At 46.7% G+C, this 576716-nt stretch overlaps 1 protein-coding gene across 2 annotated transcripts; it reads right to left on the reverse strand.

The window, feature by feature from the left end:
* Positions 1 to 33537: 33537 nt before the first annotated feature.
* Positions 33538 to 426361, reverse strand: CYP19A1 (cytochrome P450 family 19 subfamily A member 1). Of its 2 annotated transcripts, XM_069222480.1 has the most exons (10): positions 426286 to 426361; positions 323050 to 323215; positions 321055 to 321205; positions 225828 to 225982; positions 192585 to 192761; positions 163016 to 163136; positions 70127 to 70241; positions 66166 to 66328; positions 61828 to 62069; positions 33538 to 34993 (listed from the first exon to the last, which is right to left on the reverse strand). In XM_069222480.1, exons 2-10 carry the CDS (start codon positions 323204 to 323206, stop codon positions 34757 to 34759), a joined length of 1518 nt encoding a protein of 505 aa, XP_069078581.1. In that variant the 5' UTR covers positions 323207 to 323215; positions 426286 to 426361; the 3' UTR covers positions 33538 to 34756. The 2 variants fall into 2 exon arrangements, with proteins under 2 accessions (XP_069078581.1, XP_069078582.1); XM_069222481.1 differs by lacking the exons at positions 323050 to 323215; positions 426286 to 426361 and adding an exon at positions 321502 to 321629.
* Between the last annotated feature and the right edge of the window lie 150355 nt (positions 426362 to 576716).

A 576716-nucleotide genomic window follows, 5' to 3' on the forward strand; every position in this document is an offset into this window, starting at 1 on the left:
TGGGAAACTCATATTGACCAGTGTCCAGCACATATATTAAAATGGCTGCTCTGTTCACTCACTATGTCCCAGGTTTGGCAAGGACGCAGTGGGGCCATATTGCGCATGCAGTTATGCCCTCACATATGATATGGTGCACCTTCCTTAGGGCTGTACAGCCTGCTAGAGTGGTGTCTTACCCATAGTAAATGCAATGTATGGTGGACAGGGCACACAGACAGTGTTCCATGTCGAGTTTGAGTTTTAGGTTTGCACCAGGACAGTCAGCCTCCTATGGCAGTACTGGTGCATCTGGATGCAACACCCTAGAGGTTGGCACAATCAGTGCTGTTGCCCTCAAGGGCTTACCCATATACCCCATGCCCTGGGTACCTAAGTACCTTTTACTATGGACTTATAATGGTAGCTAAATTGGTCTTGGAAAAGTTCTGCAACCAATGACACACCAAAACTAAGGGTCTGATTAACATGTTGGCAGTAATGGTCCTGCTGTCAAATTTTCTATTGAAACCCCGTCCGCCATTATGGTCCGCCCGCCGGATTTAGATGTTGGTGGTCTCATAGGCGACAGCCAGCATTCATCCCGCTGTCTCCGCCAAGAAACACCACCCGCATTGATAGAGCCACAGGGAAAATTGGCTGCCAGCAGGACTCCAGCCACCTTTACTGCCGTGCAGATTCTAATGTGCCTTACCGCCAAGCAAAAAAGTGGCGGTCTGACCTACATTCTTGAGTTGGCAGATTGATGTTGGGGGGAATGAGGTCAAAACATACTTTCCCCCCCAATTTCACTTCTGTTTTTGACTGGACAAGACCTGCTGCCACTGACCCTATGAGAAAACATGAACCCCCCACTTGTTGCCAGACTCAAAGGTAGGTGACCCACATTGCCAGTGTATGTTGGGTGGGCACTGCATGTGAGGTCAAAACCACTGGAGGCATATATGTCGCAGAATTGTTTTTACATTACTTTGACAATGCTTATGTCGGGTATGTGGTTGGGTCAGACATGGATGGGTACATATTGGCACAACACACATCGCACACATACACACGCCATTGTGGTGTCATTATTCATTGCCAAATGAATGGTGGCACCACAGTCACGGTACAGTCACACTTGTCAGCGGTGTCCATGGGTGCATATTGCAAGGGGACCTGTACTGGTAAGGTTGTGCTACCTGTTGTGTATGTGAGTCAGTATGTGTATGTGTGTATGAAGTTGGATTGGATGGTTGAGGTGGAGGAAGATGGAGTAGGTGATGTGGTTGTGCCTGGATGTGTGTCACTTGCATGTGGGAGCGATGTTGTGTTTGTTGTGTTGCTGTGTGCAACATTCAGGTGAGTGTTGTGTGGCAGACATTGTGATGTATGTAGTTGTGCCTCATGAGAGTGTATTTGTGTAGATGAGTGTAGTTCTGTTGGTTGTTGTGGTTGTGTCATGTGGGTGCAGTGTCAATAGTGTGTTCTGTCATGGATGTATGGCAATCAGTGTGTTTGGCATGTATGGGTTGTGTGGTATAGGAATGGCAATGGATATTGGTGTGCATATGGTGTGTTGTGTCATGTGTTGTGCAGGGAAATACAAGTGGCTTAGGTATAGTGCTGGGTCAAGCAACATGCTCCCTCTGTCAGCAATGAGCTGGTATGACGCCGCCTCCACAGGTGAAATATCTAAATATGGCCGGTGGGAATCCGTCTGCCTCACGGCTAGGAAGAACGGTCAGTCATGGCGGTGTTCGGTTCAGCCTCAATACATCTAAGTACAGTGGGCGGAACACCGTCAATTGACGGTCCTTTTGGGTCAACAGCCGACGCTGTGATGCTGCGAAGACGGGTGGCACCTAACTCACGGGCTGCGGTCAGATCGGCAGTCCACGTCTCGGATGCCTGTTTCTGCCACGGTCCGCTTTTTGGCTAAACTTTCCCTTTGGGCACTGTTTACACTGCCCTCGCTCTTTACCATCTTCAGTTGCTTACCTGATCTTGCTGTTTTCCTCTTTTCTTCTTTTTTCTTCCTTTTTTCTTTTCCTTGCCTTAGCCATGTTTCTTCTTTCAAGAGTCTGTGTTCCTTTCCCTGCATGCTTTGCTCACTACCTTTCTATATTATGGCTATTTTTCCATTCACCTGAATGTGGTCTTTCCCAATCCAAGATGGTGTCGTCAATACTTCCTGTATGTCATTTCCTTCATGTCACTTCCTGTATGTCACTTCCTGTTTGTCAGTATTTAAGCACAGTTGGTCTTCTTTCTGTTCTTTGTGTTGCAAACACTTCCTTCGTGGCTGTGCTCCTCGCTCCCGTATCCTGTGATTTTAGATTTCTCCTGTTCTTTTTCTGCCTGCAGTATTGTTACAGTTCTTTTTTTGTGCTTTTGTTCTTCTCTTTTTCAGGAGTCCTTGATTCTGAGGCTTCTCCTACGTTGGTTTTTTTCCTCTGGGGCTCCTTCTGGAAGTTTATTATCAGCAGAACCATGGCTACTGGAAAGGGTCGCCCCTACCTTGGTCAATCCAGAACAAGCAAGAAACCAAGTGGTGCCCAGAGACTGGCTGATTATTGCGGTAAGAAGCACTCAAGTCGTGACAGATTGAAACACCCAAAATTTCTGCGTTGCTCAGGAGCCATGGAAGGACCACCAGAAGATGTCGTGGAAACTGCACAGTCAATGCTTCATACTGTACAGCAACAGGCACAAGAATTACAACTACGTACCAAAAATACTGCTCTGAGACAGGCCCTGGTGACTCGATCCATTGATGTACCTACTATCTCCACCTCAACACCACGTTATTCGGGAGACCCAAACAAGTTTAATGAATTTCTGGATTCCTTAACAGTATATTTTGCTTTTTGACCCTCTCAGCTTACTCAGGATAAGACCAAGGTTGGTTATTTGATAAGCTCCCTGTCTGGTTCAGCCATAGCCTGGGCAACCCCCTTGGTAGACACCAATGACTCCTTATTATCTAACTATTCAGATTTTCTTCAAGTCTTTAAACAAATGATCAAATGACCTGGACTGGAAGCTGCTGCTGAAGAGCCGTTATGCGAGATACAACAAGGGAATCAGGATGTCTTGACTTACATAACTCGCTTCAAACAACTAGTAGCTGAAATCACATGGGTTGAATGTACTTTGGTGACACTCTTTCGTCAATGGTTACGAGACAAAATAGAAGATGAATTGGTGCGTTCCATCCAGGCATCACCATTGAAGGGACTGATGGATCTGGCACTTAATATCGAGTACCGTTTACAAGAGTGTAGATTGGAGAAACGAAAGTCCAGGTTTCCGTCCCAGCCTGTGTCTGTACACCTCTCTGCACTCCATCCTGAAGATGATCGATCAGAAAAAACATTTTCTACAGATTAAAAACCTATGCTTGTGGACCGTTATCTGAAGCAGAGCGAAAAAACAGACAACGCAAAGTCTTGTGTCTTTATTGTGGCAGTGCGGGGCATTTAATTTGAATGTGTCCAGTCCGTCCTATTAGACCTTCGGGAAATGCCAACTCCCGTCCCCTGTGAGAAGGAAGGGGATGGGAGGCATTGAGATACCTTCTATCTGTTCCTCCAGAGAAAGAGAGGAACAGCTCTCTTTATATTCTCAGTAATTCTACAGTGTCCTGAGCAGTAAGAACAAATATTCGCATTATTGGATTGTGGAGCCAGTACAATGTTCCTAGATGAAAATTGGGCTAAGGAAAAAGGAATACCCCGTGTTCCTAAAGAGGTTCCCAAGCATGTTCAAACAGTTGATGGCTCTCCCTTAACTTCCAGACCAGTGGTGGACACCACTCCAACTCTTTGCCTGCAATTCGGAAAACATAAGGAATATTTTGTTTTTGACTTGATATCTTCCCCTAACCATACAATGATTCTGGGTATTCCTTGGCTAACACAACATAATCTATATATCAGTTGGGAAACAAGGACCATATCACTTTCATCCCACTTTTGTCAAGTACATTGCTATCCGACAGATTCTTATTGGTATCAAAGAGGGTCCATTTTTTTTTCCACTGATGCAAGCAATTCTATTAATCTGATTAAAGAAGTACCCAGATGTTACCAGGATTACTCCTACGTGTTTCAGAAACCTCAAAGACCCATTTTGCCTCCTCATCTGGAGTATGAATGCACTATTCCTGTGATACCTGGGGAGGTGGTTCCGTTGGGAAGAATGTATTCCTTATCAGAGCCATAAAGGAAGGTTCTTAAGGAATACATAGAAGAAAACATGCAAAGTGGCTTGATTGTTCCCTCTAAATCACCTGCTGGGGCTCCTCTTTTCTTTGTACCAAATAAGACTAAAGATCTCTGTCCCTGTATTGACTTTCGAGGGTTAAATAAGATTACCATCAAGGATAGGTACCCCCTACCTCTCATTAAGGATGTTTTGGATGCAGTCCAAGGAGCCACGATTTTTACCAAGTTAGATTTGCGGGGTGCCTATCATCTGTTACGAATCAAGGAAGGAGATGAATGGAAGACCGCTTTTCGTACCCCGTTAGGTCATTTTGAATATCGCGTCATGCCTTTTGGTCTGACTAATGCACCTTCCATATTCCAAAGATTTATGGATGCAATTTTCTCAGATCTTTTGAATCAAAGTGTCATAGTCTATCTGGATGACATTCTGATGTATTCTCATTGTCCTGAACATCATACTAAACATGTGTGTCAGGTTCTGGAAAGTCTCTGACAGAACAATCTATATTGTAAGCCCGAAAAGTGCGAATTCAACAAGACTGAGGTACATTATCTTGGTGTCCGTATCAATCAAGTTGGCATTTCTATGGATCCAGAAAAAGTACAAGCCATACTATATTGGCCATCTCCTACTTCTATCAAGGAGACACAGTGCTTTTTAGGATCATCCAATTTCTATAGACAATTTATAAAGGACTCTGCACTACAACAAGGTCAAATAACCCAGACCATCAACAAAAAAAACCTAAAGAAAGGTTTTACTTGGACAGAAGAAGCTGAAAGAGCTTTTCAGAATCTAAAACGCGCCTTTACAGAAGCTCTGATACTACGTCATACTGACACTAGGAAGACATTTATAGTGGTAACTGATGTATCAGTTAGAGCCATTGGAGCCGTGTTATTGCAAAAATAAGACGATGATGGCCTAGAACACCCTGTCTTTTATCTGTCCCATGTGTTATCAGATTCAGAATGAAACTACTCTGTGTTGGAAAAAGTATTGCTAGCACTGAAAGCTGCCTACAAGGAGTGGAGGCAATTTCTGATGGGTTCACAGGAAACCTTTGAAGCCAGGACAGATCATCGCAATCTACAATGTCTCCGCAGTTTTTAATGCAGGAATAGTAGGCAAGCCAGATTGGCTTTTTTCTTTAGCCTATATGACTTTGTGGTAACCTATATACCTGGATCCCAAAATATTGTGGCTGATGCTTTATCCAGCCGATATCCGGAAAGCACAATTACTACCTTTCCACTCATAACAGAACGATGTTGAATAGTGGGGGTCATTCAATCCTTTCTCGACCGAGTGAAGACCGAGTATCAGAAGGAATCTATGGAACAATGGAACGCCTCAAGTTCACATGTACAGAAATACCAGAAGTAATACTATTGTAAGAACACCATATTTTCACCTACTAAGAAGGTTCAAACGGAAGCCCTGCAAAGGTGTCACAACTCTCCTATTGCTGGACATCGTGTAATACAGAATACACAGGAACTGCTCCTTTTGGTGGCCCACATTAAAGTCGAATGTGGAAACATATGTAAGATCTTGCCCGATATGTACTCAGACGAAGGCACCTCAAACTAAGCCAGCAGGTTTATTAATGCCCTTGCCTTTGCCTTCCTTTCCACGGCAAACGGTGACCACAGATTTTATATGTTCATTACCATCATGTGCAGGATATCAGGTCATAATGGTTACGTAGACTCTTTCACTAAGATGGCTCATTTTTCAGCCCTAAAGAAGTTACCCACGGCTAAGGAAATGAGTCAAGTCTTTCTACGAGATATTTTCTGATTACATGGCCTCCTACAAGAAATCATTTTTTAATCAAGGACCTGTCAGGATACTTCAATTCGATTTCCTCAGAAGCAGAAGATAACTCCTCAGTCCCGACCCGAGCTACTCACAACAAATATTAATCATTTGTGCTGAGTACCCCGGAGGGGGAAAGGGGAATGGGATGGTAGAGAGACTGCCACAGAGATGATGAACGCCAGTACTCAGTCTGCCTCTTCACATCTAAGATTGGATACAGCACCTGCAAGAGTCACAGTCGCAATTACTAGGGACATACAACATCAGTTTTTCACTTTCTACTCTCAACACTTAATTCTCTTTAATTCTATTATTTCTTCACTCACCCTGAGTTCTCTGTAGCCTTGCTTCTCTCTATAAATGATAGCTATCCTTAAAAAAAATGCTTATTACTGATTCTGGAAGAACTTCTCAACCTTTGGTAGAGATTGGTTTTATGTTGCTATATATATATATATATAGTTGGTGATAATGCGTTCTTCAAATCAGCTGATGTTATTTAATTTCTCCTGTCTTATTGTGACTTCTGTCAATACTTGTATTTGTAAATGCTTGTTTATTAAAGTTTGTTTCTCATTTCTTACTTCCACATTTGTTGATAACTTGTATTTGTAAATGCTTGTTTATTACAGTTAGTTTCTCCTTCCTTACTTCGACATCTGTCGATAACTTGTAGTTGTAAATGCTTGTTTATTTAAGTTCGTTTCTCTTTTAAACTCTATTTTGGTTTATTACCATTGAATTTGTAAATGCTTATTTGTTAACAGTTCGTTTCTCCTTTAAACTTGGCCTTTGTTTATAACCTTGACATTTGTAGATACTTGCTCTTTTAAAGTTCGTTTTTTCTTTGACTTTAATATCTTAAACAAGAACCTTGTAAACATAAGGTTAATTCATACATTAACTCTGTAGCCTTGCCGACTTCCACGGGAACGGTCTACTATCAAACTCTTCGAATAAACCTTGACAATATTTATCCGTTTTCTGTAATATAATCTTCAAATGTAATTTTACCTCACAGGAGTTTCTGTTCTGAAGCGCGCTCTCTCTCCACACAGCTGATTCCTGTCAGACCTCAGTTGAAGTGCAAGGCTTCCAGCTGGAGAGCTCGTAACCTAGCAACCAACCAATTGCAAGACTAGAACTGTAACTAACCTTCAGGACTCACAGCGGCCATCTTGGATCTTCTGTTCTTGATTCTTCCTTTGAAATAAGCGCAAGATTACTCTGCAAACCTTCTTCCAGTTTGGGCTTTGCTGTCTCCACTGAGGATATCTCTTTGCTTTTCTCATGCACTTCTTTGATTTGACTTGGCAAGTTTGTGTGGTCATGACAGTACTCCCCCTCAAGGAACAGTTCTCCAATTTAGGTTTGCTTGGGTAGGTTCTATGAAAGTTTCTCACTAATCTTGAAGCATGTACATACTCGTGCGGCTCCCAGGATCGTTCCTCTGGACCATAACCTTTCCAATCAATTAGATAATAAAGCTGGCCATTACGGATTTTGGAATCTAAGATTTGATTGACCTCATACTCTTCTGTAGAGCTAATCTGGATAGGAATTGGAGGGGAGTTTTGACGTAAATTTGGAGGACTGTTCTTTAACTAGGAGACATGGAAAACAGGATGTATCTTTAGATGAGCTGGCAACTGCAATTTAACTGCCACTGGATTGATCATCTTGTCAACTTTGAATGGGCCTATAAAATGTGGCTGAAATTTGCGATTTCCTTTGAGACGTAAATGACGAGTGGATAACCAGCGTTTGTCTCCTTTCGAATAAATGGGGCTCTATCTTCTTTTTCTATCAGCCTGAGTCTTATATGAGTCTTTTGCTTGAATGATGTTTTTTCTAGCCCTAACTAACGTGGTCTGCAAATCCCTCACCATCTCTTCTACTGCAGGCACTGAATCATCTTCTTTACCCAACATTACATTAGGATGTCTACCATGGTTCAGATAAAAGGGGGTGAACCCTTTGGTGGAATGAACAGCATTATTGTAAGCAAATTCAGCTGCCCACATCAACTCGGGCCATTCCTTCTCTTTATCGAATAAATTGAGTCTTAAATACTGTTCTAACTCTTGATTCACTCTCTCTGTTTGCCCATCGGTTTCCGGATGGTAACTGGTAGAGTAACGAGAATCAATTCCTAATCTTTTACTAAAGGCCTTCCAAAAGCGAGAAACAAATTGGGACCCCCTGTCTGAAACTAGAATTTTTGGGATACCATGGGCGTGTACTATGTGTTGTGTAAACAACTGTGCAACCTGTGGGGCTCGAGGGATTTCTTTCAAAGGAATGAAATGCGCCATTTTAGTGAAAGTGTCTACAAAAACTAGGATAGTGTTAAACCCTTGGCTACTAGGGAGGTCCACTATAAGATCCATAGTAACAGTATGCCAGGCATGGGGTGCAGTGGGCAAAGGTCTTAACAGACCTTGTGAAGCTGTTCTATTTGATTTCCCTCTTTGACATTTGTCACAAGTTGACACATATTGTCTTATCTGAGTTTTCATTTTTGGCCACCAAAATTCTCGTTGTATTAGATTTTGAGTCTTTTGAATTCCTTTGTGTCCAGCCAATTGATCGTCATGATAAGCCTGAAGAATTTTTTCTTGCAGCTCCACAGTCGGAACATACAGTGCACCTTTAAAGTATGGCAAACCTTTTTTGATTTCTCTTCCTTGGCCTTCTTTGGACCACTTCAGCATTCCTTCGAATGTTAAGTTTTCTTGAATTTCTTTGGTTAAATTTTCATACAATATGGCAGATATGAACTTCTGTTGTGGAATAATCAATTCTTTTTCTGGAGGCTCTTTAAGTGCACCGGTATCAATTCGAGATAGAGCATCTGCCTACCCATTTACTTTTCCTGGTCTGAAAGTAATAACAAAATCAAAGTCTGCAAAATATAGGGACCAACGCAGTTGTCTAGCTGTTAGAGTTCGAGCTGATTTTAAAAACTGTAAATTTCGGTGGTCCGTGTGAACGGTCAATTTATGCTTAGCTCCCAAAATGTAATGCCTCCACTCATGAAAAGTTTCTTTGACTGCCAATAGCTCCTTATCCGCAATTGAATAATTTATCTCTGGTGGTGTTAATTTTCGAGAGAAATAGGCCACTGGATGTAATTGACCTGTATCTTTATGACGCTGGGAAAGGATACCTCCTATGGCAACATCTGAAGCATCTGCCTCCACATAATATGGCTCATCTGGATTGGGGTGGAGCAAGATTGGAGCTGAGACGAAGGAATTCTTAAAAAAATTTAAAGCATTTTCAGCTTCTTTTGTCCACTCAAACTTCACTCCTTTCTTCAACAATCGAGTAATGGGTGTAACTGTTTGAGAAAAATTGGATATAAATCTTCAATAAAAATTAGCGAACCCCAAGAAACTCTGGATCTCTTTGACATTGCAAGGAGAAGGCCAATGTTGCACTGTCTTTATCTTGGCAGGATCCATACTAACTCCTTCCGGTGACAAAATGAATCCTAAGAACTCAACTCGTTCCACATGAAATGCACACTTCTCCAATTTTACATAGAGATGGTTTTCTTGCAACCTTGTGAGGATGGATCGAACATGGGAAATGTGCTCCTGTAGATTGTCGGAAAAGATTAAAATGTCATCTATATAAACCACGGCAATCCGGTAGAGGAATTCTCGTAATATATCATTAACGAAATGCTGGAAGGCAGCGGGAGCATTGCATAACCCATAAGGCATCACTTGATATTTAAATAATCCGTATCGAGTCCGAAAAGCAGTTTTCCATTCATCCCCTGAAGCCACTCGAATCAAATGATATGCTCCTCGCAGGTCCAATTTGGTGTAGATTCTAGCATTCTTTACTTGATCTAATAAAACTGACACTAAAGGCAGTGGGTATCGATTCTTGATGGTAACCTGATTGCGGGCTCGATAATCAATGCAAGTTCGAAGACTCCCATCCTTCTTTGGTATGAAAAATAGTGGGGATGACACTGGAGATTCAGAAGGACGAATAAAACCATTAGCAAGATATTGATCCAAATACTCCTTTAAATGTTGATTCTCTGCTTCGGTCAATGCGTATATTCTGCTACATGGCAATATCGCACCTGGCTCCAGTTCAATTTTGCAGTCGTAGGGTTGATGTGGTGGCAATTTCTCAGCCTCCTTTTCATCAAAAACGGCGACTAAATCCTCATATTCTTTTGGGATTTCTGCTGTCTTTAGTGCACAGATCATTGAAGAGTGTGATGATAAACAGGCCGCTTGGGACTTGGTAGACACTTCCACTCCATCTCTTTGCAGTAAGAGGAATTCATCTTGATCGTTCTTTCGCTCCAATCAATTTGTGGATTATGTTCTGTAAGCCAGGGCAGACCCAAAATGAGTTGAAATTGTGGAGCATCTATCAAATTAAAGATTATCTGCTCCTGATGTCCACCAAAACCTTGCATCTGAATTGGTTCGGTCTCATGGGAAATGGGTCCTGAAGAAAGATTGGTTCCATCCACAGCTCTTACTACTTCCAAAGTAGATTTCTTGATAAATCGAATACCCATTTTACGAGCGTATTTGATATCACAGAAGTTGCCCGTAGCTCCAGAGTCTATCATAACTGAGATCCCTTGAATTTCCTTCTCAAGGGTCTTAACTGATACTGTTTGTACCAAATGTGGCGCTGCGTTTTGTAAGGTATTCGCCATTCGTTGATCTAAAGGAGTTGTCTTGGGTTCTGCTTTCATCAGGGCAACTCCCTCTACTGATGAAGCTGGCCTTTTCCTGACTGAAGAGCTTTGGGTTTCTTGGGACAGTTTTTAACAAAATGCCCAGATGCACTGCAATATAAACATAGTTGATTCACTCTTCTTTTCTCTTTTTCTTCCTTAGATAAAGGACCTCGGATGGAACCAATTTGCATTGGTTCTTCTATCGTTATCCCTTCTCCGGCTCTCGTATGATCATTTCTTACACAATCAATTCTCAGGGGAAATGGTCGATACTCTCTTCTCTTTTCTGCTCTTCGTTCAGTTAACCGGTGGTCAATCTGTAACACAAGATCAATTAACTCCGAAATTTCGGTGGGTCTATTTTGAACTTGTGCTAAGGCATCTTTCAATTCATCTCTCAGTCCACGATAAAATATGGCGGCTCTTTTTGACTCCGGCCAGGCAGTCTCTACAAAGAGTTTATTGAAATGAGCCAGATAGGCTACTAGATCTTTATTACCTTGCCTGATTTCCAGTAGTTCATTGTCAGTGGCTTGAGCTGCAGTTTGCCGATCAAATATTCTTAAGAACTCTTCCTTGAAATTTTGGAAATTATATAAAACAGGATCATTTCTGGAAATTATTGGCATGGACCATGCGGCCGCATCTCCTGTCAGATAAGACAATATAAATGCCACTTTGGACTGGTCTTCGGAAAAAATGACTGGTCTACATAAAAAATGCAATGAGCATTGGGTCAGAAAAATCTGCGCCTTATTTGGATCCCCACCGAAGCGCTCGGGTTGAGCCAGAGGAATAATAGGGGAAACCGCATGAATTACTTGAGTGGATATACCTGCAGACTGTGAAGGGCTAGGGATTTGTGAAAACACAGATTCATTTGATTTAGCGGTGTTCCCTAACTCATTTATTCGCTGTTTTATTTGGACTGTTTCTTCTATGGTGTTATTTAATTGTTTCTGTAACCCTTCCAAAACGGTGGCTAATGCTTTTATATCAATTCCTTCTGCCATTCTGCTCAGGAGGAAATCAGTTTTTTCCCTAAAATTAGGGTGATGGCACTTCAATCTGTCAGGATACTTCAATTCGATTTCCTCAGAAGCAGAAGATAACTCCTCAGTCCCGACCCGAGCTACTCACAACGAATATTAATCCTTCGTGCTGAGTACCCCGGAGGGGGAAAGGGGAATGGGATGGTAGAGAGACTGCCACAGAGATGATGAACGCCAGTACTCAGTCTGCCTCTTCACATCTAAGATTGGATACAGCACCTGCAAGAGTCACAGTCGCAATTACTAGGGACATACAACATCAGTTTTTCACTTTCTACTCTCAACACTTAGGCCCTCATTCTGACTTTGGCGGGCGGCGGCGGCCGCCCGCCAAAGTACCGCCGTCAGAATACCGCTGCGCGGTCAAAAGACCGCCACGGTTATTCTGAGTTTCCCGCTGGGCTGGCGGGCAACCGCCAGAAGGCCGCCCGCCAGCCCAGCGGGAAACCCCCTTCCATGAGGATGCCGGCTCCGAATGGAGCCGGCGGAGTGGAAGGGGTGCGACGGGTGCAGTTGCACCCGTCGCGATTTTCAGTGTCTGCTTGGCAGACACTGAAAATCAAAGTCGGGCCCTGTTAGGTGGCCCCTGCAGTGCCCATGCCATTGGCATGGGCACTGCAGGGGCCCCCAGGGGCCCCACGACACCCGTTACTGCCATCCGGTTCCTGGCGGCGAACACCGCCAGGAACAGGATGGCGGTAAGGGGGTCGGAATCCCCATGGCGGCGCTGCTAGCAGCGCCGCCGTGGAGGATTCCCCAGGGCAGCGGGACACCGCCGGTTTCCCGTTTCTGACCGCGGCTGTACCGCCGCGGTCAGAATGCCACGGAAGCACCGCCAGCCTGTTGGCGGTGCTTCCTCTGCCCTCTGCCCTGGCGGTGAGACACCGCCAGGGTCAGAATGAGGGCCTTAATTCTCTTTAATTCTATTATTTCTTCACTCACCCTGAGTTCTCTGTAGCCTTGCTTCTCTCTATAAATGATAGCTCTTCTTAAAAAAAATGCTTATTACTGATTCTGGAAGAACTTCTCAACCTTTGTTAGAGATTGGTTTTATGTTGAGATATATATATATTTATAGTTGGTGATAATGCGTTCTTCAAATCAGCTGTTATTTAATTTTTCCTGTCTTATTGTGACTTCTGTCAATACTTGTATTTGTAAATGCTTGTTTATTAAAGTTTGTTTCTCCTTTCTTACTTCGACATTTGTTGATAACTTGTATTTGTAAATGTTTGTTTATTACAGTTAGTTTCTCCTTCCTTACTTCGACATCTGTCGATAACTTGTAGTTGTAAATGCTTGTTTATTTAAGTTCGTTTCTCTTTTAAACTCTATTTTGGTTTATTACCATTGAATTGGTAAATGCTTATTTGTTAACAGTTCGTTTCTCCTTTAAACTTGGCCTTTGTTTATAACCTTGACATTTGTAGATACTTGCTCTTTTAAAGTTCGTTTTTTCTTTGACTTTAATATCTTAAACAAGAACCTTGTAAACATAAGGTTAATTCATACATTAACTCTGTAGCCTTGCCGACTTCCACGGGAACGGTCTACTATCAAACTCTTTGAATAAACCTTGACAATATTTATCCGTTTTCTGTAATATAGGGGGTCATTCAGACCCCGGCGGGCGGTGGTAGCCGCCCGCCTGGCGGGAACCGCCGAATGACCGCACCGCGGTCAAAAGACCGCGGCGGCCATTCTGTGTTTCCCGCTGGGCTGGCGGGCGACCGCCAGAAGGCCGCCCGCCAGCCCAGCGGGAAACCCCTTCCCACGAGGAAGCCGGCTCCGAATGGAGCCGGCGGAGTGGGAAGGGTGCGACGGGTGCAGTAGCACCCGTCGCGAATTTCAGTGTCTGCTATGCAGACACTGAAATTCAAAGTGGGGCCCGCTTACGGGGGCCCCTGCAGTGCCCATGCCATTGGCATGGGCACTGCAGGGGCCCCCAGGGGCCCCACGACACCCCTCACCGCAATCCTGTTCCTGGCGGTCGGAACCGCCAGGAACAGGATGGCGGTGAGGGGGTCGGAATCCCCCATGGCGGCGCAGCAAGCTGCGCCGCCATGGGGGATTCCTCAGGGCAGCGGAAAACCGGCGGGAGACCGCCGGTTTTCCTGTTCTGACCGCGGCCAAACCGCTGAGGTCAGAATGCCCTGCGGGGCACCGCCAGCTTGTTGGCGGTGCTCCCGCCGACCATTGACCGCCGGGGTCGGAATGACCCCCATAATCTTCAAATGTAATTTTACCTCACAGGAGTTTCTGTTCTGAAGCGCGCTCTCTCTCCACACAGCTGATTCCTGTCAGACCTCAGTTGAAGTGCAAGGCTTCCAGCTGGAGAGCTCATAACCTAGCAACCAACCGATTGCAAGACTAGAACTGTAACTAACCTTCAGGACTCACAGCGGCCATCTTGGATCTTCTCTTCTTGATTCTTCCTTTGAAATAAGCGCAAGATTACTCTGCAAACCTTCTTCCAGTTTGGGCTTTGCTGTCTCCACTGAGGATATCTCTTTGCTTTTCTCATGCACTTCTTTGATTTGACTTGGCAAGTTTGTGTGGTCATGACAGGACCTCAGTATGTGTCTCGTTTTTGGAGAACTTTTTGTACGTTTTTGCATATAGAGGTGGCTCTGTCATCCGGTTTTCATCCCCAGACCAGTGGCCTAACAGAACTTTTAAATCAAGGACTACAACAATTTCTAGATTGTTTCTGTAATGCAACTCAAAGTAATTGGTCATCATATCTACCATTAGCTGAGTTTTCCTATAACAATGCAGTCCATAGGGCAACAAAGTCCACACCCTTTTTTGGTACTTATGGTTTTCATCCTACTGCTTTTCCTGCCATCACTCATAAAGACACCCCTGTTCCAGCAGTTACCTCATTTGTCCGAAATGTCCGTCAGGTTCAAAAGCTGCTGCGTACCAATCTCTTGGTTACAAAATGTTACATGAAGAAGATAGCTGATACTTGACGTAGTCTTGCACCATCTTACCAGCCTGGAAACAAGGTCTGGGTCTCTTCTAGGTTTTTGCTTTTTCGCCTCTCCCAAAATAAGTTCAAACCCCGTTTCTATGGTCCTTTTAGAGTCCAGCATGTCATCAATCCAGTCTCTGTCGCACATGGTTTACCAGTGACTTGGAAAGTTCATCCTGCTTTTCATATTTCTCAACTCAAACCTTTTGTTCCTGATCCTTACGAGAGAAATGCTCATTCCCCTCCTCCTCTTCTAGTTGATGGTCATCCCGAGTATGAGGTACAAGAGATATGCAATTCTCGCATATTTCGCAATTGTCTCCAGTTCTTGATTCGCTGGAAAGGATATTCCATCAGTGAACGTTCATGGGAAGATGCCTCTTCAGTCCATGCTCCTCGTTTGGTCCGCTCATTTTTTCAGTATTTTCTGGACAAACCAGGGGCTTCGGGGAAGGGACCTACTGTGACGCCGCAAAAGACCGGCGGCACCTCACTTACGGGCTGCAGTCAGCTCGGCGGTCCACATCTCGGACGGCTGTTTCTGCCGCGGTCTGCTTTTTGGCTAAACATTCCCTTTGGGCACTGTTTACGCTGCCCTCGCTCTTTACCCTTACCTGTTCTTGCCGTTTTCCTCTTTTCTTCTTTTTTCTTCCTTTTTTCTTTTCATTACCTTAGCCATGTTTCTTCTTCCCAAGAGTCTGTGTTCCTTTCCTTTCCTTTCAGAAGCTGGCTCTGTATATACTATATCAAAATGAGATTGTGGGGATCATTACAACATTGGCGGTAAAAGCCGCTTACCGCCGTGCAGAAGACCGCCAATACACCGCCGCGGCCGCGGAATTCCGCCACAGCTATTATGACCCACATCTCGGAATCCTCCGAAATTCAGACACCCACACAAGTCCGCCACACCAAAGGTCAGTGATAAACTGGCGAAAACAATTCCTCCACCGTCATGCCAACAGAAACATGCCCATGCTATCACGACCCACAAATCCACGCAGCGGTCTTTCAACCGCGGTATTCCATTGGCGGTACACACCGCCGCGCTCAAAATACACACACATCTCCAAAACACCACCACATTGGACAATTCAAAATACACACACCTGATACACACACAAACACCACTCCCACACACCCAACACAATATAAAACACACACCCACATCACCCACAAACCCCTACAACCAGAAATTTTGAGGAAGCCGAGAGACAGAGAGCACAGCAATTGAGAACCCCACCACACAGAGGCAAACAGCACCATCACCCATACAACATTCCACGCACAAAACACCACACACCACTCCACATCACCACACACATCAACACATACACCACCCCACACATCACCCACACCACCCCATGTCACGCCAAAGACACCCCAGGTTTTCCGAGGAGGAGCTCAGGGTCATGGTGGAGGAAATCCTCTGGGTAGAGCCACAGCTATTTGTCTCACAGGTGCAGCACACCTCCATAGCCAGGAAGATGGAGCTATGGTGCAGAATCGTGGACAGGGTCAATGCTGTGGGACAGCATCCAAGAAATCGGGAGGACATCAGGAAGAGGTGGAACGACCTATGGGGGAAGGTGCGTTCTGTGGTCTCCAGGCACAACATCGTTTTACAGCGGACTGGCGGCGGACCCCCACCTCCTCCCCCACAACTAACAACATGGGAGGAGCAAGTCTTGACCATCATGCATCCAGAGGGCCTCGGAGGAGTCGGTGGAGGAATGGACACTGGTAAGTCAAATCTTAACTATCATATCCCCCACCCTACCTGCATGCTATCACACACCCCCACCCTCACCCCCTCCCCTCCCCTATCACTCCAACTCCTCCCTAATGTACTAATAACACAAACTACCCATCCCAACACCAAGCCCTGCATGACACAACTAAGCATGGTCACCCCTCACTAAAGCCTGCTCACTGCACATACCCATAACAACCCCCTGACCATCATCACACAAACCCCCACACAGGAATGCTTGCACTGGGGTACACGCACACCCACCCATTGCACACCATGACACACACACATGCAATAATCATGCTCTTATACCCCTGCAGGGTACCATCATCATCATCATTGCTTTATTTCGGTAAAAAAGAATACCATTAAAGCACAATACAAAACCTTTACAAAGATAGACATGAAACATAAAAATATTTAAATTTTTAAAATAATGCCCTAAAATCGTAAGGGCTTAAAATAACCAAGTACAATATCTAAAAGTTTACATAATATGCAGATTTAGTAAGGGGATGCAACATTAATTATACATTGTCTAAAATATATTGCTAACCATACATTGCATTTCACGACTATAAACTGCATTGCCTGCTACTACTATTTGTAACTAAGTTTTATCTTTTAAAATTCTCAATCTAAAATGCCAAATAGATTCAAAAAAAATTGCCAGAGAGCTCGCCAATAACACAGATGGATCCGATTTAAGTATTCTTAAGGCCTGTAAGCGATTCCTAAAACCCATTCATTTGCATGAAGGGATAATCCATAGAGCCCTCTGATTGCGATATGCAGGGCATTGGAAGAGGACATGGATTATAGATTCTTCATCCTCGCAACCCATTGGACATGACTTGGACCTATTAGTTATATTGGACCATTTATAGGTAAGGGTACACAGAGGGAGAGACCCAGTTCTAAATCTAATATACAAAGCCCGTGCTAATGGAGAGAGTGGTATATCCATGAAATGCTCAAACTAGTAATGGCATTTGAATTGTAAAAAACGACCAATCATGGAAGAGGACGAAGCTTCTGCCAATTGCAAGGTTTGGACATTAAGCCAAAATGCATCCTTCAATATCTGCGTAGCATTTTTTGAAATAGAAGAAGGGTCCTTCCAGTAATTCCCCAAGCCAAGAGAAGAAAAGGTCCGCTCTACATAAATACACCACTTAATTTTAGAAGTGGAGTTGGTGCTCAGTAGGTTAATCACCCCATGTCTATATGGGATGAGAGAATCTGATGACCAAAGTTGAATCCAGTACAACAACGGCCTTAGGGCGGCGATCTGGCTGATTGGAAAAAGATTTAAATCCATTCGGATAGGCAAGGATGGGGTACTAATAGGAACTCTTAACAACATCTTTAAAAAATAGTTTTCCACCATTGTCAAATTCTCCAGGTTACAATGGCCCCACAACTCAGCTCCATATAAGGCCCCCCCCTTTGCTTGAGATTTATATATTTCTAGAACGGGAGTCATGGCAAATCTGGGGGATCTAGCTGCAAATCTTACAATGCCGCCGGCTGTTTGTTTCAAGCACAATGCTGGTTTCAGGAGATGCGCATTCCATTTATGTGAATCTTCCAGTTTTAGTCCTAAATAATCAAAAACACCCACTCTTTCCAATATGACACCCTCTAGCCGAATGGGCCTCCTCATCTTTCTCTTTTTATCCCCAAACACCATGTATTTGGTTTTTTGTAGAATTCATTTCTAAACCATGATCTTTACAAAAATCCATAAAGCTCGTAAGCAAGTTGGAAAGACCCATAGCCGTTTGCGATAATAGCAAGGTGTCATCGGCAAAAAGAAGGCATGTAATCTTTTGCCCTCCCAATCTAGGGGCATCGCTGGAGCATTCCAAAAGATAGGGGATACATGCATTGATGAATAGGAGAAATAGTGTGGGAGCAAGTACACAGCCATTTCTCACACCACGATTCATGTGAAACTCTGGTGTTAGTTCACCTTTCGGGCCCCATCGAATTCTAGCGCAATTGCCAGTGTAAAGATCTCTGATTATGCTTAACATGGAGCATGGAACCCCCACATTACTCATAAATTCCCACAGCTTCTGCCGTGGAACAAGATCAAAAGCAGATTTCAAATCTACAAATGCCACAAAAAGGTGCCTATACTAGGGAATTATAAGGGTGTTCCAGTGTGCCAATCAGAATTGGTAAAATTAGTCACTAGCCTGCAGTGACAATTTTAAAAGCAGAGAGAGCATAAACACTGAGGTTCTGGTTAGCAGAACCTCAGTGATACAGTTAGGCACCACACAGGGAATACATACAGGGCACACTTTATGAGCACTGTGGTCCTGGCTAGCAGGATCCCAGTGACACAGGCAAAAACAAACATATATACAGTAAAAATGGGGGTAACATGCTAGGCAATATTGTACTTTCCTAGACATATCTCTGCGATACCTACATGGAGAATAACAGCCTTATTAGAACCCACCTTCAGAAAACCCTTGGCAAATGCCATCAGTGACTACTTTGACAACAATGTGGGATCAAGGGGGGTCTGTGGCTACAGTGAATGGGATGTATTCAAGGTAGTGGTCCGGGGACTGCATTGACCAGTCTGTATAATTACACAAGCTGCTGACAGCACTGAAAAATTACCTGGTGTGCATAGAGCGCTCCCTTGCCACAGACCTGGTGATAGATTATTAGAGCAAAGGGGAGAAATTGCGATAATCAAAGAGCAACTGCGCTCCCTCAACAGAAGTGAATTCCTAGACTGCTCGCATGCAGAGGGAGAGTAGGCAGGTAGACTGTTGACCTGGTTGATCTGCAAAGACCAGCATAGTCATGTCACCACCCAAGTAAAACACAGTCAGGGTCCCCTAGTGTACTGGCAGCATGAAATACTTGACATCATCACATCTTACTACCAGGACTTGTGTGGTACACAACCAGAGCCCTCAGCTTAGGTTCTAGATGGGTTCTAGAGCACATCTCCTGTGAGCTGGCGACAAGGATCAGGAGCCCAGGGAGGTCCCATCCTAGAGGAAGAGATCAAGGCCACTATGGCGGACCTAGCAAGGGGAAAAACACTGGGTACCGATGATCTGCCTGCTGATTTGTATCAGACTTATGCTGGGGACTTGATCCCTAGACTTGGTGCGCTTTATACACACTCATTGGGATGGGGCACCTGCTGGCTACCACCTGGGAAGCCCTCATTGTTTCGGTGCCCAAGCCAGGATGGGATCGCTCTGAAGTGAGAGCATGAAGACCTTTATCGATGTTAAACATTGACTCCAAATTATTGAGCAGTGGGGCGGCTGCATGAACACCTTTCTACACTGGCTCATCATGATCAGAAAGGTTTCATTGCACAGTGCAACACCCCCTACAACATCCAGAGATTGTTTTGTCTACTGGATGAGAACCAGAAGAATAAGCCTGTAATGCTTTGGACCTGTTAGTGGATTTGCGCAAGGCTTTTGACACACTATGCTGGTCCTACTTGCAGGAGGTAATGCAGAGAATGCACTTGGGACCTCTTTGGTGCTAGTAGGTTGCTCTACTCTACAGATGCACTGGCTTGAGTAAAGGTGGGTGGCAGCATCTCTGAATCCTTTGATGGCAGTATTGGGCCATATCCCTAGCACTCTTTTCATTAGCGGTGGAACCTTTTGCTAGTTTAATGAGGATTGAGTGAATTCCATGGGGGATACCATTATGTGAAGAAATCCATATTGTGGATTTACCTGCAGCTCCCAGACTTGGATATTCCCTGTCAGTGCTAGAGGAGTTGGGTGAAGCCTCAGGCCTTAAAACCAACAGAGAGAAGGGATATGCCTTCCCACTGTTCCCTATTTGCATTGATGCACCTCATGCCATTCGAATCGACACATCCAATGGGCACCAACTCAGCTAAAATATTTGGGGGTACATATATTTCATAGTGAGGAGGACACACAAGAAGCAAATCTGAGGGCCGCACTGAGTGCACTTAGAGGCTGCGTTAAATTTAGCACTTCTCTAAAGCTCCCCATTATGGCGAGAGCTGTTCTAACCAAGATGATGGTCCTCCCCAGGGTCTTGTACCACTTTACTACCTTCCCTGTTTGGATCCCCAAGAGTTGGTTTAAGACCATTGATGCCATACTCTGGGAATTAGTGTGGGAGTGTGGTGAAATCATGTGTTCCTTGCCACTCTACACAGGCTTACCAGAAAGGATGGCCTAGGTGTTCCTCATATGGAATTATACTTCCTCTTGGTTCAGCTGCAGTGGCTGGCTCGATGGTTGGCAGGAAGAGATACATAGGATCTTAGGGGGTTTGCTGAGCCCCAATGCAGTGGGTGCCCTTGTCGCTTGGATACTGGGACGAGTTACTCGAGGCGATCTTCCATCATTGCTTTTGAATTTCTTGATGAGGTGTTGGAAGTTTCTGGCTGCTAGATTGCACCATCTGGTGCTGTATGTCCCAGCAATCCCACTGGTGAGACTTCTTACCTGCAAGGTGGGATACTTCATGGAACGCAGACCAGAGCATTGGCTTTAGGTGGGCATAGAGACCGTGGGAGACTGCTACATGGACGGCTCTTTTTTAACACTGGACTCATTGACAGAGGAGAATGGTCTCCCTGGCTTCCAGTTCTTCACATATGGGGATGTGGGTGCAGCCATGTGGAACTTATGGGCTGGGGGATCAGACAGAGCCCAAGTCCTTCTGACCTTTGGACATGGGTGTAAGTTGGTATTGTGGCTACACAAATCAGCTCTGGAAATTGCCACAAATGATTTGCCACGTAGATGTGAGTGGTGGGAGGCTGCCTTGGGTACGAGGCCCCTAGAATAGGGAATGGAGGCTAGCTGTGGAACACATCCACAAGGTCTCATGTAATACCTGCTTTAAATATACACAATTTAATTATATTCATACCACCTACCTGACACCCACAGAATAAATACCATGACATAGATGGACCACATGCAATGACCTCGAAGTGCCCTGAGATATTCTTGGTTCTTGCATATGGTATGGGAATGCCCTGAGCTTAAGTGATTTTGAAGCAAAGTGATCATTGATCTAGAAGGTACATTGAGTAGGAGGGATGTAGTCTTCATGGACATCTCTATGTTGGGTGTCTACCTATGGAATAGGAAGCAAAAAGTGGGTGACAGATTTCTCGACCATGCCATGGTTTTGACAAAAACAGGAAATGCCCTTCACTTTAGATCGCTAAACAGTCCCCCACACACTCATTGGCATTCCTCTTTGGTGCTCTGGGCCAGGATAGAGGCTGCAGCTCTATGGAATGAGAAGAGGGGAGTATGGAGGCAGCCTATTGCGGGCTTCTGGGTAGATTTAATGGAGGCATTCCTTGCCCAAGATGTGGAAGAAATTATACTTGAGTGACCAAGATGGGTGTACGCTAAGATTACGTGTCCACAATACCTATTCACACTGTCAGAACAAACCTACACCATGTGAAGCTGTCAGATAGTTCTGAACTGCTTTGCTACCTGCCTATTTGAGAGGTTTTCAATGCTCATGTATACCCTATCTGATGAGTTCAGCATACACGTTTATAAGAAAATGCCTATGCCTTCCATGTTAAGGGTCTCTGTTTTAGGTTTGTCTCTGTTTCTCTAAATGTTACCTCCCATACAGGTTTGGGCTGAGACACCGGCACCCATCCTGGGTGGAGCTGAGATGATACTGAATACTCTGATCCTGTGATTAGATGTCTCCACTGTTTCCTTGATTGTATATCTTGATGGTGGTGGGCATTTTTGCAAGTTGTTTCATAGCTGATCATCAGTGTATGTACATTATAAGGGCAAACCAGCCCTTACCTGCCACTGTATTAGCAGAAATGTCAACAAAGAAATATTTTTTTAAAATAAGTGGGGTGGGGCAGAGCTCCTTCCTTCCATCCTGCCAGTGATGGCCCATGCAGTCACATCTAAGCTTCCCATTGAGCGTGACTGTCTAGTAGGAATACATAAAGCCAAACCGTCACACAATACAGTCATGTGACACAGAGACAGACTTCAGGCACTAAATGGCTAAGGCAAGATAATGCCAGCTTTCTAAAAGCACCATTTTCAGAATTGTAACTTAAAATCCTTGAGCATGTTAGGATTTTAAATTAGGATTCCAGACACACCAAACATGATCTGAGTACCTGTTCTCAGTTTGAAATTACACTTTTTAAATTAAAATTGCACTATTAGGACATGTAAAACTTAAAAGTACATGTCCTAATTTGTAAATACATTGCACCCTTTGACACCAAAACTACAAAAATCCACTTAGTAGAACCATCCAAATAGTAGAACCAGACATATGCAATTTCAAAGATTTAGGTAAAAATAGTGTATAAAAGCTGAGAGCTCCAACTGTGGGTATCGCTGTGTCAGACAGGGACAAAGTCATAAGTTCAGGCCAACCGCAATGGAGCACGAGTTGGATACAAGGACCCAGTTAGGCCTAGTGAACAAAGTACCTTAAATCCTGGTGCGTGGTCTGCGCGGTAGCGCTTTGAGAATCTTTGCATCGTCCAGCTTCGGTTGGGAGCTCCTGTGTCGGCTTGTACTGTGCTGTGTCAGTTCCACTGAAGCTATGCGGTGAGGCTTTGCAAGGCTTTGTGTCTAGCCGCGTCTACTCCAATGGGCGGGCATCTGGGTGGCCAGGCTTGTGAGGCTTTGCATCATTCACTTTTGATTCTGTTGAGGCTAACAACTGTGCAGCGAGGCTTTGCAGGGGTCTGCATCACTTGGCGTTGTTTCTGATGAAGCTTGTAGCTGTGGGTGGAGGCTTTGCACCAGATTTGTTCAACACCACAGCTGGGCTGGCAAGGCACATTCAGGGCCACTTCCAAGAGTAACCCTTGGGGGGCAGGACTCACAATAGTCAGAGTCCGGGTTCAAGGTAGTTGGAGCCTTTTCTGCCCCTGAGGCTCTGACCAGGAGGCCAGCCAACAAGCCCTTGGAGTCACTGGTGGACATGGGATCAAGATGCAGGTCCAGCCTTTTGACTTAGACATCAGGGCAGCAGGGCAACAGGGTAGCACTCCTTCTGAGTCTCCCACAGGTCCAGAGGTCTATTGAAAAGTTGGGTCTGGGGGTTCATTATGTATACCTGGAACCCACTTTGAAGTAGATAAGGTTCTGTAGGTTTCCACCCCCAGAGGTGTTTGGAATTTCCTGCCTCCTTTGCCCTGTCCCCAGCTTGTCAGCAGGTCATAAAAGACTAGTGTCTTTTCAGGCCAGGGATGGCCCATCCTGACAACTATTTTTCCTCTTTTTCTTACGGTTTGTGAGAGAAACACAAAGACAACTGTCAGCTACACCTTGTCATGTGGCCCAGGTTACAGGCTGCAGGCACCAAATGGTTGGGAGAAGAAAAATGCCAACTTTCTAAAAGTCAAGAGCAATAAGGGTATGGCTGGATTGCTTGAAATAATCTCAGCCACTGGTAATCACTCAGAGCCCCATCCCAACCCATTGTTTTTCACCCACCATGCCACCTCAGTCTTGACACTGCTCCAATGGGAACAGTCAAGCACAAACTGCCAAGCCATTTCACCCCTGAACCGAAACACAAGCAACCTAGGACCGATTTCACCCTGATAAGGGCCCAAGTCAGGGCATACAAGTCGCACTTAAGGCATCAGTTACAACAACAACAAAGTAATGAATGGAATACTTAAATTAATCTCAGCCACTGGCAATTGCTTGGGGCCACATCCCAGTCCATCGGCCTGAGAGATTGCAAGCGGCTCAGATTAATTCAAGCATTCCATCCATCACCTTGTTGTCTTTGCCTTTTTTAACTTTACAAAGTGGCATTTTCAGAATTATGACCTAAAACCTGACTTTACCATTACAGAGGGTTTTAGAAAACAATTCATTAGACACCAAACTCGATAATGTAATAAGTTAATCACTGTTATCCTATGGGAGATGCAGGCCTAGCAGTAGTGAAAAATGAATTTAAGAGTTTTTCACTAACAGAAAATGTAAAAGTGATAGGTCCATATCTATTTTAAATAAGCTACACCCTGCACTGTGGATTGTTTAGGGCCTACCATAGGGGTGTATTATGTGTACTAAAAAGGAAGATTTAGACCTTGCAAAAGGTTTATTTGGCCATATTGAAAATACAGTTTAAAGCTGCACACAGCGGCTGCAATGGAAGGCATAGGACATGTTTAAATGGTTATTTAAGTGGGTAGCACAATGAGTGCTGAAAGCCCACTAGTAGCATTTCATTTATAGGGTACATGTATTACCACTTTACTAGGGACTTACAAGTAAATGAAATGTAACAATTAGGTGTACACCAATTTCTCTATGTATAAAGAAGAGAGCATATGCACTTTAGCATTAGTTAGCAGTGGTAAAGTGCACAGAATCTCAAGGCCATCAAAAACGAGATCAACAAAAATGGTGATGTGTGCAAAATGTTTGGTGGAAAACCCCCTAAGACTGACAGGTCTAACACCAATTTAGAAGTCTGATGTTTTGAGAAAATATTATATGAAATATGTAAATGTACAGAATGGAATAAATGATGCTTAGAGCACACCCATTTCTGCAAACATCTTGTGGATAGCAATTAGGTCTTAACATCCTTCCTGATGATTGCTTTCTTGTAGTGGTTATGATGAGTGTTGAGGAGTTTAAAATTAGGATAATGGTTAAAGACCTCACCAACCCAACATCTGCAGCATAAACACAAGCCCAGCCCTCAAGCAGTCACTCTACATTAATTATTTTACAGCTTGGTCTCTTTGAGGGAAGGCCTTGGTCTTCGGATCTCATATGTCAAATCATGTTGCTGGGCCAAGAGGCAAGCAGGGGCACCTTGCCCTCAGCCGTGAGGGCTCAGGTTGTTTGCCTCTGATGTTTCAGAGTTCATCTTAATATGGGCCTACAAAACTGGGCCAAGCACAACCCTTTCAGCACGTGACTCTAGCGTTAGTGGTGGTGAGCAGTCACAGGCTTCGGAAGGAGTTAGTGTGGGGAGGGTTAAGGTCAGAACTCAACAATCATCAAGTAGTGCAATAAATGATTGTCCAATACACTGGTTTACTTTATCACAGCAGGCAACAGCAGAGGCCGCCATCCGATATCCTAGTAGAAGGATGGTTTGGGGGGCCAACAGCTAAGCAGAGGGTACTAGGCTGCAGCAGTTGGGGCCCGGGTTGTTTGCCTCTGATGTTCAACTCTCCATCCTACAACGGCTCTACATAACTGGTCCAAGTACAACCTTTTAAGCACTTTACTCTCAGTGGTAGTAATGATGAGCATTCACAGACTTCTGAGGGAGTTAGGGTGGGGATGCTTAAGGTTAGAGTCATCCAGCAGTGCATTAAGTGATTGTTTAACACACTGCTTTACCTTACCACAGTAGGCAACAGTGAAAGCTGCTGTTTGACTTTCTCACAGGCGGATGGTTGCCCCAGTCAACAGAAAAGGTTTCAAGGTGATGTTAGATCCGCTTCTGAGTTTTGGGTGAGGTGCAGCATTTGTACCTCCAAGGGTTAAAGGTGATTATAGCATGAGGGAGCTGCAGCAGAGTCTTTAGTTGCAGTAATCTGTTAGCTCAGGCACAGGGGCCAGCTCTAGATGCAGAGCAGTCCTGAGAGTGCTCTGTGGGGCACTCCATTCCTTCGTCAATGAGAATTTGCAACTTGCAGTTAGGCATTTTGGGCAGAAGAACACAGCTATACACAATGCAGGGGACATTACCGTCCAAACATCATGAGTTGTTCTTTAAATTTGATGGTCCGATAATGATACACATAAATTTCACTTGAGGATTCCAGCTGGTGAAACAGCTCTAATCTTCAGGAGGAATAGTAAGTTCTCATTTATCAGGGAAGCCTAATAATTTAACCTGTAACACCCCTAGATTACTGGTACACCCACTAATAGTAACATGAGTATATAATCAACACCACCAAATCCAGGACACACATATTTGGGACAGCGAGGAGTATATGCTACAAGCTTTCAAATTGCTATACAAAACAGAGTTGTCAAAAGGATAAGTAATTGCCCTAGTGCTTTCCAAGGAAGTACCAGGTGGTGTGCGGTGGTGCGTTGTATAATAAAAGCGTATTGCCCCTTCCCCACAGTACCAATTTCAATCACCAGGCTACAGCCACAAGATCCTTCATGAATTCTTAGAACATACCTCTAATTGTCTTTACTCAGAAAAAACATTCGCTTGTGCAAGTCAGGAACAGGATTAATCTGACACACCCTTAGTGATGGTTCGATGAGACTGCTGCAATAAAGGCTACAGAGGCCTTCCAAGAAAGCTCACTAGCAGGCTGAAAGAACTTTAAGATAAGGCAGCCAAAGTCTTTTCTAAATCTTCAGAAAAAGAACCACTTCAGTCTAGTCATAAAAGCACTCCATTGGCTCCGAGGGAAGCCCATGATCTAATCAAAATTTACAAGGCTTACTGGATCACAGTAAGTTGGCTCCTAAGCACATGCTTGACAGAAAGTGTTTGATTGCCAAGTTGCACCTAATTCATCAAAGAACCTTCAGATGCCAAAAACATAGCGTTAGATCACTGAGTGATCAGGGGAAACATTCTGGAATGCATTGAACCCAAAACTGAGAGGAGAACCCAGCCCACTCCAGAAATCTCCCCTAAACTCTATTGTCTGGGTTGGTGCTGTACTGAACCCACAAAAATACAAGGTCAAAGAATAACTAATACCCTATACGTTTACATATCTTCTATGTGATTGTGTGCATAACTACTCTTTTCTCTGCTGTGAGTTGTAGGCAGCTGGCCTGGTGTTTGGTGAGTGCCTAAGGTACTTACACCTTATACCAGGTCTAGGTATCCCCTATTAGTGTAGTGCAGTGTCTAGAGGCCAGGCTCTGTAGAGCTAGCTGTGGATGAGCAGCCAAGGCTCATCTAGGAGACATGCAAATCGCATGCAATACCACTGTAGTCACACAGCACTTACACACATGAAAGAAAACATTCAGTGTTACAAAAGAGAGGCAACCCTCCAACAGGAGGTAAATAACACACTAGATATGTACACTAGTATTCAGTAATAGGCATAAAAATTTATAGAAAACAGTGCAATAGCAAATAGACAATAGTGACCCTAAAGGGAGCCCAAACCACATAGGTAAGTGGGATGTGTAGAGGGGAGCTGACGGAACTAGGAAACCCCAAAGGTAAGTATCACAGTGCCCTCCAGCGACCAGGAAGAAAGGAGTAAGTTACTGAATTTTCCCCAAACCACCCAAAAGGACTAAAAGGAAGAAAATGCAACCCTCAGACAAGACTGTAAGAAACCAGCAGTGGATTACCGAATGTAGGAAAGTACCATCTTGCCTGGCATGTTATCCCCATTTTCACTGTATGTATGTTTGTTTTAGCCATTGTGTCACTGGGATCCTGCCAGGCAGGGCCCCAGTGCTCATAGTATGTGCCCTGTATGTGTTCCCTGTGTGGTGCCTAACTGTATCACTGAGGCTCTGCTAACCACAACGTCAGCGTTTATGCTCTCTCTGCGTTCTAAATTTGTCAGTGCAGGCTAGTGACTAAATATACCAATTCTCATTGGTACACTGGTACACCCATATAATTCCCTTGTATATGTTACTGAGGTACCCAGGGTATTGGGGTTCCAGGAGATCCCTATGGGCTGCAGCTTTTCTTTTGCCACCCATAGGGAGCTCAGACAATTCTTACACAGGCCTGCCACTGCAGCCTGAGTGCAATAACGTCCACGTTATTTCACAGCCATTTTTCACTGCACATAAGTAACTTATAAGTCACCTATATGTCTAACCCTCACTTGGTGAAGGTTGGGTGGCAAGTTACTTAGTGTGTGGGCACCCTGGCACTAGCCAAGGTGCCCCCACATCATTCAGGGCAAATTCCCCAAACTTTGTGAGTGCGGGGACACCATTACACGTGTGCACTATACATAGGTCACTACCTATCTATAGTGTCACAATGGTAACTCCGAACATGGCCATTCTGGTATTGGGGGGGCAATTCCATGATCCCTCGAGTCTCTAACACAGAACCCGGGTGCTGCCAAACTGCCTTTCTGGGGTTTCCACTGCTGCTGCTGCTGCCAACCCCTCAGACAGGATTCTGCCCTCCTGGGGTCTGGGCAGCCCCAGCCCAGGAAGGCAGAACAAAGGATTTCTTCTGAAAGAGGGTGTTACACCCTCTCCCTTTGGAAATAGGTGTGAAGGGCTATGGAGGAGTAGCCTCCCCCAGCCTCTGGAAATACTTTGATGGGCACCATAAACCAGTCTACACCGGTTCAGGGATCCCCCAGCCCTGCTCTGGCGTGAAACTGGACAAAGGAAAGGGGAATGACCACTCCCCTGACCAGTACCTCTCAGGGGAGGTGCCCAGAGCTCCCCCAGTGTGTCCCAGACCTCTGCCATCTTGGAAACAGAAGTGTTGGGGGCACACTGGACTGCTCTGAGTGGCCAGTGCCAGCAGGTGACATCAGAGACCCCCTCTGATAGGCTCTTACCTCTCTTGGTAGCCAATCCTCCTTTCTTGGTAGCCAAACCTCCTTTTCTGGCTATTTAGGGTCTCTCCTCTGGGGAATTCTTCAGATAACAAATGCAAGAGCTAACCAGAGTTCCTCTGCACTTCCCTCTTCGACTTCTGGCAAGGATCGACCGCTGATTGCTCCAGGACACCGGCAAAACCGCAACAAAGTAGCAAGACGACTACCAGCAACATTGTAGCGCCTCCTCCTGCCGGCTTTCTTGACTGTTTCCTGTTGGTGCATGCTCTGGGGGTCACCTGCCTTCACCCTGCACTGGAAGCCAAGAAGAAATCTCCCGTGGGTCAAAGGAATCTTCCCCCTGATAACGCAGGCACCAAAAGACTGCATCACCGGTCCTCTGGGTCCCCTCTCATCCTGACTTGCGTGGACCCTGGAACACAGGAACTCTATCCAAGTGACCCACACAGTCCAGTGATCCTTCAGTCCAAGTTTGGTGGAGCTAAGTCCTTGCCTCCCCACGCTAGACTGCAAACCTGTTTGCTGAGTGATTTGCAGCTGCTCCGGCTCCTGTGCACTCCTCCAAGGATTCCTTCGTGCACAGCCTAGCCTGGGTCCCCAGCACTCCGTCCTGCAGTGCTCAACCTCTGAGTTGGCCTCCGACGTCATGGGACCCTCCAATGTGCCTCTGAGCCAGCTTCGGTTCACAAATCTTCTAAGTGCCTGCTCCGGTACTTCTGCGGGTGCTGCCTGCTTCTGTGGGGGCTCTCTGAGTTGCTGAGCACCCCCTCTGTCTCCTCCTCCACAGGGCGACATCCTGGTCCTTCCTGGTCCCCAGCAGCACCCAAAAACCTCTACCACGACCCTTGCAGCTAGCAAGGCTTGTTTGCAGTATTTCTGCATGAGATCACTTCTGCAACCTTCAGCACGACGTGGGACATCTTCCATCCAAAGGAGAAGTTCCTAGTCCTCTTCATTGTTGCAGAATCCTAAGCTTCTTCCATCCGGAGGCAGCTTCCTTGCACCTTCATCCGGGGTTTCCTCGGCTCCTGCCCCCCCGGACACTATCGTGACTCTTGAACTTGGTCCCCTTGCCTTGCAGGTCGTCAGGTACAGGAATCCGTCTTCAGTGCTTTGCTGGTGTTTGTGGTTCTTTCAGAATCCCCTTATCACGACTATTGTATCCTTTTGGGGCAGTAGGGGTACTTTACTCCTACTTTTCAGTGTCTTGGGGTGGGGTATCTTGGACACCCTGACTGTTTTCTTACAGTCCCAGCGACTCTCTACAAGCTCCCATAGGTCTAGGGGCCATTCGTGATTCGCATTCCACTTTTGGAGTATATGATTTGTGTTGCCTCTAGACCTATGTTCACATATTGCATCCTAATGTAATTCTACACTGTTTGCATTACTTTTCTCACTCTTACTTACCTGTTTTGGGTTTGTGTACATATAACTTGTGTATATTACTTACCTTCTAACTGAGGGTATCCACTGAGATACTTTTGGCATATTGTCATAAAAATAAAGTACCTTTATTTTTTGTAACTCAGGGTATTGTGTTTTCTTATGATATTGTGCTATATGATATAAGTGGTATAGTAGGAGCTTTGCATGTCTGCTAGTTCAGCCTAAGCTGCTTTGCTATAGCTACCTTCTATCAGCCTAAGCTGCTAGAAACACCTCTATTCTACTAATAAGGGATAACTGGACCTGGCACAGGGTGTAAGTACCACAAGGTACCCACTATAAGCCAGGCCAACCTCCTACACCGAAGAGGGAGACCTGTGGAAGAAGGGGACCAAGTCCAGAAGTCACAGAAGTGTCCAATGGAGGCAGGAGCTACTACCCAGCCGTCTGTGGTTGCAGGAGTTGGTTTATAGTAGGACGAAGATGGTCAGGGATGCAGCCCTGGAGCAGGTGAAGACTTCCTGGAGGATGCAGTTGACGTCTCACAACGGATGGATGATTGCAGTCAGTCAGTAGTGTGGAAGAGCCACCAACAAGCCTTGGCAAAGGCAAACGTTGAGGTGAAACAAAAGTGGAGCTGCTGGGGACCAACAAGGTCCAGGAGGGCTCAGCCCATGGAGGGATTACTAGGCGGACCCCTCAGCAAGGCAGAGAGTGCACAGAAGGAAAAGCAGCTCCCACAGGAGGCCCACTGGACGAGGAACCAGGAGTCGCAGAGGAGCTCACCCAGCCCAACTGGAGAAAGGTCCCATGCCAAGGAGAAGCACGCAGAGGGCTGTGCATCGCAGGAAGGAGTGCTGGGGGCTGGGGCTTCAGAGAGCCTGAAGATCCTTTGGAAAAGATGCCAACAAGTCTTAGTAGCTGCAAGAGACGCAGTGCTCGGGGGTACTGTCCTGCATGGGAAGGCAAGGACATATCTCCACCAAAGTTGGACAGCTGGCAGAGAAGACAAAGAGTACTACTCCAGACCACCATCCGTAATACAGGATCCATGCAGCCGGTCACCATTGAAGTTAGTGTCTGTGGATGCAGGGGAGTGACTCCTTCACTCCAAAGGAAATTCCTTCTTCTGTGCAGACTGAAGACTTGCTGCCCTCAGAGGATGCACAGCCAGGGAAATGTTGCAGAAGCTGGAAGGAGCTGTGGAAACAATATTGCAAGCAGACTCTGAGTACCCACTCAAGAGGGAAACCCTAAATAGCCCAAAATAGCCCTGAAAGGGAGATTGGTCACCTAGCCAGGTGATCACCTATCAGGAGCTGGCTCTGATGTCACATGCCTGACCTGGCCACTCAGATGCTCCCAGAGGCCCCTGCCCACCTTGGGGTAAAGATGGTAGAACCCAGGGACCCTCTGGAGGAGCTCTGGGCACCACCCCTGGGGTGGTGATGGGCACAGGAGTGGTCACTCCCCTTTCCATTGTCCATTTTCACGTCAAAGCAGGGACTGGGGGTCCATGAACTGGTGTAGACTGGTTTATGAATGGAGGGCACCAAATGTGCCCTCCAAAGCTTACCAGTGGCTTGGGGAGGCTACCCACTCTTCCAAAGGAAATCTTTTGTTCTGCCTCCCTGGGCGTGAGCTGTTCAAGCAGCAGGAGGGCAGAAACCTGTCTGAGGGGCTTGGCTGCCCGGAAAACCCCAGAAGGCTGTTAGGAGCAATACTGGGGGTCAGTGCTTAATTTATAAATAAAGATGTGGTGGAGCCCAAAGCCTTCCTCTTAAAGACTCGGCTGCTGCAATTAAATGTGCAAACACAGAATACTGAGGCAGCGTAACACTGAAGCCATCTCAGGCCTCTTCAATCCATTTAAAGCCACTCCCTGCTCCTTCAGCTCACTCTTGCAGCTTTCTTCTTTCTCCCATTGTTACACTTGTTAGTTTTACTCTTCCCCAGTCTTCCCATCTATGTCTTTTGCTTGCAGTAAATGCTTGAGGCAGAAAAATAAGTGCTGGGCCTCAAAAATAAGTGCTGGTGCTCCGCACCAGAAACAACAAGCACAAATTAAACACTGATGGGGGTCCTCTAAGCAGCCCCCAGAGTGCATGTAATCATGCTTCCAATACTGGCAACAATATTGGGGTATGATTCTGACATGTTTGATACCAAACATACCTAGGTTTGGAGTTACCATTAATTAGATGGAGATAGGTAGTGACCTATGTCCAGTACACGTATAAAAGGGCATCCCCCCACTCATGAGGTCCAGGAAAGTGGAACTGGAGTTCATGGGGGGACCTGTGCTAGTGCAGGGGTGCCCTCAGACACATGTACTTGCACCCTGCCCCCTGGGGTGACTTACAGTGACCTGGTGCAGTGACCTGTAGTGGAAAGGGTGCCTGCACCCTTTCACGCAGGCTGCAATGGCAGGCCTGCAGATACATTTTGCATGGGCTCCCCATGGGTGGCATAATATATGCTGTAGCCCATAGGGATCCCCTGGTACCTCAATGCCGTGGGTACCTGGGTACCATATACTAGGGACTTACATGGGGGCACTATAATGTCAAATGTAAGGTGTATGTGGTTCAAGTAACCAAGTTCAAAGGGAGAGAGCATAATCAGTGGGGTTCTGGTTAGCAGGATCCCAGTGAACACAATCAAACACTGACAACAGGCTGAAAAAGCCATGCCAGGAAAGAGGGTACTTTTCTACATTAATTATAAGACTTTCAACTAATATTGCTAACTCCCTACTGTGGTTATAAAGCTAAAGGTAGCACTTTATAAAAACCCAGAAAATCATACAGTATCCTATGCATTTCACTGCTAAACATTAAATGATATTGCATCTTATTCTCTACTCCCATATCTTTGGACGCCAATACTTGACGAGCCCAGTGCAAACGTTTTGATTTTCAACTAATGGAAAGAGGTAGCAACCACCCACTGCGAGATAGGGCACGTTCTCATATATAATAAGTGCTAAGGCGCAGCGCATATTAAACACTAATTAAATCCTTGACAACATTGCCTACACCGGGAATATGATATAAATTGCTACAACAAACACCAGTTAAACTCGTCATTGCTTTGTGATTTTTATCGCTTTATGGATTTCAATTTACAGGAATTTACAAGACACCAAACACAATTTTTCAAATGACAATTACAGAATTTGATTGTAAAACATTATGGAGTAGTTTAATTCATATGTGCCAATGATCAGTTGCTGGAAATACCTCAATGTAGTTAAAAAGTTAAAAATACACTGGCATGTGCAAAATATATTTGTTTTACCTGTTATTGAATCTGAATTCAATATGTATTTTAATAGCTTGTTCCGGACTTCACAACATTCACAAACCGTATGAAAACAATTTGGTTTGGCTATTTTAACCTGTTACCTTTTAAAGTATAAAACTGAAAATATCACAGTGACAAACTCATAAATAGTAATCAGTATATGTAAGTGTAGAAAATATAATGTTAGCAATGCAAAATATTATACAGAATATAAGTTATATACGTTTCCCTAGTTAATGAGCTTCATATTATGCTACATACTATACCCATGCTCATGAGATGAGAGGAGCACAAATCGCATCTGGAATTCTGCCAGCTTAATTAAAAGTGGACCAGTGTTCATGCATCCGCCATTCCTTTGTGTGGATAACCTGGACTCCATGGTACTGGCCGGAAGCTCCAGCCATTTACATCTCCTGGGAAATGGGCCTCAATGTAATCTGTCCCCTGTCCCCGCTCAACCCTTCACCAAGGCCAGGCAACTTTCTCTAATTTCTTCGCCTACGCTCCTAACTCCCCCTGCTTTTACACTTACTCGAGTAAGGTGGTAGATGTTTGTCTTAAAACTAAAGGAATAGGGAATTCCACATGGAAGTCTATTTTCTACACCATAGTGCACAGTTATTCCACCTTCCATGGGGGTTGACACATAATAGGCATGCATATACACATATATGTGTGTGTGTATTTACTGGTCATTAAAGAAAGGTCCAGGAATCTCTACTCATGTATCTGCTTAGCTTGGACAGGACAGATATGTCCGCTCATGCACGATTGAGGTTTATACATCCTAAATTACTATTTCAATTTACGGCATTTTTAGGACAAATGATCAACATCAGTAAAATCAGTAAAATTATGCTGGTGACATGTTATACAAAAACACATTTCTTTCCAGTTACACTTCAGGTACAGTAAGGTAATCGAAAGGTGACAACACGTCAGCATTACTGCAGATATAAATGATTTATGTAGCCATTAATAGCGACGTATTTAATGTTCAAAGGGATCCATTTCTGGGAAGGAAAACCATCTCCATCGAAGACTGTGTTTCATCTGGATGTATAGCGAGATCATTGTTGTTCTGTACATTCTCTAAACATCTCCCCATGATGGTTTGCACTCTGTATCTCTTCAGTACGGTCACCAACATAGCTTTCATCATTACCATGGCAATATATTTCCCTGCACAGGCACGAGGGCCAAAGCCAAATGGCTGAAAGTAGCGATAAGGGACCTGCAAGAATCATTAAAACGAATTTACTGTTAATCTGCTTGCACTATAAGAAACATCCATAGCATCAAAAGGTTTGTTCTTTCCTCATTTTGTTTGCAAAATAGGCACCCAAGATATAATCTAGGTGAAAATGAGCGGTAAGCAACTGGGTAGAACATTTCGCTAGAAAAACGTAGTACCATGCGTTTAAAAATATTTTATTGAACATTTTAGCACGAAAGCCAAACCCAGACATGTTCACACTTTCAATACAAGTGCAAAAAAACGAAACAATTGTCCAACAAACAAGCAAACATCAACTGTAAATTAATTAATTTAAAGAACATAAAATGGATCACCATTTTTTTCATCATTTTACTATTCTGTACACACAAGTATGCCAATGTCGTCGACCATGCTCAAAAAGATGTAACCATGACACTATGACATGTTCCATAGCTTGCAAATAAAAGGATATGAAAAGGATCTCGTCATTCATTTAACAGTTTTTTTTTTTACTAAGTGGGAATTGTCTTTAACTTTAAAAGTAGCAAATCGTGCTAACTCGTACATAAGCAGGGGACCATCAGTCTTAATAATATGAATGTGTCTATTTAATTTAATCATTTCTCAGAATTTGTTGCAAATAGATCATTATGGTGTCCTCCCTAGTTAACCCTTACATATCCTTATAAAATAATAGCTTTTCATATATGATGAAGTGCATGTTGATGGTCCTGTAGGTGTTCGAATATTTGCAATGGAAGTTAAATTAACAACTTTGATATCCCACCGAAGTGATCAAGCTATTGAAAGAAAATTGGCAAAAATCCTGGCAACGCAAAGGCAGACATCTGCATCCGGAAAGACTTTTAAAAAAATCATATTTTGTTTTTTATTGATTCAGTAAACGATATGTCTTGGGTCATCAGAGTCGTAAACATAGTATAAATGCGCTTATAGAACCCATAATTATGTTTTGTACAATAGGGAAACATCGATGTAGAAATAGTATATATGCCGATGTGCAGAGTGTATTGTGGTAGTTATTATTGTTGATTGTGGAGAGGGGCCTCCATCAATAATGTAAAAAAAATCGAATATTATACTCTCCACATCTACATATATGGTTTATACAATGGTAGTATTTAATGTGTACTTGTTTTAACAGAAGTCATTTAATTGGAACCAGGATGCAAGTTGTTACATTTATGTAGGATGGTGAAAATCACATTGACAACACTGCCAGCAGAGTTTCCCTGTATAAAGTAATTTCTACATGCAATCTGTGAAGCAATAAAGTGTTTTGTCACATCAGTTTTTATGTACTGTGTTAAGATTTGAATGAGAAAACTAATACATATAAAGATCATCTAAAGACAATAAAAAAAGAATGTCTGAGAGAAAACAAACAGCCAAGGCATAACTGTCAGGTCAGGCCCACTCTATATGGGAACTGTTAGAAATTGAGTCTCTAGTTGGCAGAGGTATGCACCCTTGTCCAAGTAGGGACCACAATCCTAGTCAGGGAAAAGTCACACACAATCCAAATTATCCTTATCCTGTGCCCACCTTCTGGTAGATTGGCACTCAGGAGTCAGGCTTAATGTAGAAGGCAATGTGTAAAGAATTTGTGCAATGGATCATACAGTAAGTAACACAGTGAAAACACTACAAAATCACACCACACAGGTTTAGAAAAATAGATAATATTTATCTGAATAAAATAAGGTCAAAACAACAAAAATCCAATAAGCACAAGTTGAAATATCACGTTTGAAATGTTTAAAAGAGTCTTAATCCTTAGAAAAAAAACTGTTGTTTCTTTGTTACACATAGTACCTGGTACGCCTCAAAAATAATGACACACGGAGACCGCAGAGGAGGAGATGTGTGGAAAAATAAGGTGGTGCATTGAATTTTCTGACACAGCACAGACGATGCGTTGTTTCTTTCCACGTTGTGAGGGGTTTGCGTAATTTTTAGGTGTGCAGTCTTGGTTCCTCACGGCGATGCTGCGATATTTTGTCACCTAGGGACAATGCGTGAGAATCCTTTGCGCGGGCGTTGCATCAATCCGGTAGGCGATGCTTCCCATTTTTTCATCGCGAGGCAGGTGGTGCATCAAATTTCCACTTGGAAAGTCGAGGCTGCGTCATTCCGGTCGGTTGTGCGTCAATTTGTTCAGACACATGGTAGGCTTTGCGTCGTTTTTGACAGGCATTGCAGTGATTTTCAACACACAAAGAGTTTCCTGAAGAGATGAAGTCTTTTTGGCCTTGAGACTTCAGAAAACAGGAGGCAAGCTCAATCCAAGCCATTGGAGAGCACTTTTGCGGTAGACAGAGTCCTTTTCAGCAAAGTCAAAGGCCAGCAGGGCAGCAGTCCTTCTCAGCAAAGCTGTCTAGATGAGTCCTTTAGGCAGTCACGGAGTTCCTCTTGACAGGATCCAGGTGTAGGTCCAGAGTTGTCTGAGATGGTGGGGTCAGAGACCCAGTTTATATACCCCAAACTGCCTTTCAAGTGGGGGAGACTTCAAACAATGGTTTTGAAGTTCACAAGTTCTCTTTTCAGTCCAGTCGTGTCTGCCAGGGTCACAGTGGGGGGTTGATCAGTCCTTTGTGTGAGGTCAGGCCATTGGCATTTGCAATGTAAGTTTCAGGCCCTCCACCCTTCCAGCCCAGGAAACCCATTCAATATGTGGATGAATGCAGATGAGACTGAGTGTCCTGTGTTTGTCCTTGTCTGGGTGAAATGCACAAGGGAGCTGTCAATCAGCACAGACCAGACATCAATTTCGAGGCAGGCTGTAAGGCACAGATGGTTTTGAGTGCAGAGAAATGCTCACTTTCTAAAAGTGGCATTTCTAAAATAGTAATGTAAATCCAATCTCACCAATAAGCAGGATTTTCTATTACCATTCTGGCCATACTAAATATGACCTGGTTACCCCTTTCAGAACAGAATTTACCACTCAACAAGTATATGAGGACAGCCCTAATGCTAGTCCACAAAAGGAGCAGGACTCACAGTATTGGAAAACTAATTTAGAAGTTTTCCACTACCAAGACACATAAAACACATATGTACATGTCCTGCCTTTTATCTACATAGCACCCTGCCCTATGGGTTACCTAGGGCCTACCTTAGCGTGACTTATATGCAGAAGGGAGTTTAAACCTTGGCAAGTACTCCTAAATGCCAAGTTGAAGTGGCAGTGAAATTGCATACAGAGGTCCAGAGTCCTAAAACCAGTAAAAATGAGGTCAGAAAAAGAAGAGGAGGAAGGAAAAATGTTTTGAGGTGACCCTTCAAGGAGGCCATTTCCAACAGGCACCCATGCTACTAAAGACTGGTTCATTCTAGCTTCATGTTCGAGGTGCAGTTTGAATCGCATGGTAGTGTGAGCATAGAACCCCTGTCTGGGCACACCTGTGACACTTAGGAACTCTCAGCTACTGCGTTTTACTTGAGGCCTTCCACATTTTGCTCACAGTGCCCCTTCAGACAAGAACCAACAATATACAAAGCAGACTTGGTCCTGATCCAGCAGGAGCAGTTCAAATGGAACATTTACTCCAGGTTCCCTCTGAAGAGGAACACAAAAGACTCAGCCTTGTAGGGACTTGTTGGACATGGCCCTTCTTAGGGGATTGCCCTGAAACCTTTTGCTTTTTCATCCTAGTTTCTTGCTGACTCTCATTACTTGGCCTTAGGACTCTGGGCACTTTCCCACTGTACTGCAGTGGGAAAGTGTGCACACCCTTCCTACACATGCCAGGAAGGGGATCTTATGTGATTGGCTCAAGTGCTGTACCCAGGAGTGCCCTGCAAAAAGGTATACCACATACCTGGGGCGGGAATAGCCCTGGCTACTAGTGGAATGTTGCACTGAGTGTGCCACCCACCAGAATAGCCTGTCAAGCATGTAACCTGTCTGACCATGCAGGCCTGTGGAGGTGCATTTGCGCTTGTGCCCAGGTTGGCACTTTTAACTCCATAGCAAATCCTTGAGAGGGCCCTCTGCTACCCTTAGAGCAACCCCTTAAGGGTGGACAAGGCGATAGACAAGAGACTGGAAAGGTACACATGGGTGTCCCAGACCCCGGTGGGGAAGAACCCAACATAGGCTTTCCCCACCTAATGGATCGGCTCTCCCCATAGGTTTTGCTGATTCTCTATCCATTGGCTTTTGAGCCCTGGGCATTTATCCACTGTAAGTCCACTGTGAAGTGTTTACGCCTTTCCGAAGTGTTTACGCCTTTCCTAACTATAGAGAGTGGCACTTGTGGGTGTGTGCACGCGTGCCCACAGGTATTACAAATATGTGTTGAGCCAGCCATTGCAAAATTGTGTGCGCGCACTTGCACCAATGGTGTACTTAAACACAAGTCCAACCTGTCATGGCAGATCTGTGTGTGCACACTTGCCTCTATGGTGTTTGTTAACCATTAGTCCAGCCTGTCATAGCTGGTCTGTGTGTGCACCCTTCACCTATGGTGTTATTAAGCATGAGTCCAGCCTGCCATAGCAGGCCTATGTGTGTGCACTTGCACCTATGGTATCCTTAAACATGAGTCCAGCCCTGTCATAGCTGGCCTATTTGTGCGCACCTGCACCTGTGGCATTCTGAAACATGTGTCCCGCCTAGCATTGCAGGCTTATGTGTGTGTGTTTGTGTGTATGTGTGTGTGTGTGTGTGCACGTATGCCTAGGGAGTGAAGAATACCCATGTATGTTGTGCTACCTGTGAGAGTTGCTCTGTCAATAGGTTAACATGGGGGGAAGTTTATCATTACTCCTAGCTGCAATAATGGATTTCAGTAGAAGAGCCTCATAATGTTTCCTGCCATTGGATTCGTGCTGACAAGCCCCTTCCAGTGAAGGTGTTTTTGTCAATAATAACTAAAAAATGCCACTTCTAGAAAGTAGTCTTTTCTATGCTCTAAAACACATTGTGGGCCTTTTAATTCTACCCTAGTCCACACTCAAGGCTGGGGAGCACATCTGTGTTTTCCTCAGCAACAGCTATAAACCTTGGGCATGCAACTGGAAAAAGAGACCTTTGCCATTTAAGGGCCTGGCTGGATAGACTAGAGGGAGTGGTTTTGACATTTGGCCTCACTGAGCAAGATCATTGCCCCACTAAAGATTAAGATCTGTCTTCCACGGCCCCATGGTAGACAGTATTAAAATTTACGAGAGACATCTGTGGTTCAAAGGGAAACCCTCTTATCAACTTCTGAATTCAATGGCACACTACAGTATAACTACTGGTGCACCAAAGCAGCAAAGCAGAGATACGCTTGTGGGGCCACAGGACCGGAGCTACTAGACTGAGTGGTTCTCACTGCCAGAGGAATCTGTTGTACACGAGAAAGAATTACTGCCATTGGAAGGGATCACACACTCTTCCCGAATAGTGGCTGGCCTGGGCTTATTGCCTGCTGTTGTGTGACACCCCGAAGTGTGCTCTCCAAGGGCTTGTTGCGTCACCCACTGTTCTCTGGTAGAGGTCTCAGGAACATCAGACCTCCCGTGAGGGATCAACACATTCTGCTTGTGACACCTGGAGAGGGGTGCACTCTTAAGTGCCCACATCGTCTGCTGGATCCCACCTGGTAGCAGCAGTGTGAGAGTGGAACCAAGTACTGTACCTGAAGACTGGACTGCCTGGTGTGGAGCCCCAAAGAAACTGCCCGCATTCAAGGAGTGTGGCCATGCATCATGGGGCCTAGACACACATAAGCGTCTTGTTGGTGGTAAGCTGATTTACCAGTTGTCTTTCTCTCGTGAGACACACCCATTGCATGCTGTGTCGATGCTGTGTCCGATTCACAGGTTGCGACCCTCAGAGGTGGTTGCGTACCCATAGCATGGCTGTATTCTACCTCGTGTGGCACCACTGAACTTACGTCTGTGTGTGTCACCGGAATTGTCTTGTGCAAATCAAGTCACTGTGCACTAGATGTTGTTCCTCATTTCCATGGAGGTACGTAATTAGTAACTCCTCATTTGTGTGAACCAGAATTGGCTGGTATGAATCAAGTTACCATGCACCAGACGTTGTGCCTCATGTGCAGGGAAGTACGGAATTGGTAACTCTTTGTTTGTGTGATCAGAATTATCTGGTGTGACCCAAGTCACTGCACACCAGATGTTGTGCCCTAATACCGGAACGGTAAGGAATTAGTAACTGTGTGTCACTGGAATCGTCTGGTGTGGCTCATACCACCGCACCCCCAAAATGCTGTGTCTCATTCCCAAGGAGGTGCTGAATTTGCTGCTCAGAACTGTTTGATTAGAACTGTCTGGTGTGACTCATACCATCGCTCTACCCGATGTTGTAACTCATTTCCAGGGCAACACAAGGGAGCTAATTCATGTTCCGGAGTGCCCGGAGTTCCTGGGTGCAAATCTGGTCAACTTGGGTCCTATGAAGTGCCTTCATTTTCCAAGAGGCTCCCCTGCTTCATCTCTCACTCATTGATTGCTCCTTTTCATGTCCTCAGTGCAGCAGACCATCTTTCAGCTTTTCACCTGGCCCGACAACAACTTGTTACCAGGTCGTATTGATGGAACGGGCCTGGGTGATGAAAATAAGTGGATGGGCTACAGAACGCTTCTGAGAGTGATTGGAAGCAGGTCCCAATACGTGGTGTTCCCCCATATGCCTCACAGAACTAGGCAAGTGCCTGGAGGCATGGTGGGGTGACCTTTGATTGAACTTCCAGAAGGGTGGCCAACCTCCATTTGTCAACTGCCACCTGAAACCACCTGTTACCTATCCCCCATCTGTTTCCCAGGCATACTGAATAAGTGGGCAGAATCAGTCTAGTGCCCGGGGGTGAGGTGGTGGTTTCTTTCAACTCCAGTCCATGGGAGGTAGGGTAATTGGGATTGGCTGAAGGGTGGAGGAGAGTTTTTGGGCCACGGAGTCTGCAATTACAATATCTACTTACCTGCTGGATATCAGTGCGCTGCATTAGGGTGCTGTGTGTGAGTGTGTGTATGAGTGAATGCCATACAAACCTGCCTGATATCCGTAGCATCAGGTATCAGTGCTGAGTGAGTGCATGGGAGTGACTGCCTGTGATTAACAACACTGCACCGGAGTGTGGCCCTGCAAGTTGATTCTTGCCAAGAGTGTATTACGTTCGACATTGGTTTTACCCGTGTGGCCCAGGCCCACGGGACTATTTGAAAGTGTTATAATTGCCTATGTTTACACATTACCACTATCATTGTGAACCAGGGTGCACCCTATAATTGTGTGGGATTGAATTAGAATAATTGCTCAGTTGGGTCTTGTGCTGACAACGTTTGCACCGCATGAGGGTGCTGGGGGTAAAGTTGGATCTTTACCAAGGTGTACATATTACTAATGTCGTTTTAACTTGCTTGGGCCTAGTACTGCTAGTGATATTTCCAAATGTGATTTATGCCCAGAGATATATGATGTTAATGCTGTGTTCACAAACGTGTCTTGAATACAAACTCTATTTGCATACACCTCGTGTGAAGTCTCTTTTCTGACACAGTGTATTTGTTGTGTGAAAGTAATGTGCCAATGCTTTACACATTGTCCCTGTTATAAGCCTGACTGCTCAGTGCCATATCTACCCAAGGGTGAGCACAGGTTATACAGTGAGTGTAATCATACACCCCTGATGGGAGTGGTAGGCTCTGCCTGGTTAGGGCTTCGCCTCAGCCAACCAGAGCGTGCAGCCTCCAACAGGACTCAATGCAGCTTCAGTCCTGCTACACAGCGAGCAAAGCACCTATGTCTTCACATACTCGTCACACACTTAGGGCCTGATTTATGAAAAATTAGCACCACCTTTGCATCATTTTTTGATGCAAAAGCAGCACAAACGTACAAAATATAAGTATATTTTGTAAGTACAAAATATTGTTATAATTTGTAAGTTTATGCCGCTTTTGCGTAAAAAAATGACGCAAAGGCGGTGCTAACATTTAATAAATCAGGCCCCTAGTGTGTTGCATAGATGAAAACAGCAAGGTAATTCACTGGCAATGAAGCATCAACAGTGGCCAGTGGCTGAGTCTTTGCCAGGCATTCAACGCACCACCTTTGTGTGTTTTACCCAAAGTACAAGTGATCACAGTCCTGAGGTTAGTTCAGAGGAGAGATGAATGGTACTAGACTTGGTCTACCTCTGGGTCACATGGATAACACAACAAAAGCTTCTAATATGACCCTAGCGAGTGCAGGGAGCACTAGTAACCCTTTAGAGTCACCTGGCTACTCAACATGCCTGATTTCAGAAAGGACAGGACCGACCCTTTACAGACCCTCCATTAGTTGGGTCTTTACTATCAATATTAATAAATGACAATTTCAATGAATAAGCAAAGCTTAATTGCCTCTACTTCATGTCGTCTTGACTAATCATGAGGCTGACACATAACATTGCACATTTTCTGCTGTGTGCTTACATGTACCTTTCACCAGACCTGTAGCCATTACAAATGTACGTTTTTGTATGTAATGCTGATTTTCAACTCAGTGATTTTCTGGAACTCAAAGGATGCTGACCAGTTCCCTGTTGATCCCTGCTGATCATGTAGAATATGTTGCTTCCCAGAAACGGTACTCAGCTACCTCTGTGACACCGCAGCAAACGTTTGTCTGGGCTCAAACACTCTTTCCCCCATAACATCCCTGTCCATCAACTGCACTTTGCCAAGTAGGCACAATACCCCCGCAAATACGATCTAATGTGTCCTTTAATTCTGCTCTCCGTGATTTGAAAAAGTACCAGTAAACAGGCGAAAGCAGGACAAAGACATTTAGGCACAGTTTTATGCCAAAGTAGTGACGCCTGGTGCTGCGTCAAAAATAGCTGCGCTGCGCTACTTTTTAAATGCAGGAATGTGCCATATTTACAGGAATACAGCACACCCCTGCATTTTCCCCTGTGCTGAATTAAGCTGCCTGCGCCAACGCAGGCATCCTTGCCCCATAGTGCAAGGTTGTCTGTGTTGAGGGGATAGATTTCTCATGTGCAGGAAGGTGTTCCTTCCTGCACATAAACAATCTATAATGGCAATTTGGCACTTCTATGGGTGCTGCACACATGGAAGTACAAAAACGTCATTTTTGAAGGGACACCTTCCTGTACATAAACAATCATTCATGGCATTTTGCTTCTTCTATCTGTGCTGCAGAACGCAGCACATATAGAAAAAGCAAAAACAAGGAGGAACTAAAGCATTCCTCTTCATTTAGCCATGCTAATGCGACCCCTGGGGTGGTGTTAGTTTTTGGTGCTGCCACAGATTTACGACTTCTCCTAAATATGGGGCAGCATTAAAAGCAATGGGTGTTGTGGTGGAATGCCCATTGCAACACCTATTGCACTCTCCTTTGACGCAGAAAACTGCATTGGAGGGGCCCATATTTACAAGGAGGCGTAACGTCACAAAAAGTGGCGTTGCACCTCCTTGTAAATATGGAGCAGTTGTTAGCGGTGGCGCTAGGGGCTCTTAAATCAGCCCCTTAGTGTAAGCTTGAATTTAGGTTGTAAATTGTAGATAAATGAGTCAATGACAAAGGTATAGGTTCTTAAGTGCTGAAGTATTAACAGTCAAGAGCAAGTGTAGTGTAGCAATGTGCCTTGATATAGCCTTGCATAAAAGCAAGGATAAGAAGAGGCCCCTCATTTTACATTGTTTGTAAATTGGTAAGCAGACATTTGAACATGTCTAGTACAAGAGAGGTGGAATAACCATGTGTCAAAAAATAATGCCTTTATTATAGATTTCCTTCAAAACAACGGAAGAATGGGGCTGATCTTATGCGATGATCTTTGATTAAAAGAAAGTGCCTGATCAAAAGCAAAACCGATGTTATGTACAGCTGAAACGGGTACCAGGAGAAGGTTCGAGTTTGCACAGCCTCCTATCAATGGTCCAAGTGAATTGGTTTCGCCCACTATCAGTACCTCTGTATTTATCAATATTCAGTTTCAGGACATTAGTTTTCATCAAAGAGACCACAAATGATAAGCATTCCTAACAGCAGCTTTGAGTGTGGGAATGTGACAAGCACTAGTTTTCCTGAAAGAATATTGGCAAAGACAAAGTTGCAAACTGTCCACAAAGTAGAAAGAAGCCACTTCAGAGCCTGCTCATGAAGGGTGACCGAACAGGCGCCTCAAAAGCCGATGTGACTTTCAGGGTCTTTCATAGATGATGAACGTTGTGAAATTGGGCATTAGTTATCAAATAGATTAGGTTCTGAAGCTGGCGTATTTAGAAAAAGAATGAAACAACCACATAATTTTTTGTAGGAGTTGATAACCAAGGTAAAGGTAATAGAAGGTACAGTGGTAGGGATAGGATTATGGCCCTCATTCTGACCTTGGCGGTCGGCGGAGAGGCGGCGGTCGGACCGCGAACAGACCGGCGGTATTAAAAATGGCATTCTGACCGCTGCGGTCACCGCCGCAACCGACCGCCACTTCCCCACTCCGACAGCCACGGCGGTCATGACCGAGGGGCTGGAGTCTGTGCACTCCGGTCCGGCGGTCGACCCAAGACCGCCAACGGTATCATGACCCTGCTTACCGCCGCGGTTTCTGGCGTTCGGGAACCGCCATGCGAACCATGGCGGTAGGCACTATCGGGGCCAGGGAATTCCTTCCCTGGCACTGATAGGGGTCTCCCCCACCCCCCACTGCCCCCCCGAGTCCTCCCCCCACACCCTCCACCCCCCTGCCACCCCCCAGAGGTGGTACGAACCCCCTCCCCACCCCACCCCGACATGCACATACACGCACCCCGACATGCACACACCCCCAACATGCACATATACACACCCCCTACACACACACATACACAACGGGGACACATACCCGCACACATACATGCCGACATGCGCAACCGCCGAACTACACACATTGCCCATAGGCACAGCAGCACTCCCCGCCCGCATGCACGCACTCACACACCCCCTCTACACACTCACACGCACACCCCCATGCACGCACACATCACACAACACCCCCCCACCCCCTCCCCTCACGGACGATCAACTTACCTTGTGCGTTGGTCCTCCGGGAGGTGACAGGAGCCATGGGGAGGTGACCGCCAACAGAAGACCGCCACACAGAAATGTGGGTCGTAATTCTGTGGGCGGTGTTCTGCTGGCGTGGCGGTGGAGGTTGACCAGTCTCCACTTTCCCGCCGACCGCCAGTGTGGCTGCTGGCGGTTTTCCGGCGGAACGCTCCCAGCGGTCAGAATGCGCACAGCGGCATACCGCCGCGGTCGGCGGTCTTCACCGCGGCGGTAACTCGGCGGTCTCGCGAAAAGACCGCCAAGGTCAGAATGAGGGCCTATATGTCTTGAGAGCTCGATGACGCACTGGCACAGGGCATGCCTCCACTGATCTAGAACTGCTGTATAATCCCAAACTATCTGAGAAATGCATGATGCATTGGGAAGGGGAGCTGCATATGAGAATCCCGCCTCATATTTCAAGATATACCTAGGATTGGTTTGAAAATTTATGCAACAGGGACCTATGTAAAAACCTATTTTTTATTTATAAACTAAAAGGTTAGTTTCCTCAGTGCTTATGGCATGTTGCAAACACACCAGTTTTGTGGGTTGAGATTTTGTTGAAAATCCATGTTATCACGATTGTCACCAGACAAATGGCAAACTACAAATTGTACCTAACCATAGAATGAGGGTACTATTCCATATGAGACGAAACATTGCATGAAATAAGCGGCGCTCACATGAAAATTATTAGTTCTGTGAACTAGAAATACACAATACTATCTAAAAGGAAAATAGATTATTGATATGTGCATGTAGGAAAGCACCCTCTTTTTGACATGTTACCCCCCCAGTTTCTGCCTGATGTCAGTGTGTTTGACCGTGTCACTGGGATCCTGCTAACCAGGACCCCAGTGCTTATGCTCTCTCTCCTCTCAGATTTGTCACCACATACTGGTAACCCAGTATTTCATCCCAAATTGGCATACTGGTGCCCTCTTGTAACTCCGTAGTATATGGTACTTAGGTGCCCAGGCAATCAGGGTTTTCAGGGGATCCCTATGGGCTGCAGCATTACTTTTGCCACCCATAGGGGACCCATGCAAAGGCTTCTACAGGACTGCCATTGCAGCCTGCTTGAAATGGTGCATGCACTATTTCACCGCACCAGGTCACTTAAAAGTTACCTATATGCTAGGCCTTCCAACACTGAAAGCTGGGTGCAAAGTACCTGTGTGTGAGGACACCCCTGCACTAGCAGAGGTGCCCCCACATTGTCCAGGACCATTTTCTCAGAGTTCGTGAGTGCGGGATGCCATTTTACGCATGCACTGGACATAGGTCAATACCTATGTCCAGCTTCACAATGGTAACTCTGATTATGGCCTTGTAAGGTGTCTAACATCTGGGAATTGTTCCCCAATACTGAATCTATTATTGGTTTTACAATTCCATGCACTCTGGGGGCTCCACAGTGGACCCCCAGAACTGGCATACCAGCTTTCTGCCACCTCACAGACAGGTTTCTGCCCCCTGTTGCTTGAGCAGCTAAAGCCCAGAAAGGCAGAACAAAGCATTTCCTTTCAGAGAGGGGTGTTACACCCTCTCCCTTTGGAAATAGGTGTTACAGGCATGGGAGAGGTAGCCTCCCAGAGCCTCTGGAAGTGCTTTGAAGGGCACAGATGGTGCCCTCCTTGCACAATCCAGTGCACACTGGTTCAGGGACCCCGAGTCCCTGCTCTGGCACAAAACTGGACAAAGGAAAAGGGAGTGACCACTCCCCTGTCCATCACCACCCCAGGGGTGGTGCCCAGTGCTCCTCCAGAGTGTCCCTGGGTTTTGCCATCTTGGATTCCAAGGTGTTGGGGCACTCTGGGAGCATTTGAGTGGCCAGTGCCAACAAGTGATGTCAGAGCCCTCCCCTGATAAGTGCTTACCTGTGCAGCTGACCAATCCCCCTTTCAGGGCTATTTAGGGTCTTCCTCTTGGGTGTTTCCTCAGATTCGGATTGAAAGACTCCAGCAAGAATCCTCTGCATCCTTTACTTCACCTTCTACCGAAGAAATTGCATCTGGACCCTCCAGGAACTCCACAAACTGCAACAAAGAAGCAAAGACGGCTTCTGCAACATTGTATCTTCAGCTCCTGCCAGCAACTGCAACTGTTTCCAGGTTGTGCATCCTCCAAGGACTGCCTGTGTTCAGCTTGCATCAGAAGAACAAAGGAATCTCCCTTGAAGTGAAGGAGTCTTCCCTGCTTCAGCATGCACCCCTCTGCAACGACAACCGGTGTCATGGGTCCCCTCTCCTGATGATGGGCATGGATCCAGCAACACAGGTGATGGACTAAAGTGACCCTGACAGTCCCAAGGTCCAGCTGTCCAACTTTGGTGGGGGTAAGAGCTTGCCTCCCCACGCAAGACAGTACCCCCATGCGCCATGTGATTTGCAGTTGCCAAGGCTTGTGTGCGACCTCCCATGAAGTTCTACATGCACAGCACAGCTCTGGCCCTCAGCACTCCTTTCTGTAACACACAGCTTCCTGAGTGGTTCTCTGGCGACGTGGGATGTCTTTGTGTCGTGTTGTGTGGGCCTCCATTTGCACCTTCTTTGTCCCGTGCTGTGGGACTCATGTGTTCGCTGCCTGGTCTTCTGAGGGCTCTCTGAGTTACTGAGAGACCCCTTTGGCTCCCCCTCCTGGGTAGAGGTCACCAGGTCACACCTGGTCCCGGGCAGCGTCTTTTTCCGCTAACCGTGTGCTTTGCCTGTGCCAAGGTTTGTTGGCAGAATCCAGCTACGCAAACCAGACTGCAATCATCCATCCGGCGTGGGACATCATCTGCAAAAACCAGGAACCCGCATCCATCTTCTTGGGTGCAGTACTGACTGTTCTTCTTCACCGGTGGTTCTTCTTTTGCACCTTCATCTGGGTTAGCAGGGGCTCCTGTTCTCCCTGGACTCTTCAGTGCTTCTTGGACTTGGTCCCCTTCTTCCACAGGTCTTCAGGTCCAGGAATCCAGTGTTGGTGTCTTGCAGTCTCTTCTGGTTCTTGCATTATTTTCTAACACAACTTCTTGTGTGTTCTAGGAAACTTACTGTGATTTACTCCTGTTTTCCTGGGCTCTGGGGTGGGTTCTATTACTTACCTTTGGTGTTTTCTTACACTTCCAGTGCCCCTCTACACACTACACTTGCCTAGGTGGGAAACTGACTTTCACATTCCACTATTTTAGTATATGGTTTGTGTTCCCCCTAGACCTATTGCAACCTATTGTGATTTTCACTATTGCAGTTTTCTAACTGTTTTTACAGCTCTTTCTGCATTCTAGTGTATATACTGTGTACATTACTTACCTTCTAAGGGAGTATAGTCTCCAAGGTATTTTTGGCATTGTGTCACTAAAAATAAAGTACCTTTATTTTTGTAGCCCTGAGTATTTTCTTTAATGTGTGTAAGTACTGTGTGACTACAGTGGCATTGCATGACCTTTCCATGTTTCCTAGATAAGCCTGGGCTGCTCATCTACAGCTACCCCTAGACAGCCTGGCTTCTAGACACTGACTGCACTTCACTAATAAGGGATAACTGGATCTGCTATAAGGCCAGCCTCCTACAGTGTAATCTGACAATTCTGGGGGAGACACTTATTAAGACACAGATCCAGAAGGGTAAAAGTGTCTTTATATGTGAATCCCTCGGAGCAGAGCTGTGACACAGCATGAAGTAGCACTGCACAACACCAAATAGCAAACATTAAAGGCCACTAGAATTATGCGGTGGGGTGGACTAAATTATGCAGCAGGGTTTACTAAATTGTGTGGTAAGAAACGGAAATTTATGCTGCATAGTGTGGCACATTCTGCAACAGTATTACCTCATTAGATTGCCCTTTTTACACCTTTGTTCTCTCTGAGCCAAGGTTTCACCTCATTAGTACTAGTCTGACGCCGAAATACACTAATAACAAACAGAAAGATGACCAGCCAAGCTTTGGAAAGGGCTTTCCAGCAGTGAGAGCTAACATGAGCGAACACAGATGGCTCAAGACATATCACAAGACAAAACACCCTAAACACAACACCGCAACACAAGACATAACATATCTTCCTTCTTTTTATCTTAAATTGCATACATTAAGAACAGAAAACAATTAGAAGAACTATACCACAAAATGGGACCAAAACACAAACAAGCTATAACCCAGAGTTCTTGGAGCAATGTAAGAAATAACTGTAATTGTAGGAGGGTGGCTCAGTTTATGGAGTACACTTATGGTGTGGCACCATATACTGAGTCCAGGCAACCCTTAGTGATAGTGTTTAGGTGTCTAGATAGCATAAGCTCTAGGGGTAGCTATGGTGAGCAGCTAAAGCTTATCTAGGAGGAGTGTAATGCACTTGTAATACCATAATAGTTAGCCAGTAACCACTCACAAGAACGAACCACACTAGGTGTTGCAAATATAAAGGTTTTTTTATTACAACACTAAAGTTACTCTAACATTGGTATATCTCCTCCTGGACATATCAACACACAACAATATACACTTAGCAATAATCAGGAAAAGCATAAAAATATGTGGGGTTCTAAGGGAGGGTAAACCATATACTAAGAAAATGGTATAAGAATGGAGGTGCCCAACAAAGGTAAGTGTGTTAGGATCCCAGGGGCTTGAGGAGTAGGATAGTACTGAAGGTAAGTACTAAAAAGCCTACAGGCGCCCAGGTGCAGACTTGTTATCGAGCTGGGTGTCACATATGCTAGCACAAGACTGTAGCGGTTGGATTTTTATGGATTCAGGACCCTTCCCAGTGGACCCTGAGGGAACCAGTTGGCACAAAGAAGGTTCAAGAGAGCCCTCACCCGGAAGACCAGAGTACCTACACCAGGGAGCCAAGGTGCATAGGGGTGAAGTGGCATTGGAAACCCTTGTTGGAGTCAATGGAAGCCTCGGTTGCCCAGCTGCTGCCGCAATTCATAGTCCAGGTCGGTGGAGCCCAAAGGTAGATTCCAGATGAGAGGAACCTGAAAAGAAAGGGGACAGTGTCCAGACCACTAGGGATGTCCAGGCGGTGCAGGTAGGCAATGCCCACACTCTTGGAGGTGAAGTTCCTGCAGGACGGTAAAAAGAAGAAGTCCAGCTGCGGAGTCCAGTGGGATGAAGGAGTCACCCACATGCTGTCCCACATCAGTCGCTGGGTCGTAGGAGGGTTAGTTGCCAGCAGCATCACCAACAAGCCATGGCAAATGCGAATGGTGGTTGCAAGGAAGTTTGCAGATTTTGGAGGACCAGCAAGGTCCTAGTGACTTGGCCCTTGGTGGGGAGTCAGGCAGGCCTTCAGCAGGAAGGAAAGCCAGCCGGAGCTGGGGCAGCCCCAAAGAGTGACCCACTGGCAGCAGACACAGGGAGTCGCAAGGAAGCCTCAGCAGAACAACGAACAGGAGTCGCACGTTGCAGGAACTGCAGAGGGAGAGCTGAATCTAGAAGTGCAGAGTTCGGCATGCTGGGGCTTCTTGGAGCTCGAAAACCTTCTTGGATGAAGAGCTAACAAGCCTTGGCAAGAGTAACAGTTGCAGTGCACAGGAGTTCCATTCCAGTGGCTGCAGCAAGGGTCCACCATCTCCCAAGTTGGTCAGAGAACAAGTTGGACCTGGAGAGGACCACAGAACCACCACCTATGAGCAGAGCCTTTAAGTCGTCAATGGGACAGCAGGATCCACCAGACAGTCGTTGTTATCTTGAGATGCCTGCAGATGTGGAGGAGTGACTCCTTCACTCCAAGGGAGATTCCTTCTTGCTTCTTGGATGAAGGCAGTGACCTTGTGACCTTGGAGGATGCACAGCCACGAATGTTGCATTAATTGTGCAGATGCTGGAGAAACCATGCTGCAATGGGAGCCCTCCCAACTGGATACAATATTGTTTCAGTACCAAAAGCAGACCAGCAGCGGTTCAGGAGGCCAGGAGCAGAAGATGTCTTGCAGAGAGTTCTTAGCAGAGTCTTGCTTGACAAATCTGAGGACCCACCCTTGGGGGAGCCCTTAAGTAATCCTAAAAGGGGGCTGGTCACTCTCTGAAGTGACCAATCTATCAGAGGGGGCCAAGGACATCATCTACCTAGCCTAACCAGTCAGATGCTCCCAGGGGCCTCTGCACATCTTATTTTCAAGATCCCTGAATCAAGTGGCCACCTGGCAGAGCTCTGTTCACTTCCCTAGTGGAGGAGCTGGATGGCGGGGTGGTCACTCCCCTGTCCTTTGTGTGGCTTCACACCAGAGTGGGAACCAGGCATTCCTAAACTGGTGCAAACGGGATTATGCAAGGACGGCAACAAGTGTGCCCTTCAATGCAGCCCGGTGGCGCCCAGAGGCCAACCCAGCCCAGAGACACCTACTTCAAAGGGATAGGTAGTCACACCTCTCCCTTGCAGAAAATCCTTTGTTCTGCCTTCCCCTGCTTGAGCTAGGCTCATCAGCAGGAGGGCAGAACAGTGCCTGGGATCGGCAGCAGCATGGGCTGAAAACCAGACCCTGTAAGGCTGCAAAGGCAGAACTGGGAGAATCTCTAAGGAACTTCCAGAGTATATGGTATCATGCAACTAGCACTGGAATCAGTGTAGTTGCATGATTCGTACATGTTTGATACCAAAAATGCCCATGTTCAGTGAAGCCATTATGTAGTTGGACCACTTGTGTTGACTAGGGTAAACTACATACCTCAAGATGGATCCCCCGCACTTACAACACCCAGGGGATGGAGTCTGGGGTTTGCAGGGGTACCCTGCTCATGCAGGGATATCCTCATACTAAGAGACATGCATCCTGCCCTTGGGCTGAACGGCCTACCAGAGGGGTGACTTACAGTGTCTAAGTGCAGTGACCATGATATAAGGCAAGCCTTATATATGAAGTGAAAGGTGCATGCACCATTTCATACAGGCTGCAATGGCAGGCCTGCAGACACAGTTTACGTGGGCTCCAGTGGTGGCATATACATGGTGTAGCCCAATGGAGACCCCTGGTGTTCGAATGCCCTAGGTACCTAAGTACCATATACTAGGGACTTTCATGGGTGCACTAGTATGCCAATTGTGGGTGTAAACAGTTTATCAGCAACCAGATTTAAAGGAGAGCACAGACACTGGGGTCATAACTAGCAGGATCCCAGTGCACTACAGTCTAAACACACTGACATAAGACACAAAAGTGGGGATACTACAACCAGAACCTAGCTTACTACAGTAATACATGAGATAAAAGCTAGGTAAAGCAGTAAGACATACAATAACCTTGATCTTGAAGCTTAGTCCTTCAGCCAAAAGGGGAGTATCCCCATGCAAGTGTTCCATTGTTTCCGACCTCCTATGCTGGTTGAATGTGATACCACAAAAGGCCCCTGACCTCCATCACCACATTCCTGGAAACCATCAGTAAAATATACTAGTCAGCTTTACCTATGGTCCACTCTGCATATATACTGAGGTCTGCAAATCCTTTGTTACATCGTTTTGAGTAACACACACACACACACACCACCACTGCCCGAGAATCTGACACATCTTCCCCCAACACTTCAGGCCCATACGTCAGTTCCTCTTTCTTAGCACAACTGAGGAGCTTTATCCTCACCCAATCCAAAACCTTGATAGCTCATTGTTTCACACAATGTAGAGAACTGATTTCACGCCAGAAAGCAGTCTCTTCAGATGATGCTTCAGCTATTAGGGCTCAACCAACTTGCAAGACTCATGATCTTCCGAAGTCTCAAAATGAGCAATCCCCATGCTCAAAGGCTTATCCTTTAAGTATCTCCTGAACCTCTAGATTGTCCATCTGCATGCACATATGGTCTTCTGGATCACTTAGTATTGCTTTTCTCCATCCTTTAAGGTACGGGATGCAAACCCATCATGAGCTCACCTCTTCCATTGTTTTGAGTAATTACATCACCCAACTTATGTTCACAGGCATTCACAGTAACGTAAGCTGGGAACATAAGATTGCAAGACGAGCATCCAAAAAGGCTTCTTTTATTTGCAAAAAAGTCCAAACCTGTTACTCTCTGTGAGAAATCAGGTTATTGGTTGAGGGAGTGACAACCACAGTATTTGCCACGGTGAACCACAAAAGTCAGTAAATTAATTTGTGCTTTACCCTATGGTAGCTTGGCAGAAAGCAGTCAGGCGTAACTTATAGATTGAGGGCCTAATTTTGAGTTTGGCAGACAGGACAACCTGTCTGCCAAACTCCTGACAGGGTGGCTGCCGCCATAGTGGCGACCACCCTGCCAGACGTATTACAAGTTTCCTGCTAGGCTGACTAGTGGAAACCAAGTTTTCTGCCCGTCAGCCTAGCGGCAAACTGCCAGCAGCATTGTCTCTGGCTCAAAATCGAGCCGGCAGCAATGCTGTCGCCTACAGGGTGCACCAGCACCTTTGCGGTGTTCACTGCCTGTACAGCAGAATGGTGCTGGGCAGGGGGACTATGCTGGGAAGGGGGACCTCTGCACTGCCTATACCAAGTACATGGGCAGTGCAGGGGCCCCGCTGATCTCCCCTGCACCTGTTCTCCACCAGCCTTTTCATGGTGGTAAAACCAACATGAAACGGCTGGCGGAGAATGAGGTCATAATCAGCAGGGTGGTGCTGCTTACAGGCTGATTGTGACCTCCACCCACCATCAACCAGTTGGGATCACCGATCCTGGCGGAAAAGGCGGTACCCTGGTGGTCTGACAGCCAGGGTCTTAAGGTGGTGGTAGGACCACCACATCAGCGGCATCCTGACCACCACCGTGCACCAGCCTCATAATAGGCCCAAGGTCCAATGTATTTATGCAGCACAGAAACAGTAATAAAGTGCAAACACAACACAAGAAAAATCCCAGAACATTTTGAAAAAAGAGAGTGCATTTTAACAAATAAAATCATACTAGAATGTTGGAAATCCAGTCAGTAGAACCAGAAATATGCAGTTTTAAAGTTTTAGGTGGATGTAGCACCTAAAGGCCGAAAGTGCCAACTGAGCGCATCGGTTTGCGCTAGACTGGAGCAAACTCACAACTTCAGGCTGACTGCAATGGAATGCCGGTGGGGCAGAGGACCAAGTTTGGCCCACTGGAAATTATGGCCTTAGTGCGGTCTGCGCAACATTGCTTTTCGTTGGTTCCAATTAAGCTTTCAGCTATGCAGTGCTTTTACAACTGTTAGAAATTGGGTCTCTGGTTGGCAGAGATATGCACCCTGTCCAAGTAGGGACCCCAATCCTAGTCAGGGTAAGTCACAACACAACCTAAATTATCTTGTGCTCACCCTCCGGTAGCTTGGCACAGAGCAGGCAGGCTTAACTTAGAAGACAATGTGTAAAGTCTTCGTGCAATAACACATACAGTACCACAGTGAAAACATGCAAAAAGTACTTCACACCACTTTAGAAACATGAATAATATTTATCTGAATAAAATAAGACCAAAATGACAAGAATCCAATATGCGTAAGTCAAGATATCACTTTTTAGAAGTTTAGGTAAGTCTTAATCCATAGGAATCAGTGGTTGTATCTTTTTTATCACAAAGTACATGGGATGCGTCAAAAATAATAATGCAGTGGGCCACAGAGGATGTGATGAATCAGAAAGTTAAGCAATATGTCGATTTTTCCAGCACTGCGGTGATGATGTGCTGATTCTTTCCTTGTGGACAAGGTGAAACGTCAATTTCCATTGGCGCAACTTACTGCGGTTCGGGGATATTTTGGTGCCCAAGGACGATGAGTAGAAAATCCAAAATGCGCTGCGATCATGAAACAGGTACTGGGCCAATTCAGATGGAGGTGCATAATTTTTTCAGCCAAATCGATTCTGCAGACAATACATTGATTTTTGCATGTGTTGCATCGGCTTTCCAGTGCAGTGGATTTTCTCTCTGTGCTGAAGTCTTTGATGGCCTTGAGATTTTATAACAGGAGACAAGGTCAGTCCAAGCCCTCGGAGATCACTTGTGGGGTAAGGCAAAGTCCTTTCAACAGAGTCAGGGGCCAGCAGGCAGAAGAGCAACAGCAGGAGAGCAGTCCTTCCAGAAAAGCATTCCAGATGAGCCCTTTGGGCAGCAAAGCTGTTCCTCTGACAGAGTCCAGGTGTAGGTCCAGAAGTGTCTGACTTGAGGTGGTCACAGACCCAGTATATTTACCCAAATGTGCCTTTGAAATGGAGGACACTTCAAGGAATGGTTTTGAAGTGCACCAGTTCCCCTTGCAACCCTTCAACCCAGTCCTGTCTGTTAGGAGGTCTGTGGGGCGTTATCAGTCCTTTGTGTGAGGTCAGGCAACTCACCTTTAGTGAGTAAGCGAGATCCTCTCCACCCTTCCTGCCCAGGAAGACCCATCAGTATGAATGCAGATGCACCTGTCTTGTGTTTATGGCTGTCTGGGTGGAATGCTCAAGAGGAACTGTCAATCAGCACAGACCAGACATGGATTGAAGGCAGGCTGTAAGGCACAGAGAGCAGTAAGTGCAGAGAAATGCCTACTTTCCACAAGTGGCCTTTCTAAAATAGTAATGTTAAAAATCCAGCTTCGCCAGTAAGCAGGATTTCTCACTACCATTCCAACCATATAAATCATGACAATGCCCCTCCTTTCAGATCGGAAATTGCAACTTAAAAATATATAAGGGAATTTCCAATGCTGGGCTATGAAAGGAGCAGGCTTCACAATAGTCAAAAATCACTTTTTATGTTTTTCACTACCAGGACATGTAAAACTTACAGGTACATGTTCTGCCTTTTACTTACATAGCGCTGTGCCCTATTGGCTACCCAGGGCCTACCTTAGGGGTGACATATATACAATAAAAGGGGAATTTAAGGCTTGGAAAGTAATTTTAAATGCCAAGTTGAAGTGGCAGTGAACTGCACATACAGGTTTTGCAACGGCAGGCCTGGGACATTGTTAAGGGGGTACTTGTGTGGGTGGCACAATCACTGTTGCAGGGTCACTAGTAGCATTTACAGGCCCTGGGCACATGTAGTGCACTTTACTAGGGACTTACAAGTACATTAAATATGCCAATTAGATATGAGCCAATGTTACCATGTTCTAGGGAGAGAACACATGTACTTTAGCGCTGGTTGGCAGTGGTAAAGTGCCCGGAGTCCTAAAACCAACAAAAATGAGGTCTGAAAAATAGGAGGAGGAAGGCAAAAAAAATGTGGGTGACCCTTCAGAGAGGGCCATTTTCCAACAGCAATGCTTCACTCTGGATTTGATGGAAGCTTCAGTTAAGCAATGACGAGTCAGGGGTCCATGAACTAGGGAGGCATCTCTTGTGGATCAGGGACTCATTCAAGCAAAAGCCAGTATGTCTCAGGTAGGTCCAGTTGCAGGTCCAGGCAGGTCCAGTGCAGCAGGTCAGCTGGACAGTTGCAGGGAGGCCTCTTAATCTTGCTGTGTCCCTGTACCTCTGAACATGAGAGCAGTCAACTGTCCCTTTGAGTCACTCAGGATATCCTGGAATGAAGGGAGTATGTCCAGTCTTCCTTCTCAGACAGCATGACAGGTCTAAGTAGCAGGTCAGTCCATAGGGGAATACGGCAGGCCTCAAGCAGCTGGGCAGTCCTCTGGTTGCAGCAGGGCAGTCCTCTGGAGGACATGGCAGGTCGCAAGCACCAGAGAGTCTTTTAGAGAAGAAAGACTTTCTTTCCGTAGTATACACGGGTCCTGGAAGGTATTGAAGAGGTGTTCTGAGGATCTAATAAATAGACCTGGTACCAGTCTTTGAAGTTGGTGTCTTCCCTATACCAGACCACATCTGGTTTTGGAACAGTCTTCCCTTCCCCTGTCAAGGCTCCAAGAAGTATTGGGTGACAAAGACTAGTGTCAGGTTCCTTTGTGTGTTCTGGAGGCAAGCACCTTTGAAATTTAAGTAGGGAATGTAACAGCTGCGCTCCCAGGAATCCTGGCAGGATGTCCCATCCTGCCTACAATCAGTCTCCTTTGTCTCACAGTCTGTCAGGAATACGCAAAGCTCAACAGCAGAGCCATTTGCAGCCATGTGACCCAGGATACTTGAATAAGGCAGTTATAGTTTAAGACAAGAAAATCCAACTTTCAAAAAGTGCCACTTTCAGATTTGTGACTTAAAATCCAACTTTAGCATCAAGTATGATTTTAAATGACAATTTATTTGAGTGTAAATGCAATTCCTCTGTCTGCTTCCAATCACAAGTAATCACTTATTAAATGTAATGAGGTAACCCAGTTAGTCAATGGGAGAGATAGGCCTTACATTAGTAAAAAACGACTTTAGGAGTTTTTCGCTTCAAGAACATGTAAAACTTAAAACCACACGCCCTACTTTTTAATTACAATACATACTGCCCTATGAATCTTTAGGGTCTGCTTGAAGATTAACTTATATGCATTAGAAGGGAGGTTTAGGCCTGGCAAAAGGCTTCTTATGCCAGGTTGAATTGATAGTTTAAATCTGCACGACAGGCGTCAGTGGCAGGCCTGAGACATGGTTAAAAAACCTACTTTCAGTGGGTGGCACAGTGAGTGGGGCAGGCCCGCTAGTAGCATTTAATTTACATGCCCTGGATACACGTAGTACCATTTACTAGGGACTTATCATCAAATTAAATGTTCCAATCAGGTGTAGGCCAATTTTACCATGTTTTAGAGAGAGAGCATAAGCATGTTAGCACTGGTTAGCAGTGGAATTAGCACTGAATCCTAATAGCATCAAAAACAAATTTAGAAAACAGGAGCAGTGAAGGCAAAACGTTTGTGGGTGACTCTGCAGAGAGGGCTAGGTCTACCACTCCCACAAGTAAAATTCACCTTCTTCCTAGTCTAAACATAAGGGTCAGTTGCAGATGCAAATTTTGTCACAAAGTTTGAAAAAAATGTAAAAGCTCAAAAAAAGACAAGACCAACCTTCATATTTGCTGGCTGGCTTATTCTCAATTGCATTCACCAAACCTTGCTCCGACAAATAACTTGTTCACTAATTACATGCCCCAAATACTCACACTGTCTTTGGCCAAAGAAGCATTTGTCGACTCTGACACACAAACCACTTGAATATAGTAAATATATACTTTTTTCAAACTTATTTTTGTGTTCCCACAAATCCTTAGCTACCACTAAAATGGCGCCTTGAAAAGCCAAAAAACCTTGTAATAAGCGCTCCTCGATATAGGGCCTGATTTAGAGTTTGGAGGATGGAGTTCTCCATCACAAACGTGACGGATATCCTGTCCGCCGTTTTATGATTCCCATAGGATATAATAAGATCGTAATATGCTGGATGGGGTATCTATCACAATTGTGACTGAGTAACCCCATTCTCCAAACTCTAAATCAGGCCCATACTCTAAAACAGTGACAGCAGATGTGAACCAAAATGGCACCCCATTACATTATAAAACAGTCCCTGGCATGACAAACACTGTAGGATGCCATGACTTTGTTGCCATTTGAGCCATTTGCAGCCATGTGACCCAGGATACTTGTATAAGGCATGTAAGGCATAACGTGTCACCTCTTCAAGCTTTGCCATCCAATCTTCTATCATATGTAATGGGTAAACATCAACCTAATAGATTGATTGAGAGACCTCAAATCTATAAAGGCCTCCTTTACAGGAAAGTGGCACAGCGGGGTGCTGCAACAAAATTGTACGTAAGGATCGTGGTAGACGTAGGAGTAAGGGTCGTAGGAGACTGACCTGACGTTCTGCCAAGCTAATTTAGATAGGTGAAATTACTGATCAACTGCAATTAAAACAGCTCAAATGCTCTCCTCGCCATGGACGAGGAGTATTGCATTTTTCATTTTCAAAACGAAAATCCCATTTCAGGATTGTCTTTTTGAAAATAAAAGAAGGAACCAGTTTAGTACAGGGCTCTGTTCTGCTGATGAGGCCCTGCACCAAACAGAAAAATGCATTGACAGGAACCACTGTGAAGGTGGATCCTGCCAATGCATTATAATGACCATCAGCTTGGCAGTCATTTACAAATTTGCCGTGCTGTGCCTCCACTAGGGCCACACAGTAATTTACTTTATCACACTGACAGAATAATAGGCTGTACTCCCAAAATTAAATCAGCCCCACAGTGATCAGTCAAATTGAAATCATTTTTATGTTTAATAAATGTCTACAGCACAGTAACTTCAAGGGTAACAAGCTTGGTATCAGTTTGCCCTTGCAACTTCATGTTTTTGAATGACAAATATTTACTGTGAGATTCTTGACTGTAGGTAACATGAAGTAAACAGTAAATACAGATAGATTTTCTGTGCAATTTCCAATGCCAGCCACTATTTGACCACCTAGGGGTGGTTTGTATTTCCTATGGATTTTTGCAAGAAATAAAATGTTATTACTTTGGGATTCTTGTACCATAAGTAGTCAAATCCCCCCTTTTCTCGCAGTGAATCATTAATGTATCATTTAATAGAACATGTAGCTCATGCTCAAATTTGAATGTTGAAAGGGATGCCATGTAAAATGTGGAGAAACAGGTGCATTGTTTTGTCAGTGTGTCGATGGATCTGTCGCTCTTTGAGTTTGCCTATAGCCAAGAGCAGTTCATGGAACATCTTAACAACATCCGATTTTTGTTCTTCTAGATCTAAAGAAGGCCTTTTGGACAATGAATTTAAAATGTAGGGAGCATTCCGTTCCAGCTGCAGCTTCTATTACTTAAATGTGACTGAAGTGAGCTGATAGGTAAGCCTCGAATGAAATTGTCACAGACACTTGAGGAGTTCTTCGAGTCAACTGCATAAATGTGCATGTCAGCGTGCAACAAAGTAGGTTTATAAGGCAGCATTATCAAAGTAGTGCCCGTCATGGCATTAATGGTGTTGCTCGTATCCACGAGGAATGGGGCTTGCAGTCCATTGACACCCTTATTTAGTTAAGCTAGTTCATCATCGTTGTCTGGAAGGAACCTTCCCTTAAAAAAGTAGACTGCTATTAATAGCACTTGGCTCAATAAGAACGACTTTGACAATGACGTGGTGTGGTTTTTTAGCTTTATAGTGTCCGAGATGAAGATGTCTTTGATGATGAACTTATGGGGACAGACACTTTTTTGACTCTGTAACGTGTCAAGCTGTGCATCTGGGTATGTTGTTGAGTTGGGTCGCAGGTTTGAGTGAAGAGGAAGGTTTTGGAGAGATTTACACTAGCTGGGCTTCTGCAAACGTTTTGTAAATGAACCACGTGCACATGCTTTGAGCAGCGAGGCAAGGGAAAGGTAGAAACCAGAGGGTAAATCTTTTACTCTATTAGCAGATTTATCAGTATCGTAAAATTTGAGTCTGTTCATTAATTCAGCCTAGGTATTTGGTTGTGCAAGTGTAGATGGCTCGAAGTGGCGTTTGATTATCTTAGCTAGAATAAAGTAATTTTAATAAGAGCTTGCCTTTAGGTTTTTTGATAGTATTTTTAAGATTATCCTCGGAGAGCTGAGAGTTTGTTAGTTTGTGCTTAAGTACCATATAGGTCAGGCCTCCGGACATCAGACATCAGTTTACACAATTGGTGCCCAGCAGCATCTGCATGTCTCGAGAGCCAGAAATCAGTTCTGTATCACTGTTCTGCTTAATGCTACATTTCACTCCAACTAAAAAATACTCTCTTGAGAACCCTGCCTTTTAGGTTCACAAACACTCACTTCCCCACTGAATTAAAGTCTCTTCTAATCACAATGCCCCCAACACATTGAAATACAAGTATCTGCTAGGCACCTATCTCCAGTGACCTTTTTTGGAGAAGAGTTATCAGAGTAACTGATACTATAAATAGGTTACACTTACATTCTTCTGGAAATTTTCAAGGGAGAATTCATTTGGCTTCGGGAAATATTCATCTCTATGCATACGGCCGAGGTTCAGAATGATGTTGGTTCCTTTTCTCACATAGTAGCCATCAATTACATCATCTGCTAAAGCTTTACGCATGACCACGTCCACAACCGGCTGATATCTCATACTTTCATATATAACGCTTTCCACGACCTTTAGATTCTGCATATCAGGGCTCTGAATTTCACGATCACCTGCAACACATAACAAAAACAGAAATCTCACATTTTGATTTCCCATTTTCATCTCACAAATATCTTAAACTATGTTGTTAAGTAATCAATCAAGGTAAATTAGTAACATTTGAATGCACGCATATATTGGAGTTTACCTGACACTTCATACTTCATTATTCTTTTTAACTTCTTTTTAAATATAGAGTAGTGTTCACACAAGGACAAAAATATGTTAAATGCATCGAAAAACATAGCCCTCATTGCTGTGAACACTACAGATCAGTTTTGTTTTATCCAGCGATGTCTGCTCCTGAAAGTAGCTAAAATCTTCATGTGAAAACTCTGGGGCAGAAATGGAGGCAGAATTATTGTAGTTTCCCATTTTTAAAGGTCCCTCGGTGTCCCATTTGTGATACACAAGTAATTCCACCCACTAAGTTACCAATACCCATAGAACTGATGATGTCTCGGTGAGAGAAGAGTGTGGAGTTACAAGGAGGAATAACGGACCACTCATAAAGTGGTTCTTAATATTCTGAAGGAATGTCAACGTAACAGCAAATAATATACAAAGAAATAAAGGGAAATTAGGAAGGACGTATTATAGAACACAAGAAGTAGATAAAATAAGCTTTTGATGAATTACGAATAAACAGCCTGATGCAGTATTGTCTAGTTGCATCTTCGACGCTATTTTTCCTTGCAGTGTAAATCAAGCATATTCTGAACTGCATCAAATGTATTAGTCCACCGGAGTGTAAAAGTGCAATTTGTCAGGATTCACAGAATCACTTCCTCATTAACATTTTCTCTGTAAATCCTTCTCAATGTCTGTGAATGCAGTGATGAGGCCTGAAGTTGGTGTGCAAAATGCTGACGTTGCGGCCCCTCTGGCTTAAAGCAACAAAAGCTGCAAATGAGAACAAGCATTTGCAATGTAATAGGTCTCTCATTTTCTTGAGTTAGAGCTATTGGCATTGTACATTCAGAACTGGACTTTTCTTGCCACATAAATTGGTCAACCCTGTCGCATAATTTCATCTTTTCCTGCCATGTTTTGGTGGTCACTGGCTGCTACTGACATCAGAAATCACAAGCCCTTAAGGAGAGACGAGATGACTGCACTACCTTGAGTTGTGTAAACGTCTGAACAAAAATTGGAAAATAAGGCTGGATAAGTATTTTATTTTTATTTTAACAGAATGAAAAATCTTGCAAGCATTCTAACCTCACATTTCAAGGAGCACAGCAGCAAAAGAAGATTTATGGCCCTAATAAAGGAGATATACAATGCCCTGTGTGCAATGTTGTGAGTGTTGGCAGGCAGAGGCCCTGGAGAGAGAGACTCGAGATGCAATGTGAGGCTAAGCAAGTTTCATATCATTGCTTCTAGGTTTAGCTACATTCTACCAGAAAGGGCATATTGTGGCTTTCCTGAGCAGTGATCTAAACAACCCTTGTTTCTTTTGTAAAATAAGCTTATTTTAGGAGCCTGAGATAAACAAAGAAGGCACTGGAATAAAGCTACAACAAATGTCAGTGACATGGGAGGAGATGGTGGCAACAGAATGATGCAATAAAACACAGCGCCTACCAGTCTAAAAAAACCCAGAGTGAAAGGGGAGCACCAAAGAAATGACACAATATTCTCTCAAAGCAACAGGTAAAGAAACCACAGTGGAATAATACAGTAGTTAGTCACTGCTTTGAAACAGAAAAAGGAGGGAGAAAAAGGCAGAACTGACTACTAGCAAGGAAGAATTTTTAAAGGACACTACAACCAACTAATAAAATTGCTTTAAGCCATAAGAAGTATACTAAAAGCATCCACGAGGTCAAAGGCTTACGCTCGACCTAAAACAAATGTGCATGGTGGGAGTGGTGAGTCAGAGGAGCACGCACTTCCACCAATATCTGCCATTTTCATTCACAAAGTAGGAGTTGGATCCCATGGACAGCTTCTACTCTGCAAATGGATACCAACCTTTTTCTGATGTCTGAATCCAATCAATGGTTTGGGACTACAGTGGTGTTTGCAAACCATTGATACATAACTTTGCTAGTCTAAGGAAATAGAGACACCTCTCTCATGCCAGTGGGATTGTGGATATTGTGTCACAAATCCATATACCACTTGTAATGGCTTTGCAAGTTCAGCTTTTAAACTCACAAATCTCGGGATCTTACACACTGCAAGCTTTATAAGTGCAAACACTATTACTACATCAAGCCATTGGTTTCAAGAAATCTCCAGCAATATTGTGAAATTTGCCAATACAAACTCAGAATTTGTCAGACATACTTTCCATAGCTGCCAATCAAACCATTCTTTGAATTCAACTAAGTGCATTTAATCCTGACACTTGTTACCAAACGATGGGACTTTTAGGTAATCATGGAAGGCACTTCCCAATCTTTGTTGGAAGAAGGCTCTGATTTTGCAAAGTAAACAATTGGAACCATTAAAAAAATCATATGGCTTTCTTTGTTGCATCGAGAAATGTACTTACCCTATATTGATATTGTATTTTTCAACCAATATATGATAAGGCTAAGATTTGTTGCAAACACTAATACTAAACACTCTAAGCCAGTGCTCCCCAACCCTGTTAGAACCAAGAAGCACTTTTTAGAACACCAAACTTTCAGGACCCACCTATGTTTAATGGACATGAAGCGGGGGTTACCGATAAAACAATATAGCACATAAATGATAATGTGCTGAAATTGAGTTTCTGTGAATATTTATTATTTGTGCATCATAACGTAAGTGTTTTGATTTGTTTTGATCTCATTACAATCTCTGTTTCCAGCACACATCAGGATTACAAAACAGTGTTTCATTTTTGCTTTCCTAACTGCTGGATACATACAGTTCATTTATAGGTATGTGTGTTTCGTTGAGTGTTGCAAAAAACAACATCCAACAGTGTCACATAATTCACCATAAAAACTCCTCTAACTTTGCAGTCAGAAGAAAAAAGTAAACACCAATTCCCATGTTAAACGAATAAATAAGCCTGATATTTGTCTCTGTCTTTGAATCAGCAGCAAATGTGGCAAGTTAAATACAGAACTTAAAGGCATCTTTTTTTATTGCTCTGACCCACCAAAAATCATCTCACACACACCAGTCGGTGGTGACCAAAAGTTTGGGAAACACTGATCTAGGCACATCTCAGCAGCGTTACCTTATGTGGGGAAGGGTTAAATAAGATAGTTTTTTAGAGAGAGATTTCAATAGACACATTCCCCAGTTCCCTATCCTTCAGTGCTCAGAGAAGGACAGTAGGTTTCTGGATTAGTGAAAATGTATATGAGGGCCTACATTTCTTAAACATGTTTTTGGGGGGGAGGGATGAAATTGATTACCTTCTTCAGTGGACGTCTGAGGTACCAAATGTCGCTAGTGACAGTACTGACCTATGCATGACATGACCAGCTTCTTTTCAAGGACACCAACTAGGTTTTTTTACTTTACGTTGCAAAGTGATGAGTTTAATAAACAGAAGAGGAGAATAAACCGTTCTATTTAATTTGGCAAGGGTAGTGCATAATACAAACAAAATTGTATCAAGTGTCTCACTTTCCAGCAATGTCAGTTTGTATGCGTGAAACTGAATTTAAGACACAGTATCGCTACTGAAGCAGCAATATTTGTGTTACCCAAGAAGACTCTGAAATCTGAGCATTTTTCCTTTAAACTCAGTGCTTTAAATGGAAAAATAGAAGTGCAGGTACTCTGTACCAGAGTGCCTGCTTGTTTCTGAGAAGTGCCGGTACTCTCCAATTAAAAGTATTGCGTTTTTCTTGAGATATGCCGGTACTCTTCCTCTCAAAATAAAAAAGTGCCGGTACTCAGTACCAGAGAGTACCGGCCCATTTAAAGCACTGTTTAAACTTAATGACCAAACTTGAGAAGCCAAGGAAGAGCCTCCTGACACATGCCAAGGATTTGAAAATGAGGCCATTAGTCCTCTGAGTGTGTATAGAGTATTTTCTTATGATGGGAATTAATTCAATCGTTTTGATTCAACATTCGAAAAGGATCACAAGACAGCTTATAAAGACAAATGAACGCTAATCAGAAGCTGAAGGAAAACATTATTGTTACCAATTACTGCCTTAATTTCTTCCATTATTTTTGCTTCCACTGTTGGATGTTGTGCGATAAGCATGAGCATAAAATAGAGCGACACTGACATCGTGTCAGGTGCTGCAATCAGCATCTCCAGGATGCACTGGTTCACGTTATCTGCAGTAAGGTCTCCACGATTCTGAAAAAAATAGATCAAATAGAATAGTAATCAGCTTTTAAACTAAAGTAAACTTGTAATGCTTCAAAGAATCAGTTTTGATAGGAATCTATCAGTCGATCCTTAAAAATCATAAGAAACAAAGAGTTTCGGTGTGATTTAGCATTCTTCCAACCTTATGCCACTCATGATATGGTGATTTTCAATCCGTGAAAAAATTACAATGCTTGTACTTTATTTAAAAACCATGTACAGCAGGCACATATTTATAAATTCATAGATGTATATCATTTGATGTGAGAAATAGAAGACTGGAAATATGGAAGCTACTGTAAATCATAAAGTCAAGAACTGGAGGTAAAAATATTAATGCCACCATTACACAGAATACGCAGTATTGTGCATGGAGCAGGTAACTTTCAATAGTTACTCTCAATGGTTACCGGATGTGTAAGAGTGAGAGGCCCAGAATCAAAGCAAATGTCCTTACTCTGCACCCAGTCGTTAACCACCTCCATATATCACATCATATTGTTCCTAATATAAATTAAACCTTTGATATTTTATGTTTAATTAAATTGTTTATAGTAATTCAGTGCAAACATATTGATATGGTTTTAGGTTTATCTGAAAAACAGACTGTTGCCAAGTGAGAACTACTGATGCTATACTGACAATTTTATGCTGCCATTCCTGTACATGGTAATTAGCAGTGTTGCAGACACTATATTGTCAATTACACAATGTGCAGTGTGTGGATGCAATGCCTAATAAGAATTAGCTGGAGCAGAGGTGTGTGGAGAGAACAAGGCCCAGACATCACAGCACAGGTGTGACTGGAGAAAAGTGGCACAGTGGTATCTAGCAAGTAAAATAGTTCCTTAATTTTTGTGGTGTGTATGTGTGTGTGTGTTAGCCTTCTAGTGTCCATCCTTGGTGGGCGCCTGGTCCTGATATCTTATGCCCCTCATGATATCCAGTTGTTACCCACAGTATAATGCACCATTTCTTACATGAAATGGCACAACTCTTGCATAATAGTGCTCATTCATGTCATATTAAGAGCAACCGTGGGCTTCTGATACCTATCCCAGGCAAAATGGTAACAATTACTGCCATAGTGTTAGCATGTTTGGTTAATGGAGTACAAACAAGGTGTATTGTTTGTTTTACCATAAAGTAATAATTCTTGGCATATTGTTTGTGATCTCTGCATAATGGTATCTACTAGGTATAATAATGGCTATTGCTTGCACGTTGAGGACATCTTTGGCATGATGATACAGACCCCTTGGTTGAGTTTGAACATCGAAATAATATTGAGTGCATCACTGATATTTTGGAGCACTTTCCTAGCATAATCACGGCTCTGACATAATGGTAATCATTCTAAAATACAGAGCATAAACGGCCAAATATATTCAATTATTTAATACTTGTGACTTCTGATTTTTTCATATAGAAGTAAAAAATTGTTTCTGCTTTTCAGTATTCAGAGTATTCAGTACAGAGGGTTTAATTACAAAAACACGTTTTTCTAATGGCTTTCTTCAAGCAAGTTATGGCTAGTGGCTCAAACGAGAAATTCAGCATTATTTTCTTTAAGAACTTTACGTTCATAAATGTGTTTCATATCTATTTAGAATAGCAGTATTCACTCTTCACTGACTTGTATTGAAAACAAGACCTCATAATGCATAGACTGTGTCCACGATGAAGGTAAGTTCAGCTTCTGGCAATGATTCATTCTCGTAGCAACTGAATGGTTAACAGCAAATCAAAATGTAGACCTTTGGTATTGCTCAACTCACTGTTATAGTCTGCAATGAAATCACATGCGTATCCTACATATTTTCACTGTCATCTTCAGAAAATTCTCTGGCCAAGGGTTCAAAGTTCTACGCGATGTGGTCGTCTCCCTTGCGAGCATGGTTAGTGGGGCATCTCTATAAGGTGTCATAATCAATGTCGCTTGAATGCATGCTCTGCAGTGCTTCTTTCTGAGCATGTGCTGATAGCTAAAATCCCGAATTATGGGCACATTCAATTGGAAAGCAAAGACATAACCAGCGAAAGATCACGGGACAGATGTAGTAAGCTGTTTGCATGGTGCAAACTGAGAAAATCACAGTTTGCGCCCTGCAAAAAGCCTTCTGCGATGCACATTCACAATTTGCGAGTCGGTACCGACTCACAAATTGTGAATGCGACTCGCAAATAGGAAGGGGTGTTCCCTTCCTATTTGCGACTCGCATCGCAATGCAGAATTGCTTTGTGACCGCGAATGCGGTCGCAAAGCAATTCGCAGTTACCACCAGTGTCACACTGGTGGTAACTCATTCGCAAAAGGGAAGGGGTCCCTACGGGACCGCTTCCCCTTTGTGAATGTTGCCCAAAAGGTTTTTTCAGAGCAGGCAGTGGTCCAATGGACTACTGGCTACTCTGAAAAAACGAAACCAAATGGTTTTGTTATTTTTTTTATTTTGCAACTTTTTTTAAAAAACTGCTTTATTTAAAAAGCAGTCACAGACATGGAGGTCTGCTGACTTCAGCAGGCCACCATCCCTGTGAGTGCAGGGACTCGCTATGGGGTCGCAAAATGCGAGCCACCTCATTAATATTTATGAGTGGGTCTTTGCGACCCCATAGCGAGTCGCAGACGGTGTCTGAGACACCGTTCTGCATCTGCATTTGCGATTCAGAAATTGCGAGTCGCACAGACTTGCAATTTCCGAATCGCAAATGCGGAAGTTGCTACCACGTTCTTAATCAACAACAAAACCTGAACCTAACTAATGGACCACAAATAGACACTAGTGTAACAATGTATAGACATATGTCATGAGCGTTATTTCTTTCCCATATGAAACACAAATCAAATATTATACAATAATAATGTGTCCCACAATCCAGATAGCAAGCCCAATGGATTAGCTTTGGAGATGCATTAAGTATGCCAACTGAATGGCTAAGCCTCTCTTCATGTGTATAAAAACTTAGAGTGTATTTAGAAGTATACCTTCGTCAAGACATGCAGACTTCAATTTGTTGAGTAACGTTTTGCATTATTTGAGGACTGCAGCTGAATTCATCCAAACTATGGGCCTGATTTAGATTTTAGCAGGGGAAGTACAGTCCGTCAAGTTGGCAGAGGACATTACCTCAGCCACCCTCACAGACTACCACACGCCAAATTTAGCAATGACCCTATGCCCAGCTGTCTTCTCCGTACGTTGAAAGGAGCCACTGTGATAAGGGTTTCTTTCAATGTACTAACATTTAGGTGGACAGCTATCATTGATTTGATTCCAAAGCAGGAGATTCTTTTTTTGTAAAAAAAAACAAAAACTAAATAGCCCACACCCCAGACGTTTTCTCCCAGAGGGTGGGGGACATTTTGTTTGTTTGTTTGCTGCCTCTCACACCAGGTTTTCCTGGCAGTGACAGAAAGGAAAAAAAGGACCGTCCACCCTAAATGCCACTGGTGGTGTAATGTCATTCATTCGATGGCCTCTCCATTGGCCCATCACAGGAAGTAGTCTGTTGGTGGAGCCAAAGGGGGGCCCTCGGTGGAATAATTGCAGTCCACCTAGCTCTAACTACAGCTGGGTAGACCGAGGGATTGGAAGGTAGGTTACTTCATCACGTTTGCTATGGAGTTCTCTGTCAACCAAACTCTAATTCAGGCCCTATGGTTTTCAACTTTCATATCATCATAAGTTATTTGATATCAAGAACAAAAGAGAGGATCGAAAGCACATGACAAAAGCACATGACAAAAAGAGAGTTTGACGTCATGACCAACAAAACTGTCAATACCTGGGCAAAAATTAATTCAGATGCAAAATCCATATTCTCTTCCAACCTCTCCGCAGTTGAAAGTTTCTGACGCTTTTTTTCTATTAGCTTTTCAATGGCTTCTTTCAAATCCTTCCTAAGGAGGCAAGAACACAATAAATCCAGACGACGTTAATGACACAGTCCTCCAGTGAATGATGCTTGATATTGTGAAAAAGCAACTAATGATCCAAAAGAAACGAACTACACACGATGTTATGTAAAGTCATGTCAAAGGAACTACTTACTCCTAAACCTAAAGTTGCAGATAACAAACCCTAAAGCACTTCGTATTTGTTGGCACTCGTTTTGGTCATGGTTGGTCATAGATATGTCCTATATGTACTGTGTTATCAAGAAGAGTCGCAGTATAAACCATACTTCCCAGAACATAACTGGCATATTTCATCATTTTTGGAGCAATCGCCATTGTAAGAGTTTCTGCCAGTTCCTGCAAACTGACACACATCACTCAGTGAATCGTCTGAACACTGGTAGTGCACAAGACATTGTGCTCTATTAAATTTGTGGCATTAAAGGTTCTCCATGTACTTAATAGTCTTCACATTACTGTCCATCGCAGGGTAGCACATACATGTTTGGAGAGTATCAAGGCAAATCTACAAAGAAGTAAGATAAGGATACACATAGGCCATAACCTTGCAATAACTCTTTAGATGATACAATTCTAAATGTAACACGAATAAGAGAAAACATTTAAACATGTATGCATGATGTGTAAGCATACAATAAAGTATGTGTGTCTAAAGAACATTGCAGAGTGGGAGGATACGATTTAGCTGGAAATGTGTGGAACGCTCTAACACAGAAACGTCTGCCCTGACAACTGGTGAATCGCGTTCCATATTTTTGGAGCTACCCCTGAGGTTTGATTTAGTGTGCTTTTTATAGAGAGGAGGACGGGTTTGAATAGAAAAGAGCAATACATCTTAAGAGGGCAGAGTCTACTTGAAATTACTAATTTTGTGGGCCAGATAGCTTGGAGCTCCAGAATGAAACACTTTGATGACTATGCAGGCCGGTTTAAATGGATGGAGGTTGTACAGCTATTTCGAAAGCTTGTTCTGGAATACAAGATGGAACTGTGCAGCTTTAAGTATCTAATTAATATGGGCTGGCCTGCCCATTGCGGTTTCCATCTGCCATCAGGTCACTGCATTTAGCGCAGTGTTATGTTACAGGGACTGCCAACATGCATGTTAAATTAGTTCTGCCAACATTATGAGCAATAAGTGAGGTGATGAAAAGTACTATATTGGATTAGCCTCAAGATAATGATAAACATCCAAGATTAAATATATTTGAGGATTTGGGCTAGGAAGCAATTTATTACAGGGAGGAGATTTTAGGGTATAGTTGAGTATCAATCATATAAAAGAGATGTAGGATATTGGGGTGCCTTAATATAGATCCTAGTAGCTCCTCCATATACATGTTGAAGAAGGTGGGGAAAGGTTCAAACCTTCTGGGCCACTTTGTTGAAGGCCTGGAGAAAGTGTCCAACATTGGTATTTGTTTTTAGCAATTCTTCCGAAAAGAGGTGAACCTGGTGAGTGCTGAGCCTTCTAGAGTTTTTACAATGAAATGGAATTTGTTTGGCATAAGATTAAATTCCAAGAATGAATTGCAATAATTGGTCGCATCCATGCATCCAGCATGCAGAGTAGGCATGGCTTGATGTCCAAGGTAGAGGGTCGCATCCACGTAGCTCTCAGTGGGCTGACGGGGAGTTCTTCACACAGCAGCCGTGTTTCGCTCTGCTATTTGCCATTTTCCCCTTCATTGCTGATGTGAAGGGTTGGAGCGGCACACTTCTGTCTTTCTGGGCAGAGAGGAGGTTGTGTCATGATTTTCCCACTGTGAAGCACTCCTCTCTCTCACAACACATTTAGGGGGTCATTCTGACCCCGGAGGTCTTAGACCGCCGTGGCCAGGGTCGGCGGGAGCACCGCCGACAGGCCGGCGGTGCCCCGCAGGGCATTTTGACCGCGGCGGTAAAGCCGCGGTCAGACCGGCAACACTGGCGGTCTCCCGCCAGTGTACCGCCGCCCCTTTGAATCCTCCAAGGCGGCGCAGCTAGCTGCGCCGCCGAGGGGATTCCGACCCCCCCTACCGCCATCCAGTTCCCGGCAGTTCTCCCGCCGGGAACCGGATGGCGGTAGGGGGGGTCGCGGGGCCCCTGGGGGCCCCTGCAGTGCCCATGCCACTGGCATGGGCACTGCAGGGGCCCCCGTAAGAGGGCCCCTATGAGTATTTCACTGTCTGCTTGGCAGACAGTGAAATACGCGACGGGTGCAACAGCACCCGTCGCACCTTCCCACTCCGCCGGCTCGATTACGAGCCGGCATCCTCGTGGGAAGGGAGTTTTTCCCTGGGCTGGCGGGCGGTCTTTTGGCGACCGCCCGCCAGCCCAGGGAAAAACTTAGAATACCCTCCGCGGTTTTTCGACCGCGGAGCGGTATTTCGGAGGGGGGAACTCTGGCGGGCGGCCTCCGCCGCCCGCCAGAGTTAGAATGACCCCCTTAATCTTAAGAAGTGGCTCGGGAGCACTCATGGACCCCTACCTTCACCTCCTCTTCAACCTCAGAGGAAAGGATATCAGCCGCCAACTCTTCACCATCCTCAATGCATCCTTTGCTACAACCACCTTTGCAGAAGTCAGACCTCTCCTCAAAAAACCCTCCACCGACCCAGTGAACTTCAGGACTACCACCCCATCTCATTGCTCCCTTTCTCTACCAAATTCCTTGAGAAGGCCATCAAGCAGCAGCTCACTGAACACATGGAGAAAAACAACCTTCTCGAAGCCTCCCAATCGATTTTCTGCACCACCCACAGCAACAAGACTGCCCTGGTCACCGCCTCCAATGACATCCGCCCTCTCCTCGATAGAGGGGAATTGGCAGCCCTGATCCTCGACCTCTCTGCAGTGTTCGATACAGCATCCCACCAAAAATTCATCAAAAAGACTGCACCACATCGGGATCCAGGGAGACACTGACGGCACCCGGCTCGTCCCCTCACTTTCAGCAGACCCCACACCACGAAAACCAACTTCCACGACTGCATGAAGAACATCACCAACTGGATGACAACCAAGTGTCTGAAGCTGAACACTGACAAGACCGAAGTGATGATCTTCTGCAACACTGCCCACCCTTGCACCTACACCTAGTGGCCGGCCAAACTCTTACCCACTCCCACACTCACAGACCACACCTGTAACCTCAGCATCATCCTGGACAGCAAGCTCACCATGAAGCGACAAATAAACGTAATCTCCTCCACCTGCTTCCACACTCTTTGCATGCGCCGAAGAATATTCAATTGGCACAAGGAAAACCGTCACGCAAGCCCTAGTCATCAGCTACACAAGAACCACCACCAACCTCATGAGGAGACTACAGACGATACAGAACTCAGCAGCCAGTCTTATCCTCAACCAGCCCAAATGGGCCCACATCCCCCACACCTTAGGAGCCTCCACTGGATCCCTGTCCAAGAAAGATGGCAATTGAAGATGTTAACACACGCCTATAAAGTTCTCCACAACCTAAGATCAACCACTGCCTGAATTTCCACAAACCATCCAGAGACCTTCACTGTGCTGCACTCATGCAGACACCATGCATCTGCCGAAGACACGGCGGAGGCCGTTTCTTCTCATACCTCACCACCAGTCCTTCTCCTACCTCTCCTACCTCACCACAAGTCCTGGAATGGCCTTCCCCACCATCTTCAGTCTTCACCTTTGCTCACGGAATTCAGGAAGAGACTCATACCTGGCTTTTCGACTGAGCCCTGCAACCTTACCCCTGGATACCCTCACCGGTGATTAGTAGTGCTATACAAATTCTATTTGATTTGATTTGTAATGGGCACAGCACTGCCAGTGGCACTTTCTTTCTCACTTGTTTGCAACTTTAAATACGTTTATATATTCAAAGTCCTCTCATATGTTTATTCTGGATGGCTTCATGTGGATTTCGGCATTGGCATTTAAATATTGCCGCACTTCAAGTGCTTGCTTAACTATGCATCTTTGCTCTACAACCTAATGTAGCATTGCCTATCCTCAAGCACTAATTTAATGGAGCTAGCTTTTGTTGATATGTTACCTTAAACTGACTAAGAACTTGCATTATCTCTTAATATCTATAAATATATGGGCAGATTGAAAAAACTAACAATACCTTCTAAGTGTTCCTTGGGTTCCTCACACACATTTCCCATGCATTCTCCTCACCAAACTTGGAAATGGAAGATTCTATTCCCCCACGCATTGTGGATCACATTCCTCTTCAGCTGTCACCACAGGCGTAGCTATTCCACCACATACAGTTGGGAAAGCCTCCACTAAAAGACTAAAACAGCACCCTCATTCTCCTGCTAAGCCTCTTCCTTCAGTTTCTATGGATATTTATTTAGAGGAAAATAGGGCCTTTCGGCCTTGTATGGAGGAGACTAATGTGAAACTTCAGAATCTCAACAGTAAGTTGCCAAGGATGAACAAAAGAATTGTGACAGCTGAGCAACATTTTTCTACCTTTACTACCACCGTTCTTACAGTTAACCATCTTCAAACCAATATCTCTACTTCCCTACTTACTTAAGGTTCTTTCAGCCACTAAAAAGATGAAGAAAATGTCTTGGTCTGGTAACATCTATTTTTTCAGGACTATGCCAAAAATACAGCAGAGACATGTAAAGAATTTCTCTACATGAGACTGGCTCTCGCTTCCTTAGGGCCCATTATGGCCTCTTTCTCCCATGTTTGTTTAAAATTACCTACAAGAATCAAACTTCTACTTTCGAAGAGCCGTCATGTTTGAAAGCATTTCCTCAAGAATGTAAAAGTAAGCTGATAGACATTTCCAGATTTACTAAGCCTTGACATGTTTCACTTAATTCTTATGTTTCTCATTTAGAAGCACATTTTTTCTCAAATTGATATTTACTTCTGTTTTGCCTGCATTATTGCATATGTTATTTCTAAATGTTTAGCTATGCATTTTGAAATAGGTTATACCATACTAAAGTTACCTTCCTCTTCACAGGTTTTGTTTTTCTGTTTGAATTTGTCCTTATTCCACAAGTTTCCCCTGTGCCCTCTCTTCATAGTCCAGATGTGCCATGTAGCCTCAACATCCCCCAGACTCTTTTAAAATATTTTTAGGTATGTTCTTTTATCCTCATATTTTTGGTATCATGTTCTTAATTTTTTATATTCATGATAACTTCTTTTATCTACTTGTTTCTATCCTCTTTCATTGGTTCTTCTCCCTTCTCTGAATCTTCTTTTTACTTCTGTCTCTTCATCCTTCTATGGCATGCCACCTCAAATTTGGCCCTTTATATTTTTTCTTCTTCTATCATCTGATATATTATTTTAAATTCCCTCTGTATGTCATTAAAAATGGGGTCCTGGAATGTCAAGGGGTAGGGTTTTCTATTAAAAGATGATGGGTTTTAACACACTTATCTAAATTTAACGCTGCCATTGCCCTTATACAGTAATCTGATCTTACAGAATCAGAATCTTTGAAATTGAAGAGAGGGTGGGTTGGTAATATTTATTTTTCTCCAGGTATTGGTAAAAGGAATAGAGCTGCTACCCTATGTCACACATTTCTCAATGTTTGCTTGTAATCGCAGGATATTAATACTGCGGGGAGATGGTTACTTATCAATTTCTGAATGATAATGTTCCTGTTTCAATTTTAAATTTATATGGTCCTACTAATACAAATTGTTAATTCTGGTCAGCTGTGACTCAAAAAATTCAACAATGTCGAGAGGATCTTTATGTTTTTGCAGATGACTGTAATCAGATTGTTGATCCCTCTATTGGAAGGAACTCTTCCTCTTCTTATGTGCCAAATGAATCTCAAAAATTGACTGTTCATGCCCTTAAACAACACATGCTAATTGATGTTTGAAGACTTTCTAACCCTACTCTACGAGAGTACACTTATTATTTCCCAGCACATCACCCACAATTAAGAATTGATATGTGAATGAATGAATATTTTTATCTCGCACTCTTTATCCCAAACTCTACATTCCTCAGAAATTGGTTCTATTCTAATCTCTTATCATGCATCTGTTTCAGTTCAATTAGATATCATACCTAACAAAGAATTCACTACTGTCAGACTCTCATCTAACTTCTACTTTTTAATATGGCTTTTTCAGTTAAATTATGCGGATGAAATTGCTTTTCACTCCATCGGGGATGCTTTCAAAGCGTCCACCTTAGGCTTCATTATTCGATATCTTTCCAGAAAAAAGAAAATCTCTGCAAATAAAACTAATGACATTTTTGCAAAAATTAAATGGTTGGAACACACATATTATACCTCCAAATCAAAGGATTGTTACAAGAACTTATTAACTGAAGGAACGTATTACTTCAGTTCAACAAATGTTCTATTGATCATGCATCGTCTTTCCTCCTCAAATCCAGTGGCAAATATAATGGGGGTCAAAATACGTCAGGCAAACTACTAGCAAATTTCTTTAAAATGAAAAAGAACAAGAATGAAATTGAATCTATCATGGACAATCAATCAAACCTGTTTCACAAAGACCCAGCCATACTGAAAGAATTTGTCCAGTTTTATAAAACTCTGTATGCCCCTGAACACACTCCTGCTGATCCCCACATTATTATTTGTCATCTATACATACATCTTTTAATCCTCGCTTAGATCTCTCAGAACTAGACGTAGACATTACTTTGCCAGAACATCAGACTGCATTATCCTCTCACAAATCAGACAAGCCCCTAGTCCTGATGAAATAATTTTTCACACACTTTTCCAAATAGCTCCTTCCTCAATTATCTCTTCTTATTACCGCCTTTCATCATAGGGGTCAGTTGTCTGGTTCCTTCTTAGATGCCCTCATTTGTCTCATCCCTAAAGAAGGCAAACATCCAGAATCACAAAAATTGATTACAACATTTGCTCTTCATTTAGATTTTTTTTGCCCAAATGTCTTGAGAAAGAGCAATCCACATTTGTAAAGGGAAGGTACATATTTGATAATACTCACCTATTGTTTGGTGTTTTATCCAAATCCACATGTTTAACTATTCCATTAGCAGCAACTACTTTAGATGCTGAAAAGGCCTTCGATCATGTAAACTGGTCCTTCATTTTCCATACTTTCAAATGGTTGGGTTATTGGCCAAAAATCATTACCCTCCTTCTTCCCAAAGCAGGAATGGCCGTTTATGCATTCTCCTATTTATCTCACAATCTTTTTGTTCAGTTCCAGCTTTTTCAAGCAAAGTAGGTGCTTGCTGATTGGCTCTCGTTATAAATTAAACCATGATAAATGTGAGATTTTGCCTGTCAACAAATATACTTTGAACAAGAGTTCTTGGTTACTAAGTTTGCCTGGCATACAACTAAAATGAAATACTTAGGTTGATGGTTTTCCTAATCACTTAAAATCTCTATTTCATGAAACCTAGATGATTGTGTCCATAAATTAAGAACATTAGTTAATGGTTGGCAACCATTACATTCTCCTGGTGGGGTCCCCTTCACACCATAAAAATGTAGTTGGTACCTATTGTTTCAAATGCTATTTCTAATATTCCATTATCCATCTCTTCCAAAACAATGTTGTGCCTTTTTCTTCCATGTGGAATAGAAAAATACACAAATTTGTCTATTGAAACTAAAATGCCCTAAATAAGATGGTTGCGTTATTTTCCTGACTTTCATAACTACCACTCAGCTTTTATTCTGAAACAATCTGTTTACTGGATTTTAAAATCCTCTGGTCATTATCCTTTGTGGGTAGACTTGGAGAAATGTTTTCTTTCTCCCTTCACTTTTCATGAATAATTGACTTTTACGAGGGAACCTCAAACTCTCTATACCCCTATCTTTAAACATTTTTGTACACTGTTGAAGCCTTTGTTACCATACACACCTACTGATGACCTCTTTCCATAACTTTGCAATATGGCACAAGACTTTGTTATCAGATCATATTAAACCTTTTTATCGGAAAGTGTAGATGAAATCTGGCTTAGTATAGATTATTCAGCTTTATACAAAAACTAATTTCTGACATTTCACAGAATCAAAATCTTTTTAATCTTCCTTTCATCGTAAATTTCAAATATTATAAACCATTATCAGCGATGCTCATAACCACTTCGAATCCCACACCTTACAGCCTTCAGTACCTCCCTCTAAATTAGACTCTTTTTTATGTACAACTCCAAAGGTAGACTTGGGAACGTGACTGGGGAGTACTTTGGCCCATTTCTACGTGGGTACAAATGTGGACACAATTACAACAAACTTCTCAAGCAGCTAACATGACCCAAATTCTATTTTATATTTGTAACACACCTTTCTTTTCTTCTTCTACTCTTCATCACATGTATCCAGACCTTCCTGCAAGTCATGTCATGTCATTCACAATATGCAGATTTATCACCTTTGATATTCACTTATCCTCTAGTACATACTTTCTTGACACAAGTTTGGAACCAAATGAATTCTATTTTCTACTCATTATAACCTATTTCTAATATTACTATTTTCGTAGGAAGTATATATTGCAATTGGAAAGATGTTTTGCCACATATAAAAATTATAGATCTATTATTGGCAGTGGCATTACAACAAATAACAAAGAACAACCTGGTGGTATGCAGTTTGTTACAATCATAGCCTAGATACAGCATACACTCATCCTCTCTCACTTGTTTTTAAGCATTCTGCTTTATGATCTCGTATCACAAACTTTTTAAATCAGCATGCTCAATCTTCTTTTCAACATCAACCTATCAGAGAAGAAGTGCTCCAACCCCCTTGACTTTCCTTTTTCTAATATAGATGACTTTTGTATGTTTTTTTAAATTCCTAAATGCTTAAGACTTGTTTTATGCTGTTATCAGATTACATTCATTTCCGACCTTGTATATTATTTTTGTTTACCATCCTCATTTTCTGTTTCCCCTCCCTTCTCCCTTCCCTCAGTTGTATTTATTATCATTGGTTTGAATGCATTACCATGTTGCACTTTGTTTAACTCTAATAAACTTAATTTGAACAAAAAACAGAAGGAGAGCTCTCCAGCACTACACCAAGAGTCCAGGACCTGGTTGGTGCCACTTAGGGCCCCACTCGGGCATTAGGACGCACACAAGCAGAGGGCAACAGTGGGGTTCAAGGTCTCAACAGCTTGTAATGTCCCTGCAGCTCACACTGGAAACCAGCCAACTCGGGTCACTTGTGGCCCTGGGTTCAAAGTGCAGGTGCAGTCCTCCTTCTTCAGAAAGAAGCACAGCAAGGCAGTCCTTTCAGCAGCATGGCAGCAGGGCAGTCCTTCATCTGGGTTCTTAGGGCTGACATGAGCTGACGTCATCCTGTAGGGTTTCTTGGGAATTTGCTCCTACCCCTCCTTCACAAGGCTGAGAGGCCCTTTGACAAGGCGGCTGTACAACAGTTCAAAGGGGCTGAAGCCCACTACCTTTTGAGGCAACTCCCTGTAAGCAAACATTAGACTTGGCAAGAGGATGTCCCACTTCTGCCTCACAGGAACTGACAGGCCCATCATGATCTCCTTAAGGGTCTTGATGAACCTCTCAACAAGCCCATTGCTCTGTTGATGATAGGGCATGAAGAATTTATAGATTACTCCACACTCGTCCCACATGGATTTCATGTACGATAGCATGAAATTTGTACCCTGGTCAGACACCACCTTGGGAAAGCCACTCTGGTACCAGTTGGCATGGTACACCAAACCCAGGATAAACCTGCTACCCTGGTCTGTCTTGTGGTCCAGAATTCCAACAATGTTGATGCCCACCCTTGCAAATGGGGTACCAACGACAGCAAGGGATATTAGGGGAGCCTTCTGCTTTCCCCCTATCCTAGCACTGGCCTGGCAGGGAGGGAAGACCCTTCAGAATGCACCTGAGGTCATTCTCATCCAAGGCCAACAGACCTGGAAGACTAGCCTTGCAAAGGTCTTGGTCTGCCCCAGATGACCTGCCAGGGGAACATCATGAGCCGTCACAGCAGGAAGGCCCTGCAGAACTGGGGGACCACCAACACATCGGTTGCTCCAGGCTCAGGAACCTTAGACTCGTTATACAGAAGGTAATTCTCCCAGTAGATAAGATGATCACTAGAGGTGTCTCCATTTGCCTAGGCATGGCCTGGTACTGAATACCCTCGAGAGTGGGGAACTCTTTCTCAGCCTGGGAGAGCTCTGTCTGGGAAGGTCTCCCTTCAGCTTGCCACCCAGCCAGCTCAGGTAGGACTTCCAGGGCAGCAATGTCTTCCCTCATTGTTTTCAAAGCATCACCATCAGGCTCAGCTTCCTCTTGGACCTTGGGAATCTCTGGGGTGGGTTTCCTATACCTCCTGTCCATTCTCTTCTTAGCAGGAGTCTAAGCCACTGTTGACTCCCCTCTCAGGCTGCCATGGGCCATGTGGTTGAGCACATCCACTCAGACAATCCAAACATCTCCAATTGTGTCCAGAGCGCTAGCTCTTTCAAGATGATGTGCTCCATATCATTACCCAGTAGAGAATCCACAGGCATTGCTGGACTCATAGCTACCTTCAAGGAACCTGAGACTCCCACCTAATCCAAAGGGAACCAGAGACATGGGGTAGCAAATCTTGTGGTTGTCAGCAGTTACTCCCTGGTGAACTAGATTGGAGAGTTCCTGATCTGAGGACACCAAATGACACCTAACAGTATTTACAGAGGCTCTTGTGTTTCTGAGCCTTTGCCCTCTGCCCATTTATTTGGGGTGGGCAGAACTTACAGTGTTTTACTTCATGGAGTTACATCAAAATTCAGTGAAATTCTGTGTAGTTCCGCCCACCACCCCTACCTGCCAGTGATCCAAAGGGCCAGCTCTTTGTGTGCGCCAATAAACCCTTGGACTTTCTTCTACTTCAATGTCCAGCTCCCTTCTACCTCGGTTCTCCTCCCTGCTGTGCCCAACCACCTCTGCTGTGTCCTTTCCTTCACCGCATGTGTGGCTCCTTAACGATCAGGACACGTGCCCGTGCATAGCAATTTAATCAAACAAGCCACCAATGAAGATGTTGGGCCAATTTGTTGTGGCGTATTGTAGTCCAGTAGCGCCGCTCTATGGTGGTAATTATGCAAACACTTCAGAGTTAGATTGAGAGCCCGAGGAGGCAGGTGAGGTGAGTACATCAAATCCGTTCCCTTCAGAAGCCTCACACCCACCCCTCTGTGAGGGGATGTAGGCATTTATATCCAGTGCCTACTCTACATGTACAATGTTATCATTAAGCTTTGTCTTATATAAACATGTGGGATGTTGTGTTGCACATCAATTTTGAAAACTAATTTACACCTCTCCTTTCACACAGTTTGATCGTGGAATTAAGGTGGACTAACTAGGACAACTAGGACTACAACAGTATGTGTGCTTAACAAACTCCCTAACCACGCAACTAAAGCGTTCTTTAATACACACAGGTGCACACCCACCACTCTAGGTCAACTTCATGGATATCAGCAGCAAACAGAGCCCAATACAAATTTCTAGGGCTAGTTTTTGAGATTGTGCTTCTACATACATCCTCCACACTTAAGCCCGCAGCATTACATCCCTGTGCAACACACCCTCTCTACGACCATCACTGTCACTGACAATCGATTCCAAACATGCAGGCTCTCCCTCCAGATTCTGCTCCTTCAATTTTCAGTGACCCAACCATTGAAAGGCACCCCCTTCTAAATATTTGCTTCCACCGCCCTTCCCATAATCAAGATGGCTTCCAAAAGAAAGAGCGGGACTGTGGCAAGAGATGTTGTATCATTGTTATCAAAACATCTCCCTCGAATCAAGTGCATTTTCAATGTTCTACTTTTACCAGTCTCAGGGTCATACCGTAACCGTACCATTCTCATTTATTAGGACTTCATGAAAATAACCACATGAGAGAATGCTGTTTTGGAGCCCACCATGTTGCAGACTGTGCTCACCACAAAGAGAGTAAAAGACCCACCTCATCACTGCTTTTGCACTACCCTGCTCAATGTTGTAGGGGACATGGGATGACCCATGTCCACCTTTACCGATGCAGTGGTTAAACTGTGTTGAAATTGAAATGAGCAGGGGCAAGCATGAGCACTGAAAGTACCTGCAGCCAATGAGAAGGACAAACTACATTCTAGAAGGTGTGGGAAAGAGTAACAATCATGGATTAGTTGATGAACTCTTGTTTTAGGATTGGTTAATAGAGTTCTTGGAGTTCATTGACTCCCCATCTTGGAGATGTTTCATAGCCTGGGGTTGGTTGGAAAAGTTTGCTAATTTGTCCATTGGCTGTTGCAGGCTTGTCACAGAACGTGTGTACGTTTTCCTTCGCAGGTGTTCATAAAACCCTTTCATCCACCCTGCAGAGGCGGGAGAGGCCAGTTTCCCAATTTATGGCTAGAGGCAGTTTGCAGAAGTAACATGTAAGTGTCAGTCCCCCTCCCATTCCCTTTCCTTCCTTTCTGTTCTGCCAGCTACTCCGAGCCTCTGTGAACACACCTGTGCTTTTAATTATGGCATAATTGAACATAAACACAGTGCCTTAAGATGTGTGTATTATATTCAAGTTAGTCTAATAAAAGGTATATTAAGTCCATAGGATTGTATTTTTCTGGGACTGACGCAACTTACCAAATTCTATATAACAGTGATAATGGGAAGCAAAATAGATTTTGAGCAGGATAGAATATGTTATTTTTAATTTCCATGTACTCTGTGCTATAAATCAGATTTGTCATCAGATATAGGTGGCTGTGATTTGAAAGCTGCTATCATGTGAAAACAATGTGACCCTTGCCGTGGCATACTCCCTCAGGAATTTAAAGCACTATCTCACTGCCAAAGGGGTTTAGAAACTGTCAGCATCGGGCAAAGATGAAAAATCACAACTGCATATGTTCCCTGCCTTCAGGGGCAAAATTGCTTTAACCTCTGAATGCAAAATTAGGGGTAGGTGTCAGTACACTTTACCACATGGCCTATGGCAGAGGTTTTGCCCAACTCAGCACTTCAAGTAAAGCTCAGAGTAGGCAAAACTCTGAGAACTCTGTCAGTGGAGCAAAGTTTGCCGCCCACACCTACCGTTGATGGTGACCCAAGGCCTATACTTTTCAGAGTCATTAAAGATGTGAGCCTTGGGTGCCATCTCTCTGTCACCCGGGGCACTACGGCAGCCTCTGCAGTCTCTTCTCCTGTACTACCTAGGACAACATCCTCCATGAGTACTACACTTTCCATTCCCAGGGTCTGCCCACCAGGCTTCCTTTGACTGCCCTTACCTGTAACATTCAAAGCACTTACGAGTGAAGGGGCCAGAAGGCTTCTTTCAATGTTCAGGATTGAGCTGGGAATTCTTCTCCTGAGAATTGTTTTGGAGGCCTTTTGAGAACTCAAATGTTGTATCCTTGTTTACTCCCACTTTCTTCTGGTTGAGACCCTGTCCACCCTTGTAGTAACTCCCCCTCCCCATGTGCCTTTGGACACACTGGTGCTAACCCAGAGGTCTTCCTCCATTGCAAGCTTTCTTTATGAAGTAAATCTAGTGTTTGCTCAGCTATGTAAGGCAAGTATTGAGCATGTGTTCTCTCAAAATCAGTTCATACAGCACCTCATAACTACTCGCATGACTGCCCCTCACCCAACCATTCAGTGCCTCGCAAGAGTAATCAAGGGAATCCAACCAAGACTGACTTGACAGCTTTTGGCTTTTCTGAAATCTTATATGGGACTTCTCTGTTGTAAGCCCAAATTTGATGACAAGAATGTCTTTCATAGGGGCATACCTCATCTCGTTCTTTACCTCTAATGTCAGCAGATTATGCCTCCCCACTGCAGTCATGTGTTTCCATAGACTCAAACCTCACCCCCACCTCAAACCTCCTCTGAGACCATACGCATCATTAGGGCTACCGCATAGGCTGAAAAACACTTATCAATGTCATCACCCACCACATAGGTAGGTACCAGGTATTTAGGAATGTGGACGCTTTTATCACCAATCAACAGTGCTGTTTCACTTCCATTATTGTTGCTGGGCCCTTGGAGTTGTTTCCTTTCAGGTCCCGATCTCTAAGACTAATGTTTTGAGCCAGCAGATGTTTTTCTTTCTGTGCCCTGTCAGCTTATTTCTCTGCTAATGCCCTCTCAGCCTCAGCCATTCTTTCCTACAGGGCCAATCTCCTTTCTTCTAGTTGCAATTTGGTCAGCTTTAGCTTGAGCACCCTCTCAGCCTTCCTTTCCTCATGGCAGGTTGTGGAAGGATACAATGCTCCCTGTCCTGACAGGGGACTTCACTTCTGTGAGCAGGTGGCCCTCCTCCTCCTGCTGCAGCTCTGGACTAATGGTCATGCCATTTCCTTCCTTTACCTCATCCTCCACGTCCACCTCTTCATTCTCAGGAGTATCCTACTCTTGTTTCTATGTTGTAGCCTGCTTACCTCTTTTCTCCTCAAAGGCTATGAAAGCTATTTAAAAGTCCACTTTGGAGGCCCCTTTTTCCACATTCAGTGATCTCACTTTGCAAAGCCTCCTCAGCTCTGTCAATTTGATTTTGTCAATGTTGCTCAGCCCCAACTCCACTGTTGAAAGGAAGGATGTGGATCAAGACTTATAAAGTTGGAAAAAAATATCCAAATCACAATTGAAAACAAAAAAGAGAATTTAGAAATAAATTGAGGATGATGTCAGATTATTTATAAGGGAGTTTTAGTTTAGCACAAGCCACTGAGTGGCACTACACAAACACAAGTACTGGATTTCACCACTGAACACCAATGTAAGAAATTGGGCTATTAGTTGAAAGGGTGGAAACCCAACTCAAACAATCAACACAATCCTTGTCTGGATGAACCAAGAAAGTCACTAAATGGTGTAAAGTCTTTATGCGGTGCACAAATAGTACCACATTGAAAACGCAACCTGGGAAAAATCTCTCACCAATCTAGGAAATACATTACATTTTAATAAATAAAATGAGAGCAAAACTAATTAAATCCAATCAGTAGAACCTGAGTTGTCAATTTTTAAAGTTTTTGTGAAATGTAGTGCCTAAACAGCTAAAGTGGCAACCGCAGGTATCTGGTTGTGCGAGACCAGGGCAAAATCAAACATTAAGGCCAACTGTAATGGAACACAGGTTGGATACAAGGGGTGAATTGGGCCTGGTCTCTGCTTACCTTTATGCTTCAAATAAGTTTTAAGAAAAAAATCAGCCGGCAGGTAGGCCCCTGTCTCCTGTTGGTTTTCAAAGCAGTTTTTGGTGAAAAATGTTCCAAGTCCCAGATATGGGATTCTGGTAAGAGGAGGCCACTCTAGCAATACTCAAGGTGGAGACCAGCAGCAGGTTTCAAAACCTCAAGAGCTTGTTATGTCTGTGTGACTCAAGCAGGACATCATCCAACTAGCCCTTGAAATCACTATGGTGGTCCTGGGGTCAAGGAGCAGGTAGTCCTCCTTCTTCAGACAGCAGGGCAGCAATGCAGTCTTTGCAGCAGCAAGCCAGTCCTTCTGGAAGCAGGATAGTCTTCCAAATCTTTCACAGGTAAAGGAGTGTACTGAAGAGTGGTTCTAAGGGTCTAATATTTATACCTATTGCCAGCCTTTGAAATTGGGGGGGCATCCTGTCCTATCTCCACCTCTGGTTCTAGAATGTTTCTTCCTTCCCCTATCAAGGCTCCAAACTGTTTGGGTTGACAAAAGGCTGGTGTCAGGATTCTTTGTGTGTACTGGAGGCAAGCCCACTAAAGTGTAAGTGAGGCACGACAACGACCCATCCCCTGCCACCCTGACAAGATTGCCCATCCTGGGGCAAGATGTACACTACTGTGAGGCATGCTCCTTTCATAGACTAGCATTAGGACTACCCTCAGATAATTTTTAAATGGTAGATTCTGATCTGAATGGGGTAACCAGGTCATATTTAGTATGGGCAGAATGGTAGTAGAAAATCCTGCTTATTGATGAAGTTGGATTTAATATTACTATTTCAGAAATGCCACTTTTAGAAAGTGAGCATTTCTCTGCACTTAAAACCATCTGTGCCTTACAGCCTGTCTCCAATCAACGTCTGGTCTGTGCTGGTTGACAGCTACCTTATGCATTTCACCCAGACAACCACAAACACAGGACACTCAGTCACATCTGGGGTGCAAGGGTGGAGGGCCTGACAATTGCATTTCAGAAGCCAGTGGCCTGTCCTCACACAAAGGACTGATAACCCCCCCCACTGGGACCCTGGCAGACAGGGCTGGGCTGAAAGGGGAACTTGTGCACTTCAAACCCAGTCTTTGAAGTCTCCCCCACTTCAAAGACATTTTGGGTTTATAAACTGGGTCTCGTACCCCACCAACTCAGACTCTTTCTGGACCTGTACCTGAACTCTGTCAGAAGACCTGCCTGGCTGCCCAAAGGACTCACTGGACTGCTTTGCTGCAAAGGACTGCTGCCCTGCTGTTGCCCTGCTGTTGTTCTGTTGCCCTCCTGCCCCCTGACTGTGCTGGAAGGACTCTGCCTTCCCCCAAAAGTGCTCTCCAAGCACTTGGATTGAGCTTACCTCCTGTTCTGGGGTCTCAGGGACTACAAAGACCTCCACTGCTAGCTTTTTGCTAGCACACCAACTTCAGCAACTTCAGAACGACTTCAGAACGACTTCAGCGACTCCAGTGACTCCAGTGACTCCTGCGATGCCGCAACCTGCTCAAGCTCCTTGAACCTTGTTGCACACAATGACCGCGGCCTGCAACACAAATCCGACATTTTGGCGACTCCGTTGACATCACACGGGGTCATTGCGACCCTGCGAAGTCGATACATCACGTCCTGATGGACCGGAACCAGCGACCTCGCCGGGTCACAAAGGATCAACGCATCTCTGACACTGCCGCATCCTCTCACCCTGCATCAGGACGGGATCAACGCTTCACCTCCACCTGCTTTGCAGGGCAGAACCAATGCCTTTTTCCTTGGACGCAGTAAGGGACTGACACCGCACCGACTCCAGCAACACCTCTCTCCGACTCCATGCAGCACACTTGCTCTTCGATTGCTTCAATTTCACATGGTACTGTACCTGAGGGTCTGTACGACTCCGTGACTGGCACCAGTGGTGTCGGATAGTTGGGAATGATTCTGTTAGCGACGCCATGATAGCCCCTCGAGGTATGGTGTCTTCTAAGTTTTGTAGTTGGATTTAAACCTCAAAGAACTCAGAATTTGATTACTGTACATTGATTTTGCATCATTTTATCAATAATTTAACTAGATAAATATCATATATTTTTCTAAACCTGTGTGGTGTCTTTTTGTGGTGTTTTCACTGTGTTATTGTATAAGGTTCTGCACAAATACTTTGCACATTGCCTTCTAAGTGAAGCCTGACTGCTCAGTGCCAAGCTATCAGAGGGTGGGCACAGGATAATTTGGACTGGGTTGTAACTTACCCTGATTAGGATTGTGGTCCCTACTTGGAGAAGGGTGCGTATCTCTGCCAACTAGAGACCCCATTTCTAACAGTTCCCAATATAAAGTTAGCTCTCATTAAATGTAAGAACACAACCAGGTGCTGTCAATAGGAGAGATGGGCTTACCACAGTGAAAAATGCCTTCAGGAGGTTTTTTAGTTCCAGGACATGTAAAACTTAAGTACACATGTCCTAATTATTAAGTACCATGCTCCCTGCCCTGGGAGCTGTTATGGCCTACCTTAGTAGTGACTCATAAGTAAAAAAAGGAAAGGTTTAGGTTTCTAAGTTTGTCAAAAGGTTCGATTTGTCACGTCAAAATGGCAGCTTAAAACTGCACTACAGGCTTCAGTGGCAGGCCTGAGGCGTGTTTTAAAGGGCTACTTAGTGGTGATGCTACAATGCTACAGTACAGTGATTGCTACTGCCCTTCTGCCCAATAGTAGCATTTAACTAATAGGCCCCTCGGACATGTAGTAGTGGGGACTTAAAAATAAAGTAAATGTGCTAATCAGGTGTATTTTACGAAGTTTTGGGGAGAGATCACAAATATCTTTGCACTGGTTAGCAGTGGTAAAGTGCACAGAGTCCTAAAGCCACAAAAACAAATTCAGCAAAAATAGGAGGGGTGAAAGTAAAATATGTGGGGGGCTCCACCTACGGATGTCAGGTCTAAAAGATTTCAGCATGGAAGCACACATGTTAATCTGGGGCCTAGTAAAATTTTGTTTTGAGGATGTGATTCTCTCATTTATAGAGGAAGATTTGACCATGCCAGATGGTAATCACATATGTACATGCGATTTCAGAAGATGTCTTGTCAAGGTAGGAAATTTCCATTTCCCACTCCAACCATTCCATTTGTGTGCCATCCTGGGTAGAGTGTAGTTTGCAGAACAGCTTATCTATAACGTTGAGCTGCAGTTGTTCTTGAATCATTGTGTAAATGCAAGCGTTACTGTTTCATGTTCAGTGCCAGCCATCTGTACACACAATGCTATAATGCTATGGATACCTGAGACAGAGTACTGTATACAGGAGCAAGTATACAGGAAGGCTCATTCAAAGGATTATTTACGATAAAACACGTTTGTGTATACAGCACAATACCACAAAAGAAAACATGCAGAAACATTAGGTACCTGCTTACGTAAGGGATTAAGAAACCTATATATAGACCTGAATGGGTAAAGATGGACATAATTGTACCTCTGACAGAGACGCCATATGAATAAGAAAGATGTTAAAAGAGTTAAAATGGAATTGACCGACAGGGGCCCTAATGTTACACATTTCCTCCACTATTGTACCTAAGAAGTCGGGTGATAGACTGCCGACTATGGTCAGATCTGTCAGTAATTATATAGACCAAGCAAATCCCTTATATGTGTTTTTCAACACTGACAAGACTGTGGAAATGGAAAGGATGTGGAAAAGAGGTGCAGTCACGATGAAGTATGTGGCAAAGGGCCAGAAGTACGAAACAATTTAACATTTCTTAATGGACTGAATTGCAATTTCGGACCGCGCAATAAATGTTAAATTGCTTTTCCAAATGTACAAAGGCAGAAAAGGAATCTCAAAATTTGATTTCTACTTAGTAGAAATCGAAAAATGCGTTTTCTACCTAGTACCTCATTTTGTAATTTCCTAGATTGGAAACCGCAAATAGGGATTTCCTATTTGTGTTTCTCTAAGCACATGTAGAAAACATTTCCTAAATGCGAAATGGGCATTTAGTAAATGCTATTACCATCTACTCCATCTACGGCATTTGTGCGCTGTACATGTGCACCACTTTTTTGGGGGTGCATCAAGTGGGGCATAGGCCCATAGGCACCCTTGGATTTGCATTTCCTAATTTGTGATTTCCTATTAGGAATTCACAAATTTGGAAATGCAAAATCATTCGTACCTATGGGCCATTAGACTCATCAGAATGAATGGTGCAGCATTTCCTAAATAGCGATTTCCTAATAACGATTCTTACTTGTAGGGAATCGCTATTAGGAAATCTCTATTTTTGCACATACCATTTTGCATTTCCTAAATAGCAGCTTCTTAGGATTAGCTATTTAGGAAATGCAAAAAAGGAATTTTGTACATCTGGCTCTAGGGATCTTAAGTTGTTAGGGTTGCAATTTAGGCATGATAGGCCTGATTCACAAAGGTAAACTTGCGCATCTGTGTAAGTTTACACATTGCAGTTTTCGCAAAGCTGCATTTTAATAGTAAGTTTACGGGTCCTATCATTGTATGTGTGGAGTTCTCTTTCCCAACTTCAGTCTCCACACATGTAAACTTTCTGTTGTGAATACTGCAAATGCGTAAACGTGTAAGTTTATCTTTGTGAATCAGGCCCACTGTTTTTCATGAATAATATAATATTCATAGCCTTTGAGATCTCCCGTGCAATCTGTCATGGAATGGATATTTATAGCTTGCAATGTGTTACATTATGTGAGCTGTTTTATCTGTAGTGAAAGAAGAAAGTAAATGTGAGTACACCAATGTATGCCACTTTTCTAAGAACGTTGTTTAGGGCTACGTTTTCCTCCAGTCACAAGAGTTACTGGTTAAGCAGAGTGTTCATTTAGGAATAAAACAATTCTCTGTTGAACAAAGTCAAATTTGAATGAATATGAATAGGTGAAAAAAATTACAACATGCAAAGTAGCATGTACGGCACCAGGCCTTTGCATGCAAAGTGGTATCTCCAGTTTGCACTTTTTGACGGTAAATGACCATTGGCACATCGGGCCTACTCCACTACCACAGGGCGTGCTCCACTACAAAGGGTTTATGAAAGTACTAAGAGGGGACTTGTCTATAACTACAGGAATTACTTTAACAATTTAATGAAATATGGTGTAGCTCAAAATCTCAATGAGTTGTTGGAAATTATATTGTTAAAATGTATAAATGTGAAAATTTGCGTCCGCATTGTTTACGCTAGTTCGGAGCTTTACAGGATTAGTGTAAAAAATGTTGACACTCATCCTGCAAAGCCCATTGATGCCCATTGTATACAATGTGGTGTCTCCTCTTGATGCCTGTTCCGAGCAGGTGTTAAAAGTGCTGAAGAAAATGATGCAAAGAAATCTCTTAGATTTCTTTGCTCCATTTTTTCACCCTCCCCTCCCCAACTGGGGAACGCCCCCTTTGCATACATTATGCCTGGCATAGGAATAATGTAGCACAAAGGGTTACAAAGTGGCGAAATGAATACATTGCGCCACTTTGCAAATTTGGTGCTGCAACTTTGGCCATATTGGGCCACATTAGCGTAAACCAAATTACGCTAATGTGGCGCAAGGAGGCAATAGGGGCTCTTAATTCTGCCCCTACTTCTTACCTGAAGACTCAAAAGCTTATTTACCAAGACCACAGAGAGGTGCGTTTTCAACAGGGGTATAAAAAAACCCACCACAATTCTAGAGCAGCCAATGAATAAGTAACAATACTATTAAGGACTACTACATTGAAAAATTAAAAAAGCTTACTCTTGCTATGATCTTTGGGAAGCTGCTGCAGTTGCTATATTTGGCTAATACTAGAAATATGATCAGAGAGTGACTGAACTGGTGAGGCACGTGCTTGGAGGCTAGCCCGGGAGGCAAGGAATGAGACACGATGGGAAAAGACTCTTTTCAGCATTTCTGCTTAAGGTATTGATATTTGCCATTGTCAAGGCTTCATGGGACAAGCAAATGCTCTCCAAGTCAGCTCTCAGTGTGTTATTTGCTTAAACATTCTTGTAATCTCGGTGGTAGGATGGAATTGACCAATGGGCCTACAAGATGAAGGCATGTATAGTGGGGTAAACCAAGCATGTAACACATCTAAAGGTATCAAAAACGGACCAGAGAGCAATATCCATTATTTTGAAAACAAATACCCCTGTATAACTATACACAGTGATGTATTTTTTACGCATCCGTGGTGGTTGCAATTTTATATAAAACGATCAAATTAATGACAGGTATGGAAAGGACTGTTGAGTAGCAACTTTCTTATGGAGCATTTGGTTGGCAAACATAAGAATGAACCCAACACTTTTCGTGCAGATGAATTCTATATTGACATAGCCAGAAAGAGGGCGACAATAGAGATGAGGTGATCAGACATCCAGAAGAGGGGAAAATTGTTCCATAGACACTCCGGAGTTACAGCTGCTCATGATGCTAACATGTTTTCCTGCTCTACCCTGTGGGAAATACTATGGTCTGTTTGTGTGGTTACTCACTACTGTATTTGGTTTACTCCAAGAAGGCACTTATTTTTAGCACGTTCACCATCAATGGTCTGATGGAGCGGGAATGGATGATGCCTGTGCAATCAAAGTCACGCAGACCACACCCAACATATTGCTGACACACTCGCAGATTGTTATGTTGCATAGATAACAAAGAATCTGATACGGCAATCGGTTGGTATGGTAACTATCTCATCATAGGTAGAGATGTTTTAAGACATTGGCAGTGTGAGCTCTGGCCCAGGGCCCCAGCCTTTTCAGGTGGCCCATGATAGTGCCAGCTCTATTTTGTAGAGAATCTTGCTCTGATTGTCTTGGATAATTCTTTAAAGGATTATTTTAAATACTGTTTCACCTTAATTTATGTTTAATGTGACATTCTAATGTAAACATTTTGTAGAGAAATATCGTGGTTATGTGTAATGCAACTGTCCTAAAAAGTTTCTTTTAAATCAAAACGGGACCTCACATATGAGAAATGGGGGAGGGAAGTGTCACAGAGATTATTTGAGGTAATATTAGTGAGCTTCTACTGTGTGACAATACTGAAAACACCCATCACTATCACTGAATATTAGATGTAAACACATTAGGAATCTGGACGAGTGCCCCAGTGCACTGTCAGTGACCTGGCCAAGTCGGGCATGAAAGAGCTGGAATTGGATTATAAATTCAAAGCTGTTCCAAACTGGGGCCCCTAAAATACGTTGGGGCCTGGGCCCCCCAAATCCTTAATATGTCCCTGATCATAGAAGTGTCTAGCACAGGACTTTCGGAACGGACTGTTTAGAAGTGGTGAAAAGGGGGTCGAAGAACTAAAACTATTTGAGGAGGGGGTTTCTGAGTGCCAGAAGCATCACACCATTGTAAGAAAAAGAGTTCAGCTTGAAGTGAAAATGGAGAAATAGTAAGGCAGACATCCCAGAAATGAGAGACTAACTCAAAGAATTACTTGGTCAAAAGTAAGTAAAATACTGTTAGCCATGGAAAAGGACTGCTGGGTCTATGCTAATGAAAAACATGGGGCCTGCATGAGAAGAACTTTGGGCCCAATGGGCATTTCTGGTAGGTCAAATTGCTAGGTGACTACCAGCCCAGAGAGTTTGAGTTGTGGTTGTTAAATGTGTGAGTACTTGTGGTACGTTAATCAGTTTGCAAAGGCATGATACTAAGGTGGCCTGTTTGTAAGTTCATCTCTGCTGTTACATCTGGTTTATCACAATCAGACGTTTCGTATGTGGCATGCTCTGCATGTTATTTCATAGGGACATCATGGAGAGCGACGGGCTCATCCTGCTTCCCAGTTGTTCTTGGGAGACCAGGAGCACTGCAGCATGGTTTTCTCTCCAAGCAGCAAGACACTCTTTTACACATGGCTGGTTGGCCAGGTGGCAAACAAACATCGGAAATTTTAGCTTAGGCGATTAGAAATTTTATGCATCTTTATGTTTGGTGCACACGCATTGTTGCCAATGGGATTTTAGGAAAAGATAAAATGAATAGGTGAAAAGGGGACAATCAGAGGAAAGTGTCTAGGGTGTTGTTCTAAGGTGAATAATCTTGGATGGTTCAAATTACTTTAGATCTGGAAATTCTGGTCAACAGACAGTGAAGAGGACCGAGAAGTTAGGACATTAGACTAGGGGTCAGATTTACTTAGAATGGATGCAACACAACAAAGCAACCAGCTGTGCTACATGAAAGGGAGATAGCAAAACACCACCATATCTCGAAGGACATAGCGTACCCCCTAAATATCACAACTACAATATTGATAGGACAGAATATTGAGGATAGCATAACATAATAATAATAATACTACAGTATATTTATAATTGTGCAGGTAAGTAAGTATAGATTTTCTATACCTAACTCCATATATATGTACCTTCCCTATGCAGTGTATATATATATATATATATATATATATATATATATATATATATATATATATATATATATATATATATATATATATATATATCTTCAAAGTACATAGATGTGGAGTTGGGAATAGTAAATCTATACTTCCCTATATGCACTCACCTTTTGATATTTTGTCCCTCAATATTCAGTCCTTGATATCAGTTTGCCAAAATATTATTGGTGTTGATATTCAATAGTATAGTCTGAAGACATGGCGCTGCTACTGCCATCCCTTACCCGGAGAATGACAAGGCAAGGGTGTCCGTATGATGTCTAGCACAGATTTTGTACTGGAAAGGTATCCTTCCAGTACAAAATGCTCTGCTTAGACATAGTTTAAAATTCTGTTCACTTTATATTTATGCTGTAAAATAGAGCACATATGGAAACTTAGAAACGTTTTGAGAAAAGCAAACTTTTCTTAAATGTTAGCCTTGAAGAGGTGCAAATTTGTGGTGCAAAGGCTGTCTGTCTTTTTAGTCGATAGGGGTTTACGTCAGTATCTGTGTGTGGTTGCATGGGAATACCTATCTACCACCTATAGAACATTCCTTGATGCAAAGCAGTGCAAAGCAGCACCCAGCATTATTTTGAATTACTTTACGTCTACTTTCCAGTACAAATCAAGATTTGCACTACAAACTAAGGGGCTTATTTAGAAGTTGCGTCCGCCGCTGGTGGTCACTTTTTGTGATGCACCGGCAGCGCATTGTGCAGGTCCATATCTCCAAAGCCACGCAAAGTCACTTTGAGTGGCCTTTTTATGGCCATGTAGATATGGTGTAAGGTAATGCAGCGCCAGTTGCTGCGTTGCTTTACACTGCATCAGGAAGGCATACCATGGGCATTGCAGTGGGTTTTCCCATGCAGCACCCATGGATTTTGGCACAATCCCAGATTTACAAGGCATGGTACACCTGGGGATGCTTCAAAATCTTATGCCTCCTCAGGTGAGGCGCAACAAGGAGAAATATCTTTATTTCTTCTTGTTTTTTCCTATTTCTATGTGCGTGCATTCTGCGACACACATAGAAAGAGGAAAAAGCCCTCATGGATTCTTTTTGTGCAGGAAGGTGTCCCTTCCTGCACAAAAACAATCCTGTCTGCAATGCAGGCATTCTTGCACCATTGTGCAAGGGTGCCTGCATCGGCGTTAGGCAGGCCATTGTGCACTAGAGCAGGGGGAGAGGACACAAATGGGCTATATCTTGAAGATATGGTGCATTTCTGCCCTTTACTGTGGCATAGGGCAGTGCAGGTCACCTGCTGAATTACCTGCGCCACGGTGCTTGTAAATAAGCCCCTAAATCCCAGTTCATGACTTGCGTAGGTTTGTGTCACATTTTGAGACAATGCACTAACACAAAACCTTAATAAAACTGGCCCCTAATATTTAACTGTTGGGGCATTGTGTGGGGGCTGGAGACCTATAAGGGGTTTGCAAATGTCAGAGTGGGGATATGTGATAGATCTATGTTTGAGTTTGGGTGTTTGTTTACTTGTCTTGAAAGTAGATGAGGCAAATAAAAAGAACACAGCTCCTTTCATAATGTACAGATATGTCTGTGATCAATGCATCCAGAAATAACCTTGCCTTGTTTCCATAGAAAATGTGAAATTTCACAAAAAAGGAGGGTGATTGTCGTGCACTGGCACCGTTTAGGAGATGTGGGAACACTGCTCATAGGACGTACCACATCAGTATGCTTTTCAAATAACAAGGTGGAATAAGTGCCTCCCAGCGTGGGAGCTTGTAGAACAGAAAGCATAAGCACAGATGGGGGTATCGCAAACTTTTGAAGTACATTTACTACGCTACAGAGGCGGGTACATCTTAGTCAGCCCACTGGGACCTTTCCTTCTTATGTTTTGGCATGTCACAATCTGTGATGTTGCGTCATCTGTGCCCACTGTAGAAAGAGATGCCAGAAAACTGATTTTTACTAGTGTAAAAACAGAAACATTGCTTTTTATTCTGCGTGACAGACGGTGTTTAAATAAGTACATTTTCCACTGTGGAATTATTTTGATTAAAAGGCAACATTTCCAGCAAAATAATTGTATGTTCCTGTACATCAAGTTCTCTCCCGTGATAGAAGTGGTTTAATGTGCTTCTTGAGCAAAGAAACAAGTTATTTGTGAAGTTGAAAACCAAATGAAAATTGTATTCAGCATTAATTGTAATAGATATATATTACAATGAATGCTATATACATACATATATCTTCCCCTCACAGACCGATTTCAGTCCCGGAGACTGCCTCCCCTGGGTGTGACCAAACACAAATATGGGGGAGCTATGAGGTGGGCATTAAACAGTTGAAAGAATTGCTCCTGCATGAAGTGAGCAGCGTTTTTTACTGCTCCCTGTGTGAGGGAGCAACTTTGGCTCCCACTGGAGGTGTGGACTGACAGGGACTGTGAGGACTTGGGGCTTTCCCCAGACCCCAATAACAAGAAACTGGGTGTCCTTGGTGGGTTCAGGGCACCCAATTTTTTGTGGCGAGGCCCCGGGGGATAGGGTCCCCGGGGCCAAACTTGGTCGGGGTGAGGCTGCATTTTAGTAAATACATGTAGGTGTATGATATGCAATACTTTATTTATAAATCTAATCAAAGACTTGTAGGTGCTATATATACACAGAAGCAACAGTTAGAGTAAAAGAAACAAGTATTGGAAAATCCAATATGTCGCTCCTTGGGGACTTCATGGCGTTGCCAGTGCTTTTTGGGATGCTGAACAGTATCAGTAAAAAGCAATGCTTTTGGAAGGTGCTGTTTAATATTGTTAAAAAAAAGCCACATTGATGTAGACTGCTGTGTGTGGTCACGTGATTCTGTTCGTGCGCAAGTGTCCTTACGCATGTACGCATCTACAGAATGATGCCAGTGGCAATTTCTTATTTTACCTGTCTGATCTAAGATGGTGGACGACACTTGGATTGGTCAATACCAAGAAAAAAAATCTGCAAAAGGACTTTTGTTGAGGGTCAGCAGCACTGCCTAGCAATCCCCAAAATAAAAATAAATAAATAAAAAGGAACAAGGGAGAGGGAGAGAGAGAAACGGAGGAGCAGATAGAGGAGAGGGTTGGGGGAAGATAACAGGGGAGGAGGTGCACAAGGAGAAGAGCAATGCGGGAAGCACACGGGGGAGTTAACACAACAGGAAGAGAGAAGCACTCATGGGAAACAGCAACACAAACTGCAGGGTTGGGAAAGATACAGATGAGACAGAACAACACGGAGCACAGGTAGTAAAGCACATAGGTGAGACAGAGAAACACAGTTTGTATGGGCAAAGAACCACACAAGGGAGACAGCTGGAAAACACAGGTACTCTTTTGGACTGCGTTAGACCTGACATCCTTGGTGTGGTATTCTCCCAGACATTTTGCCTCCATCCCTCCTGTTTTTCTGAATTTGTCTTTGTTGGCATCATGACACTGCACATTTTACCACTGTTAACCATTTCTAGAGCACTAATACTCTCTCCCTATAACATGATACAATTGGCTAACACCTGATTGGCACATTTAATTTAATTATAAGTGTGTAGTATGTGGTACTATATGTACCAAAGACCTGTAAATTAAATTCTATTAGTGGGCCTGCAGTATTTATTGAGCCACCCACCAAAGTAGCACTTTAAAGCATGTCTTAGGCCTGCCCCAACAGCCTGTAGTGTGGTTTTAAACTGCCATTTTGACCTGGCAAAATAAACCTTTTGTCAAGCCTGAACATTCCATTTCAATACAGTCACCCCCTAAGGTACGCCCTAAAGGCTCATAGAGCAGGGTGCAATGTATTTAAAAAGTAGGACATGTGTAGTTAAGTCTTACGTGTCCTGGTATTAAGAAATCGTTTTTCACTACTGCAAGGCTTATCTCTCCCATTACCTAACACTGGGTTACCATATTGCATTTAATTAGTGCAAACTTTGGATTGGGAGCAGGTAAATATGTCATGTTTTAAATTAAATGAATTGTGCTTTAAAATCTTTAATGGCCAAATCTGTTTTTAAGTCACATTTCTGAAGAAGCCACTTTTCTAAAGTTGCCATTTGCTTTTCTTTGCCATCTGTGTCTTCGGCCAGTGTCCTCGGTCCTCAGACATGACTGTAAATGGCTATGCTGCTGCTGGGGGTTGTGCATTCCTCCCAGACAGTGACACAAAGGGGACTAGGTGTGAGTAGGAAAGCGCAGACTGAGCTGTGCCCTGCCTGACTTACACTCCATTCAAAAGGCTTGCCTCCAACACACACAAAGGAACCTGGTACTAGCCTGTTGTCTCCCTAGACTTCTTTGAGCCTTGACAGGGGAGGGAAGATCTTTCCAGAACCACATATTGGTTTGGGACAGCGTGGTCCCCACACAGGCTGGCACCAGGCTAAAATATTGGATCCTCATAACAACTGTTCAGTACACTCCTGGACCTGTGGAAGAATTTAGAAGGACTGCCCTGCTGCCAGAAGGCCAGAAGGACTGCCTTGTAACCAGAAGGACTGTCTTGCTGTTAGAGGTCTTCCTTGCTGCTTGAAGAGCTGTGTTGCTACTTGAAGGAGTGCTGGACCATCATCTTGAATCCAGGACCACCAGAAGGGACTCCAAAGGCTAGAAGGCTGCCCCACTTTGTGCGCTATAGGGACATAACAAGCTCCTGAGGTTTCAAACACTGCTGCAGGCCTTTGCTGGAGTGAGTGCTAGCCCCCCAAGTGGTGTCCCCCAGGTCCTGGATCCTTGGTAATGGTATTAGTGGTTTGTCTCCAAAACCTGGGACTTATACTATGTGTCAGTAGCAGCTTCCTGGATGCCCGACAGAAGAATGGGACCTACCTGCCAGCTGAGCCAGCGTTTTCCACTCAGAGCTTTTTCCTGCCGTCCTCTATGGTTTACATGAGATTTTCATCTGTGGCTCCCAGGCATTGGCGACTCCTCTTCAGACACAACTTGCTGCCTTGCCCTGCTAAACACTACCTTACCCAATACTTTTCTTCAGAATTTTTTCTTAGTATAAAGGTAAGCTGAGATCTGACTCAATCCACCCTTTTTATCCCACCAGTGCTCCATCGCGATCTACCTTAACTTTTGGGTTTGACCCAATCTTGTTTGACCAGATACTGCAGTTTGCTCTCTGATGTTTTAGGCTTCACAAAAAACTTGAAAAAATCATACCTTGAGTTCTGCTCATTGGATATAAGTTGTAGTGGTGTCATTGTATATAATAAAATGTAATCTATTCTTCAAAATTGGTTTAAATGTGTTCTTGTGTTGTGTTGTCACTTTATTTTGGTTTGTGTGCTGCATAAACGGTTTGCCTCTCAGTTAAGACTGACTGTTTTTTTACCAAGCTACCAGGGGTTTAACAGGTTAATGTAGTCACTTTTTTGGTTCAACCTGAAAAGGACAGTGGTTGTTGCCTGAGTGGGGATTTCACTCCCCTCAACCAATAACCCAGTTTCTTACAGAGTGCTTAAACAAAAAGCAACAAGTAAGTCTTTAAATGTTAGTAGTGTGAGGAAACCAATGGGAAGTAGTGGGAGGATTTTAAGCACCTGCAAGATTTTAGTGAGCTGTTGAAAGCTTGTGTTGTGTGGTAGGCTGGCCCTAAAAATGTAAAGGGCCTTGTGGAGGATGCCCCAAGTCCTCTTACTCTCACCATTGTTCCACTGTCAGTGCCAAGGTTGTACACTGTTGCCTAGGGACAACCTTGCCATGTGACAAAAATATTTTTAAAAACACTGTGTGTTTTGATTGAATATAAAACCATAAAACCACACCACCAAGAATAGAAATAAACATGGGTCTCAGTTGATTATATGCAATGCTGCAGAAAAGCTGTGCATTTAGTCGTGGTCAAATTAATCCATTGATTCATCACCTGGTCATTAATGCAGGGCACAGATAAATGTATATCTCTTACATTTGGCAGTTAGTGCTGTGTACTTCAGAACCATGCCACTTCCAACCATTACAGTAGTAGAGGGCTACAATGCCATTACAGATTACAAAACAAACATTGGCAAAGGTATGATTTTGGTTGCCATCCTTTTGGCTTTGACAATGCTATAAAATAAACTTTGGACAGGATCCATATTTTATCGCTTCGCAAAGCACACTACTGAAAGTAAATGTGGATGTGCTCTTTGTGAAAGAGCAGAATTACGTTATAGTGAAGTTAGGCAGTAGCTGACGTAGATTGACCTATTGCCATATGCTGTATGGTGTAGTGGGCAGAAGAAAAATCTGAATAAAAGAACACAAGCCCAGTGGTTGAAGATGATTGGCTGGAAGCCCTCAGAAGTAAATATATTGTACACATATTTTTGATAAAACCAAAAGGTTTTGGTTAACGCCTGTTTAAAAAATTGATGTGGGCAGTCGGATGGGAAAAGGTTGTGTGGAATCATTGTATTATAGAAATAGCCTAAAGCAAGACTCTAATGCTTACGTTTTATCCCAACCTTTACTGAAGTAGGGGCACAAGAGTCAACTGCAAATGCTAATAATATGTGAGCAGTAAGTTACTACAACTGTTTGGGAATTTGGGGGATGATATTTTAGAAATGAAGTACTTGCACTCATACACCAACTGCTAAATAAAGTAATTAGAAGCATGTCTCTTGGCACAAAAATTGCATTATTTTCTTAGAGATTATGAAAACACTGTGCAGCATAGAACTCAAAAACCAAGAATACTTATATTAGTCCCAATTCCAACAATCAGTTGGACTATATTAAAACCTTCTGGGTGAATTGATGTATGTGACTGCAGTTAAATAAAGATCCCTCGCATGGCACTGCAGATCTTGGGTCAGATACATGAAATCTTTATTATTAGTTTTGTGGTATATTAGGAGGCTTGAAGACACTCACCTTGCTTGTGGCTGACGATCAGCGCCTTTGAGTTCATCATACAATAAAGCATCCGTGCATACTAACGGACAAGGTTGGACTGCCCTGTAGGACAACCAGGCAGTGCCTGATGTCCTGATCAGACAGGTCAGCGTATTGGCAATTTTTTGTCTGTTTGTTGGCCTATTTTACTGTCTACTTGGCTGGTTTATACTGTTGATTTTCATGATATTAAAACAAATGTTGCCTACAGCAAGCTCAAATCGATGCAGTCTTCCATACTTTGCAAGACACTTGTATTGCATGTCTTTCAAGTTCAAAACTGCCCTTATTTACAAACATGGGCCACTTTTTTAGCTTTATGATTCACTAACGGGGGACACTTTTATTTTGGTGTCAAGGCCTATTTTCAGTCCCAGTCCGACCCTGCTAAGGGATATTGAACTGCAGCCTATACTCCGTTTACCAATACACCTTTTACCTTTAACATATGCAAAAGAAAGTACTCCACAGCACTATTCATAACCTCGCATCTCCTTGTCTATCACAAAGCAAGCCTATCTTTCACACAACTCCACAGTCCAACTGCTCAATTTCAAGCAGACTCACCACCTCCAACACAACCAGACTCCAAAAATGTCTTCTAAGACTATTGGCAAAAGATAATGCTAAACAAAAATAACACTTTCCCTGTCCTCCAATAGTTAACTTCTTTGGTGCATTGGATGGCTGGGAGCCGTCCAACACCACAGTGCATGTGTGTGTCGGAAGGCTCACAGCCATCCACGCAAATGGCACAGGACATCCCACTGGTGCAAGCACCAGAGGATTTCCCTTCTGCAAAAAAACAGCCTCTGGAGATGGGGAAAAGCTTCCCCATCTCTGAGGCTGTTTCTTTTGTTTCAGTGAAATGGCGATCAACATGCGTGGCGCACTGACATCATTTCACTAAAGTCGAAAGTGAAATGAGCAGATTGGCTCATTTCACTTTCACTGCATCGGTACTCAGAGGACTAGCCCAGCCCCCCAAGCACCGAGGCAGATGGGAGAGGTACCCTTTCCAATGGTCCATCTCTCTAGTAGATCCCTGATTCGGGATTGCCACATGAGGAGGACCCCCAAGCAGATATCCACCCACTAGACACCAGGGAGGGGGGAGCAGCCCCTTGGGCAAGGGCTTTTGCCCCCCCCCTTAATAATTTGGACATATTCAGTATTTCTGCCCCCAGAGGGGCAGATGGGGGCAGTAGCCCCTGATCTGCCCCCACAGGGGCAGAAAACCCAATAGGAGCCAGGAATATATTTTTTGTATACATCTATGGGTGGGGGTCCCCTGAATGGGCATTGCAATACCCCCAAACTCCCCCCCCCCCCAAAAGATCTGCACAGTCTTTCTGCCCCCTGGGGCACAGGTAGGGGTAATATCCAGGGGGGGGGACAGAAAGCACCAGGGGTAGTGGGTATGGGCTGCTCAGAATGAGCCTGGCAATGTCCCCAAACCCTGAATTAAATTGGCACAGTCTTTCTGCCCCCCCAGGGAGGAGATGGAGATTATTACCTCCGATCTGCCCCAGGACCGGCAGAAAGCCCACTAGACACCAGGGAAGCATTTTTTTTTAAATAACGGGGTCGGGCTGGCCACCACCATGGGCATGGTTATGTCCGCCACCCCAACTGAAGGGGGCAACAGTCTTTCTGCCTCACCTGTGGACTAAAGCATCTCATCCCAATGTCAAGCAGGAGGACATTTTACTCTTTTGGGGTGTGATTTTACACATGGGCCAAGAGAGTTTAGCTAACTCCCAATATCGTCTCACTTGCAGTGGTGAGCGGCTGCACATTTTGGACTTGGCTACACTGCTACCTGGAAAAAGCTACTAGAACCGGACACTTCTGGAAACTACATACTCGGGGAGTCCAGGGTGGTATGTTTCACATGCACCTTGCACCATTTTCTTACGCACTATGTCAAGCAAACCCCTCATTTTGCCTGAAATCACACATTGTACCTACATTTCTGTGATGGAAACTTCCAGAATCCATAGGAATCCACAAAATTCCTTCCACTCAGCATTGCCCCATCTGTACTGAGATAAACTCGGTCCCACTTGTGTGGGCGCCCAAAGCAGAGTCAGCCTAAAAACATATGAAAAAAACTGTTCTTTTGGACCCGCTTTGGCTCCCCCTCACTTTCTGCACATTTGTGGCCCTTCCCTTTTGCAAGCACTTGGCCCACCTACACAAGTGAGTTATCATTTTTATCGGGAGACTGAGGCGAATGATAGGTGGTAGGAAATTGGTGTCAGCACTGTGATCCCACACAGAAATGTGAGGGAAATGTTTTTAGCTAATTGTGAGGTTTGCATGGGAATCTGGGTAAGAAAACATTGGGGGATCCATGCAAGCCACACCGCTCTGGACTCCCCAGATATCTAGTTTTCAGAAAGGACTGGGTTTGGGAGTTTTCCCTACATAGCCGCTAAGCCTGGGATCAAAACGTGGGTGCCTCCCTTGCAAAAATGGGCCGTTGTGTGATAGATCATTTTGATGTGTTCACAATACGTTTTTGGCCATTTCCTGTCGCGGGCACTTGGCCCACCCACACAAGTGAGGCAGCATTTTTATAGGAAGACCTGGGGGAATGCTAGGTGGTAGGAAATTTGGGGCTCCCCTCAGACTACAGAACCTTTCATCACAGAAATGTGAGGTAAATGTGTCAAAATGTGAGTTTTGCATGAGATTCTGGGTAGCAGAACCTTATGAGAGCCACACAAGTCACCCCACCTTGGATTTACCTAGGGGTCTAATTTTCAGAAATGTACAGGTTTGCTAAGTTTCCCTAGGTGCTACCTGAGGGAGGGCCCAAAAACCACAGGTACCCACTTTGCAAAAAAACAGGCCAGTTTTTTGTAGACAAATTTGATGTATCCATGTTGTGTTTTGGGCCATTTCCTTTCGCGGGCATTAAACCTACCCACGCAAGTGAGGTACCATTTTCATAAGAAGACTTAACAGAATGCTGGGTGGAAGATAGTTTGAGGCTTTGTGTAGTTTACAGAAGTTCCCACACAGAGATGTGAGGAGAATATGTTTTCAGTCAAAGTTTGAGGTTTTCAAGAGATTTTGGTAAAACAATCTGGTGAAAATCATACAAGTTACACCATCCTTCATTCACCTAGGTGTCTAGTTTTCAGAAATGTACAGGTATGCTAGATCTCCCTACATGCCAGCTGAGGAAAGGCCCAAAAAACACAGCTACCCTCTTTGCATAAAACGGGTCGATTTTGAATGGAACAATGTGATGTATCCATGTTGCGGTTTGGGCTGTTTCCTGTCACAGGCACTAGGCCTACCCGCATAAGTGAGGTACCATTTTTATCAGGAGACTTATGGAACCACAGAACAGTATAACAAGTGTTGTTACCAATTGTCTTTCTCTGCATTTGCGCCTTCCAAATGTAACACAGTGTGTGCAAGAAGTCATTTTCAGAAATGTCCTCTAATTCACATGCTAGTATGGGTTACCCCAAATTCAGAAATGTGCAAACAACCACTGCTTCTAAACCCCATATCTTATGCAATTTCTGAAATACATAGGTTTTCTTTATACCTATTTTTAATTCTTTATATTTTACCAAATTAATTGCTGTATCCCTAGTGTACAATGACAAACCATTGCAAGGTGCAGCTCAGTTGTTGGGTCTGGGATCGTTCAGTTCTTGGTGAACCTACAAGCCCTATATCCCCTCAACCAGAATGGTCCAGCGGACATAACAGTATATTGCTTTTGAAAATCTGCCATAGTTAGAAGAAGTTGCAGATGAAAACGAAGACACATTTTCATCTCAATTTCAATATTTTTTTATTTCAAGTGTTACTTTCTTTAGGAAAACCTTGAAGGGTATTAGACTTGGCATCCTTGGTGTGGTCTCCCCTAACTTTGTGCCTCTGCTTCCCAGGTTGTTGATGTGTGCTGGAGTCTGTTTTTGCTGTTTTTGATACTCTGGGCACTTCACTTCTGCTAACCAGTGCTAAAGTGCAACTGCTCCTATGTAAAATGTATATGTAAACTGGCTTATCAGTGATTGGCATATCTGATTTAATAGTAAAGTGCACTAGGGGTCCAGAGGGCCTATAAATCAAATACTTCTAGTGGGCATGCAGCACTGGTTGTGCCACCCACATAAGTAGCCCTGCAAACATGGCTCAGACCGGCCACTGGAGTGTCTGTGTGTGGAGTTTTAAACTGCCAATTCGACTTGGCAAGTGTACCCACTTGCTAGGCCTAAACCTTCCCTTTCTATACATGTAAGTCAACCCTAAGGTAGGCCCTAGGTAGCTCCATGGGCAGGGTACAGTGTATGTTAAAGGTGGGGCATTTAGTGATGTGTGTTACATGTCCTGAAAGTGAAATCCTGCTAAATTCAGTCTTCACTGTTGCAAGGCCTATCCCTCTCATAGGTTAACATGGGGGCTGCCTTCAAAAAACTTTAAAGTGCAGATTCCCTTTGAGAGCAGATAGAAAGTTGGAGTTTAGGGTCTCTGAACTCACAATTTAAAAATACATCTTATAGTGAAGTTTTTTTTTAGATTGTTAGTTTGAAAATGCACTTTTAGAAAGTAGGCATTTTCTTGCTTAAACATTCTGTGACTCTCCTTGTCTGTGTCAGTTTGACAGTTGGGCTGCTTGCACCTCTCCTATAGACAGTGACACAAAGGGAGCTGGGGTGTTGCCTGCATTTCCTGATGAGACATCTGTGCTAGGAGGGGAGGGAGGAGTGGTCATTTACACCTGAAAGGGCTGTGCCTGCCCTCACACAGTGCAGTCTCCAACCCCCTGGTGTGTGTCTGGGGCCTGGCCTGGGCACAGCAGGATCTTGTAAACAACAGAGACTTTCCTTTGAAGTAGGCCTACTTCAAAGGCAGAAAGAATTATAAGTAGTGGACCCAAAACCCCTAAAAATGAGATCATTTCTGGAATCAAGAGGAACCTCTGCCAAGGAGAAGAGCTGAAGAGCTGAGGTGAAGTGCTGCACCTGCCTGTGACTGTTCTTTGTTGGGCTATCCTGCAGTTGATTCTTGTGCCTGTGAAAGGGGACAAAGACTGGAGTTTGTTGTACATTCCTGCCTGTGAAGAATCTCTAAGGGCTTGAGTCGAGCTTGCCTTCTGTTTTGAAGTCTCAGGGCCATCAAAGACTTCCTCTGCTAACAACTGGACTCTCTGCTGAGACTCCTGCCCTGCCAAGTGGTTTCCTAACCAGTCCCTGGGCCCTTGAAAGGTGAAGTTGGCAGACAAGAGCTGAAAATCCACACACAGAATGCGTGCAGGGAAATTTATGACGCACCATCAGCAAATCGGCTGAAAAACGACGTGCCGTCGGCCTCACGGCTAAAATCAACGCTACTCCTGCATCGCGGCTGGAAGACCGATGAATTGCGCAACACCCGCTTGCGGCACCTGACCCCACACAGTGCGGTTTTCTAACACCGTGCGACAGGATCTTCCACGCATCGTTCCTGGGCATCGAAGTCAACCCGACTCTGCGCAGATCTGAGGTGCCCCGTCAGGAAATCAAAGCATCACTCTCCTGCGAGAAAGAAGAAACGACTCATCGCCGGCCCAACCGGAGAAGAAAACGACACATGGCCTCGTTTGCGAGGAAGGAATCAACACATTGCTGCTTTTTCCAACGCACGCTTACACTTGCGGCTTTATACTTAACGCTAAACGGGTACTTTGTGTAACAACAGCATTCTCACTGCTTTCTAAGGATTAAGACTCTTCTTCTTTTGAAAATTCATATCTTGACTTGTGTATGATGGGTTTTATTCATTTTGGTCTTGTTTGATTCAGATAAATATTACTTATTTTTCTAAACTGGTGTTGTGTCCATTTTGTAGTGGTTTCGCTGTATTACTGTGTGTGTTGGTACAAATACTTTACACATTGCTTCTGAAGTTAAGCCTGCCTGTTTGAGCCAAGCTACTAAGAGGGTGAGCGGGGGTTAACTATGTGTGATTCTCCTTTATCTTGACTAGAATGAGGGTCCTTGCTTGGACAGCGGGTAAACTGACTGCCAACTGAAGACCCCATTTCTAATATGGTGATCTGCGGTGAGGATTGGACTTGTATTTGCACTTGACATACAGTGATTAAGTGTACACTGCTGTTTTTGCTTTTGCTCTTTTTGGACTTGTTTTTCTGCTTCCATATTTTTGGTGATCTTTTTGTTGATTCTTGAACTTCTCTTTTGGGAGCTCTTTTTCTGCCTTGGAACTTTGTACTTTTGATTTACCATCATATCTCACTCTGGAGATGCACCAGCTGGAGCTGCTTTTGAATTAGGGAAACTGGAAAGTTACACAGTTGCTCAATTGAAACAGTTCTGTAAGAACCTTACCTGTCCCATTAAGGGCTCCACCAGGAAGGAGGAGCTGCAAAAGGCACTGAGAGCCTGCGTGACAACCAAGCAGGCTTGGGGCACACAGAGGAGGATAATAAAGATGAGGAGGTGCAGAGTATCGACAATGGTATAGTGGGTGGACCTGTTATACCTGGGGGAGGGTCTCCAGGGCAGGTAGCAGTTTGTCAGCCAAGGGTCTGACTCCTGATGACTTACAGGACAGACAGGCAGAGAAGAGTCACCAGATGGAATTATGGAGGCTCAAAATGGAGATGGAAGGGAGGAGGCTGGCCACTGAAGAGAAAAGGTTACTGCTGGCTCATGAGCTCAGCTTGAAGGAGCTGGATCAGAAGAACCAGTCTAGTAGAGATGGTGGCAGCAATACCACAGAGCAGCCTGAGAGAAGGGTGCACATTCCTAAAGACCTAGTGTAGGATTAAAAGAGGAAGGATGACATGGTTTAAGAGGTATGAGTCTGCTCCCCACATGAATCTGGTCCCTGAAGCACATTGGTGGGGGGGTCTGTGGAAGCACTTTGAGGTAGTGGGGAGGGATACTTTGACATTCTTAGGGGTTCCTAAAGGGCCTACCTACTCTATCATGAAGGGCGCCCTACTCACAAGGTATGGTCTCACCCCAAAGCAGTACTAGGACAAGTTTAGGTCCTACAAAAAGAAGGAATCTCAAATATGGTTGGAATGTGTTGATTCTTTTTAAGGGTCACTGGATAATTGGGTGGAGAGCAGTAAGGTAACAACTTTTGAGGAGCTGTACAATTTAATTGATTGGGAGCATTAGTACAGTCTTGGTTTTCCAGAGCTGCACCAGCACCTGATTGACAGCAAGCTGACTGACCCCAGGAAGCTTGCGCAGGAAGCAGACCATTGGGAGATAACCAGGGTCCAGAAGAGGTATGGGGTAGACAACGCCAAGGGTGGGCAGGATTCCTCTCATAAGAAAGGGGGGTAAGGGCAAACTGGGGGAGTTCTCTAAAGGACCCCAACCTAATTCCCCGGGTAAAGATTCCCAGCTCCCCAGTGAGAAGTTACCAAAGGGAAACCTGTGGATAGGTGTCCCTGCAAGTGCTTTGAATGTGAGCAGATGGGTCATGCGAGGGGGGGCCCCAAATGTCCGGGGTCCAGAAGAGGTATGGGGTAGACAACGCCAAGGGTGGGCAGGATTCCTCTCATAAGAAAGGGGGGTAAGGGCAAACTGGGGGAGTTCTCTAAAGGACCCCAACCTAATTCCCCGGGTAAAGATTCCCAGCTCCCCAGTGAGAAGTTACCAAAGGGAAACCTGTGGATAGGTGTCCCTGCAAGTGCTTTGAATGTGAGCAGATGGGTCATGCGAGGGGGGGCCCCAAATGTCCCAAGGGTAAACCGGCACCCACTGGTGCTCAGTAACAGGGCTTGGCCAGTGTAGCGTTTGGGGAGGAGTTGGTTCTAGGTGGGTGGGAGCCAGCAGAGATGACCCTTGTCTCACTAGGGGACATTGAGATGGTCCAGAGAACCCTAGTGCCTGAGAACACTAAAAAGTACAGGCAGTGGGTGACCATTAATGGGCAGAAGGTGGAGCCTCTGAGAGACACAGAAGCAAGTGTGTCTACAGTAAGAAGTCACCTGGTGTCTGAAGAGCAGATAGATCCCTGTGTACTTCAGCAAGTAGTTGCAGTGGACACCTCAGAGCACCTATGCAGAGTGGTGCAGGTTCCCTTTGGGGAGGCTCTCAGGTTCCTTGAAAGTAGCTGTGAGTCCAACCATCCCTGTGGATTGTTTGCTTGGCAATGACCTGGGGGATTCCCCGTGGAAGGAGGTGGAACACAGGTCACACTTGGAGATGTTGGGTCTGCCTGGGTGGGTATGTGTATCTACCCGGTCAACGGCAGCCTATCAGGGTGGTCAGAAGCCCCTGGAGCCTGAAACAGTGGCCCTGGGGTCCACCAATAAGAGAAAGGGCAAGGGGCAGGGAAAACTGGCCCCAGAAGTTCCCACAGTCCAGGAGGAGGCTGAGCCTGAGGGTGATACACTGGAGCCTACAGGGGAACATGTGGCAGAGCTGTCACAGTGGCAGCAGGGAGGGGGACCTACCAGGGAGGCATTCTGTGAGGCACAGAGAGTATGCCCTACTCTGGAGGGTCTGTGGCAGCAGATCACACGGCTGGCAAGGAGCCAGGATGACACCTAATCTATTGGGAGGATGGCCTCCTATATAGTGAGCCTAAGGCTGCTGTGCCTGGGTCAGCCCGTGTGCTGGTGGTACCCCCGGTGCTTCAGAGCCTTCCTACTGGGTCTGGCTCATGATTTGCCTTTAGCTGGACATTTGGGGTGGGAAAAAACCTTTGAAGGGCTTCTCACCCACTTTCACTAGCCTTTGATGCACAGGCACTCAGATGCCCATTGTGGGTCTTGCTAAACTTTTCTGGCAAGTGGCAAGAGTGGGGGGAAAAGCAAGGCTCCCCTCCAACCTTTTCCTGTGGTTAGTACCCCCTTTGAAAAGGTTGGTATTGACATTGTGGGGCCTCTGGATTACAAGACAGTCATGGGCAACAGGTTTTTCCTAGTCTTGGTGAACCATGCAACTCGGTACCCAGAAGCCATTCCTCTGAGGTCAATCACCTCCCCTGTGGTGGGACGTGCATTGATGGGGGGGTTTTACCTAGATGGGGTTCCCCAAGGAAGTGGTATCTGATAGGGGTACCAACTTCATATCTACCTATATGAAGTCTCTGTGGCAGGAGTGTGGGGTAACATATAAGTTCACCACTCCTTACCACCGCCAAAGCAATGGTCTGGTTGAAAGATTCAACCGCACCTTGAAAGCCATGATTATGGGCCTGCCAGAGCCCTTGAGGCGTAAGTGGGTTGACCTCCTACCATGCCTTCTGTTCGCCTACAGGGAGGTGCCTCAAAAAGGGCTTGGATTTAGTCCTTTTGAGTTGCTGTATGGCCACCTTGTCAGGGGACCTTTGAGCCTGGTGAAGGAGGGCTTAGAGAAAGCCCACAGTAAACCTCCCCAGGATGTAGTCAGCTACATGCCTGCCTTTAGAACCAGACTGCCCGCTTCAGAGCTCTCGCACAAGAGAACCTAGAAGCCAGACAGGAAGACCTGAAGCGTTGGGATGACCAGAATGCCACTCCGGTCGAGTTTCAACCTGGACAAAAAGTGTGCGTGATGGCACCAGTGGAGCCTAGGGTGCTCCAGGACAAGTGGACCAGGCCATTTGAGGTAGTGGAGCGCAAGTGCGAAGTCACCTACCTGGTGAACTTGCGCACTCCCAGGAACCCCTTGAGGGTCCTGCATGTGAACTGCCTCAAGCCACACTTTGAGCAGACTTAATTGTCCATGCTCCTAGCAACCAATGATGGGGTGGAGGAAGAGAATAAGCCTCTTCCTGACCTCCTGTCTGCTGGAGAGAAGGATGGTCTGTGGAGGGAGTGAACCTCTCCCACTCCCTGACTTCAGAACAACAGAGGTAATGTCGCCCAGTGTTGGGTCAGTTCGTCTCCCTGTTCTCCTTAGTCTCAGGGGCCACACACCTGTGTACACATGATGTGGACACTGGGGACAGTCCACCTGTTAAACAGAAGGTTTATAGGGTGACTGATAAGGTCAGGGCTAGCACAAAGATGAAGTATCAAAGATGTCAACCCTAGGGGTAATTGAGGTTTCTAGTGGTCCTTGAGCCAGCCCTGTGGTTTTGGTCCCAAAGGCTGCTACTCCGGGTGCCACACCAGAACTCTGGTTCAGTGGGGACTACTGGGGTCTCAATGCGGTCACAAAGACTGACATGCACCCCATCCCCACGAGCTGATAAGGTCATCAATCAGTTGGGAGCTGTCAAATGCCTGAGCACATTTGTCTTGACGTCTGGGTATTGGCAGATTGCCTTAATTTAGGGGGCCAAGGAGAGGTCAGCATTTTCTACCCCAGATAGGCAATTAAAGTTTAAAGTGATGCCATTTGGGATAAAAAAATACCCCTGCCACCTTTCAGAGGTTGGTCAACCAGATGTTGACCGGGCTGGATGATTTCAGTGCAGCCTACCTGGATGATATTGCAGTGCTCAGTTCCACTTGGGAGGAACACTTGCAGCACATCTGCAGAGTGTTGGAGGCCCTGCAAAAGGCAGACCTCACTATTAAGGCCAGTAAGTGTCAGATAGGGCAGGGTTTAGTGGTGTATTTGGGACACCAGGTAGGGAGTGGCCAGATGGCACCCCTACAGCCACCATTATGGCATGGGAGCCTCCCAAGACCTGAAATGAGGTGAGGGCCTTTTTGGGCCTCACTGGGTATTACACACGTTTTGTCAAGGGGTATGGCACCATTGTTGCCCCTTGAATTAGTTGACTTCTAACAAGCAACCAAGGAAGGTGATCTGGACAAAGTCTTGCCAGACCACCTTTGATGCCATGAAGGCAGCCATGTGCACAGCACCTGTACTGAAGGCACCTGATTTCTCCAAGGAGTTTGTTATGCAAACTGATGCTTCAGAACATAGTATAGGAGCAGTGTTATCACAGCTAAATGAAGAGGGCCTAGATCAACCTGTAGACTTCCGTAGCAGGAGCTTACTTCCCAGGGAACGTAGGTGGAGTGCCATTGAGCATGAAGCTTTTGCTGTGGTCTGGGTGCTGAAGAAGCTAAGACCCTACTTGTTTGGGACTCACTTCCGGGTTCAGACGGACCACAGGACCCTCAGATGGATAATGCAGATGAGGGGTGAGAATCCAAAACTGTTGAGGTCGTCCATTTCCCTATAGGGGACGGACTTTACGGAGGAACACCGCCCTGGTACAGAACACACCAATGCTGATGGTCTGTTCAGATTCTTCCAACTTAGTGATGAGAACTCCCATGATGTTGGGTAGTTCTCACCACTTTCAGCTGGGGGGACATGTGTTAGACTTGGCATTTGGAGTGGTCTCCCCTAACATTTTGCCTCTGCTTCCCAGGTTGTTGATGTGTCCTGGACTCTGTTTTTGCTATTTGTGATACTCTGGGCACTTTACCACTGCTAACCACTGATCCTATGTAAAATGGATGTGTAAATTGGCTTATCCATGATTGGCATATCTGATTTACTAGTAAATCCCTAGTAAAGTGCACTAGAGGTGCCCGGCCTGTAAATCAAAAGCTACTAGTGGGCCTGCAGCACTGGTTGGGCCACCCACATAAGTCACTTCTGGAACCAAGAGGAACCTCAGCCAAGGAGAAGAGCTGAAGGGCTGAGGTGAAGTGCTGTCCCTGCCTGTAGCTGTGCTTTTTTGGCCTATCCTACAGTTTCTGCTTCTGCCTGTGAAAGGGGACAAAGGCTGGACTTTGTTGTGCATTCCTGCTTGTGAAGAATCTCTAAGGGTATGAGATGAGCTTGCCTCCTGTTTTGAAGTCTCAGGGCCATCATAGACTTTTTCTGCTAACAACTGGACTCTCTGCTGAGACTCCTGCCTTGCCAGGTGGTGTCCTATCCAGTCCCTGGGCCCTTGAAAGGTGAGGTTGGCAGATAAGAGCTGAAAATCCACGCACAGAACGCAGTGCAGGGAAATTTACGGTGCACCATCTGCAAACTTCTGATAAACGGGACGCCGCTGGCCTGGTGGCTAAAATCGACACTCCACCTGCATCGCAGCTGGAGATCGACACATCACGGCTTGAGATACGACGCGTAAGACCCGCTTACGGCTGCTGATAACGATGCAAACACCATGCGACAAGATTTTCCATGCATCGTCCCTGGGCGTCAAAGTCAACCAGACTCTGTGCTTATCCAAGGTGCCCCATCCAGAAACTGACACATCGCTCTCTTGCGAGGCAGAAGAAACAACGCATCACCGACCCTACTGGAGAAGAAAGTGACGCACGTCCTCCCTTGCGAGGAAGGAATTGACACATCGCTGCCTTTTCCCATGCACGCTCAGCTGTGCATCTTTATTTTTGACACTAACCCGGTACTTTGTGTAACAACAGCATTCTCACTGTTTTCTAAGGATTAAGACTCTTATTCTTTTTCAAATTCATATCTTGTCTTGTGTATGTTGGATTTTTGTCAATTTGGTATTCTTTGATTTAGATAAATATTACCAATTTTCTAAACTAGTGTGGTGTCCATTTTGTAGTGGTTTTACTCTATTACTTTGTGTGTTGGTACAAATACTTTACACATTCCTTTTGAAGTTAAGCCTGCCTGCTCGTGCCAAGCTAACAAGGGGGTGAGCTGGGGTTAACTGAGTGTGATTCTCCTTTACCCTGACTAGACCGAGGGTCCATGCTTGAACAGGGGACAACCTGACCGCCAACCAAAGACCCCATTTCCAACAAAGAGTATACACAAATAAGCCCTTTCAGAATTCAGAATTGTGTCTACTTTTCAGAAATGTATAGCTTTCCAGGATCCACTATTGGTTTCACATCCATTTCTACCACTAACTAGAAGGAGGTTGAAAGCACAAAAATAAGAAAAAAGGCTATGTCCCAGTAAAATGCCAAAACTGTGTTGAAAAATGTGGTTTTCTGATTCAAGTCTGCCTGTTCATGAAAGCTAAAAAGATGGCAATTTTAGCTCAGCAAACCCTTCATAGATGCCATTTACAGGGAAAAAGGACGCTTTCTTGTGCAGCACGTTTTTTCAATTTTCCCCCCCAAAACATAATTTTGCTGTATTTTGACTCATTTCTCGGGTTCCCTCCAGGGAAATCCACAAACCCTGGGTACACTAAGAATCCCTAGGATGTTGGAAAAAAATCACACACATTTGGCCTGGATTGCTTATGTAGACAACAGGACATGAGGGCCTAAGCACATACTACCTCAAATAGCCAAAAAACAGGCTTTGCACTGGGGTGGGAAAGGCTTAGCAGGGTATGGGTTAAAAACACCAACATTAGCACACCACCCACACCTTCAAAAGACTCTACTTACTCTCCTGCAGCACTAACTCAGACCACCTCTAAAATATATTGTTTTGACTGCCTACAGAGAAATGCTAATTCTATTTAAAAAATCAAATACCACATATTTGACCTATTGATAGGCAAAGAAACTCACTTACCTTTCTTAGCTGAGTCGTAACCGAGGGAAAGATATGGCACCGGTAATTCATGAAGCTTTTCCAATGGAATATCAAAATGTGACACAAAACCACATGTGCAAAAGAAAAGGTGACTTAGCCATCACATTTAAGGAAGCAAGAAAATCTCATCAAAGCTCAATCAATCAATCAGGGATTTGTAAAGCGTACTACTCATCCGTGAGGATCTCAAGGCGCTGAGGAGGGGAGGGGGAAGAAGGTGGGAGGGGGGTGCTACTATTGCCCAAACAGCCAGGTCTTGAGAATGACGATGATGTTGAGGTTGTGGGATCGGGCGATGTTAACGAGCGGGCCATGTAGACGTTGAAGAGGGTCGGGCTGAGGGCTGAACCCTAGGGTACGCCACAGATGATTTTGGTGGCTTCAGAGCGGGATGGGGAGGAGGACTCTCTGGGTTCTTCCGGTGAGAATTGAGGTGACCCAGTCCAGGGCTCTGTCGTTGATTCCAGCATTTCTGAGGCGTGAGCGTAGCATGTGGTGGCAGAAGGGGTCGAACGTGGCCAAGAGGTCCAAGAGGATGAGGGACGCGGTTTTGCCGCTGTCCAGTATGGTTCTGATGTCGTCAGTGGCGGCGATTAGGGCGGTTTCGGTGCTGTGGTTGCTGCGGAATCCGGATTGGGAAGGATCCAGGGTGCAGGTCTCCTCTAGGAAGCGGGTTAGTTGTCTGTTGACGGCCTTCTCAATGACTTTTGCCAGGAAGGGGAGCAGGAAGATAGGCCAGAAGTTCTTGGGGTCCTTTGGGTCTGCCTTGGGTTTTTTGAGGAGGACGTTGATCTCAGTGTGTTTCCAGCTCTCCAGGAAGGTGGCAGACTCGACGGAGCTGTTGATGATCTTCTATAGTTGGGGAGCCTGCTTTGTTGAGGATGTGGTGAGGGCAGGCGTCAGATGGAGAGCCTGAGTGGATGGTGTTCATTATTTTGATGGTGTTGTTGTCGTTGATGGGGGTCCAAGAGAGCAGGAGGTTGGTCAGAGGTGAATCTGTGGTGTTGGTGGTTGCCGGGGGGGTATGGGTGCTGAAGCTGTCATGGATGTCTGCAATCTTGCGGTGGAAGTAGGAGGCTAGGGAGTCGCAGAGGTCTTGGGATGGAGGGATGGCGTTGGCGTTGAAGCTGGGGTTGGAGAGTTCCTTCAAGACGTTGAAGAGCTTCTTGTGTCTATGTGCGTTGTTGTTGATTCGGTTTTTGAAGGTGTTTTTTTTGGCGGCTCAGATGAGTTGGTGGTGTCTGCGGATGGCGTTTTTGAAGGCTGTGTGGTTGTCCAGAGTTTAATCTTGACGCCACTTTCTTTCGAGTCTTCGGCAGCTTTGCTTAGATTTGTGGAGGTTGGCAGTAAACCAGAAGGCCTTTCTGTTGGTGCATCTATGGGAGGGATTCTTGATTGGGGTGAGAGTATTGGCACAGGTGTTGACCCATTGCCTGATGTTGCGGGCAGCTGCATCAGTGTTGGTGGTGTCGATGGGTGGATTCTGTGAGAGGGTCGCAATAAGTTGGTCTATAGTGACCTTGTTCCATATGCGGTGGGGGATCCGTTGTGGGTGGTGGTGTGTTGTGGGTTTCTTTAAGGAGAAGTGGATGCAGCCGTGGTCTGTCCAGTGGAGTTCGGTGGTGTGGCTGAAAGAGACGTGATTGCTGGTTGAGTGTGTGTCCTGCGCAGTGGGTTGTGTCGTGATGAGCTGTTTGAGGCCGAGGTTGGAGAGGTTGTCGAGCAGGGTGGCGGTGTTGTTGTCGTTAGTGTTCTTGAGGTGGAAGTTTAAGTCTCCGAGGAGTATGTAGTCAGTGGATGCGAGAGCGTGTGTGCTGATGATGTCGGTAATGGAGTCTCTGAACTGCTGTCGTGGGCCGGGGGGCCTGTAGGCGAGGGTCTCTCAGAGGGTGGTGTTTGGGTCAGTGTGGATTTGGAAGTGCAGGAGTTCGGCAGTGCTGAGGGTGTCTTCGGTGTTGGTCTTGATCGTGAGGGTGTTCTTGTGGATGATGGCAATGCCTCCTCCTGGTTTGTTGGAGCGTTCACTGCAGGTGATCTTGTAGCCGTCCGGGATGGCGATGTCAGGCACTGAGGAGGGGTTCATCCAGGTCTCGGTCAGGAAGGCGACGTCTGGGTAGGCTGAGTCGAGTAAACTCCATAGCTCTACTGCGTGCTTGTGGACGGAGCGGGTGTTGAGGAGGATACATCTGAGATGGTTGCGTCCTGCCTTGCTGGGTGGGTCATTGGCGAGGAGGCTGGTGAAGGTGCAGTTCAGGCAGGAGAAGGGTCCACGGGTGGTCTGCGGGGAGGCTTGAAGGCAGGCAGGAGAGCGGCCGGTGTTGAGGGCGCGGAGGATGGCTGCATTGTAGTGAAGACGTGCGTGGCGGCGGTGGGGGGGACGGGAGCCAGTAGTTCTGGCGCTGGGTGCGGTCCAGGTGCAGACGAGCACAGATGAGCTTGCCTTTGGTGTGCCTTGGGTGCGCCAGCGGCGCGGCCACGCAACGGCCGCCATTAAGCAGGGAGGTAGGGGGAGGAGAGGACAGCTGGGAGTGAAACCAAAAATGACACGAAAAGGGGGCGGAGCCTAAAAAGGGGGCAGGGCCGCGGGGGCAGCAGCGGCAGGGGAGAGAGTGAGAGGGGAAGAGCGAAAGTGAGAGAGAGCGTAGTGAGAGAGAAACTAGGAAAAGGAACACTAACGCAGAGTAGTGGAGCAGAGAGCAAAGCAGAGCAGAGAAAAGGAGGAGAGAGGCCAAAGGTAGCCTAGTATGAGAGTAGAGCTCTCCCACTAGACAGCAGGGATGAGGTGCAGGCAGAAGCCTGCGGGTGGAGGAGGTCCTTGAACTACTGACAGGGGTCAGGAGTTCAGAGGAGCCAGGGAAAGGGAAAGGGCTCTACTTAGAGGGTGGAACCACGGGAGGCAGATCAATGCACCGTCCAGGTCAGTGAGGATGTTTCTTTACAAGATTGTGAAGCCCTCCTTGTCAGTTGCAACTGTACCACAACATTTTCATGTTCCTTTCTCGTTCTCCACAGACCACCACCTAGCAAAGCAACTTTCCCAGACACGTTTCTAGATTCAGTCTCTAACATTCTTACAATATACTTAAACTAAATCCTTGATGACCAAAACCTATGGTTTGACAGTCCTAATATTCCACACCCCTGAACCATCATCAAAGGCCTAGATACACACAATCTACAGCAGCTCATTCCCAATCCCACACACATCACTGGACACTCATTAGATATTATATCTGCCAACCCAGACCTAGTCACCTTCCAAAGAATTACGGTAGTCAGGTGGTCAGACCACTACCTTGTTGCCTTTCAACGCAAGACCTCAACTCACCCCTACTAAAATCATCTTGCCCTCAACTACATAACACCCTAGAAAAACTTAATTTAGAGGAATTAAAAACCTGCTTACCTCCAACACAGATATGGCCACAATCAGTTCTGTACAAACATTGTATGGATGGCTCGAGTAAGATTTTGATCGCTTAACATGCCCCTGGGATGAGTGCAGAATAAAAAAAATATCATAAAAACCATAAAACAAATCACTAAGCTTCAACACAACTGGATTCGAAAGAAACACCCTTCAAGTCATAATATGACTATACAGACACAACAGAATATACCGATCAACAATCAAAAAACCAAAAACACTATACTATTCCAGCTGAATACATAATGCAAAGTGGACCAATAAATAATTTGTTAAAATACTCCATAGCATTCTGTAAACTATAATTCCCAGAAGTTAGCAATCCCATCTCTCAATACTTTTTTGATAACATTGCAAATCATTACACACCTAACGCAAACATGTTGGATTCTTACTTAACCCACACAAAAAAACAACTGCCCTTGTCTGGCCTTTGTCTACATCATATGTTCAAAAACATTATTTTATCAACTTCAGTGGCCATTCCATTTTGAACACTCCTTAACAACTCCTTAAGACTTAAAAAAAGGAATACATATATACATGTGATTAAAAAAACATAACTTGGACAATCAAGATCCAAACAACTACAGACTTATGGCAAATGGACCATTCCTGGGCAAACTTATGGAAAGAACAACCATTGTCCATTCTTTCTTTCTGACTTTCAAATCCTTTAAGGAATCTGCCCTAATTTCAATCTGAGATTCCCTTAAAACACAGTAGACCAGAATGGGGCTGCTGTCCTTCTGCTCATGGACCTTTCAGTGGATTTTGACAGAGTGGATCATGACACACTAATCCAAAGACTTGAGGAAGCCAAAATAGTGGGCACAGCTCCCACTTGGCTCACATGAGACCTGCACAACAGAAGATAAATTATATATCATTTGCTTCTAAAACATACAGACTGGGGGCATAGCCAATATAGGACCCAGGTAGGAAACTCGGTCTGGCTCCTTCGTCCACCCGCTGGCTACACTATCTCCTGAGGCCAGTCCTAGGCACTGGAGGCATCGAAGTCCAGAGTGGGTCCTCCACAGAGGTGGAACAGGGTCGTGAGAGCTCACAACACAGCCTCCACGGTGGCCGGTGGACCCACGAGAGGCAGCGATCACAGGTGCACCTCCGATGGTCTTAAGGTGTGGTGAGGACCATGCCCTCTGTGTAGGAGGCTGGCCTGGTTTGTAGTGGGTACCAAAGTACTTACACCTTATACCAGGTCCAGTTATCCCTTATTAGTGAAATGTAGGCAGTGTCTAGAAGCCAGGCTGTCTAGGGGTGTCTGTACCTGAGCAGGCAAGGCTTATCTAGGAGACATGCAAAGCTCATGCAATGCCACTGTAGTCACATAGTACTTACACACATGAAAGAAAATACTCAGTGTTACAAAAATAAAGGTACTTTATTTAGGTGACACAAATGCGAATTATACCTTAGAGACTATACTTCCTTAGGAGGTAAGTAATATATACAGTATATACACTAGAATGCAGTAATAGCTGTAAAAACAGTTAGAAAACATTGCAAATAGTGAAAATCACAATAGATAGCAATTGGTCTAGGGGAAACACAAACCATATACTAAAATAGTGGAATGCGAAAGTCGGTTTCCCACCTGGGCAAGTGTAGTGTGTAGAGGGGCACTGGGAGTGTAAGGAAACACCAAAGGTAAGTAATAGAACCCACCCCAGAGCCCAGGAAAGCAGGAGTAAATCACAATAAGTTACCAAGAACACACAAGAACATGTGATAGAAGATTATGCAAGACCCAGAAGAGACTACAAGACACCAATGATGGATTTCTGGACCTGATGACCTGTGGAAGAAGGGGACCACGTCCAAGAAGCACCGAAAAGTCCAGGGAGAACAGGAGCCCCTGCTAACCCGGTTGAAGGTGCAAAAGAAGAACCAACTGTCAAGAAGAACACGCAGTACTGGACCCAAGAAGACGGATGCAGGTTTCTGGTTGGTGCAGATGATGTCCCACGCCGGATGGAAGATTGCAGTCTGGTTAGTGGAAAATGGCGCTGCCCTGGACCAGGAGGGACCTGGTGGCCTCTACCCAGGAGGGGGACACAGAGGGGGCTCTCAGCAACTCAGAGAAGCCTCAGAAGACCAGGCAGCGTGCACAGGAGTCCCACAGGATGGAGACAAAGAGGGTGCAAATGGAGGCCCACGCAGCATGGCACAAAGGGATCCCCGCTGCCGGAGAACCACTCAGGAAGCTGTGTGTTGCAGGAAGGAGTGCTGGGGGCTGCAGCTGTGCTGTGCATGATGAACTTCGTGGAAGGTTGCACACAAACCTTGGCAACTGCAAATCACGTGGTGCACAGGGGTACTGTCTTGCGTGGGGAGGTAAGCTCTTACCTCCACAAAGTTGGACAGCTGGACCTTAGGACCATCGGGACAACCTCAGTCCACCACCCGTGTTGCTGGATCCACACACTTTGTCAGGAGAGGGGACCCACGCCACCAGTTGTCGCTGCAGTGGGGTGCCTCCTGAAGCAGGGAAGTGACTCCTTCACTTCAAAGGAGATTTCTTCATTCTTCTGGTGCAGGCAGAAGACAGGAAGTCCTCGGAGGATGCATGACCAGGAAACAGTTGCATTTGCTGGCAGGAGATGAAGATACAATGTTGCAGAAGTCGCCTTTGCTTCTTTGCTGCAGTTTGTAGAGTTCCTGGAGGGCCCAGATGCAGTTTCGTCAGTAGAAGGTGAAGTAAAGGATGCAGAGGATTCCTGCTGGAGTCTTGCAATCCGAATCTGAGGAAACACCCAGAGGAGAGACCCTAAATAGCCCTTAAAGGGGGATTGGTCAGCTATACAGGTAAGCACCTATCAGGGGAAGGCTCTGACATCACCTGCTGGCACTGGCCACTCAGTTGCTCCCAGAGTGCCCCACCACCTGGCAATCCAAGATGGGAAAACCCAGGGACACTCTGGAGGAGCTCTGGGCACCACCCCTAGGGTGGTGATGGAGAGGGGAGTGGTCACTCCCCTTTCCTTTGTCCAGTTTCGCGCCAGAGCAGGGACTGGAGGTCCCTGAAGTGGTGCAGACTGGTTTATGCAAGGAGGGCACGATCTGTGCCCTTCAAAGCATTTCCAGAGGCACTGGGAGGCTACCCCTCTCCCAAAGGAAATGCTTTGTTCTGCCTTCCTGGGATTCAGCGGCTCAAGCAACAGGAGGGCAGAAACCTGTCCGGTCTGGGAGGTGGCTGCAGCTGGGGCTTCCTGGAAAACCTCAGAAGGCCAGGTGTAGCAGTACTGGGGGTCCACTGTGGTGCCCCAGAGTGCTTGGAATTGTACAACCAATACTAGATTCAGTACTGGGGTACAATTCCCAGTTGTTAGACACCTTACTTGGCCATATTCGGAGTTACCATTGTGAAGCTGGACATAGGTATTGACCTATGTCCAGTGCACCAGTAAAATGGTGTCCCCGCACTCATGAAGTCTGGGAAAATAGTCCTGGATGACGTGGGGACACCTCTGCTAGTGCAGGGGTGCCCTCACACACAGGTACCTTCCACCCAGCCTTCAGGGTGGGAAGGCCTGACATATAAGTAACTTATAAGTGACCTGGTGCAGTGGAAATGGTTGTAAAAGGGTGCATGCAACATTTCACGCAGGCTGTCCTGCAGAAGCCTTTGCATGGGCTCCCTATGGGTGGAAAAAGTAATGCTGCAGCCCATAGGGATCCTCTGGATCCCCAATGCCCTGGGTACCTAAGTATCATATACTAGGGACTTAAAAGGGGTGACCAGTATGTCACTTTGGGATGAAATACTGGGTTACCAGTATGCAGTGACACAATTGAGGGGAGCAAGAGCATAAGCACTGGGTACCTGGTTAGCAGGACTCCAGAGACATAGTAAAACACACTGACATCAGGCAGAAATTGGGGGTAACATGCCAAAAAGAGGGTACTTTCCTACACTCTACCTATTTAAACTGTGGTAGGCCTCTAGAGATACACCCTGGATACCCCTTAAAACATGTGAACTGATGGCCCTAACTTAATAAATCAGCATCCAGTAGTACATGACCTGACACCCCATACTAAACCCCGGGTCTGTCATCTTACTATGACAGTGGGAAGGGGGAAGAGAGACCAATTTGTAAATTACATGCTTATATGTGCCACGGGGGTCCAGCTGTAGATGGCCTGCTGCCCCAGCAGCTACCGACAGCACCAGAACATGGAGCTGAGGAAGTTCCACTAACAGGAACAGTTTTGGAGGCTACCTTCACCTTCTTACATGAGGATATCCACTCAGTGAAACAAGAATTCCAGCAGGACCTCAAGGATGTCAAGCAGGACTTAATGAAGGTGGACACGGAAACGGTATGGGGAGAGGAGATTGAGCAACTATGACAAGAAATACTGAGTCTGCAGGAGCAACAAGCAATGTTACAGGTCCACACCAAGGGCCTGGAGAATCACTCCAGCAGGAACAAAATCCGCATCTCAGGAATGCCACAGGAGCTGAGGGCTCTGACATATCAGACTACGCACAGGCCCTTTTCCTTCACATCCTGGAACCATTAGAGGGGACTAGCATACAACTGGACAGTGTTGGGTGCAATGGTTCCAAGGAGAACGTGCTCCGGACATCCTTGCATGTGTTCACGACTTCCAACTGAAAGAAAACATCCTACTCAAGTCACCCAACCTGTGCTGTTCGGATGCCACAAGTTAGTCCGGTTCCAAGAACGTTTGCCCCTGAATCTCCAGAAAGGCAAATCTTTCCATCCTGCTAAAGAATAGTGTCTTGTACAGCTGGAGTCACCCATTCTGTCTTATTTTCTACTGGGAAGATGCCCTAGACCAACTCAAAACACTTAATGAGGCCCGCCAGCTCTTGAATGTCCTGGAAGATGTTAATGGGGGGTTCCCCCATGATCCAAAAAGCCTCAAGAGAAGAGATCATGCCACTGTGCCACTGGTACTGGGTCAGGAGGCCACCCATAGGCCTTCACCCACACCCCAAAACTATGGCCCTGGACAGAAGGCAGTAATTGTTAGTTTACCAGGGAACGTGGAATGCCTAGACACCAGTTGAATGGGAACTCCACCTGACACTGTAACATGTCTCTGGCTGCACTGTTGCGGCAGGCTCCCTATGCCATCTGCAGTGGGAGGCAGTGGAGCCAGGCCAATGATCCTTGACATCAGATATAGAGTTCCATGGCCCCTGTCTCAAGTCCATCTAAGAGACCACCCAGAAGGCTGCCAAGTGTTACTGGACTGTTTCATTGTGCTTGGTTTATGTTGTTGCTGGGGATTCATAACTGGACAGTACTCACTCAGGTAAATGACTTCGCTTGCACGCTCAAGCCACGCCCGCCCATACACACTGGTGCACACCACCGTGCTGAGCACTGACTGCATCATTCCACACTTTCATGATGGCTGACACGTCAGAGCACTCCACCTTACCCCGGCACATGCTACCTTAAAAATCCTCTTATCAGTATTAGAGGGCTTAACAACCCCATTACGTGGAAGGCAGTGCTGTCCTACCTAGAACACAATGGCAGAGACAGCTGTCTCCTCCAGGGAATGCACCTCAGGCCTCTGTATTAAATTAGAGACCTCAAACTGAATGCCTCCAATACTTAAATACTTGACTGTGATGTCTGGAAAACCCATGATCCTCTGCACCTGTCCTGCAGAGATAGGACCATTGCTAAAATATCTAAGGAGCAAAGAAACCTTGGAATTACTTTGGACGCCAAGCTGTCAATGAATGCACAAGAGGATAAGGTAGCCAAATCAAGCTATCTCACAATGAAAATACTGTGATGCATCTTCCTGCACCTAGTATTCTCCACAATGATTAAGCTACCATCTGTCTTGTCCTATTAAAGCTGGACTATGCTAATGGTCTACATCACGGCTCACCTTTGTCAACTATGAGAAGATTGTAGAGAATTCAAAACTCTGCTGCTAAACTCCTCCAGCATGTAAAACCACACTGGTTATCAGTTGTCATAACATCCACCTTTAAGCTTCTTTCTATCACACACAGAGCAAAACATGACAAAGGACCACACCACACCAGGAAAAAAATCAACTACTCAATACAACAAAGGAACCTAACCTCTAGAAAGTATCCCTGATTCAAAATTTGTAAATTCAAGAAAAAATAGCTTCCCCACATGACAACTATACTCACAACACAATACAGTACTACAACAGTATACTCAGCCATGACAAACTATGCCTCTTCTTCATGTCAATATTGTTGCTTCTATGTACATATAGGTGCCTATAATAAGGGGTATTGAGGAGTTTATGCCTGCTAATAAATGTTACGAAGAGTCTTGTGTACATATGAATGTATAAATTAATTATAGTTATTAGAAACAAAAATATTTCCATACTTCACCACAAGGCATATGTGCACATGTAAATATTGCTGCTTCTATGTACATGTGGGTATTTATATAGAGGGGTTTACTCCAGTCACTAAAACCTTACCAAGTGGCATGTGTTTATTAGTTGTTATAAGTTAATTTCAATTTTGTTATTAAAAAGACAAAAAAAAACTTTGCCCTTGAACATTTTTCCAAGTTCTCCTCTCTCTTACTCATCCCAAACCTGACTACTATGAACTCCTAAACATCCTTCTCAAGCCTCCCCCTCCTTTTTAGTCAGTGCACCCAACAGTCACACATGGCCACTATTTACAAAAACAACGCACTTATTACTAATCTACTTACTATTAAACTCTAATCTTGGTTTCCGGAGTAGGGTGCTACTCACTGCAAAGCACTTCAACGCCTTGCTATGAGAAGTAAGCCCTATATAAATACTATTTACAGAGTGCATGTAGATGTGTTCAAGAGCCCCTTACGATAAAGCTATCAATAATTGGATTTGTATATTTCGCTATGGTTCACACCTAGGATAGAAATATTGTACATTCCCAAGGCGGTCGTTGTATACTCATGTATCAGCAAGACTTCGGCTATTGCTATAACCTGCAGTATTGTAATGCTTTGTATATTGGCTCCTGCACACACTCCTACACCAGTTGCAAATGTGTAGAATTACTAATTCATGTTTGCTTGTTTGGAATGCTTTCTATTTGACATGCCACAGGTTTTCAAGGAGTTCTTAACTGACCAACACAACATGGACTAGATTGGACTGATGTAGTAATAACTTCTTATTGTATTACGGCGCTTCACAACACACTCCTGGCATGCTTTCGAGTTGTAAATGGTAGCTGCTATTACGGCATTTAATGGTACTTGATGTACCGATCTCCGGAAGAAAGGAAGTGTAAATGTGTATCAAAAATGTCTCCTTGTTTATATGTGGGCAGCAGGCAACAAAAATGAACAAGAATTTGCAATGCAACGGGTCTCGCGTTTGCTCATGTTCGAGCTGATAGCGTAGTAAACTCCTAACCCAACTTTTCACCTATCGGCAAAAGTGCATTTAACTATGTTAAGCGCTCGACTTCTGCCAAGCAAAATCGCGCTAGTAAATTAGAGAAAAAGTAGTCCACGAGCCGGACAGAAAACAGCGAGCCTCGCATGTTTTCTGTACTTGGTTGATGCGCTCGAGGAGGGCTAGCCACCGGAAAAGGCATGTTGTATGCGTGCCTTCGACTAATGAAAGCAAGCAGATGTTAATAGGCAAGCCCACTTACCAATGAAAAGCACTGACGTGATGTCGACAGGGCTGTGAGCCCTTTTCTAAACCCTATAGCGTCTCGCTGCGATACGCATGCGCGAGCGCATGCAACGCAGACTCGACCCTAAAAATGTGGTTAAAAAAACATTGCTCAGTAAGTTTATGCACTGCCTACACAGATTTCCTTGTGAAACAGAAATTGAAGATCTGAAACCCAGTACAGCAGAGCTAGGGGTAGATAAATTAGAGCACTATTTATGACACTCCACTCTCCAGGGGTCGAGAGAACAAAAGGACAAGCATTGGCAAACTAATAGGTCTCACCTATACAAGAGCTATTGGCCTTGGCAATGTGTTCCTGAAACAAACCGGTGGCCCTGTCCATTCACCGATGTAAGCCAATGAACTGCATCCCCATACCTGCGACATCTATTGTCCCAGGAACCACTATGCTGGTCTCTGCCATGCCTATCCCTACTGCAGCTGCAACACTTTCGATCGCGACGGTGACTCCATTATCTGGGGCGATTCTCCTTGTGTTGTTCTATAGAGTGAATTAAGGGATTTAGGCCCATATTTATGAAAAATGGCACACAACTGCTAACGCCATTTCTTAAAGCCATCCGTGCACCATACTTATGAAATGACTCACAATGGCGCTAAAGGAATGGTTGGCGTCACAAAAAAAGATGTTAGCCGGTGGGGGATGGCATCAGGTGAAATAGCGCTAGTGGGTCAGAAATGACGTTAGGCTGGTTAGTGGCAAAATTTCTGCCGCTAATCAGCCTAGCGTCATTTTTTGATGCACGAACAGCCAAAAACTGAATCCTGTCTAAGTCTAGACAGGAGTCACTACCAGCACTCCAATGCCCACCACAGGGGACCAGTGTCCCCTGGGTTAGGCCCTACATATCCAGTGCCAGACAGGGGGCCCAAGTATGGAGCACCCAATGGCACACCACATACATACACAAACACTTACCTGCAACTTACCTAGGATGGGCTCCCTACTCCTGTAGTGTCCCTGTGGTGTGGGTGGTGGTGATGCTGGGGGTTGGAGTGGGCATCTTTGTGCCCCATTCCATGGTGTTTCCCCATGGAAATGGGTCTACCTGCACTTCAGCGCCTGGTCTGACCAGGCGTTAAATAATGGCACTAAGAGGGCATAATGCCATTATTTTGGTCCGCCTCCCACCCGTGAGTCGTTTCTGCACCTGGAGTTAAATATGGCACTGGGGGGCTATCGTCATTTTTAGGACGGGAACGCCTACCTTGCATCTCATTGACACAAGATGGGTTGGCGCATCCTAGAAATGTCTCTAACTGCAATATTTTCACGCTAGACAGGTCTAGCATCAAAATATAAATATGGAGTTAAGTTAGCGCCACTTTAGCACCAAAATAAATGGCGCAAGGTGACGTTAAGCTCTATAAATGTGGGCCTTAATTTCACATATAAATGCCACATAATAACAATGAGCAAGATAATATGGCTCAGATGAACTTCAGTATTGCTCTAAACATGTTATTTGCCTATCCATGGGACCTACTGAGGAAGTTAAAAGCTTCATACAATTGAATGAAATTAAAATACCCTAATCAGGGAGGGGGCATGAGTGCAATCGTACTCCTTTGCTGGACTGACTAACAACTCTGCGTACCTTCATCTAGTTTTCAAAGCAAGCCTTGATGCCTGAAGCTTTCACCTGGCACCCATTTCCAAAGTGTATTAAATGCATTTTGCCTCAAGGGCTTTAAATGCATGATGAATAAAAGCAATTCAATACTTTCAGACATCACTTTAAGTATCTATTGCCATGCAATGAAGCATGGTTAATATGAGGGGTGACCTGATGGCGCAGCTGGGTATTTGCTGGCTACAAGGAGTGGGACGGACAATGAAACAATCCCTCAGTAAAGTATGTGTGGTTCAGAGAGGGGCACTCTTTAAACATAAGCTTCAAGAAATACAAAACTCATGCCCCATGACCAACATCTCTTCACGGAAGCACTGTCAGCAGTCTTTCCACCTGTGCATTAAGCCTAGAAATACTTAGCAAGAAGCCTCCAAACTACTCAAGGGCAGGCTTTGGGCCTAGAGCGTCTTCCATTTTCCAGTACTAGGCTGCTACACACCTAGATTTTCAGGATCGATTAAGCCCTCCATATGCTGTGCACCTCACATTGTTTGTTTTTGTTCAGATGCCGCTCAAACATGGCTAATTTAGACATGTTTGTTGGGGTGATGTTCGCCCATTACTGCCAAGGGCTTCTTTCGATCCCTCCCACAGTAGCCAAAGAAAGAGAAGACGGCAACCCAAACGGATATCTCCAGCAAAAAAAGAGGTAGTACAAGGGCAAACCCGCCTCACCTGAAAATCTTAACAAACAATCATCTAACGCTACTTAAGAAGGCAACCACTGAGGGTAAACTTTAACCTTTAAGTCCAATCAAAAATGCAATATTTCAAACAAAAAAGCCAATCAACGGAGCAGTCTTCTCTCCACGCCACTGGGACTGACGGTACATCCTATGCGCTAGTTACATAGAGCCTGTCATGAGACTATACAGCAAACATACGAGCACATTTTTTAAATATAAATAGATATTAATTTACAGCTTAATAAAATATAACAAAAATGGTTCAGAATCATAGAAAATGCTCCTGACAGTGGGGAAAATATAACAAAATTAATCGTCAATAAAATAAAAACATAGTTGTGTTTCACAATGTCCAAGAAAATAGGCATGAGACAAAAACCACCCCCCAAAAAAAAGAGAAATCGCATGAGCTTATTCCCATGCCAAACGCAACCTTGTCACAAATCGTCCATCCAGCCTGTGGAGCAGCTGACCAACAGAAATGTGACAGACTATTAAACTGCAGCCATCACTGACAGCTGGAATCAGAGAACAAGAATTACAGCTCTGTTTATATTTTGCTGTGTAGTAACAGAAAGTAGCAGGACTGGAGGTGGTGGTTGAGAGAGGGCACTGGGAAGTCAGACAAACAGTAACACCAGCAGGAATGAAAGAAATAATAGTCCCACAAAACAATACATAAGCATCTAAAGGATAAGGATACAGTATTTGGGTGGTGCTCCGTGGGAGTAAACAAAAACAAGGGAAAAAGAGGAAGGACTCACCACTAGAAAGCAAAGGACACTGAAACAAACAAATGAAAGTGTGCAGGCTGTAAGCTCACAAAGTATATACAACAGGTCTTGAAAGCTCAACCTAAAAAACTGGGCTGTCTACATTTGTGTCCTCCCACACATGACACACACCACAACGAGCAAATGAAACAGTACAAAAGATGGTGTGTCAGAACCGGGGACATTTTCTAATCCTGCCCACACTGAAGTCCCTAAATGTTTTGAAGTCAAAGTAGGATCACACTGCTTTAGAGTGTCTATCAAAGTTTTTGAGTGAATTAAAAAATGTAAAAGTATGGCCTCAGAAACCCCCGGGTTGTCATGATTTATGACTGGCTATCTTTATCTTCTAGTGGTTGGCACACTTCCTATGAATTCACATGAAGCACTTGTGGATGAGAGGGGTGTATGGGATCTGATGAAGCAGAACTAACAATCTCTATAACCACTTGCTGGGAACTTCCTTTATTCTATAAAGAGGGATATAAATTAGTAACATTGAATGGGAGTTGAGCAATACAGTTATTTGTGCATCAAGAGATGATTTAAGTTGCTAAGTGGATGCTGAATAAATAATACTAATAAGCAGATTTTGAGAGGAAAAAACAAATAACAGTTTTTGCCATTCCAGATGCCAATATTTGTGATTTTGTCTTGTGGAAATATTCAATTTTATGGAATTGCCCTTAACACAGTCACACATTATAAAAATGCAATGAAAAAGAAAATGTAAAATAACAGAATACATTTTCTGACAGCTGGCACCTACAAGTCATGAACTGTGAGGTAGTCTTGTGCTCAACTGGAAAAGGAGGTGAATCACTGCTTACTTTGAGCCAGTAGTTACTGGTGGGAGCCACAAGAACACATTAATGGGGCCTGGCACTTATGTTCCCTCACCAGAAATTGACCAAGACCAAGAGAGTGAAAATCCTGAAAGAGGAAAGAAGGACTGAAAAGAAAGACAGAAAAATGTCACAATGGGAGAAAGCAGGAGCCTTGAAGGGTGAGATAAAATGGCGGGTTGTATGCGTCTGACAGTGGAATAAAGAGGCATGAGGTGGATCGAGACTATGGGCCTGATTTGAATCTTTGTGGAATTGGTCCCACCATCAGTTTTTCATCAGATTTCCCACCCGCCACCTTGGCCACTTTGGCAGGCTTTCAGCTCTATTTAGATGTTGGCAGATCCATAGGCGAAAGTCCATCGACAAACCGCCATCACTGCTAGGAATGTGCAGCCACATCGACCTCACAATAGACATAAGTAGCAGGACTCCTGCCAGTTTTACCACGGGGCCAATCACAATGTGCTTTCCCACCAATGTAGCTGTGGCAGCCAAACTGCCACACCTGAATTGACGGATTGGGAGGCATATAAGTGTCATTTTCCCTGTGTAATGCATATGTGTATAATATTAACACATCATGTTAAAATAAACACACATGCATTCTCCAGCCATAAAAATAGAAACATTCATAATTTTGGTGTATGTGTTCAGTAACATGATGAATGTTTGCATTAAAATTAACATGTCCATCGCAAATTTACAACACTAATGTATACCCTATATAAATATGTCAAAAATAAAACCTGTGCTTGTTTATGTGGAAAGAACAGTCCGGTTAGGAGTTTACAACGCTAATAGCTCTAACTCGAGCAAACACGAGACCGATTGCATTGCAAATGCTTGTTTCTGTTGCTCCTGTACTTTGATCTGGAGTCTGATGATAGTTTGAGTGTACAAGTGTGCGGGAGTACCAGGATCTGTGCCCCTAAGATACCCACTCTGTCCTAGAGACTGCATTGTTAAGAGAATGTGTGTTTATAGGACTGCTCTTTTCTAAAGATGCTCGTCGGCGCTGTGCCTGGAGCAGTGCAATAATCCAAGTGTCCAGCCTTAAAGGCCCAGCTGGTGGACGCTCAGTGGGGTTACGGATTTAACAGAAGATGAAAGGGAGAATCTCTCACGTCCCCTTGTTGGATGGAATGGCCCCTTTAATAGAAAAGTGAAATTAAACAAAGGGACGACACGATGTTCAGATGAAATGTCACTACTTGCAACTCCTCTCTGTTGCGAGGGTAGGTTTAAAGGAGACACGAATAGCTCAGTCATCATCTCTTCGAAGCTCCCCAGCTAGAAAAACGTGAGTTTGATAAAAACACAAGAATGGCCCGCCCTACGTAGAGAGCACTCACCATTCCCCCCTCGCCCGCCGTAAGTAGTGCTCAACACCCATCCCCAGTGTATATCGGAGTGATGACTGAAGCCTTTACCTTAAGCCAAAATGGACTGTGAGCCACCAAAGTAGCCGAACTGAGCATGCACATTGAGGCGAATGGACTAGCACTCACTTATTTCGTAAAAATCAATATATTGAGACTACGGTATCAAGGCATCAAGCATCTTAATGGAGAGAGCCAGAGACAGCTTCACTGATTGCCCTCGGCCGCTGAGCTATCGCAGATGGCCACTGGGTGGCAATATACACACACAAAATATATCCTTACCGTTTAATTTCCCTCTTTCCAGGATCTTTATGGGACACATTGCGACAGAAAGAAACGAGCAAAGAGATATGTTCCCAACAATCCAATTAATCATTGTAAGGTTAGGCCGTTCCACCATGGAATTCCAGCCCAGGTGCACCTGGGCCAACACCTGCCCCTGGGCCGGGATACTAGCCAAGAAGTCAATAAATGTCGCGCCGCGCGTTGCGGCGCGAGCCGAGCGTTCGGCACAAGCCGGGCGTTCGGCTCGGGCCGCGCATCGCGTTCTAAAGACGCGGCGCGCCCCAAGCCTTTCCTGCACCCTGCGAGGCCCCAGAACTTACATGGGGCCTCGCTCTGCTCTTTCCCTCCGTTTTGTTGGGGTCGCCTGACCCCTCTTACCTGTTGTGGCTCCTTTCTTCTTTCTTCTGTCTTCCTTCTTTTTTCCTGGGTTTGTTTCTTGCACTTTCCTTTATGTCTTTTCCCCCTTCCCAGGTTACCCTTTTCTTCCCAGCATTCCTCCTTCCCTATTCTCTATGGTTTCTACTCCATTCTATTCTATCTACTTTTCCCTATCTAAGATGGTGTCCTTTTTCTTCCTGTGGGTCACTTCCTGTTCTGTGGTATTTAAGGGAGGTGTTTTCTTCTTTTCTTTGCGCTGCAACACTCTCTGTTCAGATGGTGTCTTCGCTCCTGATTTCCTAGCCTTTTGGTTCTGGAATTCGCCAATTCTGTGCTATTTGACTACAGTTCTTTTTGATTCCTGTTCTTCTGTTCTTGTTTTCAGGTATTTTCTGTGAATCTTCTGTTGGAGGTTTTTTCCCCTTCTTGGAAGGGTTTTTTTCCCTCTGGCACTATTTTCTGAAGGTCACGGTCTGTTCTTGGCGTTTCCATTGCCTACAGCACCGTGGCTACCAGAAAGAGTCGCCCCTTTTTGGGCCAAAGCCGAACCCTCAAGATCCACGCCAGTAGATCTGCAGATTCCAGGCGCAAGCAGCACGTGAGTCGTGACAAATAAAAGGCTTGAGGGGAGCGTGGCAACCAGATGTGTAAAAACATGAACAATCCTCATGTCAGGCAAAACCGAGACTGCACAAACCACACGATAAATCCCTTGGCCAACAAATCTGACAGAGATCCACACCAGCTTTTGAACAGCGTTTGAACAGTAGGAAAGAAGTGGTGGGTCCGTGGACGTCGGCTTGAGGATTAAATTTGGGACATTACTCCATTTTCCATTGCCTACAGCACCGTGGCTACCAGAAAGAGTCGCCCCTTTTTGGGCCAAAGCCGAACCCTCAAGATCCACGCCACTAGATCTGCAGATTCCAGGCGCAAGCAGCACGTGAGTCGTGACAGATTGCAGCGCCCAACCATCCCGACGTCTTCTAACACCATGGATGACACAGTGGTAGCTGCTGCAGATCCGGATCAATCTCTCCTGACGACAATTCAGCAACAAGCTCAAGAATTACAACAACTACGCAGTGAGAATGCTGCGTTACGACAGGCTTTGGCTTTCCGTAGTGGTGATGTTCCGACGCTCTCCGCCTCTACCCATCGTTTTTCTGGTGAGTTCCTTGATTCCTTAACAGTGTACTTCGCCTTCCGACCCACCCAATTCTCCCATGACAGAACAAAGGTGGGTTATCTCATCAGTGCCTTATCCGGTCCTGCCTTGGCCTGGGCAACCCCGATGGTATCATCCAACGATCCGGTATTGTCGTACTATCCCGCCTTCGTGAATCACTTCAAGCAAATGTTTAGTCGTCCGGGATTGGAGGCCTCAGCGGAAGAAGCCTTATGCGATATTCATCAAGGCTCACAAGATGTCCTTCAATACATAACACGCTTTCGTCAGCTAGCGGCAGAGACCACCTGGGTGGAACGTACTTTGGTGACTTTGTTTCGTAGAGGACTCAAAGAAGAAATAAAAGATGAACTAGTACATTCCACCAGAGTAGAAGATCTTCGTGGCCTGATGGATCAAGCCCTTTCCATCGAGTATCGCCTTCAGGAACGGAGATCGGAGAAGAGAAGGAGTAGAGGGTCTTTCCAACCAAGCACTTCACGAGTTTATCCGCATCGTTCTGAGGAACCTCGTCCCCCTGCCAGAGACATCGAAGGAGAACCCATGCAGGTGGATACTACTCGAGGCCCTCTCTCCGCTAGCGAGCGGGAAGACAGACGAAAGAAAGGGTTGTGTCTGTACTGCGGTTCTGCCGGCCACATGCTTCGTACCTGTCCAGTACGTCCATCAAGGCCATCGGGAAACGCCACTTCCCGTCCTCTGTAAGAAGGGAGGGGACGGGATTATCAGCTATACCTTCCATCAGTTCCTTTAATGACAATACCACATCCTTGTTTATAGTACCAGTCATGTTACAATTCCCTGATGGCCGTCAAGAAAAGACTATGGCACTACTAGATTGTGGATTTAGTGGTATTTATATGGATAAGAAGTGGGCCATTACTCAACAAGTTCCTACACAACCTAAGGAGATTCCCGAACAAGTACACACAGTGGACGGATCCTTGATATCCTCGGGTCCAGTTGATACAACTACCCTGATGCTGAGTCTACAGATCGGTAACCATCAAGAATACATCTCCTTTGATCTCATAACATCCCCCAACCATACCATCATTCTTGGAATCCTGTGGTTCATCAGACATAATCCATATGTGAACTGGGCAACCCGGACGGTCTCTTTGTCTTCACAGTTTTGTCACGAGCACTGTTTTGCTTCTGACAAGTATTGGTCACCTAAGAGATCAATAATCACGGAAGGTACTACCGGTTCGACCATTAATACAGTCCAAGGAGTTCCTGAACACTATTTGGAGTTTCAAGATGTATTTCAAAAACCCTCCAGACCTGTGTTGCCTCCACATCGAGATTACGATTGTGCTATTCCCTTGGAACCTGGCACTATCGTTCCTTTTGGAAGGATGTATTCCCTCACGGAACCTGAAAAGGAAGTACTAAAGGAGTACTTGGAAGAAAACATACAAAGTGGTCTTATTGTTTCATCGTCTTCTCCGGCCGGGGCTCCTCTCTTTTTCGTACCCAAGAAGACAAAGGATCTTCGCCCTTGCCTGGATTTTCGAGGCCTGAATAAGATAACTATTAAAGATCGTTATCCTTTGCCTCTCATCAGGGATATTCTAGAAGCAGTCAGAGGAGCTCAACGGTTTACCAAACTAGATCTACGAGGAGCCTACCACCTTTTACGCATTAAGAAAGGAGATGAATGGAAAACAGCCTTTAGGACTCCATTTGGTCACTTTGAATACAGGGTAATGCCTTTTGGTCTTACTAATGCCCCCGCAATTTTCCAGAGATTCATGGACTCAGTGTTTTCTGATCTTCTGAACCAGACAGTTGTAATCTACCTAGATGATATTCTTATTTATTCTAGAAATCCCGAACTCCATTCTTCCCATGTGAAACAAGTCCTTCAACGACTTCGGGCACATCAACTATTTTGCAAACCAGAGAAGTGTGAGTTTGACAAGACGGAAGTCAAATATCTGGGTTATCATTTAAGTCCCACAGGCGTAGCTATGGATCAAGAAAAGGTACGAGCTATTCTAGATTGGCCTTCTCCATCTTCTATTAAAGAAACACAATGTTTTCTAGGATTAGCGAACTTCTATCGGCAATTCATCGCAGACTTTGCAAAACAAACTAGCCATATAACTCACACTTTAAAGAAGGAAAATCTAACTAAAGGGTTTGTCTGGACTAAAGCGGCCGAAACAGCCTTTCAAGATTTAAAGAAGGCATTCACTCAAGCTCCCATCTTAAGACATCCAGATACCAACAAACAATTTATTGTCGTTACCGATGCTTCTGAAAAAGCCATTGGAGCCGTCCTACTCCAACAACAAGAGGATGATGGTCTTGAACATCCTGTTTTCTATTTGTCTCATATACTCTCTATTGCAGAACAACATTACTCAGTACTGGAAAGAGAATTATTGCCTCTGAAAACAGCTTGCATAGGATGGAGACAGTTTCTGTTGGGTTCCAAGGAGCCTTTTGAAGTGAGAACAGACCATCGTAACTTACAATGTTTATGAAATTTCGTATGCCAGAATAGTCGTCAAGCTCATTGGGCCTTCTTCTTCAGCCAGTATGATTTCTACATTACTTATATTCCTGGCTCCCAAAACATTCTGTCTGATGCGCTGTCTCGTCGTTATCCAGATTGTACTCCTGCCCCAGCTCAACATCTACTGGAACCTAATAAGATCATTGGGGTAGCTCAGTCTTTTCTGGAGGAGGTACAACTGGAATACTCCAATCTATCTGATGACGAAGTAGAGAATTTAAGACCTCTATTACATAAGAGACAAGGATACTATTATTATCAAGATCTGTTATTCCTTCCTACTAACAGAGTTAGAGAAAAAGCATTACAAATGTGTCATGATTCACCGGTTGCTGGTCATAGAGGCATCAAGGCCACACAAGAACTTCTTTCACGATTTTTCTGGTGGCCTACCTGGAAACTGGATATTGAAAGATACGTTCAGGCTTGTCCCACATGCGCTCAAGTCAAGATTCCCCGAACCAGACCTGCAGGATTACTTCAGCCTTTGCCTGTTCCGCCAACTCCATGGCACACCATCTCTACTGATTTTATGTGTTCGCTACCACCTTCAGCAGGAAACCGGGTAATCATGGTCACTGTGGATTCCTTTACTAAGATGGCTCACTTCACTGCCCTGAAAAAGCTACCTACATCCCAAGAACTAAGCCAGATATTCATCAACCATATCTTCCGTCTTCATGGACTTCCACATACCATTATATCTGATAGAGGACCTCAGTACATTTCCCGGTTTTGGAGATATTTTTGTAAAACACTTAATATCAATAGAGCTCTGTCTTCGGGCTTCCATCCTCAGACCAATGGACAGACCGAGGGTCTGAATCAAGGATTAGAACAATACCTTCGTTGTTTTTGCAACTCTACTCAAAGCAACTGGAACACTTATCTCCCTATTGCTGAATTCTCCTACAATAATTCTGTCCATAGTGCCTCCAAGACCACTCCTTTTTTCTGTTCTTATGGCTTTCATCCTACCTCTTTCCCTACTTCTTCTCGGTCTCTCTCTCCCCTGCCCGCTATTACTTATTTTTCCAAACGCCTTCTACAAATCCATAGACTAATTTGATCCAATCTATTACACACCAAAAGATATATGAAGAAAGTAGCAGACAAGAAACGTAGGATCACTCCGGACTACCATCCACAAGATAAAGTTTGGCTTTCTTCTAAATTCTTACCCTCACGTCTTTCTCAGAACAAGTTCACACCTCGCTATTACGGGCCTTTCCGTATTCTCCAGTTGCTTAATCCTGTCACTGTCCGTCTTCACTTGCCTCACACGTGGAAGATTCATCCAGTCTTTCATGTCTCCCAACTCAAACCTTATGTGCCGGATCCTTATTCTCGTCAGTTTTCCTGTCCTCCTCCTGTCTTAGTGGATGATGTTCCTGAATATGAGGTTCAGGAAATTTGTGACTCTCGACTTTTTCACAAACGTCTGCAGTATCTGATTCATTGGAAGGGTTATCCTCTCAGTGAATGTTCTTGGGAAGATGCATCTTCTGTTCATGCACCTCTTCTGATTCAGCGCTTTCACCGTTTATTTCCTCTCAAACCAGGGCCTTCGGGAGGGGGGCCTACTGTCGCGCCGCGCGGTGCGGTGCGAGGCGAGCGTTCGGCACAAGCCGGGCGTTCGGCTCGGGCCGCGCATCGCGTTCTAAAGACGCGGCGCGCCCCGAGCTTTTCCTGCACCCTGCGAGGCCCCAGAACTTACATGGGGCCTCGCTCTGCTCTCTCCCTCCGTTTTGTTGGGGTCGCATGACCCCTCTTACCTGTTGTGGCTCCTTTCTTCTTTCTTCTGTCTTCCTTCTTTTTTCCTGGGTTTGTTTCTTGCACTTTCCTTTATGTCTTTTCCCCCTTCCCAGGTTACCCTTTTCTTCCCAGCATTCCTCCTTCCCTATTCTCTATGGTTTCTACTCCATTCTATTCTATCTACTTTTCCCTATCTAAGATGGTGTCCTTTTTCTTCCTGTGGGTCACTTCCTGTTCTGTGGTATTTAAGGGAGGTGTTTTCTTCTTTGCTTTGCGCTGCAACACTCTCTGTTCAGATGGTGTCTTCGCTCCTGATTTCCTAGCCTTTTGGTTCTGGAATTCACCAATTCTGTGCTATTTGACTACAGTTCTTTTTGATTCCTGTTCTTCTGTTCTTGTTTTCAGGAATCTTCTGTGAATCTTCTGTTGGAGGTTTTTTCCCCTTCTTGGAAGGTTTTTTTTCCCTCTGGCGCTATTTTCTGAAGGTCACGGTCTGTTCTTGGCGTTTCCATTGCCTACAGCACCGTGGCTACCAGAAAGAGTCGCCCCTTTTTGGGCCAAAGCCGAACCCTCAAGATCCACGCCACTAGATCTGCAGATTCCAGGCGCAAGCAGCACGTGAGTCGTGACAAATAAAAGTCTTGAGGGGAGCGTGGCAACCAGATGTGTAAAAATATGAACAATCCTCATGTCAGGCAAAACCGAGACTGCACAAACCACACAATAAATCCCTTGGCCAACAAATCTGACAGAGATCCACACCAGCTTTTGAACAGCGTTTGAACAGTAGGAAAGAAGTGGTGGGTCCGTGGACGTCGGCTTGAGGATTAAATTTGGGACATTACTCCCCCCGGCATTTAAACGCTGTTTTCACAAAGTGCGCGCTTGCCAAAGGGCCCTTTGCATGTGGATGTCTCTGTGGGTGAGGTGCCTGTGAGTGTGGTGGTGGTGGAGGCAGACATGGATGTGGTAGTCGGTGTTGTATCTGTGGGTATGCTTGTGGTGGCGGTGGTGGTGATGGGGGTGGTGTTTGTATGTTGTTTGTGGGTGTGCCTGTGTTTTTGCTGTGTTTGTGTTTATGTGTGGATGTGCTGCTTGTGTGTGTTGGGGTGAGTGCTTGCAAAGGAGTGAGTGTGCTTTGGACATGGCTGGGAATTGGGATGGGGAAGGGGCAGGAGTTAGGGCACAAGGTTGGGATGGTTGGGAGGCTGTGGTCAGTGAGGAGACTAGACCCTGGAATGACCTCTGTAGGCCAGACATAGCACTGTGAAAGCCTTCCAGGTAAAGTATCATTTGTTGCATCTGGCCACAAAGCCCCTGGATAACATTCAGTAGTGCAGCCTGGCCTACAGATATGTCCGGTAGGAGGCCAATAGCCTACTCACTCAGTGCAGATGGGGGGAATTGGGGATGGGGAGAGGTGACTGCAGCAGAGGAGACACCACCAATTTTAAGGGGGTGGGTTTGGCCAAGTGGGGTGGGAGCACGAGGGAGAGTGGAGATGGTTCACTGGTTGGCAGATAAGGATGCAGGTGGTAAAGTTGAAATAGGGTACGCCACCACTAGGGGCTGGTCTTCTGTGGAGGCTTTTGAAGATGATGTACTGGAGCTAGTGGCCTCTGTGCTAGTCCCCTCACGCTAAGTGCCACTGGGTCCCTGTGTCTCAGTGGTCTCAGTGCCCGAACCACATTGCCCATAGAACTGATAATGAACATTGATCAAAGTACACTTACCAAGTTTTCAGATTTCACCTGCTTTAAGGCTTCCAGACTTTGTTTCTATATTATCATCATCTCATTCATGTAGGGAACATTTTCAGAAAACATTTCGTCACAATTTTGTTATCCCCCACAAGAGCTCCCATCTCATATATGATCTTGACTCTCATATCCATTAGAAGTTCTCAGCAGGAACATCTCTGAATGGGTGGACTTTGTTGTTTAGAATAGCAAACGTATGTCACCAGAAATGATATAAACCTAAAATACATTTGTACAGTGTTTTTACAAGGATACAGACTACATCTTGATGCATTTATACATGTACAAAATGAGTCATGATTTGGGCCTGATATTGTGTTTGCCAGATGGGATACTCCAACATATATGGAATGGAACTTTCCATCTTCAAAGTCCTTTTAAGTAGCCCATTCTTCACCATCATTGATATATCATCTGGACATTGATATATCAACTGGACATAACAATGGACATTATAAAATGGTTTACTCTGTCACCAATGTGTACATATTCCTGTCTGTGTTGTACCAATAATTGTATGCCTATCATAATTACTCGTACTTAACAGACTAACTTGCATGCACATTTGTGAAGGAGTAGGACATCATGCAAATCTGTCACTTTTAACATGAAATAAATAGTAATTTTGTTTTAAACCACATCTGGGTTATGTTTGGAATCTAAAATGTAGCCATTTAACCTGATGTCACTAGTCATTTAGCTCACATGCCCACTTTTCTTTATCTATAAAACCAACATACCACTGTGACATTTGGAACATTCACTGTATCATATTAGCATGTTATGCTATGTCACCTGTAATAGGGCTAATGTAACATGATTCACAATAGTGAAGGAGCATCAAACCTCACACAATCAAGACCAGTGGCCTGTCTGGTACTACTGTCATTTACACCATCAAAGTAACTGATGTATATTTGTTGTCTGGCCAGGCATGCGTCTGCTCAAATCAGTCCTTTGTTAGTGAACACAAATTAGGTAGTATTGTTTACCCAAACATAAGCTACAAAACATATTATTACACCTTGGGCAACATTTAAAAATTCAAGGCACTTCATGTTATGCCAAAAGTAGTTGCTGTAACAAAAAATAAGTTATTTAACATGTTGAACTCACACTAAAACATACCTCCTTGATGCTGCTGTTGGGCTCTCAACTGCCCATCAACGTCCGGATAGGCCACCACAAGTATGCTGGCCATTAGCAAGGTCAGGGTGGAGCGCATGCACTTCCCACAGTGGGAGGGCAGGCCGAGCTGGTCTTCTAATGACTTTCTGGTCCAGTGTAGTAGGTCCTCCCACCTCTTTCAGCAATGGACGGTGCACCACTGATAAACCCCCGTGGTCTGCACCATCTTAGCGATGGGCTTCCATATCGCCTTTTTCTGATGGGCGTTGATTGTATGGATAAGAAAAACTAAGGACAAAAGAGTTATGTAGGGTTTTGTTTGTTTGTATTGCTGCAACACAATTTTGTTACATCTCTTACAAGCATTTCTATCAAGCCAGTACAGATTATTAAGCAATATTACATTTTTCCTAGAAAGGACACATTTGTAGTAACCTTTTGATGACTCTCATGTTGCTAATCTAAGCCACAAACATCCTCATGTTGCTAATCCCACCTCTTTCAGCAATGGATGGTGCATGGCTGATAGACCCCAGGGCTGCTCCTTTTTAGTTAGCGATGGGCTTCCATATCGCCTTTTCTGATGGGCATTGACCTTTATGGATAAGATAAACCAAAGACAAAAGAATTATGTGAGGTTTTGTTTTTCTGTATTGCCGTGACACAATTTTGTTACATCTCCCACAAGCATTTTTAGCAAGCCAGTACAGGTTATTTAGCTAAATTAAAATTTTCCTAGAAAGTACACATTTGTAGTGACCTGTTGAGTACCCTCATGGTGCTAATCCAGGCCACAAACATTATCTAGAACAGGGGTCTGAAACCTTTCCTGTAGTGAGAGCCACTCCAGGCCAGTATAAATCATTTTGAGCTACTAAAGGCTAAAGGCTAAACAACTTGTACAATATTAGCACACACACCCATGCACAGCTACATTGGCTCAATGTAAACATTTTAAGAGACAGATACCATGGTTTGAAACACATTCAATGACCAGTAGGGAAGGACCACCATATGTGTCAGCGAGAGCATGGTTTAGGTTGATGCATGAACAAGTGTGTGTAGTAATGGGAAATTGACAGCCTGTGTCATTTATGCATACAGCACAGGATATACCTTTACCCATACGGGGCACCATTACCTGACTAAAACACACAGGCGCCCATCTTCCAGAAACTGGGATGTAGTTTAAATTGAAACAAAAAAATCAGAAAACTCCATTACCAGTTTCTTCTTGCACTTTACATTTCTTTCATTTAGACATGTATCTGTATGTATTACTCATATTACTAGTAGAGTATCTACTAGCCACTGGATGGAAGGGGCATGTGGTGTGTCTAAATCAATCTGGATTTGTGACTAAAACAAACTAAAAAGTCAGCTCATCCATTCAGATGACTTTTCTTTTCAATTTACAGACTTTTCAAACATTGTGAAATATCATTATGCCCCCTGATAAATTATTCAGTTCACTACACCCCATTCACAACACCTCACTGATGAACAAAAAAGGGACAAATTAGCCTCTGTCTGAAGAAAAAACAAATTACTTGGAAAACATTTCCCATTCAAACATGTACCTATTCCTCTGGGTTCTCATACAGTTGGCCATACAGGGACAGGACCTTCATGGTGAGGGGTTCCAACTCCTCATGGAAGAAGTTAGGGGCCTGTCACCTGCTTGCCTGGCATCCTGGCTCCCAGAGGTCGGGAACAGCAACAAAAGTGGCTGCAGTGTTAGGAGGCAAGTGAGCTTTTTTCAAGATGCTGCGTACAAGTACATAGTGAACGCGATCCACAACATAGATAGACATAGCCATTGGCTTTCGTGCATAGCCGTCACATTTGTTAGCCTATGGCTGTTTCTGTCATGAAGTCTTACATCTACCATGCGGTCAACTTCCACTGACTGCCGTCGGATAGCCAATGTCCTGACATCAAGGTAAGGCACTCCTCATTTTAGGATATAATGCAGTGTATTTTTTAATTTGATGTGCATCACCACCACTCAAAATGGTGGCTAGTTATGTACAACACATTTTTTTTTTAATGAATACATTAAATACATAAATCCGTTAATGTGTGTAACATTGATAGTGACGGAGTGTATTTTATACTTCCACTGATGGATTTAAAAAAATAAAATAAAAATAATGTGCCAATAATACATTTCAAATCTGTTATTTTCAAATTATTTAAAAAAAATATCAGACATGTGAAAAAATGTTTTTGGAAGTTGCAACATTAACACAAACATGATGTGTACATATACGTCACAAAAAGATATGTGTTTTTACAAAGACATGCGATATGTGTGGATTATCTAAGTATTATAGGACCATTAGAAGTGATATTTTGTTTTCTTAAATGCAGACATTTAAACCTAGGGAAGTTTAGAAGACAGGGAGGGTTCCAGATCTTGCAGGAACATCATAAAAAATTCTGATTAAATAGGCAAACTGTGCTGGATTTATGTCAACAACTGAGGCCTGATGGTCTGACTCACAATAGGGATACAACAGCAGCAATAACATCAATAGTATGAATCATGGCAGTACTTCATTTTGTGGCCACAGGATCTTTCCAATACACAGTGGCAGTCTCTGGAGGCATGTCACAACCAACATTCAGTGGTGTGCTAAAAGAAATCCTTTCTTCAATGATGAGACACTTCAACAGCTTCATCCAGTTTCCACAACATCAGAATTTGGTCAATGTGAAGGGAGATTTTTATGCTTTGGGTGGCCTACCACATGTAGTTTTGAGCAATTGATGGCACACATATTGTCTTGGTGACACCTCATGCCAATGAACAGGTCCACTGCAATCGGAAAAACTTCCATTCAATCATTTGCAAGTTGTCTGCTTACCTGATTTGTACATTTCAAATGTGTGTGCCTTTTTTTACAAGGTCAACACATGATTCCTTTGTCCTACAGAACAGCACCATACCCCTGCAAATGTCATAACTTGGACCTTAGAGGACCTGGCTTGTTGGTAAGCACAATTTGAAATGAGGATCATTTGCTTTGTTCGCAGTTTAGGAATGTACAATGGGATGCAATATTTTTCCTCAATATATTTTTTACTTTCATGTAGGAGACTCAGCTCATCCTTACCGACCATGGTTGTTAGCACCGCTGAGGAATCCATCAACGTCAGGGGAAGTATGCTTCAGTGAGGCCCATGTAGGAACACAGAGGCCAGTGGAGTGGGCTTTTGGGCTCCTGAAGGCCAGATTCAGGTGTCTGGACAAGACTGGTGGAGCCCTCCTCTACTCACCCGATAAGATATACCAAATCACGGTTGCCTGCTGCATGTTGCACAACTTAGCCCAATCATGGCAGAGGATGGAGACCATGAAGAGCCACCAGAGAGGATGTTGAATGCCAAATGAAGATGACAGTGGTGAAGAGGAAGGAATTGACATATATCAAGATGTTTCTGACCACTGCTTCACCCAAGTGTAAGTTTACCTTTACTTAGTTTAACATCAAATGTCAGTACAACTTGTAACATAATGACCATTTCAGTCTTTGATGGTAATTTGCTAGTAATGGTTAGTTTGAGAAAGTCCAAAGCAAAGATGTTTGTTGATCACAATTTCCATTGACATTGACATGACATTGACATTACATTAACTACTGTTTATTGACATAGTTTGTCTTTGCTTGGGCTAAGTATATGTGTCCTAATTTATAATTTGAGTACTTTTTTTATGTGAAATCATTCATTTTAATTTGTTATTCTGTTCACTATCTTATCTTCATTTGGACATTTCAAAGTTGTGACATTTGCAGTGATAGTGATATGTTGCTGTTGGAAAGTACAAAGGGAATATGGGTTGATCCAGGGACAGACACACACTTTGGATGTACAGATCTTGGACAGAGACAACTTGAACAGTGCTTGAATGGAAGTTCTTCAGATTGTATTGGACGTGTTTTCTGTTAGATGTTGCCACCAAGGCAATATGTGCTGGTTTACTTGCTTTAACTACCTGTATACATCAAGCTATTGCATACTGATCTCCCTCACATTGACTAAATCTTCATTTTGTATCAAGTGTATGAAGCTGTTGATGTGTCTCATCATTATAGAAAGAACGTTTTGTAGCACACCACTGAAAGATGGTTGTAAAATGCCTCCAGATACTGCCACAGTGTATTGAAATGATCACATGGCCACAAAATGTAGTACTGCCATGATTTCCACTATTGGTGTAATTGATATGGAATTCCTATTGCGAAGCACGATGTCTGATGCCAGTTGAAGACATAAATCAATATTACTTTGCCTATTTAAACTATTATTAGATGATTGATTTCCCCTTCTTCCGTGTTGTCAAAGTCTTGAAGCATCAAATTCTAAATGGCACAAACTATTTTGGTTATGCATTGGTTGTACAAATTATCTAAAATTTGGAGAAAGAATTGTTACCTACTGGTGTATGATACCAATACATTGAGGTTTCATTTTTGTAAAAGTTTGCAAGAAATGGGAAACACATAACCTAATTGTTATATCTTGTTTTAGTTTGAAACGTATTGATTTTTTTTTTAAATGATGGTGGAAGGAAGACATACAAAAGGAACTACCACAATAAATATCACAGTAGTCTTTGACTGTGTGCTACGTGAATTTATTTTATTAACACAAATTTAACAAAAATAGTTTGAGACATAAAAGGAAAAGGAAAGAAGAAATAAGGTCCATCGTGGTAGATGAAACTATTTTTGATGAGCCTAAATTGCTTGAAATCCAATGTACAAAATACAATTGTCCTAAAGAAAGGTAAATGTGTCCAGAGTGAAAGGTAGACACAAACTGAAGGAAATTAGGTTTGGTGTCTTTTGTAGGTGGTGATCGAGGTCTTACCATCCTCTCCTGGTGGTCCGGATGAATGTCCCCTCCTTGGGGAGGGGGGGGGGACTGTAAGGGGGGTTCCACAGTTGCAGCGACTTGGGTGGGTGGAGCAGTTTCCTGTTGTAGCAAGGCCTCCCTGTCTGTGGCTGAGGAAGGTGTTTTTTGCCCTGATGCTGAAGGGCCACAGACAGGGGTAGATGGTACAGGAAATGTCCTGCACACATGATGATAAATATCAAACATCACCCCAGTCAGGGAGCACAAATTGGAGCTGTGATTCTGAATGTCTACATTGTGCTCCCTCTGCATCTGCTTCGTGTCCTGGAGCTCTGCAAGGACCTGGGCCATCACATCTTGGGACTGCTGTAGTGCTCCCAAGACTCGGCCGATGGTGGTCTGGGTGACAGTTATCCCAGTAGCTCCACTTTGCTGGCACACTGATTCCCTCCCATGACCCCTACCCTCATTACCATGTGCCTTTCAGGCAGTGTGCCCCATCCCAATGGGTCCTAGCAAAAGTAGAGGTGGTGGTGGTGTTGGCTCAATAGCAGCCAGGACTGGGGGACACTGATTGGCATGATGTACTTTTGGACACAGGAAGTGGAGGTATCCTGAGGTTCAGGTGTTGTTGGAGCTGGGTGGGGAGGTGTAGGTATGGGCTGACCAAAACTCACTGTAGCTGCCTGCCCAGACTGACCAGATATACCAGGGAGCTCCACATCATCCAGGCTTGCATGAGTGGTGTCTTCACTGAAGGCCAGATCCTGGTCTGGAGTGGAGAAGTAAGTCTTCAGTTGTAGATGGTGGTACACTGGCCCTGGGTGTTGGGCCTAAAAGGAATTACAAACAATATGAAATGAAAAGTCTGGATTGTACCTCAAATGTGTCTTTAGCTACAAATTAAGCTACCTAAAAGTGGAAATTATGATTATTGCAATGATTAGGACTTTGCGTGATTTTTATTATTTTACACATGCAGGTTAATTAACACAGATGCAAACTTCAGTAATAATGTTAAAGAGCTGTCCTGAAATAAAAAATGTTATTTAGAAAGTGTACATTATACTTACCAGCCATTCAACCGAACACAGTACTGAAGAGAACTGAGAACTAGACCATTCCAAGACATAGCAGGCAATAAACATATAGTATAGTACAACAATTTGGAATTAATGGCATTGGTCATCATATGGAGACTGCAAAGTAAATTGTGTATCAATACTATTTATATTCAGTATGCCACAGAACATAATTGCAAATCTTTGATTCAACAAACTGAGTTATGGAAGTAATTACATCAATTCAATGGAGTAAAAAGTTGACAACTTACTAGATCAACACAATAAACGACATTTTCATACATAGCATGAAATGGTGAATGACAAATGCCTAACACTTTGACATATCTGCATGTATGGAAGTAAAGGGAGGTTGACCAACATCACATTGCACTGTTGTTTTCCAGAGACAAAAACGAGAGGCATCATAGTAGTTGTACTCATTGACAATACTTGTCAAGAGGTGAGTTAAACAAACCCATTTAAATATCTCCAGTGAAAATGAACACACATTTATAAATGTACACAAATAGATGAATGATGTAAATAGTGAAAAACACTTACAGATACTATTCCTTCATGTGCAAATAGCTAGAGTTTGGAACCTGTTTTACATTGAAATAAAGCAAGGAACTAGGCAAATGCAAGAGATGAATCATGGAGAACAACACACATTCTGACAAAACATTTTGAGCATTGTTGAAAAGAGAAGAGCGATCCAGTCATGATGCTAGTAATTTGAATAAAACAAGATATTTTGGTGAATCAAGTTTAGCTATATATGTTTTGCTAAGGGTCTTAGAACATTCTGAACAGCTAAAGTAAGGGCAAAACTCCATTTGTGATTAGTGAGACATTGTGAAGTTCAACCTACCAGTCTCCACTCCATCAGGAATTCATGTCAAGCCTTCAGGTTGTAGGACCTGCAAGATCTCCTCCTTCCAGGGAAAGAGTTGTAACGGGGTGCTGGGAGAACGACCATCAGTCTTGTGGGCCTCTAGGTGACACCTGGTGGCCAGGGAGCACACTCTCCCCTGCAGGTCGTTCTACTTCCTAATTTCCTAATACGATAGTTTGAACAAGGACAACGTACGCGCAGAAGCCCCTCTACCAAACCCCGACACCAGCAAACCAACAATCTCCACCTGGACACCCCTCACCACCAAAGATACGCTGAAAGCAATGAAGTCCATACACTCCGGGGCCTACACGGACCCATGCCCCCATCACATCTTCAACAGAGCTGCAGACACCATCACCCCAAGCTCTGCCTCACCATCAACCGCTCACTAGCTGCCGCCACCTTCTCTGATGACGGGAAACACGCCAAGATCAACCCCCCTCCTCAAGAAAACCTCAGCAGACCCCACTGACCTCAAAAACTTCAGGCCCATCTCCCTACTTCAATTTCCTGCGAAAGACATTGAAAAAGCAGTCAACAGCCAACTCAACACGTTTATAGAAGACCACAACATCCTCGACATCTCCCAATCCGGATTCAGGTCAAACCACAGCACCGAAACAGCCCTCCTGGCCACAACAGATGACATCCGCTGCCTACGGGACAAGGGAGAGACGGCGGCACTCATCCTACTTAGACCTCTCAGTGGCTTTCAACACAGTCTCCCATCACACCCTAATAAGAAGACTCCACGAAGCCGGCATCAGAAACAAGGCCCTTGACTGGATCCAATCTTTCCTCTCTGGCAGAACGCAGCGAGTGAGACTCGCCCCCTTCCTCGCAGATCCCACAACCACCACCTGCAGAGTGCCCCAGGGATCCACCTTCAGCCCCAAGCTGTTCAACGTCTACATGGCCCCGCTAGCCACCCTCGTCTGAGGCTATGGAATAAACATCATCTCCTACGCCGACGACACCCAACTCATCCTCTCCCTCTCCAACGAACCCGACAAGGCCAGACACAACTTCCACGAAGGCATGGAAGCAATCGCCAACTGGATGAGAAACAGCTGCCTTCAACTCAACACAAACAAGACAGAAGTACTCATCATGGGCCCTCAACCCAACTCATGGAGCAACTCCTGGTGGCCACCCACCCTCGGAAACCCGCCTGCCTCTGCCAGTCAAGCCTGCAACCTCAGAATCATCCTGGACCCCAACCTCAGCATGAATTATCAAATCAACTCGGTCACCTCCACCTGCTTCTGCATCCTCTGCATCCCACGCAAGACCTTCAAATGGATCCCCCTTGAACATAGAAAGACCGTCACACACACCCTCATCAGCAGCAGACTGGACTACGGCAACTCACTCTATGCCAGAATCAACAAAAAACTCACCCGCAAATTGCAAAACATCCAGAACGCTGCCGCCAGACTGATCCTCAACCTATCCCAACACTGCCACATCTTGCAACACCTACGCACACTGCACGGGCCCCCCATGGAGAAAAGAATCACTTTCAAGATCCTCACCCACACACAAAAAGCCCTCCACAACACTGGACCAGCCTACATGACCCAGCAACTCAACTTCCACGTAGCCCACAGGGCCCTACGCTCAGCCCAGCTCTCTCACAGAAGTACCCCACATCAGGAACACCAGAACAGGAGGACACTCCTTCTCCTACCTCGCAGCCACCGCCTGGAACACCCTACCTATCCACAACAGACAAACCACCTCCCTCCCCAGCTTCACATAGGAACTGAAGACATGGCTTTTTTAAACCAACTCACCGGTATACGCTACACTCCCGCCCCCAGCACCTTGAGACCCTAATGGGTGAGTAGCTGCGCTTTACAAGCACTGTTTGATTGATTGATTTCCTCCTGTGTGGGCAGGTTGTTTGCTACAGCATTCACTATGTCAACTATTCTGGCCCGCATTTGCCTTTTCTGAGATATGGTTGTATTTTGTACTGGGGGTCCAGACAGTTGTTGCTCTACTCCATACTGAATGTCTAAAACTATTAGCTAGTACCCCAAATGTTGCTGAACAAGAAAACAAATGTGAGAAAGGTACAAAAAACAGAGGAAGAAAAAGAAATTAACAAAACCTGATTTCTATGTGGCAAATTCTGCATCAAAATGCTCTGCTGCAGTGGAAGGGCAAAGGATCATGGTCTGAAAAGGAGTGTGTTTTACAGTGTGGTTTGCAGGTGTTCACAACTGGCCAATATCCATCAGGTGTGTTGCTAGTATCCATCCAGTAGCCATAGCTATAGTTCAATGTTGAACGGGTCCAGTGACGGACTCCTGATGCCAGGGGACTGCCACTGGTACACTGCCAGCAGGAATGTAATATCTAAATATGGTCCGTGCAGTCCCACGGTCTTGATGGTGAAGAAGGAGTACTCACCAGCATTGGAGTCCGCTGTGTCTGCAGCAGGATACCGCTTGCGCAACAGAGTTCACTCCGTCGACGTGGACGGATGTTGAACCGCCACAGATCTAAATACGATGGTCAGGACTCTGTCAGCTTGTCGGAGTATTTGGGACTGCCGTCATGGCAGGAGGGCGGTAGTCCTGCCAAGATTTAAATCAGGCCCTGTGTATTTTGTGTGCTGACATTTAATAGCAACGTTCATGACTTCTGAGCAGAGCTTTGGGCACAGGCACGCATGGACTATAAGAGAGGGCGCCTGGGTTGCATTAACGCTGTTAACTCATGTACTGAACCATCACCTTACCTGAAGGAAGCATTTTGGGTTTTTTTAAAAGAAAAAAGCAAATCCAAATGTATTTACATTCCGAGGACACTCAAAATATGGATGGGATCAGACAGGAAAGGCAGTGATAAGAGAGATGGGATGTGAAATTATTGGCTGTGGTGTAAAGACTGTTGGCACTATATGAAGGCAGGGGGCTATCTCTCTTTCTCCACAGATTGTTTCTGCCAGCAGAATGGCGCTGAGGCTCTAGCTGCTGGGTTAGATCTGCTGTTGCTTTTTGTGTGCATTTGGCAAAGTACAGTACTCTAAACCCTGCATTTATTTTCAAACGTGACATGGAGGAGCAGCTGTTCTGCTCTCAGCGTCGGTGTCCTACTGAGGATGTTGAAGGTTTGAATGAGGGCACCAGGTATGGGGCACAGGGTGCAACCCAGAGTGGGGAAAGCAACAAAGCACACAACAATACACAGGGAATATGGCACAGTATTTAACAAGGGCTGAGAATAGCGTGAAAGCACGAGAACAGAGTGAAAGTAAACAACAATGCACAAGACGCACGAACAGTGGCTGGTGTACAGGAAGGAAAACTATACCAACCAGGGCGGGTTAGGGGAGGGACAAGCACTAGGACCCTGAGGGGGGATGGACAGGAGGGACTAGGGGAGGAACACAGAGGGGTGGGAAGTACATGGGTGAGACAGTAGAAAAACATGCACTCGTAAAACGCTTAAACAAAAAAAGTAGAGCCTGAGAAAATGGGCAGTGGAAGCACACAACACTATGTCCATGCTCCAGTTGAGGGACAAACTCACAAAAAGGAAGGAAGCCTATGGAAGCTGACAAATAAGCACATAAATGAGAGAGACAATGAAGCCCACTAATGGGAGCAATTGCGGGCTCAAAGCCCCCTGTAAGTTAACAAAAAGGTGAGACGGGAAGAAAAGGTGGTTATTTTAAAACCTAGATAAAGGTTAATTAATGGCATGGTTCTGTGTATGTTAACCCTGCCAGTTTGCATCAGTTTACAAGACATATCTTGACCCTCAAGAGATAACTTTAGATGTAACTGCAAGGCCACCGCTGACGTCTAGAAGAATTCCTTTCTGTACACAGTAATGACTGAGTTCCAGGGCCAAATGCTTTGTATTATGCATTCTCTTTCTAGCTTTACGTGAATACCAGGCATATAACAGTAATACACGTCACAAAATTGCAAAGAAAAACTACAATGATCATTGTTCTGTGCTGAAAAACTACAAGTCCTGTCAAAGCTTAACAACCAATAGTATGTCACATAACCGTATAAACATCCAAACAACTGCGGTTCTGCCTGTTTCTTGCTGCTCAGTGGGCATGATAAATACTTTTAGTGCTTTAGTGGTATTCAATCATTAACTGTGTTTTTTCTTGTCACTACTTCTATATTTGGTATGTATTTCCGGTGAAATAGGATTGGTGCTGCATGGATCCCTGTCGACAGCATTGACTCCCTTTCTTTCCCCTCAACTCTGTGGAAATGTGCTTCATGCTTTGCATTAGTCTGTGTCAATTCTATTTTTTTCTCCTTACATGACACGGAGTTGAGCCCTGCGAGTCTCTGGCCTGCCTCCTGCTACCCACCTACTAGCTGCCTTACTGTGCCCCTCTGCAGCATTCTTTTGCAGCACCAGCCCTCCTTTCCATCACCCAGCCTCTAGGGCAGTTCAGAGAAAGGCGCTTTCTTCAAATACACAGTTTAAACCCTGATAAGCCTACTCATATTGATGCCAGCCTCATGAGAGTGCTGCTGGTTGTAATAATAATTTCAACAGATTTTTTAACAAAAGGATTTAATATCTTTTGATATTGTATGTTCCTCCACAGAGCTAGACACATTTGCTGAAGCACTTCTTCCTAGTTAGGCAGCAATGATTTCCCTACTATTATCAAGGAAGGTGTGACAAGGGCTTGAATTAATTCTACCATTGTACACATATCTACTTATAGTACTAAAACAATGTTGCAAGGGTGTCCAACAATACCAGCCATTGATCTTACACCTGAGGCTGTAGAAGATTATGGGGGTCATTCCGACCCCGCTGGGTGGCGGGCGCCACCCGCCGGGCGGAGACCACCAGAAGACCGCACCGTGGTCAAATGACCGCGGCGGTCATTCTGACTTTCCCGCTGGGCGGGCGGGCGACTGCCAAAAGGCCACCCGCCCGCCCAGCGGGAAAGCCCCAGCAACGATGAAGCCGGCTCCGAATGGAGCCGGCGGAGTTGCTGGTGTGCGACGGGTGCAGTGGCACCCGTCGCGATTTTCAGAGTCTGCTAGGCAGACACTGAAAATCATTATGGGGCCCTGTTAGGGGGCCCCTGCACTGCCCATGCCAGTGGCATGGGCAGTGCAGGGGCCCCCAGGGGCCCCACGACACCCATTCCCGCCATCCTGTTCCTGGCGGTTTTTACCACCAGGATGGTGGGAAGGGGGTCGGAATCCCCATGGCGGTGCTGCGAGCAGCGCCGCCATGGAGGATTCTTTGGGGCAGGGGTAAACCGGCGGGAAACCGCCGGTTGCCATTTTCTGACCGCGGCTTTACCGCCGCGGTCAGAATTGCCCATGAAGCACCGCCAGCCTGTTGGCGGTGCTTCCGCGGCACTCTGCCCTGGCGGTTTTCAACTGCCAGGGTCAGAATGACCGCCTATATCTTAGTTAGAGATAAACCTGTCATAGATCAAGCTGTACAAAATTATATTCAAAAGTCAGTTTCTTCATCCCTTGACCTAACAATTAAAAAGGTATTTCTCCTTTCTGTTAGCTCCTTACCTTCTGTCACGGTCCCCGCTTCCAAACCCGCCTTAGATCCCCAGAGACAAAGCAAGAGACTGTCTAAGATGGCCATCTGGAAAACCTAAAATCCGCATATCTGGATTTCCTTCCAGTAGGTGCTCTAGATATTGATGAGGAAATGAGGCTCTGCCTGAGTGGGACCCCTATGGCTTTGGAGAATCTGACACCTCTGATGAGGAGCAAATCATTCCTGGCACCTCTTGCCAAAATGCCAAACTTTTTGTGACCAGGATTCTGGAGCTGGCACATTCCATGTGGTTGACTCCTCTGATTTATTAGATGGCCATTTCACAGACACCCCAGAGACTGACACAAAGCTTTCCACTTTTTTGAGAAAATATGTTAAGGACCCAAAAAAGGGCATTGACAGGTTCTGGTGGGCCTGGTAAGATAAACCTCTAGACCAGTACTCCCCAAACCTTTAGAACCACAACCCAAATTTTAGAACAAACTTTCGCAACTCACCTACCTTTAAAGGACATGTGGGAAGTGATTTTTTAATGTAACCAAAGCATCATGTGGTAATTCACTGTCATTTCTAGACACCACATTTTCCATTGAAATGGCCACTAACTTTGCATAGACATAAGTTTCACAGTGATAAAACTATATTGCACACAAATTACAATGTGTCGAAATCAGGTTTCAGTGAATCTTTATAGTTTGTGAAAAATGTCTTGATTTGTTTTGATCCCATTCAAATCTTTTTTCCATCACACTTCAGAATTACAAAAAATGTGCTTCATTTTTAATTTCCAAACTCTTAAATGTGTACAGTTCATTTACAGGTATAGACCTGACTGTCCCACTCTAAAACAAATATGGATTTAACTTTTGTTGCAAAAGACCAAATGAATCAAGATGTTCTGGCACAAATCGTGGTAAGTCTGTGTCCTTTTCAAGTTCTTGGCACTGCTATTCGGCCTAACATCAGCCCCAAGGTGTTTCACCAAACATGAAGCAAGTGGTTCAATTCCTAAGACAGAGAGGAGTTCGTAAATAATTCACCCAGACAACATTTTGATGATAGCTCAGGATTCCAACCTGTTGCTACAGCATCTTCACACTGCAGTATCCCTCCTCCAGGATTTGAGACTTGTGAGAAACCTGAACAAATCTTACCTAAATACAGTAATCCAGATTGAATTCCTGACGATTGTTATAACCTCTGAAACCTCAACTCTCTCATTTCCCGAGCAGAATAAAAAGTGAATCAAAAAGCGGATCTGCAGAGTCCTGACAAAAGGTATGTGACTCTTTGTTGGATTGCTTGCCTGGTGGGCCTGTTGTCAGCCTCCATTCAAAAAATCTTCCCAGGACCATTGCATTACAGAGCTAGCTAGTAAATGGCCATAGATACCTCACCATTGAAAAGCTTTTATATTTCCAGTTGATTCCACTATCACAAGAAGAAGACAGCGCACATGAAAGCTTGGAACTAACAGGCTATCTTCGGACTGGCTCTAGACTTGTGTATGAAATTGGACACCACCTAGTTGGGTTGAGGAGCGAGATGCAGAGAAGTCTCCACAGAAGGCACATCGTCCCCAAAGGAAACAAAACTCCATATCAACTGCCTTGAACTGCTAGCAGGATTGTTTGCGATCAGATCACTAACCCCAAAGAAGTCACATTGCTGCATATTTCTTAGGATGGACAGTATCTCCGCAGTAAGGTATATCCATTAACTGGGGGTGGGGATGAGATCCCACATTCTACAACACAGCAAATGAGTTCTGTGAATTGTTCTCTTCCAACAAAACTTCTATGTTAGCAATTATGATTACATCTTACATGTACATCTTATGTTGCACACAAGGAAATTACCTCAACTGCCCTCAAAAAGACCCGAAAATTGATGTAGGGGTCATAATAGGTGTTTATGTTTATAACTTCAAGTTAAACAGGTAAGTATTTAGTTATTTTTTAAACTTTATAAAGTAAACTTGAGATATCTGATGAAGTGGCATCATATTCTAGACCATTGGGACAATTACCAAAAAATATCTGGTCTTCTAGAATTTTTAATTCTAGGGATGCAAAACTGAAATTGTGATGCAGGCATTAAAGATTTCAAAGGGGTGTATCTCAGGGATGTCAATTCACCAAAATGCCAAGGGTAGAGGTACTGACATTACATAACCTTCTACCCTAATGACATCATAGGAAGGGACATCGTTTGACCTTTGGCCTGATGTTATCCTAGGAAGTGATGTCACCAAAATTCACAACCATGAAATAACTGCAGTGCATATTTTTTATAATATAAAAAACCTAAAATTCCCAAGCACAACTATTGAATGCTCCAGCATTCATAATTATTGCTATACTGTGCATCATCATGCTAGAGTACCGTACAGCGGTCACACTGTGCTGTATTTATTTGCTAGAGAACATTACTGGTCCCTTACCTGTCTAGCTCTTTCATCTCTCCCCTTCTCTCATTTCAAATCTCTCTCTCCCTTGTTAAATGTCTATATTGTGTATTTCTCTGCAATGCTTGACATCTCACTTGTCTTGTTCTATCATTGTCCTCTCTCTTGCTTCATCTCTCATATCACCTCTCCCCCAGCCCTCTCTTCCTCTTTACTACCATCTTGTCTCCTGTTTCTCCTTGTTGTCATCTGCCTACTCTCCCTTTTCCATATCATTTTACTATGTTTCACTTGTCTCCATCTCACAGCTATCCCTTTTTTTCCAGGCTCCACATTAGCCATCTGTTTCCCACCTGTCTGTCCCTTTATCATTCTTAGATGTCTTCTCTGTTCTCCTAGCTAAATTTCTCACCTTTCTCTTTTTAATCTCACCTTGTTCTGTTTCTCTTCTTTATCTTTCATCTGCCCTTCCTTCCCACTTCCCACTTCCCTTTCTCATTTGTCTGTTTATAACCAGTCTGCTTCTCTTTATACCCTGTCTCTCACCTGTCTATCCCTCTTTGTTTCACTTTCAGCTGTCTCTTACCTGGCAGCCTCGTTATTGCCTCTCTCTAAAATGTGTCTCTCATCACTCTATGATCTATTTTCCACCTGTCTATCCTTCCAAACTCACTCAGTTGTCTCTTTTTAGTCTGGCTCTTCATCATTGGTCTCTTTCTCTCTTCTGTCCCCCTCGCTCACTCTGAGCTGTCTCTCACCAACCTACTTTTTTATCACACCTCTCTCACTGCAACTTTCAACTCTTGCCTGTCTTACCCTCTCACTTGTTTTCTCCTTTCCTTTTCTTGTCTCCTCCTTCATGTCTCTGTTTTGCTACTCCTCTTACCACTGTCATGCGTATCTCTCTCACAACTGTTATCTAGTTCTCCCAGCTCTTATTCTCTTTCTCTCTCATACACATGCACACATGGCTTCTCACCCATTTCTTTGTAGAGTCCTCTTTCTCTCTTCCATTCTTTCAGCTTTCCCTCATACTCTCTCTCCTGTCTCTTCTATAGTTCAATTTCCCTCTGGGGTAAGCTAAAGAAATTAAGACACCTTCTTCCCATTTTGGTACTTTGTATTTTTTTATGTTTTTTTCATTCCTTCATGCACAAGTTGCAATGAAATCGCAGGGGCTCCTCACAAAGGAGCCACCAGGATACAAATGCCGTAATATGGCAACATTTTTTTTTTTACTGAACGTGCCTTACACGATTACTTTACCTGCAGTGACAGAAAGTAAACAAAGCTTCCAGAGCCCTGTTTAAGTTCTGTTCCTTGTATTGTGTTTGCTATCTTTGGGGCCAGGGGTTTCAAAGGCAGTGCTAGGTGTTGCAAAGAGCACACCAGGGGCGGAAAAGCCAGCCCGCCAAACTCACGTGGTTAGATTGCCGCCAGTGCAGCTGCCTTCCTGCGCGCCCCATTACAAGTTCCCCATTGGGTCAGCAGGTGTTTCCGTCCCCTGGCCCAGCAGGGAACAGCCCACAACATTGACACAGCTCATAATGAAGCCGGCGGCAATGTTGCAGTGAGTAGGATGCCACAGCACCTGTCATGGTTTTCACTGTTTGCATAGCTGACAGTGAAAAGGGTGACAGGGTTGTCCATGGGGGCACCTGCACTGCCCATGCCTAGTGCATGGGCAGTGCAGGTGCCCCCATGGGGCCCCCTGCACCCCATCTCCGCCAGCTTTTACATGCCGGTGCAACCGCCATGTAAAAGCTTGCAGAGAGGGGGCTTGTAATCCCCAGGGTGGCACTGCATGCAGAGGTGCCCTGGCGGATTAGGACTGCGGCACCGCCAGTCCCTCCAGTGGAGGGAAACTGATGGTGCTGGCGGTCCGAACGTGGTCGAACCTCCACAGTCATAAAGTGGTGGACTGACCACTGCTTTGGTGGCGATCAGACAGCCACCGCAGTCCTGGCGGTCTGTAGACCGCTAGGGTCATAATGACGGCCATAATGTTTTGTATAAATACCTGTTGTAAATTGGGAGCCAGTGTAATTTGTGTAAATGACCTACTACAGATGCTGTCTGCCTAAGACCGAGCACAAGCCTAACTACAGAATTTTGAACTACTTGTAACTATTTTGTGGTCAGTACGGGCAGATCTAAAAATAATGAGTTTTTGTAGTCCAAACGTAACAGAACAAATGGTCTAATAATGGTAATTTTAGAGAAAGATGGAAGATGCAGTGAGATTTTACATATGATCTTTGTTAAACGCATGCATACTAGTTTGTTGATATGTGGAATGAAAGTAGTTGTGGAACCAAAAACCAACCCAAGATTACTTGCCATAGCAACAGGGTAGGGAGAGTGACCAGAGTAGCTGACCAGTGCTGGATCCAGAGAGCTTTATTGCCTAATATGTGTAAGACACTTCACAGAGATAAGTTGAGACTCCTCCAGTGTCTCTATTCAAACTAGGTGAAATAGATGTTAACTCTCTAAATAAGTGCCCAATTGATTCTTCATAATTGTTTCTATATTTTTCCATCATGAGGCGTAAAGATATTGGGCAGCATTTTTTCATTATTTGAGGCTCTACTAATGGCTGATTTAGCAGCAGGGTAACAGAGGCAACATCCCATTATGGGGGAAAAATACCTGCGCTTAATGAAGCATTACATATCTCCCAAATAACTGTCACATTGGTCTGTGAAACCTTTCTCAAATGAGAAATAGAACAAGGGTCAGTAGGAAAGGAAGTTCTGACCTTCACCCAGATGTTATAGATATCTGTCTCAGATGCTGTCTAAAATTATTTTGGCTTACCTGCCATTTCAATTTTCTGAGTCATCCTCTCCCTGGCCTAACTTGTCTAGGAGTTTTTCAATTTTTTCATGAAAACATTCTGCTAAATTGTTATACTGTTCTTGAGTCCAGCTACCAGCCATTCCAGTTGAGCCATGCTATTATAGATTTTAAACACCTCTTTGGAGGGATTTCTGGCCTTTGATATCTTTTCAAGAACATAATCTGCTTTGCAGACTCTTACCAACCTTTTATAATCCTTGAGGTGAAGTTTATGTTTTGTCTATCAATATCCGTGCTAGACATGCTAGACTCTTTCACATTTCTTACATAACTTCTTAGCTGTTTTTAGTTTTTCATTATGCCAAGGGGCAGAGGGTCTAATCCTTGAACTATGTATGATCTTGATACCTATAAAATGATGTAACAAGGACGTGATCCATTCATTCAGATCCAAGAAGCCGTATATGGTCTGTACTCAATTTATAAATTATTTAAATTTATGATGATAGGCATTACATTTATCATCATCAGGCTTGTTCCAAAATCTAGCCAATGGCGATTTATTTTTGTTCCTGGCTATTTTCTTTGAACTTATCACATTCAGTGCAAAGGCAATTAATTTATGGACAGACCATGCTAACAGAATAAACTCTGCAATTTCTGCTGTGTTAAAGCTCGCACAGATTTTATCTAATAAATGCCCCGCAATATGTCACTCTTATTAGAGGAGGGGGTAAAATTGAGGAATGTCATAGACTCATTAATCTCTGAGCATCTCTATCATCAGCTTTATTAATATGGAGATTAAGACCCTTTAAAATCACTAAGAGGTCAGTATTGAGCAGACATGAAGCAACTCCATTGGCTAAAGAACAGAACTGTTAAACTTTGTGCCTACCAAATTAACTCCAGATTAATTTTTTAGATTAATTTGTTCTACATCTGGAGACCTGATTCATTAGCGGTGGTGATTTATGCCTTTCTTCAGAAATGAAAGGGAAAGAATTACACTTTTCCTCCTTTTGCAATAATCCCCAAGGTCACTTGCAAGATCAAGAGACAATCAGACAAGCTAATTATGATTACTTCTATCTTGAAAACACAGGTTTGTTTTCCAATCCTGCTAAAGTTCTCATGTCAAGTGCCTCACCTTCTCCTATCTTTTCTGAACATTCTCCTGGTTTCGACTGGCTAACCTCATCCAGTGGTCATCCACAATCAGCTTCAACTAGTGGCATGGATTCTTTCATGGCTCGTTGGAAAGTGTTAGGCCTTTCCAGCAAGGTTTTCTACTTCATCTGTGAATCCTGGTCAGACGCTACCCATAAACATTACTGAGCACCCTCAGATGGGGTACATTGAACAGGATCTAGATTCCGCGGGCTGATGTACAGCTTGTAGTCAATTTTCTAGCCAATCAAATGGCAGAGGGTTTCTCCCACAGATCAGTTATTCAGCAAAGAACCAAGGTCTTTGTACTTTTTCTTTGCAGGTTTGTAAAATTGCTTATTACTGTTACATAGCTGCTATTTGATTAAAGTGATCAAGAAAATGCAAAATCCACACATCATGTCCTTCATAGCAATCAGAATTCTTGTTCACAATTGCTATAACATTTTCAGTTACATAGTGGACAAAATTATCATAATTGATGAAAACTACGTGCCCTCCCTAGTAAAACATAGGTTTGCCAAGTTGCAAATGGTTTAAACTGCATCCCTCTGGTTCTATTTGGGTGTTTGGACATAACATGCTATTGATACAATTCCAGTTGATTCCATATACTTTGAAACTAGTTATTGGTGTCTGTTTTGATTTTTGTTCATTGTTTATTCAGGAGTATAATATATGTTTTTCAGTGGACACCTAGTCCAATTTCCAAAATCCTACATGTCTCCAGCGGCTCCATTAGGAACTTTTTGCAATTGGCCAAACATTGATTACTCACTGGGGAACTTCATTAGCCCGGTTCTCCATCAATACATTTTTACACAGAAAGAAACAGGAACTTTTGCTGCCACTTTCCTTTCCCCTCCAGCCAGTAGTGCACAAATAGACAATTCTACCAGCACATTTGCTGTCAACTCACCAAGCTGAACAGAACCAAGGTTGGAGGAACTGAGAAGTAGAGAAGCCTGTAAGCATTGGGATGAGGAAAAGAGAACTGGAATAAAGGAGATTATTGTTAGGTTGATTGCTTGATAACTCCTCCACCAACTTTCCTCATCATAAGGCTTATATCTGACCAGGTAGCATGTCTGCGAGCTGCTCCTGAGGTCAGAACGAAAGTACACCAAATCGAGTGAAAATGACACACATCTAATTTTGATGAAACCATGGAAAGTGCATACTGGGAGAAATAAACTAGAAACAGAAATAGCAGCAGAGAACAAACCCATGTCTTGAGATATAGGGTCCCTTTGCCTCATACCTGAGACCTGCAGTAGGGAATAGGTGTACATGTAATAGTTGAGACAGTCACTTTATAAATGTAAGAAGGGGATGCATCTCTTGCCTCTGTCAAAAAACTGGTTACCACCACATAGAAACTACCAATCATAATGTGGTTGTTGAACATTGCAAAAATGCCTAGACTAATTAACAACCAAAACATTCTGAGAAAGACCACAAAGCAAAGATATGACTGAATCTGAGTTTTACAGTGATATCCAAGTCTACCAGTGATTCTAGGATTGAAAGAACAAATTGAGCAACAAAGATATCTAATACTCAAAAACCGTTAATTTATTTTTACAGCATATGTGCAGATCAAGAGGAGGAATGACCCAAGCCCAAACTTCAAAAGTGCTCAGAACATTTTTAATTAATCTAACCACTTTTTCTACAAAGATGAAATCTCTTACTGAATTGCCTTGTCCCTAAATCCTTCTTTGTCTCTTTCTATACCAAATTAAAATGTATTAGCAGTTTCGCAGGTGATGTGTTTGCATACCCCTCTGCCAGAGCTTTTTTCAAAATATCTGTGTTAGGTTGTAAGAAAGAGGTTCACAAACTGGGGTGCAAGGTATTCCACATCACTAACCTGTTAGGCCTATTAAAAGTCCAAGATCAATTTTTCTGTCAAGTTAATTTAGTGATTTCTAATTTTAACTTTTAAAACTGAGTGGTACTGCCAAACATAAGTTCTCAATCCCACTGCTGAACACCAATGTAAGAAAGTGGTCTATTAAGTGGAGTGAATTGTAGTCCACCACTAGTTGAAAAGTCATTAACCTGTAAGGTAGAGACAGAGGTCTCAATAATTTAAACGTCAGCTCAACCCATTGTAGCTATGAGACAGAGTGGACAGGCATACCAAAAATGTTTAAAGCATTTGGAAGAAGTTAAAAAGTAAAACAAATAAATGTATCCCCATTTATAAAAGATATAGTAAATTTTAATAAATGACACCACTGCGACAACAATCCAATAAAGGGAACCACAGAAATGATTCTTTTAAAGATTTACAAGGAACGGTGTAATCCAACAGTAAATTATATATGATCAAGTCTATAATATGTACAGTGCTCTATGTGGTGCAGGTGAGTGAGAAAAATTAATCAAAGAAAAAAGCCCCTTATTGTGATCAAGTGATAAATCAAGAGAAAGCCAGAAAATTAAATCAGTTCTGGAATATCCAGAGCAGGAAAACAATCCCTGAATGACTAGAACAATACACAAAGCTTTGTGCCGTTTAACATTATTCAACAAAGTCTTTTTGCAGATAGTTGTTGACTGTAATTCAAGGGTCATCATCAGGACAGACGAGGTTGGAGAGCACATAGTAGATCCTGGGATTTCAACTAAGTGATGTCTGAAGCAATAGAGGAAATGTATGCTTGAAAATGTTTGGCATGTCCTAGTATCAAAACGTAGAAGTTCTCATGGATTCTAAGGAGCGGATCAGTGGAAAAGGAATCTGTTGGCTATAGGTAGGCAATAGAAAAAACACCAAGTGGATCGACTTAAGGTTAACAGATGTTAATGACAGAAAAACAAGTAACTAATCACAATAAGAAAAAGAGGTGTATTCAATAGGTAGCATCCTTCTGTGACAAAAGGCACTCACTTGAACTACGGGAGTGTCAAAATCCAGCCATGGAATTAATCTGATGATTAGCGTGTCCGCATCCCAGGCTGACCCATGCAGACAAACTGTCATCAGATTAATCCCATGGCTAGATTTTGACTCTGAATGCGCTTCCTTTAAAAATCATGGTTAAGTCATCCATCAACATCACTCATATTGCTGCCCCTCACCCAGCCATTCAATTGCTCTATCGGAGTATTCCACAAAATCCACCCAAAACTGGTTAGACTGCTTCTGGTTGTCCCTTAAGCGTGATCTATTCTTCTCAGAGGTAAGACTGAACTTGGTGACAAGGCTTGATTTCATGGGAATTGCAATATCTGGTCAGCTACCACTAGGATCCACATGGTGTCCTTCCCAACATTTAGCATATGGTTCCAGAGACTAGCCCATCAGTCCTCTTCTGTGACTACCACATAGCTGGCCACCAGTTCTTTAGGGATCCAGACCTTTTTGTCTCCACTGGACACTGCGTTGTTGTGGCCACCACTGTTGCTGGACTACGTATGTTGTTCAGCCTTTAGGTCTGGCTCTCTTGGACTCACCTCATGAGCCAATAAGATTTTCTTCTGTTCTAAGGCTCTAAGCCTTCTTTTCCTTAGCCAAGGTCCTCTCAACCTAATCCTTTTTCCTCTTCCAGGGCCAATCTCCTTTCGTCAATGCTGTCTATGTAGTCGCCTCCTCCTTGGGTGCCTCTGGTTTTTCCTTCTCTTCAGCCTGTTTCAGTTAGGCTACCTGCAGCATTAGCTCTCTTTTTTCTTTCGTGCCTGCCAACTCCTCAGGTAACAGGTGGTGGGAGGACATATTGCCCCCAGCCTTGACAGGTGATCTCACTCCTGTGGACAAGTTCCCCTCCTCCTTCTGATCCTACAGCACAGGGTTTGTGGACAAGCCATCTCCTTCCACATCCTCTACGCCCACCTCCTCATCCTCAGGATCATCCCCCGCCTACTTCTTTATGGTAGCTTCCATGCTGCGTGCCTCCACAAAAGCTCTGGGGACTATTTGAAAGTCTACTCACATTCTTTCTCTCTTTCTCACATTCAGCCCTCCCTTCTTGCAGGGATCTCTTCAACTGCCACTCTGAGGTTGTGAATACTGCTGAGTTCTAACTACATAGTAGAAAGAGAGATGTGAGGCAAAGCTTACATTTGGAAAAGGAAAAAATGACAAAATCACAAACTAAAGTGAATTTGAAAAAAGAAGCATTTCTGATGTCATATTTCTTTACGTATTTTAAGTTTTGCGCAATCACAGGGCTGGCCTGGCAGGTCAGTCTGTGGGCCATTTTTTGGCTGTTTGTGTTCCTCCTTTATGGTCTGGTGGAGCAGTTTTTACTGTTGATTACCCTGATAATTCTTTAAACATTGACTGCAGTCTCCCATGCCGTTCAAAGCACCTATGCAGCATGTCTTTACGAGTTCAAAAGTGACCTGATTTGCAAACGTTGGTCCCATTTTTAGGTATTTGATTCAGTAATGGGGCCACATATGTTTTGATGCCTGGGCCTTTTTTCTGTCCCCTTCTTATTTAGTCACTGTACAAAAGAGAAAGACCAATGTGTAATTTTGCTTCTCATATGGAATTAAGTCTACATACTTTAATATGTATTATGGGTGATCTGTTTACTTTATTGTTTTTGCTTTTCCAACTTGCTTTCTCTTTGAACCCCTTTAATACTTACGCTGCCTTTTCGTACTTGTTGTACATCCACGAAATTTTGAAGAAGATGTCAGGCTTCAGTAAAAGTGCTTGCCACGCATCAAAGTATTTCTGGATTTTTAATGTAATTTCTCTTTCTGAAACTACAATAGAAAAAAAAACAGTATGTCATTGATGCTAAAGAACCATTGTATAAATACTGGATTGACCTGCACAACCGTAATCTCGGGGAACATTATAACAAGAATCAACATTAGAAAAACTAAACATCTGTTTTTACAGTTAGCTCCATAAGAAAATAAAACAAATCTTAAACAGCTATGATTCTCCTGCATAATCGCCAATGTGATGTGTGCATTGGTGTCTCTGTAGAGCCACATTTTTATGTATGTATATACAAACATTTATGTATAGTTATATGCAAGAAACAACACAAGATCATCAAAATAGTACTGTTAAAAGTATTTTTATCTATTTATTTATTTATTTAACTTTCTTATAAGGCCATGTTAGATGGCACAGACATGGTAATAGTTGCTTGGAAGTTAAATGTCATATATGGGCTGCAGTGTATATTTACACCATCTACATATATGGCAAACTATATGGCTGCCTGGGTCATTGACTGCTCTGACTGAGCTGCAGTTTAAAAACACTGGAGTGACACACAGAAGTGAAAAGCGCCTTTGCCTTGCATAGGTCCCTTATATAATAATGTCACCCATAAATTGTGCCCTGAAAACCCACAGAACAGGATGCCTAATATGTATAAAAAGTGGTGTACTATGGAGACAGTTCAAAGAGGTGAATTTACGTGTTCATCTACCACTGCACCTAGGAGTAACTTGTACACTGTTTTGCTATCCACCATTTCAGAGCATAAAGTTAGATTTAGATGCAGACTGATATGCCTCCACCCCGGTGGAGACTCCTATAACAGGATTTAAGATTGAAATTTTACAGCTCATAACTTTTCACATAGAAGTGGACTTCTCGGCCACCAGAGCAGTGTTCTCCTAATGGTAAAGTATAGAAAAATGTATTGAAGTTTGTCAAAAAATGTAAAAAGTCTATATATTTCATTACAAAATATTAATGGATAATAATTTTATATATTCATTTTAAATTTAGAAATAATAAAATAAATTGTCACCGCACATTAACTTAAATGTGTATTAAATAATTATTTATTTAAAATAATATTTATATACCTCTAGAATAGCATCCCTAAAGAATAAATGAAAAAAGTCAGTTGTACTTTTTTACATTTAATATGTACTTAAATGTACTAAAAGTTATAAATATATAATAATATTAAATAATAGCAATTATTTAACAATAGTTTTCAAGTTTATTATAATTTTAATAGAGAAACAACTTATTATAATTTTAAGACTATATATACATATATATATATATATATATATATATATATATATATATATATATATATATATTTGGGTGCCGCGTATCACAAGCACCAAAAGATTTGCACTCCAAGGCTTGATAAATGCAAATCAAATTTAATGGCAACGCTTTTCGATCTTAAAAAGATCTTCACAGTCAAGACAAAAGGTCTTCACAGTCTATACAAAAATAAGTTGCACCACCACATTTTAAAACCAGTGACACATCATGCAAAAAAATAGTAAAAAGACTATGCCATAGCCACAATTTCTAGAAAGAAAGAAGAAAATAAAAGAAAAATGATTTGCTAAATTAAATCAAGCAAAACAAATAAATCACAATGCATTATAGTCTGACATGCTGCGGTCTGATTCTATTCTGTTTAATTCACATTTGATATACTTGTTTGTGGCCAGGAGATGCCAGAACCTGGGTGTTTATGTGGAGCAGAAACCCTCAAAGCAAAAGAGGCTCTCCCTTCATAGTGGGAGAGTTGATACTACAATATTCACTGTACTCGGAAAACTCACCCCATAATGGTTTGCAGGACTTTACTTTTACAAAAACGTTTTTGGTCATAACTCAGCCTGTGGTAGTCCCAGGACAATGGGACCACCACGAAAACGTTTCGCACAGCACAGTCTTTCTGTCTCTGGGTCCCCACACTAGATTAGTAGGGACCTTAAAATAATAACCCCTCCCACCAGTTAGTGTCTTTTTAAACTCTCATGGCTAGAACATTTGTTTTATAGCTGAGAATAGTTAATGTTTTAAGATCTTTGTAATATTGTTGTAGTAGGTCTGCGAGCTCTGAAAATGTGTAATGCATTACACCCTGCAGGGGCAAAATATATGGATACAATCCATTACTTTCTGGTATGCTCTCTAGGGGCTAACTATATAGTTATGTGACCACAATTCGTACAAATGCTATTTTCATTGTCATGTCCTCTAGGGGTTGTTCTAAGCATTACAGTCATAATATAATGCTTTGCATGGCATTACTTTTACAAAACGTTTTTTCTCATAACTCAGCTTGTGGTGGTCCTAGGACAATGGGACCACCTTCAAAATGCTCTTTCTGCCTACATCATCTCTGGGTCTCTGAATTAGGTTAGTAGGGACCCCAAAATAATAACCCCTCCCTCCATTCAGTGTCTTTTAAGCTTTCCCATGGCTAATACATTTATTTTACAGCTGAGAGAAGTTGTGTTTTAAAGGCCTTGTTGGTAATATCATTGCATTAGGCCTGTTAGCCCTAAAAACGCTCTTTGGGGGATAAGCGTATGGTTACACTGCATTACTTTCTCTTTTTTCTTCCATGGGGTTATGCCCTCTAGGGGCTAACAATATAGTTACGTGACCATGTTTATACAAATAAGATTTTTGTTATGGGGCTCCCAAGGGGCTGTTTTGAGCTTTACAGTCTAATGCAAAATGTTTATTTCTGATAAAGGTTTGTATGATAATTGTATATGTTTTCATAATCTCTCCTTATTTCAATTATGACCATGATTCAGGCCAGCCTAGGATCCTTATAACACTATGACTGTTTGAGTGCTCTTGATTTGTTTGGGGGACCCTTCTAGTTTATTTCTCCACTATGGCTGTCTTGTGTCTTTTTTGGGGGAATTGTGCTAGCCAGTCAGCTACTCTGATCATGGGGTAGCGAAAGTGGTAGTCTATTGGAATTAGCATTACAGATTTAAATTAGGATGCTACATTTTCATTTTTTGCTGCAAATAGAGGAAGAAGGTAAATGGACGTGTTTTAGTTATATGCAGGGCCACTGGAATTATATGGCAGGAAAAGACAAAATTATGAGGCAGGGTTGACCATTCTATGTCCAAGATAACTCAAGTTATGAATTTACAATGCCAATAGCTCTAACTCAAGCGAATGCGAGACCTATTGCATTGCAAATGCTTGTTTAATGCTTGGACTGTTGGATGTGCAGGCAGACAATTGGCCTACCAGGTTTAGCTCACTCATTACATTGGTAATTTCTATCTAGTGAGTACCTACAGTGTATAGGAACCTGAGAGAATATACCTCTAATATGTTTCTGCTATATGTATTACTGATGGGCTAGTTTCAACGCATACTCTCTCTTTTGAGAACTATTTCTATTTATGTAATTGATTTGATACAATGTTTTCTCCAGGGGCATTTCCAGACAAATTACTATGTATTAATCAGTCAGTATTGATGTTTTAGTAGTCTTTTTGCTGCACTCCAAGATGGCTCCCAAGGACTCTCGGGTGTGTTTATTCAGAAATTTTAATTGTCCTTCATCTATGTTTATTTTGCACTTTTATGGTGAGGAGGGCTGATTGCCATTGTACCCGTTGTCAAGGCCCGGCTGGGCTGAAACGCTTTGGGGAGAAGCCTTCAATAAAATAGGATCACAACCTATGCTATGTCCGGGCGTATCTATCATTGATTAGATCCTGTGTGGAATATATATATATATATATATATATATATATATATATATATATATATATTTAAAACAGGTTCGCAAATCCTAAGCTTGAAAAGGAGCACCCAGCAAACGAATTCTTTATACTTTGCTGCTTTAATGGCCCAAACCACACAACGCATTTCCGCTACACAGTAGCATTTATCAAGTTATTGTGTACTCCCAAGCTCTCTCAATAATGCTGAGCTTTGATAGACCAAGAAGACATACTACCATGGCCCTGAGTGCATTCAGACATGAAAGATAATGAAGATACTAATGTCAAAATAAAGGCTGAATTCATAAAAGGTAAAAAAACATCCCAATTAGTCAGTTAAATAATATGAATGTAAATGAATATCAGTTCAGAATTATCACTCCTACATTCAATGACTTTTTTCAAACACAATCAGCCAAAGTCTGAGTCTTCAAAAGTAATAAAAAAAAGTATTAATGTAAATGCAATGGAGCTTCCTGGACACTGTGTGTGAAGTGGTGAAAGCGTATGAAGTATAAATCTGTGAAAAAACCCAGCCCAACTGCATGTGCGCATATTTAAAAAGGGGTGCAGACGGCAGATGGCGGGCATGCATAGATAATACATTTCCTGAATGGAAATGAGGGGGGGGATTTAATTCCCTGTTAATGAGATAGATAACTTGTTATAAATAAAATAGCAAATCTGGTAAATACATAATAATAAAATCACCATACGTGCATTCCAAGCATATGTTAACATAAAATAATCCAATGATGTGCTCTGTGTGATGATCGGTCACTAGAAACAGGGTTATTCTGACTCATAAGACAGTAATTGGAAATACCTAATCTGTTTTTGCTGGTTTTAGGATTCTCTGCACTTTACAACTGCTGACCAGTGCTAATGTGCAAGTACTCTCTGTCTAAATTGGATTGGTGATTGGTTTATCCCTGATTGACATTTTTGATTTACTAGTGAGTCCTAGTAAAGTGCACTAGAGGTGCCCAGGGCATGTCAAACAAATGCTACTAGTGGCCTGCAGTGCTTATTGTGCCACCCACATGAGTAGCCCTGTAAACATGTCTCAGACTTGCCACTGCAGTGTCTGTGTGGGCAGTGTGGAACTGCCAGTTCGACCCGGGAAGTGCACCCACTTGCCAGGCCTAAACCTTCCTTTTTACTACATATAAGTCACCCCTAAGGTAGGGTCAAGGTAGCCCCATGGGCAGAATGCAATGTATTTAGAAGGTAGGACGTGTTCTGATGTGTTTTACATGTCCTGATAGTGAAATACTGCGAGATTTGGGTTTCACTATTGCAAGGCCTATCTCTCCCATAGGTTAACACAGGGGTTGCCTTTAAATATCTTTTATGTATGGGGTCTCTGAACTCACAATTTAAAAATACATCTTTTGGTAAAGTTGTTTTTTAGTAGATTGTGAGTTTGAAAATGCCACTTTTAGTAAGTGGGCATTTTCTAGCTTAACCATTCTGTGCCTCTACTTGGCTGCAGAATCCACGTCTGGGGCAGACTGAAAGTTACGCTGTTTGTGAATTCACTCTAGACAGTAACACAAAGGGAGCTGAGGTGTGTCCTACATATCCTGATGGGTCTTCCTGGGCTTGAGTAGGAGGGAGGAGCTGACACCTTCACTTGAAAGGGCTGTGCTTGGCCTCACACAATATAGTCTCCAATCTCCTTGAGTGTACCTAGGGCAGGGCAAGGAAGAGGCAGGGTCTTGTGCACTACAAAGACTTCCCTTTGAAGCTTGCCTACTTCAAAGGCAGAAATGAGTATAACTATTGAACTGCTGACCCCACAACTTTACAACACTTCTGGATCAAGAGGAATCTCTGGCAAGGAGAAGAACTGAAGAGTTTTGAGGAGGAGTACTGCCCCTTTGCTGTGTGTGCTTTGCTGGGTTGGCCTGCATTTGCTGCTTCTGCCTTAGAGAAGACAAAGACTTGACTTTGCTGTGTATCCTGCTTGTGAAGTTTTGCTAAGGGCTTAGGCTGAGCTTGCCTCCTGTTAAGAAGTCTCAGTGGCATCAAGGTCTTCATCTGCCAGCACCTGGGCTCTCTTGGTGAGACCCCTGGTTTGTCAAGTAGTGCCACATCCAATCCCTGGGCCCTTGGAAGGAAAATCCATGCACCAGACCTGAGTGCCAGAAAAATTGATGTAGCACCTGCCTCGCAGCTGTAAAATTGATGCAACACCTACCTCGCGGCTGCAGAAATCAATGCATCGCCAGCTCAGCACGACTTCATCATTGCTGTGCATCCAGATTTTCTACGCAACATCCCTGGGCATCAAAACTTCAACATCACTGTCGGAAATCCATGCATCACACTCCGGCGGGAAAAGACTCGACTCACGGCCTCACTTGCGAGTAAGGAATTGAATCATGGCTTGCTTTTCTGACACACCCTCGCCCCTGCGGCTTTATTTTCGACACATACCAGGTGCTTCATGCTAAAACAGCACAATCATTGACTTTTATGGATTAGGACTTTTTTTACTTTAAAAAGTGATATCTCTTTTTGTGTATGTTGGATTTTTTGTCGGTTTTGGTCTTGTTTGATTTAGATGAATATTGGCTATTTGAAGGTTGAGTGCGGAAGCGCTTTAAACACGTCCACCTCACGCCCATCACTTTAACTCGTTTGTGGGCTTGCCTTTCAAAAATCACTTGATGTCATTGGTAATAGCTTTTTGTTTGTCCGGCCTTGAGGCTATTTTTGTTACGCCTTGCAGACTGCCCCTGTGACATGGATTATGGCACGATTGGCGATATACTTCAGCGTGGTTGAACTATTTTTTTTGTCTCTCCCCTTCGTGCTGCATGGCAGCCATACTGCTCACAACGTAAACAGGCACAACAGCGTGAACTCGATCGGTGGTATTGGAGCGCTGGTCACATTGTTCACAGTTACCTAATTACAACATTTCTTGTGGCTCTCCATTTAAAACACTTGAAATTGTTCAATGGTTTACATAAAACAAAAATCCTCAATGAAAGTGGTTCTCCCGACACAGCAGTGAATACTACAATATTTACTGCACTCTGGAAAATTCAACCCATAATGCTTAGCAAGCATTCTTTTTCACAACTCAGCCTCTGGTGGTCTTAGGACAGTGGGACCCCCACCAAAACATTCAGCATGATGTGTTATTTCTCTGTATAGGTCATCTTTGGGTCCCCACACTAGGTTAGTGGGGACCCCAAAATAACAACCCCTCCCACCATTCAGTGTCTTTTTAAACATTCTCATGGCTGGAACGTTTGTTTTTCAGCTGAGAATAACTTGTGTTTTAAGGGCATTGTTTGTAGTATCATAGTTATAGGCCTGCTACCCTTGAAAGTATGTAATCCACTATGCCCACTAGGGGTGACATATAGTGATACATATAGTGTTACTCTGCATTGTTGGTTGCCATTTTCTTTTTGTGTGATGTGGCTTCTAGGGGCTAACTATATAGTTAAATGACCATGGGGGTCATTCTAACTCTGGCGGGCGGCGGAGGCCGCCTGCCAGAGTTCCCCCCTCCGAAATACCGCACCGCGGTCAGTAGACCGCGGAGGGTATTCTAAGTTTTTCCCTGGGCTGGCGGGCGGTCGCCAAAAGACCGCCCGCCAGCCCAGGGAAAAACTCCCTTCCCACGAGGATGCCGGCTCGTAATCGAGCCGGCGGAGTGGGAAGGTGCGACGGGTGCTGTTGCACCCGTCGCGTATTTCACTGTCTGCCAAGCAGACAGTGAAATACATGTAGGGGCCCTCTTACAGGTGCCCCTGCAGTGCCCATGCCAGTGGCATGGGCACTGCAGGGGCCCCCAGGGGCCCCGCGACCCCCCCTACCGCCATCCGGTTCCCGGCGGGCGGACCGCCGGGAACTGGATGGCGGTAGGGGGGGTCGGAATCCCCTTGGCGGCGCAGCTAGCTGCGCCGCCTTGGAGGATTCCAAAGGGCGGCGGTACACTGGCGGGAGACCGCCAGTGTTGCCGGTCCGACCGCGGCTTTACCGCCGCGGTCAGAATGCCCTGCGGGGCACCGCCGGCCTGTCGGCGGTGCTCCCGCCGACCCTGGCCCCGGCGGTCTTAGACCGCCGGGGTCAGAATGACCCCCCATGTTTCTTACAAATGCTGTTTTCATTGTGGTGTCTTCTAGGGGCTATTCGAAGCATTACAGTCGTATCAACATATTAAAATATTTGTGGTTTATTAAGGCTTTGTTTATAAGATTATTGCAGTAGGCCTGCTAGCCGTAAAAACACTCTCTAGGGGCTAAGTTATTTTTTTCATGGGATTATGCTCTCTAGGGGTTAACAATAGGGTTACATGACCATGTTTCCTTCAAATTATATTTTTGTTATGGGGCCCTCTGTGGGCTGGGTTAAGTTTTACAGTCTAATGTCAAAAGTTTAATTCTGGTTTAAATGATAATTGCATATGTTATAATAATCTCTCCTTATTACAATTATGACCATAATTCAGGCCCACTTAACATCCTTTTTACACTATGACTGTTTGAACTGTTTAAACACTCTTGATATATTTGGATGACCCTTCTCGTTTATTTCTCCTCTGTGTCTGTATTGTGTCTTTTTGGGGGGAATTGTGTAAGCCAGCCAGCAACTCTGATGGTAAGGTGGTGAAAGTGGTATTCTATTGGAATTAGCATGGCTGATAAAAATTAGGATGCTAAATGGCATCATTTTCAGTTTTTGCTTCAGATACAGGAAGACGGTAAATGGAAGTGCTTTAGTTATAGGAAGGGCCACTGGAATTATATGGCAGGAAAAGACAAATTTATGAGGCAGGGTTGACCAATTTATGCGGCAAGAAAAATCCAGTTATGTATTTACAATGCCAATAGCTTTAACTCAAGCAAATGGGGACCTATTGCATTGCAAATGCTTGTTCTAAATTGGTGTGGAGTCCTTTTGTGGTGTTTTGGCTGTGTTACTATATGTGTTTGTGCAAATAATTTACACATTGCTTCTGAGATAAGCCTGACTGCTTGTGCCAAGCTACCAAGGGAGTGAGAAGGGGTTATCCGAGCAGTGCATCTCCATTACCCTGATTAGAGTGAAGGGCCCTACTTAGACAGGGTATTAACTGACTGCCACCTAAAGACCCCATTTCTAACATATCCCTTGAGGGATAAGAATTGATCCACCTGTTACATCCCTCCTAATGTGTCCATATAGATCAATAGTTTAAAATTCACTACTGGGATAGATATAAAAGAAGGTCCTATAATCTGTAACATCTTATTACTAAGTAGATCTTCAAACTGCTGGTCTATCTTCCATCCTTAGTGGGCACCCTGTGGTGAGAACCTCTTTGTGTTTCACTACCTGCAAATTAGTGCATAAGTGCTAACAGTTATTATGTTGACTAGGAAACAATAGGAACATCTGGATCACAGGAATAGATTAACTACCTATGTGTACAGTTAATTCTTCATCCCCATTCAGACTGAATGGGTATTTGGAATTTAATTTAATAATGTTTCCATTATTTTCTCTCAGTCACCACCTCTCATGTTTTTGGTCACCCTATCGATCCCAAAGACTCTCAAGCAATCACTCCTACATTCATGGTGTTGATAGAAATGCCTGGCTACTGGGTAGTTGGGTTTTTTGTTGGTAAAGGCACGTTTGTGCTCCAGAATTCTCCTCTTTACTTGCAATTTGGTACTGCCAACATATCTTAAATTACATGGGCATTCCAGTACATAGACTACAAAATCAGTTGTGCAAGTAATATATTTGGGGATGCTTTTTTCTGCCTGTGGGTAATAGAGAAGAGCTACAATTTTTGCTACTACCACAAGCTTTGCATGACCCACATCAATAAAATCCCGGTTTGTGAGTTAGCCAGGCCTTACTCTCTGGGGGAGTAAAGCTGCGCAGTATCATATCCCCTATGGATCTTGACTTTTTGTGCGAGATGCCAGGGACCTCTTTCATATCTTTACCAATGACAGGATCAGCTCTAACCAGCTTCTAGTGTTTCTTGATAAGATCTCTTACGCTATAGAAGTGTTTTTTCTAGAGTGTAATTAATCTGGGTGTGGTGAGTGATTTAGACTCCTCCCTGATGGGTTTCTTGTCAAACGTGTCTGCTCATGAGTGGTTTGTTTTATTTTATTGAGGCCTTGCATAAGAAATTTAGATGGCTAACCACTTTGGGAGAGTCTACCTCAAGATAAGGGTACTTTCATTGGTACTACAATTACATCTTGACCTTAGAAGTTGCCCAAAAGGGATAATCCACTTTAATGAGGCAGGGTGATGGTTCCTGGCATGCAAGATGGTATTTTCAGCTGTTTCTGTAGGGATGTAACCCTTTTTTTGTTTTCTATATGCAAAGCGATGTCCAAATATTTGCAATCAATATTATTTATCTTACAGGTGAATGCCAAGTTCTGATTGTTCTGTCCCAATATCTCAATAAATTCCACTGCAACTATAGTATCGCCATTCCAGATCAAGAATAAAACATCAATATAGCTGATCCAGATAGGAATGTGTTGTGTGTACCTCTCATTGGCCTCTGTCCAGACTACCTGCTCCTCCCACCAGACCAGTAATAAATTCACAAAGCTGGGGGCGAAGCAGGTACCCATAGCTGTTCCCGTATATTGGTGGTACACAGTGTCTTCAAACAGGAAGAAGTTATTCTTTGAACAAAACATCATCATCTGTTCAAGCATCAATGTGGTTGGAAGTACCTTGTAGGAAGCAGGCTCAGTGTGTGGTGCACACCTATGGTGTTACGCCTTGTACTGGGTCCAGGCAACTCTGATTAGATAGTGTAATAGTGTCTAGACAGCCAGGGCTCTCTAGGGTCGCTGTGGTAAGCAGACAAGACTTATCTAGAAGGCATGTGAAGCACTTGTAATAGCACAGTCGTCGCACAGTAATATATGACACCTGAAAGGAACCACACAGGGTTGCAAAAATAAAGGTACTTTATTATAGGCACACCAAACTAGACTACCATTGGTATACCTCTAGAGGTATTGACACACAAAATATACACTAGTAAGTACTCAGGAAAAGCATAAATTAGCAAGGGCCCTATAGGGAGCCAAACCATATTAAAAAAATGGAATGCAAACAGGTGTCTCCCACCAGAGTGTATGGAGTAGTTAGCTAAGGGCTGGGGAAGAGTGGAACCCTAAAAGGTAAGAACCTAGAAGATCCTCAGCAGCCAGGTGCAGAGAGAAAAGTTACCCAGTCATCCCATCGGCTAACATGGGGATGTTGTGATTGGAGTAATGCAAAAACAGGATCAGACCGGTGGAACCCAAGAACGGATTCTGGGTGTGGAGGACCTGCAAAAGAAGAAGACAGAGTCCATTCCATGCAGGAGTGTCCAGGTGGGGCAGGAGGCAATGCCCACCCTCTGTAGCTGAAGATCCGGGTCGACGGTGATGAATGGAGTCCAGCAGTGGGGTCCAGGAGCCACAGTGAAGTCCCTAAAGTCCCCTACAAGCTGTCCCTCAACAGTCGCCGGATTGCAGATGGGTCATTGGTCAGCAGGACCACCAACAAGCACAGGCAAATACAAAAGGAGCTGCTGGAAGTTTTGCAGAGCTGTGGAGTAGCAGCAAGGTCCTGGGGGACTCAACCCTTGGAGGGGAGTCTGGGCTGACCCTCAGGATGCAGGAGAGCCAAAAGAAGCAGTCAGAGCCCCCACAAGCAACCCACTGGCAGCAGGCACAGTAAGTCACAGTGACACCCAGTCAGCACATCTGAAGAGGAGTCCCACGTTGCTGGAGTTTCAGAGAGGATATTATCCTTGCAGAGGTAGAGTGCTGGAGGCTGGGGCTACTGGGAGCCTGAAGATCCTTTGGAGCAGGAGTCAACAAGCCTTGGTTGGTGCATCAGTCATGATGCACAGGGGTTCTGTCCCACTGGCAGCGGAAAGGGGCTAACCATCTCCCACATTGGATAGAAGGAAGATAGGATGCAGGGGATCCCTCAGAACCACCACCTGTGTTGGAGAATCTTCGCAGATCCAGAGGACAGGAAATCCCACCAGCCGGACGTCGTTGCCTTAGGTACCTGCGAGTGCAGGGAAGTGACTCCTTCACCCCAAGGGAGATTCCTTTTTGCTTCTTGGTGCAGTCAAAGTCTTGCTGACCCCAGAGGATGCACCACCTTGGAGATGTTGCAGAATGCTAACAGGAGCCACAGAAACAATGCTGCAAAGAGAAGTCTTCTCAGGCTGTGAAGTCTTGTTCAGTTTCTGTGTAGCTTAGTAGCGGTTCCAGAGGCCAGGAGCAGAAGATGTCTTGCAGAGAGTTCCTTGCAGTATCTTGCATGATGAATCTGGAGACCCATCCATAAGGGAGTCCCTAAAACAGCCCAAAAAGGGGGTTTGGTCACTCTCTAGGGTGACCACCTGTCAGTAGGGGTCACTTATGGCATGTACCTGGCGTACCCAGTCAGATGCTCCCAGAGGCCTCTGCCCATCTTGTTTCCAAGATCACAGAATCAAGTGGCCATCTGGAGGAGGTTTGCGGACCACCCTAAGGGATGGAGATGGACAGAGGAGAGTCACTCCCCTTCCCTTTCTGTGTTTCACGCCAAAGCGGGGCCAGAGGTTCCTGGGCTGCAAGGAGGGCACCAAATGTGCCCTTGAAAGCAGCCTAGAGTCACGGCGAGGCTACCTCTCCTCAGCCCAGTAATACCTATTTCAAAAGGAGAGGAGGTTGTACCTCTCTCCTACAGGAAATCCTTTGTTCTGCCTTCCCCTGCTTGAGCTGGTCAAGCAGCAGGAGGGCAGAACCGTGTCTGGGGGCTGCAGTAGCACGGGCTGCCCGCAGACCCTGGAAGACTGGTAAGAGCAGAACTGGGGGATCCTCTAAGGAACCCCCAGGGTGCATGGAATCATGTCACCAATACTGGAATCAGTATTGGAGTATGATTCCAATATGTTTGATACCAAACATGCCCAGGTTCGGAGTTACCATTATGTAGCTGGACCACTGTGACCAGTAGCCAGTATCTAGATAAAATGGCTTCCCCGCACTTACGAAGTCCAGGGATTTGGAAATGGAGTTTGTAGGGGCGCCTCTGCTCATGCAGGGGTGCCCACTCACACACAGGGACCAGCACCCTGCCCTTTGGGCTGAAAAAGCATACCATAGAGGTGACTAACAGTGATCGTGTGAAGTGACCGGCAGTGAAAGGGTGCATGCAAATGGCAGTCCTGCAAACACAGTTTGTATGGGCTCCCCTGGGTGGCATAATGCATGGTGCAGCACATGGAAGATCCCTGGTGTACCAATGCCCTGGGTACTTAAGCACCACCTACCATGGACTTGTAAGGGTACACCAGTATGCCAATTGTGGGGTGTATGAAATACCAAAAGAACTACATTTGGAGGAGAGAGCACAATCACTGGAGCCCTGATCAGCAGGATCCCAGTGAAAACAGTCTAAGCATACTGACATCAGGTAAATAGTGGGGGTAACCATACCTCATGGATCGACTTCTGAAAAAGTCAAGACATGCCTCAACACCTTTCCTGTGATCTACACAGGAGTAGATTGAGCAGACATATAACATAATCATGTGGTAAGACTCTTCCCAGGAAATATCATTTATTCATTTAAGGAAATCTGTACTGTCCTGGCAGTACGATCTCAACCCTACAACATAAGGGATTAAAAAATGATTCAGAAAAGTAGCTGTGTTTTCCAGGAAACTTTTCTTAGAGGAAAGAATAGGTCTCCCTGGAGGTGACACTATACTTTTGTTTATTTTAGGGAGAAAATATATACATGGGATTTTGGGATGGTCCTTTTTTTAGGAAACTACACTTATTATGGTCTAGAAACCCCTCTTCATGCCACCCCTTCAAATGTTCGTGGTAGGCACAGAAGCAATGTCTATAGGTGCTCCAGGTAATAGTTTAATAACAATTCCTGTTGCTAAATTGTCTCAAGGCTTCCGTTCTATAATCTGTATTGTTCATAATTACAATATTCTCACCCTTGTCCAAGGGTTTATGATAATGGAAGAATCATCACTTAAATACCTCAATGCCTGCCTTTGTTCTTTCATTATGTTGTCAAACTTGTGGGTGTCCCGATCTCTTGTAGCTGTAATAGCTCATGGATCATAATGCTATGAAATGCTTTGATGTTATAATGTGCCATGTTTGGATTATATCTGTACCTAGTCTTTATCTGACGACTCTGTGACCCACCTTGTCCTTTGAAATCATATCAATATTTGCTTCAAGTTCATACAAGGACAATATGGACTCAACATCCCGCAATTCATAATCAGTCCCAAAAGGCTCTTTTCCACCACCACCCCTGCATTGTTCATTAGGCACTTGTTTCATAGCAAACATCTTCTGTGATTTCATTTTATGTATGAACAAAAAAAAGTCAATTCTAGTAGTAGTGTAATAAAAGTCACTTATAAGACAGAAAGATAATCCCTGACTCAAACCTGATTCTTCTTCCTGGTTTATTATTCTGTCCGATAAATTCACTACAGATTTATTAGACCCTGTTTTCGGAGAGTCAGGAGTGCGGGTATGACAAGACTGTTTACTCTGCTTTTTTCTGCCCCCCCTCCTCATTGGCCTGTTCCCCTTTGTTCTCCTCTGTCCCACGATCTGTTTGGCTGTGGTGTTTCTTGTCTGTGCTTCAGCAATTGAAATTCCTGATCAAAGGTCAGAGGACGAGACTCTAAAGGGGCACTCTCTTCTAGATCTCCAGAATCTAAACTGACATTCGAGCTTGAGACAGTAGAGATAAGTTCCTGTTGCCACTTTTGTTGCCTAACCTTAAGCTCTCATCTTAGTCCATCAAAGCATTTGGCATATGTTAATATTATACATTTAGCGTGGTCCTTCTAGCCCTTAAAAATGTTGGTTGTTTCTTCAACCTGATTTCCTCCTTGTATTTATTCACACGTTCCTCTAGGTTCTTTAGAACTTCAGTAACTGTGGTGTCCTCTTTGTGTTTCTCAATTATAGTGCATATTTTCTCTAGTTATTGATGTGTAGTGTCAAGATTTATTTTAGCATATTTTACAAGCATTTCAATAATTCCCTTCAAGGTTTTTACCATGAACTCCGCCCAATCCTTCAGTAGTTCAGGGTTAGGATTCTCTCATGTGGGGATAATAGATATTCCGAGACCCCTGGGTACTCTGCCTACATCGATATAGTTGGTCAATGAGATAATTTCCCACCATTTATTTAGTTCTCTTTTCACTTGTTTCTCATAAAGCTGAGGGTCTATTTCAATGATGGTTCCATAGAAACCGCGCCTCCCCCTTGGTTGTAGATACTTCCGTGTTCAAGCCTTCATCAAATAAGTTGAGACCAATGGCCTTGCGTTTGTGTTCCCAGTCATTCATGTTTTCAGAAAGTAAAACCAGCACATGCCGAAAAGCAGGTGATACGATAGAACATGGGGCCAAAAATATACAGGAACTCCAAAAGTCTGCCTCCCGGACAATCAATGATAATATACGTGATGGTGATAGGGAGCATATCCTTGCCGACTGTTCGTTTCAGGGGCAGCTCCTTTGCTAAGGTGGAGGAGCGTCGCTCCACTGGATTGGACAAAAAGGAAAAATAAAATGATAATAAGACTATGTTATTATCATTTTATTTTTCCTGGGAGTAAGGGGCGGGGGGTGGAGCGGGCCAGAGGAGGGCTGGAGAAGGTGTATGTGTACCACAAAGTTTGCATGTCTGTTTGGTCGGACATGTTGGGCACACTTTGCATATTCTCTACCCTGCTGTATTGCACATCTGAGTGGAGATCGTGCAGAGGCTCCCACTCCCAGTCTGAGCGGTGAAGCAGGCCACTCAGACCAATCACGACGCTGCAGTCATGCTGGTGACAGCAGTGTTGTGCTTGACCGGGAGCCTGTGTGCAGTTGGGAAGAGGACAGAGGTGAGATGAACTAGTCCCCCCAAGAAGGTAAGTGTTTTTAAATTTTTTTTTTTTTTAAACCTCACCCTTGCCCAAACCCATCTCACCGCCCCACCCTTGTTCAGTGGATACCGTCACTAGTTCATTTACATTGAAAAATCACATAACAAAACTCCTTTATTTGCCAACATATGACACTTGTGGCATCTGATAAGAAATCTATACTGTACTGACAGCGAGATGTAATTCATTAGTTATTTTTTGTAAATCCGTTCGCAACTGTTATTACACTCCACAGTCTTAAGAGACGCCATGCCGGTCCCAACCCACAGTGCGATTGCTTGCCAATCTACTCATGAGGCACAACTGATGAAAAGTATACTGGGCTGGCAGCCAATGAATATTTTAATCAGTTTGCAAACATTAATATGCTCCACCTCTATCTGTAATTGTATACAACCCCGACAGACGAGGTGTTGGCAGCATAAAATTAGCTCAAATTAAACAAAATATATATATGTTTTAAAAGTCAAAATAGATGTATTTATTTAAATATTATTTCCAATGGGGTGTTAAATCTCTGCCTCTGTTGTTTTCATTGAATGTGTGTTTCAGTACATGTTTTAGTACCTGTGAGTGGCCATATGTGTTGCTGGACTCACTCCAAGGGGGCTGGAGTATGTTTACAACTGCTCTGTGGCTATTTTAGATTGTGTAGCTTTAGAAGTTCAATGGATTTAATCTTGTGTCGGTGAGTGTGTTGTATTTATGTGTCTCTCCCTAAACCCTTCCATAGCCCTCCCAAACCCCGCCATATAAGTGTAAGCATTCCCCAATTTCCTGCCAGTGATTTATGTAGGCGTGTCCTTGGCTGTGTAGAGCTTTTGTGTGCATGGGTCAGCAGCTTGAATACGCACCTCTTCTGAACCAGGAGCCAGTGGAATGCCTGCGGTGTGGTGTGATGTGGGATAATCAGGATGGGTCTGGCTGCAGCGTTCTTTATGGTCTGAAGTCTTTGTAGGCTTTGCGAGGTGATTCCTACATAAAGGGAGTTGCCATAGTCTAGCTGGCTGGGGATGAGGGCCTGTGTCACGATGTCCTTCGTGCATGGGGGTAGCCACTTGAAGATCTTACGTAGCATGTGCAGAGTAAAGAAGCAGGCGGAGGAGACAGTGTTAATCTGTGATTCCATGCTGATGGTTTTTTCGAGGTTTCTGACATGTTCGGAGGGAGTGGGTTTGGGTCCTAATTCTGAAGACAACCAGGAGTTGTTCCAAGTGTTGCTGCTCTTCCCAAAGATCAGCACTTCAGTCTTGTCTGTGTTTAGCTGCAGGCAGTTCTATTTAATCCAGTTGGTGATGCTTGTCATGCTTCTGTAGAAGCTGGTTTTGGTGTTGGTGAGGTTGTCGGTGAGCGAGAGGATGAGTTGGGTGTTATATGCATAGGTGATTATGTTGAGGCAATGGGATCTAACGATTTTGGCCATTGGGGTCATATTTGTGTTAAAAAGTGTGGGGCTGAGGGATGATCCTTGGGGTACCCCACAGGTGATTTATTTTGGTTCAGAGGTGAAAGGAGGTAAGTGAGTCCTTTGGGTTCTTCCAGTGAGGAAGGAGGTGATCCATCTGAGTGCATCCCCTTCCATGCCGAAGTGGTGGAGTCTTTTGATCAGCGTGCGGTGGGACATGATATCAAAGGCTGCCGAAAGGTCGAGGAGGATCAGGGCTGCTGTTGAGGAGGGTATGGATGTTGTCCATGGCTACGTTAAGGGCGGTCCCTTTTTTCCAGTTCCTTAGCTGCAAAAGGGAGCAGGGAGATTGGTTAGTATTTTTTGAGTATGCTGGGTCTGCAGTCAGTTTTTTAAGTAGTGGTTTGACTTCAGCGTGTTTCCAAGTGTTGGGGAAGGTTGCAGTGGTGAGGGAGGTGTTGACTAGAGGTGTGTGTTCCTGGCTGATCGTACAGTTTCTGAGATTGAGGATGTGGTGCAGGCAGGGGTCTGTGGGGGCTCCCGAGTGGATGGATTTCAGGGTAGAGGTTGTGTCCTCGTTGGAGAGAATGTTCCAGGTGGTTAGTCTGTGGTTGATGTTGATTGTGATGGAGGTGACTCTGTTGACATCCATAGGTGTAGGTTGGGGTTCAAAGTTCCTGTGTATGGTTGCAATCTTGTTGTGAAAGAAATTGGAAAGGTTGTCGCACAGTTCCTGTGAGGATATGATGTTGTTTTCACTGCCCGCTGGGTTGAATAATTCCTTAATCATGTTAAAGAGTTCCTTGGTGTTGTTGCTGGTGGTTTTTATATGCATGGCTAGGGCTGCCTTCCCTGTTGCTCTCAGCAGATGGCTGTAGAGATTGAGGGAGGTCTTGTCAGCTGTCTTTTCAGAGGTGTCTTTGCTGCATGCCACTTCCTCTCCAGCTGTTTACTGTCTTGTTTAGCTGTTCTGAGTCCAGGGGTGTACCTGCTAGCCATTTTTGAAGGGTTTTCTCTGGATACTGCTTTTGATCGAGACGATGCTGCCAGTGCAGTTGGTGACCCCAGTGTTGAAGTTCTTTACTCCTTGTTTGAGGTTGGTGTCTGTGCTGGTGGCGTTGAGGGCATCAGTCCAGTTGGTCTCAACTTTGCTCCATGCCTGGTGGCGGGCGCTGGATGTCTTTGGGATGTCAGTGCGGGGGCTGGAGATGTTGAAGTAGATGCCGGAGTGGTCAGTCCATGTGAGTTTAGTGACATGGCTGTATGTGACCTGTGGTGTACATATGGTCGTGGGCAATCTTGGTTAATCCAAGGTTGCTCATACTGTCAAGGAGGTGTGCAGTATTGTTGCTGTTGGGGTAATTGATGTGGAAGTTAAGGTCGCTGAGGATGTAGTTCTTGGATTCTAGGACTAGGGGCAGTATGAAGTCTGTGATGGTGTTGCAGAAGGTGGCTCATGGGCCTGAGGGCCAGCAAGCTAGGGTACTTATGATGGTAGTCAGAGTTTGAAGTTGAGCTGCTCTGTGGGGGTGGTAGTGTCGTTGGTGGAGGTTGTGCACTGTATTGTTTCTTTGTGGATTATGGCTGTTCCTCCTCCTGGCTTTCTGGTGCAGTCTTCGTGAGTGATTTCATATCCATCAGTGATTGCTGTGGCAATGTTTGTGGCACACATGGGTTTCAGCCAGGTTTCATTGAGAATGTTGGGTGTGAGGGTAGTGATAAGATCACATAGCTCGGTGGAGTCCTTTCACATCGAGCATGCGTTGAGGAGCAGGAAGTGGAGTTGGTGTGTTGCTTCAGGTGTGTTGTGATGAGAGTTTGGTGTGGTGCTGTGTGGCGTGACGATGGCTGTTCAGGAGAAGGTGCATTGGGCACAGGAGAACAGTCTTACGAAGTTGGCAGCAATGTTCACTGGGTCGTCCGGTGTTTAGGGTGTTGAGAGTGGTGGCGTCATAACTGTTGGTGGGATGGGGACAGGGGGTCCTGGTGCTGGGAGCGGTCCAGGCTCAGACGGGCGCAGACAAGCTTGCCTTTGGTATGCCTTTGGTGGGACGGTGGCGTGGCTGCACTGCATGAAGTAAGTCCTGGGAGGAGGAAGGGGCACTGGGAGGTGGTGGATGGGGCTAGAAGGGAAGCAGGAAATAACAGGTGGCAGGCACGAGTGGTGATAAGGGAAAAAAGCAAAGAGAAAGAGAAAAAGAGGGGAAGCAAGGAGAAGGCACACAAAACAATGGGGGGAAAGCAAGGACAAAGCAGTGAAAACAAAGGAAAAGCAAGGGGAAGGCACACAAAAACAGAGGAAAAAGCAAGGATAAAGCAGTGAAAACAAGGTAAAAGCAAGGAGAAGGCACATAAAAGAACAGGGAAAAAAGCAAGGAGAAAGCAGTGAAAATGAGGGAAAAGCAGGGGGGAAAGCAGTGAAAATGAGGGAAAGGCAAGGAGAAGGAACACAAAAAACGAGGGAGAAAGCAAAGAGAAAGCAGTGAAAATGAGAGAAGATCAAGAAGGCACACAAAAATGGGACAAGCAAGGAGAAAACTGTGAAAATGGGAAAAAGAAAGGAGAAAGCAGTGAAAATGAAGGAAAAGCAAGGAGAAGGCACACAAATATTGGGAGAAAAAGGAAGAAGACAAGGAGCAAGAACAAACTGGGTCTGGTTTATTTTACACTTAGTTTGCAAAATCTAATTTAATAAAGAAATCAGATTTTTGATCACATCATTTTAATGAATTAATGGAAAAGTAACTGTAAAAATATAGGGGGTGATTCTGACCCCGGCGGTACTAGACCGCCGGGGCCAGGGTCGGCGGGAGCACCGCCAACAGGCTGGCGGTGCCCCGCAGGGCATTCTGACCGCGGCGGTTCAGCCGCGGTCAGAAGAGGAAAACCGGCGGTCTCCCGCCGGTTTTCCGCTGCCCTTCTGAATCCTCCATGGCGGCGCAGCTCGCTGCGCCGCCATGGGGCTTAAGACACCCCATACCGCATCCTGTTCCTGGCGGTTCGCCCGCCAGGAACAGGATGGCGGTATGGGGTGTTGTGGGGCCCCTGGGGCCCCTGCAGTGCCCATGCCAATGGCATGGGCACTGCAGGGGCCCCCGTAAGCGGGCCCCACTTTGAATTTCACTGTCTGCATTGCAGACAGTGAAATTCGCGACGGGTGCAACTGCACCCGTCGCACCTTCCCACTCCGCCGGCTCAATTCTGAGCCGGCGTCCTCGTGGGAAGGGTTTTTGCACTGGGCTGGCGGGCGGCCTTTTGGCGGTCGCCCGCCAGCCCAGTGCAAAAGGCAAAATACCCTCAGCGGTCTTGCGACCGCGGAGCGGTATTTTGGAGGGGGGAAGTCTGGCGGGCGGCCTCCCCCGCCCGCCAGACTTAGAATGACCCCCATAGTCTGCTCGAGCCAGAAGTGACTTAAAACCAGTTCTGCACTCACAACACAACCAGAGGTTGATTTCAAGTACTGGTTGGAGTTAATAATCCTGCTTGACAGAGAACAATAGCCTTGCCTCTAGACCTAGGATGGCAGAGGAGGTATCAAACACTGATCACATAGATGGGATTAGTTTTCTAGGATGAGGCAAGAACAGCTATTAGAACAAAGAACAACCTTTACACTACCTCTTTTGACTGGAAGATGCCAAATGGAACTCCTCCTATTCATTCCCAGACCCTCCTAGAGACCTAGGCACCAACTCAAGCAGGAGGGAGAAACAGCTTGCACCCTACAAGAGGGAAGGAGACCTCACTTAAACTCAGAATTGGCTAAGGGGAGACAGAGACACTCCTAATGGAGGAAATGTACAGCCTTCTTAGATTAAGGATTTCATATTTACAGTAAGTGAAGAGGAATGGGTATAGAAAGTTCTACAATCACTGGCTAGTGCACAGGGCACGGCCTGAACCTCATCAACACCTTCTCAAAACATTCCTCAAGAAAAATGTTCCTGGGACGAACACTCAAGAAAAAAATCCCTGCTTGAAGAAAAAAGATGCCTGTCTATGTCTGACATCCAGGGACTGGGGCTGGTTTCCAAGGATGCAGTGTCTGATCTCCTGTGTATCCGTTCCAGCATGAGGACTATTGACTCCAGCAAGGACTAGCAGATGGCAGAGGACAAGACCAGGCAGGAGGATTCCTGCAGAGACAGCTCAGGTGTCTAAAATCTCTGAGGTGATGTGGGTGGCCATTAAATGCTTTAGGAGCAATGTAAGAGAATGCTTGTCCTCCTAATTTGATTCTGTGTATGCGTGGGATGATTGTAAATAGGAGACTCATGGAGCGGAGGTGTCTGGGTGTTTGATGGAAAGAGATATGACTGTTCAGATAGGTTGAGCCTAGGTTGCGTAGTGCTTTGAATGTGTTTTGAGGAGTTTGAAATCAGTGCATTTGTGTATCGGGAGCTAGTGGTGCTCGCTGAGGTGTGGTGTGTTGTGAGTTCTGTGTGGGAGATTGAGTCTGGTCACCAAGTTCTGGATAGTTTGTAGTCTTCTGGTGAATTGTTTGGTGTGCCTGGAATAGAAGTGTCCCCATAGTACCCCTTACTGGTGACCAGGGCATGACTGACATTTTTTCAAGTATTGTCTGGGAGCCATTTAAGGATATTCTTCAGCATCTTCAGGGTGTAGAAGCAAGATGCAGTGACAACATAAACTTGTGTGTGTCAAAGTATCTGGCCAGGCAAAGCCTCGTAAAGCCCTCACCAGCAACACCTTCCCCCTTACCCAATGGAGGATTTTGAGAGCTCAAACAAAACTAGGTCCTAATATACATTGTCATACTAATGCTTTTGACCTCAAAACCTACATCTTCAGTAGTAGTTCGACAATGATGGATCCAGTTTTGAGAGACGTTCACCAGGCTCAGTTTTGGACCTTTCCCTCCGGAAGAATGTTCCTTCCATTTTAGAAACAACAGGCCCTGGGAGCGCGCGCGAGCCGGCGACAAAGATGGCCGCCTGTTACGGAGCTCAGCGCATCGTAGGGCGAGTTTTTACCGCCGGAGCCGTTTTTTTGCATCTTTTTAATGTCGTTTTACTAGGAACAACTATGGGATGTTTTGGTGAGCATTTTTATCGTTTTTTGGGCTGCCTAGCTTATTTCCTGACTCTGTAATTACGTTTTCTTACTTCTCCTCATGAGTGCGGCCATTTTGACTAACTATGCTTACCATTACATTGTACTTTTTGGAATATTTGACTTTCTTTTTTGCGCAAGCCTGGTTATTTATTTTTGCTGTTTTGTTAACATATTTTTGGAGTTCCTGTGTCACTTGCTTCCTTATTGAAGGCTTTTTATTTTTATATGGGCAAACTAAAGAAAATAAAATCTCTGTTGCATCAGTCCTCCTCAGCTGACAAACTTTAGCACTTTTTACAACTGGACACTTCTACTGCAGCGTCTTCTTCTTCCATATCAAGGATGTCTTCCTCATCGTCTTCTTCGCCTAAAGTTCCTCACAACATTTCTACATCCACTCATAAGAGGGTCAAACAGGACCCACCTTCACCAGTAAAATCTCCCTCGCGATTTCTCTTGAACTTGTGCTTGATGAAATACGCGCATTGCATCCTTTTATCGAAGAAACTAATTCTCGGATACAAAATCTTGATTCTAAGTGGTCTCAAATGGAAGTGAGAGTCTCTGCTTTGGAACAAAGAGTCAGTGACGTGCAGGATGAAACACATAAAATTATTAGTTTGGAGAAGGAAGTGGCAACCTTGAAGACTCTTACGGAGGATTTGGAAAACAGAAATAGACGCAATAATCTTCGCCTTTATGGATTACCGGAGGGTCTTGAAGGGAGTGACCCAATTTCATTTTTTACCTCATTCTTTCCACAGTTGGTGGGTCTACCATCTTCTAGAGCATTGAACATCCAAAGAGCACACCGCATTGGTCATCGTTCTCCGCATTCCTCCACATCTAAACCAAGAGCCGTGAATATTTTATTTCTTGAATTTACTGATTTATTGAGAATTCTTAACGCTGCGAAAGCCAAAAAACAAATTTCTTGGCAGGGAAGTAAAATCTTCATCTCACAGGATGTGTCTAAAGCTACAGCAGACAGGAGGAAAGAGTTTTTGGATCTTTGTCCACAGCTTCATGACTTGGGAGCTCGTTTTGGAGTATTCCATCCATGTTTGTTCAAAGTGACATATCAAAACAAGACCACTTCATTTACCTCTCCTGCAGTTCTTCGTGATTTTCTACGACTACACTCTACAAATTCTATGGAAACAGCTGGTTCTTCTACACGTTGACTATATACGTTTCTTAATTTATTATGCCCTTTCATTACTACTGCGTTATAATTGATGGTCCTTCATATGCAGTTTATACAGTATATTATATTGCCGTGACTACAGACCCTTTTTTGTTAATGTATTGTTTTCTTTTCACAGGTTCCTGGTGTTCTATAATCATAATTTTTGCTTGTAACCGTTGTCCGTTGATGCGTTCTGTTCCCTTGCTGTGCCGTCTTCAGTCTGTGCTGTCACCACCCCTCACCTATTCATTCATCTCAGGTATGTTTTTGCAGTCGTCTTTATTTGACATGTACTGTCTCCTTTTTTTCTTGACTATTTTCCATCCTTTTTCCTGCTGTTTTCCCTTTACTCTTCTCTCTTTTTGTTTTTTCTGTTTTCTTTTCCCTTCAGTGTATTTTCAGTTATTTATGGTACAAGGCCTTTCGTGTATATATGTGGTTATGTAACGTAAATTCAGGGTTGTTTCTTGGAATGTCAAAGGTTTTATTAATCCAATCAAAAGGCAGAGAATTTTATCCCACTTATCTAAATATAATCCAGACTTGGTTCTTCTACAGGAGACCCATTTGACGGATTCTGAAGCTCTGAAACTCAAAAAAGGCTGGGTGGGCAATGTTTTTACCTTACCTTCATCTACAAAGAAAAATGGTGTAATTGTGCTTTGCCATAAAAAATTATCAGTTAATGTTATTTCGCAAGATTCGGATTCTGATGGCAGGTGGCTCTTTGTGAGGATTAGTATTAATGGGATTACAATGACTATTGGCAATATTTATGGCCCAAATAATTCAGATTATCTTTTCTGGCCCAATATTACTAAACAATGTTTGCATTATACTGATGATTTTCTTCTTATTGGAGGGGATTGCAATCAAATTCTTGATCCCTTTATAGATAGGCAATCTGTAATAAAAAAATTTCCCCATAAAATGCATAAACAATTTAAGGCATTTTTCTCACAATGCAATTTAATTGACTCATGGAGAACTTGTAATCCTGATAATAGGGATTTTTTGTTTTATTCTCCACCACATGGCTCCTTATCTAGACTTGACCATATTTTTGTTTCTAAATCATTATCCCAAAACATTATTAACTCCTATGGTAATATCTGATCATGCCCCAGTCATTACAGATTTTGACTTGCTCCCGGTGCATCCCAAGTCCAATAGGTGGCATTTTAAAAATTATTTATTACTTGATTCTAAATATTCCATTTCCTTTGTTGCCTTTGCGGACAATTTTTTTCAATTTAATGAAGATTCTCACGTTTCTCCACAATTGTTATGGGATTCATTTAAGGCTGCGGCTCGTGGTCATATAATACATTTTGTTTCTAATAAAAAGAAAACTTTCAATGCCCAGCATCAAGCACTGCTTCACAAAATTAAACGCTTAGAACATCAGTATTATTCTTCCTCCTCCAATTTTAATATACAAGAACTTATTCAGGCAAAACTGCATTTTAACAAAATCTCAACGGATAATGCTTCCTCTTTTCTTCTACGTAGTAGTGCCCGTTATTATGGAGGTCGAAATAGAGCGGGAAAGCTTCTGGCTAATTATTTGAACGTTCGAAAGCAACGCCATAATGTGAAGTCTATAGTTTCAGATACTGGTGAGTCCCTTTTTAAGGATGAAGATATTTTAGCTGAATTTGTTAATTATTATCAGACACTTTATACTCCTGAGTCTGGCCCGACCCCCTTTCAGATTGATGATTATTTAAAGAATATTCCAAACCCTAATAAGACACTGATTGATGCTACTTCGCTTGAAGCAGATATTACTTCATTAGAAATTTTTAGAGCCCTTCAATCTCTAAAAAAAGGTAAAACTCCTGGTCTAGATGGATTTACAGTGGAATTGTTTTTACATTTTTCTGACATGTTACTTCCCAAACTTTTCAGCTTTTCCAATTCTTCATAGGTTCTGGCTCTACAGGGGGCACATTTCAGGAAGCTTCGACTTGCCTAATTCCAAAGGACTGTAAGGATCATACTTTCTGTAAACATTTTAGACCAATCTCTCTTCTCAATACAGATTATAAAATCTTTGCTAAATTATTAGCCCTACGTCTTGGTAACCTTTTACCTGCGCTGATAAGTAAGGAACAAACGGGTTTTGTCAAAGGTAGACTTGCTTCTGACAATTCTAGAACATTCTTTAATGTACTCAGCAAAGCTCCTGCTCTGTCGTATTCTTTAGCGGCAATTTCCATAGATGCTGAGAAAGCGTTCGACCGGTTAGACTGGTCTTTTCTATTGAAAGCTTTAGCTTGGCATGGTTTAGGGCCTCATTTAATTTCATTCATCTCTTTGCTTTATCAATCTCCAATGGCATCGATATTGGTAAATGGGAAATTGTCTAGATATTTTGCATTACGCCGAGGTGTACGTCAAGGGAGTCCTCTCTCTCCACTCCTATTTATTCTAGCTCTTGAGCCCTTTTTATCCAGTATTAGAAATAACATTAAAATTGAAGGTTTCCAGTATGGCGAGAACCATTTAAAATTAACGGCGTATGCAGATGATATACTTTTCTATATCTCAAACCCTGAGCTCTCGATTCCGTCTCTACTTCGGGAAATTTAGGACGCCTTGATCCTTCTGAACCATTGACATGGGCGACCATTTAATCTTTTGAGCTGCCAAAGGCTTAGAAGGGTTTGCGCTTGACTAGCTCCAGCCTTTTCTGTCCGGATGTTCTTAAGGATACATTCATAGCCAATAGCATGTCAGTGTCCTGAGAGGTACCTCGGTGCATGCCCCTTGGAAACGCTTTCTTGAACGTAGGGTTCAAAACGTATAAGTACATGAATAACACACAAATAAGGCAGCAACTTAACAATAATCCCTCTTCCCATGAAGCTTTTCAGTTCCTTGTGTGCTTCATTTGATCCTGGATTGGAAATAATAATTTAAAATTCAATACAGAGCAAACCGAAATCTCTGTAGTTAATGCGAAATCTGACATCTGTCTAGATTCCTACTAGCCACACGAAATGACCCCCCCCGAATCTTCTGTACTAAAAAATAACAGGTCTCTGGTCTTGTCCGGTCAGGTGCCTTTAGTCTTGGAGTGTTTTTACTTCATAGTATTTTTAGGACGCCATTTACATTTTTGACTGAAGATGGTAAAAAAAGAAGTGGAAGGAGCCACTAATGAATTAGTTTACGATAATTGACTATAAATGGGCCTTTGCTCCACCCTTGTGAAAAGAATTCAAAACGTCCACAATGCACCTGCAAGGCTAGTCCTTCAGAACCCTTAATTCTCATCAGCCTGTCATTTTAAGCGACTGCATGTAATGACTCGCTGTATAACCTCTAAAGCTATTCATAAAGATTCCTCTACCTTCATTTCTTTTCGGCGGACTAGGGGGCATATTTATACTCCGTTTGCGCCGGAATTGCGTCGTTTTTTTGACGCAATTCCAACGCAAAAGTAACTCCATATTTATACTTTGGCGTTAGACGCGTCTAGCGCCAAAGTCCATGGAGTTTGCGTCCTTTTTTAGCGTGGACACCTACTTTGCGTTAATTATATGCAAGGTAGGCGTTCCCGTCTAAAAAAGTGACTCCGCGGCATGTGAGACGTATTTACACTCCCGGGCAAAATTCACGCCCGGGAGTGGGCGGGTAAAAAAAAATGACGTACGGCTGCTTTTGCGCCGTTTTTTAGCGCCTGTAAAAGGCAGGCGTTAAGGGACCTGTGGGCTCGGAAGGAGCCGAGAGGTGCCCTCCCATGCCCCCAGGGACACCCCCTGTCACCCTTGCCCACCCCAGGAGGACACCCAAGGCTGGAGGGACCCATCCCAGGGACAATAAGGTAAGTTCAGGTAAGTATATTTTTTTTAATTTTTTTGTGGCATAGGGGGGCCTGATTCGTGCCCCCCTACATGCCACTATGCCCAATGACCATGCCCAGGGGACAGAAGTCCCCTGGGCATGGCCATTGGGCAAGGGGGCATGACTCCTGTCTTTGCTAAGACAGGAGTCATTTCTATGGGGGTTGGGAGTGGAAAAAAATGGCGCAAATCGGGTTGAGGTGAAACATTTGCCTCAGCCTGACTTGCCCCATTTTTTCACGCCCAAGCTCCATATTCCCTTACGCCGGCGCTGCCTGGTGTACGTCGCTTTTTTCAACGCACACCAGGCAGCGCAGGCGGCTAACGCCGGCTAACGTCATTGCTTAAATACGGCGCCCGCATGGCGTTAGCCGGCGCTAATTTTTTTTACGCAAAACTGCGTTAGCGCAGTTTTGCGTCAAAAAGTATAAATATGGCCCTTGGTATTTTCCGAACTACACACTACGTCCTTCATCAAGCGTTCTGTTTGTCGTCAATAACATCAGGAAGGTCAGAGGTGGAACACGCAGGTTCTCTTATTGCACCTCAAGGTTCTGGAATAGAATAGTCTTCCCAATTGCTTCCATACTGAATCTAATATCTCCTTCATACCCGCTTTGAAAACGTATTTTTCCCGTGAAGCATACTGCACTCAATTGGTTGCGTTCAAAATTCTCAACCCATCAGTCAGTGTCAAGAAACCTGTAGGTGAACATGTGCTTCATACACACGATTAACATAATAATGTTTTTACATGAATCATAAATTAATGTTGTTTCAAAGACGAAAGTAAGAAACATTCCTTATTGTATTCAGATATCATAGTTACAGCAACCGTGATTTGAGCTAATTACTAGAGTTCAAGACTAGCGACTGCATATAGCGCTAGAGGCGCGCTTCACATTTAGCAACATCCACAATGACTGCATCTGCACGGAAATCAGACTGACTGCAATGCAAAAAAAAATGTATAGTCGTAATCGAAGGCCTTTCATTTCAGCATTAATTGGTGGTTCTTTTCTGTCTTTTTCCTTCCCTCATGTCCCATTTATAAACAATGCTGGGTTATCACGTCTTATTGGTTCAATTTTTCTAGCTATACCTACAGTGAGTTGAGCTCACAAGCTAACTTTAGTCTTTCACTACTTCAGCCAATAGAACGCTTTTCTATTCACGCAGATTCTTTTTGAGGACGCAAGTCTGAGGCTCTTATTCTGACTGTGTTGGAATGGAGGTGGTTATTACCGAACCACAAGGGCCAGATGTATGAAAACTTTTTGCATCCACAAAGTGCGAATGCCCGTTTGTGAATGCAAAAAGCCATTTCAGAATGTATTAAAGGCATTCTGAAAGCAATTTTAAGGAATCGCCAAAATAGGGATACCTTAAAATTGCGACCCTGTCTCTAAATAAGAAATCGCAAATAAGGATTCCTTATTTGCGATTTCTAAGCACATGTAAGAAGCAATTCCTTAATGCGAATTGGGCATTAAGGAATCGCTATTTAACACCAACTTGAACTTGGTGGTAACCATGTGAAATTTTTAAAAATGCATTTTTAAAAAAATCGAAATTTTGGAATACAAAAAAATCGCAAATATACAGGCCCATAGGTGCGAATGGGGCCGGTATCGCAATTTGCGATTCGGTAATAGCATTTGCTTTTTGAAGAAATCGCTGTTACCGAATCGCAAATGAGATACATTGCATTTTGCGAATCAGAAATAGCGATTTCTTAAAAATCGCTATTTCCGACTCGCAAAAGGTCTTCTTGGTACATCTGGCCCCAAGTAAATATTGTTACTTTGGCTAGTGGAGTTTTTGCCGGGCGTATGGAACAGTTACTCTTTGGATAAATGAGGTATAACATGTGGAAATGTGGCAATACGGAAAATTGCAGGGGTGCAGTGTTTTATGCAAAACTTGGAACTACAATCCATGTGCAAATTCCAGTTTGCCCCAGGATCTGTATTTTCCCAAGACATTAAAATCAATGCCTACTTATGACTTAGCTACAGGACTGCGTAAAAAAACTCCTTCAGTGCCCTACATTTCGTTCTCCTTTTAAGTTACAAAAACACATACTGTTTTGCAAGCTACGGTGTAATGTCCACTGTATTTACCTTATTCCCTTATTCGGGCCTGTTAACACTTTGCTTAAAAAAGAACTTACTCAGAATTCTGGCTATTAAGAACAATAAATAGCAATCGAGTACATCAGCGCTTACTCTACTTACCATCTAAAGGAATTCTGAGAAAAAGGTTGTTTGAGGCGTCCAGCATGATAAGCCTCATAAGTGTCAACACATTCACATTTCCATTCTCAGCGGTCACTTCCTTCAGTCTACTTAGGTACTTTATTGTTGATTTAATGCACAGTTCTGTTGTTTGCACAAGTCCTGGGCCAGATAGTGCTAAAATGGTATTAAAGTAGGTAGAATGTTAGATTTTAAATGACAAGAATCTTTTTCACGCATAATTCCTTAAGCAAATTCGTCATGCCACTTTGTCACGCCTGATCATCATAGGATAATGATCTGTCTACATAACCTTCTTGGCAAAGCACTAGCATACATACAAGGCAGACAACAACATAAGTGTTTAGAAATGGCATTTTTCTAAAATCTTTAACACAGGAATTATAATATTATGTGATTAACAGAGTCACTCATGTGGTTCTAAAAATTCTGGACCCATGTAATTTACTTTGCCACAGCAGTACGATTTTAGTATCAAAAGACCGATAATGACTAGTACACTAAGCATGAGCATTTTCGCTCAATTCCAGCAGCGTTTTCACCTCGAAATCGCCATTTTCGTCCTGCACTCGTGGCTCCCATTTTATACACGGCAGCCATTTTAAAAGTTGCCCTCACATAGGCTTATAATACAGTCGGATTTGATTCCAAGGACACGTACACCTTGATTGACTTTTCTCTGACCTGGGCAAGCTGGAACCATTGCCTCAGGCCAAACCTGTTTGGTCAGTCCCTCTCCCAGTGGCCGAATCAGATAGCATCGAGGCACACCATGCCATAAAACCCTTATTATCGCTCACACACCCTGCCTAATCTTGCTCACACCTGCACCTGCTCTTTTCTTCTTCTTACTTTACGAGGGGGAGGTGCCCGTTTTTATTGGGGGTCCACACTTATCTGATGTGAAATTCTAGGCCTTGCCGGGTAATTTATTATGGGTTGGATGACATGAAATATGAGGTTTCATCATGACACTGTTTTTTCCTTTGTAGTGAAAACATGTGAATGACCAACCAAATGTCAAGAATGTTTGCCTGAAGCTTAAAAAACTGTATATAAGGAAACCTGATTTTGCATTGACACACAGTCTCCTGAGAACATACAAACCGTGCTGTTGTACTTCTAGGACGCTTGTTACTTGGTTGCAGCCAATAAATTCGATCTTTGACTTCACCTAGAAGACTCTGAGTTTCTGTAGTCTGAATCAGGAAAGTACCCGAGGTCTTTGGGTGCACCCTGGCACCGCTGGGTTACCGGATCAGTACCGGTTCAGAAAAACCCAGTACCTCAGTTGGCGCCCAACGTGGGGCGATACCAGCGGTACCGGTCCAAGCCTGCGGTCTGTGAGGAGCTTCGTGTGAAAATTCTGGAGGAAGGCCGCCACTTCATCGACCCCTGCATGTCGACGTGGTCCGAAAGTCTTTGCTGCGAGGTTCCCCGCTTCCCGACGGCTACGAAGGACTGCTGCCCTGGCTATCGCCCTGATTTGGACCATTGATGTTTGGTAGAGCGAAACGATAAGACGAGTTCTCTGGTGACGTCATCGATATTTTCAGTTAAGTATAAGTGGAGCGTCTCCCAGTCCTTAGTTGGACACTTGGTTTGGTCCTTAGTTGGACACTTGGTTTGGTCCTTAGTTGGACATTTGGTTTGGTATCCCTTTGGGATCACTTTGATTTGGAAGTTGCAAGTACCAAAGCCGAAGGACTCGTGTATTCACGAGACTATCGTAAACGATAATCCTTTGAAGTTTGAAGCTAGACTAGTGAGCGAAGATGCCTGGTCTTAGCAGACTTGGAAATTTGTTTTGTCTTGGTTGTAAAAGGGACTCCCGGTTGGAGGACTCATGTCCGGTTCCTCCGATTGGAACTCCAACTTATGAACTATATGTGAAGCACGGAGCAGGCCCCATCACATATAATGAAGTATGGATCCGTTACACCAGAAAAGATGGTGTTTTAAAATGGCCCCAAAATGGTAGCTTTGACACAGAAATCTTAGATAACATCGAAGTTAGACTTTTTAAGAAGAAAGCACGGCCGGCAATGTTTGATTCTTTCCGCTTATGGCGTAAGGAAGCCAAGCAAAAGGAAATTAAATTAGCTAAGAAAAATAAGAGAGAAAAAGGTATTTCGATTATGCAAGCTGCTATACACTTTAAAGATAACGAAGTAGAACAGTTGAATGAGCAGTTGCATAGGCGACATAAAATGACAGTAGATAAATGCTATCCAGTTTTGCCGCCTCTTCAGCAAGATGCAGCAAAAGACTCTGAAAAAGATCCCCTAATGTCGCATTTGCTAAGTTCGCCACCACCCTATGCGCAGAATGCAATGACACCTCCGCAACCTCTAGTTGCACAACCGGTGGTTGCATTGCTTCCTGCTCCTCCCCAGCACCCACCAGCTATTCCTCAGTTGGTTCCTATTTCTCCGGTGCAGCCTTCTCAAGGGCCACCGGCTTTGACATCTGCTCTGCCTTTACTTCCTACAACTTTGACTACTATAGCGACTACCACTCCTGGTATTGTTTCTGATACTGCTTCTGTCTCTGCCTTGTCTCATTCTGTTTTTCCTCCTGTTCATTTGTCAACCTCTCCCTCTATCCGTCAGAGAATGACAAACACTGTGACTAGTCTTTTATCCCCTCTCTTTGGGTCATTAGCTACGACCCCAGTTTCACAGCGTAAGCAATTGCGTAGCCAATTGCCTGATGGTATGGAGAAAGAGACACTGAATTATTTGGCGCATAAATGGGTTACTGAACCAGCGAGATATGAACTAGAGTCTGTTATGGATGTCTTCCATCAGTGGGAAGAACCGAAACAGAGATACGTTTTTGAGAAAATGTGTACTTTTCTTTCTGAGGATTTAGAGGAAAATGGTTTGGAGCCCAATCCGCCTAAGTTGTGTCGTGTACGGTTTGATTTTTCGACAGGTTTGATTGTGGGGATGTCGAGAAAGCAGTTGCGATGTTATTGTCGTTTAGGACTGAAGGTGTTTCCAGGTTATTATTTAAATATGATTCTTCTGCTAAAAAGAAAGGGAAACAGTACCCCATGAGAGAAGTTCCCCCACAGTGGAGGGAAGGGGACCCAAATGCTAATCCACCTGTCCTGCCTCATTTCCAGCGTGTATGGGTACACGTTCCATGGAAGCGAGCTGAAGTTTTAGCCATTAAGCAGACATTGCCTGATCCCCGTAAGAATCCTACAGGGTATTACAAGGAATTGTCACAGACTGCGGGGTCTTGCATTATGAATTTAGCTGACATAGACATGTTGTTTGGGAATGTTGTTCCACAGCCTTTATGGGGAAAGATTCGCCATACAGACCATGCTCAAGAATTAGGTGACACATGGGCTAATATTGCTGCTGCAGATGCCCGACAAATTGGTGGTGCTAAACCTGAGCCTTTAGTGATAGAACTTCCTGGTAGAATTATTGATTACATGAAAACTATAATGCCTGCGATGCGTGTAAACTGGGATAAATTGTCTGCATGTAAGCAAAAGAAAGAAGAAACGGTATCAGATTTCTTCACCAGGTTTGAAGAAGGTGGTGAACGTTTGTTCGTCGATAAATTTGTGCATAATCTGCTTCCTGAGTTGTGTAAAAAGTTAAAAGACTCAGAAAGTTCTTGGGCAGTTTCCTCTTCAGCACAGATATTGGCTACTGCACAATACTACGAAAATAGAGATAAAGATGAGAGAGATAGAGTAGAGAAGAAAACAAAAGATTTGAAAACGAAGGTTCTGTTACAACAAGCGTACCCGCCACGTGGTGGTCAGAATAGTGGTGCACAGAACAACTATCAGAATAACTATCAGCCCCAACCGTTTCAGAGAAACTCGCAAAGAACCGAGTATGCTCAACCACGTATCCCAGTAGGTCCCAATCAGTGTTCATATTGCAAGGAAGAGGGTCATTTCAAGTATAGTTGCCCTGCTTTGCTACAGCGCGCAAATGGTACTTCTGGTTTAAGAGGTCGAGGTGTTCCACAAGCACCTAGAGGAAGAGGACGTGGATATGTTCCCCAGAGCGCGCGCCCATTCCTCCCTCAAAACTCAATGAACAGATTTGATCAACAGGTTAATGCATCTGGTAGGACGGCTCAGTACTATACTGATGATTACTATACAGAGGGTGAGCATTTGGACAGTAATGATTGCTAGGACAGCCATAGACAAAGAGAGGGAGTTGTTTCAGTTCCAGTAGATCAGAGTGGGCCTTATGTTAAGGTGATTGCATCAGGTGTGTCAGAACCTTTTCTGTTGGATACTGGTGCTACCAAGAGTTCTATTATGCACTCAAAACTCCCTGGCGCACCTTTGTCTGGCGAAACAAATGTATCAGTAGGGTTTTCCGGCGCCCCAGTTAGAAATCCGATTTCTAACCCTATATCTCTTTCTGTTGGACCTTGTAAATTTGAAACACCCCTTATTTTGACGACAGGTTGTGGCGAGAACTTGTTAGGATTAGATTTGTTAAAGAGATTGTATGCGACATTGTATTGCTCTCCTTCTGGAGTGCAACTCACATTGGGTAAGAAAGTGGTTTCACCAATGTATTTGTCAAAGGACAGATTTCCACCAGAATTTTCGTCTCTTCCTAATACTCTTTGGGCTACTGGACCTAATGATGTAGGTCTTTTGGAAATTCAGCCATATGTGATAACATTAAAAGCCAATGTTAAAATGCCACGTATTCCCCAATACAAGATCTCTAGTGAAGGGGAAAAAGCGTTGTTGGCAATTATTCGTGATCTGATTGAGAAGGATGTAATTGAAGAGACAAGAGGCAACGTTTGCAATAGTCCTGTTTTGCCTGTCTTGAAGCATACTGACCCTACTCAGCCACCTGTTTATAGGTTTGTAATTGATCTTAGAGAGGTGAACAAAATAGTTGTGCCACAGTTTCCAGTCGTCCCCGATATCACTGCATTGTTGAAAATGATTCCAGCTTCAGCCACTTGGTTCTCAGTAATAGACCTGAAAAATGCTTTCTTCAGCATCCCTATTGCAGAAGAGAGCAGGGACATTTTTGGCTTCAATTTGGGAGGACGAAGCTTCAGATTTAAGAGAGCTCCTCAAGGCTATTGTGAAAGTCCATCTATCTATAGTCAGGCTTTGAAAGCACAACTTGACACTCTTATGTTACCTGATGGCGCCACTCTCATTCAATATGTCGATGATTTGCTAGTTGCCGCAGATACTAAGGAGATCTGCAAAGAAGCAACATTGTCATTATTGCGTCATTTGCCTGATTTACACCACAAAGTGTCCCTTTCAAAGTTACAGTATTGTCAAAAAGAAGTGACCTATTTAGGTCATCTCTTTTCGAAGGAGGGAAGGCAACTGACCCCAGAGAGAATCAGGGCTGTTGCAGCAATAAGTGTGCCAAGAACACAAAGAGAAGTGCGTGCTTTCTTGGGTATTACATCATATTGCAGACAATGGATACCTAATTTTTCGTTAATAGCCAAACCCTTGGTGGCATTAACTTGTAAAGATATACCAAATCCCTTCCCATGGTCTGAAGATTGTCAGAAAAGTTTTGTCGAATTACGTGATGCATTATGTTCAGCTCCTGTGTTGGGTACCCCCAACTACAGCAAGCCTTTTACACTGTATGTCCATGAGAAAGAAGGTTGTGCGTTAGCAGTTTTGACACAACAGTTTGGAGACAGGGAGCGTCCATGCGCCTATTTCTCTTCAACCTTAGACCCAGTAGCTAAGGCACTACCGAGCTGCTTAAGAGCGGCAGCGGCAGCTGCTGTTTCTATCCGACAGTCTGCTGGTTTAGTGATGAATAACACATTAATCGTAATGGTTCCACATGCAGTGGACACGTTGTTAAACAGAACCAAGACACAGCATTTAACTAGTGCTCGATTGTCAGGTTACGAGTTGACATTGTTAGCAAGCCATGTACATATAAAAAGATGCACTACACTTAACCCAGCTACGTTATTGCCAATTGTGACGGAGTTAGATACTTCCGAACAACATGATTGTCTCCATAGAACAGAAGAAGAAACGAAAGGGAGAATAGACCTTCTGGACACTCCCATTGCAAAGAGTGATGCTACTTTGTGGGTGGATGGTTCATGCTTTAAGCTCCCGAATGGTGACACGACTGCGGCGTATGCTGTGACAACTTTGGGTACGATTGTTGAAGCTGCACGTATCCCACATAATTCAGCCCAAGCAGCTGAGTTAATAGCCCTAACAAGAGCATGTACAGTATCAAAAGGAATGAAAGTGACTATCTATACCGATAGCCAATATGCGTTTGGTGTGGCCCATAGTTTTGGGCGTTTGTGGAAGGAACGTGGGTTCCTGACCTCGCATGGAACTAAAATACAGCATGGTCAGTTGGTAAATGAGCTTCTTGATTCACTTACTTTACCGTTGCAAGTTGCGATTGTGAAGTGTAGCGCACATAAAAAGGTGACTGATGATGTTGGTCGTGGGAATGCATTTGCTGACGAGGTCGCAAAAGAGACGGCAAGGAATGTGATGAGCCGAATGTATGTCGCGAGCCCTGCAAGATGGATTGGTGATGTTGGAATGTGTGAAGACACGATAGAAAGCGTGAAATCGATTCAAGCTGAAGCCACAGAGAGAGAATTGAGTGTGTGGAGAGAAAGTACGGGTAAATTGGATGCGAATGGTTGTTGGGTCGAGTTGTCAGAACATCAAAGATGGTTGCTACCCGATTCGTATGTGCTTGCAGTAGTTACAATGGTTCATGGAATGGCTCACATCAGTGTGAAAGGGATTTATAAGTTGTTGGCCCCAGTATGGCAAAATACAGGAATTCCCAAGTGCGCAGAAAATGTGGTTAGAAATTGCATGGTGTGCCTGAAACACAACCCTGGTAGAGGAACCCCAACTCCAGCTGGTCATTTTGCACCTCCTACGTATCCGTTTGAGGTTTTGCAGCTAGATTTCATCCACATGGAGAGGTGCAACAACTTAAAATACGTACTCGTTGTTGTTTGTGCCTTTTCAAGATGGGTGGAAGCCTATCCCCTAAAAGACAATACTGCGCTATCCACAGCCAAAGCCCTTGTGAAACAGTTCTTCCCTAGATTCGGAATGCCGAGAATGATCTGGAGTGACAATGGAAGTGAATTTGTGGGTCAAGTGATGAAGAAAGTATGCGAAGGGCTAGGCATAAACCAAAAGTTTCATGCTGCAAATCACCCCCAATCAGCTGGATTAGTGGAGTGCTATAACGGCACTCTAAAGCTAAAATTGGCCAAGATACAAGCGAGCTTTGGTCTCAAATGGCCTGACGCTCTACCCTTAGCACTCCTATCAACCAGAATGACTGTGCATTCACGAGTGAAACTTAGCCCTTATGAAATAATCTTTGGCCGCCCGGCCAATATATGGGGAGTGCCTAGGCCCAAGAAGTTCAGCGAGATAGAGCATCCTGTCTTGCTTGACTATCTGTATGAATTGACAGCTAAATTGCGTGTCTTACATCAACAGGTCCACGACACCCGGCCTCCGGTCTCTAAATCTCCAGGTCATCCCATTGAGCCTGGATCCTGGGTTTTAATAAAGAACTTTCAGCGAACCAAAAACGAGCAGCCCAGGTGGACCGGACCACACCTCGTTCTTCTCTCCACAAGATCAGCTGTTCGAGTAGAAGGGAAGAAACACTGGATCCATGGGACCCATTGCAAAAGGGTACCCCTACCTCTGCCATATGACCGGTGGGTTCAGGAAGGTGTCGCCGACTCAGAGACTAAAACCGTGCCACATTTTCTGCCTTTCAGCGATGCACGAATAAAAGGAACACCCACTGAGAAACAAAGTGATGACATTTTTCACTCAGCAGTATCACCGTCAGTTCGATTGGACACTACAGAACCTGAACTCCTTTTTCAGGACCACACGATACCTGGGAATAACCGTTATAATCTACGACCAAGAATAAAGGACAAATAAAATAGTTTACTTTTCTTCTCTTTAGCAAAGTTCTCCAATCTGGAAAATTATTTTTGAATGACTTTTTGTTTTTTGTATTTTTGGAACCTCCATCCGGGTTCAGCTGTAGGATCGTGGCTGAAAAGACTTAGGGGGGTAGCCTGTGGACACAAGGTCTACAGGTCTGGTTTGTTCTAGGGCGGCCTGGAACATTCAGAACACTCCTAAGTGAAGTAAACCAACCGCCACGAGCGGAAACGGTTAGAGGATGGAATCTTTCCAGAATGGAGAACATGTTGAAAGACTGAGTTTCAAGAAGAGAATATGTGAAACGATAACCAGGAAACGGTTTTTGCTGCTGTGCATTTTTATGTTATTTAGTATACTTATGTTTTTTATAGGATATATTTTATTCTGTTTTAACGTGATATTGGCACCCACTACCTCGTCTACACCTCCTCCTTCCACTGTTTCCCCACATTCTTTTCAACTCCTCCCTAAACATGAATCTGCTAGGAGACTAGAGTTCATTAATAACTCCTTCATCCAGCTTTTGCACCAACACCAACTAGTGATAAATACAACTAACTGTTAGGTGTGTGGCCTTATGCCTCACACAGCAGATAAAGGTATCCCTTATCTGATCCTGCCTTTCAGCCACAATGGTTCCGTGTGGGCATTCAGAACGATATTCATCTATGCACACTACCCCCTACGTTTTGCGGAAGACAACCCTAAGAAAAATGCTTTAGTTAAAGGTATCATAGACATGATGAAGGACAATATCCTCTACGAGACTATCCCCAGAGATGAGACAATGGCATATATAGGATGGAACATGACCGGATATGAAGCCACAATGAGTGAGAAACAGCAAGCTAAGATATCTTCCCTGATTTGGGTTGTACCCCATCAGGGTCACCTGTGTCTGCAAGGTACTGGCAAGAATCCCAGAGCTCAGCTAGGGGAAAGCGTCTGCACTGAGACATATGTCTTCGCATCTCAGACCTCCCCTCCGCTCTTGGCAGCTAAGGGCACCTATTTCATCTGCCATGATAGAGCCTTTACATGGTTGCCCCCTGACTTTTCGGGCACATGCTTCGTTTCGTTCCTGTTGCCCCCTACCTACACAGCAGCGGCAGATTACCACAAGACAAGGATAGTTAGAGGCGTCTTCAGTGAAGAAGACACTGCAGGACAAGAATTTGGGGCCTTCGTAAAGGGTTTTCTGCCGTTCTGGGGACAAATAAGTAACAGCAGGAGCATAAGGCAATTGGTAAGAGTGGTTGAATCCACCGTGGCTGAAACCGCTGGTGCCCTTGGTAACTTGACTGCTGAGCTCCAGTCGGATCGTCTTATGACCCTTCAGAACAGGGTCGCATTAGATGTCATACTTGCAGACCGGGGTGGAGTATGTACATTGATCCAGTCGAGTTGCTGTGTTTTTGTCCCAGATAACGCTCCAACAGTATACCAGGCCATCTCCAAATTGCATAGAATTTCCGAATCTATTCATTTAGATAAAGGAGATTGGTCATTAATGGGATGGTTCTGGGAACTGATATCAGCATGGGGATGGAAGATTCTGATGGTCATTGGGATGATCTTGGCCATTCTTTTCCTGTTCTGTCTATGCGTGCAGTGTGCTCCTGCGATATGTGGTTTCTGTGTTACATCATGCATACGGAAACCTGCACCAAGAGACGAGCTAAATACTAGGATGATGTTACAGCAACATCTCAACGACTTTAGAAACATAGACCTGGACTCAGATTAGCATGAGAATAGGTTTATTGCCTATGTAAGGGCAAAAGGAGGGTTTGTGGTTCTAAAAATTCTGGACCCATGTAATTTACTTTGCCACAGCAGTACGATTTTAGTATCAAAAGACCGATAATGACTAGTACACTAAGCATGAGCATTTTCGCTCAATTCCAGCAGCGTTTTCACTTCGAAATCGCCATTTTCGTCCTGCACTCGTGGCTCCCATTTTATACACGGCAGCCATTTTAAAAGTTGCCCTCACATAGGCTTATAATACAGTCGGATTTGATTCCAAGGACACGTACACCTTGATTGACTTTTCTCTGACCTGGGCAAGCTGGAACCATTGCCTCAGGCCAAACCTGTTTGGTCAGTCCCTCTCCCAGTGGCCGAATCAGATAGCATCGAGGCACACCATGCCATAAAACCCTTATTATCGCTCACACACCCTGCCTAATCTTGCTCACACCTGCACCTGCTCTTTTCTTCTTCTTACTTTACGAGGGGGAGGTGCCCGTTTTTATTGGGGGTCCACACTTATCTGATGTGAAATTCTAGGCCTTGCCGGGTAATTTATTATGGGTTGGATGACATGAAATATGAGGTTTCATCATGACACTGTTTTTTCCTTTGTAGTGAAAGCATGTGAATGACCAACCAAAATGTCAAGAATGTTTGCCTGAAGCTTAAAAAACTGTATATAAGGAAACCTGATTTTGCATTGACACACAGTCTCCTGAGAACATACAAACCGTGCTGTTGTACTTCTAGGACGGTTGTTACTTGGTTGCAGCCAATAAATTTGATCTTTGACTTCACCTAGAAGACTCTGAGTTTCTGTAGTCTGAATCAGGAAAGTACCCGAGGTCTTTGGGTGCACCCTGGCACCGCTGGGTTACCGGATCAGTACCGGTTCTGAAAAACCCAGTACCTCACTCATGCAGTAAATGCGACAATGCATTCTTACTGGTGGGAAAAGGTAAGTCTAACAGAAAACTTTTTTTTATTTCAGTTACTTTATTCATTGAGTAGTTGTGTGTAGCTTTACATATCCCAAGAGTGTTTTACATTGAACACTGTGCAGGGCATAGAGAATCATAAGTGACGACACGATTAATGCGAAATGAGGACCTAGAACATCAAAGGACAAGAATGAAGTTCGAATGATCAAGCTAGATGTCGCAAATCCATCCTTATACGAACATTACTCCCCATTTTCTGTATACATTAATGTACAATACTGAGTGATGCAATGAATGTGAAAGAGGAGCGAATAAAATGACAGCAGAACATAGGAGGTAGGGCACGTTAAGCAAGAAAAGAGAAAACGTACACACATAGGGGGTCATTCTGACCTCGGCGGTAAAAGGCCCTTACCGCCGGTCAGAAGTCTGCCATTCTACCGCCGCGGCCGCGGTAAACCGCCACGGTCATTCTGACCACCAACTGTGAAACCGCCAAAAATCCGACATCCAAGGAAGGCCGCCTCATCAGCGGGCCGCGGAAAACTGGAGATGACCAAACCTCCACCGCCACACCAACACAAACACGCCCATGCCATTCTGACCCACGAATCCACGCAGCGGTCTTTCAACCGCGGTATTCCATTGGCGGTACACACCGCCGCGCTCAAAATACACGCACAGCTCCAAAACACAGCCACATTGGACATTTTGAAATACGCACACCTGAGACACATACAAACAACACACCCACACATCCAATCAACTATAAAACACACACCCACATCACCCACAAACCCCCACTGGTTGGAAATCGGAGCGAAGGCGAGAGCGAGAGAGATAGAGATAGAGAGAGCGAGCACAGCAATAGAAAACCCCAACACACACAGCAACCCAACTTCATCACCCACACCACATCTACCAACACATCACCACATATCACCACGCACATCACCACAAACACCACCCCACACCTCATCCACACCACCCCATGGCACCCCAAAGACACCCAAGGTTTTCGGACCAAGAACTCCGGGTCATGGTGGAGGAAATCATGAGGGTTGAGCCCCAGCTCTTCGGCACACAGGTGCAGCACACCACCATAGCAAGGAAGGCTGAGCTATGGCAAAGGATCGTAGACAGGGTCAACGCTGTGGGACAGCATCCCAGAAATCGGGAAGATATCAGAAAGCGATGGAACGACCTACGGGGGAAGGTGCGCTCGATGATCTCCAGGCACAACATCGCTGTGCAGAAGACTGGCGGCGGACCCCCACCCACTCCACCCCAATTCACAGCATGGGAGCAAGAGGTGGTAAACATCCTGCATCCTGATGGCCTCGCTGGAGTACACGGAGGAATGGACTCTGGTAAGTCGAATCTCAACTACTTCACCCCCCCCCAACCACCAGCATGCCAACCCCCCCCTCACCCCCAATCTCAACCCCCCAGCACACAACCTCCCTGCCAATGTTTCACCAGCACAACCTACCCTAAACAACACCAACCCCTGAATGCCAAAACAAACCATAGACAGCCACCACCAAAGCATGACCATTGCACATACCCATACACCCCCCCCCCCAACCCTCACAACACCTCCCACAAGGGAATGCCAGCACTGGGGGACAAGGGCACTCAAAATGCACGCCATGGCACACACAGAAACAATAACCATACTCCTTTACCCCTGCAGGGCCCGAACGCCAACACACCGCCACGGAGGGTCCAGATTTGTCCATCCCACCCCCAGAACAGGCCCCCAGCGAGGACAGCAGCTCTGTCGACCTAGAACCTGACGACCAGCCCGGACCATCGGGGACCTCTGGACAGTCGGTTCCCCACACACAAACACAGGCCACAGCAGACCCAAACCCCTCTGGGAACACCAGCACAGCTCCCACCCAGCAGGCCCATGCCTCTGTCTCGCGGACGCGTCAATCAGCGGTGTGTCCGCCACTACAGGGCACCCAGGCTGACCCAACACCCCAACAACAACAGGGACCTGGGGGCAGTGGTAGTGGGCACACCGTCCAGGGGACAGAGGCCCGGGGAAACAGGGCAACTGGGAGGGCTGCTGTGCGACAGGGGGGGGAGGACAGGCCCAGGGAACCGACTCTCCAAGGGGCCCTCACCACCATCATGGGAGCATATCATCACTCCCAGGAGACGATGGCGACGGTACTGGCCAGGTTCACCGAGATCCAGGCACAGCAGGAGGAACGGTACATGGGGTTCAGCAATGAACTCCGGAACATCGCTACCGCTATGGGGACCATAGTCCAGGCCCTCAACCGGATAGAAACCACATTGCGGGACCATGTGGCACCGCAAAGGGCCCCTGTCACTAGCCAGGAACAGCCTACCACCTCCGCCGGCGCTAGTGGTCAGGAGGCCCCCACAGAACGACGGGCCACCAGAACCCCACCTCCTGCTGAAGAACAACCACCCTGCAAGAGGAACCTGAGATCTCAAAGCAAGACAGAGTAGGATGCCAAGACCCCCGCCAGCCTAATATCCCCCCGGATGTCATTCCACTGTCCCACAGTGTCACCCTGTCCAACCTTGAATTGCCCCTGCTCCATCCTTCCACAGGCATATGGACAATGCACCTGTGCGACCGAGAACTGGACTCTGCCATGGACATAACTCCACCCTCACCCATCACCGTTTTAATATCATGTACCAATATATAGCAGTAAAAATAAATCACTCATTGCACAGAAATCATTCTGGAGTCAGCCTGTATTATTTACAAATGTATAACACATTACTTATCAATAATGTTCTGTTATTTATGTGTGGACAACATACCGATGTCAATAAGCATTAGTCCATGGGCTAACCAAGCAGAAGTCACGCAGTGGGTCATACAGCACTGAAAAGGGAAGGGAAAATCAAACTTCAGTTTAAAAGAACTGGGGGGAAATACACAAAGTAAAGATGCAGGGGGCTTTCAGTAAATGTTAAATGGCGTGGGTGATTCCTACCTGTGTGCTACTGAAAATACTGTTGGATAACTCTGTCCCTGTTGTCTGGGTCGTCCTCTTCGTCTTCCTCCTCTTCACTCTCCGCAGGCTCCACAGCTGCTTCAACACCACCATCTGGACCATCCTCCTGCAGGAAGGGCACCTGACGTCGCAATGCCAGATTGTGAAGCATACAGCAGGCCACGATGATCTGGCACACCTTCTTTGGTGAGTACATCAGGGATCCCCCTGTCATATGCAGGCACCTAAACCTGGCCTTCAGGAGGCCAAAGGTTCTTTCAATGATCCTCCTAGTTCGCCCATGGGCCTCATTGTACCGTTCCTCTGCCCTGGTCCGGGGATTCCTCACTGGGGTCAATAGCCAAGGCAGGTTGGGGTAACCAGAGTCACCAATTAGCCACACACGTTGTCTCTGTAGCTGTTCCATCACATAAGGGATGCTGCTATTTCGCATCACATACGCGTCATGCACTGACCCAGGGAACATGGCATTCACATGGGAGATGTACTGGTCAGCCAAACAGACCACCTGGACGTTCATCGAATGGTAACTTTTCCTGTTTCTGTACACCTGCTCATCGTCTTTTGGGGGTACTAAAGCCACATGGGTCCCATCAATGGCACCAATTATGTTGGGGATATGTCCAAGGGCATAAAAATCACCCTTCACAGTGGCCAAATCAACCTCCTCAGGGAATACAATGTAGCGCCGCATGTGTTTTGTCAGGGCAGACAACACTCTAGACAAGATTTTTGAAAACATAGGCTGAGACATTCCAGATGACATGGCCACTGTTGTCTGGAATGAGCCACTTGCCAAAAAATGGCAACCTGACAGAACCTGCACTAGAGGGGGAATTCCTGTGGGTTGGCGGATGGGGGACATCAGGGCTGGCTCCAGCTGGGCACACAGTTCATGTATAGTGGCTCGGTCAAGTCGGTATCGTAGTATGATGTGGCGTTCTTCCATTGTCGACAGGTCCACCAGCGGTCGGTACACGCGAGGATTCATCCTTCTCCTCGCAAGTCCCAGCGGACGGTGCCTAGGAAGGACAACATGGCGCACAGAGTCAAGCAAATCACAGGTACGTTCACCACTGCATGCATAGCACACGATTATCTATGTATTGAAAGGCGTGTATGTGTGGCAATGCAAGGCCTAGGCCTGTGTGACGCAGTACAAATTATGCCATGTGGGCCCTTGAAATGGCGGCTGCCTGACCTGTGAAGTGGGACAATGGGATGTGAGGTCAATGCGCTGGCGTGGCACACCGTGGCTGTAGGCGGTCGAAGACCGCTATACGAAGCCGCATTGGCTAACATTGAGGCCTATGGGTTTCAGGAGCCAATGACGAGGTGCGCCGGCGGTCGCGGTACGCACTGCCGCGGGCGTGACCGCCATTTTCTATCTGCTTAATCACTCGAGACCTGATCATCCACAGGAGAGGACCTATACTGCAAGTGCTGCTGTGACCTCGGTCTAGAAGTGACAATGGCTGCTGCGACTGGGGAAAGGGCCCCTGCCTTCACGTCTGAGGAGTTGGAGAAACTTGTGGATGGGGTCCTCCCCCAGTATGCGTTACTCTACGGTCCTCCAGACCAACAGGTAAGTACACTGGGTGCACATTGAATGGGCTATGCCTGTGTGGAGTGGGGTGGATGCTAAGTTGGTGGGGTGGGGGGCAAATGAGGAGTGCAAGGCACGACAGATGAGAGCATGTGCCATATGGCAAGGTTGGGGAGGGGGGGCCAATCGCATCTAACATGCAGAAAAAGTATGATTTTTCCTTCCCACCCTGTACATGTCAAATAGGTCAGCGCCCATCAGAAAGTGGACATTTGGCGTGCCATCGCCAAGGAAGTCCGGGCCCTGGGGGTCCACGTCAGACGGGGCACCCACTGCCGCAAGAGGTGGGAGGACATCCGCCGCGGGACCAGGAAGACCGCTGAGTCACTGCTGGGGATGGCCTCCCAACTAGGAGGGGTGCCAGTCGTACCCTGACCCCCCTGATGTCCCGGATCCTGGCGGTGGCCTACCCTGATTTGGATGGGCGCTTGAGGACATCACAGCAGACACAAGGGGGTGAGTATCAGCACATTCTGCTATCTCTCTGCGCAGTGGAGGCGTCTGGGTGGGGGAGGAGGGTTGGGGGTGACATTAGGCCAGGGCGCTTTCTGTAGTGTAGTCCTCTCCTTTAGGCATGGCCCTGTGCTCCCGGCTCCCACCTCTGTAGGGTGACAAGTACAGCTATCGATGGTCCAGCATCACACATGTGCGCCTTTGTCGTCTCTAGACCTGTTGTCCTAGTCTGAAGTACTGAGTAGTGTACCCCGAATGCGCGGCTTAGTGCATGAGGCTCCTGTGTCTGTCCTCTCCGCCAACGGTGTTGACATTGCATGCACTCAACCTGGTCTTCGTTTTTCTCTCACCACCCTTCTTCTTCGTCTTCTTGTGCATCTGTGCATTAGCATCATCAGGCAGAGGAGAATTGGCATCGGAGCACGAGGGAGCTGCAAGTCACAAGGCCCCGGTGGGACCAGGAACAGACACCGAGGGCACCAGTGATCCGGAGGGCGAGGGGAGCACCACAACGGGGACCGGTGGTGACACCAGCGACAGCGACACGTCCTCGGATGGGAGCACCAGCCCCGCCCTCCCAGCAGCCCCTCAGCCTACGCTCCGTGCCCGCTCGCCCAGGAAGGCGGGCGTCTCCTTCGCCCCAGGCACCTCAGCCCCTGCCCCTGTTACCCCTGCTGCCCTCAGTGAGGAGGTCATTGACCTCCTCAGGACCATCATTGTTGGGCAGACTACCCTTTTGAATGCCATCCAGGGGGTAGAAAGGGAGGTGCATCGGAGCAATGCCTACCTGGAGGGCATTCATTCGGGTCAGGCTGCCCATCAACGATCGTTCAATGCTCTGGCCTCAGCACTGACGGCAGCCATTGTCCCTGTTTCCAGCCTCCCTCTTCTGACTGCCTCCAGCCTGTCTCTGTCTCCTGTTCCTCAGCCTATCCCATCCACACCATCAGACCAGCCTGCACACACCTCAACACCCAAGGGTAGCTCATACAGGCACAAGCACCACAGAACCCACAAGCATTCACGCAAGCAACACCCAGATGCAGACATTCCAACAGTCACTACCACCTCTGTGTCCCCCTCCTCCTCGTCTCCCTCCTCCCTTCCTGTGACATCTACACTCACACCTGCATGCACACCACCATCAGCCAGTGCTTCCATCACCAGCACACCCTCCAGTCCAATCCGCACACGTGCAGTCACCACCCCCACTACCATTTACACGTCCCCTGTGTCCTCTCCCACTGTGTCTGTCACCCCCTCTTCCAAGACACACAAACACAGGCAGACACCCACCCAACAGCCATCCACCTCACGACAGCCTCCAGCACAAGCACCTGCACCCAAAGACAGCACACCTGACTCTCCTACAACCACATCCTCTTCCTCCACTTCCATCACCACTTCTCCTACCTTTTACCTTGGTCCTAAGAAAGTTTTCCTTGCTAATCTTGACCTCTTTCCCTCCACTGACCCACCCCCTCCATCTGCAAAGAGTCCCAAGAGCACCTCAGCCACCACCAGCCCAGCTTCGAGTGTCACTGTGGGGCATGGGTTCTGGAGCCCACCCTTTGCCAGCAGTGACACTTCAATCAGCAGCAAGGGGACAGCCAGCCCCCCACCAGGCAAGAAGACCAGGAAGCTAAAGGGCCGCCGTGAGAGGACTGACACGGCTGCCCCCAAGGAGCAAAGTTCGCCCACTTCACCAGCCACAACATCTAGGGGAGGCAAGGGCCCGAGAGCCCCATCTAAGGAGCGAAAGGGCAGCAGGGCGGAAAAGTCAGCCAGCAGGAGCGCGGAGCAGGAGGGGCCCACAAGCCCCATCCCGGGTGTTAGGAAGAACACCAAAGGGCCCAGGACTCCGTCACCGAAGGGTCCAGCAACAGCACGGTCGGAGGGCGACTGAGCAGGGAGTCCAGGCCAGGTCTGGCTCCCTTGACCTACTGGACGAGCACCGCCGAACAGGGCCCCGCCGTGGAGGAGAGCACCGCTGAACAGGGCCCCACCGTGCAGAAGAGCACCGCTGAACAGGGCCCCGCCGTGGAGAAGAGCACCGCTGAACAGGGCCCCGCCGTGGAGAAGAGCACCGCTGAACAGGGCCCCGCCGTGCAGAAGAGCACCGCTGAACAGGGCCCCGCCGTGGAGAAGAGCACCGCTGAACAGGGCCCCGCCGTGCAGAAGAGCACTGCTGAACAGGGCCCCGCCGTGGAGAAGAGCACCGCTGAACAGGGCCCCGCCGTGCAGAAGAGCACCGCTGAACAGGGCCCCGCCGTGGAGGAGAGCACCGCTGAACAGGGCCCCGCCGTCTCAAGCACTGCTCCGCTGGGCCCCGCCGTCTCAAGCACCGCTCCGCTGGGCCCCGCCGTCTCAAGCACCGCTCCGCTGGGCCCTTCCTGTCAAGCACCGCTCCGCTGGGCCCCGCCGTCTCAAGTACCGCTCCGCTGGGCCCTTCCTGTCAAGCACCGCTCCGCTGGGCCCCGCCGTCTCAAGCACCGCTCCGCTGGGCCCTTCCTGTCAAGCACCGCTCCGCTGGGCCCTTCATCTCAAGCACCGCTCCGCTGGGCCCCGCCGTCTCAAGCACCGCTCCGCTGGGCCCTTCCTGTCAAGCACCGCTCCGCTGGGCCCCGCCGTCTCAAGCACCGCTCCGCTGGGCCCTTCCTGTCAAGCACCGCTCCGCTGGGCCCTTCCTGTCAAGCACCGCTCCGCTGGGCCCTTCCTGTCAAGCACCGCTCCGCTGGGCCCTTCATCTCAAGCACCGCTCCGCTGGGCCCCGCCGTCTCAAGCACCGCTCCGCTGGGCCCTTCCTGTCAAGCACCGCTCCGCTGGGCCCCGCCGTCTCAAGCACCGCTCCGCTGGGCCCTTTCTGTCAAGCACCGCTCCGCTGGGCCCCGCCGTCTCAAGCACCGCTCCGCTGGGCCCTTCCTGTCAAGCACCGCTCCGCTGGGCCCTTCATCTCAAGCACCGCTCCGCTGGGCCCCGCCGTCTCAAGCACCGCTCCGCTGGGCCCTTCCTGTCAAGCACCGCTCCGCTGGGCCCCGCCGTCTCAAGCACTGCTCCGCTGGGCCCCGCCGTCTCAAGCACCGCTCCGCTGGGCCCTTCCTGTCAAGCACCGCTCCGCTGGGCCCCGCCGTCTCAAGCACCACTGGCACAATGACAGTGCCGGATCTGTCTCGAGCTACTGTTCACGGTTCACTGTGCCCACCATGCCTCCTCCTTGACCGGTGGAGACTGTTATCCACCTGATGGACTGTGGCTTTGCACTCCCCAGGATGGCCGAGTGGGCAAGCCACCCACTGTAGAGACTTGAGAGACTGTGGCTTTGCACTCCCCAGGATGGCCGAGTGGGCAAGCCACCCACTGTAGAGACTTGAGAGACTGTGGCTTTGCACTCCCCAGGATGGCACAGTGGGCATGGTGGCCCCTTCGTGGATCTGGCATCGTGGACTCATGTGGCTGTGGTGCCCCCCCCTTCCTTTCCCCCTGAGGTGCCTGTAGTTTTTTCAGCAGATGCCCCTGCAGTGTTCTCTCCAAAGGACTCAGGTCTCCTGTGTGGGCTTTGCCCTTGTGTTGATACACTTTGGCCCACGGACACTTGGAATATCGTTAGATGTGCAGGACTTATTGCCTCGGTTTATCGTATGCACTGGATATTGAATTGGTATTTTTGAATTGTTGTTGCTATTTGACCGTGACTTATCAGTGGTTTTTATTTCCCATAAATTTCGAGTCACAATTTAATTATGTCCTTGTTTTTTTTACGGGGGTTTGGGTGGTTTCACTGTGACTTGTTGCTCTGCATTGGTGTGTACATGGTTTGGGGGGGTGGGTGTATCGCGTATGTGTGTGCACGTAACCTTTCCTCCTCCTCCCTCCCCTGTGTCGTAGGTGCAGTATTCACCGTTGTCGTCTGCGCCGGCGTTCGTACTCGTAGTAGATGAGCAGGTAGACGAGAGCAGGTAGGATGTTTAATTCGGGTTCCATGCTGTCCTCCGTCCTCGTGGAGTGCGTAGAGGTGCGCGTTTTCCCGTTCGTAGTCTGTTTCCGCCGTGTTTTTATCGGCGGTGCTCCCGCCCCGGAAAAGGTGGCGGATTGGCCGGTCATAATAGTGGGGGCGGTACATTGTCTGCCGCCTGTCTGTTGGCGGGGACCGCCGCGCTGTTTGTCGGTCCCGCCGTGGCGGTCGGAGTGTTAATGTGGCGGCCTGTGTTGGCGGTTCCCGCCAGGGTCAGAATTCCATTTTTTGGACCGCCGGCCTGTTGGCGGGTTGGCCGCCGCTTTATCACCGACCGCCAGGGTTAGAATCACCCCCATAGTTCAGGGAGACCTAATGTCAGAGAATAGAACTGGTCTTCCATCAAGGGCATATCTAATATTGTTAAATGCTAAGTGTTAGTTTCAGAAAGATAGCCAGACTCTAAGGAGGTGAAAGCAGAAATGGATGACTGAGAAGCAAATGTTTTTGCTTTTGTTTGAGGGAAGTTAAAGATGGAATTGGGTGAATTGAAGTAGGTATACATGTTCGAAACTTAGTGAAAAAAGTCAAAAAAGAATTCAGAGCATGTTTTTGTTTACATTTTCTGCCTAAGCCAACACTGCCTTCTTGACCCTGAGTCACATTCCTGTGAATGATTCTGCTGTTGTGGCCTGTATATTGTTTCCAGACAGTGAGAAAAAGGAAGCCTAGTTGTGAGGGGAGAGGATCTTCCCAACCTCGTTGGCTGGAGAGGAGTTTTATTATTATTAGAACTTATAGAGTGCATACTACCTTGGGGCTTCCCAGCGCTGATACAGGACCATTAAACAGACAAAGCTGACTGGCTATAGAGGGAAAGAAAAGTCTTCAAAATTTTACAGAAGGGAAGTTCTGAGTTCTCTAGGCCGAGTTCTAGTGGGAGGGAGTTCCATAGATTACCTGCTTTAAAAGCAAAAGACCAGCCTCCCCATCTTGCTTTCTTAACATGACAGATGTTCATCAAGGAAGCAGATGAAGATCTAAGTGATCTTTGGGGAAAATAGGGGGTTACACTCTGCCTAAGAAAGGCCGGACCCTTTTTATGAAGTGCCCGGTGAACGAAAACAATGGCTTTAAAGTTGATACAATGTTCAAAGGGAAGCCAATGGAGAGAGGCCAGGGCTGTTTTGGCAGAATGGTATCTGGGAATGCCCATCAGTAGGCGGGCAGCAGCATTTTGTGCCACCTGCAGTCTCTTTAAGACATAGGATGGAGAGCTCATAAATGAAACATTCCCATAGTCCAGGCGTGACAATATGAGAGCGAGAACGATGAGCCTTTTAGCCAAGAAGGGGAGGAATGTAAAAATTGTCCTGAAAGTCCTCAACAGATTGAAACAGGTGGCAGCTAGTTTTTTCGAGTGACATTCCAACGTAAGGTGGGAGTCCAGCCAAAAGCCTAAACTTTTTATATATCATTAGGCGGGGGGAGATCTTTTAATCCTGCTGAGACTGGAACAGGGGACTTGAGGAGGGGGAAGTTCCCTACCAACATAACCTCTGGTTTCTCAACAATTTAGCTTAAGCTTGCTGTCTGCCATCCATCTGGTAACATCCGACAGATAGGAAGATAGAGTAGCCTGTTCTGAATTGATGTAGGTGGAAAAAGAAAAGACCAATTGGGTATCGTTGGCATAGGAAACAAGGGATAAACCATAGGGTTCTACAATCTTTGCCATATAGATATTGAAAAGCATAGGGCTTAAGGACGAACCTTGTGGAACCCCACAGGTGAGAGGAAAAATTTCAGAATAATGTGCCCGGTCAAGGACTTGAAAAGTCCTCTGACTTAAGTAAGATGAGAACCATTTAATGCAGGTACCCTCAATTCCCATTGGAGAAATTCTGTGAAGTAAGACCTTATGATCCACAGTGTCAAAAGCGGCACTCAGGTCAAGTAAAATGATTGCTGCATATCCACCCACATTTCGGCGTTGTTGAGTATCTTCAGTAACAGCCAGCAGAGCAGTTTCTGTGCTGTGTTGTGGTCTCAGTCCCATTTGGGTGTTATGGAGAAGATTATATTCCTCAAGAAAGCCTGACACTTGAGTATTAATGTGTTTCTCGATTATTTCTGATGCTATAGGGAGAAGAGCAATTGGTCTGTAATTACAGAGTGGTGTTGTATCAAGACTGAGTTTTTTTTTAGTAAGGGCTTAACAACAGCATGTTTCCAATGTTGCAGAAGATTCCCTAGAAACAAAGAGTCGTTAAGAACATCAGTTAGCACAGGCGTTAAAACATCTGATCCTAAAGCTAAAATGGACGGAGGAGACGGGTCCAAGGGAGATCCAGATTTTATAGAGCAAAGGTAATTGCCTTCTAAGTCTTCGCTTAGGGGCTGAAAACCTGAAAGTAGGGATCTAGAAGACTGGGAGTCAACATGAGGGGCACGCTTATCCTCATAAGGAGAATTGCTGGGGAGAGTTTCCTGAATGTCAGAGATTTTCTTTTGGAAAAAGCAGGCTAGCTCACTACTGTGTTCCTTAGAGCCATCTATTCCATTGCTGATGGAGGGAAGCTGGGTCATTTCCTTGGAAATTAAAAAATCCCTCTAGGACAGAGGTCTTCAAACTGGGGGGCAGGCCCCCCTTGGGGGGCCTCAAGTGATCCCAGGGGGGGCGCCAAACTCTGGCCAAAAGAAATATTATACAGATAACATGCCTTTGTTTTAAGCAAAAGCATGTTATTGCAGTTTTAAAAAGGTAACAATACTTAACTGCAATGTTTAAATAGGTTTAGACCTATTTAAACATTGCCAGCTTTCTAAAATAATTGTGAAAAATTCTGAAGGGGGGCCCAATAATTTTTATTTTTCAATTGGGGGGCGTGGCATTAAAAAGTTTGAAGACCACTGCTCTAGGAGAATGGGAGGACTGTTCAATCTTAGAGGTATAAAAAGATGCCTGTGCAACTTTAATTTCCGTGTGGAAGGATCTGATCGCATTCCTGTAATCTCTTTTCAGGACAGGGTCGTATTACTTTCTCCACTTTCTCTCTATCCGCTTACATTCTTTTTTTAAATGCAGCAGATGAGGAGAGAACCAGGGTGATTTCTTTGAACGAGTGGTCTTGAGAATAGTCTTCGTAGGTAAAATAGTGTCTAGGCACTTGGAGATCCATTTATCAAACCTTTCTGCTATATAAGGCTCACAAAAGGAGGGGGAAGAACGCAAGCTCTCTAAGGTATCCATCCAGTCCTTTTTGTTCAACTTTGACCACTGACTTACGGTTAACTTACTAAGGAGTTGGTGGATTGGAGGAGGAGATTTGGGAAGCGTGAGTACAACTAAAAAATTATTAGACCAGATCAAGGGAAGGAGGGCCTGAGCTGATAGATTAAAAAGATCACTAAAGACCAGATCAATTGTATGGCCTCTAAGATGGGTGGGGCCAGTTATCAATTGTGTCAGGTCTAAATCTGCTAAATCCATAAGTAGGGCTTTGGCAGAGATGTTGTGTGCCTCATCTACATGAATGTTAAAATCACCTATGACGGTGAAGTTGGAATTTCTGCAGGTAAAAGTGGCATTAATTGCCACAGAAAAGGCCAGACTTTCGCAGTCAGATATAGAGAGGGAGTGGATAAGAAAATGGATTTAATTTTTGTAAATTATTCCAATGCCCCCTCCCCTGGTGTGGGGTCTATCTAGACGGTGTATTGAATAGCTTGGGGGCAGGGTCATGATTACATCAGGAGCGGAGTCCTCAGACAGCCTTGTTTCTGTTAAAAATAGAACCTCTGGGGCATACTCACTTAACAGAGAGTGGATATATAGCTTATGGGCAGATAGGGAACAACAATTCAATAGCAACAGTTTGTTGACCTGCTCTTTATCCTTTCTTGGCTCCAGTGGGAGTATGGGCTAAGGGGGCCATTGACAAACATTACGGGAGCTCGTGGGGGAATTAAAATTTAACAGGTGTTGACAGAGATTTACTGTACAGTTGTTGAGAGATATGAGGTTGCCTTGGATAGACTAATCTTTCTTGGACTGCATTCATAGTATTTCTCGGCCCTGGACCCGGGAGGGCATGGACGGGAGCAGACAGGCTTGCCTTTGGTGCGCCAGCGGTGTACCTGCTGCGCACGTCCACTTCATGCAGCTCTTTTTATGGGTCTGGGGAGCAGGGGACTAACAACTAGACCGCCCAACAAAATGGCGGCTCTACCCGGAACCACAGAGTGAGGAAGAAATGGCCGCCAAGGGAGATACCACAAAGAGCTTAAAAACACACTGGTATTGATTAAAACTAAGAAATCCATAAGGACTACCGGATGCCACTGAAATCAGGCACCGGAGTCAATGCTCTGGGTGAAATATTTTAAAACTGTGAGATGGAGAAGAAATGTGCTGCAATCAGAAAGGGGAAGCAGTTTTACCTATAGATTCAGGTCTGCTGCCCTGATTACACTTTAAAGGGCCCTGCCTGCACCATACACAAAGGAACCTGACACAGGCCTGTCCTTGCCTTTGTCATCCTACACCAGACTAGGGGAAGGGGAAGAACTGGGGTGGCTAGGTGAGCAAAATAACAATGGATTGTGACTTGTGGTGAGTGTTTGAAAAATGTTAGCACTCCGTCCGTCATTTTATTTTGGTATTGTGAAGGAGAAGAATTGACCAGAAGCAGTCTTGGGATAGGTCAGGAGAATCCCCCACACAAAACTGACACCAGGTATAAAACTGGGTCCCTCACCACCTCTCATTAGAATGCTCTTGGATCTGTGGAAGACTCAAAAGAAGGACTGCCCTGTTGTCTGAGGAAGAGGGACAGCCCTGCTGACTGAAGAAGAATCAGACCTGCTTGCCTTGAACCCAGGCTACCCAGAGTGACTCCAAGGATCAGTTGGCTGAAGTCCAGTGTAAGCTTCCAGAGGCCTCCCTTTTGAACTCCCTGTTGACCAGCACCAACTGCACCTGCCTGTGCCCTGATGCTGGCCTCTTCTGGAGTAAGTCCTGATCTCCAAGGGGTGCCCCTGTCAGGTCCTGGGCCCTTGGCTGGCACCAGTGAGACTTCTTGCTGAGGCTGTAGAAATGTTGGGCTGCTCACGGCAGCAAAGTGGCCTCTTCAAGCCGAGAATCAACTCGCTGTGACAACCGCCAAAGCGAAGTTCCGGCAGGACCTGCTCTGCATGCACTGACAGCTTCCTCCTCGCAGCCTCCACCAACACGAACAGAACCCTTCACGTGGACTTAGAGAAGGTAACTCTTCAGTGGGACTAACTTGTTCCCTGTATCTGACCCGCACTCAGTTGGCCTGAACTTGTGACTTTCCACTAGTCTAGCGCAACCAGGTAAATGGGGCTTTATGCTTCTTAGTGCTAAAACTTTAAAAATGAATATCTCCGGTTCTACTGATTGTTTTTTTTTTTTTTTGGTGTTATTTTATTAATCAAATTGTACTCTATTGTTCTGAATTAGTTTAGGATTTTTCTTGTGTGGTGTGTGCGGTTCACTTTATTACTGTTAGTGTGCTGCATAAATATTTTGCACATTGCCTCCAAGTTAAGTCTGACTGCTTTGTGCCAAACTGCCTGTGGACTAAGCACACGTTTTAGTAATGTTTGTTTTTCACTTTGACAAGGACTGTGTTTATTATTTGAGTGGTGCTTACACCCCTCTCAACTAATAACCTCATTTCTTACACAGACCTAATCCGATCTTTGGCAATCCGATCATTTAGTGAGGGCTGGAGAGTACTTCTAGTCACTACATCCATGTCTCTGGTCAGATTACTTGGCTGCAGTCTTCCAGCTGTAGAAGCAGAAGAGCCCTTTATAACCTTGGTTCTAACTGCATCTAGGGACCTGACAGTGATCATTTAAAAAAACTAGTAATACTGCATTAGGGGACTTGACAACGGTCATTTAAAAAAATTGGAATAATAGAGTAAAATGAATTTAGGTCGCAATGGTTCAAAGTGCAATGTATAAATCATTATTAAGTGTGTTTCACCATGTTGTAAATAAGGACATTAAAGTCAATGCGTCACAAAAACAGCTGGAAATATACTTCACAGATTATAGCTTCCCAAAAGACTTTGATATATGAGTGTATCCAGTATTATTCCTGAAAGAGGGTTTAAAGCTCAAAATGCCCTGGTTACTTGTTTTGTGAGGAAATGCCACTTTTTGGGTAGTCACCCCAATTTGTTGCTGAATTTTGTATCTGGTGTTTAGAATTTACATGTTGTAGCACTGCTGTCCAGTGCTCACTGTATTGCTGTTACCACTCAACATGCTGAAAAATAGCTAATCCCTGATTGGCATATTAACCTCTCCTAAAGGTCAATTTTATATGGTGTAGAAACTGCATCTATGCCATGGAAAGTTAATGTGTCGTACACTGCAGTGCTTATTGTACGATTAACTATTGTGATAAGGAAAACATGACTTCACGTCTATCAGTGTAGACTGCTGTGGATTGAACCTGTACTCCAGCCTGTCAATAACCCTTTTTGGCAGGAGAAAACCTTCCTTTTAAAAATGCAAAAGTTACCCCTATGTAGAGCTTGTAGCCCACAGAGTAGGGAGCAAGGTATTTAAAAGTGTGACATGTAGAAATGTAATGTTACTATGTCCCTTCAGCTACAAGAACCCAAAAGCAAATTTCACTATGGAAGACTATGGTTGTCCTATAAAGAAAACTAAAGTAAAATATTAATTTTGCTATCAAAGGTTTGAAATTCCACCACTATTTTTAATAATTAATAAAAGCCCAACTCAATTATGAAGCTGATTTTTTATAAATTGCTAAGAAAATTAACTTTTAGAAGGTTATCTTTTCTTGATGCTACTTGCACTAGCTCCCCAGCAGCTGCCCAGGGCTTGTCCTTAATAAGGCATGGAAACTACTCCAATATCAGGAAAAATGGCCTTGGTATTGGAAGGTATTTGTTTTCCCCTTACAGGAAGACCAGTTAGGATGGACCCAGGAACTTCATTAGCTTTTGAAGAAGCCTCTCTTTCACAAGTAAATGTAATGCTAGAACTGGAGAAGACAACCCTTTGTTCTTCCAGCCAGGCTCTCACCAAAAGCATTGGGAGGGAAGCTAATCCCAGACCTGATTTTGAGTGACCAGAGAGGAGGGGACTGCTCATTTCCCTGGCTACAAGTGTGAATGGGCAAACAGGCTCAGCACAAGGGCGGAAGGGTTCCTCCATTTTGTATTTTGGAAGTGAGGTACACTGTGGGATTGATTACAGTAGAACAGATAGAAACTGCTGCAAAGAAGGTAGGGTGCTGCCTGGGAACCTTTACCCCATTGGTTAGGGAGAAGCGAGGAGTCACTCTCACCCACTAGCTGGTGTCAATCGTAAATCGGGCACCCCACCAAGGCACTTTCTCAGTACATTCTCTAGACCTGTGGAAGAACAGATGAGGACTGCAGCGGCTGTTTGAGAGTTGTGAGGCAACATGAAGGGCTGAATCTGCTTCGACTTGAAGATAAAGAAGGAGACTCCAACGGTCAGTTTTCTGAGCTCCTGTGTATGATACACAGGCCATACAATGCTGCAATATGCCTTTTCCTAAAGAGCCTAGCTGAACAATACCAACTGGACCTGGCTTGAGCCCTGCTGGTAGCCTCTGATGGAATGCGTCTTGACCCGAGTGCTGTTCCTGAGGTCCTGTAACCATTGGCTTTCTTTGTCTTACTGGACTGGTACTAACATCCCCAAAACCCCGTGACTTCAAGTCCTCCAGGACACAGAGACAAATTTGCCAAGCCAATCTTGCCAAGCCTCATTGAAGGGGGTGGGAGAAACCGGTTTTCCCTATCAGACCTCTGCCCGTCAAAGTTCCCCCAACAGAATACCGCTACGCGGTCAGAAGACCGCCGCGGTTATTCTGTGTTTCCCGCTGGGCTGGCGGGCGACCGCCAGAAGGCCGCCTGCCAGCCCAGTGGGAAACCCCTTCCCACGAGGAAGCCGGCTCCGAATGGAGCCGGCGGAGTGGGAAGGGTGCGACGGGTGCAGTTGCACCCGTCGCGATTTTCAGTGTCTGCATGGCAGACACTGAAAATCTTTTTGGGGCCCTCTTACGGGGGCCCCACGACACCCCTCACCGCCATCCTGTTCCTGGCGGTCAAAACCGCCAGGAACAGGATGGCGGTGAGGGGGTCGGAATCCCCATGGCGGCGCAGCTTGAGGATTCCTCAGGGCAGCGGAAAACCGGCGGGAAACCGCCGGTTTTCCATTTCTGACCGCGGCCATACCGCCGCAGTCAGAATGCCCTTGGGAGCACCACCAGCCTGTTGGCGGTGCTCCCGCGGTCGTTGACCCTGCCGCTCAATGACCGCCAGGGTCAGAATGACCCCCTTTGTCTCCCAGATAAAAGAATTAAGGCCTCATTTAATTTTTGGTGGACTGCCCTGTTTCTCTGCCAGGGCAGTGGAGTAATTTACTCCATCGTCATGACGGAGATGCCTTCTGTCAAATTTAGAAATGACCACCAAGCAGGCAGTCATTTTTAAAGCACTGGCAGGAACCCCCGCCACTGTGGTTTCTCTCAATGCTTTTTGCAGTTTAGTGCAAGGCTCCATCAGCATGATAGAGCCTTGCACCAAACTGTTTTCTTTATTTATTTAAAAAAAGAAAATCCTGAAGCAGGATTTTCTTTGTGAAAACAAAAATGATAATGCCTTCCTCAATATGGGCGTCTTCTCCCACGGCAAGGGGGCATTTTGGGGGTCATTCTGACCCCGGCGGTCCTTGACCGCCGGGGTCGGCGGGAGCAACAGGCTGGCGGTGCTCCTGAGGGCATTCTGACCGCAGCGATATGGCCGCGGTCAGAACCGGAAAACCGGCGGTGTCCCGCCGGTTTTCCGCTGCCCTGAGGAATCCCCCATGGCGGCGCAGCTTGCTGCGCCGCCATGGGGGATTCCGACCCCCTCACCGCCATCCTGTTCCTGGCGGTTTCGACCGCCAGGAACAGGATGGCGGTGAGGGGTGTCGTGGGGCCCCTGGGGGCCCCTGCAGTGCCCATGCCAATGGCATGGGCACTGCAGGGGCCCCCATAAGAGGGCCCCACTTTGAATTTCAGTGTCTGCTCAGCAGACACTGAAATTCGCGACGGGTGCTACTGCACCCGTCGCACACCTTCCACTCCGCCGGCTCCATTCGGAGCCGGCTTCATCGTGGAAGGGTGTTTCCCACTGGGCTGGCGGCCTTTTGGCGGTCGCCCGCCAGCCCAGTGGGAAACCCAGAATGACCGCCGCGGTCTTTTGACCGCGGTACGATCTTCTGCCGGTCCCAGCCAGGCCGGCGGCTACCGCCGCCGGCCAGGGTCAGAATGACCCCCTTAGTGTTTAGTACTATCCCTGGTGGTGACAGTAAAAGACAGCATGTGTCTGCCCATCCTAATTGGACAGATCACTATGTTGCGGGGAGGGAATACTATCACCTCCAGAGTAAAACCTGTGATTGTGTTGAATCTAGTTAGTGTTTCCAACCCACACTACCTCGTGGTTGGCCTGAAATTGCATCAAACGAGACTATGACTACCATTGTCGATTGCGCTTTTTAGCACTACATTTACTTAAAACCGAAAATTCATATATTCGGTTTCCCTTCTTAGATTGTTGTCATTTTGGTGTAATTTATCACATTAAATTAACTTTTATTGTGATCTGTTATTGACTTTTTGACTGTTTTGGTACTAATGCTTTACAGATTTTATTAAGTTTAACCTGCTTGCCATAGCTGCCAGGGATCGAACTCAGATTTAATTTACTGAAACCTTTAGGTGGACCTAACAACATAGTGGCTTTATTATTTGTGATTGAGTACCATCCACATCAGCTCATAATTCACAATCTCACATGAAGTGACTATACAGGGGAAAAAAGGGGGGTAAGATAAAGAGAAAAGAGACACTTCATTGGTATCTTTGCCCACTGACCTCAGGAGTATGGGCTGGTGAAAGGCATGTTGCAAGGACCCTTGATCTTCAATGGACTAGCTGGTAACCCTCATAATTCCTTAAAACAAGTCACCATCAATTTAAATTTACTTGTAAATACCAGAATAAAATGTCTTAAGAGTATTAGAAGAATGGCTTACTAGGGTACAGAAAAAGAAAGGTTATGACTAGCCCCCAGTCAACAAGTATATAGCCCTAGAACTACATATAAAGATCTGCCTCAAATAGTAGAGCTGTTGGGAATCATGATGACTTGGAGTGTTTGAGGTTGCAGGAATTCTAGAGTGGCAGTAATCAATGCTCAGTAACTGTGGAAGGAATGATCAACCTGAGCTGCTATAGGCACCAAGGGAACCTGAAGGGTAGCAAACCAAAAAGGTGCAGAGAACCCAAACAGTGCGACCTATGCAACCAGAGCAGAGAACGCAACATTCCCTTTTTCCAGGCAAAATGTAATGATGTGACTGGTGCTTCAATCTTCCCAGCTCCTACTGATGGTTTCTGAACCATGCAGCTTTGTTATGGTTTTTCTGAAATGTTCTGGCACTTTCCACCTTGCCCCAGAATTGATTGGTGACCTGAATTACCCTGTGACCTTACCAGTGGTGGCCTGTTATCTTTGAAAGTGGTGGGCATGACACCAAACCATGAACATTTGCCTGGATGAGCAAACACAGCAAGTGAGCTTGAGTGACCTAAGCAGAGGTCCGGGGGTTCTCCCCTGGAGAGTTTTTTAAAAAATGAGGAAAATGTTGCATGTTTTCAGTAAAATGTATTTAATCAACATGATGAAACCTGCAAGGACATCTGAGATTAAGGTTAATGGACCAACTAGTGAAAATAGATCTGCTCATTGTCTACATTTAGTCATGGATCTGGCTAAAAAGAACTAAATATTCTGCAACTATTTTGTCGGGTCTCACGTATGGGTAAATGCACTTATAACAGAACACACACAACGTTTGTGCAAAATAAATGAAAGCTAAAGACAAAGGTGTGAAATGTGTTCTTTTAAATTATAACAGCTCAACTGGTTAATGCTACTGCAGATTTCCATGATTAACTAGACTAGCTGAACTGGTTTGGCACAGTGTAAAATAGAGATGGGGAATTATAACGCAATGCGGTCCCAGCCTACGTCTGAAAGCACTGTGAATATGGAAGTGATTATTTAAACATTGTTTTACACACACTATACGACTGCTGCAAAAGGTGCATATGGATTTAGTATTTAGGATAAAATGAGTGCATTCAAAATATATACTATCTGCTAATATGCAATCAAATTGTTCACAGAGCAAGCCTTGTTTTATATGTTTTCTTTAGAAGAACACATTTCAGATCGCAGCTAGTAACACTCTTACATTGCCACTCAAACAGTATAAAATAAACCTTTGTCTATCGAAAAGCTTCAAGTGACTCCACCCGTTAAAGTCTATAACAGCTCATGTGCTGCTTTTACATTTGATGATTAACACACTTACATCTCTTTCAAGTAGCAGGTACCCTGGGGGAAGATATTGTCTGTCCTCATCTACCTCTAACAGAGTCTATCTTTTCCTGGGCATAGAGGGTATGGTCACTGGATGCAGCAGACTGAAAGCTGAAAAGCTGTACTGCACAGTGTATGCTCCTCTGTGTGTTCATTCTCCCGACATTACTGAAAGTTATGAACTAGATCCTGCACACTGTTTCCACCAAACTTGTGCTAATACAGTGTGCAGGTTCCAGGGCTCTGCTTTTGGCCTACAGTCTTTAAGAACACACTTTTTTATGTCTCTTGATAGGTTTAGAGGGGTCTGTGAGTCTTGGTGACTCCATCTCACCATGTAATGAGTTGTGAGATAGTAGGGTGTCACAGGACCAGTTCTTGATGATCATATAGCCCACAGCACTACAGGGGTTCAATTTGAAGCACCCAGGGCTAACCCTGCAGATATGTCATGAGGAAGTGGAGTTCTGTGCCAAATGTCATGGCTTCACAGGGCTGATGACCTCCCAAACATCACAGCTGTGACATCATCAGCCCAGCACACAGACAGTGGCGGTTCCTTCAACCTGCTGATAAGTGCAACTACCTCCCAGGCTCCTTAGTGTAGCATTTAATTTAAACTGCCCGTACCTCCATTCATTTTTACTTCTTATGTGGTGGGGCTATGGTGCTCTCATAAAAGACATGGCTGGGTAGGATAAGCAGCTGAGGTGTTGATGGAGCTGCGCATGTCAGATTGGCCAGTATTTTGCCGTAGCCAACCTGACATGCCCAGTTCCAGGTTCCACACTGAATGATAGCATGTAGCTACGTCAGCAAAGACACAGCCCCATTGGTCTTCAAGGGAGTGCTGGGTCTATTTGCCCCAACCAATCCAAGCCCTGCTGTTATGCTGTTTAACATTACAAGCAGTATAACAGCAGTTCTTGGATTGGCTGAGGAGATCAGGTTTATTTTCCCCAAACATATCAACAGGCAGGGAGCACAACTCCATGAGGCGGCAGGATTACCTCGGGCACAGAGTCTAATGTCTGAAGTGTGCTGAATGCCTGAAGATAGTCAAGGTAAGATTTCACAACAGTATAAATGTTCATTTAGCCACACCACTTTTAAAGTCAGCAGCCGCCACTGCCGGCAGATGGTTTTAGATGGCAGCCTGCCTGTTCATAGCTGCAAATCTGTATAAGCACATAAGGCTTGGAAACGGAAAGGAAGTGAGTGAATTACTGTTTTTCCAGGCTTTAAATGATCTTTAACATGCGCTGGTATACAAGAATGTTTTTTAAGTCAACTTCATATGCGAGAAAGTAAGGAGGTTTCAGTTCTGGTACCCTCATTGAGAAGTCACCCTGGACTTCTTCCTCATTCACCTACCCAGCATCCAGTCTGCCACAGTCGTCAAGTCCAGACCATAGTATGTTTGTTTTGTAGAGTCTGAGAAACATGACCCCATCCCTACAACACTGGTCATGATCCCCAGAAATCACAAACTCCAGGATTCCTTACAAATGTTAGCCTAGTAAATATCACAATAGGAGCTGCAGTCCAAAGATGACATTTAACTTTTTATGCCATTGCTGTACTCTCTTGCACCATATACAATGGCCTTACTAGAAAATTAAATGACTGGGCACCAGTACCCCAGTACGCACAGATCAAAAACCATCTGCACCAGTCAACAGGAAATGAGGGTGGGCGTAAAAGAAGGGGCATTTTCTCACAGATGGGCTTGAGGACTGTCACAAATAATTATGAAATTGGACATGTAAAAGTATAATATTCATTATATGTACAACAGGGAGCATTGCTGGTATAAAATAAACTTTGTTTCGAAGTGTATTTAAAGCATAAATGCCAAGATAAAAGTAGGTCATTGATAGTCAAAGCAGAGGAAAACACTGCTGTAAAGTATACAGTGATGCATGCTACTTATAGTCCACATCCACATTATAATACTCTTTAAAATAGTTTCTAGTACTTGAGAAGTGTGGTGTAAAAAGGCTCAAATCTGTTGTGATGGTTCAAGAAGACTTTTAAGGGGAATGCATTAATTACCTTTGCTAAAATAAGGCCGGATCTCTTTCCAAAGTGATGGATTACTGTTGAAAATAATTCCATTTTCATTCATGCCAACACACTGTAATCCAAGTGTACTGCCAAATCTCGAGATGTAGTGTCCATGTTTCATAACATGGAATGTAGCTGATGATCTGAAAAAAGAGCGTTCAATGAGTAATGTATCTCACATATAGCAGAAATAAAAAAAGAAAATGTATACTCCTCAGAAAGCTACAAAATGCCTAGAAATTCAGCAGCTAAAGCAACCATCCAATGTCTGCATAGAACCTTCACTTGTTCCATTCTCTAAGGTCTCCATTGACTCACAAGAAATTATAGATTTGTTTTTACAATTCTCTATAGTGCACCAAAGTTCCATATCTGCCAACATTCTATCACCAAAAAGAGGAAGATTTTCAGAAATCAAACAGCTAATTACATATTAATCGTCAGAAATGACTTCACAAGTTCCTGGTTTTGAAACTCTCTTCCAGAAAATATCTGCAGGATGGAGGTGCATTTAGGCCCATATTTAAGGAAAATGATGCACAGTTGTGTGTCAAAAATATTAACGAGGGTTAACATCATTCCTCAGCCCCATCCATGCACCATATTTAAAGAAAGATGCATGATGGCGCTAAGGAATGGTTAGCCGGTGCTGGAAGGTGTTAGGAAGAATGGCGCTAGTGGGCCAAAAATGATGTTAGATGGATTAGCTGCATAAAGTGTGCAGCTAGTCAGCCTAGCATCATTTATGGTCGCACAAGCAGCCAAAAAATTATGCCTGTCCAAGTATGGACAGGAGACATTACCCAAACCACAATGTCCACCACATGGGACCAGTGTTACCACGACAACTCCAACAGAACCAGTGCCAGCCAGGGGGCCCCAGGTGAGGAGGACTCCAGTGGCACACAAAAGTTAAGCACGTAAACTTACCTGGGATTTGCTCCCTCCACCTGTATTGTCCCTGCGGTGTGGGTGGTGGTGATGCTGAGGGTTGGGGTGGGCATCCATGTCCTAAAAACAGTGACACCATGGTGGACTCCATGGTGTTTCCCTAAGGAAATGTGCTTAACAGCACTTTAACGACCAAAAGTTAACATTTGATGCTAATCTGCCCTAGCGTCATTCTTTAGGCCCGCCTCCTAGGTGCGTGTCTGTTAGAAATGGGGTCTCTAGTTGGCATAGGTATACACCCTTGTCAAAGTAGGGACCACAAATCCTAGTCAGGGTAAGTCATACACAATACAAATTATCCTGTGCCCCCTTCCCCCGATAGTGTGGCACTGAGGAGTCAGGCTTAACGTAGAAGGCAAAGTGTAAAGTATTTGTGCAGTAAATCCTGCAATAACACAGTGAGACCACCACAAAAAGACACCACACAAGTTTAGAAAAATATAAGATATTTATCTGATAAATTAAGGTCAAAACAAGTAAGATTTGACAATCATAAATTGGAATATCACTTTTGTAATGATTAGAAGAGTCTTTAGTTCTTAAAAGCAACAATTGTCTTTTGCAAGCACAAAGTACCTGGTTTGTGTCAAAGTTACACGCATGAAGACCGCAGAGGAGGAGATGCATGGAATAAGATAGGAGTGCATCAGTTTTTCAGGCACACACAGACGATGTGTCGATTCTTTTCCACGCAACATGGGCTCTGTATCAAATTCCGCACACAGGCTTGAATCCTCTTTGCGATGCAGGGTCTTTTGACGCCCAGGGACGATGTGTGCAAATCTTGGGCGTGCGGGACGAAGTCACAGCTGTTGCATCGATACAATGGGTGATACGGCAGAGTTTCTGTCGCATGGCTGGTACTGCATTGATTCTTCTTGCAGGAAGTCAGGCTGCGTCGTTCCGGCTTGGCGATGCGTAAATCCGGTGCACTGTGCGCTGAAAATCTAGTCACAACGCTGATGCTGCATCGATCTCCACTCAGGGAGCTTGGCTGCATCGATCCGCTTCGGCAACGTGGTGATTTTCTCACCGTTGGGCAAGCTGTGCATCAATTCCAGCAGACTGTGCATCGATTTTCGCTATACAAAGAGTTCCTTTGCAGAGATGATGTCTTTTTGGCCCTGAGACTTTAGGAAACAGGAGGCAAGCTCAATCCAAGCCCTTGGAGAGCACTTCTCAGCAGAGCTAGAGGCCAGCAAGGCAGCAGGGCAACAGCAAGGCAGCAGTCCCTTACTAAAAAGCAGTCCAGGTGAGTCCTTTGGGCAGCCAGAGCTTCCAAGAGCTTCTCTTGGCAGGTTGCAGGTTCTGATGCAGAGTATCCGTCCCAAGAAGTGTCTGAGTTGGTAGGGTCAGGGACCCAGTTTATATACCCAAAAGTGCCTTTGAAGTGTTGGAGGCTTCAAAGAGTGATTTTGAAGTGCACAAGGTCCCCTTAAATACAACCCTGTCTGCCAGGGTCCCAGTAGGGGTTGGGTGGTCCATTGTGTGAGGGCAAGCCAGAAATTTAAGTTTTCAGGCCCTCCACCCTTCCAGCCCAGGAAGATCCATTCAGTATGCAGATGTGTGCAGGTTTGACTGAGCATCCTGTGTTTGTGGTTGTCTGGTTGAAATGCACAAGGGAGCTGTCAACCAGCCCAGCCCAGACGTGGATTGGAGACAGGCTGTAAGACACAGAAGGATTTAAAATCCAACCTCACCAGTCAGCAGGATTTTGTATTACCATTCTGGCATACTAAATATGACCTGTTTACCCCTTTCTAATCAGAATCTACTACTCAAACAGTTTATGAGGGTAGCCTTAATGTTAGCCTATGAAAGGGGCAGGCCTCACAGCAGTGGAAAACTAATTTAGGAGGTTTCCACTACCAGGACATCTAAAACACACAGACATATGTCCTGCCTTTTTAATACACAGTACCCGGCCCTATGGTTTACCTAAGGCCTACTTTAGGGGTGACTTATATGTAGAAGAAAGGGAGTTTAAGGCTTGGCAAGTACTTTTAAATGTCAAGTCGAAGTGGCAGTGAAACTGCACACACAGGCCTTGCAAAAGCATGCCTGCGACATGGTTATGGGGCTACTTATGTTGGTGGCACAACCAGTGCTGCAGGACCACTATTAGCATGTAATTTACAGGCCCTGGGCACATGTAGTGTATTTTACTAGGGACTTACAAGTAATATGCTAATTGGTCATGAGCCAATGTCACCATGTTTTAAGGGAGAGAGCACGTGCACTTTAGCACTGGTTATTGTGATATTTGTGACGTATTTCAGTTGACATCCCCCTTAAACTATGTTGGTTCGGTTCATCAGGCTGATGCGTGAAATCCCCTATTCAGTCTAAGATATTAACTAGGATTTCTCCGCGCTCATAGTTTTTGGTAGCAAAGTTACGGTTGCGTCATTTTTAGATGATGTCATTTACTACGTCATAATTTGTGAAAGTTTTTAGTGTGTTTTTGATTACTAAATTTTTCAATATGTTTTATGGATTTCATAAAATGAGTTGCTAGATGCCTATAGTGACTTTCCCCAGTCCTTGGAGATGTTCTAGGTTGATAGGGAGTGTTCTTAGTGTTTTGTGGTTGAATTGAGAGTGAGTAGAATATGAGCTTGTACAGATTAAGCTAATTTGCAGATAATTGAGTTGTGTGTGAGTTTATAGGGAGTGGGTGTACTCCAATAGAGATTTAGGAGTTTATAGGGAGTGGGCGTACTCCAAAAGGTATGTGAGTAGGGAAGTCAGTGAACTTCATATGTGTGTGGCGCTTAGTGCTCGGAAAAAGTGTCCACATAGTTATCATAAGACGGACCTAATGAGAGAAGTCTGAGACTCCGGAGTATATTGACAAGTGTAGTGAGACACTTGGTATATGTTGTAATTTGTCTATTTAGTAGACGATTCAGGTGTGGTTGGTAAGTTGAGTTACAAGATAATTTGAATGTTTGAAATGTTCGACTGAGATTTGGCGAGTTCTATGTGCACCAGGACAGTAGCCATTGATCCGTTGAGAGTGAACTGGGCAGGTCGAATTTTGCTTGAAAATGTCGGGATCTGTGAAAAAGAATAGCTATAAATGCAAAAGCTGAGAGCAAAATTTGGAAGGTTCTTGAACTGATTGTGTTACCCTACCTATAGTAAATAGACAAATTTGTTTTCTTTTGGTTTGCAAATTGCTTGCAAATTAATATTACATTAGGTTGAGTGTGTTGTGTTTACGGGAGGTAAGCCAATAGACTTTGTCAGCACCTCAGCTGCTGCGCTGGGTGTGTGTGTGTGTGTGTGGTACTGTGACATCAGTGTGTGCCGTGCTGAGATAGGTTGGTCAGTAAAAAGGTTGGTGCACGGATTGGTGGACAATCGCATGGTGCGATTGGACAAGAAAGGTGTCGAAGAGGATTGTGGCATTGTAGTCACTTCGTGATCAATTGTTTTTTTAACAGATTTTGTCAAAAATGAAGTTTTTCAAAGCTTTTAAAAGTGCCTTTAGAGGTGATGAGTATGTTCCGGCAAGAGAAGGAGGAATTTGTCCTCCAGAAGGTACTCTGGCATATATCATGATTGATGAGAAGGGTACCGGAGCATGTCTTAGGTTGAAACATTGATTTAAGATGACAAAGAAAGAGGGTTGTCTAGCTTTCCAGAAAATTGTACTTTTAGTTTTAGGATTTTGGAGAATTTGAGGCAGAAAATGTATAGTTTGAAACATCCTCGAGGCCAGCTCAGTTCAAATCTTTAGCAATTTGGGAACTAGTAGCTAGGCAGCAATAGTCTAAAATTTGAGAGGGGAACGAGAAGGTAGGAAAGTCACTAGCGGACGGTAGATGGGACAGTGAGCAGAGAGAGTGGAGACAAGCTACTTTACAAGGAGTTTGGTTGTTTCCAGCACCGACAAAAGATGATGAAAATTAGCCAAATAAGGCAAAGAAGAATAAAAAGAGTTCTTCAGTAGACAAGGGTCAGAAATCAAAAGAACTTAAAACAGTTATGTTCAATGATGATGAATCGGATGATGAGTTTATTTCTGAGATTTCGTGAAATCGTCCACCACCATATGTGGCTCAAGAGGGTTCTGGGACTAGTGGTACGAGACCAACTGCACCGTCATCAGTCGGGGTATCACGGAACACTCTGATGATGATTGCATCACCATAGAGAGACCATTACAGGTCAACTCTAACATGAATCAGAATTTTCTGGGATGAGATTCACAGAGCTTAGGCCAGATTAGTACTGGTTCAAGAGAACATGTACAGATGCAGAGTAGTTTTAATGATTCATTAAACAATAGACAGCGACCAGAGATGAATATTCCTGAGACTTATCCAGAGGTTCCGATTGTAAGGACAACCAATTAAATTTGTCTTCAGGTCAGAATCTACAAGAGCTGAGAATAATTCAAAAGGAGCCTACTTCAATACTGATAGTACAGATGCAGAACAGGGGGATAAAACAGTCACAGAATGTTCATACAAGATGCCCAGATGCAATTACAGTACCAATTACAATGGGACCACCTACGCCATTATATATCCAGAGTAATAATGGTGGAACAAACTCCTTAGTTCAGAGTCAGAATGGGATCATATCTTCCTCAAGACAAGGACAAATCCTGAATGAGTCAAGGTCTTTAATAGATCTGTCTCCTGTTAGGAATTCTGGAAGTGGATCATCCAGTAATCAAGAAAGAAGATTATTCACTCCAAAATGGGTGAGTACAATACAGCAGCAATCATTGAGTGCTCAGCCTAACAAGATTTCCTTGAAGGGCCTGTCTGCACAAGAGATAACTAAATGGTTAGAAGATTTGAGTGATTCAAAAATGATTTAATCTATAACTTCTCTTCAGGTTTTTCATTTTTGTGAGGTCTATTTGATATCCATCTGCTACTTCTTGTAGTTGCTGGTGTACTTTCTCTGCTCCTTTTGTAATAATTTTACACAAGTATCTCAACTGAGCTTCAGTATATGACTCAAGTCTGTTTACACTCATTGTCCCTTCAAGAAGCTCACCTCCTTCCATTGATAATCTCACTCTGTTTATTGTTTCCTCTTCCCTATTCTGATTCTCTGACATTTTTGAAAATAGACTGCTGACTATGGACTGACTCTCAGAGGCTTATTATGGCCTTTGCCCTGCATGGATATCTTATGAATGATATCAGGGATCTTACTATTTGAACTTAACTGCCATGACTGTCTTCAGTCCAGTGCACACAGTTTTCTGAAGGACACCACAAATAATATTGGTTATCGGAACATCCCAATTTCTTCTCCAAATATTAACCACATCCATTTCTTTGCCTTGAAAAAGTCCATGTGACGAAACATGTGTCGGATGTTCATAGACCATACTTTGTCTACAAGGAATAAACCTACATCAACCATTACACAGTGTTTGGACTCTGAACTTTTTTCTCCATTTGGAATTGATTCTCGGACTACTTTTGATGTGCCCTGGCATTCTTTGACTTTGCTTCAGCTCGGATTGGTGTTCCGATCAGTGCGCCAACGCCCGTGGTGGTTGGGTGTTTTTACCAGGTTGGCACCCCCAACAATCACGTTGAACTTGAATTACTAAGTCATACATTTGAATGTGGATGTGCGAACATTTAGCATCAACCACCAGTTTTGTTTGTCTTTTGCATATGATTCATTTGGGGTTCAGGTTTGTTGAAGGAATGAAAACAGAAATTAGCCAGATGATTAAGAGTCATTTGATCTGTTGGCAAGCTAAACTGATTGACGAGGTGTTACAGTATGCAAAATATTGTAGTGATGAGATCGAAATGAAGCAAAGGAAGTTGAAAGAGAAGGCAATGGTAATGCAGATCAAGGCTGCACAGAAAGGAATGAAGGGGAATTTTCAACAACAGCCGCAAGGGAATGGTATGTTTTAAAATCAAGGCAGAGGTAGAGGCCGAGGTGGAATGATGCTTTCGGTTGGTAATTGGAATGTAGATTTGAATTCTGTGATGACTCAAGGAGAGCAGCAAGGGAATTTTTTTTTACCTTGTCATGTTTGTGGGGCAATTGGACATTGGAAAAGGCAGTGCCTGATGTTGAATCAAGGGGTTTGTTGTTCAGCAGACAAATGGTATTAATACCTATCAGAGCATGAGAGGACCCAGAATAAGAGGTCAAAATCTGAATTTCCAGAATAATGTGAATACTATGTAGGGTTTTCAATCTTTACAACCGATGCAACAAATGAAAAATGTACAACCGCATGTACAACAAGTACAAATGCCACAAGTACAATAATTTCAGCCACAAGTGCAGATGCAGATGGTGCCTGCACAACAAATATACACACCAAGACAAATTCAAATGCCGCAGAGTCCTATGGATCAGCAACAAGTTATGCTTTCTCAGGTGGTCATGAATCAGAAAACAAATAAGAGTATTAATACAGTGAATCAATTTCCTTTACACAGTGAGAATGAAATAAATGATGTATGGCTGATGGATAGCTCAGATGAGGAGGAGTGTGCGATGGTAACATCATTGGAAGTGGATTAGAGAGGTCCTTATGTAGGAACTTGGCAGCGCTGAGCCTGTCTACGAGCTCATCAGCTCTGGGGATGGGGTGAGCATCTGTCTTCGTGACAGAGTTGAGACCCCGGTAGTCTATACAGAATCTAAGTTCTGGCTTAGCACCGGGAGCAGCAGCCTTGGGAACCAACACCACTGGACTGGACCAGGGACTGCTGGACCTCTCTGTCACCCCAAGAGCCAGCATCTTGGAAACCTCATCCTTGATACTGGACCTCACTTTGTCTGACACCCTATACATTTTATTCTTCACAGGTGGACTGTCTCCTGTGTCAGTGTCATGGACACACAAGTGTGTGAGTCCAGGTGTGAGGGAGAACAGGGAAGAGAACTGCTCCAACAACTCGTAGCCGTCTCCTCTCTGATCTAGAGCCAGGGAGTCAGAGAGATTGACACCCTCCACTGACCCATCACCTTCTTTGGCATAGAGGCGGACGGGGAGAAGCTCACTCTCCTCTTCCATGTCCTCATCTCTCACAAAGAGCATACTACCTTCAGACCTCTCAAAATGAGGCTTTAGTCATTTATGGTGGAGAACCCTTAGGGGGTGTCTATGGGTCTTCAGGTCCACTAGGTAAGTGGCCTCCCCCTTCCGATCCTTAATTTGAAATGGGCTAGTCCAGCGGTCCTGGAGAGCTCTAGGCTCTACTGGCTCCATCACCCAAACTTTGTCGCCAGGTGAGAATTCAACCAGAGTGACCTTCCGGTCATAGAACTCCTCATCACCTCTTGACTGGCCTCGAGGTTACTCTTGGCCTGCTACCAGAAGCGCTGTATCTGTTTACGGAGGGCCAGCATGTAACTGACCACATCCTGGGTAGGTTTCTTGGGAGCTATCTCCCATCCCTCTTTCACTATGCTTAGTGGTCCCCTGACAGGGTGACCATAGAGAAGTTCAAAGGGCTGAACCCCATCCCTTTCTAGGTCACCTCCACTTACGCCTCGTGGCCTCAGGTAGGCCAGTGATCATGCCTTTTAGGGTCTTGTTAAATCTCTCAACAAGCCCATTGGATTGAGGATGGTAAGGGGTGGTGAACTGGTAGGTTACCCTACACTAATCCCACATGGACTTCATGTACGCTGACATGAAGTTTGTGCCTCTTTCAGACACAACCTCCTTTGGGAACCCCACACGGGTAAATACACCCATCAGAGCTCTGGTCACCACTGGTGCAGTCACTGTCCTCAGAGGGATTGCCTCTGGGTAGCGAGTGGCATGATCCACCAAAACCAGGATAAATCTGTTGCCTACGGTAGTCCAAGGGACCAATGACATCGATGCCTACCCTTTCAAAGGGGGTGCCAGCGACGGGGAGTAGGATCAGGGGGGCCTTCAGCCTTTTCCCTGTCTTCCCACTAGCCTGGCAGGTAGGGCATGCTCTGCAGAAATTATGCACTTTAGCACTGGTTAGCAGTGGTAAAGTACGCAGAGTCCTAAAACAAGAGACACAGTGTCCAAAAAGTGGAGGGAGGCAGGCAAAAAGTTAGGGGTGGCCACCCTAAGGCTATCAGGTCTATCAGTATGCCTGATTACACAAAGAGTTTTCTGTTATTTTGTCATGAACGTGATGAATGTTCTTTGTCTGTTTTGACGCAGACACATGGTGGTGTCAATCGCCCAGAAGCATATTTTTCAGCTACTTTGGATCCAGTCATAGCACCCTTACCGGGATGCTTGCAATCTTTTACAGTAGTAGAGCAGAGTATAACTCAAAGTGAGACTATTGTAATGGGTTACTCTCTTACAGTGATGGTGCCTCATTCAATAGAAATTCTGTTGACACGTTCAAAGACACAGTACCTGACCAATGCAAGATTATCACGTTATGAAAAAGTGATTCTGGGAGCTCCAAATGTAACAATCAAAAGGTGTACAGTGCTTAACCTAGCAACTTTAATTCCGATTGAAAGAATTGGTTCAGATCATTTGGATGATACTGAACATGACTGTTTGGAAATTACAGAATTATGCAAAAAGCCAGGGGCAGGTATTAGAGACACCTGCCTAGAAGACAATGATCAAATTATCTTTGTTGATGATTCCTGCTTAAGAGATAATGTGGGAACATTGAGAGCAGGATATGCAGTATGTACCATCACTGGTATACTGGAAGCTTCAAGGAGTGTTTTCTGCACAAATTGCAGAATTGGTGGCTCTTTCTGGACGATGCCAAATTTCAGACTCAATAAAAGTAACAATCTATACAGATAGTCAATATGGATTCTGTATTGTGCATGATTTTTGCCAGATATGGTCACAGAGAGGTTTCTTAACTTCTTCTGGTTCACCTGGAGGAAATGGTAAAAGAATTCATGAATTGTTACAAGCTGTTCAGAAACCTGAGAAAATTGCTGTGGTGAAATGCAGTGCACATGAAAGAGGACAGGATTATGTAACTTTGGCAAATGCTTACACAGATCAAGTTGCAAAATTCTGCGCCCTGAATGGTATTTCTTTTAAGGGAAATTGTGAGTTAATGCCTGAAAATGATGACGTCTATACCAATTTCACTATGCAAATTGTTGACACTTTAGAAGAGCTGAAAGCTCTACAAGACAGTGTTCTAAAGGAAGAGCACAAAGACTGGGTAAAACTTAAATGTATCCAGAGGGAGGATGATGTTTCAGTGACAGCAGAGGGAAAGGTGGTTCTGTCAAACAGTTTGCTGATTCAAATGGCTAGATACTACCATGGTCAAGCACATGTAGGGAGAGATGCAATGATTCGAAGTTTCAAGTAAACATTGGTTCAACCTGAAATTTAGAAAAGTTGCCGAAGTAGTTTGCCATAGACGTATTGTCTGCCAGCAGATGAACTTTGGCAAAGGGACAGTGGTCAATATGGGACACATTGGCATGGCGAGAGGTCCATTCAGCAGATTGCAAATGGATTTTATTGAGATGCCTGCATGTGCTGGTTTGAAATATGTGTTGGTGATTGTGTGTACTTTCAGTCACTGGATTGAGGCGTACCCTACAAGGAGAAATGTTAGCCTTGCAGTAACTAAGTTACTACACATTTTGGTTTCCTGGTCTCTTTAGAGTCAGATAGAGGAAGCCACTTCAACAATGAAGTGATAAAGTTGCTATGTTCAGCTTTAAACATTCAGCAGAAACTCCATTGTAGTTACCGCCCAGAAGCTACAGGGCTTGTAGAGCATATGAATGGAACTCTAAAGTCCAGACATGCAAAGATGTGTGCATCAACAAATTTGAAATGGCCAGATGCTTTACTTTTGGTTCTAATGTCAATGAGAAGTACTCCTGACAAGAAGAGAGGATGGTCACCCCATGAAATGTTGATGGGGAGAACCATAAGACTACCAGCAATTCCTGCAAATGCTCTTGTAATTATTACAGGTGACATGGTGTTAGACTATTGCAAAGGCTTGGCTGATGTGGTTCGATCTTTTTCTCATCAGGTGGAAGCAACTACAATTCAACAAGTCTCAAGGTCAGGGACACAACTTGAGAGCTGGTGATTGGGTTGTCATTCGTAAGCATGTAAGGAAGTTGTGCTTGGAGCCAAGGTGGAAGGGCTCTTATCAGGTGCTATTTATAATGACGACGGCTGTGAAGTGTGCCGGTTTACTGAACTGGGTGCATGCAAGCTACACTCGGAAGGTAAACAATCCAACAGAGCAAGAAGAAGTTGTTGAGATTGCCAGCAGCAAACCGTATTCCATGGCGAGAACAAGAAAGAGAAGAACTAGAGACAATACCTGGAAATGGTCAAACTGATTTATCTACTCCTGTAACATATGAAAGAGATAGAATCTTGGAGGAAGGTGAATCATCCACAAATGAAGTGGTAAAACGACCGGTACAAGGAGAACAAAGAACAGTACCGGCCGAAAGAAGTTCTGCTCAGAAGAGGTTGTCATCAGAAGCAGGTGGTCTGACATACCAGACTGAAAAAGTGACTGACCCCATTGGAGAGGGAGTCGAGACAGATCCTGACCAACTGAACCAGTTGCAGGGACGTCAGGAGAGAAGAATTCAAGTTTGATTCTGAAAAGGGTGTTGACAAGTAAACCTTTGAAAGGTGACAACAGGCCAGAGAAAAGCTCAAAAGGAGAGAAGATAAATGTAGTTTCACCAATTCAAGAGCAAATTGTAATTGGAGATGAAGGTGAAAATAGTCAAAGACCCAATAGAAAGAAAGTTGCAAGCAGGAGATTTCCCGGTGCATAATGGGCATATGTATTCAAAAAATGATTGGCAAGAAGAATTTTAGAATTTTTGTATAAAGACATTCTGCATTTATATTTTGGCACATGAAGAGACAAAGGAAAAACTGGTGTTAAATTGAATTTTGAAATAGAAAGAATATTAGAAAGTCGTGCCTAATGAGACTTTGATAACCTGAATTGACAAGCTGTTATACTGGTTTTGACATATTTTTACCAAATTTTGCCAAGAAGGATCTTGATAGAGTGAATGAACTTTTGAAAAAAAAAAAATGAAGGGATTTGATTTGCTGAAAATTTAGAAATTTTGTAAATTTTAGTTTTTTTGTTTTTGTTTTGATTTTGCTGCATAGTCACATTTTTGCTTACTCATTTCTATTTTTGGTTTTCTATACATCATGGGAAACTTTAGCAATCAACACACTAAAAGTAGTTGTTGCAAATGTATAGCTATTGGTTTGGCAGTTGTATGTGTAATAATATGTTTATTGTTATTCATAAGTGTGATTGTTTCTGAGATGAATGTAGCCAACCTTGTTACAAAGACACTTACTACTGATAGTTCTTTAGAGACTACTACTACATCATCAGCAAAAGATAGGTTTAAGATAGATGTCAAATACGTACTTGAAGAAAAAGAGCTTTCTTCTACAGTCTTCTATTACTTATTGCGTGAGTATGTTGAAGTGATGGACGCAAAAGATTGTTATGTCTGTACGCAGATTCCAGCCTCTGTGGAGGAGGGAATTGCCTATCAGAGTGTGCCTTTAACATCCGCTATAAGTTGTAGTCTTTTACTAACACATTTCTATAACCAAGAATATTGTCAATACTTTTTCTCCAATTTTGATGTTGTGTTTTCTTTTGTGCCTGTCAATGGTCATTTGAATAAAATAGCCAAGGAACCTACATTAACTTTTAGAAGTGCTTTTGCTCATAGAAATAATTTTACTTGTTTACTAACACCTGTGGAAAATACGTTTTTAGATAACAAGGAAGATAGGAGAAGAGAAATTAAGACTTAAATAGATTAAGGAAAACCTAATCGTAGACCTGGAATTGATTATGCTTATACTGACATTACTAAACAAGGGAAACTAAAATTTGATGCAGAACATGTGGGAAAGCTCTGTATATATAGGCCACAAAATCACACTGATAGAGTGTTTTTGGGTGCGAGTGAATGTAGACCTGTGATTTTGTTTCAGAGTAAATGGGATTTTATGTTAAATGGACAAGACCCTCCAGTGCCAGGTGTATACTACATTTGTGGAAAGAATGCTTATTATTGTCTTCCTAGAGGATGGTATGGCACATTTTATTTGGGTATAGTCTTTCCAAACATGTATCAGTTGGAAGACTTGAGTACGTTTCCTTAATGTACTAGATTTCAAACGAGACACAAGCGAGAATCAATTTCTGGCATTGTGGGAGACACATTTGGAGCAATTATTCCTTCAGTGGGAATTGTTCTGAATTCAATAAAGATACAGAAGGTGTCTACAGTTGTGGATAACATGTTAACGAGTTATTCTGGAGCTATTATTCTTCTAGATACCAAATTGGCTGCTACAAGAGCTATGGCTCTTCAAAACCACCTTGCATTAGACATTCTCTTAGCGAGGAGGGAAGAGTTTGTAAATTATTTTGTCCGAGTCACTGGTGTTCATACATACCGGACAATTCTAAGTTAGTTAGAGGTTTAATTAATAGTTGAACAAATGATAAAACAGAATTAAAATTACTAACTGAAACTACTGTCTGGGAGAAAGCTGGCAAGGGAATTGCATCAGTGGGAAATTGGTTTGGCAACTTAGGAAAAGGTATATTAAAATTGGTCAAATGGTTTTCAATTATTGTGTTTTGTCTAATTGTAATTTGGGTAATATATAAATTGTGTAAATTGATCAAGAGAAAAAGGTTTGAAAAGAATCAAAAGAGATTTGATGTTCAAATGGATACATTTTATGGGAAGAATACAGGGAAAAATAACATTTATAAAAAGGTGAAAGAAACAAGGTTCTACATTTTAAAAATAAATAAATAAATGTATTTGTGGGTTTATGTGATTACATATATAGTCATCAGAGGAGGGATTGTGAAGGTGAATGAATGAAAGAGCTCACCAGAGTTCCTCTGCATCTCCTTCTTCGACTTCTGCCAAGGATCGACCGCTGACTGCTCCAGGACGCCTGCAAATCTACAACAAAGTAGCAGGAAGAGTACCAGTGACATTGTAGTGCCTAATCATGCCGGCTTTCTCGACTGTTTCCTGGTGGGGCATGCTCTGGGGGCTGTCTGCCTTCAACCTGCACTGGAAGCCAAGAAGAAATCTCCAGTGGGTTGACGAAGTCTTCCCCCTGCGTCCGCAGGCACCAAACTTCAGCTTCACTGGTCCTCTAGGTCCCCTCTCATCGTGACAAGTGTGGTCCCTGGAACACAGGTGCTGGATCCAAGTTACCCCGACAGTCCAGTGGTCCATCTGTCCAAATTTGGCAGAGGTAAGTCCTTGCATCCCCTCACGAGACAGTAATCCTGTGTACTGCGTGAACTGTAGCTGCTAGTGCTTCTGTGCACTTTTGCAAAGAATCCTTTGTGAACAGCACAGCCCACATCCCCAGCACTCTGCCCTGCATTGCTCAGCTCGCTGAGTTGACCACCAGCTTCATGGGACCCTCCTTTGTGGTGTTGAAATGACCACCTTGCTCAATTTTCTTGAACCCGTGTTCAGGTACTTCTGCGGGTGCTGCCTTCTTCTGCACGGGCTCTCTGTGTTGCTGAGCGCCCCCTCTGCCTCCTCTTCCAAGTGGCGACCTCCTGGTCCTTCCTGGGCCCGGGCAGCACCCATTTTCTTCAACCGTGACCTTTGCAGCTAGCAAGGCTTGTTTGCAGTCTTTCTCCAAAGAAACAACACTGATTCCTCCAGCACGCTGTGGGAATTCTTCTGTGCAAAGGATAAGTTCCTGGCATCTTCCGTTGTTGCAGAATCTTCAGCTTCTTCCACCCAAAGGCAGCCATTTTGCACCTTCATCTGGGGTTTAGTGGGCTCCTGCCCCCCCGGACACTTTCGTGACTCTTGGACTTGGTCCCCTTCCTTTACAGCTCCTCAAGTCCAGGAATCCATATTCAGTGCTTTGCAGTCAGTTGTGGTCTTTGCAGAATCTCCTATCATGACTTTAGTGTGTTTCTGGGGAAGTATGGTCACTTTACTCCTACTTTTCAGGGTCTTGGGTTGGGGTATCTTGGACACCCTTAGGCCCATATTTATACTTTTTGACGCACAACTGCGCCAACGCAGTTGTGTGTCAAAATTTTTACCGCCGGCTAACGCCATTCCAACGCACCATGCGGGCGCCTTATTAATGGAATGACGTTAGCCGGCGCTGCGGACTGGTGTGCATCAAAAAAAAATGACTCACACCAGGCAGCGCCGGCGTATGGGAAAATGGGGGTTGTGCATCAAAAAATGGTGCACGTCAGGTCTGAGGCAAAATTCAGGCCTCAAACCGGATTTGCGCATTTTTTTTTTACGCCCAACCTCCATTGACATGACTCCTGTCTTAGCAAAGACAGGAGTCATGCCCCCTTGCCCAATGGCCATGCCCAGGGGACTTATGTCCCCTGGGCATGGTCATTGGGCATAGTGGCATGTAGAGGGGCCCAAATCAGGCCCCCCTATGCCACAAAACAAATTGGAAAAAAATACTTACCCGAACTTACCTTTACTTCCCTGGGATGGGTCCCTCCATCCTTGGGTGTCCTCCTGGGGTAGGCAAGGGTGGCAGGGGGTGTCCCTGGGGGCAGGGGAGGGCACCTCTGGGCTCCTTCCGAGCCCACAGGTCCCTTAACGCCTGTCCTGACCCAGGCGTTAAAAAACAGCGCACATCAGGCTGTGCGCCGTTTTTTAAGGCCCACCCCCTCCTGTGCGTCAAAATGACGCCAGAGTATAAATAAGGGGCACAGGCCTTAAAGTCATTTTTTGGAAGGGAATGCCTACCTTGCATATAATTAACGCAAGGCTGGTTCCCCCTTCCAAAAAATGACGCACATGGTGGAATCTTGACGCCCGCGGGGTCGGACGTCAAAGTATAAATATGGGGCAGGGTTTGCGCCGATTGTGCGTCAAAAAGTTTGACGCACTTTTTGCGCAAACAGAGTATAAATATGCCCCTTAGTGTTTTCTTACACTCCCAGTGACCCTCTACACACTACACTCGGCCTGGGGTCCCTAAGTGGTTCGCATTCCACTTTCTTTGTATATTGTTTGTGTTGCCCCTAGGCCTATTGCATCCTATTGTATTCTACAGTGTTTGCACTACTTTTCTAACTATTTACTTATCTGATTTTGGTTTGTGTGTATTTTTTGTGTATTTTACTTACCTCCTAAGGGAGTATATACTCTGAGATATTTTCTGACATATTGCCACTAAAATAAAGTACCTTTATTTTTAGTAACTCTGAGTATTGTGATTTTTATGATATAGTGCTATATGATATAAGTGGTATGGTAGGAGCTTTGCATGTCTCCTAGTTCAGACTAAGCAGCTCTGCTATAGCTACCTCTATCAGCCTAAGCTGCTAGAACACTACTAATCTACTAATAAGGGATAACTGGACCTGGCACAAGGTGTAAGTACCATCAGGTACCCATTATAAGCCAGGCCAGCCTCCTACATTGGTGGTGCAGCGGTGGGATAAGTACTTGTAACTGCTTTACCACTTTGTCATTGGTGCTTTTCATAAGAAAAACATATTCCAAATACTTAAAAATATACACAGTTAACCTAAACAGTTTAACTCTCTTTCTAAAAACTTTCTAAAAAGTTTCTAAAAAGTTTTCAAAAGTTTTAAAAATGTTTGAAAGGTTTTCCTCTTTTCATTAAAAAGTTTCTAAACTTTTTTCTCTTTATCTTAAACTCTTTCTTACAACTATGTCTGCAGTAGAGCTCACTCCCACAGTTGTCCAGGCAACCTATGGTAGTTTAAACTTTATAAGTTTGAAGGGTCTCTGCATAGAAAGCATTGGTAAGAAGCCTACCAAAGATCTACTCCTCAGCCTTCTCCTAGAAAGTGACCAGAACCAGTCTGGCCCATCCCAGGTACAGGGGGTAGAGGAGGGGGGTACCCAGCAAGAATCAGGGGAGGGCCCTGGGGACTCTGGGGAGGATTCCTCCAAAGACCTGTCAGCTGACAAACAACCTAGTGACACTTGTAGTGGGAGGGGTCACACACTAATAGGGCACCTTTCACTCCAAAAGGCCAGGTAACTAGGGTTCAGGTAGTTAGAGACAGGTCCACTTCTACACATTCCCATATTTCCTCTGTGTCTCAGAATTCCCAGGCCTCCCACCCTGAGGATAACACCCCAGACAGGGAACTCAGAAAGCTGAGGTTGGAAGAGGCCAGACTGAAGCTGAGACAGCAGCAATTTGCCTTAGACAGGGAATCTCTAGATGTAGAGAGGGAAAGGCAGAAGTTGGGGTAAGTTCCCCATGGTGGCAGCAGCAGTATTCTTGGTAGTACTCCTGTAAGAGAACAAGATTCTAGAAACCTGCATAAGATAGTCCCCCCTTACAAGGAGGGGGATGACATCAACAAGTGGTTTGCTGCGCTTAAGAGGGCCTGCATGGTACAGTTGATCCCTCAAAGGCAGTGGGCTGCTATCTTGTGGCTATCTTTCACTGGTAAGGGTAGGGACAGGCTCCTTACTGTCAGAGAAAGTGGTGTCAACAACTACAAAGTTTTGAAAGATGCACTCTTAGATAGATTTGGCTTAACCACTGAGCAATACAGGATAAAGTTCAGAGATACCAGAAAAGAGTCTTCTCAAGACTGGACAGACATTGTAGACTGTTCAGTGAAGGCCTTGGAGGGATGGTTACATGGCAGTAAGGTGACTAGGAAAGTCTATATAATCTAACCCTGAGAGAGCATATTTTGAATAATTATGTGTCTGACTTGTTGCACTAGTACTCGGTAGACTCAGATCTGACCTCTCTCCAAGAATTGGGAAAGAAGGCAGACAAATGGGTCAGAACAAGAGTGAGCAGAAAAGCTCATACGGGGGTGACAAGGATGGCAAGAACAAAGATGGTGAGAAATCTCAGGATAAGCATAGGGTAAAGGTAAAAAACAAAGATCCTTCTTTAACATCCTAACACTCTTCAGGGGGTGGGGATAAATCATCTTCTTCCTCTTCTTCACAACCCACACATACTAAAAAACCTCAGTGCTATGTGTATAAAAATAAAGGCCATTCGCCAGGGGATAAATCCTGCCCAGGTAAAGCTTCTTCCACCCAGAGGCAGCCATTTTGCACCTTCATTCCGGGTTTAGTGGGCTCCTGCCCCCGGACACTTTTGTGACTCTTGGACTTGGTCCCCTTCCTTTACAGGTCCTCAGGTCCAGGAATCCGTCTTCAGTGCTTTGCAGTCAGTTGTGGTCTTTGCAGAATCTCCTATCACAACTTTAGTGAGTTTCTGCGGAAGTAGGGTCACTTTACTCCTACTTATCAGGGTCTTGGGTTGGGGTATCTTGGACACCCTTAGTGTTATCTTACAGTCCCAGCGACCCTCTACACACTACACTAGGCTTGGGGTCCCAAAGTGGTTCGCATTCCACTTTCTTAGTATATGGTTTGTGTTACCCCTAGGCCTATTGCATTCTATTGTATTCTACAGTGTTTGCACTACTTTTCTAACTGTTTACTTACATGATTTTGGTTTGTGTGTATATTTTGTGAATATACAGATGGGCTGGTTGTTTGAAACAGAGATCTCCCTGCAGGCAGAGGGCGTCAGGGTTTGGTCGCTGAGCCCCCTCATACCTCCTTCCCAGGGATACTCTTGTGCATACCCTCAATGTGGAGCAAGGTCATCGCACCTCCAAACAACTCCTTTGCTTCTGTGCCTGCACCTATAATATGGCACGGCAGCAAAGGCAAAGGGATTTCTTATTTTCCTGGGGCTCCACCCCTTCCCCCTGGAACAACTCCTGGTAGCCTACCTCACTGGAAAACGCCTCCGCTCCCACCGACCACGCACGCAAACTAGGCATGTCTGTGACCCACCAAGCCAAGGCCGTCTTGTTGTCATGCTTCCACACCCTTCGACGGCTTTCAAAGATCTTCAAGTGGATCCCCACCGAGAACAGGAGGACAGCCACTCACGTACTCATCAGTAGCAAACTGGACTACGGCATTGCTCTCTATGCTGGCATCACCAAGAAACTGCAATCAAGACTTCAAAAAATCCAGAATGCAGCAGATAGGCTCAACCTGGCCATCCCCCGACACAGCCACATCTCCTCTCACCTCAAAGACCACACTGGCTCTCAGTCAACAAGCGCATCACCTATAAACTTCTGATACACACCTACAAGGCACTGCACAACATAGGATCAGCCTACCTCAACTACCGCCTCACCTTCTAGGCATCCAAGAGACAACTCCGTTCTTCCCAGCTTGCCCTCGCAGCCATTCCCAAGATCCAAAAAAGCACGGCAGGTGGAAAATCCTTCTGCTACTTCGAAGCCCAGACATGGAACACGCTGCCTCTCAAACTCAGACAGACCACATCACTGAAGCAATTCAGGAAGGGCTTCATGACCTGGCTATTTGACTGAGCAGAATGCCCGCAACAGCGCCTTAGGACCCCAGGGGTGATAAGTCACTCTATAGAAGTACTGATTGATTGATCGAATGATGAAATGCCACTTGAGATCATGCCAATGCACATGTAGTACAGTTGCAATTTCATTAGAGAAGGGGCCACACAAGTATTTCCAGCCCCTTATGTAATTCCAAAGTACCAAAGTACAACAGGGCCTCAGAAAGTGGGTGGGCTTGCTTGTTGTGTATCCAGGGCACTTAGTTTAATGCAGCCTCTGGTGTTAATCTCTCCTGTTTCCATCCTTCTCTTTGTATGTTGTAATTTACAGTGCAAAATAACTTGCTTAACTTTGGCTGTTATATAGTAACAAGCATTTGGAATGCAATAGGTCTCGCATTTGCTTGAGTTAGAGTTATTGGTGTTGTAAATTCATAACTGGACTTTTCTTGGCACATAAATTGGTCAACCCTGCCTCATACTTTGGCCTTTTCCTGCCACACAATTCCAGTATCCCTCCATATAACTAAAGCACTTCCATTTCCCCTCTTCCTCTATCTGCAGCAAAAAATTAAAATATTTAGAATCCCTATTTAGAATCCATTTTAAATCTGCTATGCTAATTTCAATGGAATACAACTTTCACTACCCCACCATCAGAGTTGCTGGCTAGCTGGCTAACATACTTCCCAAAACAAAAGACACAAGACAGCTATGGAGGAGTAATGAGAGACATAAACTAGAAGAGCAATCTGAACATATCAAGAGTGTGTGTCAAACAGTCACAGGGTAATAAGGATGTTAAGTTGGCCTGAATCATAGTAATAATTGCAATAAGGAGCAATGAATAAAACACATACAGTCATCATGTAAACCCAATAAAAACCTTTAGCAGAAATACACTTTTGGCATTAGATTATAATGCTCACAACAGCCCCTAGGGGCTACCAGAACAAAAATATAATTTGGAAGAAACATGGTCATGTAACCACACAGTTAGCCCCAGAGACCATAACCACATGAAAAGAGAATGGCAGAAAGGAATGCAGTGCAATCATATATTTAGCCCCTAAAGGACATAGTACATCACACATCTTCAGAGCTTAAAAAGACACTGAATGGTGGGAGGGGTTATTATTTTGGAGTCCCTACTAACCTAGTGTGGGTCACTGAGATGATGTAGACAGAAAGAGCACATTATGGTGAAAGTTTTGTAGATGGTCTGTTCTAGGACCACAACTGGCTGAGATATGTGCAAAAATATTTTGTAAAAGTAATTCCCTGCAAAATAATATGGGGCTAGTTTCCCGAGTGCAGTGAATATTGTAGTATCAGCTTTCTGTGTCATGAGAGCCACTTTGAGGATTTTTGTAACATAAAACATTTACCAATTACAAGTGTTTTTTTAAAGCCATGGAGTGCGAAGGGGAGAGTCAAAACCAAAATTAAAATGTCTCAGATTAGATAACAGTATAAACAATGTGATTTAGTGTGTGCTGTTTTTGCTGTGAGCTCCATGGCTGCCATGGAGCGCAAAGGGGGGAGAGAAAAGAAAAAGTAGTTCGCCCACGATAAAGTATATTGGCAATTGTGCAATAATCCATATAACAGGGTCAGTACAAGGTGTAACAAAACAGCCTCAAGCAGGATAAACGTAAAGCGTTTTCCAATGACATCAAGGGATTTTTGAAAGACAAGCCAAGGAACAAATGAAAGTGATAGGCGTGAGGTGGGCTTGGTTAAAGCCCACAGAATAGATTACAACAGGTCGAAAAGCAGCGCTTGCTTGCTGCTATGCTCAACCTAAAAAAAAACACTTATCCATTGCGGCATGCAAAACTATTTTAATTACTGTATAGTATTTGCTAGCCTTTGTTCTCGTCTACATGCTAGTTGGTTGATTCCCTACTGCAACACCCCTTTTGCACATCTGTAATTAGGCACTCCAGGTGCTGATGCCAACTGGGTAAGCCAATGCTTGTTTAGGTCTGGCCATAGACAGCTTTAACAATCTTGACATCTTTATATTTGCCAAAAACATCCATATTAAAAATATATACTGTAATCTTACATACATTGGGTTTCCATCAGCCCACTTCACCCTTTAGTCTGTTCAACATCTTACTTTCGCCCACCACAGTATAAGCATGTTGCAATGGGTCAACTGACATCCTTTGGATGTCTTTGATTGAAACAGACCGCGTTTCACCTGATTAAATGTGCGAAGATACCTGAAAAGGAGTGCACTTCCATGCCTGGGCTTCTCGAGATACTGCATGTTAGTGTAAACAAATGAATGTTTTGATTTCTGATTGCATTTTTATTTGCTAACTGCCCTCGAATGCTGCAAAAAATGCAGAATCCTACACAGGGAGAGAAACGTTTGCAAAACATTAGTAAATTCATGCAGGCTAGAACTTCCTCTGCAGGCATATTTCATGCATTTCTCCAGAATGTTTCTACCACATGTGAGCACAATACCTTAACAATGTTTACATTTTTGAGAAGTGTAATTTTAAAACATCGGTCTGATGCAGCTTTATGAAGCAAGACTAAGGAGCAAGAGTTTGGGGTGTTGTTTTGTGCAGATCCTGCCCACATTCACTACATATGGTCCTACATATCCACTGAGTATTAATGGCAAAAGGGCAACAATGTGAAGTTTCTATATAGGGCGTAGGCAGATGCCCTTGGGAATAACCCCTTTACCCCCTCACACAACTCGCCACAGCAATAAAGCCTTTCTCACAAAGGAGCTCCCTCTGAGATCTGTACAGTGTCTCTATGCTAAAGTGCGCAAAATGCCTCACAACGCCCATCTCACAGGCAGCACTACCAAATACCATGCAGTCTTTTAAATTACAGGTATTGCACACCAGCACTGCTGGGCTACACAAAAGTAAAAATTCCGGACTCTGTGACTGCAAGCTGCAGTGTTACTGTTCCAGAAATACGTGCACTCCAAAGACAAGTAATTAAATAAATAAATAAAAAAATGGAGATGGGTGAGCCATGTAGAATGAAAGAAAGACGTGACCGCCATATGTAAGCATAAAGCACGGCATGCCGCAATGCACTAATTAAAGGAACTGGAATGCCCCTTGCAATCCACGAAAACCTAGTACAACAGGAAGAAGGTGTGGCACAACAACTGGAGCTGCCGACTTTGGAACCTAGAACCCAGTTTGGAGTCACGGCATCAGCTCAACATCCCTTAAACTCCCTGTGCCTCCAAAAAATGAATATGTCCTTCTGCAATATAGCTGGTACTCATGTAAAGCCTCCAATACCTTTGAAAAGTTAAAACAAGTAGTTAACTAAACAAGTAATTAAGTAAACAAGTAATCCATCGAGCCAAGGAAGGTCGGGAGCCAGGGCGCAGAGAGCCCACAAAGACAAAATGTGACCAACAGCCTAATTTATAGACTTGTTTACAGCTAAGCTAAACTCAGAGCAAAAATGCTCTGCAAATTAAAAGGGAAGCTTCCCTGGACACAAGCTGGATATGAAGTAAAAAAATAAGTCCCTTAAAGACCAGATAAACAGGACAAAGTGTAATTATAAAGTAGTTGGTCCCTCCTCCCACACAGAAGCAGGAGGGAAAAAGAGGCATGACTGACACTAGCAAGCAAGGACTTTTAAACGACACTGAAACTAACAAATAAAATAGCCCACAGAAGAAGTATACTTAAAAGTATACAAGATGTTGTACGCTTACGCTCGACCTAAAAAGCACTAACAACCACTTAGAGTAGAGCAGTGCTATGTAAAAATGCAAAGTAAATAAATAGCACTAGGACCTTCAATAGGCTTTAGTATTATGGACATTTTACAAAGTCTATCCTCAAGTATCTTTCCCTGTCAGCTGTATTCAGAAACATCGACATTGAAACACAGAGGTCTAAACACAGAGGTCTCCTTTGTATTTCTTGGTACACCTGCATACAGATGTTTAAAATATAATATTTAGTCATATCACTTTAATATTATATCACATTATGTTTAGCAGCATCTGGAGTAGTTACGTGTGCCCAGAAATAGACTAGTTCGTACAAAAATGAAACTACATATTTCCCAACAACTTCACTTTGAGCAGATAAAAACGAGACTGGCAAGACTTACTTATTGATCTTACACCCCTTGATAGCAGTGTTCAGTGCACACGCTGTTCTGTACTCACCACGGTTAACAGTTAGAAGATTGCTAGTGATTCAGAGTCAAAATTGTGGTTTCCCACTAAGTGTATCCCCTACCCACTTTCTTTGTATGGCATTGTGCCCCGAAAAGAAGAGTGGGGCACTGTAGTATTACACCAGCCCCACCCTTCACTGGGACATTAAGGCACAGTTGGAAAGGATAGTGCTCATGTTTCAGTGCATCTAAAATAAGTTTCATTGCTATGCTCTATCCATTAGGTCATGGAAAAGTACACGGCACAAGACTTGTATGTTTCTGAATATGTACCATCATTTGTATGAAAAATGCACCCAGATGTACATAGGAAATGTATGATATTCCAGTAATCTTAACGTAAAGTTAATGGATTTTCTGCATTATGTAATCCCCAATAAAAAGTTATGGAACACCTAATTTACTAGGCCAATATAAAGCAATGACATGACCATTACTTCGGATAAAAGGGCAAAGAATGGGTTCAGGAGAAAAGGAAATTTAAAAAAATGCTAGAGTGATGAGGCAGAGGGAAGGTCAGATGGATGAGAGGGCAAATGGAAGCTATCAGATCATAACAGATACTCTATCTGGAGTGCTCAATACCAATACAATGCTCAGAAAACACGTGAACCACAAATGGCTCTCTTTATGCCTTTGTTTACAACCTTCCTTTTACATGCCAATCTCTTTTCATCTCTTCTTTCTTCCTCTGTGTAAATCGGTCATATTTCCCTAATCGGCGCTTTGACCTTTTACACTGAGCTATTCCCACTGTTGGCACTTTCTCATGGTATGCGATGTTACCTGCCATGAGACTCCTTTCAAGATAGAGGAGTGTCAGACCATACTTAGGGAGTTAAAGCACAATACATTTTAAGGGAACTGTAGAAGAGAGAGCGTGTCTTCTTCTACGGGTTCTGGAGGGGCAAATAGAGATCTTGCAATCAATCATAGTACTAATCACTCATCATGGCTTACCCAGTGACAGATAATTTGCAATATTTTACAGACCTCCGCCATTAAATACAGGAGTGGATGATTTGGCCTTTAATATAACAGCTGATATTTTCACAACAGTATGTAAAATGCCTGAAGAGTTACTGGATAAACATACCACGATTTGCGTCTAATCGTCACATAATGTGAAATACAAATCTTAGGGTACAATATTGCCCAATGGCTGTGCATCCTTGTAGGATGGTGTTGCAAATGATTCAGCAAAATCTGCTGAATTAAGCAATACATTTCAAAAATGTTAACCGTGGCAAGTATGGATGCCAGGGCGTATGATGTATTTATACATAACTTTCTATAAATGTGCACAGTAGTTCTTCCAGAGCTGATACTGTCCCCCACTGTAGGCCAAATGTGTTATAACTAGAGCAAAGCGCTGTGCATTACAACTGTGGTGAACTGTTGTGCTGCTTCTTTTGAGGCACTGGAATGTTAGCCGGTAGGTGAGCATGAGGTTGGTGGTGCTTATTCCAAACACCCCTGGAGGGACCTATATGTAACCTTTGTCCTTAATAAATCATTTTCTAGTTAGACTCAGAGTCAGCGTGTTCCTGATAATTCCTTTCTTTTAGCAGTCATCCTTACCGAAAGCAAGAAAGCAGATTGGAAACCTTGAGACAGACACAAAGTCATGGGGTCTGGACAGCGTGCTTGCACCAGATATGCAAAGAAAGCAAAGTCCCTCTTCTCCTACCACCAACCCCCTGTTATCATTGGACAGTAGAGCAGAAGATTGCATGCATGACTGTACAGGCTGAATCATGCTTCAGCATCACTAATGCTAATTAGTGTATCACTTGGGCATATGAATACGCAGCCTCACATAAATATGCCTTCTCACATTAAGATATATACAAATTAGGGGAAGCCCTTATAACCCCACTGTATTAGGGCTAAATCTCAATCCAACATACAAATATACAGAGGGGATAAATATATATGTATGTATCTTCAAAGTGAAAAAATCAATTAATCACTAAAAACAATTACTACCTTTACCTTTACAATTATTTATTAGGTTTTGTCTCTCTTTGTCTCACTCACATGAATACATTAGAAACATAACAACACTATATACATGACAATCAATACATACAACAGCAATTACCCATGCAAAGTTGCAAAACATATAACGCTTCACATACAAAATTCTAAAACACTATTCAAAAAGAATAATTTTTGCACTGAATTCTTTTTTTAAATTATAAGCTGCTAAACCTTTCCTCAGCAAGCAGTATTGTAATCTGAGGTTTTTGTATCATCGTTCCTAGGTCCTTTGTTCCCGGTATTTATATACAATACAGTCCCATTTTCATTGTCTCATTGTTCCACAATTCCAAAAACATTCCTCAAGAGTGTAGTCGTCGTGTATCGGCCTTCCAACTTCTTGCCTCCTCAGGACATCAACAACAGTGCCTATATATGCAATATTTACAATATGTTACTCACTAGTCAGCAATAATATACCAATGATTGCCACCAGGATTGCTAACAAACCCTGTTCACCATTTTATCTACACCGTGTGTTTGTAATCTTTAGCCATATGTACTGCCACAAAAAAGTGCGCCTTAACTGGTTGTGTAGTCTGTCCTATATATGTCAACATACACGGCCATTTAATGCAGTACATTACATTTCTTGTGTTGCAGTTTGAGAAATGGAGCTGCTGGTGTATCTTAACGTTCACTTCAATGGTTTTAGTATTCTCTGTGTACTTGCATGCGATGCAATTATTGCATTTAAAATGGCCAATTAGTGGGGGTAAATCTAACATTCCCCTCAGATCTTTCTTTTTCTTTGTATGGACAGAAAAGGAGGCGTGTACCAGTGCATCACATATATAGCGCCCCCTTTTAAATAAAAACTGTTTTTTTTTATCCCTTGTGGGTACAAAATGTTCCAGTTTTTTTTTAATAATATACCTAATCCGATTGGCTTTTGGATTATAGGTTAAGACACAAGTCGAAAGGACTTCCCTTTTCTTCTCTCTTGGTGTTAGTAAACACTCCCTAGGAGTGTACCAGGCTCGCTTGCATGCTCCCTTCACTATTTTTTGGGGGTACCCTCTCTCCATCAGGCTGGAAATCAAATTCTCTGCATTCTCAAAGTAATCTTCCTTATTGGTGCAATTTCTGCAAATGCGCAGAAATTGAGCATAATGGAGATTTTCCTTCAAATTACGTGGGTGGTTACAGGAAAATTGTAATAAAGTATTTCTATCTGTGTTTTTTTTTGTACAAATTAACCGCAATTTGACCATCAATCGACTCAATCCACAGATCCAAATAGTTAATGCGTCTAAAATCTGAAGACATCGTAAATTTTAAATCAGGGGTAAGATGATTAATCCATTTGTGGAAGGCTGATAAAGACTCCAAGTTTCCCTCCCATATCATAAAGATATTAGGGGTCATTACGACCCTGGCGGATGGTGTAAAAGGTGCGGTAATACCGCAAACAGGCCGACGGACAAAAAAAGGGAATCATGACCCTGGCGGAAACCGCCAACAAAGACAGCCACTTTAACACACCGACCGCAACGGCGGTAAAGACAAGCAGCGCGGCGGTCACCGCCAACAGACAGTCGGGAGACAATGTACCGCCCACACTATTACAACCCGCCAATCCGCCACCTTTTCCTGGGCGGATTCACCGTGGATAAAAACACGGCGGAAACAGCTTTTGCTATGGGAAAACGCTCACCTGAACATATCCCATGAGGAACGATGACTCCATGGACCCCGAACTCCAAATACTACCTGCCCTTGTCTTTCTGCTCCTTTACGACCAACAGGGAAGTAGGCGCAGAAGATACCGGTGAGTACTGCACCTACAACACGGGGAGGGGGGAGGCAAAAGTTAGGGGGACACCCACCAAACACCCCCTCCCTCGCATATTTCAACATACACACCAATGCATTCACAAAAATCACAAGAACAACCCACAATCCCCCCGGAAGAATGAATACACAAAGCGAAAATCTGTCAAACAATGTAATGTGCCAATATACATGTCATACAAAAATATCCAGATATATATTTGAAAATCTGTCATAATTATATACAAGACGAGAAGTAGTGCAGATATGTACACAACAATGTCCGTGCACCAACAGTCCAAAAATGCATGGGCGAGGCCCACAATAGATACCTGACCAAAATCGTAGAGAACACTGCCGGGGCATCAGATAGAAATAAAACAGGCACCTCAGGGGGAAGGGAAGGGGGGGCACCTCAGCCACATGAATGCAAAGCCAGATCCACAACAGGGCTTCATGCCCATTGATGTATCCTGGGGAGTGCAAAGCCACAGTCTCTCAAGTCTCTACAGTGGGTGGGTTGCCCACTGTACCATCCTGGGGAGTGCAAAGCCACAGTCTCTCAAGTCTCTACAGTGGGTGGCTTGCCCACTGTGCCATCCTGGGGAGTGCAAAGCCACAGTCTCTCAAGTAGATGCAGGTCTCCACTTGTTCTGGAGGGGGACTGGTGCCCAGACTGGATTCGTCTCACCGTGAAAGTTCCTGTCCTGTCACTGTCCCAGCTGCACATGGGATAAGGATGCCTGATGTGGCGGTCCATTCATTCCTACACGGTCCATGCCCTGTTCCGCGGTGCATTGACATGGCGGTCTTTGCCCTGTTCAGCGGTGCTTTGCCATTGAGGTTCATGACAGTTCAGCGGTGCTTTCACATGGCGGTATTTGCCCTGTTCAGCGGTGCTTTGCCATTGAGGTTCATGACAGTTCAGCAGTGCTTTCACATGGTGGTCTTTGCCCTGTTCAGCGGTCTTCACCATGGCGGTCTTTGCCCTGTTCAGCGGTGCTTTGCCATTGAGGTTCATGACAGTTCAGCGGTGCTTTCACATGGCGGTCTTTGCCCTGTTCAGCGGTGCTTTGCCATTGAGGTTCATGACAGTTCAGCGGTGCTTTCACATGGCAGTCTTTGCCCTGTTCAGCGGTCTTCACCATGGCGGTCTTTGCCCTGTTCAGCGGTGCTTTGCCATTGAGGTTAATGGCAGTTCAGCGGTGCTTTCACATGGCAGTCTTTGCCCTGTTCAGCGGTGCTTTGCCATTGAGGTTCATGACAGTTCAGCGGTCTTTTGCCATGGTGGTCCTGATACTGACATTGCTGTGTGGCATGACGATCTCTACACTGGGCATTGGTGTGTGGCATGACGATCTACACACTGGACATTGGTGTGTGGCATGACGATCTACACACTGGACATTGGTGTGTGGCATGATGATCTACACACTGGACAATGGTGTGTGGCATGACGATCTACACACTGGACATTGGTGTGTGGCATGACGATCTACACACTGGACATTGGTGTATGGCATGACGTTCCATCATTGGCCTGCGGGCTGTGGCATCCTGGCCCCTCCTGGGCTGTGACTCTGGCGGTGGTCTCTGGACCAGTGACGATACTTGTGCCCTCCTGGGCTGTGACTCTGGCGGTGGTCTCTGGACCAGTGACGATACTTGTGCCCTCCTGGGCTGTGACTCGGGCGGTGGTCTGTGGACCAGTGACGATACTTGTGCCCTCCTGGGCTGTGACTCTGGCGTGTTCTCTGGACCAGCGACGATACTTGTGCCCTCCTGGGCTGTGACTCTGGCGGTGGTCTGTGGACCAGTGATGATACTTGTGCCCTCCTGGGCTGTGACTCTGGCGGTGGTCTCTGGACCAGTGACGATACTTGTGCCCTCCTGGGCTGTGACTCTGGCGGTGGTCTCTGGACCAGTGACGATACTTGTGCCCTCCTGGGCTGTGACTCTGGCAGTGGTCTCTGGACCAGTGACGACGGTGCTGGCGGTTCTGTCTGGACCGCCGGAAATGATGGCGCACTTCTCCGCCGTGACACTCACAACAGGCTGGACATACTTACTCTGGACCTTCCCCACCTTTTTTGGAGTTACAGCAGAGTCACCAATCGCCTTCGATCCCATTTCACTTGTTGTCCCACCAGGAGTCTTGACACGGTCCCGTCGTCCACTCTCCAATTTTGGAGCCTTTACAGGGGGTGGGCTGCCAGTGCCTTGGCTCCGGGTCCTACTGCCTGCCCTGGTGGACGGTGCACTCCAAAAACCTGGAACACGTACCACTGGTACTGTAGGCTTTTTGGATGAGGCGCTACGACGGGACTGATGAATTGAGGGGGGGTGGGGGCAAAAAGGTCAATTTGACAGAGGGACAGTTTCTGACGGACACTGGGATGGGTAGCTGGAGGGGGTCTGGGAGTGGAGGAAGAGGAGGTGGTTATAGGAGGTGTCACTTTAGCTGTTTTGGGTGCAGGTGCAGGTACTGGAGGCTGTCGTGAGGTGGATGGATGTTGGGTGAGTGATTGCCGGCGTTTGGGTACTTTGGGAGGGGGCTTCACAGACACACTGGGAGAGGACACAGGGGACGTGTAAATGGCAGTGGAGGTGGTGAGTGCAGGTGAGCGGCTTGTGGTGCTGGGTGTCCTGGTTCGAGTCCTAGTGCCTGTAGATGTGGTGCATGCAGTTGTGTGTATAGACAAGACTGGGAGGGAGGAGGAAGTGGACACAGTGGAGCCAGTGGATGTTGCTGTATTCGTATGTGTGTGATGCTTGTGTGAGTGCCTGTGGTGTGTGTGGTGCCTATGTTTGCTTGAGCTACTTGTGTGTGTTGACTTGTGTGCATGCTGGTCTGTAGGTGTGCTTGGGATGGGCTGGGGTACAGGGGATTGGGTCAGGGTGGAGGAAGTTGGAGGGGGGAGGCTAGACACAGGGACAATGGCTGCCATCAGTGCTGAGGCCAGAGATTGCAGGGTTCGCTGAAGGACAGCCTGACCAGAATGAATGCCCTCCAGGAATGCATTACCGTGTTGCAACTCTCGTTCTACACCCTGGATGGCATTCACAATGGTAGACTGCCCAACAGTGAGTGACCTGAGGAGGTCAATGGCCTCCTCACTGAGGGCAGCAGGGGTGACTGGGGCAGGGCCTGAGGTGCCTGGGGCAAAGGTGATGCCCACCCTCCTGGGTGAGCGGGCACGGGGCGAACACTGAGGGGCTGCTGGGAGGGCGGCGCTGGTAGGGGAGGTGGCGGCTGTACCTGTAGAAGTGGGGGGCACAGATGGTGCACCCACCACAAGGGAGCTCCCATCGTCGGACGAGTCCGTGTCGCTGGTTGCTGATCCGGTGGCCGACGTGAAGCTCCCCTCGCCCTCCGTCCCACTGGTGCATTCAGAGTCTGTGCTGTGGCCCTCCATGGCCATGTGGGATGCAGCCCCCTCGTGCTCCGGTGCCACTGTACCTCCGCCTGATGATGCTGATGTACAAAAGGACAGGGAGACCAGAAAAATGGGGGGAGGCAGAAGTAACAGAGTTTTAGTGCATGGCATACCGCTACCGTTGGCGGACAAGACAGACGCAGCAGCCCCATGCATTACGCCGTGCTCCTGGCCTCTGCACATGCAATTTCTGGGATATGGCCTACATGGCAATGGTGGACATCTGCGCACACGGATGCCACAGGGGCAACTATACCTCAACTTGGCACTCTTCTGAGGTGGGGTAGAGTGCCACATGGCCTACATTACGGAGGGGCCTTGCCTACCGAATTCGCCCTGGCCTAGGGACACCCACAGCCCACCTCCCCCACCCAGACCCCTCCACTGCATGTAAAGTCCGCAGAATGAGGTTGTTCTCACCCCCTTGTGTCTGCTGTGATGTCCTCAAGCGCCCATCCAACTCCGGGTAGGCCACCGCCAGGATCCGGAACATCAGGGGGGTCACGGTGCGACAGGCACCCCTCCCACGTTGGGAGGCCATCCCCAGCTGAGCCTCCGCCGTCTTCTTGCTGCAGCGGTGAATGTCCTCCCATCTCTTCCGGCAGTGGGTGCCCCGTCTCTTGTGGGCCCCCAGGGTACGGACCTCCTTGGCGATGGCACGCCAAATGTCCCTCTTCTGGTGGACGCTGACCTACATGACATGCACAAGGGAAGAGGAACAGTCATTACCAACTGCACCATCAATGTGAGTGGCCACCTCCCTACTCTGACCATGTCGCCAATTTATTCCCATTCTTTACTGTAGTAGGAACTCTGCCCCCTTCCCCCCAGCCCTGTCCACCCAGGCCTAGCCCATACAACGTGCTCCCTGTGTAATAACCTGCTGGTCTGGAGGACCGTAGAGTAGCATGTACTGGGGGAGGACCGCATCCACAAGTTTCTCCAACTCCTGTGCAGTGAAGGCAGGGGCCCTTTCCCCAGACGCAGCAGCCATCGTCGCTTCCAGACCGAGGTCATAGCAGCACTAGCAGTGTAGGTCCTCTCCTGTCGAAGGTCAGGTATCAAGTGATTGAACAGATAGAAAATGGCGGTGACGTCCGCGGCGGTGCGCATCATCACCACCAGCGCACCTGTTCATTGGCTCCTGGGACCCATAGGGTCCTATGTTAACCAATGCAGCATTGCGCCGCGGTCTACGACCGCCTACCGCGACGGTGTGTGACGCCAGCGCTGTTACCCCACAATCCCATTGTCCCAGTTTAGAGGTCAGGCAGCCGCCATTTCAGGGGCCCACATTGCTCCATTTACTTCTGCATCACACATAGCTAGGCCTACACTCAACACACATACAGGAAGTGTTTTGTGAGTAGTGTAGGCTTGTGTGTGACTGTGGGTACATACCTGGAGGACTAATGACTGGTTCTTCGCTGTTGTCCTTCGTAGGCACCGTCAGCTGGGACATGTGAGAAGATGGCGGAGTCCTCCGGTGTACCGACCGCTGGTGGACCTGTTGACAATGGAAGAGAGACATTTAATTGTCACCTACAGGTTTGACCGTGCCACAATCCAGGAACTATGTACCCAGTTGGAGCCAGACCTGATGTCACCAATCCGCCATCGACTGGAATCCCCCCTGACGTGCAGGTGCTGTCAGTGCTCCATTTCCTTGCAAGTGGGTCTTTTTCAGACAACAGTGGCCATGGCATCAGGGATGTCCCAGCCTATGTTTTCAAACGTGTTGTCCAGAGTGTTGGCTGCCCTGCTGAAACACGTAAGGAGATACATCATTTTTCCTGAGGTGGAGGATTTGCCTACAGTGAAAGGTGACTTCTATGCCCTTGGACATATCCCGAACGTCATAGGTGCCATTGATGAGACCCATGTAGCTCTGGTCCCCCCCACAGGAGTGAACAGGTGTATAGGAACAGGAAGAGTTATCATTCAATGAATGTCCAGATGGTCTGTTTGGCAGACCAGTACATCTTGCAGGTAAATGCTATGTTCCCTGGCTCTGTGCATGACGCCTATATCCTGCGCAATAGCAGCATCCCTGATATGATGGGTCAACTCCAGAGGCACCATGTATGGCTATTGGGGGACTCTGGTTACCCCAACCTTTCCTGGCTATTGACCCCAGTGAGGAATCCCAGGACCAGGGCAGAGGAACAGTACAATGATGCCCATGGGCGGTTTAGGAGGGTTATCGAACGCACCTTCGGCCTTCTTAAGGCCAGGTTCAGGTGCCTCCATATGACAGGTGGGTCCCTATTCTACTCACCGAAGAAGGTGTGCGACATCATCATCGCCTGCTCCATGCTCCATAATTTAGCATTGCGACGCCAGGTGCCTTTTCTGCAGGCGGATGATCCAGATGACGGTGTTGTGGCAGCTGTGGAGCCTGTGGAGCCAGTGGACAGTGATGAGGATGAAGCTGAGGAAGAAGAAAACGACAACAGGGAGTCAGTCATACAGCAATATTTCCAGTGAAACTCAGGTGAGTACATTTTCCGGTGTGACATTACATTGACTTTCACACGTCTACCTCTATCCTGTACCGACATTTCACTCACTATTTGTTAACTGAGTTATACCCTTCCATTTCAGTTTCACAAATGTGGTAACCTACGTGTCAACTGCTTGCATCCTTTAAGGGCTTGTGATCTGTGACATTGGTATGTTAGCCTTCCAATGGGTAACCCATTATGACACTGTCTTTGATAATAGAAAAATACAAATCATAGACTGACTCCAGTTTTTTTAGTGTTTCAAGTGTGTTTATTTAAGTGCTAAAAATGAAGGGGGGTTGTAAAATGGTGAGGGGTGATGGTCGAGGAATGTCCATGGCAGAGTCCAGTCTATTAGTCTCACAGGTACATTGCACATCTGCCCATTGGAAGTGGAGCTGGGGCAGTTCCGATTGGGACAGGATGACAAAGTGGGACAGTGGGGGGACAATCAGGGTGGTCTTATTTCCTGGCAGGGGTCTTGCCATCTTGCTCTGTCCTGTTCCTGGATCTCAGGGCCCGCTTGCGTGGTGGTTGTCCGTCTGCAGGGTATGGGGTGCTGGTGTGTTGGTCCTGTGGCGGGGCGTCCTGTCCACTAGCGCCAGCGGAGGTGGTAGGCAGTTCATCGTGGTGGCTAGTGTCAGGGGCCCCTTGGAGTGCCACAGTGTCCCTCAAGGTCTTTTGAATGTCCGTCAGCACCCCTATGATGGTGCCCAGGGCAGAGCCGATGGTCCTAAGCTCCTCCCTGAACCCCAAATACTGCTCCTCCTGCAGATGCAGGGTCTCCTGCAACTTGTCCAGGACCGTGGCCATGGTCTCCTGGGAGTGGTGGTATGCTCCCATGATGGAGGAGAGGGCCTCGTGGAGAGTTGGTTCCCTTGGCCTGTCCTCCCTCTGTCGCACAGCAGCCCTGCCAGTTCCCCTGTGTTCCTGTGCCTCCGTCCCCTGGACCGTGTGCCCACTACCACTGCCCCCAGGTCCCTGTTGTTGTTGGGGTGGTGGGTTAGCCTGAGTGCCCTGTAGTAGTGGACACACCGCTGATTGACCTGTCCTGGGTTGGGAGGTTTGGGCCCGCTGGGTGGGTGCTGTGCTGGTGTTACCAGAGGGTGGAAGGTCAGTGTTGGGCTGTGCCTGTGCGAGGGGAACCGACTGTCCTGAGGCCCACGATGGTCCGGGCTGGTCATCAAGATCCAGTAGGGCAGAGCTGCTCTCGTCACTATGGGCCTCTTCTGAGGGTGGAGTGGTGTTGTCTGGACCCTCTGGTGTGGTGACGTTCCTTCGGGTTCCAGCGGGGGTATAAGTACATGATTATTGCATGTGTGTGTGGCAAAGTGTGCAATGGGTGGGTGACTGTGTACCCCAGTGCTGGCATTCCTGTGTGGGACCTTGTGTGATGATGGTTTAGGGGGGTGGATGCGTATGTGCAGTGGGCATGCTTTAGTGATGAGTGTCCATGGTTTGTTGTGTCATGCAGGTCTGGGTGTTGGGATGGGTGGTTTGTGTTATTAGTACATTAGTGAGGAGTTGGAGTGATAGGGGAGGGTGTGAGGGTGGGGGGGTGTGATAGCATGCAGGTAGGGTGGGGGATGTGATAGTTAAGATTTGACTTACCAGTGTCCGTTCCTCCTCCGACTCCTCCGAGGCCCTCAGGATGCAGGATAGTCAAGACTTGCTCCTCCGATGTTGTTAGTTGAGGGGGAGGAGGTGGGGGTCCGCTGCCAGTCCGCTGTACCGCGATGTGGTGCCTGGATACCATTGAATGCACCTTCCCCCGTAGGTCATTCCACCTCTTCCTGATGTCCTCCCTATTTCTTGGGTGCTGTCCCACAGCGTTGACCCTGTCCACTATTCTTTACCATAGCTCCATCTTCCTTGCAATTGATGTGTGCTGTACCTGTGAGCCAAATAGCTGTGGCTCTACCCTGATGATTTCCTCCACCATGACCCTGAGCTCCTCCTCGGAGAAGCGGGGGTGTCTTTGGCGTGACATGGGGTGGTTTGTGTGATGTGTGGGGTAGTGTTTGTGGTGATGAGTGTGGTGAGTGTAGTGGTATGTGGTGTTTTGTGCTTGGATGTTGTGTGGGTGATGGTGTTGTGTGCCTCTGTGTGATGGGGTTGTCTAATCTGTGCTCTCTCTCTCGCCTTCTCTCAAAATTTGTGGTTGGAGGGGCTTGTAAGTGATGTGGGTGTTTGTTTTATATTGTGTTGGGTGTGTGGGAGTGGTGTGTGTATGTGTATCAGGTGTGTGTATTTCGAAATGTCCAATGTGGCGATGTTTTGTATATGTGTGTGTATTTTGAGCGCGGGTCGTAATGGCATGGGCGTGTTTCTGTTGGCGTGGAGGTGGAGGATGTGTTTCCGCATGTTTATCGCTGACCTGTGGTGCGGCGGTATTGTGTGGGTGTCTGAATTTCGGCGGATTCCGTCATTTGTGTCATAATAGCTGTGGCGGTCTACCACTGCTGCGGCGGTGTATTGGCAGTCTTCTGCACGGCGGTAAGCGCCTTATACCGCCAGGGTCGTAATGACCCCCATTATCTATATATAGTAGCCATCGTATTACATGTTTCTGGAAGGGATTGTTCCTATCATATATCCATTTGTTTTTAAAATATTCCATCACCAAATTTGCAATTTCTGGTGCAAAGCTACAGCCAATGGCTACGCCTTTAATTTGTAAATACATGTCTTTATCAAAGATAAAAAAATTACTCTTAAGACATAGTGTAGCCAGGGTCATTATAAAGGATGTAGTGACCTTATGTGGCTGATCTCTCTTGTTCAAATAAATATTCATTATTTCCAAAGCCTCATTTTGTGGAATTTTTGTATATAGTGCTTCAATGGCTAATGTGACAAACATCTGTTTCCCTTTGTCGAAAACACTGCCTTCTAGTGTGTTTATCATATGCATAGAGTCTCGTATATATGCCTGAATGGCCCATACTAATGGTTTTAAAAAAGTGTCAACATATTGTGCTAGAGGTTCTAAAATGGATCCACATGGCAAAATTATTGGTCTACCAGGAGGATTGTTTACATCTTTGTGAATCTTGGGAAGGATATATAGGAGGGGGGTACGTATTTTACCTTGATTTAAGAACTCATACTCCTTCTTACAAATCCAACCTTCTCTTAATGCCTCATCAGTTGTTGCTTTAATCATACTTTGCAGTCGTATCACAGGATCTTCTGTGATAAGACGATAATGTTCTTTATTACCAAGTTGTCGCATTACTCCAGACTCATATTTCTCTTTCTCCCATATTACAATTCCTCCTCCCTTATCTGCTGGTTTAACAATGGTGTTTTCATTTTGGGATAATGCAGTAACGGCCATCTTTTCTTCACTTGTACAGTTTGATTTAAAGAAGTTTTTTTGTTATTCAAGAGATCAAGTTCTCTTAGTACAACGTCCTAAAAAATTCGAATTTCTGGTGGCATACTGTTAGTGTCAGGACAGAAGGTGGACTTAAGACACAGTATGCTACAATTTTCTTCCTCACTTATACGTTTTTCTGGCTTCGATCATTCTCGAAAGAAAGCTCGTAGTCTAACTTTACGTAAAAACTGTAAAATATCTTTCTTCGTCTCAACCGGATCTTGTATTTTCGAAGGTACAAAAGAGAGACCTTTATTCAGTATTCCATATTCGGTATCTGAAAGAGTGTAGTTCAACAGATTATAAATAGGAATCCTGTCCTTGTCGTAAGCATCTATCTTCTTTATGTTCTTTTCCTTGTTCGGAACTCTCCTTGTTCCAAATATTCCAAACATAATTCTGTGGTGCGAAGTGCAACATAATACAAAATACAAAAGCATGGTAGTTACATACAAATATGGTAGTTAAAAACTGTCCATTTGGTCAACTGAAGTGTCAAACCTAGGGAACTAGAGTAAAACATGACAATGATTGCTGTCACATTCTGGCAAAATATATGTGCTGAGAGGTGACGTTATTGTCTGCTACTTAGCATCTTGAACACGCATATCTGAACTTATTAGCAGCTCACATGCAGACATAAAGGGTCCCTGTCCTGTTTCATAGTTAAGGGAATGATTACTCAAGCCAAAACAGAAAACGTATCATGTTCCATTTTAAAGGTTAGTCCCAACCTTGTCCAACTAGTTCTGTATCTAATACTATCTTCCTGGATCATGTATGGGTTGATGCCTTTAATATTGTATCTTGTCACTATAGCTCTTGTACTTTAGTTTACCTTCAGCGCGGATTAATCACACCCAAACGTGTAACTGAGAGGCTTTGCAAAGCACTCAAAGTCATCTTTCAACTACCTTAAAGCGCTATTTGCTATTGATTTATTTACATCTTAAGTCACCGCTGGTGTTCGTCGTACTTCCCGACTTCCACTAAATGGTTCCATAGTACCTTGTTTACCACAAAATTGTTCAACTTCATTCAATCCTTAATTAACTTATGTGTTATGTACCTTTTCCAGCAGAGTACTATGGGGGGAAATGTCATCCAGAAAAATAATATAAACTAATGTAGTATTGGAATATTTTTCATAAATTAAACCAAAAAGATTGTTCTTGTCAGGTTCTGTCTCATGGTCTGTTTATGCATTAGTCTTTTGTTTAAAAATAGGTGTCCATATGTTGTTTTCCAGCAGTATTAACACCTCACAACAACTGTCACACTGACAGTCAAAGTGATAGACAACACAACCTATCAAACATACGTTTTGCCAGCCTACTAATCCTTTTGTGCAGAAATTCACGTTTACTCCAGGTTTAATGTGGTTTTCTTTGATGCAATTTGAACATTTCCACTGCTCCTTCTGCTGCTGCTATGTTTAGCTAGTGAAAATGGTACAATAGGTTGAGGATGTGCTTTGAAATGTTGACCAAGGGAAATATATTGACCACCCTTAGTGGTTTGAACACTATATAGCACCAAAATATACTATATTATCAGTGATAAAACGAAATGTACTACGTATCACTGATATCAACAGTGGTAAAACTCCTTTCATTATTTCTTGATAACTTTGTCATTTAAAAGCTATCTGTGATTCTGTAGAGCACTTTCTGTCCTTCAAAAGTATTTGCTGCTATATTATGGTTTGTTTCAACCTTATCTCTGCTTTGCGCTACTCGGCCCTGGCTATGCTTTTCATGGGGGTTGCAGTGGGTATTCCCACACAACTTCCATGGCTTTTCTCACATTACTAGATTTACAAGGACTTGTAAACTTGGCAATGTGCCAAAATCTTACACCTTACCAGGGGACGCGTAACAAGGAGAATTTCTTTTATTTCTTCTCCTTACTTTCTCTTTCTATGTGTGCTGCATGCCTGCCAGAATTGTTTTTGTGAAGGAAGGTGCAGGACAATCCTGCATGCACTATAGGCACCATAGCAACATCCATGGTGCAAGGGTGCCCGCATTGGCTATAGGCTGCCTAAAGTGCCCCACCACAGAGGAAAAGGCAGGAATATGCCATATTTACTTAAACATGGTGGTCACTGCATACTTTGCAAAGTGTGCTGGTGTGTGCTGCAGCTGAGATTGAGCTGAGTACAAGCATATTAGAAGCCTGTCAGTAGCCAAGAGGTATTCAAGAGGCGTGTGGGATAGTGGAACTCTCTGTGCGATTCTGCCCAGGTAGGCTATGCATTTGGCTTACAGTTGGACTCTTATTGTCAGGGTCAGGATGGTCCTATTCCCAGTTTGTGTTCAAGTAATAGTGGGACCTCTCAGAGTTTGGTAGCAAAAGACCACAGTACACAGGACAGATGAACTAATCCGTTCAAGCAGATAACCTAGACGATAGACAAGGAAGTGTGTCTGGAGGGGGCATTCTATCAATTAATATGGCAGTATTCTGCAAAGGTGCTACCTGCACATAATCGATTGGTACACCCATATGGATTTGATTATTTGTTGAGAAAGAAGTGAGGGGTAGCTATCAATAAAGGACAGGCCAGACTTCAGAATATGATGTGGTCAATAGGTACGTGAGGTTTAATAATTCAAGTATCTTGTGGATAAATCTAAAGGCTCTTTATTTTTGGAGCACAATTTGGGCAGATGGTTGTAAATTCAGCTTGTGAAGCAGTGAGACAGAACTATGTTCAATTCAGACTATAGGTGTGTGTTTACGCCAATGAGAGAGAAAGGTAATTTTCTAAGGCATGACTAGACAATCAACGTTTAATATGCTTCACAGCAAGTCAATATCCTGACATCACTAAAAACCCCTGTTGAAGGGAAGTTGACCCCAACACTAAATGAAACCCAATCAGGGGATGATGGCCACAAAAAAGGAAGGAGGAAAGCTGGAGCAACACAAGTTGGTGTTCAAGTTAAAGTGCAGGAAGGAGAGGCTGGTCAAAAGAGTTGGTCACCACATTTATCACAATTTCTTGGAAAGCTATACTGTGATCAAACATACAGTTCTTAGACAAATAAGCAGATCATTTGTTAAAATTATACACCCATTTAGCCTAAACTTCATTGAGGTTGGAGAGGAAACAATGTCTTGTAGGAAGTTGGAACAGGAACCTAGCAGACAAGAATAAATAACATCAAGCAGTGTGAGTGTTGAGATTTTCACCATCAAGATCTTCAGCAGAACATCAGAGATGTATGAGAGAGGTGCACATAATAATAAGCATCTAGGCTGGTATGAGATCAAGATGGTGTACACAAAGTATTTCCATCTGGAATAATGTGTAAACTAAAACCAATGGAAAGTTGTGGCTTTATCAAGTCATACAGGTCCATCTGTCTGTCTAATAATATGGAGATATACTCAGTAATTCTATACAATGGGCTGCATGTCATACTTTGTCAATAGTAGACCTTGGGTAGCAAGGTTTTATACTAGCTAGATACTGGTCTACCTTCACACTATTGTTTGCTTATATGGTCATATGGTCAACAATACTAAACAGGAAAGAAAACTTTAAATCAGCCTTCTACTGTAGATAATAAAAATCTGTTTACCCAGTCCTGCATCACAAACAATCATCAACAAGAGGTATTCCAGAAAGTTCCTTTGACGGATGGTGTCTCCTTGGGTTTTGTGACCTATTGGTACATCATTCACTGGATGACCCCTGTAAAGGTGTGTGAGGTTTCATCCCCAAATAAAATCAATGAAGGGACTAGAAAGGGTTGTCTCATTATTTTTTTTCTATTTAGACTCTCAATGGAACTATTAGCCCAATTAATCTGCATGGATGCAACATTTCCCAAGACTGATTACCAGTAGCATGAGAAAATCACAATGTTGTGAACTGTCTGATCTGAAAATCAACGGATGTCTAAGAAATGATAACCACCTATATCTCTTTGTACAAAGAATTTGGCACTACCTCTAAGTATACAATAACTTAACAGAAAACACAACTGTAGGGAAGTGCCACTGTTGGCAGTGTTACTCTCCCACCCCCCACTTTTTGCCTAATGTTGATGCCAACTTTGATTGAAAGTGTGCTGGGATCCTGCTACCCAGGCCCCAGCACCAGTGTTCCTTTCCAAAATATGTACCTTTGTTTCCACAAATGGCACACTCCTGGCATACAGTTAAGTCCCTAGTAAAAGGTACCCAACTCTACCAAGGTCAAGCTCCAGGAGTTCTTGGCAGAGTATACAAGGGACCACCCTGCTGAGGAGGAAGATCTCCACTCAGAGAGGGAAGATGTTAGCAATGAGGAGGATGACCTCCCCCCTCCTCACATAACTAGGGAGATCAGGGTCCCAAGATCCCTGTCTCCAAAGATAGTACTCACAGGATCTGGATCGTCTACAGGGGAATCCATCTCCTATGGGAACATTGAGGGCAGCCTCAATGAAGAGGACATCCTTTTAGCAAGGATGGCCAAAAGGTTAGCTTTGGAGTAACAACTCCTAGGTATAGAAAAGGAGAGAGCAGAAATGGGCTTAACACCCATTAATAGTGGCAGCAATATAAATAGGGTCAGAGAGAATACTGATATCCTAAAAACCCCCAAAGAGAGTGTCTTAAAATATGAAGAGGCTGATGATATCACCAAGTGGTTCACAGCCTTTGAGAGGGCTGGTGCAACTAGAAAGTTAAACAGATCTCACTGAGAAGCTCTCCTTTGGGAACCGTTTACTGGTAAGTGTAGGGATAGACTCCTCACTCTCACTGGTGCAGATGCTGAATCCTATAACCACATGAAGGCTACCGTGATTGAGGGCCTTGAATTCACCACTGAGAAGTATAGAATTAGATTCATGGGGGCTCACAAAATCTTGAGCCAGTCCTGGTTTGATTTTGTAGACTGCTCAGTGAAAACACTAGATGGTTAAATAACTTGCAGTGGAGTGCATGAGTTTGATGGGCTCTATGATTTGTTTATTAAGGAACACATGTTAAGTAACTGCTTTAATGACAAGTTGCATCTAGTCTCTAAGGGTGGGGTGGATATAGCCACACTGGCTGCCTGGTCACCTAACATGCATAAATACAGCCAGCAGTTCTTAATCAATGGGACAAAAGTAGAAGCCCTGAGGGATACATGTGCCAGTGTCACCATGGTGACAGAGAAACTGGTTTCCCCAGGACAGTATTTGACTGGACAAACATATCCAGGTACCAATGCTGACAATGTGACTAAAGTCCATCCCATGGCTATGGTAACTTTAGAATGGGGAGGGGCTACTGGCCTGAAACAGGAAGTGGTCTCTTCTGCAATCGCCAGTGGAATCCGTGCTAGGGAATGATCTGGAGTACTCAGCTTGGGCTGAGGTAGAACTCAAAACTCATGCAGCCATGCTGGGAATCCCTGAACTGGTGTGTGTGAAAACTAGAGTACAGGGTGAAAAAGAAGTGCTGGAGCCTGGACTAATGGCCTGTAGGAGACTGGCCTCGCTTATAGTGGGTACCTGATGGTACTTACACCTTGTGCCAGGTCCAGTTATCACTTATTAGTAGATTAGTAGTGTTCTAGCAGCTTAGGCTGATAGTGGTAGCTATAGCAGAGCAGCTTAGGCTGAACTAGGAGACATGAAAAGCTCCTACTATACCACTTATATCATATAAGTTCCATATCAAAAGAAACACAATACTCACGGTTACTAAAAATAAAGGCACTTTATTTTAGTGACAATGTGCCAAAAATATCTCAGAGGATATACTCCCTTAGGAGGTAAGTAACATACACAAAATATACACACAGACCAAAATCAAGTAAGGAAAACAGTCAGAAAGTAGTGCAAACACAGTAGAATACAATAGGATGCAATAGGCCTAGAAGCAACACAAACCATATACTATGAAAGTGGAATGTGAACAACAAATGGACCCCTAGGCTAGTGTAGTGTGTACAGGGTCGCTGGGAGTGCAACAAAACACTAAGGGTGTCCAAGATACCCCACCCCAAGACCCTGGAAAGTAGGAGTAAAGTACTAGTATTTCTCCAGAAACACAGTAAAGTTGTGATAGAGGATTTTGCAAAGACCACAACAGACTGCAAAGCACTGAAGATGGATTCCTGGACCTGAGGACCTGCAAAGGAAGGGGAACAAGGTCAAGAGTCGTGAAAGTGTCCAGGGGGGGCAGGAGCCCACTAAACTCCAGATTAAGGTGCAAAATGGCTGCCTCTGGATGGAAGAAGCTGAAGATTCTGCAACAACAAAAGGTACTAGGAACTTCTCCTTCATGTAGAAGATGTCCCACAGAGAGCTGGAGGATGCAGAGTTGTTTTGTTGGCAAAAGACTGCAAATAAGCCTTTCTAGCTGCAAGAGTCGCAGTTAAAGAAAATGGGTGCGGCCCGGTCCCAGGAAGGACCAGAATGTCACCACTTGGGAGAGGAGACAGAGGGAGCCCTCAGCAATGTAGAGAGCCCATGCATAAGAAGGTAGCACCCGCAGAAGTCTTTGAACAGGGGTTCAAGAAGACTGAGCACAGCAGTTCTCTCAAAACTACAAAAGAGGGTCTCACGAAGCCGGAGGTCAACTCAGGGAGTTGAGCAATGCAGAATGGAGTGCTGGGGACCTGGGCTTGGCTGTGCACGAAGGATTCCTTGGAAAGGTGCACACAAGCCCTAGCAGCTGCAGTTCACGGGGTTCACAGGATTACTGTCTGGAGAGGGGAGGCAAGGACTTACCTCCTCCAAATTTGGACAGTTGTACCACTGGACAGTCTGAGTCACTTGGGTCCACCACCTGTGTTCCAGGGGCCATGCTCGTCAGGATGAGAGGGGTCCCAGAGTACAGGTGATGCTGAAGTTTGGTGCCTGCTGGAGCAGGGGGAAGATTCCGTCGACCCACAGGAGATTTCTTCATGGCTTCCAGTGCAGGATGAAGGCAGGAAGCCCCCAAAGCACGCACCACCATGAAACAGTTGAGGAAGCCAGCAGGATTAGGTGCTACAATGTCGCTGGTAGTCTTCTTGCTACTTTGTTGCAGTTCTGCAGGCGTGCTAGAGCAGTCAGCGGTTGATCCTTGGCAGAAGTCGAAGACGGAGATGCAGAGGAAATCTGGTGAATTCTTGCAAGTCGTTATCTGAGAAAAAGCCACAGGAGAGACCCTAAATAGCCCTCAGAGGAGGATTGGCCACCTAGTCAGGTAAGCACCTATCAGGAGGGGTCTCTGACGTCACCTGCTGGCACTGGCCACTCAGAGGCCTCCAGAGTGCCCTCACACCTCTGAATCAAAGATGGCAGAGGTCTGGGACACACTGGAGGAGCTCTGGCCACCACCCCTGGTGTGGTGATGGACAGGGGAGTGGTCACTCCCCTTTCCTTCGACAAGTTTCGTGCCAGAGCAGGGTCTGGGGGGGGGTTCCCTGAACTGGTGTAGACTGGCTTATGCAAGGAGGGCACCATCTCCAGAGGCTGGGGGAGGCTATTCCTCCCCAGCCCTTAACATCTATTTCCAAAGGGAGAGGGTGTAACACCCTCTCTCAGGGGACATTCTTTGTTCTGCCTTCCTGGGACTGTGCTGCTCAGACCCCAGGAGGGCAGAACCCTTTCTGTGGGTTGGCAGCAGCGGTAGCTTCAGAAAAAAACCCAGAGAGCTAGTTTGGCAGTACCCAGGGTCCATAGTGGAGCCCGGGGATGCATGGGATTGGCACCCCAATACCAGATTTGGCATGGGGGTGCAATTCCATGATCTTAGACATGTTACATGGCCATATTCGGAGTTACCATTGTGAAGCTACATATAGGTATTGACATATATGTAGTGCACGCGTGTAATGGTGTCCCCGCACTCACAAAGTCCGGGGAAATGGCGCTGAACTATGTGGGAGCACCTTTGCTAGTGCAAGGGTGCCCTCACACTTAGGAACTTTGCACGTAACCTTCAGCAAGTGAAGGCTAGACATATGGGTGACTTATAAGTTACTTAAGTGCAGTGAAAATGGCTGTGAAATAATGTGTGTGTTATTTCACTCAGGCTGCAGTGGCAGTCCTGTGTAAGATTTGTCTGAGCTCCCTTTGGGTGGCAAAAGAAATGCTGCAGCCGATAGGGATCTCCTGGAACCCCAATACCCTGGGTACCTAGGTACTATATACGAGGCAAGTATAAGGGTGTTCCAGTGTGCCAATTAGAACTGGTAAAAATGGTCACTAGCCTATAGTGACAATTTTAAAGGCAGAGAGAGCATAAGCACTGAGGTTCTGGTTAGCAGAGCCTCAGTGACACAGTTAGTCACTACACAGGTACACACATTCAGGCAACAAACTATGATCACTGGGGTCCTGGCTAGCAGGATCCCAGTGAGACAGGCAAAAACAAACTTACATATATGTAAAAATGGGGGAAACATGCCAGGCAAAATGGTGCTTTACTACATGGCCCAACCTTCCAAGAGAAAAGTTAATAGGACTGGGGGACCAGCCTCTCAACAGCAAAAGAAACAATACCTCTCTTCTCAGGAAGATATCTTATCTCCTGAGCCACCTGAGTCCATGGAGCTACAACCTTACCAGGTAGAGCTCTTGGGCCCAAGGGGACCCTCAAGGGAAAAGCTGTGCCAGGGACAAAAGACTTGTCCCACTCTTTAAGGCCTGAGGCAGCAAGCTGCTGCACAGGAGAAGGGAGATATCAGTGGCTCCCACAGGGTCTATTGGGAAGATGGACTCCTTTACACTGAGAAACCCCAAACCTGGTGCAACCAGGACAGTGACAGTGCCTCAGCAGTTTAGGACATTCATCCTCAATTTAGCATATGACATCCCTCTAGCTAGGCATCTGGGCCAGACTAAAACTTGGAATAGAGTTGTCGGACATTTCTACTGGTCCAACATGTCTCAAAAGGTAAAGCAGTTTTGCAGCTCCTGTGTCACCAGCCAAGCCGGTGGTATGGCAGGTGGTCACTCAAAGGCTCCCCTAGCTCCATTACGGTAGGTTGGGTTCCCTTTCAAAGTGTTGGTGTGGACATAGTGGGTCCACTTGAACCACCCTCAGCCTCAGGAAAACAATATATAGTAGTGGATCATGAAACTGGGTATCCTGAAGTAATTCCCCTTAGGTCTACTACAGCTCCTGCAGTAGCCAAAGCCCTCATTGGTATCTTCACGAGAGTAGGGTTCCCTAAGGAGCTGTTTTCTGACAGAGGTGCCAACTTCATGTCAGCTTACCTAAAACACATGTGGAATGAGTGTGGGGTGACTTACAAGTTCACCACACCATACCATCCACAAACCAGTGGACTTGTTGAAAGGTTCAATAAGACATTGAAGGGCATGATCTTGGGGCTCCCTGAAAAACTCAAAAGGAGATGGGATGTCCTCTTGTCATGCTTGATTTTTGCATACAGAGATGTGTCTCAGAAGGGAGTAGGGTTTTCCCTATTTGAACCCATGTTTGGCCACCCTGTTAGGGGACCACTTGCACTTGTGAAGGAAGGTGGTTAGAGACTGCTCTACGAGCCTAAGCAAGATGTGGTGGACTATGTGCTTGACCTCCACTCTAGGATGGCAGAGTATATGTAAAAGCATCCAAACACACTGAAGCCAGCCAACAGCTCCAGAAGCAGAGGTATGACCAAAAGGCTGCACTGGTGGAGTTTAAGCAGGGCAGAAGGTATGGGTTCTGGAGCTTGTAGATCCCAAGGAACTTCAGGACAAGTGGAGTGGCCCTTACCCAAAAGGGTGATCCGTGTGAATCGCCTCACGCTTTTCTGTGACAAAGCTGATGTAACCATGTTGTTGGTTACTAATGAGGAACAGGATTCAGAGAGTGAACCTCTGCCTGATCTCCTCTCTCACAACCCTAAAGATGGGTCAGTTGATGGAGTTGTCTACTCACACACCCTCACTGCCAAACAGCAGGCTGACTGTAGGCAGTTCCTGCAGCAGCATGCGGAGCTCTTCTCCTTAACCCTTGGACAGACACACTGGTGTACCCATGATGTGGACACTGGAGACAGCTTGCCTGTCAAATGTAAGATCTCCCAGCAGTCTGACCAAGTTAAGAGGAGGATCAAAGTTGAAGTGAACAAGATGCTGCGTTTAAGGGTTACTGGACCCTCTGACAGCCCCTGGTAAGCCCAGTGCTCTTAGTCCCCAAGCCTCATCCACAGGGTGGAAAGAAGGAAATGAGGTTCTGTGTGGACTACAGAGGTCTCAATTCTGTCATTAAGAGAGATGCTCACCCTATTCTCAGGGCTGATGAGCTGATAGACAAATTAGGTGCAGCAATGTTTCTCGGTACCTTTGACGACTGCATGGTACTGGCAAATGGCATGGCACCAGGAGCAAAAGAAAAGACTGCATTTTCTACACCTGATGGGCATTATCAGTTCACTGTTATGCCCTTTGGTTTAAAGAAAGCCCCTGCCACCTTCCAAAGGTTGGCAAATCAAGTCCTTGCTGGCTTGGTGTCCTTCAGTGCAGCATATCCAGAGGATATTGCGATCTTTATCTCCTCCTGGCATGATCACCTGGTCCATCTGGGGATGGTTTTGCGGGCTCTGAAATCTGCAGGCCTCACTATCAAGGCATCCAAATGCCAGATAGGGCAGGGCACTGTTGTATACTTCTGCCACCTTGTAGGTGGAGATGAAGTGCATCCTTTACAAGGATCCAGACAATTCTGGACTGGGAAGCTCCCAAGCCCCAGGCTCAAGTCAGGGCATTCCTTGGCTTGACTGGTTATTAGAGGAGGTTTGTGAAGGGGTATGTATCTGTTGTGACCCCCTCACAGCACTGACCTCTTAGAAGATGTCCAAGAAAGTAAACTTGACTATGACATCCTGAAGGAGGCAATGTGCTCAGCACCAGTTCTCAAAGCTCCAGACTACTCTAAGCAGTTCATTGTGCAGACAGATGCCCCTTAACATGGGATAGGAGTACCCCTGTATCAAACCAATGATGATGGCCATGACCAACCTGTTGCTTTTAATAGCAGGAGGTTACTCTCCCAGAAACAGAATTGGAGTGCCATTTAGAGGGAGGCCTTTGCTATGGTTTGGTCCCTGAAGAAGTTGAGACCATACTTGTTTGTCACTCACTCTCTGATGGCTAATTCCAAAGAAAGGTGAGAATCCTAAACTTTTGGGATGGTCCATCTTCCTACAGAGAATGGAGATTTCAGTGGAACATAGACCTGGGACTACCCATGCCAATGCAGATGGACCTCCTATGTTTTTCCACTTGGACAATGAAGACTCGCTTGGAAAAAGTTAGTCTTATCTTCTTTCATGAGGAAGGGGGTTGTGTAGGAAAGTGCCCCTTTTGGCATGGTTACACTACCACCACCACTTTTTGTCTGATATTGATGCTAACTTGAGTGAGACTGTGCTAGGGTCCTGCTAACTAGTCCCCACCACCAGAGCTCTTTCCCTGAACTGTACAATTGTTTCCACAATTGACACACCCCTGGCACACAGCTGAGTCCCTTGTAAAAGGTTACCAATGTTACCAAGGGCTCTGTCACCAGGGATGGTCCCTAAGGGCTGCCGCTTGTATTGTTGCACCCTAAGGGACCCCTAATCAAGCACATGCACACTACCATTGCAGATTGTATGTGCTGATAGAAGAAAAAGGTAAAATCGACATGGCACCCCTTCTAGGGTGACATGCCCACAAACCACTGTCTGTGACATAGGTAAATCACCCCTCTAGCAAGCCTTACAGCCTTAAGGCAGGGTGCACTATACCACAGGGGAGGGCATAGCTGTATGAGAAATATGCCCCTACAGTGTCTAAATACATTCTTAGACATTGTAAGTGCAGTGTGGCCATATTAATTACATGGGCTGGGGATTTGTCACTGCGAACTCCACAGCTCCATGATGGCTTCACTGTAGGCTGGGAAGTTTGGTATCAAACTTTTCAGCACAATAAACCCACACTGATACCAGTGTTGGATATATTGTACAATGCACCCAGAGGGCATCTTATAGATGCCCCCTGTATGTTAGCCAAACTGCTAGTGCAGGACTGACCAGTCTGTCCCAACCTGCCACTTCCAGATGAGTTTCTGACCACATGGGGTGAAAGGCTTTTGTGAGCTTTGTGGCCAGAAACAAAGCCTGTCCTGGGTGGAGGTGCTTCACACCTCCCCCCTGCAGGAAGTGTAACACCATGCAGTGAGCCTCAAAGGCTGAAGCCTCATGTTACAGTGCCCCAGGGCACTCCAGCTAGTGGAGTTGACCGCCCCCTGGACAGACCCCCACTTTTGGCAGCAAGTCCGGTGGGAAAATTAGGAAACACAGAGAGGAGTGACCACCCCAGCTAGGACCACCCCTAAGGTGTCCAGATCTGAGGAGACCCCCTCCCTGCAGAATCCTTCATCTTAGTTTGGAGGACAGGGACCAGTAACGTTCCCTGTTTGTGCACCCTCCCTAAAGGGGGTGGGCACAGGAAGGGTGTAGTCACCTTCAGGGACTGTAGCCATTGGCTACTGCCCTCTGACCCCTGTAACACCCCTATATCTTGTATTTAAGGGCCTCCCTGAACCCAGCTCACCAGATTCCTGGTGACCTGACAAGAAGAAAAAGGACTGCATAGCTGAAACACCCAGCACAGAAGAAGGAACATGACAACTGACTTGGCCCCAGCCCTACCGGCCTCTCTCCTGCTTCAAAGAACCAGCACAAGCACAGCGATGCATCCAGCGGGACCAGTGACCTGTGCCAAACTCCAGAGGACTGCCTTGCACCTAAAAGGACCTAGAACTCCAGTGGACAGCGGCCCTGCCCAAGGAAGAAACAACAACTAAGGACTCCAGCCTCACTCCAAATGTGTGAGTCCTGACCACTCTGCACCCGATGCCCACGACCTGTGCTCGGGTGGCCCAACCAGGTGATTCTGAGCAAGTGCCCACCCCAGGTTGAACTCTCCACCCCTCCATGGCAAAGCCTGCAGAGGGAATACCGAGGACCCCTTGACTGCGAAAGCTCTAGACGAATCTGTCCGATGCCTAAAGACACGCCCAGGCATTGGAAACCCTGACCTCCATTGCAGAAACCTTCAGGAGGTGGCCCTCCTCCCTGTCCAACCTGTGGTTTGCCCGAAACGACCTCCTGGCCCATGCCTACAGCCTCTGAGTGATCCCCTTGGTCCCCTCCTAGAGAATCATTGGAGACCTGACATCTTGTTTGCACCCTGCACCCGGCCACCCCAGCACCACTGAGCGTGTATGTTTGTGCCTACTTGTGGCCCCCAGGTGCTCCACTAAACCCCCCAGACTTGCCCTCTGAAGAAGTGGGTACTTACCTGCCTTCAGATTTGAAGCTGAGTGCCTGCAATCTCCTTAGGAGGCCCATGTTAATTTTGCCTACACTTTGACCTCTGCACCCGGCCGGCCCATGTTGCTGGTGGTGGGTGTTTGGGGTTAACTTGAACCCCGAGCGGTGGACTTCCTAACCTTCGGAGACTGGAACTGTAAGTCGAGAACTTACCTGTAATTTGTACTAACTTTTTCCCCCCAGGAACCGTTTCTGAAAATTGCACTGTCAACTTTTAAGACAGATAATTGCCAATATTTCAAAAACTGTATAACTTATAGATTTTGAACAACGTGCTATTGATACATGTGTGAAATACAAAGCTATTGAAGTACCTACCAGCAACTTGAATCTTGTGGTTCTAAATATAAATGAAGAACATATATTTTTGTTATATAAAAAACATTGGTCTGGAGTTAAGTCATTGAGTGTGTGCTTCTTCTATTGTCTGTGTGTGTACAACAAATACTTTGCACTACTCTCTTATAAGCCTTACTGCTCGACCACACTACCACAAAAGAGAGCATTAGTATTATCTAATTTAGCCTCTGTTAAGCCTCTGGGGAATCCCTGGACTCTGTGTACACTATGGCCATCATTATGACTTTGGCGGTCTTTACCGAAGACCGCCGTCGTGTCAGCCTCCAAAATACCACTGCGGAGGCGGCAATCCGCCAGCCCCAATTATGACTCACAAACACAAAACTGCCAGAAAGCAGCCCGAAAGCAGCCAAAACTACAATCCTGCCAGACCCAACGAAGGCGTGAAACAGTTGGTCCCACCACCCTCCCAACCAAGCCTGCAACACACCGTCCTCCAAATAATGACCTACAAATCACCACATCGGTCACTCAATGTCAGTTACCCATTGGCGGTGTGGACTGCGGCGGTTGATTTTGCCACTCCACACCAATAGAAGCCAACATTTGCCAGATTGAAAAACCAACACCTGACACCTATACACACACCGTAAACACCCACCAATAGCACTATAAAACACCCCCCAAAACAACCCACAATTCTTTGCAAACGTGAAAACCTAGCTACATGTTGCTAGTCCAACCATTTCCAGAACTGCACACACAAACCACAACCACCTATACACCCATCACGCATCACACACCACACACCATACCTCCACACCTAACACACAACAATACAGGACACAATCACTACTTCACAGCATCACACATACTCACACACTCTGCACCCGGACCAAACATTCCACCCTCTACACAACACACACACTACACCCACTACACAATAGGCATGTCCCCACAAAATAACCCCTGTTTCACAGATGAAGAGTTGCAGGTCATGGTAGATGAAATCTTAAGGGTAGAGTCACAGCTGTTCGATGCTCAAGTCCAGCAGATCTCAATTGCCAGGAAGATGGATCTATGGCGGAGAATTGTGGATAAGGTGAACTCCGTGGGAACCTATCCATGAACAAGGCACAACATTAGAAAGAGGTGGAACGAACTATGGGGGAAGGTGTGTGCAATGGCATCCAGATACCACATTGCTGTAATGAAGACTGGCGGAGGACCCCTAATTCCTCCCCCACAGTTGCAACATGGAAGGAGAAAGTCATGGCTATACTGCATCCAGGGGGCCTCACTGGAATCACTGGAGGGCTGGACACTGGTAAGTCGCCATCTTTCCCCCACTACCACCAACATCTGCATGGCATGTCTCCCTGTCACCTACCTCTCTTTACCCCACTCCATCCCAAACAGAGAACCATCCCCGTAACCACCCTCAACAATTCACCCCTGCATGCCCTACCCACTGCAAGCACACCCCTCCAAGGTCAGCGTACACACACATCAGTAATGCATGGGCAGCATGTAGCACTATCAACCCCACAATACATCACCGTACACAAACCAAAGGTGGAAAAAACACACAAATCCCATAGGGAAACCCATAAATGCTGAATATGTATCTGAGAATGAATGTAACAAATATCAAACATGTCCACCAGTACCCCAGCCAATGTCAGCTGACAGCATGTGCCATGTCAACCCAGTCCTCCACCAGAAGAAGGCCCTAGTGATGACAACAACTCTGTATGTTTGGATCTAGATGATCTCCCTGGCCGTCTGGTACCACTGGTCAGTTGAACACCACAGGCAACACCCAGTCCACCCCGGAGCACCCCACATCGGACTCCACTACCACAGCAGCCACCCAGCGTCCTCAAACTTCTGTCCCAAGGACACATCAATCAACAGTGTGTCCACCTGTACAGAGACCTGAGTCGACACTATACAAGCAAGACGATGAAGGTCTTGGTGTCAGTGGGAGGATATCTGTGTGCCAAAGGGTGGGGCAACCGAGGGAACCGTCTGCCCAGGAGGCACTGTCTCATGTCCTGGGAGCATACCAGAAATACCAGGGCAGGATGGGCCAGGTACTTACCATCTTGCAGAAGAACCAGAGTCTGCAGGGAAAACACCACCAGGAGTTCATGCAGTGGTACAGGCCTTAGATGCCAATCATGGCCTCCATTGCAGGGGTGCTGAGTGATATGGCTAACACTATGCCTGAGTAAACAACACACCAGCGGGCCCCTTCCACTAGCAAGTGTACTGACCAGCCCTCCACATCTGCTGCAGCTGGTGGACAGGAGGACCTGCCACAGGACTCACAGACCAGGAGCACCCCTCTCTCTGCAGCAGAAGTACCACCCCACAAACGTTCACTGCGACCCAGACAGCCACCAGAGACTGTAGACAAGACCCAACCCACTGCCAGCAAGTGAGCCTCTCCTACATCTCCTACGTCTCCCTTGTGTGCTGCTGAGATACCTTGTTTACTTTGGATTACCATTGCTCAATTTCCAATGGCCCCATGGATACTGAACCTGTGCTACACACCAACTGGTCCATTACTTTGTCCACCATCACCCCACTCTATTGCCCTATCCCTTACTTTTTGTTAATTCAATAAACACACTTAAACACAACTGAAGGATTTGTGCTTTAATTTAAAATAATATGCAATGTTTTGACCTTTATTGTCTTGTGCAAATGTAATGTAAAGTGTGAATCAATCCAATGGAGAGTCACCTTGGGGTACACATAACCTGTGTAAGAGCATGCTACAAGTCACCATCCGCCAAACTGTGTGAAAGCAGCCTGTAGGCATAACATGAGTACATAGTGGTGAACACTCCAACATTTGTAAACAGAGAAACCATTAGCAACATTCAAATGGGAAGTTATTGAAGAGGAGCAACATGAGCCCCTGTAACACAACAGCCTACATTCAGCTGGTCATGTCAACTTAGAAATTTGCACTGCAATTGACTCCACACAGCAGCCGTGAGGAGAAACAACTCATTTCAGGCCCTCACACAAGATACCACAGTATTACCTATGCCATATTGTCAGTATGTAAATATCTCCTCTGGACCATCTAGTCTGGTCCATACTGTCAGGGACAATGAAGTCACAGAGCTGTTGTGTAAATACATTGTAACTCACATAACATTCCCAGCAACAAATGCTAAGTACTGTATGGAATGAGGACACAGTTTGATGTGGGCATGTATTTGAAAATGCAAAACAGATGATACATTGCATGGGCTGAATAAGCTTTATCACTATCATCATAGCACTGGCACAACTGACCATAGCTGGAATAGTATCAGGTTACATAATGCACACATTTGTGCTTGGTACATCATAGCTGCCACACAGCTCTTAATTGTAACAGTGGTGTGAATAGAAGTGCAATCTTACCTGAACCTTTGGAAGTACTGCTGTATCAGATGTGTCCTGTAGTCCACATCCTCCTCCTCCCCATCTTCATCACTGTCTTCAGTGTCCTCTGCTGCCACAGGTGCATTGTCTCCGCCCTGCTCCTGCAGGAATGGCACATGCTGTCTGAGGGCCAAATTGTGAAGCATGCAGCAGGCCACCACTATCTGGCAGACCTTCCAGGGGTGTAGAGTAAGGATCCACCAGAAATATGGAGGAACCTGAACCTGGCCTTCAGTAGCCCAAAAGTTATTTCGATTTCTGGTCCGTCCATGTGCCCCATTGTAATGATTCTCTGCCCCTCCCCTCAGATCCATCACTGTGTCAATAGCCAGGATAGGTTTGGGTAGCGGGAGTCACCTGGAAATAGTGAGAGACACACATTACTTATGTACAGTAGCACGGAGGACAACTCCAGGTGGCATACAGTGACATACATTGTGTGAAACATCAAGCTCACATACGAGCCAGACTCTCTCTCTGTAGCTGGGCCATCAGCTGTGGGACACTGATGTTCCTCAATACATAGGCATCATTCACAGATCATGGAAACATGGCAGTAACGTCGGAAAAATACTGATCAGCAAGGCACACCATCTGCACATTTATAGAATAGCAATTCTTCCTATTTCTGTACACATGCTCATTTGTCCTGGGAGGGACAAAAGCAATATAGGTCCCATCAATGGCCCCAATCACATGGGAAAGTGTCCCATTGTGTAGAATGCAGCCTTTACTGTGGCAAATCATCACTGTGGGGGAATGAGATATAGCTGCTCATGTTTTTCAGCAAGGCAGTCAAAACTCTACTCAGCACATGAGAAAACATTGGTTGTGACATACATGCAGCCATGCCCACAGCCACCTGAAATGATCCACCCTGCCAGGAAGTGGAGCACTGAAGGCACCTGTACTGTAGAGGGTATTGCCTTAGGACTACGAATAGCAGGAATGCGATCTGGTTCCAATTGTGCACACAGTTCAGTGATTGTGGCCCTGTCCAGACGATAGGTGAGTATAATATGGCATTCTTCTAGTGTAGCCAAGTCGACTAGGGGTCTGTTCACAGGGGCATGCTTTCTCCTCCTCCACAGTGGTTGGTATCTTATCAAACTAAACATCAAAAGTGTATGACAGAAGGAAGAATGGACACACTACATCACAGTATACAGAGCTGTCTCATACAATTCACACAACCAATGATTGAAATCTGCGCTGGTGTACTCTACATACAAACGGACTTCTAAAACCATACATACTATTAATTTTCCATAGTGTCTCACAGATGTAGTCGGAGTCATGTGACGTGATTTGTAGCATCACATTTTACCTGTTCTGTCAACTACTCATCTGCAAGCAGTGCACTGGTATGAGATCTAATTTCAGAGCCAGAGTCTACATCGAAACCAAAGTATGTAGACGGCTTGGAATTGCCTTTGTGTTTACCATCCATACCAATGATGCACATTAAATTGACTGCCATGAGTACCATTATCAGGAAATGGCACCCGCCTGCCCTGCATGCAGGGATAGGTGGAAGTCACTTCACTCCACCAGCATTTGGCGCCATGGCAAAGGGCAGTCTGAACCTCTGTGCAACTCCTCATTGGTTAACATAGAAGTCTACGGAGCACAGGGGCCAATAATAATCACCGCTGGTGGTGATGGTGTTCACCGGCGCAGACGTGACCGCCATTTTTAGAAGCCCATTTCACTTGACTCCTGACTCGCACCCTATCAAAACCTCCACTGCATGTGCTGCTGTGTCCTGCGTCTGGAACCCACAATGGCCCCTGCAACAGGGGATAGGTCCCCAGCCTTCATCTCTGAGGAACTGGACAAGCTTGTGGATGGGGTCCCACCCTTGTATGGACTGTTGTATGGGCCTCCAGATGCTGAGCACCTCTTGGGTATTTTGGATGAGACATGGCTATATGTAGATGTATGTGTGTGCAGGCGGTGTGTCCTTTAGGGAGTGCTTTTTTGCTGCATGCAATGTGTACGCAAAGGTACGAGTTATGTGTTAGATGAAGGGGGGATCAATGCAGTATGTGGTCCATTGCAGAATGTAGTGTGGAGTTCATGGTGTCCTTCTGTCTGTGTTTCCTATGCAGGTCATCACCCATCAGAAGAAAGGGTTATGGTGTGCCATCGCCAAGGACGTGTGGACCCTGAGGGTGGAGCCGGTGGAGCACCCACTGTAGAAAGAGGTGGGAGGACCTGTGACACTGGGCCCGGAAAACCACAGAGGCCCAGCTGGGGACGTACTCCCAACAAGAGAGGGATGCCCATCGGACCCTGACCCCACTAATGGCCTGCATACTGGCGGTGGCCAACCCGGAGTTTAATGGGAGCTTGAGCACAGCACAGCAGCCACAAGTGGGTAAGTACACACTAATTGGAATTCATTCCTGATGCCTGCCATGGTGTTTGGCTGTAAGGTTCTAGTCAGTGTATGCCTCAATATGCCTCTGCCCCTGACGCTAATCTTGTCAAGTTAAGCATAGCAATGGTGAGTGGTATGTACAATTGGCATTGGTAATTTGCTGGTATTCTAACTTCATTAAGGGCCTACATCCTGACTCGCCAATGTTGAAGTGATGCTCTGATGTCCACTGCCTAGGTGGTGTGACCTGGCAATTGCATGCTGTGCAGTCACTTTGTAGCTGTGCCTCTGTCAACAGGCAGACATGGATTAGTGAGTCCCAGTAGGTGTACAGATGGTTGTGTCTTCTGAGTTCTTTACAGCTGTTGTTCCCAGGCAATGGTTTGGTATTGTGGTTGTTACTGCATCGTGTAGGTACCAGTGCAGTGAGTCAATGTGATGTGTTTTCCATATGTGCTGGTACTGCTGTCATTGACCCTGTGGTCCCTTTCTTTCTCCTTCACCCTCTCTCCTTTTCTTCTCCTGTTCTTGTGTGCATTAGCATCATCTGGCGAAGGAGCATGGGCACCATTAGTGGGGGAGCTGCAGCCCACAGGACCCAGGAGGCAGTGTCAACCGACACCGAGGGGACCAGTGGGTTGGAGGGCGAGGGGAGCACCATGGGGGAGACAGGAGCTACATAACAGACTCTGATTCCTCCTCCGATGGAAGCTCACTGGTGATGGTGGACCCCTCTGGGACCACCCCAGCATTGTCATCTTCTGCCACCCCTGTACCAGCAACTCCCTCCTAGTACCCCCCACCCAGTTGCCCGTGCCCACTCACCCAGGAGGGTGGGCATCTCCTTTGCTCCAGGCACCCCAGACCCTGCCCCAGTCTGCCCTGCTGCCCTCACTGAGGAGGCTATTGACTTCCTGAGATCCATCTCTGTAGGGCAGTCAACCATAGTGAATGCAATCCAGGGGCTGGCATCCCTGATGCAGCAATGCAATGCCTACCTGGAGGGCATTCACAGTGGGTTGGCTGCCCTACAGAGATCATTTCAGGCTCTGGCCTCCTCTTTGATGGCAGCCAGTATTCCTAGTTTTTCAGTCCCCCTTCCAACTACCTGTTCCCAGTCCCAGAGCCACCTCTCCCCACCCATCCAAAGCACACAATCAGACGAGCATGCTTCCAGGACAACAGACAGGACTCTCAAAGACAAGCACAAGCACCACAGATCACACCACAAGCACACACAGCCAACACCCAGGAGCACACACAACAACAGCCACTGCCTTCACTGTTTCCCCCTCCACCTCCTCCCTCGCAGTCACATCTGCACTCACACCTGCAAGCACTGCATCCTCAGTCCCAGTTACATGGGCTGTAAGGAGTCAAGTTGGGCCTCACACGTTGCTCTTAGTGGCATGGACACTTTTGGACTAGCCAATGGCCCTTCATGCATATAGTTCCCTTTGTTTCATGTGGTCACTATTCCCACCGGAATACTGTGGTTGGACCAAAGGTATTTTTTGTCCTGGCTTTCTTTACTTCTGGCTTATGTTGCTGTTGGATTTTTCAGCGGATTGTTCTCCATGTGTGATATGTATGTATGGTGTGTGTTGTGCATGTGGGTGTGTCACTCTCCCCTCCCTCCGTCCTTTGTGTGCTAGGCGGCTGTACTCACCGTTGTCGTCTTCGTGTACGTTGCTGCTCCTGGACTCCCATCATGAGGTACAGGACTTCTAGTTTGGGTTCCATGGTGACCGTGGACCCCACTGTGTCTCTGGAGGTGGGTGTCTCCTTTTATATGGGTTGTCTCTGCCAGGCTTTTCGTGGCCGTGGTCCCGCCCCAGAAATCCTGGTGGTCTGCTATGTCGTTATATGGTGGGCGGTGTATGGAGTTCCGGCAGCCTGAAGATGGCAACCGCACTGGCGGTTCAAGCGGTACATTAGCTGTATATGGGAGAGATCACCGCCGTGGTCATAATATGGCTGTCTGCACCGCCAGCCTGGTGGCAGTACTACTGCTATCGCCGGCGTATCGGTCAGCTGACTGCCAAAGTCATAATGAGGGCCTATATCTCACTTTGATATAGTATAGACAGAGCCAGCTTCCTACAACAACCAATAAATTCCAGTTTAGATTAAGGTATACAATGTATTACATACCTGAAAGCGTGTGTGTGTGTATGAATAACAAACCACTTCAGAAAAATGTGCAAAAAGAAAGCAAAAGCAGTTTCAGCAGTTACACAGTTTTTAAATCCTGAAACAATGTACACATATCTTCGAATCAACATAACTAAAGAGAACAATTAACAGTCCCACCTAGCTTTATCTTTATCGTGGACGCCTTCACTTTAATAGTGATTAGTGAATTTTGTTTAAATGCACCCTCACAGTAACGATATTTCAAGAGGGGAAAAGGCATAATTGCCCCTAAAAGATGATGCCATTCTACAGAAGGTTTGGTAGATATTCCCCTATTTTTCAATTTCACTGTTCACCAAATCAACTAAAATGAAAACCATATTGTATGATATATGAAGTCATCTATAAACGTAAACCCTTTTAGTGGCATTCGCTTTCATTTTTTTGTCAAAATGTCACATATACATTGGGAAACACAATTTTCTGAGAGGACGTTTGAAAGTGCTTACCTCTTTTTGAAGGGATGGGATATAATCTAGCCCATTGCAGACCTCAAAGCCCTAGGGACAGCAGTTGCCCATCTCATGGGGCTTTAGAGCCAACAACCTGCTATATTTAAGGATCCTTGCTGCAATGGGAGGTTTTTCACTGAAAAGTGCTTTTGCTGACACAGTGGTTTTCTTCGAAATTGGTCAATGCCAGCCACCTTTCTATGTCATAGCAACATGACATTATTAATTCTGTACCAAAAATAGAATGAATACAATGGGCATCAACATCTTTGCCAGTAGTCACAGCCTGTACTGCTGCTACTGGGATGACTGCTACAGTGTGTCGCCCTACCGATGAGATCTCACTGTTGCAGTCATCAATCTTCTGTTGGATACAGCATATAGAGTGAACATTGGCATTGCAGACTGAGTGGGGAGTCAGAGATCTCCCCTGCTGAAATTGTCACTGTGGAATTCACCACTCTGTTGTGATTGTGAGCGCTCTCTGTATGATAACGGAGCACACATGATAAAAGAGTGGGTAGGCAGTCACAGACAACTCGTCTTGTGGATTTGTGAGCTGCTCCAGAGTTAGCCACTGATGAGTGCTGAGTTTCTTACTACGCTTTGGAGTGCCATGCAACAGTAAACCTTAGCACTGCAGACTTCAGGACAGGCACACGTTCTTATGCTGGTGCTGCTAAAAGCTAGTTGTTTTAACACATAGGCAAAGCGGGCATTTGCACAGGCTCCAATTTTCCAAGGGGCCACCTGGTAAAGTAATTGCGATATTCAGACGCAGTGTCTGTTGGTGCTTTTTAAAGTGGTGGGGCAGAAAGATGACTATAAAGTTCAAGCAAACTTTAATCAAACATTGGAGGGGGCAATGGTGTTTTCCCCGCTGCAAGAACATTTGAGAACAAGGATTTGCAATGCAAATGGTCTCGCGTTTGCATGAGCTCGAGCAATTAACATTGTAAACTCCTAACTGGACTTTTCTTGCCACATGAATTGAAAATGAAAATAAAACAATTTCACATAACTAACTGGACTTTTCTTGCCATATACACTGAAAAGTAAAAGTTTCACATAAGCGAGCTGACTGCCGCCATTAGTGCAAAGCAGACAGACAAACGGAAATAACAGTTCACTTGTAGTGGAACCTATCAGCAAAAGTGCAATTATCTACGTAACCGCTATGTAACAGGGTTGACGTCATGCAAAGCACTCGACTTCTGCCAAGCGAGATCGCGCTGCAAAAAAAGAGAAAAAGTAGTCCACAAACTGGACAGAAAACAGCGAGCCTCGTATGTTTTCAGCACTTGGTCGCTGTGCTCAAGGAGGGCTAACCGCCGGAAAAGGCATAACCTATGCATGCCTTCCACTAATGAAAGCAAGCAGATTTTAAAAGGCAAGCCTACAAACCAATGAAAGACACTGATGTGACATGGTTGTGGTTTGAAGCCCAAAGAGAGATAACAACATGGAACGGAGCGCTTTGCATTGGCCCGTAAAAAGCAAGCAGATTTTAAAAGGCAGACCCACGAACCAGTGAAAGACACTGACGGGACATGGGCGTGGTTTGAAGCCCAAAGAGAGATAACAACTCAGAACAGAGCGTTTTGCGCTCGCCCGTAAAAATGGATGCAAATTTTGCATTTTCAGCATATCTTTCAATAAAGCTGACTATATATTTTGGAAAAAGGTGAAAATTTACTCATAAAGACTCAGCACTCCCACTTTATTCATGAGACACATCACTTACCCTTCACTCACACAGACACATCACCCCACCCACCGTGCACTCACAGAAGCACACTGCTTCACTCACTTTTATACTTACACAAGCGTACCACTCACCCTGCACTTACAAGGGCACATCACTCATCCAGGGCATTCACACCACTCACCCCACACGCATGAAAGCATACCACCCACCCAGTGTACTCATACAGTCACACAACTCACTCTGCACTCCCCTTGGCGCACCATTTACCACACCCATACAAACATACCTTTCACCCTGCAGTCATACAGTCTTACCACTCACCCAGTGGACTCTCATTATCACCCTGCACTTGTACGTGGACACCACTGACTCTGCATTCGTACAGTCACACAACTCACTGTGCAGTCACACAGGCTCACCACACACCCTGCACTCATACAGTCACAACACACTCCATCAACCCTGCAGATATACAGACCCCAGTCTGCAGTAGCACTAAACCTTCCATGCCCCCTTCCACTCAAGCAGAGCCCTGCAGTGTGTTTGGGAAGGGGTTGTTGCTGATGTCAAGCAGAGGAACAACAAGGTTGCAGTAGTGCGGGAGGCCGGTGCTGATGGTGACCCACTGTGAGGTGGCAATTGGGGCAAAGCAGACATGTTCTGTTGTTCCCCTGCCTCCACCCCCTTTCCACGCTGCAGGAACCCAACTTTCAAAGATAACGGCTGTGGGAGGCTGTAAAAGCGAGGTTTTTAGTCATCCAGGGCTTATCACCTACATGGTCAGTTTTCTAATGGCATGTTAATGTACCACCCGACTAGTGCAAAAAAAATATTTAAATTACTGAAAGCCTGTGTTTTTCCATCTTACCAGTACTTTAGACAGCAATTGTGAGAAGAAATCAGTATCAAACCTGCTCTAGAGCTACCAAATTGATTCCTGACTAGTAAAGTAAACAAAAAAGAGACAAATAATGTTACTCGTGTTTTATATTAAGCTCTTGTTAAATATCATGTCCGAGCACCTGCAGACTTTTAACTTGAAATATGAACAAATGAAATGGTTTGTAATTTACCTGACTGAAGTGTTCAGCCAGCAGATCAATTGTGACAGGTGGGCTGTGGGTGCAGTCCAATTACTATCCAAAAAGTCATGTTTCAGTTTAAATTGCACTGCCCTCTGTGACTAGAGCAGCTTGGAGTGCTCCATTCACTTCTCCCTTCATGTGTTTGCTCAGTTCACTTCTCCCCTCATGTACTTACATTGTGGGCTCTTAGCCCAGCCTGTCCCCTTCCAAGAAAAACCATTGTAACATCAGGTAGGACTTGCACTTTTTCTGACACCAGGGCAGCCAATCCTGTCTTCTGCACAAAGCTGTGTGGACCCCACCCAGGGTTGCAGAACGCCCGGAAACAAGCAACATCACTGCCATAAAAAACTACAGCACCCACCACCCTGACATCACAAACCTGCCTTGTGCCTCCAGGGTGAATAAACTCTCACCCTGTCAGGCACATGCGTAGTCACATCAAGTTTTCCTTATCTTAAAAAACAGATTTCAGCTTACTGCTTGAGACTCAGCACTTCCAAGATTGCTGCTAAAGTAGCTCTGTGGGTTTTTCTTTTTATTCAATCTATCAATCATAGCATTTGTAAAGCCCAGCACTATCACCCCAAATGGTATCTGAGCGCTTAGGGTGCCATGTCTCAGTCAAAAAGCTACGTCTTGAGTCCCCTTCTGAAGTCCGCCAGGGTGGGTGATTTTAAGAGGTGGAGGAGCAGGCTGTTCCAGGACTTGGCTGCTGTGTAGGAGAAGGAGTGGCCTCTGCTGTGCCTGCAATGGTTGCAGAGTGTGTGTGAGGTTTAGCCAGGCAGAGCATAGTTGTCTTGCTGCGGTGTAGAAGCTTTGGTGATGGTTTATGTAGAACGGCCCTAGGTTGTGGAGAGCCTTGTATGCGAGTGTGAGGATTGTGAATTGGCATCTCTTCTGGATGGGGAGCCAGTAGAGGTTCCTGAGGTGTGGGGTGATGCTTAACTGCTTGGGGAGGTTGAGGATTAGTCTGGCTGTGGTGTTCTGTAAAGTCTGGAGTCTTTTAAGTAGTTAGGATGACACTCCGGCGTAGAGTGCATTGCCATATGGAGGTGGCTGGTGAACAGGGTGTGCATGTCTGTCTTTCAGGTGTCAGTAGAGATCCATTTGAAGATTTGGTGGAGCATACAGAAGATGTAGAAGCAGGAGAAGGCTACTGAGTTTACTTGTCAATTTATGGATAGTTGGCAGTCAAGAATGATGCTGAGGTTTCATGCGTGGTCTGATGGAGAGGGCATTGGTCTGAGTTCTGCCTGCCACGAGCTGTGGTATCATACGGAGGTGTTCTTCCAGAAGATCAGGACTTCTGTTTTTTCGGTGTTTAGTTTGAGGCAAATGTTTTTCTTCCATTTTTCTATGTTAGTCATGGTGATGCGGAAGTTGACTTTGATGTTGTGAGGGTTCTTGGTGAATGAGAGGATTAGTTGAGTGTCATCAGCGTAGGAGATTATATTGAGTCTGTAGGATCTGACGGTGACTGGGGGGGTCATGTAGATGTTGAACAGGGTTGGGCTGAGGGAGGACCCTTGGGTTACGCTGCAGGTGATGTTCTTGGGTGTAGAAGTGAAGGGATGAAGGTGGAATGCGCTGTGTGCAGCCTGAGAGGAAAGAGGTGACCCACTTAAGGGTGTTTTGTTGAATGCCTATGTTATGGAGTCTGTTGAGGAGAGTGTGGTGAGAGACTACATGAAACGCCAAAGAGAGGTCCAAAAGGAGCAGAGCTGCTGACTCTCCTCTGTCGAGGACGGTCCTGATGTTGTTACTGGAAGGGATCAGTGCAGTCTCTGTGTGTGGTTGGCCCGAAATCGTGATTGTGAGGTGTAAAGAAGGTGGTTTTGTTCAGTATAGTCGGTGAGCTGTTGGTTGATGGTTTTCTCAAGCACTTTGGCAGGGAAGGTGAGCAGGAAGATCAGTTTGTAGTTTTTGAGGTCGCTGGGGTTGGCGGAGGGTATCTTTAGTAGGGATCTGACCTCTGTGTGGTTCCATTTATCCAGGAAGGTTGCAGTGGAGATGGAGGTGTTGAGGATGTGGTTTAGTTCCATGCTGATAGATAACAGTTTTGGCTTTAAGGTTGAAAAGCCAGTGGGGGCAAGGGTCAGTGGATGCCCCTAGGTGGATGGATGACATGATGACTGTGGTGGTCTGTGTGGTAGTTGGGGACCAGGAGGTTATCGTGTGGCTGGTGTTTGCGGCTTGATGTTGTCTAGGCTGAAGGTGGAGTGTTGAGTGTCAAAATTGTTGTATATGGTGGCGATCTTGCTGTGGAAGTAGTCTGAGAGGGTGTTGCAGAGTTCCTGGGGTGGTGGTCTCTGTGGCTATCGGGTTAGAAAATTCCATGATGATTCTGAAGAGTTCTTTTGTGTGGTTGGACGTGGTGTCGATGCGGGCAGTGATTGCTGCTCTTTTTGCTGCCTTGATGTGGTTGTGGTATTTGTTGAGTGCTGCCTTGTAGGCATCTCTGTTGGAGCGGTCCTTGGTCATGCGCCATTGTTTCTTGAGTCGGTGTCAGCCACATTTGGAGTTTCTGAGCTCCCAAGTGTACCATCTCGCTGGCTTGGTGGTGTTGTTGGTTTTATCGTTTCAGTGAGGTAACTCTGTCTGTAGATTTAGTGATCCAAGTGGTGAAGTTTTGGATGGCCTGGTTAAGGTCGAGGTCTGCTGTGGGCTTGGTTTGTGTAGTGCCTAGGGCCTGTGCCCACAGGGTTTCAGTTACCTTGCCTCAGCTTCGGTTGGGCGTGCTGAGGTGCTTGGAGGTGGTGTGCTGGGAAGTGAAGCTGGTAAAGTGGACAATGAAGTGGTCAGTCCAGGTGAGTTCAGTCACATGGGTGAAATTGATTCTATTGTTAGAAGTAAAGATGGTGTCCAGTGTGTGTCTGCCTTTGTGCGTGGCTTTGGTGACCAGTTGGGTGAGGCTGATGTTGCTGAGGTTCTCCATAAGGAAAGTGGAGTTGGTGCTGATGGGGTCATTATTGTGGAAATTGAGATTGCCAAGTAGAACATAGTGGAGGGAGTTGATGGTGAGGGGGGCGATGGCATCGCAGAAGGCTGGGCGTCATCCTGGGGGGTCTCTGGCATTGTGGTGTTTGCATTGGCTGGGAGTGGAAAGTTGAGGTGCTCCATGGGGATGATGGCGATGCCTCCACCATGTTTTTTGGTGTGTCTTGGTGTATCATCTTGCTGCCATCAGGGGTAGCTGTGACGATGTCAGGGTTTAAGGAGGGAGTTAGCCATTTTTCGGTGATAAAGGCGACGTAGGGGTCGTAGGTGGTGATGGTGTCCCGGGTTTCCATGACGTGTTTACATAAGGAGCAGGCATTTGGGAGGATGCACAGGATTGGTACTTGGTTGTTTGTAGTCTTCTGTGTGGGTGCAGTGTGGGCATTAGTGTGCACAGGGGAGCCTGTGTTGCAAGAGAAATGGCAGTGTAGATAGGTGAAGGGTCCTATGGTTGTGTGTGGGGAGGCCGTGAAGCAGCTGTTGATGTGGTGTCTGATGTTCAGGGCCTGGATGGTGTACCGGTGATAGGTGGGAGGATCAGGGGTCCTGGTGCTGAGCGCGGTCTAGGTGCGGAAAGGCTTGCCTTTGGCACACCGGCGGTGTGGCCATGCTGCAGTCTCCATTATATGTCCTGAGAGGTGGGAGGGGTTGGGGTAGGAGGTGTGAAGGTGGGAGGGCAAATGGGGCATCAGCAGGGACATCAGCAGATGCAATCAGGCTCAGGAATGTGGGCGGAGCTGTCACAAACAGGCTCAGGAAAGCTGGCAGAGCTGTCGTAATCAGGCTCAGGAATGCGGGTGGAGCTGTCTCAATCAAGATCAGGAATGCAGACAGAGCTGACACAATCAGTCTCGGGAATGCAGGCAGAGCTGTCAGTGACAGGCAAGAGGGCTGTGGAGTAAATGGGGAACTGTGACCGCACTGTTGGTTCCGTTATATGTCCTGGGAAGTGGGAGGGGCTGGGGTGTGAGGTGGAAAGACGGGAGGGCGGGAGCCGCAGTGGCGCAAAGGAGGCCTCAGCAGACTCAGTCAGGCTCAGGAATGTGGATGGAGCTGTCTCAGTCAGGCTCAGGAATATGGGCAGAGCTGTCGCAATCAGGCTCTGGAATGTGGGAGGAGCTGTCTCAATCCGGCTCAGGAATGTGGGCGGAGCTGTCTCAATCAGGCTCAGGAATGCAGGTGGAGTTGTCAGCAGCAGACAGGAGGGCCGTGGAGCGTTTAGAGAACTGTGACTGGCCAGTGAATTAGTAGGGCACTTGTTAGTAGGGCAATGTCCTCTCTGCCCTTTTATATCAGCCACTCCTGTTTAGCAGTCCCACATGAATACCCGATTCCCACAACTAAATGAGATTAACAGAAGCCTATTGAGCGTGCCTGATCTGCTCAAAGCTTGAATCTCCAACTCTCATGCAATTAGTGTCAATGTTTTGCAAGTTAAAGAATCAAGATCAAAGTGATAAAGAAATGGCTTTATCCATGCTCATTGAGGCTTTCTATTGGTGCTATTTAGCTGTCGGAAAGCAGACAGCTTGAGCTTTTAGCTATTTTTGTGTAAACTCATATTTAGATCAAGATATATTCTTTGACATCAAGAGGGCTTGAATTAACTAACAATGGGTGATAAATTGAAAGTTATTTTTAACAGGCAGTCCCAAAATATGTCTTGCCAGGGGCTCAAAAATCCATAAAATTACACAGTTAAGTGTGCTGCTGAAGGTTTCTCTGTTAGGAGTGTTGATGTAGAGTTTGTGGACCCTTTGGTACCATGGGGAGTATCACAGGTGGCATCTGAGAATGGGTAAATATTGACAGGATGCTTATGATAGTGTGACTCTTCCCTTTTACATGTCGGAATTTTCCATTGTACTTAGTTGTGAAATCATCTCTCAGTAAATGGAAAAGTGTACCTCTGGCCTATAAAACTGAACCAAAATTGTCACACCGTAGTCTTAATCACTCAAAGATAAATGTTTCCAACAACTCTTCATGACAACTTACCCTTTTCCCTCTTTGGGGGGTGTGGAAATGCTAATATTCAGTCAGCCATATATACACAACTGTAAGGAACCCTCACTGTTCACAGACGTATTAAACAAAAGATTGGTTGTAAAGTGTACTCTGAAAAGGACAAATGCTCACTGACCTACAAGCTCATTTTACAAAGGCCACTGAACATCTACTACATGAAAATAATAATAAATATCTATTTATTTAAGGTTGGTGCTTTGTAAAATACTTGTTGTCATCTGGTAGTGAATCATTAAACCTCTGGCTGTATTATAAAATATTTTCCAGGGGCTTGTGCCCCTGCTTTTTGCTTCCCCGCTGCACTTTGGTATAACAAAAGGTACAGCACATGTTTATGCGACACATTCTGTAATATAGATTGAACCGGCACTTAACGTGCCAAAGCGAGGTAATAAGGGGGCACTCCCTCATTTGCATGGGAACATGGCCCATAGAAGTGAGGCGATACTTTAACTTTGTGAGTGCACTATATTACAGATGTGGTCACAGAGGCATGGATTGTGCATCACAAATCGGTGCCACACAGTCAGTTTGGATTTTCAGGGCACCATTGAATGGGGAGCCCTGGGGTTCCCGGACATTCCCCTGCAGGAAGTTATAGTGAGTGACTGCACCCACTAGTAGGGGAATCCTTTCCCTTTCTTTAAACAGAGGTGGGTCCAGTGAAAGACCAATATGAACTATGACTCCCTTGGTGAAAGTGCAACTGTCTTGAAGAGTTAGCACTGCAAACAGTCTTCAAGCAAAATTTCTGGAAATAATCTAAGCTCACAACATATTCACACATAATAAGGTTGCTTGTCACTCTTCACAGCTTCTGATGCATATTCTCTGAAACTGATTTTAGTGTTTTTTTATATTAAGGCAAAAAAGAGCAATTAATAGGATCATGCATATTCAAATAGTGGGCTTAATTGTTTTCTATCTGCACTATTAACTGGGAAAGGGTGAATTTTGAGTACACTTAAATTTACAAAGTAGCTGTGTGCATGTGAAAAGTAAGGTTTCTTGATGGCAGACTGCTACTTTGTCATCAAACAACAGCAAAAAAGGGGGGGCTTAACAAAATACGGGAGGTTCGGAAACAAAGTCCTGGTCCTGTGTATACTGCTCCCGACAAACGTATAAATCAAAAAGATATACACAGTTCCATAGTAGAGGTATGTATCTATAAATCACAGGTCTCTGTGAGTCAAAATATTTGAAGCAAGAGCCCTCACTCACCATTCGGTGACATGCTTCATCATAGGGCTATGCTCCTTGTCAGGCTGGCACTGCAATGCCTGACGGGCCCCACGGGGGCTCTTTGAAGGAGATCTTTTGCAAATGATAACTAGCCGGTCAAAAAGAGTGCTAGTCTAGGATTGGTATGAAAAAGCAGTTAAAAATGACTAGAGGTAAAACGTAATTTATTAAGATGCCTGACCTCTGACATGCTTAAAAACAGGATTTGGGGAGAAAATAACACAATGTCTGAACTCCCCCAAAAAACAAAAAATGTTGGTAGTAGTCACTAAGTCTCTCAATTTGGAGTATAGTGAAAGTAGACACAGGATCCCCTGTACTACCCATAAATCATGGTCAACATGTTTCTCGCTAATTAGTAAAAAACTATCTAGTGCGATTCTTCAGGACCGAAACACCTACCTAATCCTTCAGTAATTGGTAGCTCGTAATAGGGAATGAGAAGTCCATGAACCTGCTTTCAAGAAGTCTGAACGTGGCTGTCATCTCAACACTGCAAAAGAGGGTTCCACGAAGCCGGATATAAACTCAGGGAGCATCGCATCGCAGGACAGAGTGCTGGGGACCTAGGCTTGGCTGTGCATGAAGGATTTCATGGAAATGTGCACAGAAGCCCTTGTAGCTGCAGTTCATGCGGTGCACAGGATTACTGTCTGGAGAGGGGAGGCAAGAACTTACCTCCTCCAAATTTGGACAGTTGGACCACTGGACAGTCTGGGTCACTTGGGTCCACCACCTGAGTTTGGTGCCTGCTGAAGCAGGGGGAAGACCCACAGGAGATTCCTTTGTGGCTTCCAGAGCAGGATGAAGGCAGGATGCCCCCAAAGCGTTCACCACCAGGAAACTGTTGAGAAAGCCGGCAGGATTAGGTGCTACAATGTCACTGGTAGTCTTCTTGCTACTTTGTTGCAGTTTTGTAGGTGTCCTGGAGCAGTCAGCGGTCGATCCTTGGCAGAAGTCGAAGAGAGAGGTGCAGAGGAACTCTGGTGGACTCTTGCAAGTCGTTATCTGAGGAAAAGCCTACTGGAGGGACCCTGAATAACCCTCAGAGGAGGATTGGCCACCTAGTCAGGTAAGCACCTATCAGGAGGGGTCTCTGATGTCACCTGCTGGCACTTGTCACTCAGAGGCCTCCAGAGTGCCATCACACCTCTGGATCCAAGATGGCAGAGGTCTGGGACACACTGGAGGAGCTCTGGGCACCAGTCCTGGGGTGGTGATGGACAGGGGAGTGATAACTCCCCTTTCCTTTGTCCAGTTTTGAGCGAGAGCAGGGACTGGGGGTTTCCTAAACCGGTTTAGACTGGCTCAATTAAGGAGGGCACCATCTGTGCCCTTCAAAGCATTTCCAGAGGCTGGGAGAGGCTACCCCTCCCAAGCCTTTACCACCTATTTCCAAAAGGAGAGGGTGTAACACGCTGTCTGAGAGGAAATTCTTTGTTCTGCCTTCCTGGGACTGGACTGCCCAGACCCCAGGAGGGCAGAACCCTGTCTGTGGGGTGGCAGCAGCAGTAGCTGCAGAGAAAACCACAGAGTTCTGGTTTGGCAGTATACAGGGTCCATAGTGGAGCCCCGGGGGTGCATGGGATTGGCACACCAATTCCAGATTTGGCATGGGGGGACAATTCCATGATCTTAGACATGTTACATGGCCATATTCAGAGTTACCATTGTGAAGCTACATATAGGTATTGACCTATATGTAGTGCACGTGTGTAATGGTGTCCCCGCACTCACAAAGTCCGGGTAAATGGCCCGGAGCTAGTACAAGAGTGCCCTCACACTTAGTAACCTTGCACCTAACCTTAAGCAAGTGAAGGTTAGACATATAGGTGACTTCTAAGTTACTTAAGTGCAGTGAAAATGGCTGTGAAATAACGTGTGCAGTGGCAGTCCTGTGTAAAAGTTTGTCTGAGCTCCCTATGGGTGGCAAAAGAAATGCTGCAGCCCATAGGGATCTCCTGGAACCCCAATACCTATATATGGTACCTAGGTACCATATACTAGGGAATTATAAGGGTGTTCCAGTGTTCCAATTGAAATTGGTAAAAGTGGTGACAAATTTAACAGCAGAGAGAGCATAAGCACTGAGGTTCTGATTAGCAGAGCCTCAGTGACAGAGTTAGGCACTACACAGGTATACACAATTCAGGCCACAAACTATGAGCACTGGGGTCCTGGCTAGCAGGATCTCAGTGAGACAGGCAAAACACACTGACAAATAGGGTTTTCACTATGAGCACTGGGGTCCTGCCTAGCAGGATCCCAGTGAGACAGTAAAAAACACACTGACATAAACTCACAAACAGGCTAAAAATGGGGGTAATAATGCTAGAAAGAGGCTACCTTCTCACACTTACCAGTAGAGATATCTTATTGTTTTTATAATCTTTGTAAAATTGCTGGGCACACAATGAGCTCTGCAGAAGGTTCCTTAACCCTATAAGCTATTTTAAAATGCAGCATCTTTTTGACCAAGTAATCTAGAACAGATTTACTTTTGCATGTGTCCTTGTTGCGAATTTCTTTGCAGCAGATTTTTTTTTAAACCAAGGCCCATATTTATACTTTTTTAGCGCCGCATTTGTGTCATTTTGTGACGCAAAAGCAGCGCAAACGGTTTGTGCCGATTTTGTGTAAAAAAACTACACAAATGCGGTGCTAAAAAAGTATAAATATGGGCCTAAATGTATATGTTGACTGTCAGGCTCGGCTTTTCAATCTCAGCCTCTCGTGACTCCACATCTTTCTGCTGCCACACCTTGACCTCTAATTTATGGGCTCCTGAAGTATTTTTTTTCAATGTTAGCGCTGCCTCTATGGCAGTCCTAATGCATCCCTGCTGCAGATGAACATGCAATGCAGGTAGTAGTCAAAAATGAGCTCTTTTGCATGACTGGCCCTGTACTCTATAACTCGACATGCATAATATGTGATATGCAAATTACATTTCCACACGTAACGTAGGTGTGGAAATATAAATCTAAGCACCAGTCTGCATTGGCCGTGTAAGACCTCCAGATGTCAATGCTGGTTCAATGGGTGTTGTGGCTCTGTGTGAGGAGATAGGTGGTTCCTGCTCACATCTGCTGACCCTTGTAGTGTCGGCACCTTCCGACATTGCATATGCAAATGACGACACTTCACGCAATCTCTGGGTTGTCAAATCTATTGAGGCCGGGGGCGGTTAGGCAGCGAGCATTCACCAGGATGCGGCCTCCTAAGTCGCTCCGCATCGCCTGTCTCTCCGCCCTGGGACACACCCTTTATTTTTATACATGCCCTGACGACACCCGGGCAAACCAAACGATTGCGGCACAAACGTAGGAGGAAAAACACGTGGGGCATGGAAACATGAACGCCCCGTCCACCCCCAATGATAGTAGTGTCCTGGTTCCAGTTGCGTCACTGGTACGCAATACTACAACCCTATGCCTATGTCCGAGTGGCTCGCGGAAGTCGCTGCGTCGTTGATAAGCGGGCACAATCCTGCTGATGCATTGGGATCCTGCACAAATATGCAAGCAAAGCAGCTGCTCTTGCAGTCAAGCCTTCCTACAGCCAAAAGTCCTGACTGTGGATTGTAACCTGTGTTCAAAGCAAATACTCTCCTTTCGTGATTACCCCTTTCAAATGAGTGACCAGGGATTCATGAGTCCATGTCACTGCATTTATCACTCCATAGACACCATGTATGAGAGTCTACGGTGTGCTCTTTTCGAAGATGCACCCTGCATTAAAGTCATCGCTCGTCGGTGCTTTCTGTTGCAGGCCAAGCAAACGATCCATTGATGCTCCCATTAGAATCTCTTTTACTATACGCCTATTGTTTTCCAGTTCTGTAAAGAATGTGTATCAGATTATGTTAGCACTGCACGTGATTCAGTGATGGACAGTAGCTTAGAGTCAATGTCCCTGTAATGTGGTTTGGTACTTTCCTAAAAACAAATGCCACATTTTATTATGACACCTGAAGGCTTGAAGAAAGCATTCTGGGGATATTTAGAAGGGCATAATCGTGTAGGTTCCTGCACACACGTGGTCTCTACCTCCTTTTCTCATAACCAGGTACATTTGCATGAATTAGCTGCGTTACTCTCTGCTTCGAAAAACACGTTTTCGTCCTTCATGACACTTCATTTTTTACAGGTATGGTTTTCTCTGTTTTCAGGCTTAGTGAGATCCTTTGCACACCCATTGCTCTCCCTGCAAAAATCTCCCCAGAAAAATGAGACTCTCTATCTGAAGTATTATGTTGTGAAATAGTTTCCATCTATACTCAAAACAGAGACACCCTAGATGTTATGTACTAAAACAGAGAGATCCTAGATGTTAAGCTCTAAAACAGAGACACCCTAGATTTTAAGCATTAAACAGGCATCCTAGATATTAAGCACCAATGCACCCTATTACTCTCACTCCATGTTGAACGAAGATAAGAATATTCTGTCCTCCTTTTTCACCCTTCATTTGATAATAGAACATAGAGACCAAAACTACTCTTTATCCTTGTAAATGCCAAGCAGCTGCCAATGCACTTACACCGCCAGACCAACATCCAATGTATTGCCTGATATGGAATAATGGGGGTGATAGGCTGCAACTATCTGCTGTATTTGAATCCGTTCTAATTTAGATACTGGGTAGGGGTATAGCTACCAGTGATGGTGCCAGTCTAGTGACACAGGGGCTAAGGTTGTGGGTCTCAGCATGTGCTGCACTGGCTGCAGTTTACGTATCTGGGAGCCGCACAGAGGGGCATATTTACAAAAAGTGGTGCAGCGCTGCATCAAAATTGGCAGCGCCATGCTGCATCACTTCAGAAACACAGGGATGCGCCGTATTTACAAAAATACTTTGCACCCCTGTGTTTCCCCTAACTCTGGCACTAAATTTATCTACCTAGTGCCAACGGGCTATGCAGGAAATTATTGTTTATGTCAGGAAGGTGTCCCTTCCTGCACATAAACAATCAATTATAGTTATTTGTAACTTCTATGTGTGCTGCAAAATGCAGCACACATAGAAGTAGCAAATCTTCATTATTTAATGATTGTTTATGTGCAAGAAGGGACACCTTCCTGCACATAAACATTCATTCATGGCCTTTTACTCTTTCTATGTGTGCTGCAGAATGCCTGCCTCGGGTGGCAGTAGTTTTTGGTGCTTCCTTAAATTTACATTTCCTTGTAAAGCTGGGGCAGTGTCAAAAAACAATGGCTGTTTCATGGGTATGCCCACAGTAACACCCATTTTACGCCCCTCTGCTGCAGAAAACTGCATTGGGGGTCCCATATTTACATATGGCACCTTGTAAATATAGCGAAGGGCACAGCACCACCGGAGCGTCAAAAAGGCGTCACTCCGGTGGCGCTAGGGGCTTGTAAATTTGCGCTCAGTTTGTTTGAGAGTGCCTGCCCCGGGTGCCTCCGGTTCACTCTTGGCAGCATGGAGGGACAGTGAGGTAGGGTGGCAGGTGGGGCACAGTCACTGACAGATAGACAGCCCCAGCCAGGAATGGGAGCACCCACATCATGGACGCCACACCAAATATTAGTTATGAAAGTCTGCACTATGAAGAAGTTACGTTTTTGAGTTTGCATGGAAGCTTTCCATGTAAATATGTATCTAGTTTCATCTATCTACCCACAGTTACCTATCTATACCTATCGATCTATGCAATCTATCCCTAGCTATGTATGTCAGACTATCTAGACCATCCCTATCCATTTATCTATCTCTCTGTAGGAAAGTGCCCCTTTTGACATGGTTACCCCCCCAACACTTTTTGCCTGGTATTGATGCTAACTTGGCATCCTGCTAACTAGGCCCCTGCACCAATGTTATTTCCCTAAACTGTACCATTGTTTCCACAACTGTCACATAACTTGCACACAGCTAAGTCCCTTGTAAATGGTACCAGTGGCGCCAAGGGCTCTGTCACCAAGGAGGGTCCCTAAGGGCTGCAGCATGTATTGTGCCACCCTAAGGGACCCCTCACCAAGCACACGCACACTGCCATTGCAGATCGTGTGGGTTGGTGGGGAGAAAACAATAAAGTCATCACTGCACCCCTTCCAGGGTGCCATGCCTACAAACCTCTGCCTGCAGCTTAGGTAAGTCACTCCTCTAGCAGGCCCTAAAGCCCCAAGGCAGGGTTCACTATATCGCATGGGAGGGCATAGCTCCATGAGCAATATGCCCCATGCAGTGTCTAAGTCCATTCCTTGACATTCTAAGTGCAGTGTTCCCTTATTAAGTACGTGGGCTGGGGGTTTGTCATTATGAACTCCACAGCTCCATGATGGCTTCACTGAAACTGGGAAGTTTGGTATCAAACTTCTCAGCACAATAAACCCACACTTATGCCAGTGAAGGATTTATTGCACAATGCACACTGAGGGCATCTTAGAGATGCCCTCTGTATTTTGCCCAACCCTTTATTGTAAGGCTGACCAGTCTGTGCCAGCATGCCACTAACAAATGAGTTTCTGACCCCAGGGGGGTGAGAGCCTTTGTGCTCTCTGGGGTCAGAAACAAAGCCTGCTCTGGGTGGAGGTGCTTCACACCTTCCCCCTGCTGGAACTGTAACAATTGGCATTGGGCCTCAAAGGCTCAGTCCTCGTGTTACAATGCCCCAGGACACTCCAGCTAGTGAAGATGCCCGCCCCCAGACCAAGCCCCACTTTTTGCGATAGGTCTGGGAGGTAAATTTGGTAAAACAAGGAGGAGTGACCACTTCAGCTGGGACCACCCCTAAGGTGTCCGAAGCTGAAGTGACCCCATCCTGGCAGAAACCTCCATCTTGGTTTGGAGGAGAGGGTCCAATAGGGATAGGAAGGTGCCCCTTTCCCAAAGGGAGCAGGCACAGGAAGAGCGTAGCAACTTTCAAGGACAGTAGCCATTGGCAACTGCCATCTGACCCCTGTAACACCCCTAAATCTAGTATTTAGGGGCACCCCTGAACCTTATTCACCAGATCCATGGTGACCTCAAGAAGAAAGAAGAAGGACTGCCAAGCCGGCCCCAGCAGTGAAGACTCCAGACGACAACTGACTTGGTCCCAACCCTACTGGCCTGTCTGAAGCTTCAAGACTCCTGCTGTAAAAAGGCACCCATCCTTCAGGACCAGCAACCTCTACAACCCCCTAGAGAACTGCCTGCCCAGCAGAGGACTAAAAACTCCTCAGGACAGCATCCCTCTCCAGAAGAAACACTCCAAAAAGAACTCCAGTACCACCCTGGATCCACAAGCCTTGCCCACTCTGCACCCGACACCCACGGACTGTGTCCAGGTGGCCCACCAGTCCAGTTCCCAGGCAATTCCAATCTCTAGTCCACCTTGGGTTGACCCCTCCTGGCCAACACAATGACGTCTGCAGCCTGAATCCAGAGGATCTCCCTGACCACGACTGGATCTGTTGAAGATACCAGACGCCCAAGATACCCCTGCACCTGCAGCTCAATATATTTTTGCTATATATAACAAATTGGCATGGAGTTAGTCCTTGGGTGTGTGCCTCATTTCTTGACTGTGTTTGTACAACAAATGCCTTTCACTACCCTCTAAAAAGCCTAACTGCTCAAACACACTACCACAAAAGATAGAATTAGTATTATCTACTTTAGCATCTGTTAAGCCTCTGGGGAACCCCTTGACTTTGTGCACACTATACCTCATTTTGGTATAATATATACAGAGTTAGATTCCTGCATTGGTGGATCAGCTGTGGGATCTACGACTTCGCATTTATTTGCAGCCAATGGGGGTTATTACAACTTTGGAGGAGGTGTTAATCCATCCCAAAAGTGACGGTAAAGTGACGGATATATCACCAGCCGTATTACGAGTTCCATAGGATATAATGGACTCGTAATTTGGCTGGTGGTATATCTGTCACTTTTGGGACGGATTAACACCTCCTCCAAAGTTGTATTAACCCCCAATATCTAAATACATGACTAAGTTCCAAAATTGCCTTTAGATTCAATTGTTTTTTGAATAGACATTTTTTTCTACATTTTTAAAAGTCCTGCTAGTGCCCTGGTTAAGTCCCCTTTAACATTTCTTTTTTAGATTTAAAAGTTACCATAGTTAGGGGTAAGTAGCTAGAAGTAGTTTTTAGTTCCTAAAAGTAATCCCTAACTTTAGTAACAAAATCCAGCAGCTCAGAGGACATGGTGGTGGAACTCAGCCTCACCCCTTACCGCCATCTTGGGATGAGGGAAGTTAAGGTCCCTCTGTAGACTGAAACAGATGAAAACTGGTTCTAATCCTACCATGATTAAGCTCCAGGAGCTCTTGGCAGAGTATGTAAAGGAACACCCTACTGAGGAGGATGACCTCCCCTCAGATGGAGAAGAAGTTAGGGATCAGGAGGATGAACTACCCCCTTCCTCACCTAACTATGGAGGACAGGGTCCAAATGCCCATCACTCCGAGGGCAGGGTCTGGGTCTCCCACAGGGGAGTCCAGTTCCTCTGGGAACACTGAGTGCAGCCTTAGTGAATAGGACCTCCTTTTAGCAAGGATGGCCAAAAGATTAGCTTTGGAGAGACAGATTCTGGCTATAGAGGGAGAGATCAGAAATGGGCTTAGAGCCCAATAATGGTGGCAGCAATTTAGGGGCATAGTTATAATCCTCTAGTGCCACCTTGCGGCACATTAACGTCATTATTTTTTACATGAATGTGGCCCAACGAGGCCAAAATTCCCACGCTGTATTAACAGAGTGGCGCAATGCATGCATTGTGCCACTGTGTAACCCTTTACACTGCATAATGCCTGTGCCAAGCATTATGTATGCAAAGGGCGTTTTCCCCCGTTAGGAGGGCCGAATAAATGGCGCTAGGAAATCTATGAGATTTTCTTGCACCATTTTTTGCAGCACTTTTAATGCCTGCTCAGAGCAAGCATTAAAAGGGGGCTTCCATTTTTCAGAATGGGCCCCTATGTACTCTGCAGGAGTAGTGGCAACAGTTTGGCACTACTCCTGCAGAGTACATCAATAGCTTAAAAAATAATGGCGCTATTGCCCCCTACAATGCGCCACGGTGTGCAGATTTTTAAATAAGGCGCACACATGGTGGCGATAGGAGGGCGCTAAGGGGCGCAGGGAAAGTGGCACTGCACCTAGTGCAGTGCTACTTTCCATAAATCTGCCCCTGAGTACCTAGGGACAGAGAGCACTTTGACATCCCTAAAATCCCCAAAGGGATTATCCCCAAGTATGAGGAAGGTGATGACATCATTGAGTGGTTCACAGCCTTTGAGAGGGCTTGTGGAACCAGAAGATTGAAAAAGTCTTACTGAGGAGCTCTCCTTTGGGAACTGTTCAATGGTTTGTGTGGAGATAGGCTCCTCACACTCACTGGTGCAGATGCTGACTCCCAAGATTACACAAAGGCTACACTGATTAAGGGCTTTGGATTCACCACTGAGGAGTATAGAATTAGGTTTGGGGGCTCACAAAATCTCAAGTCAACCCTGGGTTGATTTTGTAGATTATTCAATGAAAACACTACATAGTTGGATACTGGAAGTGGAGTGCATGAATATGGTAGGCTTTATAATTTATTTGGGAAAGAACATCTTTTAATAACTTCTTCAATGACAATTTGCATCAATATCTGGTAGACCTAGGTCCAATTTCTCCTCAAGAATTGGGAATGAAGGCAGACCATTGGGTCAAGACTAGGGTGACCAAGACTTCCACTTGGGGTGACCAAAAGAAAGGGGTTACAGAGCCTCCTCAGGGAATGGTGATGAGATAGCTAAGGATAAAAGTAAAGATTCATCTAAAGGCCCCCATAAATCTGAGCAGGGGGGTGCGCCCAGAGCCTCTTCACAATCTTCACATTAGATCCCAAAAAGGCTTGGTGTTTCAACTGTGGAGAGAATGGACACAAACCTGGAGACTTGGCCTTTCCCAAAAAGAATCCCCCTAGTACTGCACCAGCTAGCACTGGTATAGCCAGTCTCCAGTTGGGATCAACAGTGTGCCCAGAACAAATCAGGGTCCACACTGAAGCTTCTTTAGTTTCTGATGGTAGGGTAGACATTGCCACTCTTTCTGTCTGGCCTCCTAATATGAACAAATATAGACAGCATCCCTTGATTAATGGGACTAACGTAGAAGCCCTGAGGCATACAGGTGCCAGTGTCACCATGCTGACAGATAAACTTGTTTCCCCAGAACATTATCTGGCTCGGTAAACTTATACAATCACCAATGCTGACAATGTGACTAAGGTCCCTCCCATGGCTACGGTGACCTTAAAATGGGGAGGGGTTACTGGTCTGAAACAGGTAATGGTCTCTTCTGCAATCCCAGTTGAATTTCTGCTAGGGAATGACCTTGAGTCCTCAGCTTGGGCTAATGTAGAACTCAAAAACCACCCAGCCATGCTGGGAATCCCTGAGATGGGGTGTGTGAAAACTAGAACACAGAGTCAAGCTCAGGGTGAAAAAAAAGTGTTGGAGCCTGGAATAATGGCCCAACCTTCTACGAGAAAGTGCAGGAAGACTGGGGGACCAGCTAATGTACAGCAAAAAGCACAAGACTCCTCTTCTCAGGAAGAAGTCATAAAATACTCTGATAGAACTGAGCCCAAGGAACTTGATCCTTACCAAGTATAGCTCTTATGCCCAGGGGGGACCTCTGCCTCTAGCGACCAGCTCTGGCAGTGACAGAGAACCTGTCCCACTTCTGAAAGCCTGAGGCAGCAAGCAGCTGCACAGAAGAAGGGAGATGTCAGTGGCTCCCACAGCGTCTATTTGGAGAAAGGACTGCTATATACTAATGCATGAGACCGCAAACCTGGTGCAACCAGGAGAGTGGTAGCACCTCACATTTTAAGAAATTAATCCTCACTTTAGCACATGACATCCCCCTAGCTAGGCATCTGGGCCAGACTAAAACTTGGAATAGGGTTGTCAGACATTTCTACTGGTCCATGTCTAAAAAGGTGAAGGGGTTTTTCAGCTCCTGTGTCACCAGCCAAGCCAGTGGTATGGCAAGTGGACACCAAAAAGCCCCCCCTTATTCCACTACCAATGGTTGGGGTTCCCTTTGGTGTGGATATAGAGGGTCCACTTGAACCACCCACAATTTCAGAAAAAATAATATGTACTGGTAGCAGTGGATCATGCTACTGGGTATCCTGAAACAATTCCTCTTAGGTCTACAACAGCTACTCAAGTAGCCAACACCCTCATTTGTATCTTCACCAGGGTAGGGTCCCCTAAGGAGGTGGTTTCTGACAGAGGTGCCAACTTCATGCCAGCTTAGCTAAAACACATGTGGAATGAGTGTGGGATGACTTACAAGTTCACCACACCATACCATCCACAAATCAATGAACTTGTTGAAAAGTTCAACAAGACATTGAAGGGCATGATCAGGGGGCTCCCTGAAAAACTCAAAAGGAGATAGGATGCCCTCCTGCCATGCTTGATTTTTGCCTACACAGAGGTGCCTCAGAAGGGGAGTAGGGTTTTCCCCCTTTGAACTTCTGTTTGGCCATCCTGTTAGGGGACCCCTTGCACTTGTGAAAGAGGGTTGGAAGAGACCACTCCATGAATCTAAGCAAGATGTGGTGAACTATGTGCTTGGCTTCCACTCTAGGATTGCAGAGTGCATGTAAAAGCATCCAAAAACATTGAAGCCAGCCAACAGTTCCAGAAGCAGTGGTATGACAAAAAGGCTGCACTAGTGGAGTTTACACCAGGGCAGAAGGTATGGGTTCTGGAGCCTGTAGTTCCCTGGGCACTTCAGCATAAGTGGAGTGGCCCTTACCCTATCTTAGAGAAGAAAAGTAAGGTCACGTACTTGGTAGACCTGAGCACTAGCAGAACACCAAAAAGTGTGTTCCGTGTGAACCGCCTCAAGCTTTTCTGTGACAAGGCTGATGTAACCATGCTGTTGGTTACTGATAAGGAACAGGATTCAGAGAGTGAACCTCTGCCTGATCTCCTCTTTCACAACCCTAAAGATGGATCAGTTGATGGAGTTGTCTACTCAGACTCCCTCACTGCCCAACAGCAGGATGACTGCAGGCAGGTCCTGCAGCAGTATGCAGAGCTCTTCTCCTTAACCCCTGGACAGACACACTGGTGTACCCATGATGTTGGCACTAAAGACAGCTTGCTTGTCAAATTTAAGATCTATCAGCAGTCTGACCAAGCTAAGGACAGCATCAAAGTTGAAGTCCACAAGATGCTGGATTTAGGGGTTACTGAACCCTCTGATAGTCCCTGGCTAGCCCAGTGGTCTTAGTCCCCAAGCCTCATCCACGGGGTGGAAAGAAGGAAATGAGGTTCTGTGTGGACTACAGAGGTCTCAATTCTGTCACTAAGACAGATGCTCACCCTATACCCAGGGTTGATGAGCTGATAGACATATTAGGTACAGAAACGTTTCTCAGTACCTTTGACTTGAGTGCAGGGTACTGGCAAATGGCATGGCACCAGCAGCAAAAGAAAAGACTGCATTCTAACTGATGGGCATTATCAGTTCACTGTTATGCCCTTTGGTTCAAAGAAAGCCCCTCCCACCTTCCAAACGTTGGTGAATCAAGTCCTTGTTGGCTTGGTGTCCTTCAGTGCAGCATATCTAGATGATATTGCTGTCTTAAGCTCCTCCTGGCAGGATCACCTAGTCCATCTGGCGACAGTTTTGCAGGCTCTGCAATCTGCAGGCCTCACTATCAAGGCATCCAAATGCCAGATATGGCACTTGTTGTACACTTTGGCCACCTTGTATGTGGAGGCGAAGAGCATCCTTTACAACCCGAGATACAGACAATTAAGGACTGGGAAGCCCCCAAACCCCAGACTCAAGTAAGGGCATTCCTAGGCTTGGCTGGTTATCTCAGGAGGTTTGTGAAGGGATATGTATCCATTGTGACCTCCTCACAGAACTGATCTCTAAGAAGATTTCCAAGAAAGTAAACTGGCCTGTTAGTTGTCAAAAGGCCTTTGACACCCTGAAGGAAACAAAGTGCTCAGCACCAGTTCTCAAAGCCCCAGACTACTCTAAGCAGTTCATTGTGCAGACAGATGCCTCTGAAAATTGGATAGGAGCAGTCCTGTATTAGACCAATGGTGATGCCCATGACCAACCTATTGCTTTTATTAGCAAGAGGGTACTCTCCAGGAAACAGCTTTGGATTGCCATTGAGATGGATGTCTTTGCTGTGGTTTGGTCCCTGAAGAAGTTGAGACCATACTTGTTTGGTACTCACTTCATTGTTCAAACTGACCACAGACCTCTCTGATGGCTAATTCCAAAGAAAGGTGGGAATCCTGAACTTTTGAGGTGGTCCATCTCCCTACAGGGAATGGACATTTCAGTGGAACATAAACCTGAGACTACCCATGCCAATGCAGATGGACTTTCCATGTTTTCCATTTGGACAATGAAGACTCTCTTGGGAAAGGTTAGTCTCATCCTCTTTTGTGTGGGAGACGGTTGTATAGGAAAGTGCCCCTTTTGTCATGGTTACTCTCCCACCACCACTTTTTGCCTGATATTAATGCTAACTTGACTGAGTGTGTGCTGGGGTCCTGCTAACCAGTCCCCACCACCAGTGCTCTTTCCCTAAACTGTACAATTGTTTCCACAGTTGACACACCCCTGGCACACAGCTAAGTCCCTTGCAAAAGGTAACCAGTGGTACTAAGAGCTCTGTCACCATGGAGGGTCCCTAAGGGCTGCAGCATGTATTGTGCCACCCTAGGGGACCCCTAACCAAGCACATGCAAACTACCATTGCAGATTGTGTGTGCTGATGGGGAGAAAAGTAAAGTAGACATGGCACCCCTTTCAGGGTGACATGCCCACAGACCACTGCCTATGACATAGGTAAATCACCCATCTAGCAGACCTTATAGCCTTAAGGCAGGGTGCACTATACCACAGGGGAGGGCATAGCTGCATGAGCAATGTGCCTCTATAGTGTCTAAGTCCATTATTAGCCATTGTAAGTGCAGTGTGGCCATATTAAGTACATGGGCTGGGGATTTGTCACTACGAACTCCACAGCTCTATGATGACTTCAATGAAGGCTGGGGAGTTTGGTATCATACGTCTCAGCACAATACACCCACAGTGATGTCAGTGTTGGCTTTATTGTACAATGCACACAGAGGGCAGCTTAGAGATGTCCCCACCTTCAGTGTAAGGCTGAGCAGTCTGTGCCAGTCTGCCACTAACAGATGACAGACTAACAGCTTCTGACCCCATGGAGTAAGAGCGTTTGTGCTTGCCTGGGTCAGAAACAAAGCCTGTATTGGGTGGAGGTGGGTCATAGGCTCAGGCCTCTGAATCTTACTCACCAGATTCCCGGCGACCTCAAGAAGAAAGAAGAAAAAAGAAGGACTGCCAAGCCAACCTCAGCAGTGAAGACTCCAGACGACAACTGACTTGTCCCTAGCCCTACCGGCCTGTCTGCAGCTTCAAGACTCCTGCTCCAAAAAGGCGACGCATACTGCAGGATCAGCAACCTCTACAAACCCCCAGAGGACTGCCTGCCCAGCGGAGGGCCAAAAACCTCCAAGAACAGTGGTCCTGTCCAGAAGAAACCCTCCAAAAGGACTCCAGGACCGCCCCAGATCAACGAGCCCTGCCCACTCTGCATCCAACCCCCACAGCCTGTGTCCAGGTGTCCCACTGGTCCAGAGAAAGTCCCTGGGCAATTCTGACCTCGAGTCCACCCTGGTTTGAACCCTCTTGGCCAATACAATGGTGCCTGCAGCCTGAATTCATAGGCCCCCCTAACCGCGACTAGATCCAACTAAGATAGCCAAAGCCGAAAAAGAAACCCCTGCAACTACAGCCCCCCGGCCTTGTGAAATCGGACCGATGGTCCAGCAACATCCAGAGGAGGCCTCCCCTACCTGTCCAGCCTTTGGTTTCCCGGAACCCATCCCCTGGACCCAGCCTGCAGCATTTTTTGTGACCCCCTTCTGAAAAGTGTTGGGCGCCCAGCTTTGTATTTGCATCCTGCACCCGGCTGCCACTGATGGTTTGTGTTTGATGTGAACCTTTGGCCCCGCCACAGTGCTGACCTAAACCCCCCAGGTCTGTGTCCTAGAAACACGGGTACTTACCTGCAATCTGCTTTCTACCGAACACCCCAGTCCTCATAGGATTCTATTGTAAGTTCAACACCAACTTTGACCTCTGCACGCAGGCAACCCTGTGTTGCTGATGGTGCACTTTTCAGGTCAGCCTAAACTTTGACTTGTGGACATCCTATCCCCTGAAGAATGGAATCGTAAGTTGTGTACTTACCTGATAACCGTGCTAACACTTCACCCCCCACAGGACTCTATTGACTCCTAGAAAAAATGGCACTGTCAACTTTTGAAATAGAAAAGTGTTACTTATTTGTAAACTGCTTTAGCTGCAAAAACCAAACACAGTACATTTAATACATATGCTTGATACCTATCAACAACTGTACTTACCTACAACAAAGACCTACTCGTTCTAGAAATAAAGTACCCGAATACATTTTTGCTATATCAAACAATTGGCTTGCAGTTAGTCCTTGAGTGTGTGCCTCATTTCTTTGCTGTGTGTGTACAACAAATGCTTTGCACGTCTCTCTGATAGGCCTCAACGCTCAACCATACTGCTACAAAAGAGAGCATTAGTATTATCTACTTTAGCCTCTGTTAAGCCTCTGGGAAACCCCTGGAAACTGTGCACACTATACCTCATTTTGGTATAGCATATACAGAGTCGGCTTTCTGCACTCTCCACCTGCATCTCTCTCTGTACCTCAACCTTTCTCTCTATCCCCCTGTCCATCCCTGCCCCCTTATGTCCCTCTCCCTCTCTTCTTTGTCTTTTGTTTCTGTCCCTCCTGGTGTCCCCGTCCCTCACTGTGTCTCCCCTTCTCCCTTCCTTGGATCCTTTTTTAGTTCGAGCGCATAAGCTTTTTGACCTGTTGTAAGTATTGTGGGCTTTTAACCATGCCCATGTCACGTCCATCACTTTCACTCACTCGTGGGCTTGCCTTTCAAAAATCACTTGATGTCATTGGTGTAGGAAAGTACCATCTTGCCTGGCATGTTACCCCCATTTTCACTGTATGTCTGTTTGTTTTTGCCCATGTGTCACTGGTATCCTGACAGGCAGGACCCCAGTGCTCATAATGTATGCCCTGTATGTGTTGCCTAACTGTATCACTGAGGCTCTGATAACCAGAACCTCAGTGTTTATGCTCTCTCTGCTTTTCATAATTGTCACTGCAGGCTAGTGACTATCTTCATCGATTCTCATTGGCACACTGGAACACCCTTATAATTCCCTTGTATATGGTGCCTAGGTACCCAGGGTATTGGGGTTCCAGGAGATCCCTATGGGCTGCAGCATTTCTTTTGCCACCCATAGGGAGCTCAGACAATTCTTACACAGGACTGCCACTGCAGCCTGAGTGAAATAACGTCCACATTATTTCACAGCCATTTTTCACTGCACATAAGTAACTTATAAGCCACCTATATGTCTAACCCTCACTTGGTGAAGGTTAGGTGCCAAGTTACGTAATGTGTGGGCACCCTGGCACTAGCCAAGGTGCCCCCACAATGTTCAGGGCAAATTCCCCAGACTTTGTGAGTGCGGGGACACCATTACACGTGTGCACTACACATAGGACACTACCTATGTGTAGAGTCACAATGGTAACTCTGAACATGGCCATGTAACATGTCTAGGATCATGGAATTGTCACCCCAATACCAATCTGGTATTGGGGGGACAATTCCATGCATCCCTGGGTCTCTAGCACAGAACCCGGGTACTGCCAAACTGCCTTTCCGGGGTCTCCACTGCAGCTGCTGCTGCTGCCAACTCCTCAGACAGGTTTCTGCCCCCCCGGGTCTGAGCAGCCCAGTCCCAGGGAGGCAGAACAAAGGATTTCCTCTGAGAGGGGGTGTTACACCCTCTCCCTTTGGAAATAGGTGTGAAGGGCTGGGGAGGAGTAGCCTCCCACAGCCTCTGGAAATGCTTTGATGGGCACAGATGGTGCCCATCTCTGCATAAGCCCATCTACACCGGTTCAGGGATCCCCCAGCCCTGCTCTGGCACGAAACTGGACAAATGAAATGGGAGTGACCACTCCCCTGAACAGTACCTCCCAGGGGAGGTGCCCAGAGCTCCTCCAGTGTGTCCCAGACCTCTGCCATCTTGGATTCAGAGGTGTTGTGGCAAAATGGACTGCTCTGAGTGGCCAGTGCCAGCAGGTGACGTCAGAGACCCCTCCTGATAGGTGCTTAACTCTTTCAGTAGCCAAGCCTCCTTTCTTAGTAGCCAAACCTCCTTTTCTGGCTATTTGGGGTCTCTCCTCTGGGCTATTCCTCAGATAACGAATGCAAGACCTCACCAGAGTTCCTCTGCACTTCCCTCTTTGACTTCTGCCAAGGATCGACCGCTGACTGCTCCAGGATGCCTGCAAAACTGCAACAAAGTAGCAAGACGACTACCAACAACATTGTAGCACCTTATCCTGCCGGCTTTCTCAACAGTTTCCTGGTGGTGCATGCTCTGAGGGCTGTCTACCTTCACCCTGCACTGGAAGCCAAGAAGAAATCTCCCGTGGGTCGACTGAATATTTCCCCTGTCAACACAGGCACCAAACTTCTGCATCATCGGTCCTCTGGGTCCCCTCTCATTTTGACGAGCCTGGTCCCTGGAACACAGGAGCTGGGTCCAAGTGTCCCCACAGTCCAGTGGCCCTCCTGTCCAAATTTGGTGGAGGTAAGTCCTTGCCTCCCTACGCCAGACATCAAACCTGTGTGCTGCGTGATTTGCCTCTATAGTGTCTAAGTCCCATATTAAAAATTCTAAGCTGGAACATAGCAGGTTTAAAAAACAAAATGGAAGACAAAGACTGGGTTGAATTTATTAAAAAACAAGACATCAGCTGCTTCCAAGAAACTTGGTCTACTCACGCTATTGACCTAGATGGGTTCTCCACCTTCCACTTACCTGCTATTAAGCAAAAAAAAGGAAGACCCTCGGGAGGTCTGAGTATTTGGATCAGAACTTCATTACTGAGGAACTCCGTAGTAACTCACACTGTACAAAGCAAGGGAATCCAGACGCTCGCAGTCAAATATGAGAAATGGTCACTCGAAATAGTAAATGTGTACTTCCCACCTATCAGCCGGGCTCAAGTTATGCCAGGGGTGCGGCTCCTTAAAGAACATATCCTAAATAAAAGAACCAAGGATCGGAGGAACCCAGTACCAGGTCACACGAACAATCACTCTCCCCAACCTTGTAAAACCTTTTTATTGATATGTGGTGACTTTAACACTAAACCTCATTCTATTCTCTGGGATGAACAAGTAGCAGAGGAAGATTATGCCTGGAATATCCCAACGCCTCTTGTCCAACGTTGTAATGACTCCAAGAAAGGAGAATTAATCTTTGAAGCATTAATAGAAGGAGGAATCCGCACATTAAATGGGAGAACAAAGTCAGATAAAACCTTTAAATCTACCTTTCGAACTGGAAAAAGGCAAAGCATAATTGACTATATGGCAATAAACATCGAAGCCTGGCATTATGTCATCGATATGGAAATAAGGGACAGAATCGAGAGTGATCACGACCCACTGCTAATGGAGATAGTCCATCCGGACAGGAGCCCAGGGAAGGCGGAGTCTCCATTCAACGGAAATAGCCTAACAATAACTATGAGACCAAACAGGAAAAACATATTAAGGTCAAATGAGGATGAACCTTATATGAGTGTACCCAGCCAAACCTGGTTGTCATCACTTAGCACGTTCTTAAATCCATCAGTTAATGACGCTATACCCCTCCTGCATAACTTTAATAATTTGCTATTGCAAACAAAAAAGGAAAAGATCAAGCATCCTCAAATCAATCCTAAAATGATGGAGGGCTGGTTCGATGAAGAGTGTTTAAAGCTAAAAAAGACCTTATCACAAGCACTGAAGAACCGGCACTTGAATGATTCCACTGAGCAACATTTTCATGGATGTAGGCAACAGTACAAAAAATTGTTAAGATACAAAAGGAAGATATTTCCACATAAACTTTGGAAAACTTTACTGCAAGCAATAACGGCAGGGAACTCCAAAAAGTTTTGGGAGATAGTCAGGTGGGGATGCGAAGGTCCCCCGAAAAACCTAGAACTGAATATCAACCCTCAACTTTGGGTAAAGCATTTTACTGCCTTGTATCAGGAAGTGGCCAAGACAGCACCAGGGACGACCAATAACCCAAACATCCTCACTCAAGGGCTGGCAGGCAGAAATCAAAGATTAAGTAAAGCATTTCCTCTTCAAAAGACCCACGCAGTATCTTCAAATCGGCTTGTTAGATTGGTAAACGGAACCCAGAATGTACTAGTCTCCAACGAATTTTCCAGTACAAATTCCACGCAAGTAGCCCAAGTCATTCCACGTGCAATTAAGTTAATATCGGAATTCAGTGAAAAAGGGATTAAACAAGTTATCCTCCTCCAAAAGCCGCATAAGGCTGCAGGCCCAGACGGTATCCCTTCAGATGCTTACCGCAACCAGCTAACGTTATGGTTACCTGCTCTAGCCCGTCTATTCAACAGTGTTTGGCATTACGAGGTAATCCCTCCTTCTTGGAAGGAATCAATAATTGTTCCAATTCACAAAAAAGGGCCTAAGGACATGGTGAGCAATTATAGACCTATCTCACTGCTTGATAGTGTTGGAAAGTTTTTTGCCAAATTGATTCAGTCGCGTCTAGACCAATGGCTAGAGGACGGAGATTTAATATCAACACACCAAGCTGGTTTTAGGAGAGGCCAAAGTACAACAGATCAACTTTTTAAGCTAAACATGATCTGTGCTAAATACGCCACCCTTAAAAACTGTCCATTATACCTGGTCTTTGTGGATCTCCAAACAGCCTTCTACAGCGTAAATCGCCAAACATTATGGCAGTTATTGTCGGACATGGGCATACAGGGAAAAATCTTAAGGCTGCCAATTCTATTGCATACAGGAAACACTGCCAGGGTTAGATATACTACAAGAAATGATTATACGGCCGAAATTCCAATTGAGCGAGGTGTAAAACAAGGCTGCGTTTTGGCCCCAACCTTATTTAATTGTTATATAAATAAAGTAAGTCAAGTTTTGAAGGAATTAAATCTGGATGTGCCAAAACTAGCCAATGAAAGTATACCTATCTTGCTCTTTGCTGATGACGCCGTATTACTGGCAAGAACAGAGATAGCAATGCATGGACTACTTAGGGGCTTCGAATCTTTTTGTACCTCAAGGAGCATGGTAATCAATGAGGGGAAAACAAAGTTTATGATTCTTAACCAAAAACAGACGTTGCAATCGACTTTTAGGGCAAATAATAAGCCTTTGGCCCGAGTGGCCACCTATGATTACCTGGGCTGCAGATTAGATGAAAAACAGACATGGAAACCACAAATCTACAAAAGCAGAATTTCCTTGGCCCAACAAGCCGGAGCAGTACTCAGATTTGCAAAAGCTACGGGCAATCACTCCGTGAGCTCTGCACTGCTTGCATACAAAACAAAAGCAAGAGCCGCAGCACTTTATAGCGCAGAGATCTGGGGATTCAGAAAGATTCCATCAATACAAGTAACCGAGAACAAATTCTTACGCCGATTACTTTGTCTAGGTAATGCTACACCAATGAATGCAATAAGAATTGATTTACAGATGAGAAAGGTTGAGGACTACATTGCTCTGGCTCCAGTAAGATACTGGATCCGTATTTGGACAAAAGAGGCTCTCAAACCATTCAGAGACGTACTTAAGGACATCATGAAGTTGCAAAACCATCGGAAACTGCCCTGGTTCAAACATATCTCAACTATCCTGGCTGCTATCGGCCAGGATGACTTTTGGCTCCATCCAGAAAAAATCGGAAGGACTAGTCTAGCTGTTATAAAAAAGGCATATTGGGAGAGAAAGACTGAGATTATGTGCGAGTCATTTAGCCCTTTATTCAAGCGGTATATTTTGTTTAACCAAGAGCTTAAACCAGCAATATTCATAGACAGTATTTATCCGGAGGAAAAAAGGGCTCTCTACTTTAAATTCCGTATGGGCACACTACCAGTGACAGCGGTGGTCAACAGATGGCAATCCGCTCCTCCGGGTAGATTAGAATGCTGTCCATGCCTTCATGGTGGTCCGGAAACACTTTCCCACTTCCTTTTATTATGCCACTTTACGCTCAAACTCCGTAAACTGTACCTTCGTCCACTTTTCAGATCTTACGGAGTTAGGAAGTGCAAGGAGGCGGAAGCGCTATGTATGAATTCAGATGAGAAATACATTGTGACAAAGGTCTCAAGTTATATCTTGGAAGCATGGAAATTACGTCTATCAATGCACCCACAGTTGGCATAGGCACAATAGCCTATGTTATCCCGTAGCTATTTAGCTTGGGAAATCGGTGCAGGGTAGTGTAAAACTGGGTTAGGCCTCGGGCTTTTATTAAATGATTGGAAGGCACTGCAAGGTCCCAAATGATTCGTTCCAGAATAAGACATTTTAAATATTAGATTTATAACGTTTTTCTAGAATAAGTTAAGTTTTTATGTAAATTATGGTCAAATCAGGTTTTACGATATGTATGGTAAATTGGACACATTTTGGTACATGTTAAATCAAAAATTCAAGCATAGTTTCCTTTTTACTGCGATGTTTTATTCAATGTGATTTTTATTGAGTTTGATGGATTGATATCTATTGTGTGATTATTGTTAAGGCCGGATAGGCTAATAACAATTAAATAAATGGTAATGGTAATAAATGACAGGGCGTATGTGGACCGTTTCTGGCTGCTTGTGGGCATGTTTTAGGGCCTAGTGGGCCAGTTTTTACTGCTTATTTCTCTGATAGTACCACAAAAATTGCCTGCTGCAGCACAGATTCTTTTAGACTCCCATACCGTGTAAAACAGAGCTTAACAGTGTGGGTTCTTACTACCCTGATTTGCAAAGGTGGGCCACTTTTTTAGCTTTCTAATTCGCTAATGAGGGCCCCTCTTAATTTTGTGCCTGGACGATTTTCTGTCCCAGTGGGCACTGTCAGCCTCTGCCGGGCTGGGTGTGATCAGGTAACAATCTTCTCCTGCATCTGTGGGGATTCAGTCTCAGCACTTAACTTCGCGCTGGTGGCATTGACAGAAGGGAAGCTCAGTGCTGGTGTTCCTATTGGGGTGATAAGCTCAGATGAGTGCTGGTGTGGGGGAGAGGGATCTTGGCAATGGTCTCATTCAGTGATAGTGGGAACCCTGGTACTGGCATCGCTGTCAGCTTGGAACCTTGATGCATGGTGGAGGGAAGCTCAGTGCTCGGTACGTGGTAAGCGTGAGCTAGTGGTATATGAGTAAGGAGCTCATGCTACCAGAGGAAGCCTGGGGCCAGGGCCCTCTGAGGGAGTGCAGAGCTGCTTACTGTTCCACTATTGACAGTTCAATGCCCCGAGCACTCCAAGGAGAACCTTAGTTTGATAGAGCTCTTGACAGCAAGGCTGACACACTGGCTGAAACAAGAATCCGCAGAGCTCTTGGGCATCTCAGATCCCCGAGAGACGAGCTCTTTCAGGCCATGTGTTTGTACTTGCATTCTGGGACTTGTAGTCCTCACTTTATAATGGGATATAAAGGACTATAAGGCCCGCAATGCAAAGCAAAACGTAGACTTCATGAGTTAGGTAAATACTTAGGAAACGAGAGAACTAGGAAGTTGCTTTCGCTCTAGCTGCATCCTTTGCAGAGCCTCTTTATAGCACAGTGAAGAGTATATAAATCCTGACAGTGGTGAGCAATCACACCTGAGGCTCTCGGAATTCCTAGGCAGCATTTTATCATGTAGTGCCCAAGACCCAGTGCCTGAAACAACCATCATTGAGAAGGGAATAGAACTGAGGGCAGCTGAAGGGGTCCTGGGAAGAATGGAGAGGTGCAGGAGTGAATACAGAAATTGCGCGGGAATGTAGAGAGACATACAGGAGAGTGAAGAACAACTGAAGTGGGGTGAAGAAAAGAGGAGGTAGGGAATGGAGAAAAGGGGATAGAAGGAACGGGAAAGACATCTTGGGGTGAATGGAAAGGTATAGCAGAGTGGACACCCAATGAAGGAGTGGAGAAATGCAACGGATAAGAAAAAGAACCAGGTGGAGAGATACACTCTAGGATGGGGGAATATAGAGAAGCAGGACAGAATAGAGTTATACATGCAAGAATGCAGAGATTCAATAGAGAGTGTATGAAAGAGAGTGGTGATGTACAGGAGAGAAAGAGATAGTGTAGAACATAGAGAAAGGATAAAATAGGGGAGAGCAAATGGAAAGATGGTGAGATATAGGGAATAGGAAAATGGAGGGTATAGAGAATTAAAGAATAGAAAGATACAGTGGAGAAGTGAAAGGGGAGAGAAAGTGTAGGTTGAATTGAGAAATGTAGGATGAAAGGAGAGGTCTGACTGGAGAGAAACAATAGTAAAGAAAGATAAAGGTGGACTAGTAAAACGGGGTTGAAGAAAAGATATAGGCGAGAGCAGAGCAGAGGGTCGATGAAAGGGAGAAAGTAACAATATACAGAGGAAGCCAAGAGGAGGATAGCACGTAGAAATGCAAAGAGGGAAGCAGCAAAACCGGTAGAATGATAAGAAAGCAACAAGAGCCTAGAGAGGGAAAAGTGAAGCTGAGTGAAAGGTGAAAGGTAAATCAATGCAGACGATACAGAGATGGGGGGAAATGAGGGAAAGTAGGAGAGAGTGAAGAGAAGGGGAGAATGGAGTAGGAATGAAAGAAACCTGAGCTACGGAGGAAACAAAAAGAGAAGGAAAGGACGAAATACACTGAAGAAGGTGAACATCAGTGGTGAACAAAGTGAAGGGGAAGTGGAGAGATACATGTAGTAAAATGAAAGGTGCAAAATGCTGAGAAGTGAGAAAAGGTGTATTTGGAGATACACATGGAAGGTTATAGACATACGGGAAGAATAGGAACTAGTATGGGAAAGCAAATATATATGATGGCAGGGAAAGGGAGATGAAAGAGAAAGGAGAAAAAAGGGAGAGAAGGCTGGAAAGGGATACTGCTGGGAATTGAAACATCAAAGAGTAGGGGCAGGGAGAGGAAATATAGAGAAGTGGTGAAAAGTGAAAGGTGGAAGGCAGCATGACATGGACGAAAAGCAGTAGGGGGAGGATGTGAAGATATTCAGAAAGGAATGGGGATATGGGAAAATATATATTGGAAGCAGTGATGGAGCTATCAGTGCAATAGGTGCCATGACAATGTGCCACTGGGGTGTGAGGGCGCACTGTATTTCATTTATGGTTGATTTTAACTAGGGGGGGTAGCGGGCCCATTTTCCTTAGTTGCATTACGGCCCATCGCACACTTCCTACACCACTAACCACACACCGTTTCCCTTAAATATGACTGGTCTATTGGAATGCATGAACTCAACTAATCACCAGAGAGAGACCCTGCCTACTGAAGCAGGCTGTTTGCAGCTTCACATACATGGAATAGCAGGGTCAGCCTGGCCCATAGGGCAGTAAGGCAGTAGCAAAAGGGCTGGTCTGACAGATCAGTTTGTGTGCTGTGTTGTTTTAGCTGTTTGTGTGCCGGTTATTTAGTCTTGGGAGCAATTTGTACTGTTGATTTCTCTGATATCACCACAACCATTGGCTGCAGCAAGCACAAATGCACAGTGTCCCATAACTTGCAAAACAAATAAACAGATGGTCAAACTACACAGATTTTCAAATGTGGACCACCTTTTTGCCAATGAGGGGCTACCTTTATTTTGGTATCCGGGCCTATTTTCGGTCCCAGTCCAACCTTGTGTAATAGAAAAAAGTGGGGCACACATATGTAAATAATTATTAATTACAAAAACATTTGTTCAGTCACCTATAATAATAGTTCAATTCAAAAACCTCCTTGACACAGTAAATCATCAATTCCAATTCTGAACATCCTAGTGTGATTATTTAATACATCAGTAATAATTATGAATACCCGTATACATATTTGACTTAAGACATACTTTTTAATTTATAGCATACAATCCTCAATATAAAACATTCAATTACATTTGTTGAGATGATGTTGCACAACCAAATATTATACTTGTTCAGTCCATCTGTTGTAACTTTTAGTGCAAATCATAAATCATTTGGTTAGGGAAAATGACCACCAACAGTATGCTCTCATTAAAAGAAAGGTTGATAATGGATTTCAGTCCAAAACTCATGTAGCTTACAGTTGTTTTTTCTATTCAGCAATATACTGGTCCCATTTTAGGTTCCAGTTCACATACATTGGCAACAGGTGTCTATTTAGTGTTAGTAGCACCATATGTATTAATGATATTGCACTTTTTGAAATTGTAGGGATGTGCTTCTAGGGTAGTCATTGTTGCCATGTTGAATACAACCTTGTGTAATAGCCACATTTTACCAAGTCGAATGGAAACAAAAACGGATGTGAAAACTTGAAAAAGTGGCGATGTCGAGTTTTTAACACGTTTGACTTTCTTATAATGCTTCAGAAGCAAATAGCCTGGTAAAATGAAAAAGGAGTCAAATGTGTTTTCAATCATGAAATGCAGCACATGCTCTGGACGACATTAAAATAAAGAACATAATCTTACATGAGGCGCAAGAGTGGAACGTGTGCACATACACACATGTATTTAGTGAGAGAGTTTGTGATATGAATTTGATACACCTCTCTATAAAGGTGATACAGATTTATATATTTTCACAAAAGCACCAGATTTATAGAAAATACACATGGTATAACGGATGGTGTTTTTTACTGATGAGTATCCCTTAATGGGTACACTTAATGAACAGAAAAGTAAAATAGGAGAGGAACAGGGTTGGAATGGCCTACAAGGCAATCAGGCAGTGGCCGAGGGTTGGTCTGATAGGTCAATGTGCGGGCCGGTTTTCTGGCTGTTTGTGGCCGGATTTTTGGACTGCTGGGCCGGTTTTTGCTGTTGATTTCCTGATACTAAAACAAAGGTCGCCTACAGCAAGCTCATATCAATGCAGTCTTCCATACCTTGCAAAACACCTATGCCGCCTGCCTGTATACATTCAAAATTGTCCCAATTTGCAAACATGGGCCACACTTAACCAACTGATTATTTAATTGGAACTACTTTTATTTTGGTGCCAGGGACTGTTTTCTATTCCTGTCCGACCCTGAAAGGAAATGCTTGTCACTAACAAACATACTCGATCCAGAATGACAACCAGTTGCCAGCGCAGACGCTTTAGCTACTCTGCTCAACTAAAAATACCGCGTCTTGCAATGATCAGATTGTTACACTAGGTGGAGCTGTGGAATTATAAACGGTGCTGCGGCAAAGTCTGCTTATTAGATGGAGTTGCAAGGTTTTGATATAGTAATGAAATCAAGCACATCCACAGGGCCGTTTACTTAGGCCATGAAACGAATAAGTCTTTCTTATACTTGTTTCTACTTAAGATTCATTATCTCTATGGGCCAGAGTGACTGCTCGCAGATGGGTTGCCCGTGACTTTCATCACTGCAATTTAAATAAGGAATCAAGTTTTGAAATCAGTGTTGGCCACTGATTGATTTATGAGTGTACTGACTGCTATTGTCAACATTAATTTCTGTAATGTCGCAGCGACGTTACATGCTCTGTTTCTTTAACTTTACAATAAATCCTTCACTAAATAACTTATCGTCCGATTCATATATGCTATCTATTTACTACTGCAGACGCGCCCTTACCAAACATTAAGAGCAGTGGAGAACACTTCTCTAAGTTCTTCAATTAAAAGTATTTCTCGATCAGGTGGGAGGGTTTTTACGAGTCCTGCTGAAAACAGGGCTTGGAAAGTACAACTGGGCGGAAGAGCTGGTCAGTCTTGGGTGTCCTTTCCTGTCTCCTAAGCTGTCAGTCCCAGCGTGGCATGTCGGCCACAGTTTAAGTGTATGGGCTTTAATTAAGTAATTAAGCGGAGTATTTTGGTAATGAAACAACAGCGTGTCCGCGAACAACCCCCACCCCCCGGGTCCACACATTAATTGTTGCCCAGTGTTAATTTATTTAACTATAGCTAGAGAAGAGTATCAGTAACAAATGTTATGCCACTGGTTAGCAGTTGTGTTAGTCTTGTCACGGGCAGCACTAATGAATGGTTGGTGCATGTTACAGTGGCCACCTGACGAGGGCCCTGGCGCTTATTTTTATTTATTTATTTACAAATTACACACTGCATAGTGCACGTAACGCGTCACGATGCTCATTGCATGTCAATGAAAGTGTCACCGAATTCAATGAACGTGGGACATTTTGTGGCACACACATCTGTTTTCAGAAAAATAAAATTGAAAATATGTACTTGCTGATGATGAGTGTTTCCTCGCCGTTGATCCAGACTCGCACAAAGTCTCCGTACAGATTGTTGTAGTAATTGGCCGCATTTCCGATGCCTGTCCAGAGGAATCTGCAGTAAGACAGCAGGGGGCCAAGCCCCATGCAGTACCCGGGGCCTGGAAGACATTGTATGCATTTAGATGCGGTACACCATGTACCAGGACTGGGCCTGATACTTCTAAACCATCGTTTATTCGAGTCACAGAATCCATCATTCATAACAAAATATGTTTGAGCCTTTCTTCATCTTAAACAATTTGCAAAACCGTACAGCGTAACTTCCCCCGCAACCTGCGATTCTTGCGACGTGAAGTTTGTTCAGGTTGTTCCATAACAACCACATTTTGATGCTAAAGTACTATCACAACAAAGCAGGGGCAACTGACATTAACATATTTGGACACAGACTTACCTGAAGCCCCCTAAAAATGGAAAACACGAATTCACGTGGGTGCTAGCAAATGCACACCTCTCCAGTAAACTCAGATCTTGGGTAGAAGCGAGGGTTCCTTCAGCGCTAGTCAGCTAACAAACTTCAAAACTCACACAGCTAAACATTCCTTCTTCTACAAGGACCTCTTGTTGCACAGGTAATGAACAGCCGTTGGTCAAAAAAACACACGTCACTCCAGCCTCACTGTCATAAACTATCACGACCAGCATGCAACAGATTGCCAAAAATGATCAAGGTATAAAATAATGGAAAAACATGCAAACTTTCAAATATTATCATAAATGAAAATAAATAAATATAAATACAACCAGAAACAGTGTTTTTTATATTTTCAGAAAACTACTTTTGACTGGCTACTGCAAGACTCCCCTACTTTTTGAAACAATATAGAGCGATTTCGGGGCATATTTAAGAAAATTCTAACAGATTTCCCTGGTCATCTTTTGCTGCACTTTTAACGCCTGCTAGAGTAGGCGTTAAAAGAGGGCTTCCAGTATTTATAATGGGCCCCTATGTACTCTGCAGAATTTTGGCGCTACTCCTGCAGAGTACATCAATAGCGTCACTACAAATGACTCTATTGCCCCCTACCCTGTGCCATGGTGAGCCATCTTAGATATGGCACACACATGGTGGCGAAAGGGGGCGCTAAGGGGTGCAAGGAAACTGGCGCTGCACTAGGTGCAGCGCCACTTTCCTTAAATATGCCCCTTGGTGCGGATGTGAGAAGTGTCAAAGAGGGAAGGCTATCTTAATGCCTCATAGTTTGCATCTCTTTCCTGTGATAAAACATCTCTATTTAAAACCCACTCAATCGCTCCTGAATAAATGCAAGATTCGACTGTAACAGTGGAATGTTTGCAGTAAAACTTTAAGACCTATAGGCACCACCCACTCCATGGAATCCAAAGTCAAAGGGGCTCATTTATATTTTTCAATGTTGGAAACACACTTCAATTTGACATGTTGTCAATATGAAGCAATAACTGCATTAGGAATATGTTTAAAAGAAAATTGCAAGCAGATGGACATACACATTCAAAAACAAAAAAGAGTCCTGTAAAAGGTGTGTAGAAATAGCATTCAACATTAACTCAGGGATTCAGAATCCAATGAAATAAGGAAAATGATCACATTGGGATTAGAATAATGAATGGATCACCGATGGAAAACGAAAAACTTTTTTTTTAAAAAGGCACATTTTTGTATATTGCAAAATTGAAAATACAGGGTCATGAGAGGTAATTAAGTATTGGTAAAATCATTTTTTTTAAATTATGTAAGTCAACTTTTATGTACAAGATTTTTTAGGTTTTATTTTTAATCCTTAACACGAACTCGTAATTTATTACATTAACTTAGATTACATTTATTTCAGCAATTTAGCGCCTGTTGAGTATTGGGAGACTGGAGGCTGAATAAAGACGTGACAGTGCTTTTTTCACATTGAAGCAGCACAGTTGGTGCAATTAGTCGCGCAACGCCCTGCGACACAAGGCAACGTACCTGGTATTGTTGACGTTTCTTCGTAACTCCTGACGAGAAGCAGAATGCACGTAATCAGCAGCAGAGACACGGTGGCGGTGGGTGACACTTCGGGAACAACATGGCTGATGTAGTGCATGGGGTTCAATATTTCGAGCAACGTCTCGCCTGAGAACATCTCCTTCAGCTTCCCAAAAGGAAAACAAGAAGTGTGCAAGAGAAACGTTAGGAGCCGTTTATATGAATAACCTGCTCCACCACCGTGGGAAATATATCCACAACCTTTGTTACAATGTTGTGTTTTTTATATTGCTGGTCTACGCTGAAGGGCACGCTGGGACAACGCATAAACCAAAACAGAGAGATTATGTAACCTTGGTCCTCAGTCTCAGGTTTGTTTCCAGTCAGTGGGCAAAGCCCTTTTATCTTTCGTGTTGCCCTTGGGGAACCTGCACTGACGTGACTCTCAGACGGCATGCCAAGCTTTACACTAAGATAATGAGTTTATAAAACTCGGGGAACGTCGATTAAGAAAAAAACCGAGTTCTGTTCATTTTCTATCGTCCAAAAACTTAAAACCTGTTTTCGTTCAACCAGTACTGAAAGACACAACGTAACATGGCGCAGGCCTGGGACCCCTTATACTCTCCCTGTGATGTATGTAGCATATGTGTATACACGTATGTCCACAAACCTCGCTACAGCAACAAAACGCTGAATAAAGGAACATGCATGTAGATACACTTTTTATTTAGAGCCCACATGCTTCTGACCAATTTCTAATTTATGTTCAATTTTCCATTGCTAAATCTTCCTTTGAGCAGGAAAAACGACAAAACCCTCTACTCCTTGCACCTTACAAATCGTTAAGGACAGGTCTCTGATTTTTCCCCTATTGTCCCTGCGGTGTTTTATAGATGTTATATATATATATATACAGGGAGTGCAGAATTATTAGGCAAATGAGTATTTTGACCACATCATCCTCTTTATGCATGTTGTCTTACTCCAAGCTGTATAGGCTCGAAAGCCTACTACCAATTAAGCATATTAGGTGATGTGCATCTCTGTAATGAGAAGGGGTGTGGTCTAATGACATCAACACCCTATATCAGGTGTGCATAATTATTAGGCAACTTCCTTTCCTTTGGCAAAATGGGTCAAAAGAAGGACTTGACAGGCTCAGAAAAGTCAAAAATAGTGAGATATCTTGCAGAGGGATGCAGCACTCTTAAAATTGCAAAGCTTCTGAAGCGTGATCATCGAACAATCAAGCGTTTCATTCAAAATAGTCAACAGGGTCGCAAGAAGCGTGTGGAAAAACCAAGGCGCAAAATAACTGCCCATGAACTGAGAAAAGTCAAGCGTGCAGCTGCCACGATGCCACTTGCCACCAGTTTGGCCATATTTCAGAGCTGCAACATCACTGGAGTGCCCAAAAGCACAAGGTGTGCAATACTCAGAGACATGGCCAAGGTAAGAAAGGCTGAAAGACGACCACCACTGAACAAGACACACAAGCTGAAACGTCAAGACTGGGCCAAGAAATATCTCAAGACTGATTTTTCTAAGGTTTTATGGACTGATGAAATGAGAGTGAGTCTTGATGGGCCAGATGGATGGGCCCGTGGCTGGATTGGTAAAGGGCAGAGAGCTCCAGTCCGACTCAGACGCCAGCAAGGTGGAGGTGGAGTACTGGTTTGGGCTGGTATCATCAAAGATGAGCTTGTGGGGCCTTTTCGGGTTGAGGATGGAGTCAAGCTCAACTCCCAGTCCTACTGCCAGTTCCTGGAAGACACCTTCTTCAAGCAGTGGTACAGGAAGAAGTCTGCATCCTTCAAGAAAAACATGATTTTCATACAGGACAATGCTCCATCACACGCGTCCAAGTACTCCACAGCGTGGCTGGCAAGAAAGGGTATAAAAGAAGGAAATCTAATGACATGGCCTCCTTGTTCACCTGATCTGAACCCCATTGAGAACCTGTGGTCCATCATCAAATGTGAGATTTACAAGGAGGGAAAACAGTACACCTCTCTGAACAGTGTCTGGGAGGCTGTGGTTGCTCCTGCACTCAATGTTGATGGTGAACAGATCAAAACACTGACAGAATCCATGGATGGCAGGCTTTTGAGTGTCCTTGCAAAGAAAGGTGGCTATATTGGTCACTGATTTGTTTTTGTTTTGTTTTTGAATGTCAGAAATGTATATTTGTGAATGTTGAGATGTTATATTGGTTTCACTGGTAATAATTAATAATTGAAATGGGTATATATTTTTTTTGTTAAGTTGCCTAATAATTATGCACAGTAATAGTCACCTGCACACACAGATATCCCCCTAACATAGCTAAAACTAAAAACAAACTAAAAACTACTTCCAAAAATATTCAGCTTTGATATTAATGAGTTTTTTGGGTTCATTGAGAACATGGTTGTTGTTCAATAATACAATTAATCCTCAAAAATACAACTTGCCTAATAATTCTGCACTCCCTGTATATATATATATATATATATATATATATGTTCCAACCAAATCAGCTCCATAGTGGAGCACTCTTCACTGCTGTTGCAAACGCAGGGTTAAGGATAGAACCCATAAACTTTGTACATAAGTGTACATACACTTTAGCAATCAGTAAAGAGCATAGAAAGCAATAAGCATTGGCAAAAGTATAGGTAAACAGTGAGGGCCCTAGCGGAGGGCCAAACCATATATTAAAAAAGTGGAATGTGAAAGACAGTCCCCCACCCAAGGAAGTGAAATCAGTAGGAGGGAGCTGGCGGAACTAGGAACCCCAAGAGGTGAGTACCAGAGTGACCACCAGCAACCAGGAGAGCAGCGTTAAGTACCTGGTTTCCCCCAAAACCAACTGGAGGAATTTGGAAGAGGATTATGCAAGACCCAACCAAGACTGGAAGAACCCAAAGGCAGATCCTGACAGAAGAGGACATGCAAAGGAAGGGGACCAAGTCCAGTTTATGATGGAGTGCCCAGTTGTGGCAGGAGCCACTACCCACCCTCCTGTGGATGCAGGATCAGGCCAAAGGTGGGCGAAGAAGGTCAGCCGTGCAGCACAGGAGATGGTAAGAAGTCTCAGATGTGATGTAAGTGATGTCCCACATCAGCAGTTGGTTACTGGTGCTGGAAAACCACCAAAAAGCCTTGGCAAATGCAAGAGATGAAGAAGAAGGTTTGCAAGGCTGAAGAGGACCAGCAACGTCCAGGGGACTCGACCCAAAGAGGGGAGCCTGGAGTGATCCACAGCAGCTGGGAGAGTCACAAGAAGAGGAGGCAGCCCCTACAAGCAACCCACTGGCAGCAGGCACAGGAGTCACAGTGAGGCCCACTCAGCACACCTGAAGAGGAATCCCATGTCGCTGGAGCAGCAGGCAGGAGACTGTGCTTTGCAGGAATGAGTGCTGGCAGCCAGAGCTACACGGAGCCTGAAGATCCCTTGGAGGAGGAACAAACAAGCCTCGGTAGCTGCAAGAGTCACAGTGCACAGGGGTACTGTTCTGTAAGGAGAGGCAAGGGCTTACCGTCTCCCAAGTTGGACAGCTGGTAGAGAGGACCAAGGGGACCATTACAGATCACCACCTGTGATGCAGGATCCACATGGTTCCGGAGGAGAGCAGATTCTCGCAGTCGGTCATCATTGTCGTTGGTGCCAGCAGATGCCGGGGAGTGACTCCTTCACTCCAAGGGAGATTCCTTTTTACTTCTTATGCAGGCTGAAGACTCACTGCCCTCAGAGGATGCACAGCTGGGGAAATGTTGCAGTTGCTGGAAGGTGCCAGAGAATCAATGTGGCAGAACAGAGTTGTCACTGAAGTTGCAGATTGTCGGTTCCTGGAGGGTCCAATTGCAGTCCCAGTGGCCAGAAGATGAAGTAAACGATGCAGGAAGGGAGATTGGTTACCTAGCAGGATGACTACCTATCAGGAGGGGATGTGAGTCCTTATCAAGTAATGATTTCAGAATGCTGTACCAGGTCCATTTAGCTCTCAATAATTTAAACTAGGGCTTAACGCTTTGGTAGCTGTGGGACAGAGTAGACAAGCGTAACTTAAAGTTAATTTGTAAAGCATTTATCAGTACTAAAACAGTTAAAACGTAGAAAACACTTCACAATAAAAATTACATTTCAATTTTTGAAAATAGAGTAAAAGTTATTGAACCAATAGACACCAAAACAACAAAATCTGGGTGTAGAGAACAGGAGGTATGATTTTTCAATGTTTTAAGAGATTCAAGTGCCAAAAAGTGCAAGGCACCATCTGCAGGCATCTGGCTGCACTAGACTAGGTCAAAGTCAAAACCTAAGGATGACTGCTAGGGAGCACGGATTGGATACTGGGACGAGGACTGTTCTTTTGGAAAGTGTACCTTTGGACTTTGTCTCATCAACTGGGTTGTTAGCAGGTCATGCTGCAGGCTTGATCCAAAGAGGAGTTTGTCTACAGTGGCGGCTGAAGAACAGGACCCCAATGGGAGCCTCTGTTCAAGGCTGTTGATGGCGGGAAACTCCAAGTGGGCAAAGTTTGAAGTCAGGCCCTGGAAGATGTTGTTGTTGACGAGGTGTTGCTCAGCACTGGTATCAGGGAAGTCCTCAACATTCAGACTTAGAAACCTTTTTGGGAGTTACTGTAGGAGGCTGGCCTGGCTTATAGTGGGTACCTGATGGTACTTACACCTTGTGCCAGGTCCAGTTATCCCTTATTAGTAGATTAGTAGTATTTTACCAGCTTAGGCTGATAGAGGTAGCTATAGCAGAGAAGCTTAGGCTGAACTAGGAGACATGCAAAGCTCCTACTATACCACTTATATCATATAGCACTATATCATAAGAATCACAATACTCAGAGTTACTAAAAATAAAGGTACTTTATTTTAGTGACAATGTGTCAGAAATATCTCAGAGGATATACTCCCTTAGGAGGTAAGTAAAATACACAAAATATACACACAAACCAAAATCAGGTAAGTAACACAGTCAGAAAATAGTGCAAACACTGTAGAATACAATAAGATGCAACAGGCCTAGGGGCAACACAAACCATATACTAAGAAAGTAGAATGCAAACCACTTAGGGACCCAAGGCCTAGTGTAGTGTGTAGGGGGTCACTGGGAGTGTTAGAAAACACTAAGGGTGTCCAGGATACCCCACCCCAAGACCCTGAAAAGTAGGAGTAAAGTTACCCTACTTCCCCAGAAACACACCAAAGTCGTGATAGGAGATTCTGCAAAGACAACAACTGACTGCAAAGCACTGAAGATGGATTCCTGGACCTGAGGACCTGTAAAGGAAGGGGACCAAGATCAAGAGTCACGCAAGTGTCTGGGGGGGGCAGGAACCCACTAAACCCCGGATGAAGGTACAAAATGGCTGCCTCTGGGTGGGAGAAGCTGAAGATTCTGCAACAACAAAAGATGCCAAGACCTTCTCCTTTGCACAGAAAATGTCCCACAGCGTGCTGAAAGATGAAGAGTTGTTCCCATGCAGAAAGACCATAAACAAGCCTTGCTAGTTTCAAAGGTTGCAGTTGAAGGAAATGGGTGCTGCCTGGGCCCAGGAAGGACCAGGAGGTCGTCCCTTGGAGGAGGAGACAGAGGGGACGCTCAGCAGCACAGAGAGCCCACACAGAAGCAGGCAGCCTCCGCTGAAGCACTTGAACAAGCAGTCAAGAAATCTGAGCATGGCGGTCATCTCAGCACTACAAAGGAGGGTCCCACGAAGCCGGTGGTCAACTCAGCGAATTGAGCAATGCAGGACAGAGTGCTGGGGACCTGGACTGTGATTTGCATGAAGAATTCCTTGCAGAAGTGCATAGAAGCCCTAGTAACTGCAGATCATGCAGTACACAGGATTACTGTCTGGCGTGGGAAGGCAAGAACTTACCTCCACCAAATTTGGATAGAAGGACCACTGGACAGTTGGGGTCACTTGGATCCAGCTCCTGTGTTCCAGGGACCACGCTCGTCAAGATGAGAGGGGACCCAGAGGACAGATGATGCAGAAGTTTGGTGCCTGCATTAGCAGGGGGAAGATTCCGTCGACCCATGGGAGATTTCTTCTTGGCTTCCAGTGCAGGGTGGAGGCAGACAGCCCTCAGATCATGCACCACCAGGAAACAGTCGAGAAAGCCGGCAGAATTAGGCGCTACAATGTTGCTGCTAGCAGTCTTGCTACTTTGTTGCCGTTTTGCAGGTGTCCTGGAGCAGTCAGCGGTCGATTCTTGGCAGAAGTCGAAGAGAGAGATGCAGAGGAACTCTGGTGAGCTCTTGCATTTGTTATCTGACAAGAAACCCACAGGAGAGACCCTAAATAGCCCTCAGAGGAGGATTGGCCACCTAAGCAGGTAAGCACTTATCAGGAGGGGTCTCTGAAGTCACCTGCTGGCCTGGCCACTCAGAGGTCTCCATTGTGCCCTCACACCTCTGCATTCAAGATGGCAGAGGTCTGGGACACACTGGAGGAGCTCTGGGCACCTCCCCTGGGGTGGTGATGGACAGGGGAGTGATCACTCTCCTTTCCTTTGTCAAGTTTCGCACCAGAGCAGGGGCTGGGGGATCCCTGAACCGGTGTAGACTGGTTTATGAAAGGAGGGCACCAGATGGTGCCCTTCAAAGCATTTCCAGAGGCTGGGGGAGGCTTAACACCTATTTCCAAAGGGAGAGGGTGTGACACCCTCTCTCAGAGGAAATCCTTTGTTCTGCCTTCCTGGGACTGGGCTGCCCAGACCCCAGGAGGGTAGAAGCCTGTCTGTCAGCAGCGGTAGCTGCAGTGAAAACCCCAGAGAGCTAGTTTGGCAGTACCCGGGGTCCATACTGGAGCCCCGGGGATGCATGGGATTGGCACCCCAATACCAGATTTAGCATGGGGGGACAATTCCATGATCTTAGACATGTTACATGGCCATATTCAGAGTTACCGTTGTGAAGCTACATATAGGTATTGACCTATATGTAGTGCACGCGTGTAATGGTGTCCCCACACTCACAAAGCCCGGGGAAATTGCCCTGAACTATGTGGGGGTACCTTGGCTAGTGCCAGGGTACCCTCACACTTAGTAACTTTGCACCTAACCTTCACTAAGTGAGGGTTAGGCATCTAGGTGACTTATAAGTTCGTTAAGTGCAGTGTAAAATGGCTGTGAAATAACATGGACGTTATTTCACTCAGGCTGCAGTGGCAGTCCTGTGTAAGAATTGTCTGATCTCCCTATGGGAGGCAAAAAAAAATGCTGCATCCCGTAGGGAGCTCCTGGAACCCCAGTGCCCTGGGTACCCAGGTACCATACTAGGGAATTAGAAGGGTGTCCCAGTGTGCCAATCAGAATTGGTAAAAATGGTCACTGGCCTGTAGTGACAATTTTAAAGACAGAGAGAGCATAAGCACTGAGGTTCTGGTTAGCAGAGCCTCAGTGACACAGTTAGGCACGACACAGGGAACACATTTAGGCCACAAACTATGAGCACTGGGGTCCTGGCTAGCAGGATCCCAGTGAGTCAGGCAATAACAAACTGACACACAATTAAAAATGGGGGTAACATGCCAGGCAAGATGGTACTTTCATACAGTTATGACCCTTTCAGCTAGGAAAACCAGCAATTTGAGTCCGACCGACCAGTAAAATGTTGGCGGTTGCAGCTCAGCGGTGGTCCAGTGGTAGCCTCTGGTACCTTTGCCAAAAAAGTACAAAAGAAGTTTGTAATCTTCCAGTCTTACAATTTTGAAGAGGGAAAGACTACACTGTAACACCAGCCAAGGATCCAGGAGCTCTAGGGCACCACTTGGAGGTTAGGGTTTGGACTCAGTCTCCCAGAAGCCACCAGCATGTTCCAGGGTTGTTGTCTGTACTCACAATTCAAGTAGCTAGTTTGATTATGAGGTTGCAAAATATGACCTTTGTCCTCTAAAGACAGATTTTTTAAAACAAGTTTTTATATTTTTTTGTGTTACCCTTAGATCAATTTCTACAGTGTAGAATATTTGGACTTGACATAAAAACACTTTATTTTTCCTTGTTACAGTTTGTGGATGGGTCATGACCTTTGACCACTGACGACTACTTATTCTTTTTCTAAGCCTTGGATCCTTTATCACTAGTGTTGCATCATTGGAATCAACATGATAAGTGATTGTATTTTCCTGGGTGTAATTAGTGGAGAGGAGTCAAGCAATTTGATCTTTGACCTTAATTACACTCTTCTAAGAGTTTCAAGGTCATAATTTCATTACTGTTAAATTGTTTGTTGCAAGTGAAGCATCAATGCTATTGTCATGTTAAGTACTTACATTCACCTTAGTTAGCTTGTTGGAGGTAACATGCAATTTGACCTCCAATCCCACATTTTCTAAGTGTTTTAAGGTCATTATTCCATTACTTGTGGGAGGCTGGCTCAGTTTATGGTGTACACCCATGGTGTGGCACCCTATACAGAGTCTAGGCAACCCCTAGTGATAGTGTTTAGGTGTCCAGATAGCAAAAGCTCTCTAGGTGTAGCTGTGATGAGCAGCTAAAGTTTATCTAGGAGGAGTATAAAGCACTTTTAATACTACAATAGTCAGTCAGTAACTGTTCACAAGAAAGAACCACACCAGGTGTTGCAAGAATAAAGATGTCTTTATTACAACACTGAAGTCACTCTAACATTGGTATATCTCCACTTGGACGTATCAACACACAAATGTATACACCTAGTAATAATCAGGAAAAGCATAAAAATACATGGGGCCCTATGGGGGTGGGGTGGGTGGCTAACCATATAATAAGAACGTGGTATAAGAATGATGGTGCCCAACCAAGGTAAGTGTGTTAGGATCCTGGGGGCTGGGGAAGTAGGAAATTACTAGAGGTAAGTGCTAGGAATCCCACAAGCTTCCTGGTGGAGAGCTGTTCTCGAGCATAGTGTCACATAGGCTAACACTGGGCCATCGGGTTTTTATTGATTCAGGACCCTTCCCAGTGGACACCAAGGAAACCAGTTGGCACAAAGAAGGGTGGAGAGTGCCCTCACCTGTGGCAACCCAGAAGACCGGAGTACTTACATAAGGGAGCCCAGGTGTGTAGGGGTCAAGTGGAGTCAGAAACCCTTGTTGAAGTCAATGGAAGCCTCGATTGTCCAACTGCTGTCGAGACCTGTGGTCCAGACCGGTGGAACCAGGAGGTGGATTCAAGATATAGCGAGCCTGAAAAAGTAGGGGACAGTGTCTAGACCACTCGGAGATGTCCAGGCAGTGCAGGTATGCAATGTTCAACCGCTTGGAGGTCAAGTTCCTGCAGGACGGTGAAGGAAGGAGTCCAGCTGCAGATTCCAGGAGGATACAGAAGACCCCTGGAGTCACCCATGAGCTGTCCCATGTTGGTGGCCATATTGCAGGAGGGTCAGTGGGTAGCAGGACCACTAACAAGCCTTGGTAAATGCAGAGAGCTGATGGAAGGAAGATTACAGGTTTTGGAGGACCAGCATGGTCCTTGTGACTCGACCCTTGGAGGGAAGTCAGGGCAAGCCTTCAGCAGTGAAGAAAGCCAGCCAGAGTCAGAGGAGCCCCCATGAGAGACCCACTGGCAGCAGGCACATGGAGTTGCAGAGAGGCCTCAATAGAAAAACAAAACAGGAGTCCCACATCGCAGGAGCTTCAAAGTGAAAGCTGAATCTAGAATCACAGAGTGCTAGACAATTGGGCTTTTAGGAGCTGAAAGCTCTATTGGAGGAAGAGCCAACAAGCCTTGACAAGGGCAAAAGTAATGGTGTACAGCGGTTCAGTTCGAGTGGCTGCAGCAAGGGCCCACCATATCCCAAGTTGGTCAGAAGACAAGTTGGACTGAGAGAAAACCACAGAACCACAACCTGTGAGCAGAGCCTTTACATTGTCTGTGGGACAGCAGGTTCCACTAACTGGTCATCATCATCTTGAGGTGCCTGCGGATGCAGATGAGTGACTCCTTCACTCTAAGGGAGATTCCTTCCTGCTTCTTGGATGCATGCAAGGTCCTTGTGACCCTGAAGGAAGCACAGCCATGGATGTTGCAGAAATCTTGCAGGAGCTGTAGAAACAATGTTGCAGAGGGAGCCCCCCCAGCTGGATACAGTCTTGTTTCAGTTCCAAAAGCATACCAGCCACATTTCCGGAGGCCAGGAGCAGAGGACGTCTTACAGAGAGTTCCTGGTAGAGTCTTGCTTGACAAATCTGAGGACCAATCCTTGGGGGAGCCTTTAGGTAACCCACAAAGGGAATTGGTCAGGACCCACCCATCAGAGAGGCTCAGGGACGTCATCTGCCTGGCCTAACCTGTCAAATGCTCCCAGGGGCCTCTGCACATCTTATTTTCAAGATGGCAGAATCAGGTGGCCACCTGGCAGAGCTCTGTGCATCGCCCTAGGGGAGGAGCTGGACAGGGGGGTGGTCCCTCCCCTATCCGTTGTGTGGTTTCATTCCAGAGCAGGAACCAGGGGTTCCTGAACTGGTGCAAACCAGATTATGCAAGGAGAGCACCAAATGTGTCCTTCAAAGTAGTGTGGTGACACCCCCCCAAGCCCAGAGACACCTAGTGCAAAGGGAGAGGTGGTCACACCTCTCCCTTGCAGGAAATCCTTCGCTTTGCCTTCCCTTGCTTAAGTTAGGCTTATTAGCAGGAGGGCAGAACAGTGTCTTGGGTCGGCAACAGCATGGGCTGGCAGCCAGACCCCGTAAGACTGCCCAGGCAGAACTGGGGGATTCTCTAAGAACCCCCCAGAGCACATGGGATCAATCAACTAGCAATGGAATTGGTGTAGTTACACGATTCCAGCATGTTTGATACCAAACATGCCTAGGTTCAGGGAAGCCATTATGTAATTAGACCACTTGTGTTGACCAGTGTCCACTACATACCTTAAGATGGCTTCCTCACACTTGCAAAGCCCAGGGAATGAAGTCCGGGGTTTGTAGGGGTACCCCTCTCAAGCAAAGGTACACTCACACTTAGGGACATGCATTGTGCCCTTGGGCTGAAGGGCGTACCAGGGGGGTGACTTACAGTGTCTAACTGCAGTGACTGTGATATAAGGCAAGCCTTATATCTGAAGTGAAAGGTGCAAGCACCATTTCATGCAGGCTGCAATGGCAGGCTTGTAGACACAGATTGCATGGGCTCCCATGGGTGGCATAATAAATGCTGCAGCCCTTTGGAGACTCCTGGTGCACCAATGCCCTGGGTACCTAAGTACCATATATTAGGCAGTCACGGCTTGTGGGGCATGGAAGGGGTGGCTTGCGGAGGGGGGAATAAACATTAAATTATTTATTTTTTACACATATACCTGCATACCGCCCCCCTCTCCTCCATCTCCTCTGCTGCAGGCTGCAGGCTGCAGGCTACAGGTACAGGTTGCCAGCCTGACCTGTGGCCAATCCTGACGCTGTTCAGAGCAGCAACAGTATTAGCTAGGAGCGCCCCGCCAGGGCACTCCCAGGCAGACTGGGAGCCTGTGCCTGTTCTCTCCAGCCTGGCAACACAGTGCCAGGCTGGACAGAGTACACTGTGCGTGTGTGTTTGGCCAGCCCAAGACGGCCAGCCAAACACACATGCGCTTTGAGGGGGAGTGCTTTGCACTCTCCCTCACTGCTCGTCACCACCATGGTTTTGAAGCTGTTACTGCTGACGGACAGTGACCCTGAAATGGATGTGAGTGTATGATTTAAACCATCACAGCAAGATGTTGAAACCAACCAAACAACTCCTTTCCACAGAAGAGGTCCCTGGTAAAACTTCTAAACCAATGGCTGAGAGTACATCTCCACCTTAGGACACATCCCTGCATAATAACAATGGTTGAGATAGTAGCACTCAGAATAACAATGACTACAGTTGAGGACAAATCAACCAATTCCTCAACAGGTATCCTCTCAGTTAGAACAGACACTGCTTCCCTTAATGCAACCTTGCAGACTTAACATTCAGTCTGGTCAACTGGAAGGTTTCTTGGGCTGGCTGGTTGTCACAGCCTTGGACCCTGCTAATGAACAAGGAAACCTTGACCAGCCCTTAACCCAAAATGACAGATTGCACTCTAATCAGTCAGCAAATTAACTGAAATGGCTGGAAGAAGTAACATCGTATTGGACCACTGGGCTTAAGTCGAAGCACCAGACCTGACAGTGTTAGGGTGGTCTTCCTCCTACTTTTTGACTGTCTCCCTCCATTATTCTGAAATAGTTTTTGCTGCTTTTAGGACCCTGCACACATTCCCACTGCTGACCAGTGCCATTCCCAATCGACATATTTAAGTTACCTATAAGTCCCTAGTAAAGTGCACTATATGTCCCCAGAGCCTGTAAATTAAATGCCACTAGTGAGCATGCAGCACTGATTGTGCCGCCCACATAAGTCGCCCTTTAACCATGTCTCAGGCCTGCCATTGCAAGGCCTGTGTGTGCAGTTTCACTGACACTACAACTTGGCATTTAAAATTACTTGCCAAGCCTTAAACTCCCCTATTACTACATATAAATCATCCCTAAAGTAGGTACTAGGTATTCCATAGGGCATGGTGCTATGTATGTACATAAAAGGCAGGACATGTACTTGTAAGTTTTACATGTCCAGGTAATGAAAAACTCCCAAAGTCATTTTCACTATTGTGAAGCCTGCCCATCTCACAGGCCAACATTGGAAATGTCCTTACGTACATTTAAGTGGTAATTTCTGATCTGAAAGGAGTGGTATTGTCATGTTTGGTATGGCTGGAATAATAGTGAGAAAGCCTGCTTACTGGTGAAGTTGGATTTAACATTAATATTTTAGAAACGTCACTATTAGAAGGTTTGCATTTCTCTGCACTTACTGCTCTCTGTGCCTTACAGCCTGTCTCCAATCCATGTCTGGTCTATACTGGTTGACAGATCTCCTTGTGCATTCCACCCAGACAGCCATAAACACAGGACACTCAGCTGCATCTGCAGTCGTATGCATACTGATGGGTCTTCCTGGGCAGGAAGAATGGAGGGGCTCTCACTTACATTTCAAAGGGTAGGGCTTGACCCCACACAAAGCGCTGATATCCCCCACAGATCTCATGGCAGAAAAGACTGGGTTAAAAGGGGAACTAGTGTAATGCAAAACCACTCTTTCATGTCTCCTCTACTTCAACTGCACATTTGGGTATATGTACTGGGTCTGTGACCCCTTAAAATCAGACACTTCTGGACCTTCTGGACCTACAACTGGACACTATCAGAAGGACTGCAGGGCTGTCCAAAGTCCTCATCTAGACAGCTACTTTGGAAGGAATGCTCTTCTGCTTATTGCTGTGATACCTTCCGCTCCCTGACTCTCCTGGAAGGACTTTGCTTTCCCACCACAAGTGATCTCCAAGGGCTTGCCTACTGTTAAGAAGTCTCAAGGCCATCAAATATTTCACCTAAAAGAGAAAATCCATGCATAAACGCGCTGTGCCAGAAACATCAGTGGCAAATTGCAGCTGAAGAATGGACGCAGCACTGGTCTCACAGCTGCAGAATCGATGCAGCAACTGTTTCACCAACTCCGTGTGTCTGGATTTTCCACACATCGTCCCTGGGTGCCATTTCTTCATCGACTCCGCACCACAGTGAGGAACCAAGGCTGCGTGTCCGGAAATCGACCCATCGCCTTTCATGTGAGGAAATAATCAACACATCATCTCTCCTGTCCAATGCATTGTCTCCCCTGTATGGGTAGAATCAACGCATCACCTCCTCTGCACAGTAAGGGTCTGACATATCACTTTGCTTCCTAGCACTTCACCTCCCCTGTGGCCCCATCCTCTTTGTTTTGAAGCAGTCCAGATACTTTGTGCTAAGGAGATACATCCATTGTTTCTTATGTTTTAAGACCTACTTAAATGTCTACAAATTTATATCTTGGCCTGTGTATATTGGACATTTGTCATTTTGGTCTTGTTTTATTCAGATAAATATAAACTATTTTACTAACTTGGCATGGTGTACTTTTTATGGTGTTTTTACTGTGTTACCATATGAGTGATTGCACAAATACTTTACACATTGCCTTCTAAGTTAAGCCTGCCTGCTCTGTGCAAAGCTGCCAAGGGTGAGCACAGGATAATTTAGATTGTGTTGGGACTTAGCCTGACTAGGATTGTTGTCCCTACTTGGACAGGGTTCATACCTCTGCCAACTAGAGACCCAATTTCTAACAACCAGCAAAAGCGTCTCTTTTCCAGAGACATGTCATGATTGTTGATGAAACCTACATAGTATGAGAAAGAAAGTGCCATGCCGTGATGATCAGGATTCATCAGAAATTTACCTTAGAATGTCATATATCAATGAGATCTATCCCCTCACAAGTACCCTACTGGTCTCCCTGACCATGCTGCATTGGCACTCTCTGTACTATGAAAGGGATGAAAATTTAGAAAGACTAATGGCCCTGCAATCGAGACAGCAGCCCCCACATATAGATATTCAAAACTCCGCTATTAAATATTTATGTACATGGGAAACATACCGGGGGTGATATCTGGATAATTCAAAATCCTTGGAAAAGAAGTAAGAGAGTGTGCCTACAACGTAACCCAAAAATTATTTTTACAGTCAGGAGAAACAAAACAAGACTGAGATTGCCTTGAACCAACTATACAAAGTGGTGTTATGGGTCTTGTAGGAAGCTGGTTCTGTATATACTATATCAAAGTGAGATATTGGCCCTCATTATGAACTTGGCGGCAAACACCGTCGAGCACCGTTCTGATGGCCAACAAAACACCGCCAGTGGCAGCGGATTGCACACCGCCTTATAATGATGCCAAAAAGGCATACAGCCAAAAAATTGACAGCCACCCATCGCCAGGGCCAACAACGGCAGAAATGCAGTACACATCACCCCGCCGCCGCCACACATACAAACACCCGCCCACCAAATAATGATACACAAATCAGCGTGGCGGTCAGTGAATATTGAACGACCATTGGCGGTAATGACCGCCGCAATCAGAAAAGGGAGCCCTCAACAACAAATGCACACATTGTCAAATTTGAAAAGCAAACACCTGACACACATCCACACCACTATAAAACACACACATCCACACCCCACAATTCTTTGCAACGCCAATAGCACAAGAGCTAACCATCACACAAGTCACACACACAAAACCACTACCAAAACTCAAACACTACACACCCACCATCACAAACCACACTCCCAACCACACAACAGCACTGTCACCAACTCACCTACAACACACTTCCCACAACACACACCAGGTCACCCCCTAAGCAGCCCCGCTTCACCAACAGGGAGCTAAGGACCATGGTGGACAAAATACTCAGGGTTGAGCTACAGCTATTTGGGGCAAAGGTGCAGCAGATGCCCTCAGCCAAGAAGATGGAGCTATGACAGAGGATAATCAACAAGGTCAAAGCTGTGGGAAACCATCCACGTGCAAGGAATTACATCAAGAAGAGATGAAATGACCTGCAGGCGAAGGTGCGTTCCATGGCATCACGACACAACATCGCGGTACAGACGACTGGTGGTGGTTCCCCACCTCCTCCCCTGAATACACTGACTGGGAGGAGAGGGTCTTGGCTATCCTGCACCCGTAGGGCCTCACTGGACTCCCTGGAGAACTGGACTCAGGTAAGTCAACTACAATACCCTAAACATCACTACACCTGCAATGCATGTATTACCCCATCCCTCTCACTACCACCATGCCCCAATCCCCCACCCAGCCCACAACACCCAGACACTCCTATCCATGTTTCCTGCATGCCCACAACCCCCCCATACAAATCACTATCCAGCCCCCTGTGCACAGTTGCCAACCCATGCATGTAAAGTCAGGAGCACAACACCCAGAATGCACCACCACCCTCCTCACTAAATAAAAAAACACAAAGGGGCCCAGCATGCTACTACATGGGAATGTAACCACCAATTAGTGGTGAGCAGTGCTGCAAGGGACAAGAAAGTGCAGGACACCCACATCTCTATTCTAACTCACATGCACCACCACCCAAGCCACCCGGATGGATACGTCAAGGAGTGCCAGTCCTCCACCTGAAGATGAAGGCCCCACTCAAGAGAGTGTAGAGGGATATCTGGACACAGAGGAATTCCCTGGACCATCCCACAGACCTGGACAGTCACCCTCCAGAAGCCCCATCCAGGACACCACTGACACCCCTACCACTCAGCCACCACCATCAGTTCTGGCCCAACGCACCCAAACCAGTGTCTCCAGGCCACGGACTGTCTGCCCACTTGTACAGAGGCCCAAGTCTCTACCTACCACCAGGCAGGATGATGAAGGGCACAGTGCAAGTGGGACTGCCAGACCTGTGCAGGGGACACAGGCACAGGGGGGCTAGGGCCAGTGGGAGGTTATCAGTGGCCCAGGGGAGTGGCCCAAGGACGGATTGTGCTGCCCAGGCGGCCATTGCTGAGGTCCTGGGAGCATACCACCATTCCCAGGACAAGATGGGCCAGATCCTGGCCACAGTGGAGGAGAATCAGGGGCTGCAGGTAGTACACCACCTGGAGGCCATGGAGCAATGAAAACAAAACACCTCAGTGCTACCATGGCCTCCATTGCAGGGGTGCTGCAGCACCAGACCAACATCCAGCCTGAGTCTTCCACCCCCCCGCAGGCCCCTTCCACTAGTCAGGACACTGCCCTGCCACCTGCATCTGCAGCAGCTAGTTGACTGGTGGCACTTCTAGAGGACTCACCGGACACCAGCACCCCTTCCCCTGCAGCCCTGGTTCCCCCTCGCAAACGTGGCCTCAGACCCAAACATCCCAGTGAAACACCAGTCAAGACCAAGACCACTGCCAGGAAGTGACTCTGCCCTGAACTGGCTACCTTGTTGACATGCCACTGCCATTTCACCACCTTCCAAAGGCCCTATGGGCTATGCCCCTGTGCTACCAACAGCTGTGGAAATGTACCTGAGTATATTGTTCACCATGTGCCCACTCCCTTCCACTGTCCCATTACTCATGTATGTTTTATCTTCAAATAAATACTCTTGTACACACAAAATATCTGTCCTTATCTATAATTAGCAATCAAATGGTAATGTGTATGTATTAGTCAGTTTACATCATAATACCGCTTTTATTCCACAAGGGAGTCTAACAGACTGTTATTTGAAGAATGTCACACTGTACATTCCATTGCTGTAATACACATCTCTTTCTTCATTCATAAAGTTGCCACATCATTGGTAAGGGACCACAGCACTAAGGGGCAGATTTATACCTTTTTATCCAAACCTGCGTGAGCGCAGGTTTGCGTCCAAAAGTATAGCGCCGGCTAGGCGCCATATTTATGGAATGGCGCTAGCCCACAAAAAGCCCTGTTAGCGTCCTTGGAAAGGACGCTAACAAGACTGGGGAGGCGTAGGGGGAACCAGAGCTTGTGCGCCAAATTATGGCGCCACACTGTTTAGAGGCAAAAACATTGCCTTTAAGCAGTGTAGTGCCATTTTCTGGTGCATAACCCGCATGGACATGGCACCTGTCTTAGTAAAGACAGAAGCCATGCCGCCCACCCCAATGGCCATGCCCAGGGGACAAATATCTCATGGGCATGGCCATTGGGGCCAGCGCTGTGCAGCGGGCCCCAAGTCAGGGCTCCGAGCAGTGCTGGGAAATAAAAACTCACCCAGACATACCTGGGATGGGTCCCCCATCCTTAGGTGACCTCCTGGTGTGGGTGTGGGTGGGTGGGGGTGTCCCTGGGGCCAGGGAAGGGCACCCGTGGGCAATTGCCATGGTCTCCGACCATGGAAATGTGCCTACAGGTTCCCTTATGCCTTCCCAGACCCAGGAGTTAAATAATGGCGCTAAGCAAGCTTAGTGCCATCATTAAGGCCCCCATTCCCCGTGCTGGATTTTAGCACGGGGATAAATATGGCGCATCTCATTGAAGCAAGGTAGGTTTTCCCCTCCAGAAAACGATGTGAACTCCATAACTTTGGCACGAGACGTGTCTAGCGCCAAAGTATAAATATGGAGTTAAGTTTGCACTGAACTAGCATAAAAATAATGACGCTAATTCAGTACAAACCGAGTATAAATAGGGGCCTTAGAACATAAGTCACCCTAAAGCAATGCAGTAAACCTATTTACATAATAGAAAATGTACCTGAGAATCACTGGAAGTATAGCCTGATTAGCTGGGTTCTGGAGTTGATCTCTTCCCCCTCCTTTTCTCCATCACTCTCATCCATCATCTGAGGTGGCAGGGGTGGTTGGACACCATCCTCCTCTTACAGAAGTTGGATAGATTTCCACACAGCCAAGTTGTGCAGCATGCAGCATGTCACCACTAACTGACACACCTTGTCAGGGACATAACACAGGGATCCTCCAGAGAGATGCAGGCAACTAAATCTTGTCTTCAGGAGCCCTATGGTCCACTCAATCACTCTCCTAGTGCGACCATGTGCCTCATTATATTGGATTTCTGCACCTGTCCTGGGATTTCTCACAGGTGTCAAGTGCCATTTCATGTTTAGGTTACCAGAATCCCCTGGAAAAGTGGGTGAAAGAGGGTTAATACACACACTTTCTACTTGTATACAGCCTGCCTGTCAGATATGTAACTAATACAGTGTCATACACACTCATCTATGAGCCAAGCTCCGTCCCCCTGTAGTTGTCCCACCATGTGTGGCATACTGCGGTTTCTCAGGACAAAGGAATCATGGACTGATCCTGGGAACCTTGCATTGACATGAGAAATGGACTGATCAGTAGAACACACGAATTGGACATTCATGGAGTGAAAGTTTTTACGACTTCTGAACACCTGTTCATTTACTCTTGGGGGTATGAGGGCTATGTGGGTACCACCAATGGCACCTATCACATGGGAGATATTTGCAAAAGCTTAGAATCCTGGTTTGATGGTGGTGAGATCAGCCCCTTGGGGAAACTGGACATAACTTTGCAGGTGTTGCACGAATTAATTAAAAAAATTAGACAGGATGTGGCTGAACATTGGGTGAGATACACCGGCTGCCATACCCACTGTCACTTGGAATGAGCTTGTGGCCAAAAGATTTAGCACAGATAGTACCTGCACAGTGATAGGTATGGCATGGGAAATCCTATTAGCTGGCGTCAGAACAGGCTCCATTTGTGCACAGAGTTCCAGGATTGTGGCTCAATTCAGGCAGTAACTGATGATGACGTGAAATTCCTCCATGGTGGCCAGATCTACCAGGTGGCTGTAAACAGATGTGGCCCTCCCTCGCCACATGGGTCTGCACCTAAGGGTGAGGAAGAGAGACACATTGAGTTGGTACATACACTTCCATAACAAGGTTCCACTATTCATGTTGTAAATGTGACACAATTGTCCCTCACACAGACACAAAGAACGTGGTAATCCTGTCAGGGTAATTTGTGGTGAGGTGTGTATGTTTTATTGCATCACAGTGTAGGCACACTTCCCACCATGATTCTTTGAGGAGGACCAGTAATCATAACAGTACTCGAGGAAGGGTAGAGGGAATGGAGCCATGGAGTAGGACCCCAGCCAGACTATGAAGGCGTGGTGGATGCAAAATGGCAGCCCTCTTCCCTACAGGTAGTGTAGTGTAGGAAGTGACCTCATTCTGCTGGCATTAGTCGCCATGGCAGTAGGCGGTAGGCGGTGTTCACCGCCGTGCACCTGATAATTGGATAACATTGTTGTCAATGGGGAAGCAGGGCCAATCATGATCACCACCGGCAGTGACGTTGCACAGCGCTGCGTTACATACTGCCATTTTGCCATGCTCTTGCCACCTGACTCCTGCACCTCGAGTAGGGAAGAACTCCACTGCGTGTGCTGCTGTGTCCCTACTCTGGTCCTTGACATGGCAAGTGCTACAGGGGAACGGGCCCCGGCCTTCAACACAGAGGAGCCGGAGAAGCTGGAGGACGGGGTCCTACCCCTGTATGCAAAGCTGTATGGGGGACTAGAGGCCCAGGAGAGTTGCTATTTGTGCTCCTTGAATGTGTGTGAGTGTGGTGGATGCTTGTAGGTGTTTTTGTCTGGCAGTATTTGGCTTGGCTATTGTCTATATGTATGTCTCCATAGGCTATGTCAGGTTGAACTGGCATGGCATTTGTGTATGGGGCACCCACACTTACATCTGTTTCTTTACTCTGTATGTCCCATGCAGGTCAGCGCCCATTGAAAGAAAGGATTGTGGCAAGCCATCGCCAAGGAAGTGCGGACCCTGGGGGTCTAGAACTGGCAGAGCACCCACTGCAGGAAGCAGTGGGGGGACCTGAGGTGCTGGGCCCGGAAGACCGGAGGGGCCCAGCTGGGGACGGCCTCAGAACAAGAGAGGGGTGCCCATTGGACCTTGACCCCCTTAATGGCCTGCATTCTAGCGGTGGCCTATCCGGATTTGGATGGGCGCTTGAAGGCAGCACAGTAGCCACAAGGAAGTGAGTACCAACACTGTTGTGATGCTACTATGATGAGTGTAGTTAGGTACTATGGGGTGCATGCATTCTAGTGCCAGGCCCATAGACAGGTGTGTCCCTGCAGTCCTGCCCCCACTTCGTCCGTGGGATAGTGTTTTTAGGTAGATATGGGAGGGAATGTAGGCCTGTGAGGGGTCCCTTGTTTGGGCTATTGGTTTTAATGTAGCCTCATGGATTTGCAGATTTGTTATCTTGGCATTGTCTCTCATTGTTTCCCATTGCAAAGTGTAGCAGAGTAAAGGGTCAGGATGGTAATGTAGTGTACTGTGGGATCATGCCCACCAGTCAGGGGCACATTCATATAATATATTGTGTCTGCAGAGGGTTAGTGTCTGAGATGGGTGGGAGTGTATGTGTCACAACATGTATATTTTTCATGGAATTTACATACTTCTTTCTTCTTTTGTCCCCCCTCCCTCTGTGCTTTTGTGTCCTTGTGTGCTTCAGCATCATCTGGCAAGGGAGCTGAGGCACCGGCGATTGGGGATGCTGCAGCTCACGGGACCCAGGAAGCAGAGTCTACCGATGCCAAGGGGACCAGTGGGTTGGAGGGCGAGGGGAGTACCACGGGGGAGGCAACTACCACTGGAGGTAGTGACTCCAACACCTCCTCCAATGGCAGCTCCCTGGTGGTGGTGGACCCTGCCGGGTCCACCCATTCTTTGCCATCTTCCACCAACCCCCATACCATCACCGCCCTCCCAGTAGCTCCCCACCGAGTTCCCCGTGTCCGCTCACCCAGGAGGGTGGGCGTCTCCTTTGTCCCAGGCACCTCTTCTCCTGCCCCAGTCAGCCTTGCTGCCCTCACTGAGGAGGCTATTGACCTTCTGAGAAATATCTCTGTAGGTCAGACAACCATTGTGAATGCCATCCAGGGGCTGGCATCTGAGATGCAGCAATGCAATGCATTCAGGGAAGGCATTCACAGTGCTGTGTCTGGCCTTCAGAGATCTTCTCGGGCTCTGGTCTCCTCTTTGATGGCAGCCAAAGTCCCTGGTCTTTCCGTTCCCCCTTCCATCACCCCACTTCCTTCACCCATCCCAAGCACACATACAGACAGCCATGCACCCAAATCAACACACAAGAAGCACACAGAGATACACAAGCACCACATGTCCCACCACATGCAGGCACACACCCAACATACCAAAGCAGATACACCAACATCCACCTCCCCCACTGTGTCTACCCCCTCCCAAAACACAGAAACGCTCACACTCATCCACTCCACACAAATCCACCAAACATGAGCATACTAAACAGGCACCTGCATCCATGTCCAGCACACATACACCTCGTACCACCACTCCTTCAACCTCCACTCCCAAACCTGTCTCCAAAACCCCTCCAGCTGCACCTAGAAAGCTTTCCCTCTCCCGTGTTGACCTGTTTGAACCCACTTGCCCACCCCGTCTTGTCCCTAAATGTTCCCTTGGCCTCCACAAGCCCACTCCTTCCTCTTCTTCAAAGTCCTCCCCAGTCCGCCCTACCCATTCCTGTGCCCCTTCTCCAGGTAGGAAGAAGGTCCGTATTGCCCCTGGTCCCTCTGCCACCCCCGGTCCAGGCCCACTCCTCCTCCTTCCAAGGCCATGTCCAAACCCTATCCACCTCCAGAACCTACGCCCAAGACCCCCTTTCAAACCTGAGTCCCCACCCCCGCCACCCCCTGCCCCTGATCCCTGAGGTGCCTGGCTGCCCCATTGACGCCCCTTCTAAGTGAAGGATTTTTTTCATCATGGGAGTTTAGTGTGGGCTATATTTGCCCTTCTGGGACTTGAATATGGAGTGGCCTATGGTCTTATTTGGACATTTATTTTTATTTCTCAAAAATAAATATTAGTACCCAGCAGACCTGTTGGTGCTATATTGACCATTGTGCAGCGTTTCACTGTAGGGGTGGGCTGTGCACAGGTGTGTGCATTGGTGCAGGTATTTATTGGCTTGTGTCTGGTAAGTACATTTTATTAGGGTATGTATGGTTTGGGGTGGTGGGAGGGGTTGGGTGTGTGTTGCGGTGTGGGTAGGGTGGGTGGCTGTGTAATTGTGCCCTTTCCTCCCATGTGTGCTAGGCTGCGGTATTCACAGTTGTCGTCTTCTTCGGCGGTCACAGTCCTGGAGAAATATGTCAAGGAGAAACACTGGCATTATTTCCAACTCTCGCTCCATGTCGATGTGTTCTGTGTGCCTCTGGTAAGTTTTTCCCTTTATATGGGTCGTTTCCACCAAGCTTTGCGTGCCAGTGGTTCCTGCCCTGGAACTGATGGCAGTGTGGTGTTTCATTATATGTTGGGCAGGTCGGAACTTTCCACTAGGCTGAAGAGGGCCTCCGCTGTTGGCGGCGCTACCAAAATGGTGGTGAGAGGATGAACCGCTGGCTGATTCTCATGTGCTTCATTATATTGTGGTCTGGACCACCAGCCTCTTGGTGGTAGTTACCGCGACCACCAGCGGGGTGGTCTTTCCTTCCGAGTTCATAATGACCACCATAGTGAGCAGAGAGTCAAGGGGTTCCCCAAAGGCTAAACAGAGGCTAAAGTAGATAATACTAATGCTCTCTTTTGTGGTAGTGTGGTAGAGCAGTTAGGCTTATCGGAGGTTAGTGCAAAGCATTTGTTGTATACGCACAGAAAATAGAAGAAGCACACACTCAAAGACTTAACTCCAGACCAATGGTCTTTATATTGTAAAAATATATTTTCTTAATTTATTTTTAGAACCACAAGATTCAAATTGCAGGTAAGTACCTTAAAAATGTCATATTTCACACAGGTATCAACAGTACTTGGTTTGAAATAGGTAAGTAATACAGTTTTTGAATTATTGGCAATAATCTGTTTTAAAAATGGACACTCAGCAATTTTCAGAAACAGTTCCTGGGGGAAACAAATATTAGGTCTGTTTACAGGTGAGTACAACACTTACAGTTTTAGTCTACGGGTTTTAGGAAGTCCACTGGTTGGGGTTCAAGTTAACCCCAAACATTCACAACCAGCAAAATGGGTCCGGCCAGGTGCAGAGGTCAAAGTTGAGCAAATTTAACAAGGGCTCCTATGGAGACAGGGGGTACTTGGAATTAGGCCTGCCTGCAGGTAAGTACCTGCAGTTCGGAGGACAGACCAGGGGGATTAGAAGAGCACTGGCGGGGCCACAAGTAGGCACCAAACACACACCCACAGTGGCACAGGTGCGGCCGGGTGCAGGGTGCAAAAAGGATGTCAGGTTTCCATTGCTGATCTATGAGGAGACCCCGGGGTTCACTCAGAGGCTGCAGGAGAAGTCCAGGGGGGTGCCTCGGGCACACAGTCGGTCAGGGAGGAGGGTTGCCTGCTGAACGTTGAGGCACTGGGGGTCGGTTTCTCCAAGGCATAGGGGCTGTGTTCTTAGGCCTCAGATATATTCGTCCTGAGCTTTGCGGTCAGGGTGGTCCTTGGGATTCCATCTGCAGGCATCGTCATGGAGGGGTAGAGAGGTCAACCCAGGGTGGGCACTTGCTTGCAATCGCCTGGGGACCCTCTCTTGCCGGGTAGACCACCTGGACATGGGCTGTGGGCGTTGGGTGGACAGGTGTCAAGACTCACGCATCTTTGTTGCAGGTTTCTTTAGACAGAGCCGCTGGCCTATGGAATTCTTGGTCCTTTTGGATGTAGGGTAGTCCTCTGGAGTTGGCAGACATTGCTGGGCCCGTTGAATGCATCACTGGTCTTTTTGCAGGTTCTCTTAAGCAGGAGACAGGCCGGTAGGGCTGGGGCCAAAGCAGTTGTCGTCTTCCTTCTTCTCTGCTGGGGGTTTCAGCTTGGCAGTCCTTCTTCCTATTGTAGGTTGCCAGGAATCTGGTGAGCTGGGTTTAGGGAGGCCCTTAAATCCTAGATTTAGGGGCTTGTTGGGGGTCAGAGGGCATTAGCCCATGGCTACTTGTAGGAAAGTAGCTTCTTTCTAGCATGGTTACCCCCACTTTTGGCCTGTTTGTAGGTGTGTCAGTGTGTTTTTACAGTGTCACGTCGATCTTGCTAGCCAGGACCCCAGTGTTCATAAAAAAAAAACTATATGTCAGTGTGTTTTGCCTGCCTCACTGGGATCCTGCTAGCCAGGACCCACGTGCTCATATTGTATGCTTGTGTAGTGCCTAACTGTGTCACTGAGTCTCTGCTAATCAGAACCTCAGTGTTTATGCTCTCTCTACTTTTACATGTTTCACTTTCGGCCAGTGACTACATTTACCAATTTCACTTGGCATACTGGACCCCCTTAGTCCCTAGTATATGGTACCTAGGTACCCAGGGCATTGGGGTTCCAGGAGATCCATATGGGCTGCAGTATTTCTTTTGCCACTCATAGGGAGGTCAGACAAACCCTTGCACAGGCCTTCCATTGCAGCCTGCGTTAAATAACACACACATTATTTCACAGCTATTTTCACTGCACTTAAGTAACATATAAGTTACCTATGTGTCTAACCTTCACTTGCTGAAGGTTAGGTGCAAAGTTACTAAATGTGAGGGCACCCTTGTACTTGCAAAGGTGCCCTCACATAGTTCAGGGCCATTTCCCCAGTATTTGTGAGTGTGGGTACACAATTACACGTGTGCACTACATAAAGGACAATACCTATATGTAGCTTCACAATGGTAACTCCAAATATGGCCATGTAACATGTCTAAGATAATGGAATTGTCCCCCCATTCCAAATCTGGTATTGGGGAGCCAATTCCATGTATCCTGGGGACTCCACCATGGACCTCCAGTACTGCCAAAACAGCTCTCTGAGGCTTGCACTGCAGCTACAGCTGCTACCACCTCACAAACAGGGTTCTGCCATCCTGGGGTCTGGGCATCCCAGTCCCAGGAAGGCAGAGCAAAGCATTTTCTCTGAGAGCAGGGTGTTACACCCTCTCCCTTTAGAAATAGGTGTTACGGGCTGGGGAGGGGTAGCCTCTCCCAGCCTCCGGAAATGCTTTCAAGGGCACAGATAGTGCCCTCCTTGCATAAACCAGTATATACCGGTTCAGGGACCCCTTCTCCCCTGCTCTGGCGGGAAACTGGACAAAGGAAAGGGGAGTGACCACACCCCTGTCCATCATCACCCCAGGGGTGGTGACAAGAGCTCCTCCAGTGTGTCCCAGACTTCAGCCATCTTGCTTTGACAGGTGTGGAGGCACTCTGGAAGGCTCTGAGTGGCCAGTGCCAGCAGGTGATGTCAGTGACCCCTCCTGATAGGTCCATACCTAATAAGGAGGCCAATCCCCTCTCAGGGCTATTTAAGGTCTCTCCTGTGGGTTCTCTTCAGATTCTGCTTGCAAGTTTCCTTCAGGAATCCTCTGCAACAACTTCAGACTCTTCTGACCTCATATCAACCGCTGCTGCTCCATGAAACACTGTAACTTCAACAAAGTGTCTACAAGAGGCACTTTTCTTCAGCAACCGCAGCTCCAATTCAGCAACTGCAACAGTTTCCATTGTGTGCATGTTCTTCATCCTGCACCAGAAGGACCCAAGAAATCTCCAGTGGAGTGATGGAGTCACTACCCTGATCCAAGCAGGCACCTTCCAAGGTGGCGACCAGTACCCTGGGACTCCTCACACAGCGACGAGCTTGCTCCTAAGGACACAGAGGGTGGACTCCATCGTCATAGACTGTCCTGAGGTCCTGCTGACGCAATTTGGAGGAGGTAAGACCTTGCCTTCCCCAAGAGCGATGGTACGTCTGTGTACTGCGTCTTCCTCAGTTCCTGATGCCTCAGTGCTGTCTTTGCAAAATGCCTTCATGCAAAGCCTGGTTCAGGTCCCCAGCACTCCATCCTGTGATGCTCAACTAGCTGAGTTGTTCTCCGGCGGCGTGGAACCTTCTTTTGTTGTGCTGCATGAACTGCATTTTGCACCTCCTTTGAACCCAGATTCTGCAGCTTTGGCAGGTGCTGGCTGGCATCCTGAGGGCTCTCTAAAATGCTGAGAGCCCCCTCTTCCTCCTCACACAGAGTCGAGGCCCTCAGGTCCCTTCTGGGTCCATCCAGTGCCATTTTGACAAAAAATGCACTTATAGTAGCCAATGCTGGTTGGCGCCTTACAACACGAAATCTCATCTGCAACAATCTTCACGCCATGGGACATCTTTTGCATCATGCAGGAACCCGCTTGCATCTTCCTAGGGTGCATTTCTGCAGTCTTCAGCTAACCAGGGACTCTTCTTTTGCACCCTCTTCTGGGTTGGCAGGGGCCCCTGTCCTTCCTGGAACTTCTTTTGACTTCTGGACTTGGTCTCCTTCCTTTGCAGGTCTTCAGGTCCAATAATCCAGCAGTTGCTCTTTGCAGACTTGGTTGGCTGCTGCAAAATCCCAAAAATGAGGTGTAGTGTGTCCTAAGGAAACTTGCAGTACTTTATTCCTGCTTTTCTGGGCTCTGGGATGGGGTAATTTACTTACCTTTACTGTATTCTTACTCTCCTAGTGATTCTGCACACACTACACTTGTTTAGCGGGGAATTCGTGATTCACATTCCACTTTCTTAGTATATGGTTTGTGTTGCCCCTAGACCTATTTTCTCCCATTGCATTCTATAGGATTTCCTACTGTTTGTTTTGTTCTATGACTATTTATTTGTCTAATTTTGGTGTCTAGTGTATATATTGTGTATAATACTTACCTACAGAAGAGAAGGGGTATTGTCTCTAAGATATCTTTGATACTGTGTCACTCAAATAAATACCTTTATTTTTGGTAACACTGAGTATTGTCTTTACTTGTGTTTAAGCACTGTGTAACTATAAGTGGTATTGCATGAGCTTTGCATGTCTCCTAGTTCAGCCTAAGCTGCTCTGCTATAGATACCTCTATCAGCCTAATCTGCTAGAACACTACTACTTCACTAATAAGGGATACTGGACCTGGTATAATGTGTAAGTACCCAAGGTACCCACTGCAAACCAAGCCAGCCTCCTACACTACTGCCCCTGAGGATGACTACACCCTCCTTGTGCCCACTCCCTTTGGAGAGAGGAACACATTTCCTATCCCTATTGATCCTTCTCCTCCAAACCAAGATGGAGGATTCTGCAGGGAAGGGGTCACCTCAGCTCTGGACACCTTAGGGGTGGTCCTGGCTGAGGTGGCCACTCCTCCCTGTTTTCCCTAATGTTCTCGCTGGACTTGCAGCCAAAAGTGGGTCTTTGTCCGGGGGGGTGGCATCTCTACTAGCTGGAGTGCCCTGGGGCACTGTAAAACAAGGCTGGAGCCCTTGAAGCTCACTGCCAGGTGTTACAGTTCCTGTAGGGGGGAGGTGTGAAGTGTGGGTACACAATTACACGTGTGCACTACATAAAGGACAATACCTATATGTAGCTTCACAATGGTAACTCCAAATATGGCCATGTAACATGTCTAAGATAATGGAATTGTCCCCCCATTCCAAATCTGGTATTGGGGAGCCAATTCCATGTATCCTGGGGACTCCACCATGGACCTCCAGTACTGCCAAAACAGCTCTCTGAGGCTTGCACTGCAGCTACAGCTGCTACCACCTCACAAACAGGGTTCTGCCATCCTGGGGTCTGGGCATCCCAGTCCCAGGAAGGCAGAGCAAAGCATTTTCTCTGAGAGCAGGGTGTTACACCCTCTCCCTTTAGAAATAGGTGTTACGGGCTGGGGAGGGGTAGCCTCTCCCAGCCTCCGGAAATGCTTTCAAGGGCACAGATAGTGCCCTCCTTGCATAAACCAGTATATACCGGTTCAGGGACCCCTTCTCCCCTGCTCTGGCGGGAAACTGGACAAAGGAAAGGGGAGTGACCACACCCCTGTCCATCATCACCCCAGGGGTGGTGACAAGAGCTCCTCCAGTGTGTCCCAGACTTCAGCCATCTTGCTTTGACAGGTGTGGAGGCACTCTGGAAGGCTCTGAGTGGCCAGTGCCAGCAGGTGATGTCAGTGACCCCTCCTGATAGGTCCATACCTAATAAGGAGGCCAATCCCCTCTCAGGGCTATTTAAGGTCTCTCCTGTGGGTTCTCTTCAGATTCTGCTTGCAAGTTTCCTTCAGGAATCCTCTGCAACAACTTCAGACTCTTCTGACCTCATATCAACCGCTGCTGCTCCATGAAACACTGTAACTTCAACAAAGTGTCTACAAGAGGCACTTTTCTTCAGCAACCGCAGCTCCAATTCAGCAACTGCAACAGTTTCCATTGTGTGCATGTTCTTCATCCTGCACCAGAAGGACCCAAGAAATCTCCAGTGGAGTGATGGAGTCACTACCCTGATCCAAGCAGGCACCTTCCAAGGTGGCGACCAGTACCCTGGGACTCCTCACACAGCGACGAGCTTGCTCCTAAGGACACAGAGGGTGGACTCCATCGTCATAGACTGTCCTGAGGTCCTGCTGACGCAATTTGGAGGAGGTAAGACCTTGCCTTCCCCAAGAGCGATGGTACGTCTGTGTACTGCGTCTTCCTCAGTTCCTGATGCCTCAGTGCTGTCTTTGCAAAATGCCTTCATGCAAAGCCTGGTTCAGGTCCCCAGCACTCCATCCTGTGATGCTCAACTAGCTGAGTTGTTCTCCGGCGGCGTGGAACCTTCTTTTGTTGTGCTGCATGAACTGCATTTTGCACCTCCTTTGAACCCAGATTCTGCAGCTTTGGCAGGTGCTGGCTGGCATCCTGAGGGCTCTCTAAAATGCTGAGAGCCCCCTCTTCCTCCTCACACAGAGTCGAGGCCCTCAGGTCCCTTCTGGGTCCATCCAGTGCCATTTTGACAAAAAATGCACTTATAGTAGCCAATGCTGGTTGGCGCCTTACAACACGAAATCTCATCTGCAACAATCTTCACGCCATGGGACATCTTTTGCATCATGCAGGAACCCGCTTGCATCTTCCTAGGGTGCATTTCTGCAGTCTTCAGCTAACCAGGGACTCTTCTTTTGCACCCTCTTCTGGGTTGGCAGGGGCCCCTGTCCTTCCTGGAACTTCTTTTGACTTCTGGACTTGGTCACAGAGCACCTCCACCCAGGACAGGCTTTGTTTCTGGCCACAGAGTGCACAAACGCACTCGCCCCATGTGGTCAGAAACTTGTCTGAAAGTGGCAGGGTGGCACAGACCAGTCAGTCCTACACTTGCAGTTTGGGTAACATACAGGGGGCATCTCTAAGATGTCACCTGTGTGCATTTTTCTATAAATCCCACACTGGCATCAGTGTGGGTTTATTGTGCTGAGAAGTTTGAAGCCAAACTTCCCAGAATTCAGTGAAGCCATTATGGAGCTGTGGAGTTCGTAATGACAAAATCCCAGACCATATACTCAATATGGCTACCCTTCACTTACAATGTCTAAGATTGGACTTAGACACTGTAGGTGCATATTGCTCATGTAGCTATGCCCTCACCTGTGGTATAGGGCAGCCTGCCTTAGGGCTGTAAGGTCTACTACTGGGGTGAATTATCTATGCCACAGGCAGTGGTTTGTGGGCATGGCAACCTGAGAGGGGTGTCATGTTGACTTTGTCTTTTTATCCCCACAAGCACACACACGCTGCAAGGCAGTGTGCATGTGCTAAGTGAGGCGTCCCCTAGGGTGGCATAATACATGCTGCAGCCCTTAGAGACCTTCCCTGGCCACAGGGCCCTTGGTACCATGGGTACCTTTTACAAGGGACTTAACTGTGTGCCAGGGCTGTGCCAATTGTGGAAACAAAGGTATAGTATTGGGGAAAGAACACTGGTGCTGGGACCTGTTTAGCAGGGTCCCAGCACACTTTCAATCAAAGTTTGCATCAACACTAAGCAAAAAGTGGGTGGGGGTAACTATGTCAACAGTGGCACACCCCAGCCCCCCAAACGAAAGAGGATGAGACTAACCTTTCCCAAGAGAGCCTTCATTGTCTACTGGTCAACTGGTCACCGCACCCACCCACTCAGCAGGACACACGCTGGACGCAATCTTCACCTCAAGCCAAAACATAGCCTACACCCACCCCACCGAACTCCCCTGGACAGACCACCACTGCATCCACTTCTCCTTCACCAAACCCCCACACACTACCATTAACACACCACACCCTACCGCATGTGGGACAAGATCCCCACAGAACGACTCAGCTCCCTACTGGCCCACAATCCCCCCCCCCCACACCAACGACCCCAACGCATGAGCACACAACCTCTCCAAATGGAGCACTACCTGCGCAGACACACTTGCACCCCTCAGAAAACACATCACCACCCGCAACATCAAGAATGCCCCATGGTTCACCCCTGAACTTCAAGACTCCAAGCGCAAATGCCGCCAAGCGGAGAAAATATGGAGACTAGAACCCTCCTCAACCAACTTCTCCACACTCAAAACCAACATTCGCACCCATCACCAACTCATATGCACCGCCAAAAGAGATCACTACAAGACACGCCTTGACAACAACTCCCAAAACAGCAAAGAACTCTTTACCATCATCAATGAACTTGCCAAACCCAAAGCCAGCAACATAGACCCCACACACACACAGCCCCTATGAGACGCCCTTTCCAACCACTTCCTCCACAAAATCCTGGACATCCACAACAGCTTCATATCACACACACCCACCACACATACCCCTCTCCCACCCAACTCAACCCCCCCCTCAATCCCCCACCACACTATCCACATGGATACCACACACGAAGAAACCGAAAAAAACATGAACTCAATCCACTCCGGCTCCCCCTCCGACCCCTGTCCACACCGCATCTACAATAAAGCTAGCCCTACCATCGCCCTCATACTCTACAACATATTCAACTCCTCTTTCGACTCCGCCACCTACCCAGACCCCTGGAAGCACGCGGAAATTACCGCTCTCCTAAAAAAAAACAAGCCGACCCAGAGATCCTCTCCAACTACCGCCCCATCTCCCTCCTCCCGTTCCCCGCCAAGGTTGCAGAGAAATTAGTCAACACTCGCCTATCCCACTTCCTCGAAGCAACCAACACCCTTGACCCCTCACAATCTGGGTTCCGCAAGAACCACAGCACAGAAACCGCCCTCATCGCATGCACTGACGACATCAGGACCAAAGTCGACAAAGGCGAGACAGTCCCACTCATCCACCTAAACCTCTCCGCAACTTTTGACACCGTCTGCCACCACACACTCCGCACACGGCTCCACAACATAGGAATCCGCCACAAAGCCTTAGACTGGCTCTTCTCCTTCCTCATCGACCGAACCCAGAGAGTCCGCCTCCCGCCCTCCCGCCCTTCCACTCCAACCCTACCAAGATCACCTGTGGAGTCCCCCAAGGGTCCTCTCTCAGCCCCACACTCTTCAACATCTACATGATCCCCCTAGCCAACATTCTCCGAGCACACAGAATCACCATCCTCTCATATGCAGATGACACCCAACTCATCCTCTCCCTCACCTGCAACCCCACCACCGCCAAAACCAACCTACACACCGCTATCCTAGACACCGCCAACTGGATGACCACTAACCATCTCAAGCTCAACTCAAACAAAACCGAAGTCATCATCTTCGGCCCCAACAAAACCACATGGGACGCCTCCTGGTGGCCCACCGCCCTAGGCCCGCACCCACCCCGCAACCCACGCACGCAACCTCAGCATCATCCTCGACCCCGCCGTCTCCATGACACAGCAAATCAATGCTCTAACCTCCTGCTGCTTCCACACACTCTGCACCCTAAAAAAATCCTTCAAATGGATCCCCCCAGAGACCCAAAGACTCCAGAACACAGCTGTGCTCCTCGTCCTTGCCCTCCCCCAACATGAATGAATCTCACCACACCTCAAATCCCTACACTGGCTCCCCATAGACAAGAGAATCACATTCAAGATCCTCATCCACGCACACAAATCCCTCCACAACACCGGCCAAACCTACCTCAATGAAAGAGTAAACTTCCACACTCCCACACGCAACCTCCGATCAGCCGACCTCGCCCTAGCCCCCGCATCCAGCACACCACCACAGAAGGCAGGTCTTTCTCCTACCTCGCCCCCAAAACCTGGAACTCCCTCCCCACCGACCTTCACAAAACCAAAGACCTACTGGTCTTCAGAAAGAACCTCGAGACTTGGCTGTTCGACCAGTGACCCTACATGCCCCCCCCCCAGTTCTCCTCCCCCCCAGTGACTTGAGACCCTCACGGGTGAGTGGCGCGCTCTACAAATTTCTTTGATTGATTGATTGATTGTCTAAGTGGAAGAACCTGGAAAGCCCATCTGCAATGGCATGGGCAGCCCAAGGTCTGTGTTCCACTACAAAGTCCATTCCCTGTAGTAAAAAATCTAGAGTTCTCACCTTTCATTTGTATTAGCCATCTGAGAGGTCTGTGGTCAGTTTGAACAACAAAGTGAGTGCCAAACAAGTATGACCTCAGCTTTTTCAGAGACCAAACCACAGTAAAGGCCTCCCTCTCAATGGCACTCCAACACTGCTCCCTGGGGAGTAACCTCCTGCTAATGAAAGAAACAGGCTGGTCAAGGCCATTATCATTGGTTTGGGACAGGACTGCTCCTATCCCATGTTCAGAGGCATCTGTCTGCACAATGAACTGCCTAGAATAATCTGGAGCTTTAAGAACTTGTGCTGAGCACATTGCTTCCATCAGGGTGTCAAAGGCCTTTTGACAGTCAAGCATACAGTTTACCTTCTTTGGCATCTTCTTTGAGGTTAGTTCAGTGAGGGGAGCCACAATGGATTCATATCCCTTCACAAACCTCCTGTAGTACCCAGTCAAGCCAAGGAATGCCCAGACTTGAGTCTGGGTTTTTGGAGCTTGCCAGTCCAGAATTGTCTGGATCTTGGGTGGTAAAGGTTGCACTTGGCCTCTACCTACATGGTCCCCCAAGTATACAAATGTGCCCTGCCCTGTTTGGCACTTAGATGCTTTAATAGAGAAGCCTGCTGATTGCCAGGCCTGCAAAACCTTCCCCAAGTAGACCAGGTGATCCTGCCAGCTGAAGCTAAAGACAGCAATATCATCCAGATATGCTGCACCAAAGGACTCCAAACCATCAAGGACTTGATTCGCCAACCTTTGGAAGGTGGCAGGGGCATTCTTTAAGCCAAAGGGCATAACAGTAAACTGATAATGCCCATCAGGTTTATAGAATGCTGTCTTTTCCTTTGCTCCAGGTATCATCCTCAGTTGTCAGTATCCTGCAGTTAAGTCAAAGTAACTCAGAAATGTGGCTGCACCTAACTTATCAATCAATTCATCTGCTCTGGGGTGAGCATCTGTCTTGGTGACAGAGTTGAGCCCTCTGTAGTCCACACAGAACTTCATTTTTCTCTTGCCATCTTTGTATGAGTTTTGGGACCAAGACCACTGGGCTAGCCCAGGGACTATTTGAGTGCTCTATTACCCCTAACTCCAGCATCTTATGGACTTCCACGTTGATGCTCTCTTTGACTTGGTCAGATTGTCTATAGATTTTGTTTTTGACAGGTAAACTGTCTTCTGTGTCGAAAGCATGGGTACACAGGTGTGTCTGACCAGGGGTCAAAGAGAAGAGCTCAGCATACTGCTGTAGGACGTGCCTGCAGTCAGCTTGCTGTTGGGCAGAGAGGGTGTCTGAATATACAGCTCCATCCACTGATCCATCTTTAGGGTCAGTTGAGAGGAGGTCAGGTAGAGGTTCATTCTCTGCTTCCTGATCCTCATCAGTAACCATCAGCATAGTTATGTCTGCTCTATCATTGTAGAGTTTCAGGCAATTAACATGGATCACCCGTTTGGGTGTCCTGCTAGTGCCTATGTCCACCAAGTAAGTGACCTGATTCTTCTTTTCTAGGACTGGGTAAGGGTCACTCCATCTGTCCTGAAGTGCCCTGGGAGCCACAGGCTCCAGAACCCAGACTTTCTGCCCTGGCTGGAATTCACCCATTTCAGCCTTTTGGTCCTAAAACAACTTATGGAGTCGGTTGGCTGGCCTCAAGGTTTTTGGATTCCTTTTCCATGTACTCAGCCATCCTGGAGCCGAGGCCAAGCATATAGTCCACCACATCTTGTTAAGGCTCATGGAGAGGTCTCTCCCAGCCTTCTTTAACAAGTGCCAGTGGTCCCCTTACAGGATGGCCAAACAGAAGTTAAAAGGGGAAAACCCTACTCAGTTCTGAGGCACATCTCTGGAGGTGAAAAGCAAGCATGGCAGGAGGACATCCCATCTCCTTTTGAGTTTTTCAGGGAGCCCCATGATCATGCCCTTCAATGTCTTGTTGAATCTCTCAACAAGTCCATTGGTTTGTGGGTGGTATGGTGTGGTGAATTTGTAGGTCCCCCACACTCATTCCACATGTATTTTAGGTAAGCTGACATGGAGTTTGTACCTCTGTCAGAAACCACCTCCTTAGGGAAACCCACTCTGATAAAAATACCAATTAGGGCTTTGGCGATTGCAGGGGCAGTAGTTGACATAAGGGTAATTGGTTCAGGGTATCTGGTAGCATGATCCACTACTATCAGTATGTATCGATTCCCTGAGGCTGTGGGTGGTTCAGGTGGACGCTCAATGTCCACACCAACCCTCACAAAGTGTACCCCCACCAATGACAGTGGCATGAGAGGGACCTTTGGGTAGCCACCTGTCTTGCCACTGGTTTGACAGGTAACACAGGAACTATAAAATGCCCTAACTTTCTGGGACATGTTGGGCCAATAAAAATGGTTCACAATTCTGCTCCATGTTTTGGTTTGTCCCAAATGCCCAACTATGGGATGTCATGGGCAAATGTGAAGATGAACTCTCTAAACTCCTGAGGTACTACCACTCTCTTAGTGGCACCAGATTTGGGATCCCTGGCCTCAGTGTAAAGGAGTCTATCCTCCCAATAGACCCTGTGGGTGCCACTGACATCGCCTTTCTCCTATTCAGTAGCTCGCTGTCTCAGGCCTTCAAGAGTGGGACACATCTTTTGTCCCTGGCACAGCTGTTCCTTTGTGGATCCCCCTGGGCCCAAAAGCTCTAGCTGATAAGGCTCCAGCTCCATGGACTCAGTACCCTCAGGGTATAAGACATCTTCCTGAGAAGAGAGGTCTTGCTTCTTTTACTGTTCAGAGGCTGGTCCCCCAGTCCTCTTACCTCTTGTCTTGGAAGGTTGGCCCATTATTCAAGGCTCCGACATTTCTTTTTCACCCTGTGCTCTGGTTTTCACACACACCAGTCCTTGGATTTCCAGCATGGCTGCATAGGTTTTGAGCTCTACCTCAGCCCACGCCGAGGACTCCAAATCATTCCCTAGCAAACCTTCCACTGGGATTGCAAAAGAGACCACTACCTGTTTCAGGCCAGTAACCACTCCCCACTCTAAAGTCACCAATAGCCATGGGTTGGACCTTAGTTACGTTGTCAGCAATGGTGACTGGATAAGTTTGTCCAGTCAAATACTCTCCTGGGGAAACCAGTTTCTCTGTCACCATGGTGACACTGGCACCTGTATCCCCCAGGACTTCTACCTTTGTCCCATTGATCAAGAGGTGCTGCCTGTATTTTTGCATGTTAGGTGGCCAGGTAGCCAGTGCGGCTATATCCACCTGACCCTCAGAGACTAGTGTAGCTTCAGTGTGAACCCTGATTTGCTCTGGCCACACTGTTGATCCCAACTGTGGACAAGCTATTCCAGTAATAACTGGAGCAGTGCTAGTGGGATTTTTCTTGGGATAGGCCATGTCTCCAGTTTGGTGTCCATGCAGCTTACGGTTGTGACACCAGGCCTTCTTCGGATCAAAGTTTTTACCCTTGAACCCATTTGTGGACTGTGAAGAGGCTCAGGCCAACCCTCCTGAGCAGCTTTTTGGGGCCCTAGAGAAGACTTGTTGCTTTTGTCCTTAGGTGTCTCACCACCCTGCCACTGGGAAGGCTTTGTGAACCCTTTTTTTTGGTCACCCACTGTGGAAGTCTTGGTCACCCTAGTCTTGACCCAATGTTCTGCTTTCTTTCCCAATTCTTGGGGAACAATTGGACATAGGTCTACCAAATGTTGATGCAACTTGTCATTGGAGCAGTTACGTAACAGGTGTTCCTTCATAAACAAATTATACAGCCTATCAAAGTCATGTACTCCACTGCTAGCTATCCAACCATCTAGTTTTTTTCCTGAGAAGTCAACAAAATCAACCCAGGTCTGGCTCGAGGTTTTGTGAGCCCCTGAACCTAATTCTATACTCCTCAGCGGAGAATCTAAAGCCCTTAATCAGGCTAGCCTTCATGTGTTCATAGGATTCTGCATCTTTACCAGAGAGTGTGAGGAGTCCATCCCTACACTTACCAGTGAACAGTTCCCAAAGGAGAGATCCCAGTGAGATCTGTTTAGCTTTCTGGTTGCACAAGCCCTCTGAAAAGATGTGAACCACTTGGTGATATCATCACCTTCTTCATATTTTGAGACAATCCCTTTTTATGTTGCTGCCACCATTAATGGGTGCTATGCCCATTTCTGCTCTCTCCCTTTCTATAGCTAGTAGTTGCTGCTCCAAAGATAACCTTTTGGCCATCCTTGATAAAAGGATGTCCTCTTTATTGAGGCTGCCCTTAATGTTCCCAGAGGAGCTGGACTCCCCTGTGCAAGATTTAGATCAAGTGAGTTCTATCCTTGGAGACAGGGGTCTAGGGGCCATGGCATCCCTAGTTAGGTGAGGAGGGGGGAGGTCATCTACCTCATCACTAACATCTTCCCTGTCTGAGTGGAGTTCTTGGTGATGTACTCTGCCAAGAGATTCTGGAGCTTGTCCTTGGTGGGGATGGAACCAGTTCTAATCTTTTTCAGCTTACAGAGAGACCTTAACTCTGCCATCCTTAGATGTAGGTAAGGGGTGAGGTTGAGTTGTTCCACAACCATGTCCTCTGAGCTGCTCATTATGGGCCAGATGTAGCAAGCCGTTTGCATGTCGCAAACTGCGAAAAACGCAGTTTGCGCCATGCAAACGGCCTCCCGCGATGCTCATTCCCAAATTGCGAGTCGGTACCGACTCGCAATTTGGGAATGCGACTCGCAAATAGGAACGGGTGTTCCCTTCCTATTTGCGACTCGCAATTCAGACTTGCTTTGTGACTGCAATGCGGTCGCAAAGCAACTCGCAGTTACCACCAGTGTCACACTGGTGGTAACTCATTCGCAAAAGGGAAGGGGTCCCCATGGGACCCTTTCCCCTTTGTGAATGTTGTCAAAAATATTTTTTCAGTGCAGGCAGTGGTCATATGGACCACTGCCTACCCTGAAAAAACGAAACCAAATGGTTTCGGTATTTTTTTCATTTTGCAACTCGTTTTCCTTTAAGTAAAACGGGCTGCAAAATGAAAAAAAAAAACTGCTTTATTTAAAAAGCAGTCACAGACATGGAGGTCTGCTGACTTCAGCAGCCCACCATCCCTGTGAGTGCAGGGACTCGCTATGGGGTCGCAAAAAGCAACCCACCTCATTAATATTAATGAGGTGCGTCTTTGCGACCCCATAGCGAGTAGCAGAAGGTGTCTGAGACACCATTCTGCACATGCTTTTGAGAGTCTGAAATTGCGAGTTGCACCGACTCGCAATTTCAGACTCGCAAAAGCATATCTTGCTACATCTGGCCCTATGTTACTAAAAGTTGGGATTACTTTTTTAGAAACTAAAAACAACTTCTAGTAACTAAGGGGGTCATTCTGACCTCGGCGGTAAAAAGCGCTTACCGCCGGTCAGAAGACCGCCATAACACCGCCGCCGACACAGGAAACCGCCACGGTCATTCTGACCCACAACTGGCAAAGCGCCAAAAACCCGACATCCACAAAAGTCCGCCACACCAAAGGTCAGCGAAAAACTGGCGATGACCAAACCTCCACCGTCACGCCAACAGAAATACGCCCATGCCATTACGACCCACGAATCCACGCGGCGGTCTTTCAACCGCGGTATTCCATTGGCGGTACACACCGCCGCGGTCAAAATACACACACTCTTACAAAACACAACCACATTGGACAATTTGAAATACACACACCTGATACACATACAAACAACACACCCACACACCCAATACAATATAAAACACACACCCACATCACCCACAAACCCTTACGACCACAATAGCGACTGAAGGACAGAGAGAGACAGCACTGCTTAGAGTAGACCATCACACAGAGGCAAATCACAACATCACCCACACAATTACCACGCACAAAACACCATACACCACCACACACATCACACTCTACAACACATACAACATCCCTCACCCCATCCACACCACCCCATGGCACCCCAAAGACACCCCAGGTTCTCTGACGCAGAACTCAGGGTCATGGTGGAGGAAATAGTTTGTGTAGAGCCCCAGCTCTTCGGGGCACAGGTGCAGCACACCACTATTGCCAGTAAGATGAAGCTATGGCAAAGGATAGTCGACAGGGTCAACGCAGTGGGACAGCATCCACGCAATCGGGATGACATCAGGAAGCGCTGGAACGACCTACGGGGGAAGGTGCGTTCCATGGTATCAAGGCACAACATCGCGGTGCAGAAGACTGGCGGCGGACCCCCACCTACTCCCCCAGAATTCACAGCATGGGAGGAGGAAGTCTTGCACATCCTGCATCCTGAGGGCCTCGCAGGAGTAGGCGGAGGAATGGACTCTGGTAAGTCAAATCTTAACTACTTCATCCCACCCCCACCCCACCTGCATCCCAAATCATACCCTCACCCTCACCCCCACCCCCATCACACCAACTCCTTGCAAATGGCTCACCATCACAACCCACCCATCCCAACACCAAGCCCTGCATGCCACCACAAAGCATGGACACCCATCACCAAAGCATGCCCACTGCACACACACATCACCCCCACAAGCCACCCTCACAAAAGCCCCCACAAGGGAATGCCTGCACTTGGGTACACGGCCACCCACCCATTACACGAAATGCCACACACAGAAGCAATAACCATACCCTTATACCCCTGCAGGACCCGAACGCCACCACACCGCCACAGAGGGTCCAGAGATGTCCATCCCACCCCCAGAAGAGGCCCCCAGTGATGACAGCAGCTCTGTCTCCCTGGACCCAGATGACCAGCCCGGCCCATCGGGGACCTCGGGACAGTCGGTTCTCCACAGACAGCCACAGGCTACAGCAGACCTAACCCCCTCTGGGAACACCAGCACAGCTCCCACCCAGCGGTCCCATGCCTCTGTCTCCAGGACACGTCAATCAGCGGTGTGTCCACCACTAAAGGGCACCCAGGTTGACCCACCACCCCAACAACAACAGGGACCTGGGGGCAGTGGTAGTGGGCACACCGTCCAGGGGACAGAGGCCCAAGAACACAGGGGAGCTGGGAGGGCTGCTGTGCGACAGGGGGGGAACAGGCCCAGGGAACCCACTCTCCAAGAGGCCCTCTCCTCCATCATGGGAGCCTACCACCACTCCAGGAGACGATGGCGATGGTACTGGCCAGGTTCCAGGAGATCCAGGCACTGCAGGAGGAACGGTACATGGGGTTCAGAGAGGAACTGAGGAACATTGGTTCCGCAATGGGGATCATCGTCGTGTCCCTTAACCAGATAGTCATCACATTGCGGGACCATGTGGCACCCCAAAGGGCCCCTGTCACTAACCCAGACCAGGAACAGCCTACCACCTCCGCCGGCGCTAGTGAACAGGAGGCCCCCACACAACAACAGGCCACCAGAACCCCACCTCCTGCAGAAGAAGAACCACCCAGCAAGCGGAACCTGAGATCTCACAAGAAGACAGAGTAGGATGGCAAGACCCCCGCCAGCATAAGATACCCCCTGATGTCATCCCACTGTCCCACATTGTCACCATGTCCAACCTTTAACTGCCCCTGCTCCATCCTTCCACAGGCATATGGACAAAGCACCTGTGAGAGTGAGAATTGGACTCTGTCATGGACATTATTCCACCCCCACCCATCACCGTTTTACAATCATGTACCTAAATGTAGCACTGTAATAAAATCACTTATTGCACTTAAAAAATCAGGAGTCTGCTTGTATTCTTAACAAATGTATTACACATTACGGTGCAAAAATGTTCAGTTACATTGTGATGACAACATACCACTGTCAAACGGCTGTAGTCCATGGGCAAACAAAGCAGAAGTCACGCAGTGGGGCATACAGCTCTGAAAAGGGAAGGGAAAGTCACAAATCAGTGAACAGGAACTGGGTGGAAACACCGACAGTAGAGAGGCAGGAGGCTGTAAGTAAAAGTAAAATGGGGTGGTTGATTCTTACCTGTGTGCTACTGAAAATACTGTTGTATCACTGTGTCCCTGGTGTCTGTGTCGTCCCCGTCGTCTTCCTCCTCTTCACTCTCCACAGGCTCCACAGCTGCTACAACACCACCATCTGGACCATCCTCCTGCAGAAAAGGCACCTGGCGTCGCAAAGTCAGATTGTGAAGCATACAGCAGGTCACGATGATCTGGCACACCTTCTTTGGTGAGTACATTAGGGATCCACCTGTCATATGCAGGCACCTGAACCTGGCCTTCAGGAGCCCGAAGGTTCTTTCTGTGATCCTCCTAGTTCGCCCATGGGCCTCATTGTACCGTTCCTCTGCCCTGGTCCGAGGATTCCTCACTGGGGTCAATAGCCAGGAGAGGTTGGGGTAACCAGAGTCCCCCAATAGCCACACACGGTGCCTCTGTAGCTGTTCCATCACATACGGGATGCTGCTATTTCGCATGATATACGCGTCATGCACTGACCCAGGGAACTTGGCATTTACATGGGAGATGTACTGGTCTGCCAAACAGACCACCTGGACATTCATCGAATGATAACTTTTTAAGTTCCTGTACACCTGCTCACTTTCTCTGGGGGGAACCAAAGCCACATGGGTTCCATCAATGGCACCAATTATGTTGGGGATATGTCCAAGGGCATAGAAATCACCCTTCACTGTAGCCAAATCGCCCACCTCAGGGAACACAATGTAGCTCCGCATGTATTTCACCAGGGCAGACAACACTCTGGATAAAACCTTAGAAAACATAGGTTGAGACATCCCTGATGATATGGCCACTGTTGTTTGGAATGATCCACTTGCCAAAAAATGGAGTACTGACAGAACCTGCACCAGAGGGGGAATCCCTGTGGGTTGGCGGATGGGGGACATCAGGTCTGGCTCCAGCTGGGCACACAGTTCATGTATAGTGGCTCTGTCAAGTCTGTATGTCAGTATGATATGTCGTTCTTCCATTGTCGACAGGTCCACCAGCGGTCTGTACACGGGAGGATTCATCCTTCTGCTCACAAGTCCCAGCGGGCGCTGCCTAGGAAGGACAACATGGAGCACAGAGTCAAGCAACCCACAGGTACTTTCACACAGCTTGCACAGTACACGATTCGCTATGCATTGAATGGCTTGTATGAGTGGCAATGCAAGGCCTAGGCCTGTGTGACGCAGTAGAAACTAAGCCATGTGGGCCCTTGAAATGGCGGCTGCCTGACCTGTGAAGTGTGACAATGGGATGTGAGGTCAATGTGCTGGCGTGGCACACCGTGGCGGTAGGCGGTCGAAGACCGCGGTGCTAAGCCGCATTGGTTAACATTGAACCCTATGGGTTTCAGGAGCCAATGAAGATGTGCGCCGGCGGTCGCGGTACGCACTGCCGCGGTACGCACCGCGCGGTACGCACCGCCGCGGGCGTGACCGCCATTTTCTAACTGCTTAATCACTTGAGACCTGATCATCCACAGGAGAGGACCTATACTGCAAGTGCTGCTGTGACCTCGGTCTGGGAGATACAATGGCTGCTGCGACTGGGGAAAGGGCCCCTGCCTTCACATCTGAGGAATTGGAGAAACTTGTTGATGGGGTCCTCCCCCAGTATGCGCTACTCTACGGTCCTCCAGACCAACAGGTTAGTGCACAGGGAGCACGTAGTATGGGCTATGCCTGTGTTGAGTGGGGTGGATGTAAGATGGTGGGGAGGTGAGCGAATGAGGAGTGCAACGCACGACAGATGAGAGCATGTGCCACATGGCAAGGTTGTGAAGGGGGGTCCACTCACATCGACCATGCAGAAAAGTGATGATATTTCTTTTCCCACTCTGTACATGTCACATAGGTCAGCGCCCATCAGAAGATCGAAATTTGGCGTGCCATCGCCAAGGACGTCCGGGCCCTGGGGGTCCACAACAGACGGGGCACCCACTGCCGAAAGAGGTGGGAGGACATCCGCCGCGGGAGCAGAAAGACCGCCGAGGCTCTGCTGGGGATGGCCTACCAACGTAGGAGGGGTGCCAGCCGCCAATTGACCCCCCTGATGTCCCGGATCCTGGCGGTGGCCTACCCCGATTTGGATGGGCGCGTGAGGACATCACAGCAGACACAAGGGGGTGAGTATCAGCACATTCTGCTATCTTTGCGTGCAGTGGAGGTGTCTGGGTGGGGGAGGAGGGCTGTGGCTATCTCTAGGCCAGGGCGCTTTCTGTAGGCTAGGCCCCTCCGTTTAGGCATGGCCCTGTGCCCCCGCCCCCCACCTCTGTAGGGTGCTATATACAGCTATCCATGGTGAGGCCTCACCTATGTGTGCATTTGTCGTCCATAGACCTGAAGGCCAAGTCACAATAATTGAGTAGTGTACCCCGAGTGCGCGGCGTAGTGCTGGGGGCTTCTGTGTCTGTCCTCTCCGACAACGGTGTTGCCAATGCATTCACTCAACCTGTCTTTATTTCTCCCCCCCCCAATTTTCTTTGTCTTCCTGTTCATGTGTGCATTAGCATCATCAGGCAGAGGAGAAGTGGCATCGGCGCACGAGGGAGCTGCATCTCACATGGCCCCGGAGGGCCATGCAACCGACTCTGAGTACACCAGTGAGACGGAGGGCGAGGGGGGCTCCACAACGGGGACCCGTGGAGACATCAGCGATACCGACACGTCCTCGGAAGGGAGCTCCCTTGCGGTGGCGGCAACATCCGTGTCCACCGCCACAACAGGTACAGCCGCCACCCAGCGCACCAGCTCCGCCCTCCAAGCAGCCCCTCAGCGTTCGGCCCGTGCCTGCTCGGCCAGGAAGCCGGCCATCTCCTTCGCCCCAGGCACCTCAGGCCCTGCCCCAGTTACCCCTGCTGCCCTCAGTGAGGAGGTCATTGACCTCCTGAGGACCATCATTGTTGGGCAGTCTACCCTTTTGAATGCCATCCAGGGTGTAGAAAGGGAGGTGCATCGGAGCAATGCATAACTGGAGGGCATTCATTCGGGTCAGGCTGCCCATCAGAGATCGGTCAACGCTCTGGCCTCAGCACTGACGGCAGCCATTGTCCCTGTCTCCAGCCTCCCTCTTCAAACTCCCTCCACCCAGTCCCAGTCCCCTGTTCCTCTGCCTATCCCATCCACACCATCAGACCAGCCTGCACACACCTCAACACCCAAGGGCAGCTCATCCAGACATAAGCACCACAGATCACACAAGCATTCACCCAAGCAACATCCAGATGCAGACATGCCAACAGTCACTACCTCCTCTGTGTCCCCCACCTCCTCGTCTCCCTCCTCCCTCCCTGTGACGTCTCCACTCACACCTGCATGCACACCCCTATCAGCCAGTACGTCCATCAGCAGCACACCCTCCAGAACAGTCCGCACATGTGCAGTCACCCCCCCCACTGCCATTTACACATCCCCTGTGTCCCCTCCCAGTGTGTCTGTCACCCCCTCTTCCAAACCACATAAACGCAGGCAGCCACCCACCCAACAGCCATCCACCTCACGACAGCCTCCGTCACAAGCACCTGCACCCAAAGACAGCACACTTGACTCTCCTACAACCACATCCTCTTCCTCCACACCCATACCCACTACACCTACCCGTCCCTGTCTTTCCAAATTGATTTTCCTTTCCAACCTTGACCTCTTTCCAACAAATGACCCACCCCCTCCATCTCGTAAGAGTCCAAAATGCACCTCAGCCACCACCAGCCCTGCATCTACTAGGACCATAGTGCAGGGCTATTGGAGTCCACCAGCTCCTAGGGCAGGAACATCGGCCAGCAGCAAGGGGACAGCCAGCCCACCCCCTGGGAAGAGGACCAAAAAAGTGAAGGGCCGGGGCGACAAGCCTGAGACGGCTGCCACCAAGGACAGTAGCCTTGTCCCGTCACCTGGCACATCACAAAGGGAGGCAAGGGCCCCAGAGATTCAGCGAAGGAGGGCAAGGGCAGCAGGGCGGACAAGTCAGGAAGCAGGCGAGCTGACCTGGAGGGCCCCACCAGCCCCATTCCGGGTGTGACGGAGGACACCCACGGGCCCAGGACTCCATCACAGGAGGGCCCCGCAACCGAAAGGTCGGATGGCTACTGAGCGGGAAGTATTGGCCAGGTCTGGTTCCCTAGAAACACAAGACAAGCACCGCTGAACAGAGACCGCCGTGAGAAGCACCGCTGAACAGGGCCCCGCCAAGACAAGCACCGCTGAACAGGGGCCGCTGTGAGACGCACCGCTGAACAGGGGCCGCCGTGAGAAGCACCGCTGAACAGGGGCCGCCGTGAGAAGCACCGCTGAACAGGGCCCCACCAAGACAAGCGCAGCTGAACAGGGGCCGCTGTGAGAAGCACTGCTGAACAGGGGCCGCCGTGAGAAGCACCGCTGAACAGGGGCCGCTGTGACAAGCACCGCTGAACAGGGGCCGCTGTGACAAACACCGCTCCGCTGGGCCCTTCATCTCAAGCACCGCTCCGCTGGGCACCGCCGTCTCTGAACTGCTCTGCTGGGCCCTTCCTGTCAAGCACCGCTCCGCTGGGCCCTTCCTGTCAAGCACCGCTCCGCTGGGCACCGCCGTCTCTGAACTGCTCTGCTGGGCCCTTCCTGTCAAGCACCGCTCCGCTGGGCCCTTCCTGTCAAGCACTGCTCCGCTGGGCACCGCCGTCTCTGAACTGCTCCGTTGGGCCCTTCCTGTCAAGCACTGCTCCGCTGGGCCCTTCATCTCAAGCACCGCTCCGCTGGGCCCTTCCTGTCAAGCACTGCTCCGCTGGGCCCTTCCTGTCAAGCACCACTCCGCTGGGCCCTTCCTGTCAAGCACCGCTCCGCTGGGCACCGCCGTCTCTGAACTGCTCTGCTGGGCCCTTCCTGTCAAGCACCGCTCCGGTGGGCCCTTCCTGTCAAGCACCGCTCCGCTGGGCACCGCCGTCTCTGAACTGCTCTGCTGGGCCCTTCCGGTCAAGCACCGCTCCGCTGGGCCCTTCCTGTCAAGCACCGCTCCGCTGGGCACCGCCGTCTCTGAACTGCTCTGCTGGGCCCTTCCTGTCAAGCACCGCTCCGCTGGGCCCTTCCTGTCAAGCACCGCTCCGCTGGGCCCTTCCTGTCAAGCACCGCTCCGCTGGGCCCTTCCTGTCAAGCACCGCTCCGCTGGGCACCGCCGTCTCTAAACTGCTCTGCTGGGCCCTTCCTGTCAAGCACCGCTCCGCTGGGCCCTTCCTGTCAAGCACCGCTCCGCTGGGCACCGCCGTCTCTGAACTGCTCTGCTGGGCCCTTCCTGTCAATCACCGCTCCGCTGGGCCCTTCCTGTCAAGCACCGCTCCGCTGGGCACCGCCGTCTCTGAACTGCTCTGCTGGGCCCTTCCTGTCAAGCACCGCTCTGCTGGGCCCTTCCTGTCAAGCACCGCTCCGCTGGGCCCTTCATCTCAAGCACCGCTCCGCTGGGCCCTTCCTGTCAAGCACCGCTCCGCTGGGCCCTTCATCTCAAGCACCGCTCCGCTGGGCACCGCCGTCTCTGAACTGCTCTGCTGGGCCCTTCATCTCATGCACCGCTGGCCCATTGGCAGTGCCGGTACTGTGTCGAGCAGGGCTTCACGAAGCACTCTGGCCACCATGCCTCCTCCATGACCAGTGGAGTCGGTAATCCATCTGATGGACTGTGGCTTTGCACTCCCCAGGATGGCACAGTGGGCAACCCACCCACTGTAGAGACTTGAGAGACTGTGGCTTTGCACTCCCCAGGATGTAACAGTGGGCAAGCCACCCACTGTAGAGACTTGAGAGACTGTGGCTTTGCACTCCCCAGGATGTAACAGTGGGCAAACCACCCACTGTTGAGACTTGAGAGACTGTGGCTTTGCACTCCGCAGGATGGTACAGTGGGCATGGAGGCCCCTCGTGGATCTGGCGTCGTGGACTCATGTGGCTGAGGTGCCCCCCCTTCCCTTACCCCTGAGGTGCCTGTAGTTTTATCATCTGATGCCCCAGCAGTGTTCTCTCCAATGGTATCTGGTCGCGTGTATGGGCTTTGCCCATGTGTTTGTGCACAATGGCCCACGGACAATGGAACTTTGCCAAACTGTGCAGGACTTATAGCCTATGTATATATTTTTAACTATGTTCATTATTTAATATGTATATTTCATATTTCATATTTCCCATTACTTCATTTGAGCTATAATATACTTCAATTTTAATGATAATTTTATTTTGTCTTTGCATTCTTCCGGGGGGCTTGGGGGGTGTCACTCTGACTTGTTGCTCTGCATTGGTGTGTAGGTAATTGGGGTGGGGGGGGTGGGTGTATCGCGTATGTGTGTGCCCGTAACCTTTCCTCCTCCCCCCTCCCCTGTGTCGTAGGTGCAGTACTCACCGTTGTCGTCTGCGCCGGCGTTCGTACTCCTGGTAGAAGAGCAGGTAGACAATAGCTGGTAGGATGTTTAATTCGGGTTCCATGCTGTCCAGATTCCTCGTGGAGTGTATAGAGGTGAGCGTTTTCCCGTTCGTAGTCTGTTTCCGCCGTGTTTTTATCGGCGGGGCTCCCGCCCCGGAAAAGGTGGCGGATTTGTGAGTTGTGATAGGGTGGGCGGTACATTGTCTGCCGCCTGTCTGTTGGCGGTGACCGCCGCGCTGTTTGTTTGTCCCGCCGTGGCGGTCGGAGTGTTAAAGTGGCGGGCTGTGTTGCCGGTTCCCGCCAGGGTCAGAATTCCATTTTTTGGACCGCCTGCCTGTTGGCGGGTTGGCCGCCGCTTTATCACTGACCGCCAGGGTTAGAATTACCCCCTAAATCTTAACTTAAAAAAGATGCTAAGGGGACTTATCCAAGGCCCTAACAGGACATTTAAAAATTTGGAAAAAATAGTCAAACTCAAAAATCAGTTTTCTGAAGGCAATTTGGGAATTTAGTTGTGTCATCAGGTATTGACTGAGTAGTCCAGCAAATGCAAAGTCGAAGACCCCACCGCTGATCCACCAATGTAGGAAGCTGGCTCTGTATATACCATTTCAAAGTGAGATATAGGACCTCATTATGAACATGGTGGTAAACACCGTCGCCTGCTGTGGTGACTGTGAACAGGAGACCGCCATTGGTCGTGAACAAGAAACCTGCCACATAATGGTGGTAAAAACAGAAACCACCAAAATTCCACTACCTCCAGCCACCGCCAAGGCCCTTGATGGCAGAAAGGCTGCACACCCCACCCCGCCACCACCAAGCAGACAAATCCCCCACCCTCCAAATAATGATGCACCAATCACTACGGTGGTTAGTGGATGTCGAAGGGCCAATGGCGGTACAGATGGTCCAACAGCAAGAAATGCACACATTGGCAAGTTCGAAATCCACACACCTGACACACATCCACAACACTATAAAACACTTACATACACACCCCATAATCCTTTGCATCGCCAATAGGACAACTGAGACTGACAACACAACACAACACAACACGCATACACAGAACGCAACATCACAGAAGTCAAACACCCAACCACACAATAGCACACTCACCAATATCACCACCCACAACACACACCATGGTACCCCCTAACCACCCACACTTCACAGATAGGGAGCTAAGAACAATGGTGGACGAAATACTCATGGTCGAGCCACAAATCTTCGGGGCACAGGTCCATCCCACACCCATCATTAGGAATATGGAGTTATGGCAGACGATTGTCAACAAGGTCAACGCAGTGGGAAACCATCCATGCACAAGGGATGACATCCGCAAGAGATGGAACGACCTGCGTGGGAAGGTGAGGTCCATGGCACCCAGGCACTACATTGCGGTACAGAAGATGGGGGAGGACCCCCACCTACACCCCCTGACTACACCGACTGGGAGGAAAAGGTACTGGCTATCCTGCACCCTGAGGGCCTCACTGGACTCACTGGAGGAATGGACTCAGGTAAGTCATCTACAATTACCTCATATCCACCACATCTGTATTGCATGCACCACCCCACCCCTCCAACTACCACCAGGACCACTACCCCACCCAGGCCACAATCACTACATCCAGTGTCCCTGCATGCCCACAAACCCACTAGCAGGCCCACATCCCTCCCCCTGTGCACAGCCCCCTACCCCTGCAAGGAATCACAATGGCACTACACCACCCACAATGCACCTCCACATCTAATGCAAAATGTAATGGCAATCCCACTATAGGTCCCTGCATGGCCCCACAAGGGAATAAACTGCACAAAATAGGGTAGAGCTGTGCATCCTAATTCACATTAGTACGTGTAACATACTTGTCCATTCCCCCCCAGAGGTACCACCACCCATGCCACCCTGACGGAAAGGCCAAGGAGTGCCAGCGCACCACATGGAGACATAGGCCCCACTCTGGACACTGGAGAGGGAAGTGTGGACAGTGAGGAATACCCTGGCCCGTCACACAGTCCTGGACTGTTACCCTCCAGCAGCCCCACCCAGGACACCACTGACACCCCTGCCACCCAGCCACTCTGTCCAAATGACCCCACACCAGTGTCTCCAGGCCACAGACTGGTGTAACACAAGTACAGAGTCTCTACCTACTAACAGGCAGCATGACTGTGGCCCCAGTACAAGTGGTACTGCCAGACCTGTGCAGGGGACACAGGCACAGGGGGCTAGGCCTAGTGGAGGGGTATCAGTGGCCCAGGGGGGGAGGCCAACGGATGGATGCTGCAGTCCAGGAGGTGATCTCTGAGGTCCTGGGAGCATACCACCATACACAAGACAGGATGGGCCAGATCCTGGCCACCCTGGAACACAGTCAAAGGCTGCAGATAGCCCAACATCAAGAGGCCACGGAGAAGTGGAAACAACTGAATGCCACCATGACCACTATAGCAGGGGTGCTGCAGCACCACTACCTAACCCAGCCTGAGACCCCCACAAACCAGGAAGTCTCTACCACTGCCCAGGACACAGACCGGCCATCAACATCAGCAGCAGCAACTGGACTGGTGGCACTGGCAAAGGACACACAGGAGACCAGCACCCCTACCCGTGCAGTCCAGCACCAGACCCTCAAATGGTCCCTCAGACCCAGATATGGCACTGGAACACCAGCCAAGGTGAAGGCCCCCACAAAGAAGTGACTCTGACATGGACTGTCTCCCAAGTGTGCTACTGTGCCACCATCCTCACTCGCCAATAGCAACATAACAACTTGCAAGGGACAGATGGACCTATACCCACCGCCACCAATCGCTGAGCCCATGTACCTAGTATGGACATCCAACATTAGCCCACAGCCCATCTCTGTAAAGTGCAACAATGCATTTAGGATGCCAAATAAAACACATGTACACCAAATTGTATGCCCCCTGTCATAATGATGAATCAATTGTAAATATGAATGCATTTGCCAGTCAATTCCATAATCAGACCTTTATTGTAGGAATGGCACCCCATACACAACATTGTGTGGAGTCAACAGAAATGTACACCATGTTTGTTTTCATGGCACATGCCACCTTATTCTTCAGGTAACAGTGTCAATGACTACAGACCACACATCCCCATAGTGAATGAGTCAGACAGACATTATGCATTGCAGACAACATCATCAGTGAACAGTACCTCATAGTCACTGGAAGTATAGTTGGATCAGCTGGTTCCTGGAGTGGACATCTTCCCCCTCATCATCCTCACCATCACCCTTATCCCCTCTCAGAGGAAGCAGGTCTGGATATACAGCACCCTCCTCCTCCAGTATGGGGAAAGATTTCCTCACAGCCACGTTGTGCAGCATGCAGCAGGCCACCACTATTCTCCACACCTTCTCAGGGCCATAGCATAGGGATCCCCCAGAGAGATGGCGGTAACATAATCTAGCCTTCAGGAGACCTATAGTGCGCTCTATCACCCTCATAGTACGTCCATGGGCCTCATTGTAATTCCTCTCTGCATCTCTCCTGGGGTTACTCACAGGTGTCAGCAGCCATTGCATGTTGGGATAGCCAGAATCACCTGAAAAAATATTTGAAACAGGGATGTAACAAACTGTCATTACTTGCAGACAGCCTGGCTGTCAGCTATGTAAAGATCCAGTGTCATACACACTCACCTATGAGCCATCCTCTGTCCCCTTGTAGTTGATCCATCATGTGTGGTACACTGCTGTTTCTGAGGACAAAGGAATCATGGACTGATCCTGGAAACATGGCATTCACATGTGATATGTCATGGTCTGCAGTACACACCAATTATATGTTCATTGAGTGGAAGTTCTTCCTGTTTCTGTACACCTGTTCATTTACTCTTGGGGGGATGAGAGCTATGTGGGTGCCATCGATGGCACCTATCAAATGGGGAATGTTAGCAAAGGCATAAAAGTCAGACTTGATGACAGGAAGTTCAGCCCTTTGAGGAAACTTTACATATGTCTGCAGGTGTACTACAAATACATCCAGGAATTTGGACAGAATGAGGCTAAATATTAACTGTGAGAACCCTACACCCATGCCCACTGTCACCTGAAATGAGCCCGTAGCCAAGAGATGGAGTACAGAGAGCACTTGCACTTCAGTAGGGATGGCATGCTGAATCCGATTAGCCGGTCTCAGTACTGGATCCAGTAATGCACATAGCTCATGGTTTTTTGTACGATTGAGTCTGTAGTTGACAATGATGTGATGTTCCACCATGGTCTCCAAATCAACAAGAGGTCTGTACACGGATGGGGCCCTCCCTTGCTACATGGGTCTGTACCTAGGGGGAGGAGAGAACACATTTGAGGGACACACATACATATGCACAACCTGTGGTGTATGAATAACTGCTGTACAATATGTAGCTTACACACATAAGCGATGTATGGTGAACAACTTTAGGGACATGTATGAAGTGATATGTCTTGACTGTAACACTCATGTGGGCATGCGACTAAGGGCCGGGGTCTATCAGGCCTGAATGGAGCCCATGACCAGGAAATCAGCATCTTGCTAACAAAATGGCAGCCTCCTGCCATCCACATATGTAGGAGTGGAAGTGACCTCATTCCACTGGCCGTTGTTCTCATGGAGTAAGGCGGTGTTCACCGCCATGCACCCATTCATTGGTCAACATGGTTGTCTGTGGGGAACCAGGGCCTATCATGATCGTTGCCAGCAGTGACGGTGCACTCCGCTGCAGAGCATATGCCATGCCGTCATCCCAAGTTCCCTTGACTCCCGGATCCCGTGCATGGAAGTACTCCACTGTGCTGCTGTGTTCTGACTCTGGTTACTCAAATGGCACATGTCGCAGGGGAAAGGGCCCCAGCCTTCACCACAGAGGAGCTGGCAAAGCTGGTGGATAGGGTCCTACCCCTGTATGCCGTATGCCAAGTTATATGGGCGACCAGAGGTGCAGGTGAGTAGGCAGATGACATGCGTGGATGTGTGTGATGGTGGTGGTGGCCTGCATTCATGTGTAGTCGTTATTTACCTCCTGTAGGAAAGTACCATCTTGCCTGGCATGTTACCGCCATTTTTACATATATGTAAGTTTGTTTTTGCCTGCGTTACTGGGATCCTGCTAGCCAGGACACCAGTGCTCATAGTTTGTGGCCTGAATGTGTGTACCCGTGTAGTGACTACCTGTGTCACTGAGGCTCTGCTAACTAGAACCTCAGTGCTTATGCTCTCTCTGCCTTTAAAATTGTCACTATAGGCTAGTGACCATTTTTACCAATTCTAATTGGCACACTGGAACACCCTTATAATTCCCTAGCATATGGTACCTAGGTACCCAGGGTATTGGGGCTCCAGGAGATCCCTATGGGCTGCAGCATTTCTTTTGCCACCCATAGGGAGCTCAGACAAATCTTACACAGGACTGCCACTGCAGCCTGAGTGAAATAATGCACACGTTATTTCACAGCCATTTTACACTGCACTTAAGTAACTTATAAGTCACCTATATGTCTAACCCTCACTCAGTGAGATTAGATGCAAAGTTATTAAGTGTGAGGGCACCATTGCACTAGCAAAGGTGCCCCCACATAGTTCAAGGCAATTTCCCTGGTCTTTGTGAGTGCGGGGACACCATTACACGTGTGCACTACATATAGGTCAAAACCTATATGTAGCTTCACTGTGGTAACTCCAAATATGGCCATGTAACATGTCTAAGATCATGGAATTGTTCCCCATGCCAAATCTGATTTTGGGGTGCCAATCCCATGCATCCCCGGGGCTACACTATGGACCCCGGGTACTGCCAAGCCAGCTCTCTGGGGTTTTCTCTGCAGCTACCGCTGCTGACAACCCACACACCAGTCCCAGGAAGGTAGAACAAAGGATTTCCTCTGAGAGAGGGTGTTATTTCCCTTTGGAAATAGGTGTTAATGGCTGGGGAGGAGTAGACTCCCCCAGCCTCTGGAAATGCTTTGAAGGGCACAGATGGTGCCCTCCTTGCATAAGCCAGTCTACACCGGTTCAGGGAACCCCCAGTCCCTGCTCTGGCATGAAAGTGGACAAAGGAAAGAGGAGTGACCACTCCCCTGTCCATCACCACCCCAGGGGTGGTGGCCAGAGCTCCTCCAGTGTGTCCCAGACCTCTGCCATCTTGAATCCAGAAGTGTGAGGGCACAATGGAGGCTTCTGAGTGGCCAGTTCCAGCAGGTGGCTTCAGCGACCCCTCCTGATAGGGGCTTTCGCCAAAGTTGCGCTTCGTGAATACTGCACCGCGGTCGGAAGACCGCGGCGGGTATTCAGAGTTTTCCCCTGGGCTGGCGGGCAGCCGCCGAAAGGCCGCCCGCCAGCCCAGGGGAAAACGACCTTCCCACCATGAAGCCGGCTCGTAATCGAGCCGGTGGAGTGGGAAGGTGCGACGGGTGCTACTGCACCCGTCGCGTATTTCACTGTCTGCTATGCAGACAGTGAAATACATTTTGGGGCCCTCTTACGGGGGCCCCTGCAGTGCCCATGCTGTTGGCATGGGCACTGCAGGGGCCCCCAGGGGCCCCGCGACTCCCCCACCCGCCATCCGGTTCCCGGCGGGAGAACCGCCAGGAACTGGATGGCGGGAGGGGGAGTCGGAATTCCCAAGCCGGCGCAGCAAGCTGCGCCGGCTTGGAGGATTCCTTGGGGGCAGCGGGAAACCGGCGGGAGACCGCCGGTTTCCCTTCTCTGACCGCGGCTAAGCCGCCGCGGTCAGAATGCCCCGCGGGGCACCGCCGGCCTGTCGGCGGTGCTCCCGCGTGCCGCGGCCCTGGCGGTTCTATACCGCCAGGGTCGTAATGAGGGCCTAAGTGGCCAATCCTCCTCTGAGGGCTATTTAGGGTCTCTCCAGTGGGCTTTTCCTCAGATAACGACTTGCAAGAATTCACCAGAGTTCCTCTGCATCTCCCTCTTCGACTTCTGCCAAGGATCGACCGCTGACTGCTCCAGGACTCCTGCAAAACTGCAACAAAGTAGCAAGAAGACTACCAGCAACATTGTAGTGCCTAATCCTGCCGGCTTTCTCGACTGTTTCCTGGTGTTGCATGCTTTGGGGCTGTCTGCCTTCATCCTACACTGGAAGCCATGAAGAAATCTCCCATGGGTCGATGGACTCTTCCCCCTGCTTCAGCAGGCACCAAACTTCAGCGTCACTGGTACTCTGGGATCCCTCTCATCCTGATGAGCGTGGCCCCTGGAACACAGGTGGTGGACACAAGTGACCCAGACTGTCCAGTGGTCCAACTGTTCAAATTTGGAGGAGGTAAGTCCTTGCCTTCCCTCTCCAGACAGTAATCCTGTGCACCGCATGAACTGCAGCTGTTAGGGCTTCTGTGCACTTTTGCAAGGAATCCTTCATGTACAGCCTAGCCCAGATCCCCAGCACTCCGCCCTGCATTGCTCAACTCGCTGAGTTGACCACCGGCTTTGTGGGACCCCCTTTTGTAGTATTGAGATGACTGCCATGCTCAGTCTTCTTGAACCCATGTTCAAGAACTTCTGCGGGTGCTGCCTTCTTGTGCATGGGCTCTCTGTGTTGCTGAGGGCCCCCTCTGTCTTTTCTCCCAAGTGGGGACATCCTGGTCCTTCCTGGGCCCAGGCTGCACCCTTTTTCTTAAACCAAAAACTTTGCAGCTAGCAAGGCTTGTTTGGAGTCTTTCTCCAAAGAAACAACTCTGCATCCTCCAGCACTCTGTGGGACATCTTCTGCACAAAGAAGAAGTTCCTAGCGCCTTTCGTTGTTGCAGAAACTTCAACTTCTTCGATCTGGAGGCAGCCATTTTGCACCTTCATCCGGGGTTTAGTGGGGTCCTACCCCCCGGACACTTTCACAACTCTTGGACTTGTTCTCCTTCCTTTGCAGGTCCTCAGATCCAGGAATCTGTCCTCAGTGGTCTTTGCAGAATCCTTTATCATGAGTTTAGTGTGTTTCCGGGGAGTAGTATCACTTTACTCCTACTTTTCAGGGTCTTGGGGTGGGGTATCTTGGACACCCTTAGTGTTTTCTTACACTCCCAGCAACCCTCTACATACTACACTAGCCTAAGGGTCCATTTGTGGCTCGCATTCCACCTTCAGAGTATATGGTTTGTGTTGCCCTTAGGCCTATTGCATCCTATTGTATTCTACAGTGTTTGCACTATTTTCTAACTGTTTTACTTACCTGATTTTGGATTGTGTGTATAGTTTGTGTATTTTACTTACCTCCTAAGGGAGTATATCCTCTGAGATATTTCTGACGCATTGTCACTAAAATAAAGTACCTTTATTTTTAGTAACCCTAAGTATTGCATTTCTTGTGATGTAGTACCTATATGATATAAGTGGTATAGTAGGAGCTTTGCATGTCTCCCAGTTCAGTCTAAGGTGTCCTGCTATAGCTACCTCTTTCAGCCTAAGCTGCTAGGACACTACTAATCTACTAATAAGGAATAACTGGACCTGGCACAAGGTGTAAGTACCATCAGGTACCCACTATAAGCCAGGCCAGCCTCCTACATTGGTGGCAGCGGTGGGATAAGTACTTGTAACTGCTTTACCACTTTGTCATTGGTCCTTTTCATAAGAAAAACATATTCCAAATACTTAAAAGTATGCACAGCTAACCTAAACAGTCTAACTATCTTTCTAAAAACTTTCTACAGAGTTTCTAAAAAGTTTTGAAAAGTTTGAAAAAGTTTTCTCTTTTCTTTAAAAAGATTCTAAACTTGTTTTCTCGCTATCCTAAACTCTGTCTTGCAACTATGTCTGCTGTAGAGGCCACTCCCAAAGTTGTCCAGAAAACGTATGGCAATTCAAACTTTAAAAGTTTGAGGGGTCTCTGCAAAGAAAGAAGTTTAAGCAATGGTATGAACCCTACCAAAGATCTTCTCCTTAGCCTTATCCTAGAAAGTGGCCAGAACCAGTCTGGCCCATCCCAATATTAGGAGGTAGAGGATGAGGGTACCCAGGTAGAATCAGGGGAGGGCCCTGAGGGCTCTGTAGAGGGTTCCTCCAAAGACCTGTCAGCTAACAGGCCATCTAGTGAATCTGGTAGTGGGAGGGGGTCACACATCAGTAGGGCACCTTTCACTCCAAAATGCCAGATAACTAGAGTTCAGGGAGTTAGAGATAGGCCACTTCTGTCAATTCCCACATCACCTCTGTGTCAGAGGGTTCCCAAGCCTCCCACCTTGAGGATAACACCCTAGACAGGGAACTCAGAAAGCTGAGGTTGGAAGAGGCCAGACTGAAGCTGAGACAGCAGCAGTTGGCCTTAGACAGGGGGATGTATGATGGAACAACGCATGCACTTACAACGCATGCCTTTACAACACGGTAAGTACAAAGCATGGTCATTACCATGCATGCACTTACCACGAAATGTTTTTACAATGCATATGCTTTTACCACGAATGTCTTTACTACAAACATTTTGTAGTAAAGGCATAGTTGGTAAAGACATATGAATGGCAAAAACTAGAGGTAAGTATAACATACATTATATACATACACAAATACACCTTTCCACCCAAAAACCCTAACTACCCTAAACCCTAAAATTACCTTACCACCCTAAAACCCATACCCACCCTAAAACCTAAACACTCTTTTATTGCTTTTAACAAAGGATTATATCGCATTACAAATGCAAGTACTAAGTTAAACCCAACTGGGTGTACTAACCCCCCTGCCCCCATTTTGCATTTTAGTCCGTCATCCATTATTCTTGTTACAACTTTCATCTGCTGCCAGGAGATTAGTCGGTGTTCGTTGGTGTACGTTATGTCGTAGTGACTGTTGACTGTACAGAGTCTGATTCTGAGTCAGATGTGTTATCCTCTGAAGTGGAGGCATTCATTGTTTTTAAATTGTCCAGTAGAGCGTCCCAATGTTTAGCATTGTCTCTAGGTCTCTGGCCTTGCAGTGCTTCTTTCAGCAGTACATTGCTCTCGGTTTTGGCCCATTTCACTAGGGCATTTTGCCATCTCTCCACCAGGGGACCCCTTGTGTCCTTCCAGTGAGAGGTTATTTCTCTCTTTGCTAGTACTAGCGCCAGGTCTATGAACCTATTGGACATTTTTTGTGCTGGAGGGTGAGTGAAATCCCCTAGTATGGCTACTATTGGGGTGGGCGAAATTAATCTTTCTGTGCAGAAGGTAATTTTCCTGAATACTTCGGACCAGTACGGGTTAATTTTCGGGCAGTTCCAAAGCATATGCAGAAGGTCTGCTGAAAGATCCTCACATCGGGGGCATTTAGAATTATTCGTATTGTAAAATTTGGCTAATAATTGTGGGGTCAAGTAGGCTCTATGGTAGATGTATACGTTTATCAGTTTGAACCTTGCGTTCCTGGATACGGAGTAAATATGGGAGGTGATTCTGGTTCATTGTGAGTCCTCTAGGATAATGTTTAGATCGGTCTGCCATTTGGATTTAAGTTTCTTCAATGGTAGACAGGTGCAGCTTTGTAGAATTTTATATATTCTCGATACTACCCCTTTCTGGTCTCCCACAGTGCAGAGGAGGTGGCAGCTCTCGTGTGTGCCTGGTTCACTTGATTTTGTGCCCCATAGTTTTTGAACAGTGTTGATTAAGGCAGTGTGAGTGAGGAATAAGCCCGAGGGGAGATTGAACCGCTCTTGCAGCTCCATGTAGCTGCAGAGTTTATCATTATTGAACAAATCTCCTGTTTTCGTGATATTGTACTTTATCATTTTACTAGTATGTGTTATGATGTGGCCCCTAGGGATTAGATTTAGAGCTGTTAGGGGGATCTCGGGTGTGTAGGGGGTTTTTGTAAGCGTCCGTTTTAGGAATTGGTCCCAGCAATGTCTAGGTACCTCCCATTCGAGTGGGAGTTGTTGCGCTGGTTTTTTGGGGTTCAGTAAGATATTTAGAATGTTTTCTAGGGGACAGTTTAATGAGGTCTGTGGTTTGGCCATATTTAGGGACTCACTGATTGCCCTTGCTATCCATTGTAATTGCCCTGCCCAGTAGTAAATCTCTAAATTTGGCGCAGCTAATCTGCCCTCCGAAGTGGGCCTCTGAAGGGTGTTAAGAGCAATTCTGTGTCTATTCGGTCCCCATATGAAGTTCAGGATTAATGATTCCATGTCTTGGAATACCCTTTTAGGGATTATTAGGGGGACAGTGGAGAAGTAGTATAATAGTCTGGGCAGTGCTATCATTTTTAGCAGGGTAACTCTCCCGAAGACAGTCAGAGGAAGTGTCTTCCAGAATTGCATGTTGGCTGTGAGTCCTCTGATAGCGCTCAGTATGTTTCCCTCCAGGAGGTCTTCTACCTTATGATATATGTTGACCCCCAGATATTTAAATGTGTTCGGGGACCAAGGGAGGCCTCTGGTGTCCGCGGGCTCAGGAGTGTCAGCGGCCAGTGGTAAGATGGTGGACTTTCTCCAGTTAATTCTGAGACCAGAGGCCTTTCTGAAACTCTCAAGCATGTCTGTTGCCCCTGGTAAGCCTACTTCTAAATTGTTAAGAAATAGTAGCATGTCATCTGCATATAATGCTATGAGGTGTGCTTGGTTATTGATCATTATACCCTCATAGTGTCTCCTTGTCCTCGCTGTCTGTGCGAGGGACTCCACTGCCATAGCGAATAGGAGGGGAGAGAGTGGGCAGCCTTGTCTGGTCCCCCTGCCCACTGGGAATGAATCAGATATCATGCCACCTGTGAATACTCTCGCTGTGGGGTTGGTGTAAAGTAGTCTTGTCCAACGCACGAAGTGTTCACCCAGCCCTAGTTTTAGCATAACTAGTTCCAGGTAATCCCATTGTAAGCTGTCAAAAGCTTTTTCTATATCTCCTGATATTATCGCTGCTTGAGGAGTTGGTGTAGTGGACGACATGGCGTGTAGTATGGAAACTAGGCGTCTGATTTTTTGAGCTTTGCTGCGTTGCGGGATGAATCCTGCCTGATCTTCATGAATTAGTGACGTCATGTGGAGTAGCAGTCTGTTTGCCAGTACTCGGCTTAATATTTTATAATCTAGGTTTAGCATGGATAGTGGACGGTAGGAGCGAACATCCGTGGGTGGTTTATCGGTCTTTAGCAGGGGGATCATTATGGCCTCGTTGGTGGATTGGGGCAGCCTATTGTTATGCCAGGCTTCTGCATATAGTGCACAAAGTCTAGGGGCTAAGAGGTCTTGGTACAACGAATAGAACTCCATTGAGAGTCCATCCGTTCCTGGGACTTTACCTCTGGCCATGCCCTGTATTGCTGTTTTAATTTCTGAGATTGAGATAGGCGCGGCTAGTGCCTGCCTGTCCTCTGTGCCTAATGTGGGGAGGGCTAGCATCTCCAGTTGCTGGACTTGGATGTTACTGATAGTGTCCACTGGAGAGGAATATAGGGTTGAGTAGTATTCGAGGAAACAGGTGTTTATTTCCCTTTGACCATATATACTACCGCTTGGGAGTGTCCTGATCTTGACTATGGCAGTTTGTTGTTTGTGAGGCCTAGCAAGCCATGCCAACAGGACCCCTGCTTTGTCACCCTCAGCATGTTGTTTGTTCAAGTATTGTTTGTGGTCAAAGCGGGACAACCTTAAATTAGCTTTGGTTATTTTAGTTTTTGTTTCGTTCATGAGGGATAGCAGTTCGGGATGTGTTGGGTACTTGCGCTCCGTTTCTCTAAGGGAGTCCTCGAGTGTTTTAAGTTCGGTTTTGATTGATTTATGGGCTCCAATACTCTCGCCTATGCAGTTACCCCTTGTCACTATTTTGAAGGTTTCCCATTCTAGGGCTCTAGAGGATGTTGACCCTGCGTTTAGTGAGAAAAATTCCTCAATGTTTTGGTGTAAAGTGTGCTTGAATGCTTCGTCTTCGAGAGCTTCTGTTCTCATTCGCCAGGTGGGGATTGCTGGTTTTTCCCCACCCCACGCCAATGAGATCAGCATGGGATTATGGTCCGATAAAGTGTGGCTTAGGTATTCAGCTGTCACCACAATATGTTGTAGTTCCAGGGAGACCAGAAGGGCATCTAGTCGGATGTGTAGATCATGTGTTATCGAGTAATAGGAGTAGTCTCTGCCTAGGGGGTTGAGTTGTCTCCAACAGTCTACTAATTGCCAGTGTTGCTGCCATTCTGCGAAGTGTTTGGCAGTTTTTTGAGTTTGCGTGTGCTGCAAGGGGGGGTGGGATCTATCTAAATGCGTATTGGCTATGCAGTTGAAATCCTCGCCAAGTATTTTGGGTCCTGTTCTCGCAATTTCTTATCTAGGAAATTTCTTTGGTCTGAGTTTGGCGCATAAAGGCCTCCAATAGTCACATCTTTTCCATCCAGCCTCCCCCTGACCACCACATATCTCCCTTCCTTGTCTATCATTGTTAGTAGTGCCTGGAAGGGTACCCCGGTCGGATCCATATTAATACCCCCCTAGCAAATGCTGAGTAATTAGTGGCAAATATTTGGCCTCTCCATCTTTTCCTAAGTGCAGTGACTTCCTGTTCTAGTAGGTGTGTTTCTTGTAGTAGAGCTATATGTGCCCCTCTACGTTTGAGGTAGCTGTATAATTTATACCGTTTGGACATGTTATTTAAGCCTCTAACGTTCCATGTTATCATTTTGTAGACCACAGCCATGACCTATGAGTTTTAAATTGGTGGTTATTGGCGACTGCAGACCGCTGGTCGAGTCTACTGTTGTATGAATTTGTTGAGGAATAATGACTAGAATTGTTAGGTTCGTGGATGACTGGTGCGATGTAAACCCCCCTAACTATGTGAACAGATTTAAACCCCAACTCCCCTTCCCCAGGACCAGTAACCAAAACTTTCCCCGTCCAAACCTTAAGCATTATTAATTTAGAGTCCTATAGGTGGGTGGCGTGACAGAGGCCGCAAGTCCCCGCCCAGAGCTGCTCCCGGGGCTCGGGTGAGCTATTTCTGGGTCCCAGGAAGGTCCATGTGATAAGCTTAGTCTATCAGCAGGGTTGAAGGGGACTCAACCTGGTACCTTATATGTGTCGGCAAGTGTCACATTGGTACTCATATGGATCTTAATCTTGGAGATTAGTGGTTAGATAATCTCCGCGGTACCTGGTGTAATTTTAGGTAGACTTGTCTCGCGAAGCTGAGGAACTCCCACAGTCTGAGTCAAGATCCGATATATTTTCGGGAGTCTGTGGAGGGGGGCTTGATCCCCCGCTTAAGGCTGCTGCCGCTACTACTGCATTTCGCATCTCGTGGAGCGATTGGTGCCTCGGGGGGCGGCTTCTGTGGTTCTTCTGGAGGGTCTGCTGCGCTTCCCATCCCTTTTGCGCGGGATTTTAGAGGGGTGAGTTGAAGTGGATATATTCCGAGATTCCAGCCAGTCCCATGTCAGCTGCGGTGATGTAAAGAAGTGCGATTTACCATCGTGTTCCACCCTAAGCTTGGCTGGGAAGAGCATTGCATATTTTATGCCGTTCTCAAATAGTGCACGTTTAGCGTCATTGAAGGAGGCCCTTAGTGCTTGCATTCCTTGATGAAATCTGGAAAGATCATGATCCGTTGGTTGTTACATGTGATCTCTCCGAGCTGACGTGACTGTGCGAGAATATAGTCTCTGTCTTTGTGATGAAGTAATTTTGCCACTATAGGTCGAGGTCTGGCTCCTGGAGGTGGCCTTCTGCCAGGTACCCTGTGAGCTCTTTCTATTGCAAAGAAGGGTGACAGGCCCTCCGGGGACACTGTGGTCTTGATCCAATTTTCCAAAAAGGATTCCATGTTGTCTGCAGACGTTTCGGTTTGCTCTGGTATTCCAACTAGTCTGAGGTTACTCCTGCGTGCACGATTTTCAGCATCTTCTGCTCTGGCCTCTAAGGTTTTGACGCAGGAGGTGAGAGTCATGAGATCGGTAGCTGTCGATTTTAGTGTTAAAGTCATCTCCGTGAGCGAAGATTAGTTGGTTCCCACCCTCTCCTTTTACTTGCGGTGGTCGTTTCTCAGTAGATTAAGGTCCGTTGCTAGGTTATCTATTTTCTTCTCAAGAGCTTCGCGAGAATCTTTAATGGCCAGAAGCACCGTGTCCAGTGTTGTTTCCTGTGGCGGTAGCTCCTCAGGGGGGTGTGATTTAGTGGGGAGGTTAGTGGGTCTCGCGCCCGCGATTGCATCCTGGTGCTGCTCCTCGCATTTTTTGGTTTTCCCCATTGTTGGAGGGGTTGTTAGATTGGGCGTTGTGGTTTTTTCTAGGACCCCAAAGTCACCGTGTGACCGGAGGGTGGGATCAGGGGTGTTTTCCGTCGCTATTCTCCCTCCAGCTGGGGGGGCGAGGGGCCTATACCTTCCCTCATTGCGGGGTTTCTGCACTCCGATTGTCTCTATGTTGCGTAGAGGCTGCGGGGGGGCGCCACTTGAGTTTTTACTTGTTGGCAGCTGTGTTATTTTGTTATAGAGTTCACTTCAGGCAATTCTGACCATTTCAGCGGCTTCTGAAAGCGTGTCTGCCTTCACTTCTCACCCTCACCGACCGCCCCCCGACTAGTCAGGGGTCCTCAACGTCGGGAGGACCCCTGTCGCAGACCAGGCCTGCAGGGCCTATTTATGTGGTTGGTTTTGTGTCGCTGAGCCTCCTTGTTCAGCCCGTTGGGCTGCAAAACGCAATTTACTGGCCTCCTCCTCTCATATCCCCCTTCTCTAAGTGTTCAGTGCTGTAGATAGGGCATTCTGTCTGCCCTGCCGGCCGGCGGCGGGAGGGGGTCCTGGGCACCAAGATGTCCCTAGCCCCTCTTTGCCGCCAGGTGGCTCCCAGATTCCTCTCCCCTGGAGGATACACTTTCACGTGGGCAGGGCGGGGGGCTCCGCGTTCCCCCGCCACCCTCCACTTGTCAGGGGCTCTCCCGCTGCCCTCGCTGCTTGCGACGAAGCCGTTAGCGGGCCCGAGCCCCACCTGCGGACGGAAGCGGGGCCGCGGCTCCTCCCGCTCAGTCGGCCCCGCCACTCACCAGTTCTCTCCTGGCTCGGCCGAGAGGGGAGTCCGCCTTCGCTGGGGTCGTCGGTTGGCAGCAGTTCTCCAGGGCCTGTAGCCCCCGTTGCGGCTCCTCTGTTCCCCGCTGCAGGGTCTCCGTCGCCGTAGGCTGTCGCGGTCGCCATTTTGTTTCTGGCGGCAGCGTTAAGAAAAGTCATTTTACCCAGCCCAGCAGTTCGGATTCAAGTTCACAGGAGCCCATTTGTGATCCAGGGGTCCCGCGGTGCTGTAGGCTGTGATTCGCTCCGAATTTCAGGTGCCGCACAGTGGTATTAGGCAGGCCGGGCCCCGTTGGCTGCCCCAGAGCTCTTCCCTAGGCGTGCGGCTTCATCGGCCGCTAGCCACGCCCCCAACCTAAACACCCCTTACCACCCCAAAACCCATGCCCACTCTAAAACCTAAAAAAGCCCTTACCACCCCAAAACCCATACCCACCCTAAAACCTAAAAATGCCCTTACACCTGAAAACCCATACCCACCCTAAAACCTAAAAATGCCCTTACCACCCCAAAACCCATGGCCACCCTAATATCTAAAAAGGCCCTTACCACCCCAAAACCCATACCCACCCTAAAACCTAAAAATGCCCTTACCACCCCAAAACCCATACCCACCCTAAAACCTAAAAATGCCTTCACCACCCCAAAACCCATGGTCACTCTAATACCTAAAAATGCCCTGACCACCCCAAAACCCATACCCACCCTAAAACCTAAAAATGCCCTTACCACCCTAACACTCATGCCCACCCTAAAACCTAAAAATACCCTTACCACCCCAAAACCCATACCCACCCTAAAACCTAGAAATGCCCTCACAGCCAAAACCCCATACCCACACCAAAACCCATGGCCACGCTAATACCTAAAAATGCCCTTACCACCCCATACCACCCTAAAACCTAAAAATGCCTTTACCACCCAAAAACCCATGGTCACCCTAAAACTTCAAAATGCCCTTTCCACCCTATAACTCATACCCACCCTAAAACCTACAAATGCCCTTACCACCCCAAAACCCATACCCACCCTAAAACCTAAAAATGCCCTTACCACCCCAAAACCCATACCCACCCTAAAACCTAAAAAAAAACTTACCACCCCAAAACCCATGCCCACCCTTAAACCTAAAATGCCCTTACCACCCCAAAACCCATGCACACCCTAAAACCTAAAAATGCCATTACCACAGCAAAACCCATACCCACCCAAAAACCTAAAAGTGCCCTTACCATCCCAAAACCCATGCACACCCTAAAACCTAAAAATGCCCTTACCACCCCAAAATCCATACCTACCCTAAAATCTAAAGAAGCCCTTACCACCCCAAAACCCATGCTCACCCTAAAAACTAAAATTAACTTACCACCCCAAAACCCATACCCACCCTAAAAACTAAAAATGCCCTCATCACCCCAAAACCCATGCCCACCCTAGAACCTAAAAATGCCCTTACCATCCCAAAACCCATTCCCACCCTAAAACCTAAAAATGCCCTTACCACCCCAAAGTGCCCATACCCACCCTAAAACCTAAAAACGCCCTTACCACCCCAAAACCCATGCCCACCTTAAACCCTAAAAATGCCTTTACCACCCCAAAACCCATGTCCACCCTAAAGCCTAAAAATGCCCTTACCACCCCAAACCCCATACCCACCCTAAAACTTAACATTGCAATTACCACCAATAACTGTTACCCATCCTAAACACTATATATTTATAAACCATCTTACTTGTACCTACCCCACCCCTGGAGGACACCCTTGGATGGGGGGACCCATCCCAAGTATGTACAGGTAAGTTGAGGTAAGTATAATTTGTTTTATTTTTTAAAGTGGCATAGGGGGGCCCTTAGGAGGTAAGTAAAATACACAAAATATACACACAAACCAAAACCAGGTAAGTATACAGAAAAGTAGTGCAAACACTGTAGAATACAATGGGATGCAATAGGCCTAGGGGCAACACAAACCATATTCTAAGAAAGTGGAATGCGAACCACTTAGGGACCCCAGGCCTAGTGAAATGTGTAGAGGGTCACTGGGAGTGTAAGAAAACACTAAGGGTGTCCAAGATACCCCACCCCAAGACCCTGAAAAGTAGGAGTAAACTTACCCTACTTCCCCAGAAACACACTAAAGTCGTAATAGGAGATTCTGCAAAGACCACAACTGACTGCAAAGCACTGAAGACGGATTCCTGGACCTGAGGACCTGTTAAACAAAAGTGTCCGGGGGTGCAGGAGCCCACTAAACCCCAGATGAAGGTGCAAAAATGGCTACCTCTGGGTGGAAGAAGCTGAAGATTCTGCAACAACAGTAGATGCCAGGAACTTCTCCTTTGCACGGAAGATGTCCCATGGCATGCTAGAGGATGCAGAGTTGTTTCCATGCAGAAAGACTGCACACAAGCCTTGCTAGCTGCAAAGGTCGCGGTTGAGAAAATGGGTGTTGCCTGGGCCCAGGAAGGACCAGGAGGTTCGCGACTTGGAGGAGGAGACAGAGGGGGCGCTCAGCAAAACAGAGAGCACATGCAGAAGCAGGCAGCACCGCATAAGTACTTGAACACGGGTTCAAGAAAACTGAGCACAGTGGTCATCTCAACACTACAAAGGAGGGTCCCACGAAGCCGGTGGTCAACTCAGCAAGTTGAGCAATGCAGGACGGGGTGCTGGAGACCTGGGCTGTGCTGGGCACAAAGGATTCCTTGCAAAGGTGCACAGAAGCTCTAGCAGCTGCAGTTCACACAGTACACAGGATTACTGTCTGGCGTGAGGAGGCAAGGACTTACCTCCACCAAATTTGGACAGATGGACCACTGGACTGTTGGAGTCACTTGGATCCAGCTCCTGTGTTCCAGGTTCCTGGTTTACTTAGTGCGGTAAGCACCTATCAGGAGAGGTCACTGACGTCACCTGCTGGCAGTGGCCACTCAGAGGCCTCCATTGTGCCCTCACACCTCTGCATTCAAGGTGGCAGAGGTCTTGGAAACACTGGTGGGGCTCTGGGCACCACCCCTGGGGTTGTGATGGACAGGGGAGTGGTCACTCCCCTATCCTTTGTCCAGTTTCACACCAGAGCAGGGGCTTGGGGATCCCTCAACCGGTGTAGACTGGTTTATGCAAGGAGGGCACCATCTGTGCCCTTCGAAGCATTCCCAGAGGCCAGAAGAGGTTACTCCTCTCAGGCCCTTAACACCTATTTCCAAAGGGAGAGAAATCCTTTGTTCTGCCTTCCTGGGCTGCCCAGACTCCGGGAGGGCAGAAGCCTGTCTGCGGGTTGGCAGCAGCGGTAGCTGCAGAGAAAACCCCAGCAAGCTGGTTTGGCAGTACTGGGGGTCCATGCTGGAGCACCCAGGATGCATGGAATTGGCTCCCCAATACCAGATTTGGAATGGGGGACAATTCCATGATCTTAGACATGTTACATGGACATATTCGGAGTTACCATTGTGAAGCTACATAGAGGTATTGACCTATATGTAGCGCACCCTTGTAATAGTGTCCCCGCACTCACAAAGTCAGGGGAAATTACCCTGACCTATGTGGGGGCCCCTTTGCTAGTGCAAGGATGCCCTCACACTTAGTAACTTTGCACCTAACTTTCAGCAAGTGAAGGTTAGACGTATAGGTGGCTTATAAGTTACTTCAGTGAAAATGTCTGTGAAATAACGTGCGCGTTATTTCACACAGGCTAAAATGGCAGTCCTGTGTAAGGGTTTGTCTGAGCTCCCTGTGGGTGGCAAAGGAAATGCTGCAGCCCATATGGATCTCCTGGAACCCCAGTGCCCTGGGTACCTAGGTACCATATACTAAGTACTTCTAAAGGGGGTCCAGTATGCCAATTGAAATTGGTAATTGTAGTCACTAGCCTATAGTGACAAATTTAAAGGCAGAGAGAGCATGAACACTGAGGTTCTGCTTAGCAGAGCCTCAGTGACACAGTTAGACACTACACAGGCATGCACATTTACGCCACAAATTATAAGCACTGGGGTCCTGGCTAGTAGGATCCCAGTGAGACAGGCAAAAACATACTGACATACATGTAAAATTGGGGGTAGCATGCCAAGAAAGATGGTACTTCCCTACACAAGGCTTGTTGGCATCCTTCCTCCAAGTCCTTCCTGCATCTTGTAGCTCCAGCCCCCAGCACTTCATCCTGTGATGCACAGCTTCCTGAGTGGTTCTCCATTGACGTGAGAGCCTTTATCATAGTGTTGCATGGCCTCTTCTGCAACTTTCTTGTCCCCATCCTGTGGGACTCCTGTGTGCGCTGCCTGGTGTTCTGTGGTCTCTCTGTGTTGCTGAGGGCCCCCTCAACTCCCCCTCCTGGTCCACCTGGTCCTTCCTGGTCCCCAACAGCGCCATTTTCCACTAACCGCGAGCTTTGCATGTGCCAAGGCTTGTTGGCGGACTTCAACGATGCAAACCTAGTGCAATCCTCCATCCGGCATAGGACATCACTTGCACCCTCCCGGAACCCGACTTTGTCTTCTTGGGTGTAGTACTGACTTTTCATCTCCAACGTGGGTTCTCCTTTTGCACCTTCATCCGGGTTAGCGGGGCTCCTGTTCTTACTGGACTCTTCTGTGCTTCTTGGACTTGGTCCCCTTCTTCCAAAGGTCTTCTTGTCCAGGAATCCACTGTTGGTGTCTTTGCAGTCTCTTCTGGGTTTTGCATAATTCTTCTTCTCATTCCTGTGTGTGATCTGGGAAATTTACTGTGATTTACTCCTGTTTTTCTGGTCGCTGGGGTGGGTTGCGGTACTTACCTTTGGCCTTTTGTAGTACTCCCAGCTCCCATCTACACACTACACTTGCCTAGGTAGGGGACCGACATTCGCATTTCACTTTCTCAGTATATGGTTTCTGCTCCCCAGGCCCATTTCTAACTATTGTGATTTTCACTAATTGCACTGTTTTCTAATTGTTTTTATTCCTATTTCTGCATACTAGTGTATATAATTTGTGTATTACTTACCTCCCAAGGGAGTATAGTCTCTATGGTATTTTGGGCATTTGTGTCACCAAAATAAACTACTGTTATTTTTGTAACACTGAGTGATTTCTTTCATGTGTGTGAGTACTGTATGACTACAGTGGTATTGCATGAACTTTGCATGTCTCCTAGATAAGCCTTGGCTGCTCATCCACAGTTACCTGTAGAGAGCCTGGCTTCTAGACACTGCCTACACTACACTAATAAAGGATAACTGGACCTGGTATAAGGTGTAAGTACCATAGGTACCCACCACATACCAGGCCAGCCTCCTACAGTTGTTTATGGATGATGTATGTTTGCCATAGATTGCTGAGCAGACTAATTTGTATGCAGAGCAGTATTTGAGGGAGAATGCCCATAAACCTGGAAGAGATGAAAAAGTTCTTGAGTTTGACATTTTTGATGAGGTTGATAAGGAAGCCTTCACTGGCTTCTCATTGGTCTTCTCTTCCTTTGATGGCAATGGCTATATTTCCTGCAACCATAACTCGTAATCGGTATTTGCTTCTTCTTCAGATGCTGCATTTTGTTGACAATGCTTTAACCTTGCCATGAGATCACCCTGATTTTGACCGTCTTTTTAAGATATTAGGCCTGTCCTTGATCATTTTGTAGATCAGTTTTCAGATGTCTATGTTCCTGGGAAAGAAATATCTGTAGACAAGTCTTTGGTCCTGTTTAAGGGCCGTTTGGTTTTTAGGCAGTACATTCCTAGCAAGTGGGCACGGTTTGGAATTAAGATGTATATGCTGTCTTAAAGTAGTACGGGATATGTTTATAATTTCTTGGGCCACACTGGTAGGGATTCCAGTATTGACCCCCCTGGTTGTTTGCTCAATTTTGGAATTAGTGAGAAAACTGTGTGGGAACTTGGTAGACAACTGTCTAACAAAGGTCACCAGGGAATTGTTCAGATTGAACACTGTTGCTTGTGGCACAATCCGCTCTAACCGGAAAGGCTATCCAAGGAGCCTGTCTGAAAACAACTTGAGAGTGGACAATTAAATGCCTTGGGGAATGATGAGCAGCTAACAGTGAAATTTGCAGACAGGAAGGATGTCTACATGCTAACTAACATATATGATGAAACTACTTCACCTGTGGCTGTTTGGGGACAGGTTGCTGAAGTGTGCAAACCTGTGGGCATTTTAGACTACAATAAGCACATGGGTGGTGTTGATAGAGTAGATCAGTGGTTGGAACCTTAAACTGCTGTTTATAAGTCTTATGTTTGGCATAAAAAGTTAGTCATTCATTTGTTTCATTTAGCAACTATTAATGCTTTTATTGTGTTCAAGGACTGTTCCCCTGAGTCAAGGAAGAAATTTGTTAAATTTCAGGAGTCTGTGATAGAGAGCCTTGTTGTGGTAGAACATGCAAAAGTTCCTAGAGTAGCAGTGGTGGAGGATGTGGCTAGATTGAAAGATCGCCACTTTCCTGATCTGATTCCTCCCACCCCAAAAAGGACTCTCCAGCTAAAAAATGTAGAGTCTGTGCACGAAGAGGTTTCTGGAGGGAGACTCATATACTGCCCCGATTGTCCTTCAAAGACTGGGCTGTGTGTGGCCTGTTGTTTCAGGAGTTACCACACCCAAAAGAATTAGTGGGAACTAACGTGAACGGAATCTACCTGTTTTACATTTTCATATGTTCAGTTTTACTGTTGGCATTACTGTCATGTATTTAGTTAGAGCTTTTGTGTTTGTAGTTTTGTACTTAATAATTATTTAAAATTAGTTAGTGGTTTCTTTGTTGTTTAAAAAAAGTGATGGTGGTGTGCATGGAGTGGCACTTGGCTGGCTGTGTACATGGAGTGGCACTTGGCTGGTGGTGTTTGTAAGTGACGCTTGGCTGGAGGTGTGCGTGGAGTGGTGCTTGGCTGGCGGTGTGCGTGGAGTGGCACTTGGCTGGCGGTTTAAGTAGTGACTTGCTGTTGGCCACTACAACACACTACTAGCCAAACCCCAGTCCACAGACTCCCATCAGCTGGTGTGATTGCTGTGTCAGGCATGTGGGCGTATGAAAGTGATGGGCCCTTGAATGGCTCTGTCTGTTGTTGTGAGTACTGTAATGTGCTGGGCCCGCAGCTGGCAGCGCGAATGGTCTTGTGCATGTCACATATGAAAGGTGTGTGAATGGACTGTAAAGCGGTTGGTGCCTTGACTCGGCTTTACAGCTCATGAGCTGTGAGCCATTGGTTCAGTTACTAGGCCTTTCAGTTATTAACAGTGCATTTCAATTTTGTGAAATCTCTTCTTAATAAAATGTGATCTACTGAACCATCACTCACCCTCATGACAAATCCAACCAGTATGTGTGGTAAAAATAAAAAAACCTGATCCGCTGTATTCAGGCATCGAAACACACCCATGACATGCTAGGTGTCTCAGGGTGGGACCCCGATGATGAAGCATGCCACCAACTAGGCTGGTGGGTGAGGGGTCTTTTTAACATAACCTAAGTGCGTTCACAATTTTTGTATTTGGAACATCACAGAAGGATGTGGACACATCAAAATGATCTATTACAAAACTACCTGTTTTTGCCGAGGGGGGACACCTGCGTTTTTGGTCCCGGGTGCCGCGGACATCTAGGGAAACCTACCAAACCCAGACATTTTTAAAAACTAGACACCCGATGGAGTCCAGGGAGGTGTGGCTTGTGTGGATCCCCCAACATTTTCTTACCCATACTCCCTGCAAGCTTCAACATTTGCTTAAAAATTCATATTTTCCTCGCTTTTCTTTATAGGATCACAGTGCTGGCACAAATTTCCTACCACCGAGCGTTCCCCTCAGTCTCCAAAGCAAAATGATACCTCACTTGTGTGGGTCTCCAAAGCAGAGTCAGCCTAAAAATTTATAAAAAAGAAATTGAGCTTACCAACTCCCTGTGCTATCCCCTCAATCTCTACACATTTTTGGCCTTTTCCTGTTGCAGGCACCTGGGCCACCCACACAAGTGGGGTTTGCAGAGGTAAGAAAATGTTAGGGGATCTACACAAGCCACACCTCCCTGAACTCCTACGGGTGTCTAGTTTTAAAAAATGTCTGGGTTTGGTAGGTTTCCCTAGATGACCGCCACACGTGGGACAAAAAATGCTGGTGCACCCTCCCAAAAAAAGGTCGTTTTGCAATGGATCATTTTGATGTGTCCACATTGTGTTTTTGGGCATTTCCTGTCTTGGGCACTAGGCCTACCCACACAAGTGAGGTACCATTGTTATCAGGAGACCTAGGGGAATGTTGGGTGGAAGGAAGTGTGTGGCACCTCTCAGATTACAGAACTTTCTTTCACCAAAATATGAGGAAAAAGTGTTTATTGCCAAATATTGAGGTTTGCAAAGGATTCTGGGTAATAGAACCTGGGAAAGCCTCACAAGTCACCCCATCCTGGATTTCCCTCAGTGTCTACTTTAAAAAAATTTATAGGTTTGCTAGGTTTCCCAGGGTGCGGGCTGAGCTAAAAGCCAAAATCCAAAGCTAGGCACTTTGCAAAAAAGAGGTCAGTTTTCTTTGGGAACATATGATATGTCCATGTTGTGTTTTTGGGCATTACCTGTCGCTGACATTTAGCCTACCCATACAAGTGAGGTACCATTTTTATCAAGAGACTTGAAGGAATGCTGGGTGGAATTACATTTGTGGCTCCTCTCAGATTCCAGAACTTTCTATCAAATTTTGATGTTTGCAAAGGATTCTGGGTAACAGAACCTTGTGAGAGCGCCACAAGTTACTCCATCCTGGGTTCCCCTAGGTGTTTAGTTTTCAAAACTGCACAGGTTTGGTAGGTTTTCCTAGGTGCCGGTTGAGCTAGCGACCAAAATCCACAGCTAGGCACTTTCCAAAAAATATGTCAGTTGTCAATGTAAAAATTGGATGTGTCCATGTTTCGTTTTGAGGCGTTTCCTGTCACAGGCACTAGGTCTACTACCACAAGTGGGGTACCATTCCTATCAGGACACTTGGGGGAACACAGAATAGAAGAACAAGTGTTATTGCCTCTTCTCTTTCTCTACATTTTTTTCTTCCAAATGTAAGACAGTGTGTAAAAAAGGTGCCTATTTGAAAAATGCCCTGTAATTCACATGCTAGTGTGGGGACCCCGGGATTCAGAGATGTGCAAATAACCACTGCTTCTCAATACCGTATCTTGTGCCCATTTTGGAAATACAAAGGTTTCCTTGATACCTATTTTTCACTCTTTATATTCACCAAATAAGTTGCTGTATACCCGGCATATAATGAAAACCTATTGCAAGGTGCAGCCCATTTATTGGCTCTGTGTACCTAGGGTTCTTGTTGAACCTACACGCCCTATATATCCCGCAACTAGAAGAGTCCAGCAGACATCACAGTATATTACTTTTAAAAATCTGCCATAGCTGGAAAAAGTTATAGAAGAAAACATGGATAGAAATAGCTCTTTGTTCACCTCAATTTCAATATTCTTTTATTTTATCTGTTACTTTCTTTAGGAAAATCTTGAAGGATCAACACAAATGACCCCTTGCTGAATTCAGAATATCGTCTACTTTTCAGAAATGTTTAGCTGCCTGGGATCCAGAATTAGTTTCATACCCATTTCTGTCAATAACTGAAAGAAGGCTGCAAACACAAAAAATAGTAAAAATGGGGTATGTCCAGTAAAATGCCAAAATTGTGTTGAAAAATGTTGTTTTCTGATTCAAGTCTGCCTGTTCCTGAATGCTGGGAAGATTGTGATGTTAGCCCCGCAAACCTTTTGTTGATGCCATTTTCAGGGGAAAAAACACATGCTTTCTTCTGCAGCCCTTTTTTCCCCTTTTATTTTTTTTAAAACAACATTTTAGCTGTATTTTTGCTAATTTCTTGGTCTCCTCCAGGCGATCCCACAAACTCTGGGTATCTCTAGAATCCCTAGGATGTTGGATAAAAATGATGCTAATTTGGCAGGGGTAGCCTAAGCGCGAACTGCTCCAAATAGCCAAAAAAAAGGGTTGGCACCTGAGGGGGAAAAGGCCTGGCAGCGAAGGGGTGAAAATCGGAGCTGTGCTGATATGGAAGATTCTTGACCTGTCTGCTGCACCCTCCTCCCCCGCTGTGCCTACAAAGGTACTTAGGCCCATATTTATACTTTTTTAGCGCTGCATTTGCACCGCTTTTTGATGCAAAAATGGCGCAAACTTACAAAATACAATTGTATTTTGCAAGTTTGTGCCGATTTTGCATAAAAAATGACGCACATGCGGAACTAAAAAAGTATAAATATGGGCCTTTAATCTCCCTGTGAAGGTGTCTGAGGGGAGGGGCAACAGTTGGCCACCACCCAGCAGGTAGGGATTTGTTCTAATCTGTGAAGAGGATCTCACTCCAAGTTTCATATTTAAGTCTTCTATTATGGCATGCTTGTAGCTGGAATTGCATTGTTGTCCCACCCACCATTTCTCTGTTTTGCAGAACAACTTTCATCTTGTGTTTACGAGCACTAAGCACTCTTCTGAGAGTGCGTGTAAATTGCTGGTTATTATTATTTTTACTTGAAGTCTTTTGGAGCAGTCTAGTCTCTCCACGGGAGCATTCAGGATGGGGAAGTGACAAGGCAGGACAGAGTTTGGCGGGATCTAGGTTTGGGAGGGTTTAAGGGTTGGGATATATAGAGGGATTAGCATAGGGGAACGGCCTCTCCCGCGACAGCCTGCCATGCTGCTGCGAAGTTGGCCGTGGGGGTGTTAGTGTAAGAAAGGTAGGTTGGGCGGGTTCTGTGATCGGAGAAATTGAGGGATGTGGATGCTGCATGATCCGTGCTTCGTGCTGCCGGTGAGGCCAGCCGCGCAGATCTGCTCAGACCCGGTGTACGGGACCGGGCCTGGGCAGGTAGAGCATGCCCTGGGCACAGGGCGGTGCGCAGTGCAACATCCACCCCTCCCCCCTTCTAGAATTCTGACCCCGCAGAGGGCAGCAGGCTACGGGTGGGAATGGGGGGAGTGGCAGGAGCATATTTTTTTGGCCAGGCATGCAGATCAGGGCAGTGTGAGCAGAGTGGGACATGTCACCAACCGCTGAGTGGGGCTCAGACAGGGGAAAGTGGTGGGAGTGGAGCGGGGGGGCTAACTCCAGCCCCAGACTTGCCACAGGGTGCAGGGGTGCGATAGTGTAGGAGGCTGGCGGGGTGCATGGCAGGTAAGGCAGCAGAGGTATGGTGGCGTCTCAGAGCCAGGATTACTCAGGAGTCCTCAGGGGGCAGCAAAAGTGGTATGGAGGAGCACACCAGTGTGGGTGTCCCCTGGGTGAGCAAGTTTATGGCCAGGGGGAGGGACCATGGGGGAGACAGCAGCAACTAGTGGTGGTCCGGTCTTGTCTGTAGTGGATAGAGGCCATGATCGACGAGCTAGGAGGCGGGTGTCAGAAACGAAAGGGAGGTGGGCACTCGATTATGAGATGGTTTAGGAGATTGGGAGGAACGGGAGATCCACGAGCACATGGTGACTTTTGAAGAGGGAAGGGGTGCAAGAGTGGTGCAACACCCTTTTCAGATAATGTTTTGCAGATTTTCCAAGATGGGCACATGGAGTTTTTCGCTGAAAGAGAACCGCAGTTGCAAGTCAGCAGTGGACGCAGGAACGCAGGCACAGGTGGTGCGAGGAAAGGGTGAATAGTGGTCCTTTTGAGTATTTTGCTGAGTAGTCATGATGCCATGCATGGCAAACCCTTGGGATGAATGATGACTCTATACACGGAGTGCCTGGTACAGGTGCGGCACAGGCGGAGCTCAAGGAGGAGGTAGAGGGCAAGGAGTCAAAGGGCCTGGGTGGGGAGGGAGAGACGATATTTGAAGGGGAGACTGAGGGTGAGGATTAGGAGATGGGGACACAGTAAGTGTCTCCCTTACATGGGTTAGGCAAGGCCTCTTGGTTTCTCACGTTGTGGAGAAAGCTAAGGCAAGGATTTGTGGAAGCATGAAGGCGTCGACGTTTTCAGGCTGCTCCACAGGGACTCAAGTTTTTTCAGCTGCGTCCCGCCCAAAAGGGGTGGGGGTGTGATCTCATTAACGACCTCAAGTGCCTGGTATGGGAGCCTGCTGGAGCTTTAAGAAGGGTTTTTTGTCCCACGCATCAGTGCACTTTCGATCTCGAGTGTTTAAATGTGGGAGAAAACACCCGGTCACGGGAAAAATGGGTATTCTCAATGCTTCTCCCTCCCCAGCACTGCTGAACAGTGGAGGGCCAGAGGGAACAGAGGGGGACAGGGATCTGCTGGGCTACGGGGCACCTATGCCAATTAGGAGGCAAAAAAAAAACAGTTGGTACCATGGCTGCCCATGTGCCCGGGTACGGTCATGGCACGCAAGCTTAGGTGGGGGTTTCAAAGTCAGTTTCAGTGTGGGACACCAAGGGCCGCATACGTGGCGTTGGGCTGACAATATGCGGTCTGCAGCAGAATGGGCAGGTGTAGTGGCAACTAAGGCCCAGATTTATACTCTGTTTGTGCCGGATTAGCGTTATTTTTTGTGATGCAAATCCGGCGCAAACTTAACTCCAAATTTATATTTTACACTAGACATGTCTAGCATCAAAAATATGGAGTTAGCGTCATTTTCAGGAAGTGTGAAACCACCTTGTGTCAATGAGATGCAATGTAGGCTTTCCCGTCTAAAAAATTACTCAAACACTCTAGCGCCATATTTATACACCCGTAATGATGCACGGGTGGGAGGGGGACCCAAAAAATGACGCAAAGCCTGATTTCTGACACCTTTTAACGCCTGGGTCAGGGCAGATGTTAAAATGAGGCAAACACACCATTACTTAAGGAAAACACACACAAGCAACATCATTGCTCAATAAGGACAACATGGGGGTGCTACTGATGCAGCATGCCAGACGACACAGAGCACAGAACCAACAGCAGCAGCCACCACCACCCCAACGTGGCCCCCAAAGGCAATGCAGAAGGCAGGAGAGCGTCTTCAGGACCAGGACAACCCTCCAGGGCCTCAGGGAACAGGATATAATCCGGACTCAACTGGCACAAACTATTGGTGAAAAAAGGTTTGAACAATCTGCTGTCTGCAGCACATTCCTACAGCTGTGTTTGGATGTTCCCCCTCATTTTCCCTGGCACCAACCTCCTCCTCAGGCAGTTCTTGCTCGAGTTCATATAGGGGGATTTTCCTCCTAACACGAATGTTGTGCAGGATGGCACAAGTCAATATGATCTTGCGGACCATTTCTGGGGCATATAGGAGGCTGCCTCCTGTGATGTCCAGGCACCTGAATCTGGACTTCAGGATGCCAAAGGTCCATTCCACAATGGTGCGTGTCCTCCGATGTGCCTCATTATAAGTAAGCTCTGCTGCTGTGCTTGGGTTGGGAAGGGGGGTCATGATCCATGGCTGGATCCCGTAACCCTGATGAGCTGAAAAAGAAAATAGGAGTAACTATTTTGTTAGTGCTTGCACCAGGAATGTCAAGTAGCATGGCAGTTGATATCTTGTGTCTTCTGTGACTCATATGTGTTTATGGCATTGTGCGAGATCCTGGGCTTCTGTGAGGTTTTTTCAGCATTGGGTTTTTTGACTTCACAACTTGTGTGTGGCTCATTGACCTGATATCTATGAGTTTGTTTCCAAACTGCTGTTCAGTATGTATGTACCATGCGTTGTGTAGTGAGCAACATGTTTTAGTGTGCTTTCACTGGAGGGACATGATACTTCCACACACACAATAGGTTCTGATATGGTGATAACAAGGTTGCACTACGTGGCCTGGATTTCCCATCCACTTAGACATATGTCATTGCAGATAAAATCCAAAAGTGAGGCCCTTTGATTAGGCTTGGTGACAATGCCCAACACAGCTCCCTAAGTTGGCAGCACTGAGGTGTTCAGTATTGAGAATGCACAATTGTCCCATGTATGACTTGGTTCACACATGGGCCACTCCTCCCCAGCCCTTAACACCTATTTCCAAAGGGAGAGGGAAAGGAAATCCTTTGTTCTGCCTTCCTGGGACTGGGCTGCCCAGACCCCAGGGGGGCAGAAGCCTGTCTGTGGGTTGGCAGCAGCGGTAGCTGCAGTGAAAACCCCAGAGAGCTAGTTTGGCAGTACTGGGGGTCCATGCTGGAGCCCCAGGGATGCATGGGATTGGCACCCCAATACCAGATTTGGCATGGGGGGTCAATTCCATGATCTTAGACATGTTACATATTCAGAGTTACCATTGTGAAGCATTGTCTGAGCTTCCTATGGGTGACAAAAGATATGCTGCAGCCCATAGGGATCTCCTGGAACCCCAATACCCTGGATACCTAGGTACCATATACTAGGGAATTATAAGGATGTTCCAGTGTGCCAATCACAATTGGTAAAAATGGTCACTAGCCTACAGTGACAATTTTAAAAGCAGAGAGAGCATAAGGACTGAGGTTCTGGTTAGCAGAGCCTCAGTGACAAGGTTAGACACCACACAGGGAACACATTTAGGCCACAAACTATCAGCACTGTGGCCCTGGCTAGCAGGGTCCCAGTGAGACATATAAAACACACTGACAAATAGGATTTTCGCTATGAGCACTGGGGCCCTGGCTAGCAGGATCCAACTGAGACAGTAAAAACACCCTGACATATACTCACAAACAGGCCAAACATTGGGGTAACAAGGCTAGAAAGAGGTTACCTTCCTACACAACCCCCCCCAAAAACGAAGGACAATAAGGCTAATCTTGGCCAGTTGAGTCTTTATTGTCTAAGTGGTGATAAGTGGAGAGTAGCTCTGCAATAGATTGGTTACTCCCTTTATCATCCACTGTATGGTTACTTCCCAGTAGGGATGTAAACCACCCTGTTTGGAGTTTTTTAGCTAGCCAACAATGTGAAGTTGTATTCTCAGAGTTCCTAGTAGTATGTTTTAGTTTAGAGCAGTGGGAATTGTCCACTGGCCTATGGAAAATGATGAGAATGCCAGACAGGGATGCTGTCTCAATAAAGCCATAGATGGGCAAAAACTTTGGGCCAGATGTATGAAAAAAGCCCTTTGCGAATCGGAAATAGCAATTTTTAAGAAATCGCTATTTCTGAGTCGCAAAATGGTATGTAAAAAATTAGCGAGTCGGAAATAGCGATTTCTTAAAAATCCCTAATGCAAATTGTGAGGTCCAAATACTGAATCAAAATATTTGCGATTCGGTATTTGAAAATCACAAATTGCAAAAACGGTCACCTGGCACAGCCTGATGACATCACAAGCAGGAAGTGAGTCAGCCCATGCTGTTTCCAGGTACCACACCCACAGGAGCAGTCAGAGAGTCACAGACCAGCTCCAGGGAGCAAGTTTGTGAGCAAGGTAGGACCTGACATCAACATGGCCTATGCTGGTAATGGGAAGGAGAAGGGAGAGAGGAAGAGGAAGATCAAATTCAGTGAGCAAGAACTGGAGGTCCTCACAGAGGAGGTGGTTAGGCGCCATGACCGGCTATTTGGGAAGAGCTCACTCCAGGTACCAGAGAGTGAGAAGCAAAAACTCTGGGCTGACATCCAGACCAAAATCTGCAGTGGGGGTAGCGCAGCGCTCAGAGATAGAGATACGCAAGAGGTGGTAAGACCTGCGTTCCCGTGCCCACCAGAGGATGGCCAGCAGGCTAAAGGAGGCAAGGAGCACAGGAGGCAGACCATCCACCCAGACACCGTCCACCCCATGGAAGACCTGGCGGAGTCCACACTGCTTCCAGAAGCTCTCAGTGGGGTCACTGGCATTGACACGTCCGGCACACCCAGCACCAGTAAAGATAAATCCAATAATGATATGTAACCCCATATGTGCATGTACAAATGCCCCTTAGGAAATAGCAAGTAGTGCAAAGCATTGTGATAAGTAGTCCATTCCACATCTTACATGCGGCACAACAATGCATTATGGGAGTGGTAGTCCACAACCCAGAGCTGAAAATAACACATAGAATGCAATTAAGTGGAGCGACACCCAGAATAACAAAACACCCAGGACATAATGATATGATGTAAGTGGACAGTTATTACCATTGTGCCACATTTGGTGATGCATACATAAATGACATGCTGCACATTGTCGATGCAGATGGCTCAGGCCCAGCAGCAGCAGAATGTGCCAATGTGGGGGATGCAGAAACACAGCCTCTGTCCGACTCCAACACGAGCGAGTCATTGTGTATAGCACCAATCAGACGCAGGGCAAGGGTGTTACCTCGCCAAGATTTGAACCTGGACTCCGATGACATGCGGGATGAAGGCCACACTCCATCCCCAGAGGCTGAATCCACCGGAAGGCAGCAGTCCCTGCCCCAGCGGCACTCAACTCCCCGCAGGAGGCCTCACGATGCAGGCACACAGCACACAGATGTAGGTGAGGGCCCATCATTCTTTAGTGGCCTGGAAGCATCCATGGTCAAAGTGCAGCGTCTGCAAAACAAAAACATGACGGCAATGCACAGGCAGTTGCAGTCACACAATGCCAATATGGGGGGCTGCACAAGCAGTTGGAGTGTCTGAATACAAACATCTGCAAGCTGCATGAGGGACAACAAACAGCTGCGGAGAACACCAAGGAACTGACAAATGCCATTAAGGAATTCTGTACTGAGATCAGGCATGAGCGAATTAGCCACCTCAGGCACAAAAGGCAATTTATGGGTCTGTTCAGTGGCTTTTTCAGATCTGTAAATCATCTAGCTACATCTACTGCCCTGATATCACGGCGTGCTGTGGCTGCACAGGTGGAGGCAGCACATAGCAGTTGGGATGTTGCCCAGGGATTGGTGCAAATTACCAACGTTCTGGATGCTATGCTGACAGCACGCAGTGCTACACCCAGCGGACTGGGAGTTGGGGATGCTGAGGAGTCACCTAGCCTCAGCAGTCTTGCAGTGCCTGTGATGGATCCTAGACATCGCAGTGCCAGGCACAGTACTGCCTGTGAGCCTGATGCAAGAGGTGCCGGCGAGGCCACTGCGCACTCAAGTGGGATGCGTGGTCATAAAAAGTGACATTGAGGGCCACAGGGGACTACCTTCACATGTAGAATTACAGTAAACTATGATGACAATAGTGCGACACTGTTAATGGCTCATGTCTGACTCATGTGTATTGCTTTGTCCTAGTGACACATATGTTCCCTGAAGTCAAGGTAATAAAGGTGCTAGCTACCGGAAAACAGGTCAGTGAGGTTGTGCTGTCATTACTTACATCTAAAATGGTTGTGCGTGATGTCAGCACGCCTTTGACTGCCCTCTGCTGCACTGGTCCTGTCTGCTGGCTGTAGGGGTGGTATGGGATCATCATCCTCATCTGATTCTAGATCCGATATGTCCACAGGTATGCCCATGGTGGTAGCTATGGTGTTAGCTATATTGTGCAAGAGCGCACATGTGGCCACTATTCTACAGGTTGTGTCCGGGCTGTACTGTAGTGCCCCTCCACTTCTGTGGATGCTTCGGAAGCGACTCTTCAGCAGGCCAAAAGTGCGCTCCACAACATTGCGGGTTGCCTTGTGTGCTGAATTGTATCTCCGCTCTGCTGGTGTTGCAGGATTTAGATAGGGCGTCATCATGTAGGTGTGCACTGCGTAGGCACTGTCTCCTGGAAGGAACAGAGGGTATAATGAGTAGCTGAGCCATCTGACTTCACACTGCCATCAATGCACAATTATAAAGAGGGAAAATACCTAGTAGATATCCTTCACCAAATTCTCCAGCTAGCAGTTTTGTGTGAATTCCGCTGTGGCGAAAGATGTACGAATCATGTGTGCTCCCTGGGTACCTGGCCACGAGATCAGTTATGATGTAGGAGGCATTGCATATCACCTGTATGTTCATTGAATGTTGGTATTTACGGTTGCGGTACACATACTCTGTGGCCGATGGTGGACAGATTGCAACAAGTGTCCCGTCTATGGCACCTAGGACGTAGGGGAACTGTGCTATCTGGTAGAAATTATTTTTGTCTGCTGTATTTCCTGTGGGGTGTGGGGGAATCTGATGTACTGGTTATCCTGCTCAGCATGGCGTTTAGAAATGCATTGAAAAATCTAGAGAGGGCAGTCTGTGATACCCCTCAAGCTGCTGCAGTGACCCCTTGATAGCTCCCTGAGGCAAGTAGGTGCAAGGAGCATAATACCTGCACATGGGTGGGTATGCTATTGGCCTTGTGTGTTGTGCGCTGCAGTATGGGTTGTAGCTCAGCTATCAGGTCAAGTATCATGGCTGAGCTCAACCTGTACTTTCCTCCTGAGTCTGGTCAAAAAGGGTAATGCGCACTCTGGAAATGCACTCCTGTCTCCTCCTCCCTCTCCTCAAACCTGCCAAGATCCTCATTCTCCTCGCCATGACGTAGAGTGCAGCCATTGTGGAGAAGAGGCTGAGGCATTCTGGGTCTCTTTATATAGGTTTCACCTGCTTACCACCTGGTTTCAATCCGTGGTAATTTGCATGTGCAAAAGGCCATTCTGTGAAAAATCGCTATTTGCGAATTTTGAATGCATCGAATTGCGACATAGTTTTGCGTGTCACAATGCGTATTGCAATTTGCAACGAGAAGTACCGAACCTGTATTTGCGAGTCGCTATTCGGACTCGCAATTTGCAATATGCAAATAGCGATTCGGTATTTAATGTCTCAAAATGCGATAACCAAAATGACACACGCAAAACCATGTTGCTTCGCAAAAATTCGAATTTTTTGTGATTCCTTGTTTTTGGCCTGCGAATGCCTTTCATGCATCGCAAATCACGTTTTTGCATTCGCAAACGGCCGTTTTCTGCGAATCGCACCGTTTGCGAATGCAAATTTGTTTGATACATCTGGCCCTTAGTCCATATGGCTGTAAGAGAGAACTGGGTTGCTGTTTCTCTTGAGTTGGAGCAGGGCAGGGCTGCTGTCCTATAAGCTCCACACTAGGGCAGGGTTGCTGTCCTAAGTGTTGTGAGGCAGTGCAGGGTTGCTGCACTAGGTGTCTCTGGGAGGGTTGGAGGGATGCTCTATGTTAACTAAAATGGTGCCCTTTTTCTCACCAATATTAGTTATCCAACAGAGAGGTACTTTCACCTCAGGGAGTACAGCTGTGCTAGCTGATGGTTCCCTTGGTATAGGTGCCAACCCAGGAGAGGTTTTTCCCACCACAGGAATGGTATCCTTAATGGTAGGGTGGGTAGGGGATACTTTGATGCCCTTTTTACCTGTTGTCGGAGAAGGATCCTCAGTTTTCAGGCCTTTTTCTCTCCTTTGCTTTTTCATTTCAGCTGAAATGAGAGGAAGCAATTCCTCAGGGACACCCAGCATGGATGCATGGGAATTAAACTCTACCTTAGCCCAACCTGAGGTCTCTAGGCCATTACCTAAAAGACAGTCTACAGGTAAGCTAGATGATACTACCACCTGCTTAGGGCCAGTAACTCCACCTAAACTAAACTGAACTATAGCTAAGGGGAGGAATTGAGTGGAATTATGGACATCAATAATCTTGTACTGTTGTCTAATGATGTGTTGTATTTTGTAAGTTTGCGCCGTATTTGTGTCAGAAAGCAGCGCAAATGCGGCGCTAAAAAGTATAAATATGGGCCTAGGTTTTCAGTCACCAAATTGATACTGGCACCAGTGTCCCTGTAGGCCTGAGCCTCAACACCATTTATTGAAACTGACTGTCTGTACTTATCCATTGTAAGGGGACAAGCAGCTAGTGTGGCAAGGCCAATGCCACCAAGTGTGACAGAAACTGTCTTGGGACTGACTACCCCATTTTCTATGATAGATCCAAAAGTGAACCCAACTACACCCTTATTTTGACTGTTGCCAGCAGTCCCATCACTATTACCACTACTAATAGGGGCACTAGAGTTTGATGTATTAGTGGTGGTAGGCTCAGGGGGTTTACCTGGGCAGGACTTATCCCCTGGCCTATGGCCTTTATTTTTAGACACATAGCACCAAGGCTTTTTAGTGTGTGTGGGCTGTGAAGAAGAGGAAGAAGATAATTTATCCCCACCCCCTGAAGAGTGTTTAGGATGTGAAGAGGGATCTTTAGTTTTACCTTTATCCCCATGCTTATCCTGAGATTTCTCACCATCTTTCTTCTTGCCATCCTTGTCACCACCTGTATGAACGTTTCTGTTCACTTTGGTTCTGACCCATTTGTCTGCCTTCACTCCTAATTCTTGGGGAGAGGTCAGATCCGAGTCTACCAAGTACTGGTGCAACAAATCAGACACACAATTGTTCAAAATATGCTCTCCCAGGATTAGATTATACAGGCTTTCATAGTCAGTCACCTTACTGCCATGTAACCAACCCTCCAAGGCCTTCACTGTACAGTCTACAAAGTCTGTCCAGTCTTGAGAGGACTCTTTACTGGTATCTCTGAACTGTATCCTGTATTGTTCAGTGGTTAAGCCAAATCCACCCAAGAGTGCATCCTTCAAAACTTTGTCATTATTAGCATCGCTTTCTCTGACAGTAAGGAGCCTATCCCTACCCTTACCATTGAAAGATAGCCACAAGATAGCAGCCCACTGCCTTTGCGGGACCAACTGTACCATACAAGCCCTCTCAATCAATCAATCAATCAATCAATCAATCATGGTATTTATAAAGCGCGCTATGTACCCGTCAGGGTTTCGAGGCGCTGAGGGGGGGGGGGGGGCGCTGCTGGATTAGCGGTCGAAGAGCCAGGTCTTGAGGAGCCTTCTGAATGTGAGGAGGTCCTGGGTCTGGCGAAGAGATGTGGGGAGAGAGTTCCAGGTCTTGGCGGCGAGGAAGGAGAAGAATCTGCCGCCGGATGTCTTGCGCTGGATTCGGGGTACGATGGCGAGGGCGAGGTTGGCGGATCGGAGTTGACGTGTTGGCGTGTAGAAGTTGAGTCTGGTGTTGAGGTAGGAGGGTCCGGTGTTGTGAAGTGCCTTGTGAGCGTGGGTCAGGAGTTTGAAGGTTATCCTCTTGTCTACCGGGAGCCAGTGGAGTTCCTTTAGGTGAGGGGAGATGTGACTTCGGCGAGGTATGTTGAGGATCAGTCGGGCGGAGGCATTTTGGATACGTTGGAGGCGTTTGATGTCTTTGGTTGGTATGCCTGTGTAGAGTGCGTTGCCGTAGTCAAGTCTGCTGCTGACGAGGGCCTGGGTCACCGTCTTTCTGGTTTCTGTTGGAATCCACTTGAAGATTCTGCGGAGCATTCGAAGGGTGTTGAAACAGGAGGAGGAGACGGCGCTGACCTGTTTGGACATGGTGAGGGCGGAGTCCAGGATGAAGCCGAGGTTTCTTGCGTGGCTGGCAGGGGTGGGTGGGAGTCCGAGGACGGAGGGCCACCATGAGTCGTTCCAGGCCGAGGGAGTGCGTCCGAGGATGAGGACTTCCGTCTTGTCGGAGTTGAGTTTCAGGCGGCTGTTGTTCATCCAATCGGCGATGGATTTTAGTCCCTCGTGGAGGTTTGTTTTGGCGGTGAGCGGGTCTTTGGTCAGGGAGAGGACGAGCTGGGTATCGTCGGCGTAGGAGATGATGCTGAGGTGGTGTTGGCGGGCCAGTTGAGCGAGGGGGGCCATGTAGACGTTGAACAACGTGGGACTGAGGGAGGATCCTTGGGGGACGCCGCAGATGAGGTTGGTGGCTTTGGAGCGGAAAGGGGAGAGACGGACTCTCTGCGTTCTGTCGGAGAGGAAGGATGAGATCCAGTGGAGGGCTTTATCTTGGATGCCGGCTTCTTGGAGGTGGGTCAGTAGGGTGCGGTGGCAGACGGTGTCAAAAGCGGCTGATAGGTCGAGGAGGATGAGGGCTCAGGTTTCGCCGTTGTCCATTTGATGTCTGATGTCATCTGTGGCGGCGAGGAGGGCAGTCTCAGTGCTGTGGTTTCGTCTGAATCCGGATTGTGAGGGGTCCAGGATGGAATTGTCTTCGAGGAAGTGGGTGAGCTGAGTGTTGACGATCTTCTCGATGACTTTCGCTGGAAAAGGGAGGAGAGAGATCGGACGGAAGTTTTTGAGGTCGTTGGGGTCAGCCTTGGGTTTTTTGAGGAGGGGTTGGATTTCTGCGTGTTTCCAGCTGTCCGGGAAGGTGGCAGAAGTGAGGGATAGGTTGATGATCTTGCGGAGTTCGGGGGCGATGGTGGCGTTGGCTGAGTTGAAAATATGGTGGGGGCAGGGGTCCGTGGGGGAGCCTGAGTGGATGGTGTTCATGGTTGCTATGGTTTCTGCCTCGTCCACGTGGGTCCAGGCGGTGAGGCGGCAGTCGCGGGAGGAGACGTCAGGGGTGAGGTCTGGCGGTGGACCGGTGATGAAGCTGTCGTGGATGGTGGTGATTTTCTGGTGGAAGAAGGTGGAGAGATCGTCGCAGAGTTTCTGGGAGGGCGGGATGTCGTTGGAGTTGGCTTTCGGATTGGAGAGTTCCTTCACGATGCCGAAGAGTTCTTTGCAGTCGTGGGCGTTGTTGTTGATGCGTTCGGTGAAGTGGGCGCGCTTGGCGGTGCGGATCCGTTGGTGGTGTTCGCGGTTGGTGTTTTTGAGGGCGGCGAGGTTGTCGGGTGTGCGTTCTTGGATCCATTTCTTTTTGAGCTTCTGGCAGTTGCTTTTGGAGGTGGTGAGATCGTCTGTGAACCAGGCTGGTTTTTTTCTTTCCTTGGATGGTGGTGGGTTTCTTGAGAGGGGCAAGGGTGTTGGCGCAGTCGAGGATCCATTGATGGAGGTTGATGGCGGCTGTGCTCGGGTCGATTGCGTCGGGTGGAGGGTTGTTGCTGAGGGTGCTGGTCAGTTGTTCTTGGGTGACTTTGCCCCAGCGGCGGTGGGGAGGTAGCTGGATGCGGTGTTGCTCTGTGGTTTTCTTATAGGTGAAATGGACACAGTGATGGTCAGTCCAGTGGAGTTCGGAGGTGTGGTTGAAGGAAATGTGGTTGCTAGAGGTGAAGAGGGGGTCAAGGGTGTGACCGGCGATGTGGGTAGGTGTGTTGACTAGCTGTCGGAGACCGAGGTTGAGGAGGTTGGAGGTCAGTGACGCGGTGTTGACGTCGTTGGCATTTTCCAGATGGTAGTTCAGATCTCCCAGGAGGATGTAATCCGGGGAAGCGAGGGCGTGGGTGCTTGCAAGGTCGGCGATGGTGTCGTTGAAGGGGGCTCTTGGTCCTGGTGGGCGGTAAATGAGGGTTCCTCTGAGGGTCGTGTTGGGGTCCGTGTGGATCTGGAAGTGGAGGTGTTCTGCTGTCCTGAGGGTGTCGTCCGAGTGGGTGTGGATTTTGAGGGTAGCTTTGTGAGCGATGGCTATTCCGCCGCCGATTCCGTTGGTTCGATCTCTTCTGGTGATTTTGTAGCCGTCCGGTATGGCGATGGCGATGTCCGGAGACGAGGAGTCGTTCCACCAGGTTTCGGTCAGGAAAGCCACGTCAGGAGCAGTGGTGTCGAGCAAATCCCAGAGCTCGATGGCGTGTTTTCGTGCGGAGCGGGTGTTGATGAGGATGCAGTTCAGGTGGTTGGGGTTGGATGTTTTCGTAGTTGGAATGGTCGTTCTGGTGCAGGAGAAGTTGCAGGTACGGCAGGAAAAAGGTCCTTTCGTGTGCTTCGGGGATGCCCGGTAGCATTCAGTGGAGGGGCCGGGGTTGAAGGCGCGGAGTTCGTTGATCGAGTAGCGGATGCGGGGGGCGCGAGGGCCAGGGAGTGTGGCGCTGGGCGCGGTCCAGGCGCGGACGGGCGCAGACGGGCTTGCCTCTGGCGCGCCTCTGGCGCGCCAGCGGCGCGGACGCGCAGCGCCAGCCATTAAGAAGGGAGGGGGGAGGGGGGAGGGGGGAGGGAGGAGCAGCTGGGAGGCGGGAGGGAGCGGCAAATGGGGGCGCGAGGGGGGCGGGGCCGCAGGGAGGCAGCGGCAGGGAACGAGGAGCGCACAAGGGGCAGAAACACTGAAAAACGACCAAAATACGAGCAGATACAATAAGAAAAATCACACAAACAGAAAAACAGTATGGCACAATTTACGATCGGGGAGACGGCAATCAGGGGGGCACAAAGGGGGCAGAAGCGCCGGCGGCGAGGCGCTGAAAAAGCGAGAAAACTGAAAAAACACTTACGGGACGGCGGAAGCGGCACACGGGACAAGCGAAGCTAGTCAGAGCCCACTAGACCCCAGGGATGAGGCGCAGGAGGATGCCTGCGGGTGGAGGAGGGCCTCGAACACGCAAACAGCAGCGTGGTCAGGGGACAGAGGCAGGAGGCAGCAGGTTGGTGCTGCGGTCGTGGGGGGCGAGCTCAGGACCTGAAACAGGTCAGAGGTCGCTCACTCGCGACGCGCAGCGCCAGCCATTAAGAAGGGAGGGGGGAGGGAGGAGCAGCTGGGAGGCGGGAGGCGGGAGGGAGCGGCAAATGGGGGCGCGAGGGGGGCGGGGCCGCAGGGAGGCAGCGGCAGGGAACGAGGAGCGCACAAGGGGCAGAAACACTGAAAAACGAGCAAAATACGAGCAGATACAATAAGAAAAATCACACAAACAGAAAAACAGTATGGCACAATTTATGATCGGGGAGACGGCAATCAGGGGGGCACAAAGGGGGCAGAAGCGCCGGCGGCGAGGCGCTGAAAAAGCGAGAAAACTGAAAAAACACTTACGGGACGGCGGAAGCGGCACACGGGTCAAGCGAAGCTAGTCAGAGCCCACTAGACCCCAGGGATGAGGCGCAGGAGGATGCCTGCGGGTGGAGGAGGGCCTCGAACACGCAAACAGCAGCGTGGTCAGGGGACAGAGGCAGGAGGCAGCAGGTTGGTGCTGCGGTCGTGGGGGGCGAGCTCAGGACCTGAAACAGGTCAGAGGTCGCTCACTCGCGACGCGCAGCGCCAGCCATTAAGAAGGGAGGGGGGAGGGAGGAGCAGCTGGGAGGCGGGAGGCGGGAGGGAGCGGCAAATGGGGGTGCGAGGGGGGCGGGGCCGCAGGGAGGCAGCGGCAGGGAACGAGGAGCGCACAAGGGGCAGAAACACTGAAAAACAAGCAAAATACGAGCAGATACAATAAGAAAAATCACACAAACAGAAAAACAGTATGGCACAATTTACGATCGGGGAGACGGCAATCAGGGGGGCACAAAGGGGGCAGAAGCGCCGGCGGCGAGGCGCTGAAAAAGCGAGAAAACTGAAAAAACACTTACGGGACGGCGGAAGCGGCACACGGGTCAAGCGAAGCTAGTCAGAGCCCACTAGACCCCAGGGATGAGGCGCAGGAGGATGCCTGCGGGTGGAGGAGGGCCTCGAACACGCAAACAGCAGCGTGGTCAGGGGACAGAGGCAGGAGGCAGCAGGTTGGTGCTGCGGTCGTGGGGGGCGAGCTCAGGACCTGAAACAGGTGCAGCAAACCACTTCTTAATGTCATTCCCCTCCTTGTAAGGGGGGACTATCTTATGTAGGTTTCTGGAATCTTGTTCTCTTACAGGATTGCTATCAAAAACACTGCTGCTGCCACCATGGGGAACTAACCCCAATCTCTGCCTTTCCCTCTCTACATCTAGAGATTCCCTGTCTAAGGCCAGCTGCTGCTGTCGTAGCTTCAGCCTGGCCTCTTCCAACCTCAGCTTTCTGAGTTCCCTTTCCATAGTGTTATCCTCAGGGTGGGAGGCTTGGGAATTCTGGGACACAGAAGAAATGTGGGAATTGGCAGAGTGGGACCTGTCTCTAACTGGCTGGACTCTAGTAACCTGGCCTTTTGGAGTGAAAGGTGCCCTACTAGTGTGTAACCCCCTCCCACTACCAGTGTCACTAGGAGGCCTGTTAGCTGGCAGGTCTTTGGATGAACCCTCCCCATCATCCTCAGGGGACTCCTCTGAGTCTTGCTGGGTACCCCCCTCCTCTACCTCCTGGGATGGGCCAGACTGGTTCTGGTTACTTTCTAGGAGAAGGCTAAGGAGAAGATTTTTGGTAGGGATCGTACCAATGCTTAAACCTCTTTCTATGCAGAGACCCCTCAAACCTTTAAAGTTTAAACTACCATACGTTGCCTGGATAACTGTGGGAGTAAGTTCAACTGCAGACATGATTGTTAGAAAGGGTGTAGGACAGAGAGAAAAACGTTTTTAGAAACTTTTAAAGAAAAGAGAAAAACCTTTCAAACTTTTCAAAACTTTTGAAAACTTTTCTGAAACTTTTAAGAAAGTTTGTAGAAAGTAAGTTAAACTGTTTAGGTTAACTGTGTATATTTTTAAGTATTTGGAATATGTTTTTCTTATGAAAAGCACCAATGACAAAGTGGTAAAGCAGATACAAGTACTTATCCCACCACTGCACCACCAATTTAGGAGGCTGGCTTGGCTTATAGTGGGTACCTGATGGTACTTAGACCTTGTGCCAGGTCCAGTTATCCCTTATTAGTAGATTAGTAGTGCTCTAGCAGCTTAGGCTGATAGAGGTAGCTATAGCAGAGCAGCTTAGGCTGAACAAGGAGACATGCAAAGCTCCTACTATACCACTTATATCCTATAGGTACTATATCATAAGAATCACAATACTCAGAGTTACTAAAAAATAAAGGTACTTTGTTTTAGTGACAATGTGCCACAAATATCTCAGAGGATATACTCCCTTAGGAAGTAAGTAAAATACACAAAATATACACACAAACCAAAATCAGGTAAGTCAACAGTTAGAAAAATAGTAGTGCAAACACTGTAGAATACAATAGGATGCAATAGGCCTAGGGGCAACACAAACCATATACTAAGAAAGTGGAATGCGAACCACTTAGGGACCCCAGGCCTAATGTAGTGTGTAGAGGGTCGCTAGGAGTGTAAGAAAACACCAAGGGTGTCCAAGATACCCCACACCAAGACCCTGAAAAGTAGGAGTAAAGTTACCCTACTTCCCCAGAAACACACCAAAGTCGTGATAGGAGATTCTGCAAAGACCACAACTGACTGCAAAGCCCTGAAGATGGATTCCTGGACCTGAGGAGCTGCAAAGGAAGGGGACCAAGTCCAGGAGTCACGAAAGTGTCCAGGGAGGACAGGTGCCCACTAAACCCAGGATGAAGGTGCAAAATGGCTGCCTCCGGGTGGAAAAAGCTGAAGATTCTGCAACAACTGAAGATGCTAGGAACTTCTCCTTTGCACAGAAGATGTCCCAGTGAATGCTGGAGGTTGCAGAGTTGTTTCTTTGGGGAAAGACTGCATAGAAGCCTTGCTAGCTGCAAAGTTTGTGGTAAAGAAAATGGGTGCTGCCCAGGCCCAGGAAAGACAAGGAGGTTGCCACTTGGAAGAGGAGACGGGGGGCCCTCAGCAACACAGAGAGCCCATGCAGAAGAAGGCAGCACCCGCAGAAGTACTTGAACACGGGTTCAAGAAAACTGAGCACAGTGGTCATCTCACACTACAAAGGAGGGTCCCACGAAGCCGGTGGCCAACTCAGCGAGTTAAGCAATGCAGGACGGACTGCTGGGGACCTGGGCTGTGCTGTGCACGAAGGATTCCTTGCAAAAGTGCACAGAAGCCCTAGCAGCTGCAGTTCACGCAGTACACAGGATTGCTGTCTTGAGAGGGGAGGCAAGGACTTACTTCTGCCAATTTGGACAGATGGACCGCTGGACTGTCGGGGTCACTTGGATCCAGCACCTGTGTTCCAGGGACCACGCTCATCACGATTAGAGGGGACCCAGAGGACCAGTGAAGCAGAAGATTGGTGCCTGCGGTAGCAGGGGAAAGATTCCTTCGACCTACAGGAGATTTCTTCTTGGCTTCCGGTGCAGGGTGAAGACCGACAGCCCTCAGAGCATGCACCACCAGGAAACAGTAGAGAACGCCGGCAGGATTAGGTGCTACAATGTCGCTGGTAGTCTTCTTGCTACTTTGTTGCAGTTTTGCAGGCGTCCTGGAGCAGTCAGTGGTCGATCCTTGGCAGAAGTCAAAGACGGAGATGCAGAGGAACTCTGGTGAGCTCTTGCATTCGTTATCTGAAGAAAAGCCCACAGGAGAGACCCTAAATAGCCCTCAGAGGAGGATTGGCCACCTAGTCAGGTAAGCGCCTATCAGGAGGGGTCTCTGACATCACCTGCTGGCACTGGCCACTCAGAGGCCCCCACACCTCTGGATTCAAGATGGCAGAGGTCTGCGACACACTGGAGGAGCTCTGGGCACCACCCCTGGGGTGGTGATGGACAAGTGAGTGGTCACTCCCCTTTCCTTTGCCCAGTTTCGCCCCAGAGCAGGGCTGGGGGTTCCCTGAACTGGTGTGGACTGGTTTATGCAAGGAGGGCTCCATCTGTGCCCTTCAAAGCATTCCCAGAGGCCAGGGTGTAACACCCTCTCTCAGAGGAAATCCTTTGTTCCTCTTCCTGGGACTGGGCTGCCCAGACACCAGGAGGGCAGAAGCCTGTCTGTGGGTTGGCAGCAGCAGTAGCTGCAGTGAAACCCCAGAGAGCTGGTTTGGCAGTACCTGGGTCCATGCTGGAGCCCCGGGAAAGCATGAGATTGGCACCCCAATACCAGATTTGGCATGGGGGACAATTCCATGATCTTAGACATGTTACATGGCCATATTCGGAGTTACCATTGTGAAGCTACATATAGGTATTTTCCTATATGCAGTGCACGCGTGTAATGGTGTCCCCGCACTCACAAAGTCCGGGGTAATTGCCCCGAACTATGTGGGGGCACCTTGGCTAGTGCCAGGGTGCCCTCACACTTAGTAACTTTGCATCTAACCATCACCACTGAAGTATAGGTGACTTATAAGTTTCTTAAGTGCAGTGAAAAATGGCTGTGAAATAACGTGGACGTTATTTCACTCAGGCTGCAGTGGAAGTCCTGTGTAATATTGGTCTGAGCTCCCTATGGGTGGCAGAAGAAATGCTGCAGCCCATAGGGATCTCCTGGAACCCCAAAACCCTGGGTACCTAGGCACCATATACTAGGGAATTATAAGGGTGTTCCAGTGTGGCAATTAGAATTGGTAAAAATGGTCACTAGCCTGCAGTGACAATATTAAAGGCAGAGAGAGCATAAAGCACTGAGGTTCTGATTAGCAGAGCCTCAGTGACACAGTTAGACTCTACACAGGGCACACACATGCAGGCCACAACTGTGGGCACTGGGGTCCTGGCTAGCAGGATCCCAGTGAGACAGGCAAAAACAACCGGACATACAAGTAAAAATTGTGGTAACTGCCCCCCCTGGACACTTTAGTGACTCTTGGACATAGTCCCCTTCCTTTACAGGTCTTCAGGTCCCAGAATCCGTCTTCAGTGCTTTGCAGTCTAGAGTGGTCCTTGCAAAATCCTTTATCATGACTTTAGTGTGTTTTGGGGGAAATAGTAGTACTTTACTCCTGCTTTCCTGGGTCCCGGGCTGGGGTCTCCTCTATATCCTTAATGTTTTCTAACACTCCCAGCGACCCTCTACACAATACACTTGCCTAGGGGTGCATTCGTGGTTAGCATTCTACTTATTTAGTATATGGTTTGTGTTGCCCCTAGGCCAAATGAATTCTATTGTGTTCTACAGTGTTTGCACTATTTTGTGACTGTTTTACTTAACTGATGTGGTTTTTTGTGTATATTTTGTGTATGTTACTTACCTCCCAAGGGAGTATATCCACTGAGATACTTTTGGCACATTGTCACTAAAATAAAGTACCTTTATTTTTAGTAACTCTGCGTATTGTCTTTCTTATGATATGGTACCTATGTGATATAGTGGTATTGCAGGAGCTTTGCATGTCTCCTAGTTCAGCCTTGGCTGATCTGCTATAGCTACCTCTATCAGCCTAAGCTGCTAGAACACTTCTACTCTCTACTAATGAGGGATAACTGGACCTGGTGTAAGTACCCGAGGTACCCACCACAAACCAGGCAGGCCTCCTACACATACAAGCTATTGGGCTTCCTCAAAAATTCGCATGCCGAGTGGTGCGAGGGGGCAGGACATTTTGTAGGTGTGTGGGAGTTGCGATGCTGGGTGCATACATCACAGGGGGCCTGAGAGCGGACATACGGGTGTGGGACATGTTTCTCACATGGTTTTAAACAGGGTATCAATGGCTTTTTGGGAAAGAGGATACTGTATAGCAGGTGCTGATATTGTCGGATGCGACAGGGGCAGCTGGGTTTGGCCTTCTTGGGAATGGACAGTGAAGCGTGGCAGCATAGCTGGAGGCATGGTTGACACAAGGCAGGAGTATTGTGTTCCGAGAATTCTTTCCACTGTTCGTGGCTTGGATAGTGTGGGGAGATGGGTTGGTCACTCCAACCATAAGTTTTTACATGTGGATAATCTGACAGCAGTGGATTTGGTCAACAAACAGAGGGCAAGGTACCTAATGGTACTGCGGCTGGTGCGGAAGTTCGTGCTTCAGTGCTTATCTCCGGGAAAAATATTTTTAAGGCAGCACATGTTGGGGACGAACAATTCAGTTGCAGATTCCCTGTATCGTTTGCTGTGGCAATGTTTTTTCACAGCTTGGCCCAAGATACGGACGGATGCAAGACAATGGTCCTGGTAGACAGTTGGGAGTGGGGACGTGATGGTCATTAGGCTGGCCGAGAGGTCTTTGGCCGCACCCACGCGGAGGAGTTTCCACCTGATATGGTTGGAGTTCCAGAATTTTGTAGGATGTGATGGGACAATTTGGTTGCTGGCTAGTCGTACTATGAAGACACAAGGGTTGATTTGGATTGTCTTGATTTGGAAAGGTTTCTCACCAACCACGATTGTGGGCAAGTGGGCAGGTGTGTTTTTCTATGAGCATTTGTTTCATTGTGATCCTGCTAAGTATGATATTGTGGAACTGTTGATGGGTTGGGGGAAAGGGGAAACTGGGGTAGGGAACATCAATGAGAGGGGCTATTGCATTTGTGCGGCTGCTTGAAATGTTGCACGTATTGCCAGTATGTTGGGTGGATGCACAAGAAGTGGCACAGTTCAGGTTCTGCGTGGAATATATGTTTTGGGGCTCTCCGGGTGTCATGAGTTGCCGGATGGTGGGAAGTCTGTTGGCATACAGTGAGGGGTGGTCAGCTTACGTGGCAGTTGCCGGGGCATATGGCTTCAACGGTCAAAAAACAGATCCATGGGACGAGGGGAGATGGGCATGTTTGAACAGAGGGGGCATTGCAGCAGCTTGTCTGGTAATTGAATAGGTCAGTTTCTGGACACATGGGATGATGAGAGGGGAGAATGCTTTTTGTCACGCAAAGGGGAAATAAATTACTGGGTTCCAATTGCTGTCGGTCTTGAGGGTGACATTGCCTAGGGTTAGGCTGTAGGCTAATTAATTGTATGCCTTTTCCTTTTAGTTTGGGGCAGCCACGGCGGCAGCCAGCTTCGGCTGGGACCGGGTTCAGATCAGTGCTTTGGGGTTGGTGGTCTAAAGGCGGTGACTGTTGTTTGAGGGCATGAGCTGTGAGAGACAGGGCTGTAGGTATAAGGGCACAGTAGCTGGAAGCAGGGGGGGTGCTAGTCAGCCATTCAACTATTGTTTTTCTTTGCAGGTTGCGTAAGCGGCCCGAGTAAGCAAAAGTGGTCACATGGATATTCGGGTATCATTCATTCATGCTTTGGCGGCGACATATGCAGAGAGGCAACTTTACAGACGTTCTCTCGGTCTGCTGGGTAGCTGTCACAAAGTTTTTTGTGGTAGGGAAGGAGCATCATGCGGTGGGGTAACTTGCTTTCTTTTTAACATCTCTGAGTCCAACGTGGGGGTGTACAGACAATTTGGGGGAGAATGACCTGGTACAGCTCTCTGAGGCTCACCCTACTGCAACACATGCAACAGGACATGAATTTTGAGGTGCCAGAACATGCATGGAACTTGTGTTGTATGGACTAATCTGTGCTCCTAAGAATAGGGAGAGGGGCAATGAAACACAGTTCATGAGAAGGATCGGAGGAAGCTCAATCAGGCTATGAGGGTTTTTTGGTTGGGACTCATTACATAAAGTGATGAAACGCGAGGGCATTCAGGAGGAAGAAGCGGTGCTCTTCAAGGATGACAGGTTGCACCTTTCTGAGATGGGTGATACATATTACATTATGGAACTGTGTTGGATTTTGGGGGAACGGTTGGGGGTAAAAGTTGGGATGAGATAAACTGCTTAAGGTTGCGGTGTTGCTGTGGGTTCGCTGGTGGGGCAGCAAAATGCCCAAAGGGGGTTTGTGCTGGGTGGAAGTAGATGGGGAGGGTGGAGAGTCAGATGCAGGCCTGGCCACCCTTCCAGGGGGAGAAGAAGAAACAGGTGAAGGATGACAGAGTAGGGGATACCCGAGACAGACAGGGGACGGAAGGAAAAGAGGGATTTGTAGGGGAATGTATGTGGATGGTGGAGGCATGAAGTAAAAAGGAAGAATGGGGAAGTTCAAAGGGTGGTTGAAAGGTCGATAAATTGAAGTTGCAGTGTATATCAATGTTATGTTTGCTTGAAATACTGTCCTAATAAATGGCCTTTTACACTAATAAGTTAGTGTTGATGATTATGTCCCGATGTAGGGCCCCGTGAAGAGCAGACGCAGTCTAGTCTCTCCACGGGAGCATTCGGGTTGGGGGTAGTGACACAGCTGGACAGGGATTGACCGGGTCTAGGGTGGGGAGGGTCCAAGGGTGGGGGTATATAGAGGGATTAGCATGGGGGGATGGCCTCTTCCGCGACAGCCTGCTATGCTGCTGCGAAGTTGGCCACCCACCCACCGCACATAGGGATTAAGGTAAAAGTGAATTGGTTCTGGGAAACTAGGCAAGGGCAAAGGGAGGGATGATGCCAGGGTTAGGGCAGATTTGCGAACTTGGTGGCAGTAGATGGGGTAGGGTGGTGAGTCAGATGCAGGCCTGGCCACCCTTCCAGGGGAGAAGAAGAAACAGGTGAAGGATGACAGAGTGGGGGATGCCTGAGACAGGCAGGGGACGGAAAGAAAAGAGGGATTTGTGGGGGAATGTATGTGGATTCTGGAACAGAGGCAAGATTGGAGGAATGAAGTAAAAAGGAAGACTGGGGGGAGCTCAAAGGAGGGGTTGAAAGGTCGATAAATTGAAGTTACAGTGTATATCAATGTTATGTTATGTTTGCAATCCTGTCCTAATAAATGGCCTTTTACACTAATAAGCGAGTGTTGATGATTATGTCCTGAAAGATTTTTCCAGCTATTCCACCTGAAACTCTAAGAGAAATAGTTAAAAACCATAGAAAATCCATGAGCGCCAGTTCAAATATTTAGTTTCACTGATTCGCCCAAAATCACAGGATGTTGAGTCGACGCCAAGACACAGATCAAAAGCCGGCAGCTCTGGTTGTTACACCACTTGCTCTCACCTTCTCTGAGCCGCTGCTTTTTAGGTTGTGATGTTTTGCTAAAGACGGTGTGATGTCGTCCAATCATGGCGTGGTCCTCAGGAGCACTCAGATGTGGTGCATGAATGAGAGTGCTGTTTGTTTTGTAATGCCTTGCCAATCATATGACCAGGGCCACAGGAATTATGGGCCAGATGCATCAAAGGGTTTTACCAATTCTGTGTCTATGCGAAAATGTGTTCATACATATGGCCCTATGTGACAGGATCACAAAATTATGCTGTAGGGTAAATAAAATGATGTGGCGAGAAAAGGCAAATTGTTTGATTATTCATTACTTTGTCATTTTACACATGGTATTACTGTTTGGTCAAAGATCTCCCCACATTAGTGCCCATTTAACAACTTAGGCCCTTATTACAACCTTCGCCGCCCGCCAAGGTTGGACCACCGTGCGGCCGCATATGAGGCCGCAATCCCGCCGGCCGAATTACGACATCCCCGCTGGGCCGGCAGGCGTAAACAGAGTTTCCGCCCGCCGGCCCAGCGGGGATGTCGGCCGTAACATTGGTGTTGCGGCCGTGCGACGGGTGCAGCTGCACCCGTCGTGCTTTTCACTCTCTGCTGTGCAGGCAGTGAAAAGCAGGGTGGGGCTGTGCCTGGGGTCCCCTGCACTGCCCATGCCAAGTGCATGGGCAGTGCAGGGGACCCCAGGGGCCCCGTGACTCCCCTTCCCGCCAGCCTTTCCATGGCGGTCTCTACTGCCATGGACAGGCTGGCAGGAAGGGGAGTCGTAATCCCCTGGGCAGCGCTGCAAGCAGCGCTGCCCTGGCCGATTAAAACTGCCGGGACAACCATGGCGGGAAAAAGCCGGTCCCAGCGGTGCGACCGCAGCGCTACCGCCGTGGTCGTAATAAGGCAGATTGTACCGCCAGCCTGTTGGCGGTACAATCGCCAAAACAGCCCTGGCAGTCTTTGACCGCCAGGGTTGTAATGAGGCCCTTAATATAGTAAAAAACAAATGGAAGATGACCAGTTACCTCGGCAAAGACAATGTGGATGCGCTTCTAGTTTTGATTTCTTTCAGGTCAAAACATTTTTTTGTTAATATCTGCAGATCATGCAGCAGATAATAGATGCTGCAAATTCAAAATTATGCGAAAAAAGCTGATGCTGCAGAATCACATAAGTCTAGTGGCCCTGAATATGGCTTTTGAGGAAACCGAACTTTGTCCCATATTTATACTTTTTTAGCACTGCATTTGCGTCATTTTCTGCAGCAAAAGCGGTGCAAACTTACAAAATACACTTGTATTTTGTAAGTTTACGCCGCTTTTGCGTCAAAAACTGACGCAAATGCGGCGCAAAAATAGTATAAATAGGACCTATTTTTTGCGCAACATTTCAAAGATCTGCAAAGAGCCGGCCGTTCTGGAATTATCAAATTATCTCTTACACGTATTATCGGAAAGATGAAATGTGGCGCCTTTCCAGACAATAAAAATATTTCTTTAACATGACTCGTCGCTCCACTGTTGAGCCTCAGAGTACCGCTGCATACAGTCAGCATTATTATTATTAGTTCTCAAATTGATGTCACTCATCTTAACAGAAATATGAAAGGCAGAGTATCTCTGTCAGACAATAACATATTTTTGTTTACTGTAACACTTGCATAACGACGCGTCTCTTAGAAAGATAATGTAGTACTACTTTGCATACTGGGGAACATTATTAGCTATTTCAATGTTACTCATGTTGTCGGAATGATGAAAAGCGGATGCAGCCCTGTCAGAGAACGATCAACTCTTTTTTTTTAATCATAATGCTTACTGACGCCTTACTGTGTCTAGAAATAATGCTGCATGTTGCACGTGTATTTACTTCAACGTCAATAGTGTATATAGGATGACACACTGAATAGGCCCTGCCACCATTCTAAAATGTAACTTGAAGGTTGAACATAGCATCCCACAAAGGGCAGCTATGCACTGACTTTTTTGACCTACTAGATCCAAACAGGAACTCAATTTTCTTCGTTTTATCCAAGTGTTTTGGTCGACTCACTGCATTTGTGAGGGTGTTGTTCATTCCCCCACCACCCCTCATCACTCAACCCCATTTGTAAGCACCCCCACACAGCTGCAGCCATATCACTAGGTGACCGGCCAGAGTTGCGTATTGCAAGAGGGACAGGAACTTAATATCAGGACAGGAACACTTAAAAAACAAAGCCCTCCTTTGATAGGTAGCTAGTTTAACGCAATTCCCTAATTCCACTTTAAACGGAAAAGAGGCTGCCAGTCTGCCCCGGAGTACCAGGGAGGGATTAGAGTGGCAGGAAGAGGTGGTCTGTGCAGCATCTGAACAAACCTTTCCAGGTGGCAGCTGGACACCGGCGGGGGAGCCGAGCTCCTTGCACCCGAAAGGTAATAATCCCATCAGATGGTAGCATGCCTGAGTCTGTAGATGCGCTCCCACATGCCAACTGTTGGGATTACCCATCAGCTTCAAAAACACCAATCTTCAAATGTCACCTCACGCCCCAGGTGCTGGGATTAACAAGCAGCTTTTAAAACACCGATTTCCAGATGTCACCTCATGGGCCAGGTGCTCTGACTACACAGTAGTTTATGCAACGCATCCCCATTTTAACGCAACACACCAACCTTAAAAGTTACCATCCCCCAAAAGGGCAAGGATTACTTAGCAGTTTCTAAAAAACAGACTCCCTTAGTTGAAAAATCTTAGTGCATTCAAATGCAAACAGTCCTCACAGGGGCTGTGAGTACAGAGAAGTTTTCAAAACATAGGTCTCCACGGTCTCTTGGGCATGAGGAGCAGCCATTCTATGAGCTGGGATCCATCCATCCATCCATCCATCAACTCATCTCTCATCCATCCAACGACAAACTCTCCATCCATGCATCACTTCCCTTTCCTTCTCCCATCCATCCAATACCCACCCACCCATCCATCACCTCTGCCCTTCTCTCATCTATCCAACATCCACCTCCTCATCCATCCATCCATTCACCCATCCCTTCTGTTCTTCTCTCACCCATTCAACATTCTCCTCCTCTCCATCCATGCATCACCTCATCTCTCCTCTCAGCTATCCAATGACAAACTCTCCCTCCATCCATCCATCCTTCCACACATCCATCCATCCCCTCTCCCTCCCCGTCCAACCATTTATCCGTCAATCCTCCGCTCAAAACCATCCACCCATTGGATCCATCCATCACCTCTGTCCTCTCATCCATCCAACATTCACCTCCTCTCCCACCCATCCAACCATCCAGCCATCCATCCATCACCTCTGTCCTTCTCTCATCCATTCAGCATCCACCTACTATTCATCCACCAATCCATCCATCCATCCCCTCATCTCTCCTCTCATCCATCCAACGTCTGTTCGTCCATCCATCCATTGTCGACCTCATCTCTCCTTCTCTTATCCATCATCTCTGTTCTCTTTCCCTTAACCAAAAACCTGATGTGAACACATCACGTGCTAGAAGAAATGGTTCCCGAAACGCATTAAACTAAAGAATTTCTGACTCGATTGAGCTGTGAGTTTCACCTGTTACATATTGCACATTTCCTACATATTTGTTGCCCCCGTTTTGACTGGACTTGAGAACACGCTCCGTCTTTGGTCTTCTGTGGTGGTGCATTCTGCACACTCTCGCTTGAACCTCATTACAATTGGCTGAAGGAAGCACAAGTGCTCTCTTTTAAAGTCTCATGGAAATATGAATGGGATCTCATATGGTCTTGGGTTTCTCTCACAACTAACATTCCTATCTCTGGATCCATTTTGAGCATCAATGAGTAGATATTCTAAGAAAAAACATTCAAAGGAATGTCACTGACACACCCCACATTTCCACTACATAACTTCACACCACGCCACACCACACAATTCCACGCCATACAATTTCATAAAAACGAATTCTAATCCAATACATCTCTCCCTTGCACTTTGAACAACCCTGTCAACTCTCACCACATACCCCATGCCCCTCTCATCTCTTTCTCACACTACCACTACCCCCCTCATCTCACAATCCCACCTCTCCCTATGTCTTCTCTATACTGCCTGCTCACAAATACTAAGCACAGTTCCTTTCCTGTGCCTTTTCAAGGTTTCCATCCCTCAAACCCATGCTCTCCTCCTCTTCTTAGGGTTTCTTCTGCTTATACAGGTACTCCCTCTTTATGCGTTTTGGCCCGCTCGCCCCTTCTTTCTCTCACATGCACTTTCTGCTCCTCTGTCTCTAGTTCATTCACCACTTCCTGCACAAACAGCCTATCTCTCTTGTCTTTCTTTCTATCTATTCTGTGTAGCTCTCACCCCTATATATTTACCATGTCACATAATTATACTACACAGATACACTCCACACCACACAATTCCACCCCACACAATTCGACAACTAACAATTCCAACACAACCCACATAATTCCACTTCACACCACACACATCCACTACACTTCAAACCAAAACACACAGGTAAAAGGCATTGTCATTCACAATGCCAATAGCTCTAACTCTTGCAAATGCAAGACCTATTGCATTGCAAATGCTTGTCAATACATATGTCACCCCTAAAATAGGCCCTAAACAGCCCCCAGGACATGTACCTTTAAGTGTTACATGTCTTGGTAATGAAACATTCACAAATACATTTCATTTTCCATTTCTGTGAACCCTATCTCTCACATAGGATAGGGTTAGATTACCTTATGACACTTAATAAATGCTAACTTTTTATTGGGAGGTGGTAGGAAAGTCATGTTTGGTGTCTGAGAGAATGCAATTTAAAACCCTTTCAATGGTAAAGTCAGATTTTAAGACACAATTTTGAAAATTCCACTTTTTTCAATTTTCCTGTCCTAACTAGTTGGTATCTGCAGCCTGTTCCTGAGTCACATGACTGGGTGTAGCTGGCAGTTGACTTTTGTAAATTCCTCCCAGACAAACATGCAAAAGAGGGATTAAGTGTGCCTGGATGGGTTATCCCTTGAGGGATTAAGCTGGTGGAACTGGGCACAGTCCCACTTGTAAGTCAGTAGGGTGGGACCTGCCTTCACACAAACAACATCCTACTAGACATTTGTGGCTTGAGACAGACTGGAGCCTGGGCAGGGAGGCAGAAAATTCCAAGCGCTGTTGAAGGAGACCTGCTAGATACTTCTCCCACTTTAAATAAGACACCAGATATAAAAAGGGGACCCTCAGACAGACTCTTCAGATACATTTTGGACCTGTGGAGAACTCATAAATGTCTGCTGCTCTGCTGTAAGAAGGGCTTTTCTGCTGCCCCGCTGCTCTGCTGCTCTGCTGCCCAGCTCCTCTGCTGCTTGGATAAGAAGGACTGGACCTACATCTAGACCCCGGCACCACCAGAATGACTCCCAGGGCTAGTTGGCTGGCCTTCTGATCACAGCCTCAGGGACAGAAAAGGCTCCAACCATTTTGAATCCTGTGCCTGGACTCAGCCTGTTTTGAGTCCTAACCTCCTCCCCCCCCAAGTGGTGCCTCCCCAGTCCTTGTGCTCTGTCAGCCCAGCTGTGGTCGCCATCAGAACCAATGCAACATGATGCAACCTGATGCAGCCCTTGCAGCTCCTCTTTGAAACTGACACAGCACAAGGCAACTCGCATCCCAGCCCTCCCAGCTCCTCATCAGAACCAGCACAGCACAACGCAACTCGACACAGACCTTGCGTCGCAGTCCTCACAGCTCCTCATTCAAACCAATATGATGCATCTTGATCCGGGACCTCTCATTGCGTCAAGGACATAGGTTCAATTCTCAGTGGGCCTAACTTGGGACTTGTATCATCATAGTTGGCCTGAACTTCATCCTAGTTGAGTGTGTCCAGTTAACCACAATTGCTGTGTTGTGCTTTTAAGCACTATTTTTACTTAAATCTTTAAAACTACGTATCTACTGTTCCTCTGAGACAACATGGGACTTTAAACTTTTTTTCCCCTGTTGACTAAAAACAAAAAGGGGACAAACCACTGCACTTAAACCCGACTGCCAGGACATGGAGAAGGCACAATTAGAGTATCCTTCCCAAAAGTATGGAAGCAGACAAAACCCATCTTCCAAAGAAATAATAATCAGAAAAAGACATTGGGCCCTATCACCGTCTGCTCATAATACAGGCAAATAGACTGTATAAGAGTATGCCTTAAAGGGGTATGCATAAAAAAGAACAGGACCTTGGCGAGTTTCTCTCACCATAACTGCAAATAAGTAAGAAATATGATGAGAAATGAATATGGAATCAGAGTAATGAAGATTACCGTAAAGTAATCTAGGCATTCCTGAATGGTTGTCTGAGGCTGAGCAGTCTCTCCTTCTACACCACTACTCTGTGTATTCTTGCAGCTCTTGATCACTCACTGCCCATCCTGCAGCCCCCTCATAACGTCATTGCAACTCTCACCTTCAGTTTCCACATCCACCATTTCTCTATCCATCTCCCACCTGTGCCAAACCCCTCCTAAGTCTCACATTAGCCACAGCCAGAATCTCTAGGTAAATGTTCAAAATTCAACAACGCTTTTGCTTTCCCTCTTTTACTTCCTTTCTCTCTCATCTTACTATCTGCTCTGGGATCTCTTCATCCACCGCTTCACTTCTCAAGCCTCAGCTCCATCCCCCATTTACCTGGAGTTTTCACTGCAACTTCTTACCTTACCTAGTAATCACCTTGTCATTTATCCTCCAGAAGCTCTACCTCTAACACTTCTTTCAGCTCTCTTCCTCTACTCTCCATTACCAATCGTCCAGAGCCCACTTACCCTATTCTTCTCACTGAGCCCCCTGCTTCTTTCACTTCTCCTATAACCGTTCATGCCCTTGTATACTGCTGCCTCTTTGTCTAACTCTCTTGAGACCACTTGTGCCTCCTGTAATGTATAAACTTTGAGACTCTATCTGAGTACTTACCTTACAGAATCTTCCAGCCTCCTTTAGTCCCTCAGTAGTGAATTTACTTCTTGTACTATGTTGCTGCTGTACATCCACCCTCTGCAAATGACAGATGGGAGCCCTCAACTAGGCAAATGTTTAGCAAAGTTCCCGCCCCTGAAAATGATACATTTTCTAACCCCAGGGAAATTTCAGGTGCATACTGAGAGTTCTATTCAATGACACATTGCAAACATTTGTCTGTGGAAGACAGAACAATGCATGGTGTACCTTTGAAAATGAGTTCGGAATGAGAAGGTAACATGAAAAAATGTGTAATCTGCAAGGAAAGTGATTTTAGTCTAGTCTTGCCAGGCAATCTCCAAATGTGTAAGTGTGTAAAGTGGAAACTTTGTGTGATTTCTTTTTTGCAAGGCTGGAATATGCTGAGCTCCAATACTAGCCTTACCATTTCAGAGTTTATCTGGGCTCAGTACATTATACATACACAGTTTGGACTGAATGTCCTTTGCAAGTGTACAAAGTTTTCATTTTATCACATGCCACCCACCTCCAGTCCATTCACAAATAAGTGCAGACTGACACAGGTCCAACGTACATAGGCTAGACTCACAAATTCGCACAAACAGCACAGGACACACAGTTGATTTCCAGGACTTTGTGCATCTGTGGCTGTTACTTTGAGGTGCAGCGCAGATATGGAGCTGCAGGATGGCATGACCAGGCTTCCCACTGCAAGGCATACTGTTGCCCTAGCTGCCACGTTTTCTAGGCCCATGCCTGATGTGGTGCTCTAGCCCATGCTTTTTTTTATTGAATTCTGGGACTTGAAGTACCTTTTATAATCGAGAAAACAAGACTACAAGTCCCAGAATTCAAAGGAAACAACCGAGCTGTAGCAGCTCATCACGCATTGGGCTGGGAAACTTGTCAGGGTTGCCGCCCACTCATGTGTGGCTTTTGATTATGGGAATGCTGGTTCCGTGGGTGGAGAGCTGCACCTGTACTTCAAAGTTTGTTTCTAGGCTTAGGGATAGCAGTCTGTCAGCATGTGCACACACACAGCATCTCATTTTGAGACATGTGAAAAATTAGGTTGTAGGTTGACTGGGGTGTGAGCACTGGTCAAGCAACAGTGGCAATCCCTTGCGGGGTGAACCACAAAAAGTCACTAATTTAACCTGTGCTCAACCCTTGGCAGCTTGGCATAAAAAGCAGCCAGGCTAAACTTCGAGGCAATGTGTAAAGTATTTATGCAGCACACAAACAGTAATAAAGTGAAAACACAACACAAGAAAAATACTAAATCAAGTTAGGAAAATAGAGAAGATTCTAATAAATGATTGGACACCAAAAGCATCAAAATCCAATTAGTGGAACCAGAGTTATGAATTTTTAAAGTTTAAGGTTCAAAATAGCAAGTCTTCAGTTTTAGAAAATGGACATATAGGCACCTTTATCACCAAAACCAAGGGCCCAGCAGTGGATGGAGACCTCTTCGGGGTTCAAGAATCACTCAGGCTGGGCCTAGCTACATGTTCAAGATGGGACCTGTTATGTCTCTCTGGGTCTGAAGAAGAGGCCAGCAAAACTAGCCCTTGGAGTCACTTCTAAAGTCCTGGGTGCAGGTGAAGATGCAGGGCTGGCCTCAGAAGGTTCAAGGCAGGCTCCGGGCAGCAAAGCAGTCCTTCCAGGTACAGCAGCAGGCAGTCATTTGAGAGTCTTTTCACAAGTCCAGTAGTGGACTGAAGACTGGGTCTGAGAGCCCTATTTTATACCCTGGTGCCCTGCTCCAAGAAGTTTCCAGAAGGGTGCTTTGAAGTTCCAGGAGCTAGCTAGCTATACTGCCAATATAGGGTTGTTAAGCCTATTGTGAAGTGGCAGAACCCAGTCTATTCAGGTGTAAGTGAGGCTGTGTTTAGCTCTGCCCTCAACAAGTCAGTGAATGGCCCATTCAGGCTCTGCTAATGCCACTTTGTCTGCCTGTCTGGGAGGAATACACAAAGACCTAACTGTGACCTAACTGTGAGTTACACCTAGTTATGTGATCTAAGGAAGGCTGCAGGCACAGAGGACTAAGGGCAGAAAAATGCCAACTTTCTAAAAGTGCCACTTGTAATGATAAACTTGACTTCACCATTAAAAGAGGGCTTATCATTACAAGTTCATAGATGCCAAACATGATATAGCTACCATCTCTAGTTTAGGAATTACAGCTTAATAAATATAATAAGGGATCCCTAATATTATCCTGATGGAGGGGTAGTCCTCCCAGTGGTGAGAAATTAATTCAGGAGTGTTTCACTACCAGGACATGTCAGAAATAAAAGTACATGTCCTGCCTTTTAATTACAGAGCACCCTGCCATTTGGGCAGCCAAGGGCATACCTCAGGGACTTCTATGTAATAAGAGGGAAGTTTAAGGCTTGGCAGTGTGTCACTGCATTCAGGCTGCAATGGTAGGCCTGGGACACATTTTAGAGGGCAGCATTTAATTTACAGGCCCTGGATATGTGGTATACCACTCTACAAGGGACTTACATGTAAATTAAATATGTCAATCAGGCATATGCCATTTAAACCATGTTTTAGGGAGTGAGCACAAGCACTTTAACACTAGTTAGCAGTGATCAGCAACAAAATAGATTAAAGACCAACAAAAACAAATTCAGCAAAAAGTGGAGGGAAAAAGGCAAAAAAATTGGGGGTGACCCTGCAGAGAGGGCCGGGTCCATAAGTCACCATGACCATGGTCATGTCAGCCCTATCATAGTGTGCTTTTAGCCAGTTCACATGGATCACCCTGCAAGGATTTCTAGGGAAGCGAGGTCCACCAGATAACTGATCTCCTCCTTTTTCTTCCATCACTGTGTAGGGCCCAGTCTTTTTGGCCTGGAAGGCCCTATGAGCCACAGGTTCCAGAACCCACCCTTTCTGGCCGGGCTGGGTGTCAACCAAGGCAGCCTCCCCACTCATGTATCCTAAGATGACATCAGTATACCCGCCAGTTTCTGCTGGCCAAATTTCCATCCCAATACCCACACTAGCAATCCATTGGGAGTGCCCACCAGTGAGGGTGGGACCTTTTAGAAGAACCAGAGGGGGAGATTTAGAAACATTTTGCATTAGGTTAGCATCACAAGAGTGAAACTAACCAGCACAAAATGTTTTTTTTCCTCATTTACTTTCTAGCCCAAAACGTATTTTGCACTGAAAGTGCCCTAAAAATAGCACAAAGTAGTGTGAAGCATTGCTTTGCGTTACTTAGGGCACTGAAAGTACCCTAATAAGAGCACAAGGTAGCATGAAGCATTGCTTTGTGTTACTTAGCTCCGAGGAGGCATTGCATGAGTGGAGCATGGGCATTTACATGCAACCACCCATGCCTTTTGACGCAAAACCGTATCTACAAACAAAAGTAGACAGGGTTTTGTGCCAAAATATAACACCATTTCAAAGCAGGTGTTTAAAGGAGAAATGTTTTCATTTCTTCTTTCTTTTACGACTTCGCATGTGTGCTGTTCTGTGCAGCATGCATACAAAGTAGGACACGCTTTAATGTGTGTCTAAGCATAGTATTGTGTACTGGAAAGGTACCCTTCCAGTACAAAACCTGTGCTAGACTCATGCACACACCCTAGCACTATGGCACTAAGGTGTGTGCGTGGGGCACGGCAGCTGAAATCAGTGCTGGTGGTAGGGAGAGGGGAGGAGAGTGTCATATCTTTGTAGATAAAGCACTCTCCTGTTCCCTCCCAGTCACGGAACACAGCGCAGCCTTTTTGGCTGCTGCACTGCGTTCCTTGCATTGTTTGTAAATCTGGGCCAGAGTCTTCCTTTTTGGGACAGTCATAGCAGACCCCATTCTTCAAGGGGTCAAAACAGTTTCCCTGGTACTTTCTTCCCTTTGACTTGAATGGGTCACTGGGTTCCAGCCTTTGGGCAGACCTTTTGGACCCTTTTGAGAACTCCTTTTTTTGCCGTTATTGCTTCCCTCTTTCCCAAGAGGGAGGCTGACTCTCCTTTGGGTGCACATCCATTCATCAACTATCCTAACCAGCTGTATGGGCTAAACAGATTAGAATCTACTAGGTGCTTCTCTGAAGAACAAGCACTCAAAATGTGCTCTTTGACAAATTGTACAGGCCATCATAGGTGTTAACTCCATTTCCCTTGAACTAGCCTTCAGACCCTCCAGGATTTTGTGATTTGCAAAAAAAATCACAAAATCAGCAGTTTTGGAAAAATCCTGGGCACTTTTACAAAAGTGCCTGTGAAATTTGAGGGAAATGCTCACTCCTTGCATTGGTCCAGGGCCAATAGAAGGAGGGTCTAACAGCAAGCAGGTGGTATATATCTGCTCCCTCCTCACCTACACCTGTCTTGCCAGTCATGACGACGAACCACAGGGACAAGCGGAATGGGCACAAGCGGACAAAGGCACCAAAGGTAGGGTACCCTGATCCGTTGTGTTGTGTGCTCCATTTCCTCGCCTGGGGCACCCTACGTCTTTTGGGCCCACCACACACAAGACACAGGCAGCAGGTCCGGGGCCATATCTGTACTTTTTAAAATGTACACAGCCAGCCGCCCACTGCATGGGTGCCCAGCTGCATACATTTAAAAGTTTAAAGGAAATACCGAAATGCCCCCAGGCCTGCCGCCTAAATGCCCCACCCCCTAGGCAGGCAGGGCATCTTAGTTTATGCAGAGCCTGCCACACACAGGACACAGGCAGCAGGTGCGGGCCATTTCTGTTGTTTTTTAGAGATACATAGACAGCCGCCCATTGCATGGACGGCCGGCTACATAAATTTTAAAAAAGGACGAAAATGTCCCCAGGCCTGCCGGCCATGCCCTGTGCGCGGCAGGCCCTAAAATAGTGAAATTTCCCACCCCATCGGGCATTTATTTTTTGTTTTTGTTTAGATCCTGCCACCCACTGGGCCAGGGTATTATATTTAGGGCCTTCTGTCCACTAGACAAGGGTAGCAGTGCCCCTGGGGGCATGTTTTTGTTTGTTCAATGTCAGGGTCCACCGTCCACTGAGCATGGGTGGTGGGGCCCTTACGAGCGTGTACTTGTGTTTTTTTTAATGTTAGGGCCTGCCGCCCATTGGGCATGGGTGGCAGGGCCCTGAATGGCATGTATATTTTTTTTAATATTTATGCCTGCCCCCCCCCCCAGGTAATGGTAGCAGGGCCCTCGGGCATGTTTTAGTTTTTTTTTCAATGTTAGAGCCTGCCGAACACTGGGCATGCGTGGCGGGGCCCCGATGGGCATGTATTTGTTTTGTTTTTTAATGTTAGGGCCTGCCACCCACTGGACATGGTCGGCGGACCCTGAGGGGCATGTATTTTTTTAAAAAATGTTTAGGGCCTGCTGCCCACTGGGCAAGGGTAGCAGGGCCCTTGGGGACAAATTTTTTTTTTTTTTAAAGTTAGGTCCCACGCCCACTGGGCATGGGTGGCAGGGCCCTAAGGGGCATGTATTTGATTTTTTTTAATGTTAGGGCCACCACCTACTGGGCATGAGTGGTGGGCCCTGTGGGCATATATTTTATTTTAATGGTTAGGCCCTGCGGCCCACTGGGTAAGGTTAGCAGGGCCCTCTGGCATTTTTCTTTTTTAAACTTAGGTCCTGCCTTAACATGGGTGGCGGGGTCCTGAGGGGCATGTATTTTTTTAAAAATGTTTAGGGCCTAACTCTTTTTTGCTATTTTGTAGAGTCTCGGAGGGCTAGTTCTAGAGCCATTGAGCTGTCTGGTTACTACAATATACGCTTGCTGACGCACAGAGCAGGTAAATCTTGGTTTCTGTACAATTCTGAGGATATAAATGATGCATATGCTGAAGCGCAGAACCTTGAGGTCTCCACCTAGATTTGTGAAGAACTTCTTGCAATGGGTTTCGAGGAAGCAGTTTGCATTATGTCTATCCCAGACCATCCTTGCAAGCCGAGATGGTCTGCTTTTCACAGCAGTAGCCGAACATCAACTCATAGTTTTGCTGATGAATTCTGTGTATTTCTGTGCCATTTTTAAAATATGTATTTATATATTTATTGATTTGTTTCTGTTTTACACAATAATACACTGTTTGGGGGTTTTGGATGCACACGGTTTATAACATTTGGCCAAAAGGCATCACATATATAGTTGGTTTTTTTCATTGCTTTGTTTTAGGGTGGGAGGGGGTGCTGATTGCGATGTTTCAGCTCATGCAATCATGTTCCATCCTTTTAACATCTTGAATTTGGATGTGTCCACTGGCTGTAGAAGGCTGGCCCTCTATGTATTGTGCAAAGCTAGGCACAGTGTGCAGGGGGTCCAGACAACCAAACGTTGGTTTCCAGAGGTAAAAATCAGATCACCTAATGCTCCAATTTTTTAGGATGCTGGTCAAGCAGTTAGGCTAAGCCAGGAGATGTGCTAACCATTTGTTGTACTCACAATATCAATAATGCACCACGCACACCCAATAAATAACTCAAGACCAGAATTTATAACAATACTTCAGACTTTTATATATTTTTTAAGACCAAAATGGTTAAGATACATTAAGGATTTTTTGAGTTATGATTTTTCGAAGTTTTAAAAAAGTTGGGGGGTCATTCTGACCTCGGCGGTAAAAGGCCTTAACCGCCGGTCAGAAGTCTGCCATCCTACCGCCGCGGCCACGGTAAACCGCCACAGTCATTCTGACCTCCAACTGTCAAACCGCCAAAAACCCGACATCCATGGAAGGCCGCCACATCAGCGGGCAGCGATAAACTGGAGATGACCAAACCTCCACCGTCACGCCAACACAAACACGCCCATGCCATTACGACCCACGAATCCACGCGGCGGTCTTTCAACCGCGGTATTCCATTGGCGGTACACACCGCCGCACTCAAAATACACATACCCATACAAAACACAGCCACATTGGACAAATCGAAATACACACACCGGATACCCATACAAACAACACTCCCACACACCCATCACCATATAAAACACACACCCACATCACCCACAAACCCCTACGACAACAATTTCTGAGAGAAGGCGCAATACACTGAGAGAGAGCACAGGGAACGCAAAGCACAACACACACAGGAACCCAACATCATCACCCACACCACATCTACGCACACATCACCACACATCACCACACACATCACCACAAACACCACCCCACACCTCATCCACACCACCCCATGGCACCCCCAAGACACCCCAGGTTCTCGTACCAAGAACTCAGGGTCATGGTGGAGGAAATAATAAGGGTAGAGCCCCAGCTCTTCGGCACACAGGTGCAGCACACCACAATAGCCAGGAAGGCAGAGCTATGGCAAAGGATCGTAGACAGGGTCAACGCTGTGGGACAGCATCCCAGAAATCGGGAAGACATCCGAAAGCGATGGAACGACCTACGGGGGAAGGTGCGCTCGATGGTGTCAAGACACAACATCGCTGTGCAGAAGACTGGCGGCGGACCCCCACCCACTCCACCCCAATTCACAGCATGGGAGCAAGAGGTCTTCAACATCCTGCATCCTGATGGCCTCGCTGGAGTAGCCGGAGGAATGGACTCTGGTAAGTCGAATCTCAACTACTGTCCCCCCCCCCCAGCATGGCAACCCACACCCCCACCCTCACCCCCAATCCCATCCCCCCAGCACACATCCTCCCTGCCAATGTCTCACTAGCACAACCCACCCTAAACAACACCAACCCCTGAATGCCAACACAAACCATAGACACCCATCACCTATGCATGACCACTGCACATACCCATACACCCCCCCAACCACCTTCACAACTCCTCCCACAAGGGAATGCCATCACTGGGGGACAAGGGCACCCACAAAATGCACACCATGGCACACACAAAAGCAATAACCATACTCTTTTACCCCTGCAGGGCCCGAACGCCAACCCACCGGTCAGGAGGGTCCAGATTTGTCCATCCCACCCCCAAAACAGGCCCCCAGTGAGGATAGCAGCTCTGTCGACCTAGAACCTGATGACCAGCCCGGAACATTGGGGACCTCTGGACAGTCGGTTCCCCACACACAGACACAGGCCACAGCAGACCCAACCCCCTGTTGGAATATCAGCACAGCTCCCACCCAGCGGGCCCATGCCTCTGTCTCTAGGACGCGTCAATCAGCGGTGTGTCCGCCACTACAGGGCACCCAGGCTGACCCAACACCCCAACAACAACAGGGACCTGGGGGCAGTGGTAGTGGGCACACCGTCCAGGGGCCCGGGGAAACAGGGGAACTGGGAGGGCTGCAGTGCGAAAGGGGGGGGAGGACAGGCCCAGGGAACCCACTCTCCAAGAGGCCCTCACCACCATCATGGGAGCATACCACCACTCCCAGGAGACGATGGTGACGGTACTGGCCAGGTTTCAGGAGATCCAGGCACAGCAGGAGGAACGGTACATGGGGTTCAGCAATGAACTCAGGAACATCGGTACCGCTATGGGGACCATAGACCTGGCCCTCAACCGGATAGAAACCACATTGCAAAACCATGTGGCACCACAAAGGGCCCCTGTCACTAGCCAGGACCACGAACAGCCTACCACCTCCGCCGGCGCTAGTGGACAGGAGGCCCTCCCACAACGACAGGCCACCAGAACCCCACCTCCTGCTGAAGAACAACCACCCCACAAGCGGAACCTGAGATCGCACAAGAAGACAGAGTAGGATGCCAAGACCCCCGCCAGCATAACATACCCCCTGATGTCATCCCACTGTCCCACATTGTCACCCTGTCCAACCTTGAACTGCCCCTGCTCCATCCTTCCACAGGCATATGGACAATGCACCTGTCAGACTGAGAACTGGACTCTGCCATGGACATTACTCCACCCCCTCCCATCACCGTTTTACTATCATGTATCATTATCTAGCACTACAAATAAATCACTCATTGCACTAAAAATATTCTGGAGTCAGCTTCTATTCTTAACAAATGTATTACACATTACGATTCAATAATGTTCAGTCAATTTGTGATGACAACATACCGATGTCAATAAGCTTTAGTCCATGTCCAAACCAAGCAGAAGTCACGCAGTGGGTCATACAGCACTGAAAAGGGAAGGGAAAATCAAAAATCTGTTAAAAGGAACTGGGGGGAAATACAGACAGTAGAGATGCAGGAGGCTTTAAGTAAATGTTAAATGGCGTGGGTGAATCTCACCTGTGTGCTACTGAAAATACTGTTGTATAACTGTGTCCCTGTTGTCTGTGTCGTCCCCGTCGTCTTCCGCCTCTTCACTCTCCACAGGCTCCACAGCTGCTACAACACCACCATCTGGACCATCCTCCTGCAGGAAAGGCACCTGCCGTCGCAATGCTAGATTGTGCAGCATACAGCAGGCCACGATGATCTGGCACACCTTCTTTGGTGAGTACATTAGGGATCCACCTGTCATATGCAGGCACCTAAACCTGGCCTTCAGGAGCCCGAAGGTTCTTTCTAAGATCCTCCTAGATCGCCCATGGGCCTCATTGTACCGTTCCTCTGCCCTGGTCCGGGGATTCCTCACTGGGGTCAATAGCCAGGACAGGTTGGGGTAACCAGAGTCACCTATTAGCCACACACGTTGTCTCTGTAGCTGTTCCATCACATAAGGTATGCTGCTATTTCGCATAACATACGCGTAATGCACTGACCCAGGGAACTTGGCATTTACATGGGAGATGTACTGGTCAGCCAAACAGACCACCTGCACATTCATAGAATGGTAATTTTTTCTGTTTCTGTACACCTGCTCATCGTCTTTTGGGGGTACTAAAGCCACATGGGTCCCATCAATGGCACCAATGATGTTGGGGATATGTCCAAGGGCATAGAAATCACCCTTCACTGTAGCCAAATCACCCTCCTCTGGGAAAACAATGTAGCTCTGCATGTATTTCATCAGGGCAGACAACACTCTGGACAAAATCTTAGAAAACATAGGCTGAGACATCCCAGATGACATGGCCACTGTTGTTTGTAATGAGCCACTTGCCAAAAAATGGAGGACTGACAGAACCTGCACTAGAGGGGGAATTCCTGTGGGTTGGCGGATGGGGGACATCAGGGCTGGCTCCAGCTGGGCACACAGTTCATGTATAGTGGCTCTGTCAAGTCGGTATCGTAGTATAATATGGCGTTCTTCCATTGTCGACAGGTCCACCAGCGGTCGGTACACGCGAGGATTCATCCTTCTCCTCGCAAATCCCAGCGGACGGTGCCTAGGAAGGACAACATGGAGCACAGAGTCAAGCAACCCACAGGTACATTCACCACAGCTTGCACAGCACACGATTATCTATGTATTGAAAGGCTTGTATGTGTGGCAATGCAAGGCCTAGGCCTGTGTGACGCAGTTGAAATTAAGCCATGTGTGCCCTTGAAATGGCGGCTGCCTGACCTGTGAAGTGTGACAATGGGATGTGAGGTCAATGCGCTGGCGTGGCACACCGTGGCGGTAGGCGGTCGAAGACCGCTGTGCTATGCCGCATTGGTTAACATTGAAGCCCATGGGTTTCAGGAGCCAATGACGAGGTGCGCCGGCGGTCGCGGTACGCACCGCCGCGGTACGCACCGCCGCGGGCGTGACCGCCATTTTCTATCTGATTAATCACTCGAGACCTGATCATCCACAGGAGAGGACCTATACTGCAAGTGCTGCTGTGACCTCGGTCTGGAAGAAACAATGGCTGCTGCGACTGGGGAAAGGGCCCCTGCCTTCACTTCTGAAGAGTTGGAGAAACTAGTGGATGGGGTCCTCCCCCAGTATGCGCTACTCTACGGTCCTCCAGACCAACAGGTAAGTACACTGGGTGAACATTGAAAGGGCAATGCCTGTGTTGAGTGGGGTGGATATAAGATGGTGGGGTGGGGAGAGAATGAGGAGTGCAACGCACGACAGATGAGAGCATGTGCCACATGGAACGGTTGGGGAGGGGGGGCCAATCACATCTAACTTGCAGATAAATGATGATATTTCCTTTCCCACCCTGTACATGTCAAATAGGTCAGCGCCCATCAGAAAGTCGACATTTGGCGTGCCATCGCCAAGGAAGTCCTGGCCCTGGGGGTCCAACAGAGACGGGGCACCCACTGCCGCAAGAGGTGGGAGGACATGTGCCGCGGGACCAGGAAGACTGCTGAGTCACTGCTTGGAATGGCCTCCCAACCTAGGAGGGGTGCCAGTCGTATCCTGACCCCCCTGATGTCCCGGATCCTGGCAGTGGCCTACCCTGATTTGGATGGGCGCGTGAGGACATCACAGCAGACACAAGGGGGTGAGTATCAGCACATTCAGCTATCTTTATGCGCAGTGGAGGTGTCTGGGTGGGGGAGGAGGGCTGTGGGTGACATTAGGCCAGGGCGCTTTCTGTAGTATAGTCCTCTCCTTTAGGCATGGCCCTGTGCCCCCACCCCCCACCTCTGTAGGGTGCCAAGTACAGCTATCCATGGTCCTGCATCATACATGTGTGTATTTGTTGTCCATAGACCTGTAGGGCTGGTCACAAGTACTGAGTAGTGTACCCCGATTGCGCGGCGTAGTGCTTGAGGCTCCTGTGTCTGTCCTCTCCGCCAACGGTGTTGACAATGCATGCACTCAATCTGTTTTTTTTCTCCCCCCACCCTTTTTCTTCATCTTCCTGTGCATGTGTGCATTAGCATCATCAGGCGGAGGAGAATTGGCATCGGAGCATGAGGGAGCTGCAAGTCACAAGGCCCCGGTGGGCCATGGTACAGACAACGAGGGCACCAGTGATCCGGAGGGCGAGGGGAGCACCACAACGGGGACCTGTGGTGACACCAGCGACACCGACACGTCCTCGGATGGGAGCTCCCTAGCGGTGGCGGCAACATCCGGGCCCCCCGCCTCTACAGGTACAGCCGCCACCCAGCGCACCAGCTCCGCCCTCCCAGCAGCCCCTCAGCCTTCGCTCCGTGCCCGCTCGCCCAAGAAGGCGGGCATCTCCTTCGCCCCAGGCACCTCAGGCCCTGCCCCAGTTACCCCTGCTGCCCTCAGTGAGGAGGTCATTGACCTCCTGAGGACCATCATTGTTGGGCAGACTACCCTTTTGAATGCCATCCAGGGGGTAGAAAGGGAGGTGCATCGGAGCAATGCCTACCTGGAGGGCATTCATTCGGGTCAGGCTGCCCATCAACGATCGTTCAATACTCTGGCCTCAGCACTGACGACAGCCATTGTCCCTGTTTCCAGCCTCCCTCTTCTAACTGCCTCCACCCTGTCTCTGTCTCCTGTTCCTCAGCCTATCCCATCCACACCATCAGACCAGCCTGCACACACCTCAACACCCAAGGGCAGCTCATCCAGACATAAGCACCACAGATCCCACAAACAGTCACCCAAGCAACACACAGATGCAGACATGCCAACAGTCACTATCACCTCTGTGTCCCCCTCCTCCTCGTCTCCCTCCTCCCTCCCTGTGATGTCTACACTCAAACATGCATGCACACCACCATCAGCCAGTACTTCTATCACCAGCACACCCTCCAGTACAGTCCGCACACGTGCAGTCACCACCCCCACTGCCATTTACACATCCCCTGTGTCCTCTCCCACTGTGTCTGTCACCCCCTCTTCCAAGACACACAAACGCAGGCAGCCACCCACCCAACAGCCAACCACATCACCACAGCCTACGTCACAAGCACCTGCACCCAAAGACAGCACACTTGACTCTCCTACAACCACATCCTCTTCCTCCACTCCCATAACCACTACTCCCACCCTTTACCTTGGTCCTAAAAAACTTTACCTCTCCAATCTTAACCTCTTTGCCTCACCTGACCCACCCCCTCCATCTGCTAAGAGTCCCAAGAGCACCTCAGCCACCACCAGCCCAGCTTCAAGTGTCACCGTAGTGCATGGGTTTTGGAGTCCACCCTTTGGCAGCAGTGATACATCTGTCAGCAGCAAGGGGACAGCCAGCCCCCCCCCTGGAAAGAGGACCCGGAAACTCAAGGGCCGCCGTGAGAAGACTGACACGGCTGCCCCCAAGGACCAAAGTTCGGCCACTTCACCTGCCACAACATCCAGGGGAGGCAAGGGCCAGAGAGCCTCATCTAAGGAGCGAAAGGGCAGCAGGGCGGAGAAGTCAGCCAGCAGGAGCGCGGAGCAGGAGGGCCCCACAAGCCCCATCCCGGGTGTAAGGGAGGACACCCAAGGGCCCAGGACTCCGTCACCGAAGGGTCCAGCAACTGCACGGTTGGAGGGCGACTGAGCAGGGAGTCCTGGCCAGGTCTGGCTCCCTTGATTGACTGGACAAGCACCGCTGAACAGGACCCGCCGTGCAGAAGAGCACCGCTGAACAGGACCCGCCGTGCAGAAGAGCACCGCTGAACAGGGCCCGCCGTGCAGAAGAGCACCGCTGAACAGGGCCCGCCGTGCAGAAGAGCACCGCTGAAGAGGGCCCGCCGTGCAGAAGAGCACAGCTGAAGAGGGCCCGCCGTGCAGAAGAGCACCGCTGAAGAGGGCCCGCCGTGCAGAAGAGCACCGCTGAACAGGGCCCGCCGTGCAGAAGAGCACCGCTGAAGAGGGCCCGCCGTGCAGAAGAGCACCGCTGAAGAGGGCCCGCCGTGCAGAAGAGCACCGCTGAAGAGGGCCCGCCGTGCAGAAGAGCACCGCTGAACAGGGCCCGCCGTGCAGAAGAGCACCGCTGAACAGGGCCCACCGTCTCAAGCACCGCTCAGCTGGGCCCCGCCGTCTGAAGCACCGCTCCGCTGGACCCTTCCTGTCAAGCACCGCTCCGCTGGGCCCCGCCGTCTCAAGCACCGCTCCGCTGGGCCTTTCCTGTCAAGCACCGCTCCGCTGGGCCCCGCCGTCTCAAGCACCGCTCCGCTGGGCCCTTCCTGTCAAGCACCGCTCCGCTGGGCCCTTCCTGTCAAGCACCGCTCCGCTGGGCCCTTCCTGTCAAGCACCGCTCCACTGGGCCCTTCCTGTCAAGCACCGCTCCGCTGGGCCCCGCCGTCTCAAGCACCGCTCCGCTGGGCCCTTCCTGTCAAGCACCGCTCCGCTGGGCCCTTCCTGTCAAGCACCGCTCCGCTGGGCCCCGCCGTCTCAAGCACCGCTGGCCCAATGACAGTGCCGGTTCTGTGTCGAGCTACTGTTCACGGTTCACTCTGCCCACCATGCCTCCTCCGTAACCAGTGGTCTCTGTAATCCACATGATGGACTGTGGCTTTGCACTCCCCAGGATGGCACAGTGGGCAACCCACCCACTGTAGAGACTTGTGAGACTGTGCGCCGGCGTTCATACTCGTGGTAGATGAGCAGGTAGAGGAGAGCAGGTAGGATGTTTAATTCGGGTTCCATGCTGTTCAGATTCCTCGTGGAGTGTGTTTCGGTGAGCGTTTTCCCGTTCGTAGTCTGTTTCCGCCGTATTTTTATCGGCGGGGCTCCCGCCCCGGAAAAGGTGCCGGATTGGTGAGTTGTGATAGGGTGGGCGGTACATTGTCTGCCGCCTGCCTGTTGGCGGTGACCGCCGCGCTGTTTGTTTGTCCCGCCGTGGCGGTCGGAGTGTTAAAGTGGCGGGCTGTGTTGGCGGTTCCCGCCAGGGTCAGAATTCCGTTTTTTTGACCGCCGGCCTGTTGGCGGTTTGGCCGCCACTTTATCACCGACCGCCAGGGTTAGAATCACCCCCTTAGTCTTTCTGTGCATAATTACGCACCAAAGTAATCAATAGGCAGTCACTTTTAAAAATGTATAAAAAATCGTACGGTTGGGTTACCAGTCTCTTCTTTTGGAGGATGGTCGAAGCAATCAGTGGGCACAATGTGCCAGCTGGAGATCCTCGGGATGCTGGAAAGTCTCTTGGCACAGGCACAGGGCCACTTGGAGGGGCCACCTGGAAAAGGGGATGGTTTGCAGGTTTAATGATGGTGCCTTGGAGTCCCCTTGGGCTGTCAAGGTCACAGGGGGTTAGGGACCTGTGGCACACTGCTGGATCTATGATGCAGGGCCCAGGGGGCTGGATGCAGGGCGAGTTAGAGGTCTGGAAGGCTGTGCGCACTGGAACCCTTTGGAGCTGGAGGTAAGTCTTCTTCCGGGGCCTTGCAAGATGAGAAGGGTTCTCTGGTTGGAGGTCTGGGATGCTCCTGAAGTCTCTTGACTAGGGCTTCCTCCTGGTCCAGTTGCAGCTCAGAGAGAGCTGTTTTTGCTGTTGTCCGATGTGCACTGACCTTTACCTAGGATATTAGCACAACCCGGCCACAGGAGGGCGTAGTGCCACCAAAGTTGGCACTCTTGCAAATCTCATCTGGGGTCTTGTTGGGTTTTCGTCAGGTCCAGCTGTAACTTCTGGTGGCGGCGATATCGGCTGGTCGGTTAAGTGACCCTCATCAGTTTGCTGGTTCTTGCTGGTTTCTTTTGCTTCTTGAATGGTGCCTCCACTCAGGAGGGAGATCTTGGTCTATTTGCAAAGCCTGGAGGTCCTCTGGGTCTTTTAAGGTCGGTCCAGTGGTCAGCTCCTCCGCAGCAGCGATTGTCAGGACTCTGGTGCAGTAAGCAGGGGTCTTGGAAACTCTTCTGGTGCAGAAGAGCACCAGGTCCTCTGTCATCGTCCTGTCGGGTTCTTTGGTGCTGTCTTCTTTTCTTCCTGATGAATCTAGTTTCTTGGTCTAGGGGAGCCCACTAAATACTGAATTAGGTGGATATTTCAGGAGGAACCTGGTAGTGTCCAATGGGACACTTAACCTTGGGTGGCTACACCCACTACAGTGACCACTTCCTGTGGAAAGGGTCACTACCCGAAACCTCATTGGCTATTTTCCTGCCATCCAACATGGAGGAAAATGAAATGGAGAGTCCACTTTGCCTGCAAGCCCCTAGGGGTGGTGCATGCTCAGTGAGACCCACCTCTTACCCTTTGTGTGGTTTCCCACCTTTGCTCCTGCCAAACGTGGAGGGTTGCAAAGGGGGAAGCCATCTGCTGCTCGCAGTAGGCCTGGGAGCTTGAGTTTCAGGGGCTGTAGCCCTTTGAAGCTCACCGCCAGGGTGTTGCACATTCCTGAGGGAGGGGGTGTTAGCTCCCCCACCCAGCAATGGCATTGTCTCACAAACCAGAGAGTCAGGGCTCTCCCCAAAGGTTTGTGTATTGGCTGTCTGGAGGTGGCATACTTTATAGAACCAGTCAGCAACCATGCCAGTTAGGTTAATTTTTGCAGGGGCACCTCTAAGGTGACCCCTGGGTACATTTTGGGATAATTTCAATACTTGAACCAGTTTGGATTTATCACCCTGAGTTGTTTGATATCAAACAACCCAGGGTTTAGAGTGGTCATCATGTAGCTGGGGAACTCATGTTAGACCAGTGCCCAGTACATGTACTTATAATGGCTGCTCTGTTCACTCACTATGTCCCAGGTTTGGCATGGACACAGTGGGGGCATATTGGTCATACAGCTATGCCCTCACATATGGTATGATGCACCCTGCCTTAGGGATGGAAGTCCTGCTAGAGGGGTGACTTGCCCATAACATATGCAGTGTAGGGTGGACAGGGCACACAGGGAGTGTGCCATGTCGAGTTTGCCTTTTTAGGTTTGCCCCAGTACACTCAGCCTGCAATGGCAGTGCTGGGCGCATCTGGGTGCAGGACCCTAGAGGGTGGCACAATCAGTGCTTCTGCCCTCAGGGGCCTACCCTTAATACCCCATGCTCTGGGTACATGGGTACCCATTTACTAGGGACTTACAGGGAAAGTTAAGACTGTATCCAATTGTGCCAAGCATCACAACAGATTTAGGAAAAGAGCTCTGGCCTAGGGAAACTAGTTAGCAGGGGCACTGGGCACTACAACCTCTAGGACACATCAACATCAGGTAAAAAGTGGGGGCTGTCTCCTCTCACACTGGCTGCCTGTTTAAGTTGTGTTTTCTTCTTTGCCCCAATCCTTGAAACTGCCAGGGGTTTGTGATTGTCTTCTCCGTGGATTGTTGTGTTTTAACTCTACACTGGTGGTCTGTTTCCAACTGTTTCATGGTTTCCATTCCTTGGAGCCACTGGCAAAGCATTGCGCCTGAGTTTTAGTGTTTATTTTTGGGATGATTGTGTGGTGTTTAGGGATAGCGTGATGGGGTGAGTGGCAGTATTGTGGGGTCGAGTGAAATGGAAAACGCCTAGTCTGCTCCAACTCTTCTTTGTTTTTTTGTAGCGTCTCAGTGGAATGAATATGCTGGTTGGAGAGCAACTGGGCAGCCTAGCAACTACAATATGTGCTTGCTGCTGCACAGTGCAGATAAGCCTTGGTTTCTGTACACTTCTGGGTAGATAAATAATACACATGCTAAAGCACAGAACCTTGAGATCTCCATGCAGATTTGTGACTTGCAATGGATGGGAGGAACATGGGGGGGGACACACAGTTTACATCATGTCTATCCTAGACAATCCTTGCAAGTGTAGAGATGGAGCACCTTTCACTGGAGTAGTTCAATTTCACCTCATGGTTTTGCTGAGGAGCTCTGTGAATTCCTGTGGGTTTTTAAAATTTGTATTTATGTGTTTATGTATGTTTTACATATTAATACACTCTTTGAGGGTTTGGGGTACACAAGAGTTATAACATTTGACAAAAAGGCATGATTGCTTTTTTTATTTCTTTGTTTGGAGAGGTAAGAGGGTTTGTTGGATTTTCCTTACACATCCTTTATGCACTGTTGGCTGCTCTTATTCTGTCACCCGAGTGCAAAAAGCCAGTTGTATGACACAACCACGCATGCCAGAACCATGCATGCCTTTCCAACACGGTCAGAACCACAACTGTGTCTTTTCCACGCATGCCTTTAAAACGCATGCCTTTACAATGAATTTTGTTGTAAAAGTATGCTTAGTAAAGGAATATGTGGAAACGGCATGCATAGGTGTTTATAAAATCCCCTCTTAACCTAAAAATCTACCCCAACCCCTCCACCCCCCCTGAGGCCCAGATCTACCCGCACCCCTAAACACCTTCCTCCCAAATCCCTGGCCTCTGTTTACATAAATAAATGACCCTGACCCCCCTCTCTCCCGAGCCCTAAAACCTCCCCCACCCCTAAACACTAAACTACCACGACACCCCCACCCACCCTGAGTTCTAAAAACTTCCCCCACCCCTAATACTGAAACTACCCCGAAAGCTCTAAAAAATAAACTTCCCCCACCTCCACCCCACCCCTAAAAGATAAACAACCCTGACCCCCCAACCACACTAAGCCCTAAATCCAACCCACCACTAAAACCTACCCCCAAACCCTGCCCCAGCCCCACTTACCACACTATGCCTTCTCCGGATCCTTCTTCCTCTCCTCTCTGCCCTTCCCCCACCCTTCCTTAAACCTTTCCCACCCTTAAAAAATAAATGACACCAACCCCCTACCCCGCCCCCAAGAAATAAACCACCCTGACCCCCCACCCACTCTAAGCCCTAAAAAATAAACTACTCCGCCCCCACCCACCGTCAGCCCTAAATAATAAACTGCCCCGACCCCACCACCCTGCCCCGAAAAAAAACACCCCAACCTCCTCCCACCCTAATCCCTAAATCCACCCCACTGCTAAAAACTACCCCAAACACTGTGCAAGTCCCACTTACCTCACTGCATCCTTTCCCAATCTTTCCTCCTCTCCTCTCCTCTCTGTCCTTCTCCCGCACTTCCTTAAGCCTTCCCTGCCTCTAAAAAATAAGCTACCCCGACCCCCCAACCAAACTAAGCCCTAAAAAATAAACTACCCTGACCCGCAACCCACCGTAAGACCTAAAAAATAAAGTACCCGACTCCTGCCCCTAGAAAATAAACTACCCCGATCCCCCCCAGCCTAAGCGCTAAATCCACTCCCACCCCTCAAAACTACCCCCAACCCTGCCTCAACACCTATTACCTCACTGTGTCCTCTCTCAATCCTTCCTGCTCCTATCTCCGGACCACTCTCTGCCTTATATCTGCCTTAACCACGCATATGTGTGGTTTAGGCACATGTATGGTTAAGGCAGAGAAAAAGTCAGTTGTGGTTTAGACAAGCGTTGTTCCGCTTGCGTGGTAAACATCCACGGAGCTGAGGAAGTTTTCCCAAAAAGCCATGCTTATGAGCCCCTATATTCAAAGTATGCATGTACACATTTTTTTTTAATGATTTTAGGTTTCCCTTTCGTTGCAGGTGGCTCATCCTGCCCTTTTTTGTCCTTTCGCCTTCCTGTACATATTTAAACTCCAAGTGTTAGAAATGGGGTCTCTATTTGGCAGACCTTTGTCCAAATAGGGAACACAATACTAGTCAGGGTAAGTTACACACAATCCAAATTATCCTTTGCCCACCCTCTGGTAGCTTGGCACTGAGCAGTCAGGCTTACCTTAGAAGGCAATGTGTAAAGTATTTCTGCTGTAAATCATAAAGTAACACAGTGAAAGCACCACAAAAATACACCACACTTGTTTAGAAAAGTATAAGATATTTGTCTGGTTAAATTAAGGTAAAAAACATAAAGATTCAATTAGCACAAGTTGAGATATCACTTTTGCAACATTAAAAAGAGTCTTAAATCTTAGAAATCAACAGTTGTCTCTTGTTTACACAAAGTACCTGGTTTGCGTCAAAAATAACACGCACAAAGACCGCAGAGGAGGAGATGTGTGGAAAAATAGGGTGTGTGTCGGAATTTCCGTGCGCCACAGATGATGCGTTGGTTCTTTCCATGCTGCCAGGGGCTTTGCGTCGATTTCCGGTGTGGAGTCTTGGTTCCTCACTGTGATACAGGGATCTTTTAGACACCCAGGGATGATGCGTGGAAATCCTAGGCGTGAGGGACAAACTCCCAGCCTTTGGGTTGATCTGGCATGGTGATGCATCGAATTGTCTGTCGCACGGCAGGTGCTGCATCAATTCTTCACTCGTGAAGTCAGGCTGCGTCATTCCGGTCGGCTGTGCGTTGATCATGTAGGGCTGTGCGTCTAATTTTCTGTCACAAGGCAGGCGCTGTGTCAAGTATTCACTCGGTAAGTCAGGCTGTGTCAGTCCGGTTCGGCTGTATGGCGATTTTCTCGTTGCAAGGCAGGCTGTGCGTTTCCGGCAAGGTGTGCGTTGATTTTTGGGGCACAAGGAGTTCCTTGAAGAGGTGAGGTCTTTTTGGCCCTGTGACTTCAGAAAACAGGAGGCAAGCTCAATCCAAGCCCCTGGAGAGCACTTCTCAGCAAAGTCAGAGAGCAGCAAGGCAGCAGGGCAGCAATCCTTCTCAGCAAAGCAGTCCATCTGAGTCTTTTGGGCAGCCAGGCAGTTCCTTTAGACAGTTTGCAGGGTCAGGTACAGAAATGTCTGATTTGATGAGATCAGAGACCCAGTTTACATACCCAGGCAGCCAGGCAGGTCTTCTGATAGAGTTTAGGTGCAGGTCCAGTAAGTGTATGAGTTGGTGGGGTCAGAGACCCAGTTTATATACCCAAAAATGCCTTTGAAGTGGGGGAGACTTCAAAGAGTGGTTTTGAAGTGCAAACTTTCCCTTTCAGCCCAGTCCTGTCTGCCAGGTTCCCAGTGGGAGGTTATCAGTCTATTTTGTGAGGCCAGGCCACTGACCTCACAAACTGGACTGGAAGTGAAGTGGTCCCGAGGGTACTCTGGTCCAAATGTCCTTCTTTGGTGGAGTAAGAGCTTGCCTCCCTAAGCAAGACAGTACACCCATGCACCACATGTTTTCCAGTTGCCAAGGCTTGTTGGCATCCTTCCATGAAGTTCTTGGTGCATCTTGCAGCTCCGGCCCCAGCACTCTAACCTGCGACGTACAGCTTCCTGCGTGGTTCTTCGACGACGTGGGAACCTTTGTCATAGTGCTGCGTGGGCCTTGTTTGCACCTTCCTTGTCCCAATGCTGTGGGACTCCTGTACACTCTGCCTGGTCTTCTGTGGACTCTCTGTTTTGGTGAGAGCCCCCTCTGACTTCTCCTCCTGGGTAGAGTCCACCTAGTCCTTCCTGGTCCCGTGCAGCGCCATTTTCTGCTAACCGAGAGCTTTGCGTGTACCAAGGCTTGCTGGTGGACTCCAGTGACGCAAACCAGACTGCAATCCTCCATCTGGCGTGGGATGACATTTGCACAAACCAGGAACCCGACTCCGTCTTCCTGGGTGAAGTACCAACACTTGCCTAGGTGGGAAACCGACATTCGCATTCCACTTTCTTAGTATGTGGTTTGTGTCCCCCCAGGCCCATTTCTAACAATTGTGATTTTCATTAACTTCACTGTTTTCTAACAGTTTTATGCCTATTTCTGCATACTAGTGTATATAATTTGTGTATTACTTACCTCCTAAGGGAGTATAGTCTCTATGGTATTTTTGATATTTGTGTCACCAAAACAAAGTACCTTTATTTTTTTAACACTTTGTTGTTCTTTCATGTGTGTGAGTGCTGTGTGACTACAGTGGTATTGCATAAGCTTTGCATGTCTCCGAGATATGTCTTGGCTGCTCATCCACAGCTACCACTAGAGAGTCCGGCTTCCTAGACACTGACTACACCTTACTAATAAGGTGATACCTGGACCTGGTATAAGGTGATAACACCATAGGCGCTCCCCACACACCAGGCTAGCTTCCTACATTGGTAGCAGGGATGGGATAGGCACTTGCAATTGCCTTACCACTGTGTCACTAGATACTTTCCACAGGGCAGACCATTTGCTAACTAGTAGGGACACACTGCACTTTGGGGCATATTTATGAAAAGCGGCACTGCACATAGTGCAGTGCCACTTTCTAGCGCCCCTTATTGCCCCACAAACGCCACCGTGGTAGTGCCGTATTTACAACACCGCACCATGGCTGTAGTTAGGGGAGCTAGCGTCCAAATTTTGGACGCTAGTCTCGTGCTTTGCATGACTAGCATCAAATATTTTGACGCTAATCCTGCAAAGCACCCAGAGGCCCATTGAATATAATAGGAGCCTCTTTTTAATGCCTGCAAAAAACAGGCGTTAAAAATGGCGATAAAAATGGTACAAAGGAATCTCTGAGTTTCCTTTGTGCCATCTTTATGGCCCCCTTAACGCTGGAAGGCCCCCCTTGCATACATTATGCCTGGCGCAGGTATAATGTGATGCAAGGGTTTACATAGTGGCGCAATGCTAGCATTGTGCCAATTTGTAAATAGGGCATGGGGAAAATGCCACATTAGTGCCTCCTTAGTGTAAATAAAAGGATTCTATGGTAGCACTAAGGTGGCACTAGGGGCTCTTAAATATGCCCCTTAGTGTTAGGGATCTAGGGGGTGATTCTGACCCCGGCGGTCTTAGACCGCCGGGGCCAGGGTCGGCGGTGCCCCGCAGGGCATTCTGACCGCGGCGGTAAAGCCGCGGTCAGATCGGCAACACTGGCGGTCTCCCGCCAGTGTACCGCTGCCCTGTTGAATCCTCCAAGGCGGCGCAGCTAGCTGCGCCGCCGAGGGGATTCCGACCCCCCTACCGCCATCCAGTTCCCGGCGGTCCGCCCGCCGGGAACCGGATGGCGGTAGGGGGGGTCGCGGGGCCCCTGGGGGCCCCTGCAGTGCCCATGCCACTGGCATGGGCACTGCAGGGGCCCCCGTAAGAGGGCCCCTACAAGTATTTCACTGTCTGCTTGGCAGACAGTGAAATACGCGACGGGTGCAAATGCACCCGTCGCACCTTCCCACTCCGCCGGCTCGATTACGAGCCGGCATCCTCGTGGGAAGGTCGTTTTCCCCTGGGCTGGCGGGCGGCCTTTTGGCGGCCGCCCGCCAGCCCAGGGGAAAACTTGAAATACCCGCCGCGGTCTTTTGACCGCGGCGCGGTATTTTGGGGGCGGAATTCTAGCGGGCGGCCTCCGCCGCCCGCCAGAATCAGAATCACCCCCCTAGTCTCCTAAGTTTGGGTAAGCTATGGGTCTAGCATAGCCCTTTCTCCAAAGTTCTTTGGGAGCCTAGTAGGTAGAGTTGTTAGGGTCACCTCCACACTCTGACTGTAAAACATGTCTTCAGTAGAGCACACTTCTCAGGCCCTGGACTCCCAATATGGGGTCTGACTTTTCAAGAGTTGAGGGAGATGTGTACTGATAGAAAACTGAAGACAGGGACAAATCCCAATAAGAGTCTTCTTCTGGTCCTGCTCCTCCAGGATGACCAGGACCATTCCGGTAGTCAGAAGGAGGAGGACGAAGAAGTAGAATCTGACCCCCAGCTCTTGAGAGAATAGACTTAGATAAGGAGGATGGTTATGAGGTATCCAAGGAGGATCAGAGAGAGCCTAGGAACTCTCATGTTCCTGTTAGGAGCACCACTGGTAGTGGGAAGGGGGGTCATACAAGTAGGCCCTCCTTTGTCCCTAGAGGGCTGGTTGAGAGGGTTTCCAAAAATAGGAACAGATCTTCCTCTGCCCATTATCATGTCTCCTCAGTCTCTGAGCGGACCCACTGCTCAACATCAGGCAAGGATTCCCTAGATATGGAACTTAAGCAACTGAGACTGGAGGAGGCCAGGCTGAGCCTGCAGCAGCAACAGCTAGCCCTAGACAGGGAGGCCTTGGCAGTGGAGAGAGAAAGGCAGGGTATGGAGTTAGCACCCCATGGTGGCAGCAGTTTTAGTTTCACGGACACTAGGGTCAGGGAGGACACTTTTGATTCATTTCAGGACCATGAACAAGGTAGTCACCCTTGCAAAGTGGGGGATGACATCTACAAGTGGTTCACTGTTTTAGAAAGGGCTTGTAAGGCACAGAGGGCCCCCCAAAAGCCGAGGGCAGCAATTTAATTGCTGTCTTTTTCTGACAAGGGTAGGGACAGGCCTCTTACAGTCAGAGAAGAGGATGCAGACATATGAGATATGGCCCTCTTTATGACATTGGTGGTAAGTGCTGCGTACCGCCATGCTGACTGCCGCCAGCATACCGCGACCACGGCGGTATACCGTTACTGTGACCCACACATAGAAATCCGCCACTATACAGACTCACACATAAGTCCACCAGCACAAAGGTCAGTGATAAACTGGCGGTACCAGAACCCACACTGTTACGCCAACAGAAATCATGACCCACGAATCACCGCAATGGTCATTCAACAGCGGTAAACCATTGGCGGTACAGACCGCCACGCTTGATATACACACACACATACAAAACACTACCACATTGGACAATTCAAACTACACACACTGACACACATACACACACCCACACACAAACAATACTATAAAACACACACCCACACTACCCACAACCCTTTACGACCCAAAGATTTTGGCAAGTGAGAGAGAGACAAGCAAGGAGCACCCACTGAATCTGAGCCACAAAACACCATCACCCATATACCATCCATGCACCTCACAGCACACACCCCAACACATCACCCCACACACCCTCACACACACCACTCACACTACACCCATGGCACCACAAAGACACCCCAGATTCTTGGAGGAGGCGCTAAGGGTCATGGTGGAGGAAATCATCCGGGTAGAGCCACAGCTATTTGGATCACAGGTGCAGCAGACGTCCATTGCTAGGAAGATGGAGCTATGGTGGAGAGTCGTGGACAGAGTCAACGCCGTGGGACAGCACCCCAGAACAAGGGATGACATCAGGAAGAGGTAGAACGACCTACGGGGGAATGTACGTTTCGTGGTTGCAAGACACCAGATAGCTGTACAGAGGACTGGCGGTGGACCCCCCCCTCCTCCCCCACAACTAACATCATGGGAGGAACAAGTCTTGGTGATCATGCACCCTGAGGGCCTGGCAGGAGTAACAGGAGGACTGGACTCTGGCAAGTCAAATCTTTATTCCTAACACCCCCCCACCTGCATACCATCACAAACACCTACCCCTACCCTCACCCCCATCACTCCACCACCTCACATATACCCCATCATCACAACCCACCCATCCCAATACCAAGCCTGCATGCAACACCAATGCATGGACCCCTCTCACAGACCTGCATGGACACCCATCACCACAGCATGCACACTAGTGACAATCACTTAGCTAACCAAATCACAACTCACACAAGCCAAAGCTGCCTTGGTAATTACAACCATAGAGGGAAACATACCCATGCAAAAGATGGCACATGAAGAAACAATAACACTGAATTTACATCCCCACAGGACCCCCACACAACGTCACCGGAGAGGAGGTCCCCCCCAGATGAGTCGGACAGTGATGACAGCAGCTCTGCATGCCTGGATCAGGATGACCAACCTGGCCCATCAGGGACCTCTGGACGGTCGGTGACCCAGCCACATACCCAAACCACCACAGAGCCTACCCCCTCAGGAAACACCAGCACAGCACCCACCCAGCAGGCCCATCCCTCTGTCCCCAGGACACCTCAATCAGCAGTGTGTGCACCTCTACAGGGATCCGAGGCAACCCCACAAACACAGGACGATCAGGAACCTGGGGTCAGTGGCAGTGGGCACACGGTTCAGGGGACAGAGGCACAGGACAAATGGGAAGCTGGGAGGACTGCTGTGCGACAGGGGGAGGACAGGCCCAGGAAACCCACTCTCCACGAGGCACTCAGCAACATCCTGGGAGCATACCACCATTCCCAGGAGAATATGGGCCAGATACTGGCCAAGCTGCAGGAGACCCTGGGGATCAGGAAGGACCTGAGGGACATCCACACCACCCTGGTCACCATTGCAGTGGTGCTGGCAGACATGGCCAACACCATGAGGGAGGCAGTGGCACACCAACGGGCCCCTGATACTAGCCACACCAAAGATCAGCCCTCCACCTCCGCTGACGCTAGTGGACAGGAGGCCCAGCCACAGGAACAACAGGCCACCAACACCCCACCCCCTGCAGAAGGAGAATCACCACGCAAAAAGTACCTGGAATCCAGGCAGAAGCCAGAGAACATTGCCAAGTCCCCTGCCAGGAAATAGGACTCCCCTGATTGTCACCCTTGTGTCCCACCCTGTCCACCTTTTACTGACATTGCTCCACTTCCTTTGGCCCCTTGGACAATGCATCTGTTACACCAATAGACTGGACTCTATTCTGGACAGTTCTCCACCATCAACCCAGCCCATTGCACATCCCCTTTTACTTTTCAGCACTGAAATAAACACCCTTGGAACTATTACATGTATGGAGCCTGTCAATTGTTTGAAATATGTATTTGTTTAACAAGCTGTAAACATTGCAATTCAAATGTATTGTAATATTTACACAGATCTGACCTGTAGTGGGCAGCAGTAAACATACCAGGAGCCAGAGTGGGGCACAGATATCTGAAAATAGAGATACCAAAGGGTACAGTAAGTGGCCATAGAAATAGGGAAATCAGGCTGCCATGTTCAATGTCCAACACAAAACTGCAATGGAAGGTGAAGTTACAGTGTCTTACCTGTGTGTCACTGGAAGTACTGTTGAATTATTGTAGTTCTGTTGTCCACATCCTCTTCCTCTGCCTCCTCTTTGTCACTGTCCACAGGCTCCACTTCTGCCACACGACCATCCCCAGGCTCATCCTCCTGCACAAAAGGCACCTGGCGTCTCAAGGCCAGGTTGTGCAACATGCAACATTCAACGATGATCTGGCATACCTTCATGGGTGAGTAGTACAGGGATCCACCTGTCAGATGGAGGCACTGGAATCTGGCCTTCAGGAGTCCAAAGGTGCGCTCAATGATCCTCCTTGTTCGCCCATGTGCCTGATTGTAACGCGCCACTGCCCTTGTCCTGGTATTCCTCACAGGGGTCAGCAGCCATGAGAGGTTGGGATAACCAGAGCCACCTGTAAATATCGAGGAACACCTGTTAGCCACACACTCACCCTTAGGGCCAACCCCACACCCATATACCTACATCAACTGGGTGGGGACCATGGGCTCACCTATTAGCCACACCCGGTGCCTCTGGAGTTGAGAGATCACATATGGAATGCTGCTATTCCTCAAGATACAGACATCATGCACAGACCCAGGATACTTTACATTGACATGGGAGATGTACTGGTCCGCCAAACACACCATCTGCACATTCAGAGAGTGAAAGCTTTTTCTATTTCTGAACACCTGTTGATTTCTCCAGGGGGGACAAAAGCAATATGTGTACCATCAATGGCACAAATGATGATGTGGATATGTCCCAGTGCATAGAAGTCAGCATTCACTGTTGCCAAATCCTCCACCTAGGGAAAAACTATGTAGCGGCGCATGTGTTTCATCAGGGCACACAACACTCTGGTCAGCACATTTGAGAACATATGCTGTGACATCCCTGATGCCATGGCCACATTCACTTGGAAAGAACCACTTGCCAGGAAATGGAGCACTGACAGGACCTGCACTAGAGGGGGAATACCTGTGGGGTCGTGGATAGCTGAAATCAGGTCTTGCTCCAATTGGGCACACAGTTCTTGGATTGTGGCTCGATCAAGTCTATAGGTTAGGATTATGTGTCTGTCCTCCATTGTCGCCAGGTCCACCAAGGTCTGTACACGGGGATGTCTCCATCTCCTATTCATCCTCAGTGGTTGAACTCTAGGGTGAAAAACGGTGAGCAGAAGGTCATATTCAAACATATTCTCAGATTAATATGCAATTTTTGTTTTACAGAAACAGTATGTGAACTTGTAAATCAGTTGATATGCCAATGTCTGCTGTGATGCAGTTAGGTGACATGGCCTGTGCCCCCCTGAAATGGTAGCTGCCTGACCTGTGAGGAGGGACAAGTGGAAATAAGGTAATTCCACTGACGTTGTGCGCCGTTGCGGTCGGCGCTTGACAACCGCCGTACAAAACCGCATTGGTTATCATTGGGGCCTATGGGTTCCAGGAGCCAATGGCGATGTACGCTGGCGGTGACAGTACGCACCGCCGTGGACGTGACCGCCATTTTCTATCTGTTCACTCACTTGCTACCTGACCTTCAACAGGAGAGGACCTACACTGCAAGTGCTGCTGTGACCTGTGTCTGGAAGCAACAATGGCTCGAATGTCTGGGAAAAGGGCCCCTGCCTTCACTTCGGAGAAGTTGGAGAGAATGGTGGATGGGGTCCTACCCCAGTCCCCTTTACTCTATGGTCCTCCAGACAAACAGGTGAGTACACTGTGGGCATGATGCGTGGAGCATGAATGTATGGATTGTTGTGTGTATGCCTCGTGTAGGGGGTTCTGAGGGGTCTTGGGCAGAGTGCTGCATGTATGGTGGTCAAATGTATGTGTGTAAGGGGATAAGGAGGATTTGGTGGGCCATGAGTATAACAGCCCAGACGGTATGACTAATACATTTTCTGCTGTATTTTTTCTGCAGGTCAGCGCCTATCAGACAAAAGAGAGTATTTGGCGTGCCATTGCCAAGGAGGTGCGGACCCTGGGGGTCTTTGACAGACGGATCACCCACTGCCGCAAACGGTGGGAGGACCTGCGCCACTGGGCAAGGAAGACGGCGGAGGCCCAGCTGGGGCTGGCCTCCCAATGAGGAAGGGGTGCCTGTTGTATCCTGACCCCCTGATGTTCCTCATCCTGGCGGTGGCCTATCTGGGGTTGGATGGGCGCTTGAAGGCATCACAGCAACCACAAGGGGGTGAGTACAGATTCAGAATCATGACTTTGTGCGCGTTAAGGTATTATCTGGGCGGGGGATGTGGGCTGTGGGTGCCCCTAGGCCAGGGCGAATATGGCAGGGTAGTTTAAATGATGGACAAGCTCAGATGCACTCCAACCCCAATAATGTTAGTGTGCATCTACTACTGGGCAGGGTCCTGTGGGTTTCAGGTGTGCAGCTAATGGTGTTAGGCATTGTACCCCATGGCCTGGTGACAAGCATTGGGATGGGAGGCAAGGGGAGCTCCACAACGGAGACAGGAGGGGACAGTACTGACAGCGACACCTCTTTCGATGGAAGCTCCCTGGCAGTAGCGGACACCTCTGTGCCCACCCCAACTACAGGTACAGCCGCCACTCCCGTACCAGCACCACCCTCCCAGCAGCCCCTCAGCAAGTTTCCCGTGCCCGTTCACCCAGGAGGGTGGGCATCGCATTCACCCCAGGCACCTCAGGCCCTGCCCCAGTCAGCCATGCTGCCCTCAGTGAGGAGGCTATTGACCTCCTGAGATCCCTCTCTGTTGGGCAGTCAACCATGCTAAATGCCATCCAGGGTCTAGCAGGGCATTTGCAACAAACAAATGAATACCTGGAGGGCATTCACTCTAGTGTGGCGGCCCAACAGAGAGCATTCCAGGCTCTGGCCAACTCCCTGATGGCAGCCATTGTCCCTGTCTCCAGCCTCCCCCCTCCAACTTCCTCTACCCAGTCCCAATCCCCTTAACCCCAGCCTATCCCAAGCACACCTTCAGACCAGCATTCACCCAAATCACCACACAAAAGTGGCTCAGGCAATCACCGCACCTCATCTCACAGGCACTTACACAAGCACCATCCCCATGCAGACACACCAATTTCCACTGCTTCCACTGTGTCCCCCTCCTCCTTCTCATCCACCTCCCTCCCAGTAGCGTCTCCACTTACACCTGCATGCACTACATCCTCATCCACTATCTCCATCACCAGCACGCCTATCACTAAATGCCCCTCACTGGCAGTCACCACCCCCACATCCATGCACACGTCCCCTGTGTCCTCTCCCACTGTGTCTGTGCCCCCTTCCAAAGTACACAAACGCAAGCACTCATACACCCAACAGCCATCCACCTCACAACTTCCAGCCCATGCACCCAAACACAGCAGACACCTCCTACAACCACTCCCTCTGCCTCCACTCCCAAACCTTCACCCTCTTCCACCCCAGTGTCCCTAAGAAGCTTTTCCTCACCAACAGTGACCTATTCCCTACCCCTCCCTCCCCATCCTTCACTTCGGGCCAGGGTGGCCAGAACCCAGCTCAGCACCTCAGCCACCCAATCCACCACCACTGTGGTTTGTAAAGCTACTGCAGGTGTGAGAGGCTCCAAGGAGGCACCCGACAGCACAGCCAGTGTGCCAGCACCACCTGCCAAGACCAAGAAGGGGCAGCCATCTGCCAAGGCCAAGAAGGGGCCGCCACCTAGCAAGGGAAAGGAGGCACCACCAGCCAGCAAGGGGAAGGAGGCATCACCAGTCAGCAAGGAGAAGGAGGCACCCCCAGCCAGCAAGGCCAGGAAAGGAACACCAGCTGGCAGAAGCAAGGAGGCACCCCCATCTGCCAAGGGCAGGAAGGGGCACACAACACCAGCCATGGCACTGCAGCCGTTTGAGGCTGCAGGGGAAGGGCTGGAGCCTCCCCCCACCACTGCCAGCACCGCCACCTGCACCGCCGCCAGAAGCACCACTGCCAGCAGCAGCAGCCCCAGTGGGCAGCCATCCGAGGCTGCAGGGGAAGGGCTGGAGCCTCCCCCCAACACTGCCAGAACAACAACCTGCACTGCGGCCTGCATTGCCACCTGCACCGCTGCCAGCAGCACCTCTGCCAGCAGCAGCAGCCCCAGTGGGCAGCCATCCAAGGCTGCAAAGGGAAGGGCTGGAGCCTCCCCCCACCACTACTAGCACCGCCACCTGCAGCGCAACTGCCATCCACTGAGCAGCCGTCACAGCCGGCGAGCAGTGTGTAGTTGTGACTACATGGGCTGCAGTGAGTCCTGGCCCCTGCAACACCTGTAGGTGTGACACCCAGGTGAGAAACTGTGAACTTGCACCATCCAGGATGAAGCACACTGGTCACAAAGCCCCCTCCAGAACCAGTGGAAGAAGCCATCCACTCACCCCCTCCTTGGCAGGATGAAGCATACTGGGCACAAAGCCCCCTCCAGAACCAGTGGAAGAAGGCATCCGCTTGAGAGACTGTGGCTTTGCACTCCCCAGGACCAAGCAGTGGGCAAACCACCTACTTTAGAGACTGTGGCTTTGCACTCACCTGGACCAAGTAGTGGACAAACCACCCACTTGAGAGACTGTGGCCTTGCACTCCCCAGGGCCAAGCAGTGGGCAAGCTACCCACTTGAGAGACTGTGGCCTTGCACTCCCCAGGACCAAGCAGTGGGCAAACCACCCACTTGAGAGACTGTGGCATTGCACTTCCCAGGACCAAGCAGGTGGGCATGGAGCCCCCTCCAGGCCAGTGGCGTTGTACCATCTTCCGGCTGAGGTGCCCCCCCATTCCCCGTCCCCCTGAGGTGCCTGTGTTTTTTCGACCTGATGCCCCTACAGTGTTCTCTCCGTATTGAGGCAGGAGTCAAGTGTGGCCTTGGCCTATGTGTTATGGCCCTGTGGGCCACGTACATTTTGGATTGGGCATTGTCCCTCATTTTCTATATATTGTACATACTGTTTCTTGATTTGAGTACATATTTATCTAAAATTGTACTATTACACTCATTTTAATCCATTCCTCTTGTCTTTGCGTTATTCCTGAGGGTTACGGGGTGTATATGTAATGTTGTTGCATCTGTTTGTGCGCATGGTGTTGGGGGTAGGGGTGTTGCGTGTTGCGTGTGTGTGTCACTCTCTTTTTCCTCTCCCATCCCTTGTGTGCTAGGTTCGGTACTCACTGTGGTCGTCTTCGCCGGCGTTCATGTGCCTGGTGTATGAGGAGGTACACCAGGATTGTGAAAATATACAGCTCGGACTCCAAGGTGTTGTGGTTCTTCCTTGTATGTCAAGAGGTGAGTTGTTTCCCTTTAGAGTACTGTTTCCACCGTGCTTTTGATGGCATTGGTACCGCCCCGGAAAAGCTGGTAGATAGGCCTGTTGTAATGCTGTGGGTGGCACATTGTCTTCTGCCTGGCTGTTGCCAGTTACCGCCGCGGTGTTTGTTGATTCCGCCGTGGCAGTCAGAGTGTTAAAGTGGCTGTCTGTGTTGGCGGTTTCCGCCGTGGTCATGATTCAATTTTTGTTACCGCCGGCCTGTTGGCAGTATTACTGCTGGTTTATCACTGACCACCAGGGTTGTAAGTGAGTCCAGGGGTTCACCAGAGGCTTGACAGAGGCAAAAATAGATAATACTAATGCTCTATTTGTGGTAGTGTGGCCGAGCAGTTAGGCTTATCAGAGGGTAGTGTTAAGCGTTTGTTGTACGCACACAAGCAATAGAAGAAACACACACTCAATGACAACTCCAGACCAATTGGATTTTACATAGAAAAATATGTTTTGTTAATTTATTTCTAGAACCGCAAGATCCAGTTTGCAGGTAAGTACATAAAATAAAGGTACTTTTCATATATAGTCAGAACTTTGAATGGAATCGACAATGTATACAGTTTTCTTTAACATGGCAAAAAGCTGTTTTAAAAGTGGACACTGCAATTTTCAACAGTTCCTGGGGGGGAGGAAAGTACAGTTTTACAGGTTTGTACTTGACTTACAGTTCCTATCTCCTGGGTTTAGGTAGTTCTTCGTTGGGGGTTCAAGTTAACCCCAAGCACCCACCATCAGCAACAAGGAGCCGGTCAGGTGCAGAGGTCAAAGGGGAACCAAGTTAACGTGGGCTCCTATGGAGATAGGGGTACTCGAAATCCGGTCAGCCTGCAGGTAAGTACCTGTGATTCGGAGGGCAGACCAGGTGGGTTCAAGAGAGCAGTGGAGGGGCCCCAAGTAGGCTCCAAACCTGCATCCTCAGCGACACTAGGGCGGCTGGGTGTAGGGTGCAAACAAGGCATCAAGTCTTCAATGCAACTCATGAAGGGACCCGGGGGGTCACCCTGAGGCTGTAGACGAGGTCCAGGGGGGTTTTTCGGGCAAATCACCAGCTGGATAGGGAGGAGGGCTGCTTGCTGGTCGATGCTGCACTGGTGGTCACAATCTCCAAGGCCTTGGCTGGGGTGGTCACTCCTCCCTGTTTTCCCTAATTTTCCCACTGGACTTGCCGCCAAAGGTGGGGCTTTGTCCGGGGGCGGACATCTCCACTAGCTGGAGTGCCCTGGGGCACGGTAACTTGAGGCTTGAGCCTTTGAGGCTCACCACCATGTGTTCCAGTTCTTGCAGGGGAAGGTGTGAAACACCTCCACTTAGGGCAGGTTTTGCTTCTGACCACAGAGTGCACAAGGGCACTCACCCTATGAGTCAGAAACTCATCTGAAAGTGGCAGGCTGGCACTGACCGGTCAGTCTTACACTAGCAGTTGGGCTAACGTACAGGGAGTATCTCCAAGATGCCCTCTGTGTGCATTTTTCAATAAATTCCACATTGGCATCAGTGTGGGTGCTAAGAAGTTTGATACCAAACTTCTTGGTATTCAGTGAAGCCATTATGGTGCTGTGGAGTTCGTAATGACTAACTCCCAGACCATATACTCAATATGGCTACACTGCACTTACAATGTCTTAGAAAGGACTCAGACACTGTAGGAGCATATTGCTCATGCAGCTATGCCCTCACCTGTGGTATAGTGCACCCTGCCTTAGGGCTGTAAGGCGTACTAGAGGGGTAATATACCTCTGCCACAGGCAGTCGTTTGTGGGCATGTCATGTCAACTTTGCCTTTTTGTCCCCACCAGCACACACTAGCTGCAAGGCAGTGTGCATGGGCTGAGTGAGGGGTCCCCCAGGGTGGCATAATACATGCGGCAGCCCTTACAGATCTTCCCTGGCCACAGGGCGCTTGGTAACATGGGTACCTTTTACCAGGGACTTAACTGTGTGCTAGGGCTGTGCCAATTGTGGAAACAAAGGTACAGTTTTGGGGAAAGAACACTGGTGCTGGGGCCTGGTTAGCAGGGTCCCCGTACACTTTCAGTCAAAGTTGGAATCAACACTAGGCTAAAAGTGGGGGGGTAACCATGCCAACAGTGGCACTTTCCAACAACAGCACTTTTAGATGGGTTTGGTCTGACTACTGAACAATATAGAATCAAGTTGAGAGAGACCAAGAAAGAGTCCTCCCAAGATTAGGTTGATCTTGTGGACTGTTCTGTAAAGGCTCTGGAAGGCTGGTTGCATGGGAGCAAAGTTAGTGATTAGCAGGGTTTCTACAACCTGATTCTAAGAGAGCACATTCTGAATAACTGTCTGTCTGATTTGTTGCATTAATACCTGGTGGAGTCTGATCTGACCTCTCCCCAAGATTTGGAAAAGAAGGCAGACAAATGGGTCCACACCATGGTGAGTATGAAGGTTCACACGGGGGTGATCGCAAAAAGAAGGAAGCAAGTAAGTGTAGGAGGCTGGCCTGGCTTATAGTGGGTACCTGATGGTACTTATACCTTGTGCCAGGTCCAGTTATCCCTTATTACTAGATTAGTAGTCTTCTAGCAGCTTAGGCTGATAGAGGTAGCTATAGCAGAGCAGCTTAGGCTGAACTAGGAGTCATGCAAAGCTCCTACTATACAACTTATATCATATAGCACTATCTCATGAGAAACACAATACTCAGAGTTACTAAAAATAAAGGTATTTTATTTTAGTGACAATATGCCAAAAGTATCTAAGAGGATATACTCCGTTAGGAGGTAAGTAAAATACACAAAATATACACACAAACCAAAATTAGGTAAGTAAACAGTTAGAAAAGTACTGCAAACACTGTAGAATACCATCAGATGCAATAGGGAGAAATAGGCCTAGGGGGAACACAAACTGTTGGACTTTTGGCCATACGCATGGTCATCCCTAGTCTTTTTGCCTCCTTCCTCCTGGTTTTTCTGACCTTTCGCTGTTGGCTCTAGGACTCTGAGCACTTTATCACTGCTGACCAGTGTTAAAGTGCAGGTGCTCTCCCATCTAAAGTTGGTATGATTGGCTTATACCTGATTGGCATATTTAATTTACCTATAAGTCCCTTGTACAGTGGTATCTCTATACCCAGGGCCTGTAAATTAAATACTACTAGTGGGCCTGCAGCGCTGCTTGCGCCACCCACTGAAGTAGACTTTCAAACCTGTCTCAGGCCTGCTAGCGCAGGGCCTGTGTGCGCAGTTTTCTGCCACAGGGACCTGGCATCTAAATTTACTTGCCAGGCCCAGGACTCCCCTTTTACTACATGTAAGTCACCCCTAAAGTACGCCCTGTGGGCAGGGTGCCATGTATGTAGAAAGGCAGGACATGTGCCATATTGCATGGCCTGTCCTGGTAGTGACAAACAGCCTAACTTGGTGTCTCACTGCTGTGAGTGCTGCCTTCTCATAGGATTGCATTAGAAATGCCCTGCCTTATGTGTAGGGGTAGTGTCTGATTTATGAGGGCTAGCGTAGGCGTGTTTGGTATGGTTGTGATGGTGATAATAAATACTGCTTACTGGCGTGGGTGTATTTTTTATTACTATCACAGAAATGCCACTTCTAGAAAGTGCGCATTTATCTGTGCTTATGATTCTGGTGTTTTGCAGCTTGACTCCAATCCACGTCTGGGCAGAGTGACAGTTGGGGCTTTGTGCATACTTTTCAGACAGCCTGTACACAGGGAGGGTGGAGGTGTCACTGAGGTGCATCTACATACTGAATAGTCTTCCTGGGCTGAGAGAAGGGAGAGGCGGGGCACACCTACATTTGTAAAGGCTGTGCCCTGGCCTCACACAATAGGGTCGTTAACCCCCCACTGATGTTTGGAGCCTGTGCTGAAAGGAGAGAGGGGGCACTCCCAGAACCAGTTGTAACTGGCTGGAACCTCCTCTCCCTACCACTGTAAAACACTGTAAGAACTGACTATAAGTACAGGGGAATTTTCCCCACAATTTGAACATTCTTGGAACTTGGAACTGGACACAGAACGCTGATGAATGGACTCACCAGGAAACCGCCATGGACTGCTGCTGCTGTGCTGACCTGTGACCTGCCTGGTCACTAGGAGGAACTGCCACCATCTGCACCCTTTGTGCTGGCCTGTAGCTGAGCCCACCAGCCCTGTGCTCCCTCTTGTTAAGTTGTTCCCAGGGGCAGGGTGCTGTGGCCCCTGACCCCTGCAACGATCTTCTACATCTTTGACAGGATGCTGGAGGAGAAACAGGCATTCTTTTAAGTGCTGGGCTGCTGATGCACTATAGCGCTTGGAAAGCGCTTTTCTTTTCCTAAAAGAAATCACCGCCGCAGCCCGGGCTTTTAAATTGTGCCCTTGCGCTTCCTGGAGCGCGTTTCTGCTGAGAGGAAATCACCGCCGCAGCCCAGGCTGCATAATTTTCGGAAGCGCTGTGAAAAGCGCTTCGTGAAAGAAAATCACCGCCGCAGCCCGGGGAACTTAATTCTGTAAAGCGCGAGGATCGCGCTCCGTTCCGTGCCCCCGGGGCACAAGAAATCCACCTGGGACGTGACAAGGAGCAAGCCTGCTCCTAGCGGTGCCCCCGGGGTAGGGATCGCTCCGAGGAGCGCCCCCGGGGCACCGGCCGGCCCGACCGGGTGCTGGCGTTGTGTGCGAGCAGGAGGGAGAGGAGGACGCCTCTCCCTCACCTGCTCCAGCCCCGGAGGGCTCTCTCGGCGCGTGCGGGCGGGGCAGCAGCCTCATCGGAGGCTCGCCCGTGCCGCCGGCTTTCTGGTGGGCCCCCTCGTGGGCCCAGGGCAATTGTGAAGGGGTCTCCCCTCTGAAAGGGCCAGCGGAGGCCCCGGGAGACCCCAGGAGTTTGCGGGCCCCCAGAGGGGCCCGTTCGCAGAGTGGAGGGGGTGCGTGGCGCCCCCCTCCAGATCCTCAGGATTTCCCTGACCTTGGCCCCCACAGGAGGGCCGGTGGAGGCCCGGGGGGCCCCCAGTGATTACGGGTCCCAGGAGGGGCCCGTCAGGAACGCTGAGAGGGTGCGTGCCGCCCCTCTTTGGCCCAAATATGCACAGGAGGCCCCCGTTTTGCGCAGAGGAGCGCCGGGGGCCCCATTGGTTGTTTAGGCACTGGAAGTGCCGCCCCATTATTCGTTTTAGGCACTGGAGGTGCCTTTTCATCATTTTTCAGGTACTTTAAAACGGACTAATGTAACGTTGATTTAAAGTTCTTTTTACAGACTTTGTAATTATGTTATATTGCCTGCCTGTCCTATGATGTGTTTACATATGTGTGCACATGTTCCTTTTATGGGCATGACTTGCTAATATGTGTGCTTAACTTGCCATAGGTTTTCTAATGTTCCTACTATGGGCGTTTTATGATATTCTTATGACAAGTGTGCTAATGTGATAACGTGTTTCCTGACTACTGCTTATGTTGCAGAATACTGAGTAACCTGTGTGTTATGTGTGACTACTGCTAGTTTGCAGAGTAACTAATGTGTAACGTTCTGACAACTGCTAAGGTAGCAGGATAGTACTGTTATGTGATGTTGGTCTAATAATTACGTTGTGTACAATACAGTGTATTTTCATATAATCTGGTGTTGTGTTTCCTTTGTGGTGGGGATATTGCGTCACATGTATGTGTGTGTTGTGCAAACGCTTTACGCATTGCCTCCGGGTTAAGCCTGACTGCTCGTGCCAAGCTACCAAGGGGGTGAGCAGGGGTTATCTTGGACGTGTAACTCCCTTGCCCTGACTAGAGTGGGTAAGTTCTGCCTGGCTGAGGTGCATACCCTAGCCAACCAGAAACCCCATTTCTAACATTGGAAGTCAGCGGTGAGGATAGGACTTGCGCTTGCACAATACCATTGTGACTCATTATTTCACTACAAGGATTGCGTTTAGACCATCACATGTTTGGCTTCTCTTAACTTTCTCTCTTTGGTCATTTTTCCTGTTTTCATTTCTTACGCTTGGGTATTGTGGTTGTCACAGTTGAGTTATTTGTACCTTTTCAAGATGGGGCTTACCTTTGATTTAGAGGACCTGCCGTTTTACACGCAGGAGGAATTAGAGGGGTTCTGTAGAGAGAGAGGGCTGCCTGTAGAAGGGGACCTCAGGAGATCTCTGAATTTCTTTGAAAGGTTTGTGACATTTACCCAGGGAGGGAGTGTGCGTAGGGGGTACCTAGAGGATCCTGAGTGTAGCGAGGGTTCCCAATGGGAGGGCTCCCAGACCTCATCCCTAGAGAGTGGTAGAGAGACTGATCAGGAGGGTGAGAATGACCGGTTGGGGACGCCAGTCGGCAGGGAAGGCCCCAGTGATAGGGAGTCCCTTGCTGGGTCCAGTGTAAGAAGCAGGGCTACCTCTCATTCCTTGACGCCTGATGAGCTAAGAGATAGGCGGGAAGAGAGGGACCTGAAGTTGCAGTTAGCGCGCCTAGCTGTTGAGGAGAGAAGGGCTGAGGTAGAGAAGGCCTTAGTACAGGAGAGAATGGCAGAGGCAGAGAGGGCCTTTGCCAGAGAAAGACTCGCTCTAGAGCGCAGTCTGAAGGATCTGGACTCACCAGCGCTGCAGGTGGAGTCCAGTGGTGGCAGCAATGTACAGTGCTGTAGCAAAGATGTTCCTCACATACCCATAGATCTGGTACCTAGGTTCCAAGAGGGGGGTGACATACGTCAGTGGTTAAAGGAATATGAGAGGGCTCTGGTAGAGCGCAGGATCCCTGAGAAGGATTGGGGAACTGGCCTAGGGAGTTTTATTCCTGAGGAGGGGAGGGATGCCCTACTGACTCTAGAAGAGAGTGACAGGGAGGGGTACTCCGCTGTGAAGAACGCACTGATTGTGAAGTATGGTTTTTCCCCTGAGGAATACAGAAAAAGGTTTAGGGGTGGTAAGAAACTGTCCCACCAGTCTTGGGAGGAGTTTGTGGAGGCTTGCTGCATTGCACTAGATGGATGGGTGAAGGGTAGCACAGTAAACAATTTTGAAGGGCTGTTTAATCTGATTCTCAGAGAGCACCTGTTTCGTTGTTGTTTTTCAGAGTTACGCCAACACTTGTCAGTGTGTGAGCTCTCTGACCCCAGGGAGCTTGCAAAGGAGGCAGACTTCTGGTTGCGTACCAGAGGGTCTGGTGTGACATTAGGGGGTGTTCCTAATGAGAGTGGTCTAGGTGTTTCCCAACAAGGTGTGGTGGGAAAGGAATGGAGTGTCCCAGGTAGGTCCCAGTGGACTGTGATGGGTGAGGGACCCCATGTCCCGTCTCCGAGGAGAGGGAATGGGGCTGGGCTGAGGCCCAAGGTGCCCAAGATACCGTCCCAGGCCCCTGAAGGTTCCATGAGTGAACGCCAGGAGGTGAGCCTAACCTGTGCCGTAAGGCCAGCTGTTCAGAAGGATCCCATTTTGTCATTAGGACTTAGGCGGGTGGCTGGTGATAGCGTTCCGCCGGTCCTGGTGTCTGGTAGTCTCGCTCTACAGCGGAGGAGGCGGAAATCCAGGCATAGGGTTGAGAGGGGGCTGCGGGCCCCAGTGGAGAACCTGGAGGGTCAGGGGTCAGCTCTGAGTGCAGAGCCCCCCAGGAATGACCTTGGTGAGACCATTTCTGGGCTGGGAGGAATCCAGACTCTGTCAGGTGGGCAGAGGTCAGGAGACCTGCGCCAGCCAGACTCTTGTGTGGCCCTTGGGGAAAGTGTTTCCCTGGTGGGGGGTAGGTGTGCCCCCCTGGAAGTCCTGGTGCGCCAGGCAATGATTCAACCGCAGGGTGGTGACTCTGGGTTGGATGATCAGGTTCAGGGGGTAAACTCTGACCTGATGGGGAGTACGTGTGCTCCCAAGGAAGTCCTGGTGCGCCAGGCAGTGGTTCAACCGCAGGGTAGTGACTCTGGGTTGGATTGCCAGATTCAGGGGGTAAGCTCTGATCTGGTAGGGGGTAGGTGTGCTCCCAAGGAAGTCCTGGTTCGCTGGGCAATGGTCCAGTCTAAGGGTGTCGTCCCTGGACTAGATAGACAGGTTCAGGGGGTAAACTCTGACCTGGTTGGGGGGGCGGTTAGTGCGCTCACCTCCCCGTGTGAAACTTCTGGTGGCTTCTCCCGAGGTGGGGAGATGCAGGACTCTGGAAGTGGGGTTCAGGGAGGGGGAAGCCCGCCCTGGACCCCGGTGCAACCCAAGGGTGTCGTCCCTAGGTTGGGTGGTCAGTCGCCAGGTAGTGATCCTGGGCTGGCGAGAAAGTTGTGCAGGGCTGCTGTACCCAGCACCCTGGCAAGTGTGGATTCTGATGATACCCCTCCTAGGAGAGGAGGGCGGGATCCTAGAAGGAGGGGTAGAGGGAGGAGAGCCTCGCCTCTAGCCCCTGTAAAACCTATGGGTGCGGACCCTAGGTTGGTGGATCAGTGGCAGGGTAGAGCCCCTGAACTGATCAGAAATGGAGTGGAGACAGGTTGCTTTGCACCTGGGGCTACCGCCCCCCACTCATTATGGTTTCAGAGACCAGAGGCTCCTAGATGGCCTGGGGCCTGGTTCTGGCCATTGGCAGCTAGAGAATCCCCGTGGGTTGGTCTAGGCTGCCTGGGACGCATTGACAGAGAGATCCCAGTGGAGTCAGGAAGGCGTAGAACTGGAACATGCCCCTGCTGTTGTGGGCCTGGGTCCTTGTTCTATCAGCCCAATCAGGGAAGTCCATCAAGGTATTGATTGTTCTCCCCTGGCTTTTGGCTGGTAGGGGGTTGTGTTGGACTTTTGGCCATACGCATGGTCATCCCTAGTCTTTTTGCCTCCTTCCTCCTGGTTTTTCTGACCTTTCGCTGTTGGCTCTAGGACTCTGAGCACTTTATCACTGCTGACCAGTGTTAAAGTGCAGGTGCTCTCCCATCTAAAGTTGGTATGATTGGCTTATACCTGATTGGCATATTTAATTTACCTATAAGTCCCTTGTACAGTGGTATCTCTATACCCAGGGCCTGTAAATTAAATACTACTAGTGGGCCTGCAGCGCTGCTTGCGCCACCCACTGAAGTAGACTTTCAAACCTGTCTCAGGCCTGCTAGCGCAGGGCCTGTGTGCGCAGTTTTCTGCCACAGGGACCTGGCATCTAAATTTACTTGCCAGGCCCAGGACTCCCCTTTTACTACATGTAAGTCACCCCTAAAGTACGCCCTGTGGGCAGGGTGCCATGTATGTAGAAAGGCAGGACATGTGCCATATTGCATGGCCTGTCCTGGTAGTGACAAACAGCCTAACTTGGTGTCTCACTGCTGTGAGTGCTGCCTTCTCATAGGATTGCATTAGAAATGCCCTGCCTTATGTGTAGGGGTATTGTCTGATTTATGAGGGCTAGCGTAGGCGTGTTTGGTATGGTTGTGATGGTGATAAGAAATACTGCTTACTGGCGTGGGTGTATTTTTTATTACTATCACAGAAATGCCACTTCTAGAAAGTGCGCATTTATCTGTGCTTATGATTCTGGTGTTTTGCAGCTTGACTCCAATCCACGTCTGGGCAGAGTGACAGTTGGGGCTTTGTGCATACTTTTCAGACAGCCTGTACACAGGGAGGGTGGAGGTGTCACTGAGGTGCATCTACATACTGAATAGTCTTCCTGGGCTGAGAGAAGGGAGAGGCGGGGCACACCTACATTTGTAAAGGCTGTGCCCTGGCCTCACACAATAGGGTCGTTAACCCCCCACTGATGTTTGGAGCCTGTGCTGAAAGGAGAGAGGGGGCACTCCCAGAACCAGTTGTAACTGGCTGGAACCTCCTCTCCCTACCACTGTAAAACACTGTAAGAACTGACTATAAGTACAGGGGAATTTTCCCCACAATTTGAACATTCTTGGAACTTGGAACTGGACACAGAACGCTGATGAATGGACTCACCAGGAAACCGCCATGGACTGCTGCTGCTGTGCTGACCTGTGACCTGCCTGGTCACTAGGAGGAACTGCCACCATCTGCACCCTTTGTGCTGGCCTGTAGCTGAGCCCACCAGCCCTGTGCTCCCTCTTGTTAAGTTGTTCCCAGGGGCAGGGTGCTGTGGCCCCTGACCCCTGCAACGATCTTCTACATCTTTGACAGGATGCTGGAGGAGAAACAGGCATTCTTTTAAGTGCTGGGCTGCTGATGCACTATAGCGCTTGGAAAGCGCTTTTCCTTTCCTAAAAGAAATCACCGCCGCAGCCCGGGCTTTTAAATTGTGCCCTTGCGCTTCCTGGAGCGCGTTTCTGCTGAGAGGAAATCACCGCCGCAGCCCAGGCTGCATAATTTTCGGAAGCGCTGTGAAAAGCGCTTCGTGAAAGAAAATCACCGCCGCAGCCCGGGGAACTTAATTCTGTAAAGCGCGAGGATCGCGCTCCGTTCCGTGCCCCCGGGGCACAAGAAATCCACCTGGGACGTGACAAGGAGCAAGCCTGCTCCTAGCGGTGCCCCCGGGGTAGGGATCGCTCCGAGGAGCGCCCCCGGGGCACCGGCCGGCCCGACCGGGTGCCGGCGTTGTGTGCGAGCAGGAGGGAGAGGAGGACGCCTCTCCCTCACCTGCTCCAGCCCCGGAGGGCTCTCTCGGCGCGTGCGGGCGGGGCAGCAGCCTCATCGGAGGCTCGCCCGTGCCGCCGGCTTTCTGGTGGGCCCCCTCGTGGGCCCAGGGCAATTGTGAAGGGGTCTCCCCTCTGAAAGGGCCAGCGGAGGCCCCGGGAGACCCCAGGAGTTTGCGGGCCCCCAGAGGGGCCCGTTCGCAGAGTGGAGGGGGTGCGTGGCGCCCCCCTCCAGATCCTCAGGATTTCCCTGACCTTGGCCCCCACAGGAGGGCCGGTGGAGGCCCGGGGGGCCCCCAGTGATTACGGGTCCCAGGAGGGGCCCGTCAGGAACGCTGAGAGGGTGCGTGCCGCCCCTCTTTGGCCCAAATATGCACAGGAGGCCCCCGTTTTGCGCAGAGGAGCGCCGGGGGCCCCATTGGTTGTTTAGGCACTGGAAGTGCCGCCCCATTATTCGTTTTAGGCACTGGAGGTGCCTTTTCATCATTTTTCAGGTACTTTAAAACGGACTAATGTAACGTTGATTTAAAGTTCTTTTTACAGACTTTGTAATTATGTTATATTGCCTGCCTGTCCTATGATGTGTTTACATATGTGTGCACATGTTCCTTTTATGTGCATGACTTGCTAATATGTGTGCTTAACTTGCCATAGGTTTTCTAATGTTCCTACTATGGGCGTTTTATGATATTCTTATGACAAGTGTGCTAATGTGATAACGTGTTTCCTGACTACTGCTTATGTTGCAGAATACTGAGTAACCTGTGTGTTATGTGTGACTACTGCTAGTTTGCAGAGTAACTAATGTGTAACGTTCTGACAACTGCTAAGGTAGCAGGATAGTACTGTTATGTGATGTTGGTCTAATAATTACGTTGTGTACAATACAGTGTATTTTCATATAATCTGGTGTTGTGTTTCCTTTGTGGTGGGGATATTGCGTCACATGTATGTGTGTGTTGTGCAAACGCTTTACGAATTGCCTCCGGGTTAAGCCTGACTGCTCGTGCCAAGCTACCAAGGGGGTGAGCAGGGGTTATCTTGAACGTGTAACTCCCTTGCCCTGACTAGAGTGGGTAAGTTCTGCCTGGCTGAGGTGCATACCCTAGCCAACCAGAAACCCCATTTCTAACACAAACCATATACTCCAAAAGTGGAATGCAAACCACAAATGGACCCCAGGCCTAGTGTAGTGTGTAGAGGGTCGCTGGGAGTATAAGAAAACACTAAGCGTGTCCAAGATAACCCACCCCAAGACCCTGAAAGTAGAAGTAAAGTTAACCTACTACCCCAGAAAGACAGTAAAGACGAGATAGGGAATTCTGCAAGGACAACAACTGACTGCAAAGCACTGAAGACTGATTCCTAGACCTGAGGACCTGTAAAGGAAGGGGACCAAGTCCAAGAGTCACGCAAGTGTCCAGGGGAGGCAGGAGCCCACTAAACCCCGGATGAAGGTGCAAAAGGGCTGCCTCCGGGTGGAAGAAGCCAAAGATTCTGCAACAACGGAAGGTGCCAGGATCTTCTCCTTTGGTCAGGAGATGTCCCACGGTGTGCTGGAGGACGCAGAGTTTTTTCCATGCAGAAAGACCGCAAACAAGCCTTGCTAGCTGCAAGAGTCGCGGTTGAGGATTTTGGGTGCTGCTAGGGCCCAGGAAGGGACAGGAGATCGCCCCTTCAAGGAGGAGACAGAGGGGGTGGTCAGCAACACAGAGAGCCCATGCAGAAGCAGGCAGCACCCGCAGAAGCACCTGAACAGGCACTTAGAAGATCTGAGGACAACCGTCAACTCAGAGCAGCAAAAGAGGGTCCCACGACGTAGGAGTTCAACTCAGTGAGCTGGGCAATGCAGGACCGAGTGCTGGGGACCTGTGCTGTGCTGTGCACGAAGGAAGTCTTGCAAACGTGCACAGAAGCCCGAGCAGCTACAGTTAACGCAGTACACAGGATTACTTTCTGGCGTGGGGAGGCAAGGACTAACCTCCACCAAATTTGGACAGAAGGGCCACTGGACTGTCAAAGACACTTGGACCCAGCTCCTGTGTTCCAGGGACCACGCTCGTCAGGATGAGAGGTGACCCAGAGGACCGGTGCTGCAGAAGTTTGGTGCCTGCGTTAGCATGAGGAAGATTCCGTCGACCCACTGGAGATTTCTTCTTGGCTTCCAGTGCAGGGTGAAGGCAGACAGCCCTCAGAGCATGCACCACCAGGAAACAGTCGAGAAGCTGGCAGGATGAGGTGCTACAATGTTGCTGGTAGTCTTCTTGCTACTTTGTTGTGGTTATGCAGGCGTCCTGGAGCAGTCAGCTGTCAATCCTTGGCAGAAGTCAAAGAGGGAAGTGCAGAGGAACTCTGGTGAGCTCTTGCATTCGTTGTCTGGTAAGATGCCCACAGGAGATACCCTAAATAGCCCTCAGAGGAGGATTGGCTACTGAGAAAGGTAAGCACCTATCAGGAGGGGTCTCTGACGTCACCTGCTGGCACTGGCCACTCGGAGCTGTCCATTGTGCCCTCACACCTCTGCATCCAAGATGGCAGAAGTCTGGGACACACTAGAGGAGCTCTGAGTACCTCCCCTGGGAGGTGCTCGTCAGGGGAGTGGTCACTCCCCTGTCCTTTGTCCAGTTTCGCACCAGAGCAGGGTTGGGGGGATCCCTGAACCGGTGTAGACTGGCTTATGCAAGGAGGGCACCATCTGTGCCCTTCAAAGCATTTCCAGAGGCCAGGAGAGGCTACTCCTCCCAGGCCCTTCACACCTATTTCCAAAGGGAGATGGTGTAACACCCCCAGGGGGGCAGAAACGTGTCAGAGGGTTGGGAACAGTGGTAGCTGCAGAGAAAACCTCGGAAAGTTAGTTTGGCAGTAACCGGGCTCTATGCTGGAGACCCGGGGATGCACGGAATTGTCACTCCAATACCAGAATGGTATTGTGGTGACAATTCCATGATCCTAGACATGTTACATGACCATGTTCAGAGTTACCATGGTGACGCTACATATAGGTATTGACCTATATGTAGTGCACGCGTGTAATGGTGTCCCCACACTCACAAAGTCTGGGGAAATTGTCCTGAACAATGTGGGGTCACCTTGGCTAGAGCCAGGATGCCCTCACACTAAGTAACTTTGCACCTAACCTTCACTAAATGAGGGTTAGACATATAGGTGACTTATAAGTTACTTAAGTGCAGTGTAAAATGGCTGTGAAATAATGTGGACATTATTTCACTCAGGCTGCAGTGCCAGTCCTGTGTAAGAATTGTCTGAGCTCCCTATGGGTGGCTAAAGAAATACTGTAGCCCATAGGGTTCTCCTGGAACCCCAATACCCTGGGTACCTAGGTACCATATACTAGGGAATTATAAGGGTGTTCCAGTGTGCCAGTCAGAGTTGGTAAAATTAGTCACTAGCCTTCAGTGACAATTTTAAAAGCAGAGAGAGCATAAACACTGAGGTCCTGGTTAGCAGAGCCTCAGTGATACAGTTAGGCACCACACAGAGAACACATATAGGCCACAAACGTATGAGCTCTGGGGTCCTGGCTAGCTGGATCCCAGTGACACATATCAACACATATCAAACATACTGACAACATAGGGTTTCCACTATGAGCACTGGGGCCCTGGCTAGCAGGATCCCAATGAGACAGTAAAAACACCATGACATATACTCACAAACAGGCCAAAAGTGGGGGTAACAAGGCTAGAAAGAGGCTACCCTCCTACAGATGGTCCCTAAGGATAAGGCTCTTATTCCTGCTTGCCGAATTGACTATAAAAAGGAGTTTGACAAACGCAAGGCTAAGTTAAGGGAGAGAACCTGGGATGACTTAGCCCAAGCATGTGAAATGGGGGACAGCGCATTGTTTTAGCAGGTACATTTTTATTTGGTGTGTATGTGCAAAGTCCTGGTGAAATCCAATGACATCTGACAATTCCCGACTAAAATGAAAGCACCCATACCCAATTATTTATCAGGAAATAAATTTATTGAGGGGGTGTATCACCCCAAACACCCCTCCTGGATCTACGACCCTGCCCTTTTGAAGACCCGGAATTTTAGGCCAGCATGCCCGGCCCTGATAATTCTCCAGCTTTTATCTGATGATCACCTTGTTTTTAAAGTATGTTGCTTTTTCAAGAGCTGCTTTGAGAGTAAGAGATTCTATGCTTGACGAATCATGCTGCAGGTCTTTGCCTCTTTATAACTGGAGGGATGTTTTTTAAAGCATCAAATTTTATTCTTCCAACTTTGTAATATGTATTTTAACTGTTTTGTCAGCTGCTTATTTGTGAAATGTAATGTGTGTATGTTTTTTTATGGTTACAATATAACTGAATAAAGTTTATTTGATGGTAATAATAGGAGATAGCCCACCCATGTCGTGACTCCAATGACCACCAAACATAGATTTCCCTTTATATCGTTCTAATATCATCATAATATCACCAAATATTTTCACTAATATCACTGCTCTTATGAAAGAGTAGAACAAAGTGATGTAAAAATACTTAAATACATTAATTTATAAATATTATTGGAGTTCCATCAGACAAGTATCATCTTTTAGGCTCATGTATACACCTAAAGTAATGGAAATCTATAATTTCATGGCTCGATCTAATACTGATGGGCTAATACAAAGGTGAAGAACATTGCTGGAAAAGTGGATTCTGATGGAGCTTTGGGAGGTTTTAATAATTAGAAGAATTAGAAGAAAGCCTTGGTAGGCTCGGTTTGGGATTTTTTTCAAAGAGGGAGTGAGGGCGGAAACCCTCAGCTTTTCTTTGAATTAGCAACATGTAAGGCAAGACGAGATTTGCAGCATGTCGATAGGATGAGGTTGGAAGAAAGTGAACTGACTAGATACATTGAGAGTAGGCAGGATAGACTTCAATTGCAGCCGGAGATAGCAAGTCTTTTATTAATATACGCTTTGGCTCTGAGGCTGCAGCTAAATTTCATTTATATAAGAGGCAATGCTGTGAACTGGGGGAGGCTATGGGGCGATTCCTGGCAAACACATTACACATAAAGAGGCTATCAATAAGATTGTAGCTAGAGAGGTTCAGGCTGGTCATCTGTGTGAATCCCCCACGGACACCCTAAGGGTTTTCAGGGAATTCTGTGCAGCTCTTTATAGGGGAGAGCCACCTCTCTCAGGGACTAGCAGCACAGACTTCCTCCAAGGGCTGTCCACACCTAAGATGAATAAGGAGGAATAGGCTATATTAGAGGCTCCTATAACTGCAGGGGAAACCTATGAAGTCATTTGTCAGCTAGTTCCGGGAAAGGCCCAGATAATACCCCGGTTAAGTTTTACAGATTTTTCATCTGGGAGATTCAACACGACATGCTGCTGACCTTGCAAGCCCAACTAGGGACAATTCCAGGATCATGGGAAGTAAATAACATTGTGGTGTTCAGAAAAAAAGGGGAAGCCAGCGGAATTGCCAGAATCATACAGGCCAATCTCTCTTATTAACTGTGATGGGAAGATCTATGAGAAGGTATTGGCCTGCAGACTAGGGAAAGTGACATCCCCTCTAGTATCTCGGTGTCAACATAGTTGTATTCTGGACAGAAGCACAACAGACCATGTCCGTAGAGTCATTACGCTTTTTGACACCGCATCAGCCACCGGATCACCTCTCAGACTTCCTTTACTCTATGCTGAAAAAGTGTTTGATCGTGTACCATGGTAGTTCTTATCTGCTGTGTTACAATGGAAAGGCTTTGGCAATAATTGTATTCAATCTATCAGAGCTCTGTATATGACACCCAGTGCTAGGCCTAGGATAATTGGACAAGAGCTGGAGAGTTTCATTATCTCAAGGGGCACCAGACAAGGATGTCTGTGCACCCCACTTTTAATTGCTTTATACATCCTTTTTTACAGAAGCTGGAGGAGAGCGCCAAAATCAAGCCTGTCATAGCTCATCAGATTAAGTATAAGGCCCTGGCATACACAGATGATATGGCAATCCTTACTGCGGCCCCATGTCCGGCGCTTCCAGCGATCGCGGCTCAGGATCGTCTGTTTGGATTGCATTCTGGCTATAAGCTTAATGAATTTAAGACATAAATACTGTGTACCGAGGGTGTTGCTTTTAATTTTAAGGATCCCCGAGTAGTTACGGAGGCCGTAAATCTTGGAGTGAAACTTACAACAGATGTAGATAAGATTGTTAAATTAAATATGTCACCAATGCTAGGCAACATTAAGCGGGATTTGGAGGGGGTAGATTTATCTGCACTTGACAATATTTGCGATGGGCAATGTTTTAAAAATGGGTATCTTGCCTGAGGTGCCATACCTTTTTAAAACAATCCTACTAGAAATTAATAAGAGCTGGCTGTCAAGCCTAGAAAGGATTTGCAGTAGGTTTCTCTCGCGGTATCATAGACCTAGGAGAGCAGGAGTGGATGATTCTGCCATGTCTCCGGGGGGAAATGGTCGGTTCCTAGCTTTAAACTGTATTATTGGGCTTGCATGTTACAGCACATCGGTTTCTGCTCTCTGATACATTGAGTAAGGTCAGTTTCGCTGAATCTCCAACCATTCATGAGCTAAGTTCGGGGAATCAGGCCAAAGGTTATTTTGACTTGAATTTAGAACCCAGCTACTATTAAAAAAACTAGGTTCAAGACCATGAAGGTTGCATTCAGGGTGTGGTGTCAGGTCAAACAGCTGCTGGGTATTCTGCAGCTAAATCTATATACACCCATGACGGCCGTCGCCATACTTCCATCTGCATTTCGAGACTATGTAGTAACCAAACGGGTGACATCTTTGGGTGGTTCCTACACCAAGGGGCAACGCTGTGCTTTCACAGATTACAGGAGTGGTTTGGTCTTCCCGGAGGAGACTTTTTTAACATTCTTGCAGCTGTGGGCTTTTTTAAGCAGGCATATGAGGGATTGAAAATCTGTTACTAAAATCCCCCTGGTCGAAGCTATTAAACAGAAAGCCATGATTGGCACAATTTATGAAGTATTATTACAAGAGTTTCCGGATGGACTTGAGGCACAAAATGCCATATGGGAGACTCAGCTAGCAATAGAAGGTCCCTATTTACAGGAGTCTTTAGAGCGGTGGAACAGGGGTCTCTTAACTGCAAATTTAAAAAGCCAACATTTCATGACAGTAGGTGACAAAATAGGGGGGAGGGTTAGGCTCGGGGTAACTGCAATAGACGTGGGGCTAAGGCGGCAGACTCTCTGCATATGTTTTTTTCTTGCCCTAAACTGCAGGGCTTTCTGTATGAGATTGGGATCTTCTTAGGAGCAATTATGGGGGACACATATTCATATTATGCCTGCTCTGATGATTCTGGGAGTGAAGGGCAATGATGGGTGGAAACGTGAGGCAGGTCTCTTATTTGTGGTTTAGGTCTGTTGCCCGACTGTGTATTACCTCTTAATGGCTTAGTCTGTCCCCCCTCACGTTTAGAGCTTGGAGAGCTAGGTTGTTCGCAATTTATCACATGGAGACCTCATTACATGAATATAACGGGGTGTGAAAAAAGTGGTGGGACTCAGGATATGGGCCCCAGTCACCAAATGGATTGCAGGATTACTGAGATAATATTTAGGCTGATAGAGCGCCATGTGCTCCTAATCATATATTGATCTGGAATACCCTTTTTTTCTTGTCTTTTTTTGTGGATGTTTTATTGGCTGCTGTTATTCATGATGCATGATATTTTCTCAATGAATAATGAATTAGGAGATTTACGTTTACATATATTTATATCTGGTGAAATATTTTGGTACTTTTTAATGAAAAAAGGGAAAAAAGTAGAGGAAAGCCTTTATATCTCCTTGTACAATGCAATCTGAACGTGAAACTCAAGATAACTGCAGAGAAGATCATTAATGGTTCGGGGAGACGTCAATACTAGGAAATTATTATTATTAACAATTTAAATACAAAAATGTAATGCAGGGTGGCTCAGTTGGCATCTTTTTTGATTCACAGAAACAAACGCCTTAGATATTTTGGTTCTTTGAAAAGAAGCAACAGATGACCCTGATACACTTGAATGAAGGTAACAGCATGTGGGCAATTTCTACTTCTTCCTGCCTGGGTTCACCATGCCTTGCATAGCAGATCTAGACAGGAAAAATGAACACTAGAAAGCATGCTATACAAAGGGCAGACCTTTCAGTGGTCTGAAACACCAGTTAAATGTTTCTGAGGTCTGAAACGGCTCAGACTGTGCCACTGGAAATCAAATATAAATGAGGTGGGGAAGCAATGTGTTTTGCAGAGTAGGACATCAGGCTGATTATGGCAGATGTCCTGCTTTCTCCATAAGTCCCTAAGCCTCTTTAATAGCCCGATTAAAGCTATAGATAACTGTATAGCCCAACAAAGGCGCCATTGTATGTTTATGGTAAAATAAACATCAAGACATTCGGATTGTGATAAAGGACATCTGTAAGAAAGTGGATTATTATTTGGTGTGGTTGGGAGTCCACCAAAAGAAATAAGGCCACAAACATGTTAAGTTGAAACACAGTTTCAATAATTTAAACCTTGGCTAAACCTCAGGTAGCTATGCCAAAGATCGGATAGACTTAACTATATAGAGGGAAATGTAATGAGCAAAATTACACCAAAATGGCAAAAAACCCAATAAGACGAGTTGAAGATATGAATTTTTAAATATTTAAGGCAAAATGCTGCACAGGACAGTAAGGTACGACCTAGGTGTGAGTTCAGGCCAACCAAGATGGGGTGTGGGTCAGACACACCAAGTGAAAGATTTTACCTTCTGAATTAGTTTTTTAAATGGAGGCCAAACTTCTCTATCGGGGCACGGTTGTAGGCTGTATCCATAGAAGTCCTCTTGAAGCTGGATAGCCATTCTACAAGGTCCCACTGAAGTTGCCTTTATTTCATGAAAATCTAAGAGAGGGAGGAATTCAAATTTTGTAGCTGCAAGAATCCTCACATTGGGCAGATACTTTTTGTGCCTTCCAACTGTCAAGATTTATACCTTCGGACTTAGGTCCCAGTTTATGGTGGTAAGGATACTCCATCGCAATGCAGTATCATTACTGCCAAAAATGCTGTCGGCCCACCTAATTTACATGCGGACGGACCTTAGGGTTCATTATGGTGGAGACAACTCTGTCTCTGCCGGATTAATCCCCTCCGACAGTGCTGGGAGCCAGGGCTGTATGAGAAATGGCTACATCCGCCCACCCAATTTAGATGGCTGGACAAGTGGTCATCTTTTACTGTTCCTTACTGCAAGGTTATATCTGGCAGTAAGGGACAGAGAAACTATTATAATGCTCCTTGCCAGGGGGGAACCTTCCCTTGGTGAAGGGAACATTCCTTTTTTCCTTTCAAAAAGAAAATCTAGTTTCAGGATTTTTTTTTAAAACGAAAAAAAGGATACTGTTTGCTACAGGGCAGTATCCTTCTGACACAGCCCTGTAGCAAACAGTGAAGTGCATTGACAGGAAACCCTGTGATGGCAGATCCTGCCAATGCCTTTATAAATGACTGCCTAATTAGCAGTCATTTATAAATCTAGCGGGTGGAGTAGTCACACCTAGCAGACATAAAGTCCTCTGCCAGGCCAAGGGAGAATATTCAGTCCATCAAGAAATAAATAGTACCCTTAGAATGTTTATGCAGCTCAAAATCCTCCAGCAGGGCAACTGTGAAGCTGTATTTGATCAAGTCCCTTTGAAATCAGACACATTTACAGTGATATCTTGCTTACGCTTGGGAGGTCTTGGAAGTCCAGAATTGTTTTAAGGCCCAATTTTTTTGAGGTCTGGAGAATCTCCTCTGAGCACTTCTAAGGCTTTAAAGTCCTCTGGGACAGCACTTAGGATCCAGGATGCATGTCAGCAGAGGCCAACAGTAGGGTCCAGTCCAGTTCCAGTTGCCACTGGTCAGCTGGTCCCTTCAGGAACACAGCCTCTTAAAGCTTATTGTGTCTCTGTAGCCACATAGGAGGTCAGCTAGCTGACCCCTGAAGTCCATGTCTTTGTCCCCGGTACAAGTGGGAGTAGGACTAAATCTGCAGGTGTCCACACAGATCTCAAACAACAAAACCTGTTCTTCTTTTCTTCTACAGGTCCAGAGAGTGATCTGCTGAGCAGTGGGTGAGAGGCCACTTATGTGGATTTTACTAGCTAGTAGGTGGAGGTGACTCCTGGGCGCACCCTAACTATTGAGGAAAACATTCCCAATGGCAAACCTTCCCACTTTTGCAGCACATCCTGTTTGCTATTTCAAACTATCTATCTGTGCAAAATCCAAGATGGCGCAGCCTTTCAGTACTTTGAGGTGGCTGGGGTGCCAGCCATGGGAGTGTTTAGGGTAATGAGCAGTCACCTCCACCTCAGCTACACTAAACTGGTCTGTGGCCAGCTGTCCTCTCACCTGGCTGGTGTGAAGGGGGCTACTGAGAACCCAGTGAACAAAAGGATTTTCTTTCAAATATCTTCTTTTACACTAACTGTTGGGATTGACCATCTTTTGCTTGGTTTTCCCCTAGATGTTTGCCTTCAGTTGTTGAACCTGTGTTTGTTGGCCATAGAACTATGTGTGCTTTACCCCTGCCAACCAGTGGTAAAGTGCTTGTGTTCACCTTTTTAAAATGTTGGTAAAGTTGGCATACACCTAGTTGTCACATTTAATTCCCATGCAAGGCCTTAGTCTATGGTACTACATGTAGTCAGGGCTTGTAAATTAAATACTACGAGTGGGCTGCAGCACTCATTGTGCCACTCACTAAAGCGCACAGTAAAAACCTGTCTCTAGGGCATCACCGCAGCCTTATACAGCCATTTCGACCTGTCAAAAGTAACCCTTTTGACAGTCTGAAACCTTATTTTTAAATACTTACTTGTTACCCTAGAGGTAGACCTGAAAAGTCAATTGGGCATGGTGCATACTATAGAAATGTTGGACATGGATATTCAGTGTTTTACATGCCCAGGAATGTAAAAAACCTCCAAAGTCATTCTTCGCTGTGGCAAAACTGGCTCTTTTATAGGGAAGCGCTGGGTTATAAGATCTTATAACTCAATTTTTTTAGTTTGGGAGCACCTAGAAACGTGATCCAAGGATTCATATTAATGGTAATTTAAAATCTAAATTAATGAGAAAGTAAGAATTTATATTACTATATATACACTTTTAGAAAATTGTCCCTTTCCTGATCAAAACTAAAAGCCTTTCTGTAAGGTCCAACTGTCACCTGACTACTGATGGCACCCCTGTGGTGAGACGTGTATCTCTCTGAGACAGAGTAAAAGGGTCCTGGTTGTGGAGGGAAATTTCCCCCTTGCCAAGATGGCCTGTGGGCTGTGCCTATCCCTTTCCAGAGCTAAAAAGCATGCCTACACTGTCACTGGCAGATGAAGCTCACACCTAGGCCTGCCTATCTTTTGTCTCTCTGGTCAGGGCTGCTTCACGTCTAGCTTGTAGCGTGTCCCACCGATGGCTCTTCAATGGCCACTTTTTCTCCAGAAAACTTTTTAAGTATGAAGGTAGACTTACCAACAGCATGAACTTGGTCCCTGTATATACCAGGTGTTCCATTGTAGTTGGCATTTACTCATGATTTACGCAAGTAGATACCAGCGGTTGGCACTTAGCACTTTTTGGAGCTACTTTTACCTCAAACATTAAAAACTCATATCTACGATTCTACTTATTGAATTTTTACTGTTTTGTGTCATTTTGTTCATTTGAGGATTCTCTAATATTCTAATTTATTTTGGGATTTTTCTTGTGTTATGTTTACGTTATTACTGTTTGGGTATTGCATAAATACTTTACACATTGCTTCTAAAGTTAAGCCTGACTGTTGTGTGCAAAGCAACCTGAGGGTTGAGCATAGGTTTATTTAGTGCTTTTTTGTGCTTCACCACAACAATGAATGTGATTATTATTTGAGGTGGAGTCTCATCTGCCTCAAATAATACTCCAGTTTCTTACACTAACTACGAATGAGCAGGCCTTAACCTAGTCCATTACAAGTTTATGAAGTTTCAGAACTCTTCCCCAGCTGCCATTCCTGAGCTAATACGAGTTACATACCTGACATCAAGGGTTTCTTGCCAAAAGGCATAAGCCATTGCTTCTGCTATGTGAGCTGTTTTCACACCACATTAAGGGGAGGCACTAGCAGGGGCCAGCTGATGGCAGGCTAATGCTAATTCTCTGATTACAGGTTCAGACAGGCAAAGTGTATTTTTTTAAATTCATGCATCCTAAATATGTATTAAAAATGTGACTTTGGTTTTTAATAAACATTAAAAATAGTGTTTGAATTATTTCAAAGCTTGCTTTAAACCAATGTCAGCAGAGGTATTATTTTATTCTGAACTTTTGTTTTTGTCAAAGGGCAACTACAGTCATTCACCGTGAAAATAGTTTTTGAAGGCTTGTCATTTTAAGTACATACAAACACTACATTTTTGCATACACCACTTTTAAATACTAGCCACCCTACCTTGTGGGCTGTAAGGCCTACTTAGGAGTGACTTGTTTATGATTTTAAAATCGAGTTATTTACATTCAGAACATATTATGGCAGGTTCACCTGCAGGTATAAAAAGCTGCAGTGGGCATGCTCCACATTTAGGCCTGTAATACTGTTTCTATTGGGTACTCCAGTGGATAAATGCTGCAATACATGTGAATTTTAAATTTCCATGCCAATTGTGTTTCCTGAAAATACTATAAGTTCATATACTATGGCCTTAGAGTAAAATTAAATATGTAAATTGGGAATTAGACAGTTTTTCCATATTTTAGAGAACAGGGCACACACACTGGGGCCCGGGCAGCTGTTCCCCAGTGTGCAGAGTTAAAAAACCAGCAAGACCAGGCAGCAAAAAATGGGTGTGAATACACCAAAGGAAACACTTTGGGGGTCATTTTGAGGTTGGCAGACGGAAAAGGCCGTATGCCAAACTCCCGCTGTCAGGTTGCCACTAGTGCGGGTGCCTTCCAGCAGGCCCCATTACGAGTTACCCACTGGCCCAGCGGGGAACAGCCTACAACATTGATGCTGGCTTGTAAATGAGCCAGCGGCAATGTTGCTGTGGGTAGGGTGCACCAGCACCCGTAGCGCAGTTCACTGTCTGCAATTCTGAAAGTGAACTGCACAAAGGGGCTGGGCATTGGGGCCCCGGCAGTGCCCATGTCAAGTGCATGGGCAGTGCAGGGGTCCCCCTGGGTTCCCATGCACCCCATCCCTGAAAGCCTTTACAATGTGGTACTACCGCCATGTAAAGGCTGGTGGAGAGGGGGGTAGTAATCGCTGTGGAGGGAAACTGGTAGTGCTGGCGGTTCAATCGTGGTGCAATCATCATGGTATTAATGTGATGGTCAGACCACCGCCAAATCGGTTAGACCACCATTCTCTGGCGGCGTCAGACCACCACTATGACCCTGGCCATCTAAAGACCACCAGGGTCGTAATGAGGCCCTTAGAGTATCTTTTTGGAGAGGTATCATACTTTTTAGACTTGTTTTTGATGGCGTTAGTATTCTTTGTGTTGTGACACAGTCATTCAATGTCACAGCATGTGTGTTCTGACACTGTAGGGTAATGGTAATTTTTGGCAGAAAACACTGAACTGTCATTGAAGATAAATGTTGCATGTGGGCTTGTAGGAAGGTAGCCTCTTTCTAGCCTTGCTACCTCCACTTTTGACCTATTTGTGAGTATATGTCAGGTTATTTTCACTGTCTCACTGGGATCCTGCTAGTCAGGACCCCAGTGCTCACAGTGAAAACCCTATTTGTCAGTGTGTTTTATATGTCTCACTGGGACCCTGCTTGCCAGGACCCTAGTTCTCATAGTTTGTGGGCTGAATGTGTTCCCTATGTGGTGCCTAACTGTGTCACTGAGGCTCTGCTAATCAGAATCTCAGTGCTTATGCTCTCTCTGCCTTAAAAATTGTCACTGCAGGCTAGTGACCATTTTCTCCAATTCTAATTGGCACACTGGGACACCTTTATAATCCCCTAGTATATGGTACCTAGGTACCCAGGGTATTGGGGTTCCAGGAGATCCCTATGGGTTTCATCATTTCTTTTGCCATCCATAGGGAGCTCAGACCAATATTACACAGGACTGCCACTGCAGCCTGAGTGAAATAACGTCCACGTTATTTCACAGCCATTTTACACTGAACTTAAGTAACTTATAAGTCAACTTATAACTTATAAGTCACCTATATGTCTAACCCTCACTTAGTGAAGGTTAGTTGCAAAGTGTGAGGGCACCCTGGCCCTAGCCAAGGTGCCCCCAAGAAAGCATCTTCAGTGCTTTGCAATCTGTTGTGGTCTTTGCAGAATCTCCTATCACGATTTTAGTGTGTTTCTGGGGAAGTACGGTAACTTTACTCCTACTTTATAGGGTATTGGGGTGGGGTATCTTGGACACCCTTGGTGTTTTCTTACACTCCCAGCGACCCTCTACACACTACACTAAGCCTGGTGTCCCTAAGTGGTTCGCATTTCACTTTCTTAGCATGTGGTTTGTGTTGCCCGTAGGCCTATTGCATCCTATTGTATCCTACAGTGTTTGCACTACTTTTCTAACTATTTACTTACCTGATTTTGGTTTGTGTGTATATTTTGTGTATTTTACTTACCTCCTAAGGGAGTATATCCTCTGAGATATTTTTTGGCACATTTTCACTAAAATAAAGTACCTTAGGAGTATTGTGATTCTTATGACATAGTGCTATAGTCTAAGCTGCTCTGCTATAGCTACCTCTATCAGTCTAAGCTGCTAGAACACTACTAATCTACTAATAAGGGATACCTGGACCTGGCACAAGGTGTAAGTACCACCAGGTACCCACTATAATACAGGACAGCCTCCTACAGGGCTGCAGTGGGTAATTACTTCACCCTGGTTGAAAATGTATAGCTCCAGGCATACCATTGACTCCTAACTGGCTACATGTTAAAACACAGCAGGAACAAATGTTAAAAAAGTGTTTTGCAATGTAGGGAAAACTATTTTTATATATCAGTTACGTTATTTCTAAGTGTGGTATGTCAAGCAACAGGGCTGGCAGCTTAATATATAAAACTGAGTAATTGTAATCATTAAAGTAGTTAATATCCATTAAATGAATATTTACCAAATGCTTTTTATTACTATGTAGGTCTTTTGCCATTTTCCTATGAAGGTGTCTGAGTGAGAACAGAGATCTATTTTAACAATCTCTTCCAGAAAATGATAGAAACATGGTCAAAAACATCCTTCTTACTTAATAGCAAAAGTGTAGTTAAAAGGTGAAAGTGGATTTTTGATATCGATCCAGAAAAATAACTTTTTTTGTTGCGCCTGAAAGTGGATTTTTGGTAAACTAGTTTTGTTGGCATTCCTTCCCTCCAGCAGCAGAATGCATTTATACCATCCAAGTGTATGACTTTAAATGTAATGCTACAGGCACACCAGTGTGGCATATCAAGCTACATTTTAAACAAACGCAACACATAAAGTGCTGTGCCATAAAGAAAACATTCCCCCGCATACATAAACTATGTCAGCTCTATATTTGCCCTGTAGGTCCATAGAATTTAGGCCCTCATTACGAGTATGGCGGTCTGTGGACCGCTGTGGTGGAGGTGGCAGTGGCTCGGTCGCGGGCCCGGAGATGAAGACCGCCACATTAGGAGTAGGGTGAAGGGAACTGCAGAACACAGCCAGGTTTCCGTCCGAACCGCCAGTGTGGACGGACCGCCGCAGCCAGTGGCAGGCATCTCCAGGCCAGCAGGCAGGCAGGCAGTTCCCCACGACCCTATTACGAGGCTGAACACCACCAGGATTTCCGGGGCAGTCTCACTGCCACGAAAAGCATGGCGGAAACGAACAACATAAAAGGGAAGACTCACCTCCAGAAACACAGGCATGTCCACAGGCACCATGGCACGCAAATTGCAAGTCTTCCCAATGCTCATGTTGGCCGTTAACCTCTAGGACCAGCGACGCAGACCAAGACACCAACCATAAGTATACCAGCCTAGCACACATTGGAGGGAAGGACATTAGTACACTCACACAACACTCACATATGCAAAATTGCACATTCACCACACATACACGTTGTACGAAAGCCACAACAAGGTTGTTACCATCGACACCAATGGTGCAGTGGTGTAGAGATATTATTAAAGTTAAAATGGCATTAAAACTATGTACAAAGGGCCCAAGGGCCAGTCCCAAAGTTCTCTAATGCCCCAAGCACACGGGGTACAGTAGCACGCCCCAACTTGACTCCCAACTGCAATGTGCTGGCCTCCACAGGGCAGGAGCATCAATGGAGCATAAAGGCACCTCAGGGGTGAGTGGTGGGGGGGTGGAGGGAAGGAGGTTTGGGTATGGAGGGGGATCTTTTGGGCTGGGCTTGGCGGGGGCTCTTTCGGCTTGCCCCTGGATGGTGCTGGTTTAGCCGGGGGGAGGGGTTGGGCTTAGCTTTGGAAGTGGAGGGGGTGGGCTTGGCCTTGGGTCTGGGAGGGGCAACTGTGGACTTGGAGGTGGAAGTCTTAGGCAGGGGAGGGGCACAGTGATGACCAAGGCAAGCCTGGGGGTGGAAGGCAGGGGTCTGTGAAGCATTGCACGGACCTTGGGGAGAACAGGGACTGGGAGAGTGGTGGGGAACATGGAAAACACGGTCAGGAAAAGTTTCTTAGGGGCACAAGGTAGGTCATGGTAAAGGACGTTTGGGAGTGGAGGGAGAGACTATGGTTGTGAGGTGTGAACGTGGAGGTGCCTCGGGTCCAGATGTGTAGGTGGATTCCATGTGTGTGCTGGGGGACTGTTGGGTGGGTGAGTGTGGGTGTTTAGGTGTACTGGGAGGAGGAGGGGGGAGGAGATGCAGAGACATGGTGGGGTGATGTGTGAGTGAATGTTGGGGTGGTGCCTGCTGGTAAGGTGGATATGCTGCATGTGGTGGTATTGATAGTCGTGGAATGTGTGCATGTGGTATATGGGCTGCATGTATAGGTGTCTGATATTGTGGTGATGGTGTAAGTGAGGGCACATGTGGCAGGATCTGGGACTGATGAGGTGCTGAGTGCATGTATGAGTGGTGTTGTGGCTGCCACTGGGGAGGTGGTGTGGGAGTCGGTGATGGGAGTGAATGTTGGCATGTCTGCAGCTGAATGTGGTTTGTGTGCATGCCGGTGGTGGTGTTTGTGGTGCTTGTGTCTGTCCTTGCATACTCTGTCTCTTGATGTGGATGCATGTGGGTCAGTAAGTGTGTGTAGGGGGCTGGCCTGGCTTATAATGGGTACCAATGGTACTTACACCTTGTGCCAGGTCTAGTTATCCCTTATTAGTAGAGTGGTAGTGTTCTAGCAGCTTAGGCTGATAGAGGTAGCAATAGCAGAGCAGCTTAGGCTGAACTAGGAGACAATCAAAGCTCCTACTATACCACTTATATCATATAGGTACTATATCATAAGAAAGACAATACTCAGAGTTACTAAAAATAAAGGTTCTTTATTTTAGTGACAATTTGGCAAAAATATCTCAGAGGATATACTCCCTTAGGAGGTAAGTAAAATACACAAAATATACACACAAACCAAAATCAGGTAAGTACAACAGTCAGAAAGTAGTGCAAACACTGTAGAATACAATAGGATGCAATAGGCCTAGGGGCAACACAGACCATATACAAAGAAAGTGGAATGCGAACCACAAATGGACCCTTAGGCTAGTGTAGTGTGTACAGGGTCACTGGGAGTGTAAGAAACCACTAAGGGTGTCCAAGATACCCCACCCCAAGACCCTGAAAAGTAGGAATAAAGTACTACTTTTTCCCCAGAAACACACTAAAGTCATGATAAAGGATTTTGCAAAGACCACAACAGACCGCAAAGCACTGAAGATGGATTCCTGGACCTGAAGACCTGCAAAGAAAGGGGACCAAATCCAAGAGTCGCGAAAGTGTCCGGGGGGGACAGGAGCCCACTAAACCCCAGATGAAGGTGCAAAATGGCTGCCTCTGGATGGAAGAAGTTGAAGATTCTGCAACAACAAAAGGTACCAGGAACTTCTTTGTGCAGAAGATGTCCCACGGAGTGCTGGAGGATGCAGAGTTGTTTCCTTGACAAAATACTGCAAGCAAGCCTTGCTAGCTGCAAGAGTCACGGTTGAAGAAAAAGGGTGCTGCCCAAGCCCAGGAAGGACCAGGATATCGCCACTTGGGAGAGGAGACAGAGGCAGCCTGCAGCAATGTAGAAAGCCCATGCACAAGCAGGAAGCACACGAGGAAGTCCTTGAACATGGGTTCAAGAAGTCTGAACATGACGGTCATCTCAACACTGCAAAAGAGGGTCTCACGACACCGGAGATCAACTCAGGGAGCTAAGCATCGCAGGACAGAGTGCTGGGGACGTTTTCTTGGCTGTGCATGCAGGATTTTGTGGAAATGTGCACATTGTGGAAATGTGTAGCTGCACTTTACGTGGTGCACAGGATTACTGTCTGGAGAGGGGACGCAAGGACTTACCTCCTCCAAATTTGAACAGTTGGACCACTGGATAGTTTGGGTCACTTGGGTCTACCACCTGTGTTCCAGGGGCCGTGCTCGTCAGAATGAGAGGGGTCCCAGAGTACCAGTGACTCTGAAGTTTGGTGCCTACTAAAGCAGGGGGAAGATACCGTCAACCCACGGGAGATTTCTCAATGGCTTCCAGTGCAGGATGAAGGCAGGCAGCCCCCAAAGCATGCACCACCAGGAAACAGTCGAGAAAGCCAGCAGGATTAGGCGCTACAATGTCGCTGGTAGTCTTCTTGCTACTTTGTTGCAGTTTTGCATGCGTCCTGGAGCAGTCAGCAGTTGATCCTTGGCAGAAGTCAAAGAGAGAGGTGCAGAGGAACTCTGGTGAATCCTTGCAAGTCGTTATCTGAGGAAAAGCCCATTGGAGAGACCCTAAATAGCCCACAGAGGAGGATTGGCCACCTAGTGAGGTAAGCACCTATCAGGAGGGGTCTCTAACGTCACCTGCTGGCACTGGCCACTCAGAGGCCTCCAGAGTGCCCTCACCCCTCTGGAAACAAGATGGCAGAGGTCTGAGACACACTGGAGGAGCTCTGGGCACCTCCCCTGGGGTGGTGATGGACAGGGGAGTGGTCACTTTGTCCAGTTTCGCACCAGAGCAGGGACTGGGGGTTCCCTAAACTGGTTTAGACTGGCTTAAGCAAGGAGGGGACCATCTGTGCCCTTCAAAGCATTTCCAGGGGCTGGGAGAGGCTACCCCTCCCCAGCCTTTAACACCTATTTCCAAAGGGAGAGGGTGTAAGACCCTCTCTCAGAGGAAATTCTTTGTTCTGCCTTCCTGGGACTGGGCTGCCCAGACCCCAGGAGGACAGAACCCTGTCTGTGGGGTGGCAGCAGCGGTAGCTGCAGAGAAAACCCCAGAGAGCTGGCTTGGCAGTACACGGGGTCCATAGTGGAGCCCCGGGGATGCATGGAATTGGCTCCCCAATACCAGATTTTAACTGGGGGGACAATTCCATGATCTTAGACATGTTACATGGCCATGTTCAGAGTTACCATTGTGAAGCTACATATAGGTATTGACCTATATGTAGTGCACGCGTGTAATGGTGTCCCCCCACTCACAAAGTCCTGGGAAATTGCCCTGAACTATGTGGGGGCACATTAGCTAGTGCAAGGGTGCCCTCACACTTAGTAACTTTGCATCTAACCTTCGGCAAGTGAAGATTAGACATATAGGTGACTTATAAGTTACTTAAGTGCAGTGAAAATGGCTGTGAAATAACATGTGCGTTATTGCACTCAGGCTGCAGTGGCAGTCCTGTGTAAAGATTTGTCTGAGCTCCCTATGGGTGGCAAAAGAAATGCAGCAGCCCATAGGGATCTCCTGGAACCCTAATACCCTGGGTACCTAGGTACCATATACTAGGGAATTATAAGGATGTTCCACTGTGCAATTGAAATTTGTAAAAGTGGCCACTAGCCTATAGTGACAAATTTAAAGGCAGAGGGAGCATAAGCACTGATGTTCTGGTTAGCAGAGCCTCAGTGACACAGTTAGTCACTTCACAGGTATACACATTCAGGCCACAAACTATGAGCACTGGGGTACTGGCTACCAGGATCCCAGTGAGACAGGCAAAAACAAACTGACAAACATGTAAAAATGGGGGTAACATGTCAGGCAAGATGGTACTTTCCTACAGTGTGCCTTGGATGGATAAGGGGAGGCGGATGTGGGTTTGGGAACATGTAACTGGAGGGGATACGGAAGATGAAGGGACTTTGGCTGCCATCAAGGAGGAGGTCTGAGCCTGAAACGATCTCTGCAGGCCAGACAGGGCACTGTGAATGCCTTCCAGGAACGCATTGGGCTGCTGCATCTGGGATAACAGTCCCTGGATGACATTCATGATTGTTGTCTGCCCCACAGAGATGGACCTCAGGAGGTCAATAGCCTCCTCATTGATGGCTGCAGGGCTGAGCGGGGCAGGGGCAGAGGTGCCTGCGGCTAAGGAGTCCCCCACCCTCCTGGGTAAGCAGGCACGGGCAACTGGGTGAGGAGCTACAAGGAGGGCGGTGCTGGTAAGGGGGGTGGCGGACTAGGATGGTGCTGGGATGGACCCAGATATGTCCGCTACCGCCATGGAGCATCCATCGGAGCAGGAATCCGAAGATGTTGTAATCGTGGCACTCCTCTTGCCCACCGTCCCACTGGTCCCCTCGGCTCCGCTGGTATCAGCCTCCTGGGTCCCGTGGGCTGCAGTATCCCCACTCACTGGCACCCCTTCTCCTTTGGCAGGGGGATCAGGGTCTGACGGGCACCCCTCTCACGTTGGGAGAACGTCCCCAACTGGGCCTACGCGGTCTTCCGGACCCAGCGTCTCAAGTCCTCCCACCTCTTTCTGCAGTGGGTGCTCTGCCAGGCATGGACCCCCAGGGTCCGCACTTGCTTGGCGATGACACGCCATATCCTCTTCTGATGGGTGCTGACCTGCATGGGTGACACAGTCAGAAGGAAAAAGTTATGTAGAGTGGCATCACTGGGACAGCAGTGGACAGCACACATCTCACGACCACACTCACATGTCATCAATCCACATGGGCTCAGACTCCTCACCCATGTCCAAACTCCAGTCAATCTGCCTCGTCCCAAGGCCCACATCCCCATACAGACCACTCACAGACAGGACAGTGACTTTGGCCTCACCTGCTGCTCTGGTGCCCCATACAACTGTACATACAAGGTTAGGACCCCCTCCACGAGCTTCTCCAAATCCTCCTGGGTGAAGGCTGGGGCCCTATCTCCTGCAGGACGTGGCATCTTGGCTGCCAGAGTCAGGACACAGCAGCACATGTAGTGGAGGTCTTCTTTGCATGACTTTCAGGAATCAAGTGAACAAGAGCACATGAAATGGCGGTCACAGCCACCGCGGACATCACCGTCAATGCCAGTGCCGATCACCATTGGCTCCGGTCTCCCATAGGCAACCATGTTAACCAAGGAGGAGTTGCATGGTGGTTTAGACGGCCTACCACCATGACATCTTACGCTGGCGGGATGAGCTCTGTCCAGTGCATGCAGGACAGGAGGCTGCCATTTTACATGTCCAATGTGTATTGAGGGTGTATTGAAGGTGTGTCATGCGTGACATCTTGTGAACTGTGCATAGCTCAACAACGTCCACACAGTCAATGCTGCACATCATGATTTCTACTCCCTCCTATTTGCAGGTACAGTGGAAGGTTTAGGATGAGGAATGCTCCAATGTACAGGCTGTGGGATGCTGGCTTTCTTCTAGCATGGTTACCCCCATTTTTAGCCTGTTTGTCAGTGTTTGTCATGTGTTCTTACTGTGTCACTGGGATCCTGCTAGTCAGGACCCCAGTTCTCATAGTTTGTGGCCTACTTGTCAGTCTGTTTTACTGTTTTTTGTCGCTATGCTTGACTGTGTCACTGGAATCCTGCTAAGCAGAACTCCAGTGCTTAAGCTCTCTCTGGTTCCAAATTTGCACTTACAAATTGGTAACCCAGTATTTCACTCCAAATTGGCACACTGGACCCCCTTATAAGTCCCTAGCATATGTTACCTATATACCCAAGGCATTGGGGTTCCAGGGGATCCTTATGGGCTGAAGCAATTCTTTTGCCACCCATGAGGAGCCCATACAAAGGCTTCTTCAGGACTGCAATTGCAGACTGTGTGAAATAGTGCATGCACTATTTCACAGCACCAGGTCACTTATAAGTCAACTATATGTCAGGCCTTCAGACCCTGAGAGCTAAGTGCATAAGTGCAAAGTACCTGTGTGTGAAGGCACCCCTGCACTAGCAGAGGTGCTCCACATCATCCAGGCCCATTTTCCAGGACTTCGTGAGTGCTGGGACGCCATTTTAAATGTGCACTGGACATAGGTCAATACCTATGTCCAGCTTCACAATCGCAAATCCGAATATGGCCATGTAAGGTGTCTAACAACTGGGAATTGTACCTCAATACTCATTCCAGTGTTGGTTTTACAATTCCATGCACTCTAGGGGCTCCACAGTGGACCCCTGGTACTGCCACACCAGCCTTCTGAGGTTTTCCAGGCACCCCCAGCTGCTGTAACCTCACAGAGAGGCTTCTGCCATCCTGGGGCTTGGGCAGCTCAATCCCAGGAAGGCAGAACAAAGCATTTCCTTTGGGAGAGGGGTTCGCCAGGTGTTACAGTTCCTGAAGGGGGAGGTGTGAAGCACCTCCACCCAGTACAGGTTTTTATTCCTGGACACAGAGTGACAAAGGCTTTCTCCCCATGTGGCCAGCAACTTGTCTGGTGTGTGGCAGGCTGGCTGAAACTGGTCAGGCTACACCAGAAGTTGGGTTGGTATTGAGGGGGCATCTCTAAGATGCCCTATGGGTGTTTGTTACAATAAATTGCACACTGGCATCAGTTGCATTTATTGAGCTGAGAAGTTTGATACCAAACTTCCCAGTTGTCAGTGTAGCCATTATGGAACTGTGGAGTTTGTGTTTGACAAACTCCCAGACCATATACTCTTATGGCTACTCTGCACTTACAATGTCTAAGGTTTTGCTTAGACACTGTAGGGGCATAGTGCTCATGTACATATGCCCTCACCTGTGGTATAGTGCACCCTGCCTTAGGGCTGTAAGGCCTGCTAGAGGGGTGACTTACCTATGCCACAGGCAGTGTGAGGTTGGCATGGCACTCTGAGGGAGTGCCATGTCAACTTAGTCTTTTTCTCCCCACCAGCACACACAAGCTGTGAGGTACTGTGCATGTGCTGAGGAGGGGTCCCCAGGGTGGCATGACATGCTGCAGTCCTTAGAGACCTTCCCTGGCATCAGGGTCCTTGGTACCAGGGGTACCAGTTGCAAGGGACTTATCTGAGTGCCAGTTGTGGAAGCAAAGGTACCGTTTAGGGAAAGAATACTGGTGCTGGGGCCTGGTTAGCAGGGTCCCAGCACACTTTCAATCAAAACTTAGCAAAGGCAAAAAGTTAGGGGGTAACCATGCCAAGGAGGCATTTCCTTACGCAACCTCCCAACCCCCAGACGAAAGAGTCTTCATTTTCTAAGTGAAAGAACCTGGAAAGGCCATCAGCACTGGCATGGGCAGTCCCAGGTCTGTGTTCCACTACAAAGTCCATTCCCTGTAGGGATATGGACCACCTCAACAGTTTAGGGTTTTCTCCTTTCATGTGCATTAGCCATCTGAGAGGTCTGTGGTCAGTTTGAACTATGAAGTGAGTACCAAAAAGGTATGGTCTCAACTTCGTCGGGGACCAGACCACAGCAAAGGCCTTCCTCTCAATGGCACTCCAACGCTGCTCCCTGGGGAGTAACCTCCTGCTAATAAAAACAACAGGCTGGTCAAGACCATCATCATTTGTTTGGGACAGGACTGCTCCTATCCCATGTTCAGAGGCATCTGTTTGCACAATGAACTGCTTAGAGTAATCTGGAGATTTCAAAACTGGTGCTGTACACATTGCTTGCTTCAGGGTGTCAAAGGCCTTTTGACAGTCCACGGTCCAGTTCACTTTCTTGGGCATTTTCTTGGAGGTAAGTTCTGTGAGGTGTGTCACAATGGATCCATATCCCTTCACAAAACTCCTATAGTACCCAGTCAAGCCAAGGAATGCCCTCTCTTGAGTCTGGGTTTTTGGAGCTACCCAGTCCAGAATAGTCTGGATCTCGGGTTGGAGTGGCTGAACTGGGCCTCTACCTACAAGGTGACCCAAGTAAACCACAGTACCCTGCCCTATCTGACATTTAGATGCCTTGATAGAGAGGCCTGTTGCTTGCAGGGCCTGCAAAACCTTCTTCAGGTGGACAAGGTGATCCTGCCAGCTGGAGCTAAAGACAACAATATCATCAAGATAAGCTGCACTAAAGGACTCCAATCCAGCAAGGACTTGATTCACCAACCTTTGGGAGGCGGCAGGGGCATTTTGTAAGCCAAAGGGCATCACAGTAAACTGGTAGTGCCCATCAGGTGTAGAGAATGCTGTTTTCTCTTTTGCTCCTGGTGCCATTCTTATTTGCCAGTACCCTGCTGTTAAGTCAAAGGTACTTAAGTAGTTGGCAGCACCCAATTTGTCAATTAATTCATCTGACCTTGGAATGGGGTGACCATCTGTCTTGGTGACAGAATTAAGCCCTCTGTAGTCCACACAGAACCTCAGCTCTCTCTTGCCATCGTTTGTGTGAGGTTTGGGGACCAAGACCACTGGGCAGGGACTGTCAGAGTGCTCAATCACTTTCAACTCCAGCATCTTGTGGACTTCCACTTTGATGCTTTCCTTGGTCAGACTGTCTAAATATTTTGTTTTTGACAGGCATGCTATCCCCTGTGTCCACATCATGGGTACACAGGTGTGTCTGACCAGGGGTTAGGGAAAAGAGCTCAGCAAACTGCTGGAGGACTTGCCTGCAGACAGCCTGCTGTTGGCCAGAGAGGGTGCCTGAATAGATCACTCCATCTACTATGCCATCCTTAGGGACAGTGGAGAGGAGATCAGGGCGATGTTAACTCTCTGCTTCCTGGTCCACATCTGTAACCATCAACATGTTTACATCTGCCCTATCATGGAAGAGTCTGAGGTGGCTAACATGGATCACCTTCTTGGGGCTAGGTAGGTGACCTGACTCTTCTTTTCTAGCACTGGGTAAGGGCTACTCCATTTGTCCTGAAGTGCCCTGGGAGCCACAGGCTCCAGAACTCAGACTTTCTGCCCTGGCTGAAACTCAACCATAGCAGCCTTTTGGTCATGCCACATCTTCTGGAGTTGTTGGCTGGCCCCAAGGTTTTTGCTTGCCTTTTCCATGCACTCTGCCATCCTAGAACTTCGGCCTAGTACATAGTCCACCACATCTTGTTTAGGCTCATGGAGAGGTCTCTCCCAGCCTTCTTTTACAAGAGCTAGTGGTCCCCTAACAGGATGGCCAAAAGGAGGTTCAAAGGGGGAAAACCCTACTCCCTTCTGAGGCACCTCTGTGTAGGCGAAAAGCAGGCATGGCAAGAGGACATCCCATATCCTTTTCATTTTTCAGGGAGCCCCATGATCATTTCAATGTCTTGTTAAATCTCTAAACAAGACCATTGATTTGTGGATGGTATGGTGTGGTGAATTTGTAAGTCACCCCACACTCATTCCACATATGTTTCAGGTAAGCTGGCATGAAGTTGGTACCTCTGTCAGAAACCACCTCCTTAGGAAATCCCACTCTGGTAAAAATACCAATGAGTGCTTTGGCTACTGCAGGGGCAGTAGTGGACCTAAAGGGAATTGCCTCAGGGTACCTTGTAGCATTATCCACTACTACTAGGATATACTGATTCGCTGATGCTGTGGGGAGTTCAAGTGGACCCACTATATCCACTCCCACTCTTTCAAAGGGGACCCCCACCACTGGAAGTGGAATGAGGGGGGCCTTTGGATGGCCACCTGTCTTACCACTGGCTTGAAGGGTGACACAGGAGGTACAAAACTCCTTTACCTTATGGGACATATTGGGCCAATAGAAATGGTTGGCTAACCTCTCCCATGTCTTGGTTTGTCCCAAATGCCCAGCAAGGGGAATGTCATGGGCTAAGGTCAGAATGAACTCCCTAAACTCCTGAGGCACTACCACTCTCCTAGTGGCACCAGGTTTGGGATCTCTTGCCTCGGTGTAAAGGAGTCCATCTTCCCAATGGACCCTGTGTGTTCCACTGACATTTCCTTTTTCTTGTTCAGCTGCTTTCTGTCTTAGGCCTTCAAGAGAGGGACAAGTTTCTTGCCCCTTGCACAGCTGTTCCCTTGAGGGTCCCCCTGGTCCCAAAAGCTCAACCTGGCAAGGTTCTAGCTCCATGGACTTAGTTCCCTCAGGGGATAGAACATCTTCCTGGGAAGAGAGGTTCAGTTTCTTGTACTCTGCTGAAGCTGGCTCCCCATTCTTCTTTCAGTTTCTCTTGGAAGGTTGGGCCATTATTCCAGACTCCAACACCTCTTTTTCACCCTGAGCCCCGCACTGTGCCCTAGTCTTGACACACACCAGTTGAGGAATACCCAGCATGGCTGCATGGGTTTTGAGTTCTACCTCAGCCCATGCTGAGGACTGCAGATCATTTCGAAGCAGACATTCTACTGCTATAGCAGAAGAGACTACTGCCTGTTTCAGGCCAGTGACCCCTCCCCATTCTAAAGTTACCATTGCCATGGGATGGACTTTAGTCTGATTGTCAGCATTGGTGACTGGATAAGTTTGTCCAGCCAGGCATTGTCCTGGGAAAACCAGTTTGTCTGTCACCGTAGTGACACTGGCACCTGTGTACCTCAGGGCTTCTACTCTAGTCCCATTAATTTAAAGCTGCTGCCTGTATTTTTGCATGTTAGTGGCCAGGCAGCAAGTGTGGCTAGGTCCACCCCACCCTCTGAGACTAATGTAGCTTCAGTGTGAACCATGATTTGCTCTGGGCAAACTGTTGATCCCACTTGGAGAATGGCTATTCCAGAGCTAACTGGAGTAGTAGTTGTTGTGGAACCTTTCTTGGGACAGGCCTTGTCTCCAGTTTGGTGTCCATGCTGATTACATCTGCTACACCAGGCCTTTTTGGGATCAAAGTTTTTACCCTTATACCAAAATGAGGATTGTGAAGAGGCTTTGGACCAACCCTCCTGTGCACGTTTTCGGGGCCCTGTAGAAGACGCTTTACTTTTTCCCTTGGATGTCTCAACACTCTTCCCCTGGGGAGGCTTTGTGACCCCTTTCTTTTGGTCACCCCCTGTGGAAGTCTTGGTCACCCTTGTCTTGACCCAGTGGTCTGCCTTCTTTCCCAATTCTTGGGGAGAAATTGGACCTAGGTCTACCAGATGCTGATGCAGTTTATCATTGAAACAATTATTTAAAAGATGTTCTTTCATAAACAAGTTATACAGCCCATCATAATCATTTACACTACTGCCATTAATCCAACCATCTAGTGTTTTGACTGAGAAGTCAACAAAATCAACCCAGGTCTGGTTCGAGGATTTTTTAACACCCCTGAACCTAATCCTGTACTCCTCAGTTAAGAATCCAAAGCCCTCAATCAGGGTAGCCTTCATGAGGTCATAGGATTCTGCATCTTTACCAGAGAGTGTGAGGAGTCTAGCCCTATACTTTCCAGTGAACATTTCCCAAAGGAGAGCACCCCAGTGAGATTTGTCTACTTTTCTGGTTGCACAAGCCCTCTCAAAAGCTGTGAACCACTTGGTGATGTCATCACCATCTTCATATTTTGTTACAATCCCTTTGGGGATTTTTAGCATGTCAGTACTTTCTCTGACGCTATTTACGTTGCTGCCACCATTGATGGGAGCTAGACACATCTCTTGTCTTTCCCTTTCTATGGCTAGGAGCTGCTTCTCCAAAGCCAATCCTTTGGCCATCCTGGCTAACAGGAGGTCATCTTCGTTGAGGCTGCCCTCAATGCTTTCAGAGGTACTGGTCTCCCCTGTAGAAGAACCAGTCTCTCTGACTATGATTTGAGGAGTCAGGGTTTGAGGGACCATGTTCTCCCTATGTAGGACAGGAGGGGGGAATCCATTCTCCTGTTCACTAACTTCCCCATCTGAAGTATTATCCTCAGAGGAGTGATCCCTTTTGAACTCTGCCAAAAGCTCCTGGAGCTTTACTTTGGTAGGGTTGGGTCTTTTTTAGCTTGCAGAGAGTCCTTAACTCTGACATCCTTAGATACAGGTAAGGGGTGAGGTTGATTTCCACCACCATCTCATCTGTGCTAGACATTATTACTCTAAAAGTTGGAATAACTTTTTAAGAATCTAAAAACTACTTCTAGAACTTAAATCCAAACTTTTACAAACTTTTAAACTCTAAAAGAAATGCTAACAGGGACTTACACCAGGCCATAGCAGGACTTTTCAAAATTTAGAAAAATAGCTCAAATTTAAAAAATCTGTTTCTAATCACAATTTTTGGAATTTAGTCATGTGATCAGGTATTGGCTGAGTAGTCCAGCAAATGCAAAGTCTTAGCCCCCACCGCTGATCCACCAATGTAGGAAGTTGGCTCTATATATGCTATTTCAAAGTAAGAAATAGCGTGCACAGAGTCCAAGGGCTCCCCTTAGAGATAAGATAGGGTCAAAATTAGATAATTCTAATGCTCTATTTTGTGGGAGTGTGGTCGAGCAGTAGGCTTATCAGAGGGTAGTGTTAAGCATTTGTTGTACACACACAGGAAATAAATGAGGAACACACACTCAAAGACTTACTCCAGGCCAATAGGTTTTTATATAGAAAAATATATTTTCTTAGTTTATTTTAAGAACTACAGGTTCAAGATTTGTAGTAAACACATAAAATGCAAGGTACTTCGCAGGTAAGTTAGGAACTTTGAATAAAAGCAATATCATATACAGTCTTTATTAAATTGGCAATAAGCTATTTTAAAAGTGGGCACTGCAAAAATCAATAGTTCCTGGGGGAGGTAAGTAAAGGTTAGATTGTGAGGTAAGTAAGACACTTACACGTCTCAGTTCCTGGGCATAGGCAGCCCACTGTTGGGGGTTCAAGACAACCCCAAAGTTACCACACCAGCAGCTCAGGGTCAGTCAGGTCCAGAGGTCGAAGAGGTGCCCAAAACACACTGGCGCCTATGGAGAATAGGGGTGCTCCGGTTCCAGTCTGCCAGCAGGTAAGTACCCGCGTCCTAAGGGGGCATACCAGGGGGGTTTTGTAGAGCACTAGCAGGGACACAAGTAGGCACACAACACACACCCTCAGCGGTACAGGGGCGGCCGGGTGCAGTGTGCAAAGCAGGCGTCGGGTTTTGAATAGGATTCAATGGAGGGACCCAGGGGTCACTCTAGCGGTGCAGGCAGGCACAGGGGTGGCTTCTCGGGACAGCCACCAATTGGGCTAGACAGGGTCGTCTGGGGATCACCCCTGCACTGAGATTCGGTTCCTTCAAGTCCTGGGGGCTGCGGGTGCAGTGTTGGTTCCAGGCGTTGGGTCCCTTGTTACAGGCAGTCGCAGTCAGGGGGAGCCTCTGGATTCTCTCTGCAGGCGTTGCTGTGAGGGATCAAGGGGGTCGTCTCAGGCTACTCATGGGGTCACAGTCGCTGGGGAGTCCTTCCTGTGGTGTTGTTCTCTGGTTCTCGAGCCGGGGGCGTTGGGTGCAGAGTGGGATGTCTCACGCTTCCGGCGGGAAACGTGAACTCTTTGAAAGTTGCTTCTTTGTTGCAAAGTAGTTTCTGGTCTTGAGCAGGGCCGCTGCTCACACGAGTTTCTTGGTCCTTTAGTCCAGGGCAGTCCTCTGAGGCTTCAGAGGTCGCTGGTCTCTGTTGGATGGGCCGCTGTTGCAGGTTTTCGAGTCCGGAGACTGCCCGGTAGGGCTGGGGCCAAAGCAGTTGTCGTCTCTGTGGTCTCTGCAGGGCTCTCAGGTCAGCAGTCCTTCTTCTTGTTTCAGGTTGCAGGAATCTGATTTCCTGTGTTCTGGGCTGCCCTTAAATACTAGATTTAGGCGTGTGTTTAGGTCTGGGAGGGCAGTAGCCAATGGCTACTGTCCTTGAAGGTGGCTACACCCCTGTGGGGAGGGGGCACATCCCTAATCCTATTGGGGGAATCCTCCAAAACTAAGATGGAGGATGTCTAAAGGCAGAGGTCACCTCAGCTCAGGACACCTTAGGGGCTGTCCTGACTGGTGGGTGACACCTCCTTGTTTTTCTCATTATCTCCTCCAGGCTTGCCGCCAAAAGTGGGGGCAGTGGCTGTAGGGGCGGGCATCTCCACTAGCTGGGATGCACTGGGGCGCTGTAACAAAAGGGGTGAGCCTTTGAGGCTCACTGCCAGGTGATACAGTTCCTGCAGGGGGAGGTGTGAAGCACCTCCACCCAGTACAGGCTTTGTTCCTGGCCACAGAGTGACAACGGCACTCTCCCCATGTGGCCAGCAACATGTCTGGTGTGTGGCAGGCTGGCATAAACTGGTCAGCCTACACTAGAAGTCGGGTTGGTATTCAGGGGGCATCTCTAAGATGCCCTCTGGGTGTATGTTACAATAAATTGCACACTGGCATCAGTGTGCATTTATTGTGCTGAGAAGTTTGATACCAAATGTCCCAGTTTTCAGTGTAGCCATTATGGAACTGTGGAGTTTGTGTTTGACAAACTCCCAGACCATACACTCTTATGGCTACCCTGCACTTACAATGTCTAAGATTTTGCTTAGACACTGTAGGGGCATAGTGCACATGCACATATGCCCTCACCTATGGTATAGTGCACCCTGCCTGAGGACTGTAAGGCCTGCTAGAGGGGTGACTTATCTATGCCACAGGCAGTGTGAGGTTAGGATGGCACTCTGAGGGGAATGCCATGTCGACTTAGTCTTTTTATCCCCACCAGCACACACAAGCTGTGAGGCAGTGTGCATGTGCTGAGTGAGGGGTCCACAGGGTGGCATGACATGCTGCAGCCCTTAGAGACATTCCCTGGAATCAGGGCCCTTGGTACCAGGGGTACCAGTTGCAAGGGACTTATCTGAGTGCCAGGGCTGTGCCAATTGTGGAAGCAAAGGTACAGTTTAGGGAAAGAACACTGGTGCTGGGGCCTGGTTAGCAGGGTCCCAGCACACTTTCAATCAAAACTAAGCATCAGCAAAGGCAAAACATTAGGGGGAAACCATGCCAAGGAGGCATTTCCTTACAGCACTATGTTCTCACTGTGTATTTACCTGTTTTTGGTTACTACTGTATATATTGTTTAATTTACCTACCTCCTAAGGCAGTATAGTCTCCAAAGTATTTTTGGCCTTGTGTCACTAAAATAAATTACCTCTATTTTTGGTAACACTGAGTATTGTCTTTTATGTGTGTGAGTACCGTGTCAGTACAGTGGTTTTGCAAGAGCTTTGCATGTCTCCTAGCGCAGCCTTGGCTGCTCTGCCTACAGCTACCTCTAGACAGCCCGGCTTCTAGATACAGCCTACATTTCACTAATAAGGGATAATTGGACCTGGTATAAGGTGTAAATACCTGTGGTACCCATTATAAACCAGGCCAGCCTCCTACACAGGCCCCTAGTTGACATTGCCACACATGTCATACAGACCTATCGTCTGAACCATCAGACATCATGGAGCTGGTGACCCACTAGGAGCCGTATCTGTTGCCTGCCATTTGTCATCCCAATGCCATCCCTCCTACAGTACAGGTGTTGTCAGTCCTCCACTTCCTTGCCTTAGGGACCTTCCACATGACAGTGGGTTTGGTAGCAGGGATGTTACAGCCCATGTTCAGCAACGTCCCGAGGGATGTCCTATGTGCCCTGCTAGAACATATGCGCAGCTATGTCAGGTTTCCACATCGTGCTGATTTGGCCACAGTAAAAGCTGCCTTCTTCGATCTGGCACATGTCCCTCATTGCCCTGGTGCCACCCAGGAGGAGTGAACAAGTGTATAGACACCGTAAAAACTTCTATACCATCAATGTGCAGGTGGTGTGTCTGGCTGACCAATATATCACACAAGTGATGGCCAGGTTCCCTGGGTCTGTGCATGACCCCTGCATTCTGTGGAACAGTACCATCCCACACATGATGGCACCACTACAGATTGACTGAGCCAGGCTCATCGGTATGTATCCCTACATATGTGTGCTCCTCTGCTCTCAAAACTCTTCACAACCTGAACTACACACTCCTGCTCTTGACATGGGCCTTAACTCTGTGCACACAGGTGACTCTGGCTATCCCAACCTTCCCTGGCTACTGACACCCGTGAGGCATCCGACTACAGCTGTGGAACATAGTTACAATGAGGCCCCCGGTTAGACAAGACAGGTGGTTGAGCGGACCCTTGCCCTGCTGAAGGCCAGATTCCGGTGTCTACACACACACCACAGAAAGTGTGCCGGATCATTGTTGCTTGCTGCATGCTACACAATGTGGCCCTAAGACGTCACATCCCATTGCTGGATGCAGAGGAGGTGGCAGCTGTACCAGTTGCTGATGAAGAGGACATGGGGAGGGATGATGAGGAAGATGATGAGGATGCAGCTGCCTCCACTGAGATATAGGTATGTGTCATATGTATGGTGTGGGTCCTGCTCTACCATCTGCCTTGTGCCATGCTACCACCTGCTGTGTGTAATAACAGGGGATATTGGAGCTCTGACTCTGGGTGGGTTGTGGGGGGTTACATGTAGCCATGTGTTGGGTTCTTACTGTGCACAGGTCAGTGCTATTCTCATCCAGTTGTTGTAGTTCTGCACATGTGACATCGATGTGCAGGACCATTGTTCCAGAGAACTGCCAGATCCAGGGGATTATGGGCCTGATTCTAACTCTGGCGGGCGGCGGAGGCCGCCCGCCAGAGTTCCCCCCTCCAGAATACCGCACCGCGGTCGTAAGACCGCTGCGGTGATTCTGGGTTTTCCACTGGGCTGGCGGCCGACCGCCAATAGGCCGCCCGCCAGCCCAGTGGAAAACAACCTTCCCACGAGGACGCCGGCTCCGAATGGAGCCGGCGGAGTGGGAAGGTGCGACGGGTGCAGTTGCACCCGTCGCGAATTTCAGTGTCTGCTGAGCAGACACTGAAATTCTTTGTGGGGCCCTCTTACGAGGGCCCCAGCAGTGCCCATGCCATTGGCATGGGCACTGCAGGGGCCCCCAGGGGCCCCACGACACCCCATACAGGATGGCGGTATGGGGTGTCAGAATCCCCATGGCGGCGCAGCGAGCTGCGCCGCCATGGAGGATTCTTTTGGGCAGCGGAAAACCGGCGGGAGACCGCCAGTTTTCCTCTTTTGGCCGCGGTCAGAATTCCCTGCGGGGCACCGCCAGCCTGTTGGCGGTGCTCCCGCCAACCCTGGCCCCGGCGGTCCATGACCGCCGGGGTCAGAATGACCCCCTATGTGTGCTACACTAGGTGGTTTCCTCTGTATTGCATCCTGTCCTGGGATTCGGGATTGGGAAGCGGTGCTACATCACTGTTAATGGAAGTTTGCACTTCCTAACATGTGGCTCTGTTTGCTGTGAGGGAGGGACCATTTCGGTGGTATGTTTTGGGAATGTGGGTTTGTTATGGCCATATGTTTTTGGACTCGACTTGCCATCTAAGCCTTGCCTTCCTGTAGTTACAGTGCATTTGTGGGTTAACTGCTGCACATGTGATGGCAGTATCTGTCATACTCATGACAATGAAGGCGTAGGCAGTAACTGTGCTCAGTGGTGTTTATTTGGAGGTGATGAGTGGGGTCATGGCGGGTGGGATCATCGGAGTACTTAGCCCAGCTGTGTGTAGTGGAGGTCCAGTATGGTGGCCATGGGAGCACGGAGAGATGACAGTCGATAGTCAACAGGGTGCCTCAGTGACACACAAGTGAAAATGTTCAGGAGAGGGTCACGTCCTGGCGGTGGTCTTGGCATCAGTAACGGCAGGATGTCTGGTTGGACGTCCTCACTTGCACGGGGGCTCGTCGGCTACAGGGGTAGGGGTGCTGGTGTCCTGGGGGTCCTGTGGCAAGGCCTCCATTCCACTAGCTGCCGCTGACATGGAGGGCTCAGATGGGTTGTGGCTAATGGAAGGGGCCTGCTGGTGGGAGATGGACTTACGCAGGATGGTGATGAGTTCCTTAGGCACTCCTGCCATGGAGGCCATTGTGGCATTGTGGGTCTGCCACAGCTGCATGGCCTCCTGGTAGTATTCACTCTGCAGCCTCTGGGTCTCCTTCACAGTGGCGAGGATCTGGCCAATGGTGTCCTGGGTTTGGCGGTATGCACCCAGGATTTGGGTGAGAGCCTCCTGGGCAGTCCATTGTTGTGGCTGCCCGACCCTTGGTCCATTGATCCCCTTCCAGTGCCCCTAGCCCCCTGTGCTTGTGCCCCTGGCACAGTGTGCCCACACCCAGTAGCACCAGGCCCTTTATTGTGTTGGGTGTGTGCCCTTATCTCTGGACCCTGTGCTGTGTGGCACACTTCTGATTGTGAGGTCTTTGGGGCACAGGTTTGTAGAAGAAAGAGCTGGCTGAGGTGTTGTAGCCACATCGGAAGGGGAGTCCAGTGTGTCCAGGGTAGGGCTGCTGGAAGTGTAGTGACCAGTCAGCCCAGATGGCCCAGGCAACTCGTCCCCATCCAGACATCCACTGGGGGCTTCATCCCGGAGAGGGCTGTCTGTCCTTGGTGGCATCCTCTGCTGGGTGGCAGTGGTAGGGTTACCTGTGGATGGAAAGAGGGAGTGACATGTTGTGGGGGGGTGCTGTGCGGGTAGGGTGTAGTGTAGGGTGATTTGTGGTGTGGGGTGTTTAGATGTGGGTGCAGGTGGGTTGTGGTGGTGGTGTGTGCAAAGTGCAGGTGTTTGTCGGGTATGGGGTGTGCTTCATGGCTCCTGTCTCTGTGGCTGGTCATGGTAGTCACAAGGGATTGTGGGGGTCCAGGGGTGTTTTATGGTGCCGTGAGCAGGTGTGTGTGATGTGTGTTTGTGTTTCCGGTGTGGGGAATTCATACTGTCCAACGTGGTGTTCGCTACTATCGGCGGTGCCTTTTTGTACCACAAAGGTGCAGTCCGCCATTGGTTTACCGCCGTGCATGTTCCACTGTGCTGAAAACTGACTTGTAATAGGGCAGTCATAATGGGGTCGCCGTGGCGGGCCTGGCGGTAAGCCAATCGCCATTTTGCTGATGGGGGTCTGGCAGTGTTGGTTTTGTGGCAGTATTTGGGCGGTTTGTTCTTTGTCACTGTTCCGCCACCACTAGCGGTATGGTGGTGACATTTCGCATGGTGGTCTTGCCGAAAACCGCCAAAGTGGTAATGAGGGACTGAGCGTTTAATTTATGAAAGCGGAACATGCCAAATACTACATCATATCACTACATTAGACTAATACCAACGGCTGGGTGTCACTGAGTAAGTAAAGTGGAATGTTCCAATGAAGAGGCCTGATTGTGATTAGAAGTCTATTTTTACAGCTTTGCCCAGGACAATAATTTAAACATGCTTAAAAGCTGCTAATTACTCATTGTGATAAGTCTAGTTCAGTAGTTAAAGTGGAGTTTTGATATCTAAAGTGGAAAGGTAGCTTTTAGGAAATCATATTCCTAATTTTTGCTGCTTGAAAGTTTAGTAGAAGTAAGCCAGTTCTACTGATTTCCTTTTCCTCCAGTGGCAGTAATTAGTATCCCAAGCAGGGGAATAAAAGGTGTGCTGCCAGGGAACAATGCAAAAAATCCAAACTACAGAAAGGCTATGGTGGGATCATAATTGAACACTTAACTCAGAAGGGCCATTTGGGAGTTAACAGGAATGGATGGCATCACAATGGACCAGAGCAGAAAATGCCCAACGACAGAGACCCAAAGATAGATGTTTTTTTATCCGCAAAGATCTCTCAGACTTTGGGGGTCATTACAACTCTACACTGTTCATCGAAGTCCAGACGGGCAGGTTGCCGCCAGTGCAGTCGCCTTCCTGTAGAACACATCAAGAGTATCCCGCTGGGTCAGCGGGCTGAAACCATGTTGTGCATAGGGTGCATAGCAGACAGTGAAGCTCCCAACGGGGATGGTCAGGGGGGCCCCTGCCCCTACACTGTCCCCTGGAGCCTCCTGCACCCCATCTCAACCAGACTTTATATGGCAGGGCTACCGCCATGTAAATGCTAGCAGAGAAGGGACTCGTAATCCCCTGGGCAGCACTGACTGGAGAGCTGCCCTGGCAGATTAGGACTGCCAGCACCGCCAGCCCCTCTGGTGGAGGTAAACTGGTGATGCTGGCAGTCCGACCGTGGCGCAACGTCACAGTCATAATGTGGCTGTCGGACCACCACATTGGTGGCAGTCTGACCTCCACCGCGGTCCTGGTGGTCTTCAGACCGCCAGGGTCATAATAAAGCCCTTTGTCTCTTGCCACAGCAGAAGATAAACTGTCCCCAGTAAGAGAGACTGTTTTCTCATTTCTGTTGGAGTGCAAACATTATTAATAAAACTTGTGACACTAAAATATAGTATGAAATAACGTAGAATAAAAGGTTATTTGAAATTGTGTATTATTAAATAAAAATGTGTAGCTGATATGGTGGCACCCTAAACAATGTCTAGAAATATGAAAAATAATGACTAATGAAAATGTATTTGTTAAATAATAGTTATATGTACTTAAATTAATTAAGAAAAACACTACTGTAATTTAATTAAATGATTATTTGGTTTAAGTGTAAAATTAAATGCTTTTTTAAATATCAATCAATCAGGAATTTGTAAAGTTCACTACTCACCCGTGAGGGTCTCAAGGCGCTTATGAGGGGAGGGGGGAAGATGGGGAGGTGCTGCAACTGCTTTAACAGCCAGGTCTTGAGAAGTTTAGGTAAGGAGATCTTTGGTCTGGAGCATGTGGGTGGGAATAGTGTTTGAAGTTTTAGCGGTGAGGTGTGAGAATGATCTACCACCGGTTGTAGTTCTACTGACGCGTGGGACGGTTGCAAGGGTGAGGTCGGCGGAGCAGAGATGCCGGGCCGGGGTGTAGAAGGAGAGTCGTCTGTTGAGGTATTCTGGTCCGGTGTTGTGCAGTGCTTTGTGAGGGTGAGGAGTTTGAAGGTGATTCTCTTGTTGACTGGGAGCCAGTGCAGGTTTTTCTTGTGGTCTGTGATGTGGCAGTGGTGGGGAATGTCCAGGATGAGGCGTGCGGAGGTGTTCTGGATGTGTTACAGCCTCTTCTGGAGTTTGTCCGTGGTTCCTGCGTAGAGGGCAGTGCTGTAGTCCAGTTTGCTGCTTACGAGGGCTTGGGTGACTGTTCTTCTGGTGTGGTGGTGGGTGTCCATTTGTAGATCTTTTGGAGTATCCAGATGGTGTTGAAGCAGGAGGAGGAGATGGCGTTGAATTGCTGGGTCATGGATAGTGAGGGGTCCAAGATGAATCCTAAGTTGCGTGCGTGGTCGGTGGGAGCCGGAGTGGTTCTGAGAGTGGCAGGCCACCAGGAGTCATCTAACGCGGAGGGGGTGGAGCCAAAGATGAGGACTTCTGTCTTGTCGGAATTGAGTTTGAGGCAGCTGCTTTTCATCTATTCGGCGATGGCCTTCATTCCTTCGTGGAGGTAGGTCTTGGCGGTGTCCTTGGTGAGGGAGAGGATCAGCTGGGTGTCGTCATTGTATGAGATGATGTTCAGGTTGTGGGATCAGGCAATGTTAGCGAGCGGGCCATGTAGACGTTGAAGAGGGTCGGGCTGAGGGACGAACCCTGGGGTACGCCGCAGATGATTTTGGTGGCCTCCGAGCAGAATGGGGGGAGGCGGACTCTCTGGGTTCTGCCGGTGAGAAAGGAGGTGACCCAGTCCAGGGTTCTGTCGCAGATTCAAGCATTGCTGAGGCGTGAGTGCATGGTTTGGTGGCAGACGTGTCGAACACAGCAGAGAGGTCCAGGTTGATTAGGGCCGCGGTTTCGCCACTGTCCAGTATAGTTCTGATGTCGTCAGTGGCGGCGATAAGGGCGGTTTCAGTGCTGTTGTTGCTGCAGAATCCAGATCGGGAAGGTTCCAGGGCGCGGTTCTCCTCAAGGAAGCGGTTTAGTTGTCTGTTGATGGCCTTCTTGATGACTTTTGCCGGGAAGGGGAGCAGGGTGATAGGCTGGAAGTTCTTGAGATCCTTTGGGTCCGCCTTGGGTTTTTTGAGGAGGGTGTTGATCTCGGCGTGTTTTCAGCTCTGAGGTGGCGGACTCGAAGGAGCTGTTGATGATCTTCCGTAGTTGGGGTGTGATGACGGAGCTTGCTTTGTTGAGGATGTGGTGAGGGCAGGGGTCAGATGGGATGGAGAGCCGGAGTTGATGGTGTTCATGATTTAGATGGTGTTATTGTCATTGACGGGGATCTAGGGGAGCAGGAGGTTGGTCAGAGGTGAATCTGTGGTGTTGGTGGTTGCCGGGGGGGGTCTGGGTGCTGAAGCTGTCATGGATGTGTGCATTCTTGCGGTGGAAGTAGGAGGTTAGGGAGTCGCAGAGGTCTTGGGATGTCATTGGCGTTGGAGCTGGGGTTGGAGAGTTTCTTCACTACGCTGAAGAGCTCCTTGTGGCTGTGTGCATTGTTGTTGATTCGGTCTTTTAAGGCGGTTCTCTTGGCGGCTCGGATGAGTTGGTGGTGTCTACAGATGGTGTTTTTGAAGGCTGTGAGGTTGTCCAGAGTCTGATATTGGCACCACTTTCTTCCGAGTCTTTGGCAGCTTTCTTAGATTCGTGGAGGTCAGCGGTAAATCAGAGGCCTTTCTGTCGGTGCATCTATTGGAGACATTCTTGATTGGGGCAAAAGTATTGGCTCAGGTGTTGACCCATTGCCTGAAGTTTCGGGCAGCTGCATAAGTGTCAGTGGTGTCGATGGGTGGGTTCTGGGAGAGCGTCGCAATAAGTTGGTCTTCGGTGACCTTGTTCCAACTGCAGTGGGGGATCCGTTGTGGGTGGTGGTGTGTTGTGGGTTTGTTGAAGGAGAAGTGGATGCAGCAGCGGTCTGTCGAGTGGAGTTCGGTAGTGTGGCTGAAAGAGACGTGATTGCTGGCAGAGAAAATAGGGTTGAGTGTGTGTCCTGCAGAGTGGGTTGGTGTTGTGATGAGCTGCTTGAGGCTGAAGTTGGAGAGGTTGTCGAGCAGGGTGGCGGTTTTGTTCTCGTTGATGTCCTCGTGGTGGAAGGTTAAGTCTCTGAGGAGTACGTAGTCAGTGGATGCGAGAGCGTGCGTGCTGATGATGTCGGTAATGGAGTCGCTGAACTGCTGTCGTGGGCTGGGGGGCCTGTAGACGAGGGTCCCTCGGAGGGTGGTGTTTGGGTCAGTGTGGATTTGGAAGTGCAGGTGTTCGGCGGTGCTGAGGGTGTCTTCGGTGTTGGTCGTGATCCTGAGGGTGTTCTTGTGGACGATGACGATGCCTCCTCCTGGTTTGTTGGAGCAGTCCTGCGGGTGATCTTGTAGCCATCCGGGATGGCTATGGCGATGTCAGGTGCTGAGGAGGGGTTCATCCAGGTCTCAGTCAGGAAGGCAACGTCTGGGAAGGCTGAGTCAAATAGATTCCATAGCTCTACTGCATGCTTGTGGACGGAGCGGGTGTTGAGGAGGATACATCTGAGATGGTTGCATCCTTCCTTGGTGGTTGGGTCGTTGGCGTGGAGCCTGATGAAGGTGCAGTTCCGGCAGGAGAAGGGTCTGTGGGTGGTCTGCAGGGAGGCTTGAAGGCAGGCGGGAGAGCTGCTGGTGTTGAGGATGGTGGCGTAATAGTGATTTTTTTCATTTTTGTCTTCTTTTTTTTCCATGAAGCTCAAACACACTTATCGAATTAGAGCAATAGTTAAGGATGCCAAAATCTAAATTCAACTATTTCATATAATTTGATTGTACACAATTCATCTGTGATAGATAAATGTATTCCGTTTCTATCATTCATTTGTTATTGTTATTCTGCATGGTGATTCTTGAATGTTTAATTATAAATATTCTGTCTAGGTTAAGCTTCTTTAGAACATTTGGTCAGCCTGTATTGTTTCTGTATTTTTAGCATTTGGTCCTGTGTTTGATTTACGTGATCTTAGCATTGTTAATCCAAAGAGCAATAAATGTTTCACCTTTATTAACCCCTTCTGTGCCGAGGACGTAGTGGTTACGTCCTTCGGCACAGTGCTGCTGTGCCGAGGACGTAACCACTACGTCCTCGGCACACAGCCCAGAGGGAGCGCTCTCGCTCCCTCTGTGTGCTTCCCCCCACCCCCCAAAGTCAGGGATGGAAGGGGAAGCCCTTCCCCTTCCACCCCCGACCCCCCCACCCCCCCATAATGACGTCAGCGCGCCATCGCGCGCTGACTATATTATGGGGATATCGCCGCACAGGAAGCCATTTGCTTCCTGTGCGGCGTGGAGTGAAGAGGTGAGTTCCTCTTCCCGGTGGGTGGGGTGTTTGGGCTAAAGAGGCACCGGGGGAAAGGAAAGGCTTTTCCTTTCCCCCGGTGTCTCTTTGAGCATTCCTGCTGCCCGATCGCATTGCGATCGGGCAGCAGGAATGCCCACTAGACACCAGGGATTTTATTTTTATGTGTTGATGAACTGTTTCTGGCACGCGGGGAGCGGCCCTTGAGCAAGGGTCGCTCCCCTTTGGGGGGGCAATCATTTACGGTCATTTCTGCTACTTTTTAGCCAGATCTGCCCCCAAGGGGGGCAGAAAACACTAGATCACCTGGGTTTTGTATTTGTATGTGTATTTATGTGGGGGGTGCCCCCTTGGGCAAGGGGCGCCCCCCCCAAGGGGGCAGAGAACTGTTGGCCTTTTCTGCCCCCCTTGGGGGCAGATCGGCCTATTTTTTTTAAGGTCAATCTGCCCCCAAGGGGGGCAGAAGCCACTTAGGCACCAGGGATTGTGTGTGTAGTGGATGGGGGGGCGCCCCCTTGGGCAAGGGTCGCTCCCCTTTTGGGGGCATGTCTTTTAGAGCCATTTCTGCCCCCCTTGAGGGCAGATTGGCTACTTTTTAGCCAGATCTGCCCCCAAGGGGGGCAGAAAACACTAGATCACCAGGGTTTTTTATTTTTATGTGTATTTATGTGGGGGGGGTGCCCCCTTGGGCAAGGGGTGCCCCCCCCAAGGGGGCAGAGAACTGTTGGCCTTTTCTGCCCCCCTTGGGGGCAGATCGGCCTATTTATTTTAGGTCCATCTGCCCCCAAGGGGGGCAGAAGCCACTTAGGCACCTGGGATTGTGTGTGTCGTGGATGGGGGGGGTGCCCCCTTCGGCAAGGGTCGCTCCCCTTTGGGGGCATGTCTTTTAGGGCCATTTCTGCCCCCCTTGAGGGCAGATCAGCCTATTATTTTTAGGCTGATCTGCCCCAAAGGGGGCAGAAACCACTAGAACGCCAGGGATTTTTTTTATGTGTTTATTTTTGTGGTGGGGCATCCCCTTGGGCACGGGGCACCCCCCCCAAGGGGGGCATTGACCTGTTGGCCATTTCTGCCCCCCCTGGGGGCAGATGGGCCTATTTTTTTAGGCCCACTTGCCCCCAAGGGGGGCAGAAGCCACTTAGACACCAGGGATAGTGTGTGTGTGTGTGTGTGTTAGTGGATGGGGGGGGCCTTGGGCAAGGGTCGCCCCCCACTTTGGGGGCACATGTACCCAGGCCATTTCTGCACCCCATGGAGACAGATCAGCCTATTCTTTTTAGGCTGATCTGCCCCCAAGGGGGGCAGAAACCACTAGAACGCCAGGGATTTTTTTTATTTGATTATTTTTGTGGGGGGGCGTCCCATTGGTCACGGGGCGTCCCCCCAAGGGGGGCATTGACCTGTTGGCCATTTCTGCACCCCCTGGGGGCAGATGGGCCTATTTTTTTAGGCCCACCTGCCCCCAAGGGGGGCAGAAGCCACTTAGACACCAGGGATAGTGTGTGTGTGTGTTAGTGGATGGGGGGGGCCTTGGGCAAGGGTCACCCCCCACTTTAGGGGCACATGTACCCAGGCCATTTCTGCACCCCTTGGAGACAGATCAGCCTATTGTTTTTAGGCTGATCTGTCCCCAAGGGGGGCAGAAAGCACTAGAACGCCAGGGATTTTTTTTATTTGTTTATTTTTGTGGGGGGCGGGGCGTCCCTTTGGTCACGGGGAGCCCCTCCAAGGGGAGCATTGACCTGTTGGCCATTTCTGCACCCCCTGGGGGCAGATGGGCCTATTTTTTTAGGCCCACCTGCCCCCAAGGGTGGCAGAAGCCACTTAGACACCAGGGATAGTGTGTGTGTGTGTGTGTGTGTTAGTGGTTTGGGGGGGCCTTGGGCAAGGGTCGCTCTCCATGGGGACACACTACTAAAGGTATTTTCTGGCTTCCTTGGGGCAGACAGGCCTATTTTTTTAGTAGGCCCATCTGCCCCTATGGCAGAATCCACTTAGGCACCAATTTCTAAATGTTTGATGGTGGGGTGTTTGTCAACTGAAGAAGTCTTTGCATTTGTGATAAAAAATGTTTTCCTCCTTTTTGTTCTAGTTCAAAGCTTTTGCTTTATTTGCTGTGGCTCCTTGTGGTTTTGGCGGTGGTTGACCTGCAGTTTGCACAGTTGCATGTTTTAGGTAAGTAAAAACAATTTACTCCAAAGGAGTATTGTTGCCATGCATGAATGACATGTTTGTAGGGGGTGTACTAAATGCAGGATTGTGTGTGAAATTGTCCTTAGGTTTGTGCACAATGATATTTGTTTTGTCTTATTTCTAATTTGCCTTTCTTTCTTTATTTTTAGTGGGATATCATTGGTGATTGCTGTGTAGTTGCTGGTGAATCAAGCTTTTTTAGGCAAATGAGCGGTATAGTTTTTGAGTTTATAACTCTTACTAACAAAGCTACACTTTGTTACTTGTCTTACACAGTGCTGGTTGTTGGTGGTGAATTTGTCCAGTTAATTTTAGCAGGAGAGATCATGGCTAGCCGCAGGATGACCGCTCAGCAGGTGGTTGGTATGCTTTTTGAGTCACAGTCTGATCATGACTATGAGACGGACTCTGCATCTGAGGCAGAGGAGGAAGTCAGAGATTCTGGCAGTGATGTTTCTGTTGGAGGGGAATCTTCTGATGATGAAGCCACACTCAGTGCAGATGAAGGGCCTGTTTTAGAGGAGGACATTGATGTGCCAATAGTGCAGCAACCTGGGGCTGAAAGGTTTCCCGTTATAAGACCTGATGTCTGGGTTGCCCCAAACATGGAGCAGCCAGAGTTGCCTGCCTTTACTGGTCTCCCGGGGTGTAACAATACAGAGAACATTATGCCTATCAATTTCTTTGAGTTATTCATGGATGATATGTTTTTGGAAGAGATTGTTGAGCAGACTAATTTGTATGCGGAGCAGGATTTGAGGGACAACGCTGCTAGACTTAGGCCACACTCTAGAGCTGCCCAGTGGATTCCCACAAATTTGGAGGAGATAAAAAAGTTTTGGGGTTTGACTTTTTTTATGGGGTTGATAAGGAAGCCGTCACTGGCTTCTTATTGGTCTACTAGTCCCTTGATGGCAACAGCTATATTTCCAGCGACCATGAGTCGTAATCGGTATTTGCTTCTTCTTAGGATGCTGCATTTTGTTGACAATGCATTAGCCTTGCCACGAGATCACCCAGATTCTGACCGTCTTTTTAAGATTAGGCCTGTCCTTGATCATTTTGTAGATCGGTTTTCGGAGGTTTATGATCCAGGCTAAGAGTTAAGTGTGGACGAGTCTTTGGTCCTCTTCAAGGGTCGTTTGGTTTTTAGGCAGTACATTCCTAGCAAAAGGGCACGATATGGAATTAAATTGTATATGCTGTCTGAAAGTAGGACAGGATATGTGTATAGTTTCCGTGTGTACACTGGTAGGGATTCCAATATTGAACCCCCTGGTTGTCCTCCCACTTTTGGAGTTACTGAGAAAATTGTGTGGGATCTTGGTAGACGACTGTTCAACAAAGGTCACCATTTGTATGTAGATAACTTCTACACTGGTGTGCAATTGTTCAAGGAATTGTTTAGAGTGGACACAGTTGCTTGTGGCACAATCCGTTCTAACCGGAAAGGCTATCCAAGGGAGCTTGTCTGTAAAAAACTTGAGAGGGGACAGTGCTGTGCCTTGCGGAACGAGGAGCTGCTAGCTTTGAAATTTTCAGACAAGAGGGATGTCTACATGCTAAGTACCATCCATGATGAGAGTACTTCCCCTGTGACTGTTTGGGGCCAGGTTGCTGAAGTGCGCAAACCTGTGTGCATTGTAGATTATAATAAGCACATGGGAGGTGTAGATAGAGTTGACCAGAGGTTGGAACCTTATACTGCTATTCGTAAGTCTTACATTTGGTATAAGAAGTTAGCACTTCACCTCTTCCACTTAGCAACCTTCAATGCTTTTATTGTGTTTAGGGATAGGTCTCCAGAGTCAAAGATGACATTTGTGAAATTTCAGGAGTCAGTGATAGAGAGCCTTACTGTGGTGGAACAGGCCAGAGTTCCTAGAGAAGCAGTGGTGGAGGATGTGGCTAGATTGAAAGATCGCCACTTTGCTGAGCACATTCCTCCCACACCCCAAAAAGACTTTCCAGCTAAGAAATGTAGAGTGTGTTTTCGAAGAGGTACCCGGAGGGAGACTCGAATGTACTGCCCAGATTGTCCTTCAAAGCCTGGGCTGTGTGTCGGTGCTTGTTTTAAGAATTACCACACCCAGAAGAATTTCTGGGAACAACCATGAGTGTAAACTCATGTCTGTTTTGTATTTTCATGTGTTTAGTTTCATGGTTAGCATTTCTGTCATGTTCTTAGTTAGAGCTTTTGTGTTTGTAGTTTTGTAATTCTTTCTACTTAGTTAGGGGTTCCTCTGTTTAAAAATAAAATAAAAAATGATGCCATTGTGTGTGGAGTGGGGCTTGGCTGAGAGTGTACATATTGACTTGCTGTTGGCTACTGCAACACACTGCCAGCCAAACACCAGTCCACACACTCTCATCAGCTGGTGTGATTGTTGTATCAGGCATGTGGGCGTATGTAAGTGATGGGCCCTTGAGTGGCGCTGTCTGTCGATGTGAGTGTTGTAATGTGCTGGTCCCGTGGCTGGCGGTGTGAATGGCCTTGTGTGTGTCACGTATGAAAGTTGTGTGAATGGACTGTAAAGCGGTTGGTGCCTTTCAGTTACTAACAGTGCATTTCTTTTTTGTGAAAGCTCTTGTTAGTAAAATTTGATCCACTGAACCATCACTCACCCTCGTGCCAAATCCAACCAGTATGTGTGGTAAAAATGACAAAACCTGCTCCGCTGTAATCAGGCGTCGCAGCACACCTGTGACACGCTAGGTGCCTCAGGTGGGACCCCGATGATGAAGCATGCCACCAACTTGGTTGGTGGGTGAGGGGTCTTTTTCACATAACCTAAGTGTGTTTCTTTTCAAAATGTTTGTGTTTGGCACATCACGGACGTATGTGGGCACATCAAAACGATATATTACAAAACTTCCTGTGTTTGGGGGGGAGAGGGCACCTATGTTTTTGGTCCTGTGTGCGGCCTTCATCTACCGAAACCTACCAAACCCAGACATTTTTTAAAACTAGACACCCCAAGGAGTCCAGGGAGGTGTGGCTTGCGTGGATCCCCCAACATTTTCTTACCCAGACTCCTCTGTAAACCTCAAAATGTGCTTAAAAAGCATATTTTCCTGACTTCTCTTCGTAGGATCACCACTCCAGCACAAAATTCCTACTCCCCAGTGTTCCCCTCAGTCTCCCAAGTAAAATGACACCTCACTTATGTGGGTCCCCAAAGCAGAGTCAGTCTAAAGATGTATAAAATAATATGTCCTTATAAACTCGCTGTGCTATCCCCTCTATCTCTACAAGTTTTGGGCCTTATTCTGTTGCAGGCACCTGGCCCACCCACACAAGTGAGGTATCATTTTTATTGGGAGACTTAGGGGAACGCTGGGTGGAAGGAAATTTGTGGCTCCACTCAGATTCCAGAACTTTCTGCCACAGAAATGTGAGGAACATGTGTTTTTTTAGCCAAATTTTGAGGTTTGCAAAGGATTCTGGGTAACAGAACCTGGTCCGATCCACACAAGTCACCCCATCTTGGATTGCCCTAGGTCTCTAGTTTTCAGAAATGCCAGGTTTGGTAGGTTTCCCTAGGTGCCGGCTGAGCTAGAGGCCAAAATCTACAGGTAGGCACTGTTTTTCAATGAAAAAATGTGATGTTCTGTGGCGTCTCCTGTCGCGAGCGCTAGGCCTACCAACACAAGTGAGGTATAATTTTTATCGGCAGATGTGGGGGAACGCTGGGTGGAAGGAAATTTGTGGCTCCTCTCAGATTCCAGAACTTTCTGCCACAGAAATGTGAGGAACATGTGTTTTTTTAGCCAAATTTTGAGGTTTGCAAAGGATTCTGGGTAACAGAACCTGGTCCAAGCCACACAAGTCACCCCATCTTGGATTCCCCTAGGTCTCTAGTTTTCAGAAATGCACAGGTTTGGTAGGTTTCCCTAGGTGGCGGCTGAGCTACAGGCCAAAATCTACAGGTAGGCACTTTGCAAAAAACACCTCTGTTTTCCTTCACAAATTTGGATGTGTCCACGTTGCGCTTTGGGGCTTTTCCTGTCGCGGGCGCTAGGCCTACCCACACATGTGAGGTATCATTTTTATCGGGAGACGTGGGGGAACGCTGGGTGGAAGGCAATTTGTGGCTCCTCTCAGATTCCAGAACGTTCTGCCACAGAAATGTGAGGAACATGTGTTTTTTTAGCCAAATTTTGAGGTTTGCAAAGGATTCTGGGTAACAGAACCTGGTCCAAGCCACACAAGTCACCCCATCTTGGATTGCCCTAGGTCTCTAGTTTTCAGAAATGCCAGGTTTGGTAGGTTTCCCTAGGTGCCGGCTGAGCTAGAGGCCAAAATCTACAGGTAGGCACTGTTTTTCAATGAAAAAATGTGATGTTCTGTGGCGTCTCCTGTCGCGGGCGCTAGGCCTACCAACACAAGTGAGGTATAATTTTTATCGGCAGATGTGGGGGAACGCTGGGTGGAAGGAAATTTGTGGCTCCTCTCAGATTCCAGAACTTTCTGCCACAGAAATGTGAGGAACATGTGTTTTTTTAGCCAAATTTTGAGGTTTGCAAAGGATTCTGGGTAACAGAACCTGGTCCAAGCCACACAAGTCACCCCATCTTGGATTCCCCTAGGTCTCTAGTTTTCAGAAATGCACAGGTTTGGTAGGTTTCCCTAGGTGGCGGCTGAGCTACAGGCCAAAATCTACAGGTAGGCACTTTGCAAAAAACACCTCTGTTTTCCTTCACAAATTTGGATGTGTCCACGTTGCGCTTTGGGGCTTTTCCTGTCGCGGGCGCTAGGCCTACCCACACATGTGAGGTATCATTTTTATCGGGAGACGTGGGGGAACGCTGGGTGGAAGGCAATTTGTGGCTCCTCTCAGATTCCAGAACGTTCTGCCACAGAAATGTGAGGAACATGTGTTTTTTTAGCCAAATTTTGAGGTTTGCAAAGGATTCTGGGTAACAGAACCTGGTCCGCGCCACACAAGTCACCCCATCTTGGATTCCCCTAGGTCTCTAGTTTTCAGAAATGCACAGGTCTGGTAGGTTTCCCTAGGTGGCGGCTGAGCTACAAGCCAAAATCTACAGGTAGGCACTTTGCAAAAAACACCTCTGTTTTCCTTCACAAATTTGGATGTGTCCACGTTGCGCTTTGGGGCGTTTCCTGTCGCGGGCGCTAGGCCTACCCACACATGTGAGGTATCATTTTTATCGGGAGACGTGGGGGAACGCTGGGTGGAAGGAAATTCGTGGCTCCTCTCAGATTCCAGAACGTTCTGCCACAGAAATGTGAGGAACATGTGTTTTTTTAGCCAAATTTTGAGGTTTGCAAAGGATTCTGGGTAACAGAACCTGGTCCGAGCCACACAAGTCACCCCATCTTGGATTCCCCTAGGTCTCTAGTTTTCAGAAATGCACAGGTTTGGTAGGTTTCCCTAGGTGGCGGCTGAGCTACAGGAAAAAATCTACAGGTAGGCACTTTGCAAAAAACACCTCTGTTTTCCTTCAAAAATTTGGATGTGTCCACGTTGCGCTTTGGGGCGTTTTCTGTCGCGGGCGCTAGGCCTACCCACACAAGTGAGGTATCATTTTTATCGGGAGACGTGGGGGAACGCTGGGTGGAAGGAAATTTGTGGCTCCTCTCAGATTCCAGAACTTTCTGCCACAGAAATGTTAGGAACATGTGTTTTTTTAGCCAAATTTTGAGGTTTGCAAACGATTCTGGGTAACAGAACCTGGTCCGAGCCACACAAGTCACCCCATCTTGGATTCCCCTAGGTCTCTAGTTTTCAGAAATGCACAGGTTTGGTAGGTTTCCCTAGGTGGCGGCTGAGCTACAGGCTAAAATCTACAGGTAGACACTTTGCAAAAAACACCTCTGTTTTCCTTCAAATATTTGGATGTGTCCATGTTGCACTTTGGGGCGTTTTCTGTCGCGGGCGCTAGGCCTACCCACACAAGTGAGGTATCATTTTTATCGGGAGACGTAGGGGAACGCTGGGTAGAAGGAAATTTGTGGCTCAGATTCCAGAACTTTCTGCCACAGAAATGTTAGGAACGTGTTTTTTTAGCCAAATTTTGAGGTTTGCAAAGGATTCTGGGTAACAGAACCTGGTCCGAGCCACACAAGTCACCCCATCTTGGATTCCCCTAGGTCTCTAGTTTTCAGAAATGCACAGGTTTGGTAGGTTTACCTAGGTGGCGGCTGAGCTACAGGCCAAAATCTACAGGTAGGCACTTTGCAAAAACACCTCTGTTTTCCTTCAAAAATATGGATGTGTCCACGTTGCGCTTTGGGGCGTTTCCTGTCGCGGGCGCTAGGCCTACCCACACAAGTGAGGTATCATTTTTATCGGGAGACGTGGGGGAATGCTGGGTGGAAGGAAATTTGTGACTCCTCTCAGATTGCAGAACGTTCTGCCACAGAACTGTGAGGAACATGTGTTTTTTTAGCCAAATTTTGAGGTTTGCAAAGGATTCTGGGTAACAGAACCTGGTCCGAGCCACACAAGTTACCCCATCCTGGAATCCCCTAGGTCTCTAGTTTTCAGAAATGCACAGGTTTGGTAGGTTTCCCTAGGTGGCGGCTGAGCTACAGGCCAAAATCTACAGGTAGGCACTTTGCAAAAAACACCTCTGTTTTCCTTCACAAATTTGGATGTGTCCACGTTGCGCTTTGGGGCGTTTCCTGTCACGGGCACTAGGCCTACCCACACAAGTGAGGTATCATTTGTATCGGGAGACGTGGGGGAACGCTGGGTGGAAGGAAATTCGTGGCTCCTCTCAGATTCCAGAACTTTCTGCCACAGAACTGTGAGGAACATGTGTTTTTTTAGCAAATTTTGAGGTTTGCAAAGGATTCTGGGTAACAGAACCTGGTCCGAGCCACACAAGTCACCCCATCTTGGATTCCCCTAGGTCTCTAATTTTCAGAAATGCACAGGTTTGGTAGGTTTCCCTAGGTGGCGGCTGAGCTACAAGCCAAAATCTACAGGTAGGCACTTTGCAAAAAACACCTCTGTTTTCCTTCACAAATTTGGATGTGTCCACGTTGCGCTTTGGGGCGTTTTCTGTCGCGTGCGCTAGGCCTACCCACACAAGTGAGGTATCATTTTTATCGGGAGACGTGGGGGAACGCTGGGTAGAAGGAAATTTGTGGCTCCTCCCAGATTCCAGAACTTTCTGCCACAGAAATGTTAGGAACATGTGTTTTTTTAGCCAAATTTTGAGGTTTGCAAAGGATTCTGGGTAACAGAACCTGGTCCGAGCCACTCAAGTCACCCCATCTTGGCTTCCCCATGGTCTCTAGTTTTCAGGAATGCACAGGTTTGGTAGGTTTCCCTAGGTGGCGGCTGAGCTACAGGCCAAAATCTACAGGTAGGCACTTTGCAAAAAACACCTCTGTTTTCCTTCAAAAATGTGGATGTGTCCATGTTGCGCTTTGGGGCGTTTTCTGTCGCGGGCGCTAGGCCTACCCACACAAGTGAGGTATCATTTGTATCGGGAGACGTGGGGGAACGCTGGGTGGAAGGAAATTCGTGGTTCCTCTCAGATTCCAGAACTTTCTGCCACAGAACTGTGAGGAACATGTGTTTTTTTAGCCAAATTTTGAGGTTTGCAAAGGATTCTGGGTAACAGAACCTGGTCCGAGCCACACAAGTCACCCCATCTTGGATTCCCCTAGGTCTCTAGTTTTCAGAAATGCACAGGTTTGGTAGGTTTCCCTAGGTGGCGGCTGAGCTACAAGCCAAAATCTACAGGTAGGCACTTTGCAAAAAACACCTCTGTTTTCCTTCACAAATTTGGATGTGTCCACGTTGCGCTTTGGGGCGTTTTCTGTCGTGGGCGCTAGGCCTACCCACACAAGTGAGGTATCATTTTTATCGGGAGACGTGGGGGAACGCTGGGTAGAAGGAAATTTGTGGCTCCTCCCAGATTCCAGAACTTTCTGCCACAGAAATTTTAGGAACATGTGTTGTTTTAGCCAAATTTTGAGGTTTGCAAAGGATTCTGGGTAACAGAACCTGGTCCGAGCCACACAAGTCACCCCATCTTGGCTTCCCCATGGTCTCTAGTTTTCAGGAATGCACAGGTTTGGTAGGTTTCCCTATGTGGCGGCTGAGCTACAGGCCAAAATCTACAGGTAGGCACTTTGCAAAAAACACCTCTGTTTTCCTTCAAAAATTTGGATGTGTCCACGTTGCGCTTTGGGGCGTTTTCTGTCGCGGGCGCTAGGCCTACCCACACAAGTGAGGTATCATTTTTATCGGGAGACATGGGGGAACGCTGGGTGGAAGGAAATTTGTGGCTCCTCTCAGATTCCAGAACTTTCTGCCACAGAAATATGAGGAACATGTGTTTTTTTAGCCACATTTTGAGGTTTGCAAAGAATTCTGGGTAACAGAACCTGGTCCGAGCCACACAAGTCACCCCATCTTGGATTCCCCTAGGTCTCTAGTTTTCAGAAATGCACAGGTTTGGTAGGTTTCCCTAGGTGGCGGCTGAGCTAGAGGCCAAAATCTACAGGTAGGCACTTTGCTAAAAACAGCTCTGTTTTCTGTGATGTGTCTACGTTGTGTTTTGGGGCATATCCTGTCGCGGGCGCTAGGCCTACCCACACAAGTGAGGTATCATTTTTATCGGGAGACTTGGGGGAACATAGAATTGCAAAACAAGTGTTATTGCCCCTTGTCTTTCTCTACATTTTTCCCTTCCAAATGTAAGACAGTGTGTAAAAAAGACGTGTATTTGAGAAATGCCCTGTAATTCACATGCTAGTATGGGCACCCCATAATTCAGAGATGTGCAAATAACCACTGCTTCTCAACACCTTATCTTGTGCCCATTTTGGAAATACAAAGGTTTTCTTGATAGCTATTTTTTACTCTTTATATTTCAGCAAATTAATTGCTGTATACATAGATTGAAAACCCACTGCAGGGTGCAGGTCATTTATTGGCTCTGGGTACCTAGAGTTCTTGATGAACCTATAAGCCCTATATATCCCCACAACCAGAAGAGTCCAGCAGACGTAACGGTATATTGCTTTCGAAAATGTGACATTGCTGGAAAAAGTTACAGAGTAAAACGTAGAGAACAATTGATGTTTTTTTCACCTCAATTTCAATATTTTTCTTTTTCAGTTGTTATTTTCTGTAGGAAACCCTTGTAGGATCTACACAAATTACCCCTTTCTGAATTCAGAATTTTGTCTACTTTTCAGAAATGTTGTGGTTTCTGGGATCCAGCGTTGGTTTCATGCCCATTTCTGTCACTGACTGGAAGGAGGCTGAAAGCACAAAAAATCGTAAAAATGGGGTATGTCCCAGTAAAATGCCAAAATTGTGTTGAAAAATTGGGTTTTCTGATTCAAGTCTGCCTGTTCCTGAAAGCTGGGAAGCTGGTGATTTTATCACCGCAAACCCTTTGTTGATGCCCTTTTCAAGGAAAAAAACACAAGACTTCTTCTGCAGCCCATTTTTCCCATTTTTTTGAAAAAAACGAAATTTTCACTGTTTTTTGGCTAATTTCTTGGCCTCCTTCTGGGAAACCCACAAAGTCTGGGTACCTCTAGAATCCCTAGGATGTTGGAAAAAAAGGACGCAAATTTGGCATAGGTAGCTTATGTGAACAAAAAGTTATGAGGGCCTAAGTGCGAACTGCTCCAAATAGCCAAAAAAAGGCTCGGCACAGGAGGGGGAAAAGGCCTGGCAGCGAAGGGGTTAAATAGGTATGATGATTCATGGCCATATAGGTCATGGTGTGTATAAATTACTGAATCCAGATTGAAATTGATGTTTATTGATTTGATATGGTCAGTGCTGTTTGTTAGGACATTATCACACTCCGATCTGAGTCCAAAGATTTGTGTCGACCTCTAAGGGTAATTGATGGTTACGCTATATATGCCACCTTATAAATAAAATATCAAAAGAAATTTAAGGCTAGACAAGCCTACATTTCTATCTGGATAGAGCCGGGGGGTAACTTGGAGTACTTTCAACTGAGTCCTGGCTTCTGCCATCTTGAATTGAGGCCTCTTGAAATTTGTACAGGCAGGCAGAGTAATATTCACTGAAAAGGGGGATGAGATTTTGTGGGAAGTGTACATTATTTTGGCCTATGGAAGTCACCAATCACTGGCTAGTACCCCACATAAAAATGGCACCTTACCTCTAGCTCATCTGAGGATTTCTAGATGTGGAACAATACAAGAAAAAATTAGAATTCTAACTGCACTTCTTGTGAAAAAATAAGTGGTGACTTCTTCTCTCTACTTGAAATTGGAGAATAAGTATTCTCTCCAAGAGAAACGTTGGCAGGTCTCCAAAAACTGACTCAGGAACACAAAATCTGACTAAGTACTAAATCATTTGTTGGACTACTAGTTGTTCTGTTGAGAGCTGACTGCACTTGTTCCTGTGGCTTACTCACTCGAGAGAGACATGAAACCTAGAACCCTACCCTCAACACCTGGGAGCAGTAGAAGAAACCAGGGGTTACTTTCTCAGCATCAACAACAATTGAGGCTTTGTCATTTTTATGACCTCTGGAGTCCGTGACAAGAAAAGAGTTACCAGAGAATGGTGCATCCTCACTAGCTATGGATTGCCAGTTTGGTTCTCTCTGAGGTTTTTCCATCAGGGCTCAAAGCTACTGTGAAATTGCTGCAAAGAAGTGTCTAAGTCATGGCTACAGCCATCGACCTAGTCCTCATCTATCTAGCCTCTCTGGAAAAATCTGAGATACAAAAAGCTGAAGTAGGACTTCTGGCCAGTGCAAAGCCGCAAATAAATTCCAGGAGTACAGTATTCTTGCTGACTAAACAAATCTTGATTTGTCTCATTCTGAGCTTTTCGTGCCTAAACTGAAGGTTTCAGCAGGAACTCAACAATGTTGTTGCTGAGATTGAGAAACAATTGCATGCATTCGCATATTCCTTTCTCACCACACAAAGAAATTGCAAAGCAAAAAAGTAACAGACTGAGGGGAAATCTTTTTACTTCTCTAACCTGCAAAGTTTAGTCAATACACCGCTCTGTTGTGGTCAGTCTGAAATCACACCCAAGTGCAGGTCGACCAGGTACATTGACTTTGATTGATGTTTTACTGTTTCTCGGCACTTTTTGTCTTAAAACAGTCCACATCTCCAGTTCTCTTAATCCATTCTGAGTTAATCAATTTTCCATAATCAATTTTGAGTTGTTTTAATTCTTAACTTTTCCTAGACTTTTTTAATCGATTTGGGAACTGTATTGTACTCTGTTACTGCCTTTAAAGTTGTTTGTAACTGTTTCATCCTATCAAACATTTCTTGGGTGAATAACCTGCTAAGAGTGACGTAGCCTCCAGGGGTTGAGGAGAATATTCTTATTTAAGGTTATAACCTATCAATATTGTTCTTTATAAGATTCATATGGTCACCCCTTCCCAATGTTAAATCTACTGTCTGACACAGATGTTTCAGATTGCGCTTCAAAACTAATGTAACTTTGAAAGAAGAAAACCTTGACTGAAATACCTTGCATACTACAAAGAATTGCAGAAGTAAAAAGAAAGTCAAAGAGCAAAGGTGTAAAAATTAGGGGCTTTACTTACTACTTTTTGGCACAGGGCTGTCAAAAGGAAATGGCAGGAATGCACCTTATTATTGAAATACGGGGCATTCCTGTCCTTTCCCCTTAGCGCCAACGCAGGCACCCTTGCACAGTGGAAGAGTGTCTGCATTGTTGGCACCATTGTTTTTGTGCAGGAAGGGATAGCTTCCTGCACAAAAACAATCAATAGAGGCGTTTTTTTCTATGCAGCATACATAGTAAGAGTAAAACACAAGGAGAAATATCTTTACGCCCTGGGAGGCGTACAGCTTTGATGTAGTCCCAACTTTACAGATTCTTCTAAATCTGGGAATGTATCAAAACCCACGAGTGTTGCATGGGAAAATCCACTGCGACCCCAATTGATACCTCCTTGACTTAGAGTAAGGCAAGGCAGCGTTTTGTACTTCTTTGCCTCACTCCATATCTATGCGGCCACGCAAAGCCACGCAGGCTAGCTTTGCATCACCTCATAGATATGATTGAGAGGCCTTCGCGTCACCTCATAGATATGATTGAGAGGCCTGCGCCACTGAAGCCTCATGAAAGTGGTGCTCCGGGGTCTCAGGCCTCTTGTAATGAGGCCCTAAATCTGCAGATCAAAAATGCACCTTTTAATGTCTCACATGCACCATCTTTCATCTCACCACTCCCTATAACCAATCTACTGTCAGAGATGTGATTAATAATGTAATGATGAACAAGAAAACATAAAGGTTTTAACTCCTTAACTGAGAAGGCAAGCCTTTCTTGTCCTACAAATTACCTTTGGAATTCAAAGGACGTGAACGTCCTGTCCCCCACATTTCAGGAGAAAATCCATCTGGTGCTAGTAAACTTGCATTATGCTTTACTGAATTTTAACTCAACAACACTGACTCAATTCTGGAGAGATTCGAGAAGAGCAGACAAAAGAGTAAAATTTGTAGGGTCTGAACCCAAAAGTAGCATACACTTTTCAGTAAGCTTGCACTTTTGAGTAAGTTTACTATTTTTGAGTATTTACAAATTCCGAGTGTAACATACTACTGAAAAACAGTAGTAAGTCCAGAACTACAAATGAAATCACAACTTAGGCTTAGTGAAACATTTTTTTCTGGGGAAAAAGGAGGCATAATTAGTATTAATTTAGTATGAAAGGAGAAAGGGCAGATTTCAGAAGGTTGGAAAAGGTTTTTTAACCTAAGAAAGGCTACTGTTTTGGGTTGAAAGCAAAAATCCGCTGCACATGATGAAATGCCACGCAGACCTAGTAAGGGTCAGTGGCAACATACAAAACGATGAGGCCACCCTTCAGAATCTGAAGAGGGGACTCTGAGTCTCCCTTAACTCACAGATATGCATTGGCTTTGGGTTGAATGGAGCTCTTTTTAAGGTTTAGGGGTCCCTAAATGCTTGGGGGCAACCCTGTGAAGCGGGGGCTGCAGGGGCCTGCGGTAAGCTCCTGGTAAGGGTGGGGCGAGTGCTGGGTGTTGGGCCTGGCTATGTCTAGAGGTTGCAATGCTTTGACAAAGTTCATACACAGTTAGTTTAGGTGTGACAGAGGCGTAGCATGCCACATGTATAAACATGTATAAAGTTAGTCGGCCGTTTCTTCGTATGCTTTAATTTCACTATTCACATATAATATGGTTGAAGAAGGAGATTTTCCTGAGCAGTGGGCATTGGTACAGTGACTTGCTCTCTGACTTGGTGCAGGAAAGGTTTGGAGTTTCCACATATATATTCCTGGTGTATGGGCCCTGCATACTTTCTTTTCCTAATTGAACACTTTATGACAATCACCTGTAAAATGAATGCCCAGGTCTGGGTGCACGTGGGCTCTACATGGAGCAATCTGGTAACACTAATACTGGTATAAGGAAGTCCCAGAGAGATGCAGGTACTAAGTCCATGATTTATACTTTTAAACGCGAAACTGCGTTAGCGCAGTTTTGCGCGTAAAATTATAGCGCTGGCTAGTGCCATTCCTGGACGCCAGCTGGGTACTATATTTAAGGAATGGCACTGGCCAGCGGTGATGCCCGGTTAGCGTCATTGTAAATTACACTAACCGGGTGAGGGAGGTGTAGGGGGAACCGGAGGTTGTGCGCCAAATAATGGTGCTACACTGTTTAGAGGCAGAAAAATGCCTCTAAGCAGTGTAACGCCATTTCCTGGCGCACAACCCCGGTGGACATGTCTCCTGTCTTAGTAAAGACAGGAGCCATGCCCACCACCCTAAAGGCTATGCCCAGGGGACAAATGTAATTGGTGCCAGCGCCATGCAGGGGGCCTCAAGTGTGGGCCCCGGAGCGGGAAAAAAATAAAAAATAAAAAATACTTACCGGGACTTACCTGGGATGGGTCCTCCATCCTGTGGTGTCCCTCTGGTGTGGGTGTCCCTGGGGACAGGAAGGGCACCTATGGGCTTTTTACCTGGTCTCTGACCATGGAAAAAGGCTGACATGTCCCCTAACACCTGCCCTGACCCAGGCGTTAAATAATGGTGCAAAGCAAGCTTTGCACCATTATTTGACCTCTCCTCTCCCGTGCGTGATTTTAGCAAATTCGGCGCAAAACAAGTATAAATATGCCTCTAAATGTGAACTATGTCAACGTGTGTATGAATGCACCTACTGGATTTTTCAATGCTTCTTCTTCATCATGCGGATAGAACAGTACATTTTCTTTCCCGTCTCAGTCAGTGGCAATAAATAGTTTAAGCCACAGAATTGCTTTGCAAAATGCGGTACGTTCTGAAACCCTTCTCAAAGTACCGATTTATTGAAACACGTGAGACCCTGTTTGGCTTTAAGTCCAAACGTAAGATCAAGTAAAGAGAACAAGGGCCTGATTCTAATGTTGGCGGGCGGCGGGAGCCGCCCGCCAAGCTACTGCCGCTGAATGACCGCACCGCGGTCAAAAGACCGCGGCGGCCATTTAGACATTTCCTCTGGGCCGGCGGGCGCTCTCCAAAAGAGCGCCCGCCGGCCCAGAGGAAATGCCCCTGCAACGAGGACGCCGGCTCAGAATTGAGCCGGCGGAGTTGCAGGGGTGCGACGGGTGCATTTTGCACCGTCGCGTATTTCAGTGTCTGCTTAGCAGACACTGAAATACTTTGCGGGCCCTCTTACGGGGGCATGGGCCATTGGCATGGGCACGGCAGGGGCCCCCAGGGGCCCCGCGGCACCCCCTACCACCATCCTGTTCCTGGCGGGCGAACCGCCAGGAACAGGATGGCGGTAGGGGGTGTCAGAATCCCCCATGGCGGCGCAGCAAGCTGCGCCGCCATGGGGGATTCAAAGGGCAGCAGTAAACCGATGGGAGACCGCCGGTTTGCCTCTTCTGACCGCGGCCGAAGCGCCGCGGTCAGAATGCCCTGCGGGGCACCGCCGGCCTGTCGGCGGTGCTCCCGCCGACCCTGGCCGCCGGGGTCAGAATGACGCCCCAAGTGTTTAATCGGCACTTTGCAAGATAATTAATGTTTAATTCCGAAAACGTGTTTGCTCCCAGTGTTTATCGATCACCATCCACACCATCTCCAATAACGGGACATCCATCATGTCCCAAGATTGCTAGCAAAATTTATTGTCCCAGTTTAATTAAACTGATGTTGTAAATGTCTCACAATTCATCCGACAAGGATTTGCAAGAGTTCAACAAACAGAACACCTTCTTCTGTATATTAAAAAGATTCAGCTGCCACGTTTTACTGAGAATGCAATAAAAACTTAATTTAGTGATAAAAGATTAAAAAGTAAAACATTATTTTTTGCCCAATCATTTCAAATGGTGTGGTAAAGTGGTGTTGTAAATGAAAATATTTATTAAAAATGATGCTACAGGATACATAGATGTGAAGACTTAGCAATACCTCAAATATCATTAGTATATGGAATTTTGGTAATTGTATAGTTGGACCCCAGCAGGAGACCAATGGATCGCCGAACAGCGACTGTGAGCGCTTAGATGCCATTCTATCTAGGCCATTTACATAAAGGGAGGTCAAACGCACATTCCTATTATGTGGGATGGCACTGCACTGGGGAAAGGTGAGTCTTCAAATCATTTCTGAATTGTGAAGTCGATGGGGATATTGTTCCATATCCTGGAAAAATAGAGACTTTCCAGGATCTATCTTCTTGTGTTTCTTCTTCTCCAACCTCGTAATTTAGAGGCCCATTGTTTTGGTGCTGTTTGTGTAAGAGGGCAAATTATGGGGGTTATTCCAACTTTGGAGGAGGTGGTAATCCGTCCCAAATGTGACGGATTTACCACCATCCGTATTACGAGTTCCATAGGATATAATGGACTCGTAATACGGCTGGTGGTATATCCGTCACTTTATCGTCACTTTTGGGACGGATTACCACTTCCTCCAAAGTTGGAATAACCCCCTATGTCTTTTGAGGGTGGATCTAAAGGCGATAGGAGGCTACGTGGGTGTCTTTTGAGTGTTGTTGATATTGGTTCTTATTTTGTGTTCTCTGTTAAGAACCAATTGATCAATCTCCACTTGACATCTAAGTGAGAAATTAACCCTTTTTGTGTGGCCACTCCCATGTTTTTGCTGAAATTTTATTCGTGGTTTTTATACTTCGAACACTGATGCACTGCTGTTTTGTACTTAGTGTATGTGCACTGGTCTGTAAAACATGTCAACATTGGCTTAAACGTAATTGGCAATTAACATTCCTACAAGGCCATAGAATGTGGTAGGAAATACTCTCCTGGCATGGAAAGTTGAATGCCACCTGTGGACTACAGCCCTACTGTGCCATCCACTACAGTGGTAGTTACAACATGGCTTCAAGCCTACCCTGTGAAGCCTGTCATTCACTGCTTGAACCCTGCTGCACAGACCCATCAAAATCACTCTTTTGACAGGTAGGAAAACCTAATTTCAAATGTTAAATATGTCATCCCCTAAGCATACCTTTCTGCCCACTAAGTAAGGTCAAAATATTTAACAGTGCAACATGTGTGAAATTAGAAATAGCATAATCCCCAAGTGACTAGGTCTAAAACGACACTACCACAATTCAGGATATAAATGACAAATAGGAGAAGTTTTAGTTATTAAATCAAGCACTATTTTTCTAACCTGGTGTGGGATCTTTTTTGCATAGTGTTTTCACTGTTTTACTGTTTGAACTGTTGCACACATAATGTACACATTGCTTCAAAATTAAGCCTGACTGGTCTGTGCCAAGCTACCAGGGGGTGAACATAGGTTAATTTGGGGTTTGCTTGTACCAGTCAACCAGTAATCCAATTTCTCACAGTCACTAAAAGAAGTCTGGAAACTTTTACAAATGTTTGCTCCAAGGATAACGATGGATTAAACCCAGATCTGCGACTGGGGATGAGTGTTTGAAACGTTTCAACACTCCGTCCATCATTTTATTTTGTTTTGTGATGTTGCTTTGTGTGCCCTAAGTGGCAGGGGTATGCCCAGACGTGGGTCTCTTGCTCGCTGCGCCACTGGATTCAAGCTAGCCTGGCTGATGAAGGGTGATACCCTGATACCACTCCAAGGATGCTTGTTTCCTGTACAGGGAGGACCTGGCCTAGCAGTTCGGGCTGGACTGTTTCCGTGGGGAGCAGGGTCAAGACTGATTTGCCTGTGGCTGGGTCCAAACTGGGGTGACGTGGTGAGCAAAATAACAATGGATTACACTCAGATCTGTGACTGGAGGGGAGTGTTTGAAAAGTTTCAACACTCTTCATCATTTTATTTTGTTTTGTGATGTTGCTTTGTGTGCCCTAAGTGGCAGGGGTATGCCCAGACGTGGGTCCCTTGCTCGCTGCGCCACTGGATTCAAGCTAGTCTGGCTGATGAAGGATGATACCCTGAAACCGGTCCCAGGATGCTTGTTTCCTGTCCAGGGAGGACCTGGCCTAGCAGTTCAGACTGGAGTGTTTCCATGGAGAACAGGATCAAGACTGATTTGCATGTGGCTGGGTCCAAAGTGGGGTGACGTGGTGAGCAAAATAACGATGGATTAAACCCAGATCTGTGATTGGGGGTGAGTGTTTGAAAAGTTTCAATACTCCGTTCATCATTTTATTTTGTTTTGTGATGTTGCTTTGTGTGCCCTAAATGGCAGGGGTATGCCCAGACTTGGGTCCCTTGCTCGCTGAGCGACTGGCTTCAGGTTAGCCTGGCTAAGAAAGGGTGATATCCTAAACCGGTCCCAGGATGCTTGTTTCCTGTCCAGGGAGGACCTGGCCTAGCAGTTCGGGCTGGACTGTTTCCATGGGGAACAGGGTCAAGACTGATTTGCATGTGGCTGGGTCCAAACTGGGGTGACGTGGCGAGCAAAATAACAATGGTTTAAACCCAGATCTGTGACCGGGGGTAAGTGTTTGAAAAGTTTCAACACTCCGTCCATCATTTTATTTTGTTTTGTGATGTTGCTTTGTGTGCCCTAAGTGGGAGGGGTATGCCCAGACGTGGGTCCCTTGCTCGCTGCGCCACTGGATTCAAGCTAGCCTGGCTGATGAAGGGTGATACCCTGAAACCGGTCCCAGGATGCTTGTTTCCTGTCCAGGGAGGACCTGGCCTAGCAGTTCAGGCTGGATTGTTTCCATGGAGATCAGGGTCAAGACTAATTTGCATGTGGCTGGGTCCAAATTGGGGTGACGTGGCGAGCAAAATAACGATGGATTAAACCCAGATCTGTGATTGGGGGTGAGTGTTTGAAAAGTTTCAACACTCCGTTCATCATTATATTTTATTTTGTGATGTTGCTTTGAGTGCCCTAAGTGGCAGGGGTTTGCCCAGATGTGGGTCCCTTGGTCGCTGAGCCACTGGAATCAAGCTAGTCTGGCTGATGAAGGGTGATACCCTGAAACCGGTCCCAGGATGCTTGTTTTCTGTCCAGGGAGGACCTGGCCTAGCAGTTCAGACTGGAGTGTTTCCATGGAGAACAGGATCAAGACTGATTTGAATGTGGCTGGGTCCAAAGTGGGGTGACGTGGTGAGCAAAATAACGATGGATTAAACCCAGATCTGTGGCTGGGGGTGAATGTTTGGTAGGTTAGGCATTCCGTCCATCATTTGTGTTTGTTTGTTTTTGTCGCCATAAGTGCGCCGGGTATGCCCAGACGTGGGTCCCGGGCTAACTGTGCCACTGGATTCAAACTAGCCTGGCTGATGAAAGGTGATACCCTGAAACCGGTCCCAGGATGCTTGCTTCTGATCCAGGGAGGACCTGGCCTGGCAGTTCGGGCTGGATTGTTCCTATGGGGAACAGGGTCAAGACTGATTTGCATATGGCTTGGTCTAAACTGGGGTGGCATGGTGAGCAAAAGAATTGATGAATTAAACCCAGATCTGTGACTGGGGGTGAATGTTTGATTGGTTCTGCATTCCGTCCATCATTTGTGTTTGTTTGCTTTTGTCGTCATAAGTGCATCGGGTATGCCCAGACATGGGTCCCGGGCTCACTGTGCCACTGGATTCAAGCTAGCCTGGCTAATGAAGGGTGATACCCTGAAACCGGTCCCAGGATGCTTGTTTCCTGTCCAGGGAGGACCTGGCCTAGCAGTTTGGACTGGACTGTTTCCATGGGGAACAGGGTCAAGACTGATTTGCATGTGGCTGGGTCCAAACTGGGGTGACGTGGCGAGCAAAATAACTATGGATTAAACCCAGATCTGTGACTGGGGGTGAGTGTTTGAAAAGTTTCAACACTCCGTCCATCATTTTGTTTTGTTTTGTGATATTGCTTTGTGTGCCCTAAGTGGCAAGGGTATGCCCAGACGTGGGTCCCTTGCTTGCTGCGCCACTGGATTCAAGCTAGCCTGGCTGATGAAGGGTGATACCCTGAAACCGGTCCCAGGATGCTTGTTTCCTGTCCAGGGAGGGCCTGGCCTAGCAGTTCGGGCTGGACTGTTTCCATGGGGAACAGGGTCAAGACTGATTTGCATGTGGCTGGGTCCAAACTGGGGTGATGTGGCGAGCAAAATAGCGATGGATTAAACTCAGATCTGTGACTGGGGGTGAGTGTTTGAAAAGTTTCAACACTCCGTCCATCATTTTATTTTGTTTTTTGTTGCTTCAAGGCCTGCCATGAAAAGTATCCAGCTGGGAAAGTCAGGCTTTGGACTGAATTTCAGATTTGTCCTTCTCAGAGATCTCTGCACCTCCAAAAGAATGACAAAGTCCCTTTCTCTGTTGGAACTTATATACTTTTTCACCTAGAAAACCTCAGAAGCTCCAGCACTTCAGCAGGGACAACCAGCTTCACGTATCTGACCTTCGGTTTCATGGGGACATCTATAATTTCAACTCATTTTCTACAGAAAAACAACAAAGTGCCAATTTCGACTGGGACTTAGACATTCTGTATGAACTTTTCTACTTCCAGACTGCGGAAGAAATCTACTTGGTATATCTGACCTGCGTTTCAATATGGACAGCCTCAAATCACACATAGGTTCTGGTCTACCAGGACCATTGACTACCATTGGTGCTTTGCGCTTTTTGGAGCTATTTTCACTGAAATCTCACAAAATTCATATTTTCACTCCCCTTCTTGTATTTTTGTTTTTCTGATGTCATCTTGCTTATTATTTCTTACTCTATTTTTATAAACTGTACTGTATTGTAAGATTTACTATGTTGTGTCTTTGACTTTTTTTTTTTATTGTTTTGGTACTTCTAAATACTTTACATGTTTTCGTTAAGTGAAGCCTGTCTGCCATAGCTACCAGGAGTTGAGATCAAGTTTAAATTATTGAAACCTTTGGCTGGAATTAGCAGTATAGTGACTGTATTACTTCTGGTGGACACCAGCCCACCCAAACTGATAAACCACTTTCTCACAATCTGCTTCTGGGATTGGTAGGTATGGGAATGGATTCATACATTGCTTCACATCCTTGAAGAATGCTTTCTTTCTACATGCCACACGTGGAGTGGTTAATTGGTTGCAATCATCAAACACATTGGCCTGCCTTTTTTTCTTTTCTTATCAGTTTATGAAGTTATTCGATGTTCCGGGGTAAACACACAGTTGGATTATGTCAACTGTGTGTTTAGATCCATGTGGTTTTTCATGACTCTGAAGTATCTCTTGAGGAATATGATGATGTCTGACATAGTCTGCAGTGCATTTGAGAGGTTAAAGTGATATTCTTGAAGTGGGTCCTTAAGGAGGATGTGGTATTTATTTTTCAACTTTTAGCTGATCCCAGTGCGCTGTCGTAGCCTGAATGATGAAGTAGAGGATGACGTTGTGGCCTGTTCTATCCTGAGGTATAGGGATCGTTCAGTGAGTTGAGGGTGAGACTGTTATGATAAGGCCCTTGGAATGCCTAAGTTCGTGGATGTGCTGCTTGACCTCTAAAGGGTGAAGGAATGTGTGTGGCTTAAGTCTTGAATCATTGGACAGAATGAAGTCATGATTGTGGAATGAGTATGTTATATGTAGGTAAAGTTTATGAGGCTCAAATTTTTGACGCTAAAAATCTTGCTGAGTCTGACAGGCCTGTAGAATAGATTGAAGGCAGCTGGAATACTAAGAGATTCAGGGGCATATTTATACTCTATTTGCACCAAATTAGCATAATTTTTTTTAACTCTAATTCAGTGCAAAACTAACTCCATATTTATACTTTGGTGCTAGACCCGTCTAATGCCAAATTTATGGAGTTAAAGTCATTTTTTGGAAGTGGAGACCTACCTTGCCTTAATGAGATGCAAGATAGGCGTTCCAATGCAAAAGATTACTCTATGGCCTTAACGCCATATTTAGGGGCATATTTATACTTTGTTTGCACCGAATTAGGACAATTTTTTATAACTCTAATTCGGTGCAAAACTAACTCCATATTTATAATTTGGTGCTAGACCCGTCTAGCACCAAGGCCATGATTTATACTTTTTTTGCGCCGCATTAATGTAATTTTTTGATGCAAAAGTGGCACAAACCTACGAAATATTGGCCCTTATTTATACTTTTTGCTGCAAAACTGCACTAACTCAGTTTTGCACCAAAAAGTTTAGCACTGGCTTGCACCATTTCTGTGCACCAGCCGGGCACCATATTTATGGAATGGTGCAAGCTGGTGCAAAGGGTAGGCTAGAGTAAAAACAAATACCTTTAGTCTGGTGGGGCTGGCAGTATAGAAGAAGAGGGTTTAGCACCAAAAAAATGACTTTAGGCAGGTTAAAGTAAACAAAATGACTCCAACCAGATTAGCATCATTTTATGGTGCTAAACCTACCATGCCACATGACTCCTGCCTTAGAAAAGGCAGGAGTCATGCCCACCACCCCAATGGCCAGCACAGAGGACAAGGGTCCCCTGGGCATGGCCACTCCACCCTGTGCCATGTATGGGGGCCCATTTCAGGGCCCCCTATGGCACTTTCAAAAATAAAATGCAATCTTACCTGTACTTACCTGGGATGGGGTCCCCCATCCTCCGCAGTCCCTCTGGTGTGGGTGGGGGTGCCCCTGGGGCTTGGGGAGGGCACCTGTGGGCTTATTCCATGGTGTTCCACCATGGAAATAGGCCCACAGGTCCCCTAACGCCTGCCCTGACCCCAGGCTTAAAAAAATGGGTCAAAGCAAGCTTTACCCCATTTTTTGACCCCTCCTCCCTCCCTTGTACCATTTTTGCATGGGAGTATAAATATGGCGTTAAGTCCATAGAGTCATTTTTTGCACAGAAACGCCTACCTTGCATCTCATTAAGGCAAGGTAGGTTTCCACTTCCAAAAAATGACTTAAACTCCATAAATTTGGCGCTAGATGGGTCTAGCACCAAAGTATAAATATGAATTAGTTTTGCACCTAATTAGAGTAAAAGAAAATGATGCTAATTCAGTGCAAACAGAGTATAAATATGCCACTTAGCGTCAAAAAATGACGCTAATCTGGTTAGAGTCATTTATTTTGACTCTAACCTGCCTAACGTCATTTTTTTTACGATAGCCTACCCTTTGCACCGGCTTGCACCATTCCATAAATATGGTTCCCAGCTGGTGTTAAAAAATGGTGCAAGCCAGTGCAAAACTGTTTGGTGCAAAACTGCGTTAGTGCAGTTTTGCACAAAAAAGTATAAATAAGGCCCTCAATTTTTACAAAGTCTGTCTTTACAAAGTTTTTAAAGGAATAGTTCCATGTGCAGTTATCACCTCCCTACTGCATGTGGAAATTGTGTGTGTATTATTAAAAGGTTTCTTTTGAGGACTTTTATCCCTGTCTCAACAGGAAACAGGAAAACAGAAGGTGGCCTCAATAATCTCAGGAATATGCTAAGAATTACAAAAAATCTATATGATGTTTTATTTGTATGCAGAAAGATGGTTATGTGACTTTCCTAATACAGTACTCAATAATGTTTGTTGGGTGCTCGGCCCGCCTCATCCTCGACGTACCCCGCAACAGCCACATCTCCGCCCAATTGAGACACCTGCATTGGCTCCCAGTCAGCAAAAGGATCACCTTCCGTCTTCTCACCCACGCACACAAAGCCCTCCACAACAAGGGACCGGAATACCTCAACAGACGCCTCAGCTTCTACGTCCCCACCCGCCCCCTCCGCTCCGCTGGCCTCGCACTTGCTGCCGTCCCTCGCACCCGCCGCTCCACGGCGGGTGGGAGATCTTTCTCCTTCCTGGCGGCCAAGACCTGGAACTCCCTCCCCACCAGCCTCAGGACCACCCAGGACCACTCCGCTTTCCGGAGACTCCTAAAGACTTGGCTGTTCGAGCAGCGATAACCCCCCCTTTCCCCCCTAGCGCCTTGAGACCCGCACGGGTGAGTAGCGCGCTTTATAAATGTTAATGATTTGATTTGATTTGCTGTGGAGTTGTGTGTTAAATATTAGTTTCAGAAATATACTGAGGGAGGCCACCATCTCTCACACATTGAAAATATCAACCTGGATGTGGATAATGTGAAATGTTTAAGAACTCTTGACCAGGTAGGTACCGGAAGCACCTCTAAGAGTGCACAAAGTATTGGGAAAAACTGGCCAAGTTGTCTATTAATTTCCAAGAGAAGTAAGGCCCTGGGCAAGTTGCAGATGCTGCTACATGCTGAGGAGGATGTTATTAGAAGCTCCTATTGCCAATAGCAACACCAGGTTAAAACATATCTTTATCATGTTGTGTATTGTACCGGTACATTGGGATGGAGTGAATGTTTAATATCATACTCTAAGATTTAAGTTGCTTTTTGCTACATTTTAATATCTTAAAGAGGTATGTGTTTTGATTGCTGGCCATTATTAAATCTAAGGGGTCTCTATCATTTTTGGTTTGAAAGTACTGGTCATTTGTTTACTAAAAGGAATGAACCATTGTGAACACTCTTAATTATATCCTATGACGAATGTACCATCTTATCAATCATTTAGAAGTTGTCAACTGTTTTTTACCAAACTGATACACCCATAAGTTTACCATAACATGTTTATTTATAGTACTTATGTTCATCCCATGAAATATCTTGATGATATTGACAGATAACATATATTCATTATTGCTCCACTCAGAGGTGCTCTTTTTATCGAACTCAGGAGGAAAAAAAAGGACAAGTAGACCTACCAGGATTTGAACTTGTGACCACATAGTGAAATACAGATCCTTAGATGGGATGCATTAGTCTACTGAGCCACTATGACTCCACTACTTTCTCTGTATAATCATAGTCATTCTAAATCTGTTAGGTAATGCATACTGTAATATAGCATAACGTTTTGTCTATTTTTCTTGTGATCTTTAACATTTGATATGGACCCTAACCTTATCTTAATATTTTGTAGGAACTTCTAAAGTAGAGGTTAACATTGACCACAGTTGTTATACCATACTCTACAATCACAGTTTCATAGAAAGAAGGCATTTTAGTGCATAGATCACACAGTGGTTGATTAAAAGCTAGATTCTTCACTATTGCTTTATATAAACAATCCGATCACCATGCCAACATTCATATTGAACATGTTTCAGTGTAGATGCACATCTATCAAATTAAATAACTCCAAGTCTGAACTAACATATTATGGTACATAAAAGCTAGAAATATAATTTAACATATAACAGTATACTGTGATTTGAAGTATGGAAATCTATGCCAGAAGAGAGATTGACTTTCGTAGGAGATGGTAACTAATTTTTGTTGCGTAATCTTGAGTCACCTTATTGTCTGTTTGGTGGGTGTTGGAAATGGCCCTTTCTGCAGGGTTATCCCCAAACTTTTTACCTTTCTCCTATTTTTCTGACCCTCTTTTTCTTGGCTTTAGTACTTTGGGCACTTTACCACTGCTAATCAGTCCCACAGTGCATGTACTCTCATCCCTAAAACTTGGTATGATTGGTTTACACCTGTTTGGCTTATTTAATTTACCTGTAAGTTCCTTGTAAAGCAGTAAAACTTATACCCAGGGCCTCTAAATTAAATATTATTAGTGGGCCTGCAGCGAAGATTGTGCCACCCCAGAAGTAGCCTTTCAGATTTGTCTCAGGCATGCCAATGCAGGGCTTGCGTGCGCAGTTTACTGCCAGAGTGACTTGGCAAGTCAAACCCCTTGCCAAGGCCTAAACTCCCTTTTTACTACACCTACATCACCCCTAAGGTAGGCCGTAGATAGCTCAATGGGCAGGGTGCTGTGTATATTAAAAGGTAGGACATATGTCTTTGTATGTTACATGTCCTAGTAGTGACAAACAGCCTATATCGTTCCTCACTACTTTGAGTGCTGCCCCTCTCGTAGGTTTGCATTAGGAACGTCCTTGAAAATGTCTAAGTGGTATCTTCTGAAATATGAGGAACATCGTGGGAATGTTTGGTATGTTTGGAATGGTAGTGAGAAATCCTGCCTATTGTTATAGGTGGATTTAGAAAGGCCACTTTCAGAAAGTGGGCATTTCTCTGTGCTTATAACTCTAGTGCTTTGCAGCCTGACTCTAATCCACATCTGGGGTAGAGTGACAGCTCCACTTGGTGCATACTTTCCAGACAGCCATCACACAGAAGGGGCTAGGTGTGACAGCAGAGGCATCTAAATACTGATAGTTTTCCTGGGCTGGGAAGAGGGAGAGTAGTTCACACCTTACATAGCAGTAGGCTGTCCTCTACCCTCACACAACAGACTAATTACACCCTACTGATGTCTAGAGACAGGGATGGGTTGAAAGGGTGCTGTGGTTCACTTGAAAGGGCTCTTTTGAAGTTACCCGCTGAACAAAGACATTTCTGAGTATAGGTAGAGGGGCTGTAGTCCCCTGATTTTTAGATCACTTTTGGAACGGGGACCGAACTTCTGCCAGAGGGACTGCTGGACTGCGCAAATGACTCATTTGGATTGCTCTTCTTTTGTTGCCCTGCTGCATTGTGTCTGCTGGATGGCCCAAATGACTCATCTGGATTGCTTTTCTGTATGCTGCCCTGCTGCCAGCTGCCCTACAGACTTTGGCTGCACTCCAAGGACTGCCAGGAGGAACCACCACTACAATCCTTGGTTTATGTGAGCTGGCCTTCCTGCACCTGTTGTGCCTCCCCTCTAATTGCCCCCCACCACAAGGAGTCTAGTACAAGGGGAATGCTAGGTCCTGCTCCTGAGAATGTTATAATTCAGGGCCTGAAGAGCGCTTTCATCAGGGTTGTCTTACCGCAGGGCAAAGAGCTCCATAGTTTTCCTTCCCCCAGTGCATGCTGTGCACTTTTATCTCTCCATACCTGCAGGCTGCTTTGTTGCTCAGCGCACCTCTCAGATTCACTGCAGAAGCAGACCCGGCAGGAGCAACCACAGCTCCACGTAGGTGAAACTGTTCCCCAATGTCGATTGAGGACTCCAGGGCAATAGAGGCCTGCTGTGGCCTGGTCCTCCAACCAACCGGCACCCAGAGCCTCTGTGCCGTACCACCCGGGATCCTGTCCTTGTTACCAAGGACCCACTGCAACCGTAGATTGCCAAGCTCTCCACCATGGCAGAGTAGAACTTGGTGCGATTCGGGCAAGGGTACTCCTCTTCCTGCTCAAGGCAACTACTCTCACTACACAGGTCACGACTGAAGGAAGGCAGTAGTTGTCAACAGCCTAAGCGTCTGAGGCCAGAGGGACCAAGCGAGGTCTCTTGCATGGTTTTCCTACCCATTTATCTCCCCAGTTTCTCCTCACTTGGTGCTGGGTTTGGGGCCCTGTTCCATCTGGATCACGGGGGAAGGAACCCTCAATAGGGGCCCCAGAGTGCAGCCCCAGGTCACCATCCGAGATTCTACACTCCACCAGACATACTGCAATTCACTGAAAAAGGGGTGCCGGGCTCCCTGGACCTACGTTGTGAGTCATGTATCTGTGTTGCCTAGAGATTACTATAATTACTAAAATAGGAGTGCTGGTGAGCTGCACCCCTTGTCTGGGAGGAGAATCTTTTGAGGGCACTCTATATATTTTGGGTCTTCTACCCATGTGTTAGGGTACTAACTGCCCTAGAAATAATTGTCTGTTGTTTTTACACATTACACTGGCCCGGACAAAGTAACAGCTGCTTGTTATGTACTAAGATCATGCATTTTGTTTTACGTTCTTCCTTCCAGGACAGGGAGTACGGCTCCTTATAACTACATATTATGCACAATGATCAGGTTTTATGATTGTAGTAAGCTGCCTCTGTATACTATATATCAAAGTGAGATATAGGCGGTCATTATGAACATGGCGGTAAAGACCGCCGACTGCCGTGGCGGCGGTGAACAGAATACCGCCAGCGGCGGCGGCGATTGGAAACCCACCATATAATGAACAAAAAAAACAAATCCCGCCAAACCTTCCCACACCACCACTCCCAGCCAGGACCCTGTCGCTGGGAATCACGGCCCACCCCACCCCGCCACCGCCAAGCACACCCACATCCCGCCCTCCAAATAATGATGCACAAATCACCTCAGCTGACAGTGGAGGCTGGACGACCATTGACCACGACCAGAAGACGGAGAGCACCAGAGCCAGACAGAGAACGCCAGCAGACAGGACACGCATAGCGACACAGGAGCACCCACACAGGAGCACCCAAACCCCATACCCAGTCCCAACGCTATCCACCACCCTCACCATGTCCCCCCAAAAAATCCACGCTTCACCGAAAGGGAGCTAAGGACCATGGTGGACGAGATCCTAAAAGTGGAGCCACAAATATTCGGCTCCGAGGGGCAGCACAAACCCATCGCCTTGAAAATCGAGCTGTGGCAAACCATTGTCAACATGGTGAATGCAGTGGGACACCATCCACGCACCAGGGACGACATCCGCAAGAGATGGAATGACCTGCGGGGGAAGGTCTGGGCCATGGCATCCAGGCACCACATCGCAGTGCACAAGACTGGGGGAGGACCGCCACCCACACCACCCGACTACACCGACTGGGAGGAGAAGGTACTCACCATCCTGCACCCAGAGGGACTGACTGGACTCACTGGAGGAATGGACTCTGGTAAGTCATCTATATTTAACCCATATACACCATACCTGTAATGCATGCACCACCCCACCCCACCCACACCAACCTAGACCCACACCCCACCCAGCCATTACCCACCACATCCACCACCCTGCATCCCCCACAACTCACTACCAGGCCCACATCACTCCTGCTGTGCACAGCCACCCACCCCCACAATGGAATAATAACCACCACCACAATGTAACGACACCACTGCCACTAAATGCAATGTCCAGTTCCAAAAGGCACCCCTGAAGGCCACTGAAAGGCACACCAGCACAGAATTGCACAGTTCAGTACACCTCAAACCCTCATGCCTATGTAACATACATTTCTATGTCCCACAACAGACACCACCACCCATGCAACCCTAATGGAGGGCACAAGGAGTGCCACTGCAATCCAGGGAGACAGAGGAACATCACAGGACACCGGTGAAGGATCCCTGGACACTGATGAGCAGGCAGGCCCCTCACACAGCCCTGGATGCTCACCATGCAGCAGCCCCACCCAGGAATTCACTGTCACCCCTAACAACCAGTCAAGACCAGCAGGCCAGGGGAGGCGTACCCACACCAGTGGACCCATGGCACAAACAGGTGTGACACAGCAACAGAGGCCACAGTCTCCCACCACCAACATGCAGGAAGACGAGGGCCCCAGTACTAGTGGCACGTCAAGACCTGCGCAGGGGACTCAGGCACAGGGGGCCAGGGCAATGTCAAGTGCCCCAGTGGGTCAGGGGGCAGGGCACCGGATAGATGCATCAGTCCAGGACGTCATTGCAGAGGTATTGGGGGTATACCAACATACCCAAGACAGGTTGGCACAGATTCTATCCACCCTGGAGCAAAGTCAGGGGATGCAGCTGGAACAACACCAACAGGCCATGGAGCAGTGGAAAGAACACAATGCCACAATGGTCACCATTGCTGGAGCACTGCTGCATTTAGTCAACAAACCCTCAGACACCCACACCGGACAAGAGGCCCCCACAACAGCCCTGGACAACCAGCAACAGATGACCCAAGCAGCAGAAACTGCACAGGAAATACCCTCCCAGGAATCACAAGGCCCAACCATGCCACCCCAAGAAGCTCCACCGCAGGCACCCAAATGTAGTCTCAGGCCAAGGTATGGCACTGGAAACCCAGCTAAGAACAAGCCCCCCTCCAACAATTGACACTGCTACTACTGCCAAGCAACCATCCCACCCATTCACTAACTGCACTTAGCTGAGGGCTAAATAAAGTACTAAACTACAAATATGACCCACCTATGACATCAAACAGGCCTGCCACTAAGTCGGTTTTGAGGACACCCAACTATTACGAATTCCATCACTGTACATAGCACATTCCACTGTATTCCACCAATAAACAACTTATCTCATCTGTAACACTGTCCCCTGTCTTCAATGTTGAATAAAGTGGAGTAAGGATGCAACAGGCAGGGATCAACTTTATTGTCAAACTGTGCATGGTGGTGGTAAAGTGTATTTCAAAATAGTCAAGAAGGGAATGCATTTATTGTCTGTCTGTACCACGCTGAAGAGGTCCATGTCTCGGATATCATCACCAATCCCCCTTAGATGACATGGCACACTTACACTATCATTCACTAACCACATAGACAGACTGAAGTCCCACACAGTTATTGGAAGTAGAGTTGTATCAGTTGGTTTCTGGAATTGACATCTTCCCCTTCCTCATCCTCACTATTACTATCCTCACCTCTCTGAGGTAACTGATCAGGACCTATAGTACCCTCCACCTCCAAAAGTGGGATTGAATGTCTCACTGCCACGTTGTGCAGCATGCAGCAGGCCACCACTATTTTACACACCTTATTAGGCCCATAGGCCAGGGAACCCCCAGAGATATGTAGGCACCGTAATCCAGCCTTCGGAGACCTATAGTACGCTCTATCACCCTTCTAGTACGTCCATAGGCCTCATTGTATTTTCTCTCTGCATCCGTCCTGGGATTCCTCACTGGTGTCAGGAGCCAACGCAAATTTGGATAGCCAGAATCACCTAGAGAAATGGTCAATACAGAGTCGTCATTGGAATGTCCTTAGTCAGACAGGCTGGTTTTCTGCAATGTGTCAGTTAGTGAAAGGCACACTTACCTATGATCCACCCTCTGTCCTCTTGTAGTTGTTCCATCTTTTGTGGCACACTACTGTTCCTCAAAACAAACGAAACATGGCATTCACATGGGATATGTACTGGTCTGCAGTACATACCAATTGGATGTTCATGGAGTGAAAGTTCTTCCTGTTTCTGTACACCTGTTCACTCACTCTTGGGGAATGATGGGTATGTGGGTTCCATCGATGGCACCAATAACATGGGGAATGTTTGCAAAGGCATAGAAGTCAGACTTGATGGCAGGGAGGTCAGCACATTGGGGGAATCTCACATAGGATTGCAGATGTTGTACAAATGCATTCAGAAATCTTGTCAGTACGTGGCTGAACATTGGCTGTGAGAAGCCAGCACCCATGCCCAATGCCACTTGAAAAGAGCCTGTGGACAGGAAATGGAGTGCAGAGAGCACCTGCACCTCAGTTGGAATGGCATGCTGATTACGATTTCCAGAAATCAGTGCAGGATCCATTAATGCACATATGTCCTGAATAGTTGCACGTGTGAGTCTGTAGGTGATTATAATCTGACGCTCCACCATGGTCCCCATATCCACAAGTGGTCTGTACACTGATGGTGCCCTTCCTCGCCACAAGGGTCAGTACCTGTGAGGGCTAAGAAAAAGGAGTCATGTGCACACATATACTGGCATATTTGCTGAAAACATTCACTGCATTCTTCATAGTAGTGTCTGTACAAAAACTGCAACCTGACAGATGTACATTTACATCACTTACATCACTAAGAGGGAACGTAGTAAATCATGTGTGATTTTTTACTCTATGGATAGATCCATAGGTGCTTCATATGGCTAGTAGGCCCAGCATTGTGAGTAAAATGTGTTTCAAGATGCGTAGGTGATGGCAAAATGTCTGCCAATGTAGTTCTGCCCCCTTCGTTGTGGAAGTGACCTAAGACCGCTAGCGGTTGACGTCACAGCGTAGGGCTCATGGTGCTTAGATCAGGGTTTTTGACTGGTGTCCAGCTACTGTCTGCTCCCCTAAGGGTGTAGGGGTGTCCCTGTCAGGTTTCACCTACCTCAGCTCTAATACAATGACAGGATATGGGTGTAGGTCAGAATACTGCTCAGTAGTCAGGGCCATGGTCATGGGCCTAGTGCAGGGTGCTGCCTGTTGTGTGTGTCTGCTGGGTAGGGGTATGTCTGGCCATTGTGTATCAGCATTCAGCTATTTACAAGTGTCTCTCCTGTTTTGTCTCCCCATCCCTGTTCTCTTGTGTTTGTCTGGTACAGCATCAACATCAGGTGAGGGAGCTGAGGCACCGGCAAGTAGGGAGGCAGCGGCCCACAGATCCTCCGAGGCAGAGACAACGGACACCCAGGGGACCAGTGGGTGGGAGGGCTAGGGGACTTGCACGGTGGAGGCTACTACCACAGGAGGTAGTGACTCTGAAACCTCCTCCAATGGGGGTCCTCTGTGTAGGAGGCTGGACTGGCTTGTAGTGAGTACCAAGGGGTACTTGCACCTTGCACCAGGCCCAGTTATCCCTTATTAGTGTATAGGGTGTCTAGCAGCTTAGGCTGATAGATAATGGTAGCTTAGCAGAGCAGCTTAGGCTGAACTAGGAGACGTGTGAAGCTACTACAGTACCACTTAGTGTCATATGCACAATATCATAAGAAAACACAATACACAGTTATACTAAAAATAAAGGTACTTTATTTTTATGACAATATGCCAAAGTATCTTAGAGTGTACCCTCAGTGAGAGGATAGGAAATATACACAAGATATATATACACAATAGCAAAAATATGCAGTATAGTCTTAGAAAACAGTGCAAACAATGTATAGTTACAAAAGGATGCAATAGGGAAACATAGGGATAGGGGCAACACAAACCATATACTCCAAAAGTGGAATGCGAACCACGAATGGACCCCAAACCTATGTGACCTTGTAGAGGGTCGCTGGGACTATTAGGAAATAGTGAGAGTTAGAAAAATAACCCTTCCCAAGACCCTGAAAAGTGAGTGCAAAGTGCACTAAAGTTCCCCTAAGGACAAAGTAGTCGTGTTAGAGGAATAATGCAGGAAAGACACAAACCAGCAATGCAACAACTGTGGATTTCCAATCTAGGGTACCTGTGGAACAAGGGGACCAAGTCCAAAAGTCACAAGCAAGTCGAAGATGGGCAGATGCCCAGTAAATGCCAGCTGCGGGTGCAAAGAAGCTTCGACTGGACAGAAGAAGCTGATGTTTCTGCAGGAACGAAAAGGGCTAGAGACTTCCCCTTTGGTGGACGGATCCGTCTCGCCTTGGAGAGTTGTGCAGAAGTGTTTTCCCGACGGACGCCAACAAGCCTTGCTAGACGCAAATCATGCGTTTGGCGTTTTTGGATGCTGGTGGGGCCCAGGAGGGACCAGGAGGTCGCAAATTGGACCTGAAGAGAGAGGGGACGTCGAGCAAGACAAAGAGCCCTCACTGAAGCAGGTAGCACCCGGAGAAGTGCCAGAAACAGGCACTACAAGGATGCGTGAAATGGTGCTCGCCGAAGTTGCACAAAGGAGTCCCACGTCGCCGGAGACCAACTTAGAAAGTCGTGCAATGCAGGTTAGAGTGCCGTGGACCCAGGCTTGGCTGTGCACAAAGGATTTCCGCCGGAAGTGCACAGGGGCCGGAGTAGCTGCAAAGTCGCGGTTCCCAGCAATGCAGCCCAGCGAGGTGAGGCAAGGACTTACCTCCACCAAACTTGGGCTGAAGAGTCACTGGACTGTGGGGGTCACTTGGACAGAGTCACTGGATTCGAGGGACCTCGCTCGTCGTGCTGAGAGGAGACCCAAGGGACCGGTAATGCAGCTTTTTGGTGCCTGCGGTTGCAGGGGGAAGATTCCGTCGACCCACGGGAGATTTCTTCGGAGCTTCTGGTGCAGAGAGGAGGCAGACTACCCCCACAGCATGCACAAGCAGGAAAACAGTCGAGAAGGCGGCAGGATCAGCGTTACAGAGTTGCAGTAGTCGTCTTTGCTACTATGTTGCAGGTTTGCAGGCTTCCAGCGCGGTCAGCGGTCGTTTCCTTATCAGAAGGTGAAGAGAGAGATGCAGAGGAACTCGGCTGAGCTTATGCATTCGTTATCTGAAGTTTCCCCAGAGACAGAGACCCTAAATAGCCAGAAAAGAGGGTTTGGCTACCTAGGAGAGAGGATAGGCTACTAACACCTGAAGGAGCCTATCAGCAGGAGTCTCTGACGTCACCTGGTGGCACTGGCCACTCAGAGCAGTCCAGTGTGCCAGCAGCACCTCTGTTTCCAAGATGGCAGAGGTCTGGAGCACACTGGAGGAGCTCTGGACACCTCCCAGGGGAGGTGCAGGTCAGGGGAGTGGTCACTCCCCTTTCCTTTGTCCAGTTTCGTGCCAGAGCAGGGGCTAAGGGGTCCCTGAACCGGTGTAGACTGGCTTATGCAGAATTGGGCACCTCTGTGCCCAACAAAGCATTTCCAGAGGCTGGGGGAGGCTACTCCTCCCCTGCCTTCACCCCATTTTCCAAAGGGAGAGGGTGTCACACCCTCTCTCAGAGGAAGTTCTTTGTTCTGCCATCCTGGGCCAGGCCTGGCTGGACCCCAGGAGGGCAGATGCCTGTCTGAGGGGTTGGCAGCAGCAGCAGCTGCAGTGAAACCCCAGGAAGGGCAGTTTGGCAGTACCAGGGTCTGTGCTACAGACCACTGGGATCATGGGATTGTGCCAACTATGCCAGGATCGCATAGAGGGGGCAATTCCATGATCATAGACATGTTACATGGCCATATTCGGAGTTACCATTGTGAAGCTACATATAGGTAGTGACCTATATGTAGTGCACACGTGTAATGGTGTCCCCGCACTCACAAAGTTCAGGGAATTGGCTCTGAACAATGTGGGGGCGCCTTGGCTAGTGCCAGGGTGCCCTCACACTAAGTAACTTTGCACCTAACCTTTACCAGGTAAAGGTTAGACATATAGGTGACTTATAAGTTACTTAAGTGCAGTGTAAAATGGCTGTGAAATAACGTGGACGTTATTTCACTCAGGCTGCCGTGGCAGGCCTGTGTAAGAATTGTCAGAGCTCCCTATGGGTGGCAAAAGAAATGCTGCAGCCCATAGGGATCTCCTGGAACCCCAATACCCTGGGTACCTCAGTACCATATACTAGGGAATTATAAGGGTGTTCCAGTAAGCCAATGTAAATTGGTAAAATTGGCCACTAGCCTGTTAGTGACAATTTGAAAGTAATGAGAGAGCATAACCACTGAGGTTCTGGTTAGCAGAGCCTCAGTGAGACAGTTAGGCACCACACAGGGAACATATACATGCACACCTATGAGCACTGGGGCCCTGTGTGACAGGGTCCCAGTGACACATACATATAGGCCACAAACCTATGAGCACTGGGGTCCTGACCAGCAGGATCCCAGTGACACATAACAAACATACTGAAAACATAGTGTTTTCACTATGAGCACTGAGGCCTGGCTATCAGGATCCCAGTGAGACAGTGAAAACAGTGACAAACACCCTGACATACACTCACAAACAGGCCAAAAGTGGGGGTAACAAGGCTAGAAAGAGGCTACCTTCTCACACAACCCCCCCCCAAACGAAGGACAATAAGGCTAACCTTGGCCAGTTGAGACTTTATTGTCTAAGTGGTGATAAGTAGAGAGTAGCTCTGCAATAGACTGGTTACTCCCTTTATCATCCACTATATGGTTACTTCCCTGTGGGGATGTAAACCACCCTGTTTGAAGTTTTTTAGCTAAGCAACAATGTGAAGATGTATTTTCAGAGTTTCTATCAGTAAGTTTTAGTTTAGAGCAGTGGGAATTGTCCACTGAACCTATTTGTAGTGATGGAAATGCCAGACAGGGATGCTGTCTCAGAAAAGCCGTAGCTGGGCAAAAACTTTGTCCATATGGCTGGAAGAGAGAACAGGGATGCTGTTTCTCTTGGGTTGGAGCAGGGCAGGGATGCTGTCCTATCAGCTCCACACTAGGGCAGGGATGCTGTCCTAAGTGTTGTGAGGCAGTGCAGAGTTTCTGCACTAAAGTTTCTCTCGGAGGGTTGGAGGGATGCTCCATGTTAACTAAAATGGTGCTCTTTTTCTCACCAATGTTAGTTATCCCACAGAGAGGTACTTCCACCTCAGGGAGTCCAGCTTTGCCAGCTGATGATTCCCTTGGAACAGGTGCCACCCCAGGAGAGGTTTCTCCCACCACAGGAATGGTATCCTGAATGGTAGGGTGGTTAGGGGATACTGTGATACCCTTTTTACCTGTAGATGGAGAGGGTTCCTGAGTTTTCAGGCCTTCTCTCCTTTGCTTTTTCATTTCACTTGAAATGAGAGGGAACAATTCCTCAGGGATGCCCAGCATGGCTGCATGGGCATAAAACTCTACATCAGCCCAACCTGAGGCCTCTAGGTCATTACCTAAGAGACAGTCTACAGGTAAGCTAGGTGATACCACCACCTGCTTAGGGCCAGTAACTCCACCCCAACTAAACTGAATTATAGCTAAGGGAAGAAACTTAGTGGAGTTATGGACATCAATAATCTTATACTGTTGTCCAATGATGTGTTGTTCAGGAGGCACTAGGTTTTCAGTCACCAAAGTGAAACTGGCACCTGTGTCCCTGTAGGCCAAGGCCTCAACACCATTTATTGAAACTGTCTGCCTGTACTTATCCATTGTAAGGGGACAAGCAGCCAGTGTGGCAAGGCCAGTGCCACTAGGTGTGACAGAAACTGTCTTGGGACTGATTACCCCAGTTTCTATGATGGACCCATAAGTGAACCCAACTACACCCTTTGCTTGACTGTTGCCAGCAGTCCCACCACTAGTACCACTACTGCTAGGGGCACTAGAGCTTGATGTATTAGTGGTGGTAGGCTCAGGGGGTTTACCTGGACAGGACTTATCCCCTGGCCTATGGCCTCTGTTTTTACACACAAAGCACCAAGGCTTTTTAATGTGTGCAGGTTGAGAAGAAGAGGAAGAATTAGTTTTATCCCCACCCTCTGAAGAGTGTTTAAGATTTGAAGTGGGATCTTTGGTTTTACCCTTATCCCCATGCTTATCTTGAGATTTTTCACCATCTTTCTTCTTATTGCCATCTTTGTCACCCCCTGTATGAACTTTTCTGTTCACCCTTGTTCTGACCCATTTGTCTGCCTTCTTTCCCAATTCTTGGGGAGAGGTCAGATCAGAGTCTACCAGGTACTGGTGCAACAAATCAGACACACAATTATTAAGTATATGCTCTCTCAGGATTGTGTTATACAGGCTTTCATAATCAGTAACTTTACTGCCATGTAACCACCCCTCCAAGGCCTTCACTGAATGGTCAATGAAATCAACCCAGTCTTGTGAAGACTCCTTTTTGGTCTCTCTGAACTTTATCCTGTATTGTTCAGTGGTTAAGCCATAACCATCCAGGAGTGCATTCTTAAGAACTGTAAAATTATTGGCATTACTTTCTTTCACAGTAAGGAGCCTATCCCTACCTTTTCCACTAAATGATAGCCATAGGATAGCAGCCCACTGCCTTTGAGGGACATCCTGTACAACACAGGCCCTCTCAAGTGCAGCAAACCACTTGTTAATGTCATCCCCCTCCTTATAAGGGGGAACTATCTTGTGCAGATTCCTGGAATCATGCTCTTTTGCAGGATGACTATGGGGAATACTGCTGCTGCCACCATGGGTATCTAAACCCAACTTCTGTCTTTCCTTCTCTAATTCAAAAGAAAGTCTATCCAAATCCAGCTGTTGCTTTTTAAGCTTCAGTCTGGTTTGTTCCACCCTCAATTTATTGAGTTCCCTCTCTAACATTCTGTCATCAGGGTTGGTGGGAGGGACATTTCTAGAAACAGAGCTATGATGGGAATGAACAGAAGGAGACCTGTCCCTTACAGAAGCCAACTTAACAGCTTGGTTTACAGAAACATTACTACCAGTATGGTGAGAATAAATGCTTTTGCTATGATGTGAGACAACACTATTTATTTGGTGTGGCTCATCATCATTACCATCTATGCTAGATTGTCTAGTAATGGGCAGGCTAGGAAGTTTCTTTCCTGAATCTTTTCCTGGGGGAGTCCCTGAATCAGATTGGGAACTATTAGGTACTTTTTCAACAGATGGGGCACCTATGGCCTTATCCTGTTCTCTAAGCATGTTAATTAACAGTTCCAAGGCAGGATTCTTCCCTACACTCAAACCTCTCTCTATACAGAGACTCCTTGCTCTTTTCCAGCTAAGGTTGTCATATGCAAGTTTGGACAGATCAACACTTTGGCCTGTGCCAGACATTTTTTAGAGAGAGTTAAAGTGATAGAGAAAGAGACAAAAGTTTTCAGAACTTTTTGGAAAGACAGAAAAAAAACTTTTAAAACTTTTAAGAACTTTTTGAAAGTTTAGGAGTACTTTTCAGCACTTAGAAAAGAGTGAAAAGAGGAAATGCAAAATTTTTTGGCTATGTGTATATACACTGACCTTGTTTTGTATATTTTTCTCTTATGAAAAGTACAATGACAAGAGTGGTAAGTAGTCTCAAGCACTTATCCCACCACTGCACAACCAATGTAGGAGGCTGGACTGGCTTGTAGTGAGTACCAAGGGGTACTTGCACCTTGCACCAGGCCCAGTTATCCCTTATTAGTATATAGGGTGTCTAGCAGCTTAGGCTGATAGATAATGGTAGCTTAGCAGAGCAGCTTAGGCTGAACTAGGAGACGTGTGAAGCTACTACAGTACCACTTAGTGTCATATGCACAATATCATAAGAAAACACAATACACAGTTATACTAAAAATAAAGGTACTTTATTTTTATGACAATATGCCAAAGTATCTTAGAGTGTACCCTCAGTGAGAGGATAGGAAATATACACAAGATATATATACACAATAGCAAAAATATGCAGTATAGTCTTAGAAAACAGTGCAAACAATGTATAGTTACAATAGGATGCAATGGGGAAACATAGGGATAGGGGCAACACAAACCATATACTCCAAAAGTGGAATGCGAACCACGAATGGACCCCAAACCTATGTGACCTTGTAGAGGGTCGCTGGGACTATTAGGAAATAGTGAGAGTTAGAAAAATAACCCTCCCCAAGACCCTGAAAAGTGAGTGCAAAGTGCACTAAAGTTCCCCTAAGGACAAAGTAGTCGTGTTAGAGGAATAATGCAGGAAAGACACAAACCAGCAATGCAACAACTGTGGATTTCCAATCTAGGGTACCTGTGGAACAAGGGGACCAAGTCCAAAAGTCACAAGCAAGTCGAAGATGGGCAGATGCCCAGGAAATGCCAGCTGCGGGTGCAAAGAAGCTTCGACTGGACAGAAGAAGCTGAGGTTTCTGCAGGAACGAAAAGGGCTAGAGACTTCCCCTTTGGTGGACCGATCCCTCTCGCCTTGGAAAATCGTGCAGAAGTGTTTTCCCGCCGGAAGGACGCCAACAAGCCTTGCTAGACGCAAATCGTGCGTTTGGCATTTTTGGATGCTGCTGGGGCCCAGGAGGGACCAGGAGGTCGCAAATTGGACCTGAAGAGAGAGGGGACGTCGAGCAAGACAAAGAGCCCTCATTAAAGCAGGTAGCACCCGGAGAAGTGCCAGAAACAGGCACTACGAGGATGTGTGAAACAGTGCTCGCCGAAGTTGCACAAAGAAGTCCCACGTCGCCGGAGACCAACTTAGAAAGTCGTGCAATGCAGGTTAGAGTGCCGTGGACCCAGGCTTGGCTGTGCACAAAGGATTTCCGCCGGAAGTGCACAGGGGCCGGAGTAGCTGCAAAGTCGCGGTTCCCAGCAATGCAGCCCAGCGAGGTGAGGCAAGGACTTACCTCCACCAAACTTGGGCTGAAGAGTCACTGGACTATGGGGGTCACTTGGACAGAGTCACTGGATTCGAGGGACCTCGCTCGTCGTGCTGAGAGGAGACCCAAGGGACCGGTAATGCAGCTTTTTGGTGCCTGCGGTTGCAGGGGGAAGATTCCGTCGACCCACGGGAGATTTCTTCGGAGCTTCTGGTGCAGAGAGGAGGCAGACTACCCCCGCAGCATGCACAAGCAGGAAAACAGTCGAGAAGGCGGCAGGATCAGCGTTACAGAGTTGCAGTAGTCGTCTTTGCTACTATGTTGCAGGTTTGCAGGCTTCCAGCGCGGTCAGCGGTCGTTTCCTTATCAGAAGGTGAAGAGAGAGATGCAGAGGAACTCGGCTGAGCTCATGCATTCGTTATCTGAAGTTTCCCCAGAGACAGAGACCCTAAATAGCCAGAAAAGAGGGTTTGGCTACCTAGGAGAGAGGATAGGCTACTAACACCTGAAGGAGCCTATCAGCAGGAGTCTCTGACGTCACCTGGTGGCACTGGCCACTCAGAGCAGTCCAGTGTGCCAGCAGCACCTCTGTTTCCAAGATGGCAGAGGTCTGGAGCACACTGGAGGAGCTCTGGACACCTCCCAGGGGAGGTGCAGGTCAGGGGAGTGGTCACTCCCCTTTCCTTTGTCCAGTTTCGCGCCAGAGCAGGGGCTAAGGGGTCCCTGAATCGGTGTAGACTGGCTTATGCAGAATTGGGCACCTCTGTGCCCAACAAAGCATTTCCAGAGGCTGGGGGAGGCTACTCCTCCCCTGCCTTCACCCCATTTTCCAAAGGGAGAGGGTGTCACACCCTCTCTCAGAGGAAGTTCTTTGTTCTGCCATCCTGGGCCAGGCCTGGCTGGACCCCAGGAGGGCAGATGCCTGTCTGAGGGGTTGGCAGCAGCAGCAGCTGCAGTGAAACCCCAGGAAGGGCAGTTTGGCAGTACCAGGGTCTGTGCTACAGACCACTGGGATCATGGGATTGTGCCAACTATGCCAGGATGGCATAGAGGGGGCAATTCCATGATCATAGACATGTTACATGGCCATATTCGGAGTTACCATTGTGAAGCTACATATAGGTAGTGACCTATATGTAGTGCACGCGTGTAATGGTGTCCCCGCACTCACAAAGTTCAGGGAATTGGCTCTGAACAATGTGGGGGCGCCTTGGCTAGTGCCAGGGTGCCCTCACACTAAGTAACTTTGCACCTAACCTTTACCAGGTAAAGGTTAGACATATAGGTGACTTATAAGTTACTTAAGTGCAGTGTAAAATGGCTGTGAAATAACGTGGACGTTATTTCACTCAGGCTGCCGTGGCAGGCCTGTGTAAGAATTGTCAGAGCTCCCTATGGGTGGCAAAAGAAATGCTGCAGCCCATAGGGATCTCCTGGAACCCCAATACCCTGGGTACCTCAGTACCATATACTAGGGAATTATAAGGGTGTTCCAGTAAGCCAATGTAAATTGGTAAAATTGGCCACTAGCCTGTTAGTGACAATTTGAAAGTAATGAGAGAGCATAACCACTGAGGTTCTGGTTAGCAGAGCCTCAGTGAGACAGTTAGGCACCACACAGGGAACATATACATGCACACCTATGAGCACTGGGGCCCTGTGTGACAGGGTCCCAGTGACACATACATATAGGCCACAAACCTATGAGCACTGGGGTCCTGACCAGCAGGATCCCAGTGACACATAACAAACATACTGAAAACATAGTGTTTTCACTATGAGCACTGAGGCCTGGCTATCAGGATCCCAGTGAGACAGTGAAAACAGTGACAAACACCCTGACATACACTCACAAACAGGCCAAAAGTGGGGGTAACAAGGCTAGAAAGAGGCTACCTTCTCACACTCTGGCGGTGGTGGACACTAGTGGACAAACTACGACCATGAGATCTTCCGCCACCCCCATACCATCAGCTCCCTCCCTTCTGTTCCCCACCGAGTTGCTCGTGCCCCCCCACCCAAAAAGGTGGGCGTCATCTTCACCCCAGGCACCTCCTCCCCTGCCCCAGTCAGCCCTGCTACCCTCACAGAGGAGGCTATTGAACTCCCGAGAATCATCACTGTAGGGCAGACAACCATTGTCAATGCCATCCAGGGGCTAGCATCAGAGGTGCAACAGACAAATGCCTATCTGGATGGCATTCACAGTGCTGTGTCTGCCCTGCAGAGATCTTTTCAGGCTCTGGCCTCCTCTTTGACGGCAGCCAGTGTCCCGGCCATTCCGTCCCCCTCCAACCTCCTCTACCCCTTCCAGCACCCCACTCCCTTCACCCGTCCAAGGCACACATTCTGACACGCAGTCAAGCACGTCAACACACAAGAAACACTCTTCCAAACACAAGCACCACACATCCCACCACAAGCATTCACACAGCCAATAGACACCTGAACACACAACAACATCCACTTCCCCCTGTGTGGCCGCCTCTTCCGCCTCCCTGTCTGACCCCTCTACATGCACACCCTCATGCACTGCACCTTCACTCACTGTTACTGCTCCTCTTCCTGCACTTACCACAATAGCAGGGCAGCCATACATGCACCCCATACACCACACCTGCACTCACCACCTCCACTGTAGCTGACACATGCAGCACACTCACCCGACTTGCAGACACCCACCCAACATACATCCACACTAGCTGTCTGTCTTCTCCCACTGTGTCCACCCCCACCTCCTAAAACACTCAAACACAGCAAGACACCCACCCATCAGACATCTACGACACCACAGCATACTGAGCAGTCACTGGCACACACTACACGCACACCTACACCCCATACATCAACTCCCTCTGCCTCCACTCCCACGCCCTCATCCACGCCTACTGCAATTACTCCCCCAAAACTTTTCCTCTCCCGTGCGGACCTGTTCGAACCCACTGGCCCACCCCGTCTTGTCATGAAACGTGCCCACCTCCTTGCCCTTTCCGCACCCTCCACATCGCAGCCCACCCCGGTCCAGCTTTCCCATTCCCGTGCCCCTTCTCCAGTTAAGAAGAAGGCCCGCTCAGAGCCTAAGGCATCCAGCTCCACCCGAGCCAAACAGCCCCCAACCCCTTCAAAGGAGAAGCCCACCCCCCCTCCAACCTCCTACCGCAAGTCTAAGTCTCACCCCCGTCGTAAATCCCCACCCCCCTGCCCCCATTCCGTGAGGTGCCTGGATCCCCCTATAGTGCCCCATTTTGTGGAGTACCCAGCACTTGTGGGAGTCAGGTGTAGCCAGTTGTGGCCAAGGACAATTGATTATTTATGGACTGGCCATTGGCCCTGTTAGCATCGTTTAGCTCACTGAGCAAGTAAATAAAGTTTCGGTGTGGCCTGTGTTTGGGCTGCACGCAGTTCCACCCTGGTGTTTGTTTGAATGATTTATGTGTATGGGGCTGTTCTATGTACTATGGCCAAGTTGCAGTGGCCTTCGGTCGGGTACGTCCCTCTTGGTGGGGGGTGTCTGACTAGTGCTGCTGGGAATGGTTGGGGGGGTTTTGCGGGGTGGGTGGAGTGGGTGGGTATGTAAGTTTGCCCTTTCTTCCCTTGTGTCGTAGGTTGCGGTACTTACCGTCGTCGTCTTCGTCGGCGGTCTCGGTCGTGTAGATATATGGCAAGGAGCAAGGTTGGCATGATCTGCAGCTCTCTGTCCATTGCTGCCGCTGCACGTTTTGTGGAACTCCGGTGAGTGTTTCCTTCTATTTGTTTCATTTCCGCCTGGCTTTGTGTGGCGGTGGTTCTCGCCCCGGAACTGACGGCGGAATGGTGGTTCATAATTTGATGGGCGGGTTGGGCCTTTCCGACGGCCTGTGGGCGGACTCTGCCATCGTCAGCGGGACTCCTTTCCTGGCGATGGGTGGTGCACGGGATGCAAGAGTTTCGTTTGGCTCATTATTTGGCGGTCCGGACCACTCCTCTGTTGGCGGTTTCTATCGCCACCGCCGGCGGTGTGAAACGGACCGCCATGTTCATAATGAGGACCATAGTGTGCACAAACTCCAGGGGTTCCCCTTAGGCTTGACACAGGCAATAATAGATAATAATAATGCTCTATTTGTTGTAGTGTGGTCGAGCAGTTAGCCTTATCAGAGGGTAGGGTTAATCATTTGTAGTACACACACAAGAAATATAAGTAACACACAATCAATGACTTAACTCCAACCCAATATGATTTTATATAGAAAAATATGTTTTATTAATTTATTTCTAGAACCACAAGATTCAGTTTGCAGGTAAGTACATAAATTGAAAGGTACTTTGCATAGGTATATTCAGGACTTTGAATCAAACAACAGTACATACAGTTTTCTTTAAAATGGAAAAAATCTATTTTAAAAGTAGACTGTGCAATTTTCAACAGTTCCTGGGGGAGGAAAATAAAGTACAGTTTCTGAGGTTAGTAACAAACTTACAGACTGAGGCCCTTATTATGACAGTGGCAGTAAAAACCGCCTACCGCCGTGGTGATGGCCGCCAAAGACCGTCGCCGCAGCTACCAGCTGTCAGTCATATTATGACCACAGCCAGATTTCTGCCAGAAAGTTGGCGGAAATCCGGCTGCGGCCATGCCGGCGGATGGCGGTAAGGTGGCGCTGCTGCCAGCAGCAGCGCCACGCCAGTAGACCGCCGCAGACTGTATCATGACACATGATATGGCCTGGCAGTGTTCTGCTGGCGGACGCTGCTGCTGGCAACAGCGCCACCTTACCGCCATCCGCCGGCATAACATAACCTGTTGTGGGCTCTCTTTTGTAGTGTACTTTTTGTGTCACTACTCTGAGTGTGTTGCGCAAATGCTTTACACATAACCTCTGGGGATAAGCCTAACTGCTCTGTGCCAAGCTACTGGGGTTAGCACAAGTTATCTCTGGTGTGTAACTCACTCGTCCTGACTAGAGTGGTGAGTTACATACCCTACCCAACAAAAAACCTAATTTCTAACAGTGTGCATCACAAAGAATCATGATAAGTGGTTGCGTTAGTTAGTCCAGGATAGAAAAAGCAGTGAGCTCTCGGGTAGATAGGATGCTAAATTGGCTTACAGCAGAACACTAAATTTAGATTATGTATGGGCTGATTTAAAATTTGGCAGGCATAGGTAAGTCCATCACTATCGGGAAGTACTTTTCCCACCATAATGAGGGTCCTCCATCTGCCAAATGTAAAGGTGTCTGCCAACCTTGCAGACAACTTTGAACTTTGGAGGGAACTGCCACCATAAGATGGTATCATCTATTAAACTTTCAATGTGTTTTTATATTTAAAAAATAAAATAAGAAAACAGCACTTTTGTTTTGGAAAACAACAACAAAAACTAATGACTCCACACCTTGGGAGTACTCCAATGGTGTGGGAGGTCATTTAAATGTTTTTACTGTCCCTTACTGCCACATTTTTTATGGCGGTAAGAGAAACTAAAAACTGGCAATTTGACCGCCTACTCTAAATCTGGTGGGCAGTGAAATGGCCAAACATCTGACGGCCATTTCTCCACTGGGCTGTCAGAGGAATATGTCAGTGAAGGAGAGAGAATAGTCTCCATCAATGACATACTTTAGGTCTGTCTGTTGGTAAATCAGTGTGTTTTGTTAGTAAATCAGTTTGAGGGTACTTTGTTGTGACAAAGTACCCTTTCTGCCAAACTCTAAACCAGCTCCTTAGTGTATGCAAGCATATACAACTGAGACTCAAAACACAGCCCATACAGAGGGACACACTGAATTAACGAATTGTCTGAAGTAGAACAAATGTAGGAGCACAGTACAGCAAGAACTACATAAGAGGATTTTTTAAGGAGGCAATTCATTATCTTGTTCCATGACATACTTTGCTGTGTACAGTAATGGAATTTAACATATGGACTCACTTATTTGGGTAAACTAATGTGTCATCCTAAATCAGCTTCACAGTAGTAGACAAATATATTTTTCCCAGACATACAACAGACACATTGTGGTTAATGATTGGGAAAACAATTTCCGATTAAGACAACTAATACATGATTCCCAGCACAATTTCTGCTGTGCTCAGATTAACCCTAAAATGCAATGTTGTAAGAAATTGGGTTACTGGTTGACTGGGATGTGAGTCCTGGTCAAGCAGCAACCACAATCCTTGTCAGGGTAAGGCACAAGCAAACCCCAAATTAACCTATGCTCAACCCCCTGGTAGCTAAGTACAGAGCAGTCAGGTTTAACTTAGAGGCAATGAGTAAAGTATTTGTGCAACACTTTAAACAAAAAAACAGTGACAACAACACACAAAAAGCACCCCACATCTAATTTATTAGATAAATAAATAAGTGAAATAAAAAATAAATAAAACAATTAGAAAAGTAATTAATAAATGGAACAAGACAAATACGACAAAAGTGCAATCAGTAGAACCAGAGTTATGAATTTATAAAGAATAAACTATAAAATAGCACCTAAAAGCATAAAGTGCCAACCGCGGCTTTCTGGTCTCCCTGGACTGGGTAAAATGCAAAAGGTCAGGCTGATATCGATGGAGTGTGGATTGGATACAGTACTGAATTAGTCACACTAAAGTTTACCTTCTCGCATATTGTGCCTAGAGCCCCATTAGCAAGTGATGCGAGGAGCAAGGAGAGCATCGCTGGAGGTTGTCGGCATTGTGTGAAGTGTAAGGCAGCCGTCATGGGTGGGCTGGTGCTTTGTGCTGGTAAGCAGTCAATACTGTAGTGCAAAGAGGCGGGCTGGAGGTGGCTTGTGCTGATTTTCGGCGCAAGTGGCACAGTCTCAGTGTGAACGGGCCAGTTTGCGGTCGCAAAGAGTCCAAAAGCTTAATTTCAGAACCCATGAGCCACACCAAGAGTCCAGGACCTCAGGGGCAGCACCACATGGGGGTCAGCAACTCACTGCAGCTGGGTCCAGAAACTGTTGGGTAACCTTTATGTCCCTGAAGCACTTGGTTCAAGATGAGGTTGCAATCCCAGCTCTTCCTCCCTAGACAAGAGGACAGCAGGCAGCAGGGCAGAATACCAAGGCAGTAGGCCCTTCCTTCCTAGTGGACCAGCAGAGTGCCAGTCCTTTCAGCAGCACAGCTATCCTTCTTCCTGGCAGAGTATCCATAGATCCAGAAGTGTACTGAAGTTTTGGTATCTGAGGTCCAGTATTTATATCCAGTTTTGCCTTTGAGGTGGGAGAGAAGTAGCTAGATGTTTCCCTTTTAAATCCCCAGGCATCCTAACTTCCCTAACCTGACTCAAGAATAACTGCAGGAAGCATGCAGACCTTTGTGTGGAGGCAGGACACAGCCTAATCAGCTGTAAGTGGTGATATGCCCAACTCTTCCCTTCCATCCTGCCAGTGATGGCCAATCTAGGCACACATAGCTCCCTATTATGTGTGTCTGTCTAGGAGGCTTATACAGAACCTGATTGTCAGCTACACTCAATCATGCAACCAGAGACAGACTACAGCCGCTAAATGGCTAAGTCAAGAAAATATCAACTTTCTAAATGTGGCATTTCCAGAATTGTGATGTAAAATCTGACTTCACCTTAAGTTAGGATTTTAAATTAGGATTCCAGAGACACCAAACATGATCTGTAAACTTTTTGCAATTTGGAAATTACACTTATAAAACGTGATAGTATAACTCAAATGTTATCCAATGGGAGAGGTAGGCCTTGCAACAGTGGAAAACCAATTGAGTTTTTCACCGCCAGGACATGTAAACCTTAAATGTTCATGTCTTACTTTTAAATACATTGCACCTTACCCTCTGGCCTGTCCAGATCCTACCCTAGGTCTGTCTTATATGTATTAAAAAACAAGGTTTGGCCTGGTAAAAGGTTAATTTTGCCTGGTCGACATTACAGTTAAACTGGAAACACAGGACGCAAATGCAGGCCTATGACATGGTTAGAGGGCTACTGAAGTTTGTGGCACAATTATTGTTGAAACCTCATTATTAGCATTTAATCTACAGACTCTGGGTACATGGAGTACCACTTTATTAGGGTCTTATGAGTTAAATAAATGTGCCGATTGGGAATAAGCCAATGTTAACAGGTTTTAAGGAGAGAGCAAGTACTTTAGCACAGGTTAGCCTTAGTAAAGTGCAAAGAGTCCAAAGGCCAGCAAAAAAACACATTTAGTATAAAAGTAAAGCAAAGGTTTGGGGATGACCCTGCAGAGAGGGCCAGTTCCAACAAATATGTATTGTGTGTTTCAGCTTTCTGCTTACAGCAGAATTTGGAAGACTTGTCTAAACAGAGTTACACATCCAATTTTATGTCCAAGTAAAGATTTAACCAATTTAAGATTGCTCTGTGAAAATTGGCTAAATATCGGCTCAAGCCTCTAAACCAAAACATTTTAATTTCTTCTGTGGGTGCTAAACTACTCAAAGTAATGGCCTTGATCTTAGCACTTCCAATGTTAATGTATCTGTCAGAAATTGGGTTATAAATTTAGGAGCAAGTGACTTCTACCAACTCAATAAGCACAATTAGGCCAAGCAAAACATCAGTGCTTAGAGATTGTCCGATCAGTTCTTGGTAGTTATTGCACAAGACAGCACATAATCCACAGAGAAGAGGATGCTAAGTTCAAGTAATACCAACATTTTTCTCTCCAATTTTCTCGCCAGCCAGAACTCCTGCAGAATCCAATCCTCTTTGCTCACCACAGCCCTCTTGAAGTCAGAAGTCGTTCTACTTTTTTATCCCTGGAGAAGTCAACCAATTGACCCATGGAGAGCAGTTCCAGTCCCTGGGTGCCACCAGGAGTCAGGATTCCTTGTGTACTTGAGCTGTCTTTCTCCAGCAGGAATCAGCTGTTTTCTTTGTTCCAACAGGTGCCTTTACCCAGATTCAAGAATATTCCGAGGAGGTGGCGGTGATGTGCCAGGCTCATCCTGTGCACTAGCCAATGAACTGAGAACTTTCCATAAATAATCCTGGCTATTTTCATACAGTCCCCCACCTTATTGTGCACCACTTCCTCTTTGCCTTACTGTAAATTGACACAGTAGCTCTAGTTTCAACATAGAAGAATCCTTCTGCCACCAGGCAGACTGCTCTTCACTTCTCCATCCACACCCCAGTTTTTGTGCGCCAGATTTGTGTAATTTCTTTTTACACAAATTTGGCGCAAAGCCAACACCATATTCATACTTTGACGCTAGACCCGTCTAATGTCAAAATATGCCAGTGTGCGTCATTTTCTGGATGCGTAAAACCGTCCTGTGTCAATGAGATGCAAGGTAGGCGTTCCCGTCTAAAAAATGACTTAAACACCTATCCAACCGAGATAAAATGGCGCACGGCTGGGAGGCAGAGCCGGAAAATGGCACAACTCCTGATTTGCGTCAACATTTAACACCTGGGTCAGGGAAGGCATTAAAATGGGGCAAACACACCAGTACTTAAGGAAAACTCACAGAAGCAACATCAGACCTCAAAAAGGAAGACATGGAGGTGCTATTCATCCAGCATGCACGAAGATGCAGAGCACAGGAGCAACAGCAGCAGCTGCCACCACACCAACATGGACCCCAAAGGCAACGCCGAAGGCAGGAGAGGATATTCCGGACCAGGACAACCCTGCAGGGCCTCAGGGAACATGACATCATCCAGAGGTACAGACTAAACTGGCAAGCCATACAGCAGCTGCTGCCCCATATTGAGCCACAGTTGGCACCCAGCTTGCAGACACCCCACATCATTCCATCAGAGACCAAGCTGCTAGCTGTCCTCCACATGTTGGCAAGTGGCTCTTTTCAAACCGCTGGTGCCCTGGTTGCCGGGATCTCACAGCCCTCATTCTCCACTTTCCTTCCCAAGGTACTTGATGCCATCATCTCCCTCACACCCCGCCACATCAGCTTCCCCAACACACAACAGAAGCAGCAGGAGACCAAACAGGGGTTCTACCAAATCAATGGCTTCCCGCACATGCTTGGTGCCATTGACTGCACACATGTACGGATTGTGCCACCTGCTGCAACGGAGCATCTATACCGCAACAGGAAGCACACACACTCCATCAATGTGCAGGCCATTGTGGATCACCATGGATTGATCACCAACATCGTGGCAAAGTATCCTGGAGTGTACATGATTCATTCATATTCAGCCACAGCACCATCAATCAGCACTTCCAGGATGGACGATATGGCAATGGCCTACTTGATGGTAAGTACAGAAACCTAGTTATATACACACAGTACAGCAACCCTGTAGGACACACAACACATACACCACTACATTGACACATGGCCAGGAAGACACTGAGGTTGTGACACTGGTAGTCATGTTTGATATCCTGACCCAATGGGATACACACCTATGGACAAATGACAGATGCAAATAACAACAGATGCGACTCCAGAGCCACAAGGGACTAATTTAAAACCTCTTAGCTATAACTAACTTAACTGCCCTTAACTGGCAGTACAACTTGGAAGATGAATCTTCCAATATCACATCAATAACACTCAATCACACACCCTTCCAAGCAATACATACTGTGTAAGGGGTGTGTAATGTGTTTTGCTGCAGGTCAAACATCATGAGACACATAGCATGATGATGCTGACTCTAATGAAGGTGACATGGAATCATTGAGACAGTACCAACATCTCACATCACTCGTGGAGTGACATTGCCCGCTAGCAATAAGGAAGTGGACTGTACTTTGAAAACATGTGGAAGTGACACTAATGCAAAGTGCACACTGCTACACATACGGATTGAGCCAATTTCCCAATTACATAACAGATGTACAGGCACATGGACCTTCTGACACTAAAACCTTCACCCCCACAACCAAGTTAGCCAGCTTACCTGGAGCTAATTCAGTAGTGTAGGTACATGTTTGCACATGAGGCAACTCGGTAAGGGCACAAAAATAGGTTTGCATAGAACTTGTCACACATGTGATAATTGTGTATTGTCAACTGTGAACACTTCAGTGCTGCCAACTTATGGAGATGTGTTGTACATTGTCACCTAGCCAAATCATAGGGCCTCACTGTTGCATTGCACATGCAATTACATATGTCGAATTTGATGGGATGTTCAGCCCATATAGTGCAACCGTGTTACCACCAAAGTGGAATCGATTGTGTGTGTGGAAGCATCATGTCACCTCCAGTGAAGGCACATGGACACTTCTTCACATGACACAATGCATGGGAGATACACACTGAACTGCAGGTTTAGAAATATACCTCTGATATCAGGTCAATCAGCAAAACACCAGTTTTGATAGCTAGACAACCCAATGCAGAAACAACATCACAGAAGCCTAGGATCCCATACAATACCACAAACACAGAGGAGTTACAGTCGACACAAGACAACAACTGCCATGCAAAGTGATAATCAAGGTGCAACCAACAACCAAATATTTATCCTCATTTTCTTTTTCAGCTGATCAGGGTTATGGGATCCAGCCATGGATCATGACCCCATTTGCCAACCCAAGCACAGCAGCAGAGCGTGCCTATAATGAGGCACATCGTAGGACACGCACCCTAGTTGAGAGGACTTTTGCCATCCTGAAGTCCAGATTCAGGTGCATGGACGTCACTGGAGGCAGCCTCCTATATTCACCTGAAATGGTCTGCAAGATCATTTTGACCTGTACCATTCTGCACAACATTTGTGTAAGGAGGAACATTCCCCTCTATGAACCAGACCCACAAATGCCTGAAGAGGAGGAAAAGGACGATGCTGTCCGTGAAAATGAGGGGGAACATCCAAACAGTGCTGCAGGATTGCGTTGCAGACAACACATCGTACAAAACTTCTTCTAACTATAGTCACCATCACCAATTTGTTATCATATGTCACCTACCTTTACCACTCAATCATGCTCTGGGTATTTGTGTATGCATCACATGATCCCTAGGAATCATAATCAGACTTTAGCCTCATGGAGCATTGCAGAAATACAGATTAGGATACTGAAAAAGCCATATCACATTTGATGGGTATGAATGTACAGCCAACATCACACACAGTGTAAATTACATATATCCTGTCTATTTCACATGTGAATGGCAATATCAGAGGACCACAGCTATGAGACACATTCATGTTGCCAACATGGTCCATTTCAGCACATGACACACAACAAAAACACCATCAATCATAGGGGAAAAAAGTGTCTCATATATGCATACATAGAGGTTCCCTGTGGCTACATTTGTCTCATAGTTGCTTTCCATGCCCTCTCTTGCCTCATGGGTTATTGTGTGTGGTAGGTCTACAATGAATCCTCAAATAGATAGTATACTTTAATCATATTACTCATCGCAATCAGTCCTGGGACATGTATTCAAATGGCCAAATCCAGCCCCCATCCCTTGTCTGGTATTGCCTGTAATTATTTTTGCCAAACAGTGACAGTGTGCTATGGCTGTATGCATGGATTTGGTACGGTGCCTCCAGCACAACAAACAAGGCTTGCCAATGAGTATGTGAGGACAAAACATGTTTGTGCCCTGACCGTCCACACACAGAATCACTTCTGCCGCCACCTTATGATGGCGCTTGCGTGGTGATTAGCTGTGAGATTAATTAGCACAGAGGCAATGATGTTCCCAGTTGCAGTGGGAATTTTCAAGACCACCCTGTGTACATATGTTGTGATGAAAGCTGCCTGTTACCTATTACTCATCCATTAATTTTTTGAGCACACCAAGGTTGCCCTGTTGTCAGCCTCATGAAAGTTCTGCAGTGCCATACTGGACTATCACCATGTGTGTCGTTAGTTGATCTTTGGCTCTAGGTCAAATCTGCTTTGAAGGATACTCTGTTAATTGAGGGAATGGCTACACAGATTCATGACTTGACCTGCACTTAACTATGACAACATGGAGGCCAATACTGACACAGGGTACACATGGCCACACACTTGAACTGGACACCTTTGTGCAATGAACCACTGAAAATATGTGAACACATGCAGCATGATCTGCTGGTCCTCCACAGCCACAGGAGAAACATAGGTCATTTACATTAGTCAAACTGTGGTGTACCAAAACATATTTGGATTGGATTTGAGACTCTGTCTCTCAAACACTGTACCTACCTAGCATGTTCAAATGCCTGACTCATGGGTAGTATATACACAAGTGACCATGAAGTGGTAGCCAACATTTAATTACATGAGATGGGTTATATTTCTGACTGCCATTATCAACCGTCCTCTATCTATCCTGTGTTTAGTTTGTTATGGGAGATGTTTTGTCCCCAAAGTCAGAGAAGTTCACACAGCATAAGACGCAACAGATAGAAAAAACACAGATCATGACTGATGTACCTCAATAAATGGCATCTGATGGTTATCCGCAATTACAACACATTCATATAAGCACATTATGCAAAACACTTCTTGTGACGTTCACACAAAGGCACAACAACAATTGAAATAGCCAATTCCCGGACATAAACACACAGGCCATGAGTGCATTTTTTAAGTTGCGTATCCTTGCTATCCTCTATTGATGCAACACCTGCTCAAACTAGGAAATACCAATTTAATTCCAAAAGTTTGTGTTGCTGTTCTGTCAGTTAAGAGAGCTAATCCGGCACAACAACATGAGTATTACGGTCCGCAGTTGTGTGGTCTGCCACATGTGACCAAACACTAGAACACACACAGCAGGTCATAACATCCTATCTTTGTATAGTTATAGCCTTCGTGTATGTTAAAAGATAGAAAAATGACACAAACACCGTTATAGACAGATTTTTTGACGCAAATGCATCAAAAATGACACATATGCGTCAAAATATGACACCTATGCATTAAAAAACGACGCTCACATCCATAATACATCGATTAGTCCCTACCGTTAATTCCAATACTGCACCCCATGAAATTGGTTACCCATGAAAAAAATATTGATCCTTGAATGCAGGGGAATTTTTAAGCCTATACGTCAAAAAATATTGATGCAAAGGCCGTAAGTGTCTTAAAAATTGCACGCATTATAATAAAAACGCACCGCATTTGAGACAGGAAGTGATGTAATAGGATATCCTGTTTACAGAAATGGTACAGTGGGTTTACTTTCACTTTCACTTTGCAGTCTGTGATTCTTCTAGACTGTGTGGCTGTAAATAGAGTTGTGTCTGTCAATATTGTGCTTTTGTCTCCTGTGTGCTATTTCCATTTGTAATCTGTTGTTTTTGTAAGTGTCTGTGTAAATCAGTGTTAGTGTGTTTTTGTCATTTTGTGAGATTAGATTTGTCTTTGTACTGTTGGGAGTGTGTTAGTGGGTATTGTTAGTTGGGGTATTGTTGGGCTGTTTGTGGGTTCTTTTACTTTCCTTTCCATACCTCCTTTCTCTGTATTTCCCTCTTTACCCTTTCCTATCCTTATTATTTTTGATATGTTGGGAAGGCCACGTCTAGGTAAAATGGGTGAGGAGGAGCTGTGGGCTTTTATATGGCTTGTGTGCCACTTGCTCCCGCCTGATGTTGGAGGCTGGTGGCAAGGTGATACAGGGGAATCACATTGTATCTAGGAGGATCAGGTGGGCAAAGGTGCTGTTCCACCTAAAAAGACTGTTCAACAGCCAGCGCAACGACCACCAACTGAAACATCGCTGGGCTGACCTGGTGGCCCAAGAGCAGGACCTGCTGGACCACATGGGTGTGGTGATTGGTGGCCCTGTTGGTGATTACAATTTAGACTAATGTGTACAGTTAAATGCTCTGTAGTGACAGTAGCAGATTGTGTGACATGCTGCATGTAATGTTTGTGGACATGTGGAATGCAAGTTGAACAAACTGTGGCCCTGATGTATACTATTTTTCCTACGCATTACTGTCATTTGTTGACTCAAAAGCTGCACAAACTTAAAAAAGACAACTTTATCTTGTTAATCAGTGCTGCTTTGACATCAATAGATAATGGTAATGCGGCACAAACAAAAATATTATTCAGGGCCTGTGAGTGTACCAGGAATGATATGTATTTCACACGCTAATGCAAGTAACCAAAGTAGTCACCAAATGTTTTAATACATGTCTGCACAGTATTCATGGCTATATGTACAAAGATCTTTCTAACCTCTGGTAATATCTTAGGCTGATATTTCAACTTGGTTTGTGCAGCATTGAAATTAATTATGGATGCCAATGTAATGCACACTTGATAATATCTAAATTTTTTGTGTTATTTCCATAGCTGTAGCGTAAACAAATGAAGCAAATGCTACACATATAAAAAAATTACATATGGCCCTAAGTTAATTGTTTCTGAGTGTTTACGTCTGAACAGATAATCTTTCACATGGCCAAAAGTAATTGTGCCCGGATTCTACCAGATTGCAGTAGCAGTACACAAGTTCCTCTTGTGGTTTTTCGTGGTAGGCGTAGAAATCCTATCATTGAGTAGCATGGCCCAACAATATTTTTGCCTTGGGCACAATTGCTGGTACAGAGCTGGTGCATTTGCCATCTGTGTCACTTTATAGCCAAACAATTTTATAAAGTTAATGGGTCATCATGGGATCCATGAACTTTGTGAATGCATGGTCAGAAATGATTTATTTGCCTGATGTTGTGCAAGGGACAACTGACTGCTTCCATCATACATTTAAAGTGATGAAATAGTTTGCTAGTTTACGTTTGGTACACCCCTGCTGATCTAGTGTAGCATCTGTACAATTGTTAAATTCTCAGTATGAAGTCTATCACAGACATGGTGGTATGCCAAGATCAGCAGGCCAGCACTCCGGTGAGTACCGCCATTCCCAAGGTGGTTACAAATAGAGACCTACCTCATCAAGATTGCAGAAGTAGAACATTTGCTAAACCCTGTTTCAATTAGCGGACAGTGTCAGTTTGGCTGTATAACCACAGATCACCCAAGTTGGCAAATGTAAGCTAATGAATGTGGAAAACTGTGATCTACAATACCTAATATAGGTACACAGGGCACAGAGGAACACATTTAAGGTGCAATGACTACACCTGTGTCCATGCATTCTGTCACCGATGATCAAATTAGACACTGTCAGCATACATTTTTGGTTGTTTTGATTTAGATGAATGGCCAATCCATGTTTAGCGGAACATTGTAATCAAGTAACACACAAGATCCCTGCCATCATGGTGTCATAGGGGGAATATACAGCTCTGGGTACACTGCCAATGTGGCATATTTAACCTACATACAACACAGGCACACATATAATGGACCATTGAAAGCACAATCATTCCTGAACAAAACTCAACCCACATAAGCATCACACAGTAACTCATTGTCCTTTGATGCACAAGCCAAAATACCTGAGTCACTGGTATTGCGGTGCACCAGGAATGTGGCGTTATGTGTTTCTCATAATAACAAATGATGAAATGGAGTACCCTCTAGAATTAATTCAGCACAAAATTGAGTAATCATGTTTGGCACCACATGATTGTTAGGGCCAGTGCGTGTGTGCATATGTGTATCTATCACTCACTGGAGTGACAGTGTCAATGCATGTTTGCAGTAGTATGTCTATTGGTGTGTCTACATGCCTGATGTGCTGCTTTATCATATAAAATGCCACACTCAGTAATTTGTTGATCAAAGTTTTGTACAGGGAGCAGACATTGAGCACATTTCACCCTTCCATGTTTTACAAGTTGACTCGCCCCATATACAATTGGTGAAGTGGCTCGATTTGCGGACCCAGACATATCCAGTAAGTTTTTGATATGTTTGCCCTGTGTTGTGTTTGCAGCTGTTGTGCGATTGACTCCTGTGTGTTGGACTCATTGCAAGGTATGATGTTCAGGCACATGATCTGATATGTGACTTAACTGGAGGTTGTTCCATGTTTGAGTTGGACTTTCTGTGGCAGAGAGTCATATATTGGGAGTTGGGTGCTGCGCTATAGGCATGGGCAGGTGAACAGGGTGAATTTTTGCTACATGTATGCCATTGATTAATTAGGAGGTGGTCAGTTTCATGATTTAGTCAGCAAGTCATACCTTGATTCACACAGACCAGTGAGGCCGAAGTCTTACCCACAGACTTGAGCATCCCTGTTAACTAGTGAACATGTAGGACTGTATGTTTGACATCCTAGCACCACCATCTAGCTCCGTTTATGTGGCACTTGAGTGAAATGTCATAGGTGTGCTTGCAGGTCAAGGCCAGATGGGTGCTTGCATCAATGTGCTTGTTTTTGGAAAGGTATCAGTGAGATCTAATGATGTTGACAATTGTCCACAATTAGAAACATAAATGTGGATGTGATTGTCCAATGTTTGAGTCAATCCTAGTTGGCAGCCCTCCTTACCTGTGGTGGACTGACTAAACCCATGGACAGCTGTCCAAAGCTTCCTGGCTGTCCTTGATGTTTGAAAGTATGTGTTGCATGTCCATTCCCCCCTGAGGCACAGGGTTAGGGTTAGGAAATATGTGTAGTTAGGAGTGAGGAACCCAGTGTAGAAGACAGAAATGTAATTCAAACATTCATTTGTTCCAACCTACGATGCCCCCTCATGATTAGCAACTGCATACCATCCTGGCAATTCCATTTACAAATCACAAGTCTTGTGGGCCTTGATTGTCATCCAGAAGATAGTCATTAGTTGGCCTGACGCATGTGGAGTACTTGCTGCATTTGTTATGTGACTAATAGCAGTACAATAATGCACAGATCATTTAATTAGGTACATACCTTGTTGTGCATTGCTGTGCTGTTAGATAGTAGATGTGTAGGCTGCGTTGGCATGTCATTCCTCAGGGACATTCTATGATCTGTACTGTTATTTGGACTGTATGTGCTATATTTGAGGAAGTGTTAGAATATCATCTGTAGATGTATCACACAATGATGTCACTAATGTTTGGCTTTCTCTATTTTTACAGCTGCCAACATGAATGCCCATGAGATCAGGGAATTACAAAGGCAGGCAATGCGTTACCGCCACATACTAGATGTGGAGTCTGGGTTCCGCAATATGGCACACCGCTATCGCCATGAGAGAGCCACAGGAGTCTGGAGGGCATTTGCCCAATGGGGGACAGCCTTGCCCACAACAGCCACCACCGCCACTACAGCTCAGACCACAGTCGCCCGAAGGATGACAACCACTGTTGCAGGTCCCTCAACCTCATCTGCTCAAGGCCCACAAGCAGCAGCTCCTGCACCTCCCCGTCCAACCATGGCACCGGCACCAACAGTGGCATCAACAAGATGAACTCAAACAACCACAGCTGCTGTGATAGACAATGTTGAATTTCAGACACTGAGACGTGACATGCAACGGATGTTGCGAAGGATGGACAGGCTGCAGCAGGAGGTGTCACGCAGTAGCAGGAGACTGCGGGGTATTAAGAAGATCCTGCAGAGGGCCAATTTGTGACTTTTGGATCCTCACCCATGATTCCCTCCCTCCTCTTTCCTGGTTCTTATCTTTTGGCGGTTTAGGGGGCTTAGTGTTAGGTTAGAGTAGGCTGTTAGTTTAGTTAGTATAAGTGGATTGGGGTGGAGGGGTTATATTATTACATGTTTTTTTGTGGGTGGATGGGTGGGGGATGATTTTGGGGTTTATGTGTATAAAAAATAAAAAAATAACATACAAAAATTTAAAAAATATTAAAAAAATCCCCCAAAAATATATATTTCTTTAGGATAAATTAGTATGTGTTTATGTTAGTATATGTTGTCCTACATGTGTCCCGTCATATAAGGGGGGTAGATGTTTAGAGTGTTTGGTTAAATGTGATGAGTAAGTTAAGCTTAGGGTAGTTAGGGCCAGTTGTGTGTAATGTGTAGTTAGGATAGGTGAGGTTAGTTAAGGTGTTTCCCCTAGTTTAAGTTTCCTTTATTACTGTGGAATAAAATTTTAGGTACTCCTTTACAGTATGTGTCAAATGCTTGGGGATCAGGGCCTTGGCACGGGTGTACAGTGTTAATTTAGTATTTGCATTTCTGTTCCATCCTGCATCTGCATCCCAGTATTGACATGGTTATTCCCAATTCCTAATGAGCTGTCACCTTGGCAGCTACGCCAAAGCTACTTCTTTATGCATCTGCCATCCATTGCACCCACCACTCAAGGTTACTATGGTTCCCAATGTGTTGTGAAGGTTGGATGTGTTTTTAAATCTGTCATCGTTTGAGCCCTGAATTGGAATCTTGGGCACTGTGGGACGTCTGCCTGCAGCCTGATGTTCATGTGAACCCTGATAAGCTGAGTGATGTTATAATATTATGTAGTATTGTATACATAAATAACACCTATCATTTCTTACATTGTACTCCCAGGTTACATATTTGTCCATACACTCGTACACATCCATTCCTGCTGTAAGGTGTGTGTGTGTGTGATGAAAGTTTATAGTCAGATATCACATACATGAAGATTGTCTTGAAGGGAATGTTGGCCACATTGAGTTTCAGCTTATACATACCTTGAAGCTGACTTTTTCGGTCCTACACAGAATTATATTGTTTGTTTTCATTTCACTTCAGAAATAAGCCTCTTGAAGTACTGATGATGATACAATCCAGACCCCACTGCATAATTATCAGCCCAAATTCTTTCAACACTGTTTGACATTCTATGGCCATTGACATGTAACATACATCTCTAATCTCCTACACAGTTGATGAGTCACATTACACAGAGACAAAGTGGTTGTGTAAATGTTATTTATTTTAAAGTGCTGTAGTGCAATATTTACATAGTCCAGGATTGTGAGTCCATTAGTGTGACGCCTTATATTGTGATGCAACACAAGTGCAATGGTGAAGGACATGTCATTGGACATGCTGGGGTGAAGTGTCATACAGTGCAGAGGAACATGAATTGCCAATGAGGTAGTGAGAGACAATTACAGTGCATAGTGTCAAGGTAAACATTGTGCTGGAGAACAATGCATGTGACCAACTGTAGCAAGACTGGCATGTTAACAAGCACAGGAGCTGGGATATCAGTGCCCATGTGGCATAGACTTGTGCTACCGGGTACTCCTACGGGTGAAGGTGATCTGTTCCACGTCTTCATCTTCTGATGTGTGTATCGTCTCCTCTGCCCTTGGTGGTGATGGGTTTGAAGGGACAACACACACTTCAGTGTTTGAAGACGTGGAGTCAGAATTCCCTGTAGCTGCCAACTGTGGGGCTATTAAGGGCATTACTGCAGCAAGGAGGAGCTGCTGGTTCTTCAGTATAGCAGCTACATCACTGTGGTAGGCAGCCAGGTCAGCCCTGAGGGGATCATGATTGCATTTGTACATGCAGTGAAAGGTTTGGGGTGCCAGGTGTTGTGGCAACTCCCTAACTGCTGTGGTGAATTCCCTTACACATTGTTGAAGTCCTTGCAGGAGGGATGGTAGCGCTTGCATGGCTGCTGCCTGTTCTGCAGATGACATCATGCACGTGCGCATCCCCTCAAGGCTGGCTGCCATATTTTGCATCCCCACCGGCACCTCCTTGCCCAGCTCCCACTGTACTCCCACTACTGTCCTCTCAAAGGTGGTACCAGTGTCCTCAGAATCCTCAGCTGGGTTGGAGCTGGCAGGTCGTACTATTGGGGTGGTGGGTGGGTCCTTTGTGATGGCTGCTGTATCTGTACACCTCCTTGTGACTGATGGTGGGGTCTGGAGGGTTCCAAGGACATCTTGGAGGGTCTGCTGGCTAATGTTTGTCAGCTCGTCATCCATGTCATCAGGGAAGTCCAGGACAGGCATTTCCCCAGGAGAGCCATCGTCATCTGCAATGAGATAGATTACAATTAGTGTGTCATTGTCATGTGACATTACTGACTTCCTATTAGTGGAACATTGTAATCTTGGTTCACGTTCATTGTTCCTGTCATCAACATTAGCATTCTCCCAGGCCTATGCCCCACCTGCATGTCACATGTAGTTTGGGCAGTTTGGGGAATTGTCTGCGTCACATCCTTTAGGTGTAGACTTTGTCTAAATTTTATGTTGCCACCTTCTCTTCCTACTCAACCCTCTGTCTACTTCCATTAGCATGGTGAGGCCTTGCAATGGCTGTGGGTGTTCTGATGCCACTTGCACCACACTTAACAATATGGAACTGACCCAGTCTCAGATATTTCACATACATCTATATGTTGCTGTGACCTAGCATATACTATATATAGCATTGGCATGGCACGATACAGGTGTCAGCATTGGTAGATTGTAATGCTGATGTTGGGGAATGTGTGCTACATTGGATTGCACTGATGGTCTTGGCAGTGTTCCATTTCCTCTTATGATGAAGCAGGTGTGTTTAACTAGCTAGACACATATGTCCTCCCCCTCAATGCAGTTGTCTTAGCAGTATGACAGTTGAGATGTTGCAAGGTGGCATTGCAGCTATTGTAACACAGACACGGGGTAGAGCCTGAAATGTGCAGCATGAGTATGATATTAGTGCTGTGTACTTCATAATATAAGTGACATTACCTCATGTTTATAGCGGCTATAGACATGAGCATTTGACAGGATTTGCACTTTGTTAGGAATTACAGGGGATTGATAACGTTGTCATCCTGAACCCTCTATTTTGGGTGTGTTTGATCCATGGGCACGTAACTGCCATTAGCTACTTGACCTGCACACACAGCACAGGTGGTAGTGGCATCTGTTGTCAATGGTAAATACCACTTGCGGATATGGCCTGAGACTGCAAATTGAGCCCTAGTTCATGTAGCGACAATACCAGCTGTCGTGGGACAGCAGGCCAGTTTTACGTTGTACCCTACCCTCCCGGACTGCATTTGCCTTTCCAACATCCTTGGCATGGCAGGGTACCGCCATGCAAAGGTTGTTGGTGTAGTGTTGTGCTGTGCCCCTGGTTTCCCCTGCACAGCCCATGCACCAGTGCTGTGCCCCTTTGTCCTTTCCACTACCTGATTATCATGGCTGACATGCATTGTGTAGTAGGTATGTCCCCCCCGCTTACAGTTAACATTTAGGCATTTTTGTTTCCTGGTAGTCTGTGCTGTCCTATCCTTGAATCCCTGTGACGATCTCCTCTGGGATGACGGCTGCCACCATCTCCTCCATGTGGCCCAGGGCCTCCTGCGGTGCTAGATTCCCACCTCCAGTCTGCAGTGCTGCCTTCCTTCCTTGGTCCTGCGCTTGCAGTCATGCCAGAGTTTCTTACACTCAGTGATTGTTCTCCGTACTTCTGCAACACTGTTTATCTTGTCGACAATTTTTGCCAAATTGTCTCTCTCCTCCCAATTGGCAATTTTGAGGTGACAAAAAGTTGATGCTGGTGTTCCATCACCTCTTTTACCAGTGTTTTGTGCTCCTCTGCACTGAACCAACACTTCCTATTCTTCCTCTCCTGGGTCTTGTCTGGGTCCTCCTGGCTGGTTCGTGGTCGGTTAGAATCTTTCTTGGGTCTCTCATGGCTTCTGGGATCCATTTTGGGGCTCCTTTGCACATTTTGCTGTGTTTGCGCCACTTTTTGACGCTATTGCAGGGAAAAAAGGCGTGTATCGGGTTTGCGATGTCGTAAACCGGATTAAGGTCATTTTCACTGTGTTAGCGTCGTTTTTCTTTACGACGGGGTGCAATGGTTAGAGTAAATAAAAATGACTCTAACCCGTGGCTTGCGCCACGGAGCATCAAAGTATAAATTTGACGCCTGGGTGGGGCAAAGAAATGGCGTTAGCCAGCGTTAAACTTTTTGACGCAAAACTGCGTTGGTGCAGTTTTAAGTCAAAAAGTTTAAATATGGCCTTCACTGTGTAAATAGATGTTTTAGTGGTTTGTGGCTTTATTTGAGTTTTATGTAAGTAGCTATGTTCATATTTTATGTTTATTTTGAATAGTACTACATTTAAACTCCAAAATTCAAAAACAATAAAAAGGGTATTGGGCTTTTAGTTATCAAATATAGTGTTCCACATAATATACAAAATGCAACAATTGTTTTAGGGTAGAATCTATGATAGTACATTTGTTACACTCCATTGTAGGTGAGGAACTTTCTATTTTTGAAGCCTCCAACTATATTGGATTCTACCCAGGTATCTTTATGACTCATAAAGCTGGATAGCAAACTCAAATAAGTTCCATAATTTTGATATAAAAATGACTGTCTAATGTGGAGATTATTTTAGAATTGGATGGCTGTCCTTAATCAGTGGCACTGAGACTTCATTTAAAAAGATGCTTTATACCTGCTGCTCAGTGTTAAAGACTCAAAGAAGGTAATACGAAGGAAGCAGATTATTCTGTACATACGGAGCACAGTAAATTTGTGCACACATAAATGCATACAAAACAAGCATTCGACCTCTTTCCTTTAATATATATTATGTCATGAAGTTGGTTATTATTTTGTGAAGAAGTAGCCTTAGCACCTTAATAACTATATGCTGATTAGGTCTCAACACTAGTCTCAGAGAAAATCTGCTCAAACACCTGATAGCTATGGTAAATGCAGCAGGCAACTCCCCACATTAATACATGTTAAGTTCAACCAGTGCCAAAACAATTCAAAATCAAGATGGCAACACAATAAAATTCCGAAATCAAATTTAAAAAATCTGAAAACTTTGTAATGAGCATAAAGACACCACATCAATAAAACCAGAAAAGGGGACCCTCATATATGATTTTGTAAAGTTCTAAAGCACACAAGTCTAGAAAATATTAAAGCATAATTGAAAAACAACAGTTCACAGCTTGCAGGACCAAGGTGCAATTTCAGTCCAACTCCATGGAGTTTAGGTTAGATACACTAAGAAGGCAGTTCCAGTCAAAAAAAAATGTTACCTTCAGAACTAGCCTCTGAAATGGAAGTCAAAGTCCTTCCGAGAGGCACAGGCCAAGGCACTGGCTAGTGAGGCTCTCTCAAAATGAGATATGCAGTCACTGAGCTCTCACTGAAGCTCTTTATTTAGGCACCAACAATGTAGGGTGGGACACAGCTGGATTTTGTAGCTGCCGAAGTTGCTTCACTACTGGAATAGTTTTGTCACTTCACCCTGGTCCATGGATTTACCTTTGAACTTAGTCATTTTTTAGTTCTCAAAAATCCTCCAGTGGGGAAATGATGAAAGCTGTAGTTGGACATGGCTCTATGAGGTTATATACTTTCACAACAAGGTCCATCTGAACCCGTTTTCTGTGCAGCAAAGCTTTGAGCACTTCAAACCTGTTTTTCTGCCTGTCTAAGGTGTATCCTCTCTGGGCAAGCCTCAAGACTTTGTCTTGGTCCTCTGGAGGTGTAAAACCTTAGGCCCATATGTATACTTTTTGACCAAACCAGCTAAAAAATCATGCCTCAAACTGGACTCGCGCCATTTTTGACGCACAAACCCCATTGAAATGACTCCTGTCTTAGCAAAGACAGGAGTCATGCCCCCTTGCCCAATGGTCATGCCCAGGGGACTTCTGTCCCCTGGGCATGGTCATTGGGCACAGTAACATGTAGGGAGGCCCAAATTAGGCCCCCCATGGCACTTTAAAAACATTTTAAAAAATACTTACCTCAACTTACCTGTACTTACCTGGGATTGGTCCCCCCATCCATGGGTGTCCTCCAGGAGTAGGCAAGGGTGGAAGAGGGTGTCCCTGGGTGCAGGGAAGGGCACCTCTGGACTCCTTCCATGGTCAGAGACCATGGAAGTGAGCCCACAGGTCCCTTAACACTTGCCCTCACCCAGGCGTTAAAAAACGTTGCACATCAGGCTGTACGCCATTTTTTAAAGCCCGCCCCTCCTGTGCGTCAAAATGACGCAGTAGTATAAATAAGGCGCATAGGCCTCAAAGTCATTTTTTGGGCGGGAATGCCTACCTTGCATGTCATTAACGCATGGCAGTTTCTTGCATCCAAAAAATGACGCACACGGAGGAATTTTTACATCCACGGGCTCGGGCGTCAAAGTTTAAATATGGTGCGCGGTTTGCGCTGAATGTGCATCAAACTTTTTGACGCACATTCAGTGAAAACAGAGTATAAATATGCCCCTTACTGTCTTTCTTTTATCCAGCTGCTAGGAAAGTTCTTTCTGGACTGTCCAGGTACTCCAGGCACTAGACTTCTCTCCAGCAAATTCACCGGAAGGGTCCAGTCTTCTGTGATCAAGTGGGATCTCTTGGAGTCAGTAGTCCTGCTTTTTGTATCCCCGAAGGTGGCACACAGGAATTCAACCACTTGACACTTGGCATACATTTCCAGTGACGGGGTGCCAGCAGGAGTACTTATTTCATTCATCAGAGTCTTTTTCTTCACATATAATATTCCCTGTTCCAGGAAAGTTCTGATGAGGTAGAGATTGAGGTCACAATCTTGTCCTTTGTTTGCAGCATCCAGTCATTGGAGAATGCTTCTTGTCCAATCTGGTCTCCTGTGTCACTCTTTGCCCATCTCTTTTGCAGCACTTCCTTTACACTTGGGTTCAAAAATTCACAGAGGCCCTACATTCAAGATGCATGAACCCTTCTTTCATCTGCTAGGGCTCGAGACAGTATACTAGTCACTCCCCTATTTCGATAAGTTCTCTATACTACCTCACCTCCACCCCCCAGCAGGGTCAGAACTGGCTCTCCCTCTTTCTGGAGTTAGAGCCAAATGTGGCTTTTGGTATGAATGGGGAAATATCCTTCCAGTTCCACCTGGGATCAGCAAATCAAAAGAAGAAGTTTTAACACTATCCTTTGTTTTGCCATGTGTCCTGTGCCCCTCCTCGATGTCTAATAAATCCTAAATGGACAGTTGTTGACAATTTTTCTGCCTTCCTGCATTTAAAGGCCAGGCTACTGCTATTGTCCTCAGGATTGTGTATTGGCCTATGGAAGTGTGATGACTGGCAGAACTGGTTTTAGGATGGTTCTGGCTCAGGCAGCCCAGACTGCATTTTGGTAAAGTTACTTTTCCACTAAAATTAACAAACATATGATTTCAATACTTTATTGACAAACTGACTTGTCTTATAGATAATGTAGCTGAACTAACACAGTAGAAATAGTTTTTAGGCATTCAGTCACCGTGAGGACACATATTTAAGATATATGCCGTGCCACTTTCTACATATTAGGCACCCTGCCCTGAGGGCTTACAAGCCACACTCTACAAGAGACTTATTATATGTAAAAGAGGTTTTCTGACATGGCCAAAGCACTTTTCCTTGCCATGTGTTCTTCAGTATCTTTAACCTGCAGACCAGTCAGAGCACACAAACACAAATGATGGACTGAATGCAGAACCGATCAAACATTCACCGCCAGTCACAGATCTGGGTTTAATCCATCAATTCTTCTGCTCACCATGCCACCCCAGTTTGGACCCAGCCATATGCAAATCAGTCTTGACCCTGTTCCCCATGGGAACAGTCTAGCCCGAACTGCCAGGCCAGTTCCTCCCCGGACCAGAACCAAGCATCCTGGGACAAGTTTCAGGGTATCACCCTTCATCAGCCAGGTAGCTTGAATCCAGGGGCACAGTGAGCCCGGGACCCAAGTCTGGGCATACCGGGCGCACTTTGCACAAAGCAAGCAAACACAAATGATGGACGGAATGCGGACCAATCAAAAATTCACCCCCAGCCACAGATCTGGGTTTAATCCATCAATTCTACTGCTCACCATGCCACCCCAGTTTGGACCCCACCATATGCAAATCAGTCTTGACCCTGTTTCCCACGGGACAGTCCAGCCCGAAATGCCAGGCCAGGTCCTCCCTGGACCGGAAACAAGCATCCTAGGA

This window comes from Pleurodeles waltl, chromosome 3_1, assembly GCF_031143425.1.
Source record: "Pleurodeles waltl isolate 20211129_DDA chromosome 3_1, aPleWal1.hap1.20221129, whole genome shotgun sequence".
In the NCBI taxonomy this organism is placed as follows: domain Eukaryota; kingdom Metazoa; phylum Chordata; class Amphibia; order Caudata; family Salamandridae; genus Pleurodeles; species Pleurodeles waltl.

Coding starts and splice junctions, on each gene's coding strand:
- CYP19A1 (XM_069222480.1), bottom strand. CDS start 323,206: ATGTTCTCAGGCGAGACGTTGCTCGAAATATTGAACCCCATGCACTAC. Junction 321,206..323,049: donor AGAAACGTCAACAATACCAG/GTACGTTGCCTT, acceptor AATGTCTTCCAG/GCCCCGGGTACTGCATGGGG. Junction 34,994..61,827: donor TTGAAAATTTCCAGAAGAAT/GTAAGTGTAACC, acceptor TGATTCTTGCAG/GTCCCTTATCGCTACTTTCA.